General features: G+C 40.9%; 7 protein-coding genes, 2 long non-coding RNA genes and 1 pseudogene across 24 annotated transcripts; 5 read left to right on the top strand and 5 right to left on the bottom strand.

Annotated features, from left to right (window-relative positions):
* Positions 1-3,910: 3,910 nt before the first annotated feature.
* Positions 3,911-35,894, bottom strand: PPIL6 (peptidylprolyl isomerase like 6). 2 transcript variants are annotated; one of them, XM_027057127.2, is made up of 8 exons: positions 35,760-35,894; positions 31,505-31,600; positions 28,123-28,311; positions 24,972-25,034; positions 24,691-24,838; positions 19,105-19,161; positions 8,642-8,777; positions 3,911-4,106 (listed from the first exon to the last, which is right to left on the bottom strand). In XM_027057127.2, the coding sequence occupies exons 1-8, from the start codon at positions 35,892-35,894 to the stop codon at positions 3,995-3,997; spliced, it is 936 nt and encodes a 311-aa protein (XP_026912928.1). In that variant the 3' UTR covers positions 3,911-3,994. The 2 variants fall into 2 exon arrangements, with proteins under 2 accessions (XP_026912928.1, XP_026912930.1); XM_027057129.2 differs by lacking the exon at positions 31,505-31,600.
* Positions 35,895-36,397: 503 nt separating this feature from the next.
* SMPD2 (sphingomyelin phosphodiesterase 2) lies at positions 36,398-39,312 on the top strand. Its single transcript, XM_053222390.1, has 10 exons — positions 36,398-36,512; positions 36,738-36,834; positions 36,959-37,035; positions 37,390-37,483; positions 37,626-37,715; positions 37,951-38,033; positions 38,163-38,295; positions 38,388-38,492; positions 38,653-38,806; positions 38,907-39,312. Exons 1-10 carry the CDS (start codon positions 36,463-36,465, stop codon positions 39,293-39,295), a joined length of 1,272 nt encoding a protein of 423 aa, XP_053078365.1. The 5' UTR covers positions 36,398-36,462; the 3' UTR covers positions 39,296-39,312.
* Positions 39,313-39,456: 144 nt separating this feature from the next.
* On the bottom strand, positions 39,457-51,310 carry MICAL1 (microtubule associated monooxygenase, calponin and LIM domain containing 1). Of its 6 annotated transcripts, none has more exons than XM_027057125.2 (25): positions 51,077-51,310; positions 49,224-49,567; positions 48,911-49,118; positions 48,531-48,635; positions 48,096-48,200; positions 47,820-47,975; positions 46,853-46,953; positions 45,862-46,119; positions 45,477-45,592; positions 45,159-45,285; positions 44,936-45,017; positions 44,231-44,411; positions 43,618-43,808; positions 43,394-43,482; positions 43,216-43,269; positions 42,904-42,987; positions 42,621-42,777; positions 42,226-42,302; positions 41,668-41,944; positions 41,439-41,539; positions 41,032-41,145; positions 40,812-40,905; positions 40,529-40,628; positions 40,356-40,429; positions 39,457-39,736 (listed from the first exon to the last, which is right to left on the bottom strand). In XM_027057125.2, the coding sequence occupies exons 2-25, from the start codon at positions 49,479-49,481 to the stop codon at positions 39,588-39,590; spliced, it is 3,258 nt and encodes a 1,085-aa protein (XP_026912926.1). In that variant the 5' UTR covers positions 49,482-49,567; positions 51,077-51,310; the 3' UTR covers positions 39,457-39,587. The 6 variants fall into 6 exon arrangements, with proteins under 6 accessions (XP_026912926.1, XP_026912925.1, XP_026912927.1 ...); XM_027057124.2 differs by having other exon boundaries at positions 39,458-39,736; positions 49,224-49,534; XM_027057120.2 differs by lacking the exon at positions 51,077-51,310 and having other exon boundaries at positions 39,459-39,736; positions 43,216-43,257.
* A 241-nt stretch (positions 51,311-51,551) lies between these two features.
* Positions 51,552-65,312, top strand: LOC128315553 (uncharacterized). Its single transcript, XR_008298417.1, has 3 exons — positions 51,552-51,836; positions 62,099-62,219; positions 62,737-65,312. It is a non-coding gene; the product is annotated as an uncharacterized LOC128315553 (long non-coding RNA).
* Positions 54,862-71,623, bottom strand: ZBTB24 (zinc finger and BTB domain containing 24). 7 transcript variants are annotated; one of them, XM_015065345.3, is made up of 8 exons: positions 71,485-71,613; positions 70,998-71,179; positions 69,842-70,812; positions 66,647-66,814; positions 66,083-66,166; positions 65,308-65,391; positions 61,602-61,683; positions 54,862-60,493 (listed from the first exon to the last, which is right to left on the bottom strand). In XM_015065345.3, the coding sequence occupies exons 3-8, from the start codon at positions 70,782-70,784 to the stop codon at positions 59,776-59,778; spliced, it is 2,079 nt and encodes a 692-aa protein (XP_014920831.1). In that variant the 5' UTR covers positions 70,785-70,812; positions 70,998-71,179; positions 71,485-71,613; the 3' UTR covers positions 54,862-59,775. The 7 variants fall into 7 exon arrangements, 5 of the variants coding, with proteins under 5 accessions (XP_014920831.1, XP_014920832.1, XP_014920833.1 ...); XM_015065346.3 differs by having other exon boundaries at positions 59,273-60,493; positions 70,998-71,051; positions 71,485-71,623; XM_015065347.3 differs by having other exon boundaries at positions 60,351-60,671.
* Positions 71,624-80,369: 8,746 nt separating this feature from the next.
* Positions 80,370-95,365, top strand: LOC113598728 (uncharacterized). 2 transcript variants are annotated; one of them, XR_008298416.1, is made up of 4 exons: positions 80,370-83,646; positions 86,663-87,021; positions 89,658-89,843; positions 92,252-95,365. It is a non-coding gene; the product is annotated as an uncharacterized LOC113598728 (long non-coding RNA). The 2 variants fall into 2 exon arrangements; XR_003419433.2 differs by having other exon boundaries at positions 80,374-83,646; positions 86,663-86,758.
* On the bottom strand, positions 81,018-211,567 carry AK9 (adenylate kinase 9). Its single transcript, XM_053222387.1, is given in 42 exon segments — positions 81,018-81,679; positions 82,096-82,210; positions 83,379-83,481; positions 85,425-85,523; positions 85,758-85,927; positions 87,493-87,689; positions 92,233-92,453; positions 92,557-92,703; positions 94,670-94,871; positions 100,993-101,206; positions 104,098-104,316; positions 104,898-105,104; positions 116,510-116,575; positions 121,163-121,382; positions 124,787-124,911; positions 126,057-126,317; positions 127,779-127,991; positions 134,556-134,677; positions 135,054-135,254; positions 135,726-135,815; positions 142,028-142,186; positions 145,668-145,741; positions 149,666-149,780; positions 150,589-150,745; positions 161,974-162,122; positions 165,378-165,419; positions 165,422-165,454; positions 167,116-167,220; positions 167,307-167,405; positions 171,036-171,180; positions 175,028-175,208; positions 175,289-175,428; positions 177,131-177,229; positions 179,925-179,999; positions 182,849-182,977; positions 187,435-187,623; positions 190,177-190,289; positions 197,337-197,433; positions 197,533-197,585; positions 199,597-199,660; positions 200,948-201,075; positions 210,900-211,567. Coding segments are annotated over 41 exon segments (5,730 nt in total). The 5' UTR covers positions 201,065-201,075; positions 210,900-211,567; the 3' UTR covers positions 81,018-81,476.
* LOC128315552 (60S ribosomal protein L28-like) lies at positions 105,334-107,353 on the bottom strand (annotated as a pseudogene).
* Positions 211,568-211,651: 84 nt separating the features above from the next.
* FIG4 (FIG4 phosphoinositide 5-phosphatase) lies at positions 211,652-364,202 on the top strand. 3 transcript variants are annotated; one of them, XM_015065352.3, is made up of 24 exons: positions 211,652-211,954; positions 229,254-229,352; positions 230,585-230,708; positions 238,677-238,833; positions 243,022-243,072; positions 248,966-249,114; positions 252,500-252,628; positions 254,925-255,025; positions 256,490-256,652; positions 257,089-257,186; positions 261,315-261,448; positions 263,124-263,240; positions 265,517-265,562; positions 266,228-266,376; positions 267,312-267,478; positions 277,763-277,901; positions 286,822-286,880; positions 288,082-288,229; positions 291,303-291,386; positions 293,107-293,302; positions 295,540-295,622; positions 299,988-300,074; positions 304,827-304,904; positions 341,322-341,388. In XM_015065352.3, exons 1-23 carry the CDS (start codon positions 211,889-211,891, stop codon positions 304,864-304,866), a joined length of 2,586 nt encoding a protein of 861 aa, XP_014920838.1. In that variant the 5' UTR covers positions 211,652-211,888; the 3' UTR covers positions 304,867-304,904; positions 341,322-341,388. The 3 variants fall into 3 exon arrangements, with proteins under 3 accessions (XP_014920838.1, XP_053078361.1, XP_014920837.1); XM_053222386.1 differs by lacking the exons at positions 304,827-304,904; positions 341,322-341,388 and adding an exon at positions 364,103-364,202; XM_015065351.3 differs by lacking the exon at positions 304,827-304,904 and having other exon boundaries at positions 211,653-211,954; positions 341,322-341,668.
* A 73,283-nt stretch (positions 364,203-437,485) lies between these two features.
* Positions 437,486-439,036, top strand: GPR6 (G protein-coupled receptor 6). Its single transcript, XM_015065387.3, has one exon. The coding sequence runs from the start codon at positions 437,486-437,488 to the stop codon at positions 438,572-438,574; it is 1,089 nt and encodes a 362-aa protein (XP_014920873.2). The 3' UTR covers positions 438,575-439,036.
* The last annotated feature ends 50,973 nt before the right edge of the window (positions 439,037-490,009 follow it).

Genomic DNA, 490,009 nt, shown 5'->3' with positions numbered 1-490,009 from the left:
CTCTTATGTTCATCTGTTTTGTCTCTTAAAGTCCACATATGAGTGAAATGTGATTTTTGTCTTTCTCTAATTTCACTTAGCATAATACCCTCTAGTTCCATCCACGTAGTTGCAAATGGCAAGATTTCATTCTTTTTGATTCCAAGTAATACTCCATTGTGTGTGTGTGTGTGTGTGTGTGTGTGTGTGTGTATACACACCACATCTTCTTTATCCATTCATCCATCGGTGGACATTTGGGCTCTTTCCATACTTTGGCTATTGTTGATAGTGCTGCTATAAACATGGGGTGCATGTTTCCCTCCGAAACAGCACACCTGTATCCCATGGATAAATGCCTAGTAGTGCAATTGCTGGGTCATAGGGTAGTTCTATTTTTCGTTTTTTGAGGAACCTCCATCCTGTTTTCCAGAGTGGCTGCCCCAGCTTGCATTCTCAGGTAGATAGAATTTTAAATGTTTATCTCAAATTTCCCAAAATAAGAAAAATGTCCAGATACCACACTCCCCTTATTCACATGGCTTAATGTAAGACACGGCATACACGTTAGACTTTGCCATACTAGCAATTAGGGAAAGGTCACAATATTAACATTTTGTATATAAGTCCCCAGAATGCCTTTACTCTCTTATTTGTAGACATGGAAGAATCTAGAATTCCTTCTGTTTAATCAAAAGGAGAGTCTTAAAATTTTGTTATATTAAACAAAATTTGGAGTTAATTGGGATAAGCTTTTGAGTCCTTGAACCAGTTTCTCCAAATGACATGGCTAAACATATACATCATCCTAATACAGAATACATTTTTTTAAGTTTATTCATTTATTTTAGAGGGAGAGAGCACACCAGCACAAGCAGGGGAGGGGCAGAGAGAGAGGGAGAGAGAGAATCCCAAGCAGGCTCCGCACTGCCAGCATGGAGCTCAGCATGGGGCTCAAACTCAGGAAATGTGGGATCATGACCTGAGCTGAAATCCAGAGTCAGTACTTAACTGAGCCACCAGACACCCCAATACAGAATACATTTTAATACAGAAGTATTACTGGGTGTACCTTTATTAATTTTTTTTTTATGTTTATTTTTGAGACAGAGACAGAGTGAGAGCAGGGGAGGTGAGAGAGGGAGACACAGAATCCAAAGTAGGCTCCAGGCTCTGAGCTGTCAGCACAGAGCCCAACGTGGGGCTCACACCCACAAACCGCAAGATCGTGACCTAAGCTGAAGTCAGGTGCTCAACCGACTGAGCCACCCAGGAGCCCCACAGTGTGTACCCTTAAATGGTGGTAATAAGAACCACTGCATACACAGATTTGTGATTAAACTTTCCACACAGCCTGAAAGTAGGAAGTGGAAGCAAAGAAAGGGACCATGAACTTGCCATCCTTTAGAAGGTTGGCAGAGTTCTACCTTTACATTTCAAGTGAGTTGAGAAATAAAGGGAGGTGGAATCCGTTTCTTAACCCATGCAGATACACAATTCTTTCATATCAGATAAAATGCTTAATTAGCTAGTATATGGGTTCATTGCCAGTAAGAATTGCTCTGCTGCTTGTTATTACATGACTAATGCTTGTAATTTGTTTTAAGCAGGATCTCTGCAAAGCATCAGTTTCATTCATCACATGTTTCACTAGTTGGTGAGAGTCTCTGTGGCAGTCCTAGCCCCACTTTGAGATGTCACCAGTGTGACCAGAGGAACCCATCCAAAGGCCCAGAGAGGATCTGGGGACTTCATACAAACAGCTTAACCTCTCAGGTTGGCTGAAACTCTTCAGAATAGAGGAAGAGGAGGTATCTCCTCTTCACTGTTTCCCAAATCTGGCTATTAATCAGTCATTGAGGAGCTTTTAAAAAATACAACTTCGGGGCGCCTGGGTGGCGCAATCGGTTAAGCGTCCGACTTCAGCCAGGTCACGATCTTGCGGTCCGTGAGTTCGAGCCCCGCGTCAGGCTCTGGGCTGATGGCTCGGAGCCTGGAGCCTGTTTCCGGTTCTGTGTCTCTCTCTCTGCCCCTCCCCCGTTCATGCTCTGTCTCTCTCTGTCCCAAAAATAAATAAAAACATTGAAAAAAAAAATTAAAAAAAAAAAAATACAACTTCCCAGGCCACACCCTGAAAGTTCTACCCAGTAATTTGTCAAGCATACATTTGATGAGCATATACAGCATAAAAGGTCCTATTCTAGGTCCTGCATACAAATTATTGATTCTGTGAACCCTCACAACAACTCTATGTGGTAGGTCCTCTGCTTTGACATGAAGAAATAGAGACACATTGAGGTTCTTGCCTGAGTCCATGCATCCAGGGGATGGCAGAGCTAGGATTCAAACCCAGGCTGTCTGGCTCCATAACACACATTCTTAACACTATACTGCCTCTGGGTCACTTGAGAATGTGCAGCATGCCTTCTCCCCACCCATCTCCGATCTTAGTATAAAAGCATATACCAAATAACAATATAAAAGCTGTTTATTGGTGGGGAGCAGGGGAGTAGGTATAAAGGGGTAGCCCAAGGGAGGTCTTTTTGAAAAGATCTGTGTCTTGACTGTGGTATCAGTCACATGAACCTACACATGATAAAATGATAACACACATGGTACCAATGTCAGTTCCCTGGTTTTGATATTATACTATAGTTGTGTAAGATAATGTCCATTGGAGAACCTGGGTGATTGGTATACAAAACTGCTCTGTACTATTTTTGCAACTTCCTGTAAATGTATAGTCATTTCAAACTGAAAAGTAAAAAGCATATGCCTACTTTTGGCAACCCCCAAGTCAATTAGAGGTCTGCCTCCTTAAGATTGGCTTAAAGAGAGATCATTCTTGGAAGACAGACCTTCCACTAAGGGTAAGAAAAGCTCAATCAATGGCTTTGGGCAGAGCATGAATGCACCGGCGATGGTGGTGGAGGCAGCTGAGTGAGGTCACCACTAACAGAGTCACGCACTTCAGTGACTACACAGAAGGGGCTGAAACCAGTTACTTATGTCTTGCAGTGAATCCCAAATGACTAGTGCCCAGCTGACTTAGGAAGCTCCAGGTTGAGCTGAATGAATGCACAGAGTCCCTACGCCATATTTAGAGACTCTGACTCAGTAGATCAAGGACAGGGTCCAGCAGTCTCTGTTTTAAATGTTCCCCAGGTGATGGGTTTGAGAATCTTAGATTAAGGAGCAGCTGATAAAGCTAGATCCCCAATAACATCTCAGGAGTGTCAACCACCACAGGGTTGATTTGGGTTGGGATGAACAGTCCAAGCTCTTGGTTTTCATATGGTTGGTATGGTCAGAGACAACTATTCTCTTCATGTCATATAGAAACATCGAAAGTATATGCCCTTTTCTGCATGCTGTGTATAAACAATGAAATATTACAATGAATTTATCTATTGCCTCTTTTCTATTTGGTCATTTACCAAGTTTCTCAGGGTAGAAAATGTATTTTATAAACAACATAATTCTGTTAAAAATGTTTTAGGATTGGAAGGCCATTAGGTACCCTGCTAAATTAAGAATGGTTTGGGTTACAAGTAGCAAAATAATCAACCAATAGTAACATAAGCAAGCAGGGGTCTATTTGTCTCACAGGAAAAAGTCCAGAGATAGGTGCTTGCTGGAATTGGTTCTGCAGCTCAAGAGCTGGGACTGACATCTCTAGTTTTCTTGACCTTTCCTTCGCAGCTCCATGCTGTCTGCGTTCAAGACTGGATGAAGGGAAGGGGCAGGACCACTGGCATTCTACTCCTGTCTCACTGGCCAGATGGTATCCCATGGCCATGACTAGCTGCAAAGGAGGCTGGGGAATGAAGTGTTTTGCTTTTATAGTCTCTATGGCAGAGGCAGGAAGGAAAAATGGGGAGGGGTTAGGTGTCGGGTGGGCCAACCTACAGCACTCTGCACAGCTTTCAAATTAAATTTTATCAGGCACTGTTTAATTACAGAAACAGCTTATCAGACACATAATAAGAAGTTGTCAGAAAATATTGTATGAAAATCAGGCATAAAGATCTCCACTGTCAACAATCATACAGCGTTGTTTTGGTCTTTCATTCTCTGTTGGAACCAATTCTAGTTTTTGAAGAACTTGTGTTCCTTCAATCAATTGCCTATGTAGGAGGAAAAAATGGAAAACTTAGTCATAAATTTTCACACTTAGCTTCCATTCCTAAATTGAGTCCTATCTTGTTTAGCTGAGGCTATTTTGTATGAATTAGATTAACATCTGTCATAAATATCATTAATAGCTGTAGATGTGTCCACTTTGCCATGGCTCCTTCACATCTGTTCTGGGATCAGAACAGACTGAAATCTGTCATTCTCACTGCTGTCAGAATGATCTCTTAAAAATGCAAATCTAAAAAAAAATGCAAGTCTGATCTCACCTCCCTGTTAAAACACTTCAATAATTTCCCATTATTCTTGTGATAAAGACCAAAAATGTCTACCATGGCCTGCCATGGCCGGCCTCCCCACTGCCCTCCAGTGCTGTCCTATGGTGTGCTCCCTTCGTTCTCTGCCTCAGCTGGACTGGCTTCAGTACCTCAGTATCCCATGTTGCTTTCCAGCCACATCTGTCTGTTTTGCTCCTGCCCCCCACTTCCCTCAGCATCACTCCACAGGGAAGTTTCCCAGGGCCCACCTCTGCTTATGTCAAGCTCCCAGTCTTATGGGAATTATCAGGGTTAACTTGACATTTATTTGTATGATTCTTTGATTAATTTTTGATTCTCCCATGAAGACATGGTTCATGCTTTTACTTAATACTCAATGCCTAACGTAATGTAGGCACCTAATCAACATCCACTGAATACATGACTAAAAGTTCAAAGCCATGGTAGTTTGGATCTCCAGACATTCACCAGCCATGAGCTGGAATTTCCCTGAGTAGAGCTAGACTTCTGATGGTTCTCTCAATTGAAAGAGAGCAACATGGACCAGGGAGTCAACCCTAAACATAGGACTAATGCCCTTTGCCAGTGTTTGGGCGGAAACAGTGGCTGAGGGGGTGGTGAGGTTTCCATTTCATGAGCCTTTATAAGGACATGGCCGTGCTGACACTGATCACCCTCTAGTCATCTCTTTGTCTGCCTCTGGCAGAAACCGTGACACAGAGCCTGACACAAGGTACAGTCTGAGGATGAAGAGCAAGGGATAAATGGACAGATTGACCTCTGACTAAAGAGGATGTGAATGAAACCTGTTCTACAAATTGGTTTCACAAATACTGAAGGAACACCTACTGTGTGCATCTCTCCACTGTGACAGGTGTTAGGACAGAAGATGCATTTTTTTTTTTTTTTTACACTGTGCCAAAGAGGACAAAGAAGCAGTTTGATTTTGGTAATCAGGAGGTTTCTGACCTAAGCCCTGAACAGGATTTCAGGGAGGTAGAAAGGAACAAGATAAGCAAAAGCCCAGAGGCTCTTCTGGGAGTGAGGGTACTCTGGCTGGCTGTGGTTCAGTTGCCATGTTGAGTTTCCAAATCTCCATTTCCAGCCTTTGCCCAGTGTGAATAACCACTTCTGGTATTCCAGAGTTGCCACTTGCCTCTAGTGTAGGTATCCTAATCTGAAACACAACTTGTCCATCCTGAATTCATGACCTCTCCCATATCCTCCTTGTATTCTCTATCTTGGTGAATGGCACCAACCATCCAATCAGTTCTAAAATCCTAGTTGTTTTTCTAGACCTTCACTGCCCAACATGGTAGCCACTGGCCACATGGGGCTATTTTAATTTAAAATTTAGTAAAATTTAGTTCCTCAATTTTACTAGTCATATTTTGAGTGCTCAGTGGCCACATGTGGCTGGTGGCTATCATACTGGACAGCACAGATTATGGTACGTTTGCATCACTGCAGAAAATTCTGTTAGATACCACCACTCTAGACTCTTCCCATGACCTCACCACGACCATTTAAATGGTCATAAAGTCTTGTTGAATCTAACTTCCAACTACTTCTTGAATTTTCTGTTCTTCCCTTGCTTACCTGTACTGCCAGTGCCTTGTGGCCCAGGACTTCATTTATGGCACTATTATCATCGCTTCTTAACTGGCCTTTCCGCCTTCATTTTCATCCTTTGCCAATTAATTCCTCGCTTCTTCTAAAAAGATTTTTTTCAAAATAAGAACCTGGTCGCGTTGTTCCCAATTAAAAATTCTTCCGTGGCTTCCTATCCCCTTTGGGTGGGGAATCTCTGCTCAGCAGAATGGCATTCATAGCCCTTTGGGACCTGGGCCTAACTGTCTCCTCTTCTCCACTCTCCTTTCTCTCCATTCTCCACTAGGTACTAAGCTCTAGCCAGATCAAATGACTTGTAGATAAGATGCTCTCCTTACTTCTTAAAGCCTTCTGCCAAAGCTCTTCGCTCTTCTTAAAATTTTATTTTACTCATTTTGATGCCAGCCTTCTCTGCCTAACTTCTATGTGAATTTCAGTACTCATCTCACCTTCTCATGAAGCTTTCTATGACCCTTCCCCCATTTGTGCATCCCCTATAAAGAAATTAATTCCCCCCACCACTGTCCCCAACATACACCTTTTCTACTTATGCATGTATGAATGGAGATTTTACAGCTTTGTATTTTGATATTCTTTCCCTGTGAAACCACTCGGGTAAGACTGTGGGTTGATACAGTCTCCTCTGAAGGCAATTCCTAGTGTTATCCATCTATCTGAAGGGGCAAGTTGATGTATCAGAAACTAGGGCTCAAAAGGAGGGGAAATTTCTCTTTCTGGACCTTGCTAATCATGTCCGGGCTTCCAGAAGGTCAGATAAACCTGGGAATGCTCTGAGATGATAGGAAGAGAAAGCATTAACACTAGAGGCAGTCCTATAGTGGGGAAGGATGGTACCCCTGAAAGAGTTACACTTTGTTGGAGTATCTACTTGCCTGTTATGGTATTACCTGTCTGCTTCTGCCTAGTGTTCTTTAAGGTCTTGTTTAAATGTTTCAGTTCAGACTCCGCTGTGATTTGGAGATTTCAGGGATTAACTGAGCTCATACTTGAGCTAGAACAATAAAAGAGGTGCAGTGCCTCCCTAAAACCAGTGTGGTGGTAACAACAAAAATGAGTGAGCAAGATTCCCCTGGAGGATGGTGAATCCCATGGAAAACAGCAATCATCAAAAGGAGATCACATCCTCCATTCCACTGCCACCCTCTAGGGATCTGCGTTCACTTTTACTGATGGAGTTGGAGGGTGTTGTTTTCTCTCTCTCTCCTGTATCCCTAGTGCACTCTTTACAGAACGGGCATAGCCCAGGTCTGACTGACTTATAGCTGTTGGTTTTCTAATACACTGGAGACTCCCTAAAGGGCAGACATTGTGCCTCTTCACTCTTTCCCCAGGACTGAGCACCATGACTGGCATATAGTAGGTATCTAATAAAATGCTGGCTGAATGAATGAATCAGGAGGCTAACAGAAGTGAAAGCTGAAAAAATATGTGGGGCCAGACGGTTGCATTGATTAATATAAAATCATCTCTTTTTTGAAAGAAATCTTTGGATGAAAATATACTTTCTGCTTTTTCAATCTAGAAATATCACTTGCATTACAGTGAAGGAATAATTGTGGTTAAAATTAAAACTGCTATGAAATTTCATGGGAAGAAGAGTCAGCAATTATTTCTATGGAGTGGCTGGAATAATCTAATACTTATTCAGAAAAGTTCTAATGCTCTGCATCATTTCAGGGAAGACCAAGTAAACTTCAATTTATATTGACTTCACTAATAAGACATCATTAGATTGATAAAGAGTACATTCGTCATCCATTTTAGGTCCACATGCCTATAAGCAACTTGATAATATATTCTAATAATTATTACCTGAGATGTTTCCATATTTTAAATTGTTCAGTTAAAAAAGTTACTTGTAATTTGGAGTGTTCATCTATCTCTTCAAAATGTTCATGTACAGTATTTAAATGGCTTCACCTCATTTTTGCATCTAGATATATCTACATTATTAAGCGCTATGGTATTATTCATAATAAATAGGAAGATAATATCCTTGAGGCTGAAGATAGAAGGATGGGTGGATGGATGGATGGATGGTCAGAACATTATAATGGCTGTGCCTCAATGGTTTCTGTGGTTTGTATGTTTTGTAAGTAGGCTTTGCAACCAGTACAGAGCCCAAAGCGGGGCTTGAACTCACGACCTGAGATCAAGACCTAAGCAGAGATCAAGAGTCAGACACTTAACCAACTGAGCCAACCAGGTACCCCTCTGTTTTTTAAAGATAGCACGCTTGTTATGAAATATTCATTCTAAATGTTTGTCTATATTTATATTATTTTTGCTTTAAAATTCTATCCTCAGTTACTCATAAACCATATACCAAATCTTTTGGAACCACGTTTTTACATATGTAAGTATTATAATTTTTTTTGTTTATTTGTTTGTTTATTTTGAGAGAGAGAATGAGCAGGGGAGGGGCAGAGAGAGAAAGAGGAGAGAAAGAATCCCAAGCAGGCTCTGTGCTATCATTGCAGAGCCTGACACGGGGCTTGAACCCATGAACTGTGAGATCATGACCTGAGCCGAAACCAAGAGTCAGATGCTCAGCTGACTGAACCACCCAGGCACCCCCATATATGAGTATTATACAGACAAACGTACAGCACACATACCCAAAAGCCACATATTTTCTGTCTAGATAGGGCGTTGGTTGTAGTGTGATGTAGAATTGTGACCCATTGCTGTGACGGCCTTTGTTGACCATTCCAAGAACTCCCCTCTTATCATGAGGAATTGAAAAGTTTTCATCTAGAAAATACAATAGATAGTAGGTCATTAAAATATTTCCAAATTGTGAATATTCTGTTTCATACTTCACTCAACTGGGCTGTTAAAAAAGATAATATAAAGTCTTATTAGAACTATTTGAACATTTCTTTACCTTTAGTTTATCATTACTGTAGGTAAAAACAGGTGTGCTAAGAAAATTAATAATGTAAAAGGAAGTACATTGCTGAGGAATAAAGGTCAGCAAATTTTCTCGTGCTGTTTTGGCAACAGGACTTCATTCAGCCTACCAGCGTGATCATTAAAAATATCCCCTTTGAGAAGGCTTTCGGATATGACCCTTCCCCTCATAGCATCTTATACAGACCTCTGTGGTAGTATTTATAACACTGTGTGATTGTTTACATGGTTTTTTCTTCTCTAGTATGTGCAGACAGGGACCTTGTCTCAATATAGCTTAACTCCTAGGGCCTCCTAGCACCTTATCTGGCATATATGTGGTCTTAAATGTTGATGATGAAAGTAATTCATGCTGATTTTTAGTCTTCAAATAAATTTTAATCTCATACCATCTATGGACCAAGTGGAAAGTGATTTTTTTTTTAGTGTAAGGTTAACAAGTAAAGAGAATTATATGATGGTAAATTAGGTTACCATTTTCAGGAAGTGCCATTTTTAGCATGAAATAAGATTGACCTCCAAACTCAAAATACAGAAGGAAGTAGTAGAAGAGGAATTCACTAAAAGTTTTCAGTCAATAACGTTATAAAATTCTGGGAATGATTGAGAGATATGAACACTAACGGTCAATAAGCTTTTCTGAAACTGCAGTTGCTAAGTATTTAGTTTCAAAGCTAAACCAACTAAGCAATTAAGCCATATTTATGGTAGTTACTTTTAGCTTGTTAAGTTGCAAACTGAGTAAAAACCTCTGAAATCTTATGAAATGCAAATAAAGCATTTTTGTGTAAATGGTTCTATATAATTACATTGATGCTCCATATTCATTTCAGGGGAATTGAGAAATAATCCATTAATTTTACAGAAAATCACATGGAATAGAAATCTGCCCAAAGATTCAGAGTTTTACCAAAATAGCATTTGTCATTGTTCTTAGATATTATGACAAATTTTTCTTTAATTCTGTAAGCAATAAGAAAATTTGTAGGGTTGTAACATTTTTACATTCTGTGATTATGGGAGAAATTTTAAAGCTTAATTAACTTAATTAACTTTTAAAAAGTTAATGTATGGGTATAGGCAGCCCCTGACTTACAAATTTAAAGTGTGTTCACCTGAAAAGATGTACGAAAATTAAATAACTATGTTAACAATTGTTTTAACAGAATGTTGATGTGGAATGTAGGGACCTGAGGCTATCTATGTTGCTTCTAAACCCCTCAGTGACGGTGCCACAACCAAGTAAAGTCCTTGGGTAGAATTTGACCTGCTCCTGCTTCTGGAAAGCATCCCACTGAGGGGAAGGGAGCCAACACCCCACCCCCCACCCCCTTCTCTACACAGTTACTGGTGGAGGCCTTTGCCATGAATAATAAGCTGTAGTGACCCTTCCCATAACTTGGCATGAGATGCAGCTAAGACTGTTGGTACCTGCTTCACAGCTCACTTGGGGAATGAGTGGCCCCCAGCCATGCTGGAGCATATTATCCACTTAAAGATGGGAGCCAGTGGCATAATAGAGTTCAAAATAAAACTCTGTCCTTAGAGAAGCTTTCCTGAGAAATGGATATCTGAATAGTATTTTTACATTAATAGGGAGAGATTTTCCTACGAGTAACAATATTAAGATGAAGAATGAAAATCCCAGGTTTAATTCAACATTTGTTCATTTGACAAATATTTTTTGAAAATTTTTAAGTTTATTTATTTATTTTGAGAGAGAGAGGGAGAGTACAAGCGGGGAAAGGCCAGAGAAAGAGGGAGAGAGAGACTCCCAAGCAGGCTCCGCACTGACAGTGGGCTCGAACTCACAAACCGAACTCAAACCATGAGATCATGACCTGAGCAGAAATCAAGAATCGGTTGCTCAACCAGCTGAGCCACCCAGGGTCCCCTTGATAAATATTATTTGAATGCCTAGTGTATTCTGAGTGCTAAGTAGGAACTTAACGCTTTTGATTTACATTTAAAAAAATGTAAATTTAGTCTGCTCACATTTTTTTGAGGACAGGAAAAACAAAACTACTGATCATTAAGTCAACCAAACCTTTTTTCTTTTTCCCTTCGCTTTGTCTGAGTGGGTTAATTAACTGCTATAGATTATTTTAACTCTATCGGTAGCCCTGAATAGAAAAGAAAAATTTCAACAATATACAAAAAAAAAAAAAAATGCTTTGAAGTAGGAGGAACAAAAAACATGTTTAAAATAGGAAAATTTTTAAATTTGAGTGCAGCTAACAGCATAATTAGTAATAGTTTTATTTTTAGGTCATGTTAATTGAGGCGTGGAAGGAAGTTTAAAAGCTATGTTAGGAACTCCAAACCCTTTCATTACCTTGCCTGTGACTCAGGAGTTCTTGCCTCTGCCATTTATCATAAGATATGGAAGATATGGAATCTAGTTACTGCTCTGTGGTCAAAACTAGCATCATTTGTGATATACAACATTAAGAGTAAAATGTAACCGAAAGAGAAATCAGAAATTTATGTGCTGAAGAAAATCAGTTTCTGAATTTGTTTAAAAAAAAGCTCATTCCGATGGTTATAAAGGAAGCAAATACTGTAAGTCTGGGAAAACTGCCATGCATTCTCTCTGGTAAAAATATCATCAGACAGTTTAGGACATTTCCATATAATTTGCTGAAGGCAATAATATCAAGTACAAATCTGACCTGAATCCAGCAATATCAGTTTTGTAAACCCACTGTTCTACTTTTACCATTCTATTTAAATAATAATAGTTATTCACTAATTATTTGTTATATAAAAGTACATGAAAGTGTGCTACTTAGCTGCTAGGAATTTACCCAAGGGATACAGGAGTACTGATACATGGGGGCACTTGTACTCCATTGTTTACAGCAGCACTTTCAACAATAGCCAAATTATGGAAAGAGCCTAAATGTCCATCAACTGATGAATGGATAAAGAAATTGTGGTTTATATACACAATGGAATACTACTTGGCAATGAGAAAGAATGAAATCTGGCCTTTTGTAGCAACATGGATGGAACTGGAGAGTGTTATGCTAAGTGAAATAAGTCATACAGAGAAAGACAGATACCATATGTTTTCACTCTTATGTAGATCCTGAGAAACTTAACAGAAGACCATGGGGTAGGGGAAGGGGAAAAAAAAAAGTTAGGGAGAGAGCCAAACCATAAGAGACTCTTAAAAACTGAGAATAAACTGAGGGTTGATGGGGGGGGTGGGGGTTGGGAGGGAGGGGAAAGTGGGTGATGGGCATTGAGGAGGGCACCTGTTGGGATGAGCACTGGGTGTTGTATGGAAACCAATTTCATATTAAAAAAATTTTTAAAAAGGAAAAAAAAAGTATGCTACTTAGTATGTTTTAATTATTGCTTTCATGGAGTACTTATTTATAAGCATGTTGACTGTGTGTGTGACATTAGGAATGAATAGCCAGCATTTATGAACACTTGAGTGGATAAATACAGTATATTTATAATATTACATTAGTGAAAATGAGAGAATTCCAGCTATATAGACAACATGAATGAATTTCATAGGCAGTGATGAACAAAAGAAGCAAGCCACACAAAGAATGCCTATAGTATGATTCCATTTACATAAAATTAAAAAATAGGCAAAATTTAACTATATTGTTTAGGAATATATACATGGGTGGTAAAACTATCAAGAAAAGCAAGGAAAAAGGCTAGTTGTTACCTCTGAGGGAGGTGGAGTTATTGCTGAGGATGGACAAATGGGGTGCTTCTGGCATGCTGGCAGTTTTAATTTCTTGACAAGGGTGATAATGTGGGGGTTTGCTTTATAATAATGTTTTAATTGTACATATGCACTTTCTATATATGTGTCACAATTAAAAAAAAAATAGCCCTTAAATGGCTACCCAGACCATACTATTTTCAGTTCTCATTTCTAATAAAAAATACTTTTGTATAACTTTTAGTTGCATTATTGAATATTGACAATACATCAGGTTCTTTGCCTTTTATTAATGTTCACTTTCATTTAAAGATAAGGAGATCTAAGAATTGGACAAATGGATCTTAACTGCTGTATCTGTGAATTAGGGCACTAGCTAATAATGTAACAAGGATAATACAGTATTTTAAAATATATACCTTTTTTCTTTTGTTTTTGTTTTTTTTTTTTTGTATAAATGACATTTTATCTAGTCAGCTCAAACTACCTAGTCGCCAATCCTTGGCCAGTGGGAAGTGTTAGGAATATTATACAAGGAATACAAGGAGAAAAAAAGGGGTTAATATTCAGTTTGTAACATTAAGAATAGGATTTGGGAAGACAATTTAAGAAATAGTGATTCAAAACAAAGCAAAACAGACTTTCTTCAAGTTAAAAAAATGATAAACCAATTTATAAAATAATCATCCAGTTAAATTATTATTTATTTCATTCTTTTTAAATTCATTGTGTTAACCTTAATAAAAGTGAGTTTTGTGGTTGTAGGTTTTGTGTTTTGTTTTTTTTTTAGCAAGCCCTTGGTTTCGATTCTGCAGCTCGTGGTAATAGGGTTCAATGAGAGAGATGCAGAGGAAGGCCTGGCTGTCCGATGTGTAAATATCCCACAGGGCGTGAAAGAGGGAGGGAAACCCATGTTTTGCTGTTCTGAGCGCAGTCCTCATCTCTCCCTCAGAGGCATCTCTCGTTTTCATTTGATGGGTTGCTGAATTTCTAATTCTGCACCTGCAGACATACTGAGTAATGGAGGCCTCCGTAAACACGCTGGGCCTCCCCAGGCACCAGAGGACAGCTAGGCCTCCATCTGGAGACTAAATCTTCCCAAAAGTCTGAGCGTAGGAGTGAGGGATAATCAACGGAGGCACAGGGTTGTCCCGGGGGCAGGCAGGGAGTTGAGCTAAGAGATCTGTCTCCTGCTGGACAGAAGGCCCATATTGTCTGAGCCTCTGCCTCCAAACAGGAGTCTGGGTGATCTGACAGCAGCTGTGGGGTGGAGAGAGATGGTGGATTCTCATCAGGGATTAAGGGTATCAAGAAAGCTTCCAGGAATGTCCCTTCCCCATCTGCAATGTTTTATTTTAAGACCCAACTCAAAAGCTACTCTGGGCCACCGCCCCCAACTCTCCCAGGCAGCTGTCGGTTCTCTCCCACAGCACTCCGTTCTTCCTCTGTAACAGCAATTGGCACAGTGCCTGTAGCTAATCTGTTGAAATATCTGTGTGCACCAAACCTAAAATCCTTGAGGCCGGAAACTTGGTCGTATCATCTTTCTTTCCTAAGGCCCTGGCACCATGTAGGCCCCTAACTAGGAGTTTAATGTTTTATTAATGAGTAAGTAAATAAAAGGTGTCACTTGGATGGCTTCATTTAATAAAGCTGGCTCCACGTGAATTTAGAAGAAAAATGACTTCTTTTTCCCTTCACTTTGGTATTCCTTCAATATTATTTAAAAAAAAAAAACACCTTTTCATTGTATTAAAATATGGACACAAAAAGCTATAGAAAACTAGTGTATAGTTAGAATTATTATTAGTTATTATATGGCAAACACCCATTTAATCCCCACTCAAGCCAAGAAAAAACTTTGCCAGCTTCCCCCAGAGTGCCTTGAATACTTCAAAAGTAACCACTCCCCTGACTTTTACATACTTTCATACTTAATGTTTTCGTATACAGTTGGCCCTTAAAGAACACTGCTTTGATCTGTGGGGATCCACTCATATGTGGATGTTTTTCAATAAATACAGTACATAACTCTAAATGTATTTTCTCTGCCTTATGATTTGCTTAACATTGTTTTTAAGTTTATTTATTTATTGGGGAGGGGGGGTCGAGGGGCAGAGAGAGAGGGAGAGAGAGAGAATCCCAAACAGGCCCTGCACACACAGCCTGACGTGGGGCTCAAACTCACAGACTATGAGGTCATGACCCCAGCCGAGACCAAGAGTTAGACAATTAACCCACTGAGCCACCCAGATACCCCAATTTTCTTAACATTTTCTTTTCTCTAGCTTTTTCATTGCAAGAATATGGTACATAATACATAAAACATACAAAATATATGTTAATCGACTATTTATGTTTTTGGTAAATCTTCAGGTCGACAGTGTTAGCAGTTAGTCAACAGCTATTAGTACTTACCAGGCAGTATGGTTTAGTCTTCACCATTTTAAAATTGTTGTTATGCCTTTTAAGTCTCCTTTAATCTTCAAGTTCTGCCCCTTTCCCCTTTACTTACTTTTATCTGTTAATGAACCTGAACTGTTTAACCTCTAGAATTTTTCCCAGTCTGAAATTTGCTGATTGCACGTGCAGTTCAGTAGGTTTCTCTGCTTTGCATCCTGTCCTTTGGGCTCTAATACTTCTGTTGAAAATGCAAGTTTGTTTCAACTTGATTGAAAGATTAGGGAACAACTGAGCATAATGAATCTCAGCCATGTTTGTGTGCAATGTCTAGGAGAAACACCAGGGAAATGTGGAAAATGGCACCCAGCTGAACCGAGCTGCACAGGTACACACACACCTCAGACATCTCACAGGTCACCACGTATGAGCGGCATCCACCCACATCTGATGTTACAACTTGCCTCCAGTTTCAGAGGACCCTCCTCCTACCACTTCACAGTCATTCACAAGCTGCGTCTCTTCCCACGCCACTTCCAGGAACATCAGAGAGCTTTCAAGGTAGGGTGCCAAATTTATTATAGTATTTATGTGTTTCTTGACCATAAAATATATGTAACACTGTGTTACTATTTTTATCAGGCTGCTATATATTTCAGTGTGTCACTGAGGAAGGGATTTTTTTGTACTTCATTTTTGCCATAAGTCCTATAGTTTTTATTGCATGATTTTGCATCGTGCAGAGATCTTTAAGACCATATTACTTCAGAACTGGTTTTATTTCCTGCAAATTGGCAGCTGGGTCCAGAGCCTTCATCGGACTCGTGCTTTAGTCCCTTTGGTGATGTGTTGTCTCCCCAGAAAGCTCATAATATCTGGTTTTCTCTGTTTTTGTGAAGTTAGTAGATACCAATGCAGCAAAGCCTAGATCCATTATTTCACTGGGGGCAGAAAAATGGTGCTATTCTATTATTTCCTTCTCACTTATTTATTGGAATGCTTTTATAACTAGCAATTTTATCTACAATTTGGTACAGTTCATATAGGAAAGGCAAGATAAATGCTTGATTCTTTGCTCATATTTATCCATTTTTAAGATAATGAATTTGTTTCTCATCATTCCCCCAAAGATAAATTATTAGGCTTTATTTTATGATATGATATCATTATGAACTCATGGATTTAAAATATTGGTTGGGTTTCAATTATTTGCAATTATGGTTCTTTTTGAAGCTCAAATCTTTGGCCAGCAAGAGCCTCTTCAAATTGTCTCCCAAGGCCTTTGACATGACCCTAGTAAATCTTTAATAGCTTTCTTGCTATCTGATGATAGCATGACTGAACATGAGGTTCCAGGCTCATTTTGTAATTTCCTGTCCCGGAACTGGAATCTGCCATTTCTCCCAGGAGCCCTGGTTTCTTTAAGTGAGAAGTGACATTTCAAAACAACAATCTAAATGCTAGGAATGTAGAAGGCTACTAGGTTGGTCATTGTAGACCAGTTCAGTGGACAGACCTACATATGTAGATATGTACTGCATGATTTTAAACTGGTATTTCCAATACAGAATATTTTACTTATTAGCCTCTATGAATATTTCACATATTTCATTGTGTCTCCCTTCGTCCACATTGAAAATCCTAATTCTCAAGGACATACAAAACGGTGAAATTAGAGTATTCTATAATTACTTACTTTTTCCATATTACACATACAACAGTCTCAGAATAACAATATTAATAAATAATACCATCACCAGTATAATTACTGAAAATAGTTAAAGCAGTTTTTTGCATATATTCTCCCACTTTCTTCCAGTTTTAAAAAGGTACACTACAGATTCAGTCATTACGTGTCATACTCTCACCCTTTATGCCTCACTAAATTTTAGTTTCACAAGTCGCTATGATTACCGCTTGTCACCAATCCTTATGTCAAGATCTCTCTTACAATTTGTTTGTGTGAAACTCATTTTACTGTCGATTCCTCAAGATCAGGAAGGGATTGTGACATTATTCTCTAAAGTTTTACATTTTGAAAAGTATGTGTGGCCTTTGTAATTCAGATTGTTTGGCTAGATATAAAATCCTTAGCTCACATTTCCTTTCCTTGAACATCATATTACTCCATTTTCTTGTGGCATAATAATATGATGTCAAAGAATATGATAACCTACTTTGCTTTCCCTTGTAAATCACTTGCTTTTTTTGCCTACCTGCCCAAAGAATTTTTACTTTCTGAACTGTCCAATGATGTTAATATATATGTCTTAGTGTTGGTTGTTCTGGTTTAATATTACCAGGTGGCAATGTTCTCTTTCAGTAAGTAGTGTCAAGTTTTTATACATATATATTTTTTAAGTGTTTATTTATTTTTGAGAGAGTGAGAGAGAGAGCATGCAAGCGGGGAGAAGGGCAGAGAGAGTGGGGAAGACACAGAACCTAAAGCAGGCTCGAGGCTCTGAGCGGTAAGCACAGAGCCCCAGAGCTCAACACGGGGCTTGAACTCATGAACTGTGAGGTCATGACCTGAGCTGAAGTCAGATGCTTAACCAACTGAGCCGCCCAGGCACCCCTAGTTTTTATGTATATAATTTTACTTGAGGTATAAACATACAATCAAATGCATAAATCTTAGATGTTCACGTTGATGCATTTTGACAGTTCGTTGTGTATAGCTGTGGAACCAACACCAAAACACAAGATAGAACATCAAATCCTTTTAAAATTCACTACAGTTTTTTCAATATTAATTCTTAATATTTGTTCTATTCCTGTGTATTTGTTTAATTCTTTTGGGATACTTATCATCTGTATGTTGGATCTCCTCTTTATAGCTTTCCTTTTTGGCACTTTCTTGTATATTTTTTTTCTTCATTTCTTCTTGTTAAAAAAAAATCCCTCCTTCTACTTTTTACTTCTTTTAAGACACATATTAGTCATGTTTCTTTGGCATGTGGTCCTTCTAGTTTGTTTATTTCTGAAATTTTCTTTTACTGTTAATTCTTTCCTAGTTCTGTAACCTCATGTCTAAGTTTTTCTAAATCTTATATATGAGTTTTTCTGTCTTGTATCCTATTCTCAATGTCTTCTGGCTAATCCTAAAATTTTTACAGTTTTGATCTGTTTTTTGAGCATGTTTTTCCAGTGTATTTTTATTATCCGTAGTGATGTTCCTTTACTCCTTATTCTCTTTTACTTCTAATAATAATCCTGAAATTTCTGTTGCCTATTTTTATGTAAAATTAGGATTCCTAACCGTTTAGAAGGAGGCGTGGTTTTAGAAGGGAGGTAGCTTTTCTACCTTCACAAAGCTCCCTCTTGTGTTGTTTTCATGTAGTGTTCAGAAGAATGGCAGCTTGCTCTTTGACATTTCCTGGCCCTGTCCCCGTTGTCCCTGTATCCTGCATGACTCTGATTCCATTCATGGCACCTCCTCCTCATTGTGGACCTGTCCTGGAAGAGTGCCCTTCCAGATCGGTTTCCAGAGTTCAGAGAGGTTAGGCTGCTCCAGCCTCTCAAATCTTACTAAGGACCCCTTGTACTCACCCACTGCTGGCTATTTTGGGGTTCTCCTGTTTTCACCTCTATTGGATGTCCTGCTTTCTCCCACACAGACCCTGACGCCATGCAGATTTCATAGCTGTTGGTAGTTTGTCCTCATCTGTTTGTATTTAAGAATTCATGTGGATACATTGTCACCTAGTTTTGTTGTAAGTGTTATCCATGGGTTTTTAGTTTTTCTATCTACTTATGTGGTCTGTTTTTATGTTGGAATTTCAAAAAATTCAAAAACTATGCCATCACCATTACCATCTTCCCAGGATACCCAGTAGCAGTCTTAATGGGATGATTATCAAAGTACCAAATTCTGGGTATGAGCATGGCAAATTACAAGCCTTAAAAATTATAAATTCCCTTTGACCATACAATACTGATTCTAGGAATTTGTCCTAACGGAATAATATAATTTAGCATGTTACCTCAAACACCATCTTATTTGGAGTTTGAACTGTCCAGTCTTGTTAGATTTGAATTATCAGCTGATACATGACTGACAGATTTAAAGATACAGACCTTCAAATGTTGGTCCATAAATTGACTCGCCATCATCTCCTTTTCCAGCTACTATATCTGAGAAATAACAATAAACAACCATCAGAATTTTGAGACTAAAATAGAGCAGAGTAATGGTGGGGGTGTGCTTTAAATTATGATTCCACTTATACCAGTGACTAGAGTAAGTTATAATATACTTAACTGTTCAATACCTACACCATGAAAATATTACTATAACGCTTTCACGCATATTTTGTAAGCATTTTAACATTCGTGATCTTATTTTTTCCCCTGATAATAACTCTCTGAGGCAGGTTAAATTATAATGCAAAACCTTTGAAATGATGAAGTATTCAATTACAGTTGTGGCCACAATTTAAAAGGAAGCGTGTTCATAGAAATTCTGCTTGCTCCACGGGTTATTCCACAGTTCCATAGTCCATCTTGCTTTTAAGGAAAATGGAAAGATGAAACTGAGAGAATGGAATAGGAACAATAAGGTCTTTTTGGAACAGGAATAAAAATAGTTGCTGTGAAAATAATCAGTGTTCAAATTTTCATTCCTTGGAACCCTAGAATGATCATTCATTTATTTAGCCAGTATTTTGGAAATGAAGTTCCTTTATAATATAATGAAGTGGGTATTTTGAAAGTATTTGTTATGTCTCATTTTGCAGTATATGTACCATGTACATATTTTGCCTTAGTCAGCGCTCCTGCTATAAACATCCTCCATGCACAAGTTACTTTTTCTCTATTTACAACTAAAAGGGAAACAAAGCTGACTAATGCAAATATCAGACTCTTGGTGGAAATAAAGCTCTCTGAGCTCTGCATATCCAGCTCCCCCATCAGCCCCTCTTTACTTCTTCCCCTCTCTCATTCACCCTCCTTGAGTACAGTGTACAATACGTATCTGTTGAAAGACTGTGCCATTTTAACTCAGTGTGAGTGATTTACCTATATAAAAGCGTGCTGTTTTTTTAACAATCAGATGCAACAGCAAGCATATGGAGATAATTTATTCAGTACAGGCATGCAGCATTTAAATTACATTCACAAAATGGGCCCAGAAGTTCACATTAAGCCTGAAGTCTTCAACTTTCCTCCGTCTGATACACCCCTCATGATTCACTCCAGAGCCCTCAGTACCTCTCAGGTATCTCTGAGAGTATCTCTGCAGTGGCTGAAGGCTAAATCCAGAAATGGAGAGGTTGAGGGTCCCCCAGCACCAATTCCTTCAGATCTTAGAGTTTGCTTCGCTCAGACAAATCTGCGTGTGGTTCCCCACCCTTACTAATCTCACTTGAACATCCTTTGCCCATTCCTCTTGCCCTTTTCTTCACATCTCCCAGGTAAATATTTTATATTGACACCACTTTAGTCAATACTTGAATTCAGCCTTATATATCTTATGTTATTTCTGTACTTCTGACAAAAAATTCAGCAATGCAGAGTAGTGATTCAAAGTAAACTTTATTTTATTTTATTTTATTTTATTTTATTTTATTTATTTATTTATTTATTTTTTTAACGTTTATTTATTTTGAGGCAGAGAGAGACAAAGCATGAACGGGGGAGGGGCCAAAGTAAACTTTAAAATCAGATGATGGGGCTCCTGGATGGCTCAGTCAGTTTAAGCAAAGCATCTGACTCTTGATTTCAGCTCAGGTCATGATCCTGGTCATGAGATCAAACCCCACGTTGGGCTCCATGCTGACATCGTGGAGCCTGTCTGGGATTCTTTGTCTCCCTCTCTCTCTGCCCCTCCCACTTGCGCGCTCTCTCTCTCTCTCTCTCTCTCTCTCTCTCTCTCTCAAAAAGAAAAAAGAAATAAATAAAATCAGATGATTTTGATTTAAATCTTGATGTTAGTTACCTTTTCCAAGCCTGTTTCGTCATCTGTGTAGACAGGAATAATGGTAAGTGCCTCCCAGTTAATTCTGAGGACTAAACAAATACATGTTCTACTCATAGCACTTAGTGCACTGCCTGGCAGAGCATCCTGCTCATTCATCAGTGGCCATTATTGTGCAGCCTTGCATGCTAATGGGGTGCATTTTCTCATTATCATCATCTTCTCCATCATTATATTTAATATGATGATGATGACTGTGATGATAAAATGTATTAAACTATATCTCAAGAGCTCCTTCGGAAGACAGGGGGCCTTATGGGAGCCACAGAGAATCTCCCTCAAAGTGGCTTCACAACTGATATCTTCTCTCACTTTGTACTTTAGAAATGAATAGAATGTATGCTTCCAGTTTATCTACTCATTTATTCATTCAGTCTTTCAACAGATATTTTTTAAGCACCTATATATAGTATACCAGGCCCCAATCTGGAACCCAGGGATAGAACAGCGAACAAAATAGATAAAATCCTCTGACCTTATGGAACTTACTTATAGTCTAGTGAAGATAAACAGACACTAAACAAATTGTCTAGGAAATATGTAGTAGTATGTCCAGTGATGAAAAGTGCTATGAAGAAAAAATAAAATACTTGATTGTAAAAATAAAAATAAGGGGCGCCTGAGTGGCTCAATTGGTTAAGCATCTGACTTGGCTCAGGTCAAGGTCTCACGGTTTGTGGGTTAGAGCCCTATATCGGGGTCTGCACTGACAGCTCAGAGCCCTCTTTGGATCCTCTGTCACCCTTTCTCTCTGCCCCTCCCCCACTGTCTCTCTCAAAAATAAATAAAGATTAAAAAAACATAAAAAGAGGCTAGGAGAGCAGCAGGGAAGGGGGTGCAGAGACCTGTGTGGATAGGAAAGTGGCCATTCTAAATAGGATGGTCAGGTAAGTCCTTGCTGAGATGAAGTCTGGGCAAAAATCCGAAACAGGAAATTGAAGCAAGGGGCCATCTGGAGGCATAGTTGGGTGGGCTGTGTCCCAGGCAGAAGAAACAGCAGAAGACCTCAGGCACAAGTATCCTTGATGTGCTTAAGAAACAGCAAGGAGGCCAGTGTGTGGAGCAGAGCCAGGGGAGATGTCAGAGGATGGGATGAGGCTGGGGGCAGTGCAGACCATGTAGGCCCTGCTGGTCCCATCGGGCAAGCTGTAGCATCGGGAAGCATGCTTAGGCACAGCATAAAACCACATTTAGCTCCCATATTCCAAAATTCTCTGCACAGCCCTCTGGGTATCCGATATGTGAAAGGACAACGTTTATAGAGGTTGGTACTCCCGATATACCATGTCACTGAATCCTCACCACATCCTGTGATATTATAGTTTTCCCCATTTTATGATTAAGAAACTGATTCAGAGATGCTAAGTGCCTAAGTACCAAGTGGTACACAACTTGTATGTATCAGGTGGATTTGAATCTAGTAAATCAGCATTTGTTTCCAAACGTCCTTAACATTGCTGCCTCATTATTTGAAATCATGATCTGTGCATTTTACTATTTGGAAATTGTATTTCAAATAAGTAAACAAACAAGTAACATGACCTACATTTCCCAAATCTTGCTCTGGGGCTCGGGAGCGGGAGGGGGCACCTCTAACCACAACCCAAAAATAAAACAACAAAGAACATAGCATCTGAGAGCCCAGCACATAATAGGCAACACTAAATTAAGTTTCAGGAGACCCAGATATTAAGACCCACTTAACTATTAATAGTCTACCGTTGACTGGAAGCCTTGCTCATAATGTAAGCAGACAATTAACATATATTTTGTGTGTTATATGTGTTATATGCTGTATTCTTATAATAAAGTGAGTTAGAGGATACAAAATGTTAAGAAAATCATAGGGAAGAGAAAATATATTTATAGCACTGTGCTGTAAAAAAAATCTGTGTTTAAGTGGACCCCTACAGTTCAAACCCCTTACTGTTCAAGGGCCAACTATAAGTTGGTATAACAATATGATGAAAACTTAGGTAGACCCTAAAAACTGTATATGTTTATGTTTACTGACATAGGAAGGTATATACCATAGATAGATAGATAGGGAGAGAGAGGGAGGGAGGGAGGGAGGGAGGGAAGGAGGGAGGGAGGGGAGAGAGGCAGAGAAGGAGGGAAAATAATGAGGTTAGATAACAATATGGGTGATGTGATTTCATTATAGAGAAACTGAGGGAAAATAGTTGATTTACCTACGAATGCTTGGATTAAATCTAAATTTTTCTCATCAGTCTCAGAATGTTCCAGATTGTAGAAAAATAAACATTATTAATTTAAGCCTCTGCGTATTTCATCAAATTCAAGCAAATCTCCTTACACACTAAGCCAATTATTTTTAAATTGCTGCCTGATTGTTCCCAAAAGGATACCTCCCAAAAGTCCTCGAAAATTTAATTTTGTGCTGTTAGTCAGAAACCTAGTCTGTGTGAAGTCAAAGGATTGATCTGAAAAGAAAGCAAAAATGGAGACCAAAATGCTTTCACTCTTAATTTGACTTTGTAACAACATAACATTTTTGATAAGAAAAAATTTGTTTTCCTTTCTTTTTTCAAATTCCTACCTTTAGAATGTCTTTTAAAATCACTGTATTTTCTAAGTACTCCTATTAATTTAGGTGAGCATTTAAAATTATATTTTGATTTTTTGGGGGTGCCTGGGTGGCTCAGTCGGTTAAGCGTCTGACTTCAGCTCAGGTCATGATCTCGCGGTCCGTGAGTTCAAGCCCCGCGTCGGGCTCTGTGCTGACAGCTCAGAGCCTGGAGCCTGTTTCAGATTCTGTGTCTCCCTCTCTCTCTGACTCTCCCCCGTTCATGCTCTGTCTCTCTCTGTCTCAAAAATAAATAAACGTTAAAAAAAAAAAATTAAAAAAAAAATAAAATTATATTTTGATTTTTTAAGTAGGCCCCACTGGGTAGTGTGGGGCTTGAACTCATGACCCTGAGATCAAGAGTTGCATGCTCTATGACTGAGCCAGCCAGGCCTCCCTATATTTTGATTTTAGAAATGTTCTCTTCCTGGGGCACCTGGGTGGCTCCCTTGGTTAAGCCTCTGACTCTTGATTTCCACTCAGGTCATGATCTTGTGGTTCCAGAGATCGAGTCCTGTGTTGGGCTCTGAGCTGACAGTGCGGAGCCTGCTTGGGATTCTCTTCCTCTCTCCCTGCCTCTCCTTCTCTCTCTCTCTCTCTCTCTCTCTCTCTCTCTCTCTCTCTCTCAAAATAAAAAAAAATATTTTTTAAAAATGTTATTTTTCTTATACCACTTTTTTCTAAGTGTATTTATTTTGAGAGAGAATACTCACATGCACATGCATGTGCAAGTTGGGGAAGGGCAGAGAGAGAGAGAATCCCAAGCAGGCTCCACACTGCCAGCGAGGAGCCTGATGTGGGGCTCAAACTCATGAACCCATGAGATGATGACCTGAGCCAAAATCAAGAGCTTAACCTTAACCCTTTTAATTTGGAATATTCTGGGTGACAAAACTTTAGATTGGTTTATTTCAAAACTTGGGGCATTTTTAAAAAGAATATCTTAATCATTTGGCCAATAAAATACCCTTTCAATATATACAATGTCTAATATTAAATATATCTAATTCTATATGCATTTCACAAAGGTAGGTAAACACAACTTTAGACATTCTGATTTCACATTGCAATTAAATTGCATTTAAGATTTTAAACTTACCTCCTCCTTGTATCCAACCATTCTGTACTATTCGATGAAAAATTGAACCCATGTAATGTAGCTTGATGCCACGCTGAGAATACCCTGCTTTTCCTGTGCACAAGACCTGAAAGTTTCTACATGTTTTGGGACATGCATCATAGTATAGCTACAAATAAAGATACAAGGTTTCAAAGATTAAATATTTAATATTTTGACAGTGACAGATTCCTACATCCATCCCCCACTTATTAAAAAATCAACAACAAAAATAAAGAAAGAACAACAAAAAAACCTCTTACCTCAAAAACCAACTTTCCAATTGGATGAAAATCAATAGAAATGTCCAAGAACACAAAACTATGCTATTAAAATTAGGGAGAAAAAGATAATGCAGGTCAATGTCTTGGAAGAAAGTTTTAGAAATGACCAAAAATACCACAAAATAATGCTTTCAGTGATAAGATTTCAAAAGCATTAACAGTAGAAAGGTAACAGCAAAGTTAAAAGAATGACTCAAAAAAGTTTCTTTTTTTTTTTTTTTAGAAGTTTGTTTCATTTGATTACATCAAATCTTTACAACCTAAATAATACACTTGTTAAAACCCTTTGGTAGGGAAGCTTTGTGTCACATTAACCTGTCACACCAGACTGAGAACATGTAGCCTAGATATCCCCTACTGTGTAAACTAGGTGGAGGAAGGAACACTAGTTGGTCCCTTTGGAAAAAGAAACAGACTGGGAATTTTCTATTCTGAGTAATTTTGGGAAACATCCAATGTGATTGCCATGGATTTGGTTACTGTATGTTCTGGATTTCCAGAGTCAGCCCAGATTAGCTAACCAAAGCCAGAACACATCCTTTCTGAGTGGGAAAACAGAGGCACCATATACATAGGAGGTATGGTTATGAGAGGAAGGGAAGAGAATATGCTGTGCTTTCTTTGGCGTTATTTCAGTCCTGTCCTTATGTTCCCAGATGCCCCCAGCTCTTATTTTCAATTGACATCCTTTCTGGTAGAGACAGCTAACATTTGTGTGACCTCGTCTAGCTCTACAACAGAGCATCTAAAATGAAAACACCAGTCTCCATCGTGGTAGCATTAATTTGCAGAGCAGAGCACATCTAGTGGATACATTCTAGATCTTGGGCACCATTCTCATGCACAAAAATGCCACCTGATTTAACAAGCTACATAACTTACCCTACCCTATTTCTTAAGAGTCTAGGAAACATAGATGAAATCAGTTTTTAGGATATCACTGTCACTACTTTATGTCATTTTAACCTTTTTTTTTAATTAAAAGACTGCATTAATATTGTGCTATCTGGCATCCAGGAATGAAGTATTACATCCATAGCAATTATAATTTTAAGTTTTTTGTGCCTCCCAGCTTCTGTACTACAATTTCTGAGTTATAAAAGAATATTATAACTTTATTATGAGGCATAATATAGCAAACTTCATGGGCTTGGGAGAAAAGATGATATATTGGAAATTACGATTGATTGATGAAATGCGTAAGTCCATTCAGGCATCACTAAACTTCCCTCTGTGTCACTATATTATCTTTATGCAGTTGTCAAGAGTAGATAATTCTGAAAATTCTAATGAAAGAGCAAATGAGCACACTACCAGGTAATGTCACCTAGCAGCCAAACATGCAAACATAATTGTCTCCTATATCATTCCAACCCAGAACTAAACAAGTCCCTGCAGCATGAAAAAGCTCACCTCTGCACAAAAAATTTAAGGATTTTCTCTGGAATCTAGGTCCTCCTTCCTCACTGCCGTTAATTCAGGCTGTTATTATCTCTAGCACGCATTACTATAGCAGTGTTCCAAGTGGCCAACCTGCCACCAAGCTTTCCCCATTCCGCCCCATTTTTGCCCTAAAATTTTTTCTTAAAAAGCAAAGATTATGTCATACTCTTTATGAAAAGTTCTGTTGGCTCAACTTTCTTCTAGGAAAAAATCTAACTCCTTAGTTCAGAATGGACAGTAAGTTCAACCTTTCTTTAGTGGATGTTTTTGTTTTTTTCCTTTTAAACATTTAAATACCTTTCCTATTTAGGGAATGTCTTACAGGGACCCACTATGCCCTAAAGACACTGAAGGGGCCAGATTCTCCCTCTCCTCACTCTGTGAGAGCTGAGCTATGGGGATATGATCTGGGCTGGATTAGTCAGGTGCTCCTGCCTGGGGCCTTGGATCTCAGGGAGTGATGCAAAGACAGCAGTTGAGAAGTAATTCTCCATGAAGGTGGCAGTGTGAACCCAGGGCCAGTCGGGATGCAGCTGCATCCAAGTTGCACATTTCTGGGATGAGACTCAGGCCACGTTTTCCTGTTGTTTCCCAAAACCTCTGGCTTTCCTGCCAATTGTGAGGTTACCAATATCCTTTCAAGGCATACCTTTTTTTCCCTTAAGTTAATCAAAGTAGTTTGGTATTGTTGGTGACTGATACTCTCATTTTCCCAGCCTCATTTCCTATTAATCAGGCCTCCTTGCTGTCCCCTGCCATTCCCTGAATATACCATGCACTTTTAGAACCTTGTCCTTTGGGACCCTTGTCCTGCTGTGAGCATTAAATTCCTTCCCATAACCCGCAGTTTCTAGTATTTTCCAAGTGCATTGTTTGTTCAGCCAGACATTCCCTGAGCTTATACTATGTTTCAGATTGTGTTTGAGGCAGTACAGTTAAGTGAGGATAAACAAAACAAGGTCTTTGCCTTTTTACAGCTTGGCACTGTAAAATCCTAGCACTGGGCCTTTCTGTGGGCACAGGCATCTATGAGCATGAAATGATCTTCAGCATGTGGTGCTTGTTGCTATAACAGAGTTTCTGAGCAAAATTACCAAGTGCTTTCACCTCTGTTGTCATTCCACCCTGATGTCTGTCTCTCACTCTCCTGGACCTTAAGTTTCATGACTGTCCTTTGCCATTGGAAACCCCCCTAGGGCCATAGCCTGCCTGGTCCAGCTCTTGCCAACTTGTCATGCTTTAAAATGTCACCTTTCTTCTCAAACTTCCCCTTCTGTTAGTGCAGTACCTCTCAGGTGTTAGAAGGTACTAATTAAATTTTTTCATACTAAGTGTGAATGGATGGTAAGCTCTACCTTCTCTGAAGCGGGGGGAGGTGTCTTATGTTTTAAAATGGATAATCAACGCATATAAATCTCTAATGCGGAATAGAAATGTTTGAACAGGGATGCTTCCCCCGCACTCCCTGCAGTTTGCATGCTGTAAGATATGCTTGCTTTACACACCGCTGAGCCAAACCCTGTAATATTATATATAATCCTTTGCAGTTGGATTAGAGGTCATTGAGAACTTAAAACCTAGTCTCCTACTGTTTATATTCCTTCGTTAGGATATCAGTAATTAGTGCTGAATCAATATAAATGGTCAAAGATTCCACTATTTTTCTTTAAAAATTAGTGTAACTTGCCTTGGTGTCTCTTAAGAATTTAGCAGAGTAATCCACAGTAAGTGCCTCATAAAGTGCAGGGGGCTTAAAATCAACTACATCCCACATCTTGTGAGCCCATTTCTGAAGATCAAATGCATCACCCAGGAACTGATCATTAACAAAACACATCACGTAGGAAGAATACTCCCAGATCTCATTCTTGAGTTCCTATAAAGAAAAAGGATAAAAAGCTGTATTGGCAGAGGGGGAGGGGAGGCAACCAACCTTGCTGAACCCATAAGCCAGAGCTTGGGATTGACTCTATAGCCTAATCTTTAAAAAAATAATTTTTTTGCCATCTTTTAGAATTTTGTTCTCAAATAGAACTTAAGAACATTTTTAAAAATCTGACATCACTGAAAGCAAAAAAAATGGCCTAAAAGTAGTGTTAAAAATGGTACAGTTAAAAAAAAAAATTTAACAGCACTTGGGTGGCTCAGTTGGTTAAGCATCCTATTCTTAATTTTGGCTCAGGTCATGATCTCACAGTTCGTGAGTTCAAGCCCTGCACCAGGCTCTGCACTGACAGCATGGAGCCTGATTGGAATTCTCTCTCTGCCCCTTACCAGCTCTCTTTCTCTCTCAAAATATATAAACTTTAAAAAAATTTGTTTTAAATGGTACATGCATAGAAGGTAGATTGTTATCTGGTAATAAAAATCTATGTGCATAGCATACTTGTTATGTTAACTTGAAAACAAAATGCAGTCTCTGGCTTCATTTGTGAAGTACATTTTACTGTGTGTATACTTGGAAAGGCTTGGAGCTCTGAGTAATACATGATTTTCAGTATCAAGGATGAAAAGAATGCTTTTTTGAGGGAGAGGGGTCAGGGTGAGGAAATGCCTCCTGGGGGGATTTCTGGTGCACCCCAGGGGCACTGAGGGAGAGAGCCCACCTTTGCCAACACTTTGAAGTGCTAAGCCCCTTAAAATGAAGCGCATTCGTGTGTTCATCCGCACACTAATGGTCAACCTCCTAAATTCCAGTGTGTGGCCACTGAGTAATGCTCCCTCTGAAGAGATCTGGTTTATTATTACCCAGGGCCAGTCCTGGGAAAAGCATAAATAATTTGGGACAGGTTTTCTCAAATTTTAACAGTCAAGCAGAATTACAGATTCCTGAGCCCCATCCAAAGTATCTGAATCTGGAATGGGGCCCTAGAATTTGCATGTCTAACGGCATCCCAGGAGATGCTGACGTTGCTGGTCTGGAGACCACACTTGGGGAAATGCTGTTTGGGGGAACAGCTTGCTTCAGCTTGCCAATTTGCTGCACTCCCACGTCTTCTCCCAGATTTCATATCCTATTCCTGCACCCATATCAAAACCTGGTTTGAGGAAAAGAATAAACTTGTTCATGCTGAACTATAAATTACTCATAGAGCCTGTAGGTCAGGAGTCCCTAAACTGTTTAGATTTATCAGTGTTATCACATATTATAGAATGCAGAACTTTAAAAAGGGATATTTATTTAGCCTGGGTATGGCTATTTGGCTAATGTGGATATTTAGTTAGCCTGGTGGGAGTAAGGCAGTAGAAGAAGCACTTTACTGAGAGGCTGGGGGTGCAGATGCCTTGTCTTTGTGTGTTTTCTGTACACGAGGAGGCCTCCTCACCTGCTTCAAGTCAGTGGGCTGGACCCAGTGGTTTCTGCGGCTTTCCAGCACAGAGATATAAGATGCTGCCTTTTTTTGGAGGGGAGAGAAAGGGCTTTCCAAGGGCCCAGAAGCCATCACTCAAGGGTGGCATTACATTCTGCTGAAGCATTAATTCCAGCTCAGACCTAACCTCAAGTGTGCTAAGTACTACATATGACCCAAAGCATAATGCTTACATTGAAGGACAAAAACTGGCCTGAAACAACAGAAGGTTAAGGTGACAAGTACCCAAGAGATGAGGGTGGAGATGGGAGGAAGGAAGGATAGGCAATAAAGAATAGGTGGAAAGAAGCAGCAGTGAGTATGGAGAAAGCCTCATTCAGGCCTCGTGAGAAAAGCTGGAGGAAGAGAACACAAAACATCCCAAGGTTAGTAACCCAGGCTAAAATGGAGGGAAACTATGGAATGAAATCCACACCTATCTTTAAGAATACAGTGGGACTCTATAAGAATACAGTGGGACTCTACAGAGCATGAGATCATGGCTTTCCTGTAGGTGGAGAGCATAATACTGGTAGGCAGTGTAGGTAGTTTGGTGATAGAAATTTAACAACATAATTGTTTTATGTTAAGGTGACTAAGTGTCCTGACCAGCTGTCCCAGTTTGTCTAGGACTGTCCCAGCTTTAGCACTGAATTCCCACATCACAGGAAACCCCTCAGCACCAGGCAAACCGGGACCACTGGTCGCCCTAATTGTTGTAAGGATTGGAGTTAATATATACATAAGTCAAGAGAATAGTGCCTGGCATATGACTGTGTTGGCTACTATTCTATCTGAATCCCAATCAAAATGTATTATGGCTATGAAAATGGCATGAGACTTAACAAATGGTATTCTTGACTCAGTCCTGCAGCATTTCTGTGACCGCACAGTGAAGTGGTCCCATAAAGCAACACTATGTGATAACCACAGGATCACAGGACATCCTTGTGCAACAAAGAACAGAACAATCAAAACTGCCCTAGTCAGGGGAAATGGGATTTCATCAGCCACTGGGGAGATGGAGTGGGGCAGGGAGACCAGGCGGGGATGGCAAGCAAGAAGTGTGCCCCATTCCAGGCTTGCTCCAACATGACGTATTGCTGGGCCACCTACCACCTTGGAACCCTTCGTGTCACGTGTTCCAGGCAGCATTACCAGATGATCAGTGTTGGCACCCAGGAGGAAACTGCTGTCCCCGGACAAAGCCTGTTAGCCCTGGGGCCTGAGGTTCTCCAAGGGTGCTGTTAGTGGGGAGAATGCAGAGAAGAAAGCTTGAATTAGGACAAGGCTGCCCTGTGGGGTCCTGGTGCCTGTCATCGGAGCTCCCGTAGGCCACAGCCCCACACCAGCCCTCGGCTGTGTCTGTGCTGTCCACCACCAAAACCTTCCACGGAAGGGCCAAGAGTGCCAAGGTGTCACGGGAAGTGTGAATATGTGAAGCGCTGGGAAGGAGGCTAACCATCAGCGGGGGTAAATAGCAGCATTGAGAGTTTAAAACTCACCTCTATCACCTGTCTTTAAAAAGAAAATCCTGTGAATGTTTTGCTTTCTCTTACAATCAGCCCAGTACAATGATTGAAATGATTTAGGGAAAGTGTACGATTTAGAGAAATCAAATCTAGTTGCTCTAAAATTACTGCTTCAGTTTTTCCCAAACAATGCGCAAATAATTTAGGCAAAACTTTGCTCATTTCCCATATCCCGAATATCCTTTACCCTTTTTTTCTCCTGTAGATATTGATCCCATGCAAATTCTTGAAGAGGAACTATTATAGGATCTTCAAATTTGGTTGGATAATTACTCTTCAGACTCTAGGTTTCAAAACAGAATAATTATAGAGTAAGTTCTCTTTTAAAGTAGAAATAATTTTCCCCCAATTTTTATGGGGACTTCGAGAGGTTTTATACAGTGGATACCGAGGCACACAGTCCGACTTCGATGCCCCCTGCTTGCTCCCAGAGGCCCCTGTGCTGATCCCAATAAGTCACTACCCAGTTCACACTGGGGCTCTGGCTTATGTGTCTCACTTCTAGAGTATAAGCTTCTTGAGGGCCAAGACTACATCCTAGTTTTCCTGTACCCCCACTGGCCTTGACATCTGGCATATAGTAGACCATCCACACATAGCAAATGAATGAACAAATGAACAAATAAATGAGTTTATGCCAATAGTTTTGTAATTTGCCATGTTCTTTTAGAACCAGTTTTTTTCCTAAATTAAATTATTACTAAACCTCAGTGGATCTGAACTTTTTTTTTAATGAAAAGAAAATGTTACTTTATTTAACTGCAGTGTTTTTTTAGTTTCAGGTGTACAATATAGGGCTTCAGCAGTCCCATACATCACCTGGTGCTCATCACCTATTTCACCCACCCCCACCTCCTCCCTCTACAGATACTTTTAACTAAAATAAATAAATGTAGGGGTGCCTGGGTGGCGCAGTCGGTTAAGCGTCCGACTTCAGCCAGGTCACGATCTTGCAGTCCGTGAGTTCGAGCCCTGCGTCAGGCTCTGGGCTGATGGCTCAGAGCCTGGAGCCTGTTTCCGATTCTGTGCCTCCCTCTCTCTCTGCCCCTCCCCCGTTCATGCTCTGTCTCTCTGTCCCAAAAATAAATAAACGTTCAAAAAAAGAAAATTTAAAAATAAATGTTATTATTTTAATTTATTGATACATAGAGAATGACCAAAAGGATATTGTTGTAGTTACACCCCACAACAATAGAGAATACTAAATATTAAATATTTTAGGTATTGAGCACGTTTATTAATTTGTCTATATGAATCAGAGAAAGTTCATACTGGTTAACAATTCCTGTCAAAAAAAGTTTTGAGTCCTGACATGTCGCACTTTGCCTCCGGGTAAAGCAAGAGAAGGCAGGTAAGGCAATACCAATTAGGCCTCACCTTGCTGAGTGGGTCTGAGTAGATGTGTCCACTAGGGATCACCTTGCTGAGTGGGTCTGAGTAGATGTGTCCACTAGGGATCACCTTGCTGAGTGGGTCCGAGTAGGTGTGTCCACTAGGGAAAAGGGACAGCTGGCTGCTGCACTTGGCTCCTTCTCCACTAAAGAAGGTGCTTAGAGGTCCTTCTGTGGTCTAAAAGAGGACACCGGCGTGGCATGCTTCATCTGGGGTGGATATTCCAAGGGGCAGAGAGCCAGGGCGTGAGTGTATCCTGCCTTTGGGACCAGGGGGAGCCAAAGAGGGCGATAGCAATTGGGTCATTTCCTTCTTAGGCTGTTGCCCAACCAACAGATGACGATGTGTCCTTTGTTCCAGTGTCCATGCTCAGTTTGAGGTCCTTGTGTTTCTAACTGGGGGACCACCTAGAATAACTAATAAGCCCTTTAGTTTTCAAATTAAGCATACTTAATCATACTTTCTTCATAATTTAGTGTCTAGAACAGACTACATCCGAAACAGAATCTATGTGATACTTACTCTTCACAAATCTAAATCTCTGTCAGCATATTAGGTATTCAGGATTGCTCACCAAATGATCATGTTGAGAAATTATTCAAGGATCCTTTATTAAGATAAACTAATAGAATTTACATCCGTATGTTTTCATATTCAGATGGGGTACAGTAGGCAAAAGCTTAAGAAAGGGAAAATTAATCTTATTAATATAACAAAGACCTTGTTTTCTCAACTTAGTATCCTCTACAACAGGGTGTGGCAAACTGTGGCCAGCAGGCCAAATCTGGCACACTGCCTGTTTTTGTAAGACTTGAGAGCTAAGAAGAATTTTTAGATTTTAAGCAGTTGAAACAGAATCATTCCATGTCATGTGAAATCATATGCAAGTCAAATTTCAGTATCCTTAATTTTTATTAAAAGCACCATTCATTTACATATTGTCTGTGGCCGATTTTGCACAAGGACACAGTCAAGTAGTTGTGACTGAGAGCCTATGGCCCTGAAGGCCTAATAATTTAATATCTAGGCTTCACAGAAAAAAAAAATTGCCAACACCTTCTCTACAGTGTGGAGCAGGCACAGAAAACATGTGCCTTCAGAAAAGGAGCTAAAGAAAAACAAGGGAAAAAAGTCCCTCAAACTCCTTAAATACAACTTAAGCCATAAACTTTATAGATCCCCTCAGCCCAGCTAACAGTCCATAATTTCTATTTATTTTGATGATACATGTATCATTTAAACAGACTTCTCACTTGTTCTCTTCCTCTTGATGTAAACTTCACCAACTTCTCAAATTAGTTTCTGTGAAATTGAATGAAGGAAGCCTCATTTAAAATGGTCAGAGGTGGGGCGCCTGGGTGGCGCAGTCGGCAGCCAGGTCACGATCTCATGGTCCGTGAGTTCGAGCCCCACGTCAGGCTCTGAGCTGATGGCTCAGAGCCTGGAGCCTGCTTCCGATTCTGTGTCTCCCTCTCTCTCTGCCCCTCCCCCGTTCATGCTCTGTCTCTCTCTGTCCCAAAAATAAATAAAAACGTTGAAAAAAAAATTCGAAAAAAACCAAAATGGTCAGAGGGCACCTGCATGGTCAGTCAGTTGAACGTCCCACTCTTGATTTTGACTCAGGTCATGATCTCCCGGTCATGAGATGGAGCCCCATGTCGGACTCTGTGCTGAATATGGAACCTGCTTGAGATCCTCTCTCTCTCCTGCCCCTTTCCCCCTTGCGCTCTCTCTCAGAAAAAAATAAATTGAAAAATTAAAAAAAAAAAAATTTCTAATGGAGTCAGGAGGCCAGAAGAGGGAGCTCTTATGCCTTACCACCACTCAATTGCAGACCACAGTAGGTCAGTTAGAGATACACCATGCATTCCCTACAGGAAGAAGTCTATTTTACTATTCCAGCAGAAGGAAGGGAGAATGTCTCCTTACTCTGCAACAAGCTTGGCCAATAGGATAATACCATAACTCAACCAGTGAGAAACCATCACCACCCTGAACTCTCACCTTTCTATCAAAGCAGCACCTACCAGTTTCTTCCTTTTATCTATGTCCCTCTCCTTTGATCTCCTATATTGCCCTTGGTTTGCCATAGCTAATTATGTCTCAAATTGCAATTCCTGTGTTATTACCAAATAAGCCCATTTCGCTGGTAAAATAACCGGCTGTTTTAAGGTCAAACAGTTACTGTTTCTTGATTTGATGCAGTTACAAACTTTTCTTAACTGTGGACTTACAGCAGGCAACAAGGCAGGAATTGCTTAAGATTTCGTCTGTTTGAGAACATTTTGTATCAGGTATCTGGCTGGATACTTTGAGAGATACAAACATAGTGCATGGTCCTGGAGTCTAGCAGGGTTTTGAAGGAGAGGATTTTGGCATAATCCTACAGTGGCATTCCCGGAGCAAACCACAGAGATGTGCTGAATTCTGCATTTCTATATTACTTCTGCATTTGCATAATAGGTGTGCTGCACCATTACTGACCCAGCCAAATTCTTCCAGTTGCTTAAAGTGTTTTTCCTTTTATATCGGTCTGTGTGTTTGCAAAGTAATATCTGGATTCTCCAAAGCACTTGGGGGTCGTTTGTTAAGAAATTTCTTAAGCACCTAATTCGACTGGAATGCAGTAACTGCTATAGAAAATTTAAAGGAGGGAAAAGAAGCCTTCCCAAATGAAGTTTCCAAAAACTTGGGAAGGGAGTTTATAACAAAATCTGTAGTTATGCGGTATCACTTATTTTTAAACATTTTTTCATAAATTTTTAAAATCTATAATTCACGTAAAAATGTGGAAATAAAATGTGGGTCTATAACAATTACCCTCCTTCCAGCAAGATTCTTAATTTTCCTTTGCTCGGATCCCCCTTTAAAGGTAGCCCTTCTGGTAGTGGAACGTCCGCCCGACCCGACCCTGACCCCTGGGAGGTACAGACTGACGCTGCCCGCCAGGGACACCTCCCTACGTCCCCGAACTTCGACCCGGGTCACCAGGAAGCGCGAGCCCGAGGAGACGGGAGAGCCATCCGCACTTGTGGTTTTCTCGCGGTTACCTCGGCAGCGCTCTTCGCGATGTGAAAGCTGGAGCTTTTGAAGAGCCCCACCACTTTCACCTGCAGCGGTTGCTCGGGCGGTGACTTCGAGCAGTATGGGGCCGGCCTCGGTCCGCGCTGCAGCTGGCTAGCCATGGCGGCGCTGGGGGACTGCTCCGAGCACAAACACTGCGCGTCGCCAGGGCAACCGTGCGGCCCCGCCCCCGTCGCCTGCTGGGAGGAAGGACGCGAGGGGGAGGGCGGCGACGGGCGGGTCTTTTCTCAACTTTGCGCCTGTTGCTGCTGAGCCGGGCGAGAGGCGAGAGGGCTCGCGGGCGGCTGAGGCCAGGGACGGAGTTTCCGCGCGAAGGGACGGAGAACTCCGTGTCCCGTGTGCCTCCACTCGGCTGGCCGCCCGCCCGAACTCCTTTCTGGTATCCCCCCTCAGGGACCTCGCGCGCGGCCCTCGCCTCCCGGCAGCGCCCAACTTCGCAGCAGATCGCCTTTCCGGGTGGGTTGGCAGCCAGTGGGGCGGTTGCCCGGGTAACGCGGATTCGGACCCGGGCCCAGGGCCTGCGCGGCGCGGGCTGGGAGGCCGCGGCCTTCGAGGGAGCGCGGGGCGGAGCCGACCACCTGTGCGCGCCGCCCCGGGAGGAGGTGCCGCCCGCTCGCCGCGGCCGTCGCCGGGGAGGCAGCGCCGTCCCGCGCCCCCGGACCGCTCGCCATGAAGCCCAACTTCTCTCTGCGACTGAGGATCTTTAACCTCAATTGTTGGTGAGAGCGCCCGCGGGGTGGGCCGGGGGCCACAGCTACATTCGCACCCACAGTCTGAGGGAGGAGGCCTTCGTCACCTCCGGGCCACGGCTCCACCGTGCCCTAAGGTGTCCGGGTCCGGGGGGCATCCGCATCTCCAGGCCCGCACCTGGTCCCAGCTCCGGTGGTGCACGGAGAAGCGGAGCGCCTCCAGCCGTCACCTCCCCCCACCCTTCTCGTCCTCAGGGGCATTCCCTACCTGAGCAAGCACCGGGGTGACCGCGTGAAGCGCCTGGGAGACTTTCTAAACATGGAAAGCTTCGACCTAGCTCTCCTGGAAGAGGTGGGCAGGGCAGAACTGGTGTGGAACCCTGGCTGGGACGGGGGCTGCTGGGGGCGCAGGAGAGGACTTTTCCCCGGGGTGGGGGAGGGGGGAGACAGGCAGGCATCCTCACCCCTTCCCTCAGGTGTGGAGTGAGCAGGACTTCCAGTACCTGAGACAGAAGCTGTTGCCTACCTACCCCGCCGCACACTACTTCAGGAGGTGAGAAACCTTCCTGTCTGGAAGTCTGTTCTCAGACCTGGAAGCTCTTGGCCCTGCCAGCCCCTCCCTATCCCACCTGCACCCTCCTCCGTCTTCCCGAGTCCTCTCCTCTGTGTGTGGGTGCAGGACTAGGTGGAACCAGGAAGATCCTATCTCTTCAGCCCATCCCAGCCTTACCAAGTCACACTCCATGGTATCACCCCACAAAGGCTGTTGCTTTGAGATTTCCTCTGGTGCTGATATCAGCAACAGAGTGAGGAAAAAGTAGCTGATACAAGCTGGGTGACCAGGGAGAAGAGAGCTGGGTATTTCTCTTCCTGCTTTTCTGGCTGTTAACCAGAACTTGGTTTACAGTGGCGTCATTGGCAGTGGCCTCTGCGTCTTCTCCAAACATCCAATTCAGGAATTCACCCAGCATGTCTACACCCTCAATGGGTACCCCTACATGGTAAGCCTTAGATCAGATTTCTTCCACCACCCTCTCCCACCCCCCAGTACCACACGGTAAAGGAGGCAGCCTTTCTTGGGCTGCAGGAACGGGCAGAAGGAGGGTGGCAGTGCCCTGAGTTCTAGCTCCCTCCTGCCTGCAGATCCATCATGGAGACTGGTTCTGTGGGAAGGCTGTGGGTCTGCTGGTGCTTCATCTAAGTGGATTGGTACTCAATGCCTACGTGACCCATGTGAGTGAAGCTGGCGGGGCTTGGACAGGTGGCCTGGTCCTGGGAGGGAGAGATGGGACTCCTCTGGTTGGGCTTCCTGGGGGTGAGGTGTGGGGGCAGGATCTCCTAAGGTCAGTAGGCAAGGTTTGCCCATCTTTTAACCAAGGATCATGCCAAGTAACAGACACCAGCATGATTCAGACCTGTCTTTGGGACCCCCTATCTCAACTGCTATAATCTGACCTATCTTGCTCAGCTCCATGCCGAGTACAATCGACAGAAGGACATCTACCTAGCACATCGTGTGGCCCAAGCTTGGGAACTGGCCCAGTTCATCCAGTGTGTGAGCCTGGGCTTGACAGGGGAAGTGGGATGGGGTCAGGGGTTGAGGGGTGGCCAGGGCCCCACTTCTAGGTGGGCACAGCTGGTCAGGAGAGAACTCCTGCCTCACCAACCTGGTTCCCCCAGCCACACATCCAAGAAGGCCGATGTGGTTCTATTGTGTGGGGACCTTAACTTGCACCCGAAGGACCTGGGCTGCCGCCTGCTGAAGGAGTGGACAGGGCTGCATGATGCCTACCTTGAGACCCGGGACTTCAAGGTGAGGACCTGCCTGATAATTTCCATGTCTACACCCCCAGCTTCTCTCCTCCTCCTCCCACGTGTCCTAGCATGAACCACTTATTCGCCTAGGGCTCTGAAGAAGGCTGTACGATGGTACCTGAGAACTGCTACGTTAATCAGAGGGAGCTAGAGCCATTTCCCTTTGGCATCCGCATTGACTATGTGCTATATAAGGTCAGGCCTCTCCCATCAATGTGTCTTCACCCACTGTGTCTCTGTCTTTCACCAGCTTGTGCTAATCTTTTGTCCATCTGGTCTAGTCGTAGATTATTGATGGCATGAGAATGGGAAGAGGGCCTCAAATATGTTTCTCTCTGGCCCTTACTTTTCCTAGGCAGTTTCTGGGTTCTACATCTCCTGTAAGACTCTGAGAACCACTACTGGCCATGATCCTCACAGTGGCACCCCCCTCTCTGATCATGAGGCCCTGATGGCTACTCTCTGTGTGAGACACAGCCCTCCCCAGCACACCCCCAGCCCTACTCACGGTAAGACACCCCCACCCTCTCCCCAGGTCCCTCCCCACCATAAGGCAGCTCCTCCACTCTGACCCTCTCTCTCCTGCCCCACTACCCTGCCTTGTTCTAGGACCAGCAGGAAGGTCGCGGTTGATCAGTGTGTTAAAGGAGGCCTGGGCAGAGCTGGACCTCGGCATGGCTCAAGCTCGCTGGTGGGCCACCTTCGCCGGCTACGTGATTGGTCTAGGGCTGCTCCTTCTGGCATTGCTGTGTGCTCTGGCAGCCGGGGGAGGGGTCAGGGAGGTTGCCATAATGCTCTGGACTCCCAGTGTAGGACTGCTGTTGGGGGCAGGTGCAGTCTACCTCTTCCACATGCAGGAGGCCAAGGGCTTATCTAGGGCCCGGGCTGAGCTCCAGCATATGCTGGGAAGGGCAAGGGAGGCCCACGACCTGGACCCAGAGTCTCAGGCAGCCCTATTCCTGGGACAGCAGGAGGGGGACAGATCTGAGGAACAATAAAGCTTGACACTTTTGTGGCTCTGTGTTTTTGTTGTAGAAGCAGTGATTGGGGTCAAGGGTCGGTCAGTGTGACTATCATAATATAAACTGTCAGGCTCCTTCCTATACATCTGCCCTCCCTGCATCTCACCTGCAGGCAGTCTTAGGCCTGTGTGTGACAGGAACATTTTTATTGTAAACAATGAGACCCCTCCCAGGCAGCCCAGATGAACAGGGTGGCATAGTCCTCGGGTGAGGTGGTCTTCCTCATAGGGAAGAGGGCAGGCAGCCCCCCCACCCCCACCCCCCACTTCTAGCCCTGGGCCCCCGGCTCCGAGGCCAGCTCACTGAGCCTGCATTCCTCCTGGAAGCGGATAAGTGCATCTCGCTGGTTCACCACATCCAGCAGCTTCCTCAGGACCTGGTCCTCAGCCTGCCGGTCAGCAGGGGTCTTCAGGAATTCTGAAGAAGAAGACAAAGCGTAGAGAACAGGGAACCGGACAGGGAGGCAGGAAAGGCACAACCTAATACTGGCCTATGTGACTTCCACAACTAGGTAGGGTAAGTTTCCTCATCTGTAAAATGAGGAAGAGCACTGTAAAAAAAAACAACAGTGGTTTTCTAGCCTTGTTTAGTAGTAGCACCATTTTTATTTTAGTTTAGATTGATTGGTTTGTATATATACATATATATGATACATATGTATACATGTAATATGTAATTATATATGTGTGTGTGTACACATATACATATGTATGTATGTACATATGTAATTTCCATACTCAACGTGGGGTTCAAACTCATGACCTCGAGATCAAGAGTTGCACGTTCTTCCACCTGAGGCAGCCAGGCACCCCAGCAGCAGCACCATTTTTAAAAGCAATCTTACATAAAAGCCTAATTGTGCAGCCCTGATTGAACTGAAGGCAGAGTAGGGGCTTGAAGCCCCATTCTCTGGCTTCCTCCTGAAATGTTTCAGAGGCACTCAGACTAGAGGACCACATTGCTTGATCAGTGTCTGAGGTCACAAGGCTGCAAACACCAGCCTCATGATGTCTGCCTCTCTCTACACCCCACCTACCTTCCCGGTTCATGTAGCCTCGTAGCTCCTGGTCCAGCTGCCACTGTTGGTCCTCCAGTTTCAGCTCCTGCACCCTGTGGAGGGCAGAGATTGAAGAGGCACGGCTGTCCCAGGTGCCCAAGTTGCTGGCTGGGGTCTGGCTACTGCCACTGTCCCCACCCCCTTCCCCTTACGTGATCATGAGCTCAGCCTCCTCCGCCACTAGGCTGTTTTTCTTCTCAACGAGCTGTAGCAGCTGTTCTAGCCACAGTGTCTTTTGCTGTTCTGGGGATGCTGATGGGAAGGAAGAGTGGGGGGTGGTGGTCAGGCAGTCCCTAACAAGGGTCACAGGTGTCAGGGGCATGAGGAGTAGAGTCTGCTGGAAGCAGGGCCTGGTGGTGTGAGGGACTGCTGGGGCTGAATGCATGGCTAGGAGGCAGAGGGGTGTCCCAGCTTGTTCTTCCTATCTTTACTCACTGCTCTGGCTTCTCAAGGCCAGCTCCAGCTTCATGCCCTCAGCCTCCAGCTCCCTTAGAGCGGTCTCAATTTCATTTAGTCGCCGCTGGACAGCCTGAGGGGTGCAAGACAGGAGGCCCAGGAGTCTTTGGATTGTTCAAGAAAGAGCACCGGAGAAAGTCTGATCCCACGTCAGAACTCTGACCTTATCAGAAATTCTGCAAACCCCTAGACCCCTCACCTGGGCCTTGCAGAACCGCTTCATCTCCTCCTCCCTAGCACGGCGCAGCAGGGTCCGACGCCATGTTGGGTACTTGCTCATGGTGCCTGAGTTCTTGGCCAAGATCTTCAGAGCCTATGGCAGAGTCAGGCCGGTCAGGGGTAGGGCCTGGCCCCACTGTTGGATAGGGGCTGGGGAAGCTTTGTTTGGAAGGGACCAAAGCTTCCTGAGCTGGAGGTAAGTAGGGTAAGTTCTGGTAGAAAAGATAAGAGGCTTAGAGACTGGAGTCACACTGGGTGAGGACATTCTGAGAAACTGGCTCAAAGGAGGGGGCATTCTACAGGTTTTTCCTGTGGTGGGCTGTGGGGCATATTTGGTGGATGTGTGCTGGCTTCAGTGGAATAGGTGGCCAGGTTCCTCCTACTCACCTGCTCTGTGTCTGAGTCCAAAGTCACAGTTTCCTCTTCCTCTGTTTCTTCCTCACTGGAGGAGGGACTCTGTTCCTCCTCTTCCTCCATAGCCACAGGAACTGAACAGAGTAGACATGGCCTGGGCCCCACACCTCCCTTTCGATTCCCCAGCATTCCCCTTTCAGGAATCCCAGTACCACCCATGGCATCCCCACCCTGGGTGTGCGTGTCTGGGCAAAGCAGTCACCTTGAGGGCTCTGGACTGGCATTCCCCAGCCTACGAAGCTGCCTTCCAGGGCCTGGCGGGCCACGGCAAGGCAGGTGCGGGGAGGCTTGGGTGGGGGCTCCAGTTCCGGGTCAGGGGTGAGATTAAGGGAGGACAGCTGCTGGCGTTCCGGGCTGGAGAGGCGGATCCGCTGACGGGTAGGCCGGCTGGTGCTTGGGACAGGACTGGTCCCCTCCTGGGGGGTGACAGAAGCTGAGGGCCCTGATGGCATGCTGTTTTCATCAGGTGTGGGGAGGTCCTGGAAAAGCCACCATGTAGTCTGGTCAGTGATCTGCCCATTGTGGAGTTGAGGCTGCCCCTTTAGATAAATGTGGGTTCTGGCATTCATTCACTTATGCCATTTACTTCAATGGGTCAGGCAGTGTTCTAAACATTTCAGATAAATCAATAAGTAAAATAAAAAACCCTACCTTCATGGAGCTTTTTTTCTGGAGAACATCCAGTTACCCCCAGCAAAGTTAGCTGGGGCTTAGATCCCTTTACTGTTTCCCACACTCCCAACAGTTTCACAGCTTTTACCTGATTCTCAGGGCCTTGGTCACTGCCATCCTCTTTGTGGCCTGTCTGGGGCAGGTGCTGGAGGCAGTAGAAATGTCCTGGGAAGGGTGGAGGAGGGGAGAAGACATAAGATGTAGGCAGCCCAATGCCCAGATACTCAGTTTATCAGGGAAGGCGGGGGTGGCAGGACTCTGGATTTGCAGGTGAATTTCTGCTGGTGTCCTGGTTCCTTAGAACCCCACATTTAGAGATTTGGAGGGGGCAGAGGAGACCTTAAACCCAGGGGAACTCAAGTGCCATCTTGAGCCTGTTGCCACCTCATGCCCAGTACCCTACTTCCCCTGCAGTTTCAAGATCCTTGCCCTCAGGCAGGGACAGGCCCAAAGTGTCCGTGGAGATCTCCCACGCCAACTTACCATCTCCTGGGTGCTGCTCATAGCCCCCTGGCCACAGTGTGGCCTCACAGGTATGGCAGCGGAAGCAGCTCCGATGAAAGAAACGGCCGTCAGCACAGAGGCGTTCCAGGATGTAGAGGTGTTCCCCACAAAGTGCACACAAGTCCCCAGCACCAGCCTGCACCGAACCCCAGACCACAGGGTCAGCTGGAGTCGAGGCCAGCAGCAAAGATCTTCCCGATCCTTGAAACACCCCTCCTTGCCCTCCCCAGGCCTCTACTGCAGACAGGGCCCCCTTTCTCACCTCTTGGTGTTGGGGTGGGGGTGTCAGGGGTACACCAGCCTCTGGGACAGGTGGCTCCTCAGTACTTGGGGTCTTAGCATCTACCTAAGGAGGTAAGTGTTCGGGCAGGGAGGTAGAGGGGCTGGAGAGTGGCTGTATGCAGAGAATAGAAAGGGCTGGAAAAGAAGCAAGACAGGAAGGGAACCCAGATGTGGGGGGGAGGTGGGGGTGGGTTACAGGGCATGGGGTAGGGAGCAAGACATGGGGGGACAGAACATAGGACAGGACCCAGGGAATACAGCAGGGGACTGTCTAGCCCCTACATGCATTTACCTCCAGGCGCGGCTTCTTGCCACCAGTATCCTCCCCATTTTCCTGCAACAAGTCCTACACTCTAAGCATGGGAGCTCTGAGCCCCCAGCCCTCCCCCGATTCTGAATGTCCTCCCATCACCCCAAGGATTCCCACTAGCAACGCGCTGCCCAGCTGCAACCCTGCCCAGACTCCCCACCTGGGCACGGGTCCGCTGCAGGGTCCTGTGCAGTTTGCCAAGGAATAGCACAGCACTGGAAGTCCCCAGAGAGCTTTGAGTGACAGAGCCTGTCAGCACGGATGGGAAACCAAAACTGGACCTCCGGAACAGACTGTTACAGTCCAGTCCAGGGTATGTCTCCCAGCTGTCCCTCGGAGGGTGCCTTCCCCACCTCCTTCCCACCCACCTACCCTCCAGGCTACCTGGGTTGTGGGGCATGCTCTTGAAGGCACTGTGGAAGTGGCTGAGGTAGGCGATGAGGCCCAGCGGGTCACTCCCTGTCACCACTGCCTTTGCGGACAGCACGGGTGTGATGCCCAGCTCATGTTCTGCCATCCTCAGTGCCCAAGCAGTTGCTTCCAGGGCCTCCAACCCCTGCAGCTCTGAGGGCTCCCTGTGGGATGTCGGGGAGAAAAGCCAATGGGAGACCAGAACCTGACCCCATCGAAGCAGGAGAGGGCAGCAGGCAGGGGCTGGTGGGGCGTAAAGGGAGCATAGGGCATGGGGAAATGATTCTCTGCTGTACACACCCCCTCCCGCTCCCCACCCGCCCAGTGACGGCTTTCTGGCCTGGGTAGGGGGGTGCTCCACCACTCACAAACCTCCCCTACTGAATGCACTGGACTCTCACGAGACTCAGGCAGGGAAGTGACGTGAGCAGAAGGACTACCAGAAAGTGGCGGTCCTGGGACTCAACTGCGTAACTCCTACATAGTGGTCTCCCCACCAGTCCACACTGCCTGACGTGGAAGGAGGAACAGAGGCATGAAAGAAGGATGGACTGCCAGGGACCCCTGAGCCCAATTTGCAACTCACAGCAGGCCGGGCCGCAGCCGGTGCACCAGGGCACACAGAGCCAGCCCGTCAGCCCAGGAGGAAGACAAGTCGGTGACATGGACACCTGGGTACCCAGCCGTCTGCTCCTGGCACCAGTGTAGCAATTCCTCCTGGGTGCCTGTCGACCCTGAGAGAGGAGGCTGTGCTGTGCTGAAGGGCCCTGGCTCAAAGGCAACCCGGGTGATGGGCACGGGGGTCAAGTATGGGAGGTGGAGGCAGGACCCACCCCTGCAGGGCCACCAACTTAGTGCTCACTGAGCATCACTGCTTTCCTCCCAATTTTCTCTTCTTGGAATAAAGTGATGAATTAGGTGCAATCACTGCTAAGCACAGAGGGCAGGAGGCTACAAACTGGGGGACATGGGGGGTCCAGAGACTCAAAGGGAGGGCAGGTCTGGGTCTGCAAGGCTGGAAGGGCAGCACGGCTGCCATCAGCCACTCTGGCTGTCGGGGCGGTAGCGGTTGTTGAAATACTGATATCGTGCACACAGACTGGCAAGCGGTTACTGCTCGGTGCCCTGCTGCCTCTCCACTCTGCAGGAGGCCCCCAGACGTCCCCACCATCGGCCGTGTCCCAGCGCTCTGCTCCCAGCCTAAGGCTGCAAACTGTGCTGATGGCTGGTGCTTGCACGACACTGGGTGGTAAATATTTGGGACACTGCCTCCGGAGGAGAGCTTGCTCACCTGTGGCTGGCTTTCCTCCATCTATCTTGTCACTCTTCCTCCTCACAGGCTCCTTGGCCAGCACGTCATACAGGTCTCGTACCTAAGGCAGCCCCTTTCAGGTCTCAAGGCAGGCTGACAGTCTGCCTCAGCCCAGTGGGGAGGGGCCTGCTTGGGGTAGGGCTCACCCACAGGGGCAATGACAGGGCAGGCCTGGAGTCTGGTAGGTGCCAGGGGGTCTGACCTGATTGGGAGTCACGGCCCGGAGGTTCAGGTTGGGGTAGCGGGTGGCTGGGTCCAGCCCATACTGGGCCACATTGCGGTGCATGTTGTCTGGGGACGTCTGTGAGAGGAGCTGGTACAAGCTCTCCCTGGGGGAGTAAGTGCAAAGGCAAGGGCACAAGCGGGAGCACGAATCAGCACCCATCTCTCAAGAACTACCAGGCCTTTCTTTATCCTCTTGCCCGTGCCCCCCACCCTATTCGCCCAGCACCCCCACCCTCTTCCTGATCCTAGTCCTATTTCTACCCCTGCCCTTCCCACCCCCCAACTCAGGCCTCACCGCTCTGCCAACACTTCTAGGGGCCCAGCACCCTCTGCCCACCGCTTCACCATCCAGGCGGCATCAAAGGCTGCCAAAAAGCCCCGAGCCACTCCAGTGCCCAGGGGCCAGAAGGGCTGCAGGGTCAGAAAGAAAGGAAATGGTTCAGTGAGAGTCCGCTAGGAGTCCCAAGCCCAGGTGCCCCCAAAATCATAGCTGAGGGGACCACACATCACACCAAGCAGCCCTCGCTCCTCACCACAAAGAGCAAACCTTTTTTTACCCCCTCCTTCCCAGGAGGCAACCTTCCTCTCCCAACCATGGAGCCCCTGTGCCTCCTTACAAGGAGTGGCTGTTTCTGGAAGTCCCTCCTCCTCCCGAAATCAGGGAGCCCTGACCTCCTCACCTCCACCAGGCAGTCCCCCACCAGCCCCAGCAACACGCGGGCACCGTGCTTCTCCTGCACTCGAGCAGAACTCTCTGCCCGCATCATGCTTGTGAAGTCAAAGGCAGAGATGTCAGGCCGCCCGTGGGCATCCTTGGCAAACTCCAGCTTCCCGAGCTTGCCATTGGTGGCGAAGTCAGCAGCTGCCCGGACAAAGTGCTGTAGAGCCTCGGGCACCACATTGGCACTGCCCAGCAGGCGGTCAGTGTCTGGCCAGTCCTACAGGACAGATCAGAACCAGCAGGGTCAACTGGGCAGCCCATCCCCTTGGGCGGAGAAGGTGCACATACGGAGGCCCTAAGACAGTGCTTCCTCAGACTATATAGCAGCTGAAGACTGAGCTGGACCAGAATGCAAACATCCTGCCTCCCATCCTCCAGCCCCTTCCTCAGCACTCACCCTGCTAGGGGGCTCCCAAGCCCCACCCTGCCCTCAAGGCCTCGTACCATTACTGTATCATGCACTTGCTTTGGACTGAGTTCTGAACTTCTCAGGCTGTTTCCCCATCATTTAGAGATGACATACCTAACTTCTCAAGGTACTTATGAGAATTTAGGCGAGAAAATCCATATAAAATTCTCAACACAGTACCTAGCACATAGTAGGTTTTCAACTAGTTCATTCAGCAAATATTCACTGAGTGCTGACTACACACCAGGCACCCTTCAAAGCCCTGGGAATCATCAGCAAACAAAAAGGACAAGGAGACAAAACCCCTGCCCTCATGGAGTTTACACATGTAGTTCCATGACTGGTACAGGGGATGGGAATAGGATTCAGGTTGCCATGGAAATCCCAGGGGAGAAGAGCTCGTTGTGGAGAAAATGTCAGGGCACAGGCAGAAGAGGACAGGCTCCCTCCTCCACACCAGGGGGCAACACTGTGTCCAGGGCTGGCCTCTACCTCTCAGGGCCCACTGCCCAGACCCTCCCTGCCAGGGCCCGGGCCCCACCTGACGCAGCACCCCCAGCCGCAGCAGGCACTGCTTCTTGGCTGTCATCACAAAATAGTGGGTGTCATCCTTGTAGTACACAATGTTCTCCAGATCAATGCCTGTGGGTTGGGTGGGGGGGAGGACAAAACAAAGGGAGGTGTGTCTCCTTATCCTGTGTCACCTCTCCAAACACCTCAGCCATGCTTGACCTCTGAGAGCTGGGATCACAGCTTAGACTGCAGTGGGTGTCCCCTGCACACGGGCCCGTGAGTTCTGGTGGCACGATGGATGAACCATCTGTCCTGGGCCTGGGAGGCCTGAGGACTTGGGAGTAAAGAGAGAAACTTGGATGGGTGGCAGCTAGGAGACCTGCACCATGCTTGCAGATGAGAGCCAGGCTTCTCAAACTGGGGTGTGTACACCCCAGGGAGGCATGGCATTGCAAAGCCAAAGTACATCTAGAGCATCTTCTGGAAGCACCACTTTCATTTTTAATCTATATCATTTTTATGTTAAATCGTACATGAAGAGGAGCGCCTGGGTGGCTCAGTCAGTTAAGCATCCGACTCTTGATTTTGGCTCAGGTCATGATCTCACGGTTCGTGAGTCAAAGCCCTGTGTTGGGCTCTGCGCTGACGGCACAGAACCTGCTTGAGATTCTCTCTCTCCCTCTCTGCCCCTCCCCTGCTCATGTTCTTTCTCTCTCAAATAAATAAAACTTTTTTAAAAATTAAAAAAAAATCATATATAATGAAGCACAAAGCAAAAGCCCATGCATTTGTGAGAGATTTCCGACTTATCATGCTGGATGGCCAAGCGGGGCTATGCCTACTGAATCACCCGGGGCACAGGTTCTTTGCTGCCAAGACCACAAAGTTGGAAAGTGTAGGATTACCTGGCCTGAGAACAGGGTGGGCAGGGAGAGGAAGGAGCCAGCCCACAGACAGCCAGAGGGAGGGGAGATCTTACAGGGGGAGGTCCCAACCTGTTGCTTTGAGCAGGCTCTGGAAGAAGCTCTGGTTGTAGATCCTGGCCACACCGCTGATCTCGGGCACCTGCGTCTCTTCCACCGTTCGCCCGTTCACAAAGTTGGCCGTGATGCCAATGGCCAGTTTGCCACGCATTTCCCTCACTGTGAAGCCTAGAAGTGGACGCAAGTGGAGGTGGGTGCGTATTGGCAACAGAATGAGCAGTATGATAGCCTAGAAAGGCCCAGGAGGAGCCCAAGATGCTGACTTCTTTGAGGGAAAGGACCACTCACCTTCAGGGACGAATTTACCTCCAGCAGCAGAGATGAGGACATCAAATTCATAGTTGGCCAGTTGGGCTGAGGGGCTGGGCTGGAGCTGGGCACGCCAGCCACAACCTGGGGCAGGAGGTATGAGAGGCACAAAGGTGTGGAAGTCTGAAGGGGCCCCTACATTCCCAGGACAAGCCAGTGAAACAAATGCATAAGGTGCTTTGCAGTTTATGGTTTAGCAAGCAATGACACACTATCAAATTACACCTTTACAACAATGTGGAAAGTAGCTGAGGAAGGACATATTGTACAGATGTTCAAAATGAGGTTCAGTGTGGTTTGTACACGGCCACACTATAGCAAGGGTGACCCAGTGACTCTCAACCCCATCCTTTTTCTTCCATAGACCAAAATACCCTTGGCAGATGGGACTCTTGGGAGCAGAGAAGTACTTACCCTTTTTGGGAGGGGGCTGGAGGCCAATGAAAGTGACACCCCAATGAATTTCCACCCCCAGGAGTAATGCCACTTTCAACAAAAGCAGCTGAAGCTGTCGGATGCCTGGAAGAAAGAGGAGATTAAGACCAGAGACCCCAGGGCCACACAACCCCACCCCCCCACCCCCCAGCACTAGTGTTCTCCTGGTCAGAGCTGGAAAAGGTCTTGGAGATCACTCAGTTCAACTGCCCATTTTACAGATGAGGAACCTGAGTCCTCAGGTCACCTGGCTGAAGTGAATCTTGTCCACTCGGCCTCTTGGCTGTCTGTCCCAGCAGCCCCCCACTGTCTCTAGACCCAGGCTCACCCGCCCCTCTAGGACACCACGTGGTGCTCACTGATGTGGTCCAGGGTGCCTGTGCAGAAGCGCCCATAGAACTTCTTGGCACCGAGTGCTCTCAGGTCATGGATGGTGAAGGGCCAGAGGTGGAGCACGTTGTGGCGAGAGAACTTGGTGCGCTTTTCCACCAGCACCACACGGGCCCCCAGCAGTGCCAGCTCCACAGCAGCCCGCAGCCCACAAGGTCCCGCGCCCACCACCAGGCACTGTGAACACACAAGGCAGTACGGGCATGGCATCCCATCTCCCTCCTCTGACCCCCCCCCCTTTCCCCAATTGTCCAAGCCCCTTCCCTGGCAGCGCATATCCACCTTGGTGCTGGCACAAGCCCGGCCCTGCTGGTAGTCAGGCTGGCCCGCTCGCTTGTCCAGCTTGGCCCACAGCGATTTGGCACTCCAGTAGTTGAGCTGGGCCTTGATCTTGTGATATTGGGGTAGCCCCCCACCGGGCTCTATCCCTAGGGCTCCGCAGAGCCCCTGGAAGCTGCTCAGCACATCCTGGCACAGCTGGGCCTGCAGGAAGCTCTCGAAGTGGGCATGTGCTGGGTTGGTGGAGGTGGGTGAAGCCATGAGGCCCCTGACGCTCCCAGGGACCGGAGCAGCTGAACAGAGGCAGGCGGCTGCTGGAGAGAAGGAGGGAAGAGAAGGGGAAGAGGCTGGAGGAAGGACGAAAGGAGAAGGATGGGGAGGAGAAAAAAGCAGGCTGATGTCCTCAGGGGGCTCTGGGTCCACCCCTGATTGGCTCTGCTCCTTTCTCCCAGCCCACTCCCAATCTGCTCCAGAGACAATTGCTATCCTTCCACCCCAAGGATTTCACTCCAAGTGAAATTTGCCAAATTTGGAAATGAGAAATCAGCAGTCTTAGGCACAGCGGGCGGGCGGGAAGACAGGGAATCTTCAGCTCAGCTTTCCTTTCCAGGGAGCTCCAATCTCCCCTCCATCTCTGGGGCGCTGGGAGCAGGAATTCTCATCCTGCCTTTATGAGGCCCTGGAAGCTGGGCGTGGGAGAATTTCTCTGACGTGGAGAGGGCAGGCAGCCCAGAGGGAGAGTCTTCCTTGCAGACAGGGACAAACCTAATACCTGCCATCCCAGCCACAGAGCACACCGACTGCCCCATCTCACCCCTTGCTTCCCTGTGCGGGCGCCCCTCCATGACCTCAGTGCCTCGCTGGGTGTGGGGTGTGTCTTATGCCAGGAACAAAGTTTTCCTCCTTAGCACTCGTGATTGCCTCCTGAAGAGGGGGAGGCAGCCTCTAACTGCGTAGGTTCCACTTTCCTCCCCGCCAAACCACCTCAACAGCCGGAGGATGTTGCGACTGACTGGGGTGAGGGAAGATTAGGTCTATTTGACTCACTGTGGTCAAAACACTTCCCCTGTGACTGGCTGCTGCTCCAGTGGGCCTCGCGGCCGGTGGGGGGTGGGGGTGACAGCCGGATTCCCTCTTCCCAGCTTCTTCCCACTCGCATCGAGGCCCCGCCCCATTCCCCCGTGCGCCCCGGGCGCGCTCTCCCAGGAATCTCCCCAGACAAGGCCTCTCTTTGTCCCCCTCTCCCTCGCTCGGGCCCCCACACAACTTGAAGGATGTCGAGGGGGCCTTCTCACGCTGGGGCTGGGAGAAAGAAGAGGGTACAGAGGACGGGGCTGCCCCCGGGGAAATTAGGTGGCATCAATAGGGACATGTCCTCAGAGATGATCCCCTCCCCCGAACCCACTCGGCCACTCTACCGGTCCCAGCTTGAGCCCAGCGGACCAGGCCGAGGCAGGAGAAAGAAACTAAAGTTACCCGCTGCGTGTCACCTGGACGCGGGCAGCCGGAAAAGGCAAAGGTCTTTCTTGGGGGTAGGGGAAATGGAAGGAGGAAGATCTCAGCAAATGCGTACAGAAGGGGCGACTCAGCCTTCAAACGCCAGGACAAAGGATGTGCCAGGGACGGAGCAGTGTGGAAGGATGGAGAGGGAGCTGGACCACTGGCACTGGGGGGGCATCCACGCTCTGGACGATAAAGTCTGGAGAGGAACTGAGCAGGGCGGGGGGCGAAGGGAGACGGCGGGGACCCGCCGGGCGGAGTTCCCGAGCGCCCAGGATCATATTTCCCCGGAAGCGAGCCCCACCCTCACCCCCCGCGGGCAGGGGGCGCACAGCTGGCTCAGCTGGACAACTTACCGGGCCTCTCACGAGCCGGGAGGGGCCGCTTCCTGCCCGGCGGGCGTCCCGGGGGTGGGTGGGACGGCGGGGGCGGAGGAAGGGGAGGTGAAGGAGACGCAAGGGGAAAGCGGCGGACGCGGGGCGGCGCGCCGGCTGCGCGGGGCAGGGGAGTTCGGCGGGGTAAGAGCTTTGGCGCCGGGCGCGCGGCCCGTGAGCCTTTATTCGCGCCTCATTAGCATCTCATTACCCCGCGATCTGGGGCCCGGGCGGCCCAGGGCCCGCCTACGCCTGCAGGGTGGTGCCCGAGGGCGTGGCGCTGCGGATGCCCAGTTCCGCTTGGGGGTCGGAGACCCGGGCGGGGCTGGCTGGGACTGAGAAGTTCGGGCAGCCCGACAGCGCACCGCGGCCTCCCTCCCGGTCCCCGCGTCTGCAGAGCTAGCCGTTCCCGGGCAGGCGAGGCCACCCACCCTTGAGCGGTACCAACTCTTTGAGCGGTACCAACTCTTCGAGCGGCTTCTGAGCGCCGGGCGGATAGGGCGCTAGGGCTGGGCAAGAAGTTTGCAGAAGCTGGCGGGTCCGTAGGTGGCGCCGGAACGTCTGTGCTCTCTTCACCTCTCCTACCAGGAGAGCCATGGCCCGGGCGCCCCACGATGGATCCAGGCTTAGGGTCCGCCACGCCCTGCGACAAGTCTGTCCCAAGACCCGGGCTGAGGACAAGGGGCACGGATTGAAGTCCGGGGAACCTGGCAGTCTGCAGCTTCAACAAGCGGCTTGAGAAGTGAGAGGGCAAGAGGGTCTTGGTGGGGGGTGGGGGTGTCGTTAGACCACTACTAAAGGGGAAAAGGAGGGGTGTGTGGGAGAGAGGCTAGATCCCCAGTGTTAAAAGCAGGCTTTGGAGTGAGGACCTGCAGAACTGTCAATGCTGAAAAGGGCTTGAGAGTCCTTTGGGATCAACTTCCTCATATTCCTGATAAGGAAAACAGGGCTGAATGTGAAGGCACCCGCGGTCATTCAACGAATTAAATATACATCAATTCTCATTTATTGAGCAGCTACTATGGGTATAACCATAATTTCAGTGATCAAAACAGTCCCATTTTACTGGAAAAGAGACTGAGGGTCACAGAGATTCTTTGTCCTGCAACATGTGACACAGCAAGTGACAGAGCTAGTATGGGGCCCAGGTGTGTTTGGGCTCCACCACACCAGTGTGGATGCAACGTGACAGATGAAAGCCTGGCATCATACGAAGCTGTTTCTTGTTTAGAGGAAATGACAAGGTTATGTGAGAAATACTCACAAAACAGAGGAATAAAAGGGAGGGTCCCTCTCCTTGAGATCCAGGGACCAGAAAGAGCTGGGTGCCCTGTGGTTCTCCCTCTTTATTCTCTCTTTGCTTTCCTCTGGAAACCCTCAGAGACCCAGTAAGACCTGAACACTCACTGCTCCCAGCTCTAGCTAAGAGGCAGGCAAGGGAAGGGAGGCAAGGGGAAATGCCTGCTCTCTGCCAGAAGAGGCAGGGAATTCAGCCAGGTCACACTCAGGAAACTAGGGCAGCCTCCCAGCCGGGCCCTTCCTAGCTCTTGAGTATGACTCGTTATTTGGCTTGAAATGAATGTGCCAAAAATTAGACACACCCATATTTAAATACACAGTGTAAAAAGTATTCTTAAGTCCACTATAAATGGGTTACCAGGCTTTTAGAACCGTCCCATGTCCCTTTTATTAGCAGATGGTAAAAAACTGGTCGCTCCAACTTAGTGTATTTGCAAAGGCCCTACAGGATCTAGCCCTTAATTCAGTGACTTTGCTGTTGCAGCCAGAAAGGATTATGTGGCCCTCTGAATGATAAATGGTAAAATTTGTCTTTAAAAGATCACAGAACAATAATGACTCCAATGCTGAAAATCTGCTGACTCGGAGTTTCACTTTCTGCTAATTAAAGATACACACTGGAGCATAAAGCAGTGGGTAATATACTTACTGATCTGTAATCCAGAAGCTCTGGTCAGATTCCAGCTTTGCTTCACCAGCTTAGTGTGACCTTGAAAAAGTCACCAACCACCATGCTTCAGCCTTATCATTTCTAAATGAAGGCAGTTTAATTACTCAACCTCCTCGGCTCATTTCAATTCTAAAATGTTGGTGACCCTAAGGAATGTACAGAGACTAGAAGGCCCAGACTCCAAGCCATGAAGACAGGATCTCTTTCCTCTAATCCGTATCATGTTCTGTGTCCCAGCAGTGCCTTCCCTCACACTGTAGGTGACGTATCTCAGGCACCTTGTAATATGACCTTGTACCTATAGGTCTGTGAGGTCACACAACACACCCATGGTCCTGGGCCGGGAGCTATGGCTGCAGTGTGACAGGCAGACACATTTCCTGATAATAAACATAATTATGAACTGGGTGCAAAGTGTAGAGTGCTGTGAACAGATATGACAGGGCGGCTTGACTGAAATTAGAGAGTCAGGGAAGGTCTCCCTGAGGAAGTGACACACTGAATTCAGACAGCTGAGCAGACATCACAGTAGGTGCAGAAACCTTTCAAGGCCTGAGAAACCACCCACCTCCAGCTTTTAAGGCAGGAAATTGGTGAATGTGGGGAACAGCAAGGGAGACAGTGGCTAGAAGTGAGAATGGGGAAGAGGCCCAAGAGGAAGCTGCATCTCAGATTTTATTCTGAGTGCAGTGGGAAACTGCAGAAGGATTTGAAGCAGAGACATGATCATATTTGCCTTAATAACACAATATCCATTCATTGACCGAGACGCTGCTAAAGGCACAATGGTAAGCCCAAATAGATCACCACCACTTCCAGTGGAGAAAGCGGCAGAGGGGGAGGAGCAGAAAGGGTCAGTTAGGCCTTGGCAGGAACCCAGGCAAGAGGATGTGACGGTACAACAGGGGGGATGGGAGCAGTGGATGGATTCAAAACCGTCTGAGGCAAAACTGACTTATGTGGGGATGGCTGGGGCATATAGCAGGAGACGAGGGCCCTGTCAGGAATGGCTTCCGGCTTTCTCTCTCAGCTGACAAGAGTGACTGAACCGCATATTTGGGTCCCTCATTCATTTCTACTCTTCCTTGCAAACTTGATTCCTCTATATGCTGCTTTCTCTTCTGGTACGGTCTCCAGAGGTGAAAACATGCTGATTTTATACACCAAGATAACACAGGGGACAAAGGTTAAAAATACAAACAGGCTCAGGATTAAGTATTTTCCTGTGTTTTTGTTAATGAGCACTTTTATACTTCAAACACTAAGATTATAGATAAAACTTGTCCAGAAGCCATTTAATCATGAGAGGGAGATTTAAAAAATGTGGAGTTTTAACTCCAGTTTAGCCTAAGAGAAGCTTCAGTTTAACCCTGCATCCAACAAGGATAAAAGTAACATGAACTAAAACCAAAAGTCAAACTATTCTTTAGGAGTATCTTCAAATCTGTATTTTAAATGATCCAATGGACATGAAGATATTAATCTATGGATACTAAAATTCAAAATAAATGATAAATCCATACTCTGAGACCAACAAAGTTAGTTCCCTGACTTGACCCTGGCTCCGATTTTTCCCTTTCTTTCAGATGTTAAAAAACAAAAAAAAAAAAAGGCTATGATCTCTTGCTAATGTTACCTAAAATGTGTTCAAGTTCCTACATTTTGTGTTGAAAGTATGATTGACCTTTAGTTTAAAAGCTCTCTGTGTGGTACCTTTCACGTGAGAATGATTCTAAATATAGTGTGTGTATGTGTATATACATGTACATACTTAGTATGTGTATGTATATATTATGTATATATATTATAGCCAACAAAAGTGTTTGTTGCTTAATTACATGCAAAAAATTTGAAAGTTACATCATCTATCACAGTGACATTCCTGTTTCTTTTAGAGGTCATTCTTTGACACCTGATGTTTACAAAAGGCAAGGGGAATTTTTAGAGGTCACTCCAAGCCTGCTGTTTACAAAAGTGAAACCAAGAGTTTTCTTTCAATGTTTAAGAATTTAGGCTTATTTTAGGAGCCCCTGGGTGGCTCAGTCAGTTAAACGTCTGACTCTTAATTTTGGCTCAGGTCATGATCTCATGAGACTGAGCCCTATGTTGGCTCTGTGCTGACAGTGCAGAGCCTGCTTGGGATTCCCTCTCCCCCATTTTCTGTCCCTCCCCCACTTGTGTGCGTGTGGTCTCTCAAAATAAGTAAACATTAAAAAAAATTGTCTTAATTTAGTCTGAAAAGTGAGGGTGATAACTCACCTCAATACTTAACAAATAAGGGTAGCAAAAAGTCAAACAAGTCCGCCCTACACATAAACTATCCTTAGTCAGGAGTTCGAAAAAAGGGCTCACGGAGGCTCATGTTAGTTAAGACATTTTCACATCAGCAGTAACTTTCATGGACTTGGTAAATTTCTATTAAGTTTTTAAACCAATAGTGGTAAAATACTAATATAAGTATTAATGTGGCAGTCGTTTCTATAGGAGAAAGACTATACACCTTTTACAATTATTGTTTTATGTAAAACGTCTGATCGTGCTAAAATGTCAGACACAGATCAATTTTTATAAGTTCTACACCCATCCTGGGGCTTGACCTCATAGACCCCAAGATCGGGAGTCGTATGCTCTATCGACTGAGCCTGCCAGGGGCCCCAGATCTCAATTTTAGCCAAAAACCTTCCATTACATCAAGCAGATCGTACGTGAAGAGAAATTCAGCTTCAGTTTCAAGACTGGTGATAGTTAAGCCCATCTGGTGGAAGCAGCGTAGTGCTGTGCAGCAGTTCTGGCTTTGCCAATTACTGTGTGACCATGGGCAATGGACTTCATCTATTAGGGCCTCTATGTTCTCATCTGTAAAATAGGCATAGTAATATTACTTAGCTCATACAAATGTCATGAAGATTAAGTAAAATAGGAATGTTGCTTCAGATAGGCTATAGGTGCATCCCAGACACTGCTCATTCCAGGTGCCAATTATTTTGGGCTGAATTGTGTCCCCCCCACCAAATTCACGTGGATGGCCTAACCCCCAGTACCTCAGAATGTGACTGTGTGGGAATAGGGCCTTTAATGAGGTAACTAAGTGAAAATGTGGTCATTAGGATTAGGGTGGGCTCTAATCCAACACTGACTGGTGTCCTTGTAAGATTAGGACAAAACACACAGAGGGAAGACCATGCAAAGACAGGGAGGAAAAGATAGTCAGGAGGCCTCAGAAGAAACCAACCCTGCCCACACCTTGATCTTGGACTTTTAGCCTCCAGAACTGAGAAAATAGATCTCTGTTGCTTTAAGCACCCAGTCCGTAGTATTTGTTATGGCAGCCCCAGCAAGCAAATATGCCAGTCCTGGCCCGAGGGCACTGGAGTCCCCGAATTGCAGGGTGCTGCATAAATCCTACTTTGTGAGCCACGACACAAAAGAACGTTGAGGAGCACCAAGGTACAGACCTAAGACACTTGGCTTCAGTCCTGGCCTATAGTATAAAGACTCAATATGTGGCAGATATTATTATCCAATTCATGAAAACCTAGATGTAAGCATCTATAACGGGAATATCACTATATTCTTCAGCATTACGTGACTGGTTGCTCACAGTTCCTAAACACAGGGAACTGACTGCAGAAAACAGTAGAGGTAGAAAAATGTTCAAGAAGCAGACGCAAGCACATGTGTAAATAACTGATTTTGATGGCGGGAGCTCGAGTCTTCCCAAAGCTAGCCCTCTAACTCAGAGAAAACCAGAGACTCACTTTTGAAAGCGATAAGGTGCATCTCAGTAACCCAAAGCATAATGTTCTACTTCCTAAGAAGTACATTTTGTATTTCCACACTTATTAAAACAATTTTAAAAACTGTACAGGTTTAATACAAAATAAGTTGTGAAACACTGAGCCAAAAATCTCTCAAACATGTAAGAGACATTTTTACGTGCATGACATTTCCTTTGGATACAGAGTCACTGAACTTTAGAATTTGGGATTTCAGAGGGCAGAAGGTGTTTTGGGGACACAAAAGAGAAGCTAGATTTATAAAGCTATCATTTTCTCCTTTCCCTTTGACAGACAGGCAAATAAACCAGAACTCTTCCGGAAGATATTTTTATGGCTGAAACTGGCTCTCAAGGTAGAAGCAGGTAGGCCTGTGCCATGCAGAACAGGAGCCACCAGCCACACGTGGCTGTCAAGAACTTGTATTATGGCAGGGCGCCTGGGTGGCTCAGTTGGTTAAGCGTCCGACTTCGTTCAGGTCATGATCTTACAGTTTGGGAGTTTGAGCCCCACGTCGGGCTCTGTGCTGACAGCTGGGAGCCCGGAGCCTGCTTCAGATTCTGTGTCCCCCTCTCTCTCTCTGCCCCTTACCTGCTCACACTCTGTCTCTGTCTCTCAAAAATAAAGATTAAAAAAAAAAAAACTTGTAATATGGCTAGTGTGACTAAGGAACTGGTGGTGGGATTTTTGTTCTTTTTTTAGTCATCTCTAATTCCTAGTGTGGGGCCTGAACTCATGACCCCTGAGATCAAGAGTCGTATGCTCTTCTGACTGAGCCAGCCAGGCACCCCAGATTTTAATATAAATTTAACTGATAATCATTTCAGTTATTGAAAAAAAATTCAGTGTGCAACTACTTGTATGTCATTCTAGGTTTTCAACTGTAAATTGCATGAATTCTAAATACAGGTCAAGTATGTCCAAAGAATATTAGCATTCAAATTGAGTGTATACTAGATTTTGAAGACTTAGTATGCAAAAAAGAATTAAAAAATATTAATACGTTTTTATACTGATTACAGGTTGAAATATTTGGAAAATGTGGTATTAAATAATTTTACTCAAATCAATTTTCATCTTTTTGTTTTTAACGTGGCTACTAGAAAATTTTAAATTACATGAGGCCCACATTGTATTTCTCCTAGTGCAGAGGTAGACTGTCGTAAAGCTAGTTAAACTGACTTATGTGACCGTATTTCCTGAATAAATTCTCTAGCTCTCCAGAGTGAGTAGCTAAAAATTCATTTATATTAATATTCTGTATCTCAAGAAACTGTGGGCCAGTAAGCTTTGAAAAACTGGCAAAAACTTTGCATTTTAAGAGTAAGATTGAAGTAGTTTAAATGACTTAAGAATTTGAAATAATATTTAGGTCATAACTGTATTTGTAAAAATTACTATCTTGGCTCTAGTCAGGCCTGACTTGAACATTACTCGATTGATATACATAAGATATATATCATTTTCAAAATTTTGTGAATTATATATACTAAAATATAGTTTGGCAAATATGTTTAAAAAAAAAAAAAAGCTTTTATCTTCTCTCAAACCTGAAAAATTCCATTATTTTAACCTCCAAAAAAACGTTCTTGACTCAGGTGGAAATCAAACAAAGATGTCTACAGAGAGAAAATAAGTAAATGATGTAATGATCCTGTTCATTTTAAGGTAGATTACCCGTACGCTCCACCAGCATTATGTTAACTTAGACTAGTACCCATTTTCTTCTCTCCAAAATCTGCTATCAGTTTACTTAAGAGAAAGCAATCAAAGTCTCCAATAAAGTACACTGGGCTTGAAAACCTAACCCAAACATAACTTCAACTTTTGACAATTATTTAAAAGTGTACAATTACAGATTGGCTACTATGGTTTGGAGGCTCAAATTATTTTTAAAAGTAGAAGATATTTACTTTTTAAAATGATGTGTCCATTTTATGAGATTTAACCTACTTTGCAATAAAAATAGATTATAAGGTCCCATCTTCAGAAAGTTATCAGACATAATACACAGATCATTTTCAGGATCAATTAGAATTCAGGAGAGTATATTTGATACTTAAAATACACTGAATAAAATTTTATATTCCAGGATAACTGACAGCTTTAACTTCATCAGAAAGAACAATTATCACTGCTGACAAAAATTTGTAATTTATGGGTTGAATGTCTTGATCCGTTTCACTCTTTAATTAGACTTTTAAATTAAATTTTTCAATAACCTTCTTTTAAAAAAGTATGTAAATCCCCTCAAAAATATGTAAGTCCATGTTTCTCAGAAAAATTGAGTTCACAATTTTTAAAATAATCCTGTACTTTCTGGTTTTCTTGTTATATTCATTTTGATTTAAAATAGACTTAGTTTATATGTCTCTGAATCTACCTCAAACCTGACACGAAGAGCCCACCGTACCACAGAGATTAAATGTTGAGTTACTCTGTTTTAGGGGATTAGAAAGTATTAAAAGGACAGATTCTCCAAAGTTGTTATCTGTATTCAGCCCTGACTTGTCTTATAGAAGCAACCGGTTGCCCAAGAGAAATAAAGATGAAACCACTCTACCCAATTCAACCAACATATGACTTCCTTTTTTCTAAAAAATATAAATGGAAAGGTCACAAGGCCATAAGCTGTGGCCATGGACATTCAAGACTTAGAGAAGTCTAAATCAATGCCCCCAAATAAAAATCATCCAAGACCTTAAGAGATTTGGATGAAAATGAAAACCATTCATCAATAATGAATGCTAAATCCAAATCTGGACTACATACAAGATACGATACACACGTCTTGTTGCCTGGATGGAAAGCATCAGAACTAGCAGCTAGCCATCACACCTCTGGAAAGACTTGTGAGTGTTTCAGAAAGCCTGCCTTCCGGCACAGTTACAGCTGGCTCACTGGGAGGAGACCAATCGATCACACGCGTTTACAGGTCAGCTCTGCTCCTGGCTAAGTGGTGGGGGTGGGGGCACATGGTGGGTGGGTGTCGGGGGAGCAGGCTCCGTCAGCTGCAGGTGTTGAGCCGGATCTGAAGCACTTGCTAAATGGAGCTCCCCTGTTTGCTCTTGATGGGCGTGAAGATGTTCCAGGGTTTCCTTGGAGAGTGTGATTACATGCACTGGCTCGGTCTGTGCGGGTTCCATCTGGCTTTCAATCATATTGAGGCTCTGAATGTGTTCTGTTTGCTCCTGTTGGGCTGAAAGAATTAAATTCTGCAGTTGTTCTGGCTGCTGCGTGAGCAGGGTGAGATTAGTGGCCTGGTCCGAGGTCATGTTCTGAGAACTCTCTGCTGTGACAATGCTGATTCCTTGGCTAGGACCAGGCATGAAATTGATGTTATGTACAGAATTGGTTACAAGAAGCTGAATTTCTTGCTCTCCAGATGCAGACAGTTGATAGGGCTGCAGCTGAAGAATATTCCTGACCTCTTCAGTGTTATTATTGCCAGAAACGCTGCTGGCATCTGATGCAGGTTTCTCTTTGCTATGGATTTTCAAGTGAGCCTTCAAGTTGTCTAAGCGAGCAAACTGTAAGTTACACTCGGGGCAGGAGAAGGGCTTTTTGCCTGTGTGCAGAATGCAGTGTCTCCTCTTGGCACTGGAGTCAGAGAAGGATTTGCCACATATGCCACAGGAGTATGGCTTTTCTCCTCTATAAGAAAATACACGTTTTATCTTAAAAACAGATTTGCTACTTCCTGATTATTTAGGGAGAAGAAGTCAAGAATAGAGGAAAAATTAACTTGACTGGGAGTCATAAGTCATGGGTTCTTCTACTAACTTAAGGAGTCACAGCAAGTCCCAACTTTCATGGGTTTTAGTTTCTAATCCTAAAAGAAAAAGAAAAGGCGGGGATGGTATCTGAGTAAGGGTGGTGGATGGGGCTGGGCTAGATGTGATAAAATTTTATGATTCCATAGTCTATATTTCAGATAAGAAAGCAAATATTTATATATCACACAGAAAGTTCCTTTTTGGTTTTAGTTCTCATTGCAAACTTTATTTCTTTTTTAAAGATTTTAATTTTAAGTAATTTTCACACTCTATGTGGGGCTTGAACTCACGACCCCAAGATCAAGAGTCGCGTGCTACACCGACTGAGCAAACCAGGCACCCCCTCATTGCCAACTTTCGGACTCTTGTAGCCAATTAAGTATATATGATGGACTTCAATATTAAAAACTTGAGTAACCCTTAATTATTTGCCTTAGAAGGACTATTAAATTGGGGCGCCTGGGTGGCTCAGTCGGTTAAGCGTCCTACTTCGGCTCAGGTCATGATCTCAAGGTTCCCAGGCTCTGTGATGACAGCTGAGAGCCTGGTGCCCACTTCGGATCCTGTGTCTCCTTCTCCCTGTGCCCCTCACCCACTCGTACTCTCTCTCTCTCTCGAAAATAAACATATTTAAAAAAAAGTATTAAATCAAATCTAGAAGCTATGTGAACAAAAACATTTATTCGGAAACATTAAATTTAATATTTATTTTTGACTGAAGAACTTAAGCTTTGGATCAGTCCCCAGCCCAAAAATAAAAATTCAAGAAATGAAATCAATCATGTAAACTTTTGCTGGCCAGAGCCAGTTTTCCTGATTTTGCTTAAGTGGGGAACTGCTTTATTGAAAAGATAACTGTAAACTACACAAAAACTTCTACCCGTGTAATAATTAGGGAAAAGGACTATATAGGTAACATGTCACCCAACTGAATGCCAGGGTTGAATGAGGACTCCCATATGAGAAAAATACCTGCAAATCTTTACCTGTGGATTCTGATATGGGTCTGAAGAGAACTCTTTGCTGTGAAAGATTTGCCACAGATTTCACAAGTAAATGGCTTCTCACCTAAGAAAGGGAAAACATTTAGAAATACACATCCAACATAAAGGAAAAAGGAATAATCACCCCACAGTTCACAGTATAAAAAACAAAAAGGGACAGCACTTGACTCCTCAGTGAGTACAAATGAATTAAGCCCTTTCCAAGCACCTGCTGTGTACCCAAGCACTGAGTGCTAAGTACCAAGAGGATGCAGAGAAAGTGTAAGATATGGTTCCTTCCCTTACAAAGGGAAACAAGGAGATACGTGATTATATGCAGGAAACAAAAGGACACACACCATTTACTCCTGTAGGTCCACCCTGAGATAACGCACAACTGTCACACTTTCCTGCTCGGTGAGGTAGCCCTCCTGACACCTCCCCAAGGAGGAGTCACTAGGGTGACTCATGTATTATTGACATTTCTATCTACCTTCCAGTGTATTCAGAATCTGACTACCTGTAACACCTCCACTGCCACCCCTGGTCCAGGCCCACCACTGTCTCTGCGGCAGCCTCACAGGTCTCCCCACTTCTGCTCTAGCTTCCCTGCTGCCCACAGTAAGTGCTGCGACCACGGTGACCTTGCAGGCAGTCAGATCATTTCACACTTCTGCTGCAAACACTCCAAAGGCTCCCTGCTCCCATCCAGAGATAAAAGCCAAAGACCCAAGCCTACGAGGCATCGGCATCACAGATCTGTCCGCCCATACCAGTCCTCGCTCTAAACTTTTCTGACCTCACCGGGCACTCCCCCTTTGCTCGCTGCTCAGCATCCCGGACACGCTGGAGAGTCACTGGACACCACACCCTGAGTGAGTGGGCTCCATAGGGGACTCCTGCTCCCACCAGTCATCCCCCAGCACAGCTCCCCTCGGGGACTCCCTCGCCCTCTGCACTGCCTTCAAGTCCCTGCTCAAATGTCACTTTACCAGCGAGGAGGCCTCCTCACCACCGAAAGCCCTGTCCCCCACCCCTAATACTCCTTAGTCCCCTTCTCCGAATCCATTTTCTCATGATGCTATCCCCACCTCACACACTGTACTTGTTATTTATCACCTGTCTCCCCCGTTCTTAGGAGAAGAATTTGTGGGCTTGTCTACTCCTAGTACCCCAATGCCTAGAATTGGGCCTGGCACGCTGTTCCAGAAATCCCTGATGGATGAATGAATGAATTTCACAGGATGCAAACGAAGGCCCACACATGACTGCTGCAGACTCCAAGAGGAATTCACAACGCTTCAAAAGCATTCATGCAGTGTTAGCCTGTGTGCTGCACATACTACCGACGGACTGTCCCATCCTCCAGAAACAAAATTAAGTGATCCTAACGCAGGCAAGGGAACTGAGTTTAAAGAAAAGAAAGAACAAAATCCCACTGAAGTAGGTAGCAGCAAGGGATGGGGGCAACCTGGAGTGCAGCCAGGCAGCTTCCCTTCTACAGCATTTACTGGAAGACGCATGCTACACATCTCTTCGAGCTCCATCTGGGCAGAGGACACGGGTGCCAGCTTGGGTGAATCTGCATCTTTGCATGATCAACTCCCACCACTCCAAAGGTGAAAGCCAGGCCACTGCCATTATCTTTCCATAGCTTCTCAAATGAGAGCCAGGGCCCACCCTCGTCCCAGTTTGTTTCCAGATTCCAAGACTGACTACCTGCTTGTCAAGTTCTGTGTGGGAAACGTTAACAATGTTCACATTACCATTTGATGCTATCTGGGTTTATGACATCTCAGAAAGTCTTTCTGTTGACATGTGTTTTAAACAATGGAAATTCTTTCCAGGAACATAGTCCTTCAGAATATATCCGGACTGGACCACCTGGACCACATCCACTGCTACCACACGTTGCAAGCCCCTGATTAGTACAACAGCCTCCTAATGGGTCTCTCCACCCTCGTCTCACCTCACCTCACAGAGAAGCCAGAATGATCCTATTAAAATTCTAAGGCACCTCCTGTCACTGCTCTTGTTAGTCCTCTGGCTCAGAATAAAACCCAGTCTTCACCGTGGCGTCCAACATTCCGAAGCCTGAATGCACACACCAGAATCACCAAGGAAACTTTCACAAATACTTTCAAGGCTCTACCCCAGGTCAGTTCAGTCAGAATCTCTGGGGTTGGGACCAGGCTTTTTCTCTTTTAAAGCTTCTCAGGTGACTGAAGTATGCAGCTATGCCGAGGAACCCTGTGTTATACAAACTCCAGTCACCTCTGCTTTCCACCTACCCGAGCCCTCCTACCTCTACCGCCCTGGCTTAGTCTCAGTCACAACGGCCTCCCGGCATTTCTCTGGCAAGTCGGAAACTCTTGTGTTTCAGGGCTTTGCACCTGCTGTTCCCCCTGCCTGGGATGCTCTTCTCCTGGACAGCGACAATGACTGGCTCACTCCCCATAGCATTCAAAACAAGTTTTTTTTTTTCTTTTAAGCTTATTTATTTAAACAGTCTCTACACCTAACGGGCGTCTTGAACTCATGACCCCGAGATCAAGAGCCGCATGCTCTACTGACTGAGCTGGCCAGGTGTCCCTGCTCCCCAGAGCATTCAGATATCTATCCAAGGTGTCCCCTCATCAGTGAGGCCTTCCCACACAAGTCCCCATGTAAAAGGGCAGCTCACCTTCCCACGTCCTGCCCCCTTACCCAGTATTTAGTTCTTCACAGCACTGACCCCCACCTAACATGTTATATAGTCATTTGTTCTTTGTCTTCCTTGGTCAAATGGTAGCCCCTCAACAGCAGGGGCTCTGGCCACCTCATTCACTGTTGTATCTTCGCAACCTAGGTAGAGCGGTGCCTGGTACCCAGTAATTGTTCTGTAAATATGTGTTAAACGAGCGAATTAAACTTCACAGAACCTGTTCACGATAATATCTATTGAAAGAATGTATAGAGGGACGCCTGGGTGGCTCAGTTGGTTAAGTGTCCAACTTCAGCTCAGGTCATGATCTCGCAGCTTGTGAGTTTAAGCCCCGAATCAGGCTCTGTGCTGAGAGCTCAGAGCCTGGAGCCTGCTTCAGAATCTGTGCCTCCCTATCGCTCTGCCCCTCTCCCACTCACATTTTGTCTCTCTCTCCTTCAAAAATAAATGAATGTTAAAAAAAAAAAATGTATAGAGCTCCATTTTCACAGAATGCCTACCCTATGAGACATTTATTTTAAGAAAACAAGTTAAGGAGAAAAACTTTGTGTTTGAAGAAGAAAATGTCCAAAGCAGCATAAACCAATCTGATATACCTGCCCTGATCAATCCTGCCTCCTCTTTATCCCTGGAACAGATTTTCCTGGAGGTGGTGATGCTTGTGTTATAACCACTGGTACTGGGGCAGGAAATGGGAGACCCCCATGCCTATGCTACCTTTGTGTTTGTTTCATTTTGTTTCCTTTTCTAAAAACAACGATCGCCATCTCCCACGATGAACTACACTAAGACTGAAACACAACCAAACTCAGACTTGTAAACCATCTCTAAGTTGCTGAGCTATTAGAGAAGGGATCTCCCCACAGAATGGTGTGGACAGCCTTCCACCTTGATCTCGTAAAATCACCATCCAATTTATAATAAATGGAGCCTGAGGAGGACTCGACCTCACTCTTCTAAAACCATGAAGTGTACCAGAAAGGAGGGACGAGATGGTAGTTTTACCTGTGTGTGTCCGTAGATGTTTCTTTAGCTGAGACACATCCATGAATTTGCGATGGCAGTGGTTGCATTCCGGTAATGAGTGGCCTTGTCGCAACAATAAAAAAAGTGTCAGTGCATGTATGCGCTCTCTCCCTGCATTTCTTCAGTGATTTGTGTTAAAGCACTTCCCTGAAAAATAATCACTTTAAATATGGTACTTTAATAACACAACAGTAATTTTATTAATTTGGTAACAGTTAATATTTTCCTATGCACCTCAACACACTACTTGGAAGAGCTGGGACTCTTCCAACCTCCCTAAACATAATCTCCTTCTTCCCTTGAAGCACTGGTGTGACTGTGGCCAACTGGTCTCAAATGTCACTCCCAACCCCTCATTTATTTCTTATCACTTGGCAGGAGAGGAAAAAAGACAATGGACAGAGCTAGGTGGGAGAAGGCCTGGACGGACAGCTACGGGGTAAGGATACTTCTGTCTAGGCACCATTAAAAACAGTCAACTGGCACCCTCTTAGGCAAGTGGCACTTCTGAAAGATGCCAATTCTGCTGGGTTTCTGTGTGTGGTACCAAAAGTATAGTACAAAATTTTTAAATATAAATCCCAAGGTAGTGGAGAAGAACACAAGGAAAAGACAACTAATTTAGATCTTTTTAAGATTCTTTCCTTACATGCTAATTTATCTTCCCCAATATGACCCTAGTGTTTCAGAAGTAATTTGTATTTGCTTTTCTCCCCATCAATCCAAATCCAAATTTTCTCTCACTTTACTGTACCTGTGTGAACTCGATAATGGCTCTTTAGTTGTCTTTTCTGGCTAAAATATTTGCCACACTGATCACAGGTGAAAGACTTCTGTCCTGCCAAATAAAAAAATAAAGACACTAAAACACACAAAAACTGGAAAGAACAAGAATGTTCACTTATAAAGTAAGTAACACAGTGGGCCCAGGTCCCCATTTTCTATGAATGATTTGGGTTTGCCTACAAACCCAAATGCCTTCAGAGTCCACCAGAGTAACATAAACGTGCAAAGGTATGTAAGGCAGTAGGGAGTGGTGGAGACTGGGGTAAAGGTGGACCGCTCAAGTTTCCCCCCAAATCACCAAATTCTTAAACAAATGTCTGCACATTGAGCTCCCGAGAGCCAGTTTATAAGCCCTAGTTTTAAGACTCAATGCTGTGCAGAATTCTAACCTACAGTCTGGTAAAGGCACAATTCTGCCGTTCAATGACACCAGGTGGGAAGTGACACCAGGCTGAGAAAAGCCCCTTTTGATCGCGGGTAGCGCCCACCCCAGAACCCGGTGGCAGGTGGCCCCTGGTGCTTCCCCAGCTACCTGAATGCAGACTCATGTGCTCCAGCAGGGAGTGCTTGGTGGTGAGAGCCTTGCTGCACACCGTGCAGGTGTAGGGTCGTTCGCCAGTGTGCATCCGGGTGTGGACCTGCAGGGAGTGCTTCTGGGCAAAGCCTTTTCCACACTCATTACATTTGAAAGGCCGCTCCCCTGGAGTTAAGAGCCCCAGAAACACAGTGTAAGCAAGAATATGCACATCTTTCTGTTTCCTACTAAATTAAAATGACAATAAAGGGATTTCTCTTCATAGCATACATCCACAAGGCCCAGCACTGGAGAGAAAACAGCAGCAATAAAATCTGGCAAGCTGGAACAGATGAATCTGATGCCAGCAGTGAGAAGGGCTGAGACAGAACCTAAGACACAGCCTTCACAATGCTCAGGAATTGGCAGCCCCTGTTACCTCTGAAGATGGGGGTGGAGATCAATGACAGTCTGTTTCGAAGGTAGTTAGACCCCCCAGAAGACTGGCCAGCTCCCCAACAAGGCCAGAGACTGTTCTCTGAAGAGGGTAAAACAGTCTCTGTACTGTGGGTCTCCAGGCACAGTGGAAGGGGACTGTCCCAGGGACAGCAAGTCCAAGTTTACTTTTGAAGTGATGAGACTATAACCGGCCTTCTTCCCTGCTCCTGCTCTAGACACTGGCGGGCAGCCTGGGAGGGTGGACTGTTTTCTTCTGGAATGTGGCAGGCCGGGGTAGGGGGGCTGCAGATGCCAGATGTCAGTGAGGAGGTCGGGTGCAGCCACACCACCCCCAGTGAGGCCGTCGTCTACAGGCCCTCTCCATACCCATGGGAACTTTCAGTCAACCATTCCAACATAAGATTAAATATGATTTTTAATTAATTAATTTTATTTATTTATTTTTGAGAGAGAGAGACAGAGACTGCCAGCAGAGGAGGGGCAGAGAGAGGGGGACGGGGAGAGAGAGAATCCCAAGCAGGCTCCACACTGTCAGTGCAGAGCCTGACTTGGGGGCTCAAACTCATGAACTATGAGATCGCGACCTAAGCCGAAACCAAGGGTCGGATGCTTAACCGACTGAGCCACCCACGCACCCCAAATATGATTTTTAAAAAACCACCATTCAAGGAAGGCTTTTAGTAGTTGAAACAGATACCAAAACAGGTAAGAAAAAAAAAAGCAATTTGCAAAAAACAGAAGCTGCCCAAGGGGAAGAAAACATTAAAAACTAACAAAGAAGAGACTGCTGTTATTAACGTGCTCACCATGAACCAAAAAGAGGATTCACAATAATTTTTAAAAAAGGGGCGCCTGGGTGGCTCAGTCGGTTAAAAATCCGACCTCGGCTCAGGTCATGATCTCGCAGTTCACGGGTTCGAGCCCAGCACTGGGCTCTGTGCTGACAGCTGGGAGCCTGGAGCCTGCTATGGATTCTGTGTCTCCCTCTCTCTCTGCCCCTCCCTCGCTAGCACTGTCTCTCTCTCAAAAATAAACAAACGTTAAAAAAAATTTTTTTTTAAAAGAATCTAGAGAATAAAAAAGGGCTTCTAGAGGTAAAACAGTGAGAGCAGAAATAAATCTTTAAGTGTTGAAAGATAAAGGGGAAAGTAGAAAGTAGAGCCAATAGTGATGGGAAATAGGAGATAAGGACATGGGAGGATGGGTCTGGAGGTTCAACATCCAGATAGCAGGGAGTTCCAGAAAAGAGAGAGCATAGAAAACCGACAGAAGAAATCATCCCTGAGATACTTCCCAAAAATTTTCTGGAACTGAAAGACAGAGTTTCCAACCCGTGTGGATCTGCTATTAGCCACCAAAATGGATGAAAACAGACCCACACTAAAGTGATTCACTGCAAAATTTGAGAACACTGGGTGCAAGAGGGGACATACTACATGCTGTTTTCCTTAACAGATCTTACAGAACTACTTAACTATTTAAACCATACTGTTACAGTTCAACAAATATTTCCCAAATGTCTACTTTGTTTAAAGAACCAGAATTCAAAGTTGTCAATCTATCCTTCGAACCAAGGCTCCAATTAAATCAGAAGCTCTGGGGCTGGTGCCCAGTTGCTGGTAGTTTTAGAAGCTCCCTAGGTGATTCTAATGTGTGGCCAGGGAGCACCTGGGTGCCTCAGCTGGTTAAGCGTCCAACTTTGGCCTAGGTCAGGATCTTGCCGTTCCAGAGTTCGAGCCCCGCATAGGGCTCTGTGCTGACCAACTCAGAGCCTGGAACCTGTTTCAGATTCTGTCTCCATCTCTCTCTGCCCCTCCCCCACTCACATTTTGTGTGTGTGTGTGTGTGTGTGTGTGTGTGTGTGTGTGTGTGTGTCTCTCTCTCTCTCTCTCAAAAATAAACATTAAAAAAAAAAAAGTTTAATGTGTGGCCGGGGTGAGAACCATGGGGCTAGATGCTGCTGGGTCAGATGACAGCAAGCTGAGGGATGAGAGGAGACTTAACTACTAGTCCCTATACTTAAGCTTACAATTAGGTTTAGGGGTTATTTAACTGGTAACTACAGCCCGACCCAAAAGAAAGTTAAGTGTGTAAGAGAGGACTCAAAGGAGGAAGGGATTTCTGCCAGGGCTGCACTGTCCAATATGGTACCATTTAAATTAACTAAAAAATTCAGTTCCTCAGTCACACTCACTACACATCAAAATCACATGTAGCTAGTGGCCACCATATTGGACAATGCAAATACAGAACGTTTTTTCCATCCTCACAAAAGGGTCTATTGGCCAGAGCTCGGTTAGAGGGACCAAACAGGAGAAGACATTCACAGCTAGACGGCTGAGTGAGAAAGCTGTCCAGACAGACCTGGGTAAAAGCACAGCTGTGGTCAAGATGAAAAATGTTCAAGACTCAGAAAGAAGAATAAATCTGGCTAGAGTGTGATACCTGGGCATGAAAGCCTTGAACCAACAACTCTAAGAGCAGGGTTCTACAATCAGGCTACCTGGGTTCAAATCCCAGCTCTGTCTCTACATGGATGACCTGGGCCAGTTATTTCTAGGACTCGGTCTCTTCATCTGTACCATGGGGATAACATTCCCTACCTCATAGGACTGTCGTGAGAATTAAATGCAGTAACATGTATAAATGCCTTATTATAATGCCCATCACATAGAAGTTGCACAATAAATGAAAGCTGTCATTATCATCATTACTCCCAAACACATTCCAGCAAGCTGCGAAAAGTATAATTACCCGTGTGGCTCCTCTGGTGGATTGCCAAAAAGTGATTGTACTTAAACACTTTGCCACAGTCCTTACAACAGGCCTCAGGGCCACCAGGGCGCTTTCTCCTTCCACAGACCCTTCTGGCTGAACTCTGGTCATCTTCGTCCCCAACAAGTTTGTAATCTTTAAGTTTGACGGACCTCCGAATCCTCCGCTTGCTGTACCGACTCTGGCTGTCCTGCCCGTCCTGGGTCTTGGGATCACAATTCTCATCTTTTTCAGCAGGCACTTCCTCCCCTCTCCCTGGCTCACAATCTTCTGTGTCTTTTGCTGGAATCTGTTCATTCAGTATACCGCTGTCTCCCTCTTTTACCACAAAGTTATGTCTATTTTGAACCGAATTGTTTACTCTCAGCTGTATTTCTTCCTCTGCAGGCAGCTGTGATTTCCCCTCCTGCAAACTGTTGACTTTTCTTGGCCTTCCCCGTTTCCGCTTTGGAGGATCATTTTTCTTATTAGAAATAACAACCACTGGGGCACCAGCAGTGCTCAAAGTCGTTGGCTTTGGGGAGCTATGATTATTTTGGAAATCCGTGTAAGCCTTTACCAGGTCATAGACTTTTAAGAACTGAGCGGTAGCCAGGACCTGTTCCGTACTCTTCTCACTGGCCTGGAGACAGCCCGTGTAGATAAATTCCAGCAGCATACCAAACGTGTCAGCAACCATGCCTTCCAGCATATAAATGGACTGACCAATCTCCCCCTCTTCAGCAAACATCATGGAGAAGTATTCACTACTGGCAGCAAGTAAGGCTTTGTGAGCCCGGAAATGCACATTCTCCACGATTAAAGTGATGTCACAGAGAAAGCCTTTCTTCCGCTGATCCTCAAAACTGGCCAGAACAGTGTCACTGTGAGTGTCTGAGTGTACAACAAGCTGCCCAGAAGGCTCTGATGATGTTTCTGCCATTTTCTTTAGAAGCCAAGAAGCATAAAGCCTGAAATAAGAAAATAATGATTAAAAACGAGGAAGCATCATCTCACAAAGTTAATCCTAGCCCAAACAAACCTAGTATTCACTTCACATGGTTATCTGAATTTTACCATTTGCCACTTGCAGAAGGTGATTTAAAAAACAAAAAACAAAAAACTTAGGTTGGGATTGTCATTCTTGTACTGTTACCTAGTTGGGTGAGTCTCCAAGATGCCTGTTGCCTCTCAGGGCCTGTTTTCTCCTCTGTAAAATGAAGGAACGGGAATCAACCATCTCTAAAGTCCTTCCCCAGCACCAACTTTCCATAGCTGCGCACACAATCAGAATGGGAACCACAGCGTCTCGATTTCACGCATTATTAAACACTTCGTCTGTGAAAACATATAAAAGGGGCCAAGAAAATGTACGAAATGAATTTGGGGGTAGCTGCAATGAAATAATAACCTAAGGCTCATCGGGCCTCGCTTCGGAAGCATAACACGATCGCCCAGGCTGTCCCCAGACAGCGCACGAAGGGGCGGGCGGACGATTCCCCGGAGACCCGGGCCCGCGGAGCGGTGAGCGGGACGCGGGGGAGGCCTCCCACTCCCGGCCCGGGCCCCTCAGGCGGGGCAGGGGAGCATACGGCTGGGCAGCACTCACCACGGCCCGGGACCGCGGGCTCGGGAAGACCTACCTGTCGGGGCGCCCGGCGGGGTCCTGATCGCGGCCGTCCCACCTGGCGGCCTGGATGGCGCACCCGTGCCAAGGCCACCCAGGCCCCCTACTCCGCAGAATCCGCCGCCGGGGTACCTGCGTCGTCCGGACTTCTGTCCCTGCGCCGCCGCCGCCAACCCGGAAGCGCCGGCGCCGGGAGCCTGCGCGCGGACGCCGGACCACGTGGCCCGCGGAGGCGCCCGGGGCGGGGCTGCACCGCCCAGAGATCCCGGGCGGGTCCTGCGTTTGCGGTGAGTTGGGAGCGGAGGATGGGGCGTGGCGTTGTCATTTGGCAATTGAGGAAGTTTTATGTCATATTAGATATATCTCACCGACAGCTTAATCAGTTTTGTTTCTTCCCAGATGCCGAAGCTTGCGTTAAGGTCTCCAATACGTGAGGAGTGAATGAAATCGCCTTTACATTCAGTACCATTACCATCATTGTCATCATGTAATGCTAGTAGAATAATCATTATTATGTGCCTCTTAATTATTTTTCACATCTGTCTTTTCCTTTTCCATCCCACTTAGAATGCCTAGTCCAAGGGAGTGAAGAGAGGCGCCCTATCTAGTCAGATCTGAATACTGAGTAATCTTGGGCAGATTGCTTATCCTCTCAATCTTGTTTACCTTACCTGTAAAATGGAGATGTTAACACTGGTGTCAGCTAGGTTGGGTAGCTGTGGGGTAAACAAGATTAGGGAGGTAATGGATTTAGTGTCTGGTTTAATTCATATCTATTATGATTAAAATGATCATTATCGCCACTCAGACTTTCATCATCTTTCTTCTATAGACTTTAAGGGCTTCTAACTAGTCTCAGTTGCGTGCTGTTCCCTCCAATACACAGAAGTAGGGAGATCTCATCAAGTACAGATTACACCCAGAGACTGGAGGCATTCCCCTGATTAGAATCCACTGTGGCTCCCATGTACCCTCCTGATAAAGGCCAAGCTTCTTGACACCATCTACAAGCCCCAGCCAAATTCAGTCCCCTCCTACTTCTCTCTCCAACTATTTCAGCATTTTCACTCTCTCAGTCTAGGTTTCACCAATACCTAATTGCTTATACAGATCTTCCTCCACTTACAATGGGGTGTTGTCATGATAAATCCATTGTAATTTGAAAATATGATAAATTAAAAATATCGTAAGTCATTTAATACACCTAATCTAATTGAACATCACAGCTTAGCCTAGCCGACCTTTTAACATGCTCACAACACTTACATTGGCCCAGAGTTGAGCAAAATCCTCTAACACAAATCCTATTTTGTAGTAAATGTTGATTATCTCATGTAATGTATTGAGTACTGTACTGAAAGTGAAAAACAGAACGGCTGTATGGGTACAGAGTGGTTGTAAGTTATTTACCCTCACTACTGTGTGGCTGGCTGGGAGCTGCAGCTCGCTGCCTCTGACCAGCATCACAAGAAATGACTCCACTGCCTATCACTAGCCAGGCAAAAGATCAAAATTCAAAATTTGAAGTACAGTTTCTACTAAATGTGTATTGCTTTCTCATCATTGTAAAATCAAGAGATTGTAAATCAAACCGTCAGAAGTCAGGGACCATTAGCAATTTATCCCCTGCAACACCCACGTCCAGATCTCCAGCATGCCATCATATTAGCCTCCGAGAGTTTGAAACTGAAGATGTGATTACCAGCCCCTTTTAAAATTTTACCGTGAGATCATGACCTGGGCCAAAATCAAGCATCGGCCCCCTATCTTCTCATTATCTTGACAGGGTCTTTGCAGAGCAGAAGTTTTTCATTTTAATAAGTCCAGCTTATCAATCATTTCTTCCATGGATCATACCTTTGGTGTTGTATCTAAAAAGTCATTGCCATACTCAGGGTCATCTAGGTTTTCTCCCATGTTATCTTCTAGGGATTTTATAGTTTTGCATTTTACATTTTGATCTGTGATCCATTTTGAGGTGATTTGGTGAAAGGTGTAAAGTCTGTGTCTGGATGCATTTTTTTCCATGTGGAATGTCCAGTTGTTCCAGCACCGTTTGTTGAAAAGACTATCTTTGCTCTAGTGTATGGTCTTTGCTTCTTTGTCAATGATCAGTTGACTGTATATAATTATGTGGGCTCTCTTTTTTGTTCCACTGATCTATTTGTATATTCTTTTGACAATACCACACTGTCTTGATTACTGTAGCCTTGTTATAAGTCTTGAAGTTACATGGTGTCAGTCCTCTGACTTTGTTATTTTCCTTCAATATTATGCTGGCTCTTCTGGGTCTTTTGCCTCTCCATATAAACTTTAGAATCCACTTGTTAGTGTCTATAAAATAACTTCCTGAAATTTTGATTGGAATTGCACTGAATATACAGATCAAGTTGGGAGGAACTGACATCTTGGCAACATTGAGTCTTACTATCCATGAACATGGAATATTTCTCCATTAATTTAGTTATTCAATTTCATTCAATTGAGTTTTGAAGTTGTCCTCATATAGATACTGTACATATTTTGCTAGATTTACACGTAAGTATTTTATCTGGATGCTAATATAAATGGTATTGTGTTTTCAAACTCATATTCTATTTGTTCATTGCTGCATATATGAAAGTGACTGACTTTTATATACTAACATCGTATACTGCAACCTTGCTATAACTTATTAATTGCAGGTTTTTTGCTGTTGTTGTTGATTCTTTTGTATTTCCTATGTAGATGATCATGTCATCTGTGAACAAAGACAATTTTATTTCTTCCTTCTCAATCAATATATCTTTCACTTCTTTTTCTTGTATTACTGCAATAGGTAGGACTTTCAGTATGATGTTGAAAAAGAGTGCTAAGAGGGAACATCCTTACTTTATTTTTGATCTTAGTGGGGAAGCTTCTAGTTTCTCACCATTAAGTATGGTATAAACTGCAGGTTTTTATAAATGATCTTTATCAAGTTGAAGTTGTCTTCTATTCCTAGTTCACTGAGAGTTTCTATTATGAATGAGTGTTGGGTTTTGTTAAATGCTTTTCCTTCATCTATTTATATGACCATATGGGGTTTTTTTTCCTTTAACCTGTTAATGTGATGGATTACATTAATTGATTTTTGAATGTTGAACCAGCCTTGCATACCTGGGATAAATTCCACTTAGTTGTGGTGTGTAATTCTTTTTATACTTGTTGGATTCAATTTACTAATATTTTGTTGAGAGTTTTTACATCCACGTTCATGAAAGATACTGGTCTATAGTTTTCTTATCTTGTAATGTCTTTGTCTGGTTTTGGTATTAGGGTATTAGGGTAGTGGTGTCCCCATGGAATGAATTAGGAAATAGCCTTCTGCCTCTGTCTTCTGAAAGAGATTGTAGAGAAGTGATATAATTTCTTCCTTAAATGTTTGATAGAATTTACCAGCAAACCATCTGGGCCTGGTACTTTCTATTCTGATTCAAGTTTTAAAATAGATATAACCATTGAGATTGTCTATTTCTATTTTTTATATACCATAAAATTATCATAGGGAACAAGGACAAAATCAAAACAATGTAGGAGAAACAAAAATTGAAAGCATTAACCCCCAACAAACCCCTATTATAGGAAGGAAAATAACCCTACAAGGGAAGTCTGAGATGTAAGATGGAGAGCTCACAGAGAGAAAAACAGCAAACATGAGGGAAATCTAAACAAACACTGATTATGAAAGGAAAATGTTTAATTTGGATAATAAACTATATCCGAAATATTGAATAAAATAGCACTTAAGATGGCAAGTCGGTGAATAGTAGGAAATGTTTTAAGGACAGAGATATTACCTTCAGACTAAGCATGCATGTTAAGAGTAGTGACAGATACTCAGTGGATAGAAATAGAGTGCATACCTTTGAAAACTTTAGCAGAGACATGGAATTAAAAAGTTCCAGTCAGTCCAAAAGAAAGAGGGAACAGATAAAAAAGAATGGATAAGATGTTAAAAAGTTAGGCAGAGCTAGGTCATGCAAGGCGTTTTATTCTATATGAGCCAGAGTTCTCCAGGTAAACAGAACCAAGGGGATATATAGAGACATTTACATTTATTGAAAGGAAATGGCTCAATGATTATGGAGGTTGGGGAGTCTAAAATCTGCAGTGTCACCTGACAGGTTTGAGACCCTGAGGATTTGGTAGTGCAAATGAAGTCTGAAGGCAGACTGCTGGAGAATTCCTTCTTACGGAGGCTGCACTTCATGTTCTATTCTGGCCTTAAACTAATTAGATAAGGCCCACTCACATTATAGAGGGTAATCTTCTTAGTCTAGTTCACTGATTTACATTTGAATCTCATCCCAAAATACCCTCCAAGTTGACATATACAATTAACCGCACATATGACCAGAGAAAAGTGTTTGAATTTTACTTCAATTAAAGTGGGAAGCCATTGGAAGGTTTTTAAGAGGGAATGATGAAACCTGATTTATTTATTTAAAGACTGCTCCAGGTGCTAGATGGAACAGTAGATCTCAGAGGAACAGGAACAGAAGCATGGAAAGTTGGTGAGGGCAGTACAAAACATGAGAAGAGCCCAGACTCATGGACGTAGTCTTTGATAGGACTTGCTGAGAGAGTAGATGTGGGGAGTCAAGGAAAGAATGCAATTCAGGTTCATCCCTAGGTTTGGGACCAAATCAACTGAGTGTACAGTATTACCATTAACTAATCTGAGAGAAAACTGGAGAAAGAGAAGCTGGGTGAATAGCAAGTATGGGGTGGACATATTAAATTTCAGATGTCAACTAGATAACCAAGTAAAGATATACAGTAGGCAGATATAGAGAAGAGTCTGGAGTTCAGAGGTGAACGCAGAACTTGAGACATTAATATTAATGTTGGAGTTATCAGAGTATAGATTCTAAATTATCATAAGATCACTTACAGAGTGAATATCGATGGATAAGAGGCTATCCAGGTTTTTTTTTCTCTTTCCCCTCCAAATTCAATCTCCACACTTCTTCCCCATCTTTTGGCCCTGGAAGCTGCAAGGACTACAACAAAACCCGGTATCTACTGGCTTCAGGGTGCATTGGGTCAATGGAAAACCCAGCAGGAGTTTAAAGGAAGGAGAAGTTCATGATCATCTAGCAACTGGAGGTTGGTAGAAGTCCTTTGTCATTATGAAGGGCATCAAAACATCCTTGCAGGCTATAACAGTAGACTGTAGCAAGGCAGAAACTGTAGTCCAAAGTTTATGTCGTAAATGGGTTTGAGGGGAACAGAAAAGTAATTGACATTGTTCAGTGCCAGTAGGGACAATATAGGGACAATATAGCACTTTACAGAGATTTTACAACACTCATTCAGTAGTGCTCCAGTTTCAAGGCCCCATTTCTTCTGCATCTGATAGGGGTGATGTGTACCTATTTACATTTTTATTTCCTACCCTTGACTGGGGAAGTTTCTTGTAAATAAACACATGCTTGTATAGACTGAGCAACTTTCAACATGCTTGGTTCACAGGTTTGGTAAATATACATGTTTATTTATTCTTGGAATGTCTTTCACCCGGTGGTTAGAATCTCAATTTTTATTTTTTCTCTGTTTTTACCTGCCTTGATTCTGAAAGGTCAATTTAATTCAGATGTTACCCCTCTAAGAATTCTTCCCAGAACCACCCACAATTAAAGGCTTTCGGGCTTTGTAGACCTATCTCTAGTCAAGCCTTCATTTGTAAAAGCAAAAACAAAGATGAAACAAAAAATCACCGAACACTAGACAGAGGCATGCATATATAAAATATATCTCTCATTCTCTCTTGGTTCTTTAACTCCTTCCCCTTCACCACCAAATTTATGAAAACGTAATAAATGAATTGAGAATAAGTGAAATATACATAATAAAATAAAAGTTTTTTATTTTTAATGTTTATTCATTTTTTGAGAGATAGAGAGCGAGCACAAGTGGGGGAGAGGCAGAGACAGGGAGACACAGAATCTGAAGCAGGCTCCAGGCTCTGAGCTGTCAGCACAGAGCCCAACATGGGGCCTGAAACCAGGAACCGTAAGATCATGACCTGAGCCAAAGTTGGAGGCTCAACTGACTAAGCCACCCAGGCGCCCCAAAATAAAATGTTTTAAAACGACAGTATTTAGTGCTTTGAGTTTTGATGAATTTAAAACCACAGCTCATATCATATCCCTAAATGAATTCTAGAAGCCTTAAAGAATTCAGTATAAACACATACACACGCAAGCACGCACCCAGTAGAAGAAAACAGAATAGAATATTTATTAAATTTCTGAAGATGGAAGAACTTCTAGAGCTTAGAAAAATATTCAGTATCATAAAAGATGAACAGGCTTTACTTTGATTTAAAAAATAGGATTTATTTGCTGCAAATATGAAGGATTGATGTATATATTACGTAAAAAGCTCATGCAAAAAATAAAAAAGTACACCATGAGTAAGAGGCAAAGGGCAGGAAGAAACAATTCTTGAAAGAGGAAATGCAACTGGTGATTAACATCTGTAAGAATGTCCAGTGTTGCTATTAATTCAAATGAAAGCAACAGGGGCTGCTTTTCACCCATTTATTCTAATGGGGCACAATTCCTATCACTAAACTGCCTTCCAAAATGACCACAGCCATTCATGCTGCTTCCAAGAGCACCCAAATGCTCCAATTTTATTACTCCTTTACTATCATTTGGCATTATCTTCTTCATTTTTTAAATTCATGCCCTTTCACCTAGTACTTTTATTTCCCCAAATTTGTACCAGGCTAAGAATCCCAAATATGGGGGAAAAAGGTTCAGCACAGCGGTTCTTAACATAGTATGCACACAGTCCAGCACCAGGAATGGTCAGATATAGTATATTTACTTGATGGATCTGACTGGAACCATTAAAACAAAGAAAGGAAAGGAAATACAAAAATCCTTTCCCTATTTTCCACCCTTTATTTACTGTACTTATGTTATTTTTGTCTTAAGGTCTGTCAAATGGATACTCTCTCTCTTCCCTGGGCGAAATTATGCATTTTTTTAGTTGTAGTGAAAATGACATCTAGACAATTAACGCAGAAAAGCACAGGCTGGCTGAAGGGTGTCTCTTGCCCTAGTATGGGCACTCCCTCAGCCTTGGCCTGAAGCTGTCAGTTGAGGGTGGCAGCCTTCAGGATGGGAGTTTTGAGCCAATGTGAACACAGTGGGCTGGTCTCCCCCTCCTACTGCTTCACTCAGGGAAAAAAATTCAGGGACTCAGAACAGCCAGTCAGAATATTCTTTCATCATATTCGGGGCACTTGTTGATAGATTTATAATGATACGCAAACATAATTTCTGAACAAAAGGAGGATTTCAATAACATGTCTTAAAATGATGCATGTTCTCCATTTTCATTGCAGAAATGCTATTCTCCCTTCATGGGACACAGACCCCTGGCTCTAACTTGCTAAAAAAAAAAACAACTTGCAAACATTATAGGTGGGGTGTAAGTACACATAGAGGGTGGAGCTAGGGGGTTCTCGAGCTCCAGGGAGAAGATTTTTCTGAGTTTTCTATAATATTTTTATACCTTAAAGTATACACACGTGCACGCGCGCACGCACACGCATGCTTGAGTCTACAGAGGAATCAGGCCAGTGAAGGGCCCTAGGAACACTGAACTGACACCATGGCAGTGATTTTCAAGTTGTGCTCACAGTGTAGGGGATGTTAAGGAAAGAGCAAGGGTCTGGGGTTAGGCTAAATCTGGATTCTACTACTCATGCTATCTTGGGTAAGAACCTCTTCTTCTATGTATAAGTGCAGTGTGTAAAGAATTAAATGAGATAAGGTACGTAAAGCCAGTAGCACACCATCTGGCACCTAAGGAACAGCCTGGAAATGATAGCCTGGTCTGCAGTTATTCTAAATAGGGTCCTGTGTGTAACTATATTTGCATGTGAGTGTAGAGACCTAGAATGTCCAGAGCTGTAAGCTACTTGAGAAAATTTGATACCCCCTGCCCTGCCCAATGCTCCTATCTGCTGCACTGCATTACATAGATTTACTCAAAAGAGACCTATGGAGAAAGGGATGAAAAGGGAGAATCACATGGCCTTTGGTCCCTGGCTCAGCTCAGGGACTAAACTTCTCCCTCCTCAGGAGAGAAGGCGCATTCACCCTACTTCTGTGGAGAACTCAGCAGCTCCAGAAAAAAAGATGAGGAATTAGACCATCTTTGGGTTTATAGAATTCTTAGGGTGAAGCCATATCAGAGAACATAATCCCCAGATGCTCTCTGGAGGCCCCAAGAAATGTTTGCGGGCACTTTGCAGGGGCTGCTGCCCCATCATAAAGGGGAGGATACGGAAGCAATCAAGTTGGTTTTAATTGCTAAAGGAAACTCCTTACACCATAGGCTGAGGAAGACTGAGGACAGTAGTATCTGGTTAAGAATGCAAAAGTTCCCCTTTATCATGGAAAGATGGTAAATTACAGGTGTTAAGAACTAGGAAGGGAAGAAGGGTGGGTGGGGCCTTACGTTGCCAGCAAAACTTGGTAGCTGCTGACAGCTCCCAGTCTCTTGAAAAGGTATAGATTCATCTATGGGTATATCAGCAATAGTTCAAAGGCTTTGGGGTTTTTTCTTAACTTTTACAATAGGCTTCTAGCTTTTATTTAAACATCATTTTATTATGAAAATATACAAAAAATATACAGAACAGCCTTCTAGCTTTTAACATTGTTGAAATGATAGGGATCAAAGACAGCATGGATGAATCTGAAGGACATTATACTAAGTAAAATATGCCAGACAGAGAAAGACACATATTGCATGGTATCATACATGTTGTGGAATCCAAAAAAACAAAAAAGGTCAAGCCCATAGAAGCAGAGTAGAATGGTGGCTGCCAAGGGCTGGTGGGGGGTGGGAGGAGAAATGGGGAGATATTGGTCAAAAGGTACAACTTTCAATTATAATATGAATAAATTCTGAGGATCTAATGTACAGTGTGGGACTACAGCTAATAATGCTGTATTGTGTACTTAAAATTTGCTAACAGAGTGGCCCTTAGGGTTCTCGCTATATACACATAGAGAGACACACACAAAGTATGTGAGGAGTTGGATAAGCCGAGTTAACTTAATGGTGGGAAATATTTCACGATGTATACCTATATCAAAATCACCACGTTGAGCACTTTAAGTATATATAATTTTGTCAATTATATGCCAATAAAGCTGGAAAAAAAGAACTAAATCACTCATTTTAGAGATTAAGAAACAAAGGCTCAGAGAAACCAAGATCTACCTAAGATCACACAGTTAATGGTTGTATTTTTTATTTTTTGAAGAGCCAGTCTTGCTATTTCATATCCTAGGTTTCTTATACTGCTGCTGAAAAATTGATAATCTTATTTTTAAAATCTCATTCAAATTCAATCTAGTAAGCTCTCCTCTAACATACTTCTGGGTTAATGTCACATGATAAGACTAGATTTCATCATTCTCAAAATTGCAGGTGATTTATAATTACAAAATGATGTTTACAGCTTGCTTCTTGAATACTTAGGAAAAAGAAAAGCCATTTAGTTATTTCAAATGCATTTATTTTGTTGGGAAATTGATAACATGTCCTAGTTCATGACGTTTACAAACAGCTCTTTATGTTGAAAGTGTAACCAATGTTTCTATTTTATTTATATCAATGTTAATTTCATTTCTTGAAGCTTTCTAACACCTACTGAGCAATTTTCTTTAATGGAGACTGAAAATGTTAAAAAGGAAATTGAACAATAAATTTATTAAGTAAAATGAGTTACTCTAAATGGAATAACTATTTTGTTAAAGGAAGAATGTTCAGGCAATAATTTGTAAATTATATTAAGACTTATGCTTATAGAGGAAGGTGCACGCACTCCTGGCTGGCAGTGCTTTGAGTCCACCAGAAGGGAAAAGTCCTGCAGAGAGGGCCAGATTTTCAACCTATTTCCTTCCATCCCTTTCAGATAACTCTTGACATTCTGGTTGCAGTTACCCAAGCAAACTATCCATTAACTGGGTCTATATTTTTAAGAGAGAGAAAGGTCTGTAATTTATGATCGAAGTCAATGGCTCTAAACTGAGGTTCCTTGTATTTTTTGGTCATCTTGGCACCCAGATATGTAATGAGTTCACATCTCTCCAAAAATTGGTCCATCTTCTTCTTATACTTCCTTTTTGTATATTCAGAACCATTGGGATTGTAGGCTGCAGAAAATTTCACAGAACTGTAAATGTTTTCTGTTAGGTTAGTGAGTCATTAAATTAAAAAGAAAGAGAACTACATGTGTGAGACAGTTGCACAGCTATAGCTGAGAAGATATTCAAATCACACGTAAGATTTAGGGATTAATCCATTTTAGATCATAATTGCCTCTATTCACCTTTCTCTGTGGCATGGATTATGGAGAGCCGATTATATTACTTGTAATCCTTGCTTTAAAAACTAGAAACTCAATTTTGATATTTTCATCAAAATATTTGCTATCAACACACACACACACACACACACACACACACCAATGCAAACAACCAATCCAGCTCAACAATCCTATGCATTTATCACGTATACTACAATTAATGTTAAATTAGTGCCAAGTATCATGTCATTAAAGAAGACATACCTTTTAGGTGAAAAGCTATAAATAGCAGTGCAGATCTCTTTACACTTAAGAAGGGGAATTTGGGCTTTAAACATCCTGCTGCATTCATTGCTTTAATTAGTGAAGTTGCAATACCCTGCAGGTAGGGAACAATGTAAATCATATGTATGTTTGAATTTGGTTTCTTCTCTTAGTGGCAAATAGATAAAGAGGCTATTCTTTGCCTCTAATAGCCTCCTGGGGCTTATAAAGGTGGTTAGATGCCCACTTAACCAACAAGAAAGGAACACAAAGTACATTTGATTAGGAAGAATGAAAATTACAAATTGGCTGAATGTCAGGAAGGTGATGGATACATGGGCTTCATTACACAATTCTTTCTATTTTTATATTTGACATTTTCCATAACCAAATGTTAAAGACAAAAGAAGGGGTTCCTGGGCTCTGAGTTGTCTCGGCCCATTTTCTACTTCCATTGCCAGAGCTGACCAGATTGCCTCTGCTATCAGGACTCCTGACCACCTGGCAAGGAATTCCAGAGACCACAGTTGTCACTACGGTAGATTCTGAAGCCCTGAGCGGGCAGAGAAGATGTGAGGCCCTCCTGGTGAAATGTGGCCTTTTATGAGAATACTCCTCTATGGGTGAGCCTCATCTTGCCTTTTGATACTAAACCAGATTGAAGGCTCACTATCTAGGCAAGTCAAAAAAAATGATGTGGCTAAGAATTTGTGAGAAAAGTATGAAATTATTTATGCCCCAGGCATTAATTTTATAGAATTAAAAAAAAAACTTTTAAAATAGTGGTTGATTATTAGTGAATTTTATTCTGTGTAAAAAGAGTTATATTTAGATAAATAAAGTGTGACTTGAGTAGCATTTGGGGGCATTTGCCCCTAGATTTGGGGCAAAATATGATTTTGGTGGTTTAGCTGTGGTGCTTTTGCAACTCAACACTTTTGAGCAGTGACTAAACCTCTCAGAGACTGAATCTTCATATTACAAATTTAAAAATAAGAAAATTTAAATAAGAATCTAACCACAAGTCAACCGTAAATAATTTCATGACAATCTACTCTCTCTTCATTTTCCTGCAGGTATTTGGGGATTAGCTACAGAACCAAGGGTTTTTCTCACTTCTTCTTTTCACAACCACCCATAATCAAAATAGGTTAAGAGTGGATTTACAGCTTAAAAATCAGAAAACTCTGCCTTCAGCTTCATTGTTACCAAAATAAAAATTGTTAAAAAACAGATCGTTGTACTCTACTAATATATGAACATAGACAACCATGTAACTGAACCTGTTCCAGATATCCAGGCAAAGGAAGACTTGTGAGGTGTATGGGCTCCTTTAATGGGGGCAGTTTGTATGGAAGCTTCTGATTCCAGTATTTCTGCGGCAACCTAAGAACACAAAGTTCATCAGATGGATGCTCGCACATATACTCACCGTGAGTACATAGGGATGTGAATGTACAGGACACGACTAAGAGGTACAGTTCAGCAGCTGGTTTTCTCCACTGGGGAGAACGTGACAAGGGAGAAGGTCAGAGCTTGGAGCTCCTAGAGGTAGGTGCCATGTCACAAAGAGAAGCCATCTGAGTGGCACTTCCTCAAGTGCTCACCACAAGCAGAGGCGCACACACTTCCTCTTTCCGTGGGGGAGCTTACCTGCCATGTAAGAGCTGTCCCCACCCTCTCCACCGGACTTTGGACCCCCTCTGGCCTGTCTCCAGGTTTCTTTAGCACAGTAATTTCTCTCTGCCTCCCACCTTTGGCATTTCCTTCTTTATTGGATCTTTCCCATCCATCTGCATCTAAACATGCTCACACTGTCCCCATTGAAAAATACAAGGAAAAAGAAAAACTACCTTCACTCCATCAGTTCTCTATCACTTCTAGCAACTAGTGTCTTTTCTTTATACACTTCTTCAAACAGTGAGCTTTAGTGGAGATCACAAACTACTGCACAAATTCCACATAGTATTTTCGGAATACTATATGATCTGATCCACATGTTAGTTTTAGAAATTTGTATCAAAATTTCAAAAAAAACACCAAAAGTAAACAAAATTTAAAAAGAACTTTGGTTCCCAACTTCCTGTGAAACAAAGAAATGTCTGGCGGTAGATGAGCAGCTGCTACTCCCTTCACTTGGGGCATGCACGGTCCAAGTTACAGCGTGCAACCATGTCCGGTGGTCTCACTTCCATCCCGCTGCCCTCAGGTGCATCACCCTCTCAGCTGCTGTGTTTGTCACCTTGGGACGAGGCAAGGTCTTCATTTCTTCACCTTGCATCCCCTCTGTGGTATGCTGTAGTTGGCTTCTACTCATCTCACTCCACTGAAACCATTCTTACCAGGATCACCAATGACCTGTTATAACTTAAATCTGACACACATTTCGGCTCTTGTCTTGCTTGACCTCTAAGCAGCATCTAAACCTGCTGGCCACCGCCCCCGCCCCCCCCCCCCCCCCGGCTCTCTCCCCTCCTCCCCAGAGCCTCCCCAACCTGGCTCTCCTTCACCTCTCTGTGGGTTCTTCTTCATTCTCCTTGTAAGTTCTTCTCATATTTGTGTGTTGGTGTTTCTCGGGGCTTGGTTGGTCAGAAGCCCACTGCTTTGCCCACACTAGTCTTCATGGTTGACCTCAAACAGGCTGTATTATTTTGGACAGGATCATCCCAATAGCCTCAGCACTGGCATTCCTGCCTCCAAACCATTATCAACACTCCAATGATGGTCTCTCTCCAAAGCAGATTTGATTATAACAGGCAATGTATTCATTCTGCCTTTTGGATCAAGTTCCAATGATTTATGGTAACTTTACTTGACCTTCCACCCTCTGGCCCCACTCACCTTCTCTAGCTTCACCTCTCCATCCTTTTCCTCTCCACATCATGTCTAGTCAGGCTGAATTTCTTGGCAGTTCTGTGACTCCCCTGGGCCAGGTTTGTTTGCTTGGAACCTGTCTCTCTTTCCCGCCACTCACTCAATTCCCACTCCTCATTCAGGCCTCACTTCAACAGACAATTCAATCAGAATTTTGGGCCACACTTTTTCAGAACTCCTGGCATTTCCCCACCCTAAATGCCATCACATTCTTTGTCAATAGGTACATAAAGTCTATCTTACCCCGGAGCCTCAGGCTTTGGGACAGCAGGGACCAGTTCTTATTCATCATTATACATGTATATATATATATGTATGCATATGTGTGTCTGTACACAAAATATATATTTTGCTCACACACACACACACACACACACACACATGCACACCTCCCCGAGCATGGTGCACCAAATATAGAAGATGTTCAATATTTGTAACTTAGTGAATGGTCTCACCTCAAAAATTTCTCGAGTTTTTCTCGACTCTCACAAATATATATACGATCACGATATTCTAAAGCATAGTTAATGTTCCCAGGTATTAGGGCCTCATATCTGAAAGACAAAAAAAAAAAAAAAAACCCAAAAACAAAAAAACCCTGTTGTAAAATTACTATGCAGTATCGTGTAAATAAAGTGTCAAAAATGTTTAATTTTCTTCGAAGAAGAAACAGAACATTTTATAGTTAAATAATAGTGACCTTTTGACCCAAATATTAAGACTGTTATAGGAACTACCTATTCTGAGTAGAGATATCACCCTAAACTCCCACGAGGGTGAGGACCTGCCTGTGATTTCCATCCTGATAGGTCACTGGACAGTAGCCCTGGAGCTCCGCACACTTAGGGAATCGACTCTTCAGCTCCGACAGCGTCAGCCGTTTGGGGATCATGTCAGCAGGTGGTAGAGGATGAGGTGCTAACGGAGGCACATACAATTCTGGGTTCTTCAAAAATTTCTAAAGAAAATGATAACAGCAATCAGACCGTTTAAAACAGGAGTGCTACGCCAGTCAAAGAGACACCGAGGCTCTCCTGCTGTTCTCTCCGTTTTCAGCAGCAAACCATCTGAGAGCCACTTTCTGCACTACAGTAACTCGTTTCCCTGACTGCAAGATCCTTATAGTAATGCTCTGAAGTGATGACATCTAAGATCTCTCTCCCGATCTCACACTCACTCCCATATAAAACATTTATTGAGCTCGTAGTACGCGCCAGGCACCAGAGAGTGCACAGCCTCTTGCTGGCCTGTCTCCCTGCTCTGCAGTGTAATTAACTACTTGGGTGCTGCTCGGCAGGTGAATTAAGCCGTCTAGCTTCAGTTAGCACTCCGTAAAATGGAGGCGGCTGACCAGATACATGATCTGCACTGTCACTTCCAGTTTTACAATTCTGTGATTGCCATTTAAATATGCAGGAAGAAATAAATGCCTCCTTAATAAAATTTTTAAAATTCTAATTCTTCAGGGAAAGTAAAATGTCCAGAGGCATCTGATTAGTTTTCAGCTACCAACCTTTATCTCAAAAAATTACAGACATAATATTAGAACAGATTTGTATTCTGTTGCATTAAACAGAAATATAAGGTATATAGGGAATTGTAGTGATGAAGAAGTTTCCACTGACTGTGACTTCCCTTCTGTACTCTAGGAACTTAATCCCTTAGCTGCCTACCTTTTTTTCTTTTTTCACAGTACACAGACACATTTAATGATGGTTCCCTGTACAGAAGCTATGATGACTCCCTGTGGACACTTGGGCATGTCGGGAAGAAGCAGACTATCGGGACTGTAAGGACCTTGCAATCATCAGGAACAAGACAGATTCCTTCAGCTGTTGACTTGAACTCACTGTGACATATTGAGTGCCTGCTGAGCCAGAAGCAGCTGCCACTGGGAGGAAAGGGGAGGCTGCCACGGAGGGAATGCAGAGACCCCCCTTCTTTGCAGTGGGCCAGATTGCAGAGCATGGGAAATATTCCATTTGGTTCTCCTTCTTAGAGAGGATGTGCTGTGGAAGGGCTTGTTGTAAAGACTGATGCACATCTAGAGCAGTATGTTTTATGTCCTTTCTTGGCAACCTGACCTGATTGGGAAATAGCTCCTGGATGGAGAGTAACTACTCTTTCAAAGGTGGTTTAAAATACACTGTTTATTCATAACCATGAATAAACCATAACCGTAACCACAACCACAACCATAACCATAACCACCTGTGGGCTGGGTCCTGATGTTCAGCATCCCCACCACTGGTGGGAGTTGCTGTTGGGTCTCTCTACCTGTTAAGCTGAGGGCCCCTCACTGATCCTGAATCTCTGCTTTGTGCCAAAATATATCTTGGGGTGCAGTCTCAGGACTGGCCTCCGAGGTGCCTCATTGGTCTTAAAGTCACAGGTTCCAGTAATGGGGCTCCTGGTCTCCAGTTCCTGGGTGTTCCCAGCTGCACCCACCCTTTCCTATTTGATGAATCCCGACATAGGCATTTTCTTTCCCTAGTAAGTATTTGGAGTTAGGAACAAACTTACATTCAGATTTTCCTGAGAACTCATTTTATAATAGTGCCCTCTGAACTCTGCTGCAAATTTCAGTGACTCAGTTACAGAACAATCAATGAGCTCATATGATTCGGCCAGGCTGATAGGGCAGAACTGTCCAAATTCCCCCAGGCGAGAAATCAGTTCTTGAGGTGTGATACATAACTTGTCAATGCATGCAGCTTTTCCTATTAGTAACAGATTATTATTATCCTTTTTTTTTTCATAGAAAACACAGTGATTTTAGAAGTTAAAATAAATGCAAGGACATATGCATCATACAAATGCATACACATTGTAAAATTCCAAACAATAGAGTAAAAACTAAAAGTTTCTCTTCACACTTTCATCTTCTCAATTCATTGTTCCTCCAGGGAGTAATCACTGTTGAGTTTGTAACTCTTTCAGACTTTTTTTTCTATATACTTACATATACACATTTATTTTTTGCATATAGTATGCTTATGCCAGTATACTGTAAACATTATTCTGCAACTTGCTTTTATCAGTTAGTTGTGGTCTTTGACATCTTTTTTGACATATCAGTTTATATGATTTACCTAATTCCTTTTAATTGATGCTTAGTATTCCATTGTATAAATATACATATAGTTTACTTAGTCATTTATCTGTTGATGAATGTTTTGGTTGTTTTTAATTCTTAACTATTATAAATTATATATATGTTATAAGCCATATATGTATGTGTGGATATATATATGTATAATATCTATATATATATGTATATGCATATGTATATGCATATACATATATATATAGATATTATACATATATATATCCACACATACATATATAATATCTACACATATATATGTATATGCATATATACATACCCACTTACACACACACACACACACACATAAATTTGCTACATATTTTAAATTTTTCCATGGGGTAGATTTCAAAAGTGACAATAGTTTGTTGACATGATGCTACTGACACAAACCTCCCGTGTGCTCAGATGAGAAGGGAAGAAACATTTTACAAAAGTGACTAGGTTTACCATAAAGAGTCTATTTTTTTTAAGTTTATTTATTTTTGAGAGAGAGAGAGAGAGAGCACGAGTGGGGAAGGGGTAGAGAGAGAGGGAGACACAGAATCTGAAGTAGGCTCCAGGCTCTGAGCTGTCAGCACAGAGCCTCACATGAGCTCGAACCTATGAACCATGGGATCATGACCTGAGCCGAAGTCGGACGCTTAAACAACTGAGCTACCCACGCACCCCAAAAGAGTCTATTTTATTTTATTTTATATTTTATATATTTTTTTAATGTTTATTTTTGAGAGACAGAGAGACAGAGCATAAGAGAGGAGGGTGTGCAGAGAGAGAGAGGGAGACACAGAATCTGAAGCAGGCTCCAGGCTCTGAGCTGTCAGCACAGAGCCTGACGTGGGACTCAAACTCACAGACTGTAAGATCGTGACCGAGTCCGGACACTCAACTCCCTGAGCCACCCAGGCGCCCCTAAAGAGTCTATTTTAAAAAGGAAGAGCCCCAGGTCCTTCAGTGAACAGTTTTAAGAGTTTTCTCCCCAATACCGTACTGGAATGGGGATTCCAAAAAAATATGAGATGTTCTAGAAAATGAAATTATTTTTTATACAGCTTAGTTACAGTAAGTAAATTTTGACCCCCCCAATACATTTTAATGGTCCCTTTAACTAGTGAGAAGTTTTACCTTTTAAAAATTATTATTATGACTAGGAAGGTCTTAAATGAACTATAAAATTATGAAGCATAAATCATACTTTGTTATTATTATGCCTCAGAAGATCTTAAATTAACTATAAAATTATGAAGCATAACCCATACTTCATTATGTGATGATATAAACATAAAATTTATCCTTAGGACTGAAGTGATGATCTATAAGCCAAGGAATGCAGAAGATTTCTGGAAACAGTGGAAGCTAAGAGAAAGACATGGAACAGATTCTCTCCTAGAGACTTCAGAGACAGTATGGCCCTGGTCACACCTTGATTTTGAGCTTCTACCCTTCAGTACTATGAGAGAATAAATTTCTGTTGTTTAAGACACCCAGTTTAAGGCCTTTTGTCACAGCAGCCTCAGGAAACTAAGACAATTGCAAAATATCATGACTTCTGTCTTGTTGGCATTCTTTCTTGCCTTCTCAGCTTGTTCACTCGATAAGACAAGCTGCCATATTGGAAAGGACTACATGGGAAGAACTGAAGGTGGTCTCTGGGCCAACAGCCAGCAAGGAACTGAGGCCCTTAACCCAACAATCCTCAAGGAACAAAATCTTGTCAACAATACATGAACGAATGTGGTAGTAGATTCTTTCTCAGTTGGGCCTTCAGGTGAGACAATAATCCTAGACAATACCTGGATTAGGATTGTGAGAGACCCTGAAGCAGAGAAGCCAGTTACACTGTGCCTGGATTCCTGACCCACAGAAATTGTGCGTGCATGTGTGCGTGCATGTGTGTGTGTGTGTATTTTATGCTGCTAAGTCTTAAAATAATTTGTTATGCAGCAATAGATAAACTAATACACTATTCACCTGTTGTTTATGACACAGATGAAAGGCTAAGCCCTAATATTCCTTCCCTACAAAGGATATTAAACTATTATAATACTACAGTACTATGGTATAATAATTTATTGTATTATTAAAGAATATAGTATTACATAGTGCTATAATATCATACTATATGGTACTACAGTATTACAATCCTAGATTGCTCTTTAGCTCAGATGTGCTTAACCTCACCAATCCTGACAGGTTTCGTGACAGGGACAGGGTAATTTAGAATCATATGACTACAAGTCCTAAAAGATACTCAAATATCTCTTCTTCTGATTTTGGGGTATTCTTGATGACATCTGGCAATAACTACATATGTTATTCTGATGTAATAAGCAGAATGAGGAAGAGTCTCTTTAATCTTCTAGCCCTGACCTTGCTCCATATCATTAGGGTAAACTTTGGCTCCCCGATAGGAGATCATTTGAAAAGCATACAAAAGAAATGTGGAATGAAAAAACAAGTCAAGACTAATTTTAAACAATCAGGTACAGGTTAGATTATTAGGTGGAAGTTGAAGCAGAAGATCAACAGGGTAGTCTTCGATCAAACTATTCAAGGCAGAGGCATGTATATATGGAGTAATAAAGTGGATACCATGGTGCCTCATCCAGACCCCACTTTCAGGGCTGACGCGGCCATCCCCCAGATGCTAGCAACATCAGTGCTTACGGGTCACAGCTGCAATGGGAATTGCCCGTCTGTCATAGGTTAACCCCTCCCCCCACGCCCCCCAGAGTGATCTGTGTTGAGTGGCAGGCCAATGGAGGGATACAGAACCTGGGTCCTCCCCTCAATTTGGGAAACTCTGAAGGCCCATCCTAGCTCCAGGGCTCCCCTGTCTGCTGAGGCTTCTATTTGCACCACACGGCAGGTCAGTTTCTCCCTCCGTCCAATTCCAGTGTCCTCACTCCCCTCAGGTGTATCTCCTGATTAGGGTTGTCAGATAAAATACAAGATGCTAAGGGAGTTTAAATTTCAGATTAGCAATGATGAGTTTTCAGTATTTTTTTAGTATTAGAGTATTGGCAATATTTGCGACACACACTAAAAAATTATTTGTTATTTATCTGAAATTCAAATGTAACTGGGCATTCTGTATTTTTGTTTGCTTAATCTGACAACTCAAATCCTGAGAATACTTTCTGATTAAGCTTCTGGACACAACTTTTAATCTTGAATCTGTTTCCAGGGAGCCGAATCTAAGGCAAGGAGGGTGAAATCGGAAACAGAAATGAATGATTCACAATTTTTGCTTTCAAAGTCTGCGATGTAGTGTTTTACTAGTGTGATGCTAGCCAAAACTCACTGCGAGTTGGTTTCTCAAAACTCAATTCTTTTTTTCCCTGTACTCGTCATGCCATGTAATCCTCAGGGAAAAACAAATTCCTGGTCTGCAGAAAAACAGGAACCAGGGATACTGATTATACCCAAATAATGAAGCAAATCAAGACTAAATGATGCAGAATCCTCATTGCATTTTTCCTTGTACAAGATTCTCTTAGTCACGTTGCTCTCGTACCTTGTTACATCTTCTCTGTTAAACAAAGTCGCTAACCAAATGTCTCTACAGATAAATTCTTTGGAGTCATCACTCTTTTTAGAGATATCAGATATAGATAACTTTCCTTTTATTTTGTGTATTTCTAGAGAAAAATCAAGTAACTTAAAGGAATATATTTTCTTTCATGGATTCGAAATATATATTAAAAGGCATTTATGCTTACATTTAGTTTTTTATAGACTCAACATTTATCTAATACCATAACGGATAGAAATACTAAAAATAACTTTAATTCTAAGTTCATAAACAAAATTTTGCCAAATGTCATTCCACAGACCACTGCTTTCGTATGACTAGCATTCTTGAAACTTAGCTTCTTATGTGGCATTCCAAACACTATAAACTCTTCTAGTGAGAGGCTATGTATTACTTTTACGTGCTAGGTTCACACAGGAATTCAATAAATGATAGCCTGGGTAGTGGCAGTCATTTATTAGAACAGTTTACATGCTCCAGTAATTGGATAGTACCATATCCTTAAAATGCTGATTAAGATCGTGGGAACAAATGTTCAAATTGAATGAATTATGGTAACAAGAGTCAGGCATGTGTAGACTTTAATATTTTATTATATTTTAATAACAAGGTGTTTTCTTACCTGCGTTTATTCTTTCCAGGTATGTCTGCATATATTTATTCACCATTTGAACTTTCTTAATGACTTCATTCCACACCCACCATTTGCTGTGAAATCCATCAATCACATACCAGTTCTGATGTTGTTCTTGATAATATTGCCTAATCTCATTAATATTTTTGCGGTGTTTTGAGTTTTTGACTGCCATAATTTGTGTGCTATTGTGCAGTGGATAAGGCAAACTAATAACGAAACAGAATGAATGGAAAAAGTTGTAAAAAACATACTTGTTTCCTGGATGATTAAAGTTCATTTCTTTATCATTGCTTTCATCACACACATTACCTTGGTTCCTTTTTTTTTTCCAGGAACAATCTTTTGAAAATCTCCTTGGAAGGCACATCCAGCTCAAAGATGACCATGGGAATGATTGACCTAGATTCCAGGAGGCTGATTTGATACTTAGTTACAGGATAGCCATCGATGACAACACTAATAAGGGGAAACATGAAAATAATTCCAGATTTCTTTTCTCTCATACCTTCCTTCCTGTTTTCTAGAAGCAGTCTATCTCTTTAGGAGTAGCCCCATGGCCTTCCTTGTGTAACTTGATTTATTGTCTTTGTACTTTGCCCTCTTTATCTCTATATTTTTAACTTCAGTCAGCCCATGAGCCAGGTGTAGGGCAGCATACATACAGACACAGCTCTGAATTCATACACTTAGCATCACAGAGCTAGGCTTTGGCAGAATTCAAGAGAACACACATAATACCTTGAGCATTGTGTTATTCAATTGGCGCTATTACTTTAAGAAATGAAACAGTGCAAAGAGTATAGGTTTCAGAGGCAGACAGACTTAGATTTGAGACCTCGTTTGACCTCTCTGAGTGCCAGCTTTTAGTAAAATAGGGGAGATGATATTTAACCCTTACAGTTGTCTTAAAGACTTATAGATCTAGTATGTAAAGCAACTAGAACAGGAACTGGCACAACGAATAGTATGTTAGTAAGAGATTAAGCAAATATGGGAAAACAGTTGTGCTCTAAGCTTGCTTTTATACTAAAGTTCTGTGGGGAGGCCGGCGAGTGGGAGGAGAGACAGGGAGTTGGTGAGAGTAGCCCTGTGATATCTGAGAAAGAATGTTCCATCAGGACCCATCATGCCCCTGAGCAGAAATGACAGAGAATTTAAGTTAGTCCAACAGTCTGAGATAATGAGAGTATTACTATCAAACTCAGATGAGGAATAAAGGCTGTCCACAAATTCTGGGAGGAGTGACCCCCAAGGTCTGGAAACTCCCTCTGAGGTGGGAGCAGGCTGGGCCTGCCAGCTGGTGGTCTTCAAGAGGGGCTGGTTTAGAGGAAGTCACAGGACCCCCTCACTCCGTGCTCTGTGGCCAAGTCTCTAGGCAGTAGTTCTAAGTTCCATGGCAGAGAGAACTGTAAATTAATGTAGCCAGGCAAACCTAATAGAGAACGTTATGGGAGTGCCATTGATGTTTTGAGGTTTTTTTAATGGAGAGTAGCTCAATTTCTTTGCTTGTGAAAGGTTGCTTGAGTGACCGTCAGGATTAGAAACATTCAGGGTGACTAGGCAGTCACTATCCTGGTGTTAAGATGAAATAAAACATTTGTGACTCAGGGTTGTGTTCACTGAGATCCCTCGCATGCAAAGCTAAACACCAGGGAGGAGGTAACTCAGTTTGTGTAAGTCCCAGGGCCTTCCCTGGGGGAAAAATCTGACACCCCAGAATCTGCTCTTCTGTAACTGAAATTAAGAGAACCGGCCAAGGACTTGGTTAAAGAGCAGAGGCAGGGAAGGGCATAAAGGCTCCTACTGTAAGACAACTGTAAGTAAATTGGTGGGATTCTAGGTCAGTGACCTGGGCTCATGAGCAGGGCCTTGGCTTGCCCTGGCTTCTATAACTGGGTCTGGCCGGTGGCTGTGTTGGGAGAGTCATGGTTGAGCAGAGAAGTGTAAACTAAAGAGAGAGCTCAGGAAAGGGACCTTCCTGTCCAGATGTAGCATTAAGGGAGGGGCACTGCTACCTGTGCAGAGAGCTGGGCCAGTGCGAGACCATCTCTGTTAGACCAGTACCATCTGGGGGGCAGGGGAAGGCCACTCCTCCATCATTCCATGGGGCAGTGAGAAGGTCTACTAGGCTCTGGAAGTCACACTGGCCTCCTTTGTCAGCAGTGTAAGGCCAGAAACTTTTAGACGATACACAGGTTGCTACAGGGAATGCAGTGGCCAGCTTGCTATTCTGGCATATAAGTGTTCAAGCCAAGTTTTAGCCTGACAGAAAATTAAAAATATATAACCATGTAGGTGCCTAAGGTTTGAGAAGTAGATCTCACCCTTTACAAGAGCTTTAAACCTTGTTGAAGATAAGTGTTTTAAATTCTGTGAGTGATTTCTTGATTTAACTCCCTCCCCACCGGCCACTCCCACTTACCCCACAGTATTACATATACTTTCCATCAGAGATATTTCTAAGGCTTGAATAGCCAGTTCATCAGGTGCTGTCATTCCTTTATGAAGATGCCAATTTAACATGAGCGCCAGCTCTGTTTCTGGTTGGCTGTTTAATACATAACGCATCGCCTCTCCTATTGACAAGCGCTTTAAGCCATATTCACTTGAAATTTTTTTGGCAACTGAAAAAGGTTAAAACTTTAAACTTACTCCATTTCACAAATTCATCAGTCAACCTTATTTTTAATTTCTGGTTAATTGATGTCCACAGTGAGCTAATCTTCATATTCCCTGAAGAAATTTTGAAAGTCAAAATTGTTACATTTTATTGAACTAATACTGTCAAAGGTTAATCATTATGAATATTTCAGGTATGTGGCTAATGAGCCAACTCCGTGGGTTTTTTTCATAACCAAACCAATATTTAAGTGTTTTCTTCCTTCTGCACAAGGTAGCAAAATTTTTGAGAGCTTTACATGGCATCATATGTGTACTATTTATATTTGGAATTATGTCCAAAATAATAATCTAATACTCTAATAATCTAATACTCCTGTGTACTATTTCTATTTGGAATTATGTCCAAAATAATAATCTAATACTCCTGTGTCACCGAACACATGAAACTATATGTTTCCTCATCTATCTATTTATGGAATCCATGCTTCAATCAGAATAGCATATCCCTACACAGTTAGGTCTCAGTTAATCCTATAGGAAATAATTTTTAAAAATTATAATGGCGTACCTGACATTTTAATAGTAATTTATAACTCACAAGGCAATTTTTCTTCTGTGACTTTATCTGATATTTTCAACCATTCCATCAGGTGGATAGAATGAATATTGAAATTCTAATTTTATAGATGAGAGGACTCATGCCCACTAAAATGGAATAATCTGTCCAAAGTCACATAGGTGTTGCCATTGGTTGAAACAAGATCCATTTTGACTTCTGCTTCACCTAAATGAGACCATAGGCAAGGCTTTCAGTAACTACTAAATGTAGCCATGCTCTGTAATGGTCTATGCACCCTGCCTCATCGTGTCTGAAAACAGGAGAGTGTAGAGGACACTGAGAGAGCCCATCCTATCTCACGGGGAATGCAGATTAACTGACCACAGTTAGGGCCACCCCAAAGGGAAGCCCTTGCAAGAGCTACAGAGCCCTTAATCTTAGCTTTGCCATAAATGTTGAAATCAGACCTACTTTTTAAAGTTCTAATAATAATAAGGCTTTTATAATTTGATACCTTGTTAAAAGTTCACCTCTGTTTCAACAAAGAAATGGGAAATCAAAACAGTATGGTATTAACACAAAAACAGACACACAGATCAATAGAATGAAATAGAGCACCCAGAAATAAACCTGTGTGTATATGGTCAATTAACTTATGACAAAGGAGGGAAGAATACACAATGGGGAAAAGATAGTCTTCAATAAATGGTGTTGTGAAAACTGGACAGCTGCATGCAAAAGAATAAAACTGTATCACTTACACCATATACAAAACTATACTTAAAATGGATTAAAGACCTAAATGTAAGACCTGAAACCATAAAACTCATAAAAGAAAATATAGGCAGCAATCTCTTGGACTTTGGCCATAGCAATATTTTTCTGGACATGTTTCCTTGGGCAAAGGAAACAAAAGCACAAATAAACTATTGGAACTATATCAAACTAAAAAGCTGTTGCAAAGTGAAGTAAACTATTGATAAAACAAAAGGCAGCCTACTAAATTGGATATATCCATTAACAAAAGGCAACCTACTAAATTATCCATTGGCTAATTTCTAAAATATATAAAGAGATCAGCTAATAATACCACAAGTCAACTAATAATAATACTAAATACCAAAAATCAAATAATGTGATTTAAAAAAAAATGGGCAGAAGACCTGAACAGACATTTTTTCCAAAGAAGACATAGAGATGGCCATGCAAAGATGTTCAACATCACTCATCGTCAGGGAAGTGCAAATCAAAACCACAATGAGATATCACTTCATACCAGTCAGAATAGCTAGTATCACAAGACAAGAAACAACAAGTGTTGATGAGGATGTGGAGAAAAGGGAACCTTACACTGCTGGGAATTTAAATTGGTACAGCCACTGTGGAAAATAGTATGGAGGTTCCACAAGAAATTACAAATGGAAATACTATACAATTCAGTAATTCCATTGCTGGGTATTTACCCAAAGAAAACAAAAATGCTAATTTGAAAAGATATATGCACCCTATGTTTACTGCAGCATTATTTACAATAGCCAAGATATGGAATCAGTGTTAAGAGTCCGTTGATAGATGAATGGATAAAGATGTCACACACACACACACAATGGAATACTAACCAGCCATAAAAAAGAATGAGATCTTGGGGCACCTAGGTGGCTCAGTTGGTTTGGTGTCTGACTCTTGATTTTGGCTCAGGTCATGATCTCACTGTTCATGAGTTTGAGCCCCACATTGGGCTCTGTGATGACATTATGGAGCCTGTCTGGGATTTTCTGTCTCCTTCTCTCTCTGCCTTTCTCTTTCTCTCTCTTGATAATAAATAAGCATTAAAAAAAAAAAAAAGAATGAGATCTTGCCATTTATGACAACATGGATGGACCTACAGACAGAGAAAGATAAATACTATTATGATTTCACTTATATGTGGCATCTGAAAAAAACAAATGAACAAACAAACAAGAAACAGCAACAAATTCGTAAATACGGAGAACAAACTGGTGGTTGCCCAAAGTGGGGTAGGGAGATAAGTGAAATAGTGAATGGGGATTAAGAGCCACACAGAAAAATATATGAGAAATAAGATTGTTTATCCACATTTTCACCTTTTGCTCTGGTTGTGGGATCCTATTTCAAATGTCAGTGATTTGGTTTCTTTGGAAAATATTACGTTTGTGAACATTTAGAATGTGACTATTAAAGACTCATCATGTTAAGAGGTTTAAATGGGCAAAATAAACTTTTCATCTGAAGAGTTGGAACACAAAACTCCCTTTTATTTTCCCTGGTAACAAATTTGTCTTTGAGCTCTTCTTTCCCCTTCATTCTCGATTTAGTCAGTCATTAAGTCCTATTGTTTTCCTTTGAAATACCTCCTGTATCTGTCCTTTCCATTCAATTCTTATTGTGACCAACTGTTGTTCATGTTGTTATCATGTCATCTTGAAAACTAATGTTTTGTTGGACTATTTGCCTTTAAAAAAAAAAGGCATGGTCCAAAGTTATACAAAATTCAAACATTATAGGAGTATAGTTTACCAAGTGTCTTTTTCAGCAATGATAAGATAATGGATTTTTACTCTTTAAACTATTAATACAGTAGACTATATCTCCATCTTTTAAAATCTTATATTAAAATATCTTAATATAATTTTATGCTAACATAATCTTAATATGCTGTTATTTGACTGTAATTATAAGTGATACTAACTTATAATTTCTTGTATTATCTTTGTTAGGTTTTGATATCACCATTATGCTAACTTAAAAATGAATTTGTACTCTTTATAACCTTTTGATTATATTGACTATAATTCTGCCCATATATTTGATTATATATTTTTAATTTTTAAAAAATATTTGCTTATATTTATTGAGGACTATACTCCTTAATAACAAGAGAAACTGGAAATAAATTGGGAAACTTATCGTCTTCTTTTCTCTACTCTGAAAAAGCTTCAAAAACACAGAAATTGTTTGAGTTTTTAATTCTATGAAAGTTTGATACAATTTTTCTCTAAAACTATTGATTGATCCTGGACTGTTTTGGAATGGGATTATATTTTTGAATGACTTTTCTTGAGTACTTATTATCCTATTTAGGTTTTCTATCTCCTTTTGAGTCAATTCTGAGAGTTGGTTTTCTGGAGAAGTGGCACTAGCTTTCAGGAGATTCTTTTATACTCAAGAATAACAAAGGACACATCAATAACAGAAGGGATAAAAACCATATGATCATTTCAATAGATGCAGAAAAAGCACTTGACAAAGTACAACATCCATTCATAATAAAAACTCTCAACAAAGTAGGTTTAGAGGTAACAATACCTCAACATAATAAAGTCCTTATATGAAAAACCCACACCTAACATCATATTCATTGGGGAAAAGCTCTCAGCTGAAGACAGGAACAGGACAAGGATGTCTACTTTCACCACTTTTTTTCAACATAGTACTGGAAGTCCTAACCATAGCAATCAGATGAGAGAAAGAAATAAAAGGCATCCAAATTGGTAAAGAAGAAGTGAAACTTCACTATTTGCAAAGGACATTATACTATATATAGAAAACCCTAAGGACTCCACCAAAAAACTACTAGAACTGATAAATGAATTCAGTAAGCTTGCAAGATACAAAATCAATGTACAGAAATGTGTTGCATTTCTCCATACTAATAATGAAGTAGCAGAAAGAGAAATTAGGAAAACAATACTACTTATAATTGCACCAAAAATAATAAGACACTTAGAAATAAACTTAATCAAAGAGGTGAAAGACCTATACTCTGAAAACTATAAAACATTGAGGAAACAAATTAAAGATGACACAAAGAAATAGAAAAACATTTCATGCTCGTGGATTGGAAGAACAAATATTGTTAAAATGTTTATACTACTCAAAGTAATCTACAGATTTAATGCAATCTCTATCAAAATACAACAGCATTTTTCACAGAACTAGAACAAGCAATCCTAAAAAATTTGTATGGAACCATAAAAATCCTGAATAGCAAAGCAATCTTGAAAAAGAAAAACAAAACTAGAGGTATCATAATTCCAGACTTCAAATTATTTTACAAAGCTGTAGTAATCAAAACTGTATGGTACTGGCACAAAAACAACACGTAGATCAATGGAACAGAGTAGAAAACCCAAAAATGAATCAACAATTACATGGTCAATCTTTGACAAAGCAGGAAAGAATATGCAATGGGAAAAAGACAATCTCTTCAACAAGTGATATTGGGAAGACTGGACAGCTGCATGCAAAAGAATGAAGCTGGACCTCTTTCTTACACCATATACAAAAATAAACTCAAAATGGATTAAGGACCTAAATGTGAGATGTGGAACCATAAAAATCCTAGAAGAGAGCACAGGCAGTAATTTCTCTGACATTGGCCCTAGGAACATTTTTCTAGATATGCTTCCTGAGGCAAAGGAAACAAAAAGCAAAAATAAACTATTAAGACTACATTAAAATAAAAAGCTTCTGCATAGCAAAGGAAACAACCAATAAAACTAAAAGACAACCTACTGAATAGGAGAAGATACTTACAAATGACATATCTAATAAAGGATTAGTATCCAAAATATATAAAGAACTTATACAACTCAATACCCCAAAACCAAATAACCCAGTTATGGAATGGGGCAGAAAATATAAACAGACATGTCTCCAAAGAAGACATCCAGATGGCCAACAGACACACGAAAAGATGCTCAACATCACTCATCATCGGGGAAATGCAAATCAAAACTACAATGAGATATCACCTCACACCTGTCAGCATGGCTAAAATAAAATACACAAAACAACAAGTGTTGGTAAGGATGTGGAGAAATAGGAACTCTCATGCACTGTTGGTGGGATTATAAACTGGTACAGGAACTGTGGAAGACAGTATGGAGGGATCCTCAAAAAACTAAAAATAGAACTACCCATGATACAATAATTGCACTACTGAGTATTTATCCAAAAAATACAAAACTCTAATTCAAAGGGATACATCACCCGTATGTTTATTGCAGCATTATATACAATAGCCAAATTATGGTAGCAACCTAAGTATTCATTGATAGATGAATGAATAAAGAAGATGTGGTATATTTATACCACGTATATTTATTTATATACTTCATATATTTATACAATGAAATATTATTCAGCCATAAGAAAGAATGACATGTTGCCATTTGCAACAACGTGGATGGATCTAGAGAGTGTAATGCTAAGTGAAATAAGCCAGTCAGAGAAAGACAAATACCATATGATCTTGTTCATATATGGAATTTAAGAAACAAAACAAATGAACAAAGAAAAAAAGACAAACAAAAACCAGACCCTTTCATACAGAGAACAAACTAATGGTTACCAGATGGGTGGTGGGTAGAGGGATGAATGAAATAGGTGATGGGGATTAAGGACACACTTATCTTGATGAGCACTGAGTAATATATGGAATTGGTGAATCACTATATTGTACACCTAAAATGAACACAACACTGTATGTTAGCTACACTGGGGGAACAAAAAAGGAATAACAAAGGCAAACACATGCTTACCTGTAGTTTTCCCAGATTTTGGAGGCCCCAGAATTGCAATCCTAATGGGCATAGTAGGCTTAGGTTTGGGTTGGCGGATATATTTGATTGGGTTCTTCATAAATTTTTCTCTAGATTCCTTACTAGATAAAAAATAAATATACTGACGATGGATTACAGCATAAACTGGATTCTCTGAAGTTTCAATTGGCTTGATTGTCTCTCCTTCCCTTAGCTGCAATATGTACACAATTGAATTCATAAATTAGCTTTAAGTTATATAGCATTCCCCCAAATACATTTGAACAAATTTGTAAAATAAGAATATCTTTCTTACAAAATAAGAAAACTAATTATAACTTAATCTTAATATTAAAAACTGTATAAAAAGAACAATTTATTTTATACCCACATGCAATTGATGAAATCTGAAATACACTTCAGTTTATGACCATTATAGTTCCCATACTTCCTTTGTAATGTCTTTAGTGTATGTTTTTGCCAAGGAATGTAAAGTTGTTTGCATATATTCATGGGCCAGTTTATCCTCACAAAAAAGTCCATTCCTAAGGTGGTGTTATGGATGGAAATGTGTTCCCCCAAATTCAAAGGTTTAAGCCTAATCCCCAAAGTGACTGTATTTGGAGACAGGGCCTTTCAGGAGGTAAAGGTTAAGTGAGGTCATAAGAGTGGGGCCCTAATCCAACGAGACTGGTGTCTTATATGAAGAGGAAGAGACACCAGGAGTACATAAGCACAGAGGAAAGGCCATGTGAGGACATAGTGAGAAGGTGATCATCTTCAAGCCAGGAAGAGAGGCCTCACCAGAAAACTATCTCTGCTGGCAATTTGACCTTGGATTTTCAGCCTCTAGAACTGTGAGAAAATAAATTTCTGTTGTCTAAGCCACCTAGTCTGTGGTACTTTGTTATAGCAGCCTGAGTACACTAACACAGATGGGGTCCTGGGCTATGTTTGGGGAATACTGGTAGGACAAATCCTATAGGCTTCTCTTCCACATTTTATATAGGCAAAATCCCACTCACGTAAACATCCAGAGCAGCCACAAAAGGGAAAAACACCTAAAAGGCAGCTTAAGGTACAGATATGGAAGGATTGGGAGGAGTGGTTCCACATCTGTTTATTTGTTCAAGATGACAAATGGGTCATTAATAAAGTCAGGTTTGGATATCATTTTTAGAGCATCAGATGGCTAAGTATCAGCCCATACTTGACAAAGTAGGTATGAAGCAATATGATTCAAGATTGCTCCTTCCCCAAAGCTACACCAGGACAGTTGTCACAGGTCAATGGTATTGTCAACATTATCATTCTTGGGCTGGAGTGAAGTTCATGGCTGGGAGTAAGTGCTAGGTATAAGAAGAAACTCAGGGGTGGTGTAGGAATGTCTGCTCTGTCTTACACTTGGTAATAAAAAAGCTGAAAGTTTAATGATTCTATTTCAAATTCCCAGATTAAATGAGAGTCCTTACAGCAGTTTCTGCTGTTGCTCAAAATATCTAGCATGTATCCTTTCTCCTATGTAGGTCAGAATACCCATAGTGTCATCAAATCAGAAATATCGAACTGTCATGCACCCAGAAAGATTCCCAACAGCCCTGAGAAATGATTATTTATATGCTTAAACCCTTCTTCTTATGACCATGCACTCATTTCCCTATAACACATTTTTGTACAATTCTAATTATATTTAGACATGAAACCTTCCTCCCTAAATAGGGTTCTGACTTTGTCTGCTTCTTCCCCTTTCTCACTCATCTCAGAGAAAGGGCATGACTATCTTTCAAAAGTTTTCCAGGCCATTCTAATGCTTAACTCTATCCAATTCTCTATGGAGGACACTGTCATATGTTTCTATATTCCAGCATGATATTTGAAAAGGTTTCTCTTGACATCCTATGTATGGTTAAGATAAAGAAGATAGCACAATTAAGTAAAATTGAAACTGATTGTGTCAATATCAGCCAAGAAGGAGGTTTCAAGTAACATGCACATGGCTCCTTTTTGGATCCCATCCTCCAAAATACTTTTTATCAGTGACCAATAATAGTAATATGTATTAATAACAATAACTTTTATTGAACACTTACAAAAAACAAAACACTGTTCTAAACACTTTATAGTAATTAACTCATTTAGTCATTGTAACAATACTATAAGGTAGGAAACTATTCTTATTCCCATTATGCAAATAGGAATGACTGAGAGGTTAAATGATTTGTCCAAGGTCACTAATAAATGGTGGTAGAGGCCATGATCTTCACCACTGTGCTATATCATTGATGGAAATAAAAAGGTACACTGATCAAGTGAATAGGTAACTATCACATGACATTCTTTTACTGTCTTTATGGCACTTAATACTATCTTTCAAGAATATATTTTTCTGTTTATTTACTTATGCCCATCCTCACTCCCCAATCCAACTAGAATGTAAGCTCCATGACAAAAGAAACCTTTCGTTCACTACTCTGTTCCCAGGACTAGAAAAGTGGCTGGAATGGTCTTAGTTAAGATTTGTTGAAAATCATCCCACATTTGTGGCTAGTGAATTCCAACTGGAGTAAATATGTCCACATGCATAAAAATATTGTACTTAGAATGCTTGTTATGAACATCAATGTCACATTTCATATTGTGTCTCACACTGTATACTCTTTATACTCTCATTTTTGATCACAGTGGCCTGTTGGTATTATTCTTTCAGGGTCTTAGTACAGAACTAGGTCTTAGTACGAGGTCTTAGGCCTGGTTCCATTAAAGAATGAAAGAGGTTAAATGACCTGCCTAAAATTAGGTAACAAATTAGTACCAGAGCTCAGCTCTTTAGATGTGTCCTTTGAAAATATTTCTACTACCCATCTTCTTCTGCTACCAAGTTAAAACCTAGTTGGAATTGTGTTATCTCTCCAGATATACATGAAAGAAATTAAACCCTTTGATTACTTTTCAGATGTCAGAAAATTAAAACAATCACGTTTTTATAGCTAGTTAAGAGTACTGTACAATGCTTACAATTTTTGAAATTATCCTGTCTTCTTCTTAGACATACTTAACAAAAATAAAAGAAAGAACACAGCTTTCAGGTGCATTTGCCGACATTACCTTTACAGGGTCCCAGTAGCCAAATGCACTTATATGCTTATAGGTGTAGTTCAGCATTTTCTGGGCAAGGTGTGATGCTATTGGATAACATTTTTCAAAAATGCTCTCACGATTCTCTACCAGTGGTTTCAGTTTCATATTCAAATTATATTGTACAATATGGATTTTCCGAGCTCCATTAATGAGAATTACTGGTATCATAAGCTTCTCACATTCATCCTGATGAAAAACAAATAAAGAAAACCAAATATTAAAAAAAATTTTTTTAATGTGTATTCATTTTTGAAAGACAGAGAGAGACAGAGCACAAGCAGGGGTAGGGCAGAGAGAGAGGGGGACACAGAATCTGAAGCAGGCTCCAGGCTCTGAGCTGTCAGCACAGAGCCCGATGCGGGGCTCAAACTCATGAACCGCAAGATCATGACTTGAGCTGAAGTTGGACACCCAACCTACTGAGCCACCCAGGTGCCCCAAACCAAATATTTTTAATGAGACCAAGTCTGGTCACAGCATATACACATTGCTGGTAACTGACCACTTCGGTCAAGAGAATAAATATTTTTCAGCTTCTGAGTGGCTGCATATTGGCAGTTAAAACTTTTGACTCTCTGTGGCTTCCATGTTGCCCTTGAGTTATTAATTTGTTTTCATAATTGCAAGCGGTCCTGGCAAAAGGGAAGATACTCCTAAGATACACATTTCTTTTGAAATGTCAAAAAGAAACCAAGACATAAACCAACTACACTTCTTTCATTCTCAAATGTTACACTGTGAATTATGAAAAAAGGAAAAGTAATAACCTGTATTACTTGTAAATTATTCATATCTGTTTCAAATTTTTCTCCCAGTTCACCTCTCAGGCGTTCAAGTGCATCAATTTCCTGTTCTTCATCTTCCTCACTCATCACTTCCTCATCTTTTGGAAATTCATCTTCAAGGATGTTGTCAATATCATCTTCCTCTTCTTCAGGCTCTTCTTCACTAAAATCTTCATCTTCCCTATGTGTCTAAGGAAGAAAATGTTCTCTTTTACTATACACATAGAATATGCACCAAATGACTCTGCTAACTAATCATCTGGAATATTTTATGTCACTGGATATTGGTTGGTATGGAATGGCAACATTTATTTAGTAACATAGTAAAGTTTTAAATATCTGGCACCCAGAAGTTTAATTCCTTCAAGATTCTGACAGCATACTGATCACATAGTAAATACATAAACAAGATATTAAATGTTATTTATGTCTATGGTTGCCAGAAAGTTCCGTTTCTTTGTTTATTTAGAGTCTTTATTTTACTTGCAGTTAGGTAACAAAGTCATGTTAGTTTCAGGTGTATAATATAGTGATTCAACAATTCCATACATCACCCAGTGCTCATGACAAGTGCACTCCTTAATCCCCATGATCCTTTTAATCCATCCCTTCCACCCACCTCCCTTCTGGTAATCATGTTTGTTCTCTATAATTAAGAATCTGTTTCTTCTTCTTCCCCCCACCTCCTCAGGTGGTTGACATCTTTATTGCTTTGGAGGTGGGGGGGCAGGTGCTCAGCAGTTCTTAGTGGGGTGCTTCCTTTTCACCGTCATAGGCTTCTGGTGAGAAGGATGGCACTGGTCCTGCAAATGGCAGCTGTGTGCAGATCTGGACAGTACTTGTTTTTGCGGGTCATGTACATGGTGCTGCTGAGAGTGGCCCAGACATTCTTGTTAGTGGTGGTCCGCATGTAGGAGGCAGTGGGTTTTCGCTGGCCAAATCTCTACTTCATGACCATTACACCTTTGCCATAGGCTGCTGGCTCCAAACCTACAGTCTTGTGGTGAATCAGCCCATTTGGTGGAAGGTGTCGTGAGCCTTCAGGTTATTGGGCTGGGTGCTGGATGTCTGCATGTTCCTCTTGATCAGAAAACTGGAGCAGTTCTGCATGACCAACCATTCAGGTGGGCAGACAGGGCAGCAGCTCCTCTCACTACTGCCTGGGGAAGTCAGAAAGAGCCCGAGTCTGTTTCTTGATTTGTCTCTCTCTGTTTTTTCTTTGCTCGTTTGTTTTGTTTCTTGAATTCCACATGTGACTGAAATCATATGGTATTTGTCTTCCTCTGACTGGTTTATTTTGCTTAGCGTTAGAGTCTCTAGCCCCATCCATGAAGGTTACATGTATTTGAAAGTCACTCAAAATGGATAACTCAGTCACTAGCTGTTGTCAGTTTGGACAAGATCAGTTTCCTCACCTGTAAAATAGGAATAACAAAATACCTATCTCACAGCGATGGTGGGAGCATTAAATTACTTAATACATGCAAAGCCCTTACTTAGAAAAGTGTCTGGCACATGGCAAGCATGAAATGATAGCTATTATTGCTATTATTGTGCCATTATAGCTATTATTTGTCACTTTGTATAAAGCACTGTATTAATAGAACAGTTACATGCCCTTTAGGAGCTTATAGTCCATCTGAAGAAAGGAGAATAATACACAAATGACTCTTAAAGACCCATGGCAGGATATTGGTACTAAGTGGTGCCATATAGGAGTTAACTTTTGCCTTTAACATAGAGGCTCCTGGGCCGCCTCCACACTCTTCTCCCTGAAGTATTCCTTGTATCAGTTGGAGCACTGCCTTCCAGTTGGAAACCTGGAAGTTTTCCTTACTCCTTGCTCTCCATTACTGCTCATCCAGTTTCCAAGGACTGTTATCCTAAACAACGCCCTACATTCTCTACTTTCCAGGTACCCTCACCCCCGCTGTTTGCCTTTTCATTTTCTGATGCCTGCAATCTCCTGCTTATCCTGATGTTTCCTAATCTATTGATTAGACCCTGGTTCCTTTATTTATTTATTTATTTATTTATTTATTTATATCTAATTTATTGTCAAATTGGCTAACATACAGAGTGTACAGTGTGCTCTTGGCTTTGGGGGTAGATTCCCATGATTCATCGCTTACATACAACACCCAGTGCTCATCCCAACAAGTGCCCTCCTCAATGCGTATGACCCATTTTCCCCTCTCCCCTGCCCCCATCATCAATCTTCAGTTTGTTATCTGTATTTAAGAGTCTCTTAGAGTTTGCCTCCCTCCCTTTCTGTTTGTAACAATTTTTCCCCCTTCCCCTCCCCCATGGTTTTCTGTTAAGTTTCTCCAGTTCCACATATGAGTGAAAACATGATATCTGTCTTTTTCTGACTGACTTATTTCACTTAGCATAATATCCTCCAGTTCCATCCACATTGCTGCAAATGGCAGGATTTCATTCTTTCTCATTGCCGAGTAGTGTTCTGTTGTATATATAAAACACATCTTCTTTATCCATTCATCAGTTGATGGACACGTATAGCTTTTTCCATAATTTGGCTACTGTTGAAAGCGCTGCTATAAACATGTGCCCCTATGAATCAGCACCCTTGTATCCTTTGGATAAATTCCTAGCAGTGCTATTGCTGGGTCATAAGGTCTATTTTTAGTTTTTTGAGGAACCTCCACGCTGTTTTCCAGAGTGACTGTACCAGCTTGCATTCCCACCAACAGTGCAAGAGGGTTCTCGTTTCTTCACATCCTCCCCAGCATTTCTTGTTTCCTGAGTTGTTAATTTTAGCCACCCTGACCGGTGTGAGATGGTATCTCATTGTGGTTTTGATTTGTATTTCCTTGATGATGAGTGATGTTGAACATCTTTTCATATGTCTGTTGGCCATCTGGATGTCTTCTTTGGAAAAGTGTCTATTCATGTCTTCTGCCCATTTCTTCACTGGATTATTTATTTTTGGGGTGTTGAGTTTGGTAAGTTCTTTATAGATTTTGGATACTAACCCTTTATCCAATATGTCATTTGCAAATATCTTTTCCCATTCTATCGGTTGCCTTTTAGTTTTGTTGATTGTTTCCTTTGCAGTGCAGAAGCTTTTTATCTTGATGAGGTCCCAATAGTTCAGTTTTGCTTTTAATTTCCTTGCCTTTGTAGATGTGTCAAGCAAGAAACTATTGAGACTGAGGTCAAAGAGGTTGATGCCTGTTTTCTCCTCTAGGGTTTTGATGGTTTCCTGTCTCACGTTTAGTAGACCCTGGTTCCTTTAAAGAGCACCTGGAGCTGGAATTTGGCCTTGCAAGTTCAGGGAGGAGGATGAGAGGGTCCCTTCCTGCTCTGTGCCCAGGCTCCTCCCTCTCCAAAAGAAGCTTGGATATGGGGCAGTGTTTTTCAGTTCTGGTTCTTTTTTTATTTAAATTTTGAAGCCATTTGGTTCTTTTATCACTTTTTCCTTTTCCTTATCCTTTGACAATTAAAAAAAATCTTCAGATTTGATTTTCTAAGGATTATTGGAAGTATGGTGGGATGAGTCCACACTGCAAATGAGAGATGTCTCAGTTGCAGAGCTTGGCTCAACTTAATAGCTCTTCCAACTTATTTGTTAATTAAAAAAAATTAAACTATGTAAGTTTAAACATAGATTCATTTTTGTTAAAAAGATAAAATTATACAGCATTGTATAGGGTAAAAAAATCTCCCTTCACACTCCCATCTCTATTTCCACTTTCCTACCTAGAAATGATTTTGGTTAACAATTTGGTTAACAATTTGGTTAAGATCCTTTTAGATGTTTACACCCACACACACCCACACAAAATTATATTTATACATATTGTACAACTTGCTTTTTAAAAATATAATTTAGCAATGCATTTAAATTTCTTTCCATATAAAAACATATATCTCATCATTCTTAGCCATTCTTGCATTTTAAAAAGGTTCGTGGGTTTTTTTTGTTTTTGTTTTTTTTGGTTGTTTTTTGGGTTTTTTGGGTTTTTTTTTTTTTTTTTTTTGGTTGTTATGGGAAAACCAGTTTAGGAAATAACAAAGTAAACAGTAAAAAGTAGACACTTTTGACCCCTGTGATATTTGTTTTCTCTCTTATATTAGTGGTGATGAGGGATTTGGCTAACTTACATTTCTCTTCTTTTCTTTCTCTTCTGCCTATCCCCCAGTGTTAGTCATATTTTTAATTCTTTAATTCTGCAACTGAGTGCCTATAACTTTAAATATTATCTCCAAATCTCTCTTGAGCTATTACTTCTAGATATATGTTTGATTCCCCACAATTCAAGAGAATGTCCTTACTCTTCTTTCCTCTTTTCCCTCTCTTCAGTTTCTAAATTTCCATCTCCAGCATTACCACATTTACATTCCTGTCCTATGATTGTTTTTAAGTAGCACTTAGGTATTTAGTGCTTCATGCAAAAATTGATTCTAAGAATTGAAAGCAAATAAAGAGTGATTAATTCTGAAAATTGAAACCCAGTAAACAGCACCTGCCATATTTTAATTATATAACCTTTATTCACAACAGCCACAGATAGTGACAGAGGGGATGCAACTCTATATCAACAAACGTACCATTTTGAGGAAAATGTCTAAAGTATCAATGTCAAACATTGTATTTTCTTATTATGCAAAATAATGCATAATTTAATTTGTCCCATATGTGGATAATGCTTTTCTTGTCCCCCACCCCCACCCCATATTTCTGGTTTGGTTTTGTTTTTTAGATGGAAGAAGCATTATTCATAAAAATCAATTGGCTACTCTTTTCAGGAAGAATATACAGAAGGCTAATTTTCAAAGATCTTAAATATCTAAAAGTATTTCCATTTCATCCTCATACATTATAAATAGTTAAAAATCATTTTCATTCAGAATTTTGAAGGCATTGTTTTTGTCTTCCATCATCCAGTATTGTTGGTGAAAAATCTGACACAAAACTCATCCACATTCCTTTGTAGATATCTTTTCTTCTTTTTAGAAACAGTTAAAATCTCTTTATAATTAGCAATCTCAAATTTCATGACAGTGTGTCTAATGTACATCTCTTTTAACTTGTTCTGTTCAGTATTCATTGAGCCCTTTCAATTTGAAGGTCCTCTGCTCTCTTCAATACTGGGGACATTTCTTTCAATATTTTAAAGATTATTTCCTCCTATATTAGCTCTCTTTTCATTTTTTTTTCTTTTTGAATGCAAATTAGATGTTGATCCTCCTGGACTGACCCCACATATCTCCAGTTTTTCTTTCATATTTTCTATTTCTTGTATTTTTGTTCTAAATTTGAGAAACTTCTTTGGCTTTTACTTCTAATTTTTCTCTTCAGCTTTTTAAGAACTGCTCATTTATTTTTGAGAGAGACAGAGAACACGTGTGTGAGCATAGGCCATCCATGCAAGTTGGGGAGGGGCAGAGAAAGGGGGCAGAGGATTCGAAGTGGCCTCTGTGTTGACAGAGCTGTGCCAGGCTTGAACTCAAACTGAGATCATGACCTGAGCCTGCGTCAGATGCTTAACCAACTGAGCCACCCTCTATTAAACTTTTAATTAATTTAATTTACATTATACATTTTAGCTTCTGTGAACTCTTTTTTGCTTTCTGATTTTTCACAGCATCCTGTTTTTTGTTTTATGGATACAAGTTCTTGAATTTTTTTAGGGAGATTGGAATTTTTTAAATGTTTAGTAAGGTCTTCTGAATTGCCTATTCATTTTAGGGTCAATTGTTCTGTTCATCTTGTTGCTCCTTTGTGTTGATAATTTTTCTCAAGTATATGGTAATCCTTGGTTGTTCATCCATTTTTATGAATGGAGGACCAAGTTGCTTAATTCAAAGCAACTTCAAACTCTGGGTGTGTGAGCAGGGCAGGTTGTATTGTGCTTCCACTTAAGATGTGAGAATGAGAAGAGGTGGGCAGGTTGGATCTTGCTCCAAAAGATGGAGGACACCAACCAATATCCCTGGCACTTATTATCTTCTAGGCAGATTATTTGCTTCAGAAATTATTTGCCTTTTTTTTTCCCCATGGGGGCAGATGTCATTGTTACATAAGGAGATGGTGGGGCAGCCTTAAATAATTTTTGTGCAGTTAATTATCCTGGACTTAATAAATAATCAAATTATGTGCACATAATGAGTTCTGTCCTTACTTTTCAACATGTATGCTATTTCTTTTTTTTCTTGTATTACTTTCACTAGTTTCTTTAGTAACATGTTGAATTTTTTTAAAGGTTAATATTCTAAAAATCTCCACAGGTTAATTCTTCCTAGGGAAAAAATTTTTATTTTTCCATAAATGGCAACTTGATCTTGAAACAGTGCTTTTTTTTTTTTTTCTGATAAATTATACCTTTTAGGCCTTATGTTAGGAGATATATCTTCTAAAGTTCATGGTCTCAGAGATCTGCCTCTAGTATGAAGGAATAAGTTAATTTAGCCTCTAGCAGATAATAACCATAAACCATGAACACCCCTCCCCCCACCCCAACACACACACACACACACACACACACACACACACACACACCACTTTCTCCCACTCATTTAAGAAGCTCTGGAGAGTAAACAAAGGCAGATTTGGAAAGCAGCAAAAATTTGAAGTGAGCAGTTGGTTAAAGGCGAATTCTCTGATTTTGTGCCCTTGCTCAGAGGGCAGCCTCCATTAGAGTGGTGGTGACACAGGGAGACTAAAATTCTGATAGGAAACTTCAGTGTCTTTCCAGCTGGAGCAACCAGAGGAAGGAGACACAACCAGGATACCGGAGAGTGAGGGTAAACTTCAGAATTGAGAGAACCGGAGAAGGAAACAACAAATTAGTTTATACAGACTTTCCACATCTCTGAACCATGCACGTATGGACTGTTTGAGAACAGTATAAATTGAATTGTTAGTATGACAGAGTTTACAGGCTTAGTCTTACCAAATAAATTGCCTGCTAAAACAAAAACACTCGTGGAGCTAACAGAATTCAGAATCTACGTAACACTCATAATTCAAAAGTTATAATACTCCAAAATTATTCAAAGTATAAAGGATCATGAGACATGACCCATTCTCATAAGAAATGATATCAACAAATACCCACTCCAGGTACTAAAGTTACAAAACAAGAACTTTAAAGCAGTTGTTATCCCTACGACCAATGAGGAAAAGGAAAATACACTCATAATAAATGAAAAGATAAGAAACCTCAGGAGGGAAATAAAAACAAACCAAAATGTAAATTAGAACTAAAAAAATACAATATTTGAAATTAAAAAAATATCAGATGGATTTAATAGACTGGAGATGACAAAGGAAAGAATCAGTGAATTTGAAGATAGGTCAGAAGAAATTATCAAACTTAAAGAAGAAAGAAAAAAGATTGAAAAAATGAACAGCCCCAAGATCATGTGGCACAATAGTGAGTGATCTAACCTATGTGAAATTGATTTGCAGAAGGAGACAGAGAGCAAGTAGGACAGAAAAAGTATTTGAAGAAATAATGTCCAAAGTTTCCCCCAATTTAGTTAAAGACACAAATTTATGGATTAAAGAAGCTTAGTCAACCCCAAACTAGATAAATATAAAGAAAATGACATGTAGGCATATCATAATCACACCATTGAAAAAGATTTCTTGGCTGAAAGCAGCCAAGAATAATCACACAGGAAAACAATTCAGGTGACCACATTCTTCTCATCCCTCTGATTTCCCTCACACCAGAGGAATGAATAAAGAACAACAGAAAAGGTTAAATATCTGGATAAATGTAGAGGAAGATTTATTTTCCTCTCAATATATTTAAAATACATATGACTATTTAAAACAAAAACTATATATATTTTTTTCTTATGGAGTTTATAATCCACTTGGTTGTAAAACAAATGACCACTAGAACATACAGGATATCGGTGGGCGTAACTGGATTTATACAGTCACAGCTTTCTACACTATTACATGGAATAATATTGACTCTAAGTAGAGTGGGAAAAGGTAAGGATGTATATGTAATAGAGAGCAACCATTAAAAAAACACAGAGAGGCATAACTAAAAAGCCAAAAGATAAATAAAATGGATTCCTAAAATACATTCAACCAATCCCAGAGAAGGCTGGAAAGAGAAAAGAAAAAAGAAAGGGGACAACAGGAAACAAAACTCATGGTCTCTGAGAAACAGGGCTAGCTTTGGGGTAAACTGTCTCATAGCTTTCTAGCAGTACCAGAAAGTAGGGGCAAGGCTATAACTGAGTAGAAGGTTATGCCAGGGGGGTGGTGGAGGTTATAGTCAGAATGCTTACAACTAGGGAGGAAATGAGATAGGCAGAAATAGAGGAGAAGTGAAAGACTTGTCAGAGTTCTGAGGCTTCCCAATACAGATGCATGTTAGTCAGACACTAGATTCCCTTACGATACATGGCTGGTGGGGGGGAGGGGGGGTCGGTGCTGGGGGGTGAGGTTGTCTTCTAAATCTGGATTTTGAGACACTATTCCAAACCGTTTGTTTTCAAAACCTTAAAACTCAAGCACTGGGAGATTATGGGAGTGCTGAATCACTATATTGTACACCTGAAACTAATATTACACTGTATGTTAACTAATGAGAATTTAAATAAAAACTTAAAAAGAACTCAATCCCCAGCCTGTACCCTCCGCCCACCCTCCCACCCAACCTTAGCTTTCTGCTCCATCCCAAAGTGCTCTCTGCAGATAGACCTGGGGGCCTATACACCCTGCCTTCTCCCTAGAAGGCCTCAAGGATGGTCTTGGCCTGGTGCTTGGTCCTTAACCTTGTTTCAACCTCATTTGGACCCTGGCTTCGGCTTCCCCTTAGTACTTACGGTATTTATCTGAATTAACTATTTATCTGGGTGTAGTCCCTCACTGTTCTGCTGACTTGCAGCCCTGGCTCACTATACTGGCTGTTTCTGGCTTTCTCCTGTCTGTGGCTACGCATAACTTGACAGAAGAGACTGAGGCACCAGAGAAGGAGCCAGCAAACAACAGGAAGAGAACCAAGATTCTGAAGCAAGAAATAGGAGTAGAAGCAAGGCCTCTGAGGAGCTGGAAAGTATGCAAACTAAACATGAGAAGGGGCTGGCTTAGAGATTATTCATCATCACACTTGGAGACTAAAATTCCACAAGGTGGCAACATTTTCCTATGAAATTAATGCAAGTAGCCACCTTGAGACTAAGATCATTTCTAATGTTAAAAAAACGTGTTATCTGTCGGAAAAAAATCATACAGTAAGGGCAATGATCTTTGTGAAGGATGAGAAGACAAACCTGGGAGGGTCTTTATTTGTACGTGGTTCCCCAATCTGTTATGAAAAGGTGAGTAATGGAGCTGCATATCCTATACAAAAGGCAAATGATGAGGTCTCTGTTCTTTTGAAAGCAAGCCCCAGCATCTATGCAGAGTCAGGAAGTCACATTAACTGGTTATAGCTATCACACTGCGTGAACCTAGACATGCTACATTTTGTTTAGTCTTTCTTTGTCTGAGGCAGTAGCAAGACATAAAATTCTCATCAAAGAAATTTTAAAAGGTCAATACACAGTTTTCATCTTTGATTCATCAAAAATCTCAGGAATTATCTTCCCAAAGTTGGTTTGTGTAAATTAATTGTGTGACATACATAGCCAATTTTGTGAAAGATTAAGTCTTGGGAGAGCTAACTTATACAAAACCTACTTATGGGTGCCTGGATGGTTCAGTCAGTTAAGTGCCCAACTCAGGTCATGATCTCATGGTTTCACGAGGGTGAGCCCCCATCGAGCTCTGTGCTGACAGTGTGGAGGCTGCTTGAGATTCTTTCTCTCCCTCTGCCCCTGCCCCACTTGTGTGCTCTCTCTCACTCTAAATAAATAAATGAACATTTAAAAAAACCATGATTTGATTTTTAAGATAGAATATTGAATTTTTAAATGAAAAATAGTAAGAAATCCCACCATTCTAATGTTAACAAATAGAAAAATGATAAATCAGGAACATTTAAAATTTATCCTGAAAACTGATTTTCTTAAGAAAAAGATTAACATTGTTGCACTATATGCTAACTTGGATTTAATTAACAAATAAATTAAATAAAAATTTAAAAAAGAAAAAGCAGATTTAATTAAAGAATAAGGGGGAAAAAGTTACAGAAAGGGAGGGAGACAAACCATAAGAGACTCTTGGATACTGAGAACAAACTGAGGGTTGATGGGGGGTAGGAGAGAGGGGAAAGTGGGTGATGGGCATTGAGGGCACTTGTTGGGATGAGCACTGGGTGTTGTATGGAAACCAATTTGTCAATAAATGATACTTAAAAAAAAAAGAATAGCAGGGAAGGGAAATTAAAGTATTATTAATTCAGGAAACTAGATATTGTTAATTTTGTTCTATTTTACAACGAAAAAGCCTAAGCTCAGAGAGATTAAGAAACCTGCTCAAGGTTATACAACAGCAACAAAACAACTGGTGAGTGCCTACTATGTGTCAGCACTATGTGAGGCACTGGAGAGCCAGCAATGAACAGAGTCAGCAAGAACTGGAGAAAGGATACCAATTTAGGTATCAGATCATAGTCTTGAGAGTCAGTGTTGAAAAGATGGTCAGAAGGAAATGGGAGAAGGCAGGAAGCATCTCATTGTTTGCCTTGGTTACGGGGATTACTTGTAAGCTGACTATACATACGAGCCCCAGGTAACTTCACAGAACTAGCATGTCTCATCACACCTCCTCTTTAAATTCTATACCCCTGAGTGAGCTTGGCTGTAGCACTGGGGTAGGCTACGTCATTATGGGAATAGTTCCTCTCCAAACAAAACAAAATCTACAATCTTCAAGGTTTATCTTTTCAAAAAATCAGCAGGTGGAGAAAAGGAGCTGTACTGAGCAGCCTGTACAATATATGAGTCTGAGGGTTCACAGGCGCTGTCTCATTCCATTCTTTATCTCGGCATAATCTATATTTTAGTTCCAACACAGCTTTACAGTCTCTCTGTCTAGACCTCAGTCCTAGACTCCCAGCCTATCTCCCTGTGCATGGACTGGAAGGCTGGAATGCAAAAATGAAAATCCAAAAGAAGCATAGGTTAATGTGGTATTATATCTTGAATTAGATTATTTAAACTTCTTTCGTGGTTTTCTTTCCTTTAAAAATGTTCAGTTTTCTGATTATAAAAATAATAAAGGGTCATTGTAAACAATTATGGAAAAACAAAAAGTATAAAGAAAAACAGTGATATATAATCTTACTTCTCATATGTAAACTCTGTGTACTTCTTTCAAGACTTTTTCTTTTTTTAATTTATTTTCATTTATTTTTTTTAGAGAGAGAGAGAAAGTGAGCAGGGGAGAGGGTCAGAGGGAGAGAGAGAATCTTAAGCAGGCTCCACACTAAGCATGGAGGCCAAAGGGGGGCTCTATCCCACGCCCCTGGGATCATGACCTGAGTCGAAATCAAAAGTCAGATGCTCAACTGAGTCACCCATATACCCCTCAAGACTTTTTCTATGCATCTTTTTATTTTATATTGTTGATATATAAAAACATATATAATATAATATATATAAACATTATATTAGGGATATTCTTTTTTTAAAAGGCAGCAATTTTATTTACTTACCTCCCCTTTCTGTTTTTTCTCTCTCTCTGCTATAAGTTCAGCCCTTCTTTTAGAAATCATATCATCCTGTTAAATAAGGAGACATTAAAACATTTTAATGGATAAAATTATTTTTTGTGTATTAATATATATGTATATTATATACACACATATATACATATATATACACATATATACATACATATATACACATATATACATGTATACATATACATATATAAACATATATACATATATACACACATACATATACATACATATGCATACATATATACATACATATGTATATGTATGCATATGTATGTATATATGTTTCCCAAGGTGGGAATAGCATTTGGATGGAAGGATGGTGAATTTCCAGAAAAGCATGTGATGGTGGTAATTATGCTACTATATCCTTGTAGCTCTGGAACTTTTGATCAGCGATTTCCCTCCAGAGGGATAAACAACATTTGGGGGCTGCCACTCTTCCTACAAATTTTAGAACACCTTTTTGAATTTATCATCTGTTAGTTTGCTTTGGTAATTAGGTAGATTATGTATACGGAGAAATAAGGAAATAGTTGGAAGTAATTTGTTAAAAATGTTTGATAATCTAGGGGCACCTGGGTGGCTCAGTCAGTAAAGCATTTGACTCCTGATTTTGGCTCAAGTCATGATCTCACAGTTTGTGGGTTCGAGCCCTGTATTGGGCTCTGTGCAACAGCTTGGAGCCTGCTTGGGATCCTCTCTCTCTCTCTCTCTCTCTCCCCCCTCTCCTGCTCACACTCTCACTCTCTCAAAATAAGTAAACTTAAAAACAAGTTTGATAATCTTTTATCATTAAAATATAATAGCCTAATAATGTATTGAATAATTTAAGTCATATTATCTCAGAATTGGAATTAGTTGATTAGCTTATCTTTGACAAGTGGCTCATTACCTTCAATTTTAGGTTTTGTTTGTATTTTTTTTTTTTTGAAACTCTTACTAATAATGAAATACATCTCCCTGTACCTTCCTCCTACCAATAGTAGTTCCTCCCTGTGGCCCTATGGAACAACTAAGCTCTCTTCAGCATGAAAGCCCTTCAAATTATTTAACACTGCTCTCATGTTGCATCTTAGTCTTCCTAGTTCCAGATTTGAAAGCCCCATTATTTTCACCCCAGCCCAGATTTATAGATTCACTCTTTCAAGACATGTCTTATAAATGGAATGGAATGAATCATATAGTATGTACTATTTTTTTTTTTTTTTAGCCTGGCTCTTCTTTCGCTAAGCATAATGATTTTTATCTGTGTTGTAAGGTGTGTCAATAGTTCATTCTTTTTTAATAGTGAATAGTATCAACATTAGATATACCACTTATTCATTCACTTCATTGACTTATTCATTCATTCATCCAGTCTCATCAAATTTTAAGATATTTAAAGTGTAAATTGTGATATTTGATATATGTATACATAGTGAAAGGACTCCTCCCATTTAATGAACACTTCCATCGCCTCACATATTTATCTTTTTTTAACATTTAAGTTCTACTCTATTAGCAAATTTTGATTATACAATTCAGTATTACCAGCTATAGTCACATATTATACATTAAATCCTCAGATCTTATTCATTTTATAGCTGAAAGTTTGTACCTGTTACCAATTTCTATTTCTCCCACCCCTCAGCTCCTGGCAACCACTTTTCGTCTATTTCCGTAAGTGTGAATTTCTTTAGATTCCGCATATAAGTGATACCATGCAGTATTTGTCTTTCCCTGTCTGGCTTATTTCACTTAGCATAATGCCCTCAAAGTCCTTCCATGTTGTTGCAAATGGCAGGATTTCCTTCTTTATCATGACTGAATAATATCTCGTACATATAAACACAATGTCTTTTTTATCCATTCATTCGTTGACAGACTCCTAGGTTGCTCTCACGTTTTGGCTACTGTGAATAGTGCTGCAATGAACATGGAGGTGTAAATATCCTGTTTTCATTTCCTATGGATACTTATCCCAGAAGTAGAATTGCTGGATTATATGGTAGTTCTATTTTAAAATTTTTGAGAAACTTCCAGGCTATTTTCCACAGGGGTTGTACCAGTTTACATTCCCACCAACAGTGCAAAGGGTTTCCTTTTCTCTATAACTTAGCCAACATTTGCTATCTCTTGTCTTTTGATGACAGCCATTCTAACAAGTATAAGGTGATATCTCATTGTGATTTTGATTTGCATTTCCCCGATGATTAGTGATCTTGAACACTTTTTCATGTACCTATTGACCATCTGTATGTCTTTTTTTTTGTAAAAATGTCTATTCAGTTCATCTGATTTTTTTCATATTTTCAATCTATTTTTTTAATCAGATGGGTTTTTTTTTTTTTGCATTGAGCTATACAAGTCCTCCAGATATTGTGGATTTCAATTCCTTATCAGATGTAAATCAGATGTGATTCGTAAATATTTTCTCTCACTCAGTAAATTAACTTTTCATTTCATTGATGGTTTCCTTTGTTGTGCAGAAGGCTTTTAGTTTGATATAGTTCCCATTTGTTGACTTTTGCTTTTGGTGTCAAATCCAAAAAACTAATTAAGACCAATGTCAAGGAGCTTACCCCCTATGTTTTCTTTTAGAAGTTTTATGGTTTCAGTTCTTATGTCCAACTCTTTAATCTATTTTGAGTTGATTTTTTGTATAATATATATAGGGTAGTTTCATTCTTTTGCAGGTGGCTGTCCAGTTTTCTCAGCATTTGCTGAAGAGACTATTCTTTCTCTGCCGTGTATCTTTGGCTCTCTTCTTATAAATTAGTTGAGAGTATATGCATGGGGTTATTTCTGGGCTCTCTGTTCTGTTCCATTGATCTATGTGTCTAGTCTGCTATTGAACTCCTCTATTGAATTTTTCAGTTCAGTTATCATATTCTTCAGTTCTGTGATTTGTTTGGAACTTTCCTGTATTTTCTATCTCTTTGTTGAAATTCTCACTCTGTTCATGCATTGTTCTCCTGCCTCAGTGAGTATCTTTATGAACATTATTTTGAACTCTTTATCAGGTAGATCATTTATCTTCGTTTCAATAAGGTCTATTTCTGGAGTGTTTATTTAAAATATATTCCTCTGCTTCATTTTCTTTGACTCTGGGTTGGTTTCTGCACATTAGACAAAGGGCCACATTTCCTAGTCTTCACAGAGTGGGCTTGGGTAGGAGGTGAACCTTATCAGTCAGCCTGGACTGAGTTCTTGGCTGTCTCTCAAACCTGTGTGATTGTCAGACCTACTTTCTTTGCTCTCAGTAGCTCCCAGTAGTTAAGGGTGGCCGCAACCTGTCAGTGTCCCAAAGGGGAGGAAAGCCAACAGCATAGGCTGATTGGAAGCTGGACTCTCAGGCAGCAACTGTTTTGATGTGGGTGATATGGGTGTTTTCTCATTTGCTTAATGTATAGGAGTCATTCAGCTAGTTTCCGAATTTCTTTCAGAGGGAACTGCTTCATGTGTAGTTGTGGATTTAGTGTGTCTGTGGGAGGAGATGAATTCAGGAGGCTCTTATGTTGCCATCTTGGGTGGGAACCCACGGCACTCTATCTGGGTGTCTAACACATTTTGTTTATCCATTCATCAGTTGGTGGATATTGAGTGGTTTTTGCTTTTTGTCTGTTACGAATAATGCTGTTATGAACATTCATATATCCATTTTTACGTGGATATATTTGTATTTCTGTTAGATAGATTCCTAAAAGTAGAATTGCTGGATTCCCTATGACACTTTTGAAGATTTTATGTAATACTCCTCAGATTATAGTTTCAGAAAAGATGTCCTAAACCAATATATAGATTTGTTTCACTAATGGCCAATATGGCCTTGATGGATAGGTCATCATTCCAGGAACTAGTGAAAAAGCCACTGAAAAGTTTAATTATGATGCCTCTCCCACTTTGCTCCTGTGTCTGGTGTAGGGATACTTTGGTGCTACCACTATCTTGAATTTTATTTGCCTTGGAGAGAAAAGCATTAACACATTGAAAAATCACATAGGCCTCAAATAATTTTGTAACTCTTTAATTGCAAATAGTCTTTTTTTTAAGTTCATTTATTTTTTTTTGAGAGAGAGCAAGAGAGAGCATGAGTGAGTTAGGGAGGGCCACAGAGAGAGGGAGAGAGAGAGAGGATCCAAGCAGGCTCTGCCCTCAGCAGGGAGCCCTACATGGGGCTCAAAACTGTGAGGTCATGGCCTGAGCCAAAATCAAGAGTTGGACATTTAACTTACTGAGCCACCCAGGTGCCCCTATAAATAGTCTTAATATTTGATAAAAAGTGTTTTCATATTGACTGTGGCATTAAAATCAGAAAACTACATTCTTATAAAGACCACTTTAAAACTGAATAGAGGGGCGCCTGGGTGGCTCAGTCGGTTAAGCGGCCGACTTCAGCTCAGGTCACGATCTCGCGGTCGGTCCATGAGTTCGAGCCCTGTGTCGGGCTCTGGGCTGATGGCTCAGAGCTTGGAGCCTGCTTCCGATTCTGTGTCTCCCTCTCTCTCTGCCCCTCCCCCGTTCATGCTCTGTCTCTCTCTGTCTCAAAAATAAATAAAACGTTAAAAAAAAAAAGTAAATAAAAAAAAAATGAATAGATTCTGAACAAATTTACTCCCATATTTTTTTTTATTGGATATGTACCTTGATTTTTGCCTTCATTTCTTTGATGAGTTTTTTCCTTTCTAATTTCTTCTTTTGTTTCAGTTTCCACTTTTCAATTTGGGAAGGAAGGAGGCGATCAGAAACATCTTGATCATCAACTTGTATGAAAACAGCAGCATCTGGGAAAAACCCATGTTCCCCCAGAAACAGGGCCTCATCAGGATATCGTGGGAAACCATCTAATATAAAACCTGTGGAACTAGATGGAAATTTCATAATTTATTTGCTTAAAATACTATTATAAATATTTAAAATGAAAAAATTAATAAATCACAAGTTTATATATGATATGCAATGAATAGTTTTAAAAGTTTAGTGTAGTATCTTTTAGGTCTTTTGATATTTCTACTTGTGTAAACATGGTGTGTGTTCTAAATGTATTGAATTGGATTAAAATGGTAATATTTTATACTTATATTTATAGTATAGATAAGTTCTCTTAAATTGTAAATAGTCTTAGTATTTGATGAAAAATGAATAGAAAATAAGTTCTCTGCTTGGGAGGAATGCCCACCCTAATGCCGTGTCACCCTTTATGTGAAGGTGGGTTTGGCCAGCCCACCTTTCGTGGGAATCCACCTTTTTATAGTTTTTCTTCTAGTAATACTTCCTCTCACGAGACAGTTTGTATTCTCTTCCCTGGGTCCCCTTGTAATCAATGACAATTATTAATGTGTATATACTGGCTCATATGTGTAAGATGATTACATTCAAATAGAATTATAAAACTTGCCCAAGTATGATGAAACTGTAAGGATCAGAAAACTAACTGAAATGTGACTACATTTTCATTATGAAATATTTATAAAACAATCAGGCTTCAAGAACTTGGCTTTATTTGAGAGAGTATTGGTCCCCTTCTGAATGAGAGTTACCCTGTTTATCTAAAATTGGGTTTGTTTGGGGAGACTTGGTGGCTCAGTTGGTTAAGTGTTGGACTCTTGATTTCGGCTTGGGTCATGATCTCACGGTTTCGTGAGTTCGAGCCCCACATCAGGTTCTGCACTAACAGTGTGGAGCCTGCTTGGGATTCTCTCTCTCTCTCTACCCCTCTGCCACTCATGCTGTCTCTGTCTCTCTCAAAATAAATAAATAAATTTAAAAAAAATAAAATTGGGTTTGTTTTAGGTACTTATATTTAAATATATGTTTTCTTCCTAATATGAACAGGACTTTTAAGAACATTTGACAGTTTGAGTTCTTACCTGATATCTTAAAATGTGTCCCATACTCTTAAGTGGGCAATTTTTTATACTTTGGCTGTAAGATGTATGCCGTTTTCTTTAGAGATTCCTTCAGCATAGTCTTTTCTGTGAGGAACATTTTCATCCTTACCATTCTAGCTGTCACACTTTTTTGTCAGTGACTTCGAAATCTCTACCTCTATACCCAGCTTCTTTTCTGAGTTTCAATTCAGGATTTTCCAAAAGCTGTTTAATCTCTTCATCGCAGTGCCCTTTAGGAAGCATTCGTGTATCATACTGTCAGAAATCATACCCGTTGTTACCCTTCCACACTGCTCTTGCTTCTGACTCACTGGTATTCGGGTGCCAACCGTCAGAGACATTTGGATGGCTCCTCCAATTCCTACTTGCATCCCACACATAAAGCCTTGATATGTCCTCTCTCTACCCACATTTCCATTTCTGCTATGACACCTAAGATCAGGCCGTTATTATCTCTCTCTAGGACTCATGCAATAGCCTTTAAAAAATATGTTGATTTTTTCCTGATTATAGAAGAAAAACATCTCACTTCACTATCAGTCAGAGAAAAACAGATATCATAGGATTTCACTCATATGTTGAATTTGAGACTCTCAACAGAGGAACATAGGGGAAAGGAAGGAAAAATAAGATAAAAACAGAGAGGGAGGCAAACCACAAGAGACTCTAAAATACAGAGAATAAACTGAAGGTTGCCGGAGAGGAGGTGAGTGGGGGATGGGCCAAATGGGTGATGGGCATTAAGGAAGTCACTTTTCAGGATGAGCACTGGGTGTTACATGTAAGAGCTGAATCACTGGGTTCTACGCCTGAAGCCAAGACTACACTGTATGTTATCTGACCTGAATTTAAATAAATAAAAATAAATAAATATAGAAAAGCATGAAAAGGGCAAAATTATCCATAATCTCATATCCCAGAGATTACTGACATTTTGTTTTATTTCTCTGCGGTTTGTTCCTCATGTGTCCACCTTGCTATTGTAAATAACTTTGCATCCTTTATATAGTAACATTTCTTATGCTATTACAAATTCTTCATTATAATACATTTTAATGGTTGCATAATATTTAGCTATTTTATTTAGGCTTTTTACAATTTCACTTTTTACTTTTAATTCTTCAATCCATATGCTCTTTTAAATATTTTTTTAATGTATGTTGTGAGGCTAGGAGCTAAATTAACAAAGAACAACCCATGACTACATTGTTGCAGTCAACCTGCCTAAATTAATCACAACAAATGATCTAATTTAGGCAATAGGAAATTAAAATTAAAGTTGATGATTAATAATCTCACTCACTTATTTATGCCACAGATTAGGTGAAAAAGATTGCCCAGAGGTGCATTGGGAGTAGCCAGTTGTTTGAATTGTCTGTGATACAGTTTCCTTATTTTCAAAGTGAGATAATATAAGTTTCTATTCCATAGGATAGTAGTGAGGGTTAAGCAAGTTAATGTGAATAAAATATAGTAGAACTGTACCTGGCACAAAGTAAGTTCCATGTAAGTGTTTGCTACTTCTCTTTCTTCTGGTGGATACCAAAGCAAGATATTCTGGTTAGGAAATTGAGGTGAAGTTTTAAACTGTGATGCCCTGGAGATTCCTAAACTTGTCCTGTTTGAGGTCAGGCTTGTTCCTGGCTTTTAAGAAAGGGATAATACTATGGACAGCTATTAAGTGGTCTTAAGAGTAATTGGTGAAAGGCTATAAGGAAGAGTCCAGCCCATCATTACTGTGAGTGAGTTTAGAATATGGGTAGTCAGCCACGCCTACACATTAGAATCAGCTGGGAGCTTTCAAAACTACTGATGCCTGGGTCTCAACTTCACACTCTTTTCTTTTTTCTTTTTTCTTTTTTCTTCTCTTCTCTTCCTTCCTCCCTTCCTTCTTTCTTTCTTGCCTTTCTTTTTCTTTCTTTCTTTCCTTTCTTCTTTCCAATGTTTATTTATTTGTTTTTGAGAGAGAGAGAGAGAGAGAGAGAGCGAGCACACAAGCTTGTGCAGAGGAGGGGCAGAGAGAGGGAGACAAAATCCCCAGCAGGCTTTATGCTACCAGTGCATAGCCCTGCTTGGGGCTCAGACTCACAAACCGTGAAATCATGACCTGAGCAAAGCTGGACACTTAACTGACTGAGCCACCCAGGCGCCCCTTACCGTCACACTTCTAAAAATTTTGATTCAGTTGTTTTGGGGTAGGGCCCCTGGCATCAGTATTTTTAAACTAATTTCCCAAATGTTTTTAATGTGTACAATCACTCATTTACAAGAAAGTAAAAAAAAAACTTCTTAAATTTATGCTGGATTACATTTTTAACTTTTAAGAATAAAGAAAATGAAAGTCAATAATCGTATAATTCTATATAAAATAAGATACCGCATTGGTTCCTTAAGCCACCACTCAGAAAGAATTGTTTCAAGAATTTCGGGAGGCAGTGGCTCATTTTCCATTAGATTTAATCTGATTGCTTCTTCGTCTTCTGTAAATTGTACTTCTGGAGACTAAAACAAAAATCAGAAAACAAAACAAAAAATTTAAAACTCTGTATTAATAAATAATCTATACATTACATAGTTGGTTAGGATGAGACCTTTTTTCTTTAGGTCATTTTTAATACCGCTACTTGTTAACATTTTAAAACTTGAGCCCTTTTCTTTAAATCAATATTTAATATGGTTTTAAATATTAAATTATATGTTATAGCTAAGAGGAGTTACTAGTGATTAGCATGACTGACTTTCACACATGGCCTCCGGATATCTGTCTCATTACTTTTTGCTAAAACCTTGTTCCATCTGTATCACACACCCACAAGGCTTAACAAATTTTTGTCATTTATCTTATAATTATTCAACCTAGATCCTGATTAAAGGATGGGCGAGCCAGGCAGTCATCTGGAATACAATCTATATGGGTCCATTTACAGGGGATCATTTGAGAATAAAAGGGTCTAGCTATATCAGAAATGATTGAAAAGTGAGTTAGATATGGGGCGCCTGGGTGGCTCAGTCCGCTAAGCATCAACTCTTGATTTTGGCTTAGGTCATGATCTCACAGTCATGAGATTGAGCCCCGTGTCAGGCTCCATGCTGAGCATGGAGTCTGCTTAAGACTCTCTCTCTCTCCCCCTCCCTCCGTCCCTCCCTCTCTCTTTCTTTCTCTCTCTCTGCCCCTCTCCTCTTTTCTCCCATTCGCATGCTCTCTCTCTCTAAAAATAAGTGAGTTCGAATGAAGAACTTTCTCTTTACAACCCCAGGAAAAAACCATCTAAAAGACATAAAATTTCTTATGATGCATCATTAGAAATTAATATTTTGAGATCTCTGCTGGTACTGGGGCAGATTTTTGTATTTGTTAGAAAACAGAGAACATGATATTGGAAAACCTTATAGTCTAGGTCAGACATCAAATAACACAGTCCCAAATAAATGCTATAAACAGTCCTGTCAGGGAAAGCTGTTCAGATTTTTACTGGAGTCATGTAAAACTTACTATTTTGTATCCTAGATGAGCAGTAAAATTTGTAAATAACATATGGGGAGGATGACCTAACTCACTTTATAGAGTTTTATACTGCCTATATTCTACTTCCAAAAGTAATACCGGTAAGCATAATTATCCGCAAATAGAGTATTAATATTACTACCGGTTTCTTTGTATTTTCTTCTTCAATCTTGACATTGGCCTGAATGGCAAGTTCTTCAAGTTCTTGTTTTGCAAACTGTTCTTCCTCAGAATCTTCTTCAAATTCAGTTCCTATTTTCTTTTCAGTTTTGAGCATTAGTTTTTCTTGAAGAAATTCTTCAAACTGAATGTGAAAAATGCCCAATTTTTCTGCTAAGTATCTTCCACAGACAGTTTTACCAGAGCCATGTGGGCCCAGAAGGCATATTCTTATTGGAGGAGCCTGCCACAGGAGAGAGGTAGAGTAGGAGGAGAGTGAAGAAAAGGAATTTTGAGTAATTTAGAAAACATTAGGCCTATTGATTGCCCTCTCTAAGACTGAATTATCACTTCACAACACCAGCAGCATCAGCAGCCACAACCATCCACATATTTCAGTGGTCTGCCTGGGTACCACATAAAAATTGAAGTTCATGGAAATGGACTTCGGAAGAGTTTATTCATGATCTATATGTTACATATGTTCTATTTAAGAAAGTACTCATGTCAGGGGCACCCAGCTGGCTGAGTTGGTAGAGCATGTGACCCTAGATCTTGGGGCTGTGAGTTCAAGCCCCACTGTGGGGGTGGAGCTTAATTAACTAAAAAAAGAAGAAGAAAGAAGGCATTGGTGTTCTCAAAAGTATAAGTGACAATCTATTGTGATTTGTATATTTTGATCTTGTAATCCCATGCTAGGGAATTATACTAATAAAATAATTTAAGAGAAAAAAAGAATGACAGGCCCAAAGATTTCCTAGTTACTATCCACAATGTGGATATCCAAAATGTGGAATTACTATCCACAATTCATATCCACAATGACAAATCACACTATGAAAAATACTGTGAAAAATGTCTAACAATTAGATGTTAAAATGGTATGTTAAATAATTAAGCATTATGAAATCTATGTAGAAATATGTAAACTTTCATTGATATAATGTTAAGTAAAAAAACAGATAATAAAATAGTATATACACTAGAAAGAAAATACATTCATGTAGAATAGGGTGAGAAAGTAAAATTAAAAATGAAAGCTCTGGTCTAAACCTGGTGCGATTATGTGTGTGCTTTATTTTTTAAATGGATAAAATATTACCACAGTGTGCTCTTTTATTATTGGTGATAAACAAATAAGAATAAAAAGTGTTACCACAAATTTAGGAAAACATGGATTGCTTCAGAGCCATATAACAGGACTCTTTTTCAATCCAATGAATCAGTTCAGCCCTTGCTCCTGAGAGTCAACCAAGTCAGGCACAGATGTGCCCCTATGATCATGCCTCTGAGTGTGAACTTGAGTAACCACACTTCTACAAATGTCAACCCACTGAAAGTCCACCAATCCTTGAATCCCACTCATCCCCTGTCTTAAGATCAGCAGACTTCTCTGAAGTCTCTACACGGACTAACCAGCACAGCTAGCCCTTAACATATAAGCAATAAATTCAGCTGTGTCTTTTTACTTCCGCTAAAAAGACAGATAGTCCGTGTTGGTTTGACACAAGGCATTACTATAAAAATCAAAATAGATAACTATTTTATGCATATTCCAAAAAGTTCTTCTTGGAACTTAGATAGTTTCACCATATTGTTAATATCAGATCAGGGACTTCACTATTAAGTAAAATGATGAGGGTTGGCAGGAAGTCCTTGAACAAGTACTCAGGAGTGATTATTGGGATAGGAGTATTGTTTTCACCTTTAACGGCTCATTATGAGCCACGTACTTCTCAGGATGCTCCAGAAACTTTTCTCTAGCCTCAGGACTTGAAAAGTAGTAGATCTTTTCTCGATATTTAGCTGCTTCTTCTATGCTGCCTGGCTGTAGGATGAAGTTTTCTTTGAGAACCACTGGACAAAAGTGCTTGCTATCTCCCAAGTGCCTTCTCTTCTCTTTAATTCTTTCTTCATTCTACAAATATTATTCAGTTTGGAGAACAGTATTATAAATATTTTGATGCAAGACTGAAATGTAATTAAAAAAATAATGCATCTTGAATAATACTTAACCCATAATAAGATGCCTTTAAAACAATCCACAATTTTATGTGTATCCTTCCAGACCCCTTTTTCAAAGTACATCTTACTGATATACATATAAAACGAGACATATATTTAGACACAAATACAGTATTTAAAAAATACCAGTGGAATAATACTTTACATGACTATTCTACAACAGACCTCTTTTATTCTCCAAAACAAGATATAATGAACAACTTTCTGTAAAGGATCAAACATGAGACTAATCTATACGTTTCTTGCACCATTCTTGTTCAATTTTTGTATGAGAGGTATGTAAACTTCAAATGAGCTGGGAGGTATTGCTATTTTTCTGTGATGTGGAAGATTTTAAACAGCATAGGAATTATCTGATCAACAAAGGTATATTAGAAATAATTTGTAACTCTCCTCTATTATTTTTGTTTCTTCAGCTTTTATCATTCTTCTTAAGCAAATTTTAGTAATTCATATTTTGAAAATCTTTTTAATTTTGATGTTAAAATTTATTAGTATAAAGTTCCTGTAATTTAAAACAATCTTGTTTTAAAATCTTGATTATATACCTATTTTTGTTTCAAATGTTATTTGCTTCTTCTTTTTACCTAGACTTCTCAGAAGTTTGTCTATCTTATTACTTTTCCCAGTGAACCAAGTTTTCTTTTTTCTTTTTTTTTTTTCTTTGAGAGAGAGAGAGAGAGCATGCACAAGCAGGGGAGGGACAGAGAGAGAGGGACGGAGAATCCCAAGCAGGCTCCATGCGGGCATGGAGGGGCTCAATCTCATGACGGCAAGATCACGACCCCCAGGTGCAATCAAGAGTTGAATGCTTAATTGACTGAGCCACCCAAGTGTCCGCAACTTTTCATTTTTTTGAAATTAGGTCTAATGTTTTTATTTTGTCTTCTTTTTCTATTTTGTTAATTTTTGACTTTACTTTCCTTTCTACTTTCTTTTGTTGTGCTTTTTTTTCCAGATTCTTGAGTTGAATGCTTAACTTTTTCCTGCTAATAAATGCACTTAAATTAGGGTTGCCAGACTTAAAAAATAAGAATGTGGTTCCCAGTTTTATTTGAATTGCAGATAACAAATAATTTTTTAGTGTAAGTATGTACCATACATAAAAATGATTCTTTTATTTGCAATTCAAATATAACTGGGTATCATGTGGTTTTTTTTTCCTGGTAACTCTAATTTCTACTTCTGCCACACTGCAAAGCATTTATATGTAATCTTTTTTTTTTTTTGAAGGGCTAAGGGCTAGAAAAAAGAATATATACATATTCTGAAGCTGAAATGTATAATCTCTCAAAATTAAGGATTTTGATAAATACATATTCTGAAGCTGAAATGTATAATCTCTCAAAATTAAGGATTTTGATAAATCTGAGATAAGGCCATGTGACATTTAAAATTGTATTGAATTCTTCAATGTTTGTTCTCATTTATATGATTTTTATAATGCATTCAATTATAAGATGCAATTTTATTTAAAAAAATTTTTTTAACGTTTATTTTTGAGACAGAGAGAGACAGAGCATGAACAGGGGAGGGGCAGAGAGAGAGGGAGACACAGAATCGGAAGCAGGCTCCAGGCTCTGAGCCATCAGCCCAGAGCCCGACGCGGGGCTCGAACTCGCAGACCGCGAGATCGTGACCTGAGCTGAAGTCGGACACTTAACTGACTGAGCCACCCAGGCGCCCCAAGATACAATTTTATTTAAAAGCATTGTTGAATTTGCAGTAAAAATATATGCTCTCAAATGATACTGAAAGTATAAGTTCTGACCTATGTGTATGTCAATATAATTTTGTTTCATGAGAATTTTATTTTTATTGTTTTTACTTAAAGCATTTTTAAGAATTTTATTTATTTATTTATGTATGCATGTATTTATTTATTTAAATTCCAGTATAATTTAAATACAGTGTTATGTTAGTTTCAGGTATATAATATAGTGATTCAACAACTCTATATGTTTCTCAGTGCTCATCAAATTAAGTGTACTCTTAATCTCCTTAAGTTATTTCACCCATCTCCCCACCCACCTTCCCTCTGACAACTACTAGTTTGTTCTCTGTATTTAAGAGTCTGTTTTTTGTCTCTTTTTTCCTTTGTTTGCTTTGTTTCTTAAGTTCCACATATGAGTGAAATCATATAATATTTGTCTTTCTCTGACTGACTTCTTCCACTTAGCATTATATCCTCTAGATCCCCCATGTTGCTGCAAATGGCAAGATTTCATTCTTTTTTATGGCTGAATAATATTCCTGTGTGTGTGTGTGTGTGTGTGTGTGTGTGTGTGTGTGTGTTTGTGAATGTACCACTTCTTTACCCATTCATCCATCAATGGACACTGGCGAGTTTTTACTTCCCTGAGTCTACAGGGCTCCTGCTGTTCCCCTTCCTGCTCCCTAATTCTCCTTTTAAAATCTCTACCTACCTCTGTCCAAATCAGAGTTCAGTTCACACTGGACTTTTTTCCGTATTGATTAAAACCTGTCCTTACCACTTCAGTACCCAGTTTTGCTTATCTTTGACAGGGTAAAGTATCTTGTTGTGTTATTTTATTTTATTTTATTTTATTTTATTTTATTTTATTTTATTATTTTATTTATTTAATTTTTTTAATTTTTAAACGTTTTATTTATTTTTGAGACAGAGAGAGACAGAGCATGAACGGGGGAGAGTCAGAGGGAGGGAGACACAGAATCGGAAACAGGCTCCAGGCTCTGAGCTGTCAGCACAGAGCCCGACGCGGGGCTCGAACTCATGGACCCCGAGATCATGACCTGAGCCGAAGTCGGCCGCTTAACCGACTGAGCCACCCAGGCGCCCCTTGTTGTGTTATTTTAATGCATTTCTCCTTCAATTCTACTTTTACTGATATCCAGAATGCTTCTCTTTTTTTGTTAGCATTTGTTTTTTATATCTCAATCCATTTGAGTAATTACAAAAAAATTTTTTTTTTAGTTAATTATAAATGGCTTACATTCGTTGACTCCAGTTTTTCCTTATAATGGGTGGGTACAGAATTATCCCTAAATAAATTTTAGAAACAGAATGTGAGGTATGTGTGTAGAGGCAGTGTGTGGAGTGTCTTGGAAAAAGGGATTCTGGGAAAATGGTGATATGAAGACATTCCCTTCCCTTCTCTTAAACTTAACTGCTGGGGCAGACAACTGGTATCCATAAACATTCTAGGGGAGGGAACTGTATGGCATTATTTACCACTATGGGCTGGATGAGTGCATGGAGACAAACATCAGAGAGACAGAGTATTAAGATGTCAAGTCCTAGGAGGAATTTTGTTTTCCTGAGTTTCTGGATTTCCTGGGGAATGTTAGCATCAGCAACGACCAGGGAAGTGCTTGTGGTCTCTCTGGTCCACAGAAGACCAAGAAGGAGTTGTATGGGTGGGAAGAGTCCTCCCCAAACCTGAATCTGAGCAAGTATGAGGAATCTGGGTAACGTGGGCTTGTCATAGGCACACATAGCAATCAATATATGCCCTATCTGCCTCTATACTCCTGACCTATGGGGAGAGAAGTCACTTTGCCTTTTATAATTTTTGAGAATGTTGTCACCTAAAGCACTCCAGCAATAGTTCTGAACCCTACTGAATACAAAAAGAAAAAGAAGAAAGAAAACCACCACCCATCTAAGGGAGTCTAGTTAACTGAAAGTTCAATCAGATCAAATAGACCACAAAACTTTGCAACACAGATGGAAAGAACCCAATCTCTGAGGAGAAAATTGATGAGGACATTAATAGAAATGCAAATAAACAGTAGAAAGAGTTCATGGGCACCAACAAAATACATAAATGAGCCTAAGAGGAGAGTGACCACTTGTGGTAGAAAAATGGCCCCCAAAGATCCCCAGAACCTGTGAGAACCTCATATGTGATTAAGGATGTTGAGATGGGAAGATTATCCAAGTGGGCCCAATGTAATTACAAAGTTCCTTATAAGAGAGAGGCAAGAAGGTCAAAGCAGAAGAGGAGATAACATGATGGAAAGCAGAGGCTGAAATAATGTGCTTTGAGGATGGAAGAAGAAGCCATAAACTAAAGAATGCAGGTGGTATCCAGAAGCTGGAAAAGACAGGAAAAGTTTTCTCCTCTATCAGAAGGAACATAGCTAATACCGATTTTAGCCCTGTAAGATTCATTTCAGAGAACTAACCTTGAGAACTGTATGATAATTTTGTTATTTTAAGCCACTAACTTTGTGGTAGTTAGTTATAACAGCAGTAGGACCCCAGTGAATGTCTTAAATGAGACGAATGAATGGAAGACATACATATCTACAAATATATGAACAAAGAAGTAAAGAGTTGGAGAATTTGAGGGAAAAGATACAGATATTTGGAGGATAGATCCAAGAGACCTAATTAGTATTAGGTATTATGGAAGAAAAAAAGGAAGAGATGGAAAAGAGGCAATAATTAATTTCCCACAGATACAGAAAGACATAATACACAGATTTAAATGCACCCGAAGTATAGGCAAGATTGATAAGAAAAGAGAGACACTTGGGCCTATCTTGGTGTGATTCCTGAACTCTGGTGTAGCAGTAGAACTATTGTTTCTTTTTGTACTTTCTGTTTGGTAAAAGGGAAATATCTTTGTTGTTGATTTTTCCTAATGTGAAAATTATATATTTCTAGTGTTAAAAAATCAGATAATATATTTAAAAAATAAAAATTGCTTGTAAGTTCATCATTGAGATATAACCACCATTAATAACTTTTAACAGCTTGACTGAGGTATAACAAACATTAAAACACTGCACATATTTACAGTATAAAATTTGATAAATTTTCACGCAAGTATTAATTTGTGAAACTATCACCACAACCAGGATAATGGATATATTCATGAATACCAAAAGTTTGCTCACACTTCTTTGTAAAATCTCTCCCTCCTGCTCCTATTTGCCTCCCACCTGCCCCATTCCCAGGCAACCACTGCTCTGTTTTCTAGCATTATAATTAGTTTTCTAAATTTTTATGTAAATGGAATCATACAGGGTGTATTCTTTTTTTGTTGGGCTTCTTTCTCTTAACATAATTATTTTTAGTTTCAGCCAGGTTATTGCATGTCAATTAGAAGGGTGGAAATTTCAGTTCTACCGCCCACCTTCCAGGTGGGGTGGGGGAGAGGGGATGGAGGTTGAATCAGCCAGTGGCCAAAGACTTAGCCAATCATGACTATATGATGAAGCCTCCATAAAAATCCATGAGGACAGCTTTTTGGTCTTTTCTTTTAGAAGAGCTTCCGTGTCCTACCAAGCAGGGCCCCAAGCTCCACAAGGACAGAAAGAAGGTTCTTTGTTCAGGACCTTGTCCTATGTATTGCTTCATCTGGCTGTTGATTAGTATTCTTTATCTCATCCTTTAGTAAACTGATAAATGTAGGCAAGTGGTTTCCTGAGTTCTGTATGCTGCTTTAGCAAAGTAATTGAACCTAAGGAGGTTATTGGAACCCCTAATCTGTAGCCAGTCAGTCAGAAGCACGGGAAATAACCTGGGGCTGTGACTGGCATCTAGGTTGGGAGGGGGGAGCAGTCCTTTAGGACTGAACCCTTAACCTCTGGAATCTCCAAGTAGACAGTATCAGAATTGAAGTGAATTCTCAGACCCTGCTGGTGTCTGAGAACTGCTAGGTGTTGTGTTGGGGAGGACCTCCTCTCATGTTGGAACTGGGTCTAGGAGCCTCAAAAGAATTGATAAAACCTATGGGGCTCCTGGGTGGCTCAGTGGGTTGAGTGTCCGACTTCGGCTCAGGTCATGATCTCGCAGTTCGTGCGTTCGAGCCCCGCATCCGACTCTGTGCTGACAGCTCAGAGTCTGGGACCTACTTTGGATTCTGTGTCTCCCTCTCTCTCTGCCCCTTCCCCGCTCATGCTCTGTCTCTCAAACATGAATAAATGTTAAAAAAAAATTAAAAAAAAAGAATTGATAAAACCTAAAATTAAAAGAATCACTTCTTATTTTATTACTGATAGACACCTGAATTGTGTGGCTATCAAATGAGAATGTTTATCAAAATTCTCTTGCTAAGGGAATAGTTTAATGCCTGAAAATGACTTTTTCCACTTGAGAATACTGCTACTTATTATCATACTAGCAGCCTCCCAAAGAGGCCATTGCTATCTGTTTTTTACATAAAACGCCCACTTCTGTTAAATATTTTTGTCTCTAATACCTATAAATGTTTTCGTGGAAAAGTTTTTTTTAAAGATTTCCTTTTTCTTTTTTCATGGGTGTAAAATATTGTCTAACTAGCCCTGGCATTTCAGGGGTCAAGCAAAGGTGGGTAGAGGCAAAGTGTGTTGAAAATGCTTATTTATAACATTGAGGATGCCTGCTTGTTTTCTTGGGGTCCAAAAGTGCTAGTTACCACTCTGGACATGTGCACTTTCAATGATGTGACCAATGTGAATGAGAGGTAATAAAGGAGTCATATACCTCTTCCTCTTCTTCCTCTTCCTCTTCTAGCTCCTCCTCAACTTCAGCGTCGGCCTGATAGTCTTCTGTTTCTTCATCATAATCTTCCATAGTTAACTCCCATCCTGCATACTGGAAGGGTTCTGTAAAAAAAAAAAAAAAAAAAAAAGAAGTAACTTTTGGGAAGATATTTTTAGAATAAAAGGATATTAGCATAAAAAAGTAGTCAAAAATTAGGAAATTTGATTATAATGACTGATCTTAGTTTAAATGTGTATGCAAACAGGTCTTCACAAATTCTTTAAGTGACAACCGGCCAATTTGGCCAGTGCTTTGTGCCCCGGAACTGTTATGATTGGCAGGTGCGTGCAAGATGAGGTTGCTAAATATTTTAAATATCAACCTTGAATATGCTGAATGTTTTACTTCCTAAACCATCAAGAAAGACTTTAAACTTTCACGGTGCTTTTAATAATATTACCTGCTCTTGACAATAAATGTTATGATTGTGGCTCTTACTTTCCATAATCTCAACTACTTTTTGAAGTAGTTCCTCTGGTGTTTTGTCAGCAATCTCCAAGTTTAAAATTTGAACGAAAGACTCATGGATTGCTGGTTCCAGCTGTTTCCAGCCAAAGTTGAAATTTTTAGCCTTCTCTTTAATTGGCTCCATTTCAGGAACATCAGGATAAGCATCTTCTGGAAACTCAGGGAGTACAACTTTTGAGTAAAGGTTAAAGGAAAGAAAAAAGAATCTTCAAATATTATATCTTTAGACATATTGTGAAAATAATTTATACTTTATAGTATTTTAAAAACATTTGAAAGAAATAAACTTAGTTTTCTAATTAATAATACTACACTCACAAATCATATTTTAATTATGCTTTGTTTTTTATAATGGCTTAAATGAATTATTATTAATAAAATCAAAATTATTTGGATAATTATTAATAATTTCATATAGCAACTTTAACTGTTAATGTATAAAATAAAATTTGATGAAAAACAGTACTATAAGTTGGCTACATATATTTTTAATGTAATAAGCTAAATTAATACATATCAACTGGTATACAACATAGAAAAAAATAAGTAGGAAATTGGTACTATGCCTAAAATAAGGGACTACGCCCTTTGTAAAAGAATTTGAAAAGTACTTTCACACAGTAAGTACTTTTATAATCTAACCTGTTTCCGACAATTCTTTAATTTCCAGGGCCTCTTTGGATCCTTTTGAAATGTCTGTTCCAACTGTAGTATCCTCCCCAGGCTCAGATACTTAAAAAATAAAGCTAATAGTTAGTGTTTGAATTTTAAAACACTATTCCTTTATGAAATTTTTGGCACAAAGAAAATTTCAAAACACAGTGTAATTGTGTATACTATGTCTAAGTGAAAATACAGTTCCTGTTAGGTAAAGTATGGCTTAAAATATTTAATAATATAGAGTGAAAAATGAAGACTATTTAAAAATATATAAAAGGACATTGACCAAAATAATATACACATGGCACATATAATTCTGAGTGATAACTGTTGTTAAATATTATTCAGACTTCTGTTCACATGGCATCAGACTAGGAGTTCCTGATATTTCTTTTAATTTCTTTTTTTTTTTTAACATTTATTTATTTTTGAGACAGAGAGAGACAGAGCATGAACGGGGGAGGGTCAGAGAGAGGGAGACACAGAATCTGAAACAGGCTCCAGGCTCTGAGCTGTCAGCATAGAGCTCGACGCGGGGCTCGAACTCACGGACTGCGAAATCATGACCTGAGCCGAAGTCGGCCGCTTAACCAACTGAGCCACCCAGGTGCCCCTCTTTTAATTTCTTAATCCACCCATGAAAATACACCAAAAAATCATAAAGTGACAATGAAAGACAATGATATATCAAAGTCCCAGCTGTGTGTGTATTGAAGCTATAGATAGAACATTATTTTTCTGGATGTTATAAGACGTGCATCACATACAGATCCAGCAGAGATGGTTCAAGGAAGGAAGAACTAGTTGTCTATCTTCTCACTTTATAGTCTCTCCTAGTCCTGAAACAGAAATTTTGTGTAGACCAAATATATAACATATTTATGTAATATTCTCTATATAGCTCCATTCTGTAACACTGGAAACTGTTTTCCAAGCTAAAGTAACAGTTGGGTCCTCTTTCTACAGAATTCTATAATTAATACCCAAGGGAGGGGCCCCTGGGTGTCCCAGTGGGTTAAGCATCCGACTTGGGCTCAGGTCATGATCTCATGGTTTGTGGGTTTGAGCCCCGCGTCGGGCTCTGTGCTGACAGTTCAGAGCCTGGAGTCTGCTTCAGATTCTGTGTCTCCCTGTGTCTCTCTGCCCCTCCTCCCACTCATGTTCTGTCTCTTTCTGTCTCTCAAAAATAAATAAACGTTTAAAAAAATAGTCAAGGGAGTAGGATATAGAAGAGGACAAACCTAGGGCTGGTCTGGTGGTGATATGTTTAATTTTAATGTGCTCACTTATCTAAAGAAAAGCATTATAAATCATGACGAAGATAAGAAGAACACCAAGAATATATAGGGACTTCTAAACTGTCTTAGCTTCTCTGGCTAATTACGGAATGAAATAGTCAGAGATGACGAAGATCCAGCGCAGTATAGGAGAGACAGATAAGATGAATATTTACTAAATATCACCATTTGAACTAGGCCAATGCACATTAACTTTACCTTCAGGTCTATATCTGAGAGTACCAGGCAAAACATTAAAGCAAAATGTGTGTGTGTGTGTGTGTGTGTGTGTGTGTGTGTGCATGCACAAGAATGTGTGTGGATTGGGGGATGATTCTTATAAATATTCCACCTATTCTTCCTGTTGGTTTCCCCACTCTACCTGCTAGAGCTCGATATAATCTGCTCCATTCAAGGACAAGTCAACAACAACAACATAATGACAAGACCCTTGAAAAGATGTTATAGTGAAGGGAAAGAGTTATTAAACCAAAGATTTAGATGAAGAATTTGCTTCATCATAAAATGATCTAAATCATAAAAGAAAAGGACTTCTTTTATGAAGCAGAGTAAATTTTAGAAAATACATGCTCGGTATACTCAAAAAGCACAGGAAGACAACATAGCTTATGAAATAAGAATCATGAAGCAAAAAAGAGAGACCAACTTAAGATAAAGGCAGGAATGCAAGAAAGCTAGTTCCAATAAGAAAGCAATGCAAGGAAATGTAAAATGCAATAGCAGATTCAAATATGCATCAGGATAGAGGCAATAAGAAGCAGAAAATAAATCTCAGGTGGAGAACAACCTTCCAAAGAATCCAGAGAAAAAGAAAAAAGACATCAAAACTATCAGGGAAAAGATTAATGTGGTTGAGAAACAGAAACTAACCAAAAATAATAAAAAGTAATCCTGAAAAAGGAATCTGAAGCAATAAATGAAGGTATAATTGAAGAAAACCATTTTAAGCTAGACAAAGACTAGTATGAAGATAAAAAGAGCTCACTAAATTCCAGGAAAAATCACTCACATACTAGCAAAGTTAAAAAACATAATGGTATTGAAGAATATCTTCTGAGCATCTCTGCAGAAAAGAAAAAAGAACATGGGGGTGCCTGGGTGGCTCAGTAGGTTAAGCTTCCGACTTTGGCTCAGGTCATGATCTCATGGTTCGTGGGTTCAAGCCCCGCGTCAGGCTCTGTATTGACAGCTCAGAGCCTGGAGCCTGCTTTGGATTCTGTGTCTCCCTGCCCCTCCCCCCATTTGCGCTCTGTCTCTCTGTCTCTCTCTGTCTCTCTCTCTTTCTCAAAAATAAATAAACATTAAAAAAAAAAAAAAGAAATGTCCCAGAGAAAATCTTTCTCTTAGGCTGGAGTCCAATCAAGTCACAGGTCAAAACAAAACAAAATACCATGCTTAGGAAAACTGAAAGGAAATATATCAGAATATTAAATATTTGTTGCTTCTTGCTGGCAGGACTATGGTGATTTTCTCCCATCTTTCTATTTGTATGTTTCCTATAATTATCATATCACGTCAAACTTGACTGGATATCTGAGTGATTTTTAAATACACAATTTAATGTCAATTATATCAGAACCATGATCACTGTCTGAGAGACATTTTCTAAATTTCAACTTGTCTATATTCTATTCGATATATCAATTCACTGTGACCTGTGGATACAGTATGCAGCTAAGTCACCCTTGAGTGTAAGTTTTCAGGACCACGTTTTTCGTAAGTACAATACTGACCTTTTTCCATGATGTAAGGCAACCATTAATAAAACTTTTCTTTAGCCTAATTTTTTTCCCCTATGACAGTTCTCAATTGTGAGCAAGTATAAGAATCACCTGAGGTGTTCATTAAAATATAGATTCCTAAACTCCATCCTATACTTGCTTCAACCAGGACTTGGGTGGAGCTTAGGAGACTTTAAAATAAGCAACTTAGCTTTAAAATTCATATTTATTTCAATTCCAGTGTAGTTAGTATACAGTGTTATGTTAATTTCAGGTGAACAATATAGTGATTCAACAATTCCATACCTTACTCAGTGCTCATCAAGATAATTGTACTCTTCTGTATTATGTTAAAGTGAAATAAGTCAGAGGAAGAAAAATATCGTATGATTTCACACGTATGTGGAATTTCAAGAAACAAAACAGATGAACGTAGGGGAAGGGAAGCAAAAATAAGATAAAAACAGAGAGGGAGACAAACCATAAGAGACTCTTAAATACAGAGAACAAACTAAGGGTTGCTGGTGGGGTGTTGGGTGCGGGGATGGGCTAAATGGGTGATGGGCATCAAGGAGGGCACTTGTTGGGAGGAGAACTGGGAGGAGCACTGGGTGTTATATGTAACTGATGAATCACTACATCCTATCCTGAAATCATTATTACACTGTATGTTAACTAACCTGGATTTAAATTAAAAAAAAAGATAATTGTATTCTTCATCCCCTTCACCTACTTCACCCATTCCCTCACCCATCTCCCCTCTGATAACGATCAGTTTGTTCTCTATAGTGAAGATTCTGTGCTTTGGTTTGTCTCTTTTTTCCCTCTTTGTTCATTTGTTTTATTTCTTAAATTCCACATATGAGTGAAATCATATGGTATTTATTTTTTTCTCTGACAGGCTTATTTTGCTTAGCATTATACCCTCTAGATCCGGCCATGTTGTTGCAAATGGTAAGATTTAATTCTTTTTTATGGATGAATAATATTCCACTGTGTGTGTGTGTGTGTGTGTGTGTGTGTGTGTGTGTGTGTGTGTATGTGTGTGTGTGTATACACACCATATCTTCTTTATGCAATGGACACTTGGGCTGTGTTCATAATTGCCTCCTTAAGTAATTTAGAGGAGAATACTTTATGAAGAAAGAGACCCTTGGATAGAAGAAGTAATCACTAGTTAAACCAGATGCAAGCCCCTCTGTGAAGTAAAATATGGTTTAATATGGCCAAAGAGACCCATTTTACAGAAGCAAACCAGCCCTGGAGAAGCCTAGTCATGTCAACATTGTCTAGAATTGGGCTAGAACTGACCCTAACTAGAATAGGATGCTGGCTTTAGAACATCCAAAGTAGGTTCTCTGGGGGGAATTAATCAGATAGAAGGCAACAACACTGAATTGTCCCATAGACCTATAACATCAGTAAATACTAATTGTGAGCTATTGTGGACATTGGAATTATAGGGATATGTTTGACATGTCATATTTGATGGATGTCAGTTTCCTTTCTTTCTTTTGGTATTTTATGGCCTGTCTTCTTGTGAAAGGTAGGTGGGTAGAAGAATCATCAGTCAAATTGATTAGGTACTGAAGAAAACAATGAAGTTTCTGGGTAGGAGCTGAAGTCAATAGAGGTGTGGGACTCCTAAAAGGAAATTGTATGTTTCATCCTGCTGGCTCCTCTGTTTGGCACAAGGGATCTGATTTTGTACCTATTGTCTCATAAAGCTAATGCCAATCCTACAGTAAAAATGATTTATGTTGAACTTGAGATTTCTCACTGTAAAAATTCCTCTTAGTCCTGGTCCTTTTACAGCTAACAGCGGGTTCTCAGTCCTTAATTACTCCAGGCTGGCATGTAGCTGCAGGTATCTGAAGGCCTTTAGTTTGTAGGATTAGTTTCTAATCCAATACTAACCATGCTTGAAAGCATTTATATGCCTCATTCCCACCACAGTGGGGTCCCCTGTCTTGCTGCTTTAAGACACTCTCCTGAGAGTAACTTGCATTGTCCACAGACTCCTTCTTAGAGCCCTGCACTAGTCCACCAAACTGGACCTGTGAGGCAGGGCTGGCTCACAAGTGTGTGACCCGTGCACTTGCACAAGGTCTTTTGCTTAGAATGGCCTCACACTTAGATTAATGCTCTTTGGTTGTCATTTTGAAATTTTTAGTAATTTTACCTTTGAATTGTTTTTTTAAGCAAAATCAAAAGGGACTCCAGGGGGACAACAGAGAGTGCATGCGAGTAGAGATACACACAATATGTGTTTCCCATCCCTTGCTCTCAAGTTCTCATGAACATTCCTGATGCCCCATCGTGAGTGTAGAATTCTAAGGGACCTATGTGTGAAGGAGTCATGGGATTGAGTGTTGTGGGGGGAGGGAGGACTCTGGCAGCAATGAGAGACCATGCTTTCCCTTGAACTACAACTTGCTTCAGATACTGAAAGAAGGTGATAGCATTCAAAGGGATGTGAATAATCAAGGAAACTTTCTTACTCATGTGACTTTCCTGTATTAGCTAAACATTTAGGCTGAAAAGGATGATGTAGAGGTAAAGGAAAAAACAGGGCAACCCAGAGTTCCCTGCTTTCAGTCTTCCCTTAATCATTAGAAAGCTGCAGAGTGTTGATAGAATATATGTGCATATTAAGAAGCAAAATAAAAAGCTGAGCTAGTTTTATGCATGGAACTGATTCAGTATTCTGTTAAGAATGAAATGCATATGCATGTACAAGCTGCAAAATACAAATTGTATAATTTTGGTGACTCTGCACATGAGTTAAATGCTCTTATATTTCCATTTAAATATGGCATTGTACGACATAAAGATGAACAGTAAAATCCATGCTAATGAATAAAATTTTAAATTTTTATTTAGTTAAAATGAGATTAAATAGCAAACCAAAAGCACCATGACAAATTGAGAGAGAGTCTGTGGAAGAAAAGGAAAAGCTTAATATTTTAGTACATTTAAAGGCACATTTTCCTGCTTTTTGAACCACGAGACTCACATTTTACATAGCTGGCCCTGCTCCTGAGTGCCAGTACCAGGGCAGAGAAGATTTGGCATTTCTACGACATTGCAACCCATGTGATTTGGACTAAATGGTTGCTCTCTGGAAGCTCATGTCACCATTCTTAGCCTGCATCCATTTTATTAACATAGAAAAGACACAAATACACACATGCATGTGCACACACACACACATACCTCGATGGACATAAATAGAATTAAGGACATGGCCTCAGTAGAGTCTAACCTGATTCAGGTTCTGTTTCAGGGACCTCCGGCACTTCAGGTTCCTCAGGTAAGGATCCCCTGGTCTCCTCGGCTACTTCCAGGGCCTCAGACCCTTCCTGAGCTTCAGACTCCTCACCTTCAATCTCCTCTTCAGTCTCTGGATCAGTCTCTTCTAGTTCTAAAAAAAAAATTAGGAGAAAAAAATTATTATTCGGTTTAGGTTAACAAATATTTAATTGGATGTCAAGGATTCTGATAAGTGCTGAGGCCAAAACAAAGAATAAGGAATGGCCTTGCCCTCCTGGAGCATGGGGTTTAATGAGGGAGACAGATACAATGTCTACATATTTTATCTATTAAAATGTAGTGGCAAAAGATGATAGTCATGTGCTCAGAGTGCTAGGGGAACATGGGGCTAAGGGTTTTAACAGTAAAAAACACTGGAAACAGCCCAGAAGGCCATTCAATAAGGAAATGGCTAGAACTGCACTGATGTGGAGCCATTAGCTATGTGTGGCTGTTGAGCACTTGAGATGTGGCTAATCCAAATTAAGGTGTGCTGCAAATATAAAATACACAATGGATTTCAAAAGCTTAGTATGAAAAACTGAATGCAAAGTACATTCAGAAATTTTTGCACTGATTACATGTTAAAAAATAATCTTCTGTGTATATTAAGTAAAATATAATTAATGTCACTTGTTTCTTTTTGCTTTTATGTAGCTACTAGAAAATTTAAAGTTACATATGTGACTTGCATTATATTTCTATTGGGCAGCATGAAGCTAGATTTAACGTACACATGACAGATTTTCTTAAACCTAATTGCAAATAATGGAATATGTTGATTCGTATGTCAAATGTAAATTTTGAAAGCATAATTCCAAGTTTTATGGAGTTGCATGTAAATCTTTCAGGAAGAAGATGCGGTGAACAGTGTCAGAAAATCTATCTCCTTGGGGCGCCTGGGTGGCTCAGTCGGGTTGGGCATCTGACTTCGGCTCAGGTCATGATCTCGTGGTCCGTGAGTTCGAGCCCCACATCAGGCTCTGTGCTGACAGCTCAGAGCCTGGAGCCTGTTTCCGATTCTGTGTCTCCCTCTCTCTCTGACCCTCCCCCGTTCATGCTGTCTCTCCCTGTCTCAAAAATAAATAAACGTTAAAAATAAAAATTAAAATTAAAAAAAAGAAAGAAAACCTATCTCCTCAATTCCTTTTAATATATTCATGAAATTAAAAAACAAGATATTTCTATGCAGATGATATGAGAAAATGAATGAGCCTGTTTTCTGGACTCTTGTGGAAATTTCTTCCTCCACTGACTACCTTCCAAGACTATCTGGTATGAGATACCTCTGGCATCTGAATGTTAATCTAAATCTGGATGATTAAGCACCCAGAGCAAAGCAACCCCAAGTGTTTTTTCTTATAGGTCTGGGTCTGTACCAGGACTACAGTGCATGTGGCTTCCAAGTAGGTGACTTACATTGTGGTGACTCTTTTGTGTTACATAGAGGAATTTATGGTGATGCACACAAGGAAGAAGTAGCGTTTGCGGAATCTGACCAGGGCTTGGCATGACATTATGTGCTGTATGGCCGAAACTCACGATGTCTTTCAACTGAGTATCTTCTCATGGTAAAAAAAATTATCAAATGCCTAACATGCATACATGTAGTTATTTTTAAGTTGAATTCTTTTTTTTTTAAGTTTATTTATTTTTTGGGCGCCTGGGTGGCTCAGTTGGTTAAGTGCCCAGCTTCAGCTCAGGTCATGATCTCACAGTTTATGAGTTCGAGCCCATCAGGTTCTGTGCTGAAAGCTCAGAGCTTGGAGCCTGCTTCAGATTCTGTGTCTCCCTCTCTCTCTCTCTCTCTCTCTCTCTCTCTCTGCCCTTCCCCTGCTCACTCTCTGTCTCTCTCTCTCCCAAAAATAAATAAATATTAAAAAAATTTATTTATTTTTGGGAGAGAGAGAGCATGTGCCAGCAGGAGAGGAACAGAGAGAGAGAGAGCGAGAGAGAGAATACCAAGCAGGCTCTGCACTGTGAGTGCAGAGCACAATTTGGGGCTCAATCTCACCAACTGCAAGATCATGACCTGAGCCAAAATCAAGAGTTAGATGCTTAACCGACTGAGCCCCCAAGGTACCCCTATAAATTGAATTCTTTTCCATATTAGGTACTTTATAAAATATACAAATGAAGAGTTTATATAATGATGCTGAGAAGTGTAAAAAGTTCTAATACTTTTTCTAGAATTCTAATGGCTAATCTGTGTACCAGATAAGTCAGGAATGGATTGAAAAATGTGTTAAGATCCTTATACTATCTGCGATTTTACTAAGTATGTGTTGTATTAGTTGTCTATTGCTTCATAATAAAGAACTCCAAAATTTAGTGATTAAAACAACAATAACCACATGTTATCCTTGCAGGTCCTGGGGTCGGGATTTTGGGGGTAGCTTGACCGGTGGCTCTGTCTTTGGGTCTCTCATGAAGTCAAATGAAGATGTTGGTCAAGGCTGCAGTCTCTGAAAACCTGTCTGGGGCTGGAGGACTGACTTCTGAGGTGGCCACTCAAAGCCTGAATGAGCTTCCCAGGGAGCAGGGAGAGATCAGCCCTGAGTTAAGTCCTGACCCACAGAAACGTGTACGGAATACAAATGTGGCTCTTTTACAGTTTTGGGGTGGCTTGTTGCCAGCAAAGGAAAACTGAAATAGACACTTTTTACTCTTTTGAATCATGGACCCTTCTGGCAGCCTGATGAAACTTATGCGCCCTCCTTAGAATAATGCTTTCACACCCATAAAATAAAATTCATAAGAATCCAATTATATTGAAATGTAGGTATGAAGATATCAAAATAAATTTTGTGCTGTAGGAAATTTGTGAACTTTACTAATGCATTAAATAACAACAGGTAGCAATTGGTTTAATAACTACCATCATTTTGAAATAGTGATAAGCATAACCAGGATATATAAAACTGTAATGTGACATGAAAGTATTTTTGTTCCTATTGGTGACAAAGTCAAGATACTACTGATACTACTATGGTTTGTTGCCTATATTAATTACCAGTTGAAGGAAATATTAAATTTCAGATAAAGGTTAGGGAAAATAAAGTTGTAGTTACTTCCCCATTCAAGCTCACAGGCCTCTGAATTTTATCCATGAACCCTAGGCTAAGAGCTTCAGTCTTAAAAGAAACTTTTGGAGTAAATTCTTCTGTAATGGAGATAGAAGTTTAAGTTCAAAGAAAATAGGTATAGCAGGAGATTGGCTGTTTTCTCAACTTCCCCAGGAATCCTTCTACCAGAATTCCAGCAGCCGTGTGTCGTACATGACGAGGGCAGCTGTTTTACGACACGCTGCATATGATCCATGTAGAGGGTGCACACGTAGGTATCTGTGTGGGAGCTCTTTTCCTATGACTCCATTACTCTAGTGACCATATAATTTATTATCTAAATTGGAACACTAAGAATGAAAGTGGATCAGATAAATATTTCAATACCACAGGCATAAACCTAGACTCTCATGGGCAAACAGGGATATATGGTCACCTTGTCTGTAATTCACTTGAAATACTGCAGTTTCCTGCAGTAATAATACAAAATTAAATGACACATTATTAGTGATATAAATCTGTGTTTGCCTTTTGCTTTCTCATTCATAGCTTCCAACAGGCTTTGGTTTTCTTGTATTCTCAATGCCTCTTCAGTGGCTTTTCTGAAACGAAAATGTCCAAAGTTTAATCATCTTTGGAAATTCAGACATCTCACAATGTTACAGTATTTGAGGCTTATGATGGTAAAAAATAGAGTAAGTTGTGTATAATGTTCATTATACTTTTTAACTTTACACTGTAAATGTTTACTTTGCTGATACTGAAGTCAGTTAATTTTCCAGGTTTTTTTTTCCCCCAGTTTTTTTCTTTTTTTTTGGTAAGGAAAGTTGCAATGTTACACTTTAAAAAACTTTGGCTGTTAATTGGGAAATTTGTCAAAATTAATAAAGGATTGTCTCACTCCAATTTGAAAAGGTAAATGGGAGAAGTTGGACCATTTTCCCTTCGGATTAAGTGGAAAATGTTCACAAAATAATGTTAAGTGACAAAAAAGCATAATATAAAGCTATGTATAATCTAATTTTAATTTTGTACTTAAAATTTATATAAATCATGATCAAAAGATTAGAAGAAAACTAGTCAAACTGTTCACAGTAATTAACTCTGGATGCTGGCATTATGAGATTTTTTTCTTTTACTTATCATTTTTTGCATTTAAAAATTTTCTAGGGGCGCCTGGGTGGCTCAGTCAGTTAAGTGTCCGACTTCGGCTCAGGTCATGATCTCACGGTTCGTAAGTTTGAGGGCCGTGTCGGGCTCTGTGCTGACAGCTCAGAGCCTGGAGCCTGCTTCCGATTCTGTGCTTCCCCCTCTCTCTCTACCCCTCCCCTGCTTGTGTGCTGTCTCTCTCTCTCTCTCTCTCTCTCAAAGGTGAATAAACATTTAAAAAATGATAATAAAATAAAATAAAAATTTTCTATATTGAATAAATAGATAATTATCTTTGTAATCAGAAAAATTATTTCCTTATTTCCATTCAACACAGTAATAATGAAATTTGGAGACTTGAAATATAAAAATATAAATATCTGGAGGGAATCTGTTTTTCACTAGGGTTGAAGCACTAAGCCTGCCTTCATGATGAAGACAGGTATAAGGAAAGCTAGTAAAGTGATGAAGTAAAGCAATACTTGTTAAAATTAAAATTTGTATACCTTTGACCTAAAATTCTATATCTAGGAATTAACTCTCGAGAATTGACATACTACTGTACAAAGACACATGAATAAGAATGTCGATTGCATTTAAAAAAAAAAAATTGTATCAAGTATTCACCAACAAGGGATGAATTAAGTAGAGCCTATTCATACTGGTTGCCCACGCTGGGGCAGTTTTTCTGACTGTTCTGTAAATCTGTCCTTCTCCATATTCAGTGTTCTTTGCATCCTTTTCTCCATCTTGTGAAAATCTAATTATTTCTATTCTTTTCAAAAGACACTGCTATACTTCTTTTGCCAACAGATGTATTTCTTGTTACTAGGGAATGTTCTCTCATTTAGGTATTCTAAATCCTGCAATCTCGCCTGCAGTCGTGGTGTAATTCGAGTTCTCTTTGTTCATGACCCGGACCTCTGAGACTCCTGGATATTCTTTCTTCACCCCTTCCCCATTTGACTGCGTGCCCATCAGCAGTCATCCTGTTTATTTCAGGCAGGGCTCTTTTGTGAACCTTTCCTTGTCCACAGCCTAAATATAGTAAGCCACTGCTAAGAATCTAAGACTTGACAAGAATGAGGAAGAATTTTGCTGTCAGTTGTTAGTCACTTCTACAAAACCACTTGGATAAATGAGTCAAAGACAAAATGGAAGGACAGAAATTATCTTGGACTTGACTGGCACATGTGTAAACTGCTGCTATAAAAGCTGCAGAATTCGGGGCGCCTGGGTGGCGCAGTCGGTTAAGCGTCCGACTTCAGCCAGGTCACGATCTCACGGTCTGTGAGTTCGAGCCCCTGTGTCGGGCTCTGGGCTGATGGCTCAGAGCCTGGAGCCTGTTTCCGATTCTGTGTCTCCCTCTCTCTCTGCCCCTCCCCCGTTCATGCTCTGTCTCTCTCTGTCCCAAAAATAAATAAACGTTGAAAAAAAAAATTAAAAGAAAAAAAAAGGCTGCAGAATTCAGTGTGTCTGTAGATATTTGGCCCAAGTTGTAATTTTTAATCCTGTTAATTTTATCTCCTTTCCAACTGAGATGCAAGGCCTGTAAATTACTTTTCTTTTTTCTTTTTAACAGTTTTAAATTTCATTCTCTCCAGCATATGAAAAAATGTTTGTTTAAAAATACTCATGTTGAATTTTTAAAATATAGAAATTAGAAAATATACAGAACATATAAAGATGCAGAAAAGCTTGTTTCAATCTGGGCAAATCTTTCCCTGTAAGAAGTTTACAAAAATGTGACAATTTGGAATCAAAAGAGGTAACAATTGATTATAGAGACAGCTCACAGAGTTCCACAGGATAAAAGGGAAATGAAGGTAGAGTAGGGAGAAAGTGGAGTTCTCTTTTCCTTTTTTAAAAAAATGATACATGTGGGGCGCCTGGGTGGCTTAGTCAGTCAAGTGTCCGGACTCCTGGTTTTGGCTCAGGCAGAATTTCAAGGTTGTGGGATCAAGCCCTGCGTTGAGCTCTATACTGACAGAGTGGAACCTGCTTGGGATTCTCTCTCTCCTCCCTCTGTTCCCCCTGCTATGCATTCACTCTCTCCCTCCCTCTCTCTCACTCTCTCTCTTTCAAAAAAAAGATACATGTATATGTAGTATGTATTCTAAATTATCTCCTTAAAATGTTGCAGACCTTCAGTCTAAAAACCACATGAACTTTGTTTTACTCTTGTGTTAATAGCTTCATCTGTTCTCAAATATTTCCATTTCTCATACACTGGGAAAAAATTAGGTAATCCCTTAAACCTTAGCAGATGGTAGCTCCATTTATAAGAAAACTTATAAAAGTTGAAAGCAAATGTAATACATTTGTAATTATTGTCTGAATCAATATCTTGTACTCAATATACCAAACACTTTTATTAAATAACCTAACTAAATTATACTTCATATATTTTGGTATTGAGTTCTTAAAGGAATGGCTAACTTAGATGAAGAGTAAACACTGAAAAAAAAATCCCTCTGACATACACTTATCAGTTATCTGCCTCCCCTGCCCCTCATTATGTGTCTCCCAGCTTCATAATTTCTAGAGTCCAAAGAGGCTCCTAAATCCCAGCTCTAACTGCTGATATCTGAGGGGAAAAGGAAATAGCACTCGAGAAAGCTCCTGTCTATAGGTGTTGTCCTTAACGGCAGGAGCTTTGGTGGATTAGCATAAAGAAATTTAATTCTTACATTATCACTTTGAGAAGCAGGAATCCCAGTTGGATGAATTACAATCTAAAGCACGTTTCAGCAAGAAAGAACAATTAGCAAATTAAGTCACTGCTTCTTTTCATATTTTATTCTCCAATCTGAAGAACCTGATAGTTTATTAAAGTTTAGTTCTTGACCCTGCCATGGACAAATAGATAGGTGCTCACATTTGTAAAAGCTCTTCATTGCACCCAGACTGGAAAATAAACTTTGATGTTGAGCCTGCCAACTATAAATAATTAGTCTTGTTTTCTCCTTATGTAGAACATAGTCAGGGTTCAGATTTTAGTTATTTCACGTAAGTGTACTTTCATTTACTTTTTATCATGTTATTCTTCAATTTGTGGATACTAGTCAGCAAAATTATTTAAGTCACAGACAAATATGGTAAAAAAAAGTCTTGCTTGTGCTCAGTTTTTTTTACAGTGTCTTTTGAGAGTCAACATCTGATCTAGAGTAAGTTTGATTTCATGAAAACATGCCCAACTCGGTACTTTAGAGAATCTGAAAGTGTTTGTAAAACTACTGTTTGTTTTGTTTTGTTTTTTAAGAATTGGATCTACTTAGTGGACCACTGTTTTGTTATTAAAGATATTTCATAAATGTAGCTTGTAAATAGATATAAAAGATTCGTTAACTTGTTTTATTAAGCCAGGCAGATTTTACCTTGCTTCTTCTTCCTCTTTTTTTTTCTTTTGTAGTTCATCTAATAATCTTTCCAAAATCTTAGAGTCAATTTCAGGTTTATTCTCTAAATACAGTCTATTCAGTAAATATTTTCCTGAAATATAAAGAGAATAACATTAACTTTGAAGCTCTATAAAATACAGTGAGATATATTTCGGAAATTAACAATGAAAAATTATTTCTGCCTAAATCCAAATACATTTTCCTTTAAGCATTTATCTAAGTAGAGCCCAGGTTCTTTAAAATACTGAGACCATCTCAAATCCTTTCTAAGAGATATATATTGGCATGTTAAAAATAATTAAAACATGAAAAGAGATAATATATTTCCCCCCCTTGAAACTCTTTTCAAATATATTTCCTTAAAAGGCAAGATGACAGAATATTCTTAGCCCCCATGTCAAAAATTAGTTAACCATATGTGTAGGGGTGTATTTCTGGGCTCTTTATTCTAGGGGTCAGTTTTTATGCCAGTACCACACTTCTTTGATTATTATAGCTTTGTCCAAAGGGATGGAATAGTTAAAATTGAGTTCTTCTATCTTTATATACTTAATATTTCCCATTTGAGGTGAATAAGAACAGGTATATAGTCTCTACTTTCAGCCTTATATATTTCTCATTTAGAAGTTATAGTGCTGACTGGGAATGGGGTGTTAAACTGAGCACCAAAGAATAATTGTTCGGGCCTGATGGAACATCCAGGGATCCAGCACGCTATCCCTGGCCATCTACTTGGTGAATGGATGTCTCATTTTGTGTACCTCTAAGTCACGAAGGGATTGTTGGGGTGGAATATGTACCTAGGGAGAGTGGAGAGTTTTCCATTTTGTATTGTAACTAAACATATTGTCATCAAGAAAAACTTCACTTTCAAATTTACATGATGAATATATACCAACCATTGTTTTCTGTATCTGATAAGCAGATTACTAAGTCAGGTATAATTCCTTTCTCGACTAAGACTATCCACAGTTCTTTTATAATAGGGCAGTTGTCCAGGATCCATCCGCCATGTTTTGGGGTGCTAGAAGACCTATTTGTGTTTTCTTCAACAGCCTGTTAAGAATGACACACTGGTATTACCATCACAGCCACAGAAGTCAAGGATACTCTTTGATGTATCATTTTTGTGGACCTTAACCAATTATCTTTCAAATTCTCACTGGAAAGGAAAAAAAAGAATCAGTTTGTTTTAAAAGGGAAAATTCTAAGGAAATCAACTAAGTTTTAAAAATTAAGAATGGGAAGCAAAAGCCTTTATTAAATACATAGAACAATACATTTTTGCTATATGCTATTCAGTATTATATATATATATATATATATATATATATATATATATATGTATATTTTTAGAGAGAGAGAGAGCATGTGCGTGCACACGTACATGAGTGGTAGAGGGGCAGAGAGAGAGAGAGAATCTCAAGCAGGTTCCACGCTCTGCATGGAGCTCAATGTGGGGCTCAATCCCACAACCCTGGGAACATGACCTGAGCCAAAATCAAGAGTCAAGTGCTCAACTGATAGAGTCACCCAGGCACCCCTGTTATTTAGTATTATAGAATTCAGATCCTGACTTAGGAGGTTTTAGGTACCAAGGGTCCATGAGTCTGCATTTCTAACATGCTCCCAGGTGACAGTTGTCCCTGGGCCACCTTTTGAGTAGCAAGGGCCCAGTCCAGCTTGCCTGTTTTAGTGACAACACTCTTCATTTCCCTTTTGCTTTTCATCCCTCATTGTGAGGGCTGAGAATGTACTGAGATGGTTGCTAAAAGCAGTAAGAGGAATCGGGGCAAAACAAAACTTGCAGGTGCTTAGGGAGTTCTGCTAAACTCTGCCCCCAACCCTCCTCCCTCAGTGCAGTAGCAACAGCCTCAACACGAGCATGGAAATTAGTGATGTGGATCTGTGAATACACCTACTCTGAGGGTTTCAAGTTTGTGTGTCACCAGGTAATCATAGGATGTTAGAAGTGAAAGGGGAAGAGATGTCACGAGGATGGGTATGACTCCCTGGCCTCTGCAGAATTTAAGATTACCTACTTTTCGAATCTCCATCTCAGTGAAGAGTCTCTTAAAAAAAGAATTTTAAACACTTTGAAATTCTTAACATAGAGAATTAGAGAAAAAGAGAAAGCTATAAAAAAGTATGAATGAAAATAAGTCAGACAGAGAACGACAAATACTATACAATCTCACTTATATGTAGAATCTAAAAAGATGAACTCATAGAAACAGGAAACAGATATGTGGTGGCCAGAGGCAGGGGTGGGGGTGGGGGAATGAGTGTAGGGGATCAAAGGTACAAATGTACCGTTATAAGATGAATAAGTCCTGGGGATGTAATATTCAGCATGATCTGACTATAGTTTACAACACTATATTGTATATTTTAAAGTTGCTAAGAGAGTCAATCTTAGAAGTTCTCACCACACACACACACACACACACACACACACACACACAAACTAAGTGTGTGAAGTGATGGGTGTTAGCTAAAATTATTGTGGTAAACATTTTGCAATATATACATAAACCATATCCTGATGTTATACACCTTAAACTAATACAGTGCTATATGTCAAATACAACTCAATAGGGGTGCCTGGGAGGCTCAGTCAGTTGAGCGTCTGGCTTCAGCTCAGGTCATGATCTCACAGTTTGTGAGTGCGAAACCGGTGTTGGGCTCTGTGCTGTCAGCTCAGAGCCTGGAGCCTGCTTTAGATTCTGTGTCTCCTCTCTCTGCTCCTCTCCTGCTTACATTCTCTTTCTCCCTCAAAGATAAATAAACATTAAAAAAAAATTAAAAAGAAACAAAAAGAACTCAGTAAAACTGAAAAAAAAGAAATATAAGTGGTTAATGAAAAAAATTATTTTTGTTTTTATTTTTGAGAGAGAGAGAGAGAGAGACCAAGCATGTGAGAGAGAGTGGGGGAGGGGCTGAGAGAGAGAGAATCCCAAGCAGGCTCTGCACCGTCAGTGTGAAGCCTGATGCTGGCTTGAACTCATGAACTGTGAGATCATGAGCAGAGCTGTAATCAAGAGCTGGATGCTCAACTGACTGAGTCACCCAGGTGCTCCAATGGGTAATGAAAATTTTACTGTCCAGTTTCAAGATATGAAAATTAAAGCAACACCGAGATGCAATTTATAATTTCTCCATCTCACTCAATGGATTTGAAAAATTTAATACCTTCATAATATATATTTTTTTATTTTGGAAAGAGAATGAGCACACGGGCAAGGGTGAGGGGCAGCGAGAGAGAGTGAGAGAGAGAGAATCTCAAGCAGGCTCCACACTCAGCATGGAACTCAATGCAGGGCTCAAACTCACGAACCATGAGATCATCCCCTGAGCTGACATCGAGAGTCGGATGCTCAAACGACAGAACCACCCAGGCACCACCCTTCATAGTATTTTATCAAATGAATAGATCTTATTTTGTTTAATTATTCTCTTACTGTTAAATGTTTACATCACTTACAATTTTAATATAACACTGTGATGAACATCTGTATATATAAATCCTTGCCCAAATGTTATGCATTTCTTCAGGTCAGATTTCTTAGGTCAAAAGGCATAAAAGAATGAACATTTTAAAGGCTTTTCACACACACCGACACATTGCTTCCAAAACATCTGTATCAATTTTCACTCTCCCTACGTGACTATCTCATCATAGCCTCACTAGTATAGATTATTATGCATTTTTAAAAATCTTTGGCAATTTGACAGGTAAGAATCTGTATCCCACAGTTTTAAGTTTCATAGTTTTTATCAAAATTTGAACATGAAAATTTTCAATGAACCATTTGCATTTCTTCTTTGATGAAATAATCTGTTTATACCTTTTGCCTGCTTTTATATTAGGGTACTCTATTTTCCTTGATTTTGTGAGAAATATTTATATTAAGGAATTAATATGTCATTATTTATTATAACTGCTTGCCCTAGTTTGATCTTTGTCCTAAAATTATGATTCTCATGTTTGTTTGTTTTTCTTCATAGAGAGAATCACTATTAAATAGCCTCTTTGTTGAGATTTTGCTTGAAGAGTTTTCCCACTGTGTTTGCGCAGGTCCAAATGTGGAAGTTATATTTCTGACTTGACCTCAAGTGACTCTAAGGGAAGAGAGAAGTGAAACATTATGGGCACATGACACTGCTTCAGGAAAGGAAGTCACTGAAACAGGGCAGGGGGAAGGTGCTGCTGTTGCTGAAGTGGCACAAGGCACTCGGGCCTGGACATTTCAAAGCTGAGGGGAGGAAAGTTTCAGGAGGCAAGGACCTGGGTGCCTGAGGATACACGTGTTGGATGTATAGGTAAAACAGCTTCGGTGTAGGAATCTGTTGAGGGAGATTCCCCAGTTGAGATCACTGTGGAGAGAAGGGGGAACCTGCCTTAGGATTTCATATCTGAAAGAACTCCTGAGTGTGTGGCCCAGCAGAGTGAAGGCGGGACTCTGAGCCTGGAGACTGCGCCTTGCAGGGCAAGTGGTAGGGAAGGGGCCCTTTGTGCTTGGTCTGTGTCTGGCCCCGCTGTCACCAGAGTCATGGAAGTGGGCTCTCAGGTGTCTGAACGCTGAAAATAGTGTCACTCTCTTTGGACATCCTCAGGGAAGGGGTGAGTGAGAGAAAGTAATATTTAGAAAAATGATGTAACATTTAAATGCACTATTCATCTTTCTATCCTTTTGTGATTTTAACTTAATAAATTTTTCTCTGGGGGCGCCTGGGTGCCTTGGTCGGTTAAGCGTCCGACTTCGGCTCAGGTCATGATCTCACGGTCCGTGAGTTCGAGCCCCGCGTGGGGCTCTGTGCTGACAGCTCAGAGCCTGGAGCCTGTTTCAGATTATGTGTCTCCCTCTCTCTCTGCTCCTCCCCTGTTCATGCTGGGTCTCTCTCTGTCTCAAAAATAAATAAACGTTAAAAAAATTTAAAAAAAATTTTTTTCCCTGTATTTAATGCTGTTTTAGATTCCCTTATTCTATGTTATTTCATGTTTACTTTTAATCACTTGTGAATATATATATATTATATACACATACATATATGTTTCTTGCTTGTATAAACAAATATTTATCACTGTGAAAAATATCTAGAGAGAGAGAGAGAGAGATTGAGAGAAGGGACTGGGAGAATCAGAGGAAGCAGGACATGACACAGAGAGACAAGGGAGGCCCAGAAAAACATAATGACCATGTGACGAACACAGGTACAAGGGCAGAAATGGAGATGTTTTAGAGCAATAGCTGTGTGACCATGGAAGCAGAGCAAAACTGATGTATCACATAGAGAAGACTACAGTGACTAAAGAAATAGGTTGTGGATATGATACGCAGCAAGATTAAGTCATGGGCTGAACAACATACAGCAGCAGGTTTGACGCAAAAGCCCCACTTCCCTTGACGTTGTTCTCAAGACATTTTTCTGCTAGGTACTGGGCAAATACCTTTGGTATAGTCTGTGTAACAGCTTCAGTTATCACAAGTGTGCAGAGCGATAGGAGCAGAAAAAAGTTCCCAGTGTCCCCCAGCCTCTGTTGTTGTGTGCTCTGTAGCCAGTCAAGACAGAAACCAGGGAAAAGTGCAAATGATTTAGCATGGAATAAACTTCTGTGCATTCGCCATTGCAAGGGGGTGACTCTTCTTTCCCTTTGGTAGAAATGATACCTATCATTATTTCTGTATTTTTAAGACTTTAAAATACTGTTAAACTATAACTCTAAAAGATTCTAAAAATACCGAGATACAGATGTGGTTTCAGAAGCCTCCTTAACCCATCACTCTAGGGAGCCATGCCTAACTGTTCCATTTGCAAATGAAATAAAACCTATTCCCTTTTCCTGGACTGGATCATCCGTTAGGCCCAAGTGCACCTGTTCTGCACAAGGGCTGTGAGCTTCAGATAAGAAAGTGAAATTAGTGGGAAGCAAAATGGGAAAACAGGATACAAAAATGATTGCAGGAACAATTGGAAAATAAAATACAACCACGACGGTATCTAAAATAGCATCAAAATACATTAAATACCTAAGAATAAACCTAATGAGAGATACTGAAGACCTCTATCCTGAAAACTACAAAACAATGCTGGGAGAAATTACAGAGCTACAGTAGTTAGTATGTGTGGTACTGGAACACAGATAGACAAATACGTCAATGGAACAGAATAGAGTGTCCAGAAATAGACCACACAGATAGGGCCACTTGATTTATTTTTTAATTTTTATTTATTTTTAAAGTTTATTTATTTAGAGAGAGAAAGAGAGCACGCGAGAGGGGGGGCAGAGAAAGAGGGAAAGAGAAAACCTCCAGCAGGCTGTTCTGCGCTGTCAGTGCTGTTCCTGACACAGGGCTTGAGCTCATGAACCAGGAGATCATGACCTGAGCCAAAATCAAGAGTTGGATGCTTAACCCACTGAGCCACCCTGGCGCCCCAGGGTCACTTGATTTATGATAGTGGGGAAAGGTTGGTCTTTTCAATAAATGGTGCCAGAATACAGCTGGATATTTGTATTAGAAAAAAATGAACCTTGATCCTCATGTTGTGGGTTTAAAAAAATCCATGTAAAAGTATGTATGTATATATTTATTATTATTTGTTACTGAAGTACAACTGACATACAATATAATATTAGTTTCAGCTATACAATATAGTGATTCTGCAATTATATACATTACAAAATAAAGTTTATAATTATTTACCATGATAATAAAAATGTATTCACCCTCTGTCACCATACAAAGTTATTACAATAGTGCTGATTACATTCCCTATGCTGCACTTTTCATCCCTTTGACTGATTTCTTTTTTTATTTTTATTTTTCACTTTTAATGGCCTTAGTTTTATTTATTTTTTTAATTTTATTTTTTAAAAACTTACATCCAAATTAGTTAGCATATAGTGCAACAATGATTTCAGGAGTAGATTCCTTAGTGTACCTTACCCATTTAGCCCATCCCCCCTCCACACCCCCTCCAGTAATCCTCAGTTTGTTCTCCATATTTATGAGTCTCTTATGTTTGGTCCCCCTCCCTGTGTTTACATTATTTTTGTTTCTCTTCCCTTATGTTCATCTGTTTTGTCTCTTAAAGTCCTCATATGAGTGAAGTCATATATTTGTCTTTCTCTGACTAATTTCACTTAGCATAATAGCCTCCATTTCCATCCATGTAGTTGCAAATGGCAAGATTTCATTCTTTTTGATTGCTGAGTAATACTCTATGGTATATATATATACCATAGAGTATATATGGTATATATATATATATATATATATATATATATATATATATATACACCACATCTTCTTTATCCATTCATCCATCAATGGACATTTGGGCTCTTTTCCATACTTTGGCTATTGTCCATTAGCTTCTATAAACATTGGGGTGCATGTGTCCCTTTGAAACAGCACACCTGTATCCTTTGGATAAATACCTAGTAGTGCAATTGCTGAGTTATAGGGTGGTTCTATTTTTAATTTTTTGAGGAACCTCCATACTGTTTTCCAGAGTGGCTGCCCCAGTTTGCATTTCTACCAGCAGTGCAAAAAGGTTCCTCTTTCTCTGCATCCTTGTCAACATCTGTCATTGCCTGAGTTGTTAATTTTAGCCATTCTGACTGGTGTGAGGTGGTATCTTATTGTGGTTTTGATTTGTATTTCCCTGATGATGAGTGATGTTGAGCATTTTTTCATGTGTCAGCTGGCCATCTGCATGTCTTCTTTGGAAAAGTGTCTGTCCATGTCTTTTGCCCATTTCTTCACTGGATTATTTGTTTTTTGGGTGTTGAGTTTGATAAGTTTTTTTATGGATTTTGGATACTAACCCTTTATCCATATGTCATTTGCAAATATCTTCTCCCGTTCCATTGTTTGCCTTTTAGTTTCGCTGATTGTTTCCTTTGCTGTGCAGAAGCTTTTTATTTTGATGAGGTCCCAATACTTCATTTTGCTTTTGTTTCCTGTCTCCAGAGACATGTTGAATAAGAAGTTGCTGCGGCTGAGGTCAAAGAGGTTTTTGCCTGCTTTCTCTTCAAGGATTTTGATGGCTTCCTGTCTTACATTTAGGTCTTTCATCTATTTTGAGTTTATTTTTGTGTATGATGTAAGAAAATGGTCTAGGTTCATTCTCCTGCATGTCGCTGTCCAGTTTTCCCAACACTATTTGCTGAGGAGACTGTCTTTATTCCATTGGATATTCTTTCCTGCTTTGTCAAAGATTAGTTGGCCATATGTTTGTAAATCCATTTCTGGGTTCTCTATTCTGTTCCATCGATCAAGGTGTCTGTTTTTCTGTCTGTACCATACTATCTTGATGATTACAACTTTGTAATATAGCTTGAAGTCTGGGATTGTGATACTTCCAGCTCTGGTTTTCTTTTTCAGGATTGCTTTGGCTTTTCAGGGTCTTTTCTGGTTCCATACAAATTTTAGGATTGTTTGTTCTAGCTCTGTGAAGAATGCTGGTGTTATTGTGATAAGGATTGCACTGAAGGTGTAGATTGCTTTGGGTAGTTATCAACATTTTAACAATATTTGTTCTTCCAATCCATGAGCATGGAATAATTTTCCATTTTTTTGTGTGTCTTCTTCAATTTCTTTCATAAGCTTTCTATACTGTATAGTTTTCAGTGTATAGTTTTTCACCTCTTTGGTTAGATTTATTCCTAGGTATTTTATGGTTTTTGGTACAATTGTAAATGGGATCGATTCCTTGATTTCTCTTTCTGCTGCTTCATTATTGGTGTATAGAAATGCAACCAATTTCTGTGCATTCATTTTATATCCTGCCACTGCTGAATTCATGGATTGGCAGTTTTATCTAGCAGTTCTTTGGTGGAATCTTTTGGGTTTTCTATATAGAGTATCATGTCATCTGTGAAGAGGGAAAGTTTGACTTTCTCCTTGCTGATTTGGATGCCTTTTATTTCTTTGTATTGTCTGATTGCTGAAGTTAGGACTTCCAACACTATGTTGAATAACAGTGGCGAGGGTGAACATCTCTGTTATGTTCCTGACATTAGGGGAAAAGCTCTTAGTTTTTCCCCATGGAGGATGATATTAGTGGTGGGTCTTTCGTATATAACCTTTATGATCTTGAGGTATGATCCTTCTATCCCCACTTTCTTGAGGTTTTTATCAAGAAAGGATGCTGTATTTTGTCAAATGCTCTCTCTGCATCTATTGAAAGGATCATCTGGTTCTTGTCCTTTCTTTATTAATGTGATGTATCACATTGATTGATTTATAGATATTGAACCAGCCCTGCATCCCAGGTATAAATCCCACTTTATAATGGTGAATAATTCTTTCAATGTATTGTTGGATCCGGTTGACTAGTATGTTGTTGAGAATTTTTGCATCCATGTTCATCAGGGAAATTGGTCTATAGTTCTTTTTACTGGGGTCTTTGTCTGGTTTTAGAATCAAGGTAATGCTGGCCTCATAGAATGAGTTTGGAAGTTTTCCTTTCATTTCTATTTTTTGGAATAGTTTCAAAAGAATAGGTATTAACTCTTCTTTAAATGTTTGGAAGAATTCCCCTGGAAAGCCATCCAACCCTGGGCTCTTGTTTTTAGGGAGATTTTTGATTACTAATTCAATTTCTTTACTGGTTTTGGGTCTCTACAAATTTTCTATTTCTTCCTGTTTCAGTTTTGGTAGTTTGTATGTTTCTAGGGATTTGTCCATTTCTTCCAGATTGCCCAAATTATTGGCATATAATTGCTCATAATACTCTCTTATTATTGTTTGTATTTCTGCAGTTGGTTGTGATCTCTTCTCTTTCATTTTTGATTTTATTTATTTGGGTCCTTTCCTTTTTTCATTTTGATCAAACTGGCTAGGGGTTTATCAATTTTGTTAATTCTTTCAAAGAACCAGCTCCTGGTTTCATTGCTCTGTTCTACTGATTTTTTGTTTTTGTTTGGTTTCGATAGCATTGATTTCTGCTCTAATCTTTATTGTTTCCCATCTTCTGTTGGTTTGGGGTTTTATCTGCAGTTCTTTTTCCAGCTCTTTAAGGTGTAAGGTTAGGTTGTGTATCTGAGACTTTTTTTCCTTCTTTAGGAAGGCCTGGGTTGCTATATACCTCTCTCTTATGACTGCCTTTGTTGCATCCCAGAGGTTTTGGACTGTGGTGTTATCATTTTCATTGGCTTCCATGTACTTTTTAATTTCCTCTTTAACTTCTTGGTTAACCCATTTATTCTGTAGTAGGATGTTCTTTAATTTCCAACTATTTGTTGTCTTTCCAAATTTTTCTTGTGGTTGATTTCGTTTCATAGTGCTGTGGTCTGAAAATATGCGTGGTAAGATCTCGATCTTTTTGTACTTGTTGAGGGCTGATTTGTGTCCCCGGATGTGATCTATTCTGGAGAATGTTGCATGTGCACTCGAGAAGAATGGTATTCCACTGCTTTAGGATGAAATTTTCTGAATATATCTGTCAAGTCCATCCGACCCAGTGCGTCATTCAAAGCCGTTGTTTCTATGTTGATTTTCTTCTTAGATGATCTGTCCATTGCTGTCAGATCATGATCCCAGCATTGTGGGATCGAGACCCACACTGAGCGTGGAGCCTGTTTAAGACTCTCACTCAGGACACCTGGATGGTGCAGTGGGATAAGCATCTGACTTCGGCTTAGGTCATGATCTCTTGATTTGTGAGTCTGAGCCCCGTGTTGGGCTCTGCACTGACAGCTCAGAGCCTGGAGCTTACTATGAATTCTTTGTCTCCCTCTCTCTCTCTCTACCCCTCCCCGGCTTGTGCATGTTCTCTCTCTCACTCTCTCTGAAAAATAAACGTTAAAAAAAAGATTCTTTCTGTCTCTCTCTCCCTCTGCCCCCTCCCCACCACTGGCGCTCATGCATTCTCTCTTTTAAATAAAATAAATAAATAAATAAATAATAATAAAAAAAAATCTAATGTGACTTAAACTCCTCCACAATCCCAGAGTGGCAGTTTATCATCTAGTGACACTACATACATTCCTATATATATCAGAAATGCTTTGGTACTCCCTGTAGATCTGTATCCTCCAGAATAAACTCTGAAGAGAATGGAGAAATTTTTCCGTGAAGGGTCAGGATGGGGCTTCCATCATGCTAAAGACCTGCTTCACTTGTATGTCTCTCCTCTGGGATGCTCTGTCTCACCTTCCATGCAGAGATGACCATCTTGACCTTAGTGGGATTCCTACACCTTGCACATATCTACTTATCACTTAGTACATGATAGCTCATTTCATCAGCCTTCCCCACCTGACTGATGGCTCCTTAAAGAGTTGCATTTAATTCATCTTCATAGCCCTAGAATCTAGCATATTAAAGGGCAAGCAGTAGGTTCTCAGAATGTTTCTTTTTTAAAAAATTTTTTAAGTTTATTTATTTATTTGGAGGTTGGGAGGGGGGAGAGCACAGTGGGGGAGGAATAGAGAGAGGGAAAGAGAGAATCCCAAGCAGGCTCTGTGCTGTCAGTGCAGAGCCCGATGTGGGGCTCAAACTCACAAACCATGAGATTATGACCTGGGCTGAAATCAAGAGCTGGACACCTAACCGACTGAGCCACCCAGGCACCCCTGTCAGAATGTTTCTGAAGGAATCAGTTGATGACAAAACAACCTGAAGACATGCAGAAGTTGTTGAAAGATCTCTATGGGAAGCTCAGAGGGGGACAGCAATTCATCCTGGGTACAGTCTGGGACTCAAGGAGCCTACCCAGTGTGTTATAGAGTGGTGCTATACTCTCAAAATATTTTTTTTTCTCCTCCCAACATTTAATTATATCACTTTCAAATTACATAGAAATACCAAAGAAATTCATTGAGAGTCCAAAACAGATTTGTTGTCTTTGACTGTTGCTCTGAATGCTTACTCAAGGTCCCTGTACAAAACAGACCCATATGGATATCTTGTTCTTTATAAACCAGAGATAAACCTGGTTTGCCATCAGTAAGACAAAGCATCTGAGGCTTCATTTTCCCCTTAGATTGGAAAATCACTTGTGTGTCCATCCATTTCCCCTATGAACACATGTTCAAGGTGGTTGGATGAAATAATTTAGCTATGGAGTAAAATTTGTCTTTGTTAACAACTAATTAGCTCATAGATGAAATATCTATTTTGGCACTGGCTTCCTATGCACCATATTTTAACCAACTGAACTCAGTTAAACAAAAGTCAATAAAGAATTAATTCCAAAGCTATGAAATTATATTGCATAGTTGTTGAAATTAAAAATTACTAAGCATAAATGTTTGGATCTGGATTTCTTACCTCTTTGATGATTTCCTCTAGGATTTCAGCATGTTTTTCATATGGATGTTCAAAGTTCATATCCTTTGTCATTTTTACAGTCTCCTCTATTATAGAAAGAACCTCTGGATGATCTGCAGTTACCTCTTCTATTGAGTCTTCTGTTGAATCTAAAGTAAAATAACCTAATGCCATTAATAATTTTAGTGGGCAATGCTATTTGCAATAGAACATGATAGTTAATACTTGACCCCCCAAAATAGTATCTTTGTGTTTATTGCTGTACATGCGCCAAGAAGGGGGAAATAGTCTAGGGAGGAAATGTTAAGTTAGGAAACACAAAACATCAGAGCAGTGGCTTATAGCTAGTGTTTTGGAACAAAAGTGAATGAGGTAAGAAGAAAATCACGTCCAGCAGGAGTCAAAACTCAGGAAGCCAGGTAGAAGAGGTAGAAACCAAAGGATTGTAGGGCTCAAGCTAAAATATGCGCATCTAGGGAATTAATCAGAAAACAAGATGAATACTTCCAGTTATAAGCATAAGACCACACGAAACAGTAAGTGGATAAGAAGTAGGCAGGTTGGCAGAGATGGAAGAATGGGTGGCACAGCCTGGTTTTTCTAGTGCTATACTTCATTCTTGTCCTCATTGCATGCTGAATGCCTCCTCACACAGCTGAGTTGGCTCATAGACTGCATCATGATATAAATATTCATCCATTCCTCTAATCAGGCAAGAGATTGGCAGCTCCACTTGACTCCTCTACCTCTGCCTTTCCAGTTGTGCTTCCTGAGCTGCTGCCTTAATGCTCCGTCCACCAGGGTCTCCTGCTAGAGCATAATTTATCCCAGCCCAGAAAAACTCCAAAGGGCTTTCAATGAGCAGCTTCTGCTGCCCTCTGCTGCGAAGTGAGGAATCTGTTCTTAGGGATGGAGAGAGCCAGCAGTTCCTGGGGAACCAGAGTGGAAGAGACGAGAACCCATGATGTTCCTGTAGCCTTGGGAAGGGGGCACGATGGGGCAGAAAGAGCCAGGCAAAGATACCAAATGCTCTCGAAGCTGCTAGTTGTTCACTCATTATCCATTCTTCTCATCCTTAGTAACAGAATCCGGATTTTGTTGGGGTCAGCAATGTATCCAGCTAAAAACACTACATCTCCCAACTTCCCTTATAGCTTAGATAGCCCATAGGTAAGATGTGAGCATATTTTTTTTCGTGGTGAGACGTCCTGTCACTTCATTAAAGAAGAATAATTCAAAAGAAAAGCGGTGGGGCGCCTGGGTGGCTCAGTTGGTTAAGCGCCCAACTCTTGATTTTGGCTCAGGTCATGATGTCACTTGGGTCAGTGAGATTGAGCCCCGCCTCGCTCCTCGGGGGTTCCGTGCTGTCAGTGAGGATTCTCTCCCCCATCTCTCTGCCTGTCCCCCACATGTTCTCACTCTCTCAAAATAAATAAACTTTTTAAACAATTTAAAAAAATAAAGAGGAATACCTCAACTGGGTAGAGTGCCAGTTTTTGTCCCTTACATTTTTCCTCTTCCTGCTAAGCACACTGTTATGATGGCTGGAGCATCATTGGCCATCTTGTAACTTTTTCTGGTAGCCACATGCCAGGGATGGCAGAACAGAAAGATAGAGTCCCTGTTCCACTAAAACAATAAATCACATTTTCTTTTTTTCTGTGTTCTTGCATGTCTAACTGTTCATCATAGGGTAGCCTTTAAGACAGAACATTAACAATGTTATTTTTAAATCACATCTTTCTCCTTCAAAATTCTTAAGAAATTATTTATGATTTTTAGATCCACAATCGAAGTGAACCAAATAACCCAAATATGAATTTACCTTTTTAGGGGTCCAACTTAAGATTTTTTTAAATATTAAATATTAGTGGCTGAGAGCTACTTTCTTTTAGGTATTTTGTTTTGTTTTGTTTCTTGTTTTTAAAGATGAATTTATTTTTTTTTTATTTTTTTAATTTATATCCAAGTTAGTTAGCATATAGTGCAACAATGATTTCAGGAGTAGATTCCTTAATTCCCCTTACCCATTTAGCCCATCCCCCCTCCCACAACCCCACCAGTAACCCTCTGTTCTCCATATTTAAGAGTCTCTTATGTTTTGTCCCCCTCCCTGTTATTATATTATTTTACTTTCCTTCCCTTGTGTTCATCTGTTTTGTGTCTTAAAGTCCTCATATGAATGAAGCCATATGATATTTATCTTTCTCTGACTAATTTCACTTAGCACAATACCCTCCAGTTCCATCCACGTAGTTGCAAATGGCAAGATTTCATTCTTTTTGATTGCCGAGTAATACTCCATTGTGTGTGTGTGTGTGTGTGTGTGTGTATGTGTGTATATATATATATATATACACCACATCTTCTTTATTCATTCATCCTTCGATGGACAATTGGGCTCGTTCCATACTTTGGCTATTGCTGATAGTGCTGCTATAAACATTGGGGTTCACGTGCCCCTTTGAAACAGGGGCAGGTATGTATCCCTTGGACAAATACCAAGTAGTGCAATTGCTGGGTCATAGGGTGGTTCTATTTTTAATTTTTTTGAGGAACCTCCATACTGTTTTCCAGAGTGGCTGCACCAGTTTGCATTCCCACCAGCAGTGCAAAAGAGATCCTCTTTCTCTGCATCCTTGCCAACATCTGTCATTGCCTGAGTTGTTAATGTTAGCCATTCTTACAGTTGTGAGGTGGTATCTTATTGTGGTTATGATTTGTATTTCCCTGATGATGAGTGATGTTGAGCATTTTTTCATGTGTCAGTTGGCCATCTGGATGTCTTCTTTGGAGAAGTGTCTATCCATGTCTTTTGCCCATTTTTTCACTGGATTATTTGTTTTTGGGTGTTGAGTTTGATAAGTTGTTTATAGATTTTGGATACTAACCCTTTATCTGATATGTCGTTTGCAAATATCTTCTCTCATTCCGTCAGTTGCCTTTTAGTTTTGCCGATTGTTTCCTTTGCTGTGCAGAAGCTTTTTATTTTGATGAGGTCCCAATAGTTCACTTTTGCTTTTGTTTCCCTTACCTCTGGAGACGTGTTGAGTAAGAAGTTTCTGCGGCCAAGATCAGAGAGGTTTTTGCCTGCTTTCTCCTCGAGGATTTTGATGGCTTCCTGTCTTACATTGAGGTCTTTCATCCATTTTGAGTTTATCTTTGTGTCTGGTGTAAGAAAGTGGTCCAGGTTCATTCTTCTGCATGTCGCTGTCCAGTTTTCCCAGCACCACTTGCTGAAGAGACTGTCCTTATTCCATTGGATATTCTTTCCTGCTTTGTCAAAGATTAGTTGGCCATACGTTTGTGGGTCCATTTCTGGGTTCTCTATTCTGTTCCATTGATCTGAGTGTCTGTTTGTGTACCAGTACCATACTGTCTTGATGATTATAACTTCATAATACAGCTTGAAGTCCACAACTTAAGATCTTGACTAGAGCTTAGAAACTTCTTTTAAATGTAGATGTTCCACTGGTTTCATCTGTGAATAAAACACTGTTAACACCTAAAGAAGAGTATTAATTGTAGGTGATTCCCAAAGAAGAGTGTGGTATGGGACCAGGGAGCCAGGACTCATGTTCCTAATTTGTTAAATTAAATTTATAATGATAGTAATCAAATAGGTAAACAATAGGGCACATAATATCAGCAGTGAAAAATAAAGATAGTGACTTAACCTATAACAAAACAAGAGTAATTTTAGTTTCATATAATGCCAATGGATCTAAATTGGAAAAAAAAATCAAATTTGCCCTTCCTGATGTAACTAACAGTCTCTTACCTCCAACAGGTAAAGGCTGTGCTTATCTCAGACAGATAGGGCAGGGAGAATGCTTTTATATGGGGGCATACTGGCAAGTGCTGGCATCACTCCAGCAGTAGGTAGAGGCCCTGATGCCTGCTTCTACCTTGGACTGCCTCCCTCAAAGAGAAAACAGACAGTATGGGGAAGGGGCTGTCTTTGTGTATTTGTCCTAGGAACTCTGCAGCAGCTGAGATGGGGCTCCCAGATGCTACTTGATCAAAATTTTAATGTCTGGGGTCTTCCTGTGAAGTGTGTGTGTGTGTGCGTGTGTGCGTGTGCGTGTTGGAGAAGTGCCATACATAATTGCCTGACAGTGCCCGGTTCAATTTTTATGATACTAAAATATACCACAGCCAAGCATACATCTGTCTGAATCAGGAGGAATCAACCAACCAAACAAACAAAACCCCAGCTCTATATCTTAAAACACAGTAACTTAGAGATGCATTTTACTTACTTATTTATTTATTTATTTATTTATTCATTTATTTTTATGTTTGTTTTGAGAGAAAGAGAGTGTGAGTAGGACAGGGGCAGAGACACATAATCTGAAGCAGGCTCCAGGCTCTGAGCTGTCAGCACAGAGCCCGTCGCAGAGCTTGAACTCACAAACTGTCAGATCATGACCTGAGCTGAAGTCAGACGCTTAACTGACTGAGCTACCCAGGCACCCCTACAGATGCATTTTAAAACTAAATACCAAAAGGTTGGACCAATAGAAAAAAAAGCATATAAGTATATATTAAATCTCTGGTTGAGAGGAAGGCTTTGTAAGGTGTGAAAGTAAATGGAAGAAATAAACAAAGTGAAAGTAATGATTTGACTACAAAAATATGAAAAATCCCTCTACTTTAAAAACAGCAAAATGATTTAAAAGACAAACCACCCAATGTGGAAAAAAATATAAAAAATAAGTTACTAATATAGCAAGTTATCGTAGAAACCATATAATTGATATAACAATTTGGAAAAATTAGCACAAGACCAAAATGGTCAACTCAGAAAAGAGGAAGTATAAATGGTTAACAAATATTAAAAATTATATTTCAGAAATAGTCAAATGAAAATTGAAATTATATTTAAAAGAGAATATATCAAGAAAACAATAGCACATATTTTGTATATTACTGTGGGAACATTATTTGGAATAACTTTTGTGCAAAGCAATCTGACTCTGTCTATAAAATTTCATACTCATTAAACTAGTGATTCCAACTATGTCAACATAAGTGTCCAATTTGGGGGATAATTTTAAGCTTCAATACAAACATGATAAAATATGAAATAAATGGAAATAAGATCCATAAGCATGGCATGAGTCACATTCATTTTGTTACCATCTTTACCAGTTTGAGAGGCTTGATCACCGAGGATATTTTCTGAATTCTTTTTGTCTTCACTGTCTTCTAAAGAGCTTTCTCTTTGGTATTCACGAGTGAACACTGCATGAAAGAATAACATGCTTTATCAGCTAATCTGTTTATAGTGGGAAAGATATGGCTAAGAACATCAGCAATATATTTATTACCATCTTCATCAAATGAAGACTGCATCTCTTCTAAGCTCTTATCCACATCAGTTGGGAACTTGTCATACTCCTTCCTTTCAAGTTCTCTTAAAGTTGACTCTGTTGAAAGATAGTAATGGACTGTGTTAGCAAATATAGTCGTGGGGTAGGGAGACAGGTATAGTGATTAAATCCTCCTCTTTTTAAAGACAGACAGACTTGTATGTGAGTTCTGATTCAGACAGTGTGGCTTTGGCAAATCATTTGATCTCTGTTTCAATTTCTATTGGCCAAAATGAGGATTATCAAACTGAAAGCACTGTTGTAAGGATTAAATGAGATAATAGAAGCAAACACTTAGAAAATGCTTGGCACACAGGAAGCCTAATCCATGTTGGCTGTCATTCCCTGTGTTATTATAGAATTTTCTATGTTAAAAGAAACCCTCAATATTCTCCACTGACAAATTTTTCTTAAAAGTATATTGGGAAAAAAGACAGTCTCTTTAACAAATGGTGCTGGGAGAACTGGACAGCAACATGCAGAAGGTTGAAACTAGACCACTTTCTCACACCATTCACAAAAATAAACTCAAAATGGATAAAGGACCTGAATGTGAGACAGGAAACCATCAAAACCCTAGAGGAGAAAGCAGGAAAAGACCTCTCTGACCTCAGCCGTAGCAATCTCTTACTCGACACATCCCCAAAGGCAAGGGAATTAAAAGCAAAAATGAATTACTGGGACCTTATGAAGATAAAAAGCTTCTGCACAGCAAAGGAAACAACCAACAAAACTAAAAGGCAACCAACGGAATGGGAAAAGATATTTGCAAATGACATATTGGACAAAGGGCTAGTATCCAATATCTATAAAGAGCTCACCAAATTCCACACCTGAAAAACAAATAACCCAGTGAAGAAATGGGCAGAAAACATGAATAGACACTTCTCTAAAGAAGACATCCGGATGGCCAACAGGCACATGAAAAGATGCCAAATGTCACTCCTCATCAGGGAAATACAAATCAAAACCACACTCAGATATCACCTCACACCAGTCAGAGTGGCCAAAATGAACAAATCAGGAGACTATAGATGCTGGAGAGGATGTGGAGAAACGGGAACCCTCTTGCACTGTTGGTGGGAAGGCAAATTGGTGCAGCCACTCTGGAAAACAGTGTGGAGGTTCCTCAAAAAATTAAAAATAGACTTACCTTATGACCCAGCAATAGCACTGCTAGGAATTTACCCAAGGGATACAGGAGTACTGATGCATAGGGGCACTTGTACCCCAATGTTTATAGCAGCACTCTCAACAATAGCCAAATTATGGAAAGAGCCTAAATGTCCATCAACTGATGAATGGATAAAGAAATTGTGGTTTATATACACAATGGAATACTACGTGGCAATGAGAAAGAATGAAATATGGCCCTTTGTAGCAACATGGATGGAACTGGAGAGTGTTATGCTAGTGAAATAAGCCATACAGAGAAAGACAGATACCATATGTTTTCACTCTTATGTGGATCCTGAGAAACTTAACAGAAACCCATGGGGGAGGGGAAGGAAAAAAAAAAAAGAGGTTAGAGTGGGAGAGAGCAAAAGCATAAGAGACTCTTAAAAACTGAGAACAAACTGAGGGTTGATGGGGGGTGGGAGGGAGGGGAGGGAGGGTGGGTGATGGGTATTGAGGAGGGCACCTTTTGGATGAGCACTGGGTGTTGTATGGAAACCAATTTGACAATAAACTTCATATATTGAAAAAAAAACAACAATGAAAGAAAAAAGTATATTGGGAGTGAAATTAGCAAAACTAGGAAATTAGTGGAACTAGCAAGAAAATTCCAATTAAAATGATTTTAAGAACCCTACTGTCAGATTTAGAATAATTACTGAATTTGAAAAAGGAAAGGAAGAGATTTTTAAGTTTGCAGTATATAAGAGATGGCCTCTGTTTCTAAATTCCAGTGGAAGAAAGCAATTTGTGGCAAGACCTAAAATCTATGATTTCATGCTATAATTTGATATGAAAGGAATCACTACAGACTCCAAGAAACGTTACTGATCACTACTCTTCTTAACTGAAGCCCAACTAGTTGCTCTCCTGATCCAGGTTTCATTTAAATGTCCTCTCTTCCCTGCTCATCCTAACACTCCAGCACCCCTGCCTCATTACCGCCTGACCTACTACTGTGTTATATTTTTTCCATTTGTTCACTTGTTTCTTTTTTCCTCCTCTGTATTTCATTAAAATGTAACAATCACAAAGACAGGAGTTTCTGTGTCTTGTTAACTGCTGTGGCCCAGTGCCTAAATCATGTCTAATACACAGTGGGTACTCAAGTTGAGTGAGTTAATGAATTCATTTTGTCAAGCCTTAAATAAGTTGAATAACAAGCCATCTTGGTCAATATTTCTCAAGCTTTAGTTTGTGAGTTGTCCATGAATATTTTAAAAACTTTTGGTTTTTCTTTGAAGATAACATACTAAAATTTAAATTCATTCTGAATCATCTGGATGATATTTTGGATGGCAGGTAATTTAAATACTGGTCTTTTTGCTGTTGTTTTTGCAATCCCCTGGGCACCGTGTTGGACTCTTTTACTTGTTTGTAGGCTAATGAGAAAGGAAAGAGGCAGATTCGTTAGGCAAATAACCTGTTTTTTTTCCTAGCAAAAGTTTAACAGTGCCATGTAGGAAGAGATAATTTCCTTGCTATTTAAATAATTTCAAGCATAGAAAACGACAGAAGCTTTCCAATTTATGTAAAAAGTTTTCCTCATCTGGAGAGTTACAGAACTGTGTTAATTGATCACTAAGGCTTCTTCCAGTTTCACTGTTTTAAAATTTTTTTCATATTTATTCATTTATTTTAAGAAATAGAAGAGAGTGCATACAAGCAAGAGAGGGACAGAGAGAGGGGGAGAGAGAATCCCAAGCAGGCTCCATGCTGTCAGCACAGAGCCCAACATAGGCTTGATCCCATAAACTGTGAGATCATGACCTGAGCCAATATCAAGAGTCCAATGGTAAACTGACCGAGCCACCCAGGTGCCTCTTTGTAACTGTTTTGAATTTGAAATTAAAATTCCCCAAATAGAAAAAAATAATTTTTAAAAAAAGTTTATTTATTTCTTTTGAGAGAGTGAGAGGGCACGCACACGCACATGAGTGGGGGAGTGGCAGAGAGAGAGGGAGAGAGAGGATCCCAAGCAGGCTCCACACTGTCAGCATGGAACCCGATGTGGGGTTTAATCTCAGAACTGTGAGATCATGACCTAAGCCCAAATCAGAAGTCAGATGCTCAACGGACTGAGCCACCCAGGTGCCCCAGAAAAACTTAATTACCATGGGGGCTGACATACACACCTCTATACTAAAGTAGCAGCAGCAACAACAACAACAACAATGTAAACTCCACAAGAATCAGGCAGAGTGTTGTCACAATTGGTGTAAATGAAGGTATATAAATGCTACTCAGTCTCTGCCCAGCCAGCAAATCCATAATAGTAAATCCAAATTTGGAAGCTCTTTCTGATTCCTTTCCTTAGAAGCTTAGGACTGAAATCTTTTCTCTGTTCATGAATCAGGTTTATGTATATTCGTGTCTTCAACCCATTATTAAGAGGCTGCACCATACAACATGCTAGGGGATGGAGGCGAGCAAACCAGGTCCTAGCCCTCAGGCAGCCAGGCTGAACTGTTGACCTAAGCTTAGAACACGCATTTAAAAGAGATAGTTCACCTTGTCTTTTAGCTTGTAGTTTTGTGAGAAGCTGTTCTTTCACAGCTTTAATCGCTGCTTCGGTGGCCTCAGCGATAGTATCGCTTATTAATGACTGAAGGGCTTTATCAAAACGTGGTTGAACAAGTTTGGCATAGTCAATTACCTGCAAAGAATATTTGAGAAAAGCAACAAAAGCACAAATCACATGAATATTAAACACATTGTTCACCCGTATCTATTTCTAGATCTATACTTACCTATCTCAAACATCTTAATGCTGCTTGAAGTACGTTATTTTCGGAATTCAATGTTTTTGAGTACGTGCTTTCATAGAAATTCAGTCATACTTTCCATGTAGTATGATGTATTTATATATGTATGTATCATGTAATATATATTCAAGTTACGTATTTTTAAGTCAATTTTTCATGGATAACTTACATACAACAAAAGGCATCCATTTTAAGTATACAGTCTAATGAGCTTTGACAAATATATACACATAACAACTATAATCAATATATAGAACATTTATATCACTCCAGAAAGTTCCCTTATGCTTCTTTATAGTTAGTTCCTGGGCCCTGGACACTACTTTCTGTTTTCTGTCACTGTATTTTAGTTTTGCCTTTTCTAGAATTTCATATAAATAGAGCCATTTAGTATGTAATCTTTCTAACCTTTTCTCCTTTATACACTGTTTTTGAGATTCATCAGTGTCATTGCATACATCAGTAATCAGTTCCTTTTTATAGTTAAGCAGTATCACTGAATGAATATGCCGCAGGTTTTTTTTTTATTCATTCATCTATTGATGGACACTTGGGTTTTTCCAGTTTGGGGCTGTTATATAAATAAACTAGCAATGAACATTTGTGAGGAAGTCTTTTTGTGGTCATATGTTTTTATTTCTCTTAGACAAATACCTAGAAGTGGAATTACTGGGTCATATTGTAAATGTGTATATGATTGAAAAAAAAATTTTTTTAATGTTTATTTATTTTTGAGAGAGATAGAGACCGAGTGCAAGCGAGGGAGGGGCAGAGAGAGAGGGAGACACAGAATCCGAAGCAGGCTCCAGGCTCCGAGCTGTCAGCACAGAGCCCGACATAGGGCTCGAACTCACGAACCGTAAGATCATGACCTGAGCCAAAGTCGGACACTCAACTGACTGAGCCATCCAGGCGCCCCAAATGTGTATTTGATTTTACAATAAGCCATTAAACCATTTCCAAAGTGGTTGAACTACTTTACTTTCCTACCAGCAAATGTATACAAATTACAGTTACTCCACATCTTCACCAACACTTGGTTTTGTGAATCTTTTAAATTTTAGCCATTGTAGCGGGTGTGAAGAAGTATCTTGTTGTAGTTTAAATTCACATTTCCCTGATCACAATTCATTTTGACCTTCTTTTTTGGGTGCTGTTGGTCAATCACTCGCCTTCTGTTTTTAATCATATGTTCAACTTTTGGCCATTTAAAAAACCGGGTAATAATTCTCTATATATTCTGAATATAAGACCATTGTAGAGTAGATAATATACTCTACATATCGGGATGTTAGAAATATATTTCTATATGCCTCTTAAGTTTAAATAATACTTCCACACTTCTAGATTCCATTTTACTTTTCCTTCAATATGCTTATATTACTTTATTCCAGGCCAATAAATATACATCTTCACTGTCATTTTTAATGGATGCACGGTATTAGATATTAGATGAACATATTATGCTTTATTTAACTAAAATGCTAATAATATATATTTAGGTATACATGTTTTTACTATAATAATAGTAACTAGGCTATGATGAACACAGTTATGTATCTATCTTTGATCAGTTTCTTTACCAAAAATTTATAAAATAGGATTGGCAGTTCAAAGGATATGCAAAGGACTTTAGGCTCTTACATATTTCTAATTGCCATCCCTAATGGTTATGCTCTTACAAGCATTATATGAAAATGTACTTCTCCACATCCTAGCCACACATCAATATTGGGTATTAACAGTGATCTTTCAACTCCAACAGTGAGATTGACAGATCTCTGGGGTTTTTTGGCATCTCTCTGGTTATCAGGGAGGTGATAACCATTTTCTCATGATTAATGGCTATGCTGTTGTATCTATTATTTTGGGAATTGTTTGTTTGCTACTTTTTTCCATTAGGGCTTCATCTGCACTTTGGTTTGTAAGAGCTCTTTATATTTTAAACTTATAATTCGTTTGTCTGACACATACTTTAATATAATGTTTGTGGTTTGTAAACAAACCATATGTGGTAATGATAAACCACAGAGTGGTAGAAAATATTCATAATGCTTATTATCTCAAAAGAACTTGCATATAGACAATTTAAGGAACTCCTACCAATAATATGTAAAAAAAAAATTTTCAAATGCCCAATAGGCTTGAGCAAACATTTCAAAAAGAGAATAATTGAATGGCCAATAAACAAGGAAAAAATGTCTAACCTCATTCATTTCAGAGAAATGCAAATTAAAACCACAGGGAGATACACCTATTAGAATGGCTTAAATTAAAAAGACTGACCATAACGAAAGTTGGAAGGAATGTGGAATAACAGAATTCTCACACACTGCTGATCAAGTTGTAAATGGATAGAATTCATTTGGAAAAGTTTGGCGTTCTCTACACAAGTTGCATACTCAATGTCCCAGGAATCTTACTACTAGATATATCTCCAAAACATATAAAGATACCATGTGTGCACCGTAAGACATGTACAAGAATGTTTATAGCAATATTATTCATAATACTCAAACTGTAATCAATCCAAATTTTATCAACACTCAAGTGGATAAATAACTTATAATATAATACAATCAATATAATGCAATAAAAAATACATAGATCGAGGCAATATGCAGTAACATGTATAAACAACACGCATAAATATCATAATCATAATGTTAAGTGAAAAAAGCCAGGCACAAAGAACATAAATTGTCTAAGTCTAGAAAGTTAAAAAAAAAAGAACATGCAAACTAATCTATGGCATTGGATGTACACTTCCAAGGTAAAACCATAAGAGAAAAGAATAGGAGTGAATACCATCAAGTTCGGGGCAGAACTTACCTTTGTGGAAGGAATAAGAGGATCAACATTGGGAAGAGGCATGAGGGGGTTTTCAGGGTGCTGGCAACTCCATATTTGTCCTGGGTGGTGGTTATATGGGGTTTTTTTGGTGATAATTCACTGAGCTTCACTTTTCTGTTTGTTTGTCATATGTTAGAGTTAAAAAGTTAAAGCAAATAGAAAATGTCACCCCTGAGTTCAAAGGAATAGCACCTGAAAGAAATCCAAACTCCTTCTTCTCAGGGCTGCAGTGTTCTGTCTGACTACATCTTCGGCCCTCATCATCTTCTGCCTTCCCCCTTGTGTTCTCTACTCCAGCACACTGGCCCTCGCAGAACTGCTGTCCATTCTAACCCCTCACCGAATCCTTGGGTTCTGCCTTCAAATTATACCCTCCATCTGCCTACACCTTACCACCTCTACTGCTATCACTCTGGTCTAAACTATACATAATTTCTCTTCACTTTACTGAGGGTGGAGAACAAGATCTCTGGGGAGAGAGGCCAAGGAATGGACAGGCCAGGGTGTCTGTCACCACAGAGGGTCATCTTGGCAGATACTAAGGATGATGGCAGGAGTGACTGTATGGAGAGAGGGATGGTGAGCTAGGACTGTGACCCAGGAAACAGGAGATGAATGAAACCAAAACAGGTAATGGGTGGCACAGTCCACATGACATAGCAGTCAAGTCTGGGGGCTTTGGGGAAGCAGGGAAAGGCTGTGGACTCGGAAACTGCAATAAGCAGCAAGGGGGAGGCTTTCCCCACACCAAACCCAGTGAAACAATTACCCAATTGACGGTGTGAAATTAAGAACACTAAATACAAATCTTGTGAATCCGAAAGTCCTACAAATTATAGTCAAGTATAGGTAGGTAGATAGCTAGCTAGCTGAATGAGTACTTACCTTTCCTTTGTAATTTTCTGCAAGCAAATTGCTAAGTGTTGTTTTCCCTGAAGACTGAGGTCCAAATATGAATACTTTAAATGGTGGTGCCGGCATAGGCGGAAGAAGATAGGGACGTGGGTTCAATAAAAATTTTTTTAATGCTTCTTCTGATGAAAGACAGTACATTTTACCTAGAAAACTTAAAATATGCCATAATCATAAACAACTGAAAAGAGGTACGGACAAGTTTTAAATTTAAGTTGTGAAAATCTTACTTACCTCACGGAAAAGTCTGGTAGTCCTGGATAAATGTTACCTTCTTGTAAAGCCACAGGACATGTACGTCCCCATCTGCTTCTCTGCCATCTATACCTTGGTGCGATAAGTTTATAAGATGCAAGAGTACGGAACAGCTCATCCTGTTAATCACAAATACCGCACTAAAAATGTGGGCATCATTTTGCTAAAATTGACAGTATGAAGTATTTAATTTTTTAGTTGGTAGTGCTTTGCTATTTAAGAAAGAATTTATTAAGAAAATTTTGGCTTTTTTCTTAATTGCAAACATTCTGTACTTGTCCAAAATGTAATAAGACAAATAGTTGTCATTTCTATTATGACCCTGGTTTAAATTTTATCGAGCATTTTGTGCTATAAAGTAGAAAGACTATAATGTAGATAGAATGTTTTTTATGATCTTCTTGTATTACCTGATTTGAAAAAATTCTTACTGAAAAGGTTTGAAAATGCACCAGATTCTTAGTTTAACTGAGTTTTCAAATTGTAACATGTTATATACAGGTTGCTTTTTTTTTTTGCATTTATTTAGCTCTTTTGTTTTTAAGATAAAAAGTGCCCCTCAGTATTCCTCTGTTGGTGCCCTCCAGAGAAGTTAGGTCCACTTTTCCACAGACTGCAGATTGCTGAGGGGTTCACTGTCCTCATGCTACCTTAGCAGGGGATGAAAGAGCCGGGGAGAGAGAGCATGGTGAGCAACTGCCAGGGGGAAAAGGATCCAGGTACGCTCTCTCCAACCTTCAGATGTAGATCTCACACATATCTGCTGGCTCCAGAGTTGACTGTGGAGGACAGGTGAGAATGGGGTCTCACCTGGACCTCTGTAGCATCAGAGAGTAAAGAGGCATGCACACTGCGGGGGATGCTGCATGAATGTTGGAAACTGAAGGTTGAAAGAAGTAGCTAACGGTTAAGGAGACTGTCGTTGCTTAGAGGAGTTGCATGAGACCAATAACCTAATCAGTGGGCCACATTAGGCTACCACCCTTCTCGATGGAGTCTACAGACAACGAACCAGGGACTGAAACGTATGTAGTCAAGCCAGGAGGTGGTCGCTCTTTCCTTATCATCTCTACTTCCTGTCCAAACTTGGGAAAAGTATTTGAAAAGCAGACGCTGAGCATTCTCTCCAGGAAAGGGTGTTTGAATGGCAGACCACGCTCCTCTCTCAACCATTGTCACATCCATAATACAATAGTGTCAGGAACACAGTAGTTATATGAAAAAAGGGTTCAATGATTTGAAGGAATAAATGAGTGTTTATAGAGCTGAGGGCTTTTATGATGTCTCTGCTTTCTTTGGTGTTGCAAGATTTTTAAAATGAAATTGAGTTTCTTTCTCATTATTCTTGTGGTTGTTTTGATTTTATTGTCTTTGTTTCAAGACTTTTGTGTTTATTTTATTTATTTATTTATTTTAAAAAATATTTTAACATTAATTCATTTTTGAGAGACAGAGAGAGACAGAGTGTGAGTGGGGGAGGGGCAGAGAGAGAGGGAGACACAGAATCCGAAGCAGCCTCCAGGCTCTGAGCTGTCAGCACAGAACCCAATGCAGGGCTCAAACCCAGGAACTGTGAGATCATGCGACCTGAGCTGAAGTCGGACACTTAACCGACTGAACCACCCAGGACCCCCATCAAGAGTTTTGTTGTGTTTAGTGTTTCTAGAATTTGTGTTAATTATTACAGCTTCTTCCTAAAAATCAAATCCATTCTTGTGAAAGGTATCCTGAAATTCCTTTTATACCTTGAAAGAATACATTAAATTAAGGCCACAACATATAGTGAAAAGATAGACTTTCAAACAGTTAAAAATAACTTACATTGTCCATTATGTCATTAATTTCTTCTTCTGCACTCTGAAGTTTAGTTAAAACAGCTGCTCTTTTTAGGTTCAGATATTTAAGTCGGTCCATAACTGTCTAAATTTGTTAAAGAACAAATATTTAAATACATTGGCATTTGAACACCTCAAATACTCTGTAACAGTGATGAGCTTATGAGTAGAATACTTCCTTGCCTCCACCTTCTGGTGGTTTGCTGTCAATGTTTGGTGTTCCTCCAATCTCTGCCTTTGATGTCACATAACTATCTTCTGCCTGTGTGTCGAGTCTCTTCTCTTACAAGGATACCAGCATATTGGGTTATGACCCACTCTAACTCAGTATGAACTCATCTGGACTTGACTACATCTGAAAAGATCCTGTTTCCAAATAAGGTTACATTCACAGGTATTGGAAGTTAGGACCTCAACATATCTTTTGGGGGTACACAATTCAATCCATAACAGTTTGCCCTCTGGTCCCCAAATATTCATGTCCTTAGAGATCTAGTTCTGTGGGAACTCTTCAGAAAGAGGGAATACAGCCATGTCAAGATGGAAGCAGATCTTAGAGTTGGCTGCAATGATCCAAGAGATGCCTGGGACCACCAGAAGCTGGAAAAGGCAATGCTGGATCATCCCCTAGAGGCTTTGGAGGGAGCAAGGCCTGGCCAACACCTTGATTTTTTTTTATTTCTAACCTCTAGAACTATAAGAAAATAAAATTTTTGTCACTTTAAGCCACCTAATTTGCTACAGCAGAATTAGAAACTAACAGGGACATTATGCAGAAGAACATGAAACGTAGACTCTGAGATGAGAGATGGTGGACTGACAAAGTCCTGATGGTCAATGGTAATCTGTGGTGGATTGTGTTATTTGTTCATAATTTACCCTTCTCTCCCTTCCCTTTTTAATTCCCTAGTTCACCGTGGGTAGAATACACTTCCCTATCCCACTGATACTGAGCTTCTCCGTGTAACTTGTTTTGGCCAATGGAATAGGCAGGAAGACCAGGGTGCCAATGACAATTGAAGCCTTAACAGGCTTAGGAAGTTTCAACCAAGGCCTATTGGAGCTTCTGCCCTCTACCTTGAGAAAAGTGTCCTGGTTTGTAAAATCCAATTCTGGATATGTTTTGAAGGAAAAACCTGCTTGGGTGTGGGATGTGAAAAAAAAGAGAAGAGCAGACTGAAGAGTGGATTAGATGCTTACTGAGAGGGGAAACCTGTGACAGGAGTGTATCTGGGGCAGGTGGTGGTGATGGTGGATCTGGGGATTTTTGTTAAATCTGAGATAACTACTAGACAGCCAATTGGATACACCGAGTAGCAGCTGATTATATAGGCATGGAATTCAGGGGAAAGGTCTGGGATAGTAACAGCACTTAGTAGGGCAGACAGAAGAGTGCAGAAGGAGCGAGGTCAGGGATTCTCCAGCTCTACAGATGAGAGAGTGTAGAATGTTCAGTGAGGTAGAATGGACTATACAGTGTGGAGTATATTCTTTATTTTAAAAAAAAGTTTCATTGAGATACATTTCACATAAGTATAATTTATCCATTTAAAGTATAGCATGGCTAAAATTAAATGGTTTTTAGTATATTTAGATTTGTGCACTCATCACCACAATTAATCCTAGAACATTTTAATCACCCCAAAAAGAAATGCTTTATCCATTAGTAATCACTTCACATTCATCCCGAGATCTCCCATTGTGGCAACCCTCACCCCAAGCAACTGCTGATCTATTTTCTATTTTGATCGATCAGTCCATTTTGGATATTTTATATAAAAGGAATCATACAGGACCTTTTGTAACTTTTATTTTACCGAGTAGGTGTTCAAGATTCATCCATGTGGTAGCATGTATCAAAACTCCATTCTGTTTTATTGCCAAATAATATTCCAGTGTATAGGTACACCACATTTTATTTGTCCATTCATCAATATGTGGACATTTGGCTTGTTTCAACATTTTGGCTATTGTGATTAGTGCTGCTATGAACCTTCATGGACAAGTTTTTGTTTGAACACCTATTTTCAACTATTTTGGCTATAGATACCAAGAGGTTGATTGCTGAGTCATGTGGTAATTCCATGGTTAGCTTATTGAGGAACTACCAAACTATTCCAAAGTGGCCACACCATTTTACAATCCCACCAGCAATATATGAAGGTTCCAACTTTTCCACATCCTCACCAATGCTTACTACTGTTGTGTTTTTTTTTAAATGCTAGTCATTTTAGTGATGTGAAGTGGTATCTCATTATGGTTTTGGTTTGCATTTCCCTAATGGCTCCTGTTAAGCATCTTATCATGTGCTTATTGGCAGCTATTTGAGACACTTTTTGTCACACAGAGATTTAAAAAATTTTTTTAACATTTATTTATTTTTGAGACAGAGAGAGACAGAGCATGAGCAGGGGAGGGTCAGAGAGAGAGGGAGACACAGAATTCGAAACAGGCTCCAGGCTCTGAGCTGTCAGCCCAGAGCCGGATGCGGGGCTCGAACTCACAGACCGCGAGCTCATGACCTGAGCCGAAGTCGGACGCCCAACTGACTGAGCCACCCAGGCACCCCGTCACACAGAGATTTTAAATTCAAATGTACTTTTGATTTAAATATGGATAGATGAACAGATATAACATCAAATTTTTAAGTGTCAAAAGGAATTTTTCAAACAAACTAAAATGTAAATATATTTTTGATATTTATGAAGATAAGTACAATCCAGTCAGTAACTTTTTGATTTTCCAAACTGTGGGATATTCTCACTAAACATTGCACTTACCATGAAGAGCTCCTCTGGGGGCTTATTTCCATCGAGCTCAATGAGATACTGGGAATTGTGTTCAGCCATTACTTCCTGCGAAAAATAGAAAAGATCCCTTATAATCCAGATCCTTGGCAAAACTGAATACAAGATCAGAATCTTAGTATACTATGAATAAATCTTTAAAGCTAAATTGTTTGCTTTATGCATGATATAATGTGTATTATTTTAAGTGCTCTTTTGCAAAAGCCTAAACCAATCTTCTTAGCATGAATTTTATTTTTTCTGTTTTTTTTTTTTCCAGTTTTTCTTTCCACCAAAGTTTTAGAGTCCTTCCAAATAGAAAATGTTTGGGGGCGTCTATCTCTCTGCATATATACATAAAATAATTTCTGCCAAACTGATAATTGTAAATGACATTGGTTTGTTCTACTTTTTATTCCCCTGGCTATGGGTGAGGTCAGTATTCAGATATCCATCTCTGAACACTGTCTAACCATGACATCTGGGCATTTTTCTATTAGATTGTTTCTTTTCTCTAACATTCATGGGAAGTCTTTAACCCATATCGATTACAAATATTTTACCCTTATTTAAAAAAATTTTTTTTAAATGTTTATTTATTATTGAGAGACAGAGGGAGACACAGCACGAACATGGGAGGGGCAGAGAGAGAGGGAGGCACAGAATTCGAAGCAGGCTCCAGGCTCTGAGCTGTTAGCACAAAGCCCGACGCAGGGCTTGAACTCACTGCGAGATCATGACCTGAGTCGAAGTAGGATGCTCAACCGACTGAGCCACTGAGGCGCCCCTCAAATATTTTACCTTTAAAGGTAAAAAAGATTTATCTCTTAACTTTGCTTATGGAATCTTCTATAAAATAAAATATTTTTATAATAAAATATATCTGTTTTCATTGCTTCTGGATCTCTTGCTTAGATTTTCTCTATCTCAAGATTATATTAATGTTCTCAATTTTCTTTCATTATTTTTTGTTTTTAATATTAAAATGTAAAATCTGCCAGATTTTATGTTTGTACATTGGCAATGATGAACTCTATTTGAGCCCTGCATTTCCAGGAAGTAGGGATGATTGAGAGGTAGGACCCATCTCTATCCTTTCTCAAAGACTCAGATAAGATCTGTCTTCATCCTTCTCCATCATTTCCTAAGACTCGAGGATATCCCCTTTGCTTACCTGCCTCCATCCATAAAACCCCAGGTCTCCCTTTCTTTTCCTTGATGAGAAGGTTCTCATTAATGAATGTTCTCCTTATTGCAATAATCTGAACAAATCATCTCCTTAATTGTGCAGGCATTTTGTTTTTCACAATATTATGTGAGGTTGGGTTCTAAGCCCTTCTTTTTCTTTTAGACAGCACATTATGCCAATATTATTTATTTAAACATAAATAGCCATGTTCTGAACAAGGAAGTACATAATGCTTTTCTGGATTTCAGATTCTTTTCTTAAGCAGGATTATTAAGAGTGGACTTACTAAGCCAAAGTATAAGACTAAAGATACATGCACCACATCAGACCAGGAGTCAGGTTGGGATTCAAAGACAGGCAAGAATGAGGCCTTGGCCTTGGTGAAGCAAGATATAAACCAGAAAATGATCCTCCCACTTGCTTTCCTCATGTCTTTTGGAGGAGCACTGAATTTTGGTAATCTTGGCCTCCAAAGTGAATTGACACCTGAGCCAGGTCAGAGGAGACTAGAATTGCAGGCTCCTACCTTTTATGGCTTTTCCCACCTTCCTCTACACACACCAGGACACCGAAATTACCATAAAGGGCAATTATTTTACTATTCAGCAAGTGTCATGTCGGCTTAAAGTCTAGTTTTGGCTTCCAGGATGGAAGACCTGGTCCTTATCCTTAAAAAGACTATCTCATGCCCATGAATGTAGTTTTCTAATTTTCTGAATCTGATTTTAATTATGCTTTATTTCACACCCAATGCCAGCCACTTAGGGAGTTTGCAGGATATTTCTGTTGAAGGAAGAAAGAACATGATAGACATGCAAATTACTCTTAAGAAGCAAAATTTAAAGGCCAGGGATAGAAAAGGAGGTAGGGAGGAATAAGTCATACATAAGAAAACAATTAAATTTGGCTCCTCTTTTGGGGTGGACAATGAAAATGAAAACGATCCACTCATTTGCCTTTAAACACATATAAACTTCATAAAAAAGCATGAAATAGATTCTTTTAGTTTCTCTATCAGATGGGAAGAGGCAATGTGAGTCCTGTTTTTTTATTTGTCTTTGTACCCTGTTGCTCAGCATGGTGTGTGGCCAAATACCCAAATTTGATAAATGTTTGTTGAATATCCCCAACACAACAAATTTGGCAGAGTCTATCCTGGACTTTAGACCATAATCAAATATGCTTTTCACAAATTGTAACTTTAGTAATCATATTTTTAAAATGCTAATTGTTTTAATTAAAACTGTCTTATTCTAATATGTAATGGCCTTAATCATGTTTATATGTAATCAGCTTTGAATGAGATAACCATAGAAACCAATCTGGGGATAATTTTTTAGATTGCAATTTAAATAAACGAACAGTTCCTTTTAAAATGTACAGCTGTTTTGATAAATCCATAAATTATAGATTGAAAATGTCTTTACAAAATAGTCTTTCAACATGGGTTTTCCAACTTCTGACTATAAATAAATTCCTGTAGTGACTTTTGAAAAATGCGGTTCATATATCACTTTTCAACAATACTGCTGCTTATTAAGAGTAAAATAATATTGTTTTGTGAAACAGCCTTTGGAAGGCAAGCTTAATTCTAATAGCATTCTATCAAACTAAGGGGTGGAGAATCAGATAGATAATACAGGGGGATGAAAAAATGTGAAAGCTATTTCATCAGTGATAGAACACAAATATCAATATTCCCATTTTCATCAATATATCTTGTTCTTACTTCTAAAGAATGAAGAATTAGTTCCTTGTAAAGTTTAACAACGTTCTCAATATTTTCTAAATAATCCTCAGGTCTCTGGACTACGTGTTGAAGAATTTCAGCCACCATCTGCATTTCTGCAATAAATGCCTAAATGAAAAAGATGAGATTTTTAACATCTTTATGTCAATGATTACTTAATCCACAAGCTGTGTCATCCCTCCCTCCTTACACTTACAAGCCATTTTGGGGTGAGAAAAGCAGGTAGAAGGGAGACTGAGGATTTTTATTTAAGAGACACTAAATACCGTAAGGGGTCTTTATCAGATGGAATAAAACTTTAAATTAACTTGGATACTTATTTATTTATTTATTTGCTCCTCAAGAAGTAGGGAAGAGTAAGGGAAGAATATCTGATTTTTAGAGAGAGAATGAAGAAATCAGATTTACTGAGCTTCCAGTTTGTTTGTTCATTCATTCATTCATTCATTCATTCATCAATTCACTCATTGATGAGTGCCAGGCACTGTTCTAGGAGCTTGAGGTGTCTAAAACAGTGAACAAAATCAGCTAAGAGCCTGGGGCTCACAGAGCGCACATTCCAGCTGGGGAAGACAGAGCACAAACAAGTAGACAAGTAAATACAAAATGTGTTGGGTGGTGATAAGGACTAGGGGAAAAAATGCAGGGTGGAGGAGATGAAGAGTGATGGGTAAAAGTGCTATTTTAATTCAGGTGATCATGAAAGGGTTCTCTGAAGAAGTGACATTTGAAGGCAGAGGGACTCATACACATAAAAGTTCTCAGCCCAAGGCCTTATTGGTGTTAAAGATCATATTTATCCTATTATTTGTAATTCATTATCTAATTTCTAATTCTAGTTTTTACAAATGCACATACATCTACATTTTATACTATTTGAATCATCTATCAAAGAAGCCACTTTATAACCTTTTGTAATGTCTTACATACTGTTTTAATGGTCGAATAATAGATTAATATCCCTAAATACATGATTATTTGATCATTATTCTATAGTTGAACAAGAATACTTCAAATTTTTCATAAGTATAGATAACATTTCACCAAATAGTTTTGTAGATAAATCTTTATATTGTTAATATTCTTCCTTAGAAGAGTTCCTAAAAGTAGAATTACTAGACCAAAGATTACACATTTCAAAATTGCTTAATATACACTGACTTTTTCAAAAGATGCTATTTTTCTTTTCTCTCTAGCAGAGGGCTAGATAGGCACACTTGTGTGTCCAGTTAGGACACAGCTTATTAGGCACCTACTGTATGCCAAGCACTGTTACAAGCATAGGGGATATAGTCCTTGCTGCATAGAGCTTACATTGGGCGGACACATAATAAGCAAGTAAACAAAGAACATAATTTCAGAAAGCGGTAAGTGCTGTGAGGAAGATAAAGCAGAGGAAAGAGGTAGGCCTGTGCTGTCCAGCACAATAGCTGCTAGCCATACAGACCTACTGAGCACGTGAAATTTGCCAAATGTGAATTGGAATGCACCAAATTTCAAAAACTTAGCATGAAAAAGAGATGTCTCTCTCAGAATCTTTATGTTGATTATATGTTTACATAATATTTTGGATATATTAGATTAAATAAAATATATCATTGAAATTATTTTCACTTGTATCTTTTTGCTTTTTAAAAAAAGTGTCTACTAGCACATTTAAAGTTACATATGGTGGGACTACATTTCCATCACAGTGCTGGGATATATAGTCTCTTCCTGGATTGTCTCTGAGGATGTTATCCATGGAGTGGGACCTGGGCAAGGAGAAGGTGCAGGCACACAAAGGTCTGGAAGAGAGCGTGGTAGGCAGAGGGAAGAGGAAACAGTAAGTGCAAAGGCTGGAGGTGAGGTTGAGTCCAGAATAGGTGACGACTACTGGAAGGCCAATGGAATAGGTGGAATACAATGAACACGCAGGGAGAGACAGCCAGGGAGGGATAAGATCAGGGGGGCCAGGTCCATGGCCTTGTAAGCCATGCGAGGGTGTTTGAATTTTCCTCTACAGGTAATAGAAAGTCACTAAGGGTCATATTTTTATTTTTTTTATGTTTATTTATTTTTGAGAGAGAAAGTGAGTGTGAGAGGAAGAGGAGCAGAGAGAGAGGGAGACACAGAATCCAAAGCAGGCTCCAGGCTCTGAGCTGTCAGCACAGAGCCCGACGTGGGGCTCCAACTCACAAACTGCGAGATCATGACCTGAGTTGAAGTTGGATGCCCAAGTGACTGAGCCACCCAGGCTCCCCAAGGGTCATATTTTTAAAACAAGGCTCTGGCTTTTGCAAAGAATGGAATGGATGCGGAGGGTCAAGGAAAGTGGAAGCCAAGAGAACATATACAAAGCTATTACAGCAGTTAAGGCACATTGTTTATATTTATGTATATATAAGGGTGAACGCTTTCATGCCGATATTGGCCATCAACCCAAGGGGGGCAGCATGTTTGCATGTTTGACTTCTGAACATGGCTGTGCTTCTAGGCAGACATCGTAGCAAACCAGGCCTCTGGGACTGAGTTCAGTCTGAGGACGTTAATTTGATTATATCCCACAGCATTGGCCTACATTGTGTTTTTGAAATTTTGGATTAGTTGCCAACTACTTTTATTTTTAAATGCTGATTTTGGATTCTCTGGAGAAACCACACCACCTGGTAAGAATAGGTTGGCATTCCCACATGACAATAGTTGTCTGGGCTGGAGCTGAGAGGCAACTGTCCTCTGAAGAAGGGCATGAACCCTCTAGCTGTCCAGTGGAACTTCCTGCAATAATGGAAATGTTGTGTATCTGTGCTGTCCAATTTGGAAGACACAGCCATATTTGGTCATGAGCACTTGAAATATGGCTAGTGTTACTAAGAGAAACTAAATTTTAAATTTTATATCATTTTAATTAATTTGAAGTTAAATAGCCACATAGGACTAGTGGCTACTATATTGAATAGTGTAGTCCTAGCCTACCCCAGTCCTCACTCTTCCTGATTATGTTCCTGACCGACATCACAAACTGACATAACTGCGACCCCTGTAACTAAGTGGGCTGTTAATCCTCTATCTCACTATCTTTGATTTAAGATGGTGTGCTTTATTCATACTAAAATGACCCACTTTTATTCCCATTTGCTATGAGGTTTTCTTTTTTAAAAAGAAAATATAGAATAGATGTTGGCTATGGCCTAGTGTCTTATTTGCACAGGGAAGATTCTTTTAGCTTTTGAAATGGTTTTAAAAATTGAGATATGGGGCGCCTGGGTGTCTCAGTCGGTTGAGCGTCTGACTTCGGCTCAGGTCATGATCTTGCAGTTTGTAAGTTCAAGCCCCACATCGGGCCCTGTGCTGACGGCTCAGAGCCTGTTTAAGAGTCTGTGTCTCCCTCTCTCTCTCTCTACCCCTCCCCCACTTGTGCTGTTTTTCTCTTTCAAAAATAAAGATTAAATTAAAAAAATAAAAATTGAGGTATAATTGACATAGAATATTAGATTCACTTCAGGTGTACAGCATAATGATTCAATATTTGTATATATTGAGAAGTGACCACCGTAATAAGTCTGGTTAACATTCATCACCATACACAGTTACAACTTTTTTTCTTGTGATGAGAACATTTAAGATCTACGACTAAAGAACAATGTCAAAGATTCATTTAACCCATTAGTGAGGAAACCAACAGGATGACAAAGCTGAGGTATATCTTATCACTGAAATAAGACTAAAAAGTTGCGTATGAATGTACGCTTAATATCTTATGAGTCAATAAAATTGTAACCTTTGAGGGTTATCTTTTTTACTGGACAAATGATTTGCAATGTATCCATCTATAAGTTAATATCTGACTTTGCCCTAGTAGAAATACTATTTATTTATAATACATTTATAATAAATTGTAAATTGTAGCAATTACAAAAATATATGAAGGTCTTTAAAAATTATAAATTAATTTATAACAGAGATCACAGGTATATTTCAGTACAGCAGGGATTGGCAAACTGTGGCCCACATGCCCCGGTGGACCAAATCCAGCCCATCACCTGTTAACAGATTTCTTCACATCAAATTTTCCCTCATTAAGTCATGGTAGAAAATTCTTTTGATGCCCCATTGCATTATGCTGACTTTAGGATTATTATAATAACATGTATACGTGAATTGGGCTTTCGATTTTTGTTTCACGTGCTCTTTGCTAGACATTGGAATTGGGATTATGTTAATTTCATAAACTGGATTATGCCTGGGCTACTTGCTCCCCATATTACCCTTTGTTTTTTATTGCTCTGACTTCTCATTCTAGCTTGCATAGTGCTTGACACACAGTAGGTGACAAATCAGTCTCTGTTGCTATGACATGAAGCTGATTAGCTGTCAGGATGTGGAAGGACTTCCATATTCACAAGAAGGTTGAACTTGATGGCCTCTAGATTATGATCTAATAGTTCTTAAAAACATGAAATATTTTTTCTATTTCCTCCAGACTTAACAAAAATTTATAGGAAATGTAATTTTCTCTATCCTTGCTATTGTTTAATTAAATTGTAGCAAATTTAAAAGTGTAGTATATGGTATTAGGATGTTACCTCTTCTTCTTCTTGCTCTTCTTCCTCTTCCCCTTCCTCTTCTCCTTTTCCTTCTTTTTGGGCTTCTTTCCTCTTTTTCCTGCGATTTTCAATGACTTCAGGATCCCACTGATCTCTTCTGTATATGTACCCTGTACTACTGTGCTGCCTTTGCCCAGAAATTCTTTGGCATAAATCGTAGTCGGGGCACTAAGGAACAACATTAGTAATTTTAACAAGCATCTTCAGTGATTCTGATGCTGACAGTGCATGCACCACACTTTAAGAAACAAAGGAAGCAGGAAACTTTAGAACTTTCCTTGTTCATTTTCTGATTTCTTTAGGCCATCTCTATCTGGAGATGGGATGGGTATTTATTGAGGCCAGACTTCTACAGGCTTCCTAATTTTTCACAAGAAAGGTTTCAATCCACTCGGATCATCTTTATAATGTGTATTTGCCCTTCCTTACTCAGCAACCCAGAATAACCATACTGTGGGCCCTTGACAGAGATGACTGCCTTCAGCTGTCTCCTATTTTCACTTGCAGAAACTGACTACCATAAGGGTGAGTCTGAAGGACATGCCTCAGAGCAGTGGTCTTCAAACTTCAGTGGGCATCAGACTCATGTAGAGGGCTTTGCAACACAGATAGCTGAATGCCACTCCCTAGAGTTCTTGACTCATTTTGGGGTGGTTTCTGAGAATATGTTTTTCTAACAAACTTCTGAGGGCTGCTGGTGCAGTTGGCTCTGGGACCGTACTCTGCAAACCACTGCTACAGTAGATCACTGGCCCTGTGCCATCTTTTTTTTTTTTTTTTTTTTTTTGTAATACAGACCCCTTGAGAATACGAGGAAAGCCATTGGCTTTTGCTTCAGAAAGCAGACATACACAATAAAGTAATTTCATATTATTATAATTTATGTATTATTAATATAATTAAATGTTATTATTTCATAGATGCTTAAGGATTCATAGATCCCAGGCTAAGAATTTCTGCTCTAGAAATTCCAAGATTTATGCCCAAATAAGGACAAACCATCAGAGAAATGTGTGTTGTACTGAGCTCTGTCTCACATTAGGCCTCTGATGACATTCTAGTCATAGAAAACTTCCTTGGATACCCACTATCACACTTAAAACATAAAAACGGTGAAGGGCTTCATTCTCTATGTTAACGATCTTTTATATTGAGACCCATGTAAGATATTTCTCTTATTTAAAATTTTAATTCTAATTCCTCTCATTTTGTTTCTTCCTGAGGAGTGGCTTGTCTTTTCATGGACAATGTGAATTTTATATAAATGGTCACATTTCCTCTTTCTACTTTGGCTTATCAAACTCAGAAGTTATGCCCCAAATTTAGTAAACATTTGGAGGGTAATGGTCTGTATATCTGTACACTCTTGTTCTATACAATCTATGTTTTCCAGGGCTTAGACTTTATATTTGGTTTTAGTTGTCTGAGATCTTTTCTTCTCTCCCTTATACCACACGTTCACATGTGTGACACTCTCAAGGTCCATGCAGGAATTCTGATCAGTCTCCAACCACGACCTGTGGCAGGCTGCAGATTATACCACGCTCAGCACTGCAATACCTCTTCTCTCTCACAGCTAACCCTAACACACTCCCGGGTCCCAACATCTGAGCTGAGAATCATCCCATTTATCTTGAGCTGTCAAAACTTTTGGGGAACCAGGCAGTTATGAATATAAAAGCTTATAATCAATTTTCATATAAACAAACAGACTTGGCCTCACTGAAGTCTTATCATTCTCATATAAAGCAGTTACTATTTTTGTAAAGAAGAAATCGAGTCTCTTAAATGTGATTTGCCAAATTCTGTTGATAGAGAGATTGGGGATAGGACTCAGCCTGACTCTTAATCAAGGCTGAATGATGTTCTTTAACATTCATATGACCAAATCATTTGCTCCTTCTTTCATTGTATTTAATTGTCAAACTTATCAGGTGTCTACTAGGTACACTATCTTGTGCTAGTTGATGTTTATATGAGTAAGACATAGTTCTTGCCTTCGAGTAAGGCAGAGTCTGGAAGAAAACAGACAATTACAATATAATAAGATATTATGATAAGGAGAGCAACGTGAATGGTCATCAGAGAAGTATTTAACTTTCCTGTAGTAAAGTATAGGGGACATGGAGGAAGAGAGAGGGAGAGGAGGTGGAGGGAGAGAGAGAAGGAGAAAGTGAGAGTGAAAGAGAAAGAATGAGAGAGAATGAGTTAGTCAATATGTGTGTTGGTGTGGAAGAGGTGGTCATCAGGGAAACAGATGATGCCTGAACTGACTTTCAAAAGATGACTATGATTAAGCCTATTGAAAAGGCCGGGAGGGATTTCCTTTGGATGGAGCTGCAGGTGTAAAAGCACAGAGGCATGAGACGGAATAACTCAGTCCCTATGACTGATACATAAATTGTTATTTCCTTGGGGCGCCTGGGTGGCTGGGTCGAGTAAGCATCTAACTTCGGCTCAGGTCACGATCTCATGGTTCTGAGATCTAGCCTCACATTGGGCTCTGTACTGACAGCTCAGAGCCTGCTTAGTTCTCCTGCCCCCCTTTATCTATGCCCTTCCCTTGCCTGTTCTCTCTCTCTTTCCTCAAAAATAAACAAACATTTAAGACATTGGACACTTAAACAGTTATTTCCTTAACTACTTAGTATTTTTGAAGATACTCCTTGAATTCCACCACTGTTAAAAAGAATGGTTCGCTATGGTAGAAAAACAACTTACCTTAATATTGATTATTATATCAGGTTTCAAATTTAAATTTTTAATTAATTCTATTTGCTGCAAAGTAGTTATGGCATCCTGTGAAAGTGATGGTAGTTCAGTGACAATATAACCTGTTGAATAAAACATAATTTTTAAAGTTTTATAATGCCACCAATAGATGAGAGCATGGATTTGTTATTACTTTGTAAATCTCATTTGCTTATTGATGAATATTAATGTAGATCTTAAAATCATCTGTCAAATATTTTTAATTAATAGTTAAGTTTATTGCCACATGAAGTATAACTATGAATAATGTTTTTCTGATAATAAATAAAATCACTGAGCTGGGAGGAAACATCTTAAAAAATTTCAAATCAATTTCTTTTAAGCACATGAGGGGCCTAGGGAAGGAAATTCCATGCTAGTAATTCTTTGAACAGTTAGGAAAGCCCTGTGATGATGGTAAGGGTATACTATAGGGGTTGTGTAGTATATTCTTTTCTTTCTAAAGCTAGCATCTTATAATAGAATATATATGTACATAATATTTATATAAGTTATGGGGACCAATAAAACACCAATGAACCTCCTCATACAGTTTAAAAACCAGAACATTATCAACATGATTTTTGCTTAGCACACTTACTGGCTTGCATTCCTACCCAGAAACCTAAATCTTCTCATGGAAATTCACCCTGTTTGCCATCATCACATTAATTTCCTTAATATATTTCTTTAATTATGTCACTCTCATGCTTGAGAAAATTTTCTCTTGTTAATAAAGTCTCAATTTTCTCAGAATTAAAGGACTTAGGTCAATTTTTCTCCTGTTTTAATAGGACTTTTTTTTTCTTGAAAGAACGGACAAAAATTATGGTTATTCAGCTTTGGATATTTGGCAGACGTTTTATAAAAAGTGAATGGAGTGAGCTGTCATTTCAACTGACAGTATTTGTTGCCAATTATAAAATTCAAGCAAAAACTCAAATTTTAGAAAACATGTATCTATTGCCATAAGCTTTACAACTTCCTGACTTTTAAAACTTTTCTTGATGATGGGGGTGCCTGGGTGGCTCAGCTGGTTAAGCACCTGACTTTGGCCAGGTCATGATCTCATGGTTCATGGGTTCAGGCCCTGCATCAGGCTCTGTGCTGACAGCTCAGAGACTGGAGCCTGCTTCAGATTTTGTGTCTCCCTCTCTCTCTGCCCCTCGCCTGCTCATGCTCTGTATCTCTCTCTCAAAAAATGAATAAACATCAAAAAAATTTTTTCTTAAACTTTTCTTGATGAACTTGGTGGCGAAATTAACAAAAGTGATATTCTGGTATTGTATAATGAAAAGTGTTGACATTTGGAAGATCTGCACAACTCAGTGAACTAATATTTTCCTATTAATTACTGCATAGTACACCTCCAAATCATGCATGCATTCCAAGTTCAAGGTAGACCAATGGATTTTATTTATTTATTTATTTTAAATGGTTATTTATTTTTGATAGAAGGGGAGAGAGAGAACAAGCGGGGGACGGGCAGAGAGGGGAACAGAGGATCTGAAGCAGGCTCTGTGCTGACAGCAGAGAGCCCCATGCAGGGCTCAAACTCAGGAAGCCTGAGATTATGACCTAAGCCGAACTCAGATGCTTAACTGACTGAGCCACTCAGGTGCCCTTAGACCAACGGATTTTAATGTAACAGAGTTAGAAAATGTCCTTGATATGGTTTCAGATTCTATAATGTAAATAACCTTTAAGAAACTTACCCTTGGTGAGTTTTGATGTAGGATCAATTATTCTAAAGGCTATTAAAAATATACTTTCCTTTTCTAACTACGTATCTGTGAAACTGGGTTTTCCTCATACATTTCAACAGAAACAATGAATTGCAACAGATTAAGCAGAAGGAGACAGGAGAACCCAGCCAGCTAGGTCTTCTCTTAAGTCAGACATTAAAGAGATTTGCAAAAATACAAAACAATACCACTCTTCTCACTAAGTTTTTTGTTTTGAAGATTACAATTATTTTTTTAATAAAATATGCTATTAATGCAAACATGTGATGTTTTGTTATGATTTTTAAACAAATATTTTAAACATTTCTTAGTTTTAATTTCTAATATGATAAATATTGATGTATATAACCCAAGTAAGCAACAGCTCTTTTGGGGCCTCAACAAATCTTATAAGTATGAAGGAGTCTTAAAACTAAAAAGTTTGAGAACTGCTATGCAATGTCTAGAATAGTATGACTAAAGAAACAGTTATTAAGCATCTGTTGATAGATGAATGAATGTGTCTAATAAGCCAACCTCAAAATCCTCACTTGAGAACATGCTTATTACATACTCTTTTTTTCAACTGTACAAAAGCAGACCGAAAACTATCATGGCAATCCAAAATCTCATGAAATCCTTAGGCATTTCTCCTAAGATTTTTCGAACACTATGTATTGGATGCTACCCAGAGAAGCAGTCCTAAGTAGTTTGACTTCAAAAGGCAGAAAGGGAGATTTATTATCTTTAGTTCTGGATATATGAGCTATAATTATGATTCCCTCCCGTCTTGCTACAATCTTTAATTTCCAACTTGGCTTATTTGTTTGCTTTTGCTGTTGTCTTTAAAAGACTGAAATATGGTTGTATTCTAAGGCATCCATTCTTTTTATTATTTTTTTATTCTCAAGTTAGTTAACATACAGTGTAGTCTTGGTTTCAGGAGTAGAACCCAGTGATTTATCCCTTACATATAACACCCAGTGCTCATCCTAATATGTGCCCTCCTTAATGCCCATTACCCATTTACCCCATTCCCATCAACCCTCAGTTTGTTCTCTGTATTTAAGACTCTCTTACGGTTTGCTAAGGCATCCATTCTATTCAAGGTTCCTTAAATGAACCCAACACACTCCTGCAAAAATTTAGCTACTGCATGCATTGGCACCGTCTCAGGAACTGGGCCAGACCTTTCTCCACTTGCCTCCTCCTGCTGTTCTTGTTTTTTGTTCCCCTGGCTTCCCCCTTCCCTAGTTTGGTTTGGATTCTATTGCTAAATCATCCTCCACTTGATTAACAACCTTACTGGAACTTGTCAAGGTATTGAGATGTGATGGCTGGCATTAAGCCATCACATTTTGAGGGTGAGTACTGTGGTGAAGGGGACTGCATGGCCTAGCCCTAGGTTGAATTCAACTCTTGTCCAGATTGTCTCTCCTGATCAGATATTGCCAGAGAACATCAGTCTCCAGAGTTCATGTCTTCCTCTTCTAAACAACAGGGGGATTACACAATTCTTCTGTCCCTCTCATTCCCTCTGCTGGCAATGCTGCCCAACATCTGTGTATTACAAATGAATGATGGAAGCTTGACACTCTGTGTGCTGTGCTCATCAGCACCCTGTGTATTACTACAATCGCTGCCAGTGCTTGAACAGCTTATCAGGCATTCCAAGTGCAACTGTTTGTAGGTATCCTAAACCTCAGGTGTACATGTATATTGGAATGAGTTTAAAACTTGGTCTCTTTTGGGGCGCCTGGGTGGCTCAATCAGTTAAGCATCCGACTTCGGCTCAGGTCATAATCTCATGGTTCACAAGTTCAAGCCCCGTGTCGGGCTCTGTGCTGACAGCTCAGAGCTTGCAGCCTGCTTCAGAGTCTGTCTCTCTCTGTCTGCCCCTTCCCTGCTCACGGTCTGTCTTTCTCTCTCGAAAATAAAATTAAAAAAACTTGCTCTTTCCTAGTGGAAGCAGCAGAAAAATGGGTTGTTTCCATGGTGTTTGGTTCTCACCTGATAGGCCAGTATTTGGGCTGCCTGAATTTTCTGAGTGATGCATTTTAGGGCTTTACCCATTGAGAGGTAGCCAGCATCATAATATCCAGACCCTAGGAATGTATCTATGGAAGAGATGTGGGAGAGTGGAAGAGCTTAGTTCTCTAGACCCAATTCTGGAAAGACATCATGAGGATACTTCCTGATAGATGGACCAGAGCTGCCAACCCCACTGCCAACCTCTCTAACCCCAGAGACATGTGTGGAGATGGAAGCATAGATAAGGACTTCCCCTCCCTGTCCCGTATCTCCTTGACACCATTACCAAACCCTTGCCCTCAATGCTGAAGATGGAGGAATGAAAGACCTCACACCACTCCTTGCTGCAAGGCTCTGATGTACTATCATGGGCAGAATAGACACTCTGCAGTCTAGTGCTCAGCCTGCATCACCCCCACCAAGGAAAAGCTGAAATACTGTCTATATGGCTGCCCAGGGGAAACTGACTGGCCCATGCCATCACTTTGTCCTCACTTCCTGGTTCAGTAGAATGAATTCCCACTTTTGCAAAACTGAAGATGGCATGCTACTGCTTTCAGACTGAAGTGACGTGAGATTCAGAGACATCAGGTAACTTATGTCCATCCAGCCCTAATATATACCTGATGTCATGCCAGCCTGATATGAGCGGATACACTGGTGACCAATGACTTCCAAGACAATCTACTATGTGATACAGCTGGGGCAGGGAATGCCCAGATTAGGGCTGTCTATCACTTACTGGAGAAAACGAGTTTTCTGGAGTCCAGAAACAGGGAGCAGAAAGGGACTTCTTAGGATGCCCAGGCATTAGCTCTACCTTTTTCTCTTGGGTGAGGATGTAGTTCAAGGAAACTGATTTTGGCCCAAGGCCAACACAGCACGACAGGTTGTGAATGAAAGGATTATAATTATAGATTGTGTAAGTTCCTTCTAAATAGCTATAAAAGTTCCAAGTATAAAAGGCTCTGGTATAGAAAAAAAACCCTAAGATTCAATCTGGCAATACTCTACTGGGCAGTGTTCCCAGCAGTGCACATCTATCTGTCTTTAGGGATTTTAGAGTCATCAATTACCCAGCCTCACCTAGACCCTGGCCAGAGTTAATATCCCTGTTTTGAAAGCTCTTCACTTCCAATTTTGTTTCAATTTTTGTTTCTACCAGGCTGTTGGGTAGGACTAGACATCAGAAAGAATTCTTGCTGAGCAGAGACTTTTAAACTGCATTTAGTAGAGTGCCAGGTTGCACAGAAATTCCTCTGGGGACGTTACACAATAGGTGAGGGGAGTCTGGGCAGAAGAGGCTCTAGGTCCTGCCCCCACTACAGCCTTTAAATGAGCCCAGTTGTGCATGCCTAGAGCACAGGCATGCAATTACATGCTGAGAGTGTGGCCCTCAGATTCAAGAAATCACTTATACTGCCAGCTCCCAGGACACACACCAGTGCACAGCATGTCTAGGGGAAAGAGGAATACATTAAATGCTACGAGGGGATGCAGTCAGCAAAATCCAGAATGTAGGAAACTCTTATTAAACACATATAACTAGCTTTTGCAACAAAGAAAACACAAGGTGATAGAAAGAGGTAGAGGGCATTTATACATTAAAAGGGATTTGAGACATACCAATCAATTGCAATGCGTGAAACTTGGTTGGATCCTGCTTCCAAAAACAAAACACAACAAAACAAAAATAAAAAAAAACAAAACTCAAAAATCAGCTAGAAAAAAAAATATACAAGGCAAATAATGACATCACAGAGTGATTAGTAGGTGATTTACTATTAATTTTTTAGGTATGGTAATGTGAAACTAGGTTTAAAATAGTCCTTAACTTTCTGAGATATATACTAAAGCATTTAAAGATGAACTGATATGAATTAGTTTCAAAATAAAGTAGGTTTGGGACAAATGTGGGTGGGAGTTTACATAAAACAAGATTAGATGAGAGTTATCATTGAAGCCGGGTGATGGATACATGGGGGGAATTTTATATAATCTCTTTACTTTTGTTTGACATTTTCCATAAGAGGTTAAAAAGGTTATGACCATCATAAATGGCATAGCTGAGTAGGTTTATTTTTTCATTTTTTTCTTTCTCTTTTTGCCAATATTTATAAATTTATACCATCTTTGTGTTGACCACGTAAAATACTCTAAATTTTTCAAGAAGTAAGGTGTAATGAAGTGTAAACAAAAAAGGTATTTGCCTACCTCTCTGTATGCATGTGTCAGTTTCAATCATTATGCCTTTTAAGGACACTTATTGACCTGTGTTGGAATTCTGTCATTGTCCTTTTACCTTTTTACTCATTTAACCTCCCACATTCTGGGTGTTTTTCCCAAGTTCATCCTCTTTATCACTGAACAACAGAAAGACTGATAGAGTGTAAGTATATATACAATACATATACTAGAGAGATGATATATATATATATATATATCTATGAATGGAGGGATAGATATTGTTCATTCCATACATCATCTATATGTAGAGAAATCTTTCTACCTATAGATACGAATGATACATAGTTTGCAGTGACAAGTTGCTTTTGCTACTTCCATTATTGATTTGCTTCTGTAATCATGGTTTTTACTTTACTGCATTTTATTTTTATCCCTCTATTTTAATAGTCACCATGTCTTCTCTATAACGCAGCTTTCTAAGTTTTTCTTCTTTCATTCAATAAATCTATTTCAGGTAGCTGATTTTCTTCCCAGCAAATCTTTATTCTTCTTCCTTCTTTTGCAAATGTCACAGGATTTGTTCTTTTCTGTTTAGTCATTCTGAGCTTCGGTAGTCTTTGTCTTGAGAAATTAGGCCCCAAACCCCTGCTGAGCATCTGTTTGAATGTAGAGAGACTTCTTGGGTCCAGAGTGAGAGGGTAGACTGGATAAACAGACTGAAGCCTGCCAATATCTGGAGCCAGAGGCTAAGCTGGTGCCATGCTAGTTCCCACTCCTGCCTTGTAAGTATGGGTTAATGCAGAGAAGCCTAGCCACAGACAGGACTTAGTAATAAAACTGAATGAATGGGAAAGCAGCAGAGGCTGTCACCACCGTGAGAAGTACCACAGCAGAGTGTCGATGCTTCTGCTGGATAACACGATGCTCGCAGAAGATTGAACAATTAAAACTTATCTATTTATTTACGCTACAAGGGTAGAATCTGAAGAATATTGAATAATTGAATTGAATCTGAATAATGAAGTAAACAAGCAAAGAAAAGCATCTAAACCGCTTAACTGAACTCAGGCTCTGGGATTCCTGCAAGAGGGCAAAGGAAAGAGCAACTCCAGAACTTATGTGTGCCTCAGCTAAAGCATGAATTTTAAGGCTGCTTTGATAGCCACCAATTTATAAAAATAAACATACCAAAGTGAGAAACTTCCAGGGAGTTGAGCTTCTCCAACATTAGCTTCATGACGAGTTCATCTGGAATGCTTTGACCACCGAGCAGCATTGATTGCAACTAAGAACATGCACAGATAGCACACATTAGAATATAATATATTTGTGATACAGAGCTTTTTTAAACAAAAATTCTAATAACTTTGAGACTTAGATTTACCATAACTCCTGATTCAGTTTCACTGGCAATCTGTTCTTCCAAAATTGGTAAAGCTAAAATATGAATTCAAAATGTTAGCACAAACGGATATTAGAATTGCCAAATTAAGAAACACGTTTGTGTTTATTTTTAAGTTTATTTATTTTGAGAGAGAACATGTACATGAGTGGGGGAGAAGAAGAGAGAGAGAGAGAGAGAGAGAGAGAGAGAGAATCCCAAGGAGGCTCCCTGCTGTCCACGCCAGCCTCCAACTCACAAACTCTGAGATCATGACCCCAACTGAAACCAAGAGTTGGACACTTAACCAACTGAGCCACCCAGGCACCCCATATTTGTGTCTTTTATAACTGGTAACAAAGATTAATTTTGTTAATTAAAGATTAGTTAAATATTTGTATAGCACTTTAAGAGTTTACAAAACACATTTACATACATTATGTCATTTAAGCCTATCCAAAGCATGAGGCAGCAGAAAGTATTCCACAGAGAACTTGTCTCTGCCCCTGGATAGCTAAAGCATCTTGAGGAAGCTAACTTCTTAAATACTTTGGGCCTTGCATGCTTATGCCCTGTATCATATGCAAGAGAATATGAGGATGAAATAACATTGTGTATATGACAGTGATTTGGAAATTATAAAGTGTTACTCAAAAGAATACACTAGTATTATTAGTCCAGTTCCTTTTTTTATGTCAAACCCTTTATTTTATGTTTTCTTTTCTTTTTAAGTTTTTGTTTAAACTCTGTTTAGTTACCATACAGTGCAATACTGGTTTCAGTAGAATTCAGTGATTCATCGTTTACCTACAACACCCAGTGCTCATCGTAATAGTCCAGATAATTTTATAACCACAGAGTTATATCTAGAACCCATTAATTTTGCACTCTGATTATATGAAAGGAAAGAATGCCATCAAGAAATGTAAAAATAGATAAGCACTGATTAGAAAAAGGGGGCCTGAGGTTAGAATTCCAATGATTTGTTTCCTTTTTAAGAGGAAATATTCCATCCCTTGTGGAAGACATCCTGGGACAGAAATGACAGGGGCATGACCTAGGGAAGGACTCAGAAATTATGTTCCCAGCTGCTAGTAATCAATGGATTGTGCTGTACCAGGTTGCAATTTCATTAACAGCACATGGAATCCTCATTTCATACCATTCTTGCCAAAAATGATTATAAGAACTTTAAAGATTCCTTGTCAGTTTCATAGGTGAATATGAATCAGTGTTATTTTAATTAGCATTTCTTTGAATAAAAATGGAGTTAAACTCTTTTTTCTTATATTTGTCTATTTTTATTTCTACTTAAAAAAAAGTTTATTTTGAGAGAGAGAGCATGAGTATGGGGAGAGGCAGAGAAAGAGGGAGAGAGAAAATCCTAAGCAGGCTCCATGCTGTCAGCATGAAGCCCAAAGAAGGGCTTTATCCCACGAATTGTGAGATCATGACCTGAGCTGAAATCAAGAGTTGGACGCTTAACCAGCATGCCACCCAGGTGCCCCTATTTCTACTTTTTTGAATTGCTATTCATTCTTCTGCTTATTTTTCTATTAGGACATATAGAGCTGTATTGATTAAAAGAATATTTTATATAAAGATGTCAGTCCCCATTTTACATACTGCAAAGAATGCAAAACAAAATAAAAAATAAAATTTATCATCAAAAATATTAAGTCTTGAAACATGCTCCCAAGAGCAGCTGTGAGTGTTCCTTCTCTTCCCATCTTCCATAGGGAGACACTTAAAACACGCATGTCCCCAGCAGGTCTAAATGAGAAAATTAGAGAATTGGAGGCAGAAGAATGGAGTCAAAGACATTTCATAAACCATCCTAAAGTCTATGAACAAAACTAGGACTAACAGAAAGGCAAAATATGTCTGACGCTATGAAGATTATGAAGATGATATTATGAAGATGATATTCACTGGGTTCATAGTGATGTGTGATAAAGCAATTATGGCAAAATGTTAATAACAGAATCTAGATAGTACAATTCTTTACCTTTTTATGCATATTTGAAAGTTTTATAATAAAATATTGGGGGGGGAGGTAAAATTTACCTTCTACACGAATACATTTCCATGCTTGTGTTATCTGACGGGCTAAGGTTGTCTTCCCAACCCCCTAAAAAAGAAAGATGTTATTTAAAACCCAAAAGAACAGTCATTTGCCAGAGAAACAGATATTCACATTTAAAAGATTATATTTATGGTTACAATACATGAATATTATCAAGTAAATTTTTTGTCGACAAAAAAAAATGAACAGCAGACCTTAGATATTTATAGCATAATTTTTCTCTATAAGAGTCACATTTGCCACATTTTATGAAATGATTTAAATAACATTTTTAAATTAAGAAAATAGCCTTGAAACCAGGAAGCTGTACCATTATGGCATTACAGGTACTGTCCTCTTTTGATTATCAAATTTTGTAATTTTGAATACATATCGTGATTCTACTGAAACCCGTCACTTTATTTCCTTTCTAAAGTTTATAACTATGAATGTTTTGACAGACTTCCATTTAGTAACTTCCAAGAGCAAAAAATTCCTTCTTAATGGACATCTATGAAAAGTGTCATCTTTTAAAGATAAAAGATCACTTTAATGAAGTAACATTTGTACCTGACTGCTCTTACTGTTGACTCTTAAAACTCTATTATATGTTAAGAAACATAATGAAAATTACTGGAACTATTTCTTGGTACCTGTCCCAGGGTCTACATAAAATTAAATCAAGGATGGGATCTAGCCTTTGGTCTCTGCTATTGTGGGGAGCCTCTTTAATTAACCAGCTCAGTTTCTCTAATGGCAACTACCAACTAGCTCAATGGCTAAAAATACCTCTCATCTAGAGGTCCTTACTAGGAATGCCTAGAAAGGCAGGCTATCTTATGACAGCCATTTTTGGTTTCTTTTTATTTTGTGGAAAGATAATATATAGGTCTGCTAATGCACTTTGAGTAAAGGTGAGGCACATTGCCTCTCAGTAGCTTCAGATATTAATGGGAGAGGGTCCCCATTTGACTCCATAGTGTCTTGCCTTCAAATACCCAGAGAGTCTCACAACAAATTCCACAGAAAATTTTATATGTCAATTGTGTCTAAAATAACCTGGATCACAGACTACTAACAATTTTCATGGTGCAATGTTTTGATTAATTAATTTCTTCATAATATAAAAACAAAGATAAGTACAATGTCAGTTCCTTTCCAATTATAAGTGCACAAGAGAAGAGAAAGCTATGAAATTACCACCAATATTATATTAGTTTTTAAGTCATACAACTAAAGTCTAACACTCAAAGAAGTCATCATACTATGTAGTTTTCATTCTTGTATGGTAACATAATATTATGATTTTTAAAATAAAAAAAATTAAATAATAAGTTACAAGAGATAACTTACTGGTTTCCCAAATATAACAAAGCAAACAGGTTTAGACAGCAAAAAGTTATATTCAGCTTCATCTTCATTAAATATATCTGCAAAAGGATACTCTTCTGTATTCTCTTCAGAATTCATAATATAAAATACTACAATAAGAAAAAATAAGATTTTTAGTGACTAATTCAGTTGGAAAAGGCAGGCAGGTTAGGGAAAATGAGAATATCCTGAGAATTTACTTAGCCCCAAAGCCATTCCACACCACTAAACACAAGGATTTTTCCCATACTGACAAAAAAGTTAAACTCATCTATTAAAACAGTAATAAGCTTAGTTTGAGACAAAAAGCAAAATCTAGTTATACATTGTACAAGACAGCTAAAACAAAATGTTTCAGAGAGATTAAATTAAGGGAAAAATACATACATGCAAACATACACATATTTGTGTGTATTCAATTAAAGATCAAATTACATATGCTATACACATATATATATATATTATGCAGTTACACACACACGTGTGTGTGTGTGTGTGTGTGTACATGTGTAGGGACTACTAATGGGTCTAACAGAAATCCAAATCCAATACGTAGAACTGAAAAAAAAAAAAAGAACATATATATAACAATATTTATAAGATGTAGCTAAAGTAGTATTTAGAAGCATTAAATACATTAGAGCCAAAGAAAGTCTGAAGAGTACATGAAATAAGCTCACCACTTTTAAGATCTTAGGGGGGAAAAAAAACCCAGGAAAAATAGAAAAATATATTTTAAAAGTTAATAAAATAGAAAACATATAGAGAGAGAGTCACCAGAGCTAAACAGCGGTATTTTGAAAAAATGAAAAATAGAAAACTTCTGTCAAGATTGTTCAAGTAAAGAAAACAGATGGCACAATTAAACAATATTAGACATTACGTTTTTAGAAGTATGGTTTCTTATATCTCAAAACAGATTTGTCTATTTTTGTTGTTGTTTATTTCTAACTTTCGTTAATCAGAGTATGTTCTCTGATTTCAATTTTTCAACTCTTTGAAATTTGTTAAGGCTTGCCTCGTGGCCTAGTGCATGGTAGTTTTTTTTTTTTTTTAATGTTTATTTATTTTTGAAAGACAGAGAGAACATGAGCGGGAGAGGGGCAGCTAAAGAGGGAGACACAGAATCCAAAGCAGGCTCCAGGCTCTGAGCTGTCAGCACAGAGCCCGATGAGGGGCTTGAACCCACGAACCGTGAGATCGTGACCTGAACCAAAGTCGGACGCTTAACTGACTAAGCCACCCAGGCACCCCAAGTGCATGGTAGCTTTTTAAAAAGTTCCCTGATTCCTTGAGAAGGATATGTGATTTATGTCTGATGCAGTGTGCTTTAAATGGACTACAGAATAACAATGCTGCAGATATAATATAGATAATGCAAGGATACCACAAACAAGGTTACCGTGAATAAACTGATATTATTTCTAAGAATTGATAAATTCCTAGAAAAATCAACTTCTCAAGAAAAAAAAAGAGGAAACCTAAGTGGTTCTATAACCATAAGGAAACAGTCAGTAACTAAAAATCTTCCCACAAAAAATGTCATTGGAGGAAAGTGGGTGGCAGGACCAGAAGGTGGGGCTTAGTGTGTTTCTCTTAGAGAGGCCTCTGCCCTGCCAGGGTCTTTACAGAGGCCCGGGGCCCCAATTTCATAGTTTATTTTGACAAAAGACTTTATGAGGAGGTGGAGAGCCACCTCTGTTCTGTCAGTTTTTGCTCAGGAAGGGGATGGGGGTAGCCAAAGTCTCCTTGGCTTCTTTCGTTTGAAAATAAATTGCGTCTTTGGGGAAAAAATAAAAGAAACCAGATGGTTTTTTGAAGAGCTCCGGACGTACAAGCTTCCAGATACGGAGAAAAGATAGAGTGGAGACTTCTAACATTAGTTTACGTATCTCATATAACCTTTACCTAAACGAGAGAGAGTGTGAGAAAGCAAAATTATGTACCAATTTCATTCATGAACAAGATTTTAAAAATCCTAATCAAAACATTAGCTAACTGAATCCAGGAATATATGAACAAGGTAATAACATCATGACCAAGTTGGGCTTTCCCCAGGAACTCAAGGTTGTTGAGAAATTAATTTATCATATTAAAACAAAAGAGAAAAACAACACGATCATCTTAATAGATGTAGAAAAAGTGTAACACAATTCAACACCCTTTAATGATTAATAAAAATCTCTTAGCAACTAGGAAAAGAGGGGAATTTCTTTAATCTGATAAAAGGTATTAACAAAAGACAAACATATTTAATCATTAAATATTAAAAATGTTCTTTTCAGGGGTGCCTGGGTTGGTTAAGAATCTGACTCTTGGTTTCAGCTCAGGTCATGATCATAATCTCGTGGTTTCATGGGTTCGAGCCCCACGTTGGGCTCTGTGCTTGATTGATAGTGTGGAGCCTGTTTGGGATTCTCTCTCTTTGCCCCTCTCCCACTTGCACTGTCTCTGTCTCTCTCAAAAAACAAATTAGAAAACTTTAAAAAAATGTTCTTTTCAGGTAATAACAAGACAAAAGAAAGAAAACTGTAATTATTCCCAGTTGATATGATTGTCTACATGAGAAACAAACATATCACAGATAAATTTTGAGAATTAGCCTGATAACCCAATTTGCTGGATTCAAAATCATACAAAATTCAGTTGCATTTCCTTTTTTTTAATATTTGTTTTTTAATTTTTGAGAGAGCATGAGCGGGGGAGGGGCAAAGGGAGAGATGGACAGAGTATTAAAAGTGGGCTCTGCACCGACAGCAGTGAGCCCAAAGCGGGGCTCGAACTCATGAACCGCTAGATCATGACCTGAGCCAAAGCTGGATGCTCAACCAACTGAGCCATCCAGGTGCCCTCAGTTGCATTTCTATACACCATTATACACCACGACTTGCTAGAAAATGTAACTGAAGATAAAAAAGACTTATTTTTGCAGCAAAATAATAAAGTAACCAGGATTAAATATTATAAAACGTATACAAACTCTTTACGGAAAAATGACAAAATCTTACGAAATGACTTTAATGAGCAGAGTTCAAAAATGGAACCAGCGGTCTGAAATGCTGTTCATGAAATAATAAAAAGTGGATTATGGGGGCTATATGCTTCCAGGTAAAGGGATATGATTATATTTCTCTGTGGAATTTGAGACTATTCAAATGGACTTAATATACCAATATTATTTTATAGTGTCATTATGAAAAAGAAGACATAATAAGAATTATTACCAGTATACTAAAAAGATTGAGAAGAAAACCTCATGACAAAATAACTAAAATTTCAAGCTTTTTTTGGTACCAAAAACAAGTAATGCTACTATAAAATCTAATTATAAAGGAGAAAATGCATCTAAACCTTTTATAGAGGTGGTGCGTTTATTAAAGAGTCTCTTTTAAGTACACTAAAACCAGGGCCCTAAGGCCTGGGGTGGGGACATTTAGGTGGATATCTGAGTACTTCGAACCCTAAGATTTAGGTTTGTGAGGCAGGAAGCTAGGCATGAGTGAGTGACAGGAGGATGGACCTTAGACGTCCTGATGGAGATGCCCAATGGACAACCACCTGGGGACCACCCCATTCCACCCATCTAAGGTCACAACATCCCAGCAGAGGAAGAATTGAGTTTGTTGTGCTTGTTGCACTTGTGCAGACAGCACCCTGTTGTCCTTATTTGGTGTATGCCTCTAGAATAGAAATAATGTTGTTTTCTACCTAGTGCAGGCATTTTGAATACGTCTTGGGAAAGGGTATGTGCAGTTGGCTAATTATTATACAATCCAGGCCTGTTACCCAAATGTTGCTACCTTAGGACCCACTCAAAAAAAAAATTGATATAAGCCTACACCCTGGGGTTTCTGGGGCCTTTGTCTCTCTTGACTGGCCTGCTCCTCCCTTGGAGTGTACTTGAGTAAAACTTTGCTCTGCTTTACTTTCCCTTTGCTGTCCTGTAATTCTTTATTGTGGCAGCAAAAAGAACTCAGGCTTCTTCCCTTTTCCCTCTAACACTCAGTAGCACCTGGAATGCCTAGCACTGACAGAAGTAGCTCCTCCCTCATCTCTGGAAGGATAGCAGCCTCTCCTTGCATCACCTGAGGCAGACACTTCAGAAAACAATGCTTGCCCTCCACAAGATCTGCTTCAACTTCCTCATAGCTTTTAGACCAGTAACTGGGGTCAAGCATCAGCCCAGCCTGGCTGTGGAGGCACTGGTACAGGAAGAAAGGTACTGTGTGCCTAAAGAATTGGAGGGCCTGGCTATGACGTACCAACAGGAATCAGGAGAACATGCCTAGAAAAGGATCTTGAGGGTGCTGAGCAGGGGAATGGAGACTAGATGAGAGTTTATTGATACGTGGGCTCTCTCCCATGACTCAAGGTGTTAACATCCTGACTAGGACACCTGGGGTGGGTCCTAATTCACTGCTGGTAAGGTTCCTTGAAGCTTGGAAAAGAACAACAGGCTGTAGTAAATGTGGTAGAAATGCTGGAACTGCCTTGGTAGAATATAGAGTAGTGTGTCAAAGGCTCAAGAAGGTGACATGTTAAATGGATTTCACATAGGAGGCTAGAGAACTGATAAGCCAACTCTGCTTGTTGGGATGGCCAGAGGACACTCCCCTCATTAAGGCTATAAGGAATGAACTAGTAAGGGGGCACTAGTATCCTTAATAAGCTCAGTGGTGGCTGTTCTTTGTAGGCCAGGACCGAAGGTAGGGGAAAGGCTGCTACGATACTGGGGTTCCATGTTGCAGTGGGGATGACAGAGTCTTGAAGAGCAGAGGCCAGATGGCAGCACTTAACCATCAGAAACAAAGTAGGTGTAATTACTACAATGGGCAGGAAGTCCAGAAGGGCAACAAGCAAGATCCACAGAAATCTATGGCAATGGTTAATAAACCATGGAATTTCTAGGGGGTGAAATGGATGAGCAGTGAACGAAAATGTTTATTAACTTACTTTTCTAAAAATGACAAAGGACAAGTGAATCAAAGGCTGATGTCAGCAACCACAGTGGAAAATCATGATCCTTGCCTAGTTCTTAGCTCCAGAGCCCATTTATTGAAGGGGAGGCGAGGAGTCCTCGAGAATAGACCCTACAACACCGTAACAAGTATTTACAATAGGGATTCCCCAATTCTTCCTTCTCCAAGGGAACGTACAACCATTAACTGGGGAAATACACACTGTGGAAATGGGACTATCCTCCTCTTTCAGAGCCTACAGGACATAGGGTCTGAGCTGACACCAACACCAGCAGATACAAAATGCCATCATGGCCTCCTGCTGGTGTGAAAGCAAATGGAGAACCAGTAATAAATGGAGTCTCGGCTCAAGTCAGTCTTACAGTGCAGGATCTGCAGGATCACCTCGTGGTTCTTTTCCTGGTCCCTGACTATGTGGTGGGGATTGCAGCTGGCAAAATCTTCCCAGTCGTTCCCTGCCTGTGGAGTAAGCACCACTGTGGTAGAAAAGCCAAGTGGAAGCTCATGAAATAAATAGTAAGTCATTCCAAACGAAATGGAAAGGTGTTACCCAAAACTATCTAAAAGATAGCCCTGCTCAATTCTCCAGTGTGATTTTTTACAAAAACCAGATAGATCATGACAGATGATGGGGCACTACTGAAAACTTAACCAAGTGATAGCCCCACTCGTAATTGTGCAGATGCGATCTTTACTAGTCAGACACAGCTTCTTGTCCTCGGTATGCAGCTACTCATCTGGCAAATGTGTTGTGTTTTTTTTTTAAAATCCCTCTCAGAAAAGAAGATTAGAAACAGTTTGTATTCACTTAGAACAGTCAGCAAGGAACATTCAGGCTTGCCCCAGGACTCTCCTGCTATTTTAACAGCTATAGTACAAAGGGGTCTTTTTGATCCCTTGTTGATATATTATCAATATTGATAATATCAGAGCCTGTGAGCAGGAAGTGGCAAGTGTTCTGGATGGCTTCATAAGACACATGAGCAGCAGAAAGTGGAAGATAAATCTACAAACATTTAAAGTCCTGTTACTTTGGTGAGGTTTTAAAAGACCAGTGGTCTGGGACATTCCGAGATGTTCTCTCCAAGGTAGAGGACAAGTTTACTATACCTTATACCTTCTACCTCTAAAAAAAAAAAAGAGGTGCAGTATTTTATAAGTCTCTTTAGTTTTTGGAGACAGCCTGTAGCATACTTGGGAATACTGTTCTGATCCATATAATGGGTGACTTGGAAAGCTGTCAGTTTTGAGCGAACCTCAGAGCAACAGAGAGCTCTGTAGCAGTTTTAGTCTACGGTACCAGAGGCCTGCTTCTTGGGCCATATACCTGGCCAGATCCCATGATGCTAGAGGGAGACACCTACAGTAGGTGAGAATACTTTTGGAGTCTTAGGAAAGCCACAACAGAAACCTCTCAGTAAATGCCGCTCCTGGTAATGCTCTGGGCTCTGGGAGAGAATGAATGCCTAGCCATGGGACATCAAGTGACTATGCAACTGGAAGTGCCCATCATGAACTGGGTACATTAGATCTAGTCCTAAAGTTGGGCAGGCACAGGAGTAATCCACTGAATGACAAAAATGGAATGCTGGGATCAGGTCCAAGCACGTCTGGAGGGTACAAATAAGTTTCATAAATAAGCAGCCCAGACACCATGTCATCTATCTTTTGCTTATCAATGTCTCTTTTTCAGCTCAGACATCATAAGGAATTCCCTAGGAACTTAAAAAAAGTCATGGATGAATCATGATATATTGGTGCAGACTGTAAATGGAATGCTTCCAGACTTTAATGCCACTCAGAGGCAGCCCTGAAAGATGATGATTAAGGGAAATCCTCCTTGTGGGCAGAGTTTTAGGCAGTGTTCCTAGGTCCTCAGTTTGGAGGACAGTATTGAATGGCTTGGTCAAAGGCCTGGGAGGAGCAAGACTGAAAGATAAGAGAAAAAGAGTTCTGGGGAAGAGGCATGTGAATGGACCTATGAAAAGGGCATAGCAAACACACTCTATGGCAAGCCCTACCAAGTCACACCCTGTGTGACCCCATTCCCTAAGAGAAGATGGATTCTGTGACTTGCTTCTAAATCTAGCAAAGGTATTAGACATACCATTCCTGTGATTACATTGTACTATGTAAGATCCTATTTTAGCGCACTGGAGAGACTTCCTGGTTGGCTCTGAATTAAGTTGCCATGATGTGAAAGGACTGCTGGCAAAGAACAGTGGGTGGCCTCCAGTCATGGAGAGAGCCCCTGGACAACAACCAGGAAGAAAAGAAACAACCACAAAGAGATGAATTTTGCCAACAATTTAAATGAGCTCAGAAGCAGATTCTTCCCTAGTCGAGTCTCCAGATGAAAATGCCGCGCAGCCAACATCTTGACCACAGCTCTGTGAAACCCTCAGTGGAGAAACCAGCTAAGCTACGCCTGGACTCCTGAACATGGAAACTATGAGATAATATATGTATGTGTTTTAAACTGCTAAATTTGTGGTAATTTTGTTATACCACATAGTAAAAAAATACAAGTGGACACAAAATATGTGGATTTTTGAGTCTCACAAAGCAGGTTGATTTTCCAGTAAACACTAGCCAGTCTTTATCCCTGGTCACCTCAATGCTTCCAAAATGGGCTCATAAATGGAGGAGGCATGGTGGTAGGGATGGAGGTGATGGAGGCCATTGCATAGGTTCAATGACGCATCTCCCTCTCAACAGGCTGATTTAGTTAATTCTATCACTAAGCGTCTCACCTGTGTGTTACAGAGACTGAGGCTAAGCCCTCAAAATGGTATATCCATTCAGTGACAAACTGATTACATGGAATTCCTTCACCTTGGAGAATACAGCAGGTGACATGTGTCCCTGTATGGGTGTGCTTTTCCTACCCACAATGCCTTGGCCAGCACTACTATCTAAGGGTTTGGAGGGATCATGAGATCCCATATAATATTGCCTTGGATCAAAAGACCCTCTTTTTAGTAAAGGAGGTATGATAAGAAGGATCCACTGATTCTACCACATACCTCTTCATCCAGAAGCTACCGGTCTGACAGAATGTTGGAATGGCCTCTTAAAGGTACAATGAAAATGCCAGTTTGAGATTGTGTGGGATTGAGACACTACCATCCCTCTCAGTGATTGACATGAGGAATTTGTATCATCCTTCCTCATGACTTCAGGCTCTGCTGGACTGGAGGTCCTGGTTTTGATTGAGGGGAGAGAGATGCTTCTATCAGGAGACCCCTTTAGGTGGGTTTCACTAAACCTAAAACCGCTGCCTGGTCCTCTGTGGCTCCACATGCCCATAAGGAGTTACTGCACTGGCAGGTGAGGACAGGGTTGCTTCTACTGCTTGGAGCAGGAGATGTATGTCTTGAACTCAGGGGATTCTCTGAGACTCCTCTTGTAATTGTAGTAAGCCCGATCTGACAAAGACATGGTAACAAGAGGCTTACAGCCCTCAGGGAATGAAGGCTGGTTACCCTACAGGAAAAACAACTGAGCTCAGCAGAAGTGCTGGCCAAGGGTAAGAGAAATCTAGAATGGGTGGTAGAGGAGGAAAGTGATGAATTATCAATTTCAGACCTCGGATTAATTGCAGTAGTGGATTCTATAGCTTGTCCCACTAATCATCTTTTGGTGAGTCCTTTTCTTTCAGAAATTGAGACCAACCACCATTGAGAAGAATCACTGAGGGGATGGTGTGAACTTAATGTGGGTGGGGGGAGGGGAGAGAGTGGAAATGACTAGTGCAAACGAGTATATCTCATTGGAACATAGCAGATGCTATTAGTGCCCATAACCACTTGACATGTAACTTTTCCATGAATGGTCAGTCTGACTTCCAACTTCTAGCATGTGTGGCTCTTTGCCTAAGGAATGTTTCCAGCTGCCATACCTAGTCTGCCTGAGCACAGGCAGACCACAAGTTCCAGGAAATTAATGTTCCGCCATAGCAGGCCTCAGCCAATAACTGCTGGGAGGTAGTGAATAAATGCCCCAGCTCCTTTGCCCTTAAGAGGGAATTACTCTGAGACAAATATCTCAGTATTCCGCAGTGAATTCAGCCCACAGAGAAATTTGCTTGATAATATTCCTTTTATCAGCTTCCTTCTGTTCCCTGATGTTTCCTGGGATTACTTCCTATATGAACCACTTGCCCTCGAATTTTTGTCTCAGGATGTGCTTCTAGGTGAACCAAACTAAGACAAGGTTCAAATGAAGAGCAATATTACAGTATAATATAATAATTGAAAAATAAATATTGGAAACCAGAATTCTACACATATTTTAAGAGTTGTTATCCTAAATAAAAACATAGTGCAGATATTTAACTCATATTCAGAAGAATTGGTTTCCACTATGAAAAAAACACAACTAAATATTCTTCCCAGTTGGAAGATCCAAGTCAATGTAAAATGCCAGAACTGACATGGCCATCTTTCTAGTTCTTAATAAAATGGGACCAAACTATGAAAGAAAATTAAAATACTAAATAATTAAATATTTATTTTTTTTAATTTGGTAATTTCTCAATTTTAAATTTACAACATGATCTCTAACATCTCATTGTTATGTAATATAATCTCTAATATCACATTATGTTATAGGTTTATACTATAATTCAATAGAATTTTTACAAGTTCCCTCACCTTTTAAGCCGTTGAGAAACTCTCCAGGTAGGTTGTGCGGTTTACAGGGGGCCCATCTCCTGAGAAACCTACCACTTCTACTTAGGCGATGTCTTATACTCTCATAGTAGGTGCTCAGTAAATATTTGTAGAATGTCATCAGTGGTTGGAAGGGAAAATTGTTTTAAAAAGTAATTTACTGAGAAATCCCGAAGTTTAGTTTTGTAGGAAAAGGAACTGGCCTGGGGTCCCCGCAGGAGGTAAGGTTCCATTCAATAGACACAAAACGCGTCGGAGAGGGGGACTACGACCCCTACTTACCCGGGCACAGAGGAGTCCCCAGGAGCCCACAGGACCTGCCGGACCGCAGCCGCCTCTGGTATCTCTGTGTGGGTGCAGCGGTTGCCTAGGGAACCCCTGGCGGGGCTTCGCGCAGTGCCTCTTGGGGGACCGGGTCTTGAAGGTGGGGCTGTAATTTATCGATTTTTTAAAATAATTTTACTTATTCACTTTTTCACTTAACTTTGTATTTTTAATACATTCCTTTTGACAAATATAAAATGAATGATGATTAGAGAGGGCATGTACATTGCCCACTTGGGTTCACACATATCAAATGGAAGCGGCCTTATTTTAACCCAGAATTGCCGGTCTCAAAGTCAGTGCCACATTCCTTGAACCACACAGCTTTCAGACAGCATGGATTTTGTTGACTCTCCTAAGGGTTAATACAGATAAAGAGACGCAAGGGGAAAAACACCGGCACACAGCGAAGGGCTATCAGATATATTTCCAGGAAAATAAGGGCAGAGGTAGGCAGAAAAAAAGAGACCAACTTCGAATGGATCTATCTACAACTCAGAGAACCGATTCAAAAGAAGCAATCCAGTCGCAAACCCTACTCCTTTTCCCAAGAGGACTAGATGAAGCGCGAGCCCAGACTAACCTGTCCACTGTTTCTCCGCCCACTTTTTCTCCCGCCCGCACCAAACATGGCGCCCTTCGCTTCCTCCCTAAGCAACGCGCAGGTTCTGGGAGTCTGTACGCGACCTCTCTACGGTATATCCTCCAGCTCCGCCCCCGACGTGCCTGGGGCGGGACTTGCCCGGAGGTGGGGATCTGGGATCCGGAAACACCTGAGCTACTCCCGGTCTTGTTTGTTTCGTGCACAAGGGGCGTTTTTTCTTTCTGGATCTGATGTCCGGAGTGTGAGGTGTCTTCTCTTCCGGCCTCCTGGAGCAGTGTGGAGGTTGCCGCACTCTGGGCCGCGGCCTGGTGCCCTGTCGTGAGGGCCCCCATTTCTTCCGACCATGCCCGCGGCCGCTGCCCCCATCATAAGCTCCGTCCAGAAGCTGGTTCTGTACGAGACCAGAGCTGTGAGTTCCCTGCGCGGCGGGGCGCGGCGGGGCGCGCGAGGGAGGACCGTGACAGCATCTTCCTCCCTAAGTCCCTAATCCCAGCCGTGGGCATGTGTCTGAGGGGGCTTCGCCTTGTTATCGCACCCAGGGCACTGCTGCTTTTGCTTTTACATGTTTCCATTTAAAAGCCACAGTTGAAATACACTGGAAACAGGTGCTTGTGCGTGTATGTCAGAAACTGTTCATAAAGTTCTGAACGAGTATGGATTCTTTCCAACTTTCAGAGTCTGTTCTGTAGTTCGCTGCTTACAGTACAGGCAAGGGTATGAAAAAATATTTTTGACCTTTGAATGAGTAATTTGTGTGTTTTCCGATTCCATGGCATACCAATTACTGTTAATTACGTACGCTTTTATTGCTAAAATATTTGGTTCTCTTTATTTGAAAGGAAAGGAAAACTTGTTTTGCTTAATGACTGGTTTGTTTGGGTAACATTATTTTGCTTTTTCACTTGACTTTTTTGCACTTTTTGTTTCATTACTTCAAATGGCCGTGTAAATAGTTACTATAGAATAAGATCAGTTTTTGTGTTTAGATTACTGGGTCCCTAAGATTTACAGAATAGTGTTTAGGAGCACATTGTCATTTGTGTGGTTGGAAAATAAAGTACAACGTTTTGAATTGGGGTAACAGTAATGTTAGAGTCTGTGTTTAAAATTACACTTCGTAGTAATAAGATTGCTTATGCTGGAAGCCTGCCTGTATGCTGTAGAGTGTTTCATAGGGCACATTCAATGGAACCTGGGTTGTCTTCCATTGATAAAGTAGGTACTTAACAGTTTCTCGATTATAACCTGGTTCTAATATCAGGTCTGCCTCAGGTCACAATTAATGGAGAAGTATTGTTGAACCTAAGTTAATTTTGTTGGCAACTTCATTTGATTAGATCCACGCCAGAAGAGGAAATTATCAAACATCTGTCGCTATCTTGAGTTGTTCTCTGAGGAGAGTCATACAGAAGTATCATTTTGACATTGAAACAAAACCTTCTGCTTTCTGTACAATGTGCTGGTAAATGTCCCTGGTTAGAAACATACATACTACACTCAAAACACAGAAACTTAGCCCATTAATCAGCTGAGCATTCATTAGGACTGGCTGAGATGTTAGTATTCTTTTCAAAGCATAACTCAGGGCTCTTCTGCTCACAAACCTTCAGTAGCTCCCATTCTGAGGAGAGTAAACACTTTATCCTTTAGTTTGGCATTGAAAGCTATATGTGATTTGTCATCAGCCTGTATGATTTTATGTCTAATTTAATATCAATTCAACAAATATTTATTGAGGATTAACGCTGTGCCTTTATGTGCCTTATTCTGCGGTAAATCTGTATTGCTTTCAGTTCCTTATACCTACCTAGTGTCTTTTCTGCAGCTCTTTCCTAGTAAAGTCCTACCCCTTCTTGTCCTGTCATAACCTGTTGGTCCTCACAGCACACATGGTGGTACAGTGCCTTGTAAACAGTAGGCTTCCATTAGATACACTTGAGAGTGTCTAATGTAAAGAGGTACGTATTCCAGAACTTGGTTGTGACCCCACTCAGTCATCTAAGCAATGCAAACTAACTCCAGCCAGCTTAGAGATAAAAAGCGAGTTTATCAGAAGGATGCTGGAGGAGCCACTGCTTGGAATCACTGGAAGAGGCTAACTCCTCAGCTTCTGGAAAGGCAGGAATAGGAGAGCAGTATTAGAGAACCCACTCAGGGTGTTGCTGAGGACATACCATAGGCTTTAGGAGAAGGAACATGATTGACTCAGCTATGATTGGGAATCTGCCCCTTGGTGGGCAAATCATCATGGCCAGAATGGGGTCTGGCAGTAATGACTTTTGTTTTCAGGAATGGTTGGGCCAAGGCAACCACCCTGAGAAATGTCTGCTGAATTTAATTTTTGAATCTCAGTTTCCTCATCAGTGAAGTATTTGATTCTTTTTTATATTTGGATTTAAAGATTTAAGCAGAGGGGCACCTGGGTGGCTCAGTCGGTTAAGCAGCTGACTTCAGCTCAGGTCATGATCTCACGGTCCGTGAGTTTGAGCCCCACATCGGGCTCTGTGCTGACAGCTCAGAGCCTGGAGCCTGTTTCAGATTCTGTGTCTCCCTCTCTCTGACCCTCTCCCGTTCATGCTCTGTCTCTCTCTGTCTCAAAAATAAATAAACGTTAAAGAAAAAATTTTTTTAATAAAAAAAAATAAAGATTTAAGCAGAAAGATTTATTTCAGTAATAAGTTCAAAGTTTAGGGGACATAAATAACTCAGAAAAAAAGCATAAAATTGCCGGTAAGTAAAGAGATCCTAGGAAGTAAAAGGAAAAAAAACCCAACTGTAGCGGGTTGTGTTAATGAGAATAATAGAGCTAATGCTTATGGAACACTTCTATGCCAGCCACTGGTCGCAAAGCACTCCACATATATTTTGCTATTTAATCCTCATGAAACCTCTAAGAAGTAAATCTTGTTACTACTACTATTACTACTATTGTTCAGTGAAGAAAAGAATGAGGCAGAGAAGATCAATAGTGCTGAGAGTATGGTCTGACAATTGGTGCCCAGCATAGATAGTTTGTAACTGGACTGGGACGGATTACATATAGAAACAGAGAGTCAGTGATTAGAAACTTTTATAGCTATTTGACAGAGTAATTGTATATCTGATGAATCAGTTAATTTAGAACATGGGTTTGTGGTTTGTGTGTCCTTGGGTTTGTGTTTTTTTGTTTGTTTTTTTAGCTTGTTACGGAAAATTTGAGCAAATACAAAATAAACAGAATAGTAAACACCCACATATCCACACCACATATCCACACCCACATATCCATCACCAGCTCCTGAATTACCTTTATTAGCTGTAACTTGTTCCACTCCCCACCTACCACTTACTGTTTTATAAGGTTCTTTTTTTTTATTTAAATAAGTTGAAATGCACAAATCTAAACGATAGAATTTGATTGTTATTATTTTTTTAATTTAAATTCAAGTTAGTTACATATATTATAGTATTGGTTTCAGGATTAGAATTTGGTGATTCATCACGTACATATAACACCCAGTGCCCATCCCAACAAGTGCCCTCCTTAATGCCCATTGCCCATTTGGCCCACCCCCCACCTACCTCCCCTCTAGTTTGTTCTCTGTATTTAAGAGTCTCTTATGTTTTGCCTTCCTTTTTGTTTTTATCTTATTTTATTTTTCCTTCCCTTCCCCTATCTATGTTCTTCTGTTTTGTTACTTAAATTCCCCATATGAGTGAAATCATATGGTATCAGTTTTTTCTGACTGACTTATTTCACTTAGCATCATATACTCTAGCTCCGTCCATGTTGTTGCAAATGGCAAGATTTCATTCTTTTTGATCACCAAATAATATTCCATTGTATATGTGCATGCCTGTGTGTGTGTGGTGTGTGTGTGTGTGTATACACCACATCTTTATCCATTCATCAGTTGATGGACATCTGGGCTCTTTCCATAATTTGGCTATTGTTGATAGTACTGCTGTAAACATTGGGGTGCATGTGCCCCTTTGAATCCGCATTTTTGTATCTTTTAGATAAATACCTAGTAGTACAAGTGCTAGGTAGTAGGGTAGTTCTATTTTTAATTTTTTGAGGTACCTCCATATTTTTTTTCGAGAGTGGTTACACTGGTTTGCGTTCCCAGTCAAGAGTTCAAAAGTGTTCCCCTTTCTCTGCATCCTTGCCAACATCTGTTGTTTCCAGAGTTGTTAATTTTAGCCATTTTCACAGGTGTGAAGTGATATCTCATGTGGTTTTGATTTGTATTTCCCTGATAAGTGGTGTTGAGCATCTTTTCATGTGTCTGTTAGCCATCTGGATGTCTTCTTTGGAAAAGTGTCTATTCATGTCTTCTGCCCATTTCTTCACTGGATTATTTGTTTTTTTGGGTGTTGAGTTTGACAAGTTTTTTATAGATTTGGATAGTTACCCTTTATCCAATAGTTCATTTGCATATATCTTCTTCCATTCCATTGGTTGCCTTTTAGTTTCATTGATTGTTTCCTTTGCTGTGCGGAAGCTTGTTATCTTTTTAAAAAACTTTTTTTAAATGTTTTATTTTTGAGAGAGAGAGACAAGAGTGTGATTGGAGAAAGGGCAGAGTGAGGGAGACACAGAATCTGAAGCAGGCTCTAGGAGGTCAGCACAGGGCCTGATGTGGGGCTCGAACCCATGAACCGTGACATCATGACCTGAGCTAAAGTCGGGTACTTAACCAAATGAGACACCCAGGCACCCCCAGAAGCTTGTTATCTTTATGAGATCCCAAGAGTTCATTTTTGCTTTTGATTTCCTTGCCTCTGGAGACATGTCTAGTAAGAAGTTGCTGTGGCCGAGGTCAAAGAGGTTGCTGCCTGTTTTCTCCTCTAGGATTTTGATGGTTTCCTGTCTTACATTTAGATCTTTAATCCATTTTGAGTTTATTTTTGTGTGTGGTGTAAGAAAGTGGTCCAGTTTCATTCTTCTGCATGTTGCTGTCCAAGTTTTCCCAGCACCATTTGCTGAAGAGACTGTCTTTTTTCCACTGGATATTCTTTCCTAAGATTAGTTGGCCGTACATTTGTGGGTCCACTTCTGGGTTCTCTGTTCTGTTTCATTGATCTGAGTGTCTGTTCTTGTCCCAGTACCATACTGTCTTGATGATTACAGCTTTGTAGTATAGCTTGAAGTCTGGGATTGTGATGCCTCCTGCTTTGGTTTTCTTTTTCAAGATCGCTTTGGCTATTCAGGGTCTTTTCTGTTTCCATACAAATTTTAGGATTATTTGTTCTAGCTCTGTGAAGAATGCTGGTGTTATTTTGATAAGGATTGCACTGAATGTGTAGATTCCTTTGGGTAGTATAGACATTTTAACAATATTTGTTCTTTCAGTACATGAGCATGGAATGTTTTTCTATTTCTTTGTGTCTTCTTCAATTTCTTTCATAAGTGTTCTATAATGTTCAGCATATGGATCTTTTACCTCTTTGATTAGGTTTATTCCTAGGTATCTTATGGTTTTTCTTGTACAATTGTAAATGGGATCGATTCCTTGATTTGTCTTTCTGCTGCTTCATTATTGGTGTATAGAAATGCATCCAATTTCTATGTGTTGTTTTTATATCCTGCGACTTTGCTAAATTCATGTATCAGCTCTAGCAGTTTTTGGTGGAGTCTTTCGGGTTTTCTACATAGAGTATCATGTCATCTGCAAAGAATGAAAAATGAAAAAGAATGAAAGAATAAAAGTCAAACTTTTATTTTGCATTTTATTTCTTTTTGTTGTCTGATTATTGAAGCTAGGACCTCCAGTAGTATATTGAAAACAGTAGTTAGAGTGGACATCCCTGTTGTGTTCCTGACCTTTGGGGGGAAACTCTCAGTTTTTCATCATTGAGGATGGTATTACCTGTGAGTCTTTCATATATGGTAAGCTGTAGAATTTATAGATCAATTTATAGACCAATATGGGGAGAACTGAATCTTAGTAATACTGAATCTTTTTCTGAAATTGGAATTTATTTATTATTTTTAATTGAAATCTTATCATAAAATTACTTATATAAAATGAAGATTTATTAATATTTGAATTATTAAGATATTTCATATTTGTATAATTCAAATATATAAAATGAAACTCCACACCCATGTCCTGCTACAAGAAGATTTTCTTCTTTTCATTTTGGCTTTATAGAGCACTTTGTTTTATAAAGAAATTTAACAAGCAAGCAAACAAACTAACAAGATTAAGCCAAAAACCTCTATTGTGATAGTAATAGTAATGGAGAGAATAGGAGCAAAGAAAGAAAAACAGAGCATAGTAAACCTTGCTCTGGAAAAATAAAAATAAAGCTACCTTTAGGTGATGATATTCTGGAAGAACACTCAACCATGTGTACAGAGACCATTTTCTTTCAGTCAGTTTAGAACACATGGACTTTGCTTTACAGATTAAAATTAAAAAAAAAATTGTTTTTAATGTTCTTATTTATTTTTGCGCGAGGGAGAGCGGGGGAGGGGCAGAGAAAGAGAGGGAGACACAGAAGCCGAAGCCTGCTCCAGGCTCTGAGCTGTCAGCACAGAGCCTGGCGTGGGGCTCGAACTCACAAACTGTGAGATCATGACCTGAGCTGAAGTCGGACGCTTAACCGACTCAGCCACCCAGGCGCCCCTACAGATTAAATTTTTAAAATGTTTGTCATTGGGACTGTCTAAAATTATACATTGCAGGATCGTATAATATTGAATCTTTTAATCCATGGTATATCTCTCCATTTATTAGGGGTTTATTTTCTCTTAGCAATATGTGATAGTTTTCAGTGGTGAAATTTTATGTCTTTAAAAAAAACCTATTCCTGAGTATCTTATGAGTTTTGATACTATTGCAAATGGGATTTTAAATTTGATTTAATAATTGCTTGTTACTAGCATACAGAAATTGAGTTGATTTTTGTACATTAACCTTATATTCTGAAACCTTGCTAAAGTCACCATGTGGAGAAGCTGGAGTTGGTGTGTTGAATTAAGAATAATGCAGACTATGACCGGCTGAATTGAGGGGCACAGGCCACTCACATGGAGTTGGCAGATAGCTCCCTCAGCATCAAACTTTTAATTTGGGGAAGTGAAGCCCACGGGGTCGATTGAAGGAACAGTTTCAGTACACCCACAGAAAGGAAGTAGGGCTACAAGACTTAGAAATGGCAGTGGTGGCAGTGTTGGGGGAGAGGAGGGAATGATCTGGGGGGAAAGCAGTCCTTTGTCCTAGGCACTGTGAGCAGGAGATAGAGAGCAGGGTAGCAAATACCTATGACCGAACAGGTGATAGGAGCAGAGGTCATTAACTTTTTGTGGGCTTAACTCTAAGTGGCTATTTTAAAAAGGTATCATAGGAAGAGCAAAGTGGGAAATTATGGTAGCAATCCTAAACTCAGGTCCTTATCTAAATGTTTAGACTTGGTGTGAACAGGGTTATCATACTGTCAAATACCTAGTCCTCAACACAAAATAGTCATTTTTCTCATCACACTCATTAGTTCTAGTAGCTTTTTTTGGGGGGGGGGTCATTTCCTTAGCTTTATGCATTAATAATCATATAATTTAGGAAGGGGAACTACTTCCTTCCCAATCTGGTTGCCTTTTATTTACTTATTTTTTTCTTGCCTTCTGGTCCTGACTAGGATCTCTAGTACGAAGTTGAATAGAAGTGGCAAGAACAGACATTTTTCTTGTTTTGTTCCTGATCTTATGGGGAAAGCAGTCTCAGTATTAAGTGTGATGTTAGCTATAGGTTTCAGAGATGCCCTTTATCAGAATGAAAATGATTGTTTTCTTTTTTAAAAAAATGTTTATTTATTTTGAGAGAGAGAGAGTGAGAGAGCACAAGCAGGGGAGGGACAGAGAGAGAGAGAGAGAGAGAGAGAGAGAGAATCCCAAGCAGTCCCTGCACTGTCAGTGCAGAGCCCGACACAGGGCTCGATTTTATGAACCTGTGAGATTGTGACCGGAGCCAAAATCAAAAGTCAGATGCTTAACCAACTGAGACACCCATGCGTCCCAGAAAGATTCTTTTCTATTCCTAGTTTGATGACAGTTTTTTAAAAAATCATAAACAGATATTGAATTTTGTTGCATGTTTTTTTCTGCATCTGCATATGACATTTACTTTACTTCTTTAGTATGGTGGATTACATTAATTCATTTACAGAGGTTAAAAGAACCTTGAATTTTGGAGGTATACCACACTCCATCATGCTGTATTATTGCTTTTATATATTGCCAGATTCTATTTACAAATATTTTGCTAGGGATTTTTACCTTTATGTTCAGGATATTAGTCTATTATTCTTTAACATCTTTGTCTGATTTGGGCATTAGGGTAACTTGGTCTCATAAATGAATGAGAAGTGCTCCTTCTTTTATTTTCTGAAGGTGGTTGTATAAGATTGGTATTATTTCTTTGCTTAAATGTTTGTTAGAATTTACTTCTGAAAGCATTTGGGCTTGGGGTTGTTTTGTGGGACAAATTTTGATAATCGATTTCTATAATAAATAATAGGGCTATGCAGGTTTTCAGTAGGTCTTGAATCACATTTGATCAATTGTAGTTTTCAAGAAATTTGTCCATTTCATTTTAGTTGTTGAATTTATTGGCATTGAGTTGTTCATATTTTCTCATTAAACTTTTGATTTCTGGAGGATTTGTAGTAAAACTCTCACTTTTCTTTCCTGATATTGGTATTTTGTGTTCTTTCTCATTATTTATTGATCCATTTTGCTAGGCATTTATCAAATATAGTACACTTTTTAGAGAACCCACTTTTGATTTGGTTAATTTTCTCTATTGTTGTTTTTTATTTAATCAGTTTCTCTTCTTATGCTTATTATTTTCTTCCTCTTAATGGATTTTGGATTAATCAGTTAACATTTCTCTAGGTTTATGAAGTAGGAATTTAGACCATTGACATAATTTTTTCTTTTCTAACAGAAAGCACTTAAAACTGTGAATGTAAATAGAGTCAAAAGACTATGAAGAAAGTATTAGCCTGAACAACAAATAATACTGCTTATTATTTTATGTCTGAAAAATAAAACACCCAACAAAAAAGGACAAGGAGACAAATAGGTAATCTGACAAAAAAGAAGTATGAATATAAAAAGATACATAACTTGCTAATAACTAAGGCAATAAAATGAAAATAGATTGCCATTTTTCACCTATCCAAATGGCAAAGATTGGAAAGATTGACCAAAGTCCTTGTTGGCAAGGTGTAGGAGTCAGAATAAGTGCATTCTTTTTTTTTTTTTTAAATGTTTTATTTATTTTTGAGACAGAGACAGAACATGAGCAGGGGAGGCACAGAGAGAGAGAGAGCAAGGCATAGAATCTGAAGCAGGCTCCAGGCTCTGAGCTGTCAGCACAGAGCCCGATGCAGGGCTCAAACTCACGGACCGCGAGATCATGACCTGAGCCGAAGTCAGATGCTTAACTGACTGAGCCACCCAGATGCCCCAGTGCGTTCTTAATTTGGTTGGTGGGAGTGTATTAATTGGTTATGAAAGAATTAGGGGAACAAAAGAACAAAGGAGACAGTGGACAAGATGAGCTGCCTCTTGTCCTGAGCCTTCATTTAGAAGGATAATTGGGCAGGATTGCTCCTGAGGTGACATTCAGGCTGTCATTGTTACTTGTGTTTGGAGGTGGATTTTGAGGACTCTGGAGGGGAAAGGGGGGTGGGTTGGTAGATAGCATGCCGGAGGTGCAGTTCTGGCCTTGTGAAGGGTTGGCTTCCTCCCAAACTTACCTGTTCTCTCTGGCGCCCAGTGCCTTCACGCTGCCCTTTGGCTCCTGTGATGATGCCATGGCCCTTGTCTGTCCTGTGACCCAGGCCTACAGGTAAACTGCGTATGAGCCTTACTGCTCATATGGCCCAGCGCAATTGGAGTTGCCCACAGAAGATTTAGCAACCTGAAGTTATGCTGGATGAAACTGCAGTTTACATTAGATGATTTCCAATTTATAGCCCTTACTTAATATATAATGTGATAGGGGTCTTACCATTGCAGTAAGTGATCAAAGAAATTAACACATAGTGGTTGAGTTTAAAATTGGTAGCTGAACAGAACTCTGGGGGATTTTTGTGTCTGCATGAGTAAGGGTGAGTATAATCTTTACTCTTGCTAGCTCAAAATTGTTAATATGTATGTATGTGTGTGTGTGTGTATTTATTTAATTCCTACCTTGTTCCAAAAGGACTTAAGGAAGCTTGTCCTTCCTTTCTACCCTGTCATACAAAATAGAATCATGTGAGTAAGAACCACATCATGAAGAATGCAGCTTAATTAGCCTTGATGGTAGCCTTGGTTTGTGTAATGAGGGATTGGGAGAGAACAGTGTAAGATGTGGTTGACCAAGAGATTGGAGCACGAAAGCAAATGATATAAAATGGGAGAGAGAAGCATAGTGATTATAGCAGATTTAGAAGGCGGGTTGAAGATGACCAAGTTCCCACTTCTTTCTATTGGGGATTTGAAGCTGCACCATCAGTAAAGCCCTGAAGCTGTGAAGAGTGAACTTGGAGACATCCTTTTTGACTATTAGAGGCTTATTTCTTTCAAGCTGCATTACTGATTGTGGGATTGCTGGAATAGGTGAAGAGGCAGGCCTGCAATACTGTTGGATTGTGAGAAGTAACTTCATGGTGATCTTTAAAAATACCTTTATTCTGAAAGTTCAAGTGAAGTTTAACATTAATTGAAGCTGTCAGGCAACCTAAAATTTCTTCTCTTTGAAGAAAGCTGATTTTCTAATCTCAGAGGAAAAGTGAGTGATTAATTAGCCTGTCATTATAAAAGGAGATAATAATGTTAGTAGATACTGAATTTCCTGTTAAATGGATTACCTATTGTGTTCCATTTGCAGTTCATGTATATATTTTAGAAACATTCATCTTCATACCAAGTCACCACGGTTACAGCCACATAATGAAATTTTCAGCTTTTTCTTGCACAGCGATGCTTAACTTTTGGAAGACTATCTGAATGGGCATTGAAATGTAGCTTTGTTGGAGTATCTTACTTCTCTACCCCGATTCCTGCTGACCCCACTCCCCCAACATGTCTACAAACACACAAACGTTTTCCCCAGCAGTGTTGAGTCCTGTGTGCCTGCGTGTACGTGTGTGTTCAGGCTGATGCAGTCCAGGCATCAGTCTAGCTGATGCAGGCCTGATGTATGGAAATCCTGTACACTTCAGTTACTGCCCTCTGTCTTTCCCTGTTGTTTTGGGCATTTCATTTACCTCGTTTTTCACCGTTTGAACTTCAGGCTGCCAATACTTTTCCTTCTAAGGACTCATGGTGAATTTAACCCCAACTTTCCCAGATAGGTAAACCTCTCAGTGCATTCATACACAGTAGGGAGGGAAGGAGGTGGGTGTTCTTATGGGTTTCATCTTCTTAAAACTGTGGCTCACATCTGGACTAGTTGCTCCCAAGGCCTGCAGCACCGCTGCTCTCCTGGGATCTCCCCTTACATCATCCTGTAGCCTCTCTTGTGATGATTTCCTTATTTTCCCAGATCCGGCGTCTTCCTCTTTCGTGATTTATGCCCTCGTTTTGGTGGTACACCTCTGCCAGTTGCTTCGTGAGAAAGGGTTCACGGACAGTAACTTTTTTGAGTGCATGCATTCTGAGATGTCCATATTCCATTCTCACTTGATTGACAGATTTAATGGCAAAATAAAGATTGAAATGAATTTTCCCTTAGAATTTCGAAGACATTATGTTGCTGTCTTCTCTTGTGGCTCTTGAGAATTTCTTTTTTTTAATTTTTTTTTAAATTTTTTTTTTAACGTTTATTTATTTTTGAGACAGAGAGAGACAGAGCATGAACGGGGGAGGGTCAGAGAGAGAGGGAGACACAGAATCTGAAACAGGCTCCAGGCTCTGAGCTGTCAGCACAGAGCCCGACGCGGGGCTCGAACTCACGGACCGCAAGATCATGACCTGAGCTGAAGTCGGCTGCTTAACCGACTGAGCCACCCAGGCGCCCCGCTCTTGAGAATTTCTGATGTTAACTCTGTTCTTGATCTTTGGTTTGAAGCCTGTTTTTTTTTTTTTTTCCCCTCTTTAGAAGCTTGAGCTGTGTTTTACTTCAATTTTCTGAAATTTTACATTCCTACCTCCAGAGATAAGACATGCCACAAATTTCCACACCTTTTGGAGGTTCTGTAGTATAAATTAGATTGTTTCTTGACTTCCCCACCGCCAGTTTAGGATTCAGCTTTCTTGGGCATGCTTTTCAGGTTCAAATGATTTGTCGTCGTTGCTATCTCCACTCTTCCCTTTGCCCTTGGGGCTTATGTGTAAGGAAATGAACATAAAAAACTTTACTACAGTTTTAGTAAGGTGTTTGGGAAGAACAGAGGTGTTCACTCTTCCATCTTTACCCAGAAGACCATTCGTCTGCTCTTCAAACAACTCCGTTGTGGATTTTGCCCCCACCACTGTATCACTGAGACTGCACACAGAATGGTCACTCACAAGATCCTGTTGTCAGAGCCCCCGGGCACCTCTGTGCCCTCATCTTACTTGACCTCTCAGCAGCATTTGATGTGGATGTGACTGCCCTCTCGTTTTCTAACTGATCTCCTTTGCTTTGATGACTCCATGCTGTCCTGGGGTTTCCCAAAAACACTGACCCTTTTTTTTTTTGTCTTCTAAACTGATTCCTTATTTATATCTGGCCTTTAAAAATAATTTTATTTAGAGTGCTTCAGGCTAGTTTTTTTGTGCTCTGTTTCTATCTTCATTCTTCCTACCAGGCTTAATCCAGTCACGTGACTTTAAATGCCATGTATGTGCTGCTGACACACACTGAGATCTCTCCTCTGAGCTCCAGACTCAGAAGTTCCCATTTGATCTCTTTGGGCATGTTGTAAGCAGAACTCTTGGTTTCCCCTCAAACCTGCTTCCCTGCAGCTGTCCCCACATCAGTAAGTGGCACCACCATGCCCAGACAAAAGTAATTGGATTGATTATTCTCCTTAAAAAATTGGTGTAAACTAACCCTTTATCCAGTAGTCATTTGCTAAGTGAAATAAGTCAGAGAAAGACATATGTTTTCACTCATATGTGGATCTTGAGAAACTTAACAGAAGACCATAGGGGAAGGGAAGGGGAAAAAACAGTTACAAACACAGAGGGAGGGAGGCAAACCATAAGAGACTCAAATACAGAGAACAAACAGGGTTGATGGGAGGGTGGGGGAGAGGAGAAAACGGGTGATGGGCATTGAGGAGGGCACTTACTGGGATGAGCACTGGGTGTTGAATGTAAGTGATGAACCACGGGAATCTACCCCCAAGACCAAGAGAACACTTTACACATTGTATGTTAGCCAATTTGACAGTAAATTATATTTAAAAAAAAAAAAAAATGTGTGAAAGTGGACAGGCAACTGCCCACCAGAGGGCAGTACAGGCAAGTGGTTCTGTCCACAGCAGGCCAACCAAGAGCTGTTGTTTCCTCTCCCACCTAACTGGCTCCACATGAGGTCGCTTTTCTCTGCACAAAATATTTTTAGGCTTCTTAGACCACTTTAGAAGAGAGAATGTGGATAGTTATACTCCTTTCTGTTTCTTTTTCCCCTTTCAGGTCTGTTTGTAAATTCTGGGATTTTAGCTATTGGGTCCTCTGCTTCATGGAGTTTTTGGAAGAGCCTGGGTATGAGAAGTACAGATCTGCCCTCCCATGTTTGTATTCTATCAGCCAACAAGGCATAATACCTCCTAGCACTCAGGAATTACAACTGTCTTTTTATGACAAACTGCCAAATCATTGTCCTACTGCAGTTACTCTATAAATGTCCTAGGATCTATTAAAATTCTAGGAATTTCACGCAAGGATTTTACCTCTCTTAAAGCTGTGATGTGCTTCTTTACTGAGAGAATGACTTACCCAAAGAAGACGGGTTCGCATAAACCTTGTAGAAAGTTACCCGGAAAATTACATGATTCATCTGGGGTAGGGGGTGGTTTTTCACCTAGCATTTATTCAATGCCTGTGGAACCAGATTGTGTTACCAGACTAGAAACAACAACCACGGAGGTCAGGGAGTTAGCCCAAGTCTCCTGAGGTGCTTATAATTAGGTGAAGGGGCAGACATGTCCAAAGCAAATTTAGATAAGGCCTTCAACAGTAAGTGCTATAGATACAAAGGAAAGTGCTTTGGGAGGAGGCAGGTGGTGAGAAAGGATTGTTTCAGGTGGAGATGGTAGGTATCACTCATCCTATCATGGCTCAGTATATGGAGTCCTTTTGTGAGGTCCTTCAAGCCCAAATTCAGCGTCAGGACACCAGCCTCTGGATCACTTGCTCTGACCCTCCCCAGATGACTGAAGTGCCCTTCCTATGTTGCCATCATCCAGTTCACCCTTCTCTTATGGCACGCTGTCCACTGTTGTTAATTTGCATGCTACTCTCCTGAGGACAAAGACTGATTACTAATAGACTTGTGCATTCTCCCATTCTGGCTCCATCCTGGTCCTGCACGTGATTTTCTTTTTCTGGAGTACTCTCTTTTTTCTGTCTGTTTCTACATGCTATCTCTTTCTAAATGCAGTGGCATGGACTCACTGACATCTTAAAAAGTAAAGGAGAGAAAAAGAACTAAGTGTTATTGAGTGCCTTGTGTTGAATACTCTTTACTATGTTAGGTATTTTATGAGCATTTTCTCACTCAACCTTGTTCCTCTAATGCACCAAGCTTCTTCCCCTTTCAGATCTTTGCACTTGGTATTTCCTCTCATGGGGACTTTCTCAAGTGCTCAAGAAGGTATCTTCCTTTTCTGTTAACAAACATGTAGAGTTTACAAACCATCCTTCTGAAGTTAATTTTTCAGATTGGTTATCCACCCCTCCTCTCAGAGGTGGGTAGGGTCTCAGAGACAGGAATTAGCTGAGGCTAGGCTGAGAACCTGCCATCTCCTCCCTCTCATTGTCTCTGCCCTTCTGGCTGCTCCCCCAGTACATCAAGTCCTGGTCACTGGCTGTCTCAAGTCAGTTTACTAATATTTACCAAAATTGCTCTATTTCTACTTCATTATAAGTGGTAGTGTCATTTAGACTGTACCTCTCCTAGGAGCTAAGGGATTCCATTTTTTGGCTAGCTTTCCTCTTAAGATTGGGCAACCAATCATCTTTTTTAAAAAAAAATTTTTTTTAACATTTATTCATTTTTGAGAGACAGAGACAGAGCGTGAGTGGGGGAGGGGCAGAGAGAGAGAGGGAGACAAAATCGGAAGCAGGCTCTAGGCTCTGAGCTGTCTGCACAGAGCCCCATGCGGGGCTCGAACTCACAGATGGCGAGGTCATGACCTGAGCTGAAGTCAGATGTTCAACCAACTGAGCCATCCAGGCACCCCTAACCAATCATCTTTTAATTGAATTCGTGTTTAATAATTACAGGTACCATGCTCCCCCTTTCCTCCTGTCTGGCAGCAGCAGGGATGGTGCAGGGGCTGGGGCATGAGCCCCCAGAACTAGTCCTATTTTAACGTACGGTTTTGTTCTATATAGCCTGGAAGTCTAGATCCAACCTTATAAATGGATTTATATTTAATAATAAAAACTCCACCTATTTTTGCCAATCTAGTGTGGAAACAGTATAACCAAGTGCTCATCTTCTGATACACACAAAATCTTACTTTAAAAAATCTTACCCATCCTTTAAGGCTTAATTCGAGTCCTGACTCCTCTGACATTTTCTGCACCTGTAATAACTACCCTGCATTAGTCTTTCCTGCTCTGAACTCCCATGGTCTTCATACTTAAGTTTGGCCATTAATCTAGAGGATCATATTTGTTATTTAGTCGTTTTGTGTATCTGGTTTTTTTTTTAATTTTTTTTAACATTTATTTATTTTTGAGACAGAGAGAGACAGAGCATGAATGGGGGAGGGTCAGAGAGAGGGAGACACAGAATCTGAAACAGGCTCCAGGCTCTGAGCTGTCAGCACAGAGCCCGACGCAGGGCTCGAACTCACAGACCGCGAGATCATGACCTGAGCTGAAGTCGGCCGCCCAACCGACTGAGCCACCCAGGCACCCTTGTGTGTCTGTTTCTTAACTGACCAATGAAATGGTAAGATGTCAGTTGATCGTAGCAGTATTCCCTTGATTTTTGCTATGTTGAAAAAGGCACCACTTTTAAAGGATATTTTTAGAGCAAGATTTTTTTTAATATGAAATTTATTGTCAAATTGGTTTCCATGCAACACCCAGTGCTCATCTCAACAGGTGCCCTCCTCAATACCCATCACCCACCCTCCCCTCCCTCCCACCCCCCCATCAACCCTCAGTTTGTTCTCAGTATTTAAGAGTCTCTTATGGTTTGCCTCCTTCTCTCTATGTAACTTTTCCCCCCCCTTCCCTCCCCCATGGTCTTCTGTTAAGTTTCTCAGGATCCACATAAGAGTGAAAACATATGGTATCTGTCTTTCTCTGTATGACTTATTTCACTTAGCATAACACTCTCCAGTTCCATCCACGTTGCTACAAAAGGCCAGATTTCATTCTTTCTCATTGATGCATAGTATTCCATTGTGTATATAAACCATAATTTCTTTATCCATTCATCAGTTGATGGACATTTAGGCTCTTTCCGTAATTTGGCTATTGTTGAAAGTGCTGCTATAAACATTGGGGTACAAGTGCCCCTATGCATCAGTACTCCTGTATCCCTTGGGTAAATTCCTAGCAGTGTAGAGCAAGATATTTTTAAATGACATATTTTTCCTAATGCATTTTACTTTCTGAAATTCAACTTAAAAATTACTCACCTTGTTTAAGTTTTCTTAAAAGCATTTTTCATTAGGGGTGCGTGGGTGGCCCAGCTAGTTGAGCATCCAGCTTTGACTCAGGTCATGATCTCAAGGTTTGTGTGTTCGAGCCCTGCGTCAGGCCCTGTGCTGACAGCTCAGTGCCTGGAGCCTGCTTCAGGTCTGTGTCTCCTCCTCTCTCCCCTTCCCGACTTGTGCTCTGTGTCTGTCTGTCTCTCTCTCTCAAAAATAAATAATACTAATAAAATTTAAAAAAGCATTTTTGTTATCTTTAAGATTATTTTTTTACATTATCAATTAATTTTATTCTGAATGTTTATTTAAGAAGACTAAAGTGTTTAGGTATAATGCACCAAAGAAGTATTTCAGAAAAAAAAGAATATTTATTATTTCCTCCTGTAGCCTCAAAAAGCCATTTAGGAAACTACACTCTTTTAAATCTTTTATAGGACTTTGGGATTTTTATAGTTACTATATTAAAGTCATTTTCGGTGTTGTACAGAAAATTTGTAAAGATTTATTTGATAAAATTTCAATATTTTCATAGCTATAATTGTCTAAACATTACTAATTGTGTGTTGAGCTTTCTAATTCTTACTATAGAGCTGCTTCTTCCTGGCAAAGTTTAAACATCAGTCTCTAAATCAGTTAGGTTAATCTCTATATAATACGATTAAATTAATCTGACCTGGTTACCACATACATTTAAGATACCAGACTAATGTTTATCATGACATCACTAAGAATATTTCAATTTTAAAATTGAACTTTTAGAATCTGCCAGTTATATTTAAAAGAAATATTTCTTTTCTAAAGTAACCTGACGTTACTACAGTATTTAATTTCAAAAACCAAAGTAGTTATAAAATGTGTATAAGGCAAAGCACATTCAAAAACTAATGACATTTCTTTGTCATTTATAGAGATACTTTCTAGTTGGGAGCAATCATGCAGAAACAAAATATCGTGTTTTGAAGATTGATAGAACAGAACCGAAAGATTTGGTCATAATTGATGATAGGGTAAGTATCTTGCAAACCTGAATACAAACAGAAACTTTTGTACCTGTTGTTTAAAGGATATGAAAGAGCCTCACAGCTCTTAGTGATGTATATATATTTTTTTCCTTTTTAAATCAGGCATCTGAAAATTACAATTATTTCTTATGGTTGGCTGGAATTTAAATCTCTAATCTGGTTTCTAGAAATTACTGGTGTTAAAAAGTATGCTGGAATTGCGCTTTGATACGTTTTGATTTGTTTCACCAAGCAAACTCTTTGGATAAGATAATGAGTATATTTTCTTTTAGAAGTGACATTTTAAGGATTTAATGTAACTCTTAATATTGCATCTACCGAAGAGATTATTTATTACTATGCTTTGATATGAAGCTACTTCATATTAAGTCTGGGCTGCAGACTTTTATTCTATTAAAAATCACCTCTAGGTGATGTTCTGATGCATGAGAGAAATGTTAAGCTGTTCTTTTCCAGATGTTATATTATCTAGAGCAGGAATACAGACTTCATTCAGGTGGCACAAAAACGTGAGACTGTTAGTCAAAAGTGAAATACAGTGTGGTGATATTGAACAGTTCATTGTAACTCTTCCAAATGAAAGAACCTAACTCCCTTTGTATTGAAGTTCTGTCTGTGAACATTTTGAATCCATGTAGATTGCCGGTTTCTCAAATATGTTGGTAGCTACAGTTTGGAACCCATTTTCACTAAGTTCTTTGTAAATCTATTTTCTGTGTTATAATAATTTTAGATAGATTGTATATTGTGATTTCCTGCATTCGTGGATATGGTTGTTCTTCACTCTCCTATTCTGGGAGTTTTTATTAATATACTGTATCGATTCTTGGTTTTACTTGGAGATAGAAGCGGTTGATCAGGGATTCCTTTGAGAATCTAAGAAAAGCTATGGGCCTTATAAAAATAAAAGTATATTTGTGCAATTAAACCTTTGCACACAGTCTTGAGGTGTTCATAGATTTCTTGAAATTTGTCTTGTGGAGCCTTTAAGTGTATGGTTTAGAAGATAAGGTTTTGACACAAGTTTTTGGTAAAGCAGCATGTGATCCAATAACTACCTGTAATTGCTAATATTAAAGAATTTGTTGGCTTTTAAAAATTATAGCTTAGTTGTGCACTATTATATGCTTCTCCATGAAATAGCTAGTGATTCTTATAGGCAATACATCATCTAAAGAATAAGTACAATCTTACAGATTGAATTTGTTTATTTTTAGCATGTATATACTCAGCAAGAAGTGAGAGAACTTCTTGGCCGCTTGGATCTAGGAAATAGAACAAAGATGGGACAGAAAGGATCCTCTGGGTTATTTCGAGCTGTTTCAGCTTTTGGTGTTGTAGGTAAGAAATGTATCTCCTTCTTACTACTTTTTTTTTTTTCCTCTATGTAGACTACTAAAAGATAGTTTTATGTAGTTATGTAATTATAACCCATAATCTGTGGCTTTGGTTGTTTCAATTTCATTATCCATCAATCAGATATCAAATAGCCTATAGTATCTGCCAAGTGCTGTTCAATTTCATATAGGGTAAGCATAAATATAGAAATGGTTTGGGCCTTTAAGAAGTCTGTTGTCGGGCATGTTGAGGAATGAAAAAGTAAAAAAAAAAAAAAAATTAGCTTGGACTATAAACATCTGCCCTGCCATTCATCAGCTGGAAAAACAGATACTGGTAAAACTGGTTTAAATTAACAGGGATTTCTGGGGCACCTCGGTGGCTCAGTCGGTTGAGTGACTGACTTTGGCTCAGGTCATGATCTCATGGTTCATGAGTTCAAGCCCCGCATCAGGCTTGCTGTCAGCACAGAGCCTGCATCCTTCCCCCAAATTCAATCATAACCCCTTTACTTCATTTATTCACAAACAAATGTAGACATACTTTTGGCTCTTATGGATTCTGCTGTCTAGTTTTGGGACAGTAGTGAGATGCCCCACAGTTCTGATGTGTACATCATCCCTTATTGCAATGAGTCAGTACACCTGTCTTTGCCGTACTATGGATTTGTCTCTGGGAGTCTTAGGCTGACTACACTAGGATGAGGGACAAAATCTAATACATGCAAGACAAGTCCACCATTGTGGTTAAGAGCCAAGCTGTGTAGTGAAAAGTTACATGGGGGTGGAGATTATGTAAGAGGTAGATGACTTGGACCAGGAATGACCAGGAAAGATTCCTGGGGAAAGTGAGACTCCAGCTGGACCTTGAAGGAGGAACAAGATTTGGATGGATGTGGGGAAGAGGGTGAAAGAACCCCAGTAGGGACGATGGCAGGGGCACAGGCTTGAAGATGTCCCTGGGTCCTGGAATGTTGGCACGTAGTTGGGTGAGACCAGACTGCATGGGACCTTGGAAGCCAGGCAGAGGACAATTGTATGGGATTGCTTCTCTGATGGCATTGCCTTATTTTGAGTCTGCATTTTTTTTAAAACATTTAACAACTTTATTTTTGTGCTCTTTAAACCAGCTGGACTGTATGCAATGTTAACTGAGTGATTAGTATCTATAGATGTTAACAAAATTAATATGGACTTAACTGTGCTGTGTAGTTTCAAATGCTTATGTTTTTCTGATTAGCACTTTCTATTTTGGGACACTATTTGTTGAAACTTTGATTATATTCTGCCATATTTGAAGTTTTTCTCCATGTGCTCTCATAGCTCTTCATATGTAATCCCTTCAGGTCCATTTTGTGTCTAAGTGGCTGTCAGGGAAGGTCAAGAGTGGTAGGTGTGTTTGGTTTCTTCTTTGGACTGGCCCCTTTTTTACACCTTCTGCTCAGTCTTGACAAGTATGTTGAAGTTACATGTTTAACAGATAAATGTTTATGGATGTTTGCACGTCTGTGTATGTCAAGTGAGTTCATGTGTTTAATTAAATTCCATGAATGCTGTAAGTGTTAAATTCCACTTTAAGTGTCACATATATATTTTTTAATTAATTAATTAATTTTCAGAGAGAGAGCAAGTGGGATGGGGCAGAGACAGAGAATCCCAATCAGTCTCCACACTGTCAGCGCAGAGTCTGATGTGGGGCTTGACCTCATGAACTGTGATATCATGATTTGAGCTGAAATCAAGAGTTGGACATTTAACTGACACTTAACCCACCCAGGTGCCCCAGTGTTGCATATATTTTATTTTATTTTATTTTTATTTTTTTATTAAAAAAAAATTTTTTTTGACATTTATTCATTTTTGAGAGACAGAGGAGAGACAAAGTGTAAGCAAGGATGGGGCAGAGAGAAAGAGAGACAGACACACACAGAATCCCAAGCAGGCTCCAGGCTCAGAGCTGTCAGCACAGAGTCCTATGCGGTGCTTGAACCCATGAACCATGAGATTATGACCTGAGCCAAAGCCGGTTGCTTAATGACTGAGCCACCCAGGTGCCCCATGTATATTTTAAATTAAAGGCAAAAACAAAAACAAAAACAAAAACAAACCCTGGAAATACAATGTGTCTCAAATATAGTAGGTTTTAATTTCAGTATTAGTTACTTAATAGGTTAAACTTATTCCTTTCAATGCTGATACTTATACTTTTTTAAAACGGAAATTTCCGCAGGTGAATGTAATGTTGAATGCCTCATTAGCCAGGGTTTATTATCCAAAATTGAACCTTCCTCGATGATTAAGAGAAACGAAGTGAAGATCAGTTATTGAACTGTTTAAAAATAGCTACCCTTGGGTATTCTGGAGTTGAATTGGGCAGCTTGCCTTTACATTAAATGGTCTCTAGACCGTTATACTGTTTTGTTTTTATGGTTCTTTAGTCATCCTTCATTGTTCTTGGCATATTTGCTTTTAGCAGTATTCCTTGCCTTGTTTTATTTTATTTATTTATTTTTTCCTTGCCTCGTTTTAAAATGAGTTATCTATCGATAACTAAACTTATAAAACCAGAGCTTGATTTTTATCAATTGATAACCAGGTTTGTAACCAGATAATTTATTTTATACACAAGTATTAGGAAACTTTGGGTGAAGGCTGAAGGTGTCTTCTTGTCTCTCATAGACGTGACATCCGTAGGTGTTGCGGTAGCTGTTTCTCTTGCGGTTAGAGACCTCTTACGATTGAGACTATCCTTGGATAATGAAGTCACTGACAGACTGACCTACCAGTAAAGTGACACAATAATGTACTAAGTAAAGATGTATTGGTTTTATGGAAATATATTTTATGTATTCTTGTTCGACCATGTCAGTGAAGCTTAGGATCACTGAAAGAGTAAATAGAGAGTTAATGGAAATCTATGATTTGTCTCGTAAGTCCTGTCTTAGAAACTGTGAGGGATACTGAAACAGTGAAACGCAAAGTGCCTATCTTTGAAAAATATATAGTCTGGTTGTCAAAATAATACATATGAGAAGTGACTAGCATGGTTTTCTTCTGTTCTGTGACCAAAATATTTTCTTAGTTAACTTTTTCAGCATGTGTAATTTGTGAATAGTATTTTGCTGGAATGTTTTTAGACTGTTATCACGGTTAATTTAGTTCATCATCTGTAAGAATCTAGAGCAGTGATTCTCAGTTGTCTGCAGTAATGGACCAGATTGTTTCTACATAAATGTCACAGACCAACACATGATCCTACTGTGCATAACTAGCCTGCAGCTTGGAGCACATGTGACTCATCACACAAGTTCAGTAAGACCCAAACTAGTCTATGCCCTATTCAAGGCAAGTTCATTGATGATGCACTTGGATGTTGTAGCAATCTCAAATTGCTCTAAAGTTTCTAAATCCTTACTTTTTCCACTTGTTTTCTTGTCTTTTCATGGGCGTGGTACTCACGAAAAGCTCATGGATCGTCGCTGGTCCCTAGATATGAGTCGATCTAGTCATATGTCTACCTTATACATTTCTGACCCACTCCATTGTTATTTGATAGCCAGCAAGAGGTTTGGGCAACCACTGAATGGGATCACTCCCATTTGAGAGCATTCCTCCCAAAGTTGTTTTATTTGATCTTGGGGCACATGGATGGAGTTGGTGGCTAGTTACCTATAGTCTTTACTAGGCTTAGCTCTGTGACATCCCAGCCCGTTTTGCTATATAGCTTCAGGTCAATGTCCTTTTTCTGCCTGTCAGAGGATACTGTTCTAAGTTTCTAGCATATTGAAGGGGAGTAGTAGAATAAGTATCATTGTAGACTAAGACACAATTGTTATTTAAAGCAGCACACTTAGAAATGAATTTCAGGGGTGACTTGGGCTCAGGTCATGATCTCACAGTTTGTGAGCACGAGCCATGCTGACAGCTCAGAGTCCAGAGCCTGGTTCAGTTTCTGTGTGTCCCTCTCTCTCTGCCCTCCTCTCTCTCTCTCTCTCTCTCAAAAATGCATTTAAAAAATTTAAAAAAAAAAAAAGAAATGGATTGCAGATCCATGATAATAATGAAAATAACAGCAACATAGTGTGAGCCTCAGACCAGTAAGGGACCAGTAGATTTGGTGTTAGAGCGTCACTTTGGTTCTAGAGGGCTCCGTTGTGCCTAGATCCTATGTACCTTATGGAGGTTTTTCATGCTTCTCTGCCAGAGTGCTGTTCTCCCTAAAGGCTTTTAAGATAATGACTAGCTGGCATGGTGGTGACCCCTGAAGTGGGACACTGCATTCTTCTCTGTTGGTGGGCTGGTGGGGTCCTCTCCAGCCACCAGAACTCCCACTACATCCTTTTATACTGTCCTTTTCTGTATACTTTGCTCGGTGTCCATTTCAAATGAAAATGCCTTCTCTATGGGGAGAGAGAGAAATCACTTTTGCAAGATGACTGTCATCATGGCTTCTGAGAAGTGCTCAGTGAAATTGGTCTGGGGTCATAAGTACACAGAATGAAGATGAAAAAACTTGTTCTGATTTTGGTGTGTTTAAGTGGTGAATAGGCTAACTCCTGGCAGATGTTCTGTGCCTTTCTGAAGTCTTTTAATTGTTGGCTGTATTTGATAGGAACTTTTTAAAAATGAGAGTGACATTTCCAGTTGGTAGTAAAAAGGAAGAAGGAAAGAATTTCATTTATAATAAACCGAAGGCATTTGTGCTGGTAGAAGTCTCTTTTGTGCAATATATTTACTTCCCTGTATTCAGATTATGAAGAGAAAGGTAGAATGGTATAAATAGTCTTGAGCTAAAAAACATAAAATTAAAATTCAGTTGGAATATAGATTGACAAATTATTAGAGATCTTTTTTTCAATAAAAAGTAAATATATAGCAAGAATGAAAGGAAAATTCATTCATTTTGGAAATACTTGTTATTTAAACCCTTGAGTGTTTTTTTGCTGCTTCCAAGGGCTTTACTTTTATGAGTTTTATCCTTGTAAAAGGATAGCTTCTTTTTTACTCGCTTTTAATGAGATTGTCATCAGCTCTTTTCCTCCCTATTCCTGCGTCCTTCAGCTTTAGTCAGGGAATTTTTTTGCCAGTCTCTAAGGCAAAGAAAGGAGTAAATGAACATTTTTTTTAGAAGCACTTTGCACTTTGTGGATCTCTAAAATGTAAGTATGCTTCACTCTTTTAATGGTGTTTTTTCCTCAGTAGCTTTTTCTCTTGTATATTTTAGCTCATTTATGTTAATATAGTCAATTCCTAGTTTCCTTTTTTTGTCAGCTGAGAATAACAAGACACAGACATTAGGTATTTGTCAATTCTAGAACAAAAAATTCATAGTATCAAATCCTAGCTCAGACGTTACAGAATATAACACTCTGAGAGAGAGAGAGAGATAGTGCAGGTGTGTGTGAGAACATGCACATGTACACATGAGAAAGTTTTGAAAGATAATTATGCTAGATATAAGATTCTTGGTTGACAGTTTTTTCTTTCTTTCAGTACTTTGAATATATTATCCTACAGCCTTGTGCCCTCCATCGTTTCTGATAGGAAGTCAGCTGTATGATAGTATCTGACTCTTGCTACCAGTGAGCTGGGGTGAGGGCAGTGGGGACCCAGTATTCTTGACCAGTCATGCTGGGGTAGAGTCTCTACAAGTAGGAGCTGGGGAGAAGAAGGAATTCCCCAATTCCAGCAGAGCTTACCTGGGAATAGAGCTCCTATAACACAGAGCTGGAGGGGATGAGACATTCTGGTGGCCTGCACCTTCTGAGCAGAAACCTTGGCCTTAGACTGAGAACTAGGGAGAGAGGGAAAACACTATCCTCTTGGTTACACCTGCCCAGAGTTGATATCCAGTCACACCAGACTGGGAGAGAGGTGTGAAAGGGAAGTAGGTTATGGTTCAGATGTCACACACTTGCTGTTCTTACCAAGGTTTAGTAGATTTTCTTGAATAAATATTTCTCCATTTGTTATATGCCATTAGAACAATTTCCAGAAACTTTAAAAGTTTTGTTTTGTTTTTATAAATTTTACCAGTTTTGTTTGTTTCACTGGAGAGAGGGTCTGCTGGTCTCCTAATTTTGCCATTTTGGAAATGACCCCTACCCCCCAAAGGGAGTTAGTTTTCACTCCCAAAGCAAAAGTTCTGGGAGCCAAAAAAAATTTAACCAAGACTATACAATAAGTAGGGTGTTGCTAAGAACTTAGTGCTACTAAACATAACACATATGGTCTTTAATCACCCATGTACGACATGTGCACTTCAATGATTTGACATAAAATATAGTTTTATAATGCTCCAACTTTCAAGCTTAACTATCACAGGGGATACCTGTGGAAGATTGCATGAAGGATATGCAATTTACTGGATATATTGTTTGCTGAAACCCTCCACTTTTTTTGGGATCTGGCTCCACCTCTCCCTGTCCCATTGAAGTCACCTCGTTATTGTATAAATGGCTTCCGATGCAGTGTGACTCTCTTCCTTGGCAACCATTGATTGGTCCAGGGCTGGGCACCCAATCCAAGTTGGGCCAGTCCACGTCCTTTCCTAGGAATTCTGGAATTGAACTTGATAAAAAAAAGTTGTTTTTTCCAGTGAAGCTTTTGGGCGTAAAACTTAGAGCTGTTAGCATCTGTGTTTCCCACCACGTTTCCAGAGAAGTGGAGGGGGCTGGTCTGTGGAGGAGGCTAGTCTATATATAGAGAGAAGAATGGAGCACATGTTCAGATCTTGACACTAGGTGTTTTTCGGAGGCCCAATCATATTGTTGCCCATTGGTGCCTTGGATCACCTCAGTACCCTTAATATAAATTTCTTTTTTTAAAGGTGGCTCCAGTTGGGTTTTGCTACTAGTAATCAGGAATCTATGAAGTTTATTCTTCCTTTTGAGCAACATGTCCCAAAGTATGTTCCTCAGAACTTATCCTTTGGTTAATTTATTTTTATTTTTATTTATTTATTTAAAAAATAAATGTTTATTCATTTTTGACAGAGAGAAAGATTGTGAGTGGGGGTCAGGGAGGGGCAAGAGAGAGGGGGACAGACGATCCAAAGCGGGCTCTTCACTGACAGCAGCAAGCCTGATGAGGGGCTCGAACTCACGAATGGTGAGATCATGACCTGAGCTGAAGTTAGATGCTCAAGTGACTGAGCCACCCAGGTGCCCTGGTTAATTTCTTTTTAAAAAAGAGGATGAGGTTCTTAATCTTTATCCCCCATCGAGATTCACAGGTGCATGTTAGCACAGTACTGTAAGTTTCTGAAAACTTACTTGGTTTTCTGTTTGCTTTTATGTACTTTTTACTAGTATATATATTGATTTAGTTTGCATATGTGTATAAATATGACATAAAAGTTACAGTCTTAGCCATTTTCAAGTGTACAGTATAATAATGTTAACTATACATACCTTGTTGTGCAACAGATCTCTAGGACTTTTCATCTTGTGAAATGAAACTCTATACCTATTAAATAACCAACTCCCCTTAATCTTATGTATATTTTTGCTTAAAGCACATCAATCCTATTTGGAATGAGACTAAATATAAAAGAACGACTGAGATAAAATGGTTTAGAGTAGTATTTTTTAAGTGAGATATATGTCAGTATGGAGATTAATTATAATACCACTGAAAATGTGTATGGCTGTGAATCAGAAATAAAGTAGGAAATGTGTCAGAAAACTTTTGCCTTTTAAATATATATCTAGGGCGCCTGGGTGGCTCAGTCGGTTAAGCAGCTGACTTCAGCTCAGGTCATGATCTCATGGTCCGTGAGTTCGAGCCCCACGTCGGGCTCTGTGCTGACAGCTCAGAGCCTGGAGTCTGTTTCAGATTCTGTGTCTCCCTCTCTCTAACCCTCCCCCATTCATGCTCTGCCTCTCTCTGTCTCAAAAATAAATAAATGTTAAATATATATCTAAAAGCATTACTAAGTGTAGGAAACTTTATCTTTCTTTTTGTTGCATAGGTTTTGTGAGGTTTCTAGAAGGCTATTATATTGTATTAATAACTAAAAGGAGGAAGATGGCAGATATTGGAGGTCATGCAATATATAAGGTTGAAGATACAAATATGATCTATATACCCAACGATTCTGTACGAATTACTCATCCTGATGAAGCCCGGTATGTAGCAGTGGTAACTACTGTTTGTTGTTGTTGTTGTTGTTTTTAAATGTGGTAGACCAACTAGGAAACAAAATACAGTCAAAATATTATAGGTATTATGTTAAAGATGCAAAATACTAGCTCAGAATTCTGTAGTTTTGTCCAAGGTCTATTATTAACCTCTGTTACAACAGTTGAATCAGGTGAGGATCAACAACAGCTACTAAAAGCATTACGTGAAATGTTATTGAGGGAAGAATATTCACTCAGTCTCAACATCGACTCCATGAATCTTTTTATTTACAAAGAAAAAAAAAAAGAATGGCAAACATACTTAACCCAAATGTTCAAACTTAGCATCATGTGACAAAACTGACATTATCTGCCTCTCGGTGTGAAGCAGTGGGAAGGACACAGATTACCTGCATAGTTTTCTTGCTAAAAATATATATGTATTTGTTTTTTTATGCTGTGCTACCATGATGAGTGTGGTTCCTGTCTGTTGCCATATGACACTGTTACAGTGTTATTAACTACATTCCCTGTGCTGTACTTTTCATCCCTGTGATTTCTTTCACAACTGGGAGTTTATACCCCTTAATCCTCTTCACCTATTTCACCCATCCTCCAATCCAACCCCCTCCCCTCTGGCAATATTTAACTTGAATCTGAGCATGAGGAAATAATCAGACAAACCCATCTTGTGGGACATTCTGTAAGACAACTGGCCTGAACTCGTTAAAGATGACAGTGTCATCAAAGACCGAAAAAGCCAGAGGACTGTTCTAGATTTTAGAACAGGCATGACAACCAGATGCAGTACATGAATATCTGTTGGATCCTGGATTAAAACGTATGTGAGCGTACACAGGTGTGTGCATTTACACACAGAGCTGCAAAGAACTTCATGTGCACAGTTTGTACATGGATTATGTACTAGGAGGTACTGAATCAATATTAAATTTTAAGTGTAAAAATGATATTCTTTTTTTTTTTTTAATTTTTTTAATGTTTATTTTTGAGACAGACAGAACATGAACGGGGGAGGGTCAGAGAGAGGGAGACACAGAATCTGAAACAGGCTCCAGGCTCTGAGCTGTCAGCACAGAGCCCGACGTGGGGCTCGAACTCACAGACTGCGAGATCATGACCTGAGCCGAAGTCGGCCGCTTAACCGACTGAGCCACCCAGGCGCCCCATGATATTCTTTTTTAGGAGATTATCTTTGTTCATAATAGATATATACTAAAATATTTAGGAGTGAAGTGTCATCATGCCTGCTACTTACTGAAAATGCTTTAGGAAAATAAAACATACTTGTGTATTTAAAAAGAGGGAATGTGCATGTGTGTGTTTAAGGAGAGAGATCTAACAGTGAATTCAAACGAAGGACATAATGGGATTTATTGTACTATTTTTCCTTCCAATTTTTCTGTAGATTTGAAATCTTTAAAAAGTTTTGGAGGGAAATTAGAGCCTTGGGAGCCTTGGGAATGTGGGAAAAGGCTATTAATAAGTTGATAGAGAAAAGAATAGAATTGATTTATCTTAATACATAAATTTATTTATTATGAACATAATAAAGGTTAAAATGGAACAAAGTTAGGCATGCTTATTTGTTTTTAAGTTTAAATGTTAGTTACACTCTATACTTTTATAGTGTTGTTCTAGATACATGAGCCAAAATTTAAAGGTGGTGTGGCTCTCTTGCTTAAGAACCTCTTAGTGGATTTTGGACTCTCATGATTCTGTCTTTGATGATATATGGAAATGGAGTTGTCAAAAAATAATTGGTTTCAGATTATTTACTTATTCAGATTAAATAAGAATTTAACAAAGTAGCCCTTTGTCTTATACTAACTGAAAAAAATTATATCCTGCATATCTTACAGGAAGACATAGTATGTTGATTAAAAGTAAATTAGGTACTCCCAAAAGAAAACAAAAACACTGACTCAAAAAGATACATGCAACCCTATGTTTATTGCAACATTATCTACAGTAGCCAAGATGTGGAAGCAACTCAAGTATCCATCCATAGGTGAATGGATAAATAAAATGTGGTGCATATGCGTGTACACACACACACACACACACACACACACACACACACCATGGAATATTACTCAGCCATAAAGAGAATGAGCTCTTGTGATTCGTGACAACATGGGTAGACCTACAAGGTGTTACGCTAAGTAAAATAAGTCAGACAGAGAAAGATAAATGCCATGTGATCTCATTTATATGTGGAATCTGAAAAACAATACAAATAACAAACCAAAACCAGAAACAGACTCATGAATACAGAGAACAAATTGGTGGTTGCCATAGGAGCAGAGGTGGGAGGATGGGTGAAATAGGTGAAGGGGATTAAGAAGTACAAGCTTCCAGTTATAAATAAGTCATGAAGATGAAAAGTACAGCATGGGGAATATAGTCAATAATATTGTAATAATGTTGTATCATGACAGATGGTAAGTACACTTACCATAGTGAACATTGAGTAATGTACAGAATTGTCAAATCACCATGTTGTACACCTGAAACCAATATAACATTTTTGTCAACTATACTTCAGTAATAATTTTTTTTAAAAGTGAATCAGACCAGCACATGTGAATGTAAGGGGTGAGAAAAAGTTGAAGAGGTTATTACTTATAAACCTCATCTTTATGATTCTTTAGCCAGGAATGGTAAAACAAATTATGTTGTTCTATATAGTGATTTGACTGTCTATAAAGAGTGAAATTACTGGGGCACCTGGGTGGCTCAGTCGGTTAAGTGTCTGACTTTGGCTCAGGGCACGATCTAGCAGTTTGTGAATTCAAGCCCCGCGTTAAGCTCTGTGCTGACAGCTCAGAGCCTGGAGCCTGCTTCAGATTCTGTCTCTCTCTCTCTCTCTCTCTCTCTCTCTCTCTCTCTGCCCCTCCCCAGCTCACACTCTGTCTCTCTCAAAAATAAATAAATTTTAAAAATAATTAAAAAATTAAAAAATTATTTATTAAAATAAAGAGTGAAATTACTGTAGGATTAATACTGTGTAGCAGTGGACATTATCCAGAGTAAGATACAATTATATTAATAGTTTGTTATAGGTAGGCTGAAGTAGTATTACTAGATAGGTAAAACTTGTAACGTATTTATAAAACTATCTAATGCAATAAGTCACTTAAGTTAAAAGATTTGGTGGTGTGCCTGGCTGGCTCAGTTGGAAGAGCATGCAAGTCTTGATCTTTGAGTCATGAGTTTGAGCCCCATATTGGGTGTAGAGATTACTAAAAAGTAAATAAATAAACTTAAAAAAAGACTTGGTAAAATATTAGGAAATACAAATACAGTACAACTCAACATTTTATACAAAATGAGAAGTAGAGGTTATCCCTGCAATGCATGGTTGTATCAGCACTAGAAAATTTTGCTGGAGCACTTCACTACATTAAAATATTTTGGGGAAACCTATGATCATCTTAATATTTGTAGAAAATATGCTTAACAAACTCAGTACCCGTTTGTGATCAAAAGTCTTTAAAAAGTTGAAAGAATTTGAAAAAATGTTAATATGTATTAATCCTGAGGGATAGATATGCAGATATTTTATTCTGTACGTTTGGGGTTTTTTTGTTGTTGTTGTTGTTTTTGTTTTTTTGTTTTTTTTTTGTAGTTGAAAAACTTTACAACTTAAAATCATGGTGACCCACGAACATTTTTGCTTGTTTTCATTACTCTCCTCTCTCCAACCTCAAAGCATTTGCAAAGCATTTGCAAAGCACATAATTGTAAAAACAAGAACAGTATTTACTTCTGTCTTGCCCTGAGTCTAAGTGCCCCACATCTCAGTACATGACTCTCCCTCTCTGGCACAATCAGGGATGAGGAAGTGGTCAAACTATAAAGTTAAGGGTCTCTGAAGGGACAATCAACAGACTTAGAAATTGCTTCAGATGAAATCCCTACTGCAGCTATGGATTGAATTCCCCAGGGTTTTTAAAAACTATTTTATTTTTAAGTAATCTCTGCACCCATCATGGGACTTGAACTCACAGCCCCGAGACCAAGAGTTGCATGCTCTACCAGCTGAGCCAGCCAGGTGGCCCCTGAATTCCTCAGTTGTAATGAGAGTATTCACAAATATAAATGTATATGTGAGTATAATTAAGCTATGCAAAATAATAGTATTAAGTGAATGTAATATGCTTTTCTTTTTAGGTATCTACGAATCTTTCAAAATGTGGACCTATCTAGCAATTTTTACTTTAGGTAAGTCTAAACTTAGTTTTTCTCTTGTTAGTCACTTAAATGTTTATATTATTTTCCAGGAAGTAAAAACAAAATCAGAGGACACAATAGTACTTCCTTTATTTTTTTTATTGGCCAAATTATTTCATCTAAAAACATAAAGGTACAGGTATTTCTTCCCTTTAAAAATCTTACAATTGAATGGGCAAATTAAAGGGCAACTGTTCTCACTATAAACATCCTCTTTGTTTTAGGTGGAATTTTAATGAAATATTCTTGTTTTGTAATTTTTAATCACAAAATGAAATTTGCATTCAGTTTCTAATACAGAGTTGTAACCATTTCACAGTTCAATGTTTAGTTAACCATCTAGCAAAATTAAAAACAAATTCAGGATAGGAAGAACTATTGCAATACCAAGATACTCCTAATGTCATTGTAAATTAATAGTTTCCCTGAAGAGGAATGTAGCATTAAGTATTTGTGAAAATATATCCTAAGAAAATAAATTAGGAGAGAAAATATTAATTCCTGTTTATAAAGGGACACTTATAGCTTCTCTGTTTATGATAGCCCCAAGCGAGCAAGCCAGCCAATGCAGGGACAACCCAAATACCAATAGTTGAATGACAGGCAAGTAAATTTTAACAGAACATTGTGATAGAGTATTATACCACCACTGATGTGGCCAATATGTAGGCCTAGGAGATACAGGGTTATTGTGCTAAGTGGAAAATTCTTTCAGCTGTAATATCCAAACTAAAAAGGTAGAACACAAAATAGCATGCACCAAAAAGGACACGAGTGCTAAGGACTAAATGAGGGCCTAGAGTGTTGTAACTCTTGATGCCATGCACTGATGCATTATTTTAAATTTATTAAAAAAATTTTTTTAACATTAGCCACTTTTTTTTGTTTATTTATTTATTTTGAGAAAGAGAGCACATGTAAGTGTGAGCCAGGGGAGGGGCAGAGAGAGAGGGAGAGTGAGAATCTCAAGCAGGCTCAGTGCTATCAGCACAGAGCCCACGTGGGGCTGGATCTCACAAACCGTGAGATCATGACCTGAGCTGAGATCAAGAGTCGGACGCTTAACTGAGCCACCCCAGCGCCCCTTTAAATTGTTTATACAGTTAACCACTTGTTTACCTATGAAATAAAGAAAAACGTGTTTACTATATAGAATGGGTTATGTCTTCATAAAACTGAAGGGAGTTCATTATTTTAACAGTAGTATATATTGAAGGGCTCCTAAAGAAAAAACTTTCACTTCCTCAAATGTTTATTGAATGTATATTTCCATTGTGTTTATCTCAGTCATCTGCTTCTCTGTCTTTGTTGCTTAATTTTATGTTTATAGCATCTGCAAGTTATCACTGCAACTTGGTGGTGCTGTTAGAAATGGTCCTCTGCTCCATGATTTCAACTTCGTTTGTATCCTGACACTGAGCTCTCTGGCCAAGTCATCCCATAAGTAAAATATGTTGGTTGAGGTTTTTGTGTCTGATAAGTAAGCTTCAAAAAGCATATACTACATTCTTAAGATTCGGCTGGAATAAAGCAGTTACTCTAACTAGGAAAAAATTGATTTTTAAAAGTTGAAAATCAACATCCCTCCCCCCCAACCCCTGCGCGTATTGAGGTATTACTGACATATATCATCTATAAGTTCAAGGTGTACAACGTGATGTTTAGATACACATAAATAGTATGACATAATCACCACAATAAGGTTAGTCAACACCTCCATCCCCTCACATAATTATGAGGGTGTGTGTGTGTGTGTGTGTGTGTGTGTGTGTGTGTTGAAAACATTCCAGATGTGCTCTTAACAAATTTGAGGTTGTAATTCATTACTGTTAATTACAGTTGCCATGCTATGCATTAGATGCCCAGATCTTTTTTGTCTTATCGCTGGGAGTTTGTACCGTGTGACGAGTACACAGCTTATTTGGCTTTTTTAGATTCTGCATAGAAGTGAGAACATATGGAAATAATCAGACTTATTTCAGTTAATATACTGCCCTCAAGTTCCATCTATGTTGTTGCAAATAGCAGGATTTCTGTCTTTTATTTTTATGGTTGAATGATATCTGTGTGTGTATGTGCACCATATCCTTTTTATCATTTACCTATTTCTGGACTCTTAGGATGTTTCCATGTTTTGGCTATCATGAATAATGCTTCAGTCAACATGGGTATGCAGATATCTCTTAAGATGATGATTTAATTTCTTTTGGCTATATACTCATAAGTGGGAATACTGGATCATATGGCAGTTCTATTTTTTTATTTTGAGAGACAGAGTGTGTGAGCAGAGGAGGGGCAGAGAGAGAGGGAGAGAGAGAATCCCAAGCAGGCTCTGTGCTGTCAGTGCAGAGCCTGATGCAGGGCTCGAACTCACAGACCTTGAGATCATGACCTGAGCTGAAATTGAGTCGGCTGCTTAACCAACTGAGCTACTCAGGCATCCCTGGTAGTTCTATTTTTAGTTTTTTAAGGAACTTCCATACAGTTTCTACAGTGACTGAACCAATTTACATTCCCACCAGCAGTGCACAAGCGTTCTTTTTTCTCCATAGCTTAACCAACACTTGTCTCTTGTCTTTTTGATAATAGCCATTATAGCAGATATGAGTTGCAATCTCATTGTGTTTTTAATTTGCATCCCTGATGTGATGTTGAACATTTTTTCATGTGTCTGTAGGGCATTTTCTTTGGGAAAATGCCTATTCAGGTCCTTTGCCCATTATTTAATTGGATTGTTTGGTTTTCGTTTTGGTGATATGTTTTGTGTTTTTTTGTTTGGGTTTTTTTTTATTTTTTATTTTTTAATTTTTTGCTCTTCAGTTATATGAGTTCCGTATGTGCTTTGGATATTAACCCCTTACTAGATACATGGTTTGTAAATATTTTCTCCCATTACATAGGTTGCCTTATTATTTTGTTGATTTTTTTTCTGTGCAGAAGCTTTTTAGTTTGCTGTAGTCCCACTTATTTATTTTTGCTTTTGTTGCCTGTTGTTTTGGTGTCATATCCATAAAAGCTTTGCTAAAACTAATGTCAAAGAGCTTTTCCCCTTTGTCTTCTTCTAGTAAGTTTACAGTTTGGGGTCTTACATTTAAGTCTTTAATCCATCTTGAGTTACTTTTTGTGAGTGGTGTAAGACAAGAGTCCAACTTCATTGTTTGCATGTGGTTATCCAGTCTTCCAAGCACCATTTATTGAAGAGACTATCCTTTCTCCATGTGTCATCTTGTCTCTCTTGTCAAATAGTTGACTCTCTATGCATGGGTTTCTTTCTGGGCTTTCAGTTCTATTCCACTGATCTACATATGTGTCTATTTTTATGCCACGCTACTTTGAATGTTGTAGCTTTGTAAAAAAGTTTGAAATCTGAAAGTGTGATGCCTCCATCTTTGTTCTTTCTTTTTTTTTTAATTTTTTTTTTTTAATGTTTATTTATTTTTGAGACAGAGAGAGACAGAGCATGAACAGGGGAGGGTCAGAGAGAGGGAGACACGGAATCCGAAACAGGCTCCAGGCTCCGAGCTGTCAGCACAGAGCCCGACGCGGGGCTCAAACTCACGGACCGCGAGATCCTGACCTGAGCCAAAGTCAGCCACCCAACCGACTGAGCCACCCAGGCGCCCCTCTTTGTTCTTTCTTAAGATTGCTTTGGCTATTGGTGGTCTTTTGTGGTTCCATACAAATTTTAGGATTGTTTGTTCTACCTCTGTGAAAAATGTCGTTGGAATTTTGATATGGATCTGTGGATGACTTTGGGTAGTATGGACATTTGAACAATATTAATTCTGATCTATGAACATGGGGAATCTTTCCATTTATTTGTATCTTCAGTTTATTTCATCAGTGTCTTACAATTTTTAGTGTAAGATCTTTCTCCTCCTTGGTTAAATTTATTCCATCGTATTTTATCTTTTGATGCTATTGTAAATATGATTGAAAAACCAACTTCTTAATACAACTTTTATCCCTGAGATTAGATACTAGTAAAATTAATGGCTTCATCTAGCAAATGTAGTAAAATTGAATTTCACAAATGAAAAAATAAATTTCAATCAAATTATATGAATAAATTAAAGAAGAAATAATAATTGAAATAATTTGTGAGTCTTCAGACAAAATTGCAGCCATCTTTATGAATTTGGGTACACATGAATTCTAGATGACATTCTGTGCTAAAATATATAACTAGACATACGTTAAAAATTATTAATTATGTGAAATCAGAATTGTAAAATGGGTTTCTTATGGCCTCAAAGCCAAATTTTATTTGCAAAGACTGTGATAACTTTTTGGATGAGTATTACTCTTCTAAAACAAATTTTATCATAATGGCTTGTATTTTCTTTTTAAAACATTTTTTTAATGTTTATTTTTGAGATAGAGAGAGAGAGAATGGGGGAGGGACAGAGAGAGAGGGAGACACAGAATCCGAAGCAGCCTCCAGGCTTTAAGCTGTTAGCACAGAGCCTGATGTGGATCCTGAACTCACTAATCATGAGATCATGACCTGAACCGAAGCTGGATGCCTAACTGACTGAGCCACCCAGATGCCCCTGTATTATTTTCTTATTCCTGTTTTATTATGAAGTCAGTTATGGAACTGCCACTAAAAATTAATAGAATTACTTTTGTTCATAGGTAAACTAGAGTACAGACCATGCACTATTGCATAGATACTGTAACATCTATACAACTCTATTCAGATACGTATGAGAGTGTGACCTCTTTGCACAAGGCTGTGACGTTATACTGATCTCACTGTAAAGCAAAAAATGCACATTGCAAGTCAGTGAATGTTGGTTTCTCGTATATTTCTAATTGTGCAAATGCCTAAGTCATGCAGTGATTTAAAAGTTTTTTTTTTTTTATGTTTATCTATTTTTGAGAGAGAAAGAGGGAGAGAGACAGAGCGTGAGTAAAGGAGGGACAGAGAGAGAGGGAGACATAGAATTTGAAGCAGGCTCCAGGCTTTGAGCTGTCAGCACAGAGCCCAATGCGGGGCTCAAACTTACCTACTGTGAGATCATGACCTCAGCTGAAGTCGGATGCTCAACCAACTGAGCTACCCAGGTGCCCTATTTTTTAATTGAAGCATAGTAGACATACAATATTATATTAGTTTCAGGTGTACAACATAGTGAATTGACAATTCTGCTTATTACTCAGTGTTCATCATGGTAAGTATAGTCATCATCTATCATCATACAACATCATTACAATATTATTGACTATATTCCCTATGCTGTGGTTTTCATCCCTGTGATTTACTTACTTTATAATTTTAAGCTTGTGCCCCTTAATCCCCTTTATCTCTTTTGCCCATCTTGCATTCTCGCCTCACTGGCAATGACCAGTTCTCTGCACTTATGAGCCTGTTTCTGTTTTTGTTTGTGTTGTTTTTTAGATTCCACATTTGAGTGAAATCATACAGTATTTCTCTTTATCTGTCTGACTTATATCACTTAGTGTAATGCCCTCTAAGTCCATCTTTGTTGTTGCAAATGGCAAGAGCTCATTCTTTTTTATTGTTTTCAGTGGACGCTTAGGTTGCCTCCATATTTATATATTGGCTATTGTAGATAATGCTGCAATAAACATAGGGGAGCATATATCTTTTCAAATTAGTGTTTTTGTTTTCATTGGGTAAAACCCAGAAGTGGAATTACTGGCTTGAAAGTATTTCTGTTTTTAATTTTTTTAGGGATGCAGTGATTTTTAAATTTCCAGTTACATTCATGGTTTTATAGTGCTTGCTTGAATAGCATTGCTTCCAAGTAACAGAACAGGTGCTAATATAGTTGACAGTTTTTCATTCCATATAGGAGCCAAGACTGAAATATGTTTTGCTTTTATAATTCTTACTAAGTTTCAGTTATGTTCTTAGTTACAGCTATGATTTGTCCCACTCACTTCAATATAATCTCACTGTCTTGCGAATGCCCCTGGAGATGTTAAAGTCAGAAACAACCCAGACTCGCCAGGAGAGTTTCGACATCTTTGAAGATGAAGGATTAATTACACAGGGTGGAAGTGGTAGGTGGTTTTCAGCACATCTAACGCATGTTAATACGGCATCCGTGAAATGGCATCTCATGAAATTAACTCACATTTCCCTCATATTTCTCTATCCCTTATTGTTCTTTGTCCTTACATGAGGTTGTTCCAGATACATGAACTTGACCAGTTCATTTTTGGAGAGACCGTTAATCATGATGTGATTTCATTTGTGGGCCAGCCAGAAAATTGTGTGCTGACATTTCCTAGGAAATTTCCATGTACTTTTAATGGAATACATTTTAGGTCTAGACTTGTGGTGAAGTTTGAAAGGGGAATTGGTTTTTTTGAATATTGGGAAATACACCACTGCTTTATTTTACTTCTTGGAGAGTTTTGGAAAAAACTCATCATGGGTTATCTGTTGTGTCCTTGACATTTGCTGCAGTATCTCTAATTCTCCTAACAACTCTGCTCAGTAGATATGATGCCACTTTTAAAGAAATAAATACTAAGTGGAAAACCTAGGTGTAGAGATTAAGATCACATGGCCAGTGTGCTGAGGAACCAGTACAGCATATCAAAAACTGTTCTTATTTTGATTGGTCCCAGCTTGACCCAAGAGTCAAGCAAGACAGGCCTTTTTATTTTATTTTATTTTATTTTATTTTTATTTTTTTTCAATATATGAAGTTTACTGTCAAATTGGTTTCCATACAACACCCAGTGCTCATCCCAAAAGATGCCCTCCTCACTACCCATCACCCACCCTCCCCTCCCTCCCACCCCCCATCAACCCTCAGTTTGTTCTCAGTTTTTAAGAGTCTCTTATGCTTTGGCTCTCTTCTACTCTAACCTCTTTTTTTTTCTTTCTTTTTTTTTCTTGTTTTCTTTTTTTCTTTTTTTTTTTCTTCTTCTCCCCCATGGGTTTCTGTTAAGTTTCTCAGAATCCACATAAGAGTGAAACCATATGGTATCAAGACAGGCCTTTTTATGTCAGGGCCACTGGAGGATCACTGCAGGACCACGTGACTAGTCTAGGGTCACCCTGGAAATCCTAGACCAACTAGTCACACAGCAGAATTGGTACCTTTATCCCTGGATTTTTGGGTTGGTCTAGAACTCTAAAGCCAGGGGCCACAGCTAAAGTGAATATTGTGAAGGAATCGTTTCAGGCTTAAAGTAGTTTAGCTGAATTGGATTTACTATGGAGACATAGTAAGTCAATGGTGTCTTGGTCACCTTGCTCTGTGCAACTTAAATAATGGTGATGAAGATGTGGGTGGAGAGGTAGAATGTAATCTAAAGTTGCAGAAAGTTTGTCCTTGCAGGACACTCAAGAAGAGGCTGTGCCCTATTAACATTTTGCCAAAGGTTCTTCTTCACTCTAAGTAGACTTAGAGTGTTACTTAAACTGGATATCATCCCTGGCATTGCCCTTGACTATTATTAACCTATTAGATTGACTCTCTTATACTGAGGCCAAACTCAGTACACCCCACCTACCTCAGAACATCCAGACCACATCAATTTGCCCTGGTTCAGACTCCCAAATTGTAACCTATACTGCCAGACACAGGTGGAGGATAAGGCAATGTGTGCCTGAATATTTGTTTGCATCATTTCTTCTAAATACCATGCTTCATAATAGAAAAGCTAAAGTATTACTAAATTTGCACTGTCATCCTAAATATGAATTTGAATATTTGTTCTGGAATCCTAATTAAGGATTCCACTTAATTTTTTTATTCTCTAAAAGCCACTTAATTTTTTATTCTCTCTAGAGCAGTTCTACTTGGCAGATATGAATAACATTGTGTATTAGGTTTTCATAGCTGCTGTAACAAATTACCACAAACTTAGTGGCTTGAAACTATACAAATGTACTATGTTACAGAAGTCAGAAGTTCCAAATAGGTATCAGTGGACTAAAATTAGGGTGTTGGCAGGGTTGCGTTCCTTTTTTGACACCCTGGAGAAAATCCATTTTCTTGCCATTTCCGTGTTCTAGAGGCTGCCCACATTCCTTGGTTTGGGGCCCCTTCCGTGTTCAAAGCCAACAATGGCCAGTGAGGTTTTTTCCTACGTTACGTCACTCTGACATTCACATTCTTGCTTTCCTCTTTTCCTTACCATGACCCTGTGATCACATTGGGCTCGCCTAGATAATCCAAAATAATCTCCCCATTCTCAGGGTCATCTAATTAACAACCTGAATGCCATCTGAATTTCAATTTCTCCTTGTCATGTAACATAACATATTCACATGTTCTGGTGATTAGGACATACACATCTTTTGGTGGGTACACTATTCTCTTACCACAGAGGGGGAAGCTGATAGGAAACAGAGAGTAAGGGTAGAAGGTATGGGGTAGGTAGAAAACAAAAACAATAGTACATTTTTTTAAAAGTCTCTACTCTGTCAGGCAGTGTATTAGTTACTTTGGGTATGTTAATTTAATCTGAACATATCTCTGAGGTGAGTAGTAGTATCATCATTTCACAGTTCAGAAATGTTTAAGCAACTCACCAGAGGTCACAGAGTCTGGTAAGTGGCAAAGACTGGACTCTAGTTCATGTGTGTACTATTCATGCTTTGCGTAAAGCATTGAAAGGGCAGAGAAGATTTAGTTTTTATGAATCAAACCAAGTGTATTTGTCGTAGTATATAAACACTCTTAACATACCATGTTTTGAGAAGGAAAATAGCCTGCTACCCAGAACTTTTTAGTCTTTTAAGCCATTATCTTTTAACTATACTTATTTCTTATGCTGTACTTTATGTAAGTTTTATAAAACTTGTTGGTGTTTAATAAATGTATCTGGATATGCTGAAATCATGTTTGATGAAATTAATTTCTTCACAAAGAAAAAACCTGATGTGATAATAGCTATATCACTTATGGAAGTATCAGTAAGGCACCAGTCTGGTTCAAAGCACTTTATGTGTATTTCCAACTTATTTCATCTTTACAACAACCACATGACACAGGTACGATTGAGGAAGCAGAGGCATTGAGATAGTAAGTAACGCTCTTCGTCACACCTGTCATCCTGCTGATGAGAGGCAGAGCCAGTATTTGGACCCCGGCTGCCTAACCCCAGAGCAATGCTTCCAGCCAGCTTAAGTGCTGTCTCTTGGCCTTAGTCATGTATTTGTACATGTGTCCTTAATTTCCCTATTGTTTTCCTTTCTCTTAGGTTAAAAGCTCTCACAAATCAGAAAAATGTGTTTATTCTTTTACTTTATACAGAATCAGCACAGTTCTGTGCTGTTCTGAGTGATGACGTGAATTATAGCCACTGAAAATGGCAGTGCTATTAACCAGGCATTTTATTTTGAAGTTAAAAACTTAAGAACTCAAAAATGAGTGGAGCGTTGACCCATTTCCTTATCTTTCTGATACCAAGTTTTATTTTTCAGGAGTATTTGGGATCTGCAGTGAGCCTTACATGAAGTATGTGTGGAACGGTGAACTTCTGGATATAATTAAGAATACTGTGCATCGTGACTGGCTGTTGTATATTATTCATGGGTTCTGTGGACAGTCAAGTATCCTTTTTCAAAAAAACTAAGATATATATTATTAAACTTATGCTGTGTCAATTTTGTAGGAAACCATATATGAATTATAAGATTATATTTACCATTCTGTGCATCCAGCAGGAAAACTTGCCCATGATACCAAGTAGTGGAAATACAGAGGAATGCAGTCCATTTGAACAGGTCTATTTTGTACACAAAAGGATAAACAACAGGGAAGAAAATGCTGCGTGCCCAGTAAGGGATATAGGCAGTAAGTATCATTCTTATTTGAGAGGAGGAGCAGAATCACTGACAGGTGGGGAGGATGGGGCAGGCTTGGCCTGGGCTCTAAACAAAAGTCAGACCTTAGCAGTAAGCAGGGAGTGAGCACATAGGTGCGGGGGAAGCATCATGAGCGTAGGGGTAGAGAAGGTCATGGGAGTAGTTTCATTCTGCATGTAAAATCCCTGGGAGGTACAATGTCGTGGGTAGTGGGGAGTCAGATTGCTGGTCACCAGACTGCTTTGGTGGTCAGACTAAGCATTTTGGGTTTGGTGCCTGAATTTTGGAAAGTTTTTTCAAGAGGGTAATGTAGATGGGAGTACTTAGGAGGGTTGAGTTGACATCTGTTTTCAAGCTGGATTAAGAAAAATGAGACTAGAACAGGGACATGAGTTAGGAAGAGATTGCAGTGGTTCAGGCATAATGTCCTAAAAGCCTGGATTGGGAAGGGACGTAACAGATTAAGTAGGTTGAACCTTGGGTTAAGCCGATTTCGAGTTTAATGTTACAAATATTTTTTTTCCTTTTCCTTAATTTCTAGCTATGGTTGAAACCTTTCAAGAAAGTGCTATCATGCTACGAGGTTTAGAAAGGCAGTGTATACTTTCTAGGAGTGGTATTTAGGTTTTTCCTGTCCCTTTTCGATATCATGTAGGGCATTTGTATACTTAGCTTATTTTCCAGTTGACATTCTTGTGCCTTGGTTTTTTTTTTAACACCTAGAGTGAAAACTTTAAAGGACTTTTTTGTTTTGAGACCATTAAGTGGGTAAATGTAATTAATTAATATTCCTTCTTGCACCAGAGCATTTGGGAGGAGTGGGATCCAGGAGTATATCTAGAGAGGTTAGCCTTAAAGGCAGCCGGTGGTGCCTTCTTGATGGCAAATGAGGGAAGAAGGGAGGCTAGCTGAGGACATAGAGGAGGTTTGAAATGGGAATGAGTGAGATATATGTGCGACACTTGAAATCATTACTTTATAATCATTTTCAAGCAGTGAGTAGTATTATCTGCTTGGTGTATTCACTGAATAATGAGATTTGGCTCCGAATTACTTTCTCTGTTTCCAAAAGTGAAATCTACCTGGAAAGAACACAAGGTTTTCACCACCAAGAGTGCAAAAAGGAATGTGCCACAGTTTCTAAAGGCATTTTCTAAAAGGTAGTTCCAAACTTTTGTATTGCCAAGAGCTAACTCAGGGCCAGGCATATATTAAGCACAGTAAAAATGTTTGTTTTTAGAATAAGGAATAGCACCATGGATTATAATTTTAAAGCCCATTAGCTTAGATGATGAATCTAGTTTCCTAGTTATCAAGCATGTAATAAATTTTGGAAGTCTTTATAATAAAAGGAATTGCTATCTATTCAGCATTTGCCATAGGACAGGCACTGGTTTACACACATTACCTAGCCTAGTCCTCCCAACCATCTAATAAAGTTAGTTACTTTGTTAGTACTCACACCACTTTACAGAAGATGGAACTGAGGCTCAGAAAGTTAAATAAGGTGACATAAGCTGTGTAGAGGTTAAACAGTTCACAGTGTTTAGTTTTTGCAGTTAGGTAACAAATTTGGGTAGCATTTATAGCATTAAGCATTTACTGTATTAAACTCATCCATCCCCTAAGTATCATACATTGCTTCATAGTTTAAACCCCCTGTTAAGTGAGATATGCTCTCTTTGAGAAGTATATGATCTCTGAAGACTAAGGAAGGATTAGTTGTACCTGTTGACATCCTTTAGCTGGTTGTAAGGTGAGACGAGGTCTTCCCTTGGCCACTAACCCTATACCTGATTACCGTTTCCTCTAGAATTCATGGAAACCACTCCTTAGGTAGGCCTGTTTTTGCTTTAATACCTGCATAACTTGGAGGAACCGTTAGACCCAATGCTATTTCTATTCTTGGGTGGAGCTTTTTGGTTTTGTTTAACCTTCTGGACAAGATATGTTTAAATGCATATTGAAGGTATAATGATTCTCTTGGTTTGGTGTGACCGTTCGGTATGAATGCTCTGACAGCTTTAACTCGATTTCTAAGAGCTGTTGATCTATGGACGACCAGTCTATGTCACTCTAATAGCTAGAAGATCCAGTAAGTTTGCCGGGACCCGCTTTCTCAAGAGAGGCGCAAACTGTGAGGTAAGATGGAGAAGCAACAGTGCTGTTGACATTTTCACCTTTCACATCTGCTTTGCTTTCAGAGGAAGCAAAGTGGAATTCTAGAAGATGGCATTTGTTAGTTTGGGACATGATCAAGAGAATAATTAATTCCCCAGAGTATCTGAAACTTGGGAAATATGACTAATATATACAGATGTTCTGGAAAATCAGCTATCTTAGAGCAAGTTATGCAATGCCTTGAGGAGTTGTGACAAGTCTAACGTTGTGGACAATGAGCCATTTCAGTAATATATGACAAAATGTAGTGCATATTTAGTGTAAAGACTAAAATAGCAAAGCTCCTCCATCTGAGGAATAAGTGGAGGGGAGCACTTGCTGGAAATGCATCTTTTTTAAAAATATTTTTTAATGTTTATTCATTTTTGAGAGAAAGACACACAGAGTGTGAGTGGGGGAGGAGCAGAGACAGAGGGAGACACAGAATCCGAGGCAGGCTCCAAGCTCTGAGCTGTCAGCACAGAGCCGGATATGGGGCCCGAGCCCACGAATTGGGAGATCATGACCTGAGCTGAAGTCCGCACTTAACTAACTGAGCCACCCAGGTGCCCCGGAAATGCCTCCCTGATGAGAAGACAAAGTAGAGCAAGGCATGGAAACCCTTAATTCCACTCCCTCTGCTTTAGGTTGGCTCAAGGGAGGCTCCTTATTCAGCTCACCCCTGAGAAATAACCACAACAGAAATTCCGTCCTGCCATCAGTCATGTAATCCCCTCTGAGTGTTTCATCTCCATTTGCAGTAGACAGCTTGAGTCTTATGCAGATGTGTGTTTGAGTAGACAGATTGAGTGAGACACTGGGCTTTAATCCGGGGCAAAAATAGCAACATTGTTCTTAAAATTATATCAACACAATGAAAATATTTATAACTGGTGCTCTAAGAAAAATTGGAATTTTGCTATGTCACTTACTTTTGAATATTTTAAGGATAATCAAACAGACATGAAAATTATTCTTCGTCATATCCTTATATACTTTTACAAGTAAAGCGAACTCAAGAACTTTTTTTTTTTGCTTCATTTGAATCTCACTGTTTTGTCCCTTCCATTCCTCCCCGGTCTTCAGAACTAAAGTTTTATATTCTGCTAGTCTTGCTGACCTCCAGTATAATTTCATGTAATTGTTTTCCTTTTCTGTCCCTCTCTGCCATTTATATCACTCAGGCTGTTCTCTGTCTGCTACTTGTATTATTAGCTATTTAATTTGATTTTTTCCTAGTCTATTCTCGGCTATTTTTAATTGCCTTTTTTGTTGTTGCATTTTAATGGCTTTCCTTTTCTAATGTGCACATTGAATATTGATCAACATTTACCTCTTTAAAATGTTCTAAAATGGGAATTATAATTTCATTATATACTTGGAAATTTGTTCCATTAAAAAATTCTGAGAACATAAAATATCTTTAAATGCCACCTTTCTTTCCAGGGAGATGTTGCAAATGAAGTGGAGACTGAACAAATACTCTGCGATGCTTCTGTGATGTCTTTTACTGCAGGGAGTTATTCTTCTTATGTACAAGTCAGAGGATCAGTGCCTTTATACTGGTCTCAGGACATTTCAACTATGATGCCTAAACCACCTATTACGTGTACGTGGAACAATCTTTTTAATAGTAACCCTTTTTTTAACCCACAGTTAGAGATGACGAACAGAAATCTCATAAATTCTTAGATTTTAACCAAGTTTTGCTACTGGAAGGTAGAGAATTTAGAAGAAGGACATCTGTTATTTTATTCAATAACTTTATAAGTTTTCTTTAATTTTGGCTGCTAGTAAATTGTATTTTACTTCAGAAATGTAAGAATCAGTCAAATTCAATAAATACGTGTAGAAGGAGGGTCTGATAAGCTCAAGAGGAATTTGGGAAGTGAAACTACTATATTAATTGAATTAATTAATTGAAACTACTAGTTGTATTGCATTTTTTAAACATTAAAAAACAAAACCAAGCCCTATGCGTCTTTATTCTTGCTTTATAATTTTTATTTTGGTATTTATTTATTCATCCTTTTTATCCCCCTCAGTGGATCAGGCAGATCCATTTGCACATGTGGCTGCCCTTCACTTTGACCAGATGCTTCAAAGGTTTGGCTCCCCCATCATCATCTTGAATTTAGTGAAGGTATGGCGTGCTCATCTGTTTGCTTAGGAAATTCAGTCACACCAGAAAAATCTTTCCTTGGCACAAAGGGGTTTAACAAGCTTGCTTTATAGACTTTCTGTGTTGTGACAGAGCACTGTGTCTGATTGTCGAAGGCATTGTCCTTTGGCCTTAGATTCTGTGTGGCCTCTTCCCTGGGTAACTGGGAGAATCAGCAGTATGTCTTCAAGGGAAGAGGGTGGTGCTGTCTGTCCGTCTTCTGAGTTTCCAGGACAGATTGGAGAAGGAAGCATGGAGATCACACAGTCACAGGCTAGTCTTGATACACCCCATTCCCTAGACAATCCAGAGATCTCTTAGGAAAGCTAATATGTAGTAGTAAGGTCTAAAGGCTAGATTCAGAAATTGGGGTACTACTGTGGTTCAAGAACCAGGTGGACAAAGTGGTGGCATGGCCTTACAGTTCTGTGTTTCCTTGTGAGAGGTGTCTGGGCAACATACCTCGTGTATATAAGTAGGCACTCAGGTCATTAGCCTACGATGGAGAGCAGGGAGAGCAGGTAATAAATTGTATCTATATCTGTTGCATTGAAAGAATCTCAGTCCACAGCCACGAAGACACCGAAAGCATGAAGAGCAAGGGTTTTGTTATGGTCACAGCAGTGGCCAACAACTTAGTAGTGTCTGAGGTTATTCTGAGAGGTTGATTAAGAAATGTTAATTTAATCGACACCAAGGAATCCTGTGTCCATTTAGTTCATTATTTAACAAGTATTCTTGAAGGTTTCCTTTGTGCCAAGGCAGTCACAGAAACAATTCCTGCCTTCACAGAGCTAGTAGTCTAATGGAGGAGATGGTGAAGTAATGCAGAGGTACCGAGACAGGCTAAACGGTGCTATGAGAGCTTATAATGGAAGAGAAGTTTCCCCCAAGGAGATGATGAGTCAGCACAGACTGAAGGAAGAGGCATTAACTAGGCCAAGAAGAGAGGGAGTAATATTCAACTCAGAACAGCAGGTACCACGGCCCTGGGTCAGATATGGTACCTTTGAGGAAGGGAAGGCCTTATGGCAGGGGCCTTGCTGATGAGGACCAGAGAGCCTGTTGTGAGACGAGGCTGAAGAGGTAGTTCTGGCCAGACCATGCAGAGCATTGTAGGGTGTGTTGATGAGTGTGGTCTTTATCCTGGGAGTGTAATGGAAAACCATTGAAGGTTTTGCATGATTGCGAGGATTGTGGTCTGATTTATATTTTGAAAAGGTCATCCTGACCTCAACAAAGGGAACATGTAGATTGGCACAAGGTTAAAGAATATGTTGGAAGACCACATAGGAGGTTATTCTAATTATCCAGAAAAGGGGTGACCCTGGTTTAAACCAGGGTGGTATGGTAGAGCTGAGGAGAAGTGTATGGAAGCAGTAGACTCGGTGATGGGCTAGATTTGAGATGAGGGAGAGGGAGATGTCAGGTTTGCTCCCTGGGCTTCTGGTTACTCAGGTGGATGGATGGTGATGCCATTCACCAAAATAGGGAACGCTGGCTCTTCTTCATGGTATACAAAGTCCGTACAATATGGTTAGAAGCTATGGCTAAATGGACATTCAGTCTATGATGTTTGAAGTAATTCTGTATTCAATATGCAGATTCAAAAATAACATCCGATACATGTGATTGTAAAGTGTGCTTACCCAGGTTTCTCAAATGTACATTTATTAACAAAACATATTTGTTAATATTTAAAGGTTAATCAGGGGACTTAAAAAATTGTACTGGTTCATCATTCCATTGTCCTAAAAATCCTGGCAATAATTAGAGATAAGTAGAAAATAGTTTGGAGATTAAGTCGCTATTTTGTGGAATAGAAAAAAGTTTTTTGTTGTTTTTGCCATTAGTTATTTTATTCATACGTTAAAAGAAGATGTTTATTCAGTTCACTTGGGAAAAGTACTAATTTGTGATTAGAGTCAAAGAATGCATTTGTGTGTATTGAATGATACTGAAGGATATTCACTTTTTTTTTAAAGTTTATTTATTTATTTAGAGAGAGAAAAAGAGCGTGTGCACAGGGGAGGGGCAGAGAGAGAGAGGGGGAGAGAGAATCCCAAGCAGGTTCTGCACTGTCAGCACAGAACCCGATGTGGGGTTCAATCCCATGAACCCATGAGATCATGACCTGAGCTGAAATCAAGAGTCAGCCACCCAGGCACCCCAGGATGTTCACTCTTTATTCTGCCTCTGTATGAAGTCACTAAAATGTAATGCTTTTCTTGATTTCTTTTCTTTTTTATCCTGTGTTGTAATCCCACCCCTACCCCACCTTCCCTAGTTGTGGAAGTTTGAGATGCTGGTTGACATTTTGTAGCAATCCATGCACGGTCAGTACCACTACTGGGGAATCAATAGGAAGTCAACCTGGAATCAAGCACTGAACGTGTTTAGTCTGGGGCCGTGGGTGACAGGCAGTGGGGGAGTCTCTGACTTCTTGAAGTGATACTTAAAATCACTTGCATTTGTGACGTTTTCATCTGGTTGTAATAGGACTCTGCGACCCAAAGGAGGTTGACTAAACCCACTACCACTAATCCATGATGGACAGACAAGGCATAAAGCAGATTCTTTTTACGTGGAGATGATCTAAGGTTGATTAAATAACCTTTTCTCTCCCTCTCATAAAATGTCAGATTTGATCAAAAAATTTCAGAAAGGTTTTGTTTCCCTAGTTGATTCAAAGTGCTTTTGAGAAAAATTCCAGATACATAATTTAATTTTCTCGGATGTAAACAGCTAAATACATGTTCATCCTAAACTGATTTAACACTGTTCTTAATCAACTCTTTTCTAATTCCTCCATTTGACTTATTCAGCTGTGCAGAAGAGATACCCTTTTTGTTTCCACAGTGGCTATCTAATTACATTCATGACAATTAATAACTAATACCATGACTGAAAACAGCAGAGACCCATTTTGATGCCAGCGATAGTGCCTCAACACCATGTTGGTGTCACTGTCACTGAATTGTTTTTCTTCGTTTCTAAGTGAAGTCCTGATCAGGATAACAATAAAAATGGCTGATTGTTATTAATAGTTCTCACAGACAGTTACTCTGATAAGAGATTATTGTGTTTTATCTCTTTTAAACCTCACATTATCGCTGTAAGGGAGATACTATTGTTACCCCATTTTATAGATGAAGAAATAGAGGCCCTGGAAAGGTGAGAACCTTGCCCAAGGCGATGTGGCTAGCAGGCAGCTGAGCCAGCATTCTAGCCACAGAGCTGTACTGGAACACACTAGCCTCTCTCCTTTTTTTTAAAAAAAATTTTTAATGTTTATTTTTTAGGAGAGAGAGAGAGAGAGACAGAGAGAGAGAGCAAGTGGGAGAGGGGCAGAGAGAGAGAGAGGGAGACACAGCATCTGAAGCAGGCTCCAGGCTCTGAGCTGTCAGCACAGAGCCTGACGTGGGGCTCGAACCCATGAACCGCGAGATCACGACCTGAGCTGAAGTCGGATGCTTAACCGATTGAGCCCCCCAGGCGCCCCTGCATTAATGTCTCTTAAATGAGAGGCATGTAATATGTAAGGAGGTACAGCAGGCAGGGAGGCAGAAGGTAAGATTTGATCCATGAACACCTCTCAACTTCAGTTCAACCACAGTGTTGAAAGGGGAGAAAGTGCCTCGCTTGGCTACCTCACAGGGTGTTTAAGAGTCAAATTTAGAAACACATGTAGGCTGCAAAACACTCTCAGCCAGTTTAGAGATTATCCATCCAGACCTAGTGGATTTCTGTCTTGTCCTTAGCGGGCTGGAGTTCAGGGTTTCGTTCTTTTGGTCCTTGGGGAGTTCTTTTCTGACAGAGTGGGGTGTGGAGGGTCGAGACGAGGCCTGGGAGGGTGAACCGAGCTTCTTGAAGCTGCAGGAGGTTATTAAAAAGAAATCTCATCTCCTTGAATTTTTGAAGCTAATTATCTGTTGACTTCAATGAAGTATTTATTTCTTTGAATTTATATTATTTTTATTTTAGGCTTTTTTTTTTCCAGTATATTTAAGACTTAGGCTTCTTGCCTTAGCTGAAAAGTAAAAATGTTGAAAGTCTCTTCCTCTGACTTAAGGTAACTAGAACCCTGAAAATGTTTCATTTTTGATAAAGGAACGAGAGAAAAGAAAGCATGAGAGAATTCTGAGTGAAGAACTTGTAGCTGCTGTGACGTACCTCAACCAGTTTTTGCCTCCTGAGCACACCATTATTTATATTCCTTGGGATATGGCCAAGTACACCAAGAGGTGAGTAGATGTCCATATGTTTGGTTCTGATATTTTCCTTTTCTTGTGACATAAAGTAGCCGGAAGCTGCTCTCCATGGTAAAGTAAACGTTCTCTTTTAATTTCCTTCATGAACCCACTGAGGGGCTGTTTTGGTGCTGATGTATAATTTGAGTGCTTAAATTAATTGACCAAACTCTTTTCTTTGCCCACCACCGATACCACCTGCACATTCTCTTTTAAGTAACTAGTCACTTCAGGACATCTCTGCTCCACGCTTTCCCTTACAGCCATTAGTTTCACTGTGCCCTGTTTCATCTTGTCCCCATTTGGTCACCTTCTCAGATACCACTTTTGGCAGATCTGGCTTGTGGATGAACCTGTAGTGACTCCTGACTGTTCATAGGCAATCCAAACTCTTAGTGTAGTGTTAAAGCCCCATTCCAGAATGTAGTAACTTTTTCTTTATACCCGGGCTGTTCTCTTCCTAGAAGATGAAACTGCATGCCCAGCCTCCAGGGTGGTAGCCAGGATCCCATTCCTGAGCCTTTTCTTCTGTGGTTTGACCCCCACCTCCCTGGGGTGCATTCCTACCTCTCCTTTACCTGTCAAGGACCTGACTCAAAACTCTGGTCATCCAAGGAACTTTCTTTCCTTAACCTTACATTGTCCTTTTACTCATTTACTAGGCGTTCATATTAACACTAAGTTCATTCTGAGGTGTTGTTCATTTTTTTAATGTTACCGTATTGTTTTGTACTTTAACTCATTGTACTTTTTTCTAACTCATTTCGTGTGGTTAGATACCCATGCGCGCGCGCACACACACACACACACACACACACACAAATACGCACACATTTTCCTAGAGTCTAAGACTGATCACAGGTTGGCACCATTCATATTTATTTTCCAGTGTTTTCTTCCCCTGCCACCCGCACTGTGCATTGTATTCTGCTCACATTTTATGAATGCGTATTGACTTGACTGATTTGACTCTTAAGTAGTGAAAGGCTTTGGGAGAAGCTCTCCTGGGGATGTAATGTGCCAAGATTAAGGCTTGCCAAGAGTTGATACAGGCCCTTCATGTCTCTTGCACCAAATCTTGCTAGTTATTGAACACACATTATATTGCAGAAATTAATTGTTACAATGTTCCTGTTGAATGCAAACCGGACATTTTAAAACTTAAATCCCAGGATCCACATAAGAGTGAAAACATATGGTATCTGCCTTTCTCTTTATGACTTACTTCACGTAGCACAACACTCTCCAGATCCATCCACATTGCTACAAAAGGCCATATTTCATTCTTTCTCATTGCCAAGTAGTATTCCATTGTGTATATAAACCACAATTTCTTTATCCATTCATCAGTTGACAGAAGACCATGGGAGAGGGGAAGAAAAAAAAAAAGTTAGGGAGGGAGCCAAACCATAAGAGACTCTTAAAAACTGAGAACAAACTGAGGGTTGATGGGGGGGTGGGAGGGAGGGGAGGGTGGGTGATGGGTATTGAGGAGGGCACCTGTTGGGATGAGCACTGGGTGTTGTATGGAAACCAATTTGACAATAAATTTCATATTTAAAGAAAACCTTAAATCCCTGTCATTACTGTAGACTTTATTTGCTTCTGATGTAAAGATAAGTATACATTAGACTTGTCTCACTTTTCTCATTCTTCCTTCTCTCCTCAGCAAGCTGTGTAATGTTCTTGATCGACTGAATGTGATTGCAGAAAGTGTGGTGAAGAAAACTGGGTTCTTTGTAAACCGCCCTGATTCTTACTGTAGCATTTTGCGGCCAGATGAAAAGTATGTATGGTGTAAAAACTTAAATCAAGAATTTTGCTCTTGTGGATAAAAATATTGTAAATATGAGCAGTTTGTATTACTTGAAAGAGGGATGAATTTATTTCTTTGGGGAGACAAGACAAGCTGCTCATGTGATTGTGGAATGAACTTTCACTATCAGCATGGGATTTCCTCTGGCGGTTGTATAGACTTCTGATGGAAGCCACAGAATATCTCTTATTCATGGAATAAACATTACATCAGATGTTGCTGCCAAGTAAAATTTTCTGCAATGAATTCTATTTTTCAGCATTAAGGGCAGGAATTTTTTTCCATAGACTAAATACATTTATGAAATGTAAATTTTTTCCTATGACATTTTTATGAAAATCATGTTTATCACTGTATTATAGTTATTGTTCACAAACCTTTCTTCATTACTACTTTGTGAGCTTCTTCAGATCAAGGATCCTGTTTTATGTGTCTTTTAATGAACTAATGTTATACCTTCCCAGCATTTTATTTTCAGCTAACAAAGTTAATTATAATGGTAAAAACCAAAAAACCGCACAGAGCGAAAACCAACTGTCGTGTGTATATCTTTAGAAATCATCCTTTTCTGGGGCGCCTGGGTGGCTCAGTCAGTTAAGTGTCCAACTTTGGCTTAGGTCATGATCTCACAGTTCGTGAGTGAGTTTGAACCCCGTGTTGGGCTCTGTGCTGACAGCTCAGATCCTGCAGCCTACTTCCAATTCTGTGTGTGTGTCTCTCTCTCTCTGTCCCTCCCCGGTCACACTCTGTCTCTCTGTGTCTGTCTCTCTCTCCCTCAAAAATAAATAGACAAATAATAAAAGAAAGCATCCTTTTGTTATAGTTTGAATTTTGGGATATCTGTGACGGTGGTCCTTAAGACCATCCCCAGGATCCTTGATTCATGAGGAAACATCTAAGCATTCAGCATATTGTTGTACTCATGGCTGTGATTTATTAATGTCAAAAGATACAAAGCAAAATTCGCAAAGGGAAAAGGCATATGTGGCAAAGTCTGGAGGAAATAGGTGAAACTTTCAAAGTTCTCTCTTAATGGAGTCGCACAGAACATGCTTAACTCCCCCTGCAACCTGTTGTCACAGCATGTGTGAAATGTTGCCAATCAGAGAAGATTATTAAATACTCAGCGTCAGGGTGTTTTATTGGAGGCTGGTCCCCTAGACAGCTTTGCTTGACACATACCAAAATTCCTGACTCCCTTAAGGAAAGAGGTTGTTCAGCAAAACCATATTGTCTCTACAGACAGTTTAGGTACAGTGAGGCACTCTTGTCTGTCGGGGAATGGGAACACAAGTTCCCAGATGCCAGCCAAGGACCAACTGTGTTAGCAGGCCTTTCTGAGGAAAGCAGTCAGACCTGTTAACTCTTTTCTGTACTGCACCTTCTTTTAAATAATTAAAATATCTTGGGGGTCCCCGGGTGGCTCAGTTGGTGAAATGTCCGACTCTTGGTTTTGACTCAGGTTACAATCTCATGGTTTCATGAGTTTTAGCCCCACGTCCGGGCTCAACAGTGTAGAGCCTGCTTGGGACTCTCTCTCTCTACCTCTCTCTCTCTGCCCCTCCCCCCGTCACACTGTCTCTGTCTCTCTCAAACTTAAAATTGTTTTTTAAATAATTAAAATATCTTAAGAAATTAAAATGCTTTAAGTAATTAAAATATTTTAAATAATTAAAATAAAATAGCAATTTCATTATATAGTACTTAGAACATACCCCCAGGCATTCATTAGCACATGGAGAAAATAAGAAGGAGGGAAAATAATAAGGAAGTCTGCAAAAACAACCAAAGGTATGCAACAAAACTCCATGAAATAAAGCTAGAGGAGGTGGAGAATCTTAACACTGAGGGAAGGAGGATAAGGCTTGGAAGATTTTATTAGAAAGATCCCCTGCAATTACTATTCATGTCTGTAGAGACCAAAGAGGAAATAGGCTTAAATTAATGCAACAGGGATTTTGGTTGAACATAGGTGATAAATGCCTGAGTTGTGCGACACTGGGGCAAGTTAAGTTGCTTCTTTCCTGGGTTTCCCTGTGTTCTCCGTGAGGAGGGAGAGCGTGGATAGCATTCCATCTTGGTTATTTGCATATTCACTTTCCAGAAAGAATGAAAGTAAGCAGAATCAGCTGGTCATTCTGGTGCATTCAGCCCTATTACTTTGATTCTTTATAAAGAGCTAGTACCAAAAATGAATATAGATTATGCTATTAAAATTTTTTTAAAGCATCTATTTTTAAACACAGGTGGAATGAACTAGGAGGATGTGTGATTCCCACTGGTCGCCTGCAGGTATAGATATTATATTAATAGTGAATAGAATCTGTATTCGCAGTGCATGATGTTTTCTGAAAGTAGTTGTGGAGAGAGATATACTTCTTATTTAATGCCAAATTATTAATCAGGATTTTTAAAAGCCTTACTGCTAGTGTTTAACTCTTACAAATGATGTGCAACTAAAATAATAATGGCCTGTGGATTTTTTCTTAAACATTATAATTTTTATTATTGGAAATTGAAACATAAACAAATGGGAAAAGAATAAATTCGAATCACTTTGGAAAATGACCCAGATACAATCACCATATATATTAATCATGCTTTAATAAAAATAAGGCCCCAACCACTGAATATTTGGTTTCTACAATAAAAGAGATCTATCAGGGAAAAAGCAACATATTTTACTAATCGGTACATGTGGAAAATGTTAGTTATCTGTTTTATCTTAAACTCAAAAAGAAAATTCAAATATAGACTAGAAGGTATAGCAATGCCATTGCAGCAATATTAAGTGAGCAGCAAATGTAACCTTTTATAATGTTCTTCATTATTTGTGCAGGAATAATACCCTGCCTACAGCTTTTCTTCTGTTTTTTAAGAAAAGAAATCTAAAGTGGTATAGAAGCAGTTTTGGTCACTGAATAATGGTTGGAAAATCTTAAGGTATTTCTCTTTAGACTGGTGTTCTTCGAACCAACTGTGTGGACTGTTTAGACCGCACCAACACGGCACAGTTTATGGTGGGAAAATGTGCTTTGGCTTATCAGCTGTACTCCTTGGGACTGATCGACAAGCCTAATCTACAGTTTGATACAGATGCAGTTAGGTAAATCTTCTTTTCTGCCTTTTGAGTGCTGGTAATGACAGAAAGCAAAACTGATTAGTAATAAGGAATTCTATGAACTTGTTTCTTCATTTAGCTTCTCAAAAATTATGTTGCTAAAACTATTCAAATTAATTCTGTAATAAATATTTTTATTAAAGACCTGTGTGTTATTGCCATGGTTTTTATTTTTTGTTGGTGTTAATTATCAGTAAACACTATGCTCTTTAGATAAATCCAAACTGCTTTAGATAAATACAGACTAGTGGTTTTAAAAAAAAATAAATTCAGACTGCATTAGAAAGAAAAAGTAATGTGACTTCGTACATTTGGAATTAAAAATATAAGGCATATAAAAGATTGATTCTTCATTAAGGATTACTGTGTCTTCACTGCCCATTGGATCCATGGCACTGCGTGAAGTGCTGTTTCTTGAAAATACAATGATGGTTGTTATCGGTCATCTGATGGAGTCATAAAGGCTCTGTTGAGCAAAGAGATCAGCTTCCAAATGGCCAAATCCACAGATACCGCTGCACTGAAAATCTTAACAGGCACGTGAAGAAATACGAGTTTCAAACATGTTTTTAGGAAAGAATATGGTTTGTCTGTCCCAGAAAGGCAGAAAATTCTGTTGTGGGAGATAAATTGATCTGAAAAATCAATTAGAAAGATGAAAAATGTTAGAAGTCTTTCAATAAGGTTAGAACCACCGTGGTCTGGCTTTGGTGGGTTACGTTTTTGGTGCCCTTACTTCCTTTTCAGTGTTTTCTTTGATTTTGTTACTTTTTAGATTATTACTATAGTGTATATTTTGCACGTACGTTTATCATCAAGAGTCTACTTGAAAGGCTTTTAGGAATTCAAAGGTGGCTAAGTGAAGAGCGTGTGTAACGCTTTCAGTAAAATTTTTTAATGTTTGTTTTTCTTTGGTTTAGGTTATTTGAGGAACTCTATGAAGATCATGGGGATACCCTGTCCCTTCAGTATGGTGGTTCTCAACTTGTTCACCGTGTCAAAACCTACAGAAAGATAGCACCATGGACCCAGCACTCAAAAGACATCATGCAGACCCTGTCTAGATATTACAGCAATGCTTTTTCAGGTAATTCTGGAATAATAAGCATTTCTACAACTTTACCTGATGTGCATTTTTCTTCTTATGCATTTTCCTTTTTTAAGCAATCTGGCTAAGTGAAATCAAAATTAAACATTTTGAAAGTTTAAATAAAATAGAATCTCACTTTGAAGGTGCTCAACAATAGATTTGTTGTCTCACAGTTCTGGAGGCTAGAAGTCCAAAATCAGGGTATGAGCAGGGCCGTGCTCCTTCTCCCTGAAGGCTCCAGGGGAGAATCCTAACTTGCTTCTTAGCTTCTGATGATTGCTGGTGATCCGTGGCTTGCAAGTACGGCACTTTAATTTCTGCCTCTGACTTTGCCTGACATTTTCCCCTTGTGTCTGTGTCTTCATGGCACTTTCCCTGTGAGTCCCTCTCTTCATGTAAGGACATTAGTCATAGTGGATTATGGGCTGCCCTACTCTAGAGTGACTGTGTCTTTTTTTTTTTTTTAATTTTTTTAATGTTTATTTTTGAGAGAGAGACAGAGTGTGAGTGGGGGAGGGGCAGAGAGAGAGGGAGACACAGAATCCAAAGCAGGCTCCAGGCTCTGAGCTGTCAGCACAGAGCCCCACGCGGGGCTCGAACTCACAAGCCATGAGATCATGACCTGAGCCAAAGAAGGTCACTTAACCAACTGAGCCACCTAGGTGCCCCTAGAGTGACTGCATCTTAACTGGATCATATCTGCAAAGACTCAACTTCCGAATAAGGTCACATTCACAGGCCCCAGGGCTTACGACTTTACCATATCTTTTGGGGGGACACATTTCAACCTGTAACACTCGTGTAAGTAGTGTGCCAATATGTTCCTATCTCTCTGGGGGTGGGTTACCATGGAAAAGGTTGAAAACTGTTCTGATGGAAAGAGAGCATCCACTCTTCTGTACTCTGTTATCATTGTCCCTATGATGGGAATGATTATTGATATATAAGGACCAAGTAAAGTGTTTTTTAATAAGACTGGGGGACAGAGAGAATGAATGTGTAGCTGTACATTATTTAAAAAGCAAGGAGTACTATTAGAAGATAGAAAATGGTCGTGGAAAGATAAGACAAAATTGTCCACAACTGCGAGAAGAACTACTATGAAAGCAATTATTTTATGAATAATGTGGCTAAAACAGACTTTATTTTGAGAAGCATGGTGTCGTTGGGGTGTACAACTTATTTTAAAAATACAGTGGATATTAATTTAGGACAATATATTTATAGAACCATTCTCTTTAAAGCACTCAAGATAACTTTACAAAACTTAACTTCCTTACATTATTCCTCTGGGGTGGGCAGGAAGATGCTTGAAATTAAGTTGTTAGGAATTTTTTTCCTCTCATTACCAAAAAAATTTATGTAGACAGACAAACAGCAAATTAAGTCAAAAGATAAGCTATGGAGAATTTTGAAACCTACCATCAAATGCTAATTTTCTTTAGATATAAAGAGCCAGTATTTCCTTTAGATGTAATAAGCCAAAATAAAGAGACCAACAGTTTAAGAGAAAAAAATAGGCAAATGAAATGTACGGTTCGTAGGGAAAAAAATGCAATGGATTCCAAACATATGAAAGAAAGCTCAACTTCACTATCTTGGCTATTGTATGTAATGCTCCAGTGAACATAGGGGTGCGTCTTTTTGAATCAGTGTTTTTGTTTTCTTTGAATAAATACCTACAAGTGGAATTGCCAAATCATATGGTAGTTCTTGTTTTAATTTTCTGAGGAACCTTTGCACTGTTTTCCACAGTGGCTGCACCATTTTACATTCACACTAACAGTGCACAAGGATTCCCTTTTCTCTGATTCCTGGCCAACACTTGTTACTTGTTGTCTTTTTGATAATAGCCATTCTGACAGATGTGAAGTGATACTTCATTGTGGTTTTTATTTGCATTCCCTGGTGATTAGTGATGTTGAGTGTCTTTTCATGTGTCTCTTGGCCATCTATATGCCTTCTTTGGAGAAGTTTCTCTTCCGGTCCTCTGCCCATTTTTTAATCAGTTTTTTTTTTCAGTTTATTTATTTATTTTGAGAGATAGAGAACAAGTGAAGTAGGCGCAGAGAGAGAGATGGGGAAGGAGGGTGGAGAGAGAGAATCCCAAGCAGGCTCCACGCTATCAGCACAGAGCCCAGTGCGGGGTTCAGACTCACAAACCATGAGATCATGACCTGAGCTGAGATCAAGAGTTGGGCACTTAACCGACTGAGCCACCCAGGTGCCCCGATTGTTTGATTGTTTTTAATCAATTGTTTTGTTTTGTTTTTTTATATTCTTTATATATTTTGAATATTATCCCCTTATTGGGTATATCATTTGCAGATATCTTCTCCCATTCAGTAGATTATCTTTTCATTTGTTGATGGTTTCCTTCACTGTGCAAAAGCTTTTTAGTTTGATGTAGTCCCATTTGTTTATTTGTTGCCCTAGGTTGTTAGGAATTTTATTGTTGGTTTGTGTAGACAGATTGATGCTATATGGGCAACCCACCTGAGTCTCTTTCAGGCTCATTTTAAAAATTGTTCTGAAGCTTCACATATTAGCATGCTCTGAGCTTTGTCTTTAAGAAGTACCTTTGGTTTCCAACATAGCTGGTTACATCAGCAGTTGGAGGATGCCAATAAGGAAAGAAGAGATACCTAGATACTCCCTTCAAGTGTTAGGAAGAGCTTTATAATTATAACTGTCTGAAGGACCTTGATAAGCTCCTTCTAAAAAAAATTTTTTTTTTTTACATTTACTTTGGTAAGCTGAATTTTTTTGCTGAAGCTTGTTGAATTTAAATCCTATTATAAGAGGGTGGGTGGCTCAGTCAGTTAAGTGGCCGGTGAAATGGTTAAGCTGCCGGTTAAATGTCCAACTCTTGACTTCACCCCAGGTCATAATCTCACAGTTGTGGGATTGAGCCCCATGTCAGGCTCTGTGCTGGGCATGGAGCCTGCTTGAGATTTTCTCCCTCCCTCTCCCTCTGCCCCTCCCCCACTTGCGTGCATGTACTCTCTCTCTCCCCCAAAAGAAAAATAAATAAAATAAATCCTATTATAAGAAAGAAAGAGAAGATATATGATACCTTCAGCAGTTAATAACAGATTATTGTGTGTGTGTGTGTGTGTGTGTGTGTGCGCGCGCGCGTGCATGCATAGGGGAGAATCAGATCCTTCTCAAACAGATTTAAAAAAAAGAAAAGTTCACAAGGTAAAGAGCCTACCATACTTGGAAAACACATGGAGGTGGCACCACACAGCATTATGATAGTGCTGTAAAGTAGTGGGACAGTTTCTTTCCCTTTCTGCTCACCACTGGAACAGGGGCATACGAGGGAGAACATTTTAGTTTATCAAGACTAGTGAGACAGCCTTCTAAGGTGATCCTTCTGAGGTTTAGAGTGAATAAGCTGTGTTTGGCTATAGCAGGAAGAAGACACTTGGCAATAATTTTTGTTTTAATAACATTTTAAATAACAATAACTATTCACCTTTCCTGCAACCAAAGCAGTTAAACTTGGCAGAAGAAAAAGTTGCAACTAAGTACTCTCAGTTTAACCCCTCTGCCATGCTTTGAATCCCATCCCTTCATGCTTTCCCTGTAGCTTTCATTGCTGCACATAATCCGTTTCCCCCTCTCTACTGCTTCATTTCCATTAGCACGAAAGCACTCCTTGGTATTTTTTTCCTTTTGACTTTTCCTTCCATCCTCAGTCCACAGTCCTTTTCCTTTGCGTTCCTAAGCAAAATCTCTCCAGTTATCTGCCTGCCTGTTTCCTCTTGTATCCTGTTCTACCTGTTCCACTGGGCATCCTCCCTATCATGCCACTGAACCTGTGCTTTTCAGAATCACCAGGAGTCTCCATATTGCCAAGCCAATGGTCACTTTTCTGCCTTCATCTTATGGGGCCTGTCACCAGCTTTGATCACAGTTGACCATTCCCTCTTTCTTGAAACTCACCTGTGTAATATCTCACTCAGTCTCCCTATTGATGTCTCCTGCCCCATTTCTAAACCCTCTTCTTTTCTTTCTGCATGTTTACCTTAGGGGCATCTCATCCAGCTCTTAAGTACCATGCATTTGACACTCACCTTTGTATCTCTAACCTTTGACTTCTCTGTTGAGTCCCAGACTTGTTTACCTAAAAGCTGACCTAGCTAACATCTCTTCTTGGATGTTTTCTGAGGTTTCTGTAGGTTCTATAACAAATTACCATAAAATTAGTGCCTTAAAACAACACCCATTTATTATCCCATAGTTTCTGTGGGCCAGAAGTCTGGGCACAGAATTACTCAGCTGTGTTATCCACCTAGGGTGTCACAAGGCTGAAGTAAAAATGAAGGTGATGAAGTCAAATGAAGCCAAGATTCAGTCAGTGTCGGGAACCTGGGCTCTTACCTGGAGGCTTCCAGGTTCATTCAGATTGATGGCAGAATCCCATGCAGTTAAAGGACTGAAGTCCCTGTGTCCTTGCTGGCTGTTGGCTGGGGTCATTCTCAGTTCCCAAAGGCTCCTTGCCTTCCTTGACTTGTGGCCTACTCCATCTTCAGAGCTAGCAACCATACACTGAATCCTTCTTGTGCTTCTAATCTTTCTGCCTTCCTTTCTACTCTCCTCTTCTGCCTTTGAAGGATTTTTGTGATTACAGTGGACCCACCCACGTACGATACAGGATAGTTGCCCTATGTTGAAGTCAATGATTAGTAACCTCAGTTACATCTGCAAAGTCCCCTTTGCCATGTGATATAAAATACTTATGTGTGTGACACTAGAGAGAAAAAGGTCTTGTGGACCAGATTTCTTACTACCATGCATATCTTTTTAAAAATTATTTATTTATCATTTAAATTTTAGTTAACATACAGTGCAAATATTGGTTTCAGGAGTAGAATTCAGTGATTCATCACTTACATACAACACCCAGTGCTCATCCCAGCAAGTGCCCTCCTTAATACCCATCATCCATCTAGCTCATCTCCCACTCACCTCCCTCCATCAACCCTCAGTTCGTTCTCTATCATTAAGAGTCTCTTGTGGTTTGTTTCCCCTCTCTCCTCTTTTTTCCCCCTTCCTATATGTTCATCTGTTTTGTTTCTTAAATTCCACATATAAGTGAAATCATATGGATTTGTCTTTTTTTGACTGACTTATTTCACTTCTCATAATACACTCTAGTTCCATCCACATTGTTGCAAATGGCAAGATTTCATTCTTTTTGATTGCCGAGTAATATTCCATCGTCTACATATACTGCATCTTCTTTATCCACTCATCAGTTGATAGACATTTGTGTTCTCTCCATAGTTTGGCTATTGTTGATAACACTGCTATAAATATAAACATTGGGGTGCACGTGCCCCTTTGAATATGTATTTTTATCCTGTGGGTAAATAACTAATAGTGCAATTGCTGGGTCATAAGGTAGTTCTACTTTTAATTTTTTGAGGAATCCCCATACTATTCTCTCGAGTAGCTGCACCAGTGTACATTCCCATCAACAGTACAAGAAGGTTTCCCTCTCTCCACATCCTCCCTAATACCTGTTGTTTCTTGTGTTGTTCATTTTAGCCATTCTGATAGGTGTCAGGTGGACTCTCATCATGGTTTTGATTTGTATTTCCCGGATGATGAGCGATGTTGAGCATCTTTTCATGTGTCTGTTGGCCCTCTGGATGTCTTCTTTGGAAAAGTGTCTTTTCATGTCTTCTGCCCATTTCTTCATGGGATTATTTGTTTTTGGGGTGTGGAGTTTGATAAGTTCTTTATAGATTTTGGAGACTAGCCCTTTATCCATACGTCATTTGCAAATATCTTCTCCCATTCTGTTGGTTGCCTTTTAGTTTTGTTGATTGTTTCCTTTGCTGTGCAGAGCTTTTTATCTTGAGGAAGTCCTAAGAGTTCATTTTTGCTTTGGTGTACCTTGCCTCTGGTGATGTGTCTTGTGAGAAGCTGGTGTGGCCGAGGTCAAAGAGTTTGCTGCGAATGTTCTCCTCTAGGAGTTTGATGGTTTCCTGTCTTACGTTTAGGTCTTTCATCCATTTTGAATTTATTTTTGTGTATGTTGTAAGAAAGTGGTCCAGTTTCATTCTTTTGCATGTCGCTGTCCAGTTTTCCCAGCACCATTTGCTGAAAAGACTGTTTTTTTTTTTCCATTGGAGATTCTTTCCTGCTTTGTTGAAAATTAGTTAACCATGTGTTTGTGGGTCCATTTCTGGGTTCTGTATTCTGTTACATTGATCAATGTATGTGTTTTTGTGCCAGTACCAAAACTGTCTTGATGATTACAGCTTTGTAATACAGCTTAAAGTCCAGAATTGTGATGCCTCCCATTTTGGTTTTCTTTTTCAACATTACTTTGGCTATTTGGAGTCTTTTGTAGTTCCATACAAATTTTAGGATTGTTTGTTCTAGCTCTGTGAAAAATGCACTAACTACCACAGGTATCCAGTAAGAATCTCAAGCGATCATTTTTGAGACTGACTCAAATGTGTTTCTCCACTTGGTTTTTCCACTTCAGCACCCATTGCTCAGTTCAGAAACCTAGGAATCATCCCTGATTCCTTTTATTTTCCTCACTTATCTCCCCCTCCCCTCCACCCCGGCCCCATCTCTAGGCAACTCTCATCTCAACCTCCAGAATATATTGTAAATCCTTCTGCTGTGTTTCATCCTGACTGCTGCCATGCTGGTGCAAGCAGTCTGAACAACTGTTTTAGCTCCTGATCCACCTCCTGCCTCCCTGCTTCTGCCCCTGCTGTAAATAGCAGCCAGAGGGATCTTTTCAAAACTGAAGTCAGACAGTATCACTTCCCTCTTTAAAATAAAATAAAACTCTCTACTGTAACCTACAAGGCCTGTGTGACCTGGTGCCTTTTGTCTCTAATTTGGCTGTTTCCCTGGTCCACTGCCCTCCACCCTCTCTGGCCTTCTCTTTATTCCCGGAGCTGCCCAGTTTGTTACCTCAGCAGGCCTTTGTGTCTGTTTGTTCTGCTTGAGCACAAAGCCCCCAGAGCTTTGTGTGACCACCTCTTTCTCATTTTTACAGTTCAAATGTTACTTCCTCAGACATTTCAGCCTCTACCCCTGCCCTGACTACCCAATCTAAGTGGTTCTGTCCCCTCCCTTCGCTCCCATATTGCTCTTTCAGTGTCTTCATAGAACTTACATCCCTTGAATGTACCTTATACATTATTTACTTGTGTATATTTTTATTTGCCAATTGGAATGTGAACCCCACCTGGAGCCAGAGTAAGTATTATATATTACTGTTTCCCCGGTGTGGAACATATAGGTTCTTGGATGAGTGAATGAATGGTAGTTCTTTTTTTTTAATTATGAAAGTAATTATAGAAAGTACAGAATAGTTCACAATAAAATCATATAATCTTTATCTTCCAAAGGTAGCCACTTGTTCATATTTAGGAGAACATGACTCTTCCATACGTGTAATATTTATATTCTGCATTTGCCCTTTTAGATAATGTGAATAATCTTTATGACCTTAAATATTCTTCTACAACATGATTTTTAGCAGCCTTATGGCAGTCTATCATTTAGAAACATCGTAACTTAGTTGCTATTACTTTGCATTTAGTTTCCTTTTAAACATACACTCTTTTTTGCCATATTTTTGATGTTAGGAAAGTTCCAGAAGCATATCAGGTCAGAGACTATAGATATTTCAGGGAAAGTAGAATGTTCCTGTGAAAACTTTGGTAAGCTGAAATGGCATAAAGTGAAGAGTATCCCCCACTTTCCAGAAGTCTGAGTTACACCACTTTGCTTTTAGGAAAGTCCTACATTAGTACAGTAACAGCTATTTTCATAAAAGTTAAAATCCTCTTCAGATTTTTCTGTTAGCATTAACAGGCACTAATGTAGGTCTTTCCTAAGCCAAGAGGCATAATGCAAACTTTCAGAAAGCAAGGAATATCTGTGTTGCCAAATTGCCTTAGAGAATGGATACCGTCGAGCAGTTAATGTTCCCTCAGCAGAGTATGGGAGTGCCCATTTTGATAACTATTTGCCACCTTAAATAGGTAAGAAATCGTATATTGTTTTAATTAACATTTGTTGGATAACTAGTAAAGTTGAATGTTAGTATGTTCATTGTCCATTTCTGTTTCTTTCGAAAATTGCATGTTTCTCTTTTTCTATTCCAGTGTTGATCTCTGTCTTTCTCACATTTAATTGGTATTTATTTCAATAAATAGTATGAAGTAGGGATCTAATTTTATTGTCCCCTCCCCTGCAATAATTAAACAGTGCTATTTATTGAATAACATTCCTTTCCATTACTGATTTCAGAGGCTACTTCATTACAAACTTAATTTAGTATTAGCATAATAAATATTCTAGTTCCAAAATAATTTTTCGCTAATTAAAAATAATTAAAAAGGATTGTTATATTCAAGCCTCATCTGTTTCATACATACATAATAAACTGGTTAGTGTTTAGCTGTTTGAGTGGAGTTTGAATGGGGTATTACTCTTTTTTCCTTTAAAGCATGATTGAGTACAAAAATAGGTAATCATTGTCCTCTTGTTATCTACAACTACAGAGAACCTACCTGTTTTAAGCCCTTATCCATATCCAAAGTATTACTGTCTTCCTGAGGGTGATTGTCTTATTTGCAGTCAAAAGTAGGCAGGAAAAGACCCTCAGGCTCATTAAACCGGCCTTGGAGTCCTTAGGGACCATGTACACCATGGATATATTTTAAGTTATAGCAACAGCAGCACATTCAACAAGTCTTCATTATGATCCTTTGAAGACATATCTTTTATTTGGTTATGTTTCTCACATCTCACATTTTATCATACTTGCTAAAAATTAAAGGAAGCAGCTATCCAGTTTAAAAAATGAAAGACTCCTTGAAAACGCAGCTGAAAAATGGAAAGCTTCTCTAGATAGTATTAAGATATTTTGAGGTCCTGCATAGTGTGAGTTATTAAGTGCCATCAAGGCTATGCAAGAAGCATAAAGAATGTAATTACTATAAAAGCAGCTTGTTTACTTTTGTACTGTGTAAAGAGGGTGCAAATTGGGGCGGTAATGTCTGCATCATTTAATACTTGTTTTCTCTCAAAAGTGGCAAAAAGTCTCCAAATATATTCAGCATATGAACACATCCCTTTTATATATTACTTTTGGCCTGAAAGGTAAATGCTGCTTTAATGGAACACTTCCTGTCAAAATACTAGTAACGGGAATACATGTTTGATGTACCATATTTCATTTATTGCTTTTGCCGAAATGACCAAATAGTCCATGAGAACAGTGTTGCTAATTTCAGAAATATCTGTGTTCACTGTAGCTGTTGGAAGATTGATTTTATGGTAATGTTATCTTGTTTCAAAAGCAGCCCTTTCTACTGGGCTGTCTTTAGTTCTGTGCTCATTTTCAGAAAGAGGTTATTATTTATATTGTGGCTGCCTGCCCCAAACTTGAATATACAGGGCTCCGAGACAAGAATGGAAAGAAGGAAATGAGGGGAAAGAATGTAGGACGCCAGTGCAGAATGGGAAGGGTGCTTCATGAGACCCTTTCATGCTTATCATCATTTTTACCAAAATATAATTAGGAAAGGAAGGAAACACAATATATATGCATACATAAGTTAGTAATTTGGGGGTGGTTGAATAGTTAGAATGAGGCTGTTATCTATGTGCCCACTCTGCCTTCATTATCAAACACAGGAGGGAATGGGCCAGGCCCACAACTGAGGGGGACAGAAAATGTTGTAAACGTTGTCGGTACTAAAGAAAGAGTAGATACCTTTTCAAGGATTAAAAGTGGAAACTGTGCAAACTAACTTGTTCAAAGTTGTGCAACAGAATATGGATAGGAGTTGAACCATCTTGTTTGTTTCTGACATCTCTCCTTGTCTTTGTAATAAAATGAAGATGTATTTGTTTGAGGTAGAATAACGAATAGCAAAACTATGTTCTTATCCTAAAAATAAAATCACTTTGGTATTATGGCGGTTCTTAAAGATTTTTAAGAGTCTCTCAAAATTAAAGAAGCAGTTTGTGTTCCGTCTCCTCCATATTGTGAAAGGGATGGAACAAACATGAAGCATTTTGAAGCAAGGTTTTAATTCTGCTCAAAATCTTGGTGACTATTTTAGATTTGGGGTATGTGTATGACTTTTGGAGTATAAATACTGTTGTTTTCAAAGGTATGTGTTATGAAATCACAGTTGTACCCTTTATCCTCCTGAGAAAACATTCTCCTGAGTTGTATATCTCAGTAGCGGATTTCCTGAAATGCCTATTTTTGCTTTTTAGATGCTGATAGACAAGATTCCATTAATCTCTTCCTGGGAGTTTTTCATCCCACTGAAGGGAAACCTCATCTCTGGGAACTCCCAACAGATTTTTACTTGCATCATAAAAATACGATGAGACTTTTACCAACAAGAAGAAGGTATTTTTTGTCCTAGTATTTTATGTAAACTCAGATTTGATGTTACTTTGAATATAAGATACTTTCATTTTTGAGAAATAATCACATAGGCTAAAGTAGTCAGTCTTCCTACATGTTTGCCATGAGGAATTCAGTATTGCTGGTGTCCTGATGGTAGCTTTGGGAACTTGTCATTAATAATTGGTGGTTTGCATTTTTCGTAAGATAGAAAGTTTCAGAACTTCATCATTGAATGTAAGTTGTAGCTCCACTAAAGCAAACCATCAACATTATTTCCGAGTGCTTCCTATAGATGGGGAACTCTGAAGAACCCTCACATGTAGGGAGTCAATCTTTGGTTTTCAAGTGAACATCACTTTGGAATTCCAGAGTTCAAATGTTCCAGTGCTCTTCCCTTCAGGAAGCATAACCAGCTCTTGGGTGATTCTGGTGAAGACAGGAAACCAGAATAGTGACTCTAGTGACAGATACTACTCTCATCACCCCTTTTACTCAGGGCTTCCTAGATTCATTAGCCATTTTGGGTTATTTTGATGACAGTTAAATTGATACTAATATTCTCAAAAGAAATGAAGTGTTTACCTGATGTGTTTTGATAGGACACTGTGTGGTGTGGCCTCAGGGTCAGGTTGACTCTCTGTCATCATGTGACCTACAATTAGTTATTTAACTTCTCCCAGTCTCATTTTCCTCATCTGCAAATGTAAATGATGGGGCATACCTCACAGAGTCATTGTGAGGGTTTAATGAGAAGACTGTTTAGTGGTTGTGATTGAGGCGTCATGTACTAATATAGTCCATTTTGCCACATGAGCAAGACAATTCATACATATGAGGTTGGAGACTGGAGCATTCTGCTCAAGGGCCTACAATATCAAGTTCTCTCATCATGCCTTTCTCTTACAGCATCGGTTCGATATAACTCTTACTTTGTGCAACAGTGCCTCCCAAACACTACAGGGGTCATTGCCAGTCTGTCTGTGTGACCAGACCACAAACAACTGGTGAATTAGCAAGTGCTGATGTTGCAGTTATTATCAAATTCTGTGTTGCTTCAGGAATGTTTAAAATATTAGGGATGTGTCAGAATTTCTGTTTGTCAGATTTGTTCCTGTAAGTGCATATTAGTGGAATAACCAATGTATTATTTGAGCTTACTTTCCCTATAAATGAAGCATTAAATTTACTATTAATAAATGATTGCCTCTGAATTTTTGCTGATAAACAAAAAATTTGGAACTAATTGTGTTGATTTGGTGAGAGATGAGTGTAAATACCTGTATTTAGCTTTGGTGACACAATTCACTATGGGTATATGTGGGTGATTTTCCGAATTTTATGTTACCTTCAAGTATTAAAGCTTTTTCAAAAAATTTTTTAAATGTATTTAGTTTTGAGAGAGAGAGAGAGACAGAGCACGAGCACAGGGAGGGGGAGAGAGAGAGGGAGAAACAGAATCTGAAGCAGGCTCCAGGCTCCAAGCTGTTAGCACAGAGCCCAATGTGGGGCTCAAACTCCGAAGAGTTTGATCTGAGATCATGATCTGAGCCGAAGTCTGACGCTTAACCAACTGAGCCACCAGGCACCCCAAGTATTAAAGCTCTTTTTAAAAAATATTTATTTATTTTTGAGAGAGAGGGAGCACAAGAGGGTGACAGACAGGGAGGAAGTCACAGAATCTGAAGCAGGCTCCAGGCTCCCAGCTATCAGTGCATAGCCCGACCGAGGGCTTGAACCCACAAACCCGAGAGATCATGGCCTGAGCCAAAGTCAGATGCTTACCGCTGACTGAGCCACCCAGGGGCCCCTCCAGTATTAAAGCGATTAACATACAACTTGGGAACAACCAACACTCAATTTTCTGCTGCAGAAATTAGCTAGTGTATAACAAGTGTACCTTAAATGACTTGCTCACCTCAAGTTACATAACTGATCACTAAGACAGACAGTGGTGGAGCTTATTTATGGCAACAAAGGAAGCTGCTGTTATATCCCCATTTTCTATTAAAAAAAAAAAAAAAGGAAACTGAGGTTGCAGAGAGAATGGAGAGAAATGTGTCTTGACTGAGATATTTAGCTAGTTAGATGATTCAGCAAGAATCATCTGCAAGCCTGCCACTGAAAATAAAGTTTTATCACAGTAGATAACATGCCTCTCTCCGTTGGTTTGGTCTCCTGTTTTTGTGTTGTTGGGTTTTTTTTCCTCCAGAATGTCAAAATTCCAAAAATCAGGTAATGTTGTCAACAGTAAATACTGCTCAAAAACAGTACTTACAAAGTGTGTAAGGTAAATTTCACTGTTTTATTTTGGACTTTCTGTTGTCACCCACCTATACTGGTTATTTTGGTGACAGTTAAGTCAGTATCATAGCTCTCAGATAAAAGGAACAGTTTAGCCTGAAGCAGTCAACTGGGTGAGAGTGTGGACTTCAGGGTTGGGTGGGGCCGATTTAGAATTTCTGCAAATGTGCGACCTTAGGCCTCTTCCTTAAACTCTGGAAACCCTTTCTGCTCATCTGTCAAATGGAGGTGACCATGCACAACTCACAGGGTCATTCTGAGGGTTCGATGTGTGAGAACTCTTTGGTACTAGGTCTGACACAGAATAAACACGATTCTGAAGCTGTCAGGCTCTGGAGAGATGGCCTCCAGTTAAAACCTGTGATTGTGGGCAAGTTACATAACCGGTCTAAGACTCCATTGCCATTATGAGTGAAATAGAGATAATAGCACTATCCTAACTTGTACATGTTTCTGAGCATCAGATGAAGTAATATAAATGCTTAGCACATAAATCAAATAGGTGTTAGTACTGTTACTGTTCTTTAAAGGAGATTACATTCCCTAGTTGTAACATTTACTAAAAATCATACAGGATGACCATAAAATCTGGAAACTTAGATAATAATATTTTATCGCTTATAATATAATATCAATAAACACTTTATATGTATTTGCTTGTGTTTCCAAACTTGGTGAGTATCCTATATTTTACACTGTGTTTACCAATGAATTATTCTGATATATTTTTATTGAATGATAAGGGAAGGGAAAATAAACCTAGCTCTGACTAGAGTTCATCCAAATCAGGTTCTCTTGAGGTAACTAATTCTGTTATTCAAAGGGCTCACTTTCATTGATCTGCCTACAACCACTAAATGAAGCTTTGTTCTGCATTAGGTTAATAGGAGATATATCATCTAAGATGTTATTTATTGAATCAGTGTTTATCATGTCACCAAGATGTTTTTAGATATTAAACATTAATCACTTCATTGACTCAGAGTTGAGAGATTGCCCGGCTCTAGTCACTGTCTGATATGTGAGCTCCCTTGGTGTCTTCCCAGGAGAGGTCATCTGGCCTGTGCTTGACTAGTCCTGGTTTGTTATCCGGGATGTGTCTGGTTGAGGGGGCAGTTCTTTTCAGACAGTTCACAATCTTTTCTCCTATCACGCTGAGATCTGCTTCTCTGTAACTTTACCTACTAATCTAGTTCAGCCCCCTGAGACCTTAAGAACACGATTTCTCTATCCACTTTATAGTCTTTTAAAAACCTGAAGTTCACACCGTCTCAATATCTCTTCATCTCCAGGTTAAATAACCCCATTGTCTTCCGCTGCTCCTCACATACTGGGTTTTAAGCCTCTTTGGGATTCAGAATGCTCTCCTGTTATGGATTCCAGTCAGCATCAATATTCTTTTTCTTTTTCTTTTTTTTAATGTTTTTATTTATTTTTGAGGCAGAGAGAGACAGAGCATGAGCAGGAGAGGGGCAGAGAGAGAGGGAGACACAGAATCTGAAGCAGGCTTCAGGCTCTGAGCTGTCAGCACAGAGCCCGACGCAGGGCTCGAACTCACAGACTGTGAGATCATGACCTGAGCCGAAGTCGGACGCTCAACCGACTGAGCCACCCAGGCGCCCCAATATTCTTTTTAAATTGTGGTACCCAAACCTGGGTTCAGTAATGGTCAGAGTTTGATCTGATTTGTGCCAAATATTGTGGGACCATTGGAGCCATTGCTCCTCTTGTCTTGGATACTCTGTTTATTATCAAGTCTAAGATTGCATTAGCTGTTTTCAGCAATGCCATCATAATGTTGATTCTCTGAGCTTCCTGTCTGTTAGAACTCCCAAGTGTCTTTAACATGTCCTGATACCGTGCCTTATCTGTACCATTCTTGTATGCTCATTTGAGCATTCTTGGTCTTCTGTGCTTTGCCTGCTTCCAAAAAGGGGGGTTAAACGTGTATCCTTTTTATTAAGTATTACCTGTAGCTTTGTAGCTTCTTCAGATTTAATCAGCTGGCCATCTTGATCCTGATAAAAATACTTGATGAAAAATGTTGAGTAGAATAAGGTAGATGGCAGAGCTGTATGGGGCACCACCAGACAACTCCTTCTACCTTAACCTGATTTTTGGTAGGACTTATTTAAATGGCTGTAACTTAATCTGTTGTCATCATTTAACTGTACTGTCCTCCTGCCCACATTCCTCTATTTTGTTCACAAAGATTGATTGCTTTGCTGAAGTCCATATATGTATATTAATTCAGAGAGCTCCCAAGTTAGCTAGGGGAATTAAAAAAGAGTCTTTTTTTAGTCCCCCTCACCTTCCTATGTGAGCCTGTGGAATTGAGTACTCAATTCTAGGGACTGAAAAAGAGCAGAGCAACTGGCATATTAGGTATTTTATGCAAAGGAAGAAGTGGCACCAACTTGCAGTCTCCTGTCTTCTGATCCCTGGTCCCAAAGCAGGTTCTACCTTGCTGCAGGACTCTTCCTCTGAGTAAATGTACTTGGAGGTGGAGGTAACAGAGATCCTCCCTGTCCTGGGCTGAGTCCTCTCAGATGCTCTCATCTTCCATTTGTGTCAGCTCTTCTTCCCTGGGCAGGTGTTTCTCATGGGCTTCTGTGCTGAGACCTACCTAGAGGAGCTGGACTTTTCAAAATCCAAAATACTTTTCAAAAGTATTAAGTTATTTTTATCTTGCTTAGGGAATTACAGTTTAATAATATTCAGAAAAAAATCTATGGCCTGTTTCAAGTTGCTAAAACAGGACTGTCTCAGAATTCTTTTCCTCCACGTGGTATGTTCTGAGTTTAAACATATTCTTTATAATGTTTACTGCTTTATCTTAGATAAGCTAATTGTGAGCATCATTCTTTAGGCAATTTCTTATATACTAGCTGATACCTTCTTTATTTTCCTCCTCTGTGAAGATTAAGTGATTACAAAATGGAATTTACACCTGTGTACACATGCATGTGCATGCATGCGCGTGCACACACACACCTTAATTAATCCATGCTTTCTCATTCTTCTGATCTGATAGTCTGATTCTCCTATGAGAAAAGAAAAGAAAATGAGATTAGATTGGTGTGGTTTGGATGTGGAGTCTAAGGATAGAAGTTATCCTTTTATCCTTTTAGGTTATTCACATCTCTGTTTAATACTTGATTCTGTTATCTTGCTGAAATTGACATCACATTCTTTGATGTATAGTTTTTGTAATCTATTACCCTCTCATTTTGAGCATCAAGACTACATTTGCTCATTTTTAGTATAAGTTCCGTTCTTCACTCTTCTTGAAAAGATTATTGATCCCATCTATAGACCAGGACACTTGAATGCTCTTAAGAGGTGCTCCACTGCTTCCTTCCGTCTCTTGGGCTATACATGCTTCTCTCTTCTCTCGTTTTTCTCTTTCCAGCATGAAACTTACCATGTCTGTTGAAGATAGAAACAATGCTGGAATTAAGTAGCTTTACTTTTCTCTGTCATTATTTTCAACGTGGCATTTCTAAGACACAGAATGGTGTTTGACACAGTAGGTGCTTACTAAATGTTGAAAATAAATGTGAATTATCTGCAAGCAGCAGGCATAACTCTTTTTTGTTCTTTTCATGTTCAAAAACCTTGCTGTTCAAAAAGCAGCCTGAGGACCACCCCCTCTGGAATCACTGGGAACTCGTCATCAATGCAGAATCTCAGGCACTGCCTACTGAATCAGAATCTGTCTTTTAACAGAATCTCCTTAAGTGTTCGTGTGTGCACTGATTTTTTTTTTGCTTTTTATTTTTGTTTTTTTAATATAATTTATTATCAAATTGGCTTCCATACAACACCCAGTGCTCATCCCAACAAGTGCCCTCCTCAATGCCCATCATCCACTTTCTCCTCTTTGCCCACCCCCCATGAACCCTCAGTTTGTTCTCTGTATTTAAGAGTCTGTTATGGTTCACCTCCCTCCCTCTCTGTAACTTTTTTTTTTCCCCTTCCACTCCCCCATGGTCTTCTGTTAAGTGTCTCAGGATCTGCATATGAGTGAAAACATATGGTATCTGTCTTTCTCTGCCTGGCTTATTTCACTTAGCATAATACCCTCCAGTTCCATCCACGTTGCTGCAAATGGCAGGATTCCATTCTTTCTCATTGCCAAGTAGTATTCCATTGTATATATAAACTACATCTTCTTTATCCATTCATCAATTGATGGACATTTAGGCTCTTTCCATAATTTGGCTATTGTTGAAAGCGCTGCTATAAACATTGGGATACATGTGCCCCTGTGCATCAGCACTCCTGTATCCCTTCGGTAAATTCCTAGCACTGCTATTGCTGGGTCATAGGGTAGTTCTATTTTTAAGTTTTTGAGGAATCTCCACACTGTTTTCCTGAGGAGCTGCACCAGTTCGCATTCCCACAGTGCAAGAGGGTTCCTGTTTCTCCACATTCTCGCCAGTATCTGTAGTCTCCTGATTTGTTCATTTTAGCCACTCTGACTGGTGTGAGGTGGTATCTCATTGTGGCTTTGATTTGTATTTCCCTGATGAGGATTGACATTGAGCATCTTTTCGTGTGTCTGTTGGCCATCTGGATGTCTTCTTTAGAAAAGTATCTATTCATGTCTTCTGCCCATTTCTTCACTGGATTATTTGTTTTTCAGGTGTGGAGTTTGGTGAGTTCTTTATAGATTTTGGATACTAGCCCTTTATCTGATATGTCATTTGCAAATATCTCTTCCCATTCCATTGGTTGCCTTTTAGTTTTGTTGATTGTCTCCTTTGCAGTGCAGAAGCTTTTTATCTTGATGAGATCCCAATACTTCATTTTTGCTTTTAATTCTCTTGCCTTTGGAGATGTGTCAAGTAAGAAATTGCTGTGACTTAGGTCAGAGAAGTTGTTGCCTGCTTTCTTCCATAGAATTTTGGTGATTTCCTGTCTCACATTCAGGTCCCTTCATCCATTTTGAGTTTATTTTTGTGAATGGTGTAAGAAAGTGGTCTAGTTTCATTCTTCTGCATGTTGCTGTCCAGTTCTCCCAGTCCTATTTGCTAAAGAGATTGTCTATTTTCCACTGGATACTCTTTCCTGCTTTGTCAAAGATTAGTTGGTCTTGTATTTGTGGGTCCAGTTCTGGGTTCTCTTTTCTATTCCATTGGTCTGTGTGTCTGTTTTTGTATGCTCTGAATTTTGAGAAGCACTATTCTAAAGCATAACTTCAGTCTCAAGCAAAACTTGAAGAGCCTTTCCTGTTATCATCTCACTTTCTGCACCCCCCCCCCAGTTCATTAGGCATTATGTTCCTTTTTCCCATTATCCTTGGTTATATATTCTGCTTGCCATCTCTAGGAAAGTTCTCTCTGTTGCCTATTTCATTTAAATACCCCTATTCTTCATAATTGGGATTATTCACGATTATAATGTCAGCATTTTATTTTTAGAAAGCTTTCATTTATTTAAAATTATATTTTTAGGGGCGCCTGGGTGGCTCAGTCGGTTAAGCATCCGACTTCAGCTCAGGTCACGATCTCGCGGTCTGTGAGTTCGAGCCCCACGTCGGGCTCTGGGCTGATGGCTCAGAGCCTGGAGCCTGCTTCAGATCCTGTGTCTCCCTCTCTCTCTCTGCTCCTCCCCCGTTCATGCTCTGTCTCTCTCTGTCTCAAAAATAAATAAACATTAAAAAAAAATTTTTTAAGAAAAAATAAAATTATCTTTTTATCATTTTTTGTCATAGGCTTTTTTTTAATAAATGTTTTGAAAATCTGTGTTTTTAATATATTTTGATATACTGTTTCACATTACTCTCCTTCCTAATGCTCATGAACTTTGATATAGCATTTTCCCCCTGAAGACCCAATTTATCAGAATTTGATTATCAGAACATATCCAATGTTCAGAGAGAGGGCAGTTCAGGGTTTTGTTGTTGTTGTTTTCAGATTCTCTGCTCACAGTAGATGAGTCTTCTGGCAGAAATCCAGATGATTGAAATTCCCTACCTTCCTCTAACTGGCCTCTGTAATCAAGTAGTGAATATTTATAGTTAAAGATTAACAGGGCCTATACTGTCTTCTAAGGGAACTTGTTCTTCAGGACTGTCCATTCACTTAATGATTTTGGTTAACTATTGCAATTAACTATACACAGACCCATACATGCAGAGCAGAGTGGAAGAAGTAATCTAATTCTCAGATAACCATGTATAAGAGTCTTGGCTGTAGAACTTGGGTCAAGGTCCTGCTGCTCGCTGGCTTGCAGAGTAATGCGGGCAACAATCTGGGGAGAAGTAAACAGCAGCTCCGAGAGTCTGGCTTGGTATACCCAAATCTTTTTTAGCTAACAGTAATTAAGTAACATCAGAGCACTTGACTCTCAGATGTGTTCATGGAATTTTTGTACATCAATGACATAGCTGAAATAAGAAGTTTGGGAAAGTAGTAGCCATGTTGGAGACCTACTATGCCCCAAGCTTTACAAACATGTTTTAAAAAGAAAAAAAAAAAAAAAAAACTAACCTTAAAGTAGGAGGCAGCATCTTACTATAGACCTTCAACCCCTTTTATCCAATGAATTGTAGAAAACCAGTATTTACAATTGGTTCACCTTATTCTTTAATTTTTTTTTTTTATTTTTATAGTTACACTTACTGGTGGACACCAGAGGTAATAAAACATTTACCACTGCCTTATGATGAAGGTAGGTACACTGTTTCTCTTTTAGTTTTTATATAGTTTTTATACCAACGTATTCTAGAAATATTTCTAAATGAACTTGAAGCATTACATTATTTGCATATAATATTTCATTAAAAAGAAATTAATGACTACTCAGTTTTATGTTTCTGTTATTATAGGGGATTGTTAACATCTTAGATGACTTCCAGGGATTGTGTTATATTTCTTTTATTGTGTTTTACAGTTGTTAAGTATGTTCCTTAAATGTTTAATGGATATAATATATTAGTTTACCATTTTAAACTAGTACTTATTATGTTTCTAAATATTTGGGGGTAATGGGAAGGAAGTTAAGACCCATTCATAAGGAAAAATAAAAACTTTTCCTGTGTCTAAACAGTGAAAAATTATACAGATATGTATATAAAATTACATTTTAGTCACTAAAGTTTAAATTTCATTTCGTATATTTGTCAGAAAGGCAAGAAATTTTTTTTATTAAATGAATAACCTCAAATGTACAATACATTCAAATGATGTTTCCAAATTGAAATAATTTCCCAGTTTTAAATAGAGTGTAGCCCTCATTCTGTTACTGATTCCTCTGACCTTGAACAAGCCAGATTTCTCAGTTGTGAAAAGGCAGTAGGTAAGACTGACTGCCAGTCTGGAACATTCCAGTTGAGGATTCCATCTAGTCATGGTTAGGCATTCCAACTTTGATAGTAAAGGCCATGAACTAAGATTGCAAATGATTTTTAGCTTTTAATAAATTATTAATTAATTTTTAAAAAGTATTTGTAACCTTGAAATTCTGGGAAAAATCCTAATTCCTATTGCTAAGAAGATTTGTTGTTCTAGAAGAAAGGAAAGAACTATAGCAGTCTAACCTTGGCCTTAAAAACAAGATTTGAAATATAAATATGAAGGAAAATTTAGTGAAATAGCTGCACAATTTATATCTAGAAGGCAGAGGATATTTATTTCAAAGCAAAACAGAATTCAAAGAGCTGAGTTGTTTGATTTCTGAAATAACTCCCTGCTCCCACCCTTCCAGAGGCCTTCCTGCCCCCTTGGAGCTTATCACACTCGGCTCTGCACTGTATATTCTGTGCACATAGCTCATCTCTTTGTCAAGTGTCTGAGTGCTAGAGGCCGGAGCTGAACCTCGTTGGCTAGATGTAATCTAAAGACTTTAAGAGTAACAGGCATATCTCTCTTAGTTATCTGTGCCGCGAACTTAAAGAAGTTGATAGTGAAGAAATTCCACAAATACGAAGAAGAGATTGACATCCACAACGAGTTCTTTCGACCATACGAACTGAGTAGTTTTGATGATACCTTTTGCTTGGCTATGACAAGTTCAGCACGGTATGTTGTGAGTGCTCTGATACTGTAAAGATTTGGGAACTTTAGTTTTCCTAGTTTATATAGATAAGCCTTGCTTTGCCATAAGTCCATTCTGCAAGGCTGCTAGCAGGGATTGTACAGCCTCTGAATACCCCCTGTGATGAGTAGCCCACTACTTTAGGGGATAGTCCCTTCTAGTGTTAGATAACTGTAGTTAATTTCTTCCCTTTAGTAGGTTGAAATCTGCCTCCCATTGGTCCTAGTTTGTCATTTGGAGTAAACTCACTTTTTAAAATTGAACAGAAACTGAGAGCCAGCATAAATTAGTAGAATAAAGCATAGTCTTTGGTACTAGAAAAGCAAGGGTGTGAATTGTAGATCAGCCACTGCCTACCTGTGCGACCTTGAGAAAATTATCCAACTTATCTGAGTCTCAGCTTCTTCTTTTATGTAGATAGGGGCATGTGTATCACACACATATATACACATACATGCCAAATGCCTTAATGGAGTGACCAACCTAGGTGGGTGACTAATAAATGGTGGCTATCATTATTTTATTATTCTTATTAGGAATAGGACAAGTCTAGTTCCTCTTCTGTATGACAGCCCTCCAGATATTTGAAGAAGCAGTATTAATTTTTTTAGGGTAAATATCCTTCATTCTTTTCATAATTCACATGACATTGTTTTCAGACTCTTCATCTTGGTATGTCACTTTTGAATATACTTCATTTTTCTGTGTCTCTGTTAGAGTTTTGTGGGATCTTTAGAAAAATGATGGGACTAGAGTAAGAAAATTAGGCAAAGCAAATAACTTCTTGATTATCATTTTTTATAATAAAGTTTACATTTGTGTATTTTACATTTTCTTCCAATGTGATATATGTATGTCTAGACTTAATGTACATGTAGAAACATATCCTATGGTTTTGTTTCCTAGAAACCACTCCATATTTTGCTTTAGTTTCAGATGGAAAGTTGAGAATATTTACTTGGTTGATTTTGAGTGAAACTTATTAAAAGTTTAGAAGTTTTAACTGTGAGGTCATTGTCATTTCCAGAATATTTCAACTCAGCAAAGGATGAATGATGTTATGCATATGTGTATATATTGTATAGTTGATTATTTACTTGCATGAGTTATGTTCTATAAACTTCCTGTAATAACTGAATTAGAGAATACTGAACCATTGCAATTCAGGTTTAGGTTCCTGGCAAGCCTCTGGTCACAACATTTTCATTAACCAGTCAATACATAACCATGTTGTATGTTTCTGTTTAAAGATGCCTTACTTAAGATATATTGTTGATTCATTAACATTGAACTCACAGCAAAGAGCACTATAACTCCTACCTGAACAAAGCTTCTCCAACACACGTATTTTCTTTCCAACACACAGCTTTCTTGTGCTTAGAAACACTAGAGAGCTTCAGCACTATGCTTGGGGTCATTTGAGACAACAAGGTCACCACCAAACAGCACAAAAAGGTGCAAAACATGGCAGTACATAGACTGTAAAAAGGACACTTGTTTATAGCATGACAGCTATAAACAAGGCAGAGTGACGCCTTGTTCTCCATCAGCTGGGAACGTGAGCATTGGGTTACTCTAATTTTCCACTGTTCTGGGCATGCACATGTCCACAAGTGATCACAAAAGCTCTGAGTATTGGTTTTGGGGTTATGAATAAACTTTAGTGAGCAAGCAAATTCTCAAATAAGGAGTCCACAAATAATGAGGATCAACTATATATGTTCAAAAATAAAGAAAAATTAAACCACTTACAATTTTTAAAAAATATTTATTGAGAGACAGAGAGAGAGAGAGAGAGTGCTCGGGGGAGAGGGGGCAGAGAGAGAGGGAGAGAGAGAATCCCAAGCTGGCTCCACACTGTCAGTGCAGAGCCCGGCGTGGGACTCAGTCTCACAACTGTGAGATCGTGATTGGAGCTGAGATCAAGAGTTGGACACTTAACTGACTGAGCCACCCAGGTGGCCCTAAACCACTTACATTTTTTTTCAAATGTTTATTGATTTATTTTGAGAGAGAGAGTGTGTGTGTCTGTACCTGCGCACACATGAGCCAGGGAGGGAGAAAGAGAGGGAGACAGAGAGAGAGAGAGAGAGAGAGAGAGAGAGAGAGAGAGAGAGAGAGAGAATCGCAAGCAGGCTCCATTCTATAAGTGCAGAGCCTGACGCGGAGCTCAATCTCATGAAGCATGAGATCATGACCTGAGCCGAAATCCAGAGTCAGATGCTTAACTGACTGAGCCACCCAGGTGCCCCTAAACCACTTATATATTTAAAACAATATTTACAAACTGTCAAATAGGCATTTTGGGTCAAATTCAATATTATTTTGTTTTCCTTCCAAAAATGTAATGGCTGCACTTGGAGCAGAATCCTTGCTGGAGCCCTAAGTCTCATCAGCATGAATCATGCACCTCTTGCCTTTTTGGCTTCTCTGAGGAGTTTGGTCTGGTTTCAGCAGTAATGGTGAGGTAGGCCTTGCACAGTGCCAGAGTAGCTTCAGCTTATCTTAGGATGTGGTGAACAAAAAGTTTCTATTTCAAGTGTTCCAATAGTGTTTTAATGAATTAACCCCAGCCTAATGAGGTAGATGCTGATACTTGAATGGATACTGCTGTAGTTTTGAACATTATGTCGGCATCCCTAGGTGGGATAGTGTAATAAAAACATTGTCCATAAAACTGAGTGGCTTAGTGTTTTGCCATGGGTTTTTATGAGTTTAATTTTACCTCAAAAGTAATTGTGATGTATAAACAAAGTGTATACACCTTAGCAGTAATTTAGATATCAACTCTGTTTCAGTAGAGAAAAATCTTAAATTCAAAACCATTGGGTCCCATAATCATGAAGAAAATTCACAGTGAAGACTGATAACATTGAAGTTACCTGGTGCCATTAATTCATGGGATTTTATGGCCTTTTGATCACCTGAGCTCCCCTGAACATTTGGCTCAGAATATATGTAGCTCTGAGGGCTAAGAAGGAATAGTGTAAGAATGTGAATTGAATGGAAACCAGGATGGACAGTGATTCATATGGAATTTCTTTCCCCTCTCTCCAGTGACTTTATGCCTAAGACCGTTGGCATTGATCCAAGTCCATTTACAGTGCGTAAACCAGATGAAACAGGAAAATCAGTATTGGGGTAAGATTTGCATATAGAATGAAATTTTAAAGATTTATGTAAAATAATATGGCACTTGCAGTATAATTTACACCAAAAAGAATAACTTCAAGTCACATCGTTTGGAGCACATTCCATTTATTGCATCTCTACAGGTAGTTTATTCATAGCACTGGGATTACTAAAGAATTCAACATTGAAAGAATTTGTAGGAGTTTCAGCAACATGGTGCATTTTATTATTTTAAATTAGGAATATCACAGGTGGCATAGGCACAGGTAACAGATATTATGTGTTACGTCCTATAAATAACTCAGTGTCCTCTGTTTCCCACGACATAAAATACTTAGGTAAAAAATTTCTATTCGTTTTCTTGTATTTTTGTTGGCATCCCAAGGAACCATTAAAGCAAATATGTTCAGGTAGAGAAATTAATACATATTCTGTGTATTACTGTACCATTACTGTTCTGGGGAAGACTATTTATTTACATCTTCATGCTTAGAAACTGGAGTGAAATGTGATGTGTTCTAGCATAAGAATCTGTTACTACTGCCACTGACCTGAATAACCCCAGTGATAAGATTTTTTCTAGACTCTGACCAGAAACCCTGGCCAGACTGTAGATACTGAGTCCTAATGTATTTGGGAGTGTGAATGGGGATCCTGGTTGGATTTTAGCTACGTGTGGTTTATGCGGTGGGATATATATTACTACTTCCTGATACACCATTTCTGTGGCTTAAATATGTGGTCTTAAATTGCTGTATGCTAAGCCTTAGACCAGAAACTAAGGAATTTAAAAGAAATGTCCTCAGGAGTCAGGATTCAAGAAGTTCCTGGAACAAATACATAAATGACCAGCTACATTACTGCATAGCACAGAAATACCATTGACTTTTAATTTTTACTTGGCAGAAAGTCAGAAACTAGTTTATTTTCTATAACATGTAACCCATGGTCAGATAGTATTTCCTTTTCTTTTCCTAAAACATTTCCAAATATTATGATATTTTAAGTGTTTTGTAGAGTATTTTTTGATGAGTGAAATATTAAGTATTTTTCATTAAAGCCCAAAATATTACAATAAAATATTATCTGAGTTAAAAAAAATAGTATTCTTACCACTCTCATGTTTGGAACTGAAAGTAAATACTTTCATAATTCTGAGTTTTTTGGTTTTTTTTTTCCATCTACACCCTACTATTAGAAGGAATGTCTAACAATATAGTTATTTACTAACAATACAAATACTAAAATTTAGTTTGTGTTCATCAGTTGCTCATTACTATGGTACATATCATCGGCTGGTGCTATGATTGATAAAAATCATATAAGGGAAGGAAATTTACATGTATTTGGCTATTGACCTTTTCTTGAAGCTTTTACAGGTTACAGATAACATTACTAATATCCCAAACTTATGGTTTTCTATTATTGTACCACAAATTTTGAAAGTGTTGGTTTCAGTTACCAAAGGAAGGCACAGTAACCAAGTGGTGAGAAGACTTTTCTGCACTGGTTTACACCCACTTACTGGTTTATTTTCTGAATTTATAACAGGGCTTAACTTCATAGAAGGTCAGTACATGTACGTGGTAAAATGCTAAGGTTTTCTCTTAATCACAACTTGAATCCAAAAACTGGTTTTTCACAGCACTAGGATTTTGGACAGTCATGCATAGTGAGTGTCAAAGTATCGATTTAAAGATGCTTTATGTCAATATTCATCTTTTTAAAGGAACAAAAGCAATAGAGAAGAAGCTGTGTTACAGCGGAAAACAGCAGCCAGTGCCCCGCCACCCCCCAGCGAGGAGGCTGTGTCCAGCAGCTCTGAGGATGACTCTGGGACCGACCGGGAAGAAGAGGGCTCTGTGTCTCAGCGCTCCACTCCAGTGAAGATGACCGACACGGGAGACAGTACCAAAGTGACTGAGGTGTGCAAGAGATGAGCTTGTGTGGTCCGGCATTAGGCTCTAGAGAATGATCTCTAAAATTCTACTTTCTGTTAAAAGACTTAGAATCAGAAAAGGCCACATGCACACCATTCTAATATGTGGTGTTTGAGGCACTTCCAGAGATGAATATTTTTTTTTGTTATTATTGAGGTATAGTTGACATACAATGTTTATTAACTTTAGGTATACAATATAATGATTTCACAATTCTGTACATTATGCAGTGTTCACCATGGTAAGTGCAGTCACCATCTGTAACCATACGACAATATTATTGACTGTATTCCCTGTGCTGTACTTTTCATCTCTGTGAGTTATTTGTTTTATAACTGGAAGTTTGTATCCCTTAATCTCCTTTACCTATTTCTCTCATGTCCCTACACCTTCTCCTCTGGCAAGCACCAGTTTGTATTCTGTATTTATGAGTCTCTTTCTGTTTACTTGTTTGTTAGATTCCACATATAAGTGAAATCATATGTTATTTCTCTTTCTCTGTCTGACATATTTCACTTTGTATAATACCCTTGAAATCCATCCATGTTGTTGAAAATGCCAGAAATCTCATTCTGATATTCCACTGTGTGTGTGTGTGTGTGTGTGTGTATACATACATACATATACATACTACATCTTTCATATCCATATATCTATTGATGGACACTTAGGTTGCTTCCTGTCTCTTGGCTATTGTAAATAATACTGCAGTAAACATAGGAGTGCATATATATCTTTTGAATTTGAATTGTTTTGGGGTTTTTATTAGGTAAATATTCAGTAGTGGAATTGCTGTATCATATGGCATTTCTATTTTTGATTTTTTGAGGAACTCCATACTGTACAATTTACATTCCCACCAGCAGGGTATGATGGTTCCCTTTTCTCCACATCCTCACCAACACTTGTTATTTCTTGTCTTTTTGTTACTAGCCATTCTGACTGGTGTGAGGTGATATTATGGTTTAGGTATGCATTTCCCTGATGCTGAGTGATGAGTGACGTTGAGCATCTTTTCATGTGTCTGTTGGCCATCTGGATGTCTTCTTTTTAAGGTCCTTTGCTCATCTTTTAATTGACTCGTTTGTTTTTTGGGTGTTGTAGATGTTCTTTACATATTTTGGATATTAACCTGTTGTTGGATATATCTTCTCTTATTCAGCAAGTTGCCTTTTCATTTTGTTGATGGTTTCCTTTGCTGTGCAAAAGGTTTTTATTTTGATGGAGTCCCAATAGTCTATTTCTGCTTTTGTTTCTCTTGTCTGAGGGGACCTATCCATAAATATGTTGCTAAGGCTGATGCCTAAGAGATTACTGCCTGTGTTTTCTTTTAGGAGTTTTATGCGTTCAGGTCTCACATTTTGGTAATTAAGGGAGGAATACATTTAGCATAGATGTTATTGAAATGGTTTCATTGTGAAATCGGTATTTTTGCTCCCATGTATAACAGCAAATTTCTTATCACTTCGGAATTTTTTAAGAGAATCCGGTCTCATTTTGAGCAGCACATCCACTTGAGGTCCATTCATTTCCTCACTCAGCACATTGCTGGAATGTAGAGTTTGGACCTGAGCCTCACAATCTTTGCCTAGCCCTAGTGGGAAATTCACCTGCTCAATTTGACGTTACCAATACAAGGGAACATAAGGGAAAGTAAACTACAAAAGAACCAAATCTAGCTTTAGGGACATGCAATTTCCAAAAAGTTGTAGAGATAGATACGGCAAATAAAGTGTGATAAGAACTGAATTCATTATTCCGGGAGTTGGCAAACTACAGCCAACTGTCAAAATCCAGTGTACTGCCTGTTTTTGTGAATAAAGTTTGATTGGAACCCAGCCACGTGTGTTTGTTTGCATGTTGTGTCTGGCGGCCTTTGTACTGTGCAGCAGAATTGGGTAGTTGCAGCAGAGTGCCATGACCCAAAGAACCTAAAATATTTACCATCTGGCTCTTTGCAGAAAAAGTTTTCTAATTTCTGCATTATACCAAAGAAACTAGTAATTATTTAATAGCTTTTGACCCTAAAACAAAGTTATTTTTAGTGAACTGAAATCAGATTTTAAAAAACCATTAACTGAGAAGTTTAATGAATAGATTGAAGAAATACTGTGATTACTTTTGTGGAAAATCTCACAGGTTCATTTTCTTTACCTTTGGAAATAATTATTATGCTAGATGTCTAAAAATTCTGCCTTGTTCCTTGTCGTTTTTAACCCCAGAATGTGGTCCAGCCCATGAAAGAAGTATATGGAATTAACCTCTCAGATGGTCTCTCAGAAGAAGATCTCTCCATTTATTCAAGGTAAACTACTTTCATGTAGAAATTAAGAAAATATGCAAATGTATTATTACAATAACTTATATCTGGTCTAACTTCTAATAAATGAAATTGGTGGGTAGCTCAGTCGGTTGAGCGTCTGACTTCAGCTCAGGTCACTATCTCGCAGTTCATGAGTTCGAGTTCCGCATCAGGCTGTGTGCTGATGGCTCGGAGCCTGGAGCCTGCTTCAGATTCTGTGCCTCCCTCTCTCTCTTCCCCTCCCTGACTCACACTCTGTCTCTCTGTCTCTCTCTCTCTCAAAAACAAATAAATAAACATTAAAAAAAAGTGAAATTGGTAATACAGAAGGAAATGAATTCCACTTGCAATGTAGTGTTTAGGAGGTCAAATTCTGAAACACTGGTTTCTATTTGGAGTTAAAGGACCTACTACTGCCTGAGACTCTCAGTGCCCTAAATGATAAAAATTTACGACGTGTCCATGCATTTTCACTGCCCATATATAAGCTGCAAACTGAAGTGCACATACATTTCTCTATTCTTGCATTAGCAAAGTCCCAAGATCAGGTACCTTCTTAGAAAATGAACCTAGGATATTGACGATTGTGGATCTTGCATTTGCGTTAGCTCTAGAGTGCTGGTGGGAGTGGTGGCTGAGGAGGAAGAAGGAAGTGGTGATATAAGGGTGTCAAGTCAGAATGTTCTAGACCTTTTTTAGGCAGACTAAGCTGAAAGAGTCATCACAAACCCTGAGATCATGACCTGAATTGAAATCAAGAGTCAGACGCTTAACCGACTAAGCTACACAGGCACCCCAGCTTTCCATTCTTTTTTAAGGAGAGTATTTCATTTGCTGAATCCATCAAACTGGAAACTGACAGCTTTTTACTTCAAACTAGTAAGATTGGCTATATAATATGTAAAATATAAAATATAAACCAGTAATATCAGCTACATAATATGTAAAACATAAGAATGCACAGCATTTCTTAACTACAAAAGCACTGGTACGACGCTGCATTACTATCTTGACAGAAGCCAACTTAGCCATTCAGAATTCAGCCACACTCTTCTCAGCCCTGGACACACAGGTGCACAGTCCCTTATCCATCACAGCTGTCCCTACAACATAGATGAACTCCAGCATATGAAGTGAGCCTTTATAAGCAACATGGTCTGGAAGAATGAATTATCTGGGGTTCGTGACTGCATAATATGACTTCGCTTACTGCAGACAGTATGAGTGTCAGGGACTGAACTTATGGCTCACGTTAATTAAGCAAAAAAGAAAATGTCTCCTGCTTCAGGTGTGACTTTTGCTTGGAGCCTTTGTAGCGCAGACTGCCTCTGAAGCCCACTTCTCGTCCTCCTTTCTCTGGGAGTGAGATACAGCCCTGTTCAGCCATAGTATTCCTGGGAAACAGTCTAGGAAGGGTACAAGGGTAGGCCCATAGGGAAAGGATTACTGCAGGAGAGGAAGGAATCATGTCCTGGAATAAGATTCTGTGTTTGATATCCTGAAGAACAACATCTCCTCCTTTGATTTGTGTAACACTTTGCAGTGTTTTATTGTTCTTTAGACAACTCTGTAGTATGCTGAGAAGATATTATTATCCCTCTTTAGAGGCTAACAGCATGGAAAGTGCCACTCAATGACTTATTCAGGAGACCTTCCCTGTGCTTTGTGGGTATCTGTGATTTTAGACTGTGTAGCCCTCTTTATTTTCTTGATAATATCAGCTGCCCCTGCTTATGATGTAGACCTAGGGGGAAGGGGAGAAACAGAGGTCTGGTCATCTCTTCCCCTCTGTGTGAGTAACCCTTGACCGTGGGCAGACTGCCCCTACTGGGGGCATGGGCATCTTCCATCTCTGTTGTGGGCATTGCTATGGTAGAGGAAGCCTCCCTCCATCAGTATCTGGGGGGTGGCCAAGGATGTTCAGGAACTTTTTGCCCCAGCCAGGCTCTGGGTGTCTCTATTGTTGTTGTTGTTATTATTATTATTATTATTATTATTATTATTATTATTATTGGTTTCAGGAATAGAATATAGTGATTCATCACTTACATCTAATACCCAGTGCTCATCCCAGCAAGTGCCCTCCTTAATGCCCATTGCCCATTTAGCCCATCCCTCCACTCCCCTCCCCTCCAGCAACCATAAGTTTGTTCTCTGTATTTAAGAGTCTCTTATGGCTTGCCTCCCTCTCTGTTTTATCTTATGTTTCCTTCCCTTCCCCTATGTTCATCTGTTTTGTTTCTTAAATTCCACATATGATTGAAATCATATGATATTTATCTTCCTCTGACGGACTTATTTGGCTAAACATAATACACTCTATTTCCATCCACGATGTTGCAAATGGCAAGATTTCATTCTTTCTGTCAGGGGCTCTGGGGTCTCTTAGTGCCTCCTCTGATCCAGATGGCAGAGCTTCAAGGGCAGGGCGAGAGCCCATGTAGTTCTGGCCTAAATTGGCCTAAAAAAGTTCTGCCTTCTCCCACTGCAGTTCTGCAACCAGTGGGCTAGTATCCACCAGAGACTGTGCATGTAAAGACAGTGCTCTGGCCTGGCCTGCCTGTCACAGCTCCCATCTGGGCAACCACAGAACAGTGTGGGGAAGGGAGGGAGGCAGCTGGAACTGGAGCCAACAGCCTGTCTTCTAGCTTCCTGCTCTCCCGCCTGTTTTTCCTACGTTTGGTCTCAACCACCTTCAAACTCCTGAAGATTTCTTGGTTTTATAGTTTTGTTCTAATTGCTTAGCCCTGTTCTCTATGCCTTCCTTTGCCCTCAGCTTTTCTGATATCTTTGGTGTGTTATCTTAACCAGGCCTGGAAGTTTTCTGCTTGCCTCCCCAAGCCTCAGGCCCGTGCCAAATCTTTTGTTTGTTTGTTTTTGTTTTTGTTTTGTGTTGTTTTTTGTTTGTTTGTTTTTTAATATGAAATGTATTGTCAAACTGGTTTCCATACAATACCCAGTGCTCATCCCAACAGGTGCCCTCCTCAATGCCCATCACCCACTTTCCCCTCCCTCCCACCCCCCCATCAACCCTCAGTTTTTCTCAGTTTTTAAGAGTCTCTTATGTTTTGAGGGAGCCAAATCTTTTTAAAAACAAATTCTGACAGTGATTGTGTACATGATTAGGTAAGGTTAAAGTTCTGTACAAATAACAGGTATCATGTGACATTCTTCCCCCAAAATGAATCAAAAATCTTTACTTGCTGAAGATAAAAGTAAGTTATTTAAAAGTTTTCCAGTAGCATGTAATGATTTAGTTAGTAATTGTTAGTTCTGCAGTACTTTTCTTGACCTTCAAAAAAAGCTAATAAAAATTTAATTGTAAAAGTATCAATAATCAGAAGAAAATTTATATGATATATATATTTTTTGAGAGAGTGCAAGCAGGGAAGAGGGGCAGAGGGAGAGAGAGAGAATCTCAAGCAGGCTCTATGCTCAGTGTGGAGCCCGATTCAGGGCTTGATCCCACGATCCTGAAATCGTGACCTGAGCCGACATAAAGAGTCAGACACTCAACCCACTGTGCCATCCAGGGGCCCTAAAAGAAAATGTTTTAAACAGTAGAAAAGTGGGAAGCCCTTTCATCATGCGTCCTAACCTCCCAGGGGCACATTAGAACAAAACTACAAGCCATGTCCCTGAGGGGAACATGAAGGCATGTAGCACAGACCACACTAGGACAGGTGTGCACCTGAGAAATAGTAGGTGGTCCTTGACCCATCAGCCCATTGGCCCATTGCTAGGTAGCCTCCTATCCTATGGAGCTGGCTGGGGGCACTTCCCTGTGACTCTTAGCTTCAAGCCTGGATTAGTGCTGTTCCAGTCTCCTCTAAGGAGGGGTGGTGTGGCAGTGCGGCTCAGCAGGTGGTCTCCTCAGTCCCCTCCTTCACAGTTCAAAGTATCTTAAGAGGGGCTGGAGTACACTTGGGGATTCTTGTGGTCCTGTGGAAACAGAATCCACATGCTAGGTTTTCAACAGTGTCCCTGCTTTGGGAGATGGATCCCTGGCCTGATCCTGCTCTTCCCTTGTCATTTGTCTCACTGCAAATACCTCCCCTTGTGTTCCCAGCTTCCTGCTGCAGTCACCCTTAGGTAAGTGAGGCCCTGAAAGATCATCTTCCTGGCTTCAAGAACACATTTAAGTAAATTGGGACACAGAATTCTTCTTCCTTCATTTGTAACAAACCCACTGTAAAATCAGGTACCCGTTTGTAATTACAGTCTTATGCTACATAGGGCACTCGTGTGTGCTTTTCTGAAATAAGCATGCTACTGTCATTTGAAAGCTCATACCATTTTGTGTAATCTACTGAATTTATTGCAAATAGTTCCTTCTTTAGCTTACTTTTTATCCATTGTAATTTGTAGATTTGTTCAGCTGGGTCAGAGTCAACATAAACAAGACAAGAGCAGCCAGCAACTCTGTTCCAGGTGCCCAGATGGAGTTATAAAACTGTAAGTACTAGATTAGACCTTTAAAGAATCTTTGTATTCATGCCATTCATAGTACTTTTTTAAAAGACTTTTTAAGAAACTATTCAGTCTTACCACTATAAGCACTAAAGCATCTCCTCCTGGCGTGTTACCCAGGGAAAACTGGGTAGCTGTGGGCATGGGGAAGAGACTGACAGCTTTGACTTGAAATGTACCCTTTGGAGGTGGGATTGGAGTTGGTGGAAGCTTCCCTCCATAAACTCTGCTCTCCAGTGGGTAGAGGAGGGATGACAAAATAGCGCTGCCCCTGAAGACAGGCTCCTCAGGAGCAGTGATGGGTTTGTCATTTCTGCTCAATATCCCCACTGGTTCTAATAACTTTGCTGTAAGTTAAACAGGTGTTTAGTAAATTCTTAAACAGAATCAGGTTCACATCCTGGATCACAGCTCTGTTACTTCTTCTTGTTTTTGTTTTTGTTTTTTTTCACCTTGATTAAGTTTGTGTGGCTCAGTTTCCTCATCTGCAAAATGGGAATGGTAATACTCTGTAGGAGAGTGGTAGGCTTAAACAAAATAATGCATTCAATGTACCGAGAACAGTATCTGGTAAAAAGTTCTCAGTAAGTTGTGACCATCTTCATGTTCATCATTATCGTCTGCTTGTTGGGACCAAACAAAGCAAAGGTTATGACCGGGAGAGGCTCCTAAAGCCATCTGCTCAGTTGAGTTTCTTCTAGAAAATGAGTCACTGTGGATATTAAATGACGTAGTATACGTGAGGTGTCTAGATTAGTGTCTGACATATAGTTGACATTTGGCAAATGTTCTGTTCCCTTTTCCTAGAGCAACTTTATCAGTTTGTTTAATAAATTATTTGATACATACTGATTGCCTAACTTCTCTGTGTACTACATCTGCACGTTCTTGATTGATAGGTAAGAGGCTGTTATAATAATTTCGGGCAAAGACTGGTGGCTGGGAAGACTTAGGAAATGGAATAGATTTGGGGAATGTTTAGGAGGTGAAATGAGACATGGATACTAACTTGTCATGGAGGGAGAGAAAGATGGCCTTATCCAGAATGGCCCTTAGATTTTTTGGTTTGTATAACAGGTTTGCTTGCTTGCTTGCTTGATACATTTATTCATTTAGCAGCTAGGTATTGACTACACCTATGTTAGAATCATTCAAAGCTTTCATTTACTAGCTAAGGAGTGCTACAGGAGAATCCAGTTTGCATTTAAAGTAGCATCAGAGTGGCCATGTTTAGGAGGCAGTTGGGTCAACTGATCTGGAACTTCTGGGGATGTAAATGGTGATGGTCATTTCCTTCTGGGGATGTACATGCATATGGGTGATAATTAAAGCCAGTGACTATGGATGAGGCCACCTAGGAAAAGAGAATAGAGTCTCTTATGGTTTGTCTCCCTCCCTCTCTGTAACTTTTTTCTCCCCTTCCCTTCCCCATGGTCTTCTGTTAAGTTTCTCAGGATCTACATATGAGTGAAAACATACGGTATCTGTCTTTCTCTGCCTGATTTATTTCACTTAGCATAATACCCTCCAGTACCAGCCACGTTGCTGCAAACGGCCAGATTTCATTCTTTCTCATTGCCAAGTAGTATTCCATTGTGTATATAAACCACATCTTCTTTATCCACCATAAGAAACTCTTAAATACTGAGAAAAAACTGAGGGTTGATGGGGGGTGGAGGAGAGAGAGGATGGGTGATGGGCATTGAGGAAGGCACTTGTTGGGATGAGCACTGGGTATTGTATGGAAACCAACTTGACAATAAATTATATTTAATATAAAAAAAGTAATGTATGGGGGCGCCTGGGTGGCTCAGTCAGTTGAGCAGCCGACTTCGGCTCAGGTCATGATCTCACGGTCCGTGAGTTCAAGCCCCGCGTTGGGCTCTGTGCTGACAGCTCAGAGCCTGGAGCCTGTTTCGGATTCTGTGTCTCCCTCTCTCTGACCCTCCCCTGTTCATGCTGCTCCCTGTCTCTCCTTGTCTCAAAAATAAATAAAACGTTTAAAAAAAAAAGTAATGTATGCAAAAATAAAATAAATAAGCTGACAAAAAAAAAGAGAGAATAGAGTGAGAAAAGGTCTTCTATCGAGTCTTCAGGGGATCTAACAGCTGAGACAGAAAGAAAACTCCAGAGGAGGCAGAGATAGCTAATCAGAGAAGGGGAGGGAGTGACACAGTGTTTATCACATCCTTATCAAGGGCTACTTATCCCTTCCTTCTCTCCCCTGTCACTATTTTTTCTTCTTTTTTTCCCCTCTTTTAAAAAAAAAAAAAAAAAACATATAAACCCCTATTAATTTAGAGACTGTTTTTCTTTCTTAAGTCTAATTAGCTTAAGGAAGTTTGGGCTCCCAAATGAATTGATGTAGATGTGGCCCAAAAAGGAAAGTGTTTAAATGTGTTAGTAAAAGAATAGACTCTGTTAATGAAATTTATTATACAAATTGATTATTCCATTAATGATATGGCACAACTTGGGAGAAAAAGATGAAATGAATATAGCTTTCAAAATAAAAGTATTTTGTGTTTTTTCTTCAATATTGTATCTCAGTTGGTCTTACAGTTATTACTTCTAAATGCTTTTCTGAAAATATTTAGTATTTGTTTTTCTGAGTCATAGCCCATATGAAAACCTTGTAGATCCAGAGTTTTGTTTTGTTTTTTGACCTTTTCCACTTAATTAGTAAAGAATCTAACATGAGTGTCTTTTTGCACAGTACCTTCAACAGGATAACAGAGAGCCCGATAGGTTCCGCCTTGTGTTGTCATGGCAACTGCCCAAGAGGGTTGTTGTTTGGGAGTGTACGTGTCTTTGTGTGTGTCCATGGGTGCCTGCTGTAAATTGAAATTCTCTAACTAGGTTCTTAAAATGTCAACTATTCATTTTTAGAGTTCTAAAGCTATGCCAAAACCAAGAGCAATTAGATTTATATGAGATTATTGAAATTCTCACCTTGTTTTAGGTTCTAGTATATTTTAAAACAGTAATAATTTTAAGTTTATATACATCTTCAGATAATTTGCAGTCTTACCACTTTTTCTTGAAATGTTGAGGCAAACCAGTATTCCCTTGCGAAATGTGAGGTAAATACAACACCAAATAGAAGAATTACTGACAGTAAACAACTGGCAAGGAGCCAGTATAGCAGGAGGCCCTGAAACAGAGGTGCAGAAATTTGGGTGGAGGAGCTGGACACTTTCACCCAAGGTTCTGGGCACATTTCTTAGAAGTAGATATTAAATCCAAACTGGTCAGTGTTCTACACTGTTAGCCCAATACTCAAAGCTGTGTTTCGTTTGAGTGTGACCCCTCCCTTCAACTGCTACCACTCCTTGAGTGTATGGGTGGTGACTAAGGGGAAGTGACATGAGCCAACATTTACTGACACTCAGCATGTGATGGGCATTGTTCTATGCACCTTTACCTGAATTCACTCAGTTCTCACAGTAATCCTATGAAGTAGATCTTTCTATCATCTTCATTTTACAGATGGGGAAACTGAAGCACAGAGAAGTTATGTAACTTGCTCAAGGTCTAACAGCTAGCAAGGGGAAGAACCAGGCAGGATTCGAACCCAGACAGGCTGACTCCCCATCTCTAAGCTATAAATGCCTACTGTTACCAGCTGCTTTTATAACCACTGTGGTAGGAATACTGAGTAATTAGTGTGGACAGCCCTCACTTTGATCTTCTTACATCATCTGCGTTTATAGACATCTCTGTATGCAGACATAATGTCTCTGCTCTGTTAATCTTGAATTTTGTTTTAATATTTAAATATAATATTTAAAATAATATACCTTTATTCTTTCCCAGTACCCAGCATATTGTCCCTAATGCAGACATGCTTCTTGGACAAGCATACTTTGCTTGACTTACATTATGGCATGGAGGTCATTTAGCCACCATAGGAACAGCCACTGCTGCTGTTCACGATGACCGCTACCCTACTAGGTTCTAACTTTCTAGAGGGAAGCCCGTCTTCGCGTCCCCTGTTGCCCCCAGAATACTTTGTTAAATTGTGTGCTCAGTAAATATTTGTTGAAATGTACTGAATCTCGTTCCCATTCCCTCCCATTTCTGCCAGAATCTGTATGAGGCCCCCTGAGCATCCCTGCCCATAAACCACCTCACCACCATCTCCCTGGTTTTCAGCCACACTCCCAGTGGCTCCTTTCTCCCCACATCCTTGAACATTCTTTAGTTTTTCCACTATTCTCTTTCCTGCTCATAAGCCCTTTGCCCTCTTGTACTTCTTTGTTCCCTTCTGATAGAAGAAAAAAGTTAAGCACATGAGATTTTCAGCTTTTTTCCCCCTCTATCCTGTTTCCCCTTGCACCCGGGACCAAATGCAGAGTGAAAAGACCCGAGTGGAAGGACTGGCTGTGCCAGGGCAGGGGGGAGGGGTTGTGTGGCCCTGCGGTGATTCCCTGTATTCACGCAAGACCAACCTGTTCTCGTTTTACACTCCTACGAGTTCTCTGGGAGTTTTTAACCAGGCAACAAATGCCAATCAGTGTAGGTTAAAAGGAACATGAACACACATATTATTAGTGCCTGCTATTCTGTGGCCTACCTATTCCAGGAAGATGTCTCACTCGTTTAGAAATTACCTCTAAGAAATTGTTCAAAATATAAGACATAGAGTTTAGATAAATGCTGCCTAACTTACGTTTCTTCCAACACAGGATAGGCTGAAATGTAATATAAGGTAAATAAGTGTGCTTACTCTTTCAGAACCATCAGGTTGAATTTATTCCCTAAGTCCACGTCATAATAAGAAGCATTTACTGACCTGATGGTGAGTGCCCACAGGTAAGGGTTTCTATTAGGGAAGGGCTTCACAAATCACAGGGTACTTTCATCTCATCACATTTTCCCACTGATGAGATGAACATGACACAGTGGCCATGATTAATTCAGCTTTGTTTTCTTGTCGTGACTCGTTTTCAATGCTGTGTTCCCTATGTACGAGTCACTCTCTGGGGTCCCCCCGCACTGATTTCATCTAGTCCTCTGCAGACAGTGCTCTGGTCTCTGTGCTGCAGGCTAGTAAGTATTTCTACCTTCACGGGTAACTCTTGTTATCTTTCCTAAACACCCGTAGTACAGTCTCTAAAGGCTTAAGGATTTAGCGCAGTTAGGAGGCAGTGATCAATGGTTAATCAGCTAATTCCCTCCACAGGCGAGAGATGAGAAATGACAACACTCCTCAGCCCAAGGAAACTAGTCTGTGACCTCTTCCTCACCCCAGAAATTACCGCGACAGTCTTTTTTCCTCTTTCGTTCTCTTCTTTTTCTTTACCCTCTTTGGCTTTTCCTTTTTACCTTTTCTATTTCTAGATGACCCCTTTCTGTTCACTCCTTCCCCTTCTGTTTCTTTTTACTTTACCTTCTTCTCTCCCTCACCATCCTCTCTCCATCCCTCCTGAGTATTTTTAATTGTTTTTTCTTTGTAATACAGTAATCTCTCCAAAACAGAAGTTTCCCTCATGTATTTCCCTCATATCAAACTGTAATTCTTGACTCATTAGTGAGCCATGAAGTTAATTGAGTGGGCCCCCACACAGTGAAATAAAATAAAACCAAGCTGAATCCAAAAGAGAGTTCCAGTGCATGGTGAAAAGTATAGTTGTCTTGTTTAGTGGCATTTTATTTCTCTGCATAAATAAGCTGTATATTGGTTTGCTGTGCAAAGTGCATTTCTTATTGTAGGTAACAGTCACAGGTTGGATTTATATGAATGCACCTTTTCTAGAACCACATGACTTAAAAAATTTAGCTCAGTTCCTGGCATGTAGGTATTTAATAAATGTTTGTTGATTGAATGAAAGTGTGTTTGAGTGATTTCTCTTGGGAATAATTAGAAACAGAAAAGAGAGGTCAGCAAGACAGAAGAGTCAGGAAGAGATGAGAGAGTATTCTGTGGTATATCCATCATAGGTAAAATAAATGCAGGCCTTGAAAAATATACTCTCGTTACTTAAAATGAATCGAGAGCTGGGATGGGCATGTAAGGGAAGGAAGTGGCAAGAAGCCAAAGCTGAAAGAATGGAAGAGCCATTAGATATTTAGATAAAATGAATGCCTCTTTATTGGAATATTACCTACAATAGCGTCTGCATACTATGTTAAGATGAACTTAATGGAGCAAGGTGAATTTGTTGAAACTTTTAGAGAGGACTATCCTGGAAGGTTTCTAGCATATAAAGAATAATAAATGTAAATTTAATTGTAAGTACTTGAGTTATTAACTTAAGGTATCAAAATGCCTTTATTATATATTTTTTAAATGTTTATTTTTGAGAGACAGCAAGTGGGGGAGGGGCAGAGAGAGAAGGAGACAAAGACTCTGAAGCAGGCAGTGCAAGGTCAGTGCAGAGCCCTGCGTGGGGCTCAAATTAACAAGTGAGATCATGATGTGAGGTGAAGTCAAAAGTTGGACGCTTGGACACTTAACCGACTGAGCCACCCAGGCACCCTTATGTGTTTTTTAATTGTGCATATTACCTGTTTTATTTTGGTAACTCCCACTTATGGGGGCTTTCACAGGTTCACATGAAGACTTAAGTACCCCCTTAACATGGGTTTTGTTGTCAGTTTCAGGAACATAGCTCTTGTGTAAGGTAAGGTATACGGACCTTATTCATAGGGTATCAAAGGCAGTAAATGACAGATATTTAATGCGTGCTCACCATGTGCCGGTTTGATGTTTGTGGTACACAGTTGAATGGGTTATAGTCCCTGCCTCTGAGGGTTTGCATTGACCTGTGGGTTGGTGATTCTAGGTGTTAGGGAGGTGCTATGAAGATGACAGCAGAGGAGACTTTTGGGGTTTGAGGAGAACCCAAATCAGACAGAGATTCTTGGGCAGGCTTTATTCTCAGGCTAAATTCTAAGGGAAAGATGGAGTTATTTGGCTGAAGAAGACAGAGAAGGCTTTGGGCAGAGGCTCGAGACCATGCACCACTTTTGGAGATCCAGACGTAATCTTATGTCTAATGCAAGGGGATTGTCACTGAGAGACATAACACAGGTAGAGACAAAATTGGGTGGAGGTGCTAAGTGAGAGACAGTGACCCTGGTCCTATAAGCTTGTTTTAACCAGAGGAGTGATAGGCTTATATTTGCATTTTAGAAAGGTCACTCTGGAAGTAAGCCTGGAGAATGGATTGGAGGCAGGGAGGTAAACAGCGTATCTGTCAGAAACATCGGGGCAAGAAAATGCTTGGAGTGTGCTATTGACAGCTGAAATAAAGAAGAGGGATTATTTTGCAAAGATGGAATCTATAGCATTTCATAAAACTTGGTGGAGTAGATTGGGTGTGAGGAACATGTGAGAGGCTGGCACTTTCTGGTGTGGTTGACTAGATCTGGGTTGCCAGGATGAAGATACATGACATCCTTAAGTTTGGGGGCTAAGGTTGCATTCATGACAGTAATAGCACATAACAAGATGATTTGTCTGGGATTCATGAGCTTTTAGATTACAGAGATTAGATACATTTAAGTTTGGGGGTTTTATTGCTCTTGAGTTAAAAAGCAAGTTAAATTTCTTTCTCTAAAGGGATCCGAGTGAAATAGTTTATAATACATGCTTTTAAAATTTTCTGGAGACCCATGTTCGGTTTAGAGGGGGAGAATACTTCAATTCCTGACAGAGATGAAGAATTTATTATGGCTTTAAATGTATTTTTAGTCTGTAAAACACAGTCTAATTTTTTACATGAGCAAGCAGGTTAATCCTGGGGGAACAGATTTGGATATCTGATATGGCCATGTGAAGGGTATTACTCATTGGTTTTCTTAGCTCTGTATGCAGGAATCACATTTTGTAACTGCTTAACCTTTTGTTATTTTGTTATTTTACCAAATTATCAACAATTTTGTGTATGTAAGGTGAGTGGGATGGTTTTGGGCAGATAGAGTGATTACTGAGCCTTGTGCTATGTCACCACGGCTTCCTAACAGCTATTACTTTTGCACAACGAAAATGTGTGCCCAGGTGTGATGTGTTCATTGCCCTTGTCTTCTTTGATCATATATGAGAAGTCTTTTCAGTTAAGATACATTTTTGGTTGAAAGACAAAAAGTACTCTCAATTTTATATTTAACTGAAGCTGTACTGTCCTCTGTGTTACGCAGAACCCCTTGGTGCTTTTACACATGATTTAAAAAATGAAGTACAAATCCCTTTAAGTCCTGATTGTGTTTAATATTCACCAACAGGCATCAATAGTCTTTTAATGATATATAAGTAACTTTCCTTATTTATCATTTTATGTTATCACTCATTTTCCTTATGGTCTTATGAAGAAATTTGAGGAGTACTACCGTAGAAATCAGTTGCATTATGTTTTCATAATTAGAAGTCTGCTCATATTTTATAAACATCCTTCTGCCATTCCCTCCCAATTTAATGGGAATAGAAAGCCCTCAGTAAATAGAACCCAACGTGTGGTATTTTTAATCTAAAACCAATCTAGGGGGTGCCTGGCTGGCTCAGTTGGTAGATCATGCAATTCTTGGTCTTGGGATTGTGAGTTTGAGCCCCATGTTGGGTGTAGAGATTGCTAAAATGAAATCTTAAAAAATAAATTTAAAAATAAAATAAAATAAAATAAAATAAAATAAAATAAAATAATAAATAAATAAATAAATAAATAAATAAATAAATAAATAAAAAGACTATGAGTTACTTGAGGGCAGGGCTTATCTGTTTTTGTATACCCAGGTTATTGGGGATACCTGATACATAGCAAGCATTAAATACATTATGAATGCATAATATTCAATATTTAATCATTTTACCTTTTTTAGTAATATCATGCAATAGTTAGGTGTGAGGGAGAAATACCGAGGTTAACCAATTGGAGAAAACGGCAAGACAAATGACAAATATTCTTAAGTTTTTATTTGACTGTATGCTTGACCCTTAAACAACATGGCGGTTGGGGTGCCAACACCTCCTACCTTGCATAGTCAAAAAGCTGTGTTTAATTGTGGACTCTCCCAAAACTTAATTACTAATAGTCTACTGCTAACTGGAAGCCTTAGTAATAACATAAAGTCAAGCAACATATGTTTTATATGTTTTATATGTTATCTACTGAATTCTTACAATAAAGTAAGCTGGAGAGAAGAAATTATTAAGAAAATCATAAGGAAAAGAAAATACATTTACAGTATTATGTTTATAAAAAAATAAAAACAAAAAACCCTGTCTGTAAGTGGATGTACACAATTCAAACCGATGTTGTTCAAGGGTCATCTGTAGTTTATTTTCAGGTTTAGATGTAGCAACTCAAACTTCCTGTCAGGTATCTCATCAATTTCTCAGTTGACAAATATTGCTATCCCTGTTGGTTAACTTGTACCTTATGTTAGGACAAGCTAAAATAGGGCCATGATACTCCTTTTTCATTTTATTTCAATTCAGCTGTATTGAGATTTAATTGACATACAACATTGAGTAAGTTTAAGGTTTACAATATAATGATTTGATATATGTATCTATTATATAATGATTACCACAGTAAGGTTAGTTATCACACCTATCACCCCAGATAGTTAGGTGTGTGTGTGTGTGTGTGTGTGTGTGTGTGTGTGTGTGTGTGTGGTGAGAATTTAAAAAAATTTAGTAACTTTCAAATATACAATACAGTATATAACTGGAAGTTTGTAGCTTTTGATCACCTTCACCCACTTCCCTAGCCCCACCTTCTGCCTCTGGCAACCACCACTCTATTCTTGGTTTCAGTGAGTTCAGAGTTTTTAGATTCCACATGTAAGTGAGATCATGCAGTATTTGTCTTTTTCTGACTTATTTCACTTAGCATAATGCCCTCAAGGTTCATCCATGTTGTCACAAATGACAGAATTTCTTGTTTTTAATGGTCAAATAATATTCCATTACATACACACACACATTTCATAAATATATACATCTTGCATTTTCTTGTTTCATCCATTGATACCCATTTAGGTTGTCTCCATGTCTTGGCTATTGCAAATAATGCTACAGTGAACATAGGGGTGCAGATAACTCTTCAAGATAGTGATTTCCTTTCCTTTAGCTATATACCCAGAAGTGAAATTGCTGGATCATATGATATTGCTATTTTTAATTTTTTGAGGAACCTCCATACTGTTCTCCATAGTGGCTGTATCAATTTGCGTTCCCATCAACAGTGTAAAAGGGTTCTCTTTTCTCCACATCTTAACAAACCCTTTTTATTTCTTTTTTTTTTCAATAAAAGCTATTCTAATAGATATGAGGTGATATATCATTGTGGTTTTGATTTGCATTTCCCTGATGATCAGTGATATTGAGCACCCTTTCGTGTTCCTGTTGGCCACTTTATATGTCTTCTTTGGAAAAATGTCTATTCAGGTCCCTTGCCCATTTTTAATTGGATTCTTTGGGGGTTTTGTTTGTTTTGCTTTTGCTTTTGTGTTGTATGAGTTCTTATATATATGTTTCGGATTTTAATCTTTTGCCAGATGTGTGGTTTGCAAATATTTTCTTCCATTCTATAAGTTGCCTTTGCATTCTGTTGATCATTTCTTTTGCTGTACAGAAACTTTTTAGTTTGATGTAGTCCCACTTGTTTATTTTTGCTTTTGTTGCTTAGGCTTTTGGTGTCATATCCATAAAATCATTGCCAAGACCAGTGTCAAGGAAATTTTTTTCCTATGTTTTTTTCTAGGAGTTTTATGGTTTCAGATCTTACATTTAAGTCTTTACTCCATTTTGAGTTAGTTTTTGTGTCCAGTGTAAAATAGGGGTCCAATTTCATTCTTTAACATTAAATATCCACTTTTCCCAGCACCATTTATTGAAGAAACTGTCTTTCTTCACAAGTATTCTTGGGTCTATTGTCAAATATTAGTTGACTGTATATGCATGAGTTTATTTCTGGGCTCTCAGTATGATTCTGTTGGTTTATATCTTCTTATGCCAACACCATACTGTTTTGATTACTATGGCTTTGTACACAAGTTTGAAATCAAGAAGTGTGATGCCTTCAGTTTTGTCCTTCTTTCTCAGGATTGCTTTGGCTATTTGGGTCTTTTGTGGTTCCATGTGAATTTTAGGATTATTTGTTCTATTTCTGTAAAAAATGCTATTGGAATCTTGATAGGGATTATCTTAAATCTATTGATTACTTTGGGTAGTCTGGACTTTTTTTACAGCTCTAATTCTTGTAGTCCATGAACATGGGATATTTTTCCATTTGTTTATCATCAGTTTCTTTTTTCAATGTTTTACACTTTTCATTGTATACAATTCTTGGTTACGTTTATTCTTCTTGGTTACATGTAACGTTCTTGGTTACATTTATTCCTATGTATTTTATTGGTTTTGATGCTATTATAAATAGGATTGTTTTCTTCATTTCTTTTTCAGATAATTTGTTTTTAGTGTATAGGAAGGCAACTGATTTTTGTATGTTGATGTTATATCCTGCAAATTTACTGAATGGGTTTATTAGTTCAACAGTTTTTTGGTGGAGTCTTGTAGGATTTTCTATATATAAGATAATGTTATCCGTAAAAAGAGATAATTCTACTTCTTCCTTTCCTATTTGAATGCCTTTCCTCTCTTTTTGTTGCCTGGTTGCTCTGTCCAGGACTTCCAGTACTGTGTCAAATAGAAGTGGTGAAAATGGGCATCTTGTTTCTGATGTTAGAAGGAAAGCTTTCAACCTTTCACCATTGAGTTTGATGTTAGCTACGTACTTATAATAAATGACCATTATTATGTTCTTCTATACAGAGTTTATTGAGAATTTATCATAAATGGATGCTGAATTTCATCAAATGCTTTTTTTGCATCTATTATTCTATTAATGTAGTGCATCATGTTGATTAATTAGCATATGTTGAACCATGCATGCATCTCTGGGATGAATCCCACTTGATCATAGTGTATAATCCTTTTAATGTCCCAGTGGATCTGTTTGCTAGTATTTTGAGAATTTTCACACCTATATTCATTGGGGATACTGGCCTGTAGTTTCCTTTTCTTGTAGTGTCCCTATCTGTCTTTGATATCTGGGTAATGCTGGCCCCATAGAATGAGTTTGGGAGTGTTCCCTGATCTTCATTTTTTTTTTTTTTTTTTTTTTTTTGGAACAGTTTGTGAAGGATTGGCTTTAATTCTTCAGTAGAATTCATCAGTAAAACCATCTGGTTATGGGTTTTTCTTTGGGGGCAGGTTTTTTGCTACTGATTCAATCTCCTTACTCATTAGTAGTTTAAGATTTTCTGTTTCTTCATGATTCAGTCTTGGTTGGTTGTATGTCTCTAGGAAATTATCCAATTCTTCTAGGTTGTTCAGTTTGTTGGCATATAGTTATTCATAATGGTCTCTTAAAATTCTTTGTATTTCTGTGATAATAGTTGTAACATCTCCTCTTTCATTTATAATTTTATTGATTTGAGTCCTCTCCCTTTTTTTCTTGGTGAGTCTAGCTAAAGGTTTGTCTATTTTGTTTATCTTTTCAAAGAATCAGCCCTTGATTTTGTCTGTCTTTTCTATTATTTTCCTATTCTCTGTCTCATTTCTACTTCAATGTTTATCATTTCCTTTCTTCTGCTAGTTTTGTGCTTATTTTGTTCTCTTTTTATAACTCCTTGAGGTGTTAGGTTAGTTGTTTATATGAGCTCTTTCTTTTTTTCTTCATGAATGTATTTATCTCTGTCAACTTCCCTCTTAGAACTGGTTTTGCTGCATCCCATAAGTTTTGGTATGTTGTGTTTCCATTCTTATTTGCCTCAACGTAGTATTTTTATTTCCATTCTGATTTCTTCTTTGATCCATTGGTTGCTCAGCAGTGTGTTAATTTACATGTCTTTGTGAATTTTCCACTTTTCCTCCTGTTATTGATGTTTCTAGTTTTATTCCATTGTGGTAGAAACAAAAAAGAAAAAGAAAAAGATACTTGATAAAATTTCAGGCTTCTTGACTTTGTTGAGACTAATTTTACAGCCTAATTTGTGGTCTATCCTAAAAATGTTTTATTATATGCTTGAGAAGAATGCTTACTCTGTCGCCGTTGGATGGAATGTTCTATATGTGTCTGTTAGGTTCATTTGGTCTATAGTGTTTTTCAAATCTGCTATTTCTTTATTGATTCTCTGTGTAGATAATCTGTGTGTTGACACTGGGGTAGTAACTGCATTGCTGTTTATTTCTCTTTTTAGTTCTATGAGTATTTGCTTTATATATCTAGGTGCTTTGATGTTGGGTGCATAAATATTTATAATTCTTATATCTTTGCAGTGGATTGACCCCCTTTTCAGTATATAATTACTTTCTTTGTCTCTTTTGATACTTTTTAATTTAAAGTCTATTTTGTCTGATATAAGTATAACTGCTGCTTTTTCTGGTTACCAGTTACTTGAAATGTCTTTTTCCATCCCTTCGCTGTCAGTCTGTGTGTGTCCGTAAAACAAATCCAGTTTCTTGTAGGCAGCATATCGTTGGGTCTTGTGTTTTATCCATTTAGCCACTCTACATCTCTTGATTAGAAAATTTAATACAGTTATGTTTAAAGTAATTAATGATAGGTAAAGACTTAGTGTTGCTATTTTGTTCATTGCTTTCTGTTTTGTTGATTCTTTGTTCCTTATTTCCTCTCTTGCTATCTTCTTTTGTGATTTGATGGCTTTTTGTAGTAGTAGTATGCTTTGACTTCTTTTGTGTGTCTACTGTAGTTTTTCCTTTGTGGTGAGCATGAGGCTTACATAAAATATATTTATAACATCCTATTTTAAACTAATAACAACTTCAATAGCATACAGAAACTGTACTTTTACCTATCTTCCTCTTACATTTTAGGTTACCAGTGTTACAGTTTACATCTTTTTATATTGTCTGTCCAAAAATAAATTGTTATAGTTATGTTTTTTAGATATTTTTTTTTAAACTTTAAACTAGAGTTGCAAATGAATTACACACTACCATTACAGTATTAAAGGATCTGACTTTGATTACATATTTACTATTACCATTGAATATTACACATTCATATGTTTTTGTAATGTTAATTAGCATCCTTTTATTTCCACTGCCCACTAAGCCCCCTGGCCAGACAGGGCCATCAGCTCGGCTATGCAGATGAGCACAGCCACCACTTAGGATCTCTGCAGGGGCGCAGCTGCAAAGAGAAATGTGGTCTGCCCAGACTGAGCCCTGGTTCCTATAAACCCTGCCTACCTTCTCAGTGGTCAAGCCCTGCAGATTTCCTGTGATCCCTGTGAGGCAAGATCCAAATGGGCCTCCTGGGAAGGGCCCTGCCACGCTGGGGGTGCTGGATGTCCACTTTGGGCTCTTTTCCCCCCAGTGTAGAAACCATATGCCCAGGGGACTCCTCTTTTTTTTTTAATATATGAAATTTATTGTCAAATTGGTTTCCATACAACACTCAGTGTTCATCTCAAAAGATGCCCTCATCAGTACCCATCACCTACCCTCCCTTCCCTCCCACCCCCCATCAACCCTCAGTTTGTTCTCAGTTTTTAAGAGTCTCTTATGCTTTGGCTCTCTCCCAGGGGACTCCTCTTGGTATGGCATTGTGCTGTCCTGGGAAGGGGCAGTGTGGTCGGAGTGTAGCCACTCCTCTGAACCTTTGTAAGGTCATCCTTCTCAATCTTTGTTTTTCCAGGGGGTGCTTTAGCCTCATCCCTGCGTCCTGAGATTTTCACAGAGCTGTCTTGTCTATGGGTATTTGCCAGTTGGCCTTGTGAAGGGGAGTGGTCAGGAATGATCTGTGGTACCATCTTGATCCATACTTGCCTGATTTTCAGTTCCCTGCTGCTACCAAATTGCTGCAGCTCTTCAAAAGAATTCTTCAAAAGCATTCCTTCCCCATATGTAACTGGCTCTTAGAATCCCGTGATCAGCATGCGTAGAATAGAACCATGATTTCCTAATTTCCATTTGTCTGTTGTTTGCAAATACATGAAGCTCTAAAAGTTTTGCTTTGTTTTTATATTTAACTTACTCTTAGAGTCTTATGATTAAAAAAAAAATTACAGCAGTTTGATCTCAGTTGAAAAGAATGAAAATTTTTCCATTTTTAAAAATCCTCTCAAACCCACGTTCCATTAGCGTGTAAAAATACCCTAAGATGGTTTACATCCATTAGTAAAGGGTCATGGTTTCTACTCTGTATGTGTGGTGTCACCAAAACACTAATTAAGCACCAGAGTATGTGAATAAAATGTATCCTGTCCTCTCCAGAAGTAAAAAGCGATCTTGACTTTCTTAACCATTTTGTTTTACTATGTATAATTGTGTTAGGAATTCATTACTTAATGTTAAAGTCAACCAGCACTGTACATCAAAGTAATATTTCTTTGAAAATAAAACTCTTTTAGGCTTATTTCAAAAGAGAATTGCTAAATTAATAGTTCCTTTATTATTCGGTTAGCAAATAGGAAAGTAAATTGACTATAGTTAATATGTTAGGTACATTTATTTCTAACAATAGACTAGAGCTAGGAAAAACATTCTGATAATCTCAGAAGAGTCAATAAATGTTTAGCAGATAGCAAAAGAGCAAAATGTAATTTTTGGTATCTTTTTGGGAACTCTAAATAAAATTGCTAGCATACCTCACCTATATTATGTGTTTGGTTCCAGACAACTGCAATAAAGCAAATATTGCAATGAAGTAATTCAAATGAATTTTTTGTTGCCCAGTGCATATAAAAGTTATGTTTATACTACAGTGTAGTGTGTAATAACATTATGTCAAAAAAACAATGTATAGACCTTCAGTTAACAAATACTCTGTTGCTAAAAAATACTAACCTTTTAGCAAGTCATAATCTTTTTGCTGGTGGAGGGTCTTAACCTTGATGTTGAGGGCTGCTAACTGACTGTTCAGAGTGGTGGTTGCTGAAGGCTGGGGTGGCTGGGGCAGTTTCTTAAAATAAGACAACGATGAAGTTTTGCCGCATCTATGGACTCTTCCTCTCATGAATGATTTCTCTGTTGCATGCGATGCTGTTTGATAGCATTTTACCCACAATAGAACTTCTTTCAGAATTGGAGTCAAACCTCTCAAACCCTGCCACTGCTTTGTCAGCTAAGTTTATGTCATCTTCTAAGTCCTTTGTTGTCATTTCAACAATCTTCACAGCATCCTCACTAGGAGTAGTAGATTCCATCTCTGGAAACCACTTTCTTTGCTCCTCCATAGAAGCAATTCCTCTTCTGCTCAAGTTTTCTCATGAGATTGCCGCAATTCACTCCCATCTTCAGGCTCTACTTCTAATTCTAGTTAGTTCTCTTGCTGTTTTCACCACTTCTGCAGTTACTTCCCCCACTGAGCCCCTCAGAGTCATCCTTGAGGGTTGGACTCAACTTCTTCCAAACTTTTGTTAATGTTGATACTGTGTTGTATCTCCATTGCAGCTAGCGTTTTAGAAATTTGTCAAGTTATGGTCGAATCAAAGACAAATATTTATAATTATCTGGAACAATGATTAAAATACTCCTTCATTTTCTAACTACATATCTCCGTGAGGCCAGAGTTTCTTCATATACTTGAATCAAAACAACATGTCGTGACAGATTCAGCCAGAAGCATATTTGAGAATTCAGTTGTCTAATATTAAGACATTGAAGAGATTATGAACATGTCAAACATTACTTCTTTTGTCACTAATTTTCTTTTGTTTTGGGAAATGTAGTTATTTTTCATTAAAATACGTTATGCTAACATTTATTGGGTTTACTGTGGTTACTTTTAAATGAATAAATATTTTTTAATTTCTTAGTTTTAATTTCTCGTATGGTAAATATCAGTAGATGCAGCCCATATAAAGCAAAGCTTCTTGGGGTCCTCGGTAATGGTTTTAAGAGCGTAAAGGGGTCCTGCGATTAAAAAGATTGAGACCTTAATGGCATAGAATATTTGAGCATTTGTGTTAGTAGGCAGCATGGAGGCAATCAAAGCATTACTACATTATGGCCTTGCTCAGTCCTCGCCAGCAGAGTGATGTCCCTGACTAGTTGAAGAAATGTTTATTTTCTGTGGTTTTTTTTTTTTTTTTTTATCGTTTAAGAAATCAAGAAAGCGAATATTTTCATTTTCAAGGTTTCTATCAAAAATGATTTGAACTTCGGGGCACCTCGGTGGCTCAGTCGATTAAGCTTCTGACTTCAGTTCAGGTCATGCTCTCGCTGTTCCTGGGTTCGAGCCCCATGTCGGGCTCTGTGCTGACAGCTCAGGGCCTGGAGCCTGTTTCAGATTCTGTGTCTCCCTGTCTGTCTGCCCCTTCCCCGCTCGCGCTCTGTCACTCTCTCAAAAACAAATAAATATTTTTAAAAACTTTTTTTAAGTGATTCAAACCTCTTAGGATACTTTCAGCTCCAAATAACAGCATATCTGACTCAGCTGGTTTAAATGATAAGTTATAATTTCACCTCACTGAAAGATTGCAGATAGGGCAGGCTCCAGAGTTGTTGGTTGGGGAGCTTCATAAGATCCTGAACCAGTTTCTTTCCATCTCTCTGTGCTCCCATCCTCAGTGAAGCCTCATCCTCAGACTGGCAGCAAGATGGCTACAGCAAACGGGTCCACCATCAGACGTGATAGTTGCAGAGGGAGAAGAGCGACATCTTCCCTATGTCTCCTCCTTAGAGGCAGGGGGTCCCAGGACTCCTTAGCAGACTTCTGATGCCTCAATGGCCAGGATGGGGTCACATCCAGTCTTTAACTGTGTCCCTGCCAAGGATTATGGGCTTACTGTGACTGGCTTAAAAATAATCATTTTGTGGGACCCAGATATGAGGAAATCATCCACAGTGATTTGGTTATTAAAAACAAAACAAAAAGTCCTGTGTGCCTATTCAGTTAACTGGAAATTCATTTGTACAGCTAGCTGCCCAGTAAGAGAGGCAGCATGAATCTTTAGCAAGTGTCTGGAGCCTAAGACCCAGAAGCACTGTGGTCTGGTCCTGCATGTGGCACTGGTCGGCTCTGACTCCCCTACGGCCATACTTCCTTGTCTGTAAAAGGAGGGCTCAGACTACAGCTCTAGTTCTGAGACCCTCTGGTTCACTGGTTTCTTCATTCACTCTCACTCTTTCATTCAACAGTATTTATAGAGTGCTTACTCCCTTATGAAAGTCACAGGGAAGGGTACAGATACGCACTATGATGCTGCCCGTTTAACCACAACCATCTGTTCTTCCTCCTGCGCTACATACACACCGAAAGCCCAAAGGGGAGTAAGATCCAAACTGGTTTTTCCCTCATAGAATAAATTGTTTAATTCCCTTGGCAAAGAGCCCTTGCCACGAGGCTCATTAACGAATAGTGACATCACAAGAGTTCTCTCTCACCTTCTTAAAATGTAAAATTTGTCCAGAGATGAGACCATAGAGCCACAATTCTGTTCTGACCAAGATGGGTCTTTGTCTCGGAGAAGATGCTCCTGGGCCTGGCTGGCTGTGACTGCCGCGGTTCCCTCAGCACCGGGAAGGCTGTGATGCGGAGAAGCAGGCTGTTAAGACAACAGAAGGACAGTCATGAGAAATGAGGCCGTGTTCTCTGAACACTCAAGGGCACTCTCACGTTTTATTTTTCAGATGAGATGTCAGAAAGGTTTTGCTGTTTTAAAACCAAGTCGCTCAAATTTTGCAGGCCTTTCTCAGGTGCTGTGTTGGTTCATTTTTCATGTCACATAAAGCGTTATCTCGGAGAGAAGTAGGACTCATGTGATCCCTCCCTCAAGTAATATTTGAGTCACTGGCAGGTGAAGCAGGGCTTTTTTAAGTTGCTTTAGGGACCAATATAAGTGGAACAGAGAGGGAGGAAGATTTAGGGTCACTGAAGAGAAAATCCTTCCAACACATACTGCTGTCAGCAATGACATGTAAACATTCCATTATGGAAAATCGTGAGTTCTCCCATTACTGAGAGTACCCAAGCAGAGGCTGGATATACCCTCTGTCAGCAGTGTTGTGAAGAGGTTCTTCATTTGATCTGAGTGTGGACACGATGATTTGGAAGGAAGGTCATCTCTTAAATTCTGTAATTGTTATCATAGCCGTGAGACATCTGATGGCTTGAAATCGTTAGCAGTTTGAAACAGAAAGCAGGGGATTCATTTACTCACCAAGTATTTATGAAGCATCTACCATGTGTCAGGCACTGTTCTGGACACTGGAGACACAGTAAAGAACAAGACTGACAAGACACTCGGGGCACTTGTGTTCTAGGGGAGGCAGACAAGCGCTGAACTAATACGCAAATAAAGAAGACCGTTTCCTATTAAGATACGTGCTCTGAGGAACACACACCAGGGTGATGGGAGAGAAGGATTGGGGCAGGTAAGGGTGGGAATCTGTTTTAAATTAGGTTTTGAGGCAAAGTCTCTTTGAGAAGTTACCATGTGAGCTAAGACAGAAGGCAGAGGAGGCGTCTGCCCTGAGATGACTGGGGAAGAGCGTTTGAAGCAGAGACCTGCCTGGAAGAGCAGGATGGGAACAAGCTTGGCAGGTTTGAGAAGCGAGCAGAAGGCTGAGTGAGAGGCCCAGAGGGACGCGTGTGGGGTGGAGTGGGCCTGGGTAGGGGCCAGATCTCACAGGACCTCCCCCAGGAGCTTAGCGTTACCCTGTCCAGTGGGAAGCCCCTGCAGGGCTTTCGGTTGAATGGCATGCTCCGGTTCATGTCTGTAGAAGATGACTGTGCATACTTTCTGGGGGGTGAATCGTAGGGGGCAAGGATGCAAGCAAAGAGGAGAAAAGGAAACTCCAGAGAAATGTGGTTTCACAGAAGCCAAGAGAAGAAAATGTCTCAAGAAGGAAAGAGTGGGCAATAGTGTTGAAGACCGAGAAGTCAGCAGGAAAGTACCTGATGGCTTTGATGAACAACTGTGTATGGGTGGCAGCTTTATAAACCCATTTAGAGTGAGTTTAGGGGAAAATGGGGAGTAAGAGGACACGGGGAATAGAACCCATTCTTTCAGAAAATGCTGGAAAAGAGTGCAAAGAATAGGAACGTATCCGGAGGGAAATAGGAAATCAAGGGACTGTTTCTAAGGTCGGGTTTTTCCAGCAACTTCTTTGTGCTGAGGGAAGGGCATCGACAGAGAGGCAGATGTTAGGGATGCTAGACAAGGAGTGGGCTGTTGCAGAAGAGAGATCCTCGAAAGGACGCTGTGAATTGTTTTATGAAATTGAATTATTGAATTTCCATAATTGAATTATGGAAATGCATAATTTCATTATCTTTGATATTGATTAGTTTATTGTGATATTCTTGTGTTAGGTTGAACCATATGAAATTACCAGCATTCACACATTTTTGACCTACAAAAGCAGCACCATTATATAATTCTACCTACAGCAGAATTAGGATTTTCTCCCTTAGACACTTGAATTTCTGTCATCGGTTTTTATAATTCGTGTACATTTTTAATGTGGAAACAACCTCAAACTTACCTAAAAGTTGCAATTACAGAAGAACATCCTCTCTCCCCAAACCATTTGAAAGTAAGTTTCAGACCTGATGTTCTCTCTCTCTCTCTCTGTAGCATTTGAGTGGGTATTTCCTGGAAATAAGAAGAACATTCTCCAACAAAATCACAATGCAATCTAGTAAAATCAGGAAATCAACATCAGTGCATTGCTACCAACGAATCCTCTAACCTCATTCAGGTTTTTGCCATTTGTCCCAATAACGTCCTTAATCACAAAAGGGTCTAGTTCAGTGCCGCCCGTTGTATTTAGTTGTCACTTTAATCTCTCCTGCTCTGGAACAGTTCCCTATTCTTCCTTGATTTTCATCTCCTTGCCCATGGATTTGGGTCTGTCATGATGATCTTCAGATTATGAGCCTTCAGCAGTGTGGTAGCCAGCCTTCAAATTGGGCCCCACCTCCTGTTATTCCCACCCTCATGCAGTCTCCTCCCACGTGATACCACAGTTGATCTTTGTGACCCAGAGCATATAGTAGAAGTGATTAAATTATGAAGTGATCCTGTTGCATCACTTGCTCTGTGGGAAGCCAGCTTCCATGTCATGAGCAGTTCTATGGATAGGCCAGCATGTCAACTGAAGCACCTAGCCAACAGCCAGTGAGAAACTGAGGACTGCCAACAATGTTGAATGAGCTTGGAAGTGGATTCTCCAGCCCTAGTTAAACCTTGGGTTGATTGTCATCTTGGATGACTACTTCACTTCAATCTTGTTCAAGACCTTAAACCAGAATCACCTAATTAAGCCACTCCCAGATCCCTGACCCCCAGAAACTGTGACATAGTACATGTTTGTTGGCTTAAGGTACAAAATGAATATACACAGGAAGATCACAGAAGTGATGGTGGGTTCTTTCCATTGCATCCTAACAGATGGCACACAATTTCAATTTGTCCCATTACTGATGATCTTTATTTCCATCCCTTGGTTAAAAGAGGTATCTTTTGGACTTCTCCCCTGTGAAGTTGCTCTTTTTCCTTTTAATTGATGAATATATTTGTGGAAGATACTTTCAAAGTATGTACACTTCCCATTCTTTATCAAACTTACAATACAACTTTTTCAGTTATTTCTCTCAGTGTGAGATTGCAGCTTCCTAGTTTATTCATTGGGGAATAATCTGTTATACTCATTATTTATTTTGATGCTCAAGTTGTCCCAAATTTCACCTGAGCCCCTTCAACCTGGCTCCTGTGTTCTTTTGACATGTCCTCATCATTCTTTGAACACTTCCCTTGATTTTGGGCACAAAATGTTCTAAGCTCATCATGTTCTTTGCCTGCCCCAGCCCTGAAAGCAGTCATTTCTCCAAGGATCCCTGGTTCTTTTTAGTGGAAAATGGTATTAAAGCCAAGGTCTGGGCACTAAGTGTGTCTGTTGCTGGTGGGGGTGTTGCTGCTCCCAGGCCCACTCAAAAGACATGCACACATTTACCTATGTATCTATGTAAATATGTATAGACATATATGTATAAATACAGACTGCACAAATATACATATGTGCATATATAAGCATATAGTACATATGTTTTTATGTATTACTTAATCCAAATGCATATATTTGTAAATATAGTAAATTTAAATATACATATATTTAAATCTGTAAGTTCATACTGATATCTCTAATTGTAGGGTATCCAGGGTTTCTATCTTTCTTCTCCCTTTCCATGTTAGTGACTTCTTTCTTCAGTAGTGAGAAACTTTGCTTTTGTTACCCTTATTATATTTATTTATTTGATTAATCCCCTGATATCAGCCTTCCATCACCATTGCATTGCACCCCTCTCCCCACATGGATGCCCTCCATTCAGGCTCTGACTTCCATCGCAGAGGCACCCACCTTCATGAATACCCTCCTCATCCCCTTGGGCCCCAGGCCACCCCTCCACGTGGATACCCACACCTGCCTCTCCCTGCCCAGGCCCTGACATACTACCTCAGGCTGCCCCTGCACATAGATGCCCTCCTCACCCACTCAGGCCTTAACTCCCCTCTGTCTGTCCTCTGTAGGGACTTACCCTGCTTGGACTCTGATTACCCTCTCCAAGCTGTCCCTCCCAGTGTGGGTGCCCTCTTTATGCCGCATGGGTTCAGACACCCCCCAGGCTGTTACAGGCTGCCTCTTCTTGCTCTGCCCCCTCTAATGGCCTTAAGGCTGACTTGTTCAACAGGGGAGGAAGGGGAAGAGCGGGGCTTTATGATTTTATAAAAGATGTCAGCTGAAAGGGCCATTCTGTTCTCCCACAGCTGAATTGTGAATTTCTTCTGTAGTAGTGGGTTCTAAATTTCTGATGACACCAGAATATCTTGGGAAACTTGTTGAAATACAAATCCCCAAGAAAACAAAAGACAACAATCAAAACAGGGAGCAACCAAAATGTCCCTAGAAAATGGTTAAATGACTATAGGGAGGCATTGGACTTTTAGTTACTCTTTAAATTTTCTGCATACATACTCCTATTTACATTAATAATACTAACAGACTATAGGCCATGCTTTATAATTTTGTATATTAAAAACATAATTAGCACTATTATTATTTTTTAAAAGATAAAAATTTCAGAATTTAAGACCCTGTTGGTAGAGATTCTGAGTCAGTACAACTGGGCTATGGCCTGAAAATCTATACTTTATGTAAAGTTCTCCATCTGAATGTAGTGATCAGCCAGGTTGGGGGGCCCCTGCTCCAGAGGAGTTCTCTCAGGAACTGTCTAAATATCCACTGGGCAGGTGCACCCAACACTCTGTCACAGATGAATATTGACAGAGATGAAGCCATAAGCCTGAGTCTTTCTAAAAACTCAGGACTGTTAGGTTTTCTTTTGAAGACTCATGATCCTACTGATACTTCCTTCCAAAACAACTCTGAAAAGATGTAGGTTAAGTATTCTTCAAAACTATCAAGGTCTGGGGTGCCTGGGTGTCTCAGGTTAAGTGTCCAACTCTTGACTTTGGTTCAGGTCATGATCTCAGGATTTGTGAGATCAAACCCCACCTCTGTGCTGATAGCACGGACCCTGCTTAGGATTCTCTCTCTCCCTCTCCCTCTACCTCTCCCTCTGCCCCCCCTCTCTCTCTCTTTCTCTCTCTCAAAACAAATAAACTTAAAAAAAATGAAAAACTCTTAAGGTCATCAAAGACAAGGAAAATCAACTGTCACTGCCACGAAGAACCTAAGGTAACATGACACCTAAATGTAATGTATCTTGAAAGGGACCCTAGAATAGAAAAAAGACATCAAGTAGAAACTAAGTATGGACTTTTAGTTAATAATAATGTGTCAAGATCAGTTCATTAATTGCAATAGATGTACCATACTAATGGAAGATGTTAATAGTAGGGGAAACTGGGTGTGGCTATGTTGGAACTCTTTGTATTCTGCACAATCATTGTACAAATTTGAAGAGGTTCTAAAATTAAAATTTTATTAGAGGAATGCCTTGGTGGCTTAGTTTGTTGAGCATCTAACTCTTGATTTCGGCTCAGGTCATATTCTCACGTTCCGTGGGGTTGGGCCCTGCATTGGGCTCTGCGCTGACAACATGGAGCCTGCTTGGGATTCTCTCTTCCTCTTTCTGCCCCTTCCCTGCTTACCAGCATGAGCGCTCTCTCTCTCTCTCAAAATAAATAAGCTCTAAAAAAAAAAGGTTTATTAGAGAAAAGATGCAGGATAAAAGAGATGTAACAATATGACGTAGCAAACTCATTGATAGCATTTTGTAAATAGAAAAGGTAAAAATATCTGAGTGGGCGTGAAGAATAGAAGTTGGGTGTCATCACCTCTGTGAGGGAGAAAGGACACACGACCATTACTGTAACCCATTGGTCTGAGTTTCCAGGAGGGACCGGCCACTGCTGCTGCTCTTCTAGGAAACTTGAGGACAGAAGGGACAGATTGCTCTCAGAGGTCACTGTGTAAGGTCAGATAGATGACTAGCTGCTCCAGAGTCTACACAGGCCGCACAAGGGAAAGGATGACTCTGGGAGGTGCAGCTACACTCTTTGCCCTTTGAGAACAGCTGTTATGTTCTTAATGCGCGACCTGTCCCTTGTTAGCACAACAGCCTTAGTGCTGTGCAGGATAACCAGTCCCTGTTGCCTGTGGCTCAAAGCCAAGTGTCCTTTCATTATACAACTGAAACGTTCAAGTTGTAGCCTGCAAAAACAATGCAGTCAAATACCGCCAGCCACTCTTCCGATGTCTGAAACAGAGAAAAACTGCACTTCTTTTTATATTAAGATAGATAATATGCCCTACAAACAGGAGGGAAGCCATGCAGTTTATAAATTGCATCCTAAATTGGAAGCATCTTACCTATGTTAGGTCTGAAAATCATCCCGCTTCATTTCTCTAAACCCAAAAGTTCTTTGAAAAACACAAATGACATTTTTGTTTTATAGTTCTCAGAGAGAATGTATAGTGTCGTTCTGCCAGACCTCGGCCAGTAAGAATATCGATGGCTGTGGCCGAAACATGAAAAGGACCACCATTGCCACTCGCATATGTGCTTGTGGTAGACTGTCGCTTCTGTCTCCTCTGGTGGCAAACACACATGCCCAACTATGTCCAACTGCTGGAAGCATCCCCTTCCTGCTAGGCCCTTCCAGGAATAGGGGTCACCTGGGAAGGCTGGCTGCCCGCCCCTTGGTAAAGCGAGAGAGAGCAGAGCCGCATGGGCTTTGCTCATTGACTGGCTATGTTGGTCAGAGTTCAGGTGCAGAAAACATGATCCACTTTAGGTAGATTAAACACAGAGTGATTCATTATAGGATTTTAAGTGACTTTCAGAATCACTGGAGGGCTGAAGAAGAAAACTCTAGACACAGCTTTTAGGAACAACTCCCCAAACCATATGGCAAATCCTCAGAATGGCTTCCACATTTGCCTTGATCGGGAAACTATCCCAAGTAGCTGCTGGGTGCAAAACCAGCCTCTTCAGCTCTAATTAGGAAGCCATCATTGCTGTGGCCAGTCTGCAGAACCGATACCTTATGTCTTGTTTCCTTCCATATGGCCCCATTCTAAATCAAAGCCTCCTGTGAGTACAAGGTGGTGGGTAGAACCTAAATCACATTTTGAACCTGAACTGCAAGGGACTATGGGATTTTTCCCCCCTGCTCTTCAGCCCCTGCACACTAGAAGGGGGTTTCAGGTAGATACTGGGGAATCTAAATGCTGTTATCTGCCACAGTCTGTCCCTGTAGCCACCCATGGATCCATGCATACTCCTCTGCTATCAGCAGAACCCACTCCCTCCCCCACAAGTTACTGCATCTCATTCAAAGCCCAGGATCTCTGGGTTTTGTGCAGCTGTCTTCATCAGGTCCAGATAGGGCTTCTGTAATCTACTGACCTATAAACAAAAAGACTACCTGTCTGTCCCAATATACAGTGCTTGCAAAGGAAAATAAAAAACCCTCATTTAGAAAGGGAGAGCATAGGAAATGTCATTTTTGCATTAGCAGTCATCACTCCCATCAGGCAAGAATGGTGAAGGCTCCCGGCTCAGGAAGCAGAGTGAGGTCCTTGGGCAGCCCTCTGGAAGGAATGTCTTGCCCTTTAAGCCCCATGACCCAAATCCAGCTGGGATACTAGCCGTCTCCCATCCACTGCAATGAAGTGTAGCTGCTAGGCGGTGGTTTTTGATTGTCCTAACTCTGCTGGAACTACTGCTGCTATATAGGCACCGCCTAGGGAGCCAGCTGCAGATGAACCACAAGATTAAGGGTTCCGCCACCTTCTGCCGACTCCCCCCGAGTCTCTGCGTTGCTGAATAGCCTCCACATCTGGACGTCTGCAGCATACAGCTGTCTCGGAGGAGATCGCATCTTGATGGAGTAGATGCAGGCATCGAGCAGGACTAGACTTTCCCCCAGAGCAGCCCTAGGTGTCGTGTCAGTGTCCACTTCAGCAGCAAGGACAGGATGGCCACGCAGGCAAGGACATACAAGATTTAGGGATCAGCCTCAGGGATAGATGAAAAATATTCTTTTTAAGATAACTATGCCAAGTTGGTTCCAGGAAGAAGACAGCAACAACATAGCTTTAAATTCTCTGAATCCTCACAGAAAACAGAACAACTAGGTAGCAAGACCAAATATCTGTACGCATTTACCTCAAAACTATGTGATAAGGTGTCTCCAGAAATCCCTAAGTCTAGTAAGCAGGTGGTGGAGGTAACCCACCAACAGCCACCAGACCTGCATTATGTCAGCGTTTGTACAAGAGGCAGAAGTGGGGAGGGAACAGCAGGGTATCTGACACACCGGAATAGCCAACAGGAATGCACTGGAGAAGACTGCAGGCCCGTTTGAGCACAGCCGCTGAGAGCGGGATGTTTTACCCAGTTCAGTACTAGCTGAGTGCAGGGGCTTCTGGGTGGGTTCTGAAGGGAGCTGGGGCAGTCTGGGCTACATAAACCCTTGAAACCAAACAGCCAAAGCTCCCTTCCAGGGCAGTGGACCCATCTGACTCTCCATGGACTCAAAATTGAGCAGGACCATGACAGACATGAAGGGAAGAGAGGAGGAGAGAAAGGAGAGAGGTGCAGGAGATCTCAGAAAGCAGTCTGCCGCGGTTTTAAATCCCTCACAAAGACAACCAAAGAAGTTCGGTCAAGTCAATCAACCTCTCTTGAACCACACCTTCTAAAGGTTCAGGAAAACGAATTTTGTATAATGAGTATCAGAAAGGTATCAAGATCCAATCCCATATGAAGTTACGAGGAGAACAGAAGAACACAGAGCAGGGATGTTTCCCTGCAGACCTTGCAGGAAGATGTCAGGAAAAGAGATTAAAACTGAAGCCTGCTATTTCAAAATGAGCTTAAAATACAAAACTTAAAAACTCAAAAAGAAATGAAGAAAAACAGGGGCGCCTGGGTGGCTCAGTCAGTTAAGTGTCTTTAGCTCAGGTCATGATCTCGTGATTCGTGAGTTCAAGCCCCATGTCGGGCTCTGTGCTGACAGCTCAGAGCCTGGAACCTGCTTGGGATTCTGTGTCTCCCTCTCTCTCTGACCCTCTCCCACTCGTACTCTGTCTCTCTCTCTCTAAAAAATGAATAAACATTAAAAAATTTTTTTAAAAAGAAATGAAGAAACACAAAGATTTAAGAGAAAGTGTCTATACTGGCAACAGGCAAAGATTTAACATGGATAATAGGAGTCCTGAAGAAGAAAAATAAAGCAAGAGAGCAGAAAAAAAAATACTAAAACTGTAATGGCAAAAAAGAAAAAACCTTCTGAAATAAATAACTACTTAAAACTATATATTGAGAGAGCACACCATATACATGAGAATAGTAACCCAGAATGATACAATATAGTAAGTTAAACTAGACTTTATTTTTTTTTAAGTATGAAATTTATTGTCAAATTAGTTTCCATACAACACCCAGTGCTCATCCCAACAGGTGCCCTCCTTAATACCCATCACCCACCCTCCCCTCCCTCCCACCCCCCATCAACCCTCAGTTTGTTCTCAGTTTTTAAGAGTCTCTTATACTTTGGCTCCCTCCCTCTCTAACGTCTTTTTTTTCTTCCCCTCCCCCATGGGTTTCTGTTAAGTTTCTCAGGATCCACATAAGAGTGAAAACATATGGTATCTGTCTTTCTAAGTATGGCTTATTTCACTTAGCATAACACTCTCCAGTTCCATCCATGTTGCTACAAAGGGCCATATTTCATTCTTTCTCATTGTCACATAGTATTCCATTGTGTATATAAACCACAATTTCTTTATCCATTCGTCAGTTGATGGATATTCAGGCTCTTTCCATAATTTGGCTATTGTTGAAAGTGCTGCTATAAATATTGGGGTACAAGTGCCCCTATGCATCAGCAGTCCTATATACCTTGGGTAAATTCCTAGCAGTGCTATTGCTGGGTCATAAGGTAGATCTATTTTTAATTTTTTGAGGAACCTCCACACTGTTTTCCAGAGCAGCTGCACCAGTTTGCATTCCCACCAACAGTGCAAGAGGGTTCCCGTTTCTCCACATCCTCTCCAGCATCTATAGTCTCCTGATTTGTTCATTTTAGCCACTCTGACTGGCATTGAGGTGATATCTGAGTGTGGTTTTGATTTTAAACTAGACTTTAAAGGGGGGAAAAAACCTTTAGACATCTAAATAAAAGGGAAGACTTCTAAGGGAAAGAAAATTAGATTGTCCTCATACTTTTTAGATGCAACACTTTATGTCAAAAAAATGGAGTAATATATTTAGGATTCTCAAGAAAAAAAATGTGAACTGAGACTATTATTTTGAAATCTCTCAAGTATAGAAGCAGAGACAAAGTGTTATCAACAAGTAAGAACTTGCTGTATGTACACATACAATGTTCCAGTAACAAGAAGAACCTCTAGTGCCCACTTTGTGGTCTTGAAATACCAGTTCATCACTAACAGGAACCAGGGCTCTGGGAGAAGTAGCTGATTCCAGGTCAGTGTACAAAAGGAATCTGGAACATGTTTGTCAATCCAGATAGCAAGAAAGCTATTAAAGATTACTGGGGTCATATCAAGAGGACGCAGGAGTGAACTTGAAGAGGCTCCCACTGGATAAAGATAGGATCATTTGAACTTCAATAATAATAATAATTGCAGTGGAATGGAACTCATCAAATATGTTTAAACTCATGAGTTTATAACTTTTTTTAAAAATTCTGGTCACTTTGGAAGGATTATAGGGAACCATCATTATCTGGAAAACTAGAAAATAAAGGGAAAGAAGCATGTGACACTCTGAATCTTATGAATGGTACCACTGGATAACAAAATAAGAGGTGAGGGAAAGCATCCTTTAAAAAAAAAAAAACAGTGTTAAATGAAAAAGAAATAGGATAATTAGCATCGGCAATCTCCAGTGAATTAACAGATGTAAGCATTTAGCATTATTGGCTGTTAACATGAAAAACGATAAACAACTAGACACTGTGGGCCTCCTGATGAAACAACTCACCCACCTCCTGTAGTCTTGCCAAAGCAGATTCTCACCAAGCTTCTAGATGCAGTTGCTGACTTGCAGGAAATACAAAGGACAGAGGAACATTTTGAACTGCATTATGAATATGCAGTCAGCACAATCCAGGCTGAGAGAATCCACAACCTGGATCCTTCAGCTAATTAATTGTTAGGAAAAGAAAGAGAATCTGTAGTTTAAAAATCATATCCCACTTTTGAAAACAGGCAAGATTAAACTATAGCCTAAGGCTGCCCACGTGAATGAAAAAGTCGTTTTTAAAAGTGCAAAGAAGTGATTAGTATAGAAGTCAGGGCAATGGCTGCTATGGTTGTGATAGGAATGGGGCACATGGAAGGAGCCCAGCTGCTGGAATTTCTGTTCCTTGACCTGGTGGTGTTCACCTTATAATATTCCTGTGTGTTTGTTTTGTGCAGTTTCCTGTATCTGTGTTTTATTTTACAATAAAAAGGTGAAATGCATTGATAATTCTGAAGCACAGTAGTTTGTCCATGGTAAATATTAGGGAAACATTGTTATTTTTTTATATTTAATTGACATTAATATATGGCAGTGATATAATGTAACCAAAAACTTTACCCTGACAAGCTTGTAAACAGCCTCTAAGGCCTTTATGTGTATTACATTGATTTCTTTATATATAACAGTGTAAAAAGTCACACTTTAAGAGCAAGATGTTCCAACTGTATCTAAGAAGTAGTGTTTCGATATGTTGTCTAGATTTATTGGCTCCATTACCCCAACCACTCATCAGCAATACTTTTGTTCCAGTATCTACACATTGTAAATGTCCACTGAATGGGCACGGTAAAAATGAGTTCACATGGACTCATTTGAAGTACAAAACTTTGGATGGCGAGTAACTCGCTCTGCGAGTGTCGCACAAGATGAGCAAATATTTCTAATACATTTCTAAACGAGTGGTGTCTTGCAATACGAGTAGTACATGACACTGAACGTAACACGATCACAACTGAGCCAGTGGTTCTTGACATTCACTTTGATATCCAGGTGCTTTGGATTACAAGCATGTTTCCAGAATGAATTATGCTCACAAACCGAGGTTTTACTGTATGTCATTTTATGGGGAGGGCCGAAATGTATGAATTGCCCTTTCCTCAGCATTATGTTTAAAGAAGATAGATAGATAGATAGATAGATAGATAGATAGATAGATAGATAGATAGTGTATATAAGCATAAATATATATTGTATATAAGTATTTTATCTATATATGTAGTGTGTTTGTGTATAAACATACATTTGCTATTTTTTCATCTAGTGATCTGATGAGAAATGACAAATGGTTTAGCAGCCTTAGACATTACACATGCATAACTTCCTTGAGATACATTAAGGTCATTGTGTTCTATAATTGTTCTGTGTTGTGGTTGCCTAAGCTTAGGCATAAAATCCTTCACTTTTGTGACACTGCAGTGCCCTTCTGGTTGGCCTGTCATTGTCATGGCTCCCTGACAGATTGAAGGCAGATGAGTGTCTAGGAAACACACAGTAACAGTTTTACTGTCCTCGTGCTCTCTCCATTACCAAAATGCCACCTCCTTCTCTCCAATCACAACCTTAGTCTGCTCTGTGGAGTTGAGGTTCCTTATTGCTGAGCCTTTGAAGGGCCTCATTTACGGACAGCAGCCGGCATCTCTGGTTTGTGAGGTGGATATGTTCTATGTTCCGCCATCACAGATTATATTCTTCACTTCCTTCTCATCGCCCCTATTGCTTCTTCTATGGTGGGTTGTTTAGAGACTGGCATTATTGTGAACTTCTCTTGAAGGAATTTTAACCTGCCTGTGAGATTTCTAACCTCCCTTTCAGTGTTTCTGCTAAAGGACAGTCCAATCATCTTGTCATAATAGCAGCTATTAAAAGGATTTGGAAATGTTTGTACATAAAGAAATCAGATTTGTTCACTATTATGTGTCATGTTCATTAGCTGTCAATGGCATAGGCTGAAATGATTGGACTTTGTTAGGGATCATGTGTTAGAGTCATAGCATTTTGTGTGTTAATATAGACTTGCTGTCTTTTAGTAGGAATAAAAAGGAAATTAAGTTTTCTTTACCTTGATAATGGTTAGAATGTCACCAGCAGCTAATAACATGGTTTAATTTCCCAGTACATGGGTAAGCGCTTGCCCCTGAAGCCTGTCACCTTTATTCTATCTACCCAAAGACATGTGAACATGTCCTGGAGGGGCAAGGCAGCAGATAATGTGAGTGCTTACCTATATTTCCCATGTTGAACTTGGCATGACAGGTATGTCAAAGTGAGTATAGGCAGTGCCTGCTTTCTTGGATCCCAGAATACAGGGGTCTGTTTTGCTTTTTGTTTTATTAGAGGTGATTTGAAGATTGACACGTTCCTCTTGATTTCAGCCTAGTAACTTTGTTAATCTCTCTGAGTCACTGTTTTCTCACGTCTAAAGAAGAATAAGGACCCACCCCTTCTGCCTCACCAGTGTTTTTTGAGCAACTTTGATAGCTTTACACCCCACTAGAAAGCACTCCAACTTCCTTTCAGTTTTTTTGTCCATTTATAGAGTATCTGAAGAAAGGAATTTAAGAGCAATCTTCTGATGGGAAGTCTATCATTTCCCACCATCCTGTCAAATGACAGCTTCCCTATCATTTCAGATAATTCAAAACACACTAAATTCATGTTCTGAATTTACAAACCCAAGATAAAATCTGATTCCGTAACCAGACATCATTCGTTCATTCAATGAATAATTATTGAGCACTTACTGTATGCCAGGTGCTCTTCTGGGCATTGAAATTAAAGAGGTGATCAGAATGGGGGTTACATTCCTAGTAAGTATATAAATATATAAATAAAAGATCAGAAAGTGATAAATGCTATAGATATATTAAGATAATGGGCTTAGAAAGACATAAAAGAACCCAAAATTCATGAGGAAAAAAATAGGAAAAAGATTCTAAAACAGTCTGACCAAAAGAACTTTCTGTGGTGATGGAAATAATTCTATATCTGAGCTATGTAAAACAGTGGCCATTAGCTGCATGTGGCTATCAGGCACTTCAAATGTGACCAGTGCTACTAAGGAACTACTTTTAAAGTTTATTTAATTTCAATTAAGTTTAAGTAGCCACATGCAGCTAACGGCCGCCATATTGGACAGGTGCAGTTTGAGAGCTATGTTTTGGAGTTAGGTGTCTATACTTAAGCACAGAATGTGGTGTCTATACTTATGCACAGAATGTGAGCAATATGCAATGTTCTCTAGATTTTTAATGTGATAAAGCAAACACATTCTCTATCATCTTGGTAAAATAGATTCGTGACTAGGCTTCAATATATGAGTACCTTACTGGAAAGATACAAGCAATCTAATAAGACAGCTAAAGAGAAGCAATGGACAATTATATGTATAAATACATATACATATATATTTGTGAATACATATGTGTGGATGCCATGTATAGATATATAGATACATATATATATGGCATATATATATCTATATATATCCACACACTGAAGGCTAAAGGCTCTGAGGAGTATTAAAGGCTATAAAGAGAGATTTATTTCACGGTGATGTGTACTATAGACCCCTCTGCTGGTTATGTGATAAAGGCTAGTATTTTCTAATAGAAATTCTAAAACCTGCAGAAAGACAAATAGACCAATAACCAAGGGCTGGTACTATTAAGGCATTTGCTGAGATTTTGTTCCTCTGGGACCAGAGCATCTGATCAATTTTGAATCTGCTCTTGTTATGGTTTTCCTCAGAAAGCAGAGGAAATCATGAAAGAAATGACCTAATGCCCATTATCTGTAAATAAAGCAGTTGGTCAAGATCTTCTATAAGGTCCTCTTTAGATATAGTAGTCTTTTGATACTGTGACTGAGTTATGACCAACAAAGAATCATTTTGGTAATGTGAAAGAAAGAACCTTGGGGAAAAAAACTTGAAGTTTGTGGTAGCAACAGAAGGGAAAGATACTTTGTGACCAGAACCATTACTAAATTTTCTGGAAATGTCAGATGGTGTTTGATGTATGCCAGAATGCTAATCATATGCAAAAGTACCACATATACTATTTAAATTATACAAATGCTGTCCAGTTTTTCAATCACCAGCCACAAATTATCATGACATCACTAAATTCAGAAGACGTTTCAATCTGACCAATTAAATTTTTCTTGTCAGATCAACATGTTTATTGACTATTCAATATGTGTTAGAAAAAAAGCCTCAACAGGAATTGAACTTTAAAAGGGACTTAGGGCACCTGGGGGCTTAGTTGGTTAAGCATTCAACTTGGGGTCAGGTTCGAGCCCTGCATCAGGCTCTGTGCTGACAGCTCAGAGCCTGGAGCCTGCTTTGGATTCTGTGTCCCTCTCTTGTTCTGCCCTCTCCCACTCATGCTCGCTCTCTCTCTCTCTCTCTCTCTCTCTCTCTCTCTCTCTCTCTCTCCTGCTCTCGCTCTCTCTCTCTCTCTCAAGAATAAATAAAATTTAAAAAAATTTTAAGGGACTCAAACATTAGTTCTGCATGCAAGTGTAAGATACAGTTGTTATCAGACATGGTCGTATTATAACCAAGCAAGTAATACAACATTTAAGAAAGAGCATGAGGGCGCCTGCATGGCTCAGTCGGTTAAGTGGCCGACTTTGGCTCAGATCATGATCTCAAGGTTCGTGAGTTCGAGCCCCACGTTGGGCTCTTTGCTGACCGCTTGGAGCCTGCTTTGGATTCTGTTTCTCCCTTTCTCTCTGCCCCTACCCCACTTGCAATCTCTCTCTCTCCCTCTCTCTCTCTCTCAAACATAAATAAACATTAATTTTTTTTTTTTAGAAAGAGTATTAAAGGGCACCAAAGAAAGCATTTTCCATAAAAACACGTGGTGTGTCTTAAGAACTTCTTCCTGAAGTGTTTCTCTTCTGTGAATGGGAACTGCAGTTAAGGCTAAATGTCATCAATCCTTGGTGTTTGAGCGCACTGAGCAATGTGGGTTAAGTAGCCCATAAATGAATGGGCAAATATATTATTTTAAATAAGACTTTAACATTCCTTGAGGGGAAATACAGAGCTTTTCTTGAGGATGGAACTAGGTCCTGTAGATAAAAAGAAATGAGCCTGCAAATTTGTAATTATAATATTTTATCTCCAGAAATACTGCTGGCATTTGAATTAGGGGCAGTAGGTTTTATCCCTTTGGGGGCTGTGAGGAGAAGTTGAAAAAAAAATTCCCTGTGTTTATGGCCAGGAGGGAAAAGTGGAACCATTTTCTCCACTGTGAAAATGCAATAAAAGGCCAACTCTCTCTACTGGAATGAATAAAAGAAAGTAGTTTCACAATTTCCACATCATTTGGTGTTTAAATACTGGTCTTTTCATCTAGAAACAGATGGCATCGAAGCTAATAAAAAGACTATTCTGTGTAGTATTGAAAGCATTATTGTGTATTCCGTCTCTTTCCAGTACCCTCAGAGACAAGGTGCTGATCGGCAGCCCCTTGTGAGGGTCTTGGAGGTTTTTATATTTCTTTCCCACCTTGGAAATGTGTAAGCCAATGGAGAAATCAGACGTTTTCCTCATCAGGAAATGTGTGGTGCATCTAATATTACTGCTTGTATCTTGCAATTAAACGTCAAATTAGGGTTCTTGATGGAAGGTTAGCACGGTATATATTTGAAAGGAGAATTCTTGTTTAAACATGTTCAGTACTGCTGACCGACCACAAGTAAGATCTTATTTAGCATTTTAGATCCATTCTGGTCTCCTTAGACCAAAGAATCTCAAACTTTAGTGAGTGTCAGAATCCCTGGAAGGCTTGTTAAACATCTTTGCTAGGCCCCACCTTCGGAGATTCTGATTCAGTAGGTCTGGAGGAGGACGTGAGAGTTTGTATCTCTAACAAGTTCCCAGATGATGCTAGTGCTCCTGGTCTGGGGACCACACTTGGAGAACCACTGCCTTAAGACCATGGGGAGCTTCTTGTGACTGGCTTCTTGATGGCCAAGTAAAATGAAGAAACAAAAGTGTTTTGTGTGTTTCTGTTTCTCCTTCCTCATTTTTCTGATTATGCCAACAATATTGGGTATGTCTTAAGCTTCTTCATTATCATTTTGTTGGGGTTTTTTTCCACCATTTTGGCCTTGTATTTTATTATTTAGAAATTTCCAGCAGAACTATCATTAAGTATCTTTGTCAGGAGATGCCTATGAGAATCTAAATTGGAAACAGGAACAGGCAGGCCTGTCAGCTCTTCCTACAAAACCACACAACACAGGAACAATAACCAGCCAAGCCTCGAGGTACAAGATGATTGACCACTATAGTCCAGTAGCCTCCATGTGCTGATTTAGGTGAACAACAAAAACTTTGCAGATGTAGATTTTTAAAAAAAAAATTTTTTTTTAATGTTTGTTTATTTTTGAAAGACACAGAATCTAAGCAGGCTCCAGGCTCTGAGCTGTCAACACAGAGCCTGATGTGGGGCTCGAACTCACGAACCGTGAGATCATGACCTGAGCTAAAGTCAGACGCTTAACCGACTGAGCCACCCAGGCGCCCCGTAAACCCAATTTCATGTACTCATCCACAGCAGTCAAGCTACCAGGCACTTTGACTGGTTATGAGCTAGGAAATGGACTGAATTCAGTTTGAAACAATTCAACAGACCCTACGGGAGGGGACTGGCAGGGGTGGGAGGGACTTGACTGGGGTCAAGTCCTTGAGGATGCCCTTCCCTCACTGGGACGTCTTCAGTGTTTCCTTGTCCCTGCTGTCACCAACAGGGGGCGATGTGTGTAAAGGCTCAATCAAGCCCTTGCTAGAGAGCAGTTGTTGGCTAACAGCAGGATGGATCCACATGTCAGCAAGCAGAATCCGTCCACATGACTGGGACAGGCTGTACCCTGTGTCCCTGAAGTGCAGATGGGGTCGCAGCCTAAGCATGCTTGAGAGGACCCTTCACCCCCAAAACCCTCACTACCTGTTGCTCTATGTGCAGAGTCCTCACCACCTGCTACATGCTCCCAAGTGGAGATTTGGTTCAGCTTGGAGCCTGGCTCACACCCGCTCTTCCCCTGCAGGACCCTTTGACCATGACCGTAGCCCCCAGGACCTGTCACAACCTAGCCTGACACCCAGTCCAGCTTCGCATGCTACTGCATTCACCATTCTTGTCTAAGAGACAGGCTGTCTGCCTGCAGGCCAGAAGGGTGGGCCCTGTCTGTGCCTCCAGTAGACTTCCAGGCTCTCCTATTTGAGAAACTACATTTCCATACCACTCATGGTCTTATTTCACAGATCATGGTGGTGAGTTTAGGATTTCTAGTCCTTGCCGTGGTTACCATACATGTCCTGACACCTTCTTGTTTTTTCAGGTCTGAAACATCTCCCCCGACATACCCTGGTTGTTTTAAACCCTAAATGACCCTTCTAAGAGCAACAGCGGATTCAGAGGATGCCGGCCACATGTGCTGAGCAAGTCCCCTCTACTTTGGTTGCTTCAAAAAAACAGGGCTTCGGGGCACCTGGGTGGCTCAATCAGTTAGGTGTACGACTTCAGCTCAGGTCATGATCTCGCAGTCTGTGGGTTCGGGCCCCGCATTGGGCACTGTGCTGACAGCTTAGAGCCTGGAGCCTGCTTCAGTTTTTGTGTCTCCTCCTCTCTCTGCCCCTCCCATGCTCGCACTGTGTCTCTCTATCTCTTTCAAAGGTAAATAAACATCAAAAAAAAAAAAACAAAACACCAGGGCTTCTATGATATCCCCAATTCACTTTTACTCAGAAGAGAAGTGCCCCCAGCATCAAGGCACAAAGACAGCAGTCACTTGGGGCCAAATGACAATGAGAATGACCAGCGACCTTCATGAGGTCTGAGGCAGAGTCACTGGGGAAGACAAGTTCATTTTGGCATGGACAGGCATCAGAAGGAAGGCTCAATACCGGGGTCTCCCTTTGGCCCCAAGCAGTCCTCAGAATAGAAAGAGACTTCGAATCTAGAAGCACAAAAAAGACAAAGGCAATAGTTAATGCATTTTCTGACTCCCTACTTGTTTTGACACCAGAGTGAGGTAGCGTTGGAGCCCTAAACCCACCTGCCACTCAATCTGATACCATTTCAGGCTGATGTTTGGCATTTCATATTAAGTGTTTGTAATAGTGCCCATTACTCTATGCTTCAGTGAAGCAGTGTACCAAGAAGTAGGGTGAGGACTCCTGACCAATTTACTGGCAAGAAAGCAAAGGCACTGGGTAGAAGTGCCTGGTCTGTGACCCTTATCACGGTTGTCCGGGCCCTACATCCATGGGCAGTTGGCAGGCCCTGGTGCTGTTACCTCCCACAGCCTGCCCACCTGTATATTCAGCTGAGGCCTCTGAAGGATAAAACAATTACTTGGTCACTTGGCATGTCCCCTTTCTCTCTCTCTTTTTTTTAATATGAAATTTATTGGCAAATTGGTTTCCATACAACACCCAGTGCTCATCCCAATAGGTGCCCTCCTCAATGCCCATCACCCACTTTCCCCTTCCTCCCACCCCCCATCAACCCTCAGTTTATTCTCAGTCTTTAAAGAGTCTCTTAAGGTTTGCCTCCTTCCCTCTTTGTAACTTTTTTCCCCCTTCTCCTCCCCCATGGTCTTCTGTTAAGTTTCTCAGGATCCACATAAGAGTGAAAACATATGGTATCTGTCTTTCTCTGTATGACTTATTTCACTTAGTATAACACTCTCCATTTCCATCCATGTTGCTACAAAGGGCCATGTTTCATTCTTTATCCGTTCGTCAGTTGATGTACATTTAGGCTCTTTCCATAATTTGGCTATTGTTTAAAGTGCTGCTATAAACATTGGGGTACAAGTGCCCCTATGCATCAGCACTCCTGTATCCCTTGGGTAAATTCCTAGCAGTGCTATTGCTGGGTCATAGGGTAGATCTATTTTCAATTTTTTGAGGAATCTTCACACTGTTTTCCAGAGTGGCTGCACCAGTTTGCATTCCCACCAACAGTGCATTCCCACCAACAATTCCTTTCTCAACTCATTAAGATTTAGTGCTCAGACTAAGGATGTCTGGTGTGATTCCTGCCAGAGAGGTCTTTGTTAATGCACAAAGGGTTCTGGGCAAAGATCCGGCTTCAAAGACAGGACAGAAACCAGTAGTCCCATTTTTAAATTGACTTTAAGCATTTCATCTTAAAATGGAGAGTATAATCCCAATGGTTCCTGCCTTCCAGGATGAATGTGAAAATTAAGTAAGATTTGAGAAGGGAAAGAGACTAGACAGGTGTAGATGATGTGGTTCAAGAGTAGTTGCTGTGGCTGGTGCTTTGATGACAATCTCTAGAAACCCTAGTGGAGTCTCCATTTTTAAAATGGTTCAGGTTTAAAAGGTTTGACCCTGAATATTATCACCCACTAAAGAATTGTAGTATTTCAGTTTGACTTATGTAAATGACTGTAGAGTTGCTGTGCTTTTGTGAGGGAAGATTGAGGAGAATAGTTCACATATTAATCATCCTAATTGTTCATCATTGTAATGTGTTATCCACAGACATTAGAAGAACTGTAATTTGTGTATTTTGAAGAACGCTCTTAAACCAGGCTGGAGGACAGATTGAGATGCAGATGTCTCAGGACTCTTTCACCTTGGTCTTTCATTTTTTTAACTTTGTGTAAATCATTTTCCTTTGGTTTTTACTTCAATAAGTTTACGTTCTAAGATTGTGTGAAATTATTTAAGTGCTTTGAAAAAAGGGGAGTGTTTGACAAATGATATACCAGATTTGAATTGAAATATATTTACCTTGAAGTGAAAACCATTGAGGTTGGCTTCCAGAAAGAATATTCCACCTCCAGTTATATTTTATTTTAATGTAATTTAATGCATCTCCAGCCGTGGCAGGATGTGTAAAGGCAAAACACAGTGAGCTTTGCTTTCTGGGTAAGAAAGACCCACATTTGATTGAAACGTATCCTTTGAGGATGGGGGCATTACAGTACAGCTCCTGTCTTCCACTGTGTGTCTGCACTTCCAAATGTCTCTTGAAATGCTGACGTTCCTAGTACAGACCTAGCTGGGGCTGAGGCCCAATTCTGCTTCTGATGGTAGGGAATCTCCCCCCTGCATCAGGGGTCCCAGCTAACGCATCCAGGATGCCTTCCTGATGCCTCTGCTACAAGGAGTAAGGCTAGGTCCCAGCCCAGCACAGTAGATTCTTCAGATCTTGTCTCTGTGTTATTTTGGTTCCCTGGCAGAAGAAGTACCCCCCACCCCACAGGGCCAGCCCTGGGCTAAGTCCCTCACAACAACATTTTAGTTTTTTTTTTTTTCAATGTTTATTTATTCTGAGAGAGAGAGGGGGCGGGGAGGGGGGAGAGAGGGAGAGACACAGAATCCGAAGCAGGCTCCAGGCTCTGAGCTGTCAGCACAGAGCCCGATGTGGGGCCCAAACCCACGAACTGCAAGATTATGACCAGAGCTGAAGTTGGGCGCTTAACTGACTGAGCCACCCAGATGCCCCAACAACATTTTAGTTTACTATCGTCCCCATCAGTAGCCCCCCTTCTTGACCTTTCTTTCACACTCTACACACATACTCACTCTGCATCACACCTGACTTGGTTGACTCATCCTTTGAGGGCCTGCTCTCAGCTAAGGATGCAATGACTAGTGGGTGCTCAGCCTTCAATGAGTAAAGGTTGTGTCAGATACCACGCTGCATTTTGACAAGGCTTTTCTGGAGACAGCACCTTCCCCAATGGATAGATGGAAATTTCAAGCATTAAGTTAGGCTAGGTGGATGGGAATGGAGGGATATTTTTGGATGAAGAGATTCTTGTGTGCTTTTCCATGCCCCAGAAAGGAAGGAAGCTGCCTGTTACAGATCCAAAATCTCTCATCAGAAGCCTGAGGCCAGATGTGTTTCAGAATTCAGAATTTTGGACTTGTTAGCATAACAAGATGGTACATCCCCAGTGTGATCTGAGGACTTGTCTGGTAATTAAACACATTAATATTCACATGAAGTGGGATCAGTATTGTTGGTTCAGGTTAGGATGTGCCACCAAATGAATTTCAATTGGGTCAGGTTTTACCACCAACGTGACATTTGGTTATTAAAGCTTGTAGGATTTCAGAATTGCAGATAAGGAATTACTATGCACCTGTAATCATTAACAATAGTTCACATATACTGAGCACTTACAGTTTGCCAGGCATTATGCTAAGTGAGCACATTATACATATAAACTTATTTGCTCTTCTTATCAATGTAAGGAAGAAATTAGTATCCCTTTACTGATTCCTACTAAATCTTCCTTTAAAAACTGTTGATGACTGTTAGAACAAATAAATGAACTCAATAAAGTTTCAGGGTACAAAATTAATATACAAAAAAAAAAAAGTTCGGTTCCTATCGTGTGTCAAGGAGCAAAACATTTATAGCCCCCACCTAAAGTTACTCTAGTCAAGTGAAGGAGGCAGATGGGTGCACAGACATAGGTGTACCTGAGGCACAGGAACAGAGAAAGGTACCCATCTAGCCTGCACTTCAGGGAAGGCTCCCTGGGCAGGCTCTGGCCCAGCTCTGTCCTCTGGGCAAGGGAGGAAGTCAGCCCAGGGGAGATCACCACCACCACTTATTATTAAGTCTGCATGTTCAAGGTCAGTGGCTCTTGAATGCTTTGCAGTCATAGCTCCCTGTGGGTCCTTTATTTTCTTTAATGTAGCCATGTCTCCTCTTCTCTTCTATAGAACACCTATCTCAGCTTTCTCACAAGACAACATCTATGAAGTACAGCCTCCAAGGGTAGACAGAAAATCTACAGAGATCTTCCAAGCCCACATCCAGGCCAGTCAAGGTATCATGCAGCCTCTTGGAAAGGAAGATACTTCCATGTACCGAGAATACATCAGGAACCGCTACCTGTGAAGAGAAAACAGGTCCCCCCATGAATTTGCCTACATTGTAATCTGTTTTATCTCCTCTTAAAAAGTTAATTTCCCGGGAGTCCTTTACATCTGAAAGTTTTTCCTCTTTTTGTAACTGGTGAACTACAAATTACAGGAAATAAAGAAATGCTTAAATATTTTGCTGTCAATGCCTTTGCTTTATTTTAGAAATACTTCTATAAATGCAGTCAATATAGGGGCACCTGGGTGGCTCAGTCGATTGAGCGTCCACCTTGGGCCAGGTCATGATCTCACATTTACGGGTTCAAGCCCCATAGTCGGCTCTGTGCTGCTAGCTCAGAGCCTGGAGCCTGCTTTGGATTCTGTGTCTCCCTGTCTCTCTACCTTCCCCCTGCTTGAGCTCTGTCTCTCTGTCTCTCAAAAAATAAAATAAAAAATGTTAAAAAAATTTCTTTAAATAATAAAAATATTAAAAAAAAAAGAAATGCAGTCAATATAGTATCACACCATAATTAAGAAATTAACAGGTATTTGTTGAGTATCTGCTGTGTGCTAGGCACTATGGTAGAGTCTGGGAGTATCACAGTAAGGAAAACAGGCCAAAAAACCCATCTCTCATGTAAAATGAGGTCAGATTATTTTTCTTTGTAGTTAACATATTTTTTTATGTATTCTGACTTTATGTTAGCTTTGTGTTGTTTTTTTTTTAATTTTTTTTTTTTTAACGTTTATTTATTTTTGAGACAGAGAGAGACAGAGCATGAACGGGGGAGGGTCAGAGAGAGGGAGACACAGAATCTGAAACAGGCTCCAGGCTCTGAGCTGTCAGCACAGAGCCCGACATGGGGCTCGAACTCACGGACCGCGAGATCATGACCTGAGCCGAGGTCGGCCACTTAACCGACTGAGCCACCCGGGCGCCCCTAGCTTTGTGTTTTGATAAAAAAAATTGTATGTTAACTTTGTGTTTTTTGAAAGCTCTTGTCCTTAGGAACTAAACAGTGAAATATTTATGGATAAAGGGACAAGATGTCAACAAAGTGCCCTCCAATGGTTCAGGAAAAAAGAACAAATGGAGCAAAATCTTAACAATCAGTAAATCTGGGAAAGAGTAAATGGCATTTTTTGAACAATTCCTGTAATTTTTCCATAAATAGGAAATGATATCAAAATAAAACATTAAAAATGAGTTTCCCTGCATAACTTTTGTGGTGTGCAGTTGTGTTACCCAGTGTGACCTTTGGTGTCCAGTCGGGTGACTTGTCACGTGCACATGGCTTGTTCTCTGTATAGTCAAACGTAACACGGACAACTTCCTGCATTTTCCAACAGTTTGACACAAATGGTGTGATCTCATTACACCTATGCTTGGTTGATAAGTTGTCTCAGTTCTCCCTTCTCATAAATAAAATAGGGAAGAAAACCAAGCTAATGAGAGAAGGAAAACTGACTGTCTAAATGACCTTTAAGGTGTCTCCAACCCTGAGATGCTGGAATTCTGTGGAAGGTTCTACACTGCAGGGAAAAAGCCCCTAACTAGCAGACATTTTGAGTCGATGTCATCATAAAACCAGGATTAGAGAGTGACGACAGGCAACAGAAAATTTGTATTGGCGTAGTTTCATTACCTACCGCGATAGCTTGCTGCTGCATGTAGGAGGTCACCTGAGTCTTCCCAAGTCAAAAAATATTCCCAAATTCCTTAAGAAATGTCAAGTTCAACCACTGACCTTAATTTTTAACATGGCTTCTTGGAGGTCTATCTCCTTATGATGAGAATACAGTCCTTGTGAAGATCTGGAATCGAAGTCTTCTTTCCTAACCTTCTTTAGCTGTGAAGTAAGGCTAAGAATGCCTACTTTGTTGATGTGGAATTTAGAGATAATGTATGTGAAGCATGTAGCCATGGTTCCTGGCCTGTAAATGAGGCTCAGTAAATGGATAGCTGCTGTGATGCAGTAGGGGTGGCTGGTGATGGTGGCCGTGCAGACAGTGTTCTCCGCGTAAGGCAGCTGCTTAAACATGATTAACATGATTTTTAACATAACAGATTAACGTTATTTTGACATAACAAAGATGGTACCGAACTATTGATTTTGACATTAATTCAGATTACTTCAACTCTAGCTGTACAAGGGAGACCTTACAAATTGATAGGAAAGTAGACATCACATTAAACCTCTGGAAAGAGGTTCATGACCCCAAGGAGCACGTAAATGAAGTGAACACACCTACGAAGACACTAAAAAGCTAATATGTGAAAGAAAGTGTAGAGGCTGCTCTAATTTTTAGACCCAAAGAAAAGAAACACATACTGGTGAAGAGCATGAGCTGTGACTCCTATCACTTACAAGTAATCCCCAAGCCTCAATGTTGTCATCTAGTATAGAGCGTAGTTGAAAGAAATAAGAGAATACCTATAAAGCATTGGGCGTGGTATCTATCACATGGTAAATGCTCAGTAAATGTAGCTGGATAAGATCACTGATAATGGGCATTCGCCACCACCTGCCAATCTGGTGGCCGAGCATCCTCTCAGAGCAACACCATGTATCCACTCTCCCCATGCCATAGTCACTAAGACAGGAGAAGCCTTCCTACTTCCGCCTGGCATTGTCGATTTTAATTCTTTAAATCAAGCAGTATGAATGAACCTTGAAACACAGTAGATCATCAATTGAAATATCAGCAAAGAACGATGACATTCTATGAAATAAAATCTTGTTGACCGTATTATCCCACCCAAGAGCAAACTAAAAACATTCACATTAAAATTCAGTGTGAACTTCTTAGGAGTGGTAGCAGGAGACATGCTCTCTTAAAGCCACTTTGTATCCGTCTAGACTCCACAGTAGAGGAAGCTATGTCCTACTTTGTCAAACTGAGAGATGCTTTTGATCTTGGTTGAGCTTTTCCAGCTTACATGGCTGCTGTCGTGCTGTTGAGAAGGCTGGAAGGATCAACTGCAAAAATGATCCAGCATGAAAAATCATTCTTTCATCGTGAGGCAAAATCCCTATGACTGTTACCTTTCCTCAGAAGAGTATGATTTTAGATGTTGTGGATCCAAATTGAAATTATATTATGTGACTTCCATTTCTCCATAAAAAAAAAAAAACAACTCCTGTCAGAATTCAAATAGATTTTATTCTTCTCTTATATGTGAATAAATCAGTTGCCACTCAAAGATGAGATTCCAACTTTGTTGGATTTCGGCAGGCGGAGAGTTTGAAAATCATACTGTATCTTATTATATGTTTCACAGTTAAGCTTTTGTCCCCAACTCCGTGAGTTTTCTCCTTCCTAGAATTTGCCGCATACTGAGTCAGAAGTGTTTTCTCCTTTTGGGAAACGATGTACCTTACAGTCGTCCTCACACGTGCCGTTGGGGCTGGCTGCTCAGAATAAATTGCTCAGAGTAGCCAGCGAAGGCAAAGCTGGCCTCTCATCCCAACCATGTTTTTCTTGCAAGTCACGTTTTGCTTTTTTAAAATCAATCTAAAGATTCATTCCCTTTTTCTGGTTTGCCCCCCTGGCATGTTTTATTTGTTCTTGCTGAGATCTGTACCGCCTCTCAGAATCTCTCCTGCCTGACAAACAATAGGGCTAACTGATTATTATTATTATGGCTAAATGAATCCTTTACTGAAGGAAAAATGATCTATTTTTACCTCTTTATTGAGACTTAATTCACTCCCTTTGGAAGAGGTGATGGATCACTCTGGAAACTGCACGTGTTCTGATGTGCTCCTAGTGAAGGTCAGGTCTGCACACACAAGAGCAGCTTTCTCCAAAACACTCTTGAGTCCCCCTTTCATTTTCACAAGCTAGAGGGTCATTTACTAACAAAGAACAGTAAGCTACCATTTAACTCTTGCTACCCACACACAAAATATTTTGTGGGTTCATTTCTTTAGTCCATTCATCTGAGTGGACTCCAATGTAATTGCCATCCAACTGGTAAATAAAAACTAGTCTGAACTGATTCTCTGTAATTGAAGAAGACTTTTCATAAATAAAATCACAAAACTAAACCACTTGTATTAGTTTATAGAGGAAAAAAAACAGGACTCAGTAAATGTAGGATTTGCTAAACTAGGCAGCAGCCAAGATGCTGATCAAAGCAAGAGAAACATGGCATGATTGTTGGTGGGAATGCAAGCTGGCAGAACCACTCTGGAAAACAGTATGGAGGTTCCTCAAAAAATTAAAAATAGAACTACCCTACGACCCAGCAATTGCACTACTAGGTATTTATCCAAGGGATAGAGGTGTGCTGTTTCAAAGGGACACATGCACCCCAATGTTTATAGCAGGACTATCAACAACAGCCAAAGTATGGAAAGAGCCCAAATGTCCATCGATGGATGAATGGATAAAGAAGATGTGGTATATACATACAATGGAGTATTACTTGGCAATCAAAAAGAATGAAATCTTGCCATTTGCAACTACGTGGATGGAACTGGAGGGTATTATGCTAAGCGAAATTAGAGAAAGACAAATATCATATGACTTCACTCACATGAGGACTTTAAGAGACAAAACAGATGAACATAAGGAAACAAAAATAATAAAAACAGGGAGGGGGACAAAACAGAAGAGACTCATAAATATGGAGAACAAACTGAGGGTTACTGGAGGGGGTGTGGGAGGGGGGATGGGCTTAATGAATAAGGGACATTAAGGAATCTCCTCCTGAAATCATTGTTGCACTATATGCTAATTTAAATTTAAAAAAACTAAATTAAAAAAAAAAAAGAAACATGGCATGGCTGACCAGAAGAGGGTCACAAATCCTGTTGCCCCAAGGTTAGTTACAGAAACAAGGAAAGTGCCACCATCTGCACTTTCTTTGCTGCTGAAAGGTAAATCATTTCAGCACTCCCCCCAGTAACCATTTTTCCTTTTACAGTGGGAATTATAATTTAAATACAAAATTGTCTTCTCTTCCCTTGTCCCTCTCCTCACCCATCAATCATTATACTTAGGAGGTGATTAGGCTGATGATAAAATTTACCATCTCGTCCCAAAGTGGCAGATTATCTAAGCTGGGCATATCCCAAAGATCCAGCAGTCAGGGAACAGTAGTGTCATGACATCATCTCTGGTGACTATAGTTGGATGGGATTCTGGATGATTTCCCCTGGGGAGGGAATATGTAGGGATCTCTAGCTTATGTTAGAAGACACTTCCGGAAGTGTATAGGGGGAGGAAGAAGGTGTGTGTGTGTGTGCTGGACAGCTAGGGTTCAAGTGTGTGCCTATTCACGCCCTCTTCTGTGGAGTGCCTCTCCACTCCTCCCACTATGATCCTTCCCTCTGACCCAGAGTCGTCAGGGCAGGGCAGGAGAGTAAGAAGAAATTGCTCTCCGCTGCTCCTTTTTTTCGTGAATTTGTTGAACATCAGTAGTATGCTTGGAACCAAGCTAGCTGCTGGAGTTTGAGTTAAGGATGAAGAAGATTGTTCCTTGCCCTGAGGAGCCTGCAGCATAGAGGGAAAGACAGATGCCTAAACAATCTCGTACAAAATGATTTCTCAAGATCACTGCTCTGTGCAAAGCCCCTGGTGACTAGCTTTGCAAGATAGTAAGGGGATTTTTTCTTTTTTTTCCAGAGAGAGAGAGAGAGAATCCTAAGCAGGTGGGAAGAGGAAGAGAGAGAGAGAATCCTAAGCAGGCTCCAAGCTGAGGGCAGAGCCCAATTCAGGGCTCGATCCCACAACCCTGAGATCATGACCTGAGCCAAAAGCAAGAGGCAATGCTCAACCAACTGAGCTACCCAGGTGCCCCAATGAGGGAAATTTTTATTGAACCTGATTTTTTAAAGTTTATTTATTTATTTTGAGAGAGAGTGAGTGGGAGGAGGGGCAGAGAAAGAGGGAGAAAGAATCCCAAGCAGGATCTGCACTGTAAGTGCAGAACCCAACAAACCGTGAGGTCATGACCTGAGCCAAAATCCAGAGTCAGACACCTAACCAAATGAGTCACTCAGGTGCTCTTTACTGAACTTGATTTTAAATGAATGAGTAGAAACCTGACAAGGAAGGATAGCAGAGAGGGCATTCAAAAGAACAGTAGGAGCAAGGAGAGCAGCCTATTTGGGGGACCAGAAAGTCATTTGGCATTGCTGGACAGAGGGATGGTGGTGGAAGGAAAGGAAGGTGATGGGAAGGGAAAGGTCAGGAAAAAGGTTGGAAAAATAAATCAGGTGAGATTGTGAAGGGCCTGATAGGCTAATAGCAGTGGTTCTCAAACTTTTTATTCTCGGAACCCCATTACAATCCTAAAAATTATTCAAGACCTCCAAAGAGCTTTTATTTATACGGGTCCTATCTACCAGTATTTACCACATTCAGAAACTGTTAATTCTTATATGCTTATTAATTCATTAAAAATTGCAATAGGAGTGCCTGGGTGGCTCAGTCAGTTAAGCATCTGACTTTGGCTCAGGTCATGATCTCACAGCTCACGAGTTCAAGCCCGCATTGGACTCTGTGCTGATGGCTCAGAGCCTGAGGCCTACTTCGGATTCTGTGTCCTACTCTCTCTCTTCCGCTCCCCCCACTCATGATCTGTCTCTCCCTCTCTCTGAAAAATAAATAAATAAATAAATAAATAAATAAATAAATAAATAAATAAACATTTAAAAAATAGCAATAATAGAACCATCCCATGGTAACATAAATAGTATATTTTTAATAAAAAATAACTTTTCCAAAACAAAACAAAAAAAATTAACCCATCACATATCAACAGAAATGTCTTTTTGTGTGTGTGAAAAGTAACTTTTGCAAAAAAAAATTTTAATAAAGATTGGCATTGTTTTACATTTTCAGATCTTTTTAATGTCTGGCTTAATGCAAGACACCTGGGGTCTACTACCTTCTACGTTGAGTCTGTTTTAATATGTTGTTTTGGTTAAAACATATGAAGAAAATCCATCCTCACACAGACACAAAGTTGACAAAAGGAAAAGTAGTTTAATAATAGTCCTTTGGGATTATTGTGGATATTCTTTCTTTCTATTCCCAAACTCAGTAAGCGGTAGTTTCTTAAAGGTTAGTTGTATTGTGAAATCTGAAACTACATCAAGGAACTTTTTCATTGTCTGTGACATTAAAATTGGTATATCCTAGAATGGATCTTTCACCCAAGCTTGATTTTGTGACACCACACATTGGTCACTTGGAAAATTTTGGTTCACCGAGATAGGCGGATCTTCCAAATGTTGACATTCCACTGGGTTCCGTAGAGTGTGTTTGGTGTCTATCTCCCCAGGAAGATGGAGTGCTGGGAGAGCAGAGCTGAGACACATTCCTCTGCAACTCCCAGCCCAGAGTCCCTCTAGCTGTCACTCAGTGCACACTGTCAAGTGAATGCTTGAGGGCGACTCTGGCAACCGTATGACACAGTGGAGGCTCAGGACCAGCTCAGAACCAGCAGGAGACCTGAATCATCCTCTTGTCTTTGAGTGTCTAACCCATTAAAACAATGTTAATTCATTCCTCTTTAAAAGACATCCAAGGGACATTTGACTATATCTTCCTTTAAGCCCTCACTCCCTAACCCGTTACATGCCTCTATCTGCTACCACCAGGGGTGTGCTGTGTATGGACCATAAGTCTTGTCTTTCTGCAGAAAAGGGATTTACGTGAATACAGATATTAATTTTATTTATCACATCCAAAAGAGTCAGCCAGTGCTGAACCCTAACTTTGTTGGTTAAGGTCATTGTAACAGTAACAGTATTGATAAAGTTGAAAAATCTTCACTGTATATGTTTTTATCCTAGGTATTTACTTTTGATGGCTTTATAGCAGCAAATGTACTCTAGAGATTATATTAATGTGCTTTTTTAAAAACTATTCATTGAACTATGAAGAATTATATCATAACTTTCCACTTCCAGATGAACTGTAAAGGTCTGGGTTTTTCCAAGAGATATGGATAATAATTTTGTTACATTTGGCATTGCCTCAATAAAGTCTAATGCCTCTGAAAAACCAATTTGAGAAAAGATACCACATGTTGGCAAATCACATGTGATAAAAGCTTTTATGAATCTCTCTTCCCTGATTATGAAGTCATCTTTAATTCAGTTCAATAAAACATTTAATTTTGTCCGTATCTTCAGAGAGAGAAATTCACAGGTCAGCTTGTTCACAGAAAACATTTAGTAAATGGAAGTATATGACCTTTCTAATCATCATTTTAGGTCAATTAAGGTTATGTAAAAAAATCTATTTTATCTTTTCCTTATGAAATCTTGGGGACAGGGATTGAAATCTTTGGGATAATGGAATTAAATTTCTCTATAAATCCTCAGTCTTCTGCATTAAAAAAAAAAAAATTTGTCTATTCAGGAAACTCAAATTACTACCTGCATTAAGGATTTCTCTTTTACATACTTATCAGGGTGAACTTAAGATTTTTTTTTTTTTTAACAAAATCAACCTGTAGGGGGTTGGCAGTGCTGTGAAAGGACTCGTCTGAATCTGAATCAGACCTGCTGTAAGTGGAAATGTCCCACTCACACTTACCCAGGAGCCTTCCTGTACTCCAAGGGGCTGGGACCAATCCAGGACAAATAGGAAACTACTTTTTCCTTTAATAGTGGCACTAATCTCCTTTTTATGCCCAGGGGTGCGGTATTTTTGATTCATGATCTTGGCTCATGGGGAGGAAGCCATTTTAAGGGTTTCCACTCAGCCATGCTTACTCTGAGTATTCTTTTTTTTTCTTTTTAATATTTATTTATTTTGGGGACAGTGCAAGTGAGGGAGGGGCAGAAAGAGGGGGACAGAGGATCCAAAGAGGGCTCTGCACTGACAAGCTGACAGCAGCGAGCCTGATGTGGGGCTTGAAATTACAACCCATGAGATCATGACCTGAGCCGAAGTCAGGCGCTCAACCGACTGAACTACCCAGGCGCCCCTCTGAGAATTCTTACCCCGGAGTCCAAGGACCCAGTGTGGAGATTACTCCAACTGCCAAGTATATCAGTTCCAATTACACACTCAAGGTCTGGGGAAGTGGCCACCGCAGACCCAGTGGGTCCAAGGTGAGCTGGACTATAGTGTAGTCTGCATTTATTACCTGGCCTCTGTGAGGGGCTACTCACTCTAACGGGGGGGGGGGGGGGGCAAGGGGGCGGGGGGACGATGACAGGTTGCATCTCCAGATGTCATTGTCAACCCAGCTCCTGGTCTAAGAGTCATTGAAATGTCTGGGTCACTCTCTTTCCCCGGTGTCTTGTCACGCAACCACACGGCCATAGGTGACTTTGAGGGAAGTCAGGAGGAACTGCCATGGAATATACCTGCTGTGTGTGGCAGTGCCCTTGTCTCTGCAGATGCAGCCACGTCCTCAGTCGGTGGGTACTAGCAATGAAGTCACTCAGGTCCGGGAACTGAGCAAAGGATTGTGGCTTTTTATTTTTACTGTGACCTTTTTTTTTTTTTATTGGGGTGTCCTCAGCCTCCTGCTCCTTCACTCTTTCTCTGCTTGTTAAGTAGCATCCTTGCTGGCCGCCCATCTACTTTTCCCCCAAGGACATCATGCTTTCTCACCTTTACCTCGTGGGGCGAGCCCCTTAGCTGCTGGTCCCACTTTATTGATCATCGCAGCAATCGCGGCCTCCTGGCTCGGGCAGGTAAGGGCTGCCCGCTGACCCCCACCAACCCCCTGGTTATCAGCAAGCTCAGCTCTGCGACCACTTCTCCTACCTATGTGAAGTCCCAGCCTGCCATAGGAGCCTCTACAGCACTTCCCAACAATGCCAGTGTCCTTCTCACCAGCCCATTCCTGATGGCCTTGCTGACGGGTATGTCTTCTGGCCTCACAAATCCATTCCAGGATTTCCACTTCCTTGAGTCTCTTTATTCCCTCCTCTAATAACTACCAGGGCAATTCAAGCATTTCCACTTTGCTCAGCATGGATCATCACTCTCCCTGGGCTTCTAAGAGCCATCCTAGCGGCGATTTGCCTCATTCTATAGGCTCCCTGCCAGGGAACTAAATCCTGTATCCTGAGGAAGAGTCCCCAAGTCAGTGTATTCTTGCTTACCTAGTCTTACATTCTGGCCTATTGATCAACCCCCTCGATAGATACAATGATTTAGGCATCAAAATCCAGTTCTAACGCACTCTCCTGGCTCCTACCACCCACTCTGACTATTATAGCTCCTTTGGTGTAGAGTCGCTCTTATCCCTCACCTGCCTAGCACATCCCCAACCAGGTTATACTGGGATTTAACCCTGATTATAGGCCCGGTGACCAGGCCAGAAGCTGTAAGGGCAACTCCTGAGGGGTCGCCTGTTGCCTTGACAGGAACAGGCCTCTGCAGAACGTTCTAGCATGAGGGAAGTGCTAGCTCTTCCTAACAAGAATTTTGCAAGCCCTGAGAGTTCAGGAGGTCTACAGAGCCAGTATCCACCCAGAGGCATCCATCTAGATGTTTCTTTCCCATATTTCAGAGTCCCAGAGTTTCTCAACCAAGTAGCATAACCAACCTGCCTTGACTGAGCACTTAAGCATTTTTGGAGCTCTGTGACTCAACTCTTTAAACCTCACTATGCTGCTTGGCTGTGTCTGCTCTTCCATTGTTGAAGGGAAAGGCCACTCTTCGGCAACCCAAGAGGCCCTCTGGCTCTCACGTTCAGCTTTTTGCTGGTTGTTCCTGGCTTTCAATTTCTCATTATCCCTTGTAGAGCATCAGTTCCACCCAGCAGTAACCAGCCATCCCCACTGTTCTTGTGGGCACTCTTCCAGCCATGTCTTCCCTGTGCCTACCTCACCACACCCGCGTGGGCTTTCACCTCTACCAGGACATTTTCCCCAGGTCACCACCGATGAAATCTTCAGCATTTGTGCACTGCTCGGGTATGTGGAGCACAACGTCCCCTTTACCCACCAGGACGTGTGTGAATTTATCTTAATGCCCGTGTTCTTGAGTTATTCCTGGCGAGGGTTTCCAGAGAAAATACCAAACACTCAGTTAAATTTGAATTTCAGGTTAACAGTGAATGTTTTTAGCATAACTGTATTCCATGCAAAATATGGGACATACTTACACTTTAAAAATTTCTTATTAATCTAAAACTCAAGTGTCACAGGTTATCCTGTATTTTCATTTGCTAAACCTGACAACCGTCCTCCCAGTACCACTTATGTTAGTTCGGGTCTCCAAGAAGCAGAATAGGTTTACTGGGGATGTGTCTGTGAAGGATAAAGGAGATGGACCCAGAGAAGTCTCTGACATCTGTGAAGGGGAAGAGGGACGGAAAAAGGATTGCATAAGAAGAGTCCCAGACTCCTGCACGGTTCAAGGGGGGTTTGGCCAGGCTGCTGGGGAGTCCTCAAGCCAAAATCACCCACCAGAGGGGTTCTGCATCACACCCCCCCCCCCCCCCCCCCGCCGCCGACCTTGTTCAGTGTATCTGGGAGCAGCCCGTAGGAATGTGGCCTTGGAAAATTGCAGTGGTGATCCCAGAGGGGCGGTAGCTGAGGCTGTCAATCAACTGTGCTCCCCGTGGAAGGAGATCTGAACAGCCTCAGACTGGTCACTGTGTGTAGCAGGATTCTTGTAAAAAAGAGTCCTGACACTGAGGCTTTTCTTTCCAGGAAGCAACTTTATTCCTGCCGGCAATGATCCATTGGGTCCATCCCCAAACATCTGAGCCCCAAACGCCGTGTAGTGTAGTTTTTTAATATATTTTTTTTTACTTCTTTGTCTCCTGTATACGGTAACACAAACATGTAGTCTGATTCAAGTGATCTCATGTTACAAGGTTGTGAGGGATGTTGTCACATGTGCATATAGCCAGGTTGCCTTGAAGTTTTTTTTCTTTCCTTAGGGAGGGGACCCTGCCACACTGTCAGTTCAGGTCCTTAAGGCAGCAGCACCAAGTGAGGAATGTGAGAGGCTTATTGGAGGCAAGGCTGTGACAGATTGAAGGACAGAAAGCAAAACTGGGCAGTGAAAGCCTTCAGACTGCAACGTCAATCTGACCTCCATGCGAGGAAACGGTGAAGGAAGCAGAATTTGGCAGAGACTATGACCGTGATGCAGGTATGACAAAGTTCTGTCCAACCCGAAGGGGAGTTCCAGAGAAAGATTGCCCAGGAAAGAGCCCCATGTTGAAAAGAGATGACTAGACCCTAGTACCTTCACCTGCCCCATCATTGACTAGAGACTGTCCACAAAGAGCATCTTAGCTCCAACGATGTGCAGCTGCAGCTAAGGGCTGTCAGCCAACTGCACTCCTCACAGCTAGATGGCAAATTCTCGAAGTTAGATCTGAATGGTGTACCTGCATGGCTACCACAGTCACCACTACACAGAGTTCTGCACCATTTATTAAGTACCCGTGACTGTATCCACGCAGGGACTACCACCATGAGTAAGACCTGGTAACATCCCTGTCCTCAGGAGCTTATGGTTTAGCTGGGCAGGGAGGAAAACAGAAGGAAATAATTCTAATACAATGTAGGAAGGTAGCGGTGCTGACATACTATAATTTCAGGATATGTTATTGGCCCAGGCTCAGCCATTAGGTTGCTGACGACTTTCAAAAGGTATGATTACTTCTCTGAGGCAGCGTACATAGTGGTTAGGGTATAGGATTTAGAGTCAGAGATCCTGGGTTCAAATCCCTGGTCCCGTGCTTAGGGAACTGCGACTTTGGACAGTGTTCAACCTCTGTGGGCCTAGTTTTCTATTTCTATTACATGGCGTAGGAAGACTTTTACAATAGCATGAACCTCATTTTCTTTACCATAAGGATTACATGAGACATTTCGTATAAAAAGTTTAGAATTCCTGGCCTGTAACAAGCACTTTAAATACTAGTATCATTACTAGGAAACTCAAGGCCATCGGAGATCCTACAGCTGGGGAATACTTAGCTGAAAGTTTGAGAAGTCTACAAAGGTTAGGCAGTCCTTTACAGCTCAGAACCCAGTTCCACTCTGATTTAAAGATGAGATGTGCAGTGGGAGGTGGTGAGAGGTGAAGCAGCTGATCTCAAGTAAGTTTCTGACAACAGTGTGAACACACAGGTGCTGAGGAGCAGGGGTCCAGACTCAGACATCCACCCATCCCTCCCTCCCTCCATCCACCCATCCATCCACCTATTGTTCCATCCCTCCACCCATCCCTCCATCCATATACCCATCCACCCACCCATCTATCCATCCACCCATCCCACCCTCCCTCCCCCCCACCTCCCTCCCTCCCACCATGGGTGTCACTAAACTTCTGCCGATTGACAGTGCTCTTGTCGAGTGGATATATATCCAAGAAAAGTGGGGCCTAGAATGGTTCTTTCATCCATACAAGCCTCCCAGACTCTTTTCTGGACTAGGAAATATTTGCAAAAGTAAAGGGTACAGAACTGCCAAGACTGGGATTTGGGGAAAATGTTACGGGCTCAGAAGGATAGCCTGAACTAGATGGGAGGCAACCTGTCCTTGCAGGGAAGGCATGATTGGTTGGCTTTATCCATATGCATAGAGCAAAGTGGAGCATTTTTATTCACTGCAGTTCCAGGGGGCAAATTCTCATGAGGAAAATCGCCAGAAGAAGATTATATACATGCTGGGAGCATGGAATGCATGAGCAGTGGGGCGTGGTGGGGAAGCAAACACGGAGCACATAATGGCAAGAGAAGTCTTCACTGGGGGATGGCGTGCAGGGAAGGAAGGCTGAGGTCGAGACTGATAGAAGAGTCTTAAAAGGATTGTCAAGAAATGAGTTCAAGAAGGGATTTCACCAGGTTTTAAGTGTATGTGTATTTTTAAAAATAAGCCTATTTTACAAAAATATATATATCTGGTACTACTTTTTTGTTTGTTTGTTTAATTTTATTTTGGAGAGAGAGGGAGAGCATGAGTGAGGGAGAGGGGCAGAGGGAGAGGGAAGGAGATAGAGAGAGAGAGGGAGAGAGAGAGAAAGAGAGAGAGAAAGTCTTAAACAGGTTCCACACCAACACGGGGCTCGATTCCATGACCCTGGGATCATGACCCGAGCCAAAATCGAGAGTCAAACACTTAACTGACTGAGCCACCCAGGCACCCCAGGGGACACCCAGGCGCCCCTCACTGAGACTGGTCCTAGAGGTAACCAAGTTGTATTTGGGTTACACATAGCTTCCCCAAAAGCTGGCACAGTAACAGGGGCTGACGCCTTGGGTTAGAACCTGTTTCTGCAGGGCTGTGGGGGAGGGGGGGATGGCAGTGGTGACAGCAACCCAGTCTCTCCTTAGCCAGGCTACAGACTTGGTGCAGTCCTCCTGGGCCACAGCACTGTGAAGCACAGCTGAGACTGCTTCTCTGACCAGACATGCAGCACCTTCCAGAACCACAGGAGTTAGACATTCTGGTGGCTGGACTGCACAGTTCAGGACAAATGACCCCAAGACTTTCCCTTCACTTAAAGCACACAGATAAGGATGGGACAGGATGCTTTCCAGCCTTTTGGATACAGTCCACCCCTTGGGCCCTCTCCACCAAGAACTTCTCTGGGAGAAGGGAACAGATAGAATAAGCCCCTAACCTCAGATTAGCAAACATCAGAATTCCAACTCCTGGGGATGGCATGTGTTTATGAAAGAAAGGGGGAAGTTTCTCTTTATTGGGGGTGGGGGCAGGGCAAGCCAGGCCCTGAGTAACTGGAGGAGGCCAACAGGACCAAGTTGCTCACTATGGCAGGCCAAGTTTAGAACAGCATATGCCAGTGAGGGCAGCAAAACTCCTCACCAGGGGTTGGATGCTTCCCTTAACACTTCAAAGAGACCATTTCCTTTTCATTTTAAGAAGTCATTCTGTTAAGGTCATGGATCAGCTCATCCGGCACCCAGAAAAACCCTATATGTGAACATTCTTAGGTCATTTTAAAATTATATATTCCCTTTTAAGCAACTGGAATCTGTCCAAGTGGGAGGGTCTACCTCCAGTTCTACAAACATTTTTTGAGTACTTATCAGGTGCCAGACATGTGCTGAGGGGCAGATCTTGAAATGCAGTTTGAGGCCCAATTCTGACTAGAAGCTGCTCATTGTTAGAGGAGCCAGAGCAGCCTGGTCTGTCTGACATGCAATTTGGGACTCTGAGGAGAGTGGAATCGGGGCTCTTGGTTGCCCCAGTCTTGTGACTGTCCCGTTTAGTACATGTCAACTCCATGGGTTTTGAATGAAAACGGGCTATGAGGCAGTTACTTTGTATGTAACAGTGCACTGAGGTCATTTTCAAATTTAAAAGTGACTACATATTTGAAAAAATGGATATGCATTCCTCAACATGAGAAGGCTTTCTGAATGGAACTTCTGAGGCCAACAGTGTTAGCTCTTTCTTTGGGAAATAGGTCATGATACAGCATGTGGAACTTGGGGTGTGACAGACATTTCCTGTGGAGAAATACGTAGGAGGACTCCCTTCTTCTGTTGGAAAGCAGCATTCTCTGGGGCCCATGTGGAATGGAGAGTTCTGCCCAGCTTCATGGGGTGGGGGTTGCCCGCCAAAGAGCATGAAAGGAGGAACACTGCGGGAAGGTGGAGCCATGGTGCCCAATCTGGCTGATGGGAGCTCCAGTACCTGGGAGGTAGCCCAACTAGCCAAACCTGAACCCTGAATAACTCCTCAGCCTTAGGAGTGAGCCACAAATCTCCCCTTCCAGACACACTTCCAGAGATGAGCATTCCCAGGGGCTTCTGAGCCAGATGCTTCTGGGCATTGGCCCTTCCCACCCCCTATCACACAGCCACTAGCCTTCTATGTGACTCTTCCTGTCTTAGGAGGTCCCCATCCTCCTCCAACTGAGGCCCCTAAAGACTATGAGAAGATGGCTGCCTTAGTAACATGAGTGCATCCATCACTTCTTAGCTTAAACACACCTCTAGCTAATTCATTCACCACACTTTTTTTTTTTTTTTTTTTTTTAATGTATCTGCTATGTGCTACACTGAATGGAAGCAAAGACTGTAGCATTAGGGACCAGGTCTCTCCCAGTGTGTTTCCCAGTTCCCAAAAGGAAAAGGCAGCTCTTGCCATGTGGCACACAGTAGGACCATTAATTACAGGATTAGACCTGAACACCTACTATGCGCGAAGCTCTTTGCTAGAGACTGGGAATACAATGGCAAGCCAAACATTGCTTTCCTCAAGGCGTCTACGGTCCGATAGGGAAGACAGGTGAGGAAAGGGCAAGTGCCAAACATCATAATATCTGCTAAGTACAGGGAATCAGGGGAGAGCACGCAGGAGGGCACCCAGGCCAGCACAATTTTGCTGTAGGTAGAGATTAATACTTAAAACAAGGCTTTGTGTGGACACATTATCCAGATGTGCAGGAATCCCTTCACAAATGTGCTGTTGGTTTTTACGCAGTGCGTAGAACTCATTTAATGACCGCTGAGTGTTCATACAGCAGGGCTGTGTTGTTAGAAGGGGAGCTGGGCTGATTGGGCCCGGGTGATGTGGAGCAGGTACCTCTGCTGCACAGGTAAGAGGTGAGAAGTGGAGCACAGTCAAGACCCCTCCGCAGAGAGGACTCCGCCTACTGGACCGCAAGAGAACTTGGCCCCAGAGCACTTGAGCTGTGTTGTGGTCAAAGGTTGTGTTGCAAAGGTTGTTGTTGACTGGTGTTGTATTGGTTGTCATCTTTCAACACCTTCGCCTATATCACCAAAGATTTTGGTGTCAGAATGTTGTGATCACACACACACACACACACACACACGCACACACATACATATACAGTTGAGAATTACCACATTACAGTCTAAACCACAGAGAGGCAAAGGTGTCACATTTTCTGCTTCCAACATCAGTTAACAACCAACAACCCAGTCTGAGCTCATTACACGCCTCTTCCTTACTCTGAGAGGGTAAACCGCTCACCCAATAGAAGGATTTAGGCAAACTTTGGCCATAAATGACCAATTTCTCCACGCACTTTTTTTGAAAAATTGTTTTCATGATGAGAGTTTGACTTTACTCCCACTTTCTGAAGAGAGGGCAGAGGAGATATTAACTGACTCTTTGTCACTGCAGGCAACAGATTATCCACAGGATTTTCCAAGGCAGCAGCCGTGTGCAAACACAAACATGGGCCGTGTACTTCCTGTAAGCTGGCCCACCTGGGGAGGGGGAAGGGGGTCGCATATATTCTGAGCCTTATTGTCCTCAGGTGTGGTATCTAGCAGTAACCTCACAGGCTGGAACGCTTTGAAGCCTCCGTCTTGGGGGACCGAGACGCTGAATTTGAAAAAGCACCACTCACCGCTTAGCCAAATGCCCCCCAAAGCGGGCTTCCCTGTCAGCTCGCACAGACGGTCTAGTCTGAAATGGGGAGCTGCCAGGGTGACTCTCGGGGCTCTGGGAAGCCGGTGAGTGGAATGGGCTCTGAGAGCCAGAGAGGCAGTTTAGAGCCATAAAGGGCCTTAGGAAATAGCATTTCCCTCTCCAGATGCTCTTGAAGGACTACTTATGAATCTCTACCATCAAGTCCAAGTTGATATTAATTCACTCTCCTCAAGTCAACCCTGCTCAGCAGCAGCAGCAGCAGCAGCAGCAGCTCCGCTCCTGGGCCATGCCCTGCATGGGGTTGTCTCTGCAGGGAAAGGGCAGACAGGTTCAAGTTCAAGTTTGATTGCCAGGGCCTTGCGTGTGTTCTCACTTAAATTTCTTACAAGTCTCTGAGATCCTTTTTATTTTCCTTGTGGTGGGAGAATCTCTGCGGAGATACTCTCTTGTACTCTCTCTCTCTCTCTCTCTCTCTCTCTCTCTCTCTCTCCTCACAGCCAGGTCATTTAGGGACCACAGCCATTGATTGCAAAGGGAACAAGAGGAGCATTTCTGTGTTGGTTTCCATGAGCCAGTGACAGAAGCAAAAAGAGAGGACTACTAGAATCACCAAAATGTTTGAGGATTAAAAAAAAAGAGGAATCCTCTTTGCACCCTTCTCCCACCCCCTCACCCTCCACATACTAGAAAAAGATGATGGAGAAACAAGAAGAGAACTTGGAAGGTCCTGGAGGGGCTGTGGCAGGTTACAGTTTCCAAAGATGGTCACAACAATTTCCCCCATCCCACATGCTTTCCCTACAATGTAACCGTGACAGTTTTCTCAAAGACAAATGGGGTCGGGGCGCCTGGGTGGCTCAGTCGGTTGAGCGTCCGACTTCAGCTCAGGTCACGATCTCACGGTTCATGAGTTCGAACCCCGCGTCAGGCTCTGGTCTGATGGCTCAGAGCCTGGAGCCTGCTTCCGATTCTGTGTCTCCCTCTCTCTCTGCCCCTCCCCTGTTCATGCTCTCTCTCTGTCTCAAAAATAAACATTAAAAAAAATTAAAAAAAAAAAAGACAAATGGGGTCTATGCCCCCTCTCCTTGAGTCTAGGCAAGCTGGAGGCTGCGACGGCAGTAGCATTATGGGGGTTCTAAGAGTCATCTTAAAAGGCCATGAGGTTCTGTTTGGGAGGCAAGATACTTACCTGTGGAGCCCTGAGCAGCCATGCTGTGAGGAAGCCCAGATCACAGGGAGGTGCCATGGAGATGTGTTCTGGCCAGCAGCCCCAGCTGAGGTCCCCGCTGCCATCCACAACCACACATGTGAGGGAAGAAACCTCCAGATGATTCCAGCTCCCAGGTGTCAAGTTGGGAGGCCTCAGACATCAGAGCAGAGAGAGGTAAGGTGTCCCTATATAGACTCCATGAACATAATACAATGGCTTCTTTAAGGCACTAAGTTTTGGGGTAATTTGTTATGCAGAAATAACCAGAACAGGGCCCAGCGTTCTTTTTCCAGGGCTGAGGAAAGTCTGAGATCCTATTGGTGAGTTAGAGGATTCCAGAACCAAGGATCTGTGGTTCCTGAGAGCTTTGGGGGTAAGATTTCAGAGACAGATGGCTGCATGGTGGTAGATAGGGCTTTGGGCAGCCTCTCAGATTCTAGAACTTAGCATGCTCTGGAATTAGCAGGACAATTCAATTCCTCTACCCTCGAGCATGGCATAGATGGGAAGAGCTGGAAAGAAATGGTCACCTGTGAGGGCAGATGACCAAGGTAAGACAGGGTTGTTCAGAAAAAGTCCTTGTGGTCAGAGGCCATGTGGTGAGAAGACCAAATGCTGCTCTCTGCTGCAGCCCCACCAAATGCTTGGCAACATGTAAACCTCTCAGAACTGAGGCACAACTAAGAATCCTTGGCTGTGCTGCTCACACAGCACAAACCCCTTCTGGATTCCCAAGATTAGAGACTAGCAACAAAATCTTAGTCCCAGGGGAGAACCATTGTGCTGAGAAAAGGTAGAAACATTTTATATTTCAGTATCCAGCAGTCATCAGGATGGTAGCTCCTAGCTGGAGGTGATGCAAACATGCTTCTTTGGCTTTGCTGGTAGGAAAACCAAGAGTCTCGTGGTGGGCCATACCCATAAAGAGCCCACAGGAGGCCAAGGTGGGCTCAGGAGGAGTTATCTTGGACACAAGAAGGAACAAAGGTGGGAATTCTGAGTCTCCGTGAGTGTGGGCTCAGCCAGGGCTCACTTTCTTCCCTGCGGTAGGCTACCAGGACCTGGAAGGAAAAGGCTGATGGGATGCATATGGAGTGTCCTCGATAGAAGGCCTAGAAGGGAAATGGCTACATGGTCTGCTTAGGCAGATTGGCCTTTTGACTTCCCCAGGGAGATTCCTGAACTCTGTTCTAGCAAGTCCCAAGTTAAGAGAGACTTAGAAGTCACAAACTGCCAATGGATGTGGACAGCTTGCAGAAAGGAATGGGAGAGTCTTAGCGGTGACTTGTGCCAACCAATGGCTGATCACAGAGGGTGTGACAGATGTTCTAGCACATTGAGAACCAAGTAGGACCTTCCCCAGCACATTGACCCACATGTTCCCCAGTAAAATGTGGGCAAGGACACAATTCTGGAAAATATGATTGGGCAAAGACACTGGAAGGGATCAGAACTTGCCACCCCAAAATATGCCACTTTAATTTTGACCTGAAGACAGCTGAGAAACATCAGAGGCAGGAACGGCTCTCTGACCTCCCCATTTGTACCTAAAAGCAGGGCATAAATTTCCTGACTTCCTGGACCTCCTGGTGAGGTGAGTGACCTCCTGGTATTAGGAAGGGAAGAACACTCACTCCTGGTGAGTGACCTCCTGGTATTAGGAAGGGAAGAACATTCTTATCATTGGAAAATGGGGAGTCAAAGCAGAGATGAATTTGCATAAACAAGCCCACTTAAATAACCTTAATCTTCCATTAATTTCCCCCATATGTTTCCAAGTCATTTTCGCACAATTTCCCGCCCCAGCCCTTGTCTTTTTCCCTTGTCTTGTCAGCTCCACAAAGTGTTGTTCTTTGTTAAAATGGTATAGAAGCTCTTAGGCCTACTTACTTCTTTTAGGTCTTCATTTCTTGTACATGAAGGCCGCCATGGACATATAAAAATATTAACATCAAATAAAACTAGTGTGCTTTTCTCCTGTTAATCTGTCTTTTGTCAGTTTAATTCTCAGGTCCAGTCACAGAACTTAAGAGGGTAGAGGAAGTCATTCCTCCCTTACAACACAAAGTGTTGGAAAGTAAGTTTTCATCAACTCAAAGGGATATGGGGACCAAATATAGAAATGGAGTTACAGGGAAGCAAAGAGATCTATTCCATACACACTTGAGTTTGTGGTCCAAGATCTGTACCATCACAAGCTGCCTCCCCAAAGACCCTCAAGAGTATCTGTTGATAAAATGAAGCTGAATTTATCTTTAACACAGTAGGAGAGAACACTAACTCCACATTGGTGGTGTCTCAGATGAGGCAAAGGTAAGGTCAGAATTTATTGAGAATTAGAAATTTGGCTTAAGATGGGTCTTACAATGTAGGAGCTGATTAGGACTGGGTAAGAATCATGATATGATAGCCCAGGATTGGTGGAAACAGCAAGGTGAGAATCTGGAGAAGAGGGCTTCAAAGGATCTTTTCCGTTGATGCTTTCCACTGAAGAGTTGATGAGTCTTACAGGAAGTTCCTGTAATGCGCTATCAAACTTTGCCTGAGCAGCAGGGTCCTTAAAAAGTAAAGTCATGCTAACGAAGACATGCTCAAGATTTGGCAATGAAGACAGCAGACTTACGTTAACTAGACAGTAAGGTGGTTTCAGTTCTGGGTGTGTGGGCTGAGTGTGGGAGTGGATTGTTCCGTTCTCACCACCATAGAATATACCTGTTTTACAGTTAGGAAATCTTGGGTTTGGAGAGGCTTAAGTAACTTACCCAAATTCACAAAATGAGCAAGACTTAATAGTATAGTGGCTAAGAGGACAGGCTCTGAAATTAAACTGTGTGGGATCATACACAAGTTTAGAAAGTGACTTAGCTTTCCTGTACCTCACTGTTATCATCTGTGAAATGAAGGCACTAATGGTAACTAGCACAGCATTAAAGTGACATCTGGAAAGCACTGGAAAGCAGTGCTCAGTAAATAATAGCTAGCAGTAGTAATAGTTGCACAAATAGTAAGAAGGGTAATAGTAATAACAAGAAGTGTAGATCAGAGTTCAAACAAGTTCTGATTCCAGAGCAGAATTGGTTCTGTAACTTACCCAGTGCAAAATTAGTAAGAATTTCCAGGCAGAGACAATAGCACATTAGACCTAGCCCGGGGCCCTCGTAAGAGTCAGGCTCTGGGTGCTTGCACAGGTCCCACACCCATGAAGCTGGCTCTGCTCCAGAGCTCAGTTGATGTAAATCTATCTTTTTAACTAGCACTGTGTTGTACCAACTAGTTTTTCCCACATGATGGCTACCAACTGAAAAGTTTGGAACCTCAGGGCAAGGCTGCCTTCCTGCAAAGCATCTAGCTGTTTTACCAGTGCAAATCTTGCAAAGCCTGACGTTCCCGCACCAGATTAAGTGGCCTCAAGAAGCAAGTGTCCATGGCCTTTTGGACACTCTTCTGTGGAAAGGAAGGTAAAAGAGAGACTGGGAATATTCCTAGCACCTACCCACATTCTGCCAAAGCACACCAAGCTCAGACTTCAAGTGTGCTTCACTAAATCTTTCATTTGAAAATCAGATTATGCCTGCCTCTGATTAGAGGAGCTGTGGGTGAATCCGTTTTGAGATGAACTTGGTGAGATTGTCGAGTTCTGTGTGGGACAAAGCCGAGGGGAATGCTTATTGGGTTAAAGCCATTAGCAAGAGGAAGCAAAGCAAAACAACCACAGTAGAAGGTAGCTCCCAAAATTTGGTGTTTGACTCTGGCATGAAACTGCTCCCAGGGCATCTAAGACTTATGTAATGACTTTCCAACCCTGGCTTCACTGGGAAAGAAAATTTCAACTGTTACTTTACGGCATTAGATCAAATGAGGTAAGACTCCTTTAGGAAAAAAGTCTATTTGAGTTAAAATGTCATTGCTTTTCCTGATACTTGTAATGCAAGTCTATAGCCTCATTCCGGGGAAGATGATGAGTTTTAATGTTTTTCAATGAATGATGCAGTGTGGGAACCAAGGGATAAGGAGGACAATGACGTTCACACATGATGACTGCCGCTTGCTTTTCCTGAGCACCCAAGCTGCCAGCTGCTTCTCCCCAGGAGCATATCTCTGTTTTCTAGATCCAGGACAGTGTTTCCAGATGTGTGGTCCAGTCCCCCACCTCCCAGCAGGGAAGATGAGGAAATGAAAGCTATACATTTATAGCAGGTAGGTGGTGAAAGAGAAAGGCAAGAGGAAGAGAGGAAAGGGAGAAGGGTGGGGTCTTGTGGAGCCTGGACTAATGCTGATACTCTCAGGAACCACAGCTTGTCACCCAGATCACCGACCTCTAGACATGATGGTAAACATATCCCTGGGCGGAACAGGAACTATATGTGCAGTGAAATTTTGCCATACATGCAAGTAGGGTCTGAAAACTCCAGCTGTCCAAATGCTGGGTCCATTGAAAACTTTTTTTCGGTCTGTATTGTCACATAAAGCCCAGAAATAGAGTGAAACTTCCATACAACTGAGTGTACAAGGAACTCAAAGTCCTCAATAACTCAAAGTCCCTTCCCAAGGTCCCAACCCAGGCCCTGCCTAACTGTTGTCCTCCCCCCGGGAAAAGCATTAGATTCTGCCCTTTGAGGACAGGGCTGCACAGAGAATAGGAGCCAATCACAGTGGAGCCGAATGTGAGTCTGATGCAAGTTGGCTTTACGTTGGGTGTATGGCTGGGAGATTTACTGATGTAGGGGGTGACCTGAGCAGAGTTCTGCACTTCCTGTTGGCCCCTCCTCTCCTCTCCCAGGACCCACCCAATGACTTTGAGTCTTTCTGGTGGTGCCACTCTGGTTGTTTTCCCTGTTAGCAGCTTTCCTCCATCCAGCCGGGGCTCTTGTTTGTTTTACTTATTTATTCATTAATTCATTTGTTCACCAAACACGCGCCTATCCTGTGTCAGGTGGGTGCTAGGCACTACAGATACAAACACAAATAAACACTTTGCAGAGATATAAACACTCTCTGCCTCTTTCATGAGAGCCCTGCGGTCTTTGAGAATCAGCCGTCTCTAACGGTGAAAATACAAGTATACATTGAGCACCTACTATGTACCAAAAGCTGTTCTGAACATTTGATGTGTGAGAACTCAATTAATTGTCACAACAATCCTATGAAATAAATAATGTTACCATCCCATTGATGCAAGAGGAACTGAAGCCCAGAGAAAAGTAATTTGCTTCTAAGTAGAGGAACCAGGATTTAAACCAGACATTTCAGCCCTGGATCCTGAGCTCTTAACCACCACGCCCAAACTGTAGCGTCTCTCAACACACCTTCAGGCAAGACTGGGCTTGTGGCTGGGTGAGTGCAAGGGCTGGGATCATGAGCACATGGGAGACACACCTGGGAATCCAAGCAATACCTGAGGGGGGTGGAGAAGAGCAAAAAGTTCACTTTCTTCTTTTTAAAAAAATTTTAAGGTTTATTTTATTTATTTTGAGAGAGAGAGAGAGAGCATGAGCAGGGGAGGGGAAGAGATAGAGGGAGAGAGCAAGGATCCCAAGCAGGCTCCACACCATCAGTGCAGAGCCTGATGTGGGTCTCGAACTCCCGAACTGTGAGATTATGACCTGAGCCGAAATCAAGAGTTAGACGCTTAACCAACTGAGCCACCCAAGTGCCCCTAATTTTTTTTTTTTTTTGACTGTACCATTTTTCGTATTACTTTTAAGCCAGTTTTTGCTATGGCATAGGGCTTATTCTTCCATTTCAGTGCTCCCTTCAAGTTCTTTTCCAAAAATAGTCTGCCCATTTAGCACTTTGAATCCCCCCTCTGTCCTGTTACTACAACACGTATCTTAAAAATATTCTCTGTCTCAACTGGTGATATGGGCTGTAATCCCTCTGCAGGAGCCATATTTATTTATGTCACAGAGGTGTTTTTCCTTCTTTCCCTGTTGGACAGTTTTATGTTGCCACTAAGTACAGTTTTGTGATTTTTTAATGTGGTAGGATAGCAAGGGCTGGCCTGTGGCACCCGCCCCTCCTGCCATCCTTGTTGTCCCATGCTTGACTTCATCTCCCACATAAGTGGACGCCCCAACCTACGTGTCCACACCTGTGCAAACAGCCACCTTTGGCTACCCTCAGGCCCAGGGATACAGGTGCCACTGTAGCAGTCAGTCATGGCTGATGGCCTGAGGAAGAGGCCCGCTCAGGGCCCAGCAGCGATCTCAGGGACACTGGAGTAGTCCCCAGTTAGTCTGCTTGGGCTGTTCTAACAGAATACCATAGACGGAATGGCTTCAAAAACAGACATTTATTTTTCACACTTCTGAGGCTGGGAATTCCAAGATCAAGGTGCCAGGTGATTCATCTCTTATGAGGGCCCTCTTTCTGCTTTATAGATGGCCACCTTCTTGCTGTGTCCTTACATGGTAGAGACAGAGATCATCTCCATCATGTCTCTTATAAGAGTACTGATGCCATCATAACGGCTCCCTCCCTCCAATCAATTACCTCCCAATACTGGGTACTACCATACTGGGGACTAGGCTTTCAATGTGTGAGTTTCGGTGCAGGGACTCAAACATTGAGTCCATAGCAGATAGAGAATGCTGGCTACTGGGTACCTGGTGCCTGGTCCAGAAGAAGAGGGCTCTCAGGCTCTGAGTTAGCACATCCATCTGACTCAGTGGATTCCTGTCCACAGGGAGAAGCATAGAAGGAAGACCAGAGGTAGGCCCTCTAAAGATCAGAGACTGAGATGGGCTCCTCTTTCCCGGTCTTATGGGGTATAATCTAACCCACCATGTCCCTAGGTTCTCACTGGCTGATCTTCAAAGTAAATTGAAAGGCCACATGTGAGGCTGTCTGACAAAGATATGGAACAATTTCTTGGAAAGGCGCATCACAAGTAAGAACAGAGAAACTGAGGGTAGGGTCACTAATTTCTATTCTACTTTGTTGTACAAAAGAGTATCCTAAACTTGAACCTGGTCCGTTCAAGTAGTTATGAAGATATATTTGTCAAAATAGGAGGATAGAACATATATTGGGCAGTTTATTAGCTTGATTTATATCTTCTTGAAAGTTAGACCTGTGGGTACAAGCCTTCCTTTGTACTACTGTGTGGAGTTTCCGGGTGCAATGCTCAAGTACACACAGACCACGTGTACAAAATACACAACCCAACTATCTTCACATCAAGAGCCTTTCTGCATTTTTACTGGCTATCTTAAAGAACATTGTATATAGAGATCATTTCTATTTGTTGAGTGTTCTATTCCTCCCTATCCGATTTTCCATCGTTTGACTTGGAAATGCATTGTACTCTTATAGTTGTAGGAAAAGCAGTGACTTTATAAGCAATGTGTTGAAGATAAAATCCTATGACTGAGTTCTGAACAGTCAGGGGAATATTAACAAGTAAATACTTTCTTCCTGAGTGGAAAACAATTTGAAAAGCACCTGCTTCCCAGCCTACAGTTAGTCACTCTTCCTTTGAGTCCGGGTAGGCGCGTATTTCACAGCATTTGCAGAAATCTGTTTTGTTCCTGTCCGCTCCATTACATTCAGAGATCCTCAAAGCAACCACCGTACCATCTTCCTTTTTAGATTTCCAGTAGATTTTGGAGTTTCCATAATAGCTGGGCATATTCTGTTGTGCTATATATTTGCTCTTCTCTGGTTCCTAGCACACAGTTCCTAAAACCCTGGGCATTTCCTGAGTAATAGGAATATCTTGCCTACTAATGACCTGACTCAAAGTGGGGCCTAGAAGGCTTCAGCATGGGGGCTGGTGGCCAGAAAAGCAACCATGTGATTAGAGAGTTGGAACTTTTAGTCCCACCCCCTAGTGCCTATAGAGGGGAGAGAATCTGGAGATTGAGTTCATTCACCAATGGCCAACGATTTAATCAGTCAAGTCTAGGTAGGGAAGTCTTGATTAAAACTGAAACAGTGAGGAGGAACTTCCATGTTGTAGAACAGGTTGAAGTCCTAGGAGGACGGTGTGCACAGAGACGGTATGGAAGTTCTGCATCTCCACACCGCTGATACCTTTCCCTATGCCTCTCTTCCATTTGGTTTTTCCTGAATTGTACCCTTTATAATAAACCAGAAATCATTAGCAAAGTGCTTTTCCAAGTTCTCTGAGTCATTCTAGCTATCAAATCTGGAAGGGAGTAATGGGAACCCCCAAATGTGTAGCCAAGTTGGATGGGAGTGTGGGTAACCTGGGGACGCTGGTGTTGCCAATGGCATCTGAGGTGAGGGGCAGACTTGTGGAACTGAGCCCTTAACTTGGGTCTGTGCTACTCTGGATACTCAGTGTCAGAATTTAATTGAATTGCTGGACACCCAATCGGTGTAAGAGAATTGGATGATTGGTTGGTGTGAGAATATCATGTTTGTTGTTGGAGAAAAGACACCCCATATGTATACCAATCATCGAGAAAAGGCATGAAGCATAAATTGACTGTAACTGTACACTTTACTCCAGTTTTGTTAAAGATGAAGAATTCTGTCTATGGCAAGTTAACACCCCTTCTTTTGAGAGATGATAGGGTCCATGTCCCTCCCTTTTCTATGGGCAGGTTTGTAATAGCTTTGACCAATAAAGTATGGTGGAAGTGACACCATTTACCTCCAAAGCTACATCATAAAACATCATGCAGATTCCATCTGGTTTTTTCTTGGAAATCTTGCTCTGAGGATGTCCCTTCTTGGAACGTAGCTGCCACACTGTGAGAAGCCCCAGCTAACAGGGCCACACGAGGGTGCCCTGGTTGACCGTCCCAGCTGAACCCAGCTGGCAACTGCTTGCCAGGTGCCAGCCACGTGAGTGAAGAAGCCTCCAGATGTTTCCAGCCCCCAGATGTTTGAGACACCCCAGCCATTCAACTTCCCAGCTAAAACTCCAGAATCCTGGATAAGACACTTGCTATTCCTGCTGTGTCTTATCTAAATTCCTGACCCACAAAATCCGGGAGCATATTCAAAGGGCCGTTGTTTATACCACTGTATTTGGGGTAGTTTTTCATAGCATTAGCAACTGGAACACAGTGACACTATGTAATGCCAGCTTTCTAAAACTCTTTCTTTAATCTGAGTTCTGTTTATTATAAGGGCTGTGGTATTACCACTGTATATAATATCAGACCTCAGAATTTTGTTAACTCTTAGTTATTGAAAGAACAGGTGATTTTTTTAACATAAAAAATTATGGCTTTTCAGGATGTGGGGAGATACTTTTTGTGTACAGCAATTCTCTTACAAATAACTCTTTCCCCACATCTTTGATCATTTATTTTCTAAGATTAATTCCTAAAGATGGATCTGCTGGGTTAAATGACATGCATATTTTATTATTGATTATTATTATTGATCCACATGACCAGATTGCTGTATCGCATCACTAACTCAACGCCCTCCCCTCCCCGCAAGGCCTGGAGAGCTGCTTCGGGAGAGGGCTTGAGCTGTTGTTCCTTCATGCTCTTTCCTCCTCCTCATTCTGCTGCTTCTAGGTCCCCTGGAGCAGAGTGTGGGGCAAAAGTCTTTATACTTGGTGTGCTTCTGTCTTGGGTTGCATGTCCCCTAAATATTGGGCATCCAGGTGATCAGTGTCTTGTCAAGCATGTGATAAATTATTTGGGATGCCTCCCTTCACGGGGGGAGGTGTGCCTCTATTGGACCTCATCCCCCCCCTCCCTCAATTCCAGCCCCCACTGGAAAACCCACAGGCTTTTGCTGCCGGCCCTTTTCCCTGTAGCCAGTCGTCCTCCGAGCAGGGTGCCTGAAACACCGCACAGCCTGACTTCCCGTCATGGCATCCACTTGGCCACAGGCAGCTCAGGCCTCCTTATCACAGGAGATGGTGGGGTGGGGCAAGGCGGGCTGCTCTCTCTCTTTGCAGTTCCGGTCTAACCAGTTCCTTTCCTCCTGCTCAGTCAGACAAGGAGCAGATCAGCAATTGCACTCTAAGCACATGTTCAGAAGTAGGATGCCTGTTTCTCCCCGCAGACACAGACGTTCCCAAATCCTATGATCCATCTGGCTTTGGGGCCAGGGGAGCACTCTGCCCTAGGCCAGGAACTCCCTATCCAATGCCTCCTCCAATTCCCACATCTTGGGTTTATAGAAACTGGGTGGGGGGTGGCATGGAGGTTAGTGGAGCACTGTGGGGGTGAGTCTGGGAGCCCGCTTGAGGATGGAGAGATAGGGCCTCTGCTTCTCAGCACTGGGTCTTGCACCATGAATCAGACAATAGGAAAAGTTCCATTTGAAATTCTCTTGTAGTAATTGGTTAAATAATGATGGTCTATTCTCTTCACAAAGGAATAAAATTTAGCCATTCAAAATCTGAGGGCTACTTAATGGGAAATATTTATTGCTATGTATTTATTGATGTATATTTAACATTATATTGCTAAATGGAGAACTCAAACCCCAAAATCACATAATCCCTTATTTGTAAAACACACATTGTATATTTATACATGCATAGAAAGAATTCATTAGAATATTCACCACACCATTGTTTTCCCAGAGGGATAGAATTATAGGTGATTTTCTTTTCTTCTCCGGCTTTTATGGGGTTTTCACATTTCTGTGAGCACAGGCTACTTGGAGAAGTACAAAAAATTATTTCTGAAAAATAAAATTAAATATTAACCTCCCTCTTAGCCACATCCCCCTACAAATGTTCCTTTTCCTTATTAACTTGTGAGTGTTCGGTACAGATGAAGCTGTTCTCCTTCAAAGCAAATGAAGGAGAAATAAAATCCACACGTGCCGGTGCTAACTGCTCAGCAGTCGGCAAGAGCACACGTGTGCGAGACCCGCTTCCACAGAGGCCATCAGGGCTCAGTAAGGCGGCCTTACCGGAGGTGTTTTGGGGACAGTGCCTGGAGCTGAGGTCTGCATCTGGGTTGCACATTGGAACCACCTCAGATGCTTTAAAAACAACTGAGGCGGGGGGCGCCTGGGTGGCTCAGTCGGTTAAGCATCAGACTTCAGCTCAGGTCATGATCTCACAGTTCACAGGTTCAAGCCCCACATGGGGCTCTGTGCTGACCGCTCAGAGCCAGGAGCCTGCTTCAGATTCTGTGTCTCCCTCTCTCTCTCTGTCCCTCCCTCGCTCACACCCCGTGTGTGTGGGTCTCAAAAACAAACAAATGTTTAAAAAACAAACAAAAACACCTGATGCATGGCAGCAGGAGTACAAAGGCAGAGCGAGTCTGGTGTGCAACCAAGGTTAAGAGCCTCTGCCCAAGGGTGGGAGCCTCACCTGTAACGTTCATTTTCTTCATCTTCCAGGCACCTTCTCTGTGTCTTCTCCCACATCAGCTGTCTGAAAGTACTCTGCTACAAAAGTAGTCTCCAAAATTATAACTAGAAGTAGGAGACAGGAGGATACGGGTTTGGGGCCATTTTCTGGACTGAATCGGGTCTTCAAAAGATTCATGTCAACCTGGAACCTTAGAATATGATCTCGTTAGGGTCTTTGCAGATATAATCAAGGTAAGCTGAGGTCATGCTGGATTAGGATGGACCCTAAAGCCCATCTTCTTACAAGGAAAGAGAGATCTGGGGTCGCGCACAAGGGGAAGAAGACTATCCGCCCACAGAGGCAGAGATGGGAGTGATACAGCTGCTGGCCAAGCAATGCCAGTTGGACCCCGAGTGGACTGCCAGCCACTTCCAGAAGCTGGGAAGAAGGCATGGCATGGATTCTCCCTCAGAGCCTCTAGAAGAAGGCAACCCTGGGGACTGATTCCAGACTTCTGGCCTCCTGAACTGTGAGAGAACAAGCCTGTTGTTTTAAGCCACCCTGTCTGTGGTGATCTGTTACAACAGTCCTAGGAGACTCATACTGGCCCTTTCAGAAATCTCCCCCAGAAGCATTGCAATGATGCCCCATCACATCTCTGTAAGAGGCGAATGCTCTCCTCAGCACAGCCCTTTTCTGGGCCTCAAACGTCTCTCCCCTTCGTGCCCAGTTCTCTTTGCGCACACGGAAAAAAATGCATCTTAGATAATACATGTCAATTTTCTTTCAATTACGGGTAGCACAGGAGCTATTTGGTTTGCAAGGTGGGAAAAAATCCCCACTATACATTTTGTTCCATTGCTTTTCCTAGCTCAGTCAGGAGACTTTTCTTATTAGATTCACTCACCTGGTAACTAATGAGAATTGCCAGCCTTTGAAAAGCAATTACTTCTAAGTAAAATAAGCACTTCTCTGAACAAGACAGAAAATCTGTATATACTGTAAACAAGGTACTGTATGAGGATTTTGCTATTTCTGCTTCAATCTGGAAAAACTTCCTTCATCAGGACCATCTTTAATAGAGGATGGGAGGATGGTGAGGCTTTATGTGGTCATTTACTTTATTTTCCAGCTTTCCAATGGGCAGCACCAACTAAATAAATAAATATTTATTTATTCCAGTTGAGTAAATAATGACTGCATGCCCTCTATGCGAGGGGCTGGCGAGGCAAAGGAGACCGCTGCCTTCAGAAAAACCAGTCTACAAGGAAGGCAGCCAAGTAACAATGGATTAGAGACCGAGGGTAATGCAGAAACACCTGTGCGCTAAAGAGGTGGACAGAGCGACCTTCCAATGAAACACAGTGAATTGAACATGAGTGTTTATCTCTGCTTCCTTCTGAAAATGCAGTAAAATGAGAGTAACAGAAAAAATGTATGCGGGGCGCCTGGGTGGCTCAGTCGGTTAAACGTCCAACTCTTGATTTTGGCTCAGGTCAAGATCCCAGGGTTGTGAGTTTGAGCCCCGCGTCCGGCTCTGCACTGACAGAGTGGAGCCTGCTTGGGACTCTCTCTCTTCCCTTTCTCTCTGCCCCTCCTTCGTTTGCACATACTCACGCTCTCTCTCTCAAAATAAACATATAAACATTCTTAAAAAAGAAAGAAAAAATGTATGCATGCATCAAAAAGGGCAGAGACTTGGAAAATGGCCCACAACAAATGAGAAATGCCATCAGATTGGGCAGGATGGAAAAGAGAGGAAATAGAGGAACAGAGAACTGACCAGCAAGTGCCCACTGGAGGGTGGAGAACTAGCAACCCCAGAACTATGAAGGATGGGAGGGGGTGGTGGAGATGAGGTGAAAAACAAGAGGTTTGGTTGAAATTCTGTTTAAGGAGAAATTCGATCCCAGGTCACTCTCCATCGGAGCAGCAAGCAGGGGCCACCCGTCAGCACTCAAGTAGGGGACTTCCTATTGGAGAAGAGGGCCAAGAGGGGCCATGGTCACAGCAGAGAGGCGAGGGGCAAAATGCTGTTCTAACAGGGAATGCTGGTGTCTGAGCCAGGAAGCTCTCAGCCTCGCCCTTCGTTCCCCACTCCCAGGAGATGGACACCTGCATAGAGCCCTCAGGTAGGAGACTAGTACATTCTCTATGAAGGAAATGAATGGCCCCAAAGAAAGGGTATGAAGATAATAACAGTTGGGGTTTCTGGAGGCAAAAGTGAAAAAAGAAACCCAAGTCTTCCCTGAATCATCGTACAGATCCTTGCCCTAAACCCTACACATCCATGGTCAAGTTCCTCCCTACCTTCACCACAGCGCACAGAGTTCAACCTTTCAGTGGTCAGTGAACAGCCCAAGTATTCTCAGATGTTTGAGTAAAGTTTTTAACATGAAGAATAGAAATAAAAATAAGTAAACAGCAAAAAGCAAACTCAGCAGAAAGAGAAAAAGAAAACTATCCCTCCCCCCCAACCTCCCAAATCCTATAGTTAATAGCTTTGGAGACAGAATGCGTCCCCAAAGAAGCAGCCTGCTATTCAAAAGGAATGTTATTCACAATAGCCAAGAAGTGAAAACAGCCTAAATGCCCATAGACAGATAAGCAGATAAAGAAAATGTGGTATGTACTACGTACAATGGGATATTATTCATCCTTTTAAAAAGAAGGAAATTCTGGGGCGCCTGGGTGGCTCAGTCGGTTGAGCCTCCGACTTTGGCTCAGGTCATGATCTCTCGGCCCATGAGTTGGAGCCCCGCATCGGGCTCTGTGCTGACAGCTCAGAGCCTGGAGCTTGCTTCGGATTCTGTGTCTCCCTCTCTGCTCCTCCCCCACTCACACTGTGTCTCTGTCTCTCTCTCAAAAATAAATAAACATGAAAAAAAAATTTAAAAAAAAAGGAAATTCTGTCTCAGGCTAAACACGATGAACCTTGAGGACAGTATGCTAAGTGCAATTAGCCAGTCATAGACAAATACTGCAATGATAACACTCACAGGAGGTATCTGAAGAAATCATGTTCATGGAAGCAGAAAGCAGTATGGTGGTTTCAGGGGCTGGAGGGAGGAGCGAGAGGAGGAGTTGCTGTGTAATGGGTATAGCGTTTCAGTCACGCAAGATGGAAAAGCAAAGATTTGCTGTACCGTATGCATAGAGTTGACAATAGTGTAATGTACACTTAAGGGAGCAATTTCCTATTATGTGTTTTCTTACAATAATAATAATAATAATGATAACGATAAACAACCACCTCAGCTCTGGCGCATCCTGGCTCAGGTTCCTTGCCTACCTTTCCGAAGGTCCTGCTCTATGTTACTCTGATCAAACCTCAGAAATACTCCTTTTACGCCGTTTGCTTTTTTGCAAGGAAATTATTTTATTTTATTTTATTTTATTTTATTTTATTTTATTATTTTTTATTTTATATTTTTATATACTTTTTATATTTATATATGTATATATTTATTTTTATATATTTATTTATATTTTATATTTTATATCTTATTTTTTATTTATTTTTTATTTTATTTTATTTTATTTAAACAATTTTTTTAATGTTTATTTTTTGAGAGAGAGACAGAGAGACAGAGCATGAGCATGGGAGTGGCAGAGAGAGAGAGGGAGACACAGATTCCAAAGCCAGGCTCCAGGCTCTGAGCTGTCAGCACAGAGCCCTACGTGGGGCTCAAAGTCACAAACCGGGAGATCATGACCTGAGCCTAAGTCGGACGCCCAACCGGCGTCCACATTTAAATACTTCTTTTATTAATTGAAGTATGCCGATATCACAATAGGAACAGGTGGAGTCATCTATAAAACTGCACTTATGTCAAACTTGCCAGATGATAAAAGCAAAGAAGTCCCACATTCAGGATGTGCTGCTACTGGGGTATATCATAGGCTCTCTCCAGCCACAGGCCCTTTGCACACACTGTTTTCATGTTTGCCAGACTCTTTGTTCATACCTCATATCTAAGTTCTGGCATCTCAAGGAAAGGATTTTAAAGGGATGTGTCTGGGTCATTGTATGCCTCCAATTTAACAGACTGAAATAAAACTTGGTTTTAATATTGAAAAAAAAATGTTGTGGTGCCTCCAGTTTCTCCTCAGGTTTTTTTTTTAATTTATTTTTTTACATTCTAGTATAATTAAGGTATAGTGTTATATTAGTTTCAGGTATATGATATAGTGATTCAATCCTCAGGTATTTTTTAAAAGGTCTCCCAAACTTGGTTAAGTTCCTAATGAGACATTTGCTTCTAATCATGTGGAAATTTCAACTCGTTTTCTAACCATCACTTTTTTTAATATAAAAAAATGATCACTTAGTGAAGAGAAAATGATTCTCTTCAGAGGAACTACCTAACTACCTGTAATTCTATGAACTCAAAAGAGCTTTTTGTCTGAGGTGAGAAACAGAAACAGAAGAAAACAAACAAAATAGCTAATAGAAAAAAAAAAAAAAACCTTGGGGGAAATATTTTAAAAACAAAGTGTTTGCTCAACCAGAAAAGGAAGTAGTTCAACTCATTTGCAGCACAGATTTTGCCATAGATATGTTTTGTGAAGAATCTTCAAGTCAAGTTTTTTTGCATCAAACTACATTTTTGTAAGTTTTTTCTTTTAAAAAATTATAGTGACATATACGTAACATAAAACTTATCACTTGAACAATTTTTTAAGTTTATTTATTTATTTTTGAGAGAGACAGAGAGAGCAAGCAGGGGAGGGGAAAAGAAAGAAGGAGAGAGAGAGAATCCCAAGCAGGCACCACACAATTAGCACAGAGCCTGATGTGGGGCTCGAACTCAGGAACCATGAGATCATGGCCTGAGCCTTAATCAAGAGTCAGACGCTTAACCAACTGAGCCACCAGGCACCCCCATTTTGACCATTTTTAAGTGTACAATTCAATGCATTAATCACATTTACAATGTTGTGCAACCCTCACTGTTACCCATTTCCAGAACTTTGGCACGATCTCGAACTCTGTACCCATTAAACCATAACCCCTGATTCCCCCTACCCCAGCCCCTGGTCATCTCTGCTCCACTTTCTATGAGTGTGTCTACTCCAGATCCCTCAGGTAAGTGACATCAGATAGTACTTGCCCTTTTGCGTCTGGCATTTTCCACTTAACAAAATGTCCTCTGCCTTCATTCATGTAGCATGAGGAGCTACATTGTATGAAAACCAGTCAATGTTTCAAAGATGACTAGGCAAGAAAAAGAAATCCTTCCCACCTAATTTAGCTGGTTCAACAGTAGCTGGCTCAACGGTCCACCTGCACCCTGGATGACCAATCTTACTGAGGTATGATGTTCACCTTTAGAGGACAGGGGTGCACTTTGATTTCCTTTGTATTCCTTTCATTCCTCATGTCATCAAACAATGTTAAGAGAGGCCCTTCCTCTCTCTGTTTATTAAGTCCTGGTATATCTCAATATATGTACTTTGGTTTCAGGGAAAGAGCCCCGGGCTTAACCTTGGGCAACTCAGTTCCAACTACTATGATCTTCCTTTGTCCGTGAGATAAAGATAAAAGTCATGACCTGACAGAGTTGTGGTAAGAATTGAAGGACCTGCTAAAGTGCTTTGCACACTATAAATTATTGTACAAATATCATGGCAGTCTGATCAGAGTGGGATCTTGTGGGGCACGTGAATAAATCTGAAGCAGCCCAAACTGTTTCAAATTCAATCCTTACTCTTTTTTTCAATGTTTACTTATTTATTGTGAGGAAGAAAGAGAGAGAGAGAGAGAGAGAGAGAGAGTGTGTGTGTGTGAGTGAGGGAGGGGCAGAGAGAGAGAGGACAGGGAGAATCCCAAGCAAGTTCCATGCTGTCAGCACAGAGCCTGATGTAGTGCACAATCTCACAAATCGTGAGATCATGACCCGAGCCAAAATCAAGAGTCGGTCGCTTAACCAACTGCGCCTCCCAGGCGCCCCCCAATCCTTACTCTTTAGGTCAGAGCAATGAGGTACCAGGATGGTCGTGGTGTCTGGTTTACTTTAGAGAGTCTTCCTCCTGCCTTCTCACCATTACATTGAGGATCACAACACTGGCGATTCATAGAGTTATTGTACTATATAAAGTGACTAATACCTTAAAAAATACTGTCTTGTTCATTGCTCTGTGAGACCAGCAGATAGTCAACTCTGGGTGACATGTGGATGGCAAAAGGACTAGATGGATAGCTGTGCCCCCAGAGAAGCAGACTCTAATTTTGCCAATGGGGTCAATCTTCCCACCAGTATCTGTCCAGAGTTGCTAATGAGTGGCAAAATTGACTGCTCTCACCTCTTCTCGCAGCAAGGGCTCGCCTCTAGTGGAAGTGCTAATGAGCCCTGACACTGTCCTCAGCAGGAGGCCAAGGAGGAGAAGTAAGAGTCCTGAAAAATCCACTCACTGTTGCAGAATATTCCAGAACCAGCTATCAAAGGAGAACAACCATCTTCTCCCCAGCTTCTCCTGCTTGGTCGGATGTCTCCAGAGTCTGCTTTTTGCACCAGGGTCAACACAGGTATCTCATTGCATCAACCCTCACACCTTTGACAAGCTCAGACCAGAGAGAGACTCAATGACCCCATTTATTTGACCACTGGTCCCTCAGGAAGCAGAGAACACTGACCCAGGGAGCCCAGGACTATGTCTCGTCCACTACGCTTCATCCCATTTCCCCAGCAGACTGAGTGATGGCTACTCCAGAAACTCTGAGCATGGTAGAAATGCTTAGGAAGAAGAAAGGATTAAAAGCCTGGTTTCCAGCTGAGAAGGTGGGAGAGGCCCGCAGAAGAGGTCAGAACTCGAGCTTTGTGCTGTCCGTGTAGGTAGGCTGGAATGCGTGCAGACGTGCTTCTAGAATGGTGTGAAAGGATGCACACCAGACTAGGACACACCTGACTGCAGGGTGATGGGTGGGGGTGGAGAGAGGACACCACTGTCGAATGTCACCTTCCTCCCTGTCTGATTTGTAATGACAAGCATGGATAACTTTTGTATTTAAAAAACTCAATAAAGTGAAGGAGAATAAACAATCTAGCGGCTTTCTTGTTGCACAACAGTATTTCATATCCTGTAAAACACTTCATTTTGTAGCGGAGATGAATCACTCCCAGTCTCCTAAGAGCCTACACCAAGAGCATGGGTGGATTTGCCCCTTTCTAGGTAAAGAAGAAAGAAGGAATTTCAAAAGAAAATTGGTTATTTCATGACACCCCAAGGTCCCAGTTATCTAACAAGAAAGTGTTGGAGATGGGAAGCCTGAACAGCTTAGAAAGTAAGGAGTTGTGTGGCCTGCGGTTACCGTTGCCAATGGCTGGGTCTGTCAGTCCAGAGGCATTGCACGGACATTGAGTTTATGGATGCAATAACCCAGACAGCTGTTGATACAGTTAAGTTGCTGCGACCTTTTGCAGATTTACAGCTGAAGGGCACTCTGAGAGCCAGTGATGACTTAAGCTTGGTTCATTCTGAGGAAGCCAAGGGCCCATTCTAAATTTCCTCCTGCTCAGGGATCCCTGTTCCTGGAAGTCACAGCCTTAGAACTTGCTATAAATTTTGCTATAAACCGAGCAGTGTGCACATATCTTTTGCCCTAGAGCCCATCTTCTCTGGCCTGTTGGAATCTCATAGCCCATCATAACACTTTTTTCTATGCTCTGTGGAATCTGCAGGGAGAAATAATAGTTAGCAATTCATATTCGTAACAGAGATTTTTATAATTTAAGGAACGAACTCATGAATATTGTTGGATAAAGCATCCTTCCCACCAAAAATGATAACAAATACAAATAGAACAAAACAAAACCTACACTGATCTTTTGTTGCATGGCTCCAGAGAGTTCTGGGTCAAATTATGCCTCCCAAAGTAGAACAGCAACATCAGTCATGTGATATGCCAGTCCTGTCTCCCAACAACAATACCCAGGGAGTCCTGCCATAGATGTTAGCTCAAGAAGATAAAGAATGAGAAAAGAAAAAGTAAGGACTCCAACCACAGGGTAGTTGCTTAAATTATATATTAATTGTAAACACGGGATTAAGTTAATATAACAGAAGACCCTTTCTGAGGTCAAGTATTATTAAACTGTGGATTGGACCACCAAAAACCATCAGAAACCCTCCTTTTCTTGGCAGTTAAATAGTTCCTTCTTTTTCTATGTCATTTCTTTTTCTAGATCATTCCTTGTCTGCAGGGATTAAAGGCACTGGGGCTTTAAGGACTCTTGTTTTGGTCCCTAAAATTTCTGACTTCCCAGTGTTCATCTTCCACTTGTTTGCCAGTGATTTGCATATGGCCTTGGCTTCCTATAGGGTGAGGCATGCTCTGTCCTGCTCTGGAGATTTAAGAAAGAGTACGGGTTCCTCAGGGTTCTGAGAAGGTCCTTCATGATTTCTTTCATCCCCATCACAGGGATACGTTACCAAGATGTGGTCTTTTCAAATTTATCATTCCTTTTTCCACTTTTCCCCAAAATACATTTTTGCCCCTTGAAACCTGCTTGGCCTGACATCACATGTTGAATGAGTCAGAGCTGTCTCACTTAAATGCAGCTAACACTAAAATTGTGTTATCGATTTCTGATGCTCTCTTGACTTTTTCCTTTTTGTTGGTTTGTAAAAGTTGGCTCAACAAATATGACTCTAAATATGTAATGCTGGCATTGGCCCTGTCTCTTTCCCCCCTTGCCTTGCTTACTGTCGTTTATTGGAGTCATTTGCGTCAAAATATATTTTTTTAAGATTTCAAATAATGGATTTTTCCATTCTAAAATAGTTCCAAATATTATCCAGTCTCCTTCTGCTCATAATAGATTACATCCGTGCCAATATGGTATATTCCTTCTGATGTGCGTAGGGTAATAGTGACCTAGTATTGATATATACATGTGCAAGCATTGTAGACCTAGGAGAAATCCTGGCTGTATTACTTATTACCTGCATGATTTTAGACAAGTTGTTCAACTTCTTTGGGCCTCCGTTTCCTCATTTATAAGTTGAACTCTTTGCATTTATCCATAAGGTCTCATGAAGCTCAAATGAGATTATGTAAGCAGGGGTGGGTTGTTAATATTTTTATTATTCTCTGATGCCCCATTCAACTCTCTCTTAAATTGAAAACACAGCCAGGTAAGGGCAGAATGGTCTTGTGAAGACCATGACAAGGACCCAGTTGTGAAAAGGACCTGATCTCCATCATAGTCTCCTGGCTAATATCATCTCTATCTTTCAAGACCCAGCTTAAAAAATCATCTCCTGAGAAGACACCTTTGAATGCCCCAGGTCAACAGGGGGTTGCCTTTCTTTGTTCTCCAATAGTATCTATCCTAAGATTTCTCTCCAACTATGTAACATAGGCATCAGAAAATCCCTAGAGAATCCAATAGTTAGTAGTTTAACACCTTATATGAAAATACAAATTGGAAAGTAGTTTAAGTGACTCTATTTTGTTACATCTACTAAAATAAAATAATAAAGATCACATCTTAGATCAAGAGAATACTAACGACATTTATACTTTCTGCATGAGTAGTAATGTACATTGTGTGATTAACATCCAGTTGTTAAGAGAAAAATCTTTAAGCCCTCCCTTCCTCAATGTTTCAGTGGAACGCTTAAAGGCAAAAATGTCACTTTCTTATAAATGAGTATGCCCAATAAAATGGATTTGCCTTCTGCCTGCTTTGACACCCAAATGTTCAAAGCTTTTCTGATTTTGTATTTAGAGCTATTGGCTGCTGACATCCAGCTCTCGCTTATTCAAAATAGCTTGGAGAATTGAGAAGCCTAGCTGTGTAGATGTATATCAACTTCTTCCTCTGGTACACAAGATCATTTAGCCTTGGCTCTGACTGTGATAACTTCATGCACGTACTTTCTGGTAGCCTTTCTGATAAACGTCTCCACTTCTCTCCCTCCTAAGGGAAGCTCCCAGTTTCCTTGCTCTCTCCCTTGGGACTGGAATTCCTAAGATAATATGCTAGAATTTTCATGTAGGGGAACTAAGGTTCTGGAGAACTGTCACTGTCATCATCTCTTTAGTGTCTCTCTCTCCCATGGCTTCTAGAGCCGGGATCAGGGGGCAGCACTTCCCTATGCTTCACTTTGTCTTTAGCACCAAGTATAGACTCCCACCCGTGGGAGGGCCTTGATCCATACTGGGTGAGGGGACACATGCTTGCCACGAGACCACTGTCTTTCTTCCTTCCTTTCTTCCTTTCTTCCTTCCTTCTTTTTTTTCTTTTCTCTTCTTTTCTTTTCTTTTAATGCTTTATTTATTTTTTATTTAAAAACATTTTTAATGTTTATTTTTGAGAGAGACAAAGTGCAAATGGGGGAGGGGCAGAGAGCAAGGGAGACACAGAATCAGAAGCAGGCCCCAGGCTCTGAGCTGTCAGCAAAGAGCCCGTGGTGGGGCTTGAACTCACAGACCACAAGATCATGACCCGAGCCGAAGTTGGATGCTTAACCAACTGAGCCACCCAGGTGCACTGCCAAGAGAACACTTCCGTGATCTAGTCTACTTGTCAATTTCAGACAGATAAACTTTTTTTTAGAGGCTCTCTTCCCATTTATAATTTCAGCTACTAAATCAGAGAGTTGTACAAAAGAGGTATAGAAAGACAGGAGGAAAAGAAGACCAAGGAGCTAAAGAAGAGTTCGACTTATTTCTCCTCGTTCTACTTAACTAAAGGGAGTAGGTGTAGGAGAACCAGTCTGGCCAGGGAGTCTTAGAGATTGGGAGCCCAGGAGGTTGGAAAAGCTTGGTGCCCTTCAGGGGAAACTTTCAGAAATGTGCCACATGTTGGGGCACCTGGGTGGCTCAGTCAATTAGACCTCTGACTTCGGCTCAAGGCATGATCTCACAGTTTGCAAGTTGGACCCCCGCTTTGGACTCTGTGCTGACAGCTCAGAGCCTGGAGCCTGCTTTGGATTCTGTGTCTCCCTCTCTCTCTGCCCCTCCCCTGCTCACACTCTATCTCTCTCTCTCAAAATAAATAGACATTTAATTTTTTTTTTTTTAATTTAAAGAAATGTGCCATATGTCTCCTGCTATCTCCTCTCATAGTGAGGACTGGCTGCGATTTGGATCTTCCTGCAGCTGACCTACCCATATTTAATGCCAAGGCTGTGCCCATGTATGAAAGTTGGAAGCCCAGGACCAATACATCTGCACGAACTGTACAGCCACGTCTCTCTCCAACCCTTCTCCAAGGTCCAGTCTCACAGCTTTTTGTGAAGCCATTACTATAAATGTTCTGGGTTCTGATTTACCCTCACCTGGGGTGTTCTCCTGGGCTGCCCAATGTCAAGGTATGCACAGTTACAACCTGAATATACTCTGGGGGTGGGAGCAGACTGTTTTATGGGAACCTGGTAATACCGTACGTCTTTTTTTCTTGCATGTGAAAGAGGAAAAGGCCCAAAGAAGCCAAGCTTTCAGGACAAGCCAGGAAATCCAATGCTACTCCATCAGGAGGATCAGACTGTTCCAGGGTGGGGGTGGTATGCAGGGAGACAGAGATGGTGAGACTCTTGACCCTGAGGACAATGACAAACAAACTTTCATAGAGAAACCACTTCTTCACTCTTTTCAGGTCCTAAAAATTTCCCAATTAACCATAGCAAATTTATGGATATTTTCACAACAGAATTAATATGTGAAATCATGTTAGTCAAAGGCCTTAGAAAAAAAATAACATCCCATAGAGTATAATTACTCCTGAACCACATCAAACTGGATCTACTTTTTGAAATGCCAACTCAGTGAAACAATTGGCTTGACTCTTTTTTTTTTTAATTAGTAGACTTTTATTTTTTTAATAATTCTTTTAATGTTTTTATTTATTTTTTGACAGAGAGACAGAATGCGAGCAGGGGAGGGGCGGACAGAGAGGGAGATACAGAATCTGAAACAGGCTCCGGGCTCTGAGTTGTCAGCACAGAGCCTGACAGCGGGCTTGAACTTGTGAACCATGAGATCATGACCTGAGCCAAAGTTGGGTGCTTAACCGACCGAGCCTCACAGACACCCCTAGGCTTTTTTTTTTTTTTTTTAGTTTGTTTCTTTTGAGGAAGGGAGGGGCAGAGAGAGAGAGAGAGAGAGAGAATCCCAAGCAGGCTCCGTGCTGTCAGCGTAGAGCCTGATGTGGGGCTCGAACTCACAAACCATGAGATCAGGACCTGAGAAGAAGTCAGACGCTTAACTGACTCAGGCACCCCAACTTTATTTTTTATAGCAGTTTTAGGTTTACAGAAAAATTAAGCAGAAAGTAAAGTTTTCAAATATCCCATCCCTCACTTCCTCACACACATTTTTCCCTATTATTAATTGTTGCTTTAGTGAGGTACTTTTGTTACAGCTGATGAGCCAATATTGATATATTGCTTATATTATATATTTATAGTTTATTTTACATTTATATAAATATTATATGTTTATTATTTATTATTGTTTACAATTTTTATTATCTAATTAAGTCCACATTAGGCTTATATAAGTTTACATATACAGAAGTTTACATTAAGATTTATTCTTTGTACTCTACATTCTATGGGCTTCACAAATGTATCCATCATTACAGTATCGTACAGAATAGTTTCATTTCCATAAACATCCTCTGTGCCCTACCTATTCATCCCTCCTTCTCTCCCCTCACCCCTGGCAACTATTGATATTTGACTGTCTCCATAACTTTTGCCTTTTCCAGAATGTCGTATTGTTGGAATCATGCATTATGTAGTCTTTCCAAACTGTCTTTTTTTTCACTTAGCAACATGCATTTAAGTTGCCTGCATATCGTTTTGTGGTTTGACAGCTCATTCATCTTTATTGCTGAATAATATTCCATTGTCTGGATGCACCACAGTTTATGTATCCATTCACGTATTGAAGAACATTTTGGTTGCTTCTAATTTTGGCAATTATGAACAAAGCTGCTATAAACATCTCTGTGTAGGTTTTTGTGTGGGCAGACGTTTTTCACACCTTGGGTTAAAAACCAAGGAATGCTCTTGCATGATCATAGGATGAGAGTGTGCTTAGCGTTGTAAGAAACAGACGAGCCGTCTTCCAAAGTGGCTTTCATTTTGCACCCCCAGCAGCAACAAATGAGAATTCCTATCGCTCCTTGTCTTTGCCAGCATTGTGTTGTCAGTGTTTGGGATATCGGCCATTCTGATAGGTGTGTGATGATGTTTCATGATCGTTTTAATTTGCAAATTCCCTAAGGATGCATGATCATGAACATCTCATCCTGTCCTTATTTGCCATCTGTGTGTCTTCTTTGGTGAGGTGTCAATTGGTGAGATTTTTTTTTTTTCTCCTTGACTATTAAGAAAAATAGGCTGGCATTTTAACTGCATGAGCTAACTGGCAGAATTGACTAGTCGTTGCCTCCTCCATTGACAGAGATTTGAAGCAACTATAATGAACAATTGCTTTAGAATAGAACACTAAGAACAGACCTGCTCTATAGAGGTATGTGGTTTCTGTTTTGTGTTGTGTTTTTGGTAATTGCAGAACACCTAAACCTAGTTTTTCTGGAGATGATCAAGAAAGATGCCCCCCTCTTTTTTCCCTTTTGTCATTTTGAGATACCACTTTCGTTTTTTCCCTCATTAACACACAAATACATTTTACAAAAGAAGAGGAAAACCCGAACTGTTTCTTTTTTTTTTTTTTTTAACGTTTATTTATTTTTGAGACAGAGAGACAGAGCATGAACGGGGGAGGGTCAGAGAGAGAGAAGGAGACACAGAATCTGAAACAGGCTCCAGGCTCTGAGCTGTCAGCACAGAGCCCGACGCGGGGCTCGAACTCACGAACCGTGAGATCATGACCTGAGCCGAAGTCGGACGCTTAACCAACTGAGCCACCCAGGCACCCCCCAACCGTTTCTTGAGTACTGAGTAGAATTTTTACTTGCAATAGCAAAGCATATGCCAGATTCCAGCTCTCAGAACAACGGACCCCCAGAACAAAGAGGGAAACCTTTGTAGTTCAAGTTGTGTGCATCAGCAATTTGATGGGATGCAGCTGGGTCATTTTGATAAATGCTAGATGTTCCTGACTTTGAGGCTCACTAAGGATGCAGCGATTTGTCCCCTTTTTGTCCTTCAGAATAACTGTTATTCATGGCTTGTGCCTGAATGCAAGGCTTTCCGGGATGTGAGATTCCCCAGGCCACCTGATGTGCATTTGTTAACACTCTGATAAGTATTTCTAACTATCTTCCAGGAACATTGTTATAATTCACATGCCTACCTGGAGAATAAAGGGTACCTACATCTTTACCAAACCTGCATAGTTTAATGGTTTACAATCTCTCTCAATTTGACACATGAAAAAAAAAGCAACTTGTCTTATTTTATTTTTATTTTATTTTATTTTATTTATTTACTTATTTAATATGAAATTTATTGTCAAATTGGTTTCCATACGACACCCAGTGCTCATCCCAACAGGTGCCCTCTTCAATGCCCGCCTCCCACCCCCCATCAATCCTCAGTTTATTCTCAGTTTTATTTAAGAGTCTCTTATGGTTTGGCTCTCTCCCTCTCTTTTTTTTTTTCTTTCCCCTCCCCCATGGTCTTCTGTTAAGTTTTTCAGGATCCACATAAGAGTGAAAGCAACTTGTTTTCATTTACTTTTTTTTTTCAGGCTTCTTGTATCCAAGGCCCCTGGGCCCTTTCATGGCACTGGTGTCATCCACCATTTGGTGTTTTCTCAGAAAAGAAACTTAATTTTCATTTCTTTTAATGTTTATTTATTTTTGAGAGAGAGAGAGAGAGAGAGAGAGACCGAGTGTGAGTGGGGGGAGGGGCAGAGAGAGGGGGAGACACAGAATCTGAAGCATGCTCCAGGCTCTGAGCTGTCAGCACAGAGCCCATTGCAGGGCTCAAACCCACGAACTGTGAGATCATGACATGAGCCGAAGTCAGACCCTTAACCAACTGAGACACCCAGGCGCCCCAACTTAATTTTCATTTTTAATGACTATGTTCAACATGTTATTTCTTTCTTACTTCCTTTCTTCCTTCCTCCCCTCCTTCTTTCCTTCCCTCCTGTCTACCCACCCTCCTGCCTGCCTTCCTTCCATTCCTTTCCATTCTTTTTCTATTTTTTTTAAAGCCAGTTCTCTATTTCTTTAGAGAACTGCCCATATAAGACTGTGTAAATAAGAATATGTCTTTTGTGGCTTCCTGTGAGGAGAGAGGCAAACATAAAAAAGGGCTAGTGGTGCATCATTGGGGTTGGGTCATAGATGATCTGCCAGTGAGCAACTTTCATACTAAGGTACCCTCCAGTATGAAGGCCCCAGTTAACAAGGGCCTGCAAAATGGACCCATTATTTGAAATGTCTAGAAACTGTGCCCCACCAAAGAAGGAGCTGGACTATGGACATCTGTCTTATCTAGAGAATCCACCATCAGATAGTAAGTGCACATATCAAATAAGGATTCTTTTGTTCCCATTTCTCCTCTGCCCCTTTGTACCAACCATACACAATATGGTGAGTGAGGGGGGAAAAGAGGTAGCCAGTCAGGTGGGGAACTAGTGGAGAAACCAACTATGCTGCCTTCTACCACTGCAGGTTTCCAAGCTTGAGTTAAACCTGCAATTGGAAAGGGAAGAATTTTTAAATGGGATGTGGACTGAAATTTTGGTATTAGACAGAATTAAACTTCTCATATCTCAAAATGGCCAGGAAAACTATGGGATCTAAGGTTTCATCAGGGATGGGCATGAATAGCCTAACAGTGTGGGTATGGAAAGACAGGGAAGAGAATAAAGTTGATTTTTGCTTATACCCTACAGAATCCATGCATTGGTTTCCTTAGGCCGCCATAACATAGACATCCACAGTCAAGGGGTTGGCAGGGCCATACTCCCTCTGCAGCCCCCGAGAAGGATCCGTCCTCACCTCTTCCAGCTTCTGTGGTCCCAGATATTCATTCCTTGGCTTGTGGCAGCATAACTCCATCCTGTCTCCATTTTCACACGGAGTCTTTCCTCTGTGTCTGTATGTCTCTGTGTCTTCACATGGTGCCCCTGGGTGTCTGTGCCCAGTTTCCCTCTTCTTAGACGGACACCAGTCATATTGGATTAAAGCCCACCCTAATCCCTTCATTTTACTTGATTGCATAATCAAAGACCCTATTTCCTAATAAGGTCACAGTCACAGGTACTGGGGGTTGGGACTTCAGTATATCTTTTTGGGGGGCAGGGTGGGGAGTGGTTACACAGTCCACTCACAGCAGTCCACCTCGTCAATAAACTGGTTCTTCCTCTGCTGACTTCTGGGCCAGCTTCCATGTGATGATTCTTTGTGGCCTGCTCATAAATGGGCTCATTGTTTCACCTTCTTTTCTTCTTGTTCTTCCTCTTGTTCTCTCAGGCTGTCCTCTGCCTCATGGTTCTCCTAGAGTGTAGACAGGGCAGAAACCACTCTGAGCAACTTTCAGTATCAAGTCAGTCGCAGTATTTCATGCACCGGGGGCCCTACTAAATGCATTTCAGTGGTAGGGTGCATGGGTGGTTCAGTCAATTAAGCATCTGACTCTTGATTTCCGCTCAGGTCACGATCTCACAGTTCGTGTGATCAAGTCCCACACTGGGCTCCGTACTGACAGCACGGAGCCAGCTTGGGATTCTCTCTCTCTCTCTCTCTCTCTCTCTTTCTCTGCCTCCCCCGCCTGTGCTCTCTTTCTTTCAAATAAATAAACATTTTTTTTAATCTTTGAAAAAATAAAAAATAAATGCATTTCAGTTGTAACCCTGTGTCTTTTACACCTATCTCCCTAAAACACCCATAGGTAAGTTAGAATGGAAATGTCAGCCTGTAGACAGGATGCGACACAATTTTGAATTTCACAATCTACACTGCACAGTACCAGAATGCCATTCAGCAAATCTTATGTTCTTTGGGGAAAATATTTCTAAAAAAGCAGCATGAAAAACATTTTTAAAGTAATATTTCCAAAATGCAGAACTTTATTTCTGGGAACAGAAAAGGAAGCGATTTCCTCCCCTAAGTGAATCCTCTGACATAGTTTTGTATCACGGGGAAGGGAACTTAAAGGTAAGAGGGTGTTAAAAGTAAAGCCAGCCCCTCTCTCCTGCAAACGGGGGGGTAGCCTGGAGAACAACAGCCTCATCACATGTGTGCTGCAACTGGAAACCCAGCCGAGCTTCCTTCTCCCAAACTGCAAACATTGGATAAAACGAATCATCGAGGGCGTGACATGTGTACAAAGATTAAAATCAGCAATCATCTGATTTTGCAATATTTCCACTTAAACACATCAAAAACGGTTACTGATGGAGGGATTTTGGAGATGATGAGTACTGAACCCAGAAACTGGAATGAAGAGAGCATGAGAAAGGAATTGCCTTGCTGAACCGCAAGACAATATCGATCTTCAGACAGGTGCATTATCTTGTAGACTTCCCACAAGCCTTCGGCAGCATTTTCCAAATTCAATCGCAGTTTGAAAAACTCCTCATCCCTTTCCAGGTCCCATCCATCCATCTTTCCCTCTCTTCATCAATCCACTCAGCAAGAGTGCTTGGATTTAAATCCTGGCTCTCCTTCTCAGTGACCTTAGACAAGTAAAATAATCCCCTTGTGCCTCAGTTTCCTCATCTGTAGCATGGGTCCATACTTATATGGATCTTACAGGGATTTTGTGAATATTAAACCGATGAACAACTATCTGTCCTTTAGCAACCTCTCAATGATTTTTGTAGTTGTTGTAGTTTTTATCATAAATTGTAAGAGCAGGTACAAATTAAAAATAAGAGGCTTGATTCCCCCTTTGAAAATAAGGAAAGAGATTTCTCTCTTCCTCACTGTTTTGTTTCTTTCTCTGTCCTTTTCAAATGTATGTAAATATTTGTCATAACTAAATAAGTTATTTAGTAAGGTTTGTGATGTGTATCCTCTGGTGCTATCTCCAAGCTGGTAAGAGTCTAAGAATTGTCGTGCCTTTCCTGGTAGAAAGGGGAGGGCAGAGAGTTTTTCCTGGGTCTTCTTTTTCTCAATCGCCTCCAGCTGAAAGAAATCATTACGCCAGAGTGGCATAATTTGGGGTGGCATAGTTTGAACCCCTCCAGTGCACATCACATTCTGGTTTAATGCTTACTCAACTACCTTTGTGGTATAGGTCTCTACTACCTTTGTGGAGAGGTTTTCCAGGTTTTATATTTCCCCAACACTATCCAATAAAACTTTACTAAGGACCAGCCCTGGGTCAGGCACAGTCTTCCTCTTCAGGTAGCTTAGAGCTGGAGTACCACAGGAGGTCACCTCAGCTCTTTTTCAGCCAATCTCTGACAGGACAACGTTCTGCTTACTTCCAGAGAGCAACCCTGTGTCCTGTGGGGCCTTCCTCTCCTCTCTGACCATTGTACTTAGTGCTCTCATAATTAGATTATCCCACTGGTTTAAAGATTTCTGGTTAAGGTTTACCAAATGCTTGCTATATGCCTGCCACTGTGTTATGTTACATTATGTTATTTAACCTTCGCTAAGGCCCTGTAAACTAGGTACTATAATTCTCACCATTTTATAGATATGGAAGCTAACGAAAACCGATCAAATAATTGGTTCATGGTCCTGACAGTGATGGAACTGAGATTCAAATCCAGGACCCTCAGGCCCCTCAAGCCACACCACGTTGGAGCAGATGTGAGTCGTGAAAGAGGAACAGAAGCTGGGGAGGCTCCTAACAGAGGGTAACCCCCAGGAATTGGGCCAAAAAAGGAGAAGAAAGGGAAATCTGCCCCATCTTAGTTCCCCAAGTGCCCTTTTCCAGAAAACCACAACTGAGAGGTCATCATGTCTTTCCACAGCCGGGGAGGAGGGCCCGGGTGTCCCTCCCCAGGTATCCAGATCTCACCCACTAGTCTTGGGTGTAGTTGGACACTACAGGGGTGTGGAGGGTACGTACATATAATCACATTAGGATACATTAAATTGGTCAGAGAGCGAGCCAAGTCATGGGGGCACAGCCAGGGGTCATCCAGGGGGATGGAGGGAGGCACTTGGCTGGGATGTAGGAGTCCTGTTTCCAGGCTTCTGGCCTAAGGAATGGCTGTCTTGGTCCCCAACAAGGGGTGCTGGGGCTGCTGGCTCCGGAGTCACCACTGGCCCACCCAGGGCTCCAGGGCCTTGAAGGTAGCTCCTAGTGCAGAAGCCTTTGCCAAGTTCACCCTCTTGGCTCTTTCCACCTGGCAGCCCAAGACAAAGGAGGAAAATACAAGAACAAAGACAAGTTAAAACCTCAAATTATGTTCAGCCACACAGGGCTGAACATATACATCTTTTTGTTTTATACAAATAGAAACTTACTGCATGAGTTTTCTGCTGCCGCATGCCCCTTCTCTTTTTAAACAAGATGTCTTAGAGCTATTTCCATATTGGTACATACAGTCCTGACTCGTTATTTTTTTTTAACGGTTTTTTATTTTTTGAGAGAGAGAGAGAGAGAGAGAGTATGAGCAGGGGAGGGACAGAGAGAGAAAGAAACACAGAATCTGAAGCAGGCTCCAGGCTCTGAGCTATCAGCCCAGAGCCTGACATGGGGCTGGAACCCACAAACTGTGAGATCATGACCTGGGCCGAAGTCAGACACGCAACCCACTGAGCCACCCAGGTGCCCAGGTGCCTTCATTACTTTTAATCCTGGTTAATTTATTGAAAGCTTATCCTTCTGACAAACTCGTGAGGTATGTGCATTCTTATTTGTATTTTATAGATGAAGAAACTGTGGCTGCAAAATCTTGAGTAATGAGTCCAGTCACAAAGACTATGAGTTCAGGACAATAGCACAAGCACAGGGGTTACAGGACACGATGGGTGGGAAACTCCCAGCTTGGAGTCTGATATGAGGTAATGCTCGATAGAGGCTACTTAAGAAGCTCTCCCTAAGAAGCATTCACTGCTGCGTTCTAGATAGGAAATGGAATGCTGGGGACCAATCCTCAACCTTCAGCCATGATAATGTTGGACGTGGTTGGCTTTCTTTGGCTCAGGGAGCAGTCAGGGAGGCAGAAGGCAACTTGGGGCAGCCTTCCCAATCATCCCTTTGACCCCCACCATGGCTCTGTTCTTACCAGCAGGCACTCTCAACACCTGTTGCCGGCTAGAAACTGTGTGCCCCTCCTTACAAATGGCTCAGGAACTGACAGTTTCCAGAAACTCCACGGATCTACCAGGTGGAAAGAATCTCCTCCTCCATCTCCCACTGCTGACAAGCCAGGGGAGCAGCTGGAGCAGGGGGTACGTGGGGTATGGGGGACTATCTGCCGCCAGCACCCCCCTTCCTCCGTGCTGCCCCATGGAGGGGTTAATGCAATAGACTGAGGCCAGGCCCTTGAGGCAAACTGTACTCTTGCTTTCTTCCTTCACAGATTTGCTTTCATGTCTTTGATTTTTTTTTTCTTGGGATCAAAGGAAACATTGGAAAGAGGAGGCTTCTGTAGCCCTCCATGATGTACCCACCCCCCCCCCCCACTACCATTTGTCTGAAGTTCAGCTGCCTGCGGAAGGGTCAAAGCTGTTTTGTGCAAGAAAAGGCAAAGATATATGGGAACCTTGTGGGCAGAGGATATTCAGAGACTGACATCTTTTCATTCGGAGTGACCTCAACAGGTGAGGAATCGGAAAACCCACTATCAATGTGGGCACTGGCGCTCAATCAACCCCGGGGACGAGTGCCAGGCTGTGCGGCTCTCTGGAGGGCCCTGAAGAATTCCCGCAGAAAAAGCTAACACCATATATGTGACCAAGACTCAAATATTCATTAGGTAAAAATAGACCATCCTTTGTTTTGAATGGAATCGTTTTCTTTTGGATGGAATCATTTTCAGAAACCCTGCTCAATTACAAGTTTGGATGCTCCTCATTCCCATGACAGTGAAGCAGGACCTCAGTGGGTTGGCCCCAGGCCGGTCCCTCCTGTAAACAGCCCCATGCATAGATGGCAGAGAGCCAGCAGAGATGACGGGATGGTGGCAAACAGGGATTTGAAATCTAACCAGTCAGGGAACTCAGTCTGAGGGTGTTGCTTTGTCTTGACATCCTCTGTGAAAACCTGTTGATAAGATACACTGGGTTGTGTTCAAATCAGAAAACAACTTAAATTGAAACCTGCCGAAAGTCCTCCACTCTGAGAATAACCACTAGGAGCGCATCCTTTGACGTTTCCCTCATTGTGTTAAATTGCCAGGACTTCCACAACCAAGAACCACGGGCTGGGGGACATAGAGAGAACAGAAATTTTTTTTCTCACGGTCTTGGAGGCTAGAAGTCCAAAACCAAGGTGTCAGCAGGTTTTGTTTCTCCTGAAGCCTCTCTCCTTCCCTTGCAGACGACCGCCTTCCCGTTGTCTCCTCACATGTCCCTCATCTCTGGGCTCATGCCTGTGTCTGAATTTCCTCTTCTTAGAAGGACATTAGTCATATTGTACTCAGATGCACCCTAATGACCTCATTTTTAACTTAATTACTTCCTTAGAGACCTTATTTCCAAATATAGTTACATTCTGAGGAATGAGGGGTTAGGCCTCCAACATAGGAATTTGGGGGGTACACAGTCCAGCCTACTAATCTTTATGTAAAAACATACCTTTCCCCCCAAATGGAAATCATACTGTAATAACTATTTTGTAGCCTGCTTTAAAATTTTTTTCTCTTAAAAAATCTGTTGAGGTTTATTTATTTATTTTGCGAGGGAGAGAGAGTGTGTGAACACCAGCAGGGGAGGGGCAGCGACAGAGGGAGAGAGAGAGAGAGAGAGAGAGTCCCAAGCAGACTCCACACTGTCAGTGCAGAGCCCGACGTGGGGCTGAGATGATGACCTGAGCGGAAACCAAGAGTCAGATGCTTAACTGACTGAGCCACCCAGGCGCCCCCCAAAATTTTTAATAGGTACTCTTTCTATGCCAATAGACACAGAATAGGTTCTGGTTCAGATGGGCAGACTGAGTAGATGCATTTGCCTCCACTCTTTCCTAAGACAGCGTTAATAGCAATAGCACACATTCACTGGATGCGTATTATGTGCCAGGCACCATTCTGACCATTTTCCCTGTATTCGCTTGTTCAATTCGCACAACTCTGTGAGATGGGCATTATTACCTCCCTTTTCAGATGCTAGAGGGTGAAGAAGGAGCCAATGGTGTCTCCTGAGGGAGAGGAGGTTCTTTCCTGCAGGGAAAGCCCAGAGTGTGTTTATTGATGCAGAGACGGATAGGGAGAGGGGGAGGCTCAGGGTTGGCTCCCCCATGGTCAGGGCCTCCTGTCTACACCCTGCAGCCTGGCCCCGCCCCACTGCAGGTAGCTGTGTGTCCTGACTCCCACTCTAATCCCTGGGTGCCCCCACTCTCCAGCACCCCGCGGAGGGATAATCATGCATCATAAGTTCTTCTAAATATTTTTTTGAAATAAATACCCACTAATATGAGCATCCTGCAAGTCTCTCTTACATATTTAAAGGTTTTAAAACACATTTTTAAACTTCCCCGGGGGCTGGCAGCAAGCACTTTCAGTTCAGCAAGTTCCGTTTCCTGCCGCAGGTGAATGTAACACTTTTTTTTTTTATTAAGTGGGAGAAAGGAACGAAAGAAGGGCAGAAACTCCCTGTGCTGCTTCTGCAAAAACAAAAGCAAAAAAAAAAAAAAAGCAAAAATAAAACCGTTGGCTAATAGCAACAGCATTAACATAGTTTCTTTACCATTTGCAAATCATTTTCAAATGGCAGAGTTCTGGGCCTAAAAGGGAAATAATTGCTTACCTAGTGTGAATGACAGCGCTCTCACTGTCCCCCATCACCATCTAACACCATTTAAGACTCCTTGTGTCCCCAAGACTGTCGTCAGCTTGGATGGCACACCAGCCCAGCCAGCTTCGCCTTTTCCTCCCCTCCTCCAAAGATGCACCGTCAGCCCTAGCGCAAGCCGCAAGCCGGGAAGCCCTCCCCTCCTCTTCCCACCACCCGTCTCGACTAAAACCCCACAGAAAAGTCACTTCCACCGTGAGGCCCTCGGAGCTCCACTCCCTCCCAGCTTCTCCTGTTCGGCCCTATCCGTGCCCCCTGAGTCCACAGGTGCCTGAATCCCTGGATGAAAGAGTCGGCCACTAATTCTCCTGCTCCCCTTGGTGCAGGCACATGGAAGTCCCGGCACCTGTGTCACCAGCCCCGATGAATCCCTATCACCAGAAACGCAATGCTCACTGCCCCTGAGCCGCAGGCCGCGTGCCACGTTTACGTGCCGGAAAGATGCTCTGTCATGATGACTGATGAGCGTTGTCGGAGACGGCCGGTCATTGTCCCTGTCCTTGCCTTCTGTTTTACCCTCCTGCCTTCTAAGAGTTCCGACTGCTGCAAAGGCTCACGTTCACCACCCTCATCGTAGTGACCAATATATCCGGATGCTTAGTTAATGGTTTTTCTTAACACATATATTTCACACATATACACATTTACAGTTTTGTTTATAAAGGATGCAACTCAGGAACAGTCCAACGGGTAAGAGACAAAAGCCAAACGGAACAGGGCCAGGCCTGGGCTGGTGGTGAGGAGGTCCCCAGCATAGGAACTTCCGTCCCGTGGATTCAGATGTGCTTGATGCTTAGTCCATGTTTTAAGAGGCATTGTGCCACCTTCTTTTGTATCTGTCCCCTTACTGCATGGAATAAAAAGAAATCAAGAGGTGGAGGAGGAATGAGTGGCTGTGTCTTCCTGCAGCACCTCCCTCTTATTTTCCTATGGCTACTCAGGCTGGATAAATTGATTTCAGTCACAATTGTGAAAAGACAAGCCTGATCATAGCACAAGCAATTTTCCCATCTATCTTAACAAAAAGAAAATTTCCAGATTCTGAGTGATTGGGCCAGGTGTGCGCGCACGCGCGCGCGAGCGCGCGCACACACACGCACGCACCCACAAAGACACAAATTGTTAAGAGAACAAAATGTGCATAGTCCTCATTAGCATGGTTTCTCTATGTTCTCTGAAGAGGACATACTGTACAGGAAGCACTAAGTACTACATCAGGGGAGTATAAACAGGCAATTCTGAAGAAACGATTTTAAACAAATAATTGCCAAAAGAATAGAGCTTGAAAGTCTTAAAAAAAAAAAAAAAAAAAAAGGAAGAAACCCGCAAGACAAATGATTGCCTGTTGTCAGAGGTTGCTTGTCCTTCAAGGAGAAAACAAGGTTCAAACTTCCCTCTATTGCCAACCAGTGTGTGCAAAATGGCCATAAGCCACTATTCTCTTTCTGCCGTTCGGCCTCTCTCCCTTCACACTCCCCTCCCAACCCCCCATTCCCTTCATCTCTGTGTCATACAAGCTCTCACCTGGTATCCCCAGAATGGCGCCACCTACAGGACACTGTGCTGCTGGACAAGGGTTTTTCCCTCTCCATGATAACTGTGGTCTGAACCAATTTTGCCCCATGTGTGGGGAGCCAGGCAGCTCCCCAAGCCTTTCGGGAGAAAAATGGTCTCTTGTTCCTCCAAAGTCAGGGGTGAAGGGTTGTGGGGTGTGGGCTGGGGAGGACGCAGTGAGCAATGGGAAAGAGTTACTACAAGCAATCCCTGAGCCAGAGGTGGGCGGTGGGGTTCGCTGGACCCCAATTTCTAGGCACCCTGGCCAACCACAGCGTGAGAGAGGCACATTGAAGAGAGCCAGCTGACAGGGCCGCCTGACAGGAGCCAGGACCTGGCAGGGGCTGTGACTCAGCAGTGGTGAAGACATTTTCCTCTTCTCAGTCAGGAAGTACACGGTTCAGTCTGGCGACCACAGGGAACTCACTTTACCCCTTGGAGTCTCAGTTTGCTAAACTGGAAAGTGTGAGATTCATGTAGATGACACTGCAGTTTTGCCTTAAAGATAAAAAAGCTGATGTGTATTAAGGACACTTATTAAACTGAACATACTCTTACCATGTGATCCAGCAATCCCACTCCTTGGTATTTACCCAAAGGAGTTGAAACCTTATGTCTCCACAAAAACCTGCACACAAATATTTATAGCAGCTTTGTTCATCATTTCCAAAACTTAGAAGCAACCAAGATATCCTTTAGTACATAATGGATAAACAAACCGTGGGACACTCATTCAGTGGAATATTATTCAGCAATAAAAACAAATGAGCCATCAAGCCATGGAGGAATCTTTTTTTAAAAATGTTTATTCATTTCTGAGAGAGAGAGCATGAGCAGGGGAGGAGCAGAGAGAGAGGGGACAGAGGATCCAAAGCAGGTTCTATGCTGACAGCAAGCCCGATGCAGGGCTTGAACTCATGAACCGTGAGATCATGACCCGGGCTGAAGGCCAACGCTAAACCGGCTGAGCCACCCAGGTGCCCCAGATATGGAAGAATCTTAAAGAGCACTAAGTGAAAAAAGCCAATTGGAAAAAGCTATACTCTGTCTGATTCCAAGGATATGACATTCTGGAAAAGGCAAAACCATGGAGACAATGAAAAGGCCAGGGATTGCAGGGGTTTGGAGAGAGGGAGGGTAAATAGATGGAGCACAGAAGACTAGGGCAGTGTGACTATTCTGTAACAGATACATTTCATCATGCATTTGTCCAAATCCATACGATAAATGTACATCAAGAGTGAGCCATAATGTAAACTATGGACTTCCAATGCTTACGATGTGTCCTTGTGAGTTCTTTTGTTGTAACAAAACTACCACTCTGCAAGGTGTGTTGACGGTGTGGGAGGTTGGAGGGGGAGGGGTATGTGAGAACGCTCTGTACTTGATGCTCAGTTTTGCTGTGAACCTAAAACTGCTCTAAAAAAACAAAGTCTAAACTATAATCTCTAAAAATATGCCTCATAGCATTTAAGAAATTTTTTTTTTACTCTGACTGGTGACCTCAGTTGTAGAGGAGGCTGGTATTGTTTGACAGAATCTTTTTCTCTTCCTTTCTTTCTTTCTTTCTTTCTTTCTTTCTTTCTTTCTTTCCTTCTTTCTTTCTTTCTACTGAATCTTTAAACACAATCATATTGTCAGCAAGTTTTCCCTATACTGGAAACTTCATAATTAATAGTAACACCTCCAGGAATAAGGCCTTTTAAAAAGTCCAAGTGTTACAATCTATAGTTTTGGCTTCCAAAGACCCTCTCGGTCTTCAATCTAAGGGTCTCCATGAAAGCCCTCGATGGACAGACAGCTGAGGTCAAATACTCAGCCTGGACCAATCAATTATGGCCCCAAGGCATGGCGATGTCATGGATTGCCGGGGGCCAAGATTTATTAACCTGTTGGGCTTTCTGACTTTTCCTATCTTCTCCACCTACCTATGAAAGAGAATGTTGCCTTTATCCACTCAGAATTAAACTAGAAGGTATATGGTAAAGTACTACATACATGTCCAATGACATTATTTTTATTCATTAGAAAACCTCCAGCCTGCTGCTAACCAGCTCTGGTCTACATCTTTTAGGAGGGAGAATAGGGTTCAAAGACACTATATGGGCGAGGCTGCAAAGGTTGTAAAAGAGGCAGCGGTGGGAGGGAAGGAGAAGGGAAGACTAACAGGCCAGATGTGGGAGAGAGTTGGGTGGCAAGTCAGTTGGAAGAAGCTCTGGAGAAGCTGGGCTAGAGGAAACGGTGGGGGGGGGGGACAGGAAGTGGGATTTGCCAAGGACTAGGGTGGGCCATTGACTGGAATCTCTTCAATGTTCTTCAGGAAATGTGACTAAATATTGGAATACCTTTATATTTAATGTTGGTTCCTGGACAATATGTCTCCATGCAGAGAATAGGCCATGTGGGGCTTTATTAATGTCAGATACAAAAATGTACAGAATTCAGGGGGTAATCAAAATGTTGATGTTGGTCTTAGTGATAGTGATGATGATCAAGAGATTCACTGAACGTTTACCATGCACCAGGTTCTCTGCCAAGTGCTTTGCACATATCTGGTGTCCCAATCAACACTACAGAGCAGGTATAATTATGGTCTTTCAAAAAAAATGACAGATAATGAAATTGAGAGTTAGAGATGTTAAATAATAAGTCGAGAGGCATATTGTTTAAGTGGTAGAGCTGGGATTTGAATTTGGGTAGTGTAATTTTGACTATGAAATGGATAGGTGTATGTGGTGCTGATTGGATGGGTATGTAAGTTGCCGCATGGGGAGATTAAGCCTTTCCTAGAAAATGGGTGCTGGGCAGAAAACCCCACTCAGCAGCCAGGTAACTTGAACCCCAGCCGAGTTATTGCTTGTGCTAGCTTCTCTCAGCAGAGGGCTCCTCCTTGCCATTTGGGTCAGATTAAAATGTTCTCATGCGTTTTCAAAGTTCTTTGACAGGCTCCATTGACCTCCTTTCCTGAAACCCAAGTCCTGAGCTGGCCTCACCAATCAACACCAGCAAATGTGGTCCGGTGGCTCCTTGAACCTGCCATCCAGCTACCCAGTCATCTTACCTGAATGCATTTCTCCAAACCAGCCAGCACCACCCATCACCCAATCTGCTCATTTAAAGCAACATGACATCAGAAGATTGGGCAGCATCATAGTTAGGGAAAGGAGGGGAGTGGCCTTCAGGAGGCTTTGTAGTAACATTGGAACCTCTCCCTCTGGGCCAGCATCATAGGCCTGGCAGCAGACATGACGGTGAGAACCCAGAGAGAGAGGAGGCTAATGCTGGCCACCACTCTGCGAAGAAAGCTGGGATTGTGAGACTGAGGGAACCTGGGAATAACTGAGACAGTAATGGGTTCTAGGGAGCTGAAGTTCTGTAATTTCAGGTTGAGGTGAAGACAATGAAATATTCTGAGACTGATGTGGCCCCCGAATCATAGGTCTGTTTTAGGATGCTGTATTTTACCAACGTTACAAAATCCTCCTGCAGAAGTCCAGATTCATTGTTCTCAGCATCTTCAAGCCCAGAGTGGCCACTTACAGGGCAACTCACATGTTACATGTTACATAGAGACTTATACCATGCAGCCCATGGTCAGGGGAAGAATTTGAAACACACAGAAATTTCCTCTCTAGCAAAAAGGCTACGAACTGGCAGACTGCCTAGGGTGCTAGTTAGTCCAGGCTCTTCTCTGAGAACTTCTTGGTGTATTAGCAAAGGACTCATGTCTCTATCCCTGATTACCACTGACTGCAATGAGGACCAGACTTCCCTTGGAGCAGCAGGATGAGGCCGAAGGGAGTACCCCATGGGACCATTGATTCCCTCATCATTATGGGTCAAGGCAGTTGTTAACTATGACAGCCAAAGACCCATTAGTGATAATGCAGTCAAAATGGAAACTCAAAATGGCTCAAGTCTAAGACAAGAGCAGAATCTGTGAATTAAGAGATTGAGTCATCCTTTCTAAGCCTAGGAAAAATATATCAATTTATAGATTGTCACCTGAGTACTTGAGAGGAAGTTCAGAGAAACAGAAAAAGGAGAGATATGCAGAAGTTTAAATCGGCTTACCTTCTGCTTAGTCATTAATAATAATAATAGTAAATACTTAGACAATATTACCATGAGCCAGGCCCTGTTCTAAGGATTTTACATATAGAAAATCATTTCATCAGACCACTATGTGACCACATCACTAATATGCCCAATGTGGGGCTGCCCGTTTCTTAAAGTCTCTCCTTGATTTCTGTCCCTTATAGGCGACCTGGGCTCCTGTGCTATAAAGAATAGCTTAGTCATTAACCTATAGTGAATGCTTGAAAATCTAACAAGAGCCACTAGATAAAGGTATTGTCTTTGGTTAAACACAAATCCATCTATAGTGGGATAACCCTTTATATTAAAAAAAGAAAAGTTGTGTCAAATATCATCTATGGGTTAAGCACTATCATAAACATTATTTCATTAATCCTCAAGGCAGGTAGTATTTGGTGGAAACTGAATTTAAGAGAGCACAAGAAACTCACTCAAGTTCTCACAGTTTAACTCACTCAAGTTCTCGCAGTTAAAAAGTGGTGGGGCCAGGATGCGAGCCCAGCTTCAAACTCTAACTACACCCAACATATTCTTACTACTGTACCTTACAACTTTAGCCTATGTTAGCATATTTTCATTTATTATTACTTCATTATGCGCTTTCAATAAATGATGGATTTTTCAACATAACCACAATATGATTGTCATATACAACAAAATTAAAAATAATTCACAATAAAGCCCTGGTTGTCTCATATATTTCTTTTTAAATTGGCTTGTTCAGGGTCTCCTGGATGGCTCAGTTAGTTGAGCGTCCAACTCTTGATTTCAGCTCAGGTCATGAGACCAGGGTTGTGGGGTCCAGCCTTGCGTGGAGCCCCAAATCAAGCTACTTGTCAGGCTCCACATAGAGCCTGTTTAGAATTCTCTCTCTTTTCCTCTGCCCTTCACCCCTGCTTGTACTCTCTTTCTCTCTAAAATAAAATAATAAAATAAAATAAAGTAAAATAACATAAAATAAAATAATAAATAAATTGGCTTGTTCAAATCAGGATCCAATTGTGAGCCACACACCTCATTTGGTTGATTAGTCTTTTTCTCACTTTGATTTAAACATTTTTTTTGAAAATTTGAAACCTACAGAAAATTTGAAAGAATAGTATAAATTAGCACCTGTTTATCTTTTTAAAAAATTTTTTAATGTTTATTTGTTTTTTGAGAGAGAGGGAGAGACAGAGTGTGGACAAGGGAGAAACAGAGAGAGAAAGAGAGAGAGACGGAATCCAAAGTGGGCTCCAGGCTCTGAGCTGTCAGCACAGATCTTGACGCAGGGCTCGAACTCATGAACCACAAAATCATGACCTGAGCCAAAGTTGGATACTTAACCAACTGAGCCACCCAGGCGCCCCAGCACCTGTATATCTTTTAATAAAAATCTGTGGTATGTGTCCACTATGCATCTTGGTATGTGTCTAAAATCTCTTTTCATCTATAATTGTTCCACTTCTCTTTAAGAAATGTCATTTATTTCCGGATTAAACTAAAGTCACTTGACCTGTAGAATTTCCCAGGTACTTAATATTTCTGGTTAAATTACTCATGGTGTCATTTAACATATTCCTCTATACCCCCCTATTTCCTGAGAACTAGGTATTACATCTAGCATTTGATTACATTCAGAGTCTTCATTTTCAGGGAGCGGGGAGAATAAATACTTCATAGGTGATGTTGTATACTTGCTGTTGTATCACGTCAGGATGTGCATGACACCTGCTTCATTTATCCTTCATCTTTGGGTTCACATGGTGTCAACCTGATTCATACATTATAGAATTCCCCATCAACATTTAACCTAATGGCTTTAGCAGCCATTGGTGACTGTTACCTCACCAGTTTGTTAGGGTTTGCAAACCAGTGAGTTCCCAATGTTATCATTCCTACTGCACTGACTAGTTGCATGTCTTCCGTAAAGAGCTTCCCCACAGCAGCTCTTTGGTTACCATGAGGTGCAGTTTGAGAAAGGCAGGATAACTACTAGATTATTTTCCTTTATTTGTCAATTTTCAAAACAATAAGTTGGTGTTCTGGCAACTTCCAAAGGTAACTAAGGAGGGTTTACCGATTGTGGCAGTGGGGGAGGGGTGCAGTCATATGGAGCATCATGATGAACCCAGGACTTTTCCATATTTCAATCCATTACAGTACTTTTTTTTATGTTCAGACTGTCTTATCCTTGGTAAGTGGGGGGCCCTTCATGTTGACTGCCATGACAATTTGATGTGATCATAGTAATCTTTGACAGCTCCTTTTTTTTCAGGCATGACAAGATGTTCCAGCTCAAGGCGCCCTTGTTCCCTTCAGTGGGAAATGGCATCTAGAAACTACAATCTGGGAACTGGGGTGTTTGTTGTTATTGAGCTATCACTGCTTCCAAATCTTTTCAGTGAACATCACTAGGAAATACCAAATTTTTAGACAATGGAAAATAAATCATGAGTTAATACTGATATTTTCAATTTGAAGTAAGAATAATGGGATTTTGTTTAAATTTCCTGATTTTATTCATTTACATGTCTATGTTTTATCTCCTTGCACTGAAAATCTTGGTTTCTTTTTAATAAGATTAGGGCAAACATATTTGTTTTATCCTATTTTCTGGTTTCAAAATAATATCAATATTACTACAAACAACTAGACTACAGAATGCAGAGCAAAGTCTCTGGATATCTTTATGGTTCTTTTTTGTCCTTGGGATATATCCCACTAGGGGTGCAGAGTGCAAATACTGCGGCGTAATCATTTGAAATATGCCTCCTACAGGTAGCTATACCACCAACTAGATATATAAGCTCTTTTTGTTTTTCTTTTTGTTTTTAGTTCGCTGTCCACTTTTAGGGAATTCTTTTTATTTAATTAATTAAAAATTCAGTAAAACATTTACTGGTTCCAAAATCAAACAAAAAAACAAGGTACATTCAGAGAGGCCTAGCCTCTATTCAACTCCCTTCTGTCCTGTCCTGTCTTGTCCCCAATGGTAACTTTTTTTTTTAATTTTTTTTAACGGTTTTTTTTTCATTTATTTTTGAGACAGAGAGAGACAGAGCATGAATGGGGGAGGGGCAGAGAGAGAGGAAGACACAGAATCGGAAGCAGGCTCCAGGCTCTGAGCCATCAGCCCAGAGCCCGACGCAGGGCTCGAACTCACGGACCGTGAGATCGTGACCTGAGCTGAAGTTGGGCGCCACCCAGGCGCCCCCCCAATGGTAACTTTTTAAAAATGAGTGTGTATGTGTGTGTGTGTGTGTGCATATCATGGAGATTACTCCATAGCAGTTTGTGGCGATCTTTCCCATTCTCTGTGACAGCAGCATGGTGTCCAATTTTAAGTATGTTGCATAGTTTATTCAACAGATTAAACTATGGATTTGTTTATGGATATTTGGGTTGTTTTCAGTCTTTGCGCTTAGTGACTAGTTTCCTTCATACATCACCAAGTATTGCTTCCAATGTGTCTGTGAGGTAGAATCCTAGAGGTGGACTTGACTGGGGCAAAAGGCAAATTCATTTGCAGTTGTGCTGAATACTGCCAAATTCCCATTGTTACTAGTGCCATTTTGAACAACTTGGAACTAATGTGTACTGAGTGCCCCTTGTATGCTCAACATTGTGCTAGGCTGTTTGTGAATATTAACATCTGGGAGATTCTGCTTCACTTGATCTTTGGACAACTTGACTGCTTTGCTAGTCAGCTAGCTTTTCAGCCAGGTTGGACCTCCTGCTTTCCTTCATCTCTCCTTTGAAATGGCAGTCCCGTTTGGTGTTATAAGCTCATGTCGGGGGTGGCAGGTATGAGCAGAAACGTGTTCTCTGGAGTGAGCTCAGAGACTTTGTTAAACTGTGAGCTGCAGCCGGAGGTAATGTGTATTGAATCTAGTGGAGATGGTTACAAGCACAAAATTCATTACATATGTGGAACTTATTCATAGCAACCAAGAATGAAAGAAAACTCCAAATTATGACTTCTAGGTGCAGATTCTGACAAAGTTTATACTAGAGATTTGTAGTTGGGAGATTAGAGGAGTAAAGGCCCATTGACCTAAGTCCATGGCCACCAGGTCCATCCTATATTTGCTTTTCAAGTTCTTCTTCTATGATTAAAAGCTGCCCAAGGTGGTGGTTCCCCCATCCTCCATTTTTTGGACCCACCTTTCCATACATGAAGTTGTTGGTGGGATTGCAGGTCTTCCCCTGTACATGACTTACTTTATTTACCCTTCACAACAGTAATTCTATGAGGCAGGTCTTATTATCTGCACTTTCTAGGAGAGAAACATAAGGTTCAGAGAGGGAGATAGGCCCATTTTCAGATATTACATAAATAGTGATGTCAGCCTGTGCTCTTAACCACTGCACTGAGGTTCAAAGCCTGTGAGGGGGACAAAGCACACACAGAAACTAGCTCTGAGAGTCTGGTAACTGTCACACCCCCCTAATTCCCATATATTTTTTATTCTGAGGAAGGGGACCTTAGAAAGGATATTGGGCTGAATAATTACCCTGCACTGTGGGCTGGTATTTTCTCACCAGAAGTCACCATTGGACCCTGTTCACCCTGGTGTCCAGCCACCCACAGACTCAGGCCTCTCCCTCTCCTGCTCCCAAATCCAGGAGAGACAGGCCAAGCAGGCCAATGCTTTTATGGTGCAGAGGCTAGAATGCACCTTCATAACCCATGGCAGCCCGATAGCACTTATATAGGTACCAAGCTGCACCTTTTCTCCCTTACTTCCTGTCCTCCCCATGTCCTTGTCTCTGACTAGATTCGTGGTCCTCATGCCATTCCCAACCAGAAATGGCCAGTTCCCTCCACTCTTCATGCAACTCCTAGATTGAACCCTGTACAAATCTAGACATCCAGTCCTAGGGTAAGGATGTACCCACCCACCTATGGAGGCTGACCAAAGATCCCAGGTTCTGGGTGCCTCTTTCTATTGGGCCAATACTCAATGAGTGTTCATCATTACTATTATTGGTTAACAGTATATACATTCGTAGGTTTGGTATGTGATCATTTCAAGCAATAGCCAGGACCTACAAACTTAGCTATAGGATTTCAAAGACCAATGGGACTGGTGGGGAGAATGCGTGATCAAGTAACATCTGGAAAATCACTGCCTTGTGGCTTTTGATGATCATTAGGTCCTAAGCCACCAGCCAGGATATTCCTTTTGCTCCTGTTATGGGGTGGCTTTTCTGGGCCAAGGATCATACCTGGCTAACCTTCTTTTAGTTTTTGGTGCCATCTGAGCATTTGGAGTCCGACAGGGTCTGGATTGTTGTATTTGTTGTTCCAGGTGGCATGACTTGCCACAAGTGTGTGGCAAATCCTGAGTAAACTCTGGTTTCACACCCAAACTTCTGGAGGGATACCTTGACCATTTTCTCCCTCAGTGTGGCAGCAGGGTCCGGAAAGACTCATTAGGAATGATTCTAGCTGTGGGACTGGACCCAGGCTATGGCTAAGAAACACTGTAGAAGAAGAATCTGGAAGCTACAACCTGTGGACTGAACCTTTTACTGGGTGTAAACACTAAGCCCTTTTGGGAAGTTAACAGGGGGAAAAAAAACAATGAACAACCTATCATCCATACCTGTCCACTATTCAGAGTCCCGGTTAATATTGAAATTACCTATATAGTCACCTAAGCCAAAGACCAAAGAATATCCTAAATTCATTCTTCCTTTCCTTTTTCTCCATTTATATAAGTAGCCACTAAGTCCTCTAGTTTTACCAGATTAGCCTTCGCCTATCTCACTGCCATGGCCTTAGTTCAAGCCTTCAGTATTACTCAGCTGCTTCAGTCACCTCTTGACCAATCTCTGCCTTCAGTCATATCCTTCCACGCAGCCACCAAACCTGATCACGTCACGCTTATGTCCAAAGCACCTTGCACATTTCTCCATGGCCCAGAGTACCCAGACTCTTTGACACAGAGAGAAACTGTCCTCAAATGTCCACCCAAGATCTATCTCCTGCCAATCTCTCCAGTCTCACTTCTCGCCATTCCCCGCAGGTACTCTACAAGTCAGGATAGGTTGGGATATACTATAGTAACAAACAACTCCCCAGGTCTTATGTTTCAACATACCACATGCTTGCAAAGAAGGTAGAAAGCGTAATCTCAAACATGCTGGGAAAGAAAGGAGAACCAAATACCGCTGAACACTAGCAATGTCAGTTTGTGCCCCTAATGCCCCAGGTAGTCCAAAAACCTGTGGCCACTTTAGCATACCCTGCCCTGCGATGCCTCTGTGCACTCTATGGAATGCTTCTCTCTTCTCTACTTTCCCCTATCTCCCAGCCTCTCTTTCTCTGTCAACACACCATCTGGAAAACTCTCTTTACTTGCTTTTCAGAAACCAGGCTGAGTGTCTCCTCTATGAAGCCTTCCTTGACAGCCCTTAGGCCCCAACAATGAATGACTGGCACCTTCCTTAGTGCCACAACGCTCTTAGGACATGGGCAAGTCAGTGAGCTTCCCTTTCCATGCTGACATTTATTGATGTATCTGTTCTTCCTACTTCCTCACGTTCCAAGATCCTAACACAGACCCTGACAGCAGTTGCCCAGTAAATGTGTATAGAATTACACTGAGTGAATGAATACAGCTCTTTACTGGGGGGGCCGGGGGTCACATCTTTCCTCATGGACCTCACTCCCAAACAAACTTTCCAGGTCTAAGGAAATTGGACACAGCAGCCCATGTCACTGTGAGAAGGTAATCTCTTCTCTCCCTAAATTCTCTGCCTCTATGTCAGATGGTGCTATGTCTCATTGGGCCTGCTAGGAAAGAGGTTCTCCTTTTCTTCAACTGCTTCCTAACTTCTGCCACCAAGGCAGGCTGCTTCAACTGGCCTCTACTTCTTCCGGGGTCCTGCTGCCTGGACCTCAACAACCTCCATTTCTGTAAACATGGTCCCAAGCCACCTGGTTTCTCCTTCCTGCCCTTGCAAACTAACTTTCTAACCAATATTCCAGTCTTCTCTGGAGATCTGATTTGTGGGAAGGGCCATACTAGTTCCGTGTTCTTCGTGAGTTAGAAGACCAATAATTGGGATTTCCTTCTTCCTATCATCTTGCTGATAATCTATGCATCTAGGATATTTCCCCCTCATTTTCATTCTCTGTCGTCAAAGCTCATTTTATTGTTCTCATTCCACATACTTAAAAGCTCCGAGTGAGCTAGGGTGGGATCTCTGCTTCCCCCTGGCTAGCTGTGCCTCCCAGATTAGTATCCACAGTAGATTTAATTAGCACAATATTTACCTGTGTCTCTTGCTCATTAATAAAGATATCACAGCAGAGCAACTCCCATGACAGCCCTCCTGAGCCACATCCAGGTGTATGAATGTGAGAAGAAGGCCATTTGATTATTTGTGTGATAATTGACATAATAATGTGTTCATAACCATGTTCCCGGAGGCTCAGCAGCCTCCTCGGAAGCAATTGTCATACAATTATTAGTTCCTTTCAAAAAAATTTTTTTAAATCAATAAAACACTTAAGAGATCTTTCAAAAATATTCCCTTCACTAGTCCACATATTCTCATTTATCCAGAGCCCTGAAAATGGACGAAGAGAAAAACCAAAGTCAAAGGTACAGAGCTGGAGAAAGAGAAGAGAAGTATTGAGCAAGCCTTCCGCGGGGTCACTAGTGGCTACCTGCCACAGGCTGGAACACTCTTGGTTTGCTGTCCCTTGAAAGGTGACTGACTGACATTTTTGGCTACCTACTCATTTTCTCATCTAAACCAACTGGAATTCATGTCTGAGTAGCGAAGTTTCACAAACTAATTCAGAGACTTCTGTCCGCAACACTTACTGTGAACACTTCAGTTATTAATTCCAGAGCTCCAAGGGTATTTGGAAAAGGCAAAAAAAAATCTCTTTGATGTGCAATATTACCGTACTGCTACTGAACATGGTTGTGAGACATTATCAGTGTATATGGTGACAAAGAACGTAAACTGCCCTCCCACAGAGATGTTTATAAGACATCTGTGAAAAGGGCAAACGTGACACAGGACATACCTGGGAGTGGGACATAGAGGGAAGAGTAACAATAACTTACAGTTGGATAATGGTGGCTCTTAGAGTTGCATCAGAGGTTTATCCAACACCCCAAAGATTTGGATTCAGTTGATCAGGGACTGAGACCCAGACATGTGTATTTTGAAAAAGCCCTCCCTGGGTACCTATTCTGCACAAATGCTCCTTTGAAGAAGCACCATCGTGGTTTTCAAGGCACTTTTCCATTCCATACACCTGCTTGATGAGGCTACCTCCATTTTGTCAAATTCGGGGTTGCTTTTCTTATTTAATCACTTGGACACTCAGCCAAACCACTCAGTCCTTCTGGTCTGATACTTCTTTCTTTTCTTGCCCTCAAGGACACCACTCTTCTGCTTTTCCTCTGTGACTGCTTTACTGTAGTGACTTGTTTTTCAGTCTCTTTCATTAGATCCTCTTCCTCAACATCATCTGAATGTTGGAGAGCTCCATGACTCAGTCCCTGCATATCCTCTCTCCTTTGGTGACCTCATATAGTCCATGACTTTAAGTACCACCTCTATTCTTCATTTCTACCTCCAGCTATGACCTGCCTCCTGAAATTTGGACCTTTATGCCTAACTGCCTAGATAATATCTCTTCTTGGATATTTAAAAGACCTACTGCAAACCTAACATGCTTAAAATAAAATTCTTGGTCCCCCCAAGCCTGTTCCTTTCCTAGTCTTCCCCATTTCACTCAACTGGCTGTGCAAACCAAAAATCTAACCTACCCTCTATTTGTCTTTTCCCCACATACCCAAGCCATCAGCAAGACTCTGTACTATCTATCTGTAACACATAGCTCGGAAGCATCCATTTCTCTCTCTTCCTCCCCCTTTCTCTCTCTCTCTCTCCTATCACCCTACACAAGTCTACCATAATCTTCAGCCTGGACTCCTACAATAACCTCCTGTCTGCTTTTCTTGTTTCCACTTTCCTTAGAGTGACCAGAGAAATCTTTTAAAATTAAATATCTAGGGGCGCTTGGGTGGCTCAGTCGGTTAAGCGGCCGAGTTCGGCTCAGGTCACGATCTCACGGTCCGTGAATTCGAGCCCCGCGTCGGGCTCTGTGCTGACCGCTCAGAGCCTGGAGCCTGTTTCAGATTCTGTGTCTCCCTCTCTCTCTCTGACCCTCCCCCGTTCATTCTCTGTCTCTCTCTGTCTCAAAAATAAATAGACGTTAAAAAAATTTTTTTTAATTAAATATCTATTCATGCTGTTCCCTACCCCACCCCACCCATTCCCAAAACATTCTAATGACTTTCTATCTTTCTTAGAATAAAATCTCAGTTCACTTCCTGGGTTTACAAAGAGTTACAGGACCAGGCACCTGTGTCCCTCTCCCCTTCACCCACCATGCTCCAAGCATATTACTCTTTTTTTGTTGTTGTTCCTCAAATACTCCAAGTTAGCTCCTTAACAGGGCTTTTGCACTACATGTGTCTTCTACTAAAGGACTTCCCACCTCATCTTTGCATGGCTGGTTCCTCCCTGCCATTCAGATCTCAGCTTTAATGTCATTTCTTCAGAGATACCTGCTCTGACCCCATCCCCCCTTCTAAAACAATCATCCAATCCCTTCTATCACACCTTTCTGTTTATTCATCTGCACACTATTTACTCCTTACTTATTACTTTTTCACTTATTTATGTACATTAGGATGAGAGCAGACATTTTGTCTCATGCTCATTTGAAATATCCCCAGCCCTGGATAATTACCGAATGAATAAATCAATTTACATAACTATATCAAGCTGGCTGTGAAGAAGCCTTGATCATCCTTCTTTATAGATGGGAAAAATGTCATCCAGTTGGGCTACATGACTTCCTCAAGGTCCTACTGCTAGATCAGTGGTAGATGAGTCTTATTCTAGTTCTCATTCCACTTATTTGAAGCTGCTTCCACATAGAGAATTCCACCTTGAGAAAAATGTCCTCATCTTCCTTGAAAAAATTAGATGTCCTGAACACCAGTGCAAATTAAGAATGGTGTGCAGACTGTGGATATCAATGCAGGGAGAAGGAAGCTTTGCCTGAATCCTAAGGTCTGGTGGATTTCTGCCTACCAAATGTGATGTGACCTCCAGGAAAGGAACATGGTACAGCACAACAACAAATTGGGGTGTGTGTGTGTGTGTGTGTGTGAAAGAGAGAGAGTGAGAGAGACGTGAGTGAGTACATGCACACAACACTCCTCATCTGCATCTCCTTTGTGCTTGTACTGAACCAAGGCTCCTAGGATGAGTCATAGTCAACAGGATGCATTCCTTGAACTGAACCAACGGCATCTCCCTCACAATCACTGCTCACCTTGGAAACAGGCCCAAGGGGAAACTTGAGTGTACCACCGGGCAGAGTCTGAAGGCACCTCTATTATTAGAAATGGGATTGCCAGTTGGTTTTCAAGTTGGGAAGGAGGTCTTCAGGTTCTATCTTTGGTAGGTGATCACCTGGTCATTCTTTTCCAGGTGAACCAGTGGAAGCACAGGAATTGACAATGGCAGCGTTTACTCAGGACTGAGTGTTTCAGAAAATATGTAGGAAAGTGTTCCTATAGCAACAAGAAGATGGCAGTTCAAGTCCACTGCTCCTGCTGGATCACAGAATACAACAGCCACGTTCTTCCTCCTCAGACCAAAGCTCTCCTTGAAACAGAAATGATCACATTCTCAGGCATACCTTAACTTCCACTTGGCTTGCAGATCTACCTGTTCAGAAAGCACAGCCAGGGTCCTCAAGGCTGCATTTCCAAAATCTCCTAAGGACAACCAAGGAACAGAAGGCTAGAAACCTGCTCACCTCCTGCTGGCTTTTCTTAAGCTTCCGCCTTATTCTGGGCTCTCTGGTCAGTTCTATTTTGTTTGCCAGCTAGTTGCAAATGTTAACACCTGGGCTTGAAACCCCAGCTGCCACCCTCCATTTTCCTCGGTCTCAATTCTTGAGCCACAGAGATTGTCATGGATAGCTGTGAGGATTAGCAAGACCCTGTTGCTCTGGGGACTCTACCCTGAATGGAAAGACCTGACTGAGGAGCAGGGGAAGTCAGCTGGGGGCTTTACCAGCTGTGTGACAGAGAACAAATCCCTTAATATCTGTGAGTTTTAGCTTTCTTGCTTCTCAAACAGGGTTTCTCTGTTACAGGATTATTGTAAAGATTTAGTACAAAAAATAGAGAAAACATCTAGGGTAGTGCCTGGCCATTGGTGGCCCTCCATAACTGCTGGTTCTTTGCCCCTTGATCCACACTCCTGGGACCACAGCTCCTTCAGGGGGACAGACTTTCTAGACAGAAGCAAAGACTGTTGGGACGAGAGAGCGTCCTTGATGGGCAGGGAAAGAGAGAAGAGGGATGGTGGGTACCAAAGGATGCTGTCTTTTGGGGTGAGGTTGTGGGGTGTGTGTTGGGTGGAATCCAGACAGAAAAGACGCAAGATGTTTGGATATATTTGGGAGAAATCTTCCAGTTGTTTTTTTAAAGGCTGCTAAACAGCACTTTCTTGGCTAATTGACATTTTCCTTAATCCTGTACACACCAGAGCTGTGCAAATGAGGTTTGAAAACTAGAGGGACAGGAGGATGTGGAATAAAGCAGGTGAAGCAGCATGGGCAACCTTTGCAAGCTTCCTTATAGAAACCACACACCTCCTTTTCATAAAGAGGGAAAAGACTGAGGTAGGGGTGAGTGTGGGTTATTTAATACTTTACTTCTTAATTCTGTAACGTGTTCATCTTTGACCACAGAACTGAGGAAGCTGGTTTTATTCATTTGTTGGTTGGGTTTTGTTTTGTTTTGTTCTGTTTTGTTTCACTCAATCAATGACACAATGCCTCCTGTAGGGAAGGGGGGAAAAACCTTTTTCCTCATCCTCCTGGGTTCTCTGGCTGGGACCCTCCAAATTAAACTGACAAATGACAGATTAACAAGAGAAAAAAATCATTTTTATTATGTGTGAAGATGGTTAGAATTTTGGGCTTATGTACCAACCCAAAGGGGCACAGAAGGTGGAGAAGAGGTTAGACAAGGGAAAAGGGATCTGGGGCTTTTTTTAAAACCAAAGGTATACCTATTTCAATTGTGACTCAAAACCAAAAACAATAAGCCTTTTTCTAGCTTAACCATGGACACAAGAGGTTTCCCAAAGAAGCTGCAACAGATGCAGCTCTCATGATCCAAAGTCACTCCCAAAGATATCCAAAAAGGAGAATGATTTAGATGAACCTTCTGAGAGCTGGAAATTGTCAGTAGGAAGTCACCCACAATGGGGTACAACCCATATTTCTGTCTGGCTGTCAACAAAATTGTGGGGCCCCCAACGTGACGGTTGGCCACCTACAGACACTGGCCTACCAACCTGTGCCCGTCCAGGTATGGAGACAACCCAAACTCTCAGGATGTGAAGCAAGACAAACAGGAAAGCAGTGACCATCCCTGGGAAGGAAAGGACCAATAATGAATAAGTACTCAAAACCAAATTCACAAGAGTCATAATGCAAATAGTGAATCCTTATCAATGTTTTTCTCTTGTTAATCTAAATTTGGCAAGGGCAAGACAAAGAGGCTCTTAACTGCCCTCTGTCCATTGGACTCTGTAGGCCGAGACCTGTGAGGCTGACTTAGTAAGAGTTTCTACCCTTTGTCAGACATTCCAAGACTTTAGCTGCAGCCTCTGGAGTGAGTAAAGTGTCCCAGCTGTCCTTCATGGCTGCCAAAGCTGTAGGGAGGAAGAAAACTTTTCTTTTTCCTCTACCTTTGTCGATTCATTGGCTGGGACCCACAAAGCAAACTGATAAAAGACAGATTAACAAAAGAGAAAATTATTTAATTATGTATATATGCACAGGAGTTCACAAAGAAAAATGTGGCTCAAGGAAGCATTTAGACTTTGGGGGCTTGGAGCCTAGGTGGCTCAGCAGGTTAAGCGTCCGACTTCAGCTCAGGTCATGATCTCACGGTTTGTGGGATGGAGCCCCGTGTCAGACTCTGGGCAGACAGCTCAAAGCCTGGAGCCTGTCTCAGATTCTGTGTTTCCCTCTCTCTCTGCCTCTCCCCCCACTATGATAGTTTATCCCCCCAATGCTCTGTCTGTCTCTCTCAAAAATAAATAAACATTAAAGAAATTAGAATTTGGGAGCTTATACATCACCCCAAAGGGTGACAAGGTATGGACAAGAGGCCAGATAAAGGAAGAGAGATTGGGGGCTTCTGGGGAGGGGAGGGGAGGAGTTATGGGAAGGTAACCAAGAAAAGTATGGTAAGCAACAGTTGCTTAGTATAGTTTGCTAGGCGGGTTTAAGCCAGTGCCTTCTCCATCGGTAAGAGTTAATTAAGAGTCCCCCCCTTCTTCCTGAAACTACTCTACTATGTTATAGCCATGATTTTATAACCACCTCCTCCTCAGTCTTCCAGACCCCACAGAAGCAATGATTCTCTCCCTCACCTTTGTGTACCTCTCATTCATTTTTACAGGGAAGCCCTGTATTCATTTTCTAGGGCTACATTAACAAATGTAGCCACAGACTAGGTGGCTTTGACAACAGAACTTTATTTTCTCATAGTCCTGGAGGTGGGCAGTCCAAGGCTAAGGTGTCAGCAGGATTAGTTTCTCCTGAAGTCAATCTCCTCGCCTTGTAGGTGGCCACCTTCCCACTGTATCTTCCCATGGCCTTTCCAGTCTTGTTAGGTTAGGACCTCCTTTAACTGCGTTAGGTCATGTGACCTCATTTAATGTTAATTACCTCTTTAAAGGCCCTATCGCTAAATACAGTCACATCGAGGGTTAGGCTTCAACCTATGAATGTTGAGGGAACAAAATTCAGCTCTGAAACAAGTCCCTACCATAGTGCCTGGTACAGTCCACAGCAAAGATGGGGACACTGGCTTAGACTGTGGATGTATCAATCCCAACCACCTCCACTGCTGGACCAGCAGGTCAGAAGAGGCCTTGTCTCCGTCAGCGTCTTGCTGGTGAATGAGGGCCAATATATCATGATAAAAGAATGTTATAAAACTCTTCCTCTTCCAAGCTGCAGAGGCTGCTCGAAACATTCATTCAGTCAACATTCATTCATACATTCATACATTCATTCAAGTATTAGGTGCCAGACATTGGACTGGGGTCTGGATACAACAGACACATTCTTCCTTTGTGGCTCTCATGGTCCACTGGAGGAGGAAATCATTGATAAGAGAATCCTTCAAATATGTGTTGCAAACTCTGGTAGTGCCGTGAAGAAAAAATACAGCATGTGAGAGGGGGTGTAATGGTGTACCCGACCCAGGCTGGGGAGATCTGGAGCTAACTGATGGGGCCAACTGACAGGCCAGCTTCCCTCTGAGTCCATGACTGCCCTCTCCATGACAGCCAAGCTTTAGTGAAATCAGTCCGGGTAAGCCCTGGCTAAGGCTCCTGCCCCCACGTGGGTCATCAGGGTCTGTGGACACTCTCCCATCTCCCCAAAGCTGCATGTTAGTCAATTACCTGCTCAGCACTTAGTAAAATTTCTTTAAAGCAGAAAAACTTTATTTTCTTTAATGTTTATTTATTTTTGAGAAAGAGACAGAGCTTGAGCAGGGGAGGGACAGAGAGAGGGAGACACAGAATCTGAAGCAGGCTCCCGGCTCTGAGCGGTCAGCACAGAGCCTGACACAGGGCTTGAACTCATGGGCCTTGAGATCATGACCTGAGCCAAAGTCGGATGCTTAACTGACTGAGCCACCCAGGCACCCCTAAGGAGGAAAAACTTTTAAATAACAAGAACAAAAGTTATGCCATGACACAATTTTCTGACAAGTGCACCTCCAGTAACAGAGCCCCCTTCCTGTTGGCGTGTATGCTCTGGGCAAGAGGAAGGACATAGGCATAGTGTGCGGGGCCCCTGCTCCTCTGCTAGAACACAGCAGGGCCAAGGACCTACCCCCCGCCGCCCTGCAAGGAAGTACTACCCAGCTCTTTGTAATCGCTTGGGTCTTGAGAGAGCTCCCTTCACAAAGACAATTTCAAGAAAAGAAATTAGGCTAAGGAGGCAGGCAGAGAACAATGAAACACTTAAGTGGGATCTCAGCTTTGTCCAAAAACAAGGAAGAAAAATCTCTCGTTCTTGGGAGAATGCTGGCCTGCTGCTAATAAAGCAAGGCCAGCCACCAGAACGCTGTGAAACCAAAACACATTCTGCATCTCACACCCCCTCCCCTTCCCTGGTGCATTCAGGCTTCTGAAGACATTCTTCACCCTCACTTCCACCCACATGAGGGAAGGACAATATAACGTCATTCAGCTGCTGCTGGGAGTTTGCTGTGTACCACATCACAAGGAGCATTTCTCGTGTGCCTACTATGTGCCCAGCACGTGCCAGGAATAAGTGAAACGTGACCCGGACCCAGCAGTGAGCTAACCAGGGACCAGAGACCTGCCAGGCCCTATGCTGGGGCTCATGGGAGGCGTGCTCACTGCCTGTGCAGGAAGGAAGGCTTAAGTGTGCCTGGCAGGAGTCTGGACAGGCTTGAGAGAGGAGGTGAGGTGGCCAGAGAGAGAAAAGTAGAACTCATAGAAACAGAATAGAATGGTGGTTGCTGACCTGGGGGGTGGGGGGGAGGGGGAGAGCTCATGAAAGGGTACAAACTTTCAGTCATAAGATGAATAAAGTCTGAGGATCTAATGTATATAATACGGTGATTATGGTTAATACTGTGTTGTATAATTGAAATTTGCAACGAGAGTAGAATGTAAGAGGGAGATATGCGAGGTGATGGGTGAATTAATTTATTTTAGGATTGTGGGCATCCTTTCCAATATATTACTATTATATATTGTGTTTTAATTTTATTTGTCAGTTATACCTCGATAAGGCTGGGTTGGGGGTGGGAAGAATGAGGGAGAGAAAGAAAGAGGAAGGAGAAAATGCTAGCTAGAAAGGTGGACACCAGATCATAACAGACCTTAAGTGCCATCATTAATGGATTTTGAGCAGGAAGAAAAAGATTTTGTATGATCAGATTTGCAGTTTAGACAATGTGTCTCTGATAAAATATAGAGGCAAGGAAATCTATAGGAAGATGATAAACACCTAGACAAGGGATGAGGAGAGTCTGAACCAAGGCTGTGGTGACAGGACGTGAAGAGAAGGGGAATGGACACTTGAGATATTTCAGTCTACAACTGTGGTGAAGAATGTGGATGTTGGAGTCAGCTCCCATGAGTTCAAGGCCCAGCTCTGCTCCTTACTAACTGTGTAGTGCTGGGCAAGTTGCATCATCTCCTAGTATTTTAATGTCTGCATCTTTAACTACCTGCCTCACAAGGCTGCTGAGATGATAAATTGAATCAACAAAAGTAAAACACTTAGAGCAGCCTCCCTGGCACATAGTAAGCAGCCCACAGATTGGCTCTTATTAGTATTATTGGGGCAGAGGAAGAAGAGGCATCTAGGAAAACAACCAAGTTTAGGAAATGGACTCATCTGTATCAGTTTGTACTTTGTTTCAAGGCAGAACCCTTCCCCCAGGGCATGATTCTTTCTTTTAAGAGGCAGACTTTTCATTCTCAGTTCATTACTTGTGGTTCTCAGCAAGTTTGCTCTGGTCAGACTGGGCCCAAACTCCTAGGTGTCCTGGCCTGTCCAGTCTTTGAAATCTCCACTCAGTCCTCAGCCCCCTGAGCGTTGCCCTCTTCAGGCCTCATGAACCACACCCTGCACGCTGCACCCTGCACCCCCCAGGGCTCCCTGGCCAGGGCCCAAGGGGACCCCCCTGTGCACATCGTCCCACACATTCTAGCCCCCTCTGCAGTCTCTGTTTCTCATCTCTGTAAAGCTATAGCTTTCCACCAGAAAATAGGAAGGAACACTTCCCAGTTCATTAGATGAAACCTCTATAATCTTGATACAAACATCTAATAACAGGGGCGCCTGGGTGGCTCCGTCGGTTAAGTGTCCGACTCCTGGTTTCAGCTCAAGTTTCACAGTTTCATAGGTTCTCTCAGTTTCATGGGTTCAAGCCCTGCGTCTGGCTGTGCACTGGCAGTGCAGAGCCTGCTTGGGATTCTCTCTCTCTCTCCCTCTCTCTCTGCCCCTTCGCTGCTTGTGCTATCTCTGTCTTTCTCAAAATAAATAAACTTCTTTTAAAAATGTAATAAGGACATTATATGAAAAGAAAATTGCAGATCAATAATCTTCATGAACCTAAATGCAAGCATGTATACAACAAAAGATTAGAAAATAGAATTGAGCAATAAATTAAAGGGCAGTTTCTCCTTTTTTATCCCTTTATTGGTTTATGATCAATATACAGTTAGTTCAACATTCAAAAGTACATCAAAAACTCCACCATATTAATAAACTAAAGGAGAAAAATACATGATTATGGCAACAAATAAAGAAAAAGCATTGTTAAAATTTGAACACCTATTCATTATAAAAACTCTGAAAACTGAGAAAATAAGGGAACTTCTATTTTGATAAAGCTTACACAGTACTTAATGGAGAAATATAGAACTTGTTCTCCTTATGATCGAGAACATAAAGAGTGTCCACAGCCTTTCAACACATTAGTAGAGGTCCTGGCCAGTGTGATGCGGCAATAAAAAGAAATATATACCACCGAAACTGAAAAGGAATGAGCAAAATGATATTCAAAGACAACACAGTTGTCTTTATAGATAATCTTAAATCTGCAAAAAATTTCCTAGAATAAGTGAATTTAGCAAAGTCACAAAGTAGCAAGGTCAACCATTCAAAAACTAATTTTTAAAAATATTCTGGTAAACAAAAGTTGGAAAATGAAAAATTTAGATGTTTAAAATAGCAGTAAAAAACATTTTAAAAAAACTTAAGAGTTTGGAAACTGCCAAACATTGTTGAGAGAAATTAAAGACCTAAATAAGCAGAAAGAGATACCATGTTGATGAATTGGAACATTTAATATCATTAAGATGTCAATTCCTTCCAAATTGATCAATAGAGTTAATACACCCCCAATCAAAATTCCCACAGGCTTTTATTGTTAAGATTGAGTTTTATTTTAAATTTTGTATGGAAAGGTAAAGGGCCTAAAACTGTCAAAACCATTTTGAAAACAAGAATAATGTTGCAGGACCTATACTACCTGAAATCAAAACTTACTTTAAGGCTATAGAAATCAAAAGAATGTGATACTGGCTTTAGGACAGGTATATAGGTAAATGGAACAGAATAGAGAGTCCAGAAACTCCCCCCCCCGCCCCACCCCCACAAAGGTATCAACCTAATTCAGTGGGGTAAGAAATCGTTTTTATAATAAATGGTACGGGGACAACTGGGTATTTACCTGGGGGCAAAAACAAAACAAAACAAAAACACTAAACCAAACCTCAATCACTCACACCATTACAGACATCAATTCAAATTGAGTCAAGACCTAAATGTAAAGTCCATAAAACATCTAGAAGAAAATATAGGAAAAAATCTTTGAGACTCTGAGGTAGGCAAAGATTCCTTAGGACTCAAACGGTGCCCACTGTAAATGAAAAAAATGGATAAAATGGACTTCAAAATCAATATATGTTCTGCTCTTTAAAAGACACATTTGAGAAAATAAAAAGTTGAGTCACAGATAGGGAGAAAAATATTTATAAAATATATACCTGAAACAAAGTACTTTACCTAGAATATTAAAAAAAAAACCCAACTTTTACAACTCAACATGAACAAGACAACCCAGTTTTAAAACAGGAAAAATATTTGAATAGAGACTTTACAAAAGAAAATTTATGAATGGCTATCCAAGCACATGAAAAAATGCTCAACGTCATTAGTCATCAAAGAAATACAAATTAAAACCACAATGAGATATCACTTCATACTCACCAGAATGGCTGAGATTAAGAAGACTGAAAATTAATAAAACTAAATGTTAATGAGGATGTGGAAAACTGAAGTTCTCATAAATTGGCTTGACAACTTTTTGAAAACTTAAACACACACTTATACATGAGCCAGTCATCCCACACTTAAATATTTACTATGAAAATGATAACATGTATGCAAAAGACTCAGACACAAGTATTTCTGGTAACTTTATTCATAATTTCCCCAAACTACAAGCACTCCAAAAATATCTATCAGGAGGTAAGCAGAAAAATCATAATATATCAAGGCAGTTACTCAGCAATAAAAAGGTACAAACTATTGATTCAGCAGCAACATGAATGAATCTCAGAAACAAGATGCTGGGCGAAAGAAGCCAGATACAACCAAGTGCATACTGTCTGATTCTATTTATATAGATCTATTTATAAGGAGGCAAAACTAATCCATGATGGTATAAATCGGGGAGTGATTGTGTTTGAGGGCAGGAATTGCCTATACGACGTAAAGAGAACTTCTTGAGAGTGATGGAAGTCTTTTTAATTATTTTATGTTTATTTATTTTTGACAGAGAGAGACAGAACACAAGCGGGAGAGGGGGAGAGAGACACACACAGAATCCAAAGCAGGCTTCAGGCTCTGAGATCAGCACAGAGCCCAACATGGGGCTCGAACTCATGAACCGTGAAATCATGACCTGAGCCAAAGTCGGACGTTTAACCGACTGAGCCACCCAGGTGCCCCAAGAGTGATGGAAATCTTCAATACCTTGATTGGAATGTTGATTATATGAACGTATTGATTTGCCAAAAGACAGAGAATCATACACTTGATATCGGAGCATTTCTCTCTATGCGAAGAATGTTTTAGTTTTTAAGAGAGCAAGAAAAAAAATTACAAAAACCACCCCACAAAACAAACCAGCAAACAATTCTCTTCAACTTCGAAAGATCTTTTAAATTTACACAAAGTAGTTAAAACCTTATATGCACACAAGCCTGCGCACAGACGTTTCTTATAGCAGCTTTACTCATAATTGCCAAAAACTTGAAATCAACCAAGATGTCCTTGTAGGTGAATACCAAGTAGGTGAATGGATAAACAAGCTGTGGTACATCCAAACAATGGAATATTATTCAGTGCTAAAAGGAAATGGCTCTCAAGCCATGAAAAGACATGGAGAAAACTTAAAGGCATATTGCCAAGTGAGAGAAGCCAAACCAAAAAGGCTAAATTCTGTATGGTTCCAAATGTATGGCATTTTGGAAAAGGCAAAACTATGGAAACAGTAGAAAGGTCAGTGGTTGCCAAGGATCTGGAGAAGGGGAGGGGTGACTAGATGGAGCAATTGTAACAAATGAACTGCTCTGGTGGAGGCTGTTGATAATGAGGGAGGCTATGCTTGTGTGGGAACAGGGGAAATCTGTGTACCTTGCCCATAATTTTGCTGTGAGCCTAAAATTTGTGCTCTAAAAAATTAAAGTCTTTTAAAAAAAAAGGAGTATTTCTTAAACTCTGCAGCACCACATCAGGTTTGATATAATGATTTAAGAGGAAAAGAGCACAATTAATTTCAACATAAGAATATAATGTAACAACGTAACGTGAAACATTAAACTCCGCTTTCTGTCTCTTGTTTTGGGTGCAAAGGATACTAATGAACAATGCCGCTGAGTCTCTGGAGCCTGCAGCCTCCTGGAGAAAGAGCAAAACTGATTATAAATGCAGCGATGGGCAGGTCAGACAAGTGCTATCAAGAAAGAGTTCAGGAGGCGGTCAGATTACAAGTGGGGCGCCTAACCTAGTTTGAAGACCATGGAAAGATTCCCTAAGGAGGTGACAGAAGTTGAATCTGGAAGACGTATGAACAATGCAAAGACGCTGAAGAAGAGGGCTCCAGCCAGAGAGCTGCAGCAGAGCAGAGCCCAGGTGGGAAGGAATGTGGCCGGCCTGCCCTGAGCACAGACAAGAAAGAAGACAGGTTCTGGAGCCGAGGCTGACAGCAGGCCCAGCTCTCAGGGCTCGGGCTAAAGATGAGGTGTTTTGAAGCAGCAGGAAGTTATTGAAGGGAATACTCATGACACTGACATGGAGGATGTTGCCCTCTTAAAAGATTACTTTGGGTGCAGAGTGGAAAAGGGTGTATGTATCTCAGTGCTATCTATTAGAAGTATAATGCAAGTTTGTGAGTTCGAGCCCCACACGGCGTTTGCTGCTGCCAGCACAGAACCCACTTCAGATCCTCTGTCCCCCCTCTCTCTGCTCCTCCCCTGCTTGCACACACTCTCTCTCTCTTTCTCAAAAATAAAAATGATAAAAATTATTTCTCAAAATATATATATATATATATATTTAAAAAGAAGAACTATACCGCAAGCCACGAATGCAAATCTCAAATGTAATTTAAAATTTTCTAGTAGCCACATTTGTAAAATGTAAAGCAACTTAAACGAGGTATAATTGGCCTGAATAATATGTCTTATTGAATTCAAAAATCCCCAAATCCTGCCATTTCAACATGAATCAATATAAACAATTATTAATGAGATGTTTTTACATCCCTTTTGTTGTTCTAAGTCTTCAACCTCCAGCGTGTGCTTGCTGTGCATCTCACTTCAGGCTGGACACCCCTCAGGTGCTCAGGAGCCACGCGGGACGAATGGCCGCTGTGAGGTGAAGCGTGGTCCGGGCTGAGGCAGGGCTGGCTGAGGGGTGCCAGCCATTCCAGGGCCAGGGAAGATGGAAGAGGGTGGGGCCTGAGACAACCAGCGGAGCAGCAGGGTTGATCTGAGAGGTCATTTGGAGAAAGAGCCACTTCCGCTCAAGAAACTTCTAGCAGCAGGGCCTCCCTGCCCGTGTCGCCTGACACACAGCAGCATTTGGTGTCCTTGAGCAACTCCTCCTTGGAAGATTCCCGCCCTTGACTTCAAGCACATCGCACCCTCCCACTTTTCTTCCTGCCTCGCTGGCTCCTCCTTCTCAGGCTCCTTGGCTCTCTCCTCCACATCTCTCTGTTCTTCAACATAGGAGGGCCCCAGAGCTTGGGGCTGCACCCTCTCATTCCTCTGTCTATGTCCACCTGCTCCCCTGGTGAACCCACCTGGTCCCGTGGTCTTAAATACCATCTGCAAGCTGGTGACTCCCAAATGAATATCCCCAGCCCAGATCCTGCTCCCAAACCCCAGTTTGTAAATCCAACTCTTGCTTAACAACCGTACATGGACGGACATCTAATAGACATCCTAAAGTTACCACATCTCGGACTGAACTCTTCATCTTCCTCTGCAACCCATCCTTCTAGATGCCTTGAGTCATCCTTGATGTCTCTGTTTTTCTCTCACAACACAGGTAACCAGTTCTGTTGTGACTGCCTCCTACATCTCAGTCCCCCGGACCACTGCTATCAGCCTAGTCTATATGCCTAATGTTTGCCTAGATTATTGCAAGAGTCTCTTAACTCGTCTTTCTGCTTCTACTCTTTTCTCCTCAATACAGAAGCCAGAGTAACCCTGTTAACATACGAGTTCGCCTCTTTTCTTTCAAAACCTTCCAAAGGCTCCCTGCCTCCCAAACGGTGAAGCCTAGGTCTTCCTAATGGCTAGGAGTACCAATGCAGCCTGCCCCTTAAATCTCTGACCTTTTTCTCTTCTCTCCCTCTGTTCTCTAGCCATACCGGCTGCTTTGCTTCTCCTCAACATACCAGGAGTTGCCCTGCCTCAGGGCCTTTGCAATTACTATTCTCTGGAATGTTCTTCTCTAAGATAGTTGCTCCCTTCTTCATCTCTTAAATTTTTGCTCAAAAATTACTTTCTTAATGAGGTTACCTGATCACCCTATTTAAAATGGGAAGCCGAGCACTCTCTTTTTCTCTTATATTTTTCTTCATAGAATTTCTCACTTTCTAGACTATCGCTTTCTTACCTATGAGTTTTGTGTATTGTCTATATTCCCTCCCTAAGATATAAGAAATTGAGGGATTTGCTATTTTTTAAATATATCCCCAGCACTAGAATAGTACCTGGCACACAGTACAGTTAACATTCAACATTGGATGGATTAATTAATTAATCAATTAATGAGACAGAATGAGATAGAATGCAATGAAATGAGGCAAAATAAAATGAAATGAGGAGAGGAGTCAGTCAAAGTCAACTCCCAGGTTTTTAGCCTCTAATGCATGGCAAAGCCTCTGTAACCTGAGAACATCTTCAGATACACTTCAGAGAGCCATTCAGGGGTCATGAGATGCTGCTGGTTTCAATAGCCACACTTGTGTGAACCCCCTGCTCACGGCTACTTCCCATGGAACAGAGAAATCTTGGCCCCAAGTGCTCCCAGGGAATATGTCATCCCCAGGTAGCTGAGTTTCTCAGTAGCTTCAACTCTAAAGTATTTTTACATGAACCATATTTGATGGGAAGTTCGAAAACACATAGCACACTCTCCAACCTCCTCAAAAATGCTCAAATTAACTTTTTCCTGATGAGCTCCAGGTCATTCTCATAAGTGACATGAGAGGAAGCCCCCCAGACAGTCTGGAGGCAGAGGATATTTGCTCCTCCACTGGAGTCCCAGCTATGTTACTCTCCGTGTCTGTGTCTGGTTACGATAGTTCTTTTTTGTTTGTTTATTTATTTATTTTTGAGATGGAGAGAGCACACAATCAGGGGAGGGGCAAGGAGAGAGAGGGAGATAAAGAATCTGAAGCAGGCTCCAGGCTCTGGGATGTCAGCACAGAGCCCGACACGGGGCTCGAACTTATGGACCGCAAGGATCATGACCTGAGCCGAAGTCAGACACTTAACCAACTGAGTCACCCACATGCCCCCGGTTGATAGTTGAATCATCTTTGCTGGTCAGGATACTAGCTGTCCTTTCTGAACATGGTCACAGGCCCTTTCTTTGCTTTCTCAAATGCAGCTTCAAAATAAAATTGAAGGTTATACTCATTGTGATGAGATTTAAAGTAGGTTCTAGAAAGAGGTTTGCCTATGGTTAACATGGAAGGACCGTTGTACATAAAATGTGGAGCATCAGTTGTCTGGGGTCGTGACAGATGAGCTTGCCAGACAGCTGGTGTGATATCGTACAGCTCGTAATTGAAATCAACTTTTGAGAAAGTCAGTGTTTCTTTCAGAAATGGGGGTGGAGGGATGGGGAGGATGATCCTCAGAATTTTAGTCAGCCTGTTGGTCCAAACTTCCAAAAGTAGAGGAAGGAGGTTTCTAGGACTCATTAGGGATCTGTCAGTTCCTCCTCAGACTTTGCTCTTCTCTGATACCATCTCAGTCCTCACTATTGTTTCTCACCATTTTCCACTTCTGTCCAGGGATTACCTTCTTTCTTGCTCCTTCCACACCTGAATACCTTAATCTGGAATCTACTCTGACCCAAGGCAGCAAATGAACTATTTTATATTTCTGAGCCATTTGGGCATCTAGAGGACAAATCCCCTCTTTTGGATCTTGCAAAAGACCTGTCTCAGGAGCAATCCTACAAAAGTAGGTAAAAAATTACCTACTTTTCTAGCCAGACACTTATCAGTCCCTTTTCTCCATGTCTATTTACCATAGCAATGGACAAGCCAAGGCAGATTTTGCTTTTTTCTTTCCCCTTTTGGACTTGCCCTTCACTAGGAGTCTGCCTACAAGGCACTCATTCCAGATAATTCCTGGAAGTAACTGGTTACCATGCCCAGACCCCTTTGCTGTTTCTTAATGATGTAGTGTCCTCCCCAGAACTAGCTGGAGCTCCTCACCTTTGCATTTTCGAAGGGTCCCTGGTGAACTTCAGCAACACTACATGGAGGTCAGATGGCATGTTCCTCCTAATAGAAGATGTGAAGCTGTCAGGATCGGAGGATTCTGTACAAAATCAATTGACAATATCCTCTAAAAACCTATCAATAGTTAACAACAACAACAAAAAAATACGGCCATAGTTGGAGAAAATGAGAGTTGAAATTGGGGTATATAGCTTTCTATGCACATAAAGATAATTTTATAACTCAAAGACAATCCTAATCTTGATGGCTGTGGCAGACAGTATAATGGCCCCCAAAGATATCCACATCCCAATCCCTGCAACCTGGAAATATGTCACCTTACCTGGCAAAAGGGACTTTGAAGATACAATGAAAGTTAAGTTCCCAGAGACTGGGAGAGTATCTTGGATCGTCCAGGTGGGCCTCACCTAATCATATGAATCTTTAAAAGCAGAGAATCTATAGTCAGCAGGAGATGTGACTACAGAGGAAGGGTCGGATGAGAGACACTGCTGCTCTTGAAGATGGAGGGAGGATCCAGGAGTCAAGAAACATGGAGGAGACACTAGAAGCTAGAAAAAGCAAAAAAAACCTCATATTATCCCCTAGAGCCTCTAGAGAGGAACGCAGCCCTGCCAACCCCTTGACGTTAGCCTAGTGAGAGCCATGTGGGACTTGTAACCTACAGAACTTTAAGATAATAAATTTGTGGTTTTTAAAGCCCTTTTCTCCCAAATAACCAACAGGAAACATCATGGAAATGGAGCCTTCTGCTACTCCTGTTACCCTAGAGCAAAACCTGTGCCAACATATGAAGCAAGCATCTAGAAGAAGACATTCGGTCTGGTATCTAGAGATGGTCTGGAGTGATGGATGTTTTTCAGTGATGGAATCCATGAATGCTGAAGAAATTGGCCCTGTTCCCCTTCAGTCCCTCAGGCTATTACAAGGCCACTGAACCAGAGAGTCATCTACCAATGATCCCCCCCTTGGGCTTGGAAAGAGGGGATGTGTTTCCCCAGTCTTGCCTCCTGACCATGCACATCCCCTTGGCCGAGCCAACGTTTTCAGAAGACTCGTGGGTTTATATATGGTGCATTTCAGCTTTGGTCACTTCCTGGACAGCACTTGGGTGCTGAGCCCCAGCATAGCTCCAACGTGAGGAGGCAGAAAGGGAGCTGCTTTGGAAAAACAGGGAGAAAAGCTCACAGCAGTAACCAGGTTTCCCTTATACATAGGCAGATAGATAGCCATGATAACAATCAACCTTTATGGGACACTTAAAATGCACCAAGCACAGTGCTAAGCATTTGACACACATTTCCTCCTTGAAGGCAGTCTGCATGAATAAGACAAAAATGGCATTTTCCAATAACCTCCTGTTCTTAGTATATTTATTTTAAAAAGTGTCCAGATGCAGTGTGAAGCTATAATAAAGTTTTTCCCTTTTGCAGAGACACAGTGATGGTTCAACCCAACTCCGCCTTCCTTGTGCAGAATACACAGGGCTTCCCACTAAGCCCAGGAATCTTTGTCAGCCCTGGACCATTGCTCATCTGGACTTTAATAGGCTTTGTGGAATCTCCACAAAGGAGAACATTTGTAGGCTGCAGGTTCCCCCCTCATTCACTCAATAGACATTTACTGAGCCTATAGCATGTGTCAGGCCCTGTACTTGGTGCTTGGAATACATTAATAAATGATGCACTGATCCCTGCTCTCTAAGAACTTACATTCTAGTGGGGGTGGGAGTGGGGGAGTGACAATAAATAATAACACAATAAATAATTCAATTGTATCTTATGTTAAAAGTTGATTGGGACCATGGGGAAAAGGTAGAGCAGGAAAAGGTAGGAAAGGGGAAAGCAAGGGGTGAGAAGGCAAGTTGCGATTTTAAATAGAGTAGTCCCAGTGGGCCTCATCGAGGAGGTGACTTTGAGCAGACTTGAAGGAAGTGAGAGAGTTAGACCTGATATCTATGGGGAGGAAAGGGAATGGCCAGTGCAAAGGCCCTGGGTTGGGAGTATGTCTGTGTGTCAGAGGAAGACTAGTAGGACTACAGTCAAGTCAGGGAAAAGGAAAGCAGTAGCTGTATTCAGAGAGGGAAGAGTGAGAGGCAAGCCAGTTGGAGCCCATGTGGCCACCGCAAGACCTCGCAGGATGAGAGTCACTGAGACTTTGGAACAGAGGCGGGGCAGAATCTAACTTTCACCTTAAAAGCTTTATTCTGTTGGGAACAAAATGAACTTGGTCAGAGTTGAGAATAGAACAAAGGTGGTGAGAGTCAGCCATGTGGAGGAGGAGAAGCATGCTCAGTTTCTCATTTTCTTTTGAAAGTAGAGCCCAAAGGGTGTCCTAATGGATTCCCGGATTACCTGTGGGAGCTGAAAGAAGCTTTTCTAGAGGGCCATGTTTCTCCCTATGTGACAAGTCAACATTTTAAACACTTTCCAGAAGTACAAAGCATTTTCTTCACTTCATGAGATTTTTCCTAATAAGATGAACAGCAACATCACACCAAGATGCTGGGCTGTTGGCCAAGTGCATTCATGAGCTAAGCCTCTCAGAACAGGTGTCAAGCCTATGCCTCAATAAAACCCCCTCTCTCCACCTGGCTCCTGTGTGGTCCCGGTTGCAAGTGTTTGGGAGGGAGCCTTAGTTAAAAGCAGAGTTCTGAAACCAAACTGCCTACATTCAAACTCCCCTCAAGTGCCCAACATGGACACTTACTATTTGTGTAACCCTGGACAAGGGACTTTCAACCTCAGTTTAAAATGTGGATAACAGTCTTCCTCACAGGGTTATGTGCATAATGACCCATGCTAACAATCCTATGTCTACAGTCTGGACACATTTTCAGACATGGCCAAAACCAGCCAGGAGGAACATAAAAGGCTGTAGAAACTCTCCCAAAGCCTTCCCAACTCTACTTCCTCCTTATCTCAAATGTAGCAAGTGTACTTCCCAGCCAGTCCTGAACAGCACCACCTAGGGGTGGCCTGGCCATTCCCCAACATAACATGGAAATGCAGAGTCAGTGGGGGGCACTTTCTCCTCAGACACCCCCAAGGCCATGAGCACCTTCATGTGTGTGAAAAAACTTCAGAAGGGCAATATGATCCTGTGGCGTCAGGCATCTCTACATACATAGAGATGTAATTTACAAATACTCACACGGGAATAGTTTTTTCCCCCCTTTTATAGAGGGTCCTTAAGAACCCAGACCTGCTGAGGAGTGACAGCCACATTAGTAAGTGAACTTAAGAGCCAAAGATGATGGATTCTTTGTGGGGATATAGTGGTGATGTGTGGGATGCTAAAAAATGTTTTTCACACCAAATGTGTGAGAATAGCTGAAATGTCAACACTATGTTTCAGTGACATCTGCTTTTCTTCATCTGATATCTCCCTTTTATTTTGTTATATTGAGTATTCCTTATGTTTCAGGATAATTTTCCTTTCACAGTATAAACAAATGCCTGGAAAAATTTTAATTTAAAAAAATGACTTTAGTCATTTGGGGCAGCAAAAGCGAAAGTACCAGCTAAATTAAAGCCAACTTAAAACTGAATTGCTGGTACTTGCCTACAGTTTAGATAAGTAAATGTAATGTAAACATTGCATTATTATTAGGAATGAATGGGGACACCTGTGACCTAGAAATGTATGAGGGGGTGTGGAAGAGTAGGGATTCTTCTGTATCACTGATTCTGGCCCGGCTTCTAAAGCAATTGCAACCTTCTTCAGGACCCTGCAATGCTAGGTACCTCCTCTGTCATATAACACATCACTACACATGTGTGTGTGTGAGCGTGTGATCACACACAGAAACTTGCAAACACACACCAACATAATATGCATGCACACACACACCCATCCCAGTGTGACATAGAAGGACAGTACACATCCCTGTATGCACACACGCCTATATGATGCACAGTCTCAACAAACACATGTCCACAAAACACACATGAACACACAGACACCTCTTGAACGTGTATATATCACCCATGTGCCAATAACACATGAGCACTACACACCCACATAAAGCACGTGTAACACACAGATGCACCGAACACACACACGCGCGCGCACACACACACACACACACACAAACTGTGTGACTCTTGGTCCTCACAGGCCCTAGCCTCAAAGTCTGGATGGAAGCAGTTCATGTGGACAGGGAAAGGGCCACCTGGACCATCTCAACTTTGGTTTTGCCACAACTTACGACGTCTCCAGTCACAGGGCAGTCACTTCAATATTTTATTCCCAGGACAGTTGTGAAGCCTTTTGAATTAAATTAAGACAACCTGGGGACTAAAGATTGGGCAACGTGTCTTTCTATAAAAAACTGAACATAGCACTAAGTGCCAACTTGATGCAATTGTTTGAGTGGAGTGTGAGAGCAGATACGAGTGAAATTTGGGACAAGTGGTTTCAATGAAAAATTTTGCAAGAAGAAAAATCATTTCATGTACAGGACTTGGACTTGAATTCTCAATATACCTTTATGTATTTCATGGCTTTAAAAAATATACAAATGTATTATCTGTGATTTTATTAAGCTGTCAAGTGATGGAAAACTCAAAATAGTAGTGACTTAAACAAGACAGAAGAGGAAAAATAATCCCACGTCATGTAGGTATAGGGTGTCCAGAGCTAGTATAGAGACTCCATGATCATCAAGGACCCAGGTTTCTTCTCTCTGTTGCTCTAACACCTTCAGCATGTGGCTTCCATTTCGGGACCCAAGATAGCGACTCTGCCTCCAACCATCGTGCTCAAATTCCAGCCAGCAAGAAGGAGGAAAGAGAAGGGAAGGGCATGCCCCTTCCTTTCAAGAACACTTTCTCGAAAGATGCCATATAACACATCCATTTATATCTCACTGGGCAGAACAGTTGAATGACCACACTTAGCTGCACTTGATGCCTAGAAACATGCTTTATGCTAGGTGGCAATGTGCCCAGCTAAAATGGGAGGTTCCATTACTCCAGAATAAAGGGAGAATGGATATCGGAAGATAGCGATTGGTTTCTGCCAATGCATTAAATACAACATTAAAAGGATAAAAAATAGCCTCCACTCAGAGGTAATCACTGTTAACATTTTGATATATAGCATATATATACATATTTATATACACACACATATTTATATATATACATATAATGTCTTTTACAAAACTGAGCCCATTCTTTATTCACTGTTTGGGTTTTTGTTTGTTCGTTTTCATTTTAGGAATGTCTCTTTATGACTATATATAGATATTTATCCTTTTTTTTAAAAGCTCAAAAGAAAAGTCTAATTAATCCACCTCCACCTAATAAAATAAGCATGTGATACAAGTCATTCAAATCAATTATTCCTGCTTAAAGCATCAGTCAGTTTGGGGTACAGGGTGGGGATGTAATCTACATCAGGTAAAAACCTGGCGGGTGTTAGAACCTACGAGAGGGCAGGGTCCCTAGCAGAAGGAACACCTGGGACTACAGAAATCCTGAGAACGCAGGCATAAAGAGGACCCTTGGTGAGGACTATCCTTTGTGCACACAGGAGGGATGTCTGGAGGGAGAGGGAGAGGCCAGAGCCACACTGGCTTCCTCCTCACTCCTGCCAAACCCTCAAATACTGCTGGCTCGATTATTCAACTCATGACATTTTGGGAAAATTATTTTATGGATTCAGCTGTTTATGATACTTAGGGCTTTATTCCCTTAGCAACTCTCCTAGGTTTTAGAATCCTTCTCAAAAGATCAGGGGATTACATTTCAGATAAGCATCCAGAGCAGTGAGTTATCTTAGCAGCAACTCAAGAGGCATCAATTCCTGCTTGCTCTCATTGAGTAGGCCTGCTTTATTTGCTTGGTCCCCACAAGTGTGTCACAGAAAAGCAGCCACTTTCTGCCCTCCACTGCTTGCTGAAGCATCAATTCGAATCATCTCTCTGCTCAGAATCTGCCCTGAGTCCCTATTTCCTCTTGCACCAAGTCCAAATTCTTCCAGTTGACCTGTGGGACCCTCCAAAATTTGCCCATTGCCCCCAAATGATTCCCTTCTCCTCAGGCCACACATGGCAGGGAAGTCAAGCCATCTCAGGTCTGCTTTCCAGAGCTGCGATGTTTTCTAAAGAAGTGAGACGTTATAAAAACACAATACTCTAGAACAATCAAAACTAAAGGGAAAAGAGGAAAAATTTCCCTCAAGTTTGACATGCAAAAGATGAATATCTTTTCCAGTAGACTTGATCAGCTATATAAAACCAGATTTAAGTCCAAAGAGAGGTTAAGAATAGATCATTCAAGTAAGAGAAAATTCAAATTGCTTAAAGAAAGAGAGACAAATGGTCTACCTTAGTAGAAATCAAACAAATATAATTTAAATCATTAATGAGGTACCACATATGCCCTTTGAATTGAAAGAATGTTTTGAAATTAAAAAAACTCAGTGCCATAAAAGCTGAAGAGAAACTGGTATACTCACAGAGTGCTATTGGCATTGTAAATTATTGTAGTCATTTTGAAAAGCAATTTGGCAATGCATTTCAAGAGCCATGAAACGTTTCTGCCCTTTGGCTGACAATTTTCATGTCAAGATAATCATACACAATAAAAATAATTATGTGCATGAAAGTAATCTTTGCGGAGTTATCTACAATAGCAAACATATAAACAACCTAAATGTCTAACTGTAGGAGAATGGTAAATTAAACGTCACTCTATGTCTTTAATGTAATACTGTACAGCCATCAAAATGATAACTGTAAAGACCCCTTTCATTTACTATCTATTAGCTAAGGTCCTCCTCCTCAAATTTCCCAAAGAATTAGAAGGCAATCACTTGATTTTATTGGTGACTTCGTTGAAAGTGCAGGACTGGCAGGCAGCCAGACTGGAGTGAATGGGTTGTAAATGAGGGGTGAGAAAGGGGAGTGCAGTTTGGCTTGAAGGGGAAGAGAGTAATAGGGCAGAAGCTAAACAGAGATGTAAGTTCAAGGGAGAGCTTTTCCTTATAAATGGAAGAGATTTGAAGGGGAAAGAGATGGCTGAGAGGCCAAGGCTGATTTCAGAGAAAGTAGCTATTTGAGGAGGAGAGATGGTCAGGAACAAAGATAGAGAGGGTTGTGAAGACAGGTGGAGGGGCAGGAATGATGAGGAGTCCAGATGGGGCCATCCTTGTGAATGTTAAAGTCATCTATAAACAGCTATTCACAGTAATATTGAAGTTATAAAATACAACCTGCATCATTTTGGATAGGTCTGTCTATTCCAAGTAAAGCCTCTTTGAGTGTTGGAAGTTACACACCTTTGCACACATTGAATTGATGTTTGTTTTGCTTTCCCATGAGATTGCTGCTATCTTGTGCATAAAGTGCCTGCCAGTGTCCTGTGTGCCCTTGAACAACTCACTTCACCCCTCTGAACTTCAGTTGCCCCACTTGCAAAGAAAATAATGCCAAAACCCATGTAATTGTTTCAGAGAATGAAATAAGATAGAGTATGGACTTGCTGTGTGAGGTCCACGGCACCTTGAAAATGTAGGGCAGGGACTCCTGGATGGCTCAGTCAGTTAAGCCTCTGACTTTGACTCAGGTTATGATCTCACGGTTTGTGGGTGCGAGCCCCGCTTCGGGCTCTGTGCTGACAGCTCGGAGCCTGGGGCCTGCTTCGGATTCTGTGTGTGTGTATCTCTCTCTCTGCCCCTCCCCTACTCATGCTCTCTCTCTCTCTGTCTCTCAAAAATGAATAAACAGTTTCAAAAAATTAAATAAAATATAGGGCATGACAGATTAGATTTCTTCTGTGTTACTTTCAAAAATACCAGTAGACCCAACTTTATCATTCTCATGTTCAGTAAGTCAGTACTAATATAATCTAACTGAATCTAAATTGTAACATTATACATAGCCCCATGAAACTCCATGAAAGTTATTTTTGCTCTTTATGAAAAAGGACACATATCTTTAAATGCTACTATTTTTCCTCATTTGTTTCTCATGCAAAAAAAAAAATGTTGTCCACCACTGAATTAAATAAAAAAATTTCAACTGCCCTGCACAATGTTCTGCATCTTATGGGCATGTAATCATAATAATAGTGGTATGCTCCTTTTCTAAATTTGGTGGGAACATCAGGTTATGCTGACCTTCCAGAATAACAGCCCTTTGGAGTAAAGACCAGTCACCTGGCATAAAACAGGAATATCCCTAATGTGTTTGCAGTAGATAGGTACCTTGAACATTATGACACGCCTCCAATGCCTGGGGTGAGAAGAAACCCTAGGGGCAGGTGAAAGCAGAGAAATGGAGATATTTTGAATATCATTCATCCGCCTCAGGATGTATCTCAAAAAGATTACACTCCATCCAATATCCTGGATCTGGACAAATAATGTAGGCTATTCAATGGCCCTTTGTGATTGCTGCCTCTTTCGGCAACAATCTTCCTTAATAACAGCTTCATACATCTCACTAAACACCTGATCTCTTCCAAAGCTATCAGAATAAGTGTTTGTGTATCACCAAATAGACAAATTTCCCAGTAGAAAACTATACGACTTGTCTCTAAGAACCATGTAGAGGGAGTGTGTGTGTGTGTGTGTGTGTGTGTGTGTGTGTGTCTATAGAGGCGTCTGGCAGATGCCCAGAGAGATAGGCCAGAATTGCTAGCATGGGTCTTTCCAACCTAGTTTTATAAGGTTTAGACAGCTTGTCTGACTGTAGGTTTAATTTTGTAAAACAGAATTGATTTGCAAAAATCTGGGCCAGGAGAGGGCACACCTGGGAAATGGCTGTGAACTAAGAACAAGGAAGGGGGCAGATGCTGAGGTATACTGAAAGTTATAGAAAAATGGAGGGTCCAGAACAACCAGAGCTTAGACGCTGATGGGAGCCATTGAGCTCATCAGAGCCAAATGGGAACCAAGTGTCAGCATTGATCTTGGGCCATAAAAGAGGTTCGTGTGGAAAATCAAAGGTTTGCAGAGAAGATCTGGTTAGTGCCTTAAATCTGAAATTAAACTAAGTGACTGGATTGTTGCTATAATTCCTTTGTTCCAATTATTCCAAACTCCAGTTCACTCTTTCAGGAGTTCTCCTGCATGCTAAACTGATAAGAAAGGAGATTGAATGATCACTTATGCGAGTGTTCTCAACCCTGGTTCTATTAGAGACCATAGAAAACCTGATGCCGAGCCCTCGCTCCAGGCCAAATGAATCAGAATCTTTGAGTGAGGGATCCAGGAGGTTTTTTTTTTTTTTTTTTTGAAGTTTTTAAACTTCAAAAAAAAAGTTTTTAAAAGCTTTCTAGGTAATTCTAATGCACAGCCAGTGTTGGGAACCACTGACTTAGGCTAAAATGGGCAAGAGATACCCAGGGAAGCCAGAGAAAGAGTTGTGATTGAGAGGTTGTAATTTCTGGGCATAACCTCTGACAAGGAAAGCATTCTCATGTTCATGCTTGGATAGTACTAGAATAGAAAGGCACCAGAGGATATGATGGGCATGTCACAGGGTTGGCAAAGATGAGTTCAACCTGTGATTACAAGCCAGAAAACAAAATTTTGCATGCCCCAAAACATAACCCAAACCAGACAAGCTGGTAGATGAATAGTATATTTCATGAAGTATCAAGGATTTCAGAAGAGAAACTCACTCAAAGTAGCTCAAGATTAGAAAGGTTTGTAGTAGAGACACAAATGTCAATTTCAAGACATCTAGGGATCCAGACTCCCAGAGTCAGGAACTAGACAATGACTAAAGTCATCCCCTCCATCTCTCAGTCATTTGATCTTCATTTCTGTTCCTTTCTACACATCTGCTTTATTCTTTCATTGCACCTGGATTCCTCCAATTACTCATATCACACAAGGCTCAACATGAGTGCTCCAGCTCTAATCTGTTATGATCTCTTAGGTCCAGAGCCCAACACTGACTGACGACTGTCACAAAGTATCTTGGTTCAAATTTTCAAGAAGAGGAATCTGGCCACTGGTCCAGCAAAGGATGGCTGGTCTTATCTCACCTTGGGTCAGGTGTCAATCTCCTCCCATAAACTAGGCTGAGAGTGGAAAATGTCATCTTGTTCATAGGCTGAACAGACTACCGGAAGGGCAGATACTTGCGAGGATCTGTTGGCAGAGTATATAATGAAGTACATGTAATATTCATTACCAATGAACCACACACTTTTCTTCTTTCCCATCTTCTGCTTCCCAGGAGATGGACAGGCATGAGGGAGATAAGGAGGAGCCTGAAAGAACATGTTCTGTCTACTTTCAATGTTCAGCCTAGCATATGAGAGAAATAAACACAGACTGGCATGACCAAAAAGTAGCCTATGAACCCTCAACCAGCATTTATGTACATAATTCTACATGGGCTATCTTCCTCCTGAAACCACCAGAAAGTCCACTCTTGGCAATGATGAGCGCCTGAGGGTGTCCAAAACACAGGATCTCTGTTCAAGTTCAATCTCACACTTTCTGCTGCATTATGACATTCAGACGTTAAGAATTCCCCTCCTTTATTGGGCCTTTATCTAATAGTTTGGAAAATTTGTAATTAACATGTTATTACATGTGGTTTGGCAGTTCATTTGACAGCTCTGAGATAACATTCTTGGCTTTTACGTGAGAATCTTTTATTTAAACCCAAAATAGCTCTTTTCGGAAACTTAGAACTTCAGGCAATTTGGGGATTCGTGGAAACGGTGGCTGGAAAATTTTATAAACTTCCCAAAAGGAGAAAATGTGTATAAACTCATTCTGTGGTCCAACATTGGCTATTCCAGCAAAGAACTGAATGGTCCTATAGCTGTCCTTCTTTCCTCTACTTAAGTTCAGCTGCATTAAGGCAGAATGTCCAAGAGGAATCTGGACTCGGGCACTATGTTTAAAGGAAAAAAGCCAGAGTAAAAATCTACCTCCCACCCCAGCCTATAGACAGTCTGAATTTTGTTTTATTTTGTTTTTTCCTTGTAGAGCTCATGGGGCTAGAGGCAAAGTGAAGCCAGGAAAGGGAAGAAGATACACAGGGAAAAGTAGAGGAAGCACCAATAACAAACATCGATTTTCACTTTGCCCAAAGCATGTGGTCCCTGAAAAGCATGGCTATGACCTCAGTATAATGCCATCATGCTAAAGTGCAGTCGTTTATTTTAGAGCTTTAGAAGGAGTCAATTATTTCAGCTTTTGCCTAAGTACAACTATTGGAGATTCTGGCTGATTGAATAAAAGAAGAAGTCTACTACTTGTATTTTACTGACAAAACAAAACACCTTTAAACTAAAAGGATGATTTATCTGGGCTGAAAATAAAACTCCTGCCTACTGAAGTCTGGTGCAGCTGAATTATCACTATTTTCATCCTGTAATTTGTTTTATAGGGTACTAATTAACAGGGCAAAGTCTGTTGCCAGGAAAGTAAATCACATTTTGCTGTTTTCTTCTTTTCTAACAAGACACAGACCTGGTATTTAATTGAAGAGCAAGTTCCAAGGGCACTATCAGCACTGAAACTGGGGAACACTGGGCTGGGAAATCATGGTGAAACCTGCTGTGTAGAGTACAGGAAAGAAGGTGGGAGAGAGAGGAAAGAACAGAGGGAGAGAGAATGGAATTGCACAGGTAACTTCAAAAAAAAAAACCCTGTTTTCCCTCAAATGTTCCATCTTTTCTCTGTTTCCCACAACTTTCCATTTCCCCTCTGGCTCTACTCAACTGACACTGTACCACAAACATCTTCTCAAAAAGCTCATCGCCCGCCCCACCCCCACCCCCAGTTCATTCATTCCTGTCCCCAACACAGTACTGTATTTTTTTTTCAAGGTAGCAACTCTGCCATTAGATCTCCCTGCCCCAACCTCCTCCCTCTCCAGGGCTCATACTTCGACCTGACCCTCTTGGTGACCTTTGGCCCAAGGCTTTGCAGCCCGGCCTTGCAGCTCACACCTCGCCCCTCTCTTCCCAGCTCACCCTCCCTACCCCCAGACTTCACCCCTCTCTTCCTCTCCTCGTTCCCTCATCCCATTCCTGGAGGTTCTGGACAGGAGGTGGCCGCTCCGTCTTCTCCTCCCTCCTTGAACCTTCAGAGACGTACTTTGGGGGAGGAGAGACGGAGCTGGGGGGTACTGATGGGCGGTGGAGGGGAATGAGTGCCGGCTCGCACTCAGGAGCCGGGAGCCTGACGTCACCGCTCCCTGCCAGTCAGTCTTCCGCGGGCGCGCTGCTCGTAGCCGCCTTTTCTGCCTCTAACCGTGTCTCTCACTTTCGGCGGCGCCGGCACAGAGACAGGCGCCCCGCGCTCTGCTCCGCGCGGGCCCGGCCGCCTCGCAGGCGTAGAGTCTGTCCGCGCGGGGAGCGCAGCCTGCGCCCCGCCACAGCGCTCATGATCAGCGACTTCCTGAGGCCCTGACTCCCCAGGTGAGCACCCGACACCCGAGAGGAACTTTGAGGGTGTTGAAAAGGGAAGGGGTGAAGGATGGCCAGGGGGCTTCCCTGAAGCAGAAGAAATAGGGCCACGCTTGACTCCACACCCTTCCCCTACACAGATCCCCAGCTTCCCTCCCCCAAACCCCTTTCCCAGGGATCTCTGTGGCCTTCAGGGCCCGCTGGACTCCGCGACCCCTGAAACTTCGCTTTCAGCACCGCGGACAGCGACTCCGCCACCTAGTTTAGGGAAAAGCCTAACCCGGTCGGCCAGAGCCCAGGGCAGGACTCGCCAGGGCTGATGCCCCTACCTAGCCAGGTGCAAACGGGTGCCTGTTGCAGTTATGGGCACACTTACAGGACTGATCTGTGTGTATGCAAACGCATGTTCTCTGTGTGTATATATATATCTGTGCAAAAACTCAGATATCCGTGGAGCAGTCGTGTGCGTTTCACTCACACGCTCACTCCGTACTCAACAGGTATTTATTAATTTTAGGTTCTCAGCCACTGCTTCCTTGCTCTGTTCTGGGGTCCTGGGGTAGGATGAGCAATATGAGCGAGGTACCCGCGCCCGGGGAAAGTTCCCTGGCGGCGTGAACCACACACCTGACGCTCGCTCTCCCTTTTCCACGCAGGGGTGCAGCGTCAGCCAGCGATGAACGCGAGCGCTTCCTCGCTCAACGACTCCCAGGTGGTGGCAGTGACCACCGAGGGAGCGGCGGCGGCGGCCACAGCGGCAGGGGCGCGGGACAGCGGCGAATGGGGGCCCCCTGCCGCGGCGGCGCTGGGAGGCGGCGGCGCGGCTAACGCGTCCCTCGAGCTGTCTTCTCAGCTGCCCGCGGGGCCGCCGGGGCTGCTACTGTCGGCGGTGAATCCTTGGGACGTGCTCCTGTGCGTGTCGGGGACGGTGATCGCAGGCGAAAACGCGCTGGTAGTGGCGCTAATCGCGTCCACCCCGGCGCTGCGCACGCCCATGTTCGTGCTGGTGGGAAGTCTAGCCACCGCCGACCTGCTGGCGGGCTGCGGCTTGATCCTTCACTTCGTGTTCCAGTACGTGGTGCCCTCAGAAACGGTGAGCCTGCTCACGGTGGGCTTCCTCGTGGCCTCCTTCGCTGCCTCGGTCAGCAGCCTGCTGGCCATCACAGTGGACCGCTACCTGTCTCTCTACAACGCACTCACCTACTACTCGCGCCGGACCCTGTTGGGCGTGCACCTGCTGCTCGCTGCCACCTGGACGATGTCCCTAGGCCTCGGATTGCTGCCGGTGCTCGGCTGGAACTGCCTAGCGGAGCGCTCCACCTGCAGCGTGGTGCGCCCGCTGACGCGCAGCCACGTGGCGCTGCTGTCCGCCGCGTTCTTTGCGGTCTTTGGTATCATGCTGCACCTGTACGTGCGCATCTGCCAGGTGGTCTGGCGCCACGCTCACCAGATCGCGCTGCAGCAGCACTGCCTGGCGCCGCCCCACCTCGCAGCCACCAGAAAGGGCGTGGGTACGCTGGCTGTGGTGCTGGGCACTTTTGGCGCCAGTTGGCTGCCCTTCGCCATCTATTGCGTGGTAGGCAGCCGCGAGGACCCGGCAGTCTACACCTACGCCACCCTGCTGCCCGCCACCTACAACTCCATGATCAATCCTATCATCTATGCCTTCCGCAACCAGGAGATTCAGCGTGCCCTGTGGCTCCTGTTCTGTGGCTGTTTCCAGTCCAAAGTGCCCTTCCGTTCTAGGTCCCCCAGTGAGGTCTGAAGGCTTTCTTTGTCCTCCCACCAACACCACACCCCCAACAAGCCAGCCTTCCGTGAACTTCTCAGTGCCTGCTGATGAACGGAGACACCAATAGTGTGAATCTGGCTTTGGGAAGAGAAAGAATAAACATAAATACATCAAACTCACAAAGGACAAAGAGGCTCGTTGGCACTTTACATATACAGTGTATACATGTGTACATATATATACAAATATTTGTATCTTCTGGAGGTGTTCAGGATGTGGAATTTCCTGTTATGTGAAAAAACTAAGATGTGGTTGTATACTCAAATTGTACATCACATTTGTCAAGTGAAGACATCCCAATACTGCTTAATTATAGCACTTTATTTTTAGCTGCTGAACTGCCAAAACAGTGTTGCCATTTTCAGGGGCAGGGGAAGGAAAGTAAAAGGTGTATTTTTGTTGTATGTGATAGAATATTTTGCTGCACATGTGTCAGTAAATGACAACGTATTTTGTACACAAATAAACACATAATAAAAATGTAATTTGGGGCATGTGACTATCGAATTACTATTTAAGAGCTGAATTATTAGTACATTTACTTAAAAAGTTTATTATGTATCATCTCCCTCCTATGAAATCTTAATGTACAAAATCATGCATTTGCACATTGTTCATAAATTGTCAGAGATACCTAACACAGATTTGCAGTGGGAGGCTGAGAGGGAGTAATATATTCACATAGCAGTATTCATAGGACACTAAAGGGTTATTGGTGTTATCTGTGCAAATTAATCTGCCCTTGGTTTCTGCGTTTGGAAGACAAACTCCAGAGAATGTCTGAAACCATACCTTCCTCTTACCATATGTGCAATTCTGAAACCCTAACTTTTAGTTGTAGCTTTTCCAAACTGGAAAGAATTTTAAATGTTTAAAATTCATATTGACTGAGAATATTTTTGCTGGCCAGTTCTTGTAGCAAAATGCACAGCCTTATGAAATAAATTCTTCAAAGACAGGATTCCAAGATACATTGCTCATGAGGTAAGTGAAGGTATGCTCAGCAGCCTTATCTTCAAAACACAGGGCATTAAGATTCCCGGGGACCAAACATTCCCATTCCACCAATGGATATGAGTCATAATTAAATGGCCCCCTCCCCTCCTTCTTAAAAGATGATGTGAGTTTAAATAAGATAACACATATGGACATTTTGAGCATCTATGAAGAAATATGCACACAAGCACAAGTTGTTACTGGTCTTAGGCCTTAGGAAAATACCACAAACAAATTTTTTCATACGGTCCACGAGTATTTATTGAGTGCCTACTATTTGCTAGACACAATTCCAGGGCTTGGAATACAGAAGTGAACAAAGTAGACAAAAAGTTTCAGTGCTCATAGTGTTACATTCTCATGGAGGAGATGGCCTACAAGCAAATAAGCACACACACACACACACACACACACACACACACACAGATATTTATTATAAAGAATTGGTTCATCAATGCAATTTTGGAGACTGAGAGGTCCCAAGATGTGTAGTCAGAAAGCTGGAGACACAAGAAAGCTGATGGTATTGTTCCAGTCTGTTTTGAAAGGCCTGAGAACCAAGAGAGCCCATGGGCTCAAGATCCAAGAAAAACTGATGTTTTAATTTGAGACCAAAGGCAAGAAAAGACCAGTGTTTGAGCTCGATACATTGGGCAACAGAAATTCCCTCTTACTTTAGCTCATCATTCTTTTCTGCCTTCAATTGGTTAGATGACACCTAAAACCTACCTACATTAGGGAATGCAATCTGTTTACTCAGCCTACCAAATCAAATGTTAATCCCAAACAGAAACAACTCAGAATAAGGCTTGACCAAATGTCTGCACATCCTGTGCTCTAGTCAAGTTGACACATAAAATTAACTATTACAACAAGCGAGCACAATGATACAAAATGAAGAAGGAAAAGCATTTATTGAGGAAGTAGTCAACTGTGTCAATGTTGCTGTGAGACTAAGGAAAATGAGGATTAAAAACAATGACTATTTTTTTCATGTCAATATCATTGGTGAACTTGACAAGAGAAACTTGTGGAGAGTAAAAGGGAAAAATAGCTTAACTATAAAAGATACAAGAGAAAATGCACGGGCAACCTAGTCTCCAACATCTTGCAACAGAACTATGACCTTTTTAACACTATAAAACATAGTACGTTTTATAGGCAAATGGTTTTATAGTGTCTGTAAATTTAGAGCCAGGAAGATTAGTGTTATGGCTCATTCATCAAATTAACATTTTATAAAGAACTAACTTTCATAGACTATTCAGCATCATCAGACACTTTCAGGCCCTATCAGTATCCACAATGCATTCAAGCAGACTGAAATAACAAAAGCTCTGGCTGCAAACGTTTCCAAACATGTGGCGGAGAAAAAAAATAGAATTTTAGAGATGGAACAAAGAAGTCAATATTATTATACATTTTATAATTACAGAGAAAAATTTCTTGCAATCAATGAATTAAGAAAGTTCAACACTAGGATAATAAGAGAGGGACCATGGATCTGACTTCAATCTATTTGGTATTAATATTCAACTTCAGCCCTAGTCCTAATCAAAATGTTTGAGAGAGCCAAGAACAAGGAGATACTAAACAATCAGGTTGTTAATATCCTGGCTTACGCAGTTGGCCAAGCTGTGTAATGTCAGTAGGCTTCATATTAACCAACTTGATGATGTGCAGATATAAAACTGTGAGTAGGTCTTGAAATATTTCTATGGAGGAATGTCACATATTCATTTGACGTATCCAATATTAAGACTCTCCTGTTTCAAGACAGTATGCTAGTTGCTGGAAGTATACACTCTTTGAAAAAGGCAAGATTCACTTAAACATCCAGTTGCCTACCCACTTTGCTGTGTAATGGGCATCCAAAACGTAACACATTTAAAATTGGGCCACTAATATTTACCCAAAATCTGCTCTTTCTCCCTTCTTTCCTATCTAGGTTAATGGCAATGCCATCTTTCCACCTGTTCAGGTCAGAAACCTTAGAATTACACTTACCCCTCTGTTTCTCTCATACCTCTTATCAATGTATCAGCAAAACTTGTCTTCATTTTCAAAATATACCCAGAGTCCAGTCTTTTCTCCCCATCGCCACCACTATCATCATCTCATGCCGGACGTACCATAAAAGACTTTCTCTGGTCTCCTGGCTTCAGTTCTTGTGCCCTTCATTCTATTGTCTACACAGTGGCTCACCCCTCACAAGCAGTTGCTCCTTTAACCACCCTTTGGATCCAAGCATGACCCCACCAGCAGTGCAGTCTGTCTCAAAAGGACAAACGTGGGGAAAGAAGTATTTAGGCCTGAAAATAGGACTTGAGCAAGAATTTCCTGAGTAAAGAATTCTGAGGTCCTGGAGACCTGATGCCTGGCCTACAAGTGGGGACATAGACTTTGGCCCCAAGAGAAAGAACACAGCTGGAAGAGTCCTAGGACAGGGGCCTGTAAGGTATGAAGGGCCCTACATGGCCCATAGCAGTTTTCTATTGCTGCTATAATAAATGAACACAAACTTGATAGCTTAAAACAATACACATTTATTCTTTTATAGTCGTGGAGATCGGTGTGAAATGAATTTCACTGGACTGAAATCAAGGTGTCAGCAAGGCTGAACTCCCTCTGGAGGTTCTAAGGGGAGAATCTGCTTCCTTGCCTTTTCCATATTTTAAAGTAGCATTCCTTAGTCGCTGACCCCTTCCTCCATCTTCGGTATATTATTTTGCCTAAATGGTCATATTGCCATCTTCTGTAGCCAAATCTTATGATTATATTAAGGGCCCTCCCAGGTAATCCAAGATAAGCTCCCCATCTCAAGATCCTTAATAACATCTGCAAAGCACAATGCAGGGAAGCAAAACACAAAAACAAAAAAACAAAAAACAAAAAAACAAAAAAAAAAAAGCAAAACAAACAAAAAAACAAAAACCAGGAGACCAAGAAGAAGCAGCCAGGGGAGACCTTTGGAAAGTCAAGTGGAAAAATGTTTTAAGAAGTTAATGACCAAGTTGCATAAAGTCTGCCCAGAGGTGAAGTAAGAGAGGATTTAGAAAGTGTTAGATTTAGGAATATGTTGGTCATGGGAACCTAAGTGAAAGTAGTTTCAGTGGAAAGCAGGATGAAGGCTAGATGGCAGTGAACAGAGGCGGAAATGGAAAATTTCCCATTTTTTCCCAATAAATGTAGCTTAAACATTTTTTCTAATGTTTATTTTTTGAGAGAGAGATACAGAGAGAGACAGAGTGCAAGCAGGGGAGGGGCAGAGAGAGAGAGGGAGACACAGAATCCGAAGCAAGCTCCAGGCTCTGAGCTGTCAGCACAGAGCCTGACATGGGGCTCAAATCCACAAACCGTGAGATCGTGACCTGAGCCGAAGCCGGACGCTTACCGACTGAGCCACCCAGGCGCCCCTCAATAAATTTAACTTTAAATGAAAGAAGGAGATAGAGTAGTCGCTAGAGAAAAAGCAGGGGTCACAAGATAGTCTTTGTTTTGTTTTTTAAATAGGCAAGAATTGAATACATTATTAGACAGAGAGGCAAGTACTATATAATTAGAAAAGCAGAGGATAGCAAAAAGAAGAAAGATGGCTGACAAAGTGAGGCTTCAGAGGAGGAGAATGGGATCTAGGGCACAGTGTCACAGGGAGAGAGGGACTTAGGCAGAAGGAGGTGGAGACATAGCTCCCCTGCTCTGACAGGAGGCAAGGTGGGAATGATTGGTACTGATAGAGCTAAGTTTATAGGTGGTGGGAGGAAGTGCACAGAGTTCCTATCTGACAACCTCAATTTATCTGAAGGAGGAGTGCCAGTTAAGTATCAAGAAGTATCAAGAACCTGAGTTAACAACATTGGGAACAAAGCTATGAACTTGAGATAACGATCATTTAATCAAAATTGAAGGTCAGACTATACCAAGTATTGTAAGGCTGTGAAGCAACTGCAATTCTCATATATTGATGATGGGACTGTAAAATGGTGCAACACTTTGGGAAATAGTTCGGTAATTTCTTAAACAGTTAAACGTGTGCCTACCCTACAACCCAGCTATTCCACTCCTGTAAGTATTTACCCAAGAGAAACAAAGCATATATGCCTGGGAGGAGAGGCGAAAGGAACTAGCCAAGCCTGCAGACAAGGAGTCCTGCTGTCTCTACCACTCCAGCCAGAAAGAGGCATCATCCACTTGGCAACTTACTAGATGGACCAGTTGGATCAGAACTCCTGTCCAGGGGCAGAGAGAGAGAGGGAGACACAGAATCTGAAGCAGGCTCCAGGCTCTGAGCTGTCAGCACAGAGCCTGACGAGGGGCTGAGCTGAAGTCGGATGCTCGACCGACTAAACCACCCAGGTGCCCCTCTTGATGTTGTTATTAATCAAGCTTTATGAATGCTGAATTTCACCTAGTCTAGATTTCATAGCCTTAAGTGCATTTTGCTTCTCAAGTTTCCCTCTTTCCTATTTTTCCATGTTATCTGTTTTCAGTAATGTATATATCTCAAAAATTGTCACTTCATTATCTTTAACTATGGCTCTGAAAATAATATGAATACAACATATGGATATTTGTATAACATTTTTGACACCTAGTGAAGATTTATCTCCAAAACAGCAATCCAAATCGATATTATGCCCACTTTTTCTGGTGGACTGAAATTAAGATCTACATATTTGCTATAAAATATTGGATCTTTGATTTTCAAATAAAACTTTGATACTTAGGCATCTTTGAACAGGATAACATTGACACTGATTATGTCACCTCAGCTTCCCTCAAACCAGATTCTTTGTACAGAAATACAAACAAAAAACTAACCAGCAAACACACACATATTCTCTCTCTGTCTCTCTGTCTTTGTTGCTCTGTCCCTCTCTAACACACACACACACACACACACACACACACACACACACGATGATTCCCAAGGTTCACTCACTAAGAGGATACATCCAGTAGTCATTCGTGTTCAAGGATACTCTGCAGAACCGAATTATTTTCTAGAGAATTGCAGCCATAAGAAAGACATTTGTTAGGAGGATCAATCCCAGACGTATACATAACCAGTAGAGTCAACATTCCCAGCCAGAGTGGTGGCTAGATGAACACATTTGAATATAGCCATGCAAGTGGAAGGAAGTGGGGAGAAGGACTTATCATCACTAAGAGAATCCTCTGAGCACAGTTACTTAGTCTGGGAATGCTATCTATGTTAGGGAGAAAGGGTCTATGTATTACAGGCCATTTGGTGTGCAGGTGAGAGCTGTGTCCTGAAAGTCAGGGTGTAATCAAATCCAAGAATGATTATAGTGCCTGATGGTGGGGTGTTACTGTAATATTCAAAGAAGCCTTATATTAAAAGAATAATTGCCCCCAGATGTTATTATTACTGTCATTAATGGGAACACACAGTAAATAAGCATGAGACAGCATTCTTTCTTTTGCTGGAACTGTGTTAAATCTGTTTTGCAAATATTTTACACAAAGATGCTTATGAAAACCATGGCAGAAGGTAAAGACAGCTAAATAATCATTTGTTTCATAACATTTGATAAATCACATTTCCACCGCCGTGAATGCACATCCACTTTATTACTGAAATGGCAACAGCTGATAACATTATCTTTTGTTGCTGCGACATTTAATCAGTGACGGGTATCACTGGATAGGCTGGTACCAAACCAGCAGCACTTTCTATACCATGCAATGTGCACATGAAAACCAACCTGCCTGGACTTTGCAGATTGCATGTAATTTCAGGAGCCTGTGGCTGTCTCCCTTCCTCTCCATGTTGGGACCACCTTCTCTGTCCAGAGAGCCACTGGGTCTGCTGGCAGTTTGGGTTGTAGCATCAGAGAGGGTGAGGACTGGAAGGGACCTTAGAGGACATTTTGTACAGCTTCCGTGAGTTTCAGATAGTGATATTGGGTCTCAGAGAAAGCGGGACGCTTAACCAAGATTGCAGTGCTACTAAACAGGGAAGGCAGATCTGGAACTCAGTTTATCCAAGTCTCCTGGTTTTTCTTCCCTGTCACATGAGGTGTTTGGTGATCTGTCAACCATATAGACTCAGGGGTGCTCTCATCTGTCTTGTGGCCTTTCCTTGCCCCTCCTTGTGTGCTCAGAGATGTCCCTTCCTTATATGTTAGAAAAGCAGTTGGGCCAGGACACCCCACCAACCTCAGTGCCTGGACTAGGCTCTAAGCATTATAGTGGTGATGACCCAGGCCCGACCTTTGGCAGGAGGGAGCTGATGGAACTGTTTGCAAAGCCTGACATCCTCTCTTCCAGACTACAAACCTAAGGTCCCACCACTTCAGAGTGCAGGTTCTTTGGTATAATGGGGGAAGGGAATTTTGACCCCAGACTCTGCTTATCATTCATTGAAAACTCAAAGATCGGCTTCTTCTTTCCATCAGAGTCCACAAGACAGAATGATACCAGCCAGGAAGCAGAGTTTGGTGGCAGCTTCCAGCTCCATTGTGGGGGATGACAATCTTTTTGGCTAAGCATTCGATGAGTTGGTAGATAAGCTGAGTCATGGCCCCCAGCATCAGAGCCAAACTCTCTTGTGCCCGGTCATTCAATCCAACACCTGTTCTGTGTGTCGTTTGGTGCTTAAAATGCCATCTTCAACAACTCAATCATGCAGTTGACTATCTCAGGGACTTTAGGTTAAGCTTGTAGCCTAATCACTCAAGAGTTTATTTACCTCCCCCAATTAAGTTTAATGTAGATTAATGAATTAAAAGTTAAATCTTTATTCTATTAAAAAATTAAAAGAAAATATGCGTACCTATCCATGACATATATAGAGAAGGGAGGGCTTTCTGAGTGTAAAAAGCAATGAGCAAAATTATAAGGTACATAAGAAATTGAAGTATGTGTGCTAAAACAAATTCTGCCATAAGCAAAATTAAAAGAAAAAGAACATAGTAAAGAAAATATTTTAAAACTATATGTGACAAAAGGATTACTCTCTGACATCTGAAGAATTTTTACAAACTGAGACAATGTTAATGAACCCAACAGGAAAATTGAGAAAAACATGAAAGGCATTTCACAAAGGAAGATAAACAATTGTTCAATTATATTACCCAAAGAATGTAAATTAAAACGAGATGCCATTTTTCACCTGGCAACTCAGGTCATTTTTAAATGAAATTATCAAATATTCACAAAACAATAATCACACTGTCTCACTGAGTTTACAATATACATAGAACTAAAATGTAAGACGGCAATCACATTTGGTTGTCTAAGAGCAGAAATTTGTGAATTAGGAAAAAAAAAAAGCCGCATGAGGAGAAAACAGTCTTTGCATTATTTGGGAAATAGTAAGAGTGCTGTATTAGTTTCATTTAGCTGCCATAACAAATTACTACAAATTAGGTGGTTTAAAGCAACAGGAATTTATTCTTCCACAGTTCTGAAGGCCAAAGTCAAATCAAGGTGTAGGCAGGGCCATGCTCCCTTCGAAGGCTCTGGGAGAGAAGGTTTCCTTGCCTCTTCCAGCTTCTGGTGGTCCCAGGCATTCCTTGGCTTGTGGCTACATCCCTCCAGTCTCTGCTTCCATCTTCACGTGGCCGTCTAGAACCTGTGTGTGTCTTCTCTCCTGTCTCTGATAAGGACCTCTGTCATTGGATTAGGGCCCGCCCAGATAATCCAGGATGATCTCATCTCGTGAGGTCCTTAATTACATCTACAAAGACCCCTTTCCTAAGTAAAGCCATATTCAAATATATTTTATATGGTTGTTCTGGGTGGAAGAAGTGGTTTCTCACGAGGTAGGTCTCTGTGATAGACATAGGCCCCTGATATGTTTTTAACGAGGGAATGCAATGACTTGTCATGTTGTTTGGATGTATTCCTGCAGACTGTCTGCTTTCTATGCGGGTATTTTCATGTACAGCACCATGTACATTGATGGTGTTGTGCAGCGTCAATCACCTTGTGTTTCTTACCTGTTTCTCTCAGCGCCATGCTTTTCGGCTGTCATTGTGGCTGTTGTCAACTAAAGATTGTGTTTCTTGCTGCTTCATCTCAGCTTGCACCACATTCCAGTCTCCCAATAATACCACTTGTGCTTATTGTTCTCCAAAGTGGCTTTATCTCTATGTTAGTTGTCCAGTATCACAGAAGTAGCAGCATTTGGAATTTTCCACGTAGCGGAATAGATACAGTAGTGACGCTAATCACTGTGGTGTCGCCCGTGCCACACGCACACTTGCTTGCTGCTCTGGCCTCCTTAGTTTCGCCCCATGAACTTGCCCCACAGGCCACGGTTGCTTGAACAAACCTGGACACCAAGGCCAATCAGATATTTTCCACCAAGAATTTTGGAAAGACCTAGTTAGAGGACGCAGACACTTGAATGGAAAGCTTATATCAAGTCAGAGGTGGACTGGTTCCACCACCTTCAGCACGTTTTTTGCACTGGAAGCTAAGCGAGGAGAATCGGCACAGAGAGAATCCGAGAATGGACCTGACCTGTGGCTCCACCAGAGGTGATAGAAGTAGTTTATCTCCTTGATTCTCTGGACCTGGTCCTTGTAAGTCGGCCTGTGTGTCGTTTCCCATTTTGGATGTCTACAAGGTTAGTTCCTCGTTAAATCCTTAAAAACAAAAACTGACTTTACTACTAGTTTAAATAGGCTAAGCGTCTAGCAACTGAATAGCTCCTAAGAAGATATATAGCTTATTTTCCTGTCTTTGTAGACAGAGCACACTGTTTTTCTAATAGTTTTCTCGGAACACAGCTAAGTCGTTCATTTATATGTTGTCTACAGTTGCTTTTGAACTGCAAAGGCAGATTTGTTACTGTATGGCTTACAGAGTCTGAAGCTTTATTATCTGGACCTCCACAGGAAACGTTTGCCGACCCCAGCTTCATCTTTAGATAACTCAGTGGCATCATTACGAAAATTATCCATTGCAGTCTGCTTTGATACAGTGCTGCACTCAGGACTTCTTGGGGCACACAGAGGGCTCTTTGTGCCACACTGCATGTGGCCTGAGAGCTGTGATGCCCTAGCGACTGGTTGTCTCTCCCCCAGACTCATGGCCATTCTGCTCTCTGGGTGGGATGGCGGCACCGTGGCAGCTGTTCCTGTGTCTCTCACCTCCTCCGATGTCTGTTGGGCCTTCCCCCTTGCCCCTTCTTTCTTCCCTCTCTTCTGCCTGCAGCTTCTCACTTTGCATTTTTGCCTTTGAACATTGGCTTTTAGAGCCAGCACCAGTCCCCCTGTGCTCCGCTGACGAGCCATCAAGAGACACTGCATCTCCTTCAGTCTTCTTGGCTGAGGGTCTCCTGATCATTTTAATCACGATTTGGTTTTCTCTTTTGTTCAGACTCCTGACACCTCAACACTGGGGAAAGTGCCAGAAACAGAGCAGTGGAAAGGTACGAAAAGGACTCCAACAGTTCTCCAGAACACATTAGATACTAGGCATTGGAACAAGTGTGGGGATGGGCCACCCTTCCTGTGCACCTTCACCAGGACTCTGTTTAGTCACCTGCCCACATCTGTGCCCCAACTCCTCCCACTCCCACACAGGGAAGGGCGGGGCCAGACTTCCAGATGGACCTCTCTGCTGATTGTCTAGGCACACAGAGCCCCCACCCTAGGCTACACCCTCCTCTTTAGAATCATCACTCTGGGCATCTTTGGGGTGAGGAACGTAAAGACAGAGGCCCTAGACACCCAGATCTCTCCATAGTCTTCAGGAGGCAGGTTTATACAGTAAGGTCCTTGTACATCAGGGGTATGTGATTTCTGCTCACTGGAGGATGGCACCTTGAACTTCCATGCTGGCTCTTCCTTTGAGTGGCTGTGTGACCTTGGATGAGGCTCTCCACCTCTCTGGACCTCAGCTTATTCAACTGCAAAATGAGGAGTTCCGATGTTGATGAGCTCTAAGTTCTCTTTTACCCGCCACTCTGTTCTGAGCAGTTCACCAGCCAAGATCCTATCTGTCCTGGAGTATAGAGAGATGCCGTGTTGGCTGAGAATCAGCTTATTCCTCAGGATCTCAGAGGATCCCTTGCTTAAATATCTTGGGAGGGGGTTCATTACATCCAGTGGCTATTCTGTGCTTTCTGCCTCTGACTTAGGCAGAAATGCTTTGAAAATTGGTGGAATTTCATGTTCTAGAAGTTCACCATAAAGCTCCAACCACATTAGAGAAAGGTGTATGAAGAATAGAAAAGTGAACTGATCTTGTCAGCTCCTCTGTTTAAACCCTCATTAGCTCCCTATTGCCACAAAAATGAAGTCAAAATAAAGAGAGCGAGTGGGGGAGGGGCAGAGAGATTGGGAAAGTGAGAATCCCAAGCAGGCTCCGCACTGTTAGCGCAGAGTCTGACACGGGGCTTGAACTTACCAATCATGAGATCATGACCTGAGTCGAAATCAAGAGGCTAACACATATCCAACTGAACCACCCAGGTGCCCCACACAGTATTACTTTTTAAAAAAGATGAAAATCATAGGTACATTGACAGCATTTGGGTTAAAACAAACAACTACAAACAACTGTTTTGCAAAGGGTAAAAGACTGCAAGAGAACATACCAAATGCTGAGTGTTTATGTTAAGTTAGGGGTATGTTTGGGGTGCCTGGGTGGCTCAGTCGGGTAAGCATTTGACTTCGGCTCAGGTCATGATCTCCCGGTTCCTGAGCTTGAGCCCCAATCAGGTTCTGAGCTGACAGGTCAGGGCCTGGAGCCTGCTGCAGATTCTGTTTCTCCCTCTCTCTCTGCCCCTCCCTCACTCACACTCTGTCTCAAAAATAAATAAACATAAAAAAAAATATGGGGAATGTTTGATTTCTCATTATCTTTTCTGTATTCCAAGCTATTTATGATGTGGCACCTTACTGATAGAAATAAAAAGGTATAATAAAGAAATTATAAAATGGGGGATATATTGTCTAGTATTAAAGACAATATAGTATTGTGACCTTCTTACAAACGTTACAAATGTAGTACTTGGCCTCTTGTTCCAAATTTCTAGTTCAATTTCCTGCCAGTATTCTCCACACACAGTAGCAAGGTCAACTCTTAATCAACTCTTAATCATCATAGCAAGTGCTGGGATGGCGTGGGCTCACAGCAATCATCTCTCTGTAAGAACAACCACCCTGTAACACATTTTAGGACTAAGGATGAGTCACTCAAAAATACACTCGCTGGTGGAGTTTTACAGAAAGTCATACCAGCAAATAGTGGAAGCCATAGTCCATGGGAGTCCACTGAGGAGAAAGGCCAGCTTTTATCCACGGAGGCTTTAAGAAGCTTGAGAACATTTTCTCCTTTTAAGTTAATTAGTTCTAAATTAAGAATTCATTTGGAAATTGAAAAAGACAAGAAATCTCATGTTTACTGTTCTGTTTAAGAATAAACAGAATGAGGAAGGTAAAATCTGAGCTGATCACACGAATTTTGTGTTCAGTTAATGTCTGCTGACTTTTAAACTGGAGGTCTTTAGTACCTTTGAGTTTATTTCCTACACGTTAGTTTCCCATTGTGGCTGTAACAAATCACAAATTAGCAGCTTAAAACAACACATACTTATTCTTTTGCGGTTCTGGAGGCCAGAAGTCTGCCATCAATTTCACGGGGCTCAAGTCAGCAGGGCAGGCTGTTTGCAGAGGCTGTAGGGGAGAACACAGGGCTTGTTTTTTCCACCTTCTAGAGGCTATCATTCCTTGGTTCATCATCCCAGCATTTTCTCCTGCCGTTTCCATCCTTACATGGCCTTCTCTGTCTGACTCTGACCTTCCCGACTCCCTCTTATAAGGACCCTTGTGATTATATTGGGCCCATGCACTTAATCCAGAATAATCTCCCCATCTCAAGATCCTTAACTTAATTAGAAAGTTCTGCAAAATTCCTTTTGCCATATGAGGTAACCCTCACAGGTTCCAGGGAATATGACACAAACAACTTTGGGGGGGGGGGGGCGGGGAGAGGACAGTCATTGTCCCACCTACCACACTATGTATACCAAAATTCTCTATTTGGTTAAAACGAACAAAACTTCTGAAAATAAAGAGAGGAAACATTTTTGTACTTAACAAAAGTATTTTAGTATCTGTTATATGTAATAATTATATTACAATGTGACAATAAAAAAGTGCCCGAATTGGAAAGGACTCACATTTTAATAGCCTCATCGATTTTTCTGACAGAGATGGAAATTTTAAATAAAAGCAGCATTTGTCTCAGCTATGAAGGCCAACACTTTTTTTAAATGATAAGAAAATGTATGCTTTAAAATTAAAGTATTGATTAAATGGAGTCTTCTCGATTCGTAATGAATCTACTGTATCCTAAAATCTCGATATTTCTAACCATCACTACATCCTCCATACGTGCCCTCTGACTTATGTGATAAATGTAAGATTTTGATCAGCACCCTTTCTGTCAGTCGAAGAGGAACCACGAGGTAGTACTTCCAGAACACCACTCCAGCTTGGAACACTGCTGCCTCAGCCCTTACCTATTTGGGACCCAGTTAAGAGCTAGGAGGTGAGCAGGAATGACCTCTGAATCTCCAAAACAGAAAGTGCTAAAGACCCCCACTTAGCATCCCGTACTCAATTCTTAGGAGAGCCATCAGGCCCGCACACAGAGCCACACTACTTTACTTTAGACACCTTTCTAATAAATGTGATCACCTAACTTCCCAAGGAGATAGAAGACGATAGGATTTACCGTCGGTGGATGCAATGACCGCAGCAATAGTGAGGCCTGGGGATGAAGGTTTGTGTGGGGAAAGCTCACGGAGCACGCATGCGCACACAGACACACTTCCTGAGTCTCGGTTCCAGCAGGTGAACAGCCCAGGCCCCTTCAGAGCACCCCAAACAATGGCGCAATAACTGCTGTTCAAAAAATTAGCTTTGAATAACTTAGAAAACGAAAATGATGGTGGGCTAGCTCTCCTTAAGAGAACAGAGAAGTATTTGGATGATTTTAGAAAAAAGTCCTTAAAAACTCAGTTTCCCCTCCTCTAATTTTCTTGAAAGGATAAAGCCTCAACCACCCAGAAAACTTGGATCCCTGAAATGACTTACTGTCTGGTATCTAAGTAGCTATAATTTTTTTTCGTAAATTTAAATTTTCATTCATTTGCATTCAATTCATTCAGAATTTTTGGTAATTCTATCCCAGTTGAAATAACTAAAATTTTGCCTTAGTGTAACATACAAAGAAAGGGTTTGCCAAGCAAACTAATAGCATAAATAAGACTTCAGCGAGATACATGTAGTTTGCCTATCAAAAAATAGAAATAAAATCCTTTGAAATCCTTCTGTACAAATAGAAGCTACTCAGATATGTATTTTCTGTTCATTTCTCTTGATGTGGATGCATCTGAAATTCAGTTGCATTTTATGTACATAAAAAATAGTAAGAAAAAGTTGTATTTCTTTAACTATTTAGATTCATACTGACCACCTCAGTTTGTCCATGTTAATAAGAAGTTTTTCTCCTTCCCCCTGTGTATTATATTACAATTAAATCAGTGATAACTGAATAGTTTAAAAACTATTTATGTAAAATGAAGATTTTTTAAGGGCATAATCACCATTTATGACATCAAGATATGAATTATATTTTAAAGGCTTTCTTTGTTAAATTCAAAATATCAAACAACATTTTAATTGAAAAATGTACCCCAATACATTCAACACCCAGCAAAGCTTACGAAAGCTTCACAAATGTTTGCTCGTTGTCCTAATTTTTCTCTTGTAAGTCTTATTTTAAAACACTGAAAAAACAATTTTCACATTCTGTAAATCACAAACAGATGAAAAGCTGAAATTACAGATTGAAAAAAGTTTCATGTATCTTGTGGGATTACCAAGGACCTGGAGTTGCTCACACAAATGTAGACAGAAGCATATCTAGGAGGCTCATCTGGAAGGTGAGGGTTAGTATTTAACATTTTCTAATCTAAAATTGGCTTAGCCCCTTATTACTTTATGTTCAGAAGAGTTTACAAACAGTGGTTGTATCTGACTACACAAACTATTTTGGAAAAAGAAGTTAAATTCAGCTCCCAAAATTAGTTTATTTCCCCTAGCAACTAGATTTGGTCACATCTAACGGTTTATAACTGGACAGCAATTAGTTAATACTTTTGACTTCTAAATGATTGATTATTTAAATATTGTTTTAGAAAACAAAAGGTTTGACTAAATAATACCTGAGACTTGCTTTGCACTAATCCAGAGGAGGATGAAAAAGACTGCGAGTTGAGAACTGCAGAGGCTGGGTGCTGAGAATATAGGGATTGGTTACACTCTTCTCTCTGCTTTTAGTATGTTAACTTTTTCCATAATAAAAAGGGAAAAGAAAAAACTATTTATGTTGAAGACAGCTGAAAGAAAATAAGACAAATTAGGAGTTTCGCATCAGAAAAGGAAAAGTGAATCTGAACTGTTGTTAATTAACCTCACTTTTTAAAAGTTTATTTATTTATTTTGAGAAAGAGAGAGAGAGAGAGAGAGAGCAGAGGAGGAACAGAGAGAGAGAGAGACAGGGAGAGACAGAATCCCAAGAAGGCTCCACACTGACAGCATGGGGCTCAATCTCATGAACCGCACATGAGATCATGACCTGAGCTGAAATCAAGAGTCAGATGCTTACCTGACTGAGCCACCCCGGCACCCCTTAACCTCATTTTTTTTAATGACATATTCGCTGTCCATACTGTGGACATCTACAGATGGTTCATACAGTTCAGGCCAGAACTGAGTCATCAGGCTTGCTAGACTCACCATATAAGCATGGGTGAGTCAGTCCCAGAATACTGGTGGCTTGGGGTTTCTTGTCCACAGCATCTGGGTGGTTTCTGGGCAGCCTCAGCCCACCTGCCATCCAGATGTGATTAGGCCCAAGGAATTCATGGGTGAACACTATGAGATTTCCATACAAAAATGATCCTGTGGTTTTCTAAGCCATCAGGCCCCTCATTGGTTTGACCATGATTCAATACCTGATTCTCACCGAAAATGGACAAATATGTACAAGCACACCTACACTTGCACATTTGAAAATGTATAATTATACCCCTACCTTGTTCCCAAAAGGATTTAAGATATTTGTGCACATGTGAAATAAAACTCAAATTAGTTTTGCCATTTTAAATTTCTCTCCCTAAAATAAAGCTCCATGAATATTTATCTTATATTTGCATAAAAAAGGCAAACACCTTGTCATGAGACCCTTTTGTTCAGTTGGCTCACATCACTCAAGCTGATGATGAGGAACTTTCCTATTTATATACAGAATGTTAGATTTGCTTTTAACCGAAATGTGGTTCAGATCAGAGAAGTTGCCCTGTTAAGAATTTTATGCTTCCTCAGTTACATACACTTCAAATTCTGATTTCAAGACTCCTCAGATTGGTCTTAGCCATGGAAATAGGTGCCCATGCCTTGCAAGGACACATGTAAGTACGGATGTTCTGATACCTCTTGCCTGGAAGGACACTTTCTGCTGGAGATTAGTCTGATTTCCTCTTTGTCATCTCATCACCCATCATCACGAAGTCACAGAATCAAATAGTAGGAGAAATTTTCTTGCAAAACTTGAGCAAAAGGAACCAAATCTCCAAAGATGACTTTGGCCATTCAAAGGCTAAAAAGTTGAAAAAGTGTTCTGCTTGAGCACCATAAGCAGGGCTATCACTCCATTACACCCACTTATAATCAGTGCATAGATGAAACCTCACTTGGCCAAAAGTCTCCTGTTAGTTTGCAGGCAATTAGAGCTTGACCTGCCTGGGTAACAGCAGGGCAGGGCATGCTCCAGACACAGCCACTCCAGCCTGAGGAGCCCAAGGATCATGGAAACGGTGGGAATTCATTTCACACCAAGTTAAACTGGATTAAGAAATTAAAATCACATTTTTCCCCTTCAACATTATCAAACAGCTATCAGGGCTAGGTATTAACATTGTGTTAAGGATTCAAGGATGCCTACATCCAGTCCCCACCCTCATTGTGTCCCTGAGACCTGCAGTTTGTCCGTTAACTAAAGTAACTCTCATTACAGAAGCTTGGGAACATTTAATATAGTAACCAACAGGAGCAATGAAAAGTTAGTAAATGTGGTCGCAGATAAATAAAGGACTCTTAAGAGCCATTTGGAACAGCCTAGAAAATGAGTTTTGAGCACGCAGACAAAAGATGATTCTCCAAATTATCTGTGAAGCATTGGCCATCGGTCTTGTCCCCAAACCCCTGCATGTAGGCCTGCTTGATTGTCCACTCAATGGTTCAGGCACCGACCAGGCTGCACGTGGAGTCGCCAGGATACCTCTTGAATCTCCTAATGGCCAGGTCAAAGCCCAGATCAGTTACATCAGAATCTGTAGGGATAAAATCCAGGCTGAAGTATTTTTTAAAAATTGCCCAGAAGATTCCAATATGAGCCCAAGTTGAAAAGCCAGTGCTTTGCATATGTAATCTCATTTCACGTTTAAAAAAAAATCTCGTGAAGTGAATGTTTTCATTCCTATCCTATTCAGGAAGGAATTGCGCAGAGAGGTCTTGAAATTTATAGGTAGTTTATATCCTATATTCATCTGGTTCCGAGATTAACGTTAGAACAAGGGCTTTCATCCCATTATTATCTAAGGACAACAGCTATTCAAATGTTGATCCTAATGTATCAGAAGTCAATGACACATCAACATATTAGTTTATCAGCCTCAGAAACAAAAACAGGACTCTTAGTGAGTTGCCCAGGAAGGCAATTTTTCATAAGAGGAAAAGGATGGGATATTCTGGACTTTGGGTTATGATGACACAATGACTCCTTAGTCCCGTGGCCTGAAGTATGTCTCTTGTCTAAACATTGGGTTGAAATCTGGTTAGGGCCAGACAGATGGATACTATTCCCTTGAAGAAGAAATTGCCCTAAGCAACAAACAAGATAACTGTGGGAGAAAGAACTCTTAATCTCTCTTGAATTAGGTGTTCTAGTAATCAAAAACTCTCCAAGAATGGTCTGGGTGTTAGAGGGAAACTGGATTATGCCTTAGTGAAGCAGTCTGGGGGCCAAGCGGCAAGGTACTTTGTATTCTTAAACCTGGCTACACACACCGGTCCTGGGACAGACCTTTTTAAATATGTAAATTCCCAGGCTCCACTCCAGTCTTATGGGCCAATCTCTAAGAGTGGAATGGAAATGTCTTTTTTTTTTTTTAAGTTTGTTTATTTATTTTGAGAGAGAGAGAGAGAGAGCACAGGCGCAGGAATGCATGAGAGGGAGAGTGAGCAGGGGAAGGGGAGAGGGACAGAGAGAGAGAGAGAGAGACAGAGAGAGAGAGAGAGAGAATCCCAAGCAAGCTCTACACTATCAGCACATAGCCCACCGTGGGGCTCAAACTCACAGACTGTGAGATCACAACCTGAGCCAAAATCAAGAGTCAGACACTCAATCAACTGAGCCACCCAGGCATCCCGGAAATGTCTTTTTTAAAGTTCTTCTAGGTGGAAATCACTTAGACAGAGGCACTATGGACTAAAGATGAATGCAGTGTATTTTATAAGTATAAAAAAACTATTTCGTCCTCTCTGTGTTTCTGTCCCTGTTGTCACCCCCCAGCCCATAGCATAGCTTTGTTTGAAGTTCTAGTCTACTCTATTGTGTCCTAGGAGTTGTGTATCCATGCTCGTGCCAACATATGAGAAGTGAAGTAACACCACCCCAGGCCAGTGTGATGGTGGACGTGGTGTCTGTGAGGGCTGCCCAGGAGCAGTTAAATTCAAACCAAAGAAAACAGGTTCAAAGTCTGGGAGTTAATGTAGGCTCAGAGATCAGCCTTCATGTCTCTGAGCACTGGCTTCCTCACCTGGTAAATAGGAAATGAAATAAAGAATGCATATAATGCAGTTAATACAATGCCTGTGGGTCCCCAATGCACAATATTTTTTTTTTAAAAACTAGCTGCCTTCCCCATGTGGCAACGAATAAAAATTCTCTCATTCCTGCCAGCTTTTTGCTATGAAAGGCAGCACTTTCTTCCCATCCCTGGTCAAGGAGAGCCATACCCAGATGGAGGATATTCACAACCAGTTGGGCAGTGAGGTCAGACCAAGGACACTGAACCCAGGTCATGCATTAGACATGTACAAAAATATAGACTTGTATCTGAATTATGGAGGATTCATTATTCAATTTCATAATAGCTCTGTATTATAGAAAATGACAGAAAGTGGGATTTCTTCAATCTGCCAGCCCCCTGGTATGTAAAATAGAATTTAGTCTACACAAAGCTTTCTCAGGGAATCATCTCCAGCATTAGGCAAGATCCAGTACTTATCTTTCCGAAAGAGACATTTCCAAATGTAAAATCAAGTGCAAAGAGGAATGATCAGCTGAGAGTTCTCCCAGCGCCCATTTTCCAAGTTTTTGGACTAATTCATCCTTTAATGTAGACCCAAACCACCAGAGGTTACCATTGTATTTGGCAACTATTATCGTATATATTATGGCCACGGCATTGTGCTAGGTGATAGGACCAGTTTGGGCAAGAGTGGGGGACTGTGATACATGAAGAACAATAGCACACACCCCCGCCAGAAGAGCCAGGCAGCCCCCTGCACTAAGAACGGGGGAATCCCCTTGTCTTGCTACTCCGAGGCCCCACGCTATCTGCTCTGTCCCCCTCTCCCTGCCCTCCCCCAGGCCCACTCTGCTCTGCCCCACTGGCCCCTTTGTTGTCCCCATCCCAAGCTTATTTCCCCTGTAGGACCTTTTCCATGTGGTCCCCTCCAGCTAGGGTGCCCTTTCCATACCACCTACTATACACCGATGCTCCTTCCTCTTGATCAGAGGGAACCCAGTACTGCCACCTCTTCTGAAAGGCCCTTTCTTGACCGTCCAGTCCAAATTAGCATCCCCTTTCCTCTCCTCCCTCTCTCAACCTGTTGCTGGATTCCTTCCTAGTATGATGTCTCTCATCATTTATCATTTATTTATTTGTCTGCTAACTCCCTCACAAGAACTAAAAGCCCACTATGATATTCCCAGTGCCTATCGCTGTGCTTAGAACATAGTCAGTGTCCAATAAATACGTTCAAATACATGAATGAGTAACAAGTCATAGCAAAGCAAGAGGAACGATTTGAAATTCTAGAAATTAAAGCGATCTGAGTTCAGAGGGGAAAGGGAGAGCTGCGGGCTGAGGGAAGAGGGTTGTGGTCCCTATTCTGAGTGGTACCAGCTCACTAGTCTCACTAGACTTGTGGGACTGAGTGGGCTCCTGGTGGGCTCATGGCAAAGAGCCCCAGGAGTAGTCATCTAAGAAGCCACCGGGTGTTGGTGGGTATGTCAGCAAGATGCCAGAAAACAGGACAGGTTACCCTGCTCTATCAATATGAACTTGCCTCTGAGGGACCCAGGCTGAGTAACCCTGGAAGGCCATCCTTTAGATCATAACCAAGATCTTCTCAGTGCCTACAGCATTCTTGCTCTCACATTAACATTAACAACTCCCATTTGTGGAACTATGTGTTAGGCACCAGCTTTGTTGTTTAGTGCTCATAGCAACCCTATAAAGCAGGTATTACTGAGAAAACGGAGGCGGAAAGTAGTTAAGTAACTTACCAAGGTCACCCAAACTAGGAAGCAATAATACTAGCATTCAATCCCAAGCATCTGGCTCTAGAACCTACTCTCTGAAACCCTGCACAACGTTGCCTCCCAAAGCTGTTCATACACACCGTTGATTGATTTTACTCCTAACCACTCTAGCCCAAATGGAGTTTGCCAAATATTTAAAAGCAGTTCCTGACAACCTATTTGGGGAAATTCTATTAACCTTCCCTTTTGAGAATGTGGGAGCTCAATTAATTTATCCATGACAGTAGTGTGATCTTCTCATACACTAGGATTTTTTAACAACCTGATTATTCAGCATCTTCCCCGCACAGGAAGAGATCCCAACGTGGTCTCAGCCAGCTTTGGGGCCACATGGTCAATCTGCTGACTTGTTGCAAGTCCTCAGAGGGGTCCTTCTATCATTTGATGAATCCTCCTCCTCTTCTTCCTCCTCCTCTTTCCCCAACAAGCTGCCTTTTGGATTTCTTCCCCATCTTGGCTGGTATACAATCCCAAATTAAAATGCCAGCTGGAAGACTGGCACACAGTCATGTGCCAAAAGCTCACATGGAAATGGTAAGTGCTGCTATTCCTGAGATGCTGCTGGTAGCATGCTAAGGGGCCAAAGCACAGATCCTCCATTTTCTTCATCCAAAATGAAGCAGAGGCCAAAAAGCACAAGTTCCCTGAAAACTCAAGGTGGTGTTGGCTTTTTTCTTTGTTTGCTTGATGTTGGCCTACAGTTGTTGGAACTGTCCATACTGCTGGGACAGCACTGGGAGGGGCGATCAATCTTTTGGCTTCCTACACAGAACTGCCATGTAAACCCATCCATGCCAATATCAACCTCTGGATCTATTAGGAAACCGTATGGGGGGGGGGGGGGGGACAAGAACTCCCTGTTGTCCTTTCCCCACATGAGTGACAGCTCTCACAGGAACCAGGTCTGCCCAGGGTTCTATTGCTCTTTATATCGAAATTCTTTGTTCTACCAGAACAAAGGTTTAAAAGGGGCCGGTATAGTGTTCCGCCCAGTGTTCCAGAATACCCCGTTGCCAGCAATGCGTGCTTTTCTACCGTACGTCTTTTGCAATTCAAAACGGGATTTTGTCTCCCCCTCATCAGCCTATAGAAAAACATAAATTCACTTATGGCCAAATTTAAAAAAACCACTGAAAGACATTTTTAATCTTAGGTGAAGCAATACTCTGGTTTCTCTTCAGATCGAATAAATCTTTTGCCTTTTAATCTTAGGTGAAGCATCGAAGCATCAAATCATACTTTTTTTTTTTTTCTGGTTGCTTATTGTTACAAAGCCATTCCAACAAGTTCTTCTGGAGACATTTCTAAAAGCCTGTAATTAGAAACAGAGCTGAGTCTCCTCACTAAACAAGAATTTTCGTATACACCTTGAGATATGTTATCAGTGGTCACCTGCTGGTGGTGCCCCTAAAATGGCATGACCAGTAATAAAAGATGTCAGATCCTGAATACCGCTACCTCACTGATGGTTACAGTTTCTTTGAAAACCAGTTTTGCTGGGATGCCTGGGTGGCTTAGTTGGCTAAGCAGCCGACTTCGGCTCAGGTCATGATCTCGAGGTCCGTGAGTTCGAGTCCCGCATCGGGCTCTGTGCTGACAGCTTGGAGCCTGGAGCCTGTTTCGGATTCTGTGTCTCCCTCTCTCTGACCCTCCCCTGTTCATGCTCTGTCTCTCCCTGTCTCAAAAATGCATAAAACATTAAAAAAAAATTGAAAAACAGTTTTGCTACTAAAATACTTTAGTATTTTGAAAAAATAGTTTAGCTACTGAAGTTGGACATAGGTACACCCTGCACCCCAGCTATTGTCGTTGTCACACAACTGGAGTTTCCTAAGGTGGAGCCCGGGCATTGTGAGTCTATCAAACGCTTCAGATAGGCAGACATGTGCGAGAATATTCATAGCAGCACTATTTGCTAATAGTCAAACAACAGAAACAACCACAATATCTGTCAGCACTAGAATGGATGACGTCTAGTCACAGAACAGATTTCTGCACAACAGTGAGAATGAAAAGCTATTGCTACATGCAACAACATGAGTGAATGTCTTAAACAACGTTGCGTGCAAGAAGCCAGGCACAAAAGAATATATACTGTTTGAGTCTGCTTGCACAGCAAAGTTCAAAAGTCTCCAGCAATTGTGGATACACTGGGTCTGGCTTTGTAATCATGACGTGGGCTATGTATTTCCTGTTTGGTGTACTTTTCTGTATGGAGGTTATACTTCACAACAGCACAACAACAAAATGATCTTTTTAATGTTTATTCACTTTTGAGAGACAGCGAGAGAGAGAAAGAGCAAGTGGGGGAGGGGCAGAGAGAGAGGGACACACAAAATCCAAGGCAGGCTCCGGGCTCTGAGCTGTCAGCACACAAGCCGACGTGGGGCTTGAACTCCTGAACCGCAAGATCATGACCTCAGCCGAAGTCGGCGCTTAACCAACTGAGCTACCCACGCGCCCCCAAAATGATATTTAAAAAAATAAATAAATAAATCGGAAGCAACTAAGATCAATGCATATGGTCCACGTTCTCCAACAATTTGGGGGAAAAAAATCTGGCTTCACCTTCATCCTTTTGCCCATTCAGAGCGGGATGTATGAGGCTAGAAGCCAAAGACAAGAGACAGTCTTTCCAAGGGCCCTTATTAGTGCCCTAAATCAAATCAGCTCCCAAGTTCCAAGTGCCACTTGGGAAAGATTACCTAGTCTTGAACTCTGGAGTTTCAAATTCCATGTGACCAGCTTCCTAAAGGCTTTTTCTTTGATGAACAAATTGCACTGCCAAGAAAGCGTCAAAATTCTATCAAGCTTAATTATGCAATTTCTGTCTATAAATGACATACCTCCTGTACCCGGTGAGACCCACCCATGCACTAATAGGATGTGACAGCTGCATCACCAACAAAGCCTCCCCCGCCTTCAGTTCTCTTCAGAGGTGAATGTCTCTGACAGGCCTTTTGAGAAACATCGAGTTCAGAGAAGTCTCAAATTGGTACAGTGTGACCAGCGGGGCTCACCCGAGGACCATCCTGTGACACTACTGGGAGCACGTGGAGGCTGGGAAGGGGGATTCATCACATTTTTACCATTTCAAACCAAAATACATTCCTGATGGAAGTTGTGGCATTCTTTTCATGAAGTTTTTTTTTTTTTTTTTTTTTTTTTTTTTTTTTTGCCTGGTTGGGTTTTTCTTTGGTCAAGGTCATATGCAATGTATTCTCGTTCAGAGGTCCTGGAACCCAAAGGCACCCTTCTCTGAGCACCCTGGACTGAGGACTCATACTGTTACCACCTATAAGGCAAAGGAGAAAGTATTTGCCTCAAGGGTTTTTCCTTGTTACTTTACCCTCTTTGAATGAATGAACAAATGACTGAAAGCTTAGGTTTCTGACCTGAACAGAAATAACGTTCTTTCAGTGCTGGCTACAAGCATATTCTTTCCGAAAATACTTGGGTTGGGGAAAGGAAACATCCAGTGAACCAGAAAGGAAAAGGAAATGGTCCCCCCGCTAACTCCCCTGAACCACACACCCGATCTCTCCCTCCATTTCCCACTTGCTCTGAGTTCAGTGGAAGATGCCGGAAGAAATTAGGTATCAGTCAACTTATGCACCCCCCATTCACTGTCTAGGAACTTCCATGGAAATACAGGTGCTAGTTAGGAGGAACTGTAAGGTAACAGGACTAGATGCTTATGTATGTTTCACTAGTAGTATCCCAACAACCTCTCTATCCAAAGATGCGAATTCCATTTTATTAGGCGGTACCGATCCTATTAAAAACATTTTGGTAATAATAATTTTAAAACTATTTTTCTGCAGTGAGGCCCTTGTGAAATGTAAGTATTGGGGGAAGTGTGTGTGGATGGTTTTATGGAGCTAATGCAAAGAAAGGGACAGGAGCACCTGGGTGGCTCAATCGGTTAAGTGTCTGACTGGCTCCGGTCATGATCTCACAGTTCCCAAGTTTGAGCCTTGCGTCGGGCTCTGTGCTGACAGCTTAGAGCCTGGAGCCTGCTTGGGATTCTGTGTCTCTCTCTGTCTCTGCCTCTCCCTTGCTCATGCTCTGTCTCTATCAAAAATAAATAAACATTTAAAAAAAATTTTTTTTAAGAAAGTAAAGGACATGTTCTTGACTTTCCCTGGTAAGTTTTTTTGGGGGGGAAAGAAGGAGGAAATATCAGGAATGACAAAGGGACAGCCAAGGGCTAGAAAATTCTCTAAATCAGTGGTTCTCAAAGTGTGGCCCTTGAGTGGCAGCCTCATGATTGCCTGGCAATTTTTAGAAATGCGTGCTCCCCTCCCCACCCCAGACTTACCTAATCCAAATTTCTAAATGTTCCAGGTTTCTTTTTTCAAGTCTAATTTCATTTTCACTCTCTTCTCTATGTAAAAATAACTACTAACACCTTTGGATTGCTTCCTAGTCATCATTTGGGGATACTTGTGCGAATGGACCCTGTCCTCTTCATTCTAAAGCGTATGATTTGACATTAATACAGAATAACCCAGTCCTGCTTTCCTATGTCATTAGGCTGCTCAGTGTGAACTGGGTCACTTCTGCAGCTCACTGATCTGGTTTTCCCATAGCTAGTAGGAAAAAAAGGGAAAATTACCCAAGGCAATTTCCCTTCAAGAATCAGCTTATTTCTCATCTTTAATTAATTGTTCCTTCCTTGCAGAAACTCTGCTAGAATTAAACCAGGATCCCCTGACCCTCTGTGAGAGAAGAAGAGCTATTTCCCTATCCTACAGCACTTGAAAAATCCTGGGGATGGGGGGATGGGCTTGGTGAGGAGTGGGAGGGGGCAGGGTGGGTTTTAAGGGGTGGAGTGGGCAAGGGAAGGTGGTAGTGAAGTCCAGAGAAGATCAGGGGAGAGGGACCATGAGATGCTCCATTGAGGGAAATAGATCTGGAAGCCACAGTAAGAGGAGGCCTGTCTGACTCTATTCAAGAGGTACTTTGTCTTTATAAAACCATTTCAGTGCCTTTTCTAAAGTAAATTCAAATAAATGAAGAAGCATTACATGACAATAGATGCTCTCTGTCCAGCAGTACTTCTGTCCTTATTCTATTTCATCACAGAACTATTGGTTACTGGATAGAGGTTTGTGATTTCAATATGGAGGATGACGATGTCAAGAAAGAAGACCCACAAAAAGTTGTGAGTTCTGTCAACAATTTCTAATGAGTTTTGGGAAGGGGTGGAAAACTGAAAACATTTATGAAACCAAGAACTGCTTTGGAAAACCCTGAATAATTTTCAAATGTCTCTAACAGATTTGTTTTCACAGAAGACAGAAACAAATGGATACACAAAGTGTGGTGTAGCAATACAATGGAATATTATTCAGCCACAAAAGGAATGAAGTCCCAATACATATGGACGAGCTTTGAAATCATTACACTAAGTGAAAGAAGCCAGACACAAAAGACTATGTATCATAGGATTCCATTTCCCCAACAAGGAAATCTATAGAGAAAGATCCGTGGTGCTCAGGGCTGGGGGCGTGCGGAGCTGGGAAACAATGAATGAGACATGGATTGCTAAGGGTACAGAGTTTCTTTTTGAGGTGATGAAAATATTTTAACATTGGGGTGACAGTTGCACAGATCTGTGACCACACTAAAAACCAATGAATTGTGTCTTTTGATTTAAGGGTGAACTGTATGGCATGTGAATTGTATCTCAAGAAAGCTATTTTTTAAAACCACGTGCTTGTAAGTTTCTAGGTTTTTGACAGGAAGCAAACCCAGGGTGAGAAGCTGAGCACACCTTTATGAGACCCATAATTACTATTTCATACCAAGTACAGGGCTTGACACCACTCCCATAAAGTAAAATCCGAGGAAAATTGAACCCCAGGCTTCAGGGCATTGAGAGGAAATGATACAAGCCAAATGACTGTACAAGTAGCGAAAGGAGGTCACCTCATTACAAAAGTTACATGAAAATCCACATAAAGAGCCGACCTTGTGTGTGAGGGGTTCAGGGGTATGAAATCGGTGCCCGGATGAAGACTTCAGCCCCCCAGTGACTCGGAGGCCAGCCACGTGAGGACTGGCTGGAGTGAGCAAACACTGGCAGGTAACTCAGCAACATGCACGCAAGGGGGAGGGGGCCCCCGGGGGCCCCCCCGGGCCCCCCCCCCCCCCCCCGGGCAGACTGGAGGTGGAGGCCAGGAGCAGTATCTAATATGGCCCAGCAGCAACCACCACCACCGCCTACGGGCCCATCTGCTGCTGGATGAAGTGCTTTTCCAGGTCACAGGCCACAGCAGGCACTCAGTAAAATACCCTCAGTCCGTAGAGGCAAACCGCAAACCTGACCAAGCCTAAAAGCAGTACCCGAGACAGACCTTGGCCAGTGTTCCAACCTAGAAAACAGATGCGTGCATCCTTTGAGAAAAACAACATAGTACTGCATTCTCACGACTCCTGGGGAGCAAAGGGGCTGGGTGGTAATGCCGCTGAACGGGGAGGACCCTCCCCAGTCCTCACCCAAGGAATAGTGGACAGCCAGACCTCACTGACCCGTTAGCACTGGCAGATACCCAGAGTCCAGGGATTTTTAGGAAAGCGGCCACCGGAGGGGCTGGAGGCCAGCAGAGAGCTTGAATCTCGAACCCCAGAGGTGAGGGCTCCCTAGATTCTCCAACCTGGTCAGCCCAAGGCAGTGGTTTTCAAAGCCTAGTCTGGGAACGTGTTAGAAACACACGTTCCTGCTGAATCAGAAACTCTGGGGGTGGGGCCAGCAATCTGTTTTAACAGGATGCTCTGAAGTTGCAGAACCATTAGCTAAGTCAATTTCTACTCCCGAGAAGCAACTATGGAACATCTGGGGGCTGAATCCTGCAAACTTTCTGAGGAATGTTCCGTTGGATAGTCAGTAGCAACTGTGTCTGAGAAAGAGAAATGCACAAGTAATATGCACCAAGGACAGAAAACCACCAAGCTTTTTACCCGACGGGGCTTTCTGGTGACTCCTTCTTGTTTTGTTTTGTTTTATTTTTAATATAAATTCAATGAGCCTTTTTAAAAGAATTTTTAATTATTTTTTAATGTTTATTTATTTTTAAGAGAGAGAGAGAGAGCATTTGCAAATAGGGGAAGGGCAGAGGGGGGCGTGGACAGAAGATCTGAAGCAGGCTTCATGCTGACAGCAAAGAGCCCAACGCGGGGCTTGAACTTGTGAACCACAAGATCATGACCTGAGCTGAAGTAGGACGCTTAACTGACTGAGCCACCCAGGCATCCCTGCTGACCCCCTCTTATAAGCAGCACCCAAAGGTCTCACACAAACACACCTCCCCGCCCCACACTGCCCTCCACACTCTTCCCCCAGGGTGATGATTCCTGACAGTCCCGATCTTCCGATAGTGCTTTTTGGTTATGAAGTCCGCTCACAGATACATGTGGCTTGGTTTACTCCACACGAGAACCTTGTGAGGTAGGGCCCTCCCTCCAGAGATGGGGAAATGGAGGCTTGCTCAAGATCACCTGGTTGTGACAGAGGGGTACCAGGACTACACCCTGCCTGTCCTCCCTCTCTCTCTCTCTCTCTCTCTCTCTCTCTCAGGTCAGGGTGCTGTCCCTTGAACTGCCACCTTCCTGGGGAAAGGGCTCCCAAAAGCTTACAAAACAGACTCAAAGCCTGTAGAGACCAGGTGGCTTGCAAATGAAAACAGATGTCGTAGGTTTCTTTACTCTTGCTGAATGGTCCTTGATCCCTTCCAGAATCTACTACCATGAGGTAGAATGGTAGAGTGCCATGAGGCATTCTGTTATCGGCCACCCTGGCTGGGTGTGGGTAGTTAAGTCTGTGTTCTGTACCTGGGAGCACCCACCATGCATGAACCCTTGTTTCAGAGATACTGACCTCAAAAGACCCCTTGCTTCCAGCCTTGAACCATTTAAATGGCCTGTATGGGGACTTTATCTTAACTTCTTTGCTCCTCCCCAGTTATTCCGCCGTTCTGGATCCCAGTAAATCCTCTACCATGTTTTTATTTGGTCATAGTGGAGGCAAGTAGTGTTTCACTTAATAACTAGCTACCATAGAAATTGTCCCACACAATTCTAACATTTCACAGGCTCTTATGAGAGAGAAAGAGAGAGAGAGATTGTTACATGACTGAGGTACCTTTGGGAAATACTGTGTACCTCACCCCCTTTACAAAGTACATTAGCTTGTTAAGGGCTCTGAGAATTTCTACAATCAAGAAACCTATTGAATTTTATTTGCCCATTTCCCCCCAAATGTATTTGATTATAGAACTATTTCTCATGGGTGACTTATTTCTCAAGAGGTGAGTGTTTCATGGAATGCATTTAGGGTGATGGGATCCCACATTCTCCCCCATCCAGTACTTATCCCTGTTGGGTTTGTCTGAATGAAGCATGCTCACTGTCTCCAGCCTTCAGAGGACGCAGCTTGGATTCCTCCCTAGCCTGGCTTTCTAGGTGCGGAACCAACCTGTCCCTTGGAGTCTGACTGTTTCTCATTAGCCCCTCCCAACTGAGAGGAAGGACAGACTAGTCTCTGTCCTGTTTTCAGATCCACAGCCCACTGAGGCTCCCCACTGAGTTCCTGGTTTCCAATCTAACAGGAGTTTCTGGTGTCTCTTTAATTCTAGGACAGAGAAGGGTGCGGTGTTCTGAGCTTGGGGAAGGGCTAGACCTTTCCTGGGGCAGGACCCCAACCCTACCTCTTCCCCTGGGCTTTGTTTGGTGAAGGATAGGTCAGGCTTAGTTTCCCACTTGTTGGAGATTTAGAATCATAGAAACACAGCCAGGCTCCAGGGACATTAAAATGGAGACTTGTGGGAAATGACAAAAATGCAGACCTGGGCTTGGGAGGGAGGTCAGGGCCAGAGCTAGAGCACAGAGCTCGGGAGGGAGGACGCTGATGGAGAGCAGGGGCTCTTCAAGGGCAGAGCAGAAGAGCAGAAGTGAGGCTTGAAGTATGAGGGCCAAACTCTGGAGAGGATTGGAGACTTCATTTGGCATCCTTGACCTGAAAACCCCCTCATTCGTTCTCATTAGACCCATTAAATCAAGTACACCTTGAAAAGGGCTAGAGTTGGTACTGCAAACACTGACAAATTTCACAGCAAACAAGGGAAGAGGCAAACACCAAATTACCATTTTCAGATTTGTAGCAGAGATACAAAGAATTAATGAAACAGATGAAACTTCTCAAAGAGTAACATTTTATGGAATGTTTTTCTGTATACCTTTGGGAAGCAGAAAAAGGAAAACACGTGTGAGGTAACTTCTATAGAATAGTTTCACTAAAAACTTGGGGTATATTTACAACTCCTTATAAATGACAACTCATCTTTAAGCTCAGGAGGACTTCTGTGTCACCATGTACAGTTTCTATCCAAACTCTGTAAACCATTTCCAATCTACACATTCCTCACTTCCAAGCACTGTGGGTTTTAAAGCTCTTTATCTCCAAGGAAATAGTGCTCGTTCTGGTAGAGATGTCCCAGAGGAACAAGCCAACAATATAAGAACAAATGCAGTTAGTTATTAAAAATAATTAGGCTATAAAACAAAACTATATTTCAAAACTGTAACCGTGCAATAGTAACTCAAAATGATTTGAACGACGGAGTAGAGCGAAAGAAAGAGCAAAAAATCATAATCTTGGTGACCTTAAAAAAATCCTGCTATCTAGAATAGAATAGACATTTTTCTCCTGCACTGAACAAGTAGCCCCTAACCACCTTCTTTGAGGCTTTGGCAAAAGATTACTCCTGAAGTAGCTGCACCAAACCTAATGCACTCATTGTCACAGAAGCCTAAGATTACATTATATTACTTCTAAACTGGTCACCTAATGAGACTGACTCCGAGTAAAATAAAAAATGTGTCCTCCCGCTGTCTTTAGCTCTTGGGAAGGGAGAGTCTCTCTCTTGCCTTTCAGAAGAGTCAGAAGCCCCTTAGCTGCTTACAGAATTATGGCCAGTTTCTCTCTGGCACTTTCTCAAAGTTAGCACTTGCCTTGTAACATCAACAAAGATAACAAGGAGTCTGACTGGGTACATGTGCCTCATGCTCCATTAAAAGCCCACATTTTTTGTCCATGGCCCATGGAGATAACTGCTCTCAGAGCCAGCTGGCTTTGTTGATAAGATTCTCTCATCCATAGAGCTTGTGAAGGCAAAAATCAAAACGAAGTGTTAGCAATGAAACAGTCTCTTCCCTGTTCTTCTATAAAACATATTGTTTTCAAATGGGTGTGGGATTTGTAAGACACACAGACATGGAAATGACTGTTAGGAAGAAATTTTTACTAGCAGACTTCTAGAAATAGGAGGCATGGTGCACCACACAGGGCCACACTGGGAAGCACCAGGGTTGGTCAGGAGGCAGAAGGAGTGAAGGGAAAGCATAGACCAAAGACTTTATTGTGGTTTTTGCAGAAAGGAATGGATGCAGCAAGGTGATTGAAGGCAGGGGGAAAATTGGGTTGGTGTGTGAGAGGGGTGAAGGAGGTGATTTGGTGGGTGGACTTGGCTACCTTGCATATGAAAGGAGTGCTCACAGGCACTTTTTTACTGTCTCTAGGAATTAGCTAACCCTGGGGAGGAGCAGTCGCTCAAGGATTAGCAAGGCCCCAAGATGTCAAAGCATCATAAAACACAGAAAATGAAAAACATCATCTGATGTCCCTCCCTGCAATTCTCATTTCCTCCTCTCTCCTCTCCAACAAGGGATCAGGCTAGTCAATAGAGGCTCACCAGGCCCTGGATGTACAGTACTATTCTGTCACCCATGTAGGAACCCTTCCACAGCACCCTGGTTAAGAAACAGAATTAAAGACACTTGTATATCAGAATCACTTGGGGTGGTTTATTAAAAATAGAGTTCCTTGATCCAACTCCAGACTCACAGAATCCGAACTTTCCACGGTGGAGCCAAGGATGGTTAATCTTGTGTCAAATTGACTGGGCTCCAGGGTACCCAGACATCTAATTAAACAATATTCTGAGAGTGTTTCTGGATGAGATTTGGATCATTAGACTGAGTAAAGTAGATTACCCTCCCCAATATGGGCAGGCCTCATCCAATCCATTGAAGGCTTGAATAGGACACAAAAGGCTGAGTAAAGAGAGAATTTGCGCCCTCTGTTTGACTGTCTTTGAGTTGGGGCTCCAGCCTGCTTCTGCCTTTGAACTTGGACTAGGATAAACACCACCAGCTCTCTTTGTTCTCAAGCCTTCAGACTAAGACTGGAACAAGACCATCAGCCCTTCTGGGTCTCTAGCTTGCTGAATGCAGGTCTGGGGACTTCTCAGCCTCCAAAACTATATATATATATATATATATATATATATATATATATATATATATATTCTATTCAAAACTATATATATATATACACATACACTATATATATATTCTATTCAAAACGATATATATATATATTCTATTTCTCTGGTGAAATATATATAAATATATATGAAATATATATATGAAATATATATATATGAAATATATATATGAAATATATATATGAAATATATATATATGAAATATATATATGACATATATATATGACATATATATATATGAAATATATATATGACATATATATATGACATATATATATATGAAATATATATATGCAATATATATGAAATATATATATGCAATATATATGAAATATATATGCAATATATATGAAATATATACATGCAATATATACATGAAATATATATATATGAAAAATATATATATGAAATATATATATATGAAATATATATATATGAAATATATATATATGAAATATATATATATGAAATATATATATATGAAATATATATATATGAAATATATATATATGAAATATATATATATGAAATATATATATATGAAATATATATATATGAAATATATATATATGAAATATATATATATGAAATATATATATATGAAATATATATATATGAAATATATATATATATATATTTCACCAGAGAAATAGAATCCATAACCAGATATATATATATATATATATATATATTTCTCTGGAGAACCCAGACAAATATAGATATAGATATAGATATAGATATAGATATCTATCTTATTGATTCTTATATATATTACATATCTTATATAAGATATATATCTTATTGATTCTTATATATTCTTATATGTCTTATTGATTCTGTGATTATGTGAGATTTGTAAGACACACAGACATGGACACAGATATGTGTGTGTGTGTGTGTGAGTGTATATATATATATATATATATATATATCTTACTGATTATATATATTCACATATATATGTATATATATATCTTATTGATTCTGTTTCTCTGGAGAACCAAGAGAGTTACACCTTGAAATTCCATCAGATGCTTCAGATCTGCAGATTTAAATCTGGGGTATGTATCCTCTGGTTCCCTGTCCCTAATAGTCCATGAAGAATTCTCTGCCTCAGCCCACACAGAGTTTTCCTTTCTCTTAAATACTTGTATACTCATTCCCAGCACTCTCCATTTTTCCATGTATTGTAGTGCATCTGAAAGTGGTTTTGGCCTTCAAAATTCCTGTCAGGCAAGCACTTATACCGAGATAAATTTTTTTTCTTTTTGCTATCATTTCTTGTGTTAATAATTTCCTTACATCTTTGCAGCTGAAGAAATGGAGATCCATCCCAATTAACCAACTTGCCTAGAGTCACAGTGTTAGTTAATGATAGAGCCCAGAGTTGAACAGTCTCCACATGGCCTGTGTGTAATGTTCGCCAAGAGGCATGTGAATCCATGTCTGGGTTCTTTTGGAGTTTTAGGGGTGATGGAGGGCTTCGTCCCATATAGTCCTGCCCTTAGTGAATGGCCTGTTATCAATGTCCTGTCCATTCCTGGCTCCCTGTTGCTTTATCTCACATAGATGATAGAAGGATTTCTGCTGTAAAAGATACTCATTATTTTACTCTGAATAGTCTTCTTAGGAAGTGTTCAAAGAGCTGCTTATGCTCCAGACTGTTCATTAAGATCCATTCTTTCCCTGGAGAGAGAGAAAACAAAGGAGGCCCAATGACTTCCATTCCTTTGGTGGGGAGTAGTAGCTGCATTTAAATTGCTCCCAAGAGGTCCCCGAATAGGGGCTCCATAAAGGACACTGACTGAATGACCCTCCCAGCAAAATATAAGTGGCTGTACCAGGAATGCCAGTAAGGAATTAGCCCAGGGCATGTGCAAAATGCAGCCTTCCCTCCTGTGTGCCAGCATCTGTGGACCCACTCTGCTTTTCCTTGGTTAAATGGCAGGGGCTGGCAGTAGTTTCTGGATCAGTTATAGAATACCATTCCTGTATCTCCCCTCCATCTCTCCCTCCCCAGATCCCTATTCACACTGGCCCGGAAACTGGCTTTCCCCATAAAATGAGACAGTGGGGAAGAATCATAGTTTATGTTCACATCCATGTCAGCGCGAAGGAAAACGGTGTCCTGGCAATGACAGGGCCTGAGTCCATCAGTGGCAGGTTCTGACTGCTGCGTGGACCTGCAATTTGGGGAAAGTAAGACGATTTTAACACGCTTGGGGTGCCTACCAAAGGAATCCTGTGAGGTAGCCTCAGCAGGAAGGGTTGCTCTCACAATAGCGACAATAGGTGGGAAGTACTTAGAAATAAGCCCCGCCTTCCATGTATGAGACCTGCATAAAGATGAGAAGGCTTTGTGACAGGCATGGATGAACAGGGGTTCTGTACAAGCCCTGAATGTGGAAATGAAATCTGGGAGGGCTAAGTAACGGATAAAATGCCAATTGTTCTCTTATTAGGGGCAATAATAATTCTACCATATGGATGTGGCAAAAGTTAAACGGGATGGTGTAAATGAAAAACAAGGTCAATACTCACTCTATATGAACTATTAGGGCTATTAGTTAATTTTAACAAAACAAAACATAATTTTAAAGGGAAGCAGAGAGAATTTGTTCTACCAGATATTTAAATTTTTTTTTAACGTTTTTATTTATTTTTGAGACAGAGAGAGACAGAGCGTGAACAGGGGAGGGGCAGAGAGAGAGGGAGACACAGAATCCGAAACAGGCTCCAGGCTCTGAGCAGTCAGCACAGAGCCCGACGCGGGCTTGAACTCACGGACCGTGAGATCATGACCTGAGCGGAAGTCGGACGCTTAACCGACCAAGCCACCCAGGCGCCCCGTCTACCAGATGTTTAAATATGATAGAAAGCAATGAGTAAAAGCAGCAGGCTACTGACAAGGTGGACATGTAAATAAAGAGAGAATAGAAAGTATTGGGGATTCATTCTGATTGTAAGAACTTAAAGGAGCCATCACAAAACAATGATGAAAAGAACAATTCCTTAAGTATTCATGGGATAAGGTCAAGCCATTTGGAAAAAATAATTTAGATTATCCCTTCATACCATACACTGACAATAAATTCCACATGTGCATTAAAGAATTAAACATTAAAAAAATTTTTTTTAATGTTTATTTATTTTTGACAGAGAGAGAGAGAGAGAGACAGCGCATGAGCAGGGAAGGGGCAGAGAGAGAGGGAGACACAGAATCTGAGCGGTCAGCACAGAGCCCAACGCGGGGCTCGAACTCATGCACGGCGAGATCATAACCTGAGCCGAAGTCGGATGCTCAACCAATTGAGCCACCCATGTGCCCCGAGTTAAACATTTTTTTTAAAATAAAACACAGAAAAACTAGCAGAAAACAAAACAATAATCATAAGGTCTCTGGTAGATTAATTAACTTAAAGCTATAAAGTGATCAAAGTGTTAAAAACAAGACAATAGGTCCAAGATGGAGTCCCTTAACCCTGAGTCCCACATCACCAAACCAAGAAAACTTAATTACACTTTTGGCTTTCCTAGAAATGGAAATGTAGGCCAGTCAATGGGGAATCCCCTGATCAGCACTAGTTAGGTGATCTGCCTGATAGACCCCTGCCATCCTTTCTAGGAAATTAACCTTGCAACAACCAATCGCTTCTACCCCCAGTGTAACTTCCTTGTTCCTGCTCTCTTCTGGCTATCACAAGTCTTTCATTTTGTACAGCTCATCAGAGGTCCTTTCTATCTGCTAGATGGAATGTTGCCCAATTCATGAAGCATTGAATAGAGCCAATAAGATCTTTAAAATGTTCTCAGTTGAAATGTGTTTCTTAACAAAAGAAAATACAAAAGTAAAGATCAATAGAACTGACTACTAAAAGTGTGCTAGTTTGCCAGGATAGAAACTGAAAGAACAGTACATTAGAGAAAACAGTTTCATTAAAAATCCAAAGGATTAATATTTATATTATATGAATAACTCACAAAGATTTATTAAGAAAACATTAAATTTATGACCTATAAATGAGAAATGATACATACAATGCATACAAGGAGAGATATAATTAGCCAAATATGTAGGGAAAATGTTCACATCCCCCTCCATTACCTAAAATAACCACTAAAACACAATATTAACATAAGAAGGAGAAAGGAGAGTATATGTATTACTTTCACAAAATGTAGAAAATCTGATAAAACCCAATGTTGATGAGACTATTAAAACTTGTACATTTGTACATTGTTAAGTATTACTGCAATTTGATACAGAACTCTGGAAATCAATTTGTCAATACACATTAAAAGCCCTAAAAATCTTTTGACTTGTGAAGTGTGTGTGTGTGTGTGTGTGTGTGTGTGTGTTCTATATATTATGATATTTTGACATCTTAAAAAAGCCTTCAGGCTAAGGAGAGATTGCCCCTCTCTGGCTAGCCAATTCTTAGAGATAACAAAGGACTCAGCTGGGAGCATGGCTTTCATATGCAAACTAACCCATCTTGTCCTCCATTTGGCCTGGGCACCCCACAAAGTGACATTCCTCTGTCTTAATCCTTTAAGGGCCACCATTCAACATAAAAGCAGAATACAAGAACAAAATAATAGAGTTTGATATATAGTAGTAAAACGTTGTGAGTTTTTTTTCTGTTTAATACTAGTAACTATTAATAATGTTGTCCATGCAATTGAAAAATTAAAAGTTACACAGCTAATAGATGTAACTTCTAACATTAGGGGATATAGATATTTCAAGAACATAATACAAAAACATCTGTACCCACTTGAATTATTACTTTTTTCCTTTAATTTAGTTAAAATATAAAATGGAAGAGATATTTCCCTAGAATATCTATTTTAATATTATATTATTATTATATGACATTATTTTATTATTCCTATTATATGATATTATTAAATTGTGAATCTTGTCAAGAATGATGACTGGAATGGTGAATGCCAATCTTCCCCTAAGGCCTACTAGAATACTCCTACGGCCCGTGATGCTCTAGAAGAATCGACTGCCCCAGCTCTGGGTTCCCACAATCCTTTACTTCCCCATTAGGTGCCAAAGAAGCAATCTCATCTTAGTCACATTTCACCTCCCAAATCCTCCCTGGGATCCGTTTCAACAAAGGGGTACTTCTCCTCTTGACATTGGTCTTAGAAACGAATATTTTAATATGACACCCAAAGCACAGGCAACAAAAACAAAAATACATAAGTGGGACTATCAAACTAAAAGGCTTCTGCACAGCTAACAATCGACAAAATGAAGAGACGCCTATGAAATAGAAGAAAATATTTGTAAACCACATATCCGATAAAGCATTAATATCCAAACCACATACCTGGTAAGGAACACATATAACTCAATAGCAAAAAAACAAAACAAAACAAAACAAACCCAACAATCCAATGTTAAAAATGGGCAAAGGACTTGAGTAGATATTTTTCCAAAGAAGATATGCAAATCATAAAGAGGTATTTAATATCACTAATCATCAGGGAAATGCAAATCAAAACTGCCTGTTAGAGTGGCTATCATCCAAAAGACAAGAAATAACAAGTGCTGGTGTGGGTGTGGAGAAAAAGGAACCCTTGTGCATTGTTAGAAGGAATGTAAATTGGTGCAGTCACTGTGGAAAACAGTATGGAGGTTCCTCAAAAAATTAAAAGTAGAACTACTATATGATCCAGCAATCCCACCTCTGGGTACATATCTTAAGGAAATTCAATCACTACCTCAGAGAGATAGTTGCACTCCTATGTTCATTGCATGCTCATTATTTACAAAAGCCAAGATATGGAAGCAACCTAAGTGTCCATCAACAGATGAATAAATAAAGAAGATGTGGCATATATATATATATATATATATATATATATATGATGGAATATTATTCAGCCATGAGGAAGAAGGAACTCCTATCATCTGTAGCAACATGGATGCAACTTGAAAACATTATGCTAAGTGAAATAAGTCAGAGAAGACAAATGCTGAATGATCTCACTTCTATGCGGAATCTAAAAAGAACCAGATCATAGAAACAGAGAACAGACTGGCGGTTGCCAGAGGAAGAGAAAGAGGGTGGGGAAATGTGTGAATATGGCTGGGAGGTAAGCTTCTAGTTATAAAATGAATAAGTTCATGTACAGCATGGTGACTGTAGTTAACAAACTGTACTGTATACTTGAAAGTTGCTAAGAGAGTAGATTTTTAAAGCTCTCACCACACACACAGAATCGTAATTATTTGCAAAGTGACGAATGTGTTAACCTACCTTACTGTGGTAATCACTTTGCAATATATACATATATCAAATTACCACACTGTACACCTTAAACTTACACAATGTTATGTGTCAATTATATTTCAATAAAGCCTGGGGTGGGGAGCGGAAGGATATATCTGAGGCTGAAGCACGATGAGAATCTGGGTTGGGTTCAAAACCTACTGGCAAGTATATGATTTTCAATTTGATCAGGAGCTGAAAAAAACTAAGTAGTCAGTAGTCATGGTATTTCCAATTCACACATAGACCAGCAAAGAAACCTTTACAAAGTCTAAAATAGTAATGATAATAAAAAGCATTCAGGTTCCCTGAAAGATCCCACATAAATTTCCATCAAGAAGTCTCCTTTTTGCGTAACCTCTTTAATAAGAAAGCTGATATGATAAATATACCATTTTTAGCAACAGGCTTGTTTTCTCTGTGGCCACTGTGATTACACTATGATTATGTTCCCTTTCTTGCTTTGGTTGCTAGGAAGCTCAAAGTCAATTTTGCAGCCCTCTTCTGCGGCACAGGACGTAATGGTCGGTAGTTATCTCAGTGTTTTTACCTCACCTCTAGGTTTATCTGCTTTCCTTTCATTATTTTCCCTTTATTTCAGTTTTCTCAACTACTTATCTTTTATCCTGTTATAGATAATTTTACTCCAATCCATTTTTGAAAGGAGGAAGCACACAGATTAATCAAATGTTGTATTATGCCTATTGTCAGAGTTCCTGACTCCTCCTTCTAAAGAAGTACAGCTAGGGACAGATGCCTGAGCCACCCTGAGTGCCCTTGACATGCTCCCTGACTAGAAATGCTCTAAGGCGGAGAAAGCCAAATACCATATGATTTCATTTATGTGTGGAATTTAAAAAACAGAGCAAATGAATAACAAACAAAGAGCAGAATCAGATCTTAAATATAAGAACAAACGGATGTTGGGGGCAGGATGAGCAAAATGGGTGAAGGGGAGTGGGAGATACAGGCTTCCAGTTATGGAATGAGTAAGTCATGGGGACGAAAGGTACAGCATGCGTATATAGTCAAGGGTATTGTAATAGCTTTGTATGGTGACAGACTACACTTGCGGTGAACACAGCACAATGAACAGATTTGTTGAATCACTGTGTTGTAATTAACAACATTGAAGCTAACATAACATTGTATGTGAAAAAACTAAAAAAAAAAAACCAGATAGATAGATAGATAGGTAAGAAGAAATGGTCTAAGAAATCCCCCTCTAAGAAATTCAACTGCAGTTGATCTAAGCCATCTCTGATTTGAACCCTAAAATCCACTCCTATAAAATTTATTAATTGATTCAGTCTTTTTAAAAAAGTGAAATTAACATTTTTAAAGAATAACTTTATTTTTAAAAAAAGAACAATTTACACATTGGTTTTGGATACAGACTACACGTTTTGACAAATGCAGACACCTAGAGATCAATCAGCCCAATCAAGATGTAGCGGTTTTCCATTACTTCAAAATTTTCCCTGGGCTACTTTCCAGTCAATCCCTCACCCCACACCCTACCCCTGCCACCACTTATTTGCTCTCTATCATAAATTAGCTTTCCTTGTAAAGCTTCATACAAATAGAATCATAGAGTTTGCATTATTATGTGCCTGCTATCTTTTGTTCAAAGTAATGTTTTTAAGATTCATTCATGTTGCAAGTACAAACAGTCTGATTATTTTCATTGATGAGTAGTAGTCCATTGTATGGATCCTCCATATTTTGTTTATTCCTTCATCCGTTGATGGGTATTTGGGCTGTTTCCGGTTTGGGGCTCTTAGGCATAAGAGTGTCATGAACATATACATAAAAATTTTTTTGTGGACATATATTTCTCTTGGGTAAAGACCTAGGGTCACATGGTAAATGTATGTTTAATTTCATAGGAAACTGCCAAACTGCTCTTCAAAGTGATTCTGCCATTTTATATCCCTCCAGCAACGTAAGAGTTCCGGTAGTTTCAAATCCTTGTTGACACTTGATATTGTCAGTCTTTTAAAATTTTAGCCATTTAGAGACTGGGTCATGGTGTTCCATTGTGGATTAAAAGTTTTTCTTAGTGTTTATTTATTTTTGAGGGAAAGGAAGACAGAGCACTAGCAGAGGAGGGGCAAAGAGAGAGGGAAACACGGAATCTGAAGCAGGCTCCAGGCTCTGAACTGTCAGCACAGAGCCCGACGCAGGGCTCGAACCCACGAACTGTGAGATCATGACCTGAGCCGAAGTTGGACACTTAACCGACTGAGCCGCCCAGGCACTCCTCATTGTGGATTTAAGTTGTATTTTTCTGCTAATAATTCTGTGCATTTTTCATGTGCTTATTGGCCTTTTGTATATCTTCTTTTGTGAAGTGCTTGTTCCAATCTTTTCCTCATTGTTTTACTGGATTGTTTGTCTTCCTTATTGAGTTCTTTATATCTTCTGAATACAAGCCATTTATGATGATAGATATAAATATCCCGCAAATGTTCACAAATACATTTATTTATATTTAGTAATAGATATATTTTATATATTTAAGAATATAAATACAACTATTCAATATATATTTATGTATGCTATATAATATATAAAATAAATATATTTATATATGTAATTTATTTATAATATAAACACATACATTTGGTAATGTTTTATTCCAGTTTGTGGCTTTCCTTTTCATTTTCTTAATGAAGAGCAGAGCTTTCAGTTTTGACTAGGTCCAATACCTCAATTTTTTTTTCATGGTGTGTGATTTATGCATCTTAAGAACTCCTCGCTTACCACAGAATCACAAAGATTTTCTCCTATGTTTTCTTCAAGAAGTTTTACAATTTTAGCTTTTATATTTAGGTCTGTGATCTCTTTTGAATTAATTGTTGCATATTAGTTAATGTAAGATTCTAGGTTTTTTGTTTTTTGTTTTTTTTTTCCCAATGGATACCGGCATCATCTGTTGAAAAGACTATCCTTTTGGGACTGGCTGGCTCAGTCAGTAGGGTGAGCAGCTGCTGATCTTGAGGTTGTAAGGTCAAGCCCCACATTGGGTGTAGAGATTACTTAAAAATAAGATCTCTAGAGGCGCCTGGATGGCTCAGTCAGTTAAGCGTCTGACTTTGACTCAGGTCACGATCTTGCAGTCAGTGAGTTTGAGTCCTGCATTGGGCTCTATGCTGACAGCCCAGAGCCTGGAGCCTGCTTCGGATTCTATGTGTCCTTCTCTCTCTGCTCCTCCCCTGCTCATACTCTGTCTCTGTCTCTGTCTGTCTCTCTCTCAAAAATTAACTTTTTTTTAATTAAAAAAATAAAATAAAATATTTAGGGGCATCTGAGTGGCTCATTCGGTTAAGTGTCTGACTCTTGATTTAGCTCAGGACATGATCTCATGGCTCATGATTTCCAGCCCCGCATCAGGCTCTGTGCTGACAGTGCAGAGCCTACTTGGGATTCTCTTTCTCTCTCTGCCTCTCCACCACTTGCACTCTCTCTCTCAAAATAAACAAATAAACACAAAAAAGTTAAAATCTTTAAAAAAAAGAAAAGATTATTCTTTCTCCACTGAATTATGTTAGCACCTGAAGATGTATTATTGAAAACACAATGACCATATATATGTGGATCTATTTCTCGGTATTTATTCTGTTTCACTGAAGGGCACAGCGATCGTATGTCAACACCACACTGCGTTGGTGACTAGCGGCCCAGGAAATTTTGTAGTCAGGTAATATAAAATCTTCACATTTGTTCCTTCTCACATAGTTTTGGCTACTTAAGGTCCCTTTTATATTTTCATACAGATTTTGAATTAACTTACAAATTTCTATTTTTAAAAATTCCTGCTAGAATTTTGAGTTGAATTTCACTGACTCTATTAATCAGTTGGAGAGAACCGACGTCTTAACAATACTGAAGCTTCTAATCATGAACATAAGTAAGGACATGCTGTCTAATTTCTAAAGTGTTAGTCCAAAGTCTTCTGTCGACATGCTTTCCATTCCTGTGCTTCATTTCTCACTATCTGTTTGAAATTATATTGTTATATTTATTTTAAGAAAACACTAAAATATAATAAAGTAATTTGTTTTATATTTTAAAAAATGGTATAGCTCTCCTTTTTGTAGCTCTTTAATTTATCTGAGCAGCATTTTATAGTTTTCTGCCAAGAGGATTTGGATGCCTTTGTTAGATCTGTACTTAAGTATTTCATCCTTTTTGGTACTATTGTAAATAAATAAATGGTATTGTTTTTATATTTTTTATATTTCAACTGTTTGTTGCTAGTATACAAAAGTACAATTAATTTTTGCTTATTGACATTGTATTAAGCAACCGTGTTAGATTCGGTTTTTATTTCTAATAGATTTTTGTTGATTCTCTAGGATAGCCTACATACATGATCACACCGTCTGCAAATAAAAGCAGTTTTACGGGGCGCCTGGGTGGCGCAGTCGGTTAAGCGTCCGACTTCAGCCAGGTTACGATCTCGCGGTCTGTGAGTTCGAGCCCCGCGTCGGGCTCTGGGCTGATGGCTCAGAGCCTGGAGCCTGTTTCAGATTCTGTGTCTCCCTCTCTCTCTGCCCCTCCCCCGTTCGTGCTCTGTCTCTGTCTCAAAAAATAAATAAAACGTTGAAAAAAAAATTAAAAAAAAAAGCAGTTTTACTTCTTGACTCTTTAATTTGTATGGCTTTTATTTCTTCTTCTTGCCTTATTGTACTGGACAGGATCTCCAGTAAAATACTGAATCAGAGTTTGAGAGTGGATACCTTGCCTTCTTAAGTAAGTTGTGAGTAGTAGGATTTTTGTAAATGTGATAAATATGCAAAAGTTATACAAAAAAGTTATATATAAACATATGGCTATCCAATTTACAACTAGTCTTTGATAGCTCTGTACTTATTTCTGAGGACACATGGGACCATGAAACGGACACTTTGGCCAAGATGGGAATGAGATATATTAGTTAGTAATTTATAATGTGCTATTTAAAGTCCAAAACTCTCCTAGAGGCCCCTGCATCAACTTGTCTAAATTGTTTATTGAGAATGTGTAGACTGAGGGCCCACACCTGGTTTACTATATGCACAGCCTGGTTTGGGGTACATGAGAGCAGAGAACAGAAACTGGCTTGGAGTTTTTATGGTGATTGTGTGAAGGGACCAGACTGAGGGCTCCTATGCAGGGGGAAAGGGGCTTGCATTGTTTGAATCTCTCCCCTGAAACAACGCAGGGAGTATCTGGGTTTTCTAGGAGTCTGTCCAGATGTGGAACAGAAGGAAAAGAAACTGAGGCTTAAAAGCTGTCAGCAAACATCAAATAATGGAGTCAGACACATCTGAGGAACTTGTCCATATTACCTAAATTGCCAGATTTAGTGACATATAATTATTCATAATATTCTTAAAGTATCCTTTTAATGACTACAGAATCTGCAGTAATATCTTTCCTTTTCATTTCGCATATTGGCAGTTTGTGTCTCTTTTTTGCTTGATTGGTCTAGTATAGGTATATCAGTTTTATTTAGTCTTTCAAAGAACCAGCTTTAAGTTTCATTAATTTTTATTTATTGCTTGTCCATTTTCTATTTCGTCAATTTTCTCTTTATTATCTCCATTCTCCTCTTGTTTTTCTAGCTTTTTTTTTTTAGAGAGAGAGAGCGTGCATTTGCACTTGCGCGCGCGCGCGGCACACACACACACACACACACACACACACACACACACACGCTTAAGTGGGGGAGGGGCAGACAGAGAGGGAGAGAAAATCTTAAGCAGGCTCCACACCCAGCACAGAGCCCAATGAGGGGCTCAATCTCACGACCAAGAGATCATAACCTGAGCTGAAATCAAGAGTCGAATGTTTAATGAACTGAGCCACTCAGGTGCCCATGCATTTCTACTTCTTAACGTGAAAGCTTAGATTGCTCATTTTAGACCTTTCTTTTTGTCCTCAGCTTTATATATGTATAAATCTCATGTATCTATGCACATATACAATTTTTACATGTTAATATAACATAGATTATGTAAAAATTGTACATATTCAAGGTGTACAACATGTTTTGATATATGTATTCATAGTATTATCTTTCTTCTTTCTTAATATAGGCATTGAAAGCTAAAAGATCTCTTGTTAGTGTAGTTTTAGCTGCACCCCACATACTTTGATATGTTGTATTTCAATTATTGTTCAGTTAAAAATTTTTCTTTTAACTTTAAAAATATTTTCTTTTTTTAACGTCTATTTTATTTTTGAGACAGAGAGAGACAGAGCATGAACGGGGGAGGGCCAGAGAGAGAGGGATACACAGAATCTGAAACAGGCTCCAGGCTCTGAGCAGTCAACACAGAGCCCGATGCGGTGCTCGAACTCACGGACTGCGAGATCATGACCTGAGCCGAAGTCAGACGCTTAACCGACTGAGCCACCCAGGCGCCCCTAAAAATATTTTCTAATTTCCCTTCTGATTTGTTCTTTGACCTGTGGGTTGTTTACAAAAGTGTCATTTAATTCCAAATACTTGGAAGTTTTCTAGATTTCTTTTTGTTAGTTTCTAACTAATTTAATTCTACTGTGGTCACAGAACATACTCTGAATTCAGCCCTTTTACGATATTAAGATATGGTTTATGGCCACTACGTGGCCTGCCTTGGTGAACGATCCACGTATACGTAAAGGGGTGAGTAGTCTGCTATAGCTGGGTGGGATGCTCCACAAATGGTGGCAGCTTTAGAGCAGTCTGGGGGTGGTTTTCAGGGAAGGTCATGGTTAAAATTATAAATGACAAAGAGGAAGCAACCAGGTAGAGATCAGGGCAGGAGGTAGAGATCAGACAGAGGGAGTGGCTGGTGCAAAGATCCTGAGATGCGAGGTGGGCCCCATAGCAACTGCCATCACTAGACGGATAGACTCTCACAACACATGCTCACTCGGGTGTTGGAGAGCTGCTGTTACACGCGGACTGGTTCTTTATACCCATAATCCTCCTTTCTTTTTTGACCAGAGGCTGGTGGAACTGAAGGGATGGGCATCTGGTTAGCCAAGCAGAGGACCCGTTTCTAGTCTTTACCCCAGTTGTGATTCCCAGGCAACTGCCTTATTCCCAAGACTCACTAAAACAACAGCTCTAAAATAATGAAAGCAGCTATAATACATTATACAATACCCAGCATAGATGCCCAGCAGATTTCACTTAATCCTCACAACTACCTTATGGAGTAGGTATCATTATTCCTTTGACACGTAAGGATGTCAGTGGTCAGTGAGGCTGGGGATCTCATACAAGTTCATGCAGCTGGGAAGCAGCAGAGATGGGTTGTAAGCCCAGATTGCTCTGACTCTAATGCGCATACTTTTAACCATTAGACCATACTGCCTCTACTCACCCATCTTGTCTACACTGGTTTATGATCCTTGACTCTCCCAGGTTCTTCAGCATGCTGAGCACGGAGCCCTGCCTTGCTCCTGCTAACTCTCCTGGCCTGGACGCAAACCTATGATTAGAACTTGCTCTATCCTGATATCCCCAGGCCCACTGCATCCCTCACTGTGTGATTCTGGCTATGCACACTGTGCTGCACCAGTGGGATTCAGTTTTTGGCCCCTGGCCTAGGCCTCACACAGGCCTTCCCGACTAGGAAACAGGCCCAGCTCTGGGTCTCGGTCTCTCACCGTCAGCTCCATGCCTCTGAGGCTTCCTAGACCCCAGATCTGCCAGAACTCCCACTGTCCTCCAGCTTCTACCTTCTCCTGGGTGGGGTCTGTGTAGCTTATAACCCCGACGTTCCTGCACATCGTCTTTGGAAGTAGATATCCAATTAATTTTATCAGAAATCAAATGTTTATCAGTAAAACATTTTTGCACCTGTACCCCCTATATATACATTTAGGGGCACCTGGGTTTCCCAGTCGGTTAAGCATCTGACTCTTGATTTTGGCTCAGGTCATGATCTCATGGTTTGTGGGATTGAGCCCCGCACTGAATGGCTTTGTGCTGATGGTGCAGAGCCTGCTTGGGATTCTCTCTCTCTCCCTCTGCCCCTCCCCTGCTCCCGCACGCACTCTATAAATAAATAAGTATTAAAAAAAGTTATTTAGGGGCCCTTGAGTGGTTCAGTCAGTTAAGCGTCCAACTTCGGTTCATGTCATTATCTCATGGCTCGTGGATTCAAGACCCACGTTGGGCTCTGAGCTGATAGCTCAGGGCCTGGAGCCTGCTTTGGGTTCTGGGTCTCCCTCTCCCTCTGCCCCTCCCTCACTCATGCTCTACCTCTCTGTCAAAAATAAATAAACATTAAAAAAAAGTTATTTAATTATATATAAATTATAGACATACCCTACCGTACCAATACCGTGTTAAAGAATGAGATAAAGTACTTTCCCTGATATATTTTTTAACATATTATATATTATATACAGTATTTATGTACACATGCTAATATTTTATATATCTTATGCACCATACACACTAATATTTCCCACCTTAAGAATTCCACCTAAAAAATATGTGTGTGGCATATATATGAGAGAGAGTATATTTCATTTTATCTCATTAACCCTTTTTATATTCTTGTGCTTTATGAAGTATATAGTCTACTGGTATAGTGACACATGTCTAATAAATATAGGCACAGTGATAGTTGCCATTCCAAGGATTTTCATGTGGTTCACATGAAGTGTGCCCCTTCCTCTGGAGACCCCTTAACCACAAGGTCCAGGCCAAGCCCTTCAGACCGCGGCTTACCAGCTGGGTGAGCGTGAACACTGTATGTAATTTCCCTGAGCCTCATTTCTCATCGGTAAAATTGGAGAATGGCACCAACTCTTGAAGGTAGTGGTGAGGACAGAGAGAAGAAACGCTTAGAAGGGGGTCTGGCCCAGAGAGGGTGGTCAGTGATCGATGACCGTCACCATCATTTTACCAGGGGGATCACTCCTACCTTCGGCCCGATTCACGCTGATCCATCCTGCCCTGCTGGGAGCCCCTTACCTTCTAGTTCAAGGGCTACCTTTCCCGATCACTCCAGCCCACCTGAACGCCCCCCTCATACACACTCTCCTTCCTTGGGACCCCCTGACTTTCTGTACTTAGGCCTAGGCACCCCCAGATGGACACTTAACTATTTCTATCTCACTTGCCCAACTGCTTACACACTCTTGAAAAGCAGGGGCACATAGGTCCTGCTTCTTTGGTACCCACTTCAAGCGGCACTCGGGCAAAGCAGTTAAAGTGGGCCCGTGCCCTTAACTAACTGCATGGATCTGGAGTCTTCCTGAATCCCCTCCTCCTGGCATTTTACCACCCTTTGTCCGTTGGCCGAAATCACAAGGTTGCATCTGTTGGCCTGTGAAATCCCACAGGCTCCTGCAGAAGAGGCCACTCCAACCAGACACTCCGGCAGGTTCTGCCTGAGCTGGGATCAGCATCTAATCACGTTTCCATCACAACACGGTGAGAAACGTGTGACTGGCCCTTAGCAACGGTCTCTCAAGACAGCTACCCCTATAGAGAGCTCATTAAGTTAGCTGAACACACGTGAGGCAAAATCTAAAAACAGACCCGTGCTGTCTGAAGTCTCATGCAGCACGTGGCAGAAGCTGGAAAGGGCAAGGACAGAGCCTCGCTCTTGGTAAGGGCAGGGAAAGAAAGAGAATCTGCTGGGCAGGCAGCCCTTGAGTGGGTCCAGATCCCCAACGAGATAGCTCTGGACCCCCTCCAGGGGCTGAAGACCCTCAGGGCAGGCACCTCAGGGTGCCTCAGGGCACCCCCACCCCCACATAGAGATGGCTGCTTCCGGGTATGGGGACCTCTCCTCCACCCCCTAAGCCCCTGTGTCATTTGGAACCCAGGACATGGCCACCTCCAGAAACTGGTTGTGAAGAGTATGTGAAATAGCGAGAATTTAAACTTCTTAAATTCATTTCAATTCGGCAAACCTCAGGCGCCCCCATGTTGCAAATGTGTGCCCTGGGCGACACTCTCTTCCCCCCTAAGAGGTTTACATGGACAGATGGGACATGTAACAAGTATCCCACAGCTCGGGATAACACACAGTATACAAGCTAATGAAGGAGCAGGTCGGGTATTCTGGAATCAGGGAGGAGAGAGTAGGAATAACACCATATAGAACATGGGCTATCATGGAGGGCTGCATGGAAGAGGCAATGCTTGTCCTGAGCCTTGGCTCCTGACTCCTGGCACCTGTAAGTTGTCTTCCTCAGTACTCAGTTGAATTCAGCAAGTACTAGTTAAATGGTTAAATAAGGTGTCCGGGACTCGGTTGTTGCTTGTGCCTGGTTGCTGACGGTAACCTTGAAGTCCTGCATCTTCTTTTGTCTTTGTGGAACTAACTGGAAGAGTTCGAAGGGACTCAGACCTCCAAAAGTTGACACCGAGGACCCTGCAGCCTTGTACTCTTTGTGGGGTGTCCCCCTTTCTTATAGAGACCGTGGAGGTAACATGGGTTCTTGGCTTAGATGTAAAACTATGAGAGTAAACTAGGGCAGCACACGCTGGTGATTTATCACTTTTAAAACGGTTTTGAAATGCAAAACAGTCTCAGCCACTTTCACTGAATGCTTGCCCTCCTGCAAAGTCAGCACAAAGGGTTAATGCTAATCCCTTTGCCAGAAATGTACAAAAGGCGATCTTTGTGTGGTAAAGGGGCAGCAAACCTGGAAAGACAGGAGGAGGGACAGGTTGTATATTTTAAAAGGACTCAGAAGAGCAGGTGAAGGGGCAGGCATCTTTAACCAGAAGTCTAAACAGACCACAGGGACAATAGGAAACGAGTCCGAAAAACAGCATAGTACTCACGCATGCAAACACCCAGACAGAGAGGGAATGTTCCAGCGTGAACAGAGCTTAAAACCCCATAGACATCCAGGACAGCAGACAGCTTGGGTTAGAAATCTGGACCCACTGCAGCTAATGAAGGTGTAAGGGAGGAGGAGGAGCCCCTGTGGGGTATTAGCTGTGGAAATTCAGCTGTACCTTGAAAGTCACTGGAGGTTCCATCCCCCAGAGGTAGACACCTGAAGCAAGGGGGCAGCTCACACTTGCTTCAGAGAGAGCCACACTCAAAGCCGGAACACGTGGAGGGTTACCTTTCAGACCCGGGGACCAGGTCTAAGTTGGCGACCAAGGGCTTGGAAAGACCTGGAGATAGATGGTAGCAGAGCTCTTCGGTGAGGAAACGCTTTGTACGCTGTGAAGCACTATTCAAATGTCAGGTTTTTGTTTTTAAGGAAATTAACTTCATTTGGAACAAGTACCCATGGTTCCCAGCCTCTTAGCAGCGAGTGCTGTTTGCTTTGCTCCCACCATCCTGGCTGAACATTAACCAGTTCATTTATTTATCCCTTTACTCAATTCATTTGACGCACATTTACTGAGCATCTAACAGGTGCTGGGTCCTCCTGAATGAGTAAGAAGACATGGCTGATGCCCTCAAGAAATCCGCAGCCCAGGAGCACCCGGGGGGCTCGGTCAGTTATGCGTCTTGACTGACTGACTCTTGGGTTTCAGCTCAGGTCATGATCTTGGGGTTTGTGGGTTTGAGCCCGGCACTTGGCTCCGTGCTGACAGTGCACAGCCTGCTTGGATTCTCTCTCTCCCTCTCTCTCTCTGCCCCGCCCCCACTCACTCTCTCTGTCTCCCTCGACATAAATAAATAAACTTAAAAATTTTTATTTTTTTAAATCCGCAGTCGGGTAAAAATGCTCTAAAGGTACTTGTTTCACCAAATGCACGGGAGAAGTCCAAAAGGAGGTGAGAATGGCCTCCTCTGGAGAGGGGACGAGGATGGCAGCACCGTTGAGTTCTTTACCGGAAACACTCGACTACGGCCGACCCAAGTGCACCTCTGAGATTCAGAAGACGGCTCCACTGTGAGTGACCTTTCCACACATAACAAAGCGAAAACGGTTGTTTTGACTTTGGAATAAGCCGCTGTTTCGATTAGAAATTAATGAAACGGACATGACCACTTCTGGCAGCTGTTCCCAGCGGCTCCTGAGTGAGCCCTGCAGGTTGCACGGGCACCAGACAACATTTGATCATTTCCTATTTCACACTGTCCACTTGGAGGCCAAGCCAGGTTCTGCATCACGTGAATGGAGCTCCCCGGATTCGTTTTAGCTCCATTCTCAACTTCCTGTTGACCCAGATCCCTCTCCGGTCCCAGGCGTGCAGACTCTGTGCTCCAGTTACAGAGATTCTAGGCCTCGGAATAGCCATGCGTGCTGTCCCCTGGGCCCCCAGGCCTGCTGTCCTGCTCTTTCGGGTGACCACAGCACCTGTCAGCCCTCTCAGGTAGACTGGCCCAGGGGGGCTGAGGAAGGCCCTCAAAGGGGAGGGTATCCAGGCATCCTGACTGGCAGTGCCCACTCCCCATTGGAGGGTGCGGGGAAGAACGTTCTTAACTGTCCTCTGAGAAGTTGTAAACAAGCAGAAGCATCTCCAATCTAAGTATTTTGAGGGTGTGAGAATGAGAATTCGTGTGCTAGGGCTGCCGTCGCAAAATACCACAGATCGGGTGGCTTAAACAACAGTTTAACAGGCTGGAAGTCCAAGATCAAGGTACCCACAGATCTGCTTTCTCCTGGGGCACCTGGGTGGCTCAGTCAGTCAAACATTGGACTCTTGATTTTGGCTCAGGTCATGATCTCACAGTTCGTGGGATCAAGCCCTGCTTGGGATTCTCTCTCTGCCCCTACTCTGCTCTCTCTCTCTCTCTCTCTCTCCAAATAAACATTAAAAAAAAAAAAACTTAAAAAGAAAAAACTAACAAACCTTATTAAAAAATAGTAATAATTACTTTCTCCTAAAGCCTCTCTCCTTGATTTGCAGATGGCGCCCTCTTGCTGTTTCTTCAGGGTGGTCATACCTCTGTACACATGCCCCTGGTGTCTCCTTGTGTGTCCTAATCCTCTCTTGTTATAAGGACACCAGTCAGATCAGATCGGGGCCCATGGTCTCCAGGGGCCCCTGGGTGGTGGCTCAGTAGGTTAAGCCTCTCGGGTTCTGCACTGTTAGCGTGGGGCCTGCTTGCGATTCTCTCTCTGTCTCCCTCTCTCTCTGCCCTTCCCCCACTTGTGCTCACTGTCTCTCTCAAAATAAATAAATAAAT

Source organism: Acinonyx jubatus, chromosome B2 (genome assembly GCF_027475565.1).
Source record: "Acinonyx jubatus isolate Ajub_Pintada_27869175 chromosome B2, VMU_Ajub_asm_v1.0, whole genome shotgun sequence".
Taxonomy (NCBI): Eukaryota; Metazoa; Chordata; class Mammalia; order Carnivora; family Felidae; genus Acinonyx; species Acinonyx jubatus.
Note: the sequence above shows the minus strand (reverse complement) of the source record. Positions and strands in the feature narration are given on the sequence as shown.

Excerpts from the sequence above, each read along its gene's own strand:
- MICAL1 (XM_027057125.2), bottom strand. The coding sequence starts at position 49,481 with ATGGCTTCACCCACCTCCACCAACCCAGCACATGCCCACTTCGAGAGC. Across the intron at positions 48,201-48,530 it reads CCAGCCCCCTCCCAAAAAGG|GTTGTGGCTGGCGTGCCCAG; the intron begins GTAAGTACTTCT and ends CTCCTGCCCCAG. Across the intron at positions 45,593-45,861 it reads TGGGGGACTGCCTGGTGGAG|CCCTTCTGGCCCCTGGGCAC; the intron begins GTGAGGAGGTCA and ends CTGACCCTGCAG.
- SMPD2 (XM_053222390.1), top strand. The coding sequence starts at position 36,463 with ATGAAGCCCAACTTCTCTCTGCGACTGAGGATCTTTAACCTCAATTGT. Across the intron at positions 37,036-37,389 it reads GCCGCACACTACTTCAGGAG|TGGCGTCATTGGCAGTGGCC; the intron begins GTGAGAAACCTT and ends CTTGGTTTACAG. Across the intron at positions 37,716-37,950 it reads TCAATGCCTACGTGACCCAT|CTCCATGCCGAGTACAATCG; the intron begins GTGAGTGAAGCT and ends TATCTTGCTCAG.
- PPIL6 (XM_027057127.2), bottom strand. The coding sequence starts at position 35,894 with ATGGCTAGCCAGCTGCAGCGCGGACCGAGGCCGGCCCCATACTGCTCG. Across the intron at positions 25,035-28,122 it reads AATTCTTAAGAGACACCAAG|CATAGTTTTGTGTTCTTGGA; the intron begins GCAAGTTACACT and ends TAATTTTAATAG. Across the intron at positions 24,839-24,971 it reads TTGGAAAGTTGGTTTTTGAG|CTATACTATGATGCATGTCC; the intron begins GTAAGAGGTTTT and ends CTTTATTTGTAG.
- GPR6 (XM_015065387.3), top strand. The coding sequence starts at position 437,486 with ATGAACGCGAGCGCTTCCTCGCTCAACGACTCCCAGGTGGTGGCAGTG.
- FIG4 (XM_015065351.3), top strand. The coding sequence starts at position 211,889 with ATGCCCGCGGCCGCTGCCCCCATCATAAGCTCCGTCCAGAAGCTGGTT. Across the intron at positions 256,653-257,088 it reads GCCTAAACCACCTATTACGT|TGGATCAGGCAGATCCATTT; the intron begins GTACGTGGAACA and ends TATCCCCCTCAG. Across the intron at positions 267,479-277,762 it reads TTACAGCAATGCTTTTTCAG|ATGCTGATAGACAAGATTCC; the intron begins GTAATTCTGGAA and ends TTTGCTTTTTAG.
- ZBTB24 (XM_015065346.3), bottom strand. The coding sequence starts at position 70,784 with ATGGCAGAAACATCATCAGAGCCTTCTGGGCAGCTTGTTGTACACTCA. Across the intron at positions 61,684-65,307 it reads ACATCTACGGACACACACAG|GTGAGAAGCCATTTACTTGT; the intron begins GTAAAACTACCA and ends TCCCTTTCTTAG. Across the intron at positions 60,494-61,601 it reads ACCCATATCAGAATCCACAG|AGGAGAAAAGCCATACTCCT; the intron begins GTAAAGATTTGC and ends ATTTTCTTATAG.